The 576,716-nt window shown below is 40.5% G+C and overlaps 4 protein-coding genes, 1 long non-coding RNA gene and 1 other non-coding gene across 12 annotated transcripts; 2 read left to right on the top strand and 4 right to left on the bottom strand.

The window, feature by feature from the left end:
* Nucleotides 1-21,990: 21,990 nt before the first annotated feature.
* LOC143164533 (uncharacterized) lies at nucleotides 21,991-51,008 on the bottom strand. The gene is made up of 4 exons (XR_012996090.1): nucleotides 50,968-51,008; nucleotides 49,256-49,362; nucleotides 25,962-26,077; nucleotides 21,991-23,189 (listed from the first exon to the last, which is right to left on the bottom strand). It is a non-coding gene; the product is annotated as an uncharacterized LOC143164533 (long non-coding RNA).
* LOC143164532 (protein EOLA1-like) lies at nucleotides 51,002-62,249 on the top strand. 3 transcript variants are annotated; one of them, XM_076347227.1, is made up of 5 exons: nucleotides 51,002-51,101; nucleotides 51,677-51,957; nucleotides 53,380-53,593; nucleotides 54,178-54,294; nucleotides 61,425-62,249. In XM_076347227.1, exons 2-5 carry the CDS (start codon nucleotides 51,705-51,707, stop codon nucleotides 61,588-61,590), a joined length of 750 nt encoding a protein of 249 aa, XP_076203342.1. In that variant the 5' UTR covers nucleotides 51,002-51,101; nucleotides 51,677-51,704; the 3' UTR covers nucleotides 61,591-62,249. The 3 variants fall into 3 exon arrangements, with proteins under 3 accessions (XP_076203342.1, XP_076203343.1, XP_076203344.1); XM_076347228.1 differs by having other exon boundaries at nucleotides 61,412-62,249; XM_076347229.1 differs by lacking the exon at nucleotides 61,425-62,249 and adding an exon at nucleotides 55,542-60,014 and having other exon boundaries at nucleotides 51,004-51,101.
* TMEM185A (transmembrane protein 185A) lies at nucleotides 57,712-69,555 on the bottom strand. Its single transcript, XM_076347225.1, has 7 exons — nucleotides 69,449-69,555; nucleotides 66,532-66,708; nucleotides 65,678-65,885; nucleotides 62,842-62,925; nucleotides 60,510-60,686; nucleotides 60,044-60,167; nucleotides 57,712-58,219 (listed from the first exon to the last, which is right to left on the bottom strand). The coding sequence occupies exons 1-7, from the start codon at nucleotides 69,484-69,486 to the stop codon at nucleotides 57,975-57,977; spliced, it is 1,053 nt and encodes a 350-aa protein (XP_076203340.1). The 5' UTR covers nucleotides 69,487-69,555; the 3' UTR covers nucleotides 57,712-57,974.
* Nucleotides 69,556-88,194: 18,639 nt separating this feature from the next.
* Nucleotides 88,195-98,178, top strand: IDS (iduronate 2-sulfatase). Of its 3 annotated transcripts, none has more exons than XM_076347224.1 (9): nucleotides 88,195-88,230; nucleotides 89,841-89,977; nucleotides 91,037-91,214; nucleotides 92,086-92,174; nucleotides 93,419-93,619; nucleotides 94,230-94,400; nucleotides 95,062-95,188; nucleotides 96,697-96,870; nucleotides 97,551-98,178. In XM_076347224.1, the coding sequence occupies exons 2-9, from the start codon at nucleotides 89,846-89,848 to the stop codon at nucleotides 98,051-98,053; spliced, it is 1,575 nt and encodes a 524-aa protein (XP_076203339.1). In that variant the 5' UTR covers nucleotides 88,195-88,230; nucleotides 89,841-89,845; the 3' UTR covers nucleotides 98,054-98,178. The 3 variants fall into 3 exon arrangements, with proteins under 3 accessions (XP_076203339.1, XP_076203337.1, XP_076203338.1); XM_076347222.1 differs by lacking the exon at nucleotides 88,195-88,230 and adding an exon at nucleotides 89,032-89,092; XM_076347223.1 differs by lacking the exon at nucleotides 88,195-88,230 and adding an exon at nucleotides 89,290-89,386.
* Nucleotides 98,179-204,880: 106,702 nt separating this feature from the next.
* AFF2 (ALF transcription elongation factor 2) lies at nucleotides 204,881-553,749 on the bottom strand. 3 transcript variants are annotated; one of them, XM_076347219.1, is made up of 21 exons: nucleotides 553,640-553,749; nucleotides 462,035-462,155; nucleotides 453,935-454,825; nucleotides 364,546-364,590; nucleotides 341,781-341,867; nucleotides 338,976-339,012; nucleotides 338,673-338,724; nucleotides 301,154-301,205; nucleotides 285,453-285,490; nucleotides 240,477-240,639; nucleotides 238,925-239,944; nucleotides 236,670-236,794; nucleotides 230,226-230,460; nucleotides 228,162-228,301; nucleotides 227,541-227,604; nucleotides 224,063-224,199; nucleotides 220,628-220,699; nucleotides 220,175-220,268; nucleotides 216,723-216,772; nucleotides 212,604-212,818; nucleotides 204,881-208,097 (listed from the first exon to the last, which is right to left on the bottom strand). In XM_076347219.1, the coding sequence occupies exons 1-21, from the start codon at nucleotides 553,684-553,686 to the stop codon at nucleotides 207,976-207,978; spliced, it is 3,807 nt and encodes a 1,268-aa protein (XP_076203334.1). In that variant the 5' UTR covers nucleotides 553,687-553,749; the 3' UTR covers nucleotides 204,881-207,975. The 3 variants fall into 3 exon arrangements, with proteins under 3 accessions (XP_076203334.1, XP_076203335.1, XP_076203336.1); XM_076347220.1 differs by having other exon boundaries at nucleotides 236,670-236,791; XM_076347221.1 differs by lacking the exon at nucleotides 220,628-220,699.
* On the bottom strand, nucleotides 346,759-346,824 carry LOC143164772 (small nucleolar RNA SNORD78). The gene has a single exon (XR_012996135.1). It is a non-coding gene; the product is annotated as a small nucleolar RNA SNORD78 (small nucleolar RNA).
* Nucleotides 553,750-576,716: the final 22,967 nt, after the last annotated feature.

Genomic DNA, 576,716 nt, shown 5'->3' with positions numbered 1-576,716 from the left:
TGCTCTGAGCAGGGTTGGACTGGCTGTTCTGCAGAGGTGCCTACCCACCTCAGCCATCCTGTGGTTCTGTGATTCTCTCAAAACCTCAACACAGAATTACATTGTGTTCATCTCCAAATCTTGTGCTTATCCTCCAAATCTCTTAAGATTTAGAAAAGGTCCCTCTTGTAAATATTTAGGATAGTATCTGAGGCTAGCCAGGGTGTGAACTACTGGAAAGACTTAATACTGAATATGGAACTAACTCAATGGCTCCAGAGACAAACTAAACATAATGAAAATGTTTTAAGTCACTACAGTGGAATTTGGTCACAGCTGGTATAATCCATATTAGACATATTTTTGCATCTACAAAAATAGCCCCATGAATAAAACAGCAAAAATTTAAAGGCAGACTTATAAAGTAATTAAACTGTTCTCACATACTGAAAATACATTTTTACAAAAGTTCTAAGAAATGAGAGAACAGTTTTAGAAAAGAGTGAATAAAAGTACAACAGCAAGTGATAGAGAAATAGACTGCTTAATACACATACCCCAGACCTTCCCTTTTTTATCCTTTAGAGAGATACATTAAAAAAATCTTCTTGCTACTTTTTCCTCCATACAGAATTTCACATGTTCCACTCATGCACAAATAATCAGTTATTTTTATGATTACTGCTGGCTTGGAGCCTATTCATATCACTAATGCAAAAGCATTTCACTGACTCAGCTATAATTTGGTTGTCCCCTTTTATGATTACAGTGTGAATCTGTTCGGAAACACAGCTGGTTCTGAATTGTGTTCTAAGAAGTAGGATGTGTATGAATACATACACTTTGGCAAAGCCAAAAGTACTATGATAATGCATTTCTATTAGATCCCACTTGTAAAACTGGATCGGTTTTGAGGCCTATGCTTCAGAGATGCAATAACAGCTTTGTCCAACTCACAGAAAACTGAGGTATGGATAGGGAGCCACTGTTGCTCCTGTCCAACACGTCAAACAGTTATGATCACAGTCACTTGGACAGTAGTGTAGTGAATACCACAACATGCACAGAAAACAAACAAACAAAAAACCCTAACAAAGGAGATAGCCTGAAATATACTGTTATTAATTGTAAGAGTAGATACATTATTCAAACATAAAACATTTCCAAAAAATAAAAATTAATTTAGTGTACTAGAGGTACCTGTCTGTGGGAAAAACCGAACATAAAATAATTAAATAATCACAGAATCATATATTATAACTTTGCATTTATATAATATATTTAGAGGTCTGTTCCAATACAGATTCTTGCAACTGGAATACAAAAGCACTCTGGCAAAATTTAAATCTAAACATAGACATAGTTCTTGTTTACAAGGATAGTTGTAAAAGCAAGAAACAGAAACAACAGCCTGAGGCATTGACAACAAGTTCTTTCCAGCTGAAAACCCCATGCACATAAGGTAAGCTACTTTGCCGGGTAAGCAGAGTGATGTATTTACCATTGGTTGTACAAACATATAACCAAAGACTACCATAGGATATATATTGGGGAAATAAGTGAAAAGACAGTTGAAGAAACATAAATTGACAGTTCAGACTGAAGAACATCACAAAGAATAAAGAATAGCAGTCTAAGGATCACACTGAAACAAAGGAATACGAGACAAAGACTAGGCCACAGTAAGATTTTTGGAGAAATTATGTTATTTAACAGTGTAAAGAAACATAGTCTAGTTAAAGCATGGAAGAAACCACAAAGTCTACTGAGAGAAGTTGCCTTTCAGTAGTTTTTATGCTTACAGTTTAATATATCCCAAAAAATTTATCTCACTGTATATTTTAAAATATTCATATCAATTTCTCCCATCATTGCCCTTGATAATTTTATCATACCATTTCTATAAAAATAAATAAATAAAGGTAGAATAACAATGAATTACATATTTTTCAAGCTGCGATCTCTGTATGCAGATTCCACTGTGTCTGACAACTGTTCAAAAATCTCGGCGCTTCTATACTGCTTATATAGTATCAAAGTCCTACATAAGCAGAGATGGAGCAAGAGAAAGTACTGTCTTCCTGCATTTTAACTTCAGTCCCCTATGCCCTATGGCTTTGTTCAATAAAGGTAAATCATGGCAAGAAACTTATTGTTCCTCTTTAAACTAACCTCCCACAGCTCAGAATAATTTTTTTCTTTCCTCTGTGAAAACAGCAGCATCGTGGTCACTTACTGTACCCTGCTTTTTAAAACTTCTGTCTCCACAGAACATCACAGTGCTGCAGGTTGTGCACAGCTTCCTGGTGGAATACCATAGGTTGTTCAACACTTCAGCAGGACAGAGCTGCTACAGGTCACAGCTTAGGCACACTAATAAAACAGCGTGTGAAAAAGCATATTGTGCTTGTCATTGAGAGGCTGCCTTTTAGTCCTTCTGAGATTACGAACATTACTATCCACAAGAAAAGGAAGATCTACTGTTAGAAGTTTAGCTCCCTTTTTTAGCTGTCTCTTCTTAAAAGGTTGAGTACATGTTCCTGGGTTCTTTTCAACTCAAGTCTGCAAGAGAAAAACTGTCTCAACTTCTTCTCTTCCTATCTACCTGATACCAGTATGTTTAGCCTTTACATACGTTTCCCTTCCCAAATCACAGATACGTAACATGATAAAAAAATATGCTATTTAACAACCTGATAGGTGGTTGTTAAAGAAAAGGAAACTAAGCAACTGAAGGTGTTATTACTACACAGTTGCATTATAGTGATATCCTGAAGCTACAAAAAGGTGTTATGGTAGAAATATGGAATAAAACCTGTGAGACTAGCAACAGAGCCTCCGTTTGCATTCCTCCAGATCTGAATTTCCTTCTCTGTACTACATATCCCCAAATAGTCTATCATTGCCAGCTTTTATTTTGTGATCCTGTATGGCCGAGAAAGAGGGGGATGGAATGCAGATTGCAAAAATAGGGCACAATAGAGGAACAGCATAAAAACAGTAGTGGGAGAAAGGCAGCAGTCAGAAAAGAATTTCAGCTATTCGTTCATCTTAGAGAAAGATGATGCTAAATCACCTACCAGTCCCTAACAAAAATGCTTGAGTAGTAATTCTTTGTATTAGAAGGAAGGACACAATTCTACTGAAGTCATGCAAGAAAAACAAGGCTGATGATAAACTTGTTTTCAGAATGCTTAGGATTAGTGTACACAGTAATGAGAGTAAGTGCATAAATGGATAAGTGTATTTTTTGTATGAGAGGAAATAATAGCATTTGGCAATGGCTAGCATATCTGGCTAGCATTAAAACAAGGGAAAAAGATTCACCATCTTCGTACACATAGGAGAAAACAGATTCAGACCCAGACTCAGTGGCATTATAGATTGCCTCCTGTTCAGTGGAAATATTTGTAGAGATGTATCCTTTATGCTGACTTTGAAATGTGCCTTTAATGAAATTCTTCCTTTTCCTTTAATCCATCCATCAAGCTTGATAGCAAAGAACAGACCTTTCAACAAATAGCACACTTTCCTTTCTGCATAAATTAGGCTCATCTGACTGGACAATCTTCATCCAGGGGTTGAACAACCTGGTTTTGTAAATATTATCCACTCCACTCTTTCAATTATAATCTCTGCTCTTCCCAGTTCTTTAAAAACATGTCACATCCTGTTGAAGTGTTAAGTAGAGAGACAGAAAAATGCAAATTGCTGTTCACATTGAAAGGAAATCACAGTTTAGAGGGATATTTGGAGTACACGATTCTGAATACCTATTTGCTGCTCCCTCCTGACTTGCTAACTGGCTTTATGATAACTGATTCAGCTTGCTCAGTGTCCCAGTTCACCAGTCATGAAAATGACCAAAACAGTATGTTCTTCACAAGCCCAGCAATACCTACACAAATGAAGACAAAGTCCTGGTTTCAACGAGCTTATTCTGAGACTTAATGTGTGGAAAACATTTTTATTGCTTAGTTCAGTCAGTAGCTAAGTGAAAAGCTATTTTGTTTTATTTAACAACAACAACAACAATCTCTGTGGGCAGATACATAAGCAGAAAAACTGTTTCTCTCACAAGCTAGCTTCACTTTGGGAGTGTGAGAAAAACCATCATGCCTTTTAATCAAGCCTGGTTAGCACCCCTTGGTCAGAAAAACAATCAGTGATCACATTTTTTTCATGGAGCTCCTTGGAACTATAGAGTTTTCCAGAATTAGTTTCCTCTGGTGCCACTGAGCCATGCTCTGGAATAAGGCAGAGATGTGAAAACACTTTGTTCTTCCTCTTGTCACAGATTTAAGCCAGTTGTTCTGGCAAGTCAGACAGGTGTGTCACTGAAGTGCTTCGATACTTATCTAATCAATCAATACCACGACATCCTCATGAGGTTCCAGGAGCTATGAGGCCTGCACATATCTGTATAGACAGAGAACATCCCGTTCTCATTCAAAGGGCACAGGTTTGCTACTACCCAGCACTGTTCCTTCCAACAGTCAACCGTCTTAAATGCATATACTCCTAGCTCAACAGCTTACCCTGAAACCAATATATCTCCTCTAGATCCATACAGCCTCCTGGATTCATCAGATGCATGGAAGAGTCAGGAAAGGGGTCCACAGCCAGGCATTAGAAAATGGTGGCAACCTGATATAAGAAAAAACAACCTACTGCCAGCAGTTCATGCTTGACCATACTATTCTCAAGAGTAATGACAGCAGCAGTAGCAGCAACAGTTCTGACTAGGCTCTGCAAAACTCTTTCTGTACAGCATATTGCTTTGAAAATCCTGGTGTACTGTTAGTGGTTTGTGTAGCACAGTTCAGAAACTCTACACTATTTTACTGCTTGCATGTATATCCTCTGCTACTGACTGCCCCAAGTAACTACAGTGACACATGACCCTTCTCAGAAAAAACCTCAGTCATAATTTGTTACCTGAACTTTTTTTTTCTCAGCAGAGTACTTCCACAAATTTCCTCCCAACAAGTTCCTCTAATAAAGAGTCTATTTTCCTTTTAATTTTTGGCCTTTTGTATTTTATACATACAATTATTATATGACATTCTGTGGCTTTAAAATTAATCATTTGACCAGTTAAACAAGGAAAAATACTGTTTTTCCCTTCATATAAAAAGATACCATTCCAATGAATGTCTGTGCAGACCTGATAATCCTCCTAGAACAGAAAACACATCATATCTACACAGCGAGCACAACAACAGTTTCTCAGCAGCCATAATCTGTTGTTTCCTCTCTTGCTATATTTTGCATTACAGTAACCCCACTGCTGATACTGTATGCTTTCCCTAGAGCACCGTCTGTGTTACCTTAACTGACTTCCCTTTTTTTCTTACGTGCTCTTTCCCCACATCACCTTCTTCTTCCTGGTCTCATGATAATGATATTACGTAAGTAATTCTGTCCCTCTACATTCAATATATTCTCCAGCTTACATTTGGCTATGCTGTTTATCTCTCTATCGTACAGATTGAACATCTTACATTATAAAAGGTAACTCAGTCTAAGTACTTTATATATGAGTCTCTGTATTTTCTCGCTGTGATGATTTACCCTGAGACTGCTAAAGATCAGTTCAGACTATGCATGCACTATCAACTGAAAACCTTTTCTCTGAATTTTCTTTCTAGGAAACAAAGGATCAGAATAACATTAAGATTCTGACATGATACTTCAACAAACATGGGTGTATCAGTTAGCATCAAATGTAGATGAATGGTTTGAAATTGATGCTGAACTGGAAGTACATATTATATACCAGCTTTAAGTTATAGGAACCAGACAAGCATTTTCAGTTATTAGTCTCTTTACAGCAGAATTAAGTTTTAGTTCAACTGCTTCAGACAGAGGCCCATACACATGCCAAACTCCTTCCTTTTTATTCCAGCTGGATGGCCTTGCAGGGGAGTAAGCAGATACTGTCAGATGCCAGCACAGCCATGCTTTACAGTAAGTATTCACAGCTCAAGCACTATTTCTTCAGTCTATCTGTTTTGCCTTAGACTAGGCTAATTTAAGTGGATTTAACATGGGTTAATACTACAATGAGTACAACAAAGCCGAAAGACTTGCAGAAACTATCAAAGCTCAGCTGCCTATGAATAAAATACAAAATAAGGCACTAAGTGTATTCGCTGCTTACCAACTTCAGGTTCTTAAGACTCATTTCTAGTGTCTAATTTTCAGACAGTTGATATAACATTCAAGGAAGTGATTAGAAGGAAGGAAATAGTTTTAGAGTAGTTTTACATAGCATATTTAGGAAGAGTGTACAAAGTTTTGTCTTAAAGTCTCATTAATGAAACAAAAATCTTGGGAGAATGGCTGAAACGTATTTGTAAATAAATCATCTGTGACTGTTATCTGAAAAAAGGCATTTTATAAGAGGGAAGAAAAATAAGAGTACAAATGCTGGGAAGATCATACTTCTAGACCTTTTTTCAGTAGTGCCCCATGGCATGCAAGACACTCTTAACAAAACAGAGTTACTATATTTTAGTTTATTTTCTACAGTTCTTAGCAGAATTCTGAAGACAGTGTAATAATCAGCACACAGGATGGTAATCCATTTCTGTTGAGCAGCCCAGAGCCTCCCTGAATAGGCAGCTCTTTCACCCTGCATTTTAATCACTCAAGAATGTATGAAGAAGGGGTAATCCTCTATGTAATATTTATATACACACACATATAAAAAATTAACTTGGATGCATTACAATGGTGCCCGCTTAAGATGATTCTACACTTCTTCACCTCTAAATTTCCCACTAACTCTGGCATTATCGGCAAAGCTGAAGGGGGCAGATAAAGCAGGGGAGAGAAGCATAAAGGCCGCCATACCATTAACTCAGATACAATGAAAAGTCACTTATGGCACTTTAAACAGTTCTTAAAATTCATGAAAACTTCGTTTATGCGAAGTTTCACTCGTACAGAGTCTTCTCTAAATTATACTTCAGTGGGATTTCTTCTGTGATCCGCAGCTCTAATAATCAGGCACTACAAAAAGGTTCTGCTCTACTTGTGCTGGGGTGATTACGCAGATGCCCAACAGACTGTGTACGGATGACTGTATGTATGTAATACTGGAAAGGGCTAGGAGATTATTAGTCTATTTTCCATAACCTTTTTGTCCTTTTGCTCCCAATGGGACGATTTTGCAGTGGCATAATGCAGGGTTTGTACGCCCCATTATATGAGTCTGGAAGGAGCTAATGGGCTGTTGGTACCTAATCAGCCTCTCCCAGAGGCGAACACCAGACTTCAAAGGAGGAACAAAAAAGGAAGAGCCCTGCTTAATTAGTGCTTAGCTAAGAAGAGGAGCAAACTTGGGGGAAGACACAAGGATAACTGCTCCCTGTCAGAGTCCCTTGGTAGGGACTTTGGCAAAAGATGTTCACTTCTTTGGCTGCCAGCATTCAACTTAAGCTTGCCTGAGTCATGGCAGCATGGACATTTTTCATGTATTAGTCATTCACAGAAAAGAACAATCTGCTGTCAATACAACCCAGAAGCAAAACAAAAATGGAACTGTTCTGTATGTTTAGGTCTAATTTTACATACTCCAAAAGAAATAGAGGTTGCACGTATTTTAAGCAGAGGGTTACATCCTTTCACTCCTTCAGGTGTCTGAGGGTGGGTGGAGCAGTGGAATGACCAGGAGGGAATGCAGACAGAGGTACAGGTTGCTGTACACGGGGGGAAGCGAAGGAGGGCACAGTCCCAGGTACGCTCACTGCCTGGCAAGCTTTAGGGAACAGTGACAATTCAGGAGGCATTTTTATAAATTAACTGTAAGTTGCAAAGGGGTTTTAAACATTAACTTTGTATAACTTTTGTACTTTCATAGAATCATAGAATCATTAAGGTTGGAAAAGACCTCTAAGATCATTGAGTCCAACCGTCAACCCAACACGACCATGCCCACTAAACCATGTCCCTAAGCACCACATCTACACGTCTTTTAAATACTTCCAGGGATGGTGACTCAACCACTTCCCTGGGCAGCCTGTTCCAATGTTTAACCACTCTTTCAGTAAAGAAATTTTAATTTTAATTTAATATAAGAGGCATGAAAAGATTTGGTTTTGTCATGATAGGTGTGTTTAAGTTTTTTTCCTTTCTTACTTTTTACCTGAGAAATATCAGAAACTAAATCTGGTCTTCAGTGACTTACCTGTGAGAGCTAGACAGTAACTGAGAAGAGGACGATGTTCTAAGACAAATATATGTTAATAATAAGCTCATAAATAAATACTTAATAAAGGACAAATGAAACCTGAATTTCTCTTACAGAATTCATACTTCACAGAATTGTGAACCACACAGATACCTCATCTGACTCTTTGCAGGTTATCATCGTATTATTCAAAACAATAAACTTAAAAAAAAATAATTAAGGAGTAATTAAAAAGATAACCAAGATAAGTTTTAATGGATATAGGAAAATATACCCGCATCTTAACTGTCTTTAGCAGAAAGAGATTATGAGAAAATATTGTTCCAGAAGAAACTTGTAATAAACAATTTCACTATCAAACCAGCTAGATATTTTCTGCTTAAATGTTTTATGTATGCATGTATATAAATGCATATATTTAAATATTTTGTCCTCTTTTTGTTACAATCAATTTTAATTGTTCCTTCTCAATTTAGTTTTTCTCACTCCAACTGCATCTCAGATCAAGGTTGGGATAACTACGTACACCGGTATTAACAGAATATACCATTTGAGTATAGAGACCTCCAACATGAATATTTTCTCTTAGAAACCTTTTAATTTCTTGCTTGCATCTTGCTGTGTTGGAAACAAAGTAGATTGATTTCTCATAATACCCAGGAGAATACAAGGCATCGACAGCTGAGGAAAGGGACACAGAAGCTTTGGAGACATTAAAATAACAGAAACAAGAGCTTAAGAACAGCATCTATACAGACTGCTTCACATCCTGTATTATGAAACCTACTCACGTCTAGAGGATACCACTTCGTTTTCAAAGACCAAATGAAGTGCACAGTCAGATTTATTATATGCTTCAAAAAAAGAGAGATATGGTCTCTGAATAAGGAATCCATGCTCAAATGCACAGCAAAACAAGTGTACAATTTTCCTATTTCACATTCTTCATACTGGGTATCATAGAGGTGCACAAGCCTTTTTATGCAGGTTAATTCATAGATGGGAAAATAAAACTCATGTTAATAACAGAAATCTATAAAAGCTCAAGTCCTTAGAACAGAGGCTTTGAAAGCAAGCAGAATTAAGAGTGGCTGTTCACCACAGGGTAACTGAGGAAAAAAAAAATGTTAAGGATGGATAAACTGGTGACAGTGTCTGTTTATTCTTTATCTTAAGACTAACCAAGTAGGGCCTGAGCAAAGTATTATAAAGAAATAAAGAATGTGATAGACAAATAAGTCTTAAAATTGAAAGATTAACTGTTATCTCTCCTAATATTTACTATAAGCTTTTGACAATCAAGGACCTTCTGTAGAAATACCCAACTCTTGGGTTTTAAACCACAATGAATTAAATCTAATTTAGAAACATCTGGTCTTTGTGTTAAAAAAACCCAGAAAGTAAGTAGAAAAGCATCATGATCTAAAGAGGCTAAAGGAAAGACAGCATGAGGGAAGTACTGTTAAAACTGAACAAATTAGTAGTTTCATTTAGTACAGATCTAAGTTCAGCATGAAGACTGCCATTAAAACACAGCCTAAAAGTAAGTAGAAAAGGCAACCTATTATTTTATATCAGCTTCAGCTGTTTCAAAAGGATGGCATATCTTTATCATTAAAATATAAACCAGTATCTATTTTGTATTAACTTTTCACTTTATTCATTGCTTATATTAATATGTAGCAGAGCAAAAATAGTGATAATATAAGAAATAAAGATGTCCATTTCTTCTCCTGAAATAGTCTTGTGAATAACTACATGTAATGTAAAGCTAAAATCTCTGAATTTAAGAATGTCTTTGTTTTGCCACTTAAACGAAATGAATACAACATCCATAAGATTATTACAAGAGTTTTCATTAAAAACTAGTACTTTGCTCTCTTAACTAGGTATTAAGAGGAAACCTACTTTCTTTCACATATATCATCACTCCTTCAGAACTTGATATAGGGCTAATAAACTAAGGAGCTATACTTTATTGAAAAAAATCCTTCAGGATCCCTTGCACGTTCTGTAAAACTAGGAATAATAAATGCAGTACCTGGCAAAGTTGGCAACTCTGGTCATTATAATTCACGTATCTAAAATCTCAACACACTTTCAATTTGATACAGCACTGGTTCCCAAACTTCTGTTCCAACAAACTGCTGTCAGCACAGAATATTTATTGAAGGCCACTATGCACTCTTCATACTGACATTTTAATTGGAAGCAGATCATCTTCAGGCTGCTCCTGGTAGCAGCACCAGAAGCGCAGGCCTATGCGCATCCCCCTTCCTGTCCTGTAGTATTTCTGCTATTGATGTCAGGCAAACCTTAAACAATTTAGAAATTTAGCTTTTCTAATCAACTGGAAGGATCATTAACAGTGAAAATTTTGGTTGCTTTCCTGGGGAAGTCCTGCTTGCATTTGACTCCCCTGTATTCCTTGAAATGGACATCCATACACATATGCACAAAATCAATAAATATATAGGCAGAAAGAAAAGCAAAATTAGACACAAAACACCAGTACTGCCAAACCCCATTAAGATGATATGCAACTTCCATTTGGTTAAAAAATTCAGATCAGTGTGAAATTTCTTTTAACAACTTTTTAGATGCATGTTACTTCAGATTACAAATGCTATAAGACTGTTGGAAAATTTCCTTTCATTAAAAATATATTTAAATGTATTTAGAACATCTATTCAAATGCAGACATGCATAGTCTGCCTAACCATCATGAATAACTATTAAAATGCAACAATAAATAAGACTCTCTATTAGAAAGGATCCTTATCATGCAGTTCATTTGATGCCATGGCCCACTTATAAATAACAAAAGGTCCAGTAACTCTAACAGAACCCACCAGAAATACTGCTATTTCACAGCTTTCAACCCCAAATCCCGCCTTTGAAAATCTGGGATAACAATCATTGCAGTATGCCCTTAAAAAGAACAAATCCAATCTCCAGTTCCAGAGCTAGGGAATCTTCAGGCATATCACAGCTCAAGTGTCCCTTCTCTCATACAAATTGCTGCTGCCTAGGGAAATGAAGTCTTTCAGGTATCAAGTTCAAAATACTCAGAATATTTAGTCCAATAGCTCACCAGGTTACATGTCACTAGAAGTTAGAGAGAACAAAAGGCATCATTGGCCCCCTGTTGCTGTATGAGTATAATCTTACATAACTAAATGCAACTGAGTAACAAATTGGCAGCCCCACAACTTTTTTCAGAGGAAATTATTATTCAGCTATTTCACTTGGTTGCTTTCTCCACACAATGAGTATTTCTTCAGGCTTTTCTGGGTTGAAGTTCAGTCAATTAGGTCTCTTCCAAATCTCGTTATAATTCAGAGCACTGTTAATCTGTTAGTCAGGTTGGCTAACATGAAGACATAGGTGTGAACAACAGTTTACTGTTGGGGATATTATAACGCTTATCCCTTGATTTCTCTTGTTACTAACCTATGCATACAGAAAGGGAGGGGTAGTAGAGGTGGTTTTATGTTATCCATACTGCAACTTTTGAGAACAGGTATGTAACTGTTCAGTAGAACTCTGTATGATTTCTCAGAAAAAAAAAAAAAAAGAAGAGAGCCGCTCCAAAAGAATCTTCCCTACCCTTTCAAAGGAACAGCAGCGCTACAGGCGGGTGACAGCACTAAGGCAGTGCAAGGGGAATAGCACATGCTCAGTATCTACAGGAACTGACTACTATGCTATGGTTAGTACAGCCCCTACATCACCTACAAACTAACAGGGATGAAATAAATATGAAGACTCCAGGTATTGCCATCTACTCACAAAATCGTAACATTACTCCCCTGCGTGCCACTTCCCAGAGACAATAATCACATAAATCCTCCATTACCAACCAGTAGGGGAAAGCCCTGCGGGATTCCACAATCACCCGTGCAAAGCAGCGCATGCAGGTGTCTGTCACAGCTTCCCTCCACTGATGATCACATATTTCAGTTTGCTTTTACTCCATCGCAAATCTTAATGCAGTATCTTCAACATTGTCCTCAGATTCTAGCAACCGTGCTCCATCTGCTTTACAATAGTCAATAGCCTTTTGTGACCTTACTTCCCTATTACCCTACATTTACCAGAAAGTCAAGAAAATTAGTTGAAATACAACTTTCCAAGTGACAAAAATGAGGAAGGCAATTAGGGAACTCATTCTGTGCCACTGTAATTACTACTGGAGCTGGGTGAACACAAGTAAAATGAAAATGGGCTGTTGAGGGATATCATAACAACTTAAATAGCTGTCCAAAGTGCAAAAGATGACAACAGTTTACTACTGTAGGAAAGTATGTGGTCTGAAGGCATGCACATTGGCTCTACCACTTGGGCAAAAATATTTTTGTGTGTATGTGTGTCTCAATTTCCACTGCTGCAAAACTAACAGGACTTATAAATTCATCTCGCAGAGGTTCCTGAGAATTTAGTGGTAAGTAATATTATTAGACAACAGTAGTACAGACACTACATGCATCATTCTGTGAAAGTTAATATTTACTTAAGCAGCACTGTATGGTACACACAGATCAATAAGCAAAGATGTGAAATATTACTGTAATACTTCCTCATTATATGCCAGAAGCCATCTCCCCTCCACATTCAAAGTAACCCATATTTCCCAAGGATAACCGTAATTCTTAATTATGAAATGACTTAGCACAACTGCCCTTTAAGCATAAAATACCTTCTTTACAAAGCATGTGCCTCTTTTGTGATTTCAAAGAAACTGTAAATGTAGAAGAGTGTGAAGATCAACAGTCAGCAAACAGTCAAAAAGTTTTCTGATGATGAATAACCACCTTTGAAGTGGCCTACTTCAATATTGTTATTTCTGGAATTTCAAGCATGAACTCTGCAAGCAGCCAGACTACACATTTCTATTCAGCGGCAATAAAAGTCAGCTAATTTAGTACCAAGTACGACAGGATATTATTGTTTATGTATGGTCTTTATCTCATAGTTAAGGGAAAATCTGCCAAATTCCACAAGTTATTTCCTTATTAAAGGGAATTTTAGAAATAGAGGGATGCACGGCGTTATTGTGCAGTTCTCTAATTTTTCTCCATTGAAATGAAAATGTCACCCTTGGAAAATACACTTCAGTGCTGAATGTATTCATTAGCCTTTTGCATTTGATCTTAATTTGATGACAAAGACATTAAATGGATGTCGTATTATACTGAATGCAGTTTTGACAATGGGTTCATTCATCCATTGTATTAAGTAAGAAAAGGTCCTTGTATTAAAATGGCTTAAAATTTTCAAAGAATCATCTCAAAAGGTGATTAATTTATGTGTTAGCTTAAAAAAATCCTGTCACATTCATTTTAAGCTTTTTCCTTAAAAAGTAATGAAAACACATTTGCACATTGCAACGCTATCGGGTGCCCCCTGCAAAATCACAGTGCATAAATTACAAAAGCAAGCTTTTTCACAGTAAACACAGAGCTGTGCACAAATTATAATGATGTCCTCTTAATCCCTAAAGCAGAGCAGAGCTAAATGCATCTTTAAAATGTTCAAGAGCTGTTACTTTTTGGGTTTTTTTTAACCCATACTGCAGTGCTATGAGCTTCAATTTCTATCATTGCATTGCTCCAGGCAGTGGATGTCTGAACATACACGCTTTTATCCTGTGAATATAGGCAAGAGGAATTCCGCCCCCCCCGTAAACCAATGCCTGTTTTCCAGTCTTCAAAATAATGGCATTTGTAGCTTGGTTCTAACTGTAGTTACTCAAGAACCTGTGAGATATCAAACAGGCTAATGAAACCTGACTGCTCTAAAAGGGACTGGCTGAGAGCTGGGCATTCATTTGCTAAATAAACGTTTGAAGTTGTTACCTACTGCAAATGCTTTCACTTGGGGTCCAAAAGTAACTTTCTTGTTATAACACTAATATTTCAAGTAATACCATCATGGTAACTGAGTCATAGTATTTGACTGTCGTAGCTATATTAATTTCTGAAACTTTTAGGCATAGAATATATAAGCCTCTATAAATCTGATAGAAAAATATAGGAAGAATTCAGTGTCTCAATAAAATTTCCTAATAGTTGTTTCAATTTCCTACCATACAGACTAACTAGAAACTGATTACTATCAATAAGAAATATCTTTCATCCATTATTATAGTTTATAACAACCTTTCTGTGAAAATTGAGGTGGATTATAAAACAGGAAAATAACGAAGTGATATTAATGAGAAAAATAGTGATTAAAAATAGTGATTTTTTCTTTTAAAAAAGTGTTGATTATACCCACATCATTTTTTTAACTGAATTAGTCCCATTATGAGTGTCTGAACAGTAATGCTACAGAGCAGTAGGCACCAAATTAATTCTTCTTTTGAATACTTTGAGCTAGAGTTATGCTTTTGCAGCCTACCGTATTTCAAAAGAATGAAATAGTTATCAAAATGGCTTTGATTATTAAGCTTGATTTGAGTGAAATGATCTGTCATTGCTTTTCAAATTAATATATTATTAATTTGTGATATTTGTAATATATATTCCTATATTACTTAAGGAAAAAGATTCCTAGAAATGTCTAGTTGCTTAATAGTATTTAAACTGGCATACAGTAGCACTCCTTTCCTATGCTGTAGCCACCCCATGACATAGCATGCATGCAAATTCAAAATATTTTTAGTTATTGTTATTTATATCTTTATTTTGTATTTTTAATTTTGCCAGGCAAGGCACTTTTTCTCCAACACAGGAAATTATTTGATCACAAAGATTAAAGAGCAAAATATGACCTGGGAATAAATACATTAATATGATGAGTAAAATACCATGGGTCTGCTTCACCCTTCTTTCAAGAAAAATAGAAATTTATGTAATGAGGAGGCATTACTTACGTGTTCATAACTTGCAATTACAGCCCCTGAAGTAAGGTAAGATTTGGATTGCATTCTAGCCAAAGCACAATTCAAAGGTAAGACTGTCCTGCATCCGTTAGATCTACAGCTTGCCTCTTTCAGAAAACATTAACATTCCTTGTACCTGCTCTACATGCTGTATTTATATGGCAGTTAGCTCCCAAATAGATGGCACCATTAAGATCAAAATAGTTGCTTGTCACAGTATGCAAACAAAAGGGAATTTTCTTATCTGCACATACACTACTTTGAGGCTGTCCTATGAGAGGTATCTCTCAATTAAATACCACTATTTCTCTCCTCTGTCCCCTGCCAAAAGGCTGCAAACCTTGTATGTGATTTTTATTATGCCTAGGGGAATGGATGAAAAATTACAAACATTGCCAAATGTGTAACTAGAAAAACTGCCTTGAAGTGGGTGGGGAAGTTTAGGTCTTGGCAGCTGCTGTGTAATCAAAAGCTAAAATAAATTAAGTCTTGTTACAGAGGCTTGCTGATTCTGGGAGTTATTTTCCTGCAGACGTTATAAGATGTTCTGCTTTTTAGACAGCATTCACTCGGGTAGCTGTCCAGAGCGAGTGCACTCGCTGAACAGGAATAATTCACAAAAGCACAAGATTTTTGAAACAATGCAGAATCCATGCTTTTGAAAGCATGAAATGTAGCTAAGAACTGAAACTCTGTCTGCTTGTGGATTCTGTTTGCTAATTTTTTTAAACTTAAGTCCTGTTAACCAAAGAAATCAGTAGGGTCTAGAAAGCTAACTGCCATGGCTGACATGGATATTCAGTGCATCTTTACTGACATTTGTAACAGCAAGCCATAGGCATTGAACTGAATCTTAATACAATTTTAAATTAAATTAATTTTGTCAACTGCATTTTGCTTAAGATATTGTTGATGTCTAAGGAAAATAAGGTAAAAAACTTGCTGGAAAGAAAAACAGGACTAAATTATGTCTTGTGAGGCATGGTTCAGAACACGTAATCGAAGATGTACCAAGAGTTGACTGTAATACCTTACATACATTACTGGTCTCATTGATGTCAATAGGGAGAGATAGTTGAACTCTCATCTAAACTCCCGTCTCTCAAGTATCCTTCCTCACTTTTGAGAAACTACAGCTCCAGGATGGTGTCCTCGCTATTAGGCATCAGGCAATATAACAATGGAGAGCTACTTCTTTAGACATACCGGCACCTGACTAGACTGGAAAAAGCCCCCAACACTCTTAATAGCTTTAGCATATGCTTATAGCAAGAGTAAGGTTTCATGGTAGAATGGGATTTTGAAATCTTCTGTTTTCAACCCATAGTTGAAGAGAACTACAGAGTCTGGAAGTCATCTGCACCTGGGCAATTGGACAGAATTTGGACAGAACACCTGTATACATAGCCTGTGAAGAATTGCTAAGCATGAAGCAGATTCAAGCTTCTTGTTTCTGCTTTGGGATTAAAGCCAAACAGCAAATACCAGTAACTTGAGCACAATCAAGAACAAGTACTTTTTAAAAAACATGAAATGAATCCTTTCCTGAATAATGAATTATAATTTTGTCTTTATAAATCATATATTTAATTTTCAGGTTTTTTCCTGAGGTTCATATTGAGTCACATTCCAACATGCATTCAAACCAAGTTTAAAAAAAAAAAAAATTTCTTATTTTTAAATATGATATGAAATGCATAACAACTCCCAAGGAGAATTCCACAATATAAGTGGAACACCCACATAACTTCTTTTTTTCCCATGTAAACAGAGACCTACGATTAAAGTCTGAGCTCCCATGGTTTTGATGCATACAAGTATGCATTACACACACTGTCTCAGCAGGCACTCATTATGCAGTCACAGCAAAGAAAAAGTAAATGCCTCACTGAACAAGGAGGAAGGAGGAGATTTTTCACTAGTTCTGTCGAAAGGCAACAACAACTTAGAGAAAAGAGGAATTATTGCATACTCCTTTTTTATCTGTGATTTGGGATAAAATTATTTACTGATAATAAATAGCTAAAACAGTACTTCAGCTAAAAATTGTTTCTGGAAGCTATAAACCTCAAGAATTCCTTACCATTCAAAGAGTAACTACACAAATATATAAGATTAACTAGGTAATGTAAAACCTGAGTAAATTATTAATTCAAGTTAAGCCAGAAATAACAACCTGCCCTTTAATATTTTTGGGGTAAATGATATATGTTCAATTACTCCAGACACAGTCGCTGACAGCTAGAATTAATCCAGGAGACATGGTCTAGTTCATTACAGTATTTTTGTTCTACGGAGGATGTAAATTAACCCATTGGTTTCAGATACCATAAATAATATAGAATATGTCAATATGCACACTTAAAAGAAGGTTACTCTTACACTATGTCCTCCATTCTTTCTCCAAAGCCCACTGCATACGTTATCTTTAAGACGTTGCCCCAATCATGTAGAATAATACAGGCTATATGCATCATGTATACTCCTGCATTCAGCTTCAAAGTAACTGTGTTTAACCTCGTTCACCTTATTATAGGAGACACGTGGAAAACTCTACTCAGTATGCCAACAGCTACCAAGACATCCAAGTTAAACACAGCTCTTGTGTGGTCATGGGTATCCCGAAAGTTTCTACTTGCATTATCCCATTATCTGAACATCAGTTTGGGAAAGACAGAAATAAATGTGGCTGGATTCCACTGCAGCTTAATTCATTTGATTCTCCCGTTACATCAAAACCATAAAACTCTGAACCACAGATATTCCATTGCCTACAGTGTGGTATAGAGAGCTAGATCTGAATGAGAAACAGTTGTTCCCATCTCATGACAATCAAGATTTCATTTATTTTCCCACTTTACACTATAATGATTTCCATCCTCCCTCCAAAAGCACAGATTAAGCTAACCTCCTTGTAGATACCTAGCAACAGATTAGATAGATTAGCAATAGATTAGGACATTTGCCTGATGTGAGAAAAAAATTCAAGCCCCTAATTCAAATACTATATCAATCATTTATAAAACCCACATAATTCCCAGCAGTGGGAATTTGGAAATTTGCCGCCAGAGCAGACAAATAGAACACAACCACAGCACCCACTCGAGTCACACCACAGGAATGAACCTGGAGTTTCTACACTCCTCCTATGCAACTAACTCTTCTTGGGCATGTTCTCCAATCCTGTAAATAAACAAATACTGACCAGTTTCTCCTGAAGGTTTATCAAAAAAAATTACTCCCTTTTATAATGCCATTCAGTCCACCACTTCAACTTAGTGGATTTCCTACTCCAATTATATTTTGAGGGTGCATTTTCAAAGAGTTGTACCTCTCTCATTTAAACCAGAAATCTCACTCTTGACAAAAATGCCTCTTACCAGCCTACAAAGAGTTCTGGTTTGAAGAAATCTGGCCAATAAAATTTCTAGTTAGATAATTCCTGATCAACACAACTAGAATTATTTAGCAGTTTGGGGCTTGCATCATTTGAAAGCAGGACAATTAATAAGAATATAAAAGAGAGCTTATTCTTTTGCAAGGAACTGAGATAAAAAGAAAAACAACATTTGACATCTTCAGGGAAGTAGTTTAAAAAAGACATTATAGTGACTTACTGTGGTAAGGACTGTACATCACACTTTGGTATCTACATGCAATCCCTATTGATATAAATGAATGTCGTTCATCTACACCTGAGGGAAGAATTTATTTTTAAGAATGCAAATACAGATTACGTATTTAAATTAATGAAGCATGTAATGTATGTCAAGGACAAATTGTACAGAATTTTTTTTTACTAGCTTTAACACTATCTGTAGCAGTTTTCACACATTCTTAAATTAGTCTGTAGGCATTTTGAAGGTTAAAGAACAATGAACTTTGAGAACATAATCATGAAGTTCAATGTGAAGAACAAAATAAATCATATGCTGGAAGGGTGGCATTTCAATTTTGCCAGAGGCAAGGCAAAAACCATAAGAACAACTGTGTTAAATGGAAATTCGTTACGTTAAAAGTAAAGGTAAGAAAGAAAGAGTAAGACTAAAGATTAGACTGAAAAGTACACATTTATCATAGTTGTTTTCTGCAATGTGTCTTCTATTCAAGCTTTACAACCTAAGGAGTCAAAGACAAAGCATGCAGTGGCTGTGTAAATTAAAGAAGCATTTAGCAATAAGGCAAACAACTGTAAACTTTGGAGGGGTGTTCTCCAAGTATGTATCTGGAAGAGTAAATACTGCCCAGCACACCAGGAATGTCCTCTACACTTATTATTATACACTGATTATTCCATAAATTCTTCCACTTGCATCTTAACACTACTAGAGGCTTACGGGTGGGACTAAGACGAATATTCCCTGAGAAAAATAGCAGCTGGAATTGCACTACTGTGTCATTGAGCCAAATCTGTTATGAAACTCCAGCTCTTAAGTTTTAGACTGGTATATGGCCAAGCTTCAGCCCATCCATGTGAAAGAGGCCCTATATTCAGTGTACAGCCAGTTTGATACCATAGGTGCCAAAACTTACGCAAAGTATGTACTCTAAACATGGGCAGTGAGTCAAGCATTTAAATAACTTCACTATCAGTTTTAGGATAACATTTTTAACAGATGCAGCTGGTTAGAAAATATCTAGCATATCTCTTTCCCCTCTAGCCTTTTCTTCCTTGTAGTGGTTGAAATTTTACCACTTTGCTGCTAACAATGTTTGCATAGCCACTGTTGAACATAAGGTCTAAGGCAAAAACCCACCCATCAGAACTATAGGCTTTTTGCTGACTGTTGTTGATGGCTTTAATTTCCTGTTGAATAGCAAACCCAAGTCTTCCTCTTATTAACAACATAATTGCACAATTATTTCCAGCTACTACTGATCCCTCTTGCTAAATGCACTCCTTTCTGCACCTTTACCTTTCCTAGTGCAGTAATAACTGTACTACAGTTGTGGAACACCTTGAGTTGGAAAGAACCTTTGGAGGTCATTTAGTCTGAACACCCTGCTCCAAACAGGGCTAGGCTGGGTTGCTCAGGGCCTGTCCTGGCAAGCTTTGAATAACTCAAAGAGCAGAGAATCCACAACCTCTCTGGACAACCTGTTCCAGTACTGGAGTTCCCTGTTGTGAAGTTTGGGGCTTTTTTTCCACCAAGTTTAATAAGAACCTTCCTTGTTGCAACTTATGATGTTTCCTTCTTTTTTGTTTTTATCCTTAACAACCAGAACCATTTTCCACCTTCTTTGATTCTTCCACGTGTTAGAGGTCAATGAAGAGTTCATGATTTACAGTCCCTAATGGATAAAACTCCATCCACCCTCATGAAAACATATACTTGAGCAGTTGCGCCTAGTGCAAGAATACTGTTATAAAACACAGACGAAAAGTCCATATGTTTAAATTTTTATTAGATAAAAACATCAGATCAACTGTTGAAATGTACTGCATGTTAAAACTGTAGTGTGTTTCATTACATGCTTGCAGGAAGTTTTGCCACAAACTAGCAAAATACTATGGCATGCACAGTCTTAAGCACTTGAGTAGTTCCACCGATCTTCAAAGGGATTATTCACATACTTAAGTTAAGCACTTTATTAAATGTTTTGATGGATCACAGTCGCAGTCTAGGTCACAGTTACAGTATAAACTTGGGCCATGTCTATATAACAACATAACATCAGAAGATACTTTTTTCAGACTGTACAGCACCTGGAGTTGAATGGTAGTGTGTACATGTATAAAGACAAGGAATATTCTTCAAAACAGGGATTTGTTCTATTAGTTCTTCAGCATTATGGATATGTAACAATGTGATAAAAGTATGTAACTAGTAATTTGATTATGATATGTATATAGATAGATACACAAAATAAATTCAGCTAGCATTGGACTAAATACTGCAGAGCTTGCTCATTTAGACTATTTGCAAGAATAAATCAAGGAAGACCTGACTCATTATTTGTAAACATATTCAGTACCTACTGTAGACAGAGACCAGAAATACTGAATATTCTAAAGCAAATCTATCCTGGCTCTGTAATGAAATTTTCAATTTCTAAGCAGCTAAGGGCTGTCAAATGGAAAGAACATAATAAAATTATTAGTTTGTTGCAAGGTGATTAAATTTACATAAAGACTGTGGCTTTGATTAAATGCTTGGGGGGGGGGCGAAGAATGTTGTAAAATAAGTCTCACATCTGACTTTGTCAGTTTCATACTTCATGCTTAAAGATTCAGTTATAGTAGTAGTAAAACCTGGGGTTTTTTCCATCACTGAAAATATGGAATAGTTGTAAATCAAATATATTTGGATCCTGACTGTGTACCTCAAGTTTAATTTTAAAAATTAAATTTAGGAAAAAATGTAAATAGAAACAGTAGCTTTAGAAGTGCATTTTTTGTCTATCCTTTTGTATGTGGTTTGCTCAAATATCATCAACATCAACACTATCAACAGAAAAAATTCCTAGAACTGAAAGATTTCTTCCATGGTGCACATATTCTTCATTAAAATGGTGTAGGCTTTCTTAGGAAATATATTTCTCAAAGAATTTCAGTTTACAAATTGCAGGAGAACTCCAAAGTCTTGAATTTAAGTGAGTAAAAAGAAGGGAGTGGAACACAATATAAAGAAAAATACACCAATAATACGTGGAATGTATAATACTATGAAAACAAGACAGCAGCAGTTTCTGTCTCACAGTACTAAACATATTTTTATTCAAGCAAGTATGTGGTTTACCTGCAATAAGGTTGTCCTACTTCATGAAACAGTTTGCAAGTACTCACCTTGGAAATACAAGACAATGCAGTGTCAAGTAAAAATATGCACAGTTATTTTTAAATATCACAAATGAAATCATTATCAAAATAAGGAATCTGAAAATCTTTTGATTAAACATAACAAAAACTTCTGAATTATTTCACTGAAATAGGAGAAAAATGCTTAAAAGAATTTAAGTGCCTTAAAAGTACTAATAAAGCCCATTCTTACCACTTTGAAGTGAAACTGGAAGAGAAGGGAATGCAGCATCAGCATGTTATCCAGAGTTGCTTTGTTCACTGTGAAAGTACTAATTTCACTGCCATATTTGAAGAAGAGTGCTTTACTATATGTATTTTTACAAATACGTAGCCTAAGTACCACCAAGTGCCTTGCATAGATTCCCACCAAAATATGAGCCCTGTTAATGCTCTGCAGGTTTTGCAAGGTAACATCACATCCATTCATCTTCCCGAAGACATCCTACTGGTCAGTTTCCGACATTCAAAATTTACTGCTAGTCATTTACAGAGATCAAAGGTAGCTGCATCGTGCCGAAAGCACTGTATTTTCACATTAAGGAAAATCTCTTACCAGAAGTTGTGTCTGGTATATAAATGATCTACTAAAAGTGCCTTATTAGTCAGTTATAAGCACTTGTCTACTTGTAATCCAGTAGCTACTTCGGGTAATTTATTAAGACAATACCAAATAGATTCTGTTTCTCTTTCCATTGAAACATCTAAACTTCTAATTTTGAATTTAAATGCTAAGACTTACCAACTCATGATCTGCAAATCACAATGAAAGAGATGGTTTAAAATTATTTTATTAAAGTACATTTTACACGATAGGCTGTTTTGATTTCTGAGATAGCTAACCTAAAAAGTGATTTTGCGTCTCCAAAGGATGTAAACCAAAATCTTCTTCATTCTTGATGCTGTCACAAAGAACATAAAGAAAATGCCAGCAAGATACTATAATTAAACAAATATGAGCAAGTAAATTTGAACAGTGACTTGTAGAAAGCTGACAGTATTTTCTTGTTGCTGCAGTTACAGCTTCTAGCAAGGCCACAATTTACCAACTAAAGGCCTCTCCAGCAGAAATCTCAGCCAACAAGTCTATTAAAACACTGTACCTTTTTCATACAGCATGAGGATAATGAGAGCAGTACCAGTCACCTTTTCCTTTTTTCCCCTTACAGACACAAACAGCGTTGGAAGCACTAGTCAGAGTTAGACCACGTGTTGGTTCCACAACTGCCACCAATAGATACTTGCTTCTAAATCCCCTGATATTAACTTGCTGGTATGAGCAGCTCCAGATCTTCAGCTGGGGGCCATATGTGCAGGATGTGTTAATACTAAAAAAAAAAAAAAAAACCATAGTGTGTTGAACCAGCAAGTTTTGATTACTATTACAGCTGGATTTTTAATGTGCTAATTAGTTTCACAAATTCAACATTTGCACATTTCAACAGATTCCCACAAAGAGCAAACAAGAAGTCACAGACAGAACAATCACTTTTGGTTTTCTCGGCTTTTTACTGCTGGACTCCTCACAATCTCTTTTTCTTGTTTTCAGAGCAGTCTACTGTCTTTGAACAGATTGTTTTTAATAATTTGGTAAATAATTTTAACAATTTGATAAACTTTAATAATTTGACAAAGCATTTCATGTTACAAATACTACACACAACTATCGGTAGATGGCTACGTGCACCTCTGCTTAATGAGTTGTATATACAACAGGCCAAACCATTGATGGTGTGTCACTTGAGGTAGTCAGCTCAGATAGACCCACTGTGCCTGACTGGGAGGTAGCTCTCATCTAGATATGGTACTCTCACATCTCAGTTCCAAAGATGGGACTTTCTAAGTTGGCTGGACACAAGGCAGAAGCACAGAACGCTATAGCTTTGCTTGGTTGGAAACACTGTTGTGGTTTAACCCCAGCCGGCAACTAAGCCCCACCCAGCCGCTCGCTCACTTCCCCCCCCCGCTGGGATGGGGGAGAGAATTGGAAGAGCGAAAGTAAGAAAACTCGTCGGCTGAGATAAGAACAGTTTAATACTTGAAATAAATAATAATAATAATAATAATAATAATAATAATAATAATAATGTAATAGAAATAAAACAAGAGAGAGAGAGAGAAACAAAAATCCAGGGAAGGGGGGGAAAAAACCCCAACAAAAACAAGTGATGCAGTTGCTCACCACCCATGGACCAATGCCCAGTCAGTCCCCGAGCAGTGATCGCCATCCCCCAGCCAACTCCCCCCAGCTTATATACTGAGCATGATGTCATATGGTATGGAATATCCCTTTGGCCAGTTTGGGTCAGCTGTCCTGGCTGTGCTCCCTCCCAGCTTCTTGTGCACCTCCTCGCTAGCAGAGTATGGGAAGCTGAAGAGTCCTTGACTTAGTATAAAAACTGCTTAGCAACAACTAAAACATCAGTGTGTTATCACATTGTTCTCATGCTAAATCCAAAACACAGCACTATGCCCAGCTACTAGGAAGAAAATTAACTCTATCCCAGCCGAAACCAGGACACACACCTAACTAGCAAATCCTGCTAAAAAAAACCAAACTAAACCAAAACCTTAAGTGACTAAGGCACTGCATTAGGAATAAGTACCATTAAGACCTTATTGTCCAAAGCCCCATGCATTCATACCTCCTTTGGGATAAAAGGCAGGTACAGGTCATCATCATTTCTGGGATAAAGCCACTTGTCCTATCCTAATATACAGGCAGAAAGGGGGGCACTAGAAGACATCTCAGGCAAATAGGAGTATTGAAAATACATTCATTAATGCTTATATGACAGTTTCATAATTAGGTGTTGGAGGATATCTAAGGACTGTGAAAGACTGTTACCATTTTTTAGTTAGATCTAATTTCTATTATCTTCTTTCTTTTGGTTAGACACCAGGTTCTAGTCCCAAAACTGTTCTGCTGAGCACTGCTATCTACTATTTTTGCTCTGTGTTTTAAATTAATCCACTTCAGCTCAGGTCTAGACTGCCACCATCAGCATTGCTACATATCCCATTAGGCAGCTACAGCAATGATTTATTATTTAATGACAGCAATGTGGCAGAAGTGCTGGCGTTATGTTTCTTAATATCTGTTAAGAGTTCAATAAAACAATCTGCTGAAGGTCTTTTTGTTTCTCTGATGTACAAAGACATTTTCTACAGATAATACAGCAGATCACACAGTAGTAAGTATGAATCTCAGTAGGAAACTTGTATGCTTTATTTCAAATCTGTCAACATTTTTCATGTATCTCCAAAGAAACTATTCATTGCACTTTCCTCCCCAGAAATCCTCCAAATTAAATATGCTTAATACAGAGAATACATTCTAAAGGACTTAGAATGGAGAAAAATGCAAGTATTAATAAAGTCAGAAAAACACATTAAGTTTTTCATGCATCTCACTACATCTTCTTTCACTTCACTTCATTGATGGTTGGACTTGATGATCTTAGAGGTCTTTTCCAACCTTAATGATTCTATGATTCACATAAAACAGCATGCTAAGCTTAAGGCCATAATCCCAATGGAGGTACATAAACATTTGCGTATCAGTTTGCATTCTGTATGCAGCTCGTATACCTGTAAATGGGCCTGGGAGGCCTCTACTGTCAGTATATAGATTCACAGTTTGCAGCAGCATAAAACATATTAATCAGGTACTACAGACATCATACTCCAATCTAGAAGCCACAGAACTAGCCATGAGGAAACACACATTTCTGTCATCCAGGCATAACTATAAAAGATGAAAGTATCATTCAGCAGTAGGGAAATTCATGATCACAGAACTTAGGACTTCACAGGAGTAAGACCTACACTCTTGAACTCATTGCCAGAAGGATTAAAGCTGACTGTCAGCTTCACTACATTCAGAACAAAATGCAAGAAAGACAGTGAAAATCAAAAACTTAAGCTCCAAATTCTACCCTTTTTAGGGCCAGCTATAATTTTCATGCATCCCAGTCAGCCATATGAAAAGAACCCACAACAATCCCAGGAATGAGAATTTTTCTTTGAATATTCATCAGATGTTTGTCATCATAGCAAGCATCTGTGCTTTCTCTTTAAAGAAACATCTTTTTACTTACAGATATGTCTTCAAAATGTAGGGAAGTTTCCAGATACAAGTGACTTGCAATATAGTGCTGCTACTGTGTTTTGTGACTTGCAGAGTCACTAGTGTTCTGTACCTCAATTTTCCCATCTGTAAAATGAAACAAATAAAAGATACTCTGCTCAGATAGCAGAAGTGTTATTTTGTGAATAACCTGTAATTCAGAACTCTCAAACTCAGAATTCTAAACACAGCTTGAGCTCTTGGACAAGGACTGCAATCTAAATAAAAGAGCACTGGGATATTCTGATTTTTAGCAATGACCAGTCAACCCGCAAATATCATAGCTACCATGCAAGTTTTGTTTAGAAAAATAAGAGTAAAAATCCCCCTTCAGGTATAGGAGCATCATTAAAGACTACCAGCAGTTTACTGGGGAATGATGCACAATATAAATGCAGTTATATCAACTGTTTTAGTTTACTAAACAAATCCTCAAGATTTGTAGTGAATTAACCATAATATTTCTTTATTCTTCGGCTATTTTAACATAAGACTTTTTAAAGCATTTTAGTAACACGTTTCTCTCTGATTATCTATTCTGACTGCCCTATCCATTAGCTCATGCATCTTTCAAGAGGGGTATGCACTAGTCTGTATTTATATTTTACAAAATAAATTGTACTGTGACAGCTGAGACTTGGTGGGAACTGGGAGATTCTCCCTCTCACACAGGCAAGATGCTGTTGATCTCCAGCATCTTGCTTATGTGCAAGGCAGGATCTTCCAGCTTTGAGTGAGATCAGACCTCAGTGCGAGCTGGCAGCAACTGCTTCTCACAGATGCCTCTTCTCAAGATGCCACAGCTCCCAGCTATAAACTCTTGGCCCTCTGCCGACTCTGCTCTGTGCCACTCACAAGGCGCCTGCTTACATGTCATCTTTCATACCTGTGTGGTATGTTAATTATGTAGGTTGTTAATCCCCGCTTTAAGTGCTTCGCAGTGTAAATTATATTTTAAACTTAATTTCCTTGTGACAAAGCAAGTATGATTAGGAGTCTAAAGAGAAGCAGAAATCTCTGGTGTGCTCACTCTTTTACTCTAGGATTTAGCAACCCAGGCTGATCAAACCATCACAGCTCCCTCTCCTGCAACCTTCTCTCCTTTTTCAACATAATACCTTTAATTTAAAGAAGAACCATCCAGAAGAAAACACTTCATTCTCTTCCTATTCCTAATCTGTCCCAGTAACCACAATGCATTTTTTTTCTTGAGGAACCTACAGCTCTATAGGCAACACACAAATGATTTCTGGAACTCTGACAACCAGGAATTTTCAGCTAAGAGATCAGATAAAGTACAAGCTGCCAACAGCTAGGCCGTTTTTCTTTATTTGATCATCACTTTTAGCAGTAACAGCCAATTTGTCACTAAACAAATAAACTACCCATGCATTGAGTTCTGCAGTGACTGAAGCGATGTTCCTAATCCAGAAACCGGGAGTCCTCTGAACTGCAGTATTTTTTCCAGTTGAAACCCTTATTTACATACCTTTTTGTAATTATTATTTTGCACTTTACTTGACTCCTATTACATAAGGAATAGCTCACTGCAGTAGCTGGTCCATGAGTCGTTTAGCTTAATACATTGATTTGGGGTATTTCTTTCTTTCACATATACACATATAACAAATGAGAAGACTTGAGAATGATGATCTCCATTATGCTTTTTCCTATCCTGACAGGCGGCTTCTAGGCAGGTGCCTAACATCTTACAAATAATTCCTTTTCCTTTACCATTTTTAATATTTCCTCTTGCTAATTTTAATTGTTCTTCAATTAAGCACCACAGTCATGCCAGTGATCGCGAGCCCATTCTTAGTATCTGGGACTCGGACTTATTCCGTGCTTCCGTAAATAATCAGTGATACTACTTGCCATCCTGCCAACTACACCAATTTGTCGCAAATCCTGATTTAGGATGCTGCCGACTATGCCAACGTCGCAAAAGAGTGAAATGCACCTCACTCAAAAGAGAGAAGCAGCAATATGTTTTATTGAGGTAAAACAATAATTTGACAGAGTTCAATGAATTTGATGGAATTTAACAAAGTTTAACAGGAGCTTGTCAAGGTTCAGTAAGTTTGATGGCAAGGTTCACCTTATTCATTACTGCATAGAAGAAACATACAAAGGAAAATTTAGTTAGAATGATTCACACAGAGACCGGAGATGCAAAGGGTAAGGAAGACCCTCCTGTTGAGTCATGAGGTTCAGAGTGGACCCCCTTGCTTTCTAAACTCCTTATGGAGCCTAGGTGCGGCTAGGTCTGATCTTAGTCTCAGACTTGGTCAACAGTTTATGTCTAATGGAATTATCTATACAAAGTTTATAATAATTAACATTGAGTAGCTACATGGATTAGTAATGTTTCATTAATATTAATTAATATTAATTCAGCATGCTATCACTTACTTACCAAGCATCTGTCGCGTGTAAGGGATCTCTCCGCCTTGGGCAAGGAAGGATCTTTTAGTCTCAGGTAAGGAATCTCAAACCTTGAGAGGTGTCCCTGCTCAAGGGGAGAGTCACCTGGCATGCAGTCCAGCTGCAATTCACGGAGAGCTCAATTTGGACTTATCCAAAGATCTGCTGTTGGTAAAAAGTCTCTCTGCCTTGAGGAGCTGGAGGTGTCCCAGCTCAAGGGGAGATGACCGCCATGCAGCCATGCTGCCTAGCAGGGAGAGCTCAAAGAAGGCTCACTTAGGCTGTCATATTTATGGAATAAAGTGATTGGCTCATAGTCAAATTACATGTGATGGGAAAGGTATGCACGAGGCTCCTTATACCCACAAATTTCTTTGTTACTTGATAAATGAGTCTTGGAAAAGCCACCCACTATGCATGTCAATTGTATGATCGGTGTTCCAAGCTCATATGCATTGATATTCACTGGGCCACTTGGCTCCTTTTTGGGTTCTCAGAAAACAGACTGGAACAAGAGGAGTTCTTGGCCTGGCCACGGCTCAGGCCTTTACCTCCTTTGGAGCCTGTACCAAACTACTGCTAGTTTGGTTAAGAGGTCGGGTGCACAGTGGAACAAAAATATTTGAAAAGGGCCCAATCTCTTTTTTTTTTTTTTGCCTTAATTTGCACTTACTTTCAGAGAGAGCATAGTATACCAGGATCTTTAAAAAAAGCATCCATCATTGTTATACAGTTTAGTGGATTCATGATGTGAAATGCAACTAAACAGCTCACGCTAAAGCTGACTCAGATGGCTTAGACATACTGAGAACAGTATTTTAAACAGTTTTACAGACTGTGATACAAACACATTTGGATATACATGAGATGTGCTTTTAAAACCTTCTGTTGGCAGCTTTCTTTTAATGGCCATCAGGTTTCTTATTCTTTCAGTTTTCAATAACAACCCTTTAACTATCCAAGGCCACTTATGTTGTGCCAAATAGTTATGCAGATGAGTATGAAAGCAAAATGACAACTTTGCACAGAGAATATAACACGGAAGTTGCAATCACAAGGAATTAATGAGTATTTAAATTGCTGAAAATTATGGCTTCTAACTTAGCTTCATTAAGACAGATATGCACAAAATACATAGGCAATCTTAAGGTTTCTTAAGATTTTTTTTTAATTTTCTTTAGAAATTGGTCAAAATATTTCAAGATTTCTTCAGAGCTGTCATAGACAGAAAGCTAAGCAGCACAAAGACTGAGCACTGGACAGAGTCTTCCATCTTCAGCTTATAGAGTAAGTTCAGTTCAAGTTGCTAGAATCACATGCTTGATTCAATTAAAATTTGCAAAATGCATTTAAGAAAACCCAAACTTTACATACACTGTATTTTTCATGCTTGCTCTATTTCCTGTTGATGAATAATACACATAAAAGGTAAGGTAAAGGCCTGTGATAGGAATGAAATAGCTGGGATTTCCTAGAACAGTATTGATATTTATCAAGATGGATGTCTCTATGACAAAAAATTAAAAAGGTCACCTCAACAAGGTTTCAGTAGGAACACCAAGCCGAAGAACAAGTCTCATTCTGAAGTCATGTTGACATCATTGACTCATAGTGCTGTGTGGAATAAGTACAACCTAAAGCCAAATATGCCAATGGCATTAAAGAGGTGAAGAAAAGGTGCATGTCAAAAGGCAAAGAGCAAAATAAAGTTAGAAAGAAATTGTGTTTAGAAGTGTCATATTGGGAGCTTAAAACAGAAAAAATGATAACTTAAAAAACTTGATAGTTTCCTTTTAAGAAGTACCAAATCTTGTGGTAAAGTTAGATGGTTCTTGGAATGCAATCCATAACTTTTAGTAACAGCCTTCTGCAAAGAATCACAATAAACCTTTGCTGAAGTCTTCTAAGATACCTTCATAAGATGTACAGCAACTCTGAATTCACTTAGATAAGTCATTGTACTGACTCAATTTCTAAATATACTATCAAGATTGTCTAAAAAGGTACAGAATTCTTATCTTTACAATACATCTTGATTGTATTGTCTAGTCTCTTAGCTGAGTATCTCTGAAGAAAAAAAAAAAGGCAAAGGAAATTATGGTTCCCACATTAAAACTAAATAAACATCAACATTTTCAAAGAAGCAGCAGTAGGTAATTGTTAGATGTAGTGTAATGTTGTTTGAACAGGATCTTTCAGAGGCCCACTTTGCTCACTTACCTGGCTATATAAGGCATTATCCACTCCTTGAAAGCAAGTCAGCTATATAAATGAGAGAATCAAGCTCTGTAACCTTACTACTTTTTTCTGAATTTATAACCATACAAAGAACTCTATGTAAGTCTTGGTTCTTACTCTGAATGTTCTGAAAAACTATTACACTTTCTGGCTAGGATTAATGCATAGAAACTCTTAAAACAAATTGTGACATTCCAATAGCAAATCAGAGGTCCAGACAATGCTCTATAGTGCACTAATAGCTATCTCACAATAGCAAATAGAGATCAGATTAAAGAGTTGTAATAATTGCCTTTCAACAATGTCAAAAAGACAGCTATGAAAAATTAACATTTGCACCCAAAAAGAATGAGTGTAAGGTTAAAAAAACTGAACCGGAACTCAGTATCTCTAGACCTATTTAATACTTTTGAATATATTTCCTGTGTGACCTTGGTTAGATGATTTTATCTTTTGCTGTTTCATTTCTCTATGTCAGTTTTGGGCAGAAACTGTCTTCTTTGCGTGTGTCTGAAATTTTAAAAACTGATTAGAAACTAAGTCACACATCCAATTGAAATTAATAGGCGTTTTCTGAGGAAAAAAAAAAATATCAACCTGGAATATGCTTACAAAAACAAGAGCACACAAGCCCAAGTTTTCCTGCATTTCAGACAACTGGATAACTGCATTAGCACAGCATGATGTTCAACCTAGTGTGACTGCCTGGCTTGCATCCAACCAATTCAGAGAGCAGACCAAGGAGCCTAGATGTATTTCTAGCAACCCACATAGTTCTGAAAATCTCCATATGCACTGCTATTACAAAGGGGCTCTCCTATAACTGGATTTCTAGGCACCTCTAACAAAAATTACCCACACATATAATTATAAAAAACAGATATCCTTTGCTTTATCATCTCAGCTACATCACATAGTTTTGTAAATATTTTCCAAAGTTACGGGTTTTATAATTACTAAATTATTTCTCACTAAACCCGGGGTCTGTGCACTGTAATGAATCAATATAAGATCAAGTCATCTTGATGGATCACGTGACAGTAATGTGAATCTTAAGTGCATGAATAGTAGTAACACAGGAAGTCTAGGAAGATGACACTAGGGTTGAACAGGTGCAATAAAAGTTATTTATTGAATAAGCAAGCTTGTTCTTCTTTCCTCTAAGCTTTTTTCTTGAAGTTTACTTGTCAAATGCCAGCCTTTGGAACACCACGCAGGAATGACAGAATGACTTGGAATTGTTTCAGAAGGTATGGATGGTCCTTTCCTAGAGCTACCATCACTGACACTTGGAAGTTTCTGAAACCTGCGAGGAATTTAAGACCCTGTGTAATGACCTGAGACTTCTGCAATGACTTGATCTTGCAATCATTGCATCCTTAATAGTTATCACTAGCTTTCTTGGTCACTTAGCAATTCAGTGTGTGCGAAAGCATGTGTGTGGCATGGGGTGGGTGTGGGGGTGTGTATGTGTATGTGTTTGTGTGTTTCAAAGGAGAATTAGCATGCCAGTGTTATTTTCAAATAGACTTCCAGGCAAATGTCTTCCCCGTAGAGTATCATAACTGAGATGGCTACTTCCGATCCTTGTACTTAAACACACTCAAAATCCAAATATTTATGACTTGCTATTCATGAGGAAGGCCTACAGAATCACTGAAAGATGAGATGCAGAGAAACTACCAGTCTCTCCCCAGATCCTCCTTTGGGCAGATGGGAGTCTTAAAGTAAACAAACAGCAGCTTCTCAGAGCTCTTGTGGTTAGGAGAGGTTGTGGACAAAGCTTACAATGTAGAAGCAATGGCAAAATATAAAAAAAGTAAATGAAAATGATGAAACAAAGAAAATCTATATAAAGTAGCTGCTATCAGTTAAAATGGGAAAGAAATACTCTCCAACTATCCCAATATACAGTAATAGAAAAAGAAAATGGGAAGTAGAAGTATTTCTTAATACTCACTTACATGTGCTTAAATATATCATTACCTCTCTTCCCATATGAGCAACCATCTTTTCTGAACCTGCTCTGGGAGTTAGTAATACCTATTCCCAAAAAATGGATAACCAGAGCAGGAAAGTCAATAAGGAGCAGAATAGGTCACATGCTATAGAAGGGGACTGTAATGATGCTTCAATTATTAATAATTTAATTTAGCATTCAGTTTTTAACATTTCATGAGGATTCATTGTCACATCACCCAACAAAGATGGAAGATGCAAGGCAAGAAGATAAAATGCAAAAAGAAATAGGAGGAGGAAAGAGACAGAAAATAACAATTCTTTTTATTGTTCCAGGCTTATTTAGTTGCTAAACTCAATCCATTTTAGTTTTACTCTTTATGGATCACTTAGCTGAACTTGTAACTAAAAGAGAGAACACTTTAGGAAGACAGTCCCATGACATATCTGGAAACCACTTTTTGAGTTATACAGATTGTGGATTATACAAACCACTATCTTTTTCATATGTGGAGACACTTTTTTAATGTAAGATACCTTTCCAGCTTACATGTGTTTTTATGCATGTACACATAAGGGGCACATACATCTCTTGTTAAAGAGATGTCATACACATATGACCGGTCATACACATATACATACTATGCCAAAGTACAACCCTGAATGTTTTCTTCTGTTGACTGAAATCAGACTCATTGCATGTAATAGCCCACACCACCAAGTACAGCAAGGTATCATATGGAAGTTAGTGTCCCCTTGCCTGCAGAGGATCAATTCTTTCTTATGTTTCTCCAGGAAATTTCCTTACACACAGCTTGTTCTTTCAGGAGTGTATAAGAACTTGAGTGGGGACACTTTTGATACTGCAGAAGAGAGCGGCAACTAAAATTCATTAAGGAAGTCTGCACAGCTTGTAAAGGCCACGCACACAATACCCCATTTTACCTCATTTACTGTGATGTAGAAGAGCCAAACAGTATCCACTAGATCAAAATTCATACAAACTAGACTCTCTGCATGCCAAATAAATGTCATTATGGATCAATCTGTTTATAAGTAATATACTACTGAGTTTTAATAACATTTTGCGTAATTAAGTCTAGACAGATAAAGTCTAGTTCTAGTGAATATAAAGCTATATTTCAGTGGTTCCTCTAGATAATTTTGAAAATGTTAATACTAAAATTGTTTTGTAAGGCTAGCTCTCTATATGCTGCACATTTACCAGGAAGATCATCTTTCGATCTTGAGCTTCCGGTTCTTTTGACTTGATGCACCAGTAGAAATAAGTGAAACGACTTATTTATGTGAATAAACTACATAGGATTCAGCCATTAGCATTTCTAACTCTAAGTATCATTTTCAGACAAACACAACCATGGTAGAGGTTGAAAAACTACTAGAGTGCAAGATATATTTTAATAAAGATGTTAAGACTCACTCAGATGAAGAACTGAAGAATCACCCTAGCCTAAAGAAAAAGAAATGTATATGGTCCTACAACAGTGAATTAAAAAAAGAAAAATCCCAATTATTTAAAAAAAAAAAAAATGCAAAAGTAAGGGCTCATTATTAACAAGCTGAAGATTACTTATTAATAATTTTCCTTGCAAAGAAGAATGTTTTAAAACATATAGCTTCATTCATAAGTAGTACAATTAAAAAGTATACTAATGAATCAATGGTTTGTTGTTCTTATAGATTGGCTAAAAATTGTGGTGTTGCAGAATTACAGTTTGGAGTAGGGAAGCATCCACTGTGTGAAAACACACCAGTACTTAGCAGCTATTTGTTTATTCTCTTGTTCCTAAAGCTGCACAGGAAATTACTACCTGTCTGTGGTAACTGGCAGTTACAAGCAAAAAAAATTAAAGTAAATGTTACCTTACTAAAATGGAAGTAGGCATTTAACAAAACAAATAGAACACAACTACAGCATGTAAGTTACTAAGGATGTTGGGTTTCTTTAAGCAGAACATATAGTATAGGTGACAATGTTTCTGGTAGCTTGTGACAAATGGTACAACCACTTTAAACAGCGATAGAATATGTAATAGATGGTATACAAGTAAATACTGTAGTGGCTTCACAGTCCTGCTCTTTCACATCAACATGATTCCATAGCTGCTCAGGTTAAAAACTGTTGTGGCTTTTAAGTACTGGGCATAGAAATAATTTACATGTGGGAATCTAAAGCTGCAAAACTTTGTTACATTGCATTTGCCCTGTGCCATTTTCACAGGCACTAACACCACTGGAGGCTTGACTGTCTTCAACACTGCCAAAATTGATATACCAGACTTCAAGTAGGTTTAAATATTTATATCTAGAACTGCTATTTTCAGGCTCTGCACAGATTTAACTACATTTAGTTTTAACTCTGGTAATTTCTGTGCACACTTTAAACTCAAGTATGCCAGATGTTTAAATGCCACAGAGGATTATTATTACTTATTTAGTTATACAGATCCATTCCTTATGTATGCAGATGCCTAACAAGAAAGTAGAGAAAAGACACCTTCCAGAGGGGGTAACACCTCCTTCTGATGAGACTTGTAGCAAGAGACATGCCAATTCCGAGTTCTCGATATGACTGACTGACTCATTTCACAAACTTCTGTCTGCATTCTCAGCAGTGAACATATAAATTAAAAATGTTCAGGTTTTCACAGACTAAACTTATGTAACCATGTTCTAAAATGTTGGCCTTGCTTCTAATGTTTGCAAAAGGAATAAAAATATTTAAGGGAACTATACTGTAAAGTGTTGGTTTTTATATAAAGGTAAAAATACAGAACTATTAGCAAAACCCCCCAAACAAGGTGATAAAACAAGAAAATGATAGCAAAAAACACTATTCATACAGCATTGAAAAGGGATCATGCACAGATTAATCACAAAGTTTAAATGTGAGTATAAACATGAACTTATTCCTATATTCCCTTGCAGAACCGCTTCACCGCTCTGCAGGCGGAAGGGGAAAGTCCTGTCACACCAGGAGAAGCGCTGGAGCTGAGTAATGCAGCCCCATCTGCCCCACGTGTAACAACCAGCGCAACTAAGAAAAGGCGACAGGTGATAGCAGTAGGCAACTCTCTTCTGAGAGGCACGGAGGCACCTATTTGCCGACTGGACACACTCTCTAGAGAGGTGTGCTGCTTACCGGGGGCTCACATCAGGGATGTCACCGAGAGGCTACCAAGCCTCGTACAGTCCACTGACTATTATCCACTGCTGCTGTTTCACGTGGGCACCAGTGACACAGCCAGGAGCAGTCTGAGGACTATCATAGAATCATAGAATCATTGAGGTTGGAAAAGACCTCTAAGATCATCGAGTCCAACCGTCAACCCAACACCACCATGCCCACTAAACCATGTCCCTAAGCGCCTCATCTACACGTCTTTTAAATACCTCCAGGGATGGGAACTCAACCACTTCCCTCGGCAGCCTGTTCCAATGTTTAACCACCCTTTCAGTAAAGAAATTTTTCCTCACGTCCAATCTAAACCTCCCCTGGCACAACTTGAGGCCATTTCCTCTCGTCCTATCGCTTGTTACTTCGGAGAAAAGACCAACACCCACCTCGCTACAACCTCCTTTCAGGTAGTTGTAGAGAGCGATGAGGTCTCCCCTCAGCCTCCTTCTCTCCAGGCTAAACAGTCCCAGTTCCCTCAGCCGCTCCTCATAAGCCTTGTTCTCCAGACCCTTCACCAGCCTCGTTGCCCTTCTCTGGACACGCTCTAACACCTCAATGTCCTTCTTGTAGTGAGGGGCCCAAAACTGAACACAGTATTCGAGGTGCGGCCTCACCAGGGCCGAGTACAGGGGCACGATCACTTCCCTACTCCTGCTGGCCACACTCTTTCTGATACAGGCCAGGATGCCATTGGCCTTCTTGGCCGCCTGGGCACACTGCCGGCTCATGTTCAGCCGGCTGTCGACCAACACCCCCAGGTCCTTCTCTGCTGGGCAGCTTTCCAGCCACTCTTCCCCAAGCCTGTAGCGCTGCATGGGGTTGTTGTGGCCAAAGTGCAGGACCCGGCACTTGGCCTTGTTGAACCTCATACAGTTGGCCTGGGCCCATCGATCCAGCCTGTCCAGGTCCCTCTGCAGAGCCTTCCTACCCTCGAGCAGATCAACACTCCCGCCCAGCTTGGTGTCGTCTGCAAACTTACTGAGGGTGCACTCAATCCCCTCATCCAGATCATTGATAAAGATATTAAACAAGACCAAGAAGGACTTAATCAAGAAGGACTACAGAGCCCTGGAAGCCCCGGTAAGGGACTCAGGAGCGCAGGTAGTTTTTTCATCAATCCTGCCGGTCAAAGGGAAGGGGTTTGAAAGGGCCAGTCGTATCTGGCGAGTAAACAAATGGCTACAGGACTGGTGCACAGCCAGGGGTTCGGCTACTTAAACCATGGGACTCACTTTGAGAAACCCAGTCTACTGGGGGCTGACAGGGTCCATCTGTCAGAGCAGGGGAAGAGCATCTTCGGCCATAGGCTTGCCAAGCTGGTGAAGAGGGCTTTAAACTAGAGATGCCAGGGGAGGGGAACCTCAATCCATCCCACTCCTACCAGTTTGATGCCAGGGCCAGCAATAGATGCCCAGAGCCTGGAGAAGGAACACAGGTCAGCAGGAGAGCGCCTGAAGAGCAGCACAAAGGAACTCCAGCCAGTAAGACAGCTTCATCGGGAGCCCAACTTAAATGCCTCTATGCAAAGGCAGGTAGCATGGGGAATAAGCAAGAGGAGTTAGAGACGTGCGCATGCCTGCAGGGCTACGACCTTATTGGCATCACGGAGACGTGGTGGGATGGCTCCTGCGACTGGAGTGTTGGGATGGAGGGATACAGGCTCTTTAGGAAGGACAGGCAGGGGAGACGAGGAGGGGGTGTCGCCCTCTATGACAATGACCAGCTGGAGTGCATGGAGCTCTGCCTGGGGATGGATGAGGAGCCGACCGAGAGCTTGTGGGTCAGAATTAAAGGGAAGGCAGGGACAGGTGACATGACAGTGAGGGTCTGCTACAGGCCACCTGACCAGGAAGACCAAGTGGATGAGGCCCTCTATAGACAGATAGGAACAGTCTCATGCTCACAAGTCCTGGTCCTCATGGGGGACTTCAACCACCCCAACATCTGTTGGAGGGACAACACAGCAGGGCATAAGCAATCCGGGAGGTTCCTGGGATGCATCGATGATCACTTCCTTCTCCAAGTGGTAGAGGAGCCAACGAGGACAGGTGCTATGCTGGACCTTGTTCTCACCAACAAGGAGGGGCTGGTGGGGAATGTGAAGCTCAAGGGCAGCCTGGGCTGCAGTGACCACGAAATGGTGGAGTTCAAGATCCTTAGGGCACCGAGGAGGGCGCACAGCAAGCTCACTATCCTGGACTTCAGGAGAGCAGGCTTTGGCCTCTTCAGGGATCTGCTTGGTAGAGTGCCATGGGACAAAGCCCCGGAGGGAAGAGGGGCCCAAGAAAGCTGGGTAATATTCAAGGATCACCTCCTTCAAGCTCAGGAGCGATGCATCCCAACAAAGAGGAAGTCAGGCAAAAACGCCAGGAGGCCTGCACGGATGAACAAGGAGCTCCTGGGCAAACTCAAACACAAAAAGGAAGCCTACAGAGGGTGGAAGCAAGGACAGGGAGCCTGGGAGGAATACAGAGAAATTGTCCGAGCAGCCAGGGATCAGGTTAGGAAAGCTAAAGCCCTGATAGAATTAAATCTGGCCAGGGACGTCAAGGGCAACAAGAAAAGATTCTGTAGGTACGTCGGGGATAAAAGGAAGACAAGGGAAAATGTGGCCCCTCTCCGGAACGAAATGGGAGACCTGGTTACCTGGGACACAGAGAAGGCTGAGGTACTCAATGACATTTTTGCCTCGGTCTTCACCAGCAAGTGCTCGAGCCTCACTGCCCAAGCCGCAGAAGGCAAAGGCGGGGACTGGGAGAATGAAGAGCCACCCACTGTGGGAGAACATCAGGTTCGAGACCATCTAAGGCACCTGAAGGTGCACAAGTCCATGGGACCCGATGAGATCCATCCGCAGGTCCTGAAGGAACTGGCGGATGAAGTTGCTAAGCCACTATCCATCGTGTTTGAGAAGTCGTGGCAGCCTGGTGAAGTTCCCACTGACTGGAAAAGGGGAAACATAACCCCCATTTTTAAAAAGGGAAAAAAGGAAGACCCGGGGAACTACAGGCCAGTCAGGTCTCACCTCTGTGCCTGGGAAGATCATGGAACAGATCCTCCTGGAAGCTATGCTAAGGCACATGGAGGACGGGGAGGTGATTCGAGACAGCCAGCATGGCTTCACCAAGGGCAAGTCCTGCCTGACCAACCTAGTGGCCTTCTATGATGGAGTGACTGCATCAGTGGACACGGGAAGGGCTACAGACATCGTCTATCTGGACCTCTGTAAGGCCTTTGACACGGTCCCCCACAACATCCTTCTCTCTAAACTGGAGAGACATGGATTTGATGGGTAGACTGTCCGGTGGGTGAGGAATTGGTTAGATGGTCACATCCAGAGGGTAGTGGTCAACGGCTCAATGTCCAGATGGAGGTTGGTGACGAGTGGCGTCCCGCAGGGGTCTGGTATTGGGATCGATACTGTTTAATATCTTCATCAATGACATAGACAGTGGGATGGAGTGCACCCTCAGCAAGTTTGCAGGTGACACCAAGCTGAGTGGTGCGGTCGACACGCCAGAGGGATGGGATGCCATCCAGAGGGACCTGGACAAGCTCGAGAAGTGGGCCCATGTGAACCTCATGAGGTTTAACAAGGCCAAGTGCAAGGTCCTGCACCTGGGTCAGGGCAACCCCCAGTATCAATACAGGCTGGGGGATGAAGGGATTGAGAACAGCCCCGCTGAGAAGGACTTGGGGGTACTGGTGGAGGAAAAGCTGGACATGAGCCAGCAATGTGCTCTCGCAGCCCAGAAGGCCAATATCGTATCCTGGGCTGCATCCAAAGAAGCGTGGCCAGCAGGGCGAGGGAGGGGATTCTGCCCCTCTACTCTGCTCTGGTGAGACCCCACCTGCAGTACTGCGTCCAGCTCTGGAGCCCTCAGCATAAGAAAGACACGGACCTGTTGGAGCAGGTCCAGAAGAGGGCCACAAAAATGATCAAGGGGATGGAACACCTCTCCTATGAAGAAAGGCTGAGAGAGTTGGGGTTGTTCAGCCTGGAGAAGAGAAGGCTTCGGGGAGACCTTATTGCAGCCTATCAGTACTTAAAGGGGGCTTATAAAAAAGATGGCGGCAAACTTTTTAGCAGGGCCTGTTGCGACCAGACAAGGGGGAATGGCTTTAAACTAAAGGGGGATAGATTTAGACTAGATATAAGGAAGAAATTTTTTACACTGAGGGTGGTGAAACACTGGCACAGGTTGTCCAGAGAGGTGGTGGATGCCCCATCCCTGGAAACATTAGTTGAAGATGTCCCTGCCCACAGCAGGGGGGGTTGGACTAGATGACCTTTAAAGGTCCCTTCCAACCCAAACTATTCTATGATTCTATGATAATAGCAAACTTAATAAACTTAGCTTGAAAAAAAAAAAAAAGCCTAACATTCAAAAGAAACATGAACTTTAAGAAATGACAGGATAATGTAACAAAATGAAAAAAATAAGAAATTAAATAAAAGAAGCAGAGATCCTGAACTTACTACTACTGCAGCACTTGAGTTTTTGTAACTTTGAGTTACATTTTATAGAAACCCTATGAACTAACATCACAGGGCACTACAGGCACTAGGGTTCTGAACACCCTCAAGTTAGTACCAAAGCTTGAATTCTCTGTTAGAAAAAGAACAGGTTGACCAGCCCGTTCCAGATTTATCATTTCTGCCACGCAGCCCTGACTTCCTCTTTCTTTACAAATAAATGTACTCCTAATCTTGCATACTGTTACTTCTGTCATTAGTATCTGGCCAGCAACTAGACAAAAAAGTTGGCAGTCCATTGGAATGACACCATACAAGCATATATTAAACATAGAATATTTGTACCACACCGGTCAATCTAAAAGACTATCTTCTGCTTTTAGGACTTTCTCCAAATCCATGAACTGGAACCATAATAAATATTTGGAAAGAAATGATGTCTCAGCAATGCATTTCTGATCAACAGAATACTGATCCATAGCACCAAGTGACACAATTTAGCTCCACAAGAATATTGTCTTTCCAGAAATGAATTTCAACTCACAAGATCAATGCTATATTAAAATGGAAGAAAGTAACTTTGTAAGACTTTGCTTTGCTAAGCAATCACATAAATCAGGTCTGTTTGAGAAAGCCCCTTAGATGAGCAATAAAGCAATGTGCTCTTAGAAAAGGAACTAGAATTTGCTACTAAACAAGCATTCTCTCTGTCTCTGACAAAAAGAGCCTAGATACAACGAAGAGCCAACACTATTTCACTGTTGTGAAGCTGGACTGTTTTTCGAAAGTGTAACTAGACAATGAGGGCCTATTAAAAATGCCAAAAGTGTGCGCGCATGTGTGTGTGAATAGACCTTAAACTACACACTGCTTATGGGACATCATCAGTTTGGTACTCTCAGATACAGTAGATACAGGTTGCATTTATATTGGTGTTTTAGTTCAGATCAGGAACTTCTGAAGCAAATGATTGTAAGGTGTGAAACAGTCCCCAAGGGATCAGATCAGAGATAGTCTGATCCCCTACATACAAATCCTGAGAATACCAGGTTCTCAGCACCAGCTCTGCACCCTGGTAAATTCTAATGTAGACACAGGCATGAAGAATCAGTCTAGCAAATGAAGAAAACCAGGAAAAAAATATGTGGAAAAATAGTGTTCTAGAGTTTTGTTAATAGCACTTCAAATCTGCAACTCTTAGCAAATAGATGACAGCTACAACTGTGCAGATATTAAAATCAAGAACAATCTTTTCACCAGCAATGACAGACTTAGGAGCAGTACAATTCGTAATTATTTCATTATTTGATGCTTACTGTCATTTCTAAGTCATATTTTTATATGGCAAAAATAATCTGCCTGCCTGATGAACCTTCTTTTATGTTCAGTTAGGCTGTGATAAGTCTCCAAGACAAGTGTTCTAGGACAGAGTTCTAATCTCACTATGATTCCTGCATTAACTCCAACAAAAATGGTTTTTATTTATTCTAAAAGTCATTAAAAAACAGAATCATGCTCCAAATAGAAGACTGCAAAAACTCGTCATAATATCAACTTTTCTTTAGACACCATCACATACAGAGATAATAATAATCCCATCACCCTTTTTATTATGTGAAAATTCTCAAATAACCTGTAGGACTGGGCAGTGGGTATCATGTTGCCTTTCAGCTTAAGCTCTACTGTCAATAAAACACTAACTGCAAAAGATTCAGAACTCCTCTTTATCCAAAACATCTGCTCCTATTTTGCTGTCAGATATCTCAGAAGACATAAGGCTTCTTCCACCTATAACAAAACTATGGGCTAGGACTAGCTTTTCTCTTTTTTCCTCATCATTAAATCTCTGTTGCCCTCTATTCCAAAGAATAACTGGTATGCTTTCTTGATGTTGAATATGAATACAAAACACGTACCTAATGATCATACAATGTAGTCCTCCCATAAAAAGTTAATTATGTGGCTTTTCAGACCATCAGATTAAATTCTTTTTGCTTAATCTTAGCATGCTTGAGAAGCAGGACTTCCATTTACCCCACAAGTATTTGTACTTAGGGGCTAAAGAAACAATGCATGAGGTGCAGAAGAATTGGTAGTACTGGCAGTAAAGCAGGACTAGGATTGGAGCTGGGAGTAGGAAACTGAGTTAGATCTAAATGAAGCTTGTAGTAACATGAAGCTCTATACAGAAAACAGTAGTTCTTTGTTACCCAAATAAGCACAAGTGTGCCATAGTCTATTGCATTGCACAAAGTGTCAGTGTCCTCCCTCCCTTTAATGCAAAGGAATTAAATTATCTACATGAGATACTTCCAAGTTGATTTTCAAGTAAATAATAGTTCATACTACTAAAATAATTTGTTGTCCATGTTCTAATAATTACTATTTCTGACCTAGTATGGAAACAGTGTTGTCTCCGAGAAACAGTACAAGTGGTTTAAAAGCAGGGCGACCAAGTAGTGTTTGAAAATGGGTTTGCATCGCTCAGCAGATACATCTGTAGTTGTAAGTACTCGCCCTGAAGTCTACAGGAGCTGTTCTGTGGGTCATGGTGCCACCTAGGGGAAAGCCGGAAAAGACTGGGAAACGTAGGTACTGAGAAGACAGCAACAATAAATGAACAAAACTCAAAATTTGGGCCAGCTCACCTAATTATAAGAAATGAAGAATGCATATTAAACTTCGAAGAGGGAAAAAAAAAAAGTCTCTTATTTAAAAGCTCAGCTGTGTGTTGAGCTCTATTTTCGTGATAGGATACAAGGATACAAGGTATTTTATAGAGTTTTATTTACAACGAAGGGGATATAAGCCTTCAATTCAAAACTACTTTGATAATTAAGATGTGTTCAGATTTTGAACAAAATCAGCCTATATTTTATTTTAATTTCTGCTTGCTGATGTATTAGAAATGAGGTTCATTTGACATCTTGATTAATGATTAAAATAAAATATGGAGTACTCCAGTGTACATTTAGATTAACACTGTAGAAATAACTGATAGTATACTGCTTTATCTTTGACAGTATGCCTAAGAAAAGGTAACACTTCATCTAAGTAGACGTGCATGATGAAAATATACTGTATTTGCTAATGGGGACAATAGGGAAGTGGAAATCAAGACACCTGACAATTAAGAGAGCATTTAAGTCCAATATATATGAAAAATTCCTGAAAACAAAAGAAAATGCAGAGAAAGTATGAGATGGTGTACTTTAAAATATGACCTAAAAATTCAATACATACATATAAGGAAAAAAACACATATAAAAACAACCACCACAAACAGATAAAATGGTTATTACTGCAGTGAAACCCACAAAACTCACTAAAGTAATATACACACATGTGCTTATTAGAAAGAGCAAGTCAGAAGTTAACTATCTATTTTTAAATCTTATGTAGAATGCTAAAAACAGTTCTAACCATCGCACAGCAAAAATCAGTTCTAGATTTGGCTTTTATACATTTTTCTAATCATCATGATCATAAACATGCACATCAAGTCTATACAGGCATCTATATGCACATCTGTTTTATAAGTTTCCATTTTATCGCAAATATTTTTAGACAGTAAAATAGAAAAACAACCTGTATCAGCTAGAAGCAACATCTTTCCTAAATTATTTAATAACGTCCTTCCCAGTAATATAACAACCCATTTATTGGTGCCTTCTCTAACACAGCCTATATTGACACCAATATTCCAAAACCAAACCAAACCAACCAAACAAACAAAAAATCACCCAAACAAAAAAAAAAACTCCCACCAAAAAACCCCAACCAAAAAAGCCAAGAAGAAACAGAACTGGACTGACCCCTGATGTGGAGGCACATCTCTCAGAGAAGATAGCATTTGCTAGTTAGTTTGCTAGTTTGAATTCAGAGAGGAAAACTGCATGTTCCATTTTTATTAGTGTTTTATCAATAGCCAGAAAGTAATGTTTTAGTTACAAAAGAACATACATGACCAGTTTGAAAATGCATTTGCTTCTGCACATGAATTCTTTTTCTTGTAGTTCTTGCCAGGAATATCTTTTGTGATTAATTCAAAATGGTGAGGCAATTCATTTTCTCCTCTTTCTTTAAGTGTCTCCTGATAAGACAAAATCCAAAGGTACTTAGCCAAACACAGCAGAAATTGTTGAATTCCTAAGCATTGTAAGTGTCATATAAGGCAGATGTTACTAAGGAAACAAAGGAAGTCATTCATATTTTAGCTGCCACAGGTAGTGCAAACTTTCCATCTATTAGAAATAGCTCTAAATGATCTTTCAAAACTTCCAGTAACACCTTGCATCTGAAAACAGCTTAAAAACTGAAATAATTATAAAGCTGGATCGGCAGCATCAATCAGATGAAGTAAGGATACCTACTCCCTTTATAGCAGGAGTGCAGAAAAAAGTTTTCAGCATTTTAGAGGGTGTGAACCCTGGTTGTGGACACATGGCCATACAAAGGTGTTGATCAGTCTTATCTTTAAAAATGTTTTATGCAGCCACATACTGCATTCAGAGTTGCCTGAGGATTGGACATAACAATCAGCAGGGGAAGGAGAGCTCATTACTACGAGCTCTCCTTCCCCTGCAGATTACCTCAGCATGAAGCCACGTATCTCAACCAAAAAAAGATTGCTATGGAGAGCTACACAAGATGTTTCTAAATCAGCTAGCTTGGTGTTCAGCCTATAGTTACAACCTTCTTTTAACCTTCAGAAAAGCAGGAGGACCAGGATGGCCTCTGAATATTAGCAACCTTAAAGTTTAGAAATAAATCACTAAGCAGATAAAACTCACCTGCAGACCTGGCCTGTCCCATGCTCACACAACTGATGCCCAGTTCAAACACATGGAAAGTTCAGCAGCAAGACCTGATGTAAAAGGGACAAGGCAGGACATTGCACATGGTGGTGGTGGTGGTGGAGTTAGGGGTGTCTAGCACATTGTATAGTACTGAGAAGAACCTTTCATTCAAAAAAAAGTGCACAGAGTGGTACCTTATATACATATTTAGCTGCTTTAAATAACACAGAAAAATAAGCATAGCTGCAGGAAGCAAAGACATTTGCCTATCAGAAATCTTTGGGCCCCACTTACATAAGGGCTCCAAATTATAACATCAGTGTTTGGAAAACTTTTTAATCAGAACGTAATATTCTGGAGAGAAATAACAATGTTTGCCTCCTTGTCCCAGACAAGTAAGAAAATCAGGCATTTGTGGCAGCTTTTAAGGACTAAGGGTGCCATAAAGTCAGAGACTGGAATGCAACATGAGTATCACCGAAATGATGTTCTAAGTACACAGAGACTCACCTAGGTATTACATATGTCCTATTTTTTTCTGAGATAAATTATCATCCAGTCAAAAAGCCCAGTAATTTGCAATGAAATGGCTGAAAAAACCCTCATCTACGATGGAAACTTCGGAGTTCAACTCCCATGTTAATAAGAATAAGATCCCTGGTGCTACTTTGCATCACATCTAGTCAGTCTGAGCACATGTGAGCTGCTGGCTCCTTCTTCCGCTGCAGACCTTGCAAAGCTATATAAGCAGTGTGCGCAGCTTCTGGTGCGTCCTCAGTAGGAATGTGACTAAACACATGTCCCTTTGCCAAAAATTCATATGTGTATACTCCAAAAAAGTTAAGGTCTCCCATAGCCAAAGGAAGATCTGAAAAGAGTTTTTGAAGTTTCCACCTAGGCTGCAACTATGTGACTAGAAGTTGTTTTAAATGTTAATTTGTCTGACCCCAGAAATGGATCCTTCTTAAATCTCTCTCTCACAATTCATCTTTGTTCAGCTTACATGTTTCCAGATCACCCAAAGCACTTTCTAAAAAGATGCGCATACAGGTATTTTCTGAAGCCATTTATTCTGTCCTTATTCAAGTGTTTTAAGTGAGAAGGCACTCAACTGCTTGAACAGAAGAAAGCAAACAGAAAAATACACCTAGCTCAGTCAAAGCACATTAGATTTATTTTTAATTTCTGGCAATGTGCTGGAAAGTTTCCTTGCACTCTTTGTCCAGTAAGTGTATTTGTTCTGTACAAAAGAAACAATGCTTTTTAATTTGCTTTATGGAGCTAATTCTAAGTCAAGGCTTTCTTACATCACAGCAACACGCTTGATTTTCAAATGACACTACCTCCGTTAATATTGATAAACAAAGGACAAAGTTTTCCAGTGAATTTTTTTCTGTACAGAAACCGTGATACGGAGAAGAAGTTACATTCATTAAACCAGAAAAAACTTCTAGTATATTAGCTACTACATACCACTATACAGTTACTATGACATACCATTACGAAAGGCAGTATGTTTGACTGCAAACAAATACTAGAGGCTGATGCTCACACTCTACCTTATGCTTTCATGTTGGGTATTTCAAAAAGAACAGTGCATATGTTCTTATAGAAAAGATCTGTTGCATACACAAGATCTGTTATGAAAACATACTGAAACCTGCATAAGAGAAAACTTAGTATGTATGCATTTTATTCTTGAATAGCACTCTGAAATACAATGGCATTTTTACCAAGCTATCCATGCTGAGAAACCTCATTAAAATATTTCTCAGACACAGGAAAACTCTGCTGTAAGTAACCAACAAACTATGACTACTGATTATTTAGAATGCCAAGACTTTTGACAAGGATAGCAGTGTCAGCGATGTGTTACAAACCAGAAATGTACACTACTCACGGGGGGTGGGGGAGCGGGGTTTAAAAAAAAAAAAAAAAAAAAAAAAAAAAAGAAGAGGGAACCACAGATTCACATTTTCAGAGAATTGTTCAGAAAACACAGTGTTGCAATAAATCTGGAAATAAGAGAATAATCTAAAGAAACTGGAGACATGTTTACTAAAACACTTAAGACAGTCATCATTTCTCACAATATATGCAAAGAAATATAGAACAGCATGGTAAAATGTAGAGTATTTTAGTTCATCCAAAAATTAGAAGTTCTTTATTTGGGTATAAGAATAATATGAAGCTGGTTTTCCAGCATGTACTGAGGCTTCGTAAACTACAATATTAGAATGAGAGACAGTGTAAAATTAAGGGAAAGGGGGCAAAATGTAGAAGGTTAGTAGAAGTCCTTAAGATGGAATTGCTCCCAAAAGAATACAGAATCGCAGCATCACACTTCACACTGTTTGATGTTCTAAATGCAGGAAAATGCAATGGATGTTCATATGTCAACGTATCCCAGCTTCTCATGAATGTCAATTATTAAATAGTGACCACTCAATACAAATAATTGTATTGCATTGTATTGTATTTCACGGGTTATTAACAGCCGAAATGTCAGTTTTGACCTCTAATATCCTGGAACAAACTGCACCGTATCTTTACCCACTTCTGAAATGAACTGTATCTGGTCAAGTACCTTGACCTGATTTTGACCCAAGATATCCCAGCACCTATCGCTGTGTAAAATCATGTAAAATCAGCTACTAAGCGAATCTGACAAGAAACACAGCAATGCTTGCCTATCTAGATGAGATCAGACCTGAGTCCTTATAAATGATGTACTAGGCATTGTTTTAGCTCCACAGAAAACAGTAACACATTCTGTAATTGGAATTACGCAGTCTTTATTCCATCAAAATTAAAATTAGGGATATGCTAAGGAAAGCTAATTTAGAGACACTGAAATGAAGTATACTTTACAGAAGTATAGACCAAACTTGCAGAATTTCCTGTTGTTGAGATTATCATCATGTGAGGTACTGTGCCAAGATTAGATAATTTGGGATTGGTGTTAGCATGTGAAAGCCATGGTGACCAAAAAACAATTGCGTGCATCTAAGATGTCAAGCATAAACTGATCATCTGCTAAGATCAGAATGAATTTTCTTTTTCATATTCACTGCTATATACTTCAAATCATTATCTTATATCCTGAGGAAACCTACTAAAGTCAGTTTACCACTCGTCACGCAAAAGGCTGAACACATACACAGAATTTGATAATTTCAGGGCCTTATTTAGGTGCTCCTATAAATTGTTTTTAAGTCTTCCAGTGAATGTCACAATATATCGGACGAGGTTTCTACAAACCAAGTAAGCTAGTTTTCTGACAGGAGATTTTCAACATAATATTTATTCACCGTTGGTAGTAGCACACAAAAGTCTTGTGTCTTGTGCTATTTACATTTTATTTAGAACTGTTACACTTGAGATTTTAAGTACCTTGGAGATTTTTGCTTAAATCAAGGGAAAAAAAACATATTTTATTTGTGTGATAAAACACGATACAAATCCTGCTATAAATTATATGAGCATAAAACAAAGCTAACACTTACTTATACAACATGAAAAAGTTTTGGCCTATATTTTCTCCAAAATAAGTAACCCTCACATAAAGTGTAATCATGCAGTGGAAAAATACCAAAAGCAAATACCAAAAAAAGCATGAAAGCTCATTACATACTTGCAACTCTAAACAGATTCAACAGGTTCTTCAACTAACCATGCACATCTAGTAAGATGGAAATAGCTTAAAGCCAAAGAACATCTAAAATAATAACCCTGTAAAAACTGCAATGACCTTAAATTCACGTCATCTATTAATTTCTCTTGTTATTATGGCATTGCATAAAGGACTGAAATGACTCCATCTGGAACATTTCGAACAAGATATTGGAAATATCCAGGGGGAAAAAGGATAAAGAGAACAGTAGGAATTTCAGAAAATGCTAATAAGAAAAAATAGGTCTCAACAGTTAAAGTCTATCAGCCATAAAATACTTTAGAATACACAACATTCGCTGAAGGTATATTTGAAGTATACACAAAAAACAGCTATCATAAAAGCTATCTGAAGTGCTTATCATCAGAAAAGAATCATCTAACCATGCTGTCCAGTGCAGTTACAGAATACTAAGGTAACAGGCAAAGTTTTACCTATAAATACCTGTTATTCACAAAGTCATAGACCTGGACAAAAAAAATCTCTTTAATCTTACCTTTTGCTGTATGATGTTCCTCTGCCTTTCTTAAGTAAAGGAAAAGCCCATCTCTCTCTCTCAGTGGCATTCTGGCAGATCACTTTTCTCGTTCCACCTCTGAGTTCCTGCAATTGTTAAAATAATTTTGAGATTTCTCATGGTTTAAAAATGTCATTCAATAGAGCATAGGAGAAATTCTGAGTCACTGAAACCAGTATTCAAAAAATCAGGATTTGATATTGGTGATCGCTTTCCTTCCCCTTTGTCAATATTACTGATTTTTCTCTTCCATCTCTCCCAGTTTTCCTCCTTTGTTCTCTTGCCTGTCTATCCTTACTTCTACTGCAAACTCATTCCTTTTTGTGAATGTTCTCTCCTCCTTTCTCTCCTCCCTGCTTTCTTTCTCTATGATGCTGCATGCATGGAAAAACTCCCCAAATACTTCTCATATTTATAACCCTCAACTGATAGATGTTGCTCTACAGGAAAGATGACTCTCCTGTGATTTCTATTTCCATACAGATGCATCTGCATTTTTTATCTTCTATACCTGCAGAAATTCAGGCAGGATCTCAACTGTTCAACTTGCTGCATCAGTAACCATTTTCACAGCCTCTCACTATTCAGCATTAGGGTCTGCCTTAATAAGGTCACTTTATTTGTCTCTGTTGGAAATGAACTCTGTTAAAACACGTGTTCACCAACATAAAATATGTATTGGTTATCCCATTGAAACTGAACAAATATGGTGGGTCCATACGTCTATTTTAACCCTCTTCTTTTCCAAATTATCCTTTATTGTGAGGTCTCTGATTTTTATTGTGTTCACTAGACCTTCACATATTGCTCCCTGTTGCAAGGGATAGCCTACCAGGGATCACAACAAGACTAGCACAGCTAAAACCTCTGTTGTCAAACAGTAACTGTGTTGTTCAAAATATTTGTATTAGAAAGGTAAGTCATTGATGCAAAACATACATTTCAAATGGCAACAGTATACAAATGAAATTCTCCTCAACGAGTAGGGTTGAGTGAAAACACTTTGGGAAATTCTGTCCAAAATGAGCTATTGGCCGAAGAAAGCTGGGAGGTAAGAGACCACCGACTTTTTATGTGCCAAATGGCTTTTAGTTACTTCCAGAGGCGCAAGGCCCCCTGCACACCCCTCCAGCTGTGGACACAAGTGCCCTGCTCCAGCAGGGAAGGACACTACCGAGAGCTTCTGCTGCCATTTCACTCCCAGGGGGCTTTGATGATGAGCACCGGCAGAAAGTCCACCACCAGAGCCAAGGCCCACAGGCAGTCCCAGCAGCAGACGGCCCTGTGGCGCAGCCAGGGGACACTCCAGCTCCCTTCTCCCCTCAGCAACCACCAAAACACACCCCGGGCACCACGCTCCTCTGGAAAGCCTTCGCCAGGCCTTAACCGCCACCCTCACCTCCCGGCGGGAAGCTGGGTGTGAGACAGCCGCCCTTTTCGCGGGGAAACCAACAAAAATAAAGGGAAAACAGGTGTGGCCAGGTGCCGGCCTCGCTCCTCCGCCAGCGCGGCCGGGCGCGGAACGAGACCACCGGCTGCCGCCACACGCGGGCCGCTCCCCTCACACCCCCCCGAACGGCGCCGCGCGCGGAGGGGCCCGAGCGAAGGGCACACGCTGCGGAGGAGGCGCAAGGCGGGAACCCGCCCACAAGCCGCAGCAGGGCCGCCCGCCGTCCCGCCCCGTCACCCACCTTCCCCCCGCGGCACGGAGCGGGGCGGCAGCGCGGCCCGCACCCACCTTCCCCCCGCGGCACGGAGCGGGGCGGCAGCGCGGCCCGCCGGCCCCGGGCGAGCGCAGGGAAGGGCGCGGAGCTGGCGGCGCCAGGTAGGAGGCGGCCGCGGGGCCTCCGTGCCTGTAAGGCGGCGGAGCGCTCGCCGTGGGAGGAAGCGGGACGCGGGCCCTGCCGCTGGCAGCGGCGGCCGCGAAGGATTGCGTCCCTCCGGGGCCGGCCCCCGGCTACCCGCTGAGGAGCGGGCTTTTAAACCTCTTCCGGCCTCGGGAGCACCCGGCTCCCGAGCGCGGCCTACGGGGCCGGGCCGGGGCGGGCGGCGCCGTGGTGCCCCGTTAACTCCCGCCCGCGGAGGCAGTGCGGCCGGTCGCGGGGTACCAGCCCGCCGGTCAGCGGTCCCCCCGAGGCCGGGGTGGTTTCTGGCGGCGCTGAGGTGGCTGTTCGGGCAGCGCCAGCCCAGGGCGGCCTGGGCCCGGAGCGCGGCGGGCGGGCGGCCTTTGCAAACAGGGGCCCCGCGGCATGGACCATCCGCCCCCCCGGGGGGCAGCGCGCAGCTCGCTTTAGCGCAGCGTCCTGATCGTCAGGGCAGCTGCCCAGGCAGATCTATTAGTTTGTCGTGGTCACAGGCACGTTTGTAAAGACTAATCTCGGGGTGTCTGTTTGTTTATAGGAAATAAACGGGTTCTGGGACAAGGAAAATGAAATTTGGTTGCCTTTCCTTCCGACAACCCTATGCAGGATTAGTTTTAAACAAAGTCAAAACAGTAGAGACTCGCTGGCGTCCTTTGCTAGCAGACTACAAGAACTGCACCATTGCTATTCATATAGCTGTTAAGGACTGGGAAGATGAAACATGGAGAGCAATTCTTTTGAATAGGTTTGGTATGACACCAAAACAAGTGCAAGATTTGTTGGATAAAGGGGAAAAATTTGGCAGAGGAGTTATTGCAGGTAAGCAACCTTGGATTATATTTTCCAAGCAAGCTTTCAATCCATTAACTTGCTTCAGTCCAATACACATCTGCTTTATACAGTTACGCTCATTATAACATTGCTTTAACACTTACTTTGAAGGAGTGGTGCCTGAGTTGTGACTGGGGGGCCATTTTGATTCCTTATCACTGTAAGCTGAGGTCCACCAGGGAAGTTGTAAATAAAATTTATTCTTTTTCATTGTGTTGGAAATGTAAAGTATCTTTGACCTTTAGGATAAAGAATTTTAGTCAGGCCTCAGTTTTTAAAATACACTCACTCTACTAAAAACTTAAGGCTACAACTCTAAAGTCTGTACAAGAAATAAAATTGATTTGTGCTAACTTGTCACACAGTAAGATAGTATAAAGTGGGTTGCTTTATTATTTTGTTGCATGATAATAAATGTCAATTCCACATGTTTTTTGCATTTTGAGCTTAGGAACTTGCTGAAACCATTTTATAGTACTCGTAGTCAAGTGAAGTCATGACATTGCAGTGCTTTGCATATCACGTTAAGAGTATTACATAAATCCTATTTCAATTCTACAAATGCTCCATCGCTCTTGTTATTTGGGCAGTGTAGAAGTTTGTTTCTGTAACACAAAGTTAGGATGCAGTGGTGTTTCTTTGCTTATATTGTGCTGAAATACAACGTATGTTGCTGCACTGTATACTTACAAAGTTTTTATCCAGCACTCATTTTTGCACTCTTGTGTCTTTTGTTACACCATCTATCTTGCATTCTCATTTGAATATTTTTAGCTATTCCTGCACAACAAATTACTTCTATCACATACACTGAAAAACTTGTAGTTCTACAGTGCTGAAAATTTTTAGGTACTACATAATATACAGATTTGTAACCTTGACATAAATTGCACACTAAATTGTAGAGTAGGTATCAAAGCTTCTTTGATCTTTATTTTAATGTTTTTAATCATTAAGCAATATAGAAATTCCCTTTCGTGACATTAAAAGGGTTCCAGAGAGCAGGAATTTCCATATAGTTTAATGATTTTAAAATGTTAATAGAATAGTGTCCTGGTAGGAGCAGAGTGTGTTTTATTTTTAGTGAAGCTGTTTCAAGGCCAAATGTAGCTCAGGAGTTTTGGTAGCAGCTGTATCTCCTTAGATGCAGGCTTTTTTTAACAGAATTCCAGATCAGAGTTGTGAATGTTGTAACTGCATGCTTCACCTGTTCTTCACTGACCTAAGTTCAGTCACATAGGCCATCTTCTGCAGTGAATGACACTGGTTTGAGGGGTGCGTGCTTCATACTGTGTACTTCTGGTGACAAATCAGCTGTTTTGTACGTCCTCTGGGAGGCTTACTTTTGGAAAACTTTTCTCTAGGAGATCAAATAACCAACTAATTTTATATTTTAATTTTATAATATAGGATTAATTGACATTGGAGAGACATCACTATATCCAGAAAACTTGCCTCCTGAAAAGATTCTGGAGCTGGAAAACAAAGCTGTCCTCAGTAATCTAGAACAGAAATACTTGACTGTTGTTTCAAATCCAAGATGGCTCCTGGAACCGATTCCTGCCAGAGGGGCAAAAGGTGTGTGGCAGGTGGACATCCCTGAAGAATTGATCCCTTCAGAAGCGTAGGTGTTGGCCCTTACTGTTATTTTTCGTGCCTAAATGCAAACTTGTAATTCACAAGTCAGCATCTTGAGTATCAGTGAGTTGTTTAGGACTCCCTTCCAAAACTAATTGTTTGAAATAGCAAATACAATTGAAGAACTGCTCTTTTGAGGCAAAACAAGATACAATTTTTATGACCATTACTGGAAATTATTAATGGTTTACTAGATTTTGCCTATATATGTGATTTTTTTTTTTTTAAAGACATGGTTGAGGTATTGTGTGCCAGTTTAAAACGTGAGTAAATACAACCATATTATGATGCCTGCAACCCCTGATGATATGAGGAAGAGAGAGTTTGTAGGACCCTTCAGAATGGTGTTTGAAAGCAGGCTGCCATCATTAATATGACATCCGTCTCACAGCCCACTCCTAACCTTACATTTGTGGGATCATTGAGAAAGCAAGCATCTGAGATAAGGCCAGTCCTAGGGGCTTCTCAAACAGAGGCAGAGATTTGCTGGACAAAGTTTCTGTGCATGGTGTGTGTTATGTGCTGCAAATGTAAAACTTCCAGAAAGGACCAGATTTTCCTCATTCACAGGTTAGGTATACTAGACGTGCATATGATGGGGGGAGCAGTCTACAGTATACAGCTCTGTGAGGCAACAGCCTGTGTTGAAAGGCCTTTATCGGAAAGAAGGTGCTTGTACAAAATTAAGTGAGTATTATAATATTTTTCTGTCATTTAAGATGAAAAATATTAGTAAGCTTTGAAAATCTAATATTGAATTAAAGACAAATGTGAAGAGTAACAAATAGAAGTCACTAATTTTGGCACTTCCAGAGTTTTTCAAAATTCACACCCTGCATTACAATGGAAATCCTTTTGACTTTCTGGAGCAAAGCCCAAGGCCAGGCACAGGCATGGCTATAAAGAGAGGACAGGACAACTGGCAAAGGCTTTGTATTCAGGTAGTTTATTGGAACACTTAGGAGACTATTCCCTTGGACTATGCAGCTTCTAAAAGAACTGTGGAAGGTACCTAGCGTGCCCTGGGTTGGGGTCCAAGGCCATTGCCTGCAGGTCTGCTGTTTGGACCACAAGTGCAAGTCGGGCAGTGGCGGTACAGTGGAGTTTGGCCCTGCGGTGGCCTTGGCATAGACAGAGCAGCAGCTGCTGCCAGCACAGCTGGAGAGGTGGGAGGTGCCAGCCCTGGCGGAAAGTGACTGTGGGGCACAGCCGGCACGGCGTGTCCAGAAGCAGCACCCCGGACGCCAGCCGGGCCGGGGCTGCTGTGCTGCAGCAAAAGGGAGGGAGCCAGAGGACTGGGCTTCTCCCCGCCTACTGCTGCCGCAGGGTCTGAATTTGTCAGAGCAGCGGTGCGTGCAGATGTAGAGGCGCGTCTGACTCGGGTAGCTGCCTTGGCACGTCGCTTGGCAGGTGCGGTCTTCCTGGCTGCAGAGGTGTGCATGTTCTCCCTTGGACCTGCTGTGAACAGACCGCTCTCCTCCTCGGAAGTGGTTTCCCACGCAAGCTCAACATCTGGTTTTCTTTTCTGGCGGCGTGCATGCCAATCCGTGTCCGGTGAAAATCCTGCTGGTGTTCGATTTTTTGGACCAAACCTTTGCTTATACTTCATTAGCAGATGCGGAAAATGTCTTCGAAAATTTGGGTTGTAGAAGTGGTGAAACTAAAAAATGCAAAGGAAAAGAGTTGCCACCACCTTGAGACTGGAAACCACAAAGATACAAGAACTAAGAATTTTAATTGCAAAAGAGAAATGTGGATATTAAAAAGGACTATCGGGGGCGTTCTAAACCTGAAGTTTAGGCTGAATAAAATGGTGCGATACAGTCCTGTTAATAGTAACCAGTGTTGTGGTTTTACCACTTGGTAGCAGAGAAGCGCAGGATTTTCAAAAGCATACCAACTGATTTAGAAACCCAAATACCATTACTTTTCAGCAACTTTGGCGTGGAATGGACAAGTACGTAACTATATGATGCTGCCATGTACCTTCTCGGCCTCCAGCAAATGCCACAAGAAAACTGCAGATCTGGTACAGCAAGACACATAGCAAACACGAAAAAAAAAAAAAATCCCAATACGATGAGAATATCTTTTCATTTTATGTGTTCAAAGTAGTTGGAAATAACCAATGTGTATTTTTGCATATTTTATCAGCATTTCTACTACTCAGAAATGCTACCTCAAAAACTCCTGAACATGAGCCGAGAAACAAAATGACAATCAGAACATTTACTACCATCCTCATCTCCTATGTAGTAAAGGCTTATTTAATTGGAACAGAAATCCGTCCCACTAGAATATTCTGAGAGTTAGTTTGCATGTAGAGGACCCAACATACCTCCCTAGCTGTTTCTTCTGCTAGCAAGTCATTGCGTGAGCCCGATTTTGGAAAATCCCACAGCTTTCTGGTGAATCCGTACAGATGGAGGTGATGAATGAAGTTTTTCATGCTCTCACTTTCAAAAATTCTCAGACGTCCTCTCCTTGCTAGTACTTCCTCTTCGAACAATTCTTCATGAATCACTACACACTTTCATTGTCACCCCACCAAATGGACTCAAACCGATCGCTTTCAACAGTGTCCCAAAGCTTCTTCAAAAAGCTGAGGCATGTAGAGGCATCGCCTTTGCTCGAGCTCTCCTCAGATGAATTCAGATGCTCTCTTTTTGACCAGGGTTGCTTAGTTGAAGTTTGTAAAGACCTTTCCTTCTATTGGAGGTCCAAAGGCAGCATCACTAGCTGCTCTTCTGTCACATGCTGGACAGAGAGAAGTCGAGCCTGAAGAATCAACTCCCTTGGCCAGAACAGAATCACATGAAGTTTCCGATGAGGAAAGCTCCATTTTCAATTCTTTTTTCTCAGTTTGAGTAAATTTTTCAGCTGATCCCTAGCAGTTAGGCTGTCCTGTCAGACAGCCAGCTGAAAGGAAGTGACCAACTGACTGAGAATCCCAGGTGAAAATGCTCAAACACCCATGCTGCGCTGCTGTGACATCACAGAGCAGCATCCCTTTCCTAGTGACATGAAACAGCAGTGGCAAGTGTTGCTTTTCATTTACAGATTTTTTTTTTTTTTACTCGAGCCAAAAAGTAAATAAAACTGCACTGACATTTTAAGTGTAGTGATAGGACAGTGCTGTGTTGGGTTTCAGCCAGTAGCTGGTCCACAGGGAAGAAGAGAGAGGTCTGCAGCACTAGGAATGAAAGCACCACATCTGTGAAGTTTTTCAGGTGTGCACCTTTCACACATGCAGAAACGTCCGTACACTCTTTGCTTGTCTCATTGCCGTGCTAACACGAAGGAAACATGATCCACGGTATTTAAGCTACCTAAACTGTGAATTCACCTAAGCATGAAGAGCAGCTGCAAGGATGTGGCAGTATCCAACATCTGTTGTTAACTAAACCTATACTGGAGTATACGTTTCAAAGAGTAAATTTCTCTAAAGCTCCTGAAGTCCAAGACAATCTGTCGAAGGAGGTCTTTCTTCAAACAAGAAAATGCTATACCAACACTGATGAGTTCCTATCTTGAAAAGTTTAATCATTTACACCAACACAAAGTTGGTAATGAAGACCAAGCTATGATATTTATACCAGCTAACTGACAGCTGTAAAACCTACAACTAATGTTTCTGGCATAGACTGCATGCACAGCAAGAGGGAACAGCTTATTAAACAGCCGGTCTAATGGAAGAATGGTGTACATGCTGCTCAAAGAAGAATTAACACATGAAACTAGAAAAGCAACAAAAGCAACACTTAACTCCCAAGCTAGTGCAAAAGTTGAAATACTTACATGAAAATTTACATAGCTAACTCAAAACATCATGTAAGTTGCTATACATTCTACTTCCCCCCAAAAAAGCTTTCCAGTCTTGCCTGAGAAGTGCAACACTCCTGTGCCTCTGTGGTTAAGACAATGATTGTGGCTGAACAGAAAAAGAAGTAAAGAGGTACTATACTAAGACATCCCCAAAGCATTTAAAACAGACATGGAAATCAAGTGTATATTTAGGACCTAAAAGACACCTGGAATAGCATAGGCATTTCATACAGGGTTTTTAAAAAAATACTTTTAGATAATACTTACACTGTACATGACAAGACTTTTAAACAATATATTACACTGCTAAAATGTTCATATAAATACTATACAGGCAAGTGTGCAACCAACCCGTTAGGAAGGTTCACAAGTTACACCACCACGTATCTCTGGAAAAGCTCTCAGATTATCTTCAAGATCTGATTTGTGTAATCCAAGCCACTGATTCAGCAATACCTATTTTAAAGTAATTGGGACAAGGCATGAGATGAAATACATTTATCTTCTGATTCCCAGTTCAGGTTTAATATGCTACTGTGATCTTAATCTGGCATATCAATGTTTAATTTGGGAGGTGGAATCACGTATTTTCCAGGACTCTGTGTAATGACCACGCCAGTCTTTTTTCGAAACATTGGTGCAATTTTTGGTGGCTCGGGCAGTGGTGTTTCTTCTGTTTCCTCATTATCTTCATGATGAAGATCATATGAAATATTTCCATATTCTCGTAAGAATGGGAAAATTTCAAGCAGGAACTGGCAAAAGTCTTTGCGAATTCCAAACCACCCTAAAAAAAAAAATCATTTCCCATTACTGCAGAGCAGAACGAAAATGTAATTAAGTAAGCAGACTATGCAATCTCATTTAAGTTCTCTTATATTGTTCATATGCAAACAATCAAAATTTGTTAGTGCTGCTTCTCAGTGTGTTACTTACACCTATCATATAATAACATTACAGTTCAGATTATATACACACAGATATACATACAGAATATATACATGCATTTGCATGCCTCTGCATGTCTGTACATACATGTCTGTGTGTGTATATCCATACGTACAAATTACAGCTATACTACCACAGCAAGAATCCATTTCATTTCACATGTTAAGCAGTGTCAGGTCACATCAGTACACAAAGAACACAAAAGACTCTGCATCTCAATCAAAGCAATCAGTGTCACATGGGAAGACATTCATGCCAACTTTTGTTTGATACATATAGGTTACAATACCAGAGGGAATGTGATGGCATAGGCAGACACAGATTAGTAAATGTATCTATTCAGTATTCCCCAAATACTTTTGTTGTTAGCCAAATATGATGTGATGCCAGGAGTATCTCATCCTTGGTATTACCTGCACTAGATTAGAAAACAGTACACATTCTGTGTTTGTCATGTATTTTGCTATATGCAAAGACTTTGAAAGAGAGCATTTAAGTAAGCAGCACTTGTAATTCAGCAGATGGTACTCCCCTATTAACCAATACCAAAGGTCAGTGTTAAAAGGAACAGCCTGCCCACATTAAGTCTTTCCACTGAACGAAAGCAAGGTATTAAGCATTTGCCAGGGAAGATCCCATACAACCCATCTTTTTGCACAGATTCTACTTCATGGCCAACTGGTGTATTCCACTTAGCACTTTAACAGTGGATTTTCATGCAAGTCTTCTGAGGCTCACTTCAGATGAATAGTCTTTTTTTAAAAAGTTACATAAATATTTATTAACCCTACAGAAGAAAAAACAGGCATGTGGCTTTCCAAAAGACTAATCTGGCCATAAATTATCGAGGGCATGCATTTTAAAAAAAACCACCAGTAACAATTTTCCATACAATAACAATATAAAAGTAAACTAAATGTATGGAGGTAAGCTTAGTCATGACTGAAGAAAGAAAGTCTCAATATATTTCACAATCGGACCAAAAATGAAGTGAATTTATATAACAAACATCACAGCTGGTTCCCTTCCACTCTGAAAAATCCTAACAAATTTTATTGCCTTGTGAAAAAGGAAGATGAACTGCAACATGGATGGGAAGAGCTACTTACCTGCACTGGTTCAGTAACATTACATGGCTGAAAGTGCAGATGCTCCTTTCAGCAGTGCTAGTTGTGGTGGGGATAAAAGCCTAGTAAATCTACACTGGCCACTCAGGCAACTGAAGTTAAAACTAAGCAGCACAGAGCACTACTTGGCCAAAGAGGAAAGAGAATACTAGTTCAGGCTACTAGGACAAATGCTAATTAAAAATGGTAGGTGCTACACGATTTTCAGAACGCAGAGCAGAAAGATCCAGTCACGTCCTGTGAGAATGAAACCCATGGAAATAAGGAAGGATAAAAGGCTAAGTTACAATTAAAATCCCATTGAGATTTCAAGTTGAGTCCAAGCAGCAGCCATGCTCTTACAGGAAAAAAAAAAAAGCAAGAGACACTATAAACACTGAAAACTTACTAAAATCGCCTGAAAACAATAACAGACACATCTGAATTCTTTCATGAGAAAATAAACACAAAAAAGCCTGTTTTGAAAATACAAAACTTAATGAAATACATTTAAGCCTTGCATTTCAAGCTGTTTCTATGATTTTTTAAATACTTACAGTGATTTCCTCCTTTTTGTCCAAATGTTGTTGCCATTAAAGTTATCAGTGAAAGCCAGAGAGGAACAAATATGGGTATAAAAGAAAAAGAATTATGCCCATCCAGTCTGTGTACTAGTAAGATCTAAATGGCAAAAAAAAAATACAATGTCAGTTTAATTGCAATACCCACTTCCAAGCTTCTTAAAACATATGCTGATCTCAGATCTTTAACTTCACACATCCGTGAAGAAAAACGGCCTCCACAGAAACATGTAGTTACAGTTCCAATGTGATGCATATTTTACTCAAAAAAACTTTAAAGAAACATAGAATTCTTGGTTTTCTTTCATATTTGCTGTTAATATTTTATTCTGAAACAAAAAGCAGTACTTTCATTTTAGTAAGTTCAAAAAGAGACACAGCAACATTCATCACTCACTAAAAAAAGAACAAGATATATAAAACTCGCTATGCTTTTTCCTACCTCAAATGTGAGCAGTGGAACTACAATGGTCATCCAGCTGACAGCCATTGTTATGTGCGTCCTCCTTTGCTCAGCAATCACATCCATAGAGCGCAAGAATAGAACAGACCATACAATGTAATAGAGCACTACTAGACACAGAAAGGACATCAAGATCCACAGTGGAACACAAACAACCTGAAAGAAAAATAAATTAACTGCTTTCCCCCCCGACAACAGTGATACATTTTTATCAGTTTGATTTGTTTCAGGTGTGGGTTTTTTAAATAAAGCGAGTCTACATATTAAGTCTAGACAAGAAAAAGAAATTTAAGTGTAATGCTCTTTAACTAATATAATCTCTAACAGAAAAGCTTCACAATCACATGCACTGTTATGAGCCGTATCAGCTCTTTGGGATTCCTCAGTTAGCTCTGTAAACCCCATCAAGCTGAAACAGTTTAAAGTTAAGTCAATGTAGTTCAACTTTAATAAGTCTTCTGTGATTTTATGCGGGCTCAAACAGTATTTGAAATAGATCTGAGCAAGTATTTTCTACACTGGACACCTTACTCGAAATAGTTTCTAAATTAGAACCTTTTCCTAGTTTTTTGGAAAATAGAAAGGACAGTCATAATCATGCCAGATCATCAGTTTTATGATAGTTTACAAAAACTGTTAAACCCTATGACCTGACCCAAAGGGACCAGGGGTAGAAATTACAACAGAAATACCTTTAAATTGTTTTTGATTTGAGTTGCACATTATGGGAATTACTGTAGCAGGAACCCCTTGTTGCTAGCCAGGCTAGGAGCAAGGGGAGGAGTTCATTGCAATGTTAAACCCCATAACCTGGCCCAAAGGGACCAGGGGCGGAGACTGTAATGGATATACCTTTACATTGTTGTAACCCATGATTTGAGTTGGATGTTACAGGAACCACCTGAACCAGTGGAGGACAAGCCTTACAAGAAGCAGTGCAAGTGCAGCAGTGACCCGACCCGAGTTGGCTTTGGCGCCCAGTAACTCCACACAACACACCACCTCTCCTGTCCTGCGTGACCACCATAACAGATGGAGCCCAAAGTCATGGACTAAATGAACTCAGTGGACATTTTGTGGACATTTTACAGACATTTTACCAAGGTGGTCCACAGACTAAGGGAATGATATCTGTCTGTTGTATCAAAGGATGGGAAGGAGGGTGGTGGTTAATGAGGATGTATTGGATAGTGTGGGACCTGAGCATGACATAAATGATATGGAATAAAGGGTGGAGAATGTGCTGGTTTTGGCTGGGATAGAGTTAATTTTCTTCACAGTAGCTAGCATGGGGCTGTGTTTTGGATTTGTGCTGGGAACAGTGCTGATAACACAGGGATGTTTCCGTTGTTGCTGAGCAGTGCTGACACAGAGTCAAGGGCTTTTCTGCCTCTCACCCCACCCCACCAGCGAGCAGGCTGGGGGTGCACAAGAAGTTGGGAGGGCACTCAGCCGGGACAGCTGACCCCAACTGACCCAAGGGATATTCCACACCATATGACATCATGCTAGGCATATAAAGCTGGGGGAAGAAGAAGGAAGGGGGGACGTTCAGAGTGATGGTGTTTGTCTTCCCAAGTCACTGTTACGCATGACGGAGCCCTGCTTTCCTGGAGATGGCTGAACACCTGCCTGCCCATGGGAAGGAGTGAATGAATTCCTTGTGCTTTGCTTGCATGTGCGGCTTTTGCTTTCCCTATTAAACTGTCTTTATCTCAACCCACGAGTTTTCTCACTTTTGCTCTTCCGATTCTCTCCCCCCAATCCCACCGGGGGGGGGGAGTGAGCGAGCGGCTGGGTGGTGCTTAGTTGCTGGCTGGGGTTAAACCACAACACCCAGAAACAGACAGAGCGCTTTTGTATTCTAAAGGCACTCGGGACAGGAGATCTCAGCAGTTTTGACAGTGACCACTTGCACAATAAGTAGATTTACATGCATGGTAACACAACAAATAAAGCTAGTTATTTACCACACCATATTTACCAACACATTCCCTAACTCACCAATCATTTTCATGGGTAGTTTAGTGTTCCCACTGGAAACTTTTGGTTAGGATTTCTCTTTCAACAACTGATCAGAGATTAATTGCAGTTGATGGCATGTCCCTCTCCCCTGAAGGATGAAATGCCCAAAGAACAGCTGCTGCTTCCCATGACCACTGAATGAAATGCCAGACCTTCAGTGAAGGATTGCTAAGCGAGCAAAATTTTGATCATGGATTCTGATTATACATTAACTGTTCCCTATAGTAAATATCTTTATGAAATTCAACATTTAAACAAGGATAAGAAGAAAACACTTGTTACATACAAGCCACGGCCATCTGATGATCTCATCTAGTCTGAGTGCAATAAATATGAACTGTAGAATATTGACTGAACACAAGATTTCCAGCTAGAAAAAGAAAACACATTAGTTAACTCTTAGCATGATAAAGCTACTTCCAAGATTTCCAAAGAATCTGTCACAGGAGTTTTCTGACTCCATGCTTATCACTGCAATATGGAACATCATTTGCATATACATTAGATATTACTAAGCATCCCTAAATTTGGGAGACTGTGATCCCAATAAAGTAACTGTAGAGGCAGCTGTCTCCTGAGGAAAGACCTTCCTGGTATTTAAAAAAATAAAATAAAAGCACTACCTGCAACACTTATTAGAGTGATTAGAGAAATAAGAAAAGCCAAACTAATCAGACTGAGAAAAGCAAAGCATCGGAAAACAACTTCAACAGTTTTCTTCAGATAAGAAATACTGCTAGAATTAAATCAACAAGTAGTAAAAAGTCCTTCAGTTTAAAATGAGCAAAATTTATCTTTAAAGATATCATTTAGTAGTTGCAGTAATGTAAAGATGAAAGTTACAAGGGTTTAACTACCAATAGTCCAGTTTAAAAGTCTCAGCTCTATCTGGGGGAAAAAAGAAATAAACAGAATAGTGGAGGATGACATGCAAGTTCAATCATTTACTGTGTAATTGAGAGATTTTGAATGACACTAAAGACAATACAGAAAAGCAATACTTCTCATTAAAAGTGTTAATGAGAGCTTTTTGCGTGTCCCACTTGCCACTATGAGAACTAACCCTAAATTATACTTAAAAAAAAGAAAATCAAGTTTGTGTCTAGCTCGAACAAAGTAAAACAATGAAACACCATCAGACTTGGCAAGATTCTGTTTCTAAAGCTTATGGGCAACCCTACACAGGTAGGAATTTCAAAGATCAAACAGAGAATTATTATCTGAAAAGACTAACTGAAGCTCCTGAGTGTAAGATGGAAACATTTTCCATTTAAAAAAAAAACATGTAGGGGTGTAAGGCATCTTTGAAATGTAGTATTTTTCAGAAGGCAGACACTACATGCTACTTTTCACTAACAAACATGATTGTCTGCTATGATCTCCTGGATAAATGCCTTTGAAATTCACAGTACAGGGAGTCAAAAATCCAACAGGCAGCAGGCACTTGCCTACTTCAGAGACGGCACTGAAGTCTTTGCTGTTCAAGTACAGGTTACTTTAAAAAGACTGGAAAACTAAATTTGAAATAATTTTGTACCACTGGCTTTCTCAAAAGAATAAACCACCAAAAGACCCCCACACCCAAGCAAGCAACCTGAAAACTGCAAGAGCAAAGAGAGAAAAATAAAATCGGAGGATCAATTGCTATAAATAATTTTTAGAATCAAGTTAAGATTTGAGCTATATATGGCAAGTGAATGTATATTTGGAGTGGCTAGGCTCACAATTTAATGAATTCAATATGCCTTAAATAAATGGTGCTTTATTGACTGTAAAAATAGCGTAACACATAAAAGAAAGCTTTTTCTGAGCCCACCATGATATATAGACAAAACCCCACTATGTACTTACTGATCACCTAATCAGTTTCAGGATAGGAACAAGCAGACAAGATATTGTCAGATTAAATAATTACAAAAATAGTAGATTAACAACTACTTCGATTACTCATGCCAAAAAATTAATATCCTGGATTAAAGACAGGCCCCTCTTACGTTTCTAGCAAATGAAAGGGAAATAATGAAATCTTCGCAGAGTAAAAAGAAAGTACAACAGCACTAAGTGAGGATGACAAAATCATTAAGAAAATGAGTTGACAGTTCAACTGCATAACTTTTCTTTGACACAGCTGTTGCCTTTTAGGGGTGAGTGGATTCCATTTTTTTCTGCCAGTACTTAGCAGCTGTGCAGTCATCTGTAAATCAATGGGTGATCAAGCATCATCCAGTAGAAGGCAAGTACTTCTACAGTTTTACTTTTAGGAATGGTTAACTGTGAATAGAACTCTGCAAATTCTATTTGCAATATTTTTAAATCAACAATTTAAGGTATCAGTTTACCAGCCATCCTAACAATCACTTACCAAAAATGTTTCCCTCTCTAGTTATAAACTCGGCTTATGCTAATAGTAGAGAAATATTCCCTTGAAATGAAAAAACCTGAAAAAACTGCACCTCATCTAAAAATCAGATTTTTAATTGTCATGGGGTAGTTTGAGGATATAGCCAAAAAAAGATCCTTAAAAAAAAAAAATCAATAAGAATTCTAAATTTATTGCAAAATGCCACAACCGTGGGAAGATCTTGAGAATCCTTGTGAAGTTCTTCCAATACCAAAAGGAGTGAGTGAGAGAGGAAAGAAGATAGAGGCAGAAAATAAAAACCTATGTCTTATGCTTACCATCCGCGTTCCCAAATTAAGATTAAGCACACAGTGCTTACAGGGATAGTAAGAAATTTTGAACCCTGATTATCTAGGGCTCTGGAAGTTCCATTCTGCGTAGGGACAGTGCTTACTATCAGTGGAATTTTCTTCAGTAATTTCCATTTAAGTGCCTAGTATTAGTCCATATTGCAGAGTTTGTGGTGAGTTCTTTTAACACACAATAATAAAAAAGCAGGTTTAAAACACGCTGCAATTTGGTAGTTGAAAAAAAACAGGAAAAGATTAGAAAAAATTGTATTATTCCCGATCCTGATTTTTCACTCTAGCAGGTCAGTGCAAACAATTAAGTCAACTGATGCAGTCATCCATATCACGCTTTACTGAGAGATGAACTGTAACCGAATTGATATAGAGTCTTGCATTGCCACAAATTTTACACATAACAAATAAAGCATTACCTCCAGAGACCTGTCATGTCGGAATCCCCACACACAAGCTGCAACTGACACTGGCGATACAAAGAATAATGGCATGAAGACCAGAAGCCAGAAATGGGTTCCTCTTTCGATCCTGTCACACACGAGAACTTCAAACATCAGCAGCAGCAGGTGGATGCCCACTGCGATTAACATAGCTTTGAACTCCACACAGGTTTCTCCTTCTGCTCTAAACAGAGGATAAGGAAGCATTCAGTTCACTTGTCAATAAGAAAGCACACTATCCTGCAAACATCCCAAGACGTTTCGTTTACAATTGTTAAGTTTCAGATATTAACGTGTTTTTAATAAACGTATGCATTATGCCCAAATAGCCACTATTAAACTACTCTGCCGATGACGCAACAGGATTTCTTGCCCATAAAGCTGCACATTTAAAGTATTTTACTCAAAGGGGGCAGTGGGATTTTTACATCTGTACATTTCAGGAAACTGATTTAGAAAATAATCCAATTAAATATAGTGTATTCCTAGGACATATGAAGATACATATTTCTATATGGGTTATACTAAAGCAAAGAATTCCCAACGTTCTAACAGAAAAGCGCAAAAAGTCACTCCATGAGAAGTTTTAGCTTCCCAAAGACAATATTGTTGAAGCCCGTGATAAACTATTGCAACTGGGATTAAGACATCCATAGCCACATAAAGCTGTTTGCGTACACTATCGGTTATGATAATTATTTTAAATATGTTGAAAACAAACCTTCTGGATGCTATATCTTATGTTGTTAAAAAAATATTTATGAATTTGATTCAGTATGGAAAACACATTATGTTCCCTCTGTTTTGCAAAATAAACATCCTCAACTTACCGATACTGTGGGTTTCGGGCCCATACTCCTGTTCCCACTGAGGCACCAACAATCACCATTAACTTCCATAGCCATATTGGAGCAAATACAGCCCAGTAACTCCATTGAATTTTGTCATCCAGACGGAGAGAGAGCAACACAGAAAAAAGCAGCAGGCAGGCATAAATAAGAAATTTGCTATTAAACAAACAAAAAAGCCAGAGTCAGAAATTTAGGCGGGCAACTTAACATGAACTTTGTGGAGAACAAGAAAAACAGCCATAGCTGAAATTTAATCAGGACACTTCCTAACAGAAAACGTGTGTCAAAATTCTTTGCAAAGAATCAAATCAGTTCTGAAGAGTCAAATATTTCATCATAAATGTAGCATATGTCATCTCTTTCACTTATAAAACCATTGCTTCAAGGGAACACATCAAAAGCATTCTTGCATGACAAACTTAATGAATGGACATCTATAAATAGTTCCCTCCCACAAGGATCCAGTCAGGAGGTGTATTATTAGAGGCTCAGAAATATACCAGTTGTACATGTTTTTAGAGAATGTGTTCTTCCATACAAATCAAATGAGATAGTTAAAAATAATGTGGATAAAATTATATAAATTATGTAACGTAATTTTGAACGTCAAAAACTAAAGATTAAAAACTATTACATATTGTAATAAGGCAGACTCCAGAGATGATTTTTTTTTTTTTAATTTTTACATTCAGTTAAAAAAAGCAACGTTATAGGAAAAAAACAAAAAACATTAAACTTTTAACAAAGTTACTGATTATAGAGTGAAGTTTCTAACTGGAATACCGAGGATGGTGATTACAAGTTTAAAATAGTTATGTTGATATATTTTTCTAAACTACTCAACCTAAGAATGAATAAATGTATCCCAAATACTTGAGAGCAGTGGCACAGCAATTGCTTCTACCACCAAAAACCAGACAAAATAATTACATAGTACACGATTTCCTCACACTACAGGAAGGGAAAAAGTCACCCACCCATTCACCAGAGGATCACAGACTGCTTTATAAAACACGTAATTAGGCTTCAACACCACTTCAGTGAAGTAATTATATGTATTTTAAAACATGGATAACCTAAGGAACAGAGTAAATACTTGCTATAGAGTAAAGCAGCAATAGTCAGGAATACTACCCCTTACTCCAATAGCACAACTCCAACTACCCACTTTCACTCTCGTCAAATAATAAAACATTCATTAGAGCAGCATGGCCTCGTTTAGATATCAAGCTGCTTTGTCTCTATTCAGAACAAGTGTCTTAGCTGCCCCTTAATAAGAAAAAGCAGGTTTTTTGTGTCAGCATCTCCTCACATGCGTGATGAAACCTCAGGGTAGGATGATATAAAACAACAGTCACTCTTCACAACAATGAAGAGATCCCTCAGCTTCCTAGGCTATTCATACTTTTCCAACATTCAGTATTTGTGTAATTTGTACTTTCCCCGGCTCCTCAATAAACACAGAAGTAAAATGCCATGTGGTAAAATACCAGTGCTTCCTGAGTGTTCCAGTAAACATCAAAACAGTCAAGATTAAGTTATCTATACAAGTGCAACATTCAGCTTGCTCATTCATCATTTAGATGGCAACCAAATAAGCTGCAAGCATTGCTTAGCAATAACAAAACTTCATAAGCTTCCGCAACATCTGTTCCCACTTTTCCATTACTTCCAACCACACGTATTTAAATTGTTTATTTCAACCTCTCTGCAACAATGCATTTCCTGAAGCATTGGTTACCCTTCTGTTTGTCTAAACAACTGACTGAACACAGCTTTTTGTAATTGCAATCATGTAAGGCCTCTTTCACAAGCAAGATTTTTCCAGGACACTCAGTATTTTGCATCACTTGTGCCGCGCTGCACAAGTTACTTACAGGCCTTTATTCTGTGGTCGTAAAATACCTGGTAAGAGCAAGACCAGTAAAATTCACCTCATTCTCTCAGCTTCTTTAAAAATTATGTGTATCCGTACTTGCTTGACAAGACAGCAGAAGCCCAAGTTGTAGTGACTACTGTTAATTTTAAAAGAGCCCAGAGTAAAGAATCACCATCAGCAGTTCTCCACGTCTAGACTAGGGTCGTTAAGTGCGATGCCTTCACACCTGCAAAAAATGAGCCTTTACCAATCGCTAAATGCCGCTGTCAGAGCACAGGGCAACCTTGCTTTCCAGTATAAAGCTTTATACCCCAAAGCATCAAGTCGAAAAATTCAAAAACCAGAATGAGATTTGGAGTAATTTGAGAAAGTTACATAATAAAACAAAAAAGATGATTGCAATTTGGCCTGGAGGCCAGCAGACGGATGCCCGCGCTTACAGCCACCCTGATCAAGAGCCAGCCGAGGGGAGCACGTACCGACACCCACGGGCCTTGGGAAGGAAACCGGCCAGGAACAGCGTGTTCGAAACGCCCCCCCCGGGCCGCCCGTACCGGAGCGCTTCCACCCGCCGTGGAAGAGCCACCTGCAGCTGAGCTCCGCTGACACGCTCAGGGATCACACACCAACGCCGCCCCAGGCCGGGCCGGCGCCGCTCCCCGGCTAACGCTGCCGAAGCCGGTTGCCGCCCCAGACGGCCCGCCGCGCTGCGCGGCCGCGCCCAGACCCCCGGCCCCGCCGGCTCCGCCGCGCGCAGGGCCCGGCGGTACTTCCTCCCGCGCCCCGCGCCGCCTCGTCCCGGCGGCAGCTCGGGCCCCGCCGCTTCCGGACGCGTCCCGCTACCGGCGCGGGGGAGCGGAGCCTCCGCCCAACAGCGGCGCTGCGCCGTGGCAGAGAGCCGCCGGGACCGGGCCAGGCGCCGTTCCGCCGCCGCGCAGACCGGCAGCGGCCCGCCGAATGGGCCCTGACGAGACGGCGCGGCCCGAGGCCGCCCGTTAAGCGCCAGGCCGCTCTCACCTGGGGTTGAAATCCTGGAACAAGCCGCGCAGGTTCATTGCGGCTCGACCCTCCGCCCCCGCCACACTCTACCGGGCACTCATGGCGCGGCCGCCGCCACCGGAGCCTGGCCTGGCCTGGCCTGGCCTCGCCGCCGCTCCGCCCCCGCCGGAACCGGGCAGCCCGCGCCGCTCCGCGCATGCGCGCCGCCCGCCAGGCCCCCAAGGCGGCGTTCCTCTGCCGGGAAACGGGCGGCCCTCTCTACCGGGCCGCCCTCTCTACCGGGCCTCAAGGGCGAGCGCTGCGCATGCGCCCTAAGCGAGACGGAAGCTCTGCCAGCAGAGGGGCCGGGCTTTGACTCGGGCAGCGGGGTGGCGGCCGGGCCCTCGCCCCGCCGCTCCCTCGCCAGCCTTCCCGGCGGGTGCGGGGCACCCCTCCGGCCACGCACCCGCAGGCGCAGGTCTTGGTTGGGGCCTTGCCCGAGGTCCGGCGGGGCGGTGGCTGGCAGGCCGTTCCCCCCCCCCCCGGGAGAAGGCGGGGGGGGGGCGGCGGCCGGGGCCTCTGCCCGCTGAAGCCGTCTCTTGGGAGCAGCGCCCGAGGGGAGCCGGGCCGAAAGCAGGGAGCTCCCCGCGGTGGTCGGGAGTGCGGTGGCCTTTGGGGCGTGTGGCGATGTATGTTTGGTATTTAGGGAACAGCTCTACTAAAAGTTGCCGTAACCCGGTGCTCACCGAGAAACAGTTCAAATACGTTCTAAAAAAAACCAGTTAACGTTGTTTTGGGGAATTAGTATGGCCTTTTTCGGCTTACGTTTAAAAAGGTTTTTGATGGACTAGCACAATTCTGCAGCCTTTACTGGAAAAAAAAAACCCACACAACCTGTCGGACTGCATGGTAAAGAATGGTGTTTCTACCCAGTTCCTTTGTAGACTTGAATTTGTGTTTCGGAAGGCCTGGGAGTGCTAACGGGCTGCTCATTCAGACTGGCAAGGGGCTTGCTGCAGAGACACATGAAGGAACAGCCTCTTCCTGCAACCCTGGTGTCACGTCAGCAGTGTTTATCTCAGGTTGTGTTACTTCCTTTTAAATTTATGACCGTTTCAGAAGTTAAGCACTGAGCTTGGTTATTTTAAAAACGTGGGCTTGGATAATCTCCAATGAATCTGTTCAAAATGTCGTGTGTGTTACCTGTTCATTTGTGGTTTATGTCACACTTGAGTAAGCTTATACTGTCTTGTATGTGTTAACAGAAATCCTCATCAGGCATTCTTCAAACTATCAGTGAAGCCAAGCCCAGAGGATCTAGAGGCAGATTTTGTGATTCTGCCATTTAGTTTCTGCTGCAATTTGTGATGTGGCTGTTGTCATATTGTTTTTATAGCATGAAATCACACATTATTTGGACACATCATGAGTGTCTGGTTTACTTCAGGGACCTTCTCATTAACTAATAGTGGTATCTGGCCATCATTGGATTGAGCAGGCTAATCTTACATTAAAATGAAATAGTAACAAATGCTGCTGGAAGGGAAGATACCAGGGAAAGTAAGAGTTAACACAAGGAGACAGAAGAAGTGGTTTTGGACTTGGGTATGCTACCCACTGTAGGCTTAGCTCCTTCTAGGTGGTAGAAGCAGAGATAGCAATGGACAAGGCTTGGAAAAATTTTCTTCTTTGCAGTTGCATTAGAATAACACCTAGGGATGTGCCCCTCTGAAACCACCCTTTTTATGGCTGGTTTTCCTTTGTATAGTCCTATTGGAAACATTCACCTTACTATATTTGTTTAAATGTCCAGCTGATTTTTTAGGACACTAATATGTAATGCTTGTTTACACTTATCTCCAGAAGAATTACTAGGAAATCTCAAAGTGTTATTTTAAAGGTGGAAAAAAATTAGGTTAACTTGTTTATTCAGCATTACACAGCAAGCTGCCCGAAGAACTAAAAGCAGTCTTCATGTGTTATTCAGCTTTGGCCTTGGACTGTACACGTGCCCAATGGAATACAAAAGTAACATGGAAAAGGAGGCAGTTTTCCTGCCAGCATTCTTTTAAACTACATTATTATTGGTAATCCCTCTTCCGTGGACATGATTTGAAGAGCTTAGTTCTGGTTTATTATTGTGGAAACTGCCTGTACAATACGTTTCCTTATTACTTTAGATATGAATCAATGTGTACAGTAAGAAAAAAAGCAAAAAAGTAAGGGGAAAAAGTCCATTCTAAAAAGGCTGAGAACTACTTTCATTGCATATTCTGGAACTGATCACATCAGCCTTTTAACTGTCCTTGCATTGGGACGAATGTTGAAAATTGTGCAGATAGTGATTAAATGCTGCAAAAGTGATTAAATGCTCAGAAAAAATTGTCATAAGGAGTTGAGTGTATTTCAGACACTGAGATCACTTAATTATGTTACGTACGTACCTTCTTGGAGACAAAAATATAAGGTACTAAAAGACTCTTCAGCCAAGCTAAAGGCATAACAAGAATTAAGGCTGAGGACTTCAGCTAAACAAATACTGGTTAGAGAGGAGAGAGCTGGGGTTTCTTTTGTCTTTTTTGGTTTTTAAGTGAAAGTAATTAGCTGTTGGAACAAATGACCCTGAGAAACAGGAGATTTGTCATTTTTAAATGAAGACTGGGTGCCTCTCTGGAAGATTTATGCTAATCAAACTCAAGTCAATGAGCTTGACTGTAACAAGGGTTATGAAATTATATAGCAGATCAGGACAGATTATATGATGACTCTATATCGGGGTAGATTATCTGATGACTCTTTCTGAACTGAAAGTCCCTATAGCTCCTTACTAATCAAGATTACATTGCAAGTGAAATGCTAATAAAAGAAAAAATCAATCATATCTTAAGCTCTAGCTTCTGCAGAAAGATGAAAAAAGGACTGAAAAGTAAGCGTTCTAAGTCTTCATCCAGTGCTAACAGGGCTGGTAATTTATAACAGCTAAGAAGCTAGGCTTATGTGCAATGTGATTTTTTTAAATGCCATAGCCACTTGTAGCCCTTGGCAGTATTCATTAGCTAATGCGATCTACTCAAAGATGTGATTCATATGGAGATATTCACTGGCAAATTGTAGATAAAATTTTAACTCCATTGGCAACAGCACAAACAGCTGACAGACTTCCACACCAGGAGCTTTCTGCACAATACATTCAACTCTGATAAGGCGAGGATATGTCAAAGGCTACAAGAAAGGAAGGACATGCCAGCACAAGTACTGGCAGTGGGGAGAGGGTGTGTGAGGAGATTGGTAAGAAATCAGGATGAGAGAGAAGCATGAAAACATAATGGAAGAAAAGAGAAGGAAAGGAAAGGATGAGGGCTAGGCAGTCTCCAGAGACTAATAAGATGAAAAGTGCCCATATGATAGGACCTGTGGCAGGGCAGTACACAAGCTTCTAAGGAACCAAAGAATTACCAGGCTTAAAAAATTGGAAACTGGAACCTTGTTTTTCATTCTGCTTTTTCAAAAGTTGAGCCTTGCTAGTTTGGAAAAAGGGAACAATTATGCATAATGTATTTATCCAAGATAAAATACATGTACTGCAATGCATAAAGAAGCTACTAGACAAGACAGTACCTGTAAGCATTATCCTCAGCCAGATGCAATCATAAAACAAAGTCAAAATAATATTAACAAAGAATTATCTTAACTTGAGAACTGTTAATAATTCAGAAGGCTAATAAAGCAGCATGCCATTTCTAAGAATATTCATGAAGGTCTGTAGGAGTAAATCAAGAAAGATTTCTTCTGCAGTTACAATGTTTGGCTGACTGCCCAGGCAGCAAAATAGTTCCTACAAGGGACAAAGAACTAGGAAAGAAATCCCGAGTTACAGAAAACATGATAGAGATGAAGCTAAAAAAAAAAGGAGGCAACTAGACAGAAAGAAAACAGTTCTTTGCTGTTGGACCCAACCTGCGGGTGCCACAGCTGAGAAAACCTCCACTCACTTTATCTGCTTTTTCCCCCAAAGAAATATATAGCAAATTTAGTCCCCTGTAAGATAGTAGACTTTTCCCCCTTTTCTCCTCTGGAGGAAAAGTTAAGATCTGGCTGCTTAGCAGCTGCTGTTGGATCTGACAAACATGCTGGGTCACATTTTTCTGCCTGTAAAATACCTTATTCTCCCTGCAAGCAACAAAGCCGTGCTGTGCAGGGGGGATGCAGCGGGCACAGAAAAGGTGGTGGAAAGAAGGACTTTGCAGGCAGGGCTGGGATTGAATGGGGGCCTCTGGAAAGAGGGTCCACGCATGCAGCTGTGCCTCCCGCTGTGTCCCAGCTTCCCGCCCTCACCTGGGGACATAGCCCGTGGTGTCCCTGGTGGCAAAGGCCAAGTGTTCCTTGCACTCCTGAACAGTGCATCCTGCTCATCCTCTATGAGATCCTCTGTTATGTTTGTAGGGGTAGGGACAATGACTGTGAGTGCAAGCGAGCTGTGCTGGGAGGCTGGAGCCAGCACCAAGCCCAGGGCTGACAGGTACTGGGTGCCAGGGGGTGTGTGTTTGTGTGCACGTGTGTGTGCATATCCAGGGAAATTGCTGTCTCACACTGCCTGGTCTTGCAGCTGGTGACCCTTAGTGAGTGGTGTTTCTACTCGGAGCCAAATTAAATGGTTTTGTTTCCTTCTGCCTGACTGGTAAGTTTCTTTAAGTGGCTTTTAACTTGCTCAGATGGCTGTTGTTTTTTTTTAAAGACATTTTATGTGCGTCTGGGAAGTTTTATACAGTATGGTAACTTCCATTTGCAGGACTGCTATGGGATTTCAGACCCAAGAGAGACAGAGCAAAGTAGTTTGAGATGCGGCTAGTGCAGGATACATGTTCATTTTGGTTGTGCCTTGTAAAATGAAAACCAAAATGACATGGTATGCAGACAGAAGACTCTGATGTCACCTCCATCCAGCAGTTCACCTTCAGGTAGATCTAATAGCATAGAAATGAAAATTATTTGTTTTCCTGATCTCAGCAATTAATCCACATTCCTTCACAATGTGATCCAAAAATTTATAGTGCTGCAAGAAAACAGCTGATATTTTATAGTAAAAGCTCTGTATTAGAGTAGGTAATGAGAAAACAACAGTAATACCTTTGACCCCTAGATAAGTCAAACAATCTGCCTTTCAATTCTAACTTGATTCCTTTGAGATTTAGGATGATCTGTTTGCCCTTTTTCTGGCTCATAGGAGATACGATAGTAAAAGAGAGATATTTTTGTATTAATTGTTATATCCTAATTTTTTACCCCTTAAAATTGGATGTTGAAGGTGTGACTTTCAAATAACCTGAAACTGTTACTGTGTCATTAGCCATGATTAAATTCCTGTTAAATGTGTGGTTAAGCTCAGGTGACATACTTTTTTACTGTTACTTCAGGAAAGCTAGGGCTAAATTTTTGGCTTGAAGTCAAGTAACTGGCAATGGGGATTTTAGGGGCTTTCTTAGATCTTTTGGTGGTCTCAGGTTTCTTGATTGCTATGGCTAGATACTAGTGAGAATGATGTTCAGGAGAGTTGGGCAGCAAAAAACCCCAAGGTGTTTATAAGATTTCTCTTGAGTTTACATTTTATGGTGATTTAAGGGTGGGAGGAAGAATATGGGGACGGGATAAAAGAAGCAGCAAGTCATCTGCTTTCTGTTAAAACTTCCTGTCTACTGCTGGTTGGGACTTGAACACTAGGAATTAAACTGAATCCCCTGAGATAGTTTATGTTGGAGACCAAACAGACATTTAGTTTTCATTCTATTTATCTAGTTCCTCAAATTAGTTCAAAAAGTCATATATAGTGTCTATTTTATAGTCACTGCCATTACTGCTTTCATAAGCCATCTACTTGTATTCTTATTCTGCTTAAAAAACATAAACCAGGAGGTTCCCTATCCTTCACTGTTAAGTGAAGGAAAAAAAAGGTGAATCAGCCTTCTAATTTGTCAAGCTTGCTTTTCTGTTGACAGTCAGCCTTGATTCCTTTCTAACATACCTAATAATTCATGTGTCCTGTTTGCTTTACAGACTTCTCAAAGTGTCACTGGTAGATGACTGGAATACAGGAACATTTAAAGGGAGGACAGCAGTTCAGTAATAATTGACTTACATGGCTGACAGCATAGCCATGAACTGTTTCTAGGATCATCTTTCATGGTCTATGACAGAACATCAGATTGTTTACAAAAACAAATCTCCAGGTTTGAAAATCCCCATTTGAATTTCTGATGATTTTACTGTAGGCCTTACTGTTAACATTTATTCACAGAACAAACAGAGATTGACCAGTAGTTGACAAAGAAGAGATTGCTCAATCTATTATAAAATCTTTAGACCAGCCTGTAATTTTGCACAGTTAAAACCAGTAATGATCTAATATCTACACAGATGTTATTGTCATCGGCATTACACGCAGCTGCTTAGTTTTGAAATTAGGGCCTTCAGTTTCAATCAAGATTTCAGTAATTTCTGTAAGAATATTGTTTTGTGTCTTATTTGGGAAGTTAGTTTAAGGGCAAAGGCTTTAAATCATTCTGTTTGCATCTGCCTATTGGATGTTGTGCCCCTAAATGAATATCCTCCAGCCTGAAACCTGTTTGTAGAGTTTTAGTAGTTCAGCAAGTTGCTGTTTATATTAATGCCAACTAGGATTGTGATGTGAAGCAAATTATACTACTAAACCACTATGAATTTCATAAGCTGTTCTGCCAGTGGGATGCTAGAAAATGCATTGTTGTGCAGCTATTTGGCCAAAGCAGGATTTGACACAATGTTTTGACATCACCTGCAAAAGACGGTTTAATTATATATACTCTACTTTTCCATCTTAAACTGTTCAGCTAGTTTCACTCATTACTTGTCTTCCTGTTGAGAGGAAGCTCATTTAAACAAGTCATGTTCTATGCCCCTTTTCTTATGCAATCTTTTTCCTGCCTCGCCACAGCTTCAAAGTTATTAATTTTTTATGATGCTCTATGCCTGAGCTTTCTGCCACTCCTTTCCCTTCCACTGTGTTTAGGAGCTATTGAAATAAAGCTGGAAAAGAAGGCATTGGATCATTGCTCTATAAATAAATCCTATCAATCTCCTAATTTATCAGAGTCGATCCTTTCCTTCAAGGCCTTCTTAATTCCATTAGGCTTTGATGGTGGATCAGATCACACATATTACCCTGGCAAAATTAATATAATGTTCTGTTCTTAAAACCCATGCATAGTATCCAGCACAAAACAGGACTTTTATTTGCAGTTGTTTAACTTTCAACCCTATCGTGCTATCAGGCTACTTGGACCAGCTGAACCCATTTAAGGAAGTTCCATAAATTTCTCAGTGGAGATACGATTCTGAGGAAAGGAGGAAGTGACCTCTTCAGGAAGACACTAACTGAGAGATATTTAGTGCCAAGAGACACAGGCTGTTTAAGAGTGCACCAGCCAAACAGAAAACTGAATAAACTAGATTTTTGCTATCATGTGCACAGGGAGATGTTGGAGATGCTATCAACCTTAAAACAGAACAACCTGCAAGTCTCCTAGGCCCTCCTCTCATACCAAATCAGTGCCGTGGGTGCCATAGCTAATGTAACTGCCAGCGTCATGAGTGTTTAGAATTACGGATACTTTCAGTGACATCTCAACTGTCATTGGAGCAGCATGGTTTTCTCTTCTTGTGTTTCTAACTTTTGGCATAACTCCTGTGCCAGATAATTTGTCAGGTCTCTACAGCACTGGAGATTTCAGTACGTAGTGACCAACAAACTACCCTCACAGTAGCTTTGTGCTTTATGGTGATTGAAGTGGGAGCCCAATATGGCTCTTATGAAAATCGGTGGTGGTGGTATCCTTACTGACTCAAATGAAGTCAAAGTGAGGTCTGTTTTGTATTAACTGGAGGACACAGGTCAACCTGACCCAGGCTTAGGTTTCTTTAGTTTGACCAGTGTGCTATATTCATCAAGTATTTTAGGTAACGTTTTCTTCATTAATTAAAAGCAAACAGATCCAGGAACTAGTGAGATTTGATTTTTGCTTCCTTTAATGGCTTTTTCAAACACTGTCACTATGTGACTTCTTCATTGATATTCCTGTCACATCCCTTGGAGAGTTTTGGTTTTTTAATTGCTATTGAACTTTGTCTGTTCAAGTTAGCACAGTGCTGATTTTCATATTTTCTTTCAGCTCACACTTTGTTCTTGTTTAATTGCCAAAAGTAATAGTCATCCAAATTCTAAACACAACTAACCAAAGTGCAGATTTTCTGCCCTGCAGTAGTTTATTCTATGACTAGAATTTATGAAATAGGTTTTTTAAATAGCAAAGCATCACATTTCTTTGCTATTTTTAAAATTTTTCATGTTTATCATTACCAAAAAAGGTATCTGCAGCAGAAATGTCCTTATATAAATTGAAAAGAGAACATTTAATTTGCAGTATTATTAAATAAGAAATTGTATAAATTTACAATTGGGGAAAAAATGCATTAAGTAGTTTACGTAATAGAAATGTAGAATCTCTTTGGTTTACCTTTAAATGTTGCATTTAATTTGAATACAGTAAACTAAGACTGATTGTACTGGTAGAATATTTGATATAAAATTCCCATGCTTTTGCTATAAAATTCATTATGTGGTTGACTAATACCATCCCCTTAGTCCAACACAAAGTAATTTGTGTTGGTATCATTGAAAAGTATAGAGGTGTTTAACATGAGGTTTCTAAGTAATTTAAAAATTGCAGTACAATTCTGCTTGTGTTTTCTCTAAATTTGCTATGATTTTTGTTAACTTCCACTCCACCTCTACTTGATCGGTCCTGCATGTTACGAAGGGAAGGCAATTCGAGCTTTACCTTGACCTGATAATTCATGTGAAAAGACTGACTTGTCAACTGTTAAGAAAATTAGGAGCTCTTGTCTTCACTAAATATTTGTATTTTAACTAAGGAAATTGCACTAGGAATGGAACCTTTCGCCAAGAAGGACAGAGTCTGTGAGTTAAAGGAACTGATTGTGCCTGTCATATGCCTAGGGAAATTGATGGGAGTCCTGCATGCAACACTAAGCTTCTAACTATTTACATTGCTCCTTTTTTAAGTAAAGGCACCTCATAATTTTACCTAAAGCATTATTCAGATTAAGAACTTTAGTACTGACACAGGTCACGTGTTCGAAGAATCTCAAGGATCTACGTATCTGGCTAACACTGACTTCAAATGAGATTTCTGTCCATGACTCCTCTGGGCTTCTTTCAGAAGTCAAGCCAGATAGCACAAGATAAATGCTTAAATGCCACCAAATCAAATAACAGTTTTCGGATCTTGTATACAAGAGGTGAGTTCAGTTCAGCATGCCTTGCAGCAGTGTAATAATTTGCAGCAGTATAGCACGTGGGTTAAAATACTGGCACCCTGATGTAGTAACACTGTGCAACATATACTTTAGCCAGTGATGCAGAACAATGATAAACCAGGCTTAATCTTATCAGTAATTGGATATAACATAGCTCCTTCTGCAATGTATTCAAGGAAAAGGATCATGTTAAATATCAATATGATTGTGGCAAATTTACATGGCTTTTACAGAGATAAAACGCTAACCAGCTACTTGCTGCATTTTATTCTTTGACAAGGACCTACTTATATCTCACCACATTGAAAAGACACACAAAGGTATCTAAAAATAATGTAACTCACTTAAGTCTCTGATGTTTCAGCCATGAAGCGAGAAACCGATTGTTAACAAAATTGGATGGGAGACAGGGAATGAAAGTGAACAAGATCAGAGAGATGAGCTTTTTTTTTTTACCTTGGTTTCAGGTCTGAGATCTAGCAAGATGACATTTTGGAATCATCTAGGAGCTGTCCAAATTAAACGTAAGAGAAAAATCAGAAAGCTCCAGCTCAGTGGTCCAAAGAGGAGTGTTGGATTACCTCACAAAGGATGACTAAGTAAGAGGACAGCATGAAGTGATTTATTTTCCCTGGGCTTTCAACTTTACATAAGTCTATCAGGCATTTGCTTTTTAACTTGTATTGTAGTGAACATGTGTATATCTTACAAGAAAAAAAGTAAGTATTTTAAAGCATTGGTATTCTCACACAGCCAAGCTGTTGCAAAGCAGTCTTCAATGACATGATCACATGCCATTTTTCCCCACAGGATTCCTGCAGTAAGTTGGGGTTGTCTAGTGAAGCATCACCTTGTGTACGCTTTTGTTGCTGAAGGTGAAAGGTGTCCTGTGAAGGAGTCAAGGAATTTCAGGAAGAGAAAGAATGTTCTCCTTTAAGGCAATTGAATCTTACCTTGTGTCTGTGTGAGTACAAGCCAGGCTTCACTGGTCCTTTTTTCCCCACTTTGTATTCCTTACCCACTGGGTATCTGTGTTTGAGATCCTGGGACCTAGTCCACTCACACCTGCAGTAGTAGTGATGAGGAGCTGTGCTCATTCAAACCTGTATTACAGGGTTATGTAACAACAAAAAGTTTGGAAAATTAGGTTCTAGATAGACAAAATAAGTAACCACAATTTTGGGTTCTAGATGGGCAAAATAAATGACCACAATTTGGGCCATAATCTGTCTCCCATTTCTCCCTGTTTTTTAATTCCATCCTTTCATCAAAGGGATGAAATCTTCTTAGTGAAGAAACAAACACTTCTGTGCTCAAAGCATTGAAATAGCATGAAAGCTTGGCCTCCAGTTGCCTCCACGCTCCCTGGCCTGACAGCTTGCAAAGGCAGACAGGAGCATTGCCATGAGGCAGCACTGCAGAAGGGGTAATCAGATCACAACTGCTCCCTCCTTAGCAGCTTGGTTCTGTGCCTCCCTTGTGATTGCCTGGAGCAGCAGAAAATTTTGCTCAGCTGAGGCTGGAGTTTCTGCTGAGCACGTGCACAGTGGTTTCTATTTATTTATTTTTAAAAGAAGGCTTATAACATTATCATGTTCATGAAAGTTGACAGCTAGATCAATACTTATTTTTGGTTGCTGATGCTTATAAAGTTACAATTTATGTTCAGTTTCACCTTTTAAGACCTGCAGAGGCTTTGTCTTTATTTTACTCCCCTGGTTTTCCAGTTATTTTCTGATGGATTTTGGAGTTTTCATATTCTGCTGCTCCCTGCTATCACTATGGCTACCTCCTCCCAGCAAATCTGTTTTCCAGAGCTTATTGCTGCTAGAGCATTTCAAAGCAAAGGTGGCTCATGAGTTTCATTTTGTGACTTAACATGGTACATGTCAAATTCCTTTACGTAAACAGTGATCAGAGATATTATTTCACTTGAACAAACACATACTAGAACACGTTTGTCCCCTTGTGGTTTCTACCTGAACGTTTTGGACCATAGGATGTTATTGACAAATTATGGGAAAAACAGCTCCTGCAAAACACCTGTGAGTCTCATTGACTCAAAGGAAAATGATGGTATTCAGAAAGGGCTAGTTACCTTGTTGAAGTGTCATGCTTAAAGGTGCTGAGTAAACTCAGCATAGGGCCTTTGGGATCCAGTACACTGACAGCTATTATGGTAGGAGATCGAGGATGCAGGTTAGACAGAAATAATCTTTGAGTTTTGTCTCCTTTTATACTAACAAAAGAATGAAATGAAGAATCATTATTTTAGTAACCAGACACAAGCTATTCCGTCCTGCGGCAATACTCAGGGTAGTGCCAATTACTGAATACATTGTGGATTGTATCTTGATCTGTTACGTATTGAATTGGGAAAGGGACTGTTGTGGAAATGTGGTTCTCAAGAATATTAATTTTGGTGGAACAGAAAGCCTGCTGTGGAGCTTGTTGTGTACTGGGATCATATCTGGCACGTTCATGGGATGCTTCTGGAGGTATAGGCCATTTTCACCACATGAAACACCGTAACTTATGGGTAGCTGTAGATCAGCTTATATGGTCTTGCAAATCAGAATTTGGAAACTACTGGCATAGTGACAGAGCCAGTCTCCTACTGTGTACACAGTAAACTCAGAGCAGTGGAAGAAACATCTACAGTTGCTGTTAGCAAAAAGTTTTTTGTAGTTCTGAATCTTCTACCTCACAGAACTGTGAAGAAAGGAGATAGCAGAGAAAGGAAGAATTTGATCTTGTCAAAAGACATTGTTACTCACTATTACAATTGCTAGTTTTATGTCTCTTGGTCTTACTGCTGTTCTGTTGTGCTGGTTTTGGCTGGGATGGAGTTAATTTTCTTCATAGTAGCTGGTATGGGGCCGTGTTTTTGATTTGTGCTGGAAACAGTGCTGATAACACAGGGATGTTTCCGTTGTTGCTGAGCAGTGCTGACACAGAGTCAAGGCCTTTTCTGCCTCTCACCCCACACCACCAGCGAGCAGGCTGGGGGTGCACAAGAAGTTGGGAGGGGACACAGCCGGGACAGCTGACCCCAGCTGACCCAAGGGATATTCCACACCATATGACGTCATGCTCAGCATATAAAGCTGGGGGAAGAAGAAGGAAGGGGGGACGTTCAGAGTGATGGCATTTGTCTTCCCAAGTCACCGTTACGCGTGATGGAGCCCTGCTTTCCTGGAGATGGCTGAACACCTGCCTGCCCATGGGAAGGAGTGAATGAGTTCCTTGGTTTGCTTTGCTTGCGTGTGCGGCTTTTGCTTTCCCTATTAAACTGTCTTTATCTCAACCCACGAGTTTTCTTACTTTTGCTCTTCCGATTATCTCCCCCATCCCACCGGGGTCAGGGGGGAGTGAGCGAGCGGCTGGGTGGTGCTTAGTTGCTGGCTGGGGTTAAACCACAGCAGTCCTTTTTGGCACCCAACGTGGGGCTTGAAGGGTCGAGATAACGACAGGTTTGATCGGAATGTGTTAGATGGAATTTATAGCTGTTACTGCTGTTTAGCTATTAATTGGCAGGCTCCTGTGCTTGCTATGGGGCTTGCTTGTCTTACTGTATATTAGAGTCGAGTGCTCGTTAGTGGCTGCTTTTTGCTTTCGCTGCTTGCTGTACTGCTGATCATCTACTCTGCTGTGCCTGGGAACATTTTGATAACGCAATGGCGATGTGCCTGGGCTGGCAGATGGCCAGGGCATCGTTGCTGTTTCTGTGCTGCTGTACTGGACAGGCTGGAACTCCAGTGTGAACTCAAGTTGAAGGGACTGTGACCTGTGGATGAGTCCACGTGGGAACAGGACCCCCTGAAGCCTCTGTGGATAAGCTCATGTCAGAGCAGGTACATCTCGAAGCATCTGTGTATTGTATTATATCAAAGGATGGGAAGGGGGGTGGTGGTTAATGAGGATGTATTGGATAGTGTGGGACCTGAGCATGATGTAAATGGTACGGAATAAGGGGTGGAGGATGCGCTGGTTTTGGCTGGGAAGGGAGGGACGTTTGGAGTGATGGCATTTGTCTTCCCAAGTAACCGTTAGGCATGGTGGAGCCCTGCTTTCCTGGAGATGGCTGAACACCTGCGGGCCAATGGGAAGGAGTGAATGAATTCCTTGGTTTGCTTTGCTTGTGTGCACAGCTTTTGCTTTACCTATTAAACTGTCTTTATCTCAACTCACGAGGTTTCTCACTTTTACCCTTCTGATTCTCTCCCCCATCCCAGCAGAGGGGAGTGAGTGAGCAGCTGGGTGGTGCTGAGTTGCCGGCTGGGGTTAAACCACGACATTGTTTTTAGTCAAGCATGATAAAAAGTGTCATTAAAAGAATCCTAAAGAGTAGCAAGTCCTTGCTAATTTCTAACAGGCTTTATCCTAACCTTGAGCAATTTTTAATTCTGCCTTGCTCTGCCTAATTACAGATCCCTGCTTATCCTCCGCTGTGCTCCCCCCTTCATGACACTTGCTTTGCATCCCGCAGTTTGCATGTATATGGGAGGCAGGATCTGTGTCTTCGTAGGAATCACTCCTCTCATGCTTTGTAAGTAGAATGACACTACAGAAAACATCACCTTAGTCAGAGCAAAGTAGTCGTGTACTTTGGTGTCCTTGTCAAATTACTAATTGCAAGGTTTTAATGTTTGAAATGGAGGGTTGCTTAACAGAAGAAGGTGACCTCCCTGTTAGCAATACCTGAATACTGATGAGCTTATTCACTTCCCCCCTAAAGCAGTTGTAACAAGGGGAATAGAGGGTCAGTTAGATTTCACTATTAACAATAAATGGGGGTCAGATTATTTTGGGTTTTTTTTAACAACTTTATTTTGTAACTACACTGAGGATGCCATCCAAAATACCCTCTAAAATCTGCAGCAACCAGAACAGCAAACAAAACAGAGTTTGTAAATGTTTAAATAATAGACAAGTCCTTGCCAGATACCCACATTAAAGACTTCAGTAGTATTACATGACATCTTGTTTACACAGGCTTTCCTGTTTGCAGGCCTTATCTCTTTATTGTACTCACCATGTAACTTGAGAAATTGCCTGTGTCAATGCTTATGTGCATGAAAGTTATTTCTTAGAGGCTACCCTGCAGTGTGCTTGCCTGCCCTCACTAAGCACTTGGGACAGTGTGATTTCTTTGAGCAGTACCTGAATTGCAGGTACATTTCCTGAAATGGGTGCAGGGAGGGTCAGGAAGAACTCCAGTTCCTCAGTCCACCCATCTCTTCTCTGGCCAGCACATCAGAGACGGAGCTGGTAGTTATCTAATTTGCCATGTTTATAGGCCAAACAGGAAATGGGAGAAACCGTGACTGAGGTGTGCCTTTGATTCATTGCTTTTGGTGGTGGTAACAGCACCTGCCTCACCTATTGCCCAGTACTCTGAAGTCAGTCTAAATAGTACCTTAGAAACAGCTCTGATACTACATGTGCTTGGGAAAACTCATTGTGTGAGATCACTAACCTAGGACTTGGGGGAGAGAACGAGCGAGCACGCTGCAGGTGAGCAGATCTGCATGACTCACTTCAGCCAGAGAAATTACTCTATTTGAAATGAAGGCTTATAATGAGTATTTTTGGATTAGGAATGTATTATCTGAGACCTACAATGTATTTTCTAGTGCATAGCTCTGCAGATCAGACTGCAAGGACAGACTACAATAGTATCTTGATCATTTATGATAAGAATGTTAACAAAGAAAGTTATGCAGATGCCTCCGATATGATGTTTTTAGCTTATCCTTGAGTGCTAATGTTCACAGTTGACTTAACAGTATGCTTGCTTCGGTTCTGAAAGTAGAGCTATGGAATCTTTCAAACATAAAAATGCTGTTTAGAGATTTATCAACATTATGTCTCAGTGGTTCAGGCAGCTCCATGTTTGCTATAGGTATTTCACTTCCTCACCATACGTGCCAGAGAAGGCTACAGATGTTAATGCAGATGTTAATGTTTTTAACAGGCCTCTCTCATTTTCTTCATGGCAACTTGTACAGAAATGAATTTCATCAGTCTGTAAGACAAAAAGGAAAACAGTGCTTTTTTGAAAAAAATCAGTTTAGGGGTAAATAAATTTGCTGATCAGAAGCTTCCTGTAGTGATTAGTCAAATACTTTCTATAATGCATGAGAAATAAATGATAATCTATTTGTGAGTAGCTATATTGATTCATTGAAAACAGCATTGCTCTTCGAGAGTTTGAGTGAACTGATCACAGTGCTCAACTATTTGTTTGTGAAAACCCGCTTTCTTAGAATTACTGAGTGATGCAGAAAAATTCCTTAGACTCGTTAATGAATCTAACGTGGTATTTGCAGTTACTGTTTTGAGCCAAATGCAACTTCTGGTGAAATCAATGGGGGACATGTGCAAGAACAGGTTACGTACCTGAAGAGCCAAGACATCCTTCCTAGGCAGAGCTCAACACCTGGGTTATGTTATAGTGCCTGACCATATTCACTTAGTCTTAAAACACACTTTATCTTCCTTGTTAGAGGAAATGAAGAACATGAAAACCTGCAAATCTTAATGTTAGTTTTGATTCCCATCTTGGAAGTTATTCCTTGGCGTGTTGTTTTCCTCCATCCAACAGAGGAGGATCAGAGCCATTTCGCAGCATACGGAAACAGCAGAGAAAGCCAAGTTGATCACATACTTTGTAAAGCAAAATAAAATTATTTCTCTGATACTTGCATTAATTTCTTTATAACCTATTCCTTAGATGCTGACTTGAGAGACTGTTACCTATTAGTTTCTTGGGTTTTGGCTCAATAAATTTGAACGCTAAAGTAGTACAGTTTCCAAATGAAACTAATGAAATCCTCCCTTAAACAGAAAGTGTACGTGTGGAAACTTTCTTGGAAAGCATCCCCAGGTATGAAAATGCTACTTTAGAAGATCTACTATGGGTCTGATAGTACAGCCGTTTCTTACAGAGTTGCATTAATAGGATTTTTCCCACTAAAAATACTGCTCTGCTGAATTTTATCATGTCTTAATGTGGGTCTGTCAACTAGAAAATAGTTGATTTTAAGATATTTAGCTGTTATGTTGGTGGCCTCATCTATGTTACTAACACTTGTGCAAGCACTACTGTAGACCCCCAAACCTTCAGTATATGCCTCAGCACATTGCTAAGCTATCAAATTGTCTGATTTGATACTCAGTGGTGGTGGTAGGTAGAGGAGGCTGACATTCATAAGGGCTTCTGGGACTTCTAGCAGAATGACTAAGGAGGAGTGTGGTACAAGGTATCTCCAGCTCAGGCAAGGTTTAGGTTTAACCTTTCCTATTACACTCCTGACTCATCACACCCAATACAGCAGTGGTTTAGTTCAGGAGCTGAATGACAGGCAGCTCAGATGTCCATACATCCGGGGTGGAGCAGACATCTGAGCTGTGGGACCGGTTTGTCAAAGACACACTATTAGGGCTGTGATTTCAGTGTCTGCAGTCATTCACCTGGCATCATCCCAATTTGCTTTTTAGCATCAGAACTTGTGTGCTGTTTGAAAAGGAATTTTTCTGTGTAATTTGTTCTTCCTAGTGGACTGAACTTAAGATGATTGCTAAATACTCATGTTAGGCAAACCAGGAAATCCATATCAAGTCCCACTTAACACATTTGCATTTGAGAGAGGCAAGCTTTATGGTAATTAAATGCATGCGCAATAGCAAAATAATTCCTCGGCTTTTTCCATAAAAAGTCTCCAAATGAAGAGGAGAGAAGTGTCACCTGGGGATGCACTGTTCAATACGTTTCCACCAGCTGATCTATGCTAGCAGAGTTGCTGATACCTGTGAGATACACTGCTTATATACAAAATTAATTCCAAAATATACAATCATCAAATACACTGAATAATATTCATGATCTGGTTGCATGTTGTGTACTCTGTAGTAACACCGTTCTTGATTTGATTCAAGCATTTCCAGTGTGTGTAGAAAGGAAGTGTAAGATCCACATAAAAATAAACTTCACTGTAAGAGTTTAGAGAAAGTACACGTGCCTTGCACGTATTGGAGGTACTGTATGAGCGCCGACACAGCAAGCGTGCAGGAGATCCAACCTACCCAAGAAGAGCTTGGCTTATCAAGTACATTCTCCAGTTGATGTGCACATGCACAATATGTCCAACATCTCGAGAAGGCATCAAATTTTGTGTGTGCTTTTTGCTGTTTATGCATTGGACATGCTGTGAATTAATTGCATCTGGTAAATCTACTGTCTTCCCTCTTGAGAAAGCAGCAGGGTATGCAGAAATCCCAGACAAGCCTTCAAAATCTTTATATTCCCCTTGAATAAGATTTCTAGGTGGGGAAAAAAAGAGGAGCACCTAGGAAAGTCTGGACAGTAAGACTCTTTTCACGGTGATTTCTCTTAGTGCAGATAACTTCAAAGTTGCAGAAATACCACAATTTGCACAATCCCAGCAGCACAGAAGGATTAATCTACCTACCCGCCTGCCTCTGATGAGGCAGGCTCTGCTATCTGAACTTTTCACACTCAACTATTGATTTTCTTTCCAAATGCTAGTCCTCAGTATAAAAAAGGTGAGGAATTAAGGCATTTCTGTCTCAGAACTCATGCTGCCAACATTTTAATTTTTATAAGAAAGACCCGCCGATACAGTCCTGAAGCGCAGAAAGAATAAAATTATAGATTCCATTAGAGATGCATTGCTTTTCTGTAAATGGAGGCTTTTTCCCTATTTGTTTTTAATAGTCTAATCCTAAAGACATTGGTATTTGCCAGTACACTTCACTGTTAATCTGCCATTTGTAGTCAAAGGAGAACCTAACACTTGCTAAAAAAGAAAAATCCGCATGCCATCACGGGTACCATTGTCATAGTGGTTTTCACATGCAAGTGAGTGAAAAGTTGGTTGTATATTTTCCAATATTGGTATATTTGTCATCACTTTACCTGCTTGTTAAATGTTTAAGACTACATAGTTATGCTCTTTTAATTATTTTATAATCTTTTTGTGAGCAGCCTTATTATACCATCTTGGTCTTCAATCTACAACCTTACAGTTGTAGATTGGGAAGCATCTGTATAGTTAATAGTGAGTTTATGTTGTACAGGAATACTGGCAATAAACCTATTCTCTCTTCTACAATTAAAGATAGAAACCATGAAAAATTTCAGAGCTTTTTATAAAACTAGTTCTTCCTGAAACTTTTAATATTACGGGGAAGGGGACAATATGCAGCTTTTCTGTCTGCTAAAGGCAAGGCTGGTGTTTGAAGGATTGGTCAAAATAGTGATCAGAACTTCTCTGTCCTCTACTGGCCCTCTAGACCACTACAACCGTCAGGTTGGACAAAAATTGTCTTGAAAGCAAGGCCCTGCCTGCCATATAGCCACAGAGGAGAAAGCCTTGGCACAGGTGAATAGAGGAGCCCACCCAGCCGACTCTCAGGTCTCACAAACGGTAAGTCATAGGCAAAAATACCGATACGAGAGACTTGCACACTACACAGAACACGCATCCTCACCAGGAGCCAAGATGAGCCTGACCATGCTAGATCTTGAGGTAACTCTGGAAACGCACTGTTTGTTTATAGAACAAAAGTAAAGTGTTAACTGGTTGCGGAACTGATTAGCAAATAGGATTAAAGTAAAGTACAACTCCGATACAGCTTCTCTAAATACTAAACCTGGATTTCCTCGTTCCCCAGTTATTGGCATGAGAAGGAAATAATTGTCAGAATGCCATTAAGTGTTCCCTTTCCCAGGGAGCCGTTGCGCTAAGTGCCCAGGGACTGCTGGGAGGAACGAACGTGGCTGAGCACTGAGGAGCTCCCGTGCCCTGTGGCGCGGCCTCTTGAACGGCTGCAACTTAAACGTTCCCGTTCCCGTGCGCTGTCCTCCCCGCGCTCCTTGTGGCTCTTCCCCCGAACGTGCTACCGCACCCACCCCCCGCAGCCCCCCTCGCCCCTCCGCCAGCCCCCGGGGCCGCGCGCCCGACCGGGGCTCCTGCGCGGGGCCACGGCGCCACCGTGTGGGGGCGACGGGGAACGGCGTCCTCCCGGCGGCGGCGAAGCCGGTTGGACCGGGGAGGGTTAAAGCCTGCCAGTGGGCCTACATCGGCAGCCGGGGCGGGGGCGGCCCCGGGTCCGCCCCCGGGGAGTCCTAAAGCCGGCCTGCCCGCCCCTGCGAGATGGCGGCGGCGGCGGCGGCCGTCGGGCTCTGCCTCTGCCTGTTGGGGCTTCCCCGTGACGCCTTCGCGTTCGCCCCGGAGGCAGCGGCGACCCGTCGGCTCCCCGCCCGCGGGGCGGCGGTAGGGCCTGGAGGTGCGGCGGGGCCCCGGGTGGCGCTCGTTCTCGCGGGAGGGGAGGGCCTGGGCCGGGCCGGCGGGGGGGAGCCGGGCGGGGCCGCCCCGTCCCCGCAGCTGGGCCGGGTTTGTAGGGAAGGGCCCGGGCGGGCCCTGGCCGCGGCCCCGGGCCCTTCGCGGTTTGACTCGCGCAGGGTTTTGACGAAGCTCCGTCTGCCCGTGGGAGGATGCAGCTAGCAACGCCTTCAGCAGCTCGTGCGCTGTTTGACCCGTAACATAGCTTGCCACCTGAAGGGGGCGTTTTTAAAAATATGTGTGTAATTACTTTTTTTTAACACGTTTTCTTTTTATCTGTTTGGAGCAGGATTATATAGCACGACAGTGTCTGAGTTTTACCTGTGGCTTAACACCCCTCTCAAAGCATGTAGGCTGTAGAACTCAGTAGCAGGTGGAACTGTGAAATTCCTCCTTATTTCACACCACCTTTTTGCAGCCAGCTGAAGAAAACACCATGAGAGGAAGCAATGAAATAGGAAGGGAAGTGAAAACCACTGTAGTTCTGCCTAGGCCAAATAAGAATTCCTACGTGTTGAAGGAATTAATCCCAGTATTTACATTTCCGTACAAAGACATTAAACGTTCTTGCTGATTATTTTTTTTTTTCTTAAGTATACTTCAGGGTTAAAAACTAATACAGAAATCTGCATAAAGTAGCCTCTACTTACTGGAGCTCAAGTTAATATATCCCTAATTCTGTTCCTTCATAGGTGGCATGAATGTCCTGTTTATAGTTGTGGATGATCTGCGTCCTGTTTTGGGCTGTTACGGAGATAAGCTTGTGAAATCTCCAAACATTGATCAACTTGCTTTTCAAAGTATTGTGTTCAGCAACGCATACGCACAGGTGAGATAACTTAATAAAATGTTTTCTTTATGCAAAGTAATTACTGGTTTTATCACAGTAGGTATTAGGCGGACCATTGGAAAAAGCAAGTATTTATTAACCTTAAGTATTTCCGGTAGAAAATAAATGGTTGGGCTGAACTGTACTGTATGAGCCTATCTTTACTAAGGTGAGAAAAATGAAAATGGCATTTGAATGATGATATTTGTGTAGCCCTTGGAGGAGTGTAGTGTCACTCAAACATTTTCACTGTTAGCAGCGAAGTGCTGCTTAAAAACGCTGTTTTACTAAATTAGAATTCTTTTTTTTCCTCCTTTTTATAAAAGATGATTTTTTACTTTTTAATTTTTTCTTTTGAGGAAATCTCTTCTATAGACTTTTATGAAGGGGCAGCTTGTGTGGTAAGCGTCACTCCTAAATACAGGACTCGAAATCTCACTAATTGCTCTTTACTTGAATACTTTGCATAGGATGCCTACATTCCCAAGTTTCTCTCTGCTGAGCAATCAGAAGTTTGGGTCTAATTTTGACTAGGGATTAGGACTTCAAAGCAGTAACTCTTGGCTCTTGCCAATCTGAAACAGAATCGGTGAGGCCTTTGTACCATAACCTGGACCTTCTGTATGTTTATCCTTTTCATTATTCTTAAGGCAGTCCAGATCAACTAGACTTTGGACCTTTGTCAGCACAGTCCATCTGCCACTTCTGCTTAATTCTGTGTGAGTGTGAGCTACTAGATTTCAAAAGCACTGTCCTTAACGCAACCTGACTGGTTTTTTTTGTGCTACTAGCTGCATAACCGAAGCTTTTAGTGCTTGGGAATTGGTTATTTGAGGAAAAATTATAGATAGGTAAATGTCTATCTTGCTAAAAGCTTGCAATTGGGAATTAATATTCTTAATAAGGATGCTATTCATTCCAGCTCGAAGTGATATGAAACGCTTTCACTGCAGTTCCTGAGCCTTCAGATGTTTTGCCCAGCTACACCTAAGTCAGTTTGTATGTGTGTCTTGCTTTTTGTTCCAAACTGATTCTCTTTTTGGCTGGCTCTCTCCTCAGGAAGCTGTGTGTGCTCCCAGTAGAGTGTCGTTTCTTACTGGACGCAGGCCTGATACTACCCGACTGTATGATTTCTACTCCTACTGGAGAGTACATGCAGGGAACTATTCCACGATGCCCCAGTATTTCAAGGAGAATGGCTATGTGACCCTGTCTGTGGGGAAAGTTTTTCATCCTGGTATGGTTTGAATTGTCATCTGCTTAACATACACATGCTTAACGTGTATATTCTCACAAATAGACTTTACATAGAAGTATCAACTGTGTAATTCTTGTCTATATTGACAACCTAAATCATAAACATGAGCCAGACTGTACAATGATTGTAGGTTGTCTTTAAATCCTAATTTTAAATCTTAAGGCATTAGAGATTAATATATTAGATGACTCTTATCTAATGAATATTTTCACATCTTGTCTAGGGATTGTGGGAATAAATGTCTAACACTCTAAAAATATGTCTGGAAGTTACACATCCGCTGAAGGTGAAATTACTGAACAGCCTCATTGTCTTAGTTCTGCATATACACGTTTCATGTTTCATAATAGGCTGTCTGTCTGGATCAGGAGATACAGAATGTATGACTAATACTACCAATTAAATAGGAAACTAGTTCACTAGTTAAAAAGCAGTAACACTACTGAGTTGAAAAATATTGTAATACTGACCCTCTTCTTGGTAGTTTTTTACCTCAGAACTAAACTTGTGTGGATATATGAACTTACAGTTGATAGTAAAGCTCATTAAAGATGTGCATGAAGGCTGTTACTAATCCTGGTTTTTTAGTTCCCTGAAGTAAGGTTCTTCAAGAGGCTTGAGTGTTTCTCACCAGTAAAAGGGGTATTTCAGGGAAAAATGTCTGTCTTTAAACTTTTTGACTCTTATTTCTTGGTTTTCTTTTTCTCAGTTGTCAAAGATCATTTAATGTTTCTTCATTTAGCATAATTTAAAAAAAAAAAACAAACCTGAAAACAAGTTAAACTTGTGTTTGAGCTCTTCCTGATTCAGTGAACTATTAGAGCATTTCTAATGTCTTTACCCTTTTCAGGGGTTTCATCCAATTACAGTGATGACTATCCATACAGTTGGTCCATTCCACCCTTTCATCCTTCAACTGAAAAGTATGAAAATGATAAGGTAAGGGTGATTTGTGGGACCCTAACAAAGAAAAGAAGGGTTTTCAGGATATAACCCAGAGCTATACTCTGTGGTTTTTGAGACCACAACCTTGTGCAGGGAAACAACTAGTGCAGTTTGATACTCTGTTTCTTAGTCTTTCAGAAGGCGGCCTATGTCTTCAGTTGTGTGTCCTGTTAATTCATGTGCCCATCCTGCAGCTATTTTAAGTATCTCAAAATCAGTATTTGGAAACTTAAGTTACTGAGATATAAAAGTGCTTGCAAGAAAGAGTGATCTTAACTTGTGTCTAGGTCATGAATTCCTTTATCTGAAAAGTGCAGTTTTCAACTTCCACGCTAATCTTGCTCTGCTTAGTAAATGACAAAACATTGTCACTAGGCTTGGTGAACTTAAATCAATTCAATAAAGAGCTCAGGGCTGAGCGGGGGGAGGTCGTAATTAAAAGAGTCTTTGAAACTTTATCATCTGATTCAGTTTTCTAGAATGTTTGTTACTCTTAAGTGTGGCCCAAAAGAATCTGGTTTATGTTTATGCAGACACTGCGATAGCATCATGTGTTGGAGTCTATACACTGCAAAGCTAGGAGCTCCAGCCATGCGGCTACAGACAGCCTTGGCGATGCTTTGTTCTTGCATATACTGCTGAAAAAGACTGGTTTTAACAACAACAGTATCTGCATCCATGACATACTTTTCTTTATGTTCATTTAGCAGCTCTCCCAAACACCCTGCTGAGGCCACCTTTTCCTGGCAACCATTTAATCTAATTTATCTTTCTTTACCGATTATACATCAGCCACTGCTGGCATTTGCTCAGAAACCAAGTCGGTAGCTTCCAGGCAGCTTTCTATGAGCTCTTGGGATTAGAAGGAGTAAAAATGCATGTAGTGTAACCAAATTCTGCCTTCTTGCCAATAGGTCAGAGATGCTATTCATCATAGAAGCTGTGTGTTTTCCCATATGACTACGTTTAATCTTCTGCCCAGCTTTAGAAAGGATTCTGCTTTTCCATAGACATGGAAGTTGCATTCTTCAAGTCCTAAAGCTGTCTGCTCAGTCATCAATGTACTCGGCACCTTTAGTGTTCACAGAAATTGCGAAATTCCTTTTTGTATCTAATCTGCAGTCTTTTGTTGGTAGAAGGACTGAGAAACAAATTGGTTTGAAAGTTACTGAACATAGGATTTCTTCTTTGCTTTTACAGAAGTTAAGTTACTTAACTAATTCTTTTTCTTTTTAAAGACTTGTAGGGGAAAAGATGGAAAACTTTATGCTAACTTGGTGTGCCCAGTGGATGTGACAGAAATGCCCAGTGGTACTCTGCCTGATATTCAGAGCACTGAAGAGGCCATACGCTTACTGAATGTTATGAAAACCAACAAGCAAAAATTCTTCCTGGCTGTCGGTTACCACAAACCACATATCCCACTGAGGTACCCGCAGGTGAGGAAACTGTAGCCTGCAGGGAAGGGAACTTAGACAAGCATTGCTTTTGCTTGCTTAAGCTGTCTCTACAAATGCTTTATTGCTATTGTTTCTGGAAAGCAAGCTGAAAACCAGCCTTGATTTGGTGTAACTTTAGCAGTCACTTGTGGTGCATTTCAGAATGTTTAATGAGTTGTGATCACTCAGCCAAAAGCCAGGCTTCTACCACCATGATAGTGACTGCTATTGCATGGAGATAGTGTTCAGCTTGATAGAGTGTGACATAATGAGGTCTTACAAGATCTTGTACTCTATTCCGTGTTTGAGTTGGTGGCAAAACTCCTACTCATTTCAGAGGAAGTGATGGACCTTTTATTTCAGTGTTGCTTTGAGACACAAGGAGGCTGTTTTCAGGTACTTACTAACTCAGTATTTTTCAGGAATTGGTTGGGGCTGACTAGCATGGTATTGCTACCTTTCATGCTCTGGAGGAGGGGGAGTGAAGCCTTGTAAACTCTTAAGAATATTAAAGGGTCATGCAAGGGGAAACTGTTGCTGCTTTACAACATGAAGTTTACAATAGACTTTAGAGGTGAGGGCAGTCTTTATGTGTGTTTCTATTGTAAAGGAATTTCTCAAGTTGTACCCCCTGGAAAACATCACATTAGCTCCAGATCCCTGGGTGCCTGAGAAACTACCTACTGTGGCGTACAACCCCTGGACGGATATCAGACAGAGGGATGATGTGAAAGCATTAAATGTTAGTTTCCCTTATGGACCACTTCCAGATGACTTCCAGGTAAGCTGTCAATACAGTGCGCTGAAGTCAAACTGCGTTAACTTGTTCAAATGCAAGGGAGCAGTTGGCTGCTTTTAGATGTTCCCAGGTATTCAACAACAGACAGTTTGCAAATACTATGAATTCCCTGCCTTGCATAGTCACCTCTAGCTTTGTAGGCAAACCTTCACTGTAACTGCAGTCAGGCTAGTGGGGGCGGGGAGGAAGAGATCAGCCATCAACTAGTGATAGTAATATGTGCTCCTGGTTTGTATATAAGGGAATGTATGTAGCAGCTACCAATGTTGTGTTTGTTTTCATTATCTGAATCTGTGTATCTGTTTCAAGCCACCACTCAGTGTATCTTCTTTTGCAAGATTTTCCTTGACTTGCCAGTGCTTAGGCCAAAATAACATGCACTGGCTGGACCCTGAGAGAAGCAGAACTGATTGGTTTGCAACATCTTGCTTGAAAGAACTTCTGGGAGATAGATAGAATTTTCTAACTGCTCCTTCCCTGTTTACCTTTTCTGGGACATTAATCAGGCCACAGACACTTAAAAAATAGAGCTTTACAAGTAAAATCCTTTAGTTCCTTTACTTACACAGCCACCCACTGGTTCTTCTGTGTGTCTGGGGAAAAGCTAACTTTTTTCCCTCTCCCTTCTTTTCTTAACTTGCAGCGACAGATTCGTCAGAGCTATTATGCAGCAGTTTCTTACCTGGATATGCAAGTTGGCCTGCTCTTGAATGCTTTGGATGATGTAGGACTCTCAAATAGCACAATAGTAGTTTTTACTGCTGATCATGGTAAGCATTTAAGTCTTTCTCCAGCTCACCGTTAATAACTTAATTGTGCAACTCAGTGCTGGCATATTAATCAAGTGTGTGTTTGTATAATGTACAGCAGAGCTACCATACCTTGTATATCTGGCTAGTCTGTCTCTAATTAAATGGACTGACACAGGCTTCTGTGGCTGCACAGTTCTGTCCCCCTGCAGGCACCTCTCTTTAATCAGGTTGCAGGTTTGCTAGTGAGTGACGAGACTGTCTGCCAGGACACTGGGCTGAGCTCGCTGTATTCCCACCTCCTACCCAAGGAGTGACTCTTGCTGGGAACAGTGCTGTGAAAGGATAGCGACCACTCCTCCCCCCCTTACAATTTGTAGAGAGCCATCTGGTACAGTGGGTGACAGGCTTTCTCATTAACTGCTGAAGTGTGTTTTCTTGCACTTGTCATTGCTGCTTGCAGAGCATCTAAACTGATAGTAACATGGCTTCCCCCTCATAATTGAGGTCTTGCACGCTCTGGATCCTGGTGGTAAAAAACTGAATTTGAATTGTGGGACAAATACCTCAAGCATTTAATGTTTGTTTCAATACTTTAATATTCATTAAAATATGCCCCCCATGATCCCTTTAATTGACTTAAAACAGGATATGGCTTAACTAAATCAATTTAAAGTCACATATTTAGTTAATTTGGGTTGACTTCTGTGAGTGTGTGTGCATGAACAAGCCTTTGAGTTGTAGAGCAATGGGATTAATACTTCCTGGTACTAAAGTGACTCTAGATGTTCCTTCTGACTTGCCACTTTGACTTGGACTTTCTGTTATAAACTGAATTCCTCTTTTCCTTGCTGTGGTTAACTGTAAAGAGTTGGTGTTTCCAGTACCATAGTTAGCAAAGTAATCCAAAAAAATCATGTGTTAACATAGCTATCGTAGAGCTTCTTTGTCTTCCCCCAAAGTGAAGTTGGCAATAAATCTGCCTGGAAGGAAGTCGTGTTGGCATCTCTTCCAAGAGGACGAGGAGAGCTAAAGAGTTTTGATCTCTATTGCTTCCTCAGGGGTAACATCCTGATACGGCAGTCTGGCATAGATAGCAGCCTTGGCTCCAAAGGATGTTCAGTTACAGTGTTAACAGGAGTATTGGAGAGCTGGCAGCTGCCCAAAACTTAGATGAGTGCTTTGTGGAATTGATCTGGAAACTATTGCGGGCACTGTGACACACCCCAGTTCCTCTTTTCTGCCATTTTAATACTGATTTCCTAATTCTAATCTACAGTAGGGGAAATAAGGAAAGATGTAATTATTTCCTTAATAAAAGAGTATCAAGTTGCAAGATTTAGGTGGCTGTTGAAATAGCTTTCGCATTAGAGAAAAGTCTTGTTATATTTAGATACAGATTGTTATTTGCCTTTTAATATAACCTTGATAACAGACTAGTAGCCTCAACAGCCAATTTACAGTGAAAAAGAGATGACTTCTAAATTACAACCCAGTACCTGCTCTGAATTGTATTCTTTGTCATCTAGGATGGTCCCTGGGAGAACATGGTGAATGGGCAAAATACAGCAATTTTGATGTTGCTACCCGTGTGCCGCTGATGTTTTATGTACCAGGAATGACAACTTCCTCTGTTAGTCAAGGAGAAAGGGTCTTCCCCTACCTTGACCCTTTTAGCCATATTTTAGGCTTAGTACCTCAAGGTAAATTTCTAGCATTTATTTTTTGTTTACAGTAGATATATGTAAAGGAGAAGTGGTGACGTAATGATACTTTGCCTACAGGCAGCTTGAGTCAGTGTTACTGACTGATGGTGAAGGGAATCCTTGGACACAAACTTCTGCTTTGGTTAGATCTGCTTTAGTGGAAACAGCTAGGTGGCTGCGTTAACACAGCAGGTGATTTATTTTTGTGTGGTGTAGATGCCTAAAAGGGTACTTGACCTACCTTTTGTAGTGGCAGCTGCTGTCTTTCCAACAGTGATTAGTAAACATTCTCTGTGTAGCATCTGTACTTAAAATGGTGGCATTGGAAACAGCTTAGATGGAGGCACTCTCGTGTTAAACTACTGACGCTGGAATTTGTTTTGTCCTTCTAAAGAGTTCTTTTTCAAAGTGATGAATATTATTGTCTAAAAGGCTGCACATTTGAGAAACATAAGTGCAAAAACTTTCTTGTTAAAAATACATCATAAATGCATAGACTAGCATCTTCAGAGCTAAGTGCCACACCTCAACTACCTTGATTTTGTTACCCCACAAATCCAGTACAAAGCACTTTCAATAAAACACCAACTTAATTACCAGAATAATTTTCTAAAATGTTCTACCAGTGTCTGTTAAACCACCATGTTCCATAACTTGTATTTTGATGTTTCTTCTAGGGCGAAGCAAAAAAGTGGTTGAGCTTGTGTCTCTGTTTTCAACGCTTGCTGAACTTGCTGGCCTGCAAGTTCCTCCTGTGTGCCCAGAGACTTCGTTTCATGTTGCACTGTGCACTGAGGGGGCAAGCATTGTCCGGTATTTTAATGTCTCTGAAGAGAAGGTGAAGGAGGAGAAGGATGGGTGTGATGACACTTACAGGTGTTTTAATGAAGAGCCTGTTGCTTTCAGCCAATATCCCCGGCCTGCAGACACTCCTCAGTGGAACTCTGACAAGCCGAAGCTGAAAGACATCAGAATCATGGGCTATTCCATGCGTACGATTGACTACAGATATACTGTATGGGTTCGGTTTAATCCTAATAACTTCAGTGCTAACTTTGAGGATGTCCATGCGGGAGAGTTGTACATGGTGGAGACTGATCCAAACCAGGATTATAACATCTATAACAATACCTCACATGGTGTTTTTTTCAAAAAAATTCTTGGCTTCCTGAAGCACTAGGGTTCAGAAGCTTCTTATGTGTGTTCTTGCAACTGAAGTAACACTTCCTTTTTTTTGTATAAAACCTTTCTGTTGTACAGAAAACACTTGGATTGAATTAAAATCCTGTTTGTATCAAAACACTAGCTATTGCCTTTGTCTTGTTACAGCCCTTATTACACTGAAGCAGTCAGAGTGAACTTCTGCAGTTGTGTTTTCAAACACAAGCTCGCACCACCTCTGAAAAGGCCACACAGGGTATGCAGGCCCATACTGTGAAACATCTCTGTGGTCTTCTGTTCTGTAGTGAGTGAAGAATTAAAATTCATTATCTGTGCTGAAACTGGTGGTGTGAAAGGTGGAAAAAGAAACTCGCATATTTGAAAGGCTTTGCAGAGAATGTGTGTCAGTGAACAAGTCCTGTCCACTTTACCTAGGAGACATTTGATAGTGGTGAAGGAGTGAGGTGCCTGCTGTCATCAGCCTTGCCTCTAACTAGAGCTAAAAGAGAAACTTCATGCGTTTTATTTAAAATAATTAAACTTTAATGAAAGCTTTAATTTGGAGATTCATGCTTCTATCATACAGAAGGGGATCTGAATTTTTAATTAACATGTATGAAATGAGTGCTTTCATCACTGAAACACTAAAGACTGAGGGGTTAGGGTAACATCAGTATGATGATCTGTGGTTTTTCATGAGGATTGGTCCAATGAGGCCCCACAGGTGAAGAGAGATGGAAACCTTTAGCTGTTGTAGCTTGCTGGTTGCTGTAGTTGCTGAACTGCTCAGCGCGCTTGAGGGTTGTCATGTCCAGTGACAGAAACCTGGATGTTTGCGTTCTTAGGTGCTAGGTGGGGCTTTGGAGTCTTGGTTTTTGGACTAGGATAGCTAAAAGCTGCCTGTTTAGTTTTAAGTTTTTAGTGTGGTGTTTAGCAACACAGCTTGCGGAGCATTAGTTATCCCAAGCTATGCTGGTAAGTAAATTTCCATGTGGCCAAATGCATTAAGGTAAATAAGTTTGGGAGATTGTATCTGAGAAATGTTTTTGAGTATTTTATTTAAGTGCTACCTGTACCTTATGCTCACAGCCACGAGGTACACTGCTCTAGTGTGATGGCAGTAATTTGTGTTGTTTTCTATCAGCCTGCTGGATTTCTGCAGTTCCATCTTGGTAATCGAGGCTCTCGCAATTTGTACATTAACAGATAAGAGCTTGTTCGGACAGTGCTAACTCCTGCTGCCTTCCTCAGTGAACTGCTCCAATTCCTACAAAAAGAAAAAGCCAGCCATTACTTGTCGTCTTCAGATAAATTGACTTTAATATTCTAGAGAAGCCACAGACATGACTTTATTTCATTAAAATCCATGTGACAGTCTTATTCCTAATTAATGTAGAGATACCCACCATGAATCCGATTTTCTGTTAGAAGACAGCAGTTATTTAGTGCCTTAAACTCAATTAGAATAATATATTTCTTATGAACTTGTCATTTGTTTTACTCAGCCCAAGATGCTGTGTGTTCTGTAGCATTATTATTCCTGATGAAAACATTTTTCCCTCACGCATGTATACTTAGATCCTCAGCTGGTGTGAAATACTGCAGTTGCAGGTAGCGCAGGTTCAACGTAGCTATACCAATTTCACACCAGTTGAAGGTGTGTTTTATTGAGAATGGTGCCAGGCAGAGATTTGGAGTCTGCAGCTAGAGCTAATTATATCTGACACACTTTCCTTCAAAGGAAAATCAAATATTGGGAAAGTTATTTTGGGGGGATGTGTTGAAGTGTTAAAGATTAATCTAAATCTCTGGTATGCTAGGTCAGTAATACAATGTACATTTAAAATTCATCTGGCAAATGGGTATTATCTTAGACTTGGCTACCTGAGCTTTGCATTTTGTTTTCCTGCTAAAACACCTGTAAAAAAAAAAAAAAAAAAACCAACAACCTTTTTTTGGGGGACTTAAAATTACAGCATATAGATAAATTCCTAAATTTATCTGCATGAAAACATTTTTGTACATACCCTGCCCTAAGCCTCCCGTCACTTCAGGCAATTTAATTTTTCAAGTGGAGATGAAAGTCCTGGTGATGAGTACTTTGAAAGGCTAGGTGATGAGTACTTTTTTCCTCAAGTCATTCTCTTTATATTGGAAGGGAAAAGCTGCCCTTGACCTTTCTTAATCAAAATCCAGTAATCTTTTGGGGAGACATGAAACAGAATTGTCTCTGACAGCCAGTGAATCAAGACTGGTATCCACGTGCTCAGGGCAAGGACATTCTTGAATAATTGCACAAGTCGCTGAGCAGGACTGCCGTCCACCTAGCGAGCAGTTTCCTTCTGCCTACTGCTGAGTTGAGGCATAACATTTTTGAGGACGAGTGAGGCGTAGCAGTAAAAAAAAGCTTTGCTCTTGCAAGTGCTGTGTGAGTTGGTTTTGTTATGGAATTGGTTGAGCGAAATGCAAAACCAGCGGAGACAAAGGGAGAAGGCACATTTTTTTTTTTTTCAAACAAACCGAAGTGCTGCTTCTCCAGGAGAGCCTGAGCTGTGGGCTTTGCTAGGCTGAGCAGCCTCCACTGAAGAACAAAAGAGCTTAACAGGAGCAATAAAAGTAAAGTGTTCTTGTGAACAGCACTCTCTCTAGAGGGAAGAGGATGCAAGCCAAGCATCAGGAAATAAATGAGATGCCAGTGCTGACCCTATTTCTCAGGATGGCACCAGAACAGCTGGAAGAACATGATGCTGCATCAGCAGGAATTGTTACCTGTGGTACATGTATGGAGCGATTCCACTGGGGACTCCAGAGTAGCCATCGTAAGCACTTGGCACAAAGCAGAGTCAATAAACAGGCCTCTGTTAATAAGCTAATGTACAGGAGTGATTAAGCAATGGAATTAAAATTTTGGTCCCTAAACAGCTGTACATCTGTCAATCATAATTCATGACATTGTGTTCTATCAAAGTTTTTAAAGCAAAGTAAAAAATGCACTATGTGCAAAGCAGAAGCAATAGGAATCTTTAAAAAATGGAGATGGTGTATTTGGGTGTACTTTGTAACACTACTTGAATGTTTACAGCATGCTGTTTGCAAAGGAAAGATTTGGGTCTAATTTCAGGCATGCTGTGCACACTGGAGTGTATGGAAATGCTGTAGCTACATACTGTGCTGTGCAACAGATTGGAATCCCCCCTTTGGCCTGTGCTCTGTGCTTGCTGGGGGAAATGGGGTACGTTTTGAATTAATAGCTGTCTGTGTGAGTTGCAAATGTTCTTATGTGGTGAGACAGACAAAGGCAGCTGAGTGTCCCAGCTATTGGTCAGATGTTACCTAATTAATCACTGTTGCATGTTAATTATGTATTAGTGACTTGCTGCTGTGTTGTATTGGTCAAGTGGAGTCCCCTGCTGGAATGAGTGTTCCACAGCATGAAGGATGGCATATAGAGATGATGCTTCTACCAGGGATGTTCCTTAATTCCTGGTGCTAATGTGTATTTTCTCTGATAGGCAGCAATATCACCATTGGCAAAATGGCCATAATGTCATGGTCAGCACCCAGCTTTTGCAGGGCACTGTGCTCAGCTTACGTTTCAGACCTTTAGGATAGAGTCTCAGACTATATTTGGGAAGTGCCTGGTGGTTGCAGCTGAGATCCTTTGTTGAATGTGGAATTCTTTTTTTATTTTTTTTTTTCCCTCTAGTGGTTACTTAGCATTCAAATGTGAAACGCTACATAAAGAATGAAATTACCCTCTTGGTAACTAGGTTTTCCAGCACTTTACAGTTTTCTAGGCTATAGACCTTCTTGCTCTTCACATCAGAAACTCCCAGCCAAGTTAAGATGACTTCGTGTCAAAACTTTTTATGCCTCTGTGTTTGACTTCCCAGCTAATGAAAATTATCTTCAGATCTGTGTGGGTGGATCTTGACTCCAATGTTCTTCTCTGCCTACATGCACAGATCTCCTTTTAAAGTCTGTGGGAGTTCTGCTTATGAAAGAAGATAGACTACCCATGTCAAGATCCACCATATGAAGCAGCAAAAAGAGCCTTTTGCCCTGTATCTTTAACACTTGTCTCAATGCTGAGTAGTAGAAGAACGTTTTTATCCAGCAGCGTGTGAAAGCCCCGACTATAATGGAGCTTTGAGTAAGCAAGAGGAAATGGCAAAGTTTGTGATATTTCTGTAGGTGTGGTTGGACGTGGAGTGGGGATAATAGACTAAAGCAGCAGAGAGGAAAGGAACAGTAAGATGTAATGAACAGTGAAATCGGATATAAAGTCATGATCTGAAAGATTAGGATCCAGCAAGAAGATAGAAAGTACAGAAATCTAAAGAGAGCAAGACTGGAAAGGGAAATATTTTATATCTCTTTATATATATATATATATATATGCGCAGACATCTAGGAGTACTCAGATCTTCCTGTTTCTGCTCTACTTTATTTCTGTGTTTTAGGTATAAAATCTGTAAGCTTTGTACGTATTGTGATTGACTGCACAAGTTCTTTGAATTTATCTTTGAAGCACTTTTGAAAATCTACCTCTAGGCAGTATGTTGTGATTTTGTCCCAAGTATACTCAATTTGGCATTACCCATGTATTCAAAACCCTTGCTCTTTTCTTCTGGTCCCGATGCCATAGTAGAACCAAAGTCTTTAATTTCTAGTATGTTATATACTTGTGCTCAAGATTCCCAGTTTACTCCTTGCTGTGTAACTGAAGAGCAGTTACCTGTAGGTCACATACTCCTAATTGAACGTGCTCCATGGGCAGCCTGCACTGGAGTTCGGCAGATCCCTGGGCTGGATTCCTCTTAGGCAGCCTGCTGAAGCCGCGTGGTGAAGCGGATACAAATGAAGGCAGAGTCTGGTCACGCTTCCGGCCTGTGTTGGGCTGCAGGTCTTACGAACAAAGTCTTGCTTTTATGCATCTTTTGTAGAGCTGGCTGAGTCTCATCTGACTGCAGTCTTTTTTTTGTCAGCAAAACGTTTATTTGATTAAATCAAACTGTCTTATGTAGAGATATTGCTTTGGTGACAGTTTTATTGAAAAGTTTTGCTTTGATAGGATCAGGAACCTTTGCTTCAATTTTATTTCAATTTTTATTATATTGCATAATTTTGACATAATATAAAAGGGTATTATAACAAATGAGAATGCAATTACTTTGTGAAAATAATAAAGTCAAAACAAAAAATTTTGACCTCAGAAGGAAAGTATCACCTTTGTCAAAATGAAACGGCTCATTTCACAAGTGTCAATTCAAGTTTTTAAACCAGAAATTTTTGTAATTTTTGTCCTGCGGGAAAACTTCAAAATATTGGCAACAAGACAGTGATGGAAAAATCCCAATTCATGCAGCTTCTCATGGTATTAAAAATGGCAATTCTAATCTGGCTCCACAAATAATTATTCATATTAGCACAGTGTTGAAGGCTGGAGTTGGGTTTTGGCCGTTTCTGTTTGCAGTGCTCTAGAAAGAGAGTGGTATCTGTGCCCCAACGCTCAGACTAAACGAGAGAGGGGCAGTCAGGGAAGATTACTGCCCTTTTACAGGCAGGGGACTCCAGCCTAGAGAGCTGACATTTTTACTCAAGGTCAGACAAGAATTGTGAGCAGACGTGGATCTAAAAGGACATTGATTCCTTATCCGGTGCTTTTAACGCAAGGCCGTTTCTGCTTTTCCAAGTCTTTCCGAATGTGGTCTGCAGATGACACGAAGTAGTCGTGAGTCGAGGAGATGCTGCCATAAAGAACAGGTGCCCAACTGGAAAAGGCTAGTGGTAATTCTTCTCTGAAAAGTGGAGCAGAATCATTTTCTTCCTTTTCCCCTCCTACCCCCCCGCCACTGTCAAGCTTTGTTGTCCTGCCTCGCAGGCTCACCCTGATGCTGCTGTTGGAAGGACGCTCCTCCCTCTCCTCCTTCCTGGAAAGCCAGGCTACACGGCCCCTGCAGAGCCAAAGAAATGCTTCCCCTGGCCGGAGAGCTGCAGTGAATTTTAAGCAGGGCTTTCTTTCCCAACAAACTGCCTAATAAAAGGACAAGTACTAATCACATGTCTGGAAAAAGTTTGTTTTGATCTGTGTGTCTGCTATTCCAGCTTTAAAGAACAGAGCCTTTTCTGAAATACTTTCCTGGTAATAGAATTAGGATATAATTCCTAGAAGACAAATCTTGGAAGGTATGAAGTGTATAATATCTATCCTTGATTGAACCTACAGCCTAGCCTAATACTTCCCACGTTTTCCTGTTTTCAAAGTGAGTTTGATCTTGTGCTGAAGGAAATGATTCTCTTTACTTGAGCCCTCTCGAATATTTCACAGCAAGAAGGATGTGATCCATTACTTAGGGAGCCCTCATTACATGCAGCTGTGGGATACTCATCTTTTTCCTTTATCTGCTCTGCTGGAAAACTTGGATACCTTGTCTTACTAAACAAAATCAAGGTCAGGGATGTTAAAAACAAATAGATTGGCTTATGGAACTTGATAGTATAATCATTTTCTTGTTGCCAGCTTTAGCTTTTCTTTGCTGAAATAAGATTAGCACAGATTAAAGCTATTTATTTTGGAGGCATAGCATTCTGGACAGGGAAGCTGTGATGGGTTTGCTTTAAATGGGTCTTCATATTTTAAGAATTTGCAAACCCTCATTTCTTTTGAGGGTTATTTGTTTCTGTAACTGTTACTCTTGCCTGCAATTACTCTTTTCCAAGATAATACTTGGTGGAAACACCTCGAGTATCTTCTATATTTGTTCCATGTTGCTCGATGAAAGCAATTATTTTCTTTCTGATGTAAACCCATGCAAATGAGATCAGAGTTTTTCACTGCCTTTGTAAGTGATGGTTTGTCTAAGGATTCTTTTAATATTTACTTTGTGAAAAAAAAATAAGTGCTAACCTTCGTTTACCTTTATTAAATACAGACAGGCCCTGACCTATTAAAGTATTAAGCCATGCATTTAAGTACGTTCCTATTCAGTAAAACACTTAAGTGTGTTAGCCAAGTATGTGTTTAAAATGCTTTGCTGAACCAGTGCCAGGAGACTGTGGCACACGCACCCCAGTGCTAGTGCTGCCAAAGGAAGCCGGTGGGCTGAAGAGACCCGCCTGAGTGGGCAACTGAGTATTAGTAAGATTTCTTTTCTGCTAGAAAAAAATATCTTGGCGCTTTGTGTTTTAAGGTCAGTTGTTCACTTTTCAGGAATGTATTTGGTTCATGTGGCAAGGTTTTGGTAGCACAGGATGGAATTTCTATGCTTGTTAGGCTTCATAAGGCTCCCACATCTCTCTTGCATCTCTCCCTTCTCTCTCTCACATTTGTTAGTTTGAAAGAGTAGCCAGGTCTGGATTTCTCAAAGTTTCTTGTATCCTTGATTGCAGCTCGATAATATTTCACTTTCCTTGAGAGCTTTAAATGAGTCACAAGACACTAAAACTAAAAACTAGAAGGTGCAAACACATGATGTTCCTACATCAAATCTCACAGACAAACCTCATATAAACCTTCCATCTGCTTTACAGATAGTGCTTGTCTACACTTCGCATTGCCTCTTCTTTGTGACCAGAGCTGAAAGGAGGCAAAAGTCCTCCAGCTTTTCACGTCTTTGTTAGGATTTTGTAACAGTTCTTCAGACGTCACCTGCACATGTGGGAGCGGCTCTGCCCTGTAATTCCAGAGCTCCTCGACTAGAGGTCAGTAACACATCAAAGAACATGAGACGGAAAATCATAAGCTGTGGGATATCAGCTACCACTAGACATTTTATTTAGCAGTTGAAATGAAGGCTTGTGATATGGTTAATCATCATCAGCTATAAGTCACTGAGATATGTGACCGGAGTTGTGGAATGCTTCTATTGTCTATTTTTTCGTATTAGAAGCATGTTGGAAGTAGTGCTTCCAAATTTTAAACAACAAGAAAAATTATCACCATTTTAATATCATTTGTTCTTACATAGTAAGTTGCACATTTCCATGTGATACGTAGTTTAGAAAAAATGCGATTTCTAGGAATTTTTACTGCTAAATCTTTATATAATCTCTTCAGCTGCATTGGCATTTTCTTCATACAGTGTTAGCTAATGTGCTTGGAAGAAAAGATCGGTGTGTGAAGCAGAGGTGGTTAAAAGTAGATTACTTTACAAATAGGCTCAAAGTTCTATTTGTCATGTCCTTACAACTTTATAGATTATAGAATAGATCAGTCACTTTTTAATAAAAGGTAAGTTTAGGAATACTTAAAGGTAAAATAGAGATTTTTTTGTTTCAATTTACTTCAAAAATAACCCTTATTGTTCCTGTAATCATTCCATTCTTTTTTTTTTCCCCCCTGCCAAACTCTTCCTGCTCAGTGATAGAGGAATTGGTCATCTGGACAATTAAAAACCAAATCTTTCTCTTCCAGACGCATTTCTTTAAAGGATGTCTTGAACTGTGCTGCTATTTTAGTAGCAAGTTGTTCAAATACATACTCTGAATCATTCCTCCATAGAAGCAGGCACAAAGGATTCTGTTTGTATTCTTTGAGTATGTCCTATCCTGAAAACACTCATTTCCTTTATCATGACTAATGCCATTACTGAGTGGTTTTGCTGAGACATTTAGTTCAGCTGTGTTCATGACTGTGATTAGCGCATTTGTCTCCAGCTAAAATGCTGATTCTTATTTGAATGCTGCACTCCCAAGAGCTGTGCTCTAACTCTTTATGAAGGAGAAATTGCTGTTTCCCAGCATTCTTATCTCAGCTAAGTTGATTTTTTTCCCCTGCATAAAGAAACCCAGGCCAAGGCATTGGGCAAGACAAGATAGTCTTCTTACACAAGTCCTGTTTCCTTCCCTCACACCAGTTTTACACTTGCAAGCTACATTGTGATTTATGCCATAGTTAGTAAGAGTGGAACCAGACCTAGTATTTCTAAAATGTAAAATATTAAAAACAATTATAATGAGTGGTGTAATTCTAATGAATAATATCAAGATGAGATGCAAGCCTTTCTCAATGTAATGGCAGCCAAGAGTGACAGGACTGCCATCAGTCCAGACCCCCAAGACTTCACCAAGCTCATTGCACTCCAAAAATCTCTTACTGAAATAAGAGACTAAAGGTGGTTATGCTATCTAACGCAGGTTTCTCATGAGCTTGGCTCAAAACTGAGCCAAACACTTAATTTCAGCTGGATTTTGCATTTTGGCTCTGTTTTTTTTCTTTTCTTCCCTCCCCCCTCTTTAAATTCAGGAGAAGCATAAGAAAGAATAAAACAAAATCTCTGAGACGTGTTTTCTCAGTGCAGGTTGGTTACTATCTGTACAGACAAGTTCATAGGGAACCTGTTGTATAGGGGGAAATATACAGTCATGTTTGCATTAAGAAATTCTCAGTGTAATTTGAACTGAAAACTTAAAGATATAAAACCAGGTCAGTGGTGCTCCTGTTGTGAGCTGCAAACACAGGAGACCTCTTGTGTTGGAGCAGCAAAATGCATTAGTCTAAAAGTGGCTGGTTTTAAGAAATGATTATGCCTTAGAAATGTTATGGGCAGGACAATGGATATGAGTTTGAGGGTTGATATTTAGTTTTGTAAGGATATTATTAACAATCGTTATATTTGGAACTGGGATCAGGCTGAAAAGTAGTGTCCTTTTCTTCAGTTCTCTTCTTCAGGCGGTCTTCAGGCTGCACAGCAGCTTAACGTTTGTGGCCACCTTGCACTTTCATGATTAGTACCTCATGGTTAGTAACCCTGGCCCATTTGGTTTGATACCAGCACCTCCCTCTTTAGCACCAGCAAGGCAAAAATGTCTTCATAGACAGCAGTCACTGACTGGAGGTTGAACAGTATAACTGCTTTTGAAAGCCCACTGCAGTCATCTCTCAGGGTCTGGCATCTCTGTTTCTTGAGCTTGTACATTGGCAAAGCACTCCACTCCGGCCTGCCAGCTCCAGAAGTGAATCACCAACAGGCCGTCATCATCTGTTATCCCCTGTCATTCAATCAGTTTTAAAATGGAAACCCAAGCTTGTGGGGCAGAAACTCATTTCATGCATTTGATCATCGAATGAATAGGGGAAACGAAATGTAATGGGAACTCTGTTTTTTTTAACCTCTTTCATAAAGTAAATCAAGTTCTCTGCTGGTGTGACTGCATGAAAGCCACTGGGATTAGCAGATTTGTATTGTTTCATTCAAATGCCAAAGGTAGATTTCTAGTGGTGCTGCGTGGTTTTTTTACTAGAAAATGTTCAGTATTTCAAACCTCCCATTCTCAGTTGGGTCTAGATACTCTAGCTGGATAAGGGCCCAGTTGTACTAGGCACTGTGCAAACCATTGCAGGGGGGAGGTTTTGTGCTGTGGCTGAGCTGACTGCCAGTAGCAGGGATGGTCCCACCTCCCTGCTGCCGTTCACAGCTGGCTGGCTCTGCCTTCACCTTTCTGCTGGTGCATGTCTGATTCCCTGGGAGTTGGTTCAGCTTGATAACCCAACAAAAAACATTTCTTTTTTCCCCTGTTGATTTAGCTTACCAAGAAATTAGAAGAGTGCCAGAGCAGGAAGGAGCGTGTGACCTAAGACACAGCTCCTGCCTTGCAGAACATAGCACCTATGTGAAGAAGACAGATGAAAGCAATGCAGTTACCATTCCCTTTCCTAGCAATGTATCTGAACTTTTCAAGTGGCTTTGCAAGGGGTGTGGTAGCTGTATGGAGGCAGCAGTGCAATGAGGGGATGTATGTGAGTAGTATGTTGTTGCAAGGGGTGAAGGTGGTAGTCTGGCCTGATTCCAGAAGGTGATAAGCACCAGGTGGGAACTGGATGAGGTGAGCTCCTATCATGAACAGCAGTTAAACGAGTAATAAAACTCGGGGGATCTGATACTATCACTTTCCAATTTGGGCAATCTCAAGATCCTAAAACACTCACTTTTTTTGTCAGATACAAAAGACCATTTAAGCACCGCTACTTAAGAATCATGCTGCTGACTTGGATAACGACTGAAAAAACATTCATATTGGGATGTTGCTGTATCCTGTGTTCTTCTGAAGATTAATTTTTGTACAGTGTAGTTTTTACCATTATGGATCTATAGTCTAATCAGAAAATGATAAAGTTGTACAATATTAACAGGCAACTAAAACAATGTTTGTTTTAGGGTGAATGGGTTGTTCCAGCTCCAGGTGAAATCTGTAGGCATATTGCAGTTAGAATCATAGAATCATAGAATCATTATGGTTGGAAAAGACCTCTAAAATCATCGAGTCCAGCCGTAAACCCAACACCACCATGCCCACTAAACCATGTCCCTAAGCGCCTCATCTACACATCTTTTAAATACCTCCAGGGATGGTGATTCAACCACTTCCCTGGGCAGACTGGTCCAATGTTTCACCACTCTTTCAGTAAAGAAATTTTTCCTCACGTCCAATCTAAACCTCCCCTGGCGCAACTTGAGGCCATTTCCTCTCGTCCTATCGCTTGTTACTTGGGAGAAGAGACCGACCCCCACCTCGCTACAACCTCCTTTCAGGTAGTTGTAGAGAGCGATGAGGTCTCCCCTCAGCCTCCTTTTCTCCAGGCTGAACAACCCCAGTTCCCTCAGCCGCTCCTCATAAGACTTGTTCTCCAGCAGTTGACTTTAAAGGGTTGGAACTTAGCAGATTTCTTCTCCTCTTCCCTGAAACTCTCCAATCTGCTGATACAGTCTACTGTCTTGGACTAACAAAAAAGGTCTTTTAATTACATGGTGGTACACTTGCACAGAAAGCCCATCTTCAGTCCTATTATTGTCTTATCTCCATAGAGTTATTTTTGTTATTGTTTATAGCTTGTGAAAATGGGCTTATCGCCAATGAGAAAGCAAAGAGGGAAACTCTCTCTGTGACAATTTTCATACATCTGGTATCATTATAAATATTTTATATTATTAATAATAAATAACAGTTTTATAGAAATGGTTTCCTTTTATGGGCGATCTAGTAGGACAGCTGTCTAGTTTATAATTTTATAATTTGTCCTACAGGCAATTTTGTGCTTATGGCATATTGACTGCAATAGGGAATTCTGCTTAAAACCTGATGGCACAACAGATAACTATTTCCATGAAGGCAGGTGTAGGCATTTGTGTTTCCGCTGCCAGTCTCTAGGTACCTCTTTGGAGAGGCTTTGGAGGAAGAAATCGGTGGGCTTTTCAGGTGTGTCCTGCATGTGAAAGGTGAACTTGCTAGGAACAATTACACTGATCCATGGTGTGAGACAGTTGGAAAGTTACCTGTCCTCCCCTTAAGAATTGTTTTAATCTCTTCAGAATCTCTTGGGGCTTTGCCGTTAGGAACAGGATCACAACTTAGATGAATGTTACTGAAATTGTAGCGACACCTCAAAGCTTTACCCAGAAAAGAAGCCCCATCATGCTGATTCTGTACAGGTACAAAGACCTCTTTTTAGGTTTCCTAAAAATGACATGCGCTGGAAGACATCTCTAACTCCAACAGCGGTCCTTGTATTTTACTGGGACTTGTTGTGGGGTAGGGATTACTCCCTCTATCTGAAGGATATCCTGATTCATCCAAGTGGTAGTCCCAGCCCCAAAGAACAGCTAGTAACACTGAGAATGGTTGACTGTATTTAGCAGAGCTCTCCAGTTCTTGTGAGATGAGCTAAGCTGCTGTCTAGCAGGTGAATCGGAAAGCTTGAAAGCAGTAAGTATCTGGAACAGTTATTACCTTCCCCTAACAAGAGCCTGACTGGCAAGTTGGGTTTAATACCTCTAACATTAATAGCAAAAACGCTGCAACCTACCGACTAGTTCTCAGACACAAACCAGATACCAGGGATCCAGCATACGAAGTCTTAACCCCCAAGGCTATTGGCCCATTTTTTCACTCTTTCAAATAACCTTGCCTCTCATAAATCTGTTGCTCATTTAAAGCAAACTTTCTGCTTGCATCAGAAATTACTTCCAGCATTGGATATGAAGCATTCTGCAATATGTTATAAAATGAGGGCTGGATTCACTGCTTAAATAAAAAAAGCCAGTTTGCTTCAAACGGATCATTTATTGCTACCTTCATGCTGTATATTTATTGTGAGGATATTGTCACATTTCTTTCAGTTTTGAAAATGTAAGTTGGATTTTCTCTTTCAGGTTGCCATCTGGTGTATTGCGAACAGTCTCAGAGAGTAAGAGGCCATCTGTTAATACTTTTTCAGGAAGCTTTTTATAGAGCAGTGAAGTGGCAAATCTCAAAAACACGTTGTAATGACTTACAAGATCTCGGGTATGTGTACAAGTAAAGGCTGATATTTTATTCCTATCAACAATATAGTTATCAAGCTGGGAAGGAAAGGAAGAGAAGAAAGAGAACTTGCACACAAATGCACATGCATTTTAATGGCTCTATTGCATATATTACTTTTTCTATTTTTACATAAAATGTAAAGTGAGTTTCTGAAGCTCTGATTCAGTTTATGCTCATGTACTTTAGCAAGACCGATTGCCTTTTTGAGAAACTGTTTCCTTCTTTAATCATTAATAGAAATCAAGTGACCCAGGATTTTGCCTAATAATACTAAAAATGTAGCTTTCGTTACTGTAGCATGTGATTTTACATCTCTAGTGGCTGGTATACCTAAGATGCTGATATGTCTACTGCAAGATGGCTGCCATGTAGGAAGGCCTCCAGTTCAGACCTTCTGCTTTTAGTGCCAACAACCTCAAGTTCAATATCTGGTGTATTCCTGTGGCAGAAGGTTAGTTCCACATTCAGCTCCACAAGGAGAGAGATTTTCAACCCAAATCTGATATGCTCATTCGGTCATTAATGGCAGCAGTAGAAGACACGACTGACAGAAGTGTTGCGTGATCAACCACTGAAGTATTCTGATTGTTGTGGACCAAAAAAGATTGGGAAGGTGCTAGATATGAGAATCACCAATTAAATGCATGCAGTGAAGCTCGCTGCAGAGCGCTGCAGGAGTAGTTAGCATTAACACTGGCCTCTCTGTGTGTCTGACAGCATGCCTTTGTTTTTTCTGCCCATGGCTGTATTGTGCAATGAGAGGAGGCAAGTAAATCCTTGTAAGGTGCTGTGATACTGGTGATGGTTTAAAAAAAAATAAATTGTGCTGATGATTGGTGCTATCATTTTATAGTAAGATAAATTGAAGACCTGAGGAAGAGAAGAGGTGACCTTTGTGAGGTTATCCATGAAGTCTCTGGTACAACTAGGAGTAGGTACTGGGTTTCTTGAGATCCTCTCTGTGGGATATATATGCTGAGCCATTTTTTTCCACTTGCATTGACTTCCTCATAATTTTATGGTACAGCAGAAGCAAACAGAGCTCCATCATTATCTCAATTCTCTTCTGGCCTCTCTGAGAGAAGACCTGAGAAAACACTTGCTTCTTTCAGGATCAGGCCCTTTGAAAGCACTTAGAGAAGCATCATATTACTGATTTCTTTGTAAGCCTGACATGCTGAGGAAGAAAGGCAAGTGCTGATTATCTGGACAGGTGACTGTAGTTTTGCTACCACAGAAAGATGTGATCAGGTGTGTTTTGTTGGGTGCTCATATAAATCCTTGGTGAATGGTGTGTTCTGCTTCCACCTGTGCATTATCTAAAAAGGCCCATTTTTCTGTATTTTAATGCTGTATTAATTCTTTGTGATTTGTGTTCTGTAGTAACAAGATTCCATGGTGATGTTCTTGGGCATCCCTTTACAGAACCAATCCTGCTTCAATGAAGAGTAATAGTAAAATCTTTTTCTCTTCAGTGGTTCCAAATTTGATAGTGAGACATCAAAAATATCATCCAGGTGTCACTGGTAATAAATGTCAGTGCTGCTGCATGTCAAGGTCATGTAAACCTGTAGTAAGGGCTGTTCAGACTGGCATTGTGCTTAAATATTATCATCATTTAAACAAAACTAGGCAGCTTTAAAAGCAAAGGCAGCATTAATTTCACGATAAAATTAAGCCCACTAGCCAGCGGTGAGAGAATCTGAAGCCTGTATGTTGGAAGAGTTTTAAAAGCAATGCAGGTTGGTTTTTCAGGGCTAACAACCCCTAGAAATAGAGAAATAAGTGAGCCCAGCTGTGTTCAATATACTGTGAGTCAGCTCTGCAGAATGGTATCTAGCAGTGGTCAGAGTATCTTCTAAAAGTTTTATTTATAAAAAAGGGCTTTCTTCCAAATTATTTTTAAAGGCATTCTCTTTTGTTGAATGAAGAAAAACTAATCTTTGTCTTGTTCCTATGCTTTTAATGTAAAAGGAAGATAAAGAATGAACGATAGAAATTGGAGAGGGGCTATTTTGTTGTCCAAAAAAGTACAATATCAGCTACAATTTTGAGTTATGAAGTATGCTTTTTTCCCCATCTAGTGCCCATGCTATGTTGTTGAATGATCGTTACTTACTCAAAGGCAATAGGCAAACAGTCATAATTTTATTACTGCATTATTTGAGAATGCTATTAGAAAGACCTACTATTGACTTGAATCCAGCAAAGGGTTGACAGAAATTAGTTCTGTTGTCTCTATTCTTTCATCTCAGAACAAGCCGAGGTAGTCTTGACTGGCAGCTGCCCTGGGCTCTAGCATCTTTCTTTCTTTGTTAAATGTGTGAAACTGCTGAGAGATCCCCTGAGATGTCAGTAAGTTAAGTGCTGGTATGAAGATGTGCACTGTGTCCTTCATCCATTCCATGTCTATTAAGCCTGGTCAGCATGTAGGCAAAAAAGCTCATGGCTGAAAATGATTCCCCAGGGGTGGAGGCTCATAGAAGTCCCCTAAAAATTACCTGCCAACAGCTCAGCACTGAGAATTGCAGCTTATTGGGCCACTATAGAGCAGGTGACTACACTCTCTTCAGATGACCGGATTGAATTAATGGTGCGTCATGTTGAATTTTCAAGTGCCCTAACTTATGGGGTACTACTTTTTGCCACCAGAACTGATGTTACCAAAACTTCTGTGAGCTACACCTGAGTTGTACTGGTGTAATCTGGAGCCCAGGCCTCTCAAAGTATCAGGAACATAACTTTCCTGTGTTGTGGTTTGTCTTGTGTTGCTGTGCTTCATGTCTATTAGCTGGCATTGGGCGGATTTAGTGGGGTAATGAAATATGAAAGATTGAATCTAGTCCTATTTAGGGTTAAGAGTCTGTAAATCCACTGTGCTTGCAGTGACTAGGAATAATTTAAACACTGCTCACATTCCAGCCTCCGCAGTAGGGATGAGTATTTTGTTTTGAGGATTTTTTTTCCCTTATCTCAACTGCTGTACCATTTGGCTATCTGAAGCTTTTGCATGCCTCACAAACACCATCTGTTACAACCCAAGACACAAATACTGCAAGTGATTAGTAATATAAGCCAATGTTGCAGCTGTATGTGGTGTGGAAACCTGATAGAACCAGAACTTCCTTTGTAAGCCTGACATGCTGAATAGTGCGTTTGTGGTTTGTCTAAGCTTTTGCATTCATCAATTAAAGATTAACTTTCTGCTGCTATGGAGACATGTTAGATTAAAACAAAACAAAAAAACCCAAGTGTTCCTTATAGAAAATGTTATTAGAGCAAGTAAAGCACCTAGGACAGAGGGAGTCCCTGGCAGGGAAATGTTTCCAGCTGCCACATCCTAATACTTCATTAGATGAATCTTTGATGGGTTGAAATAGTCTAGGTATTCTTATCAATGCTCTTCCTAAAGTTGTAAAACACTGAAAATATACACATAACAGAGACCATTCAGCTGTTCTAGCCATGGGCAGATTGCAATAAATACCAATGTATGCCTCCTGTTATTCAATATGTGTTCACAGCATAGACCAATTCTCCTCGAGTTCCAGTACTGTTTTTTCTCTCTTTGTTTTATCCTCCAGCATCAGCCTTGATTGCAGTAATGGATGAAGAACTGCTTGTGCTGCAGGATACCAAATTAGAGAGGAACACCATGTGTACTTATGGGTGTACATGAGAAATGAACAGGAAAGGAGAGGAAAGCTTATATTTGACTGCCTGCAGGATAATTGTGTTAGTGCATGATAATCCAGGGCATGGTTCAACCACAGAGACTGAAATTCTGAAATGGTGGCGTGAGTCCCTTTTTAATGTTGAATAAAATAAACTGTTCAAATCAAGAACTGTATCAGTTCTGTTATTGCTAATCTTCCTCTCCACCTCTAAGCTATGCATGCCCCTTTACCAGCTTTTGGCATTTGGATTTCTTTAACATCATTAGTTAGGTGAATAGCAAATATGAGGACGAAGTTTGAATCACCTTTGTATTTCTCCTCTCCGTAAAAATCTCTGCAAAAATCTTTCACAAAACACTCAGATACTTATCATGTTCTCATGCCACATAGTGCTTGTTTTGAAAACAAGGAAGAGTTTTAATTCTAAAAAACTCCTCTGTTAGTGTTATAGAGTAATAGGTCGAATTTGGAAGAAGGTAGGTATACAATTTTTGCTGATGCAGACTATTTTCTTTACATAAGCACACTATTGGTCTTAAACTTGTTTTTTTTTAAATATTTTTTGTCCATGGAGACAGGGCAAGAAGTAATGGCCTTAAATTGAAGCAAAAAGTTCAAGCTAGATATTAAGAAAAAAACCCCTTACTGATGGAAAGGACAGAGAAAGCTGGAGAGAGACTGTCGGGGAAGTTGTGATGTCTGCATCACTGGAGATCTTTAAAAGCAAATACCATATTTACAGTTGATCTCACCATGGATAGAAGGATGAACTAAATGGCCTTCTGGGATGTCTTCCAGTACTATGATTTTGTAAGCTTGGTGACCCAGGAGGTCTTTTCCAGCCCTATGCTGTATGTAAGAAACGTCAGGATCATCAATGGAGAGCAATCACTGCATGCTGAGATACCTGGCTCCTGAGGTGCAATTCACTGCCATGACCAGACACCCAGGGGCTTTAGGATGTGCAGGAAAAGTTAAATGCCTCCTAGTGGACTTTGGATAGAGGGCTGGCTGAGCAGGGAGGTACTTAGTTTAGCTAGTGGGAAAAGCTCGAGAATGAGCAAATTTTAATCCTATTTCTCTGGAGCTGTGGCAGCAAGAAGGCATCAGTGTCAGACCAGTGTATACTTACACTTATACCAGACTTAGCTGTATACAGCTAAGAAGTCTTTGTTATATCATATTGTCCCTTGCTAAAATACAGTAGTTGATACTCAGGCTGATGGAGGAAGCAGAAGTTACTCTCTCCTTTCCCTTTTCATGGCTGAAATCTGGGGTGTAGGATATCCAGATTTGATATGGTGGTTGGCCTGTGGGAATGTAAAACCACCTTTCCTTCTTTCTTGAGTAAGTGTTAAACACTAGTCCATAGTGCTGTGGCCTTCTGGGCATTTGCAATTAACCACCCAGGACCCATCGTGCCAGAGGAAAGCAATGAGACTTCCCAGCCTTGTGAGCAGGGCATGTCCTTTGGAAAAGGAAAGGTGCTGTCTTGCCCCAGGAACCACTGAGGCCAGTTCAGTGGCCTGCCTTTTATTATGGGCTAGATTGCAATGGAGGGAGCTGGCATTTTGTTAATATAAAGTTCCTTCTGGTGGTTTGATAACTCGTATTTAAATAACTGCAGCCTATTCCGGAGCACTGAGCAGGCACATGTTTATGCACTGCTAGTTGCCCTTTACTGTGTATTATGAAGTGTAAGACAGCAGGATTGTGAGTGGCTGTCATTTAAATGACTAAATTTACTCTAGATTAAATGTTTGCCTTTCATGTTTGATTTCTCATTAACTGAGAATTTACAAAGTCAAGTACACAGTCCTATTCTTATTTGTAAACTTGCAGCTTTCTCTTTTAATGCCTAATAATAAGTTCTCCCCTCTGGTTGTTTAATGTATCACTGGTGATTCCGTTTTGACAAATCTCTCAGCAGTTCAGAAAACTCTTTGTTACAAGGAAATAAATATCCTGCTGACTCAATGGGAAAGAAATGCTTTTTGCCCTTTGAAAAATGTTGCAGCCCTGTAGATTGGTCAGTGTTACTTATCTGAATAGTGCTATTGTAGAGAGGAAAAGGGTACTTTATTGGGCAAAAGAGCGTTCAAGGGTACTGAAGTATGCAGGACAAGGTTATCAAGGCTTTACTTTTGTAATGTCTATTTTTGCTTTGAAAGATCATCTTACATTTGATATTTGTCTCTGTTAAATGCATTGCCTTTATTATTGCAGTAGCTTTTCTTTTTTAATTACAAAATGCTGACAAGATGGTTTGCAGTGACATATTATAACTACATTAACCAGGTGCATTAAGATGTGTGTATATGGCAATTGATGCTTTCTCTTTGTCACTTACATAATGAACCTTCTGCCTGTACAGAATAAAATATTTATCTGGAATGCAGGCTAAAGCAAATGCTGGAGACCGGAGGAGGAAAAAACAGGCTGCCTGCAGTGAATAATTGTTATAATCTCATTGTCCTTTGCAAAGTTGTTAATTAAGGCCTTTACTAAGCAGACTGTGCTTGCAGGAGTCCCACAGAACTCAAGTTGTACTCTTGTGCATCTGTTAGCTTGCAGTGTTTTTAGCATACTTAATACAAGGCTCCCCAAGTTTAATCTTCAGAGAGACTGTATATTAGGGGGGATGTCTTGTACTGCTCTCCCCCTTCTCTTCCCTGCACTTCTTTCTTTGAAATAAGAAAGAAAACAACACCTGAAGGAGGCTGGTAAACTAGCGTATAGAGCTTGAGTATCCTCCATCATCAATATTGGCATGTAAGCCTGCTAGGGATGTGGGGCTGTTAGTTTATTTGCAGGTGCTCTCTGGAGTTTTCTCTGCAAGGAGCAAATGGTATAAATTGTGTGTACTTTGCCTACCCTGGTTCCAAGTTCTTATTGTTATTTAGTATTTATATTTCTATAGCAACGAGAAGATCAGCTTAGGGATTTTGACCATTCCTGGTAGGCAACAGTGTAAATAGTGTAAGGAAACAGCATTTTAGGTTAAGACATCTGAGCAAAAAATGATCTATTGTTGTCAGTTTCTTTGTAGACATTAATGGAAAGGAGAAATTTTGAAAAACAGAATGAATTAATTTTTAGGTTGTTTCCTGTGTGAGGGGACAACATGGGAGGAAGCAAAGAAGGCAAGAAAGTCCTAATTTTAAAAAGTAGCAAATGGAGAAGTTTGGTGCCAAGGGCTGATTGGAGGCAAGAACTGACATCTTGGGAGCAGATGAGAGGAAATGGGATGTGTCAGTAAATCATGAACAGCCTCAAAACTCAAGGCAAGCAATCCATAAATAATAGAGAAGGGAGAGCCCGAGGAGGAAGGGGAAAACCAGCAACACATGAGCTAAGAAAAAGGTATTTGCAACATGATTTGGGAGGGAATGGTATTGGGGAAAGATTGCACTAGGAAGGCCAGAGAGAAGACCGTTGATGTGACAGTAGGATTGACCGGTTCCTGTGTGAAAAAGCAGGGAAAAAAAAACCCATTATGCAGACAGAATCAGCAAAATGGGGATGTGAAGACTGAAGTAGGGATGGATCAACAGGTGGAGAAGCAAGCAGGGTCAGTGTGGGGACTTTCTGAGCAGGGAGACACTGAATATGGTAATGCTGGGTGTACGAAGACGCAGAGGAAAATAGGAAATGGGATGAGGATGAGAAGAATTCCTGGAGAACTAAATGAGTTGGCAGAAGCAAAATAATTTCTGTCTGGTGGGAAAGGAAGAGGAAAAAGGCAGAAGGAAGAGTAAGACATGCGAATGTCTAAAAGTCTTGTGTTCTTTTTTCTTAGTAGAAAGTTGGCAAAAGCTTGCGTGGATAAAGAATAGGAGGCAGAATGAATTGTGGAGGTGGATTTATTTTTACCAGAAAAGCAAACTTTGCTAGAGGGATGCCAGACAAATGGATGGAGAAAGTAATTCTGGTCTCCGCGATTCTACTGGAGCTGCTTTCCTCTATGAGCTGAGCTGAAGTGGTGTAAACAGAGGTGATCTGGGGTGGAAACTTGGAAAATCAGACCTTGTTAAGTGTGAAAAGGCAAGAGAGTCCTTATTAATGGTAAAGAGAAAGGAAGGCAGTGAGGAGGGGCCTGGAAGCAAACAAAAGTTTTTCCTGTGTACTAGACACCTGATGCAACTGAGTTGTGAAAAAGCTGACAGACGTGAAGTGGGAATAAGGTGGAGAAAGCGGATAGTGCTAATAAAGGCAGTTGTAGAACAAGGGCTCTGCAGAAGAAGAGTCAAGCCAGACCTGCAGATGTGAGACCAAGAAGATGGGCGGCCACGAGCGCAGGTGGCTTATCAGCATAGAAGTTGCCGTAAGCTGAAGGAGAGCCAAGAGTCAGTCGGAGAGGAAGGCTGATGAGAAGCTGGACTCACGGTAGACAGTAGCAATACTGAGCAGGCGAGATGGCAGGACTCCTTGTTTACCAGAATGAAGTATCTCTCTGCTGTTTAATTAGTTTAATTAGGTCAGTTATTTTAAGTTAGAACACATTTTCCATAGTTTTTGGCAGTGTCTGTAAAAATAGGAATTAAAAAAAATCAACAAATATGTGTAATTGAAAACGAGCTCCCAATTACTGACTTAGACAGCTGTTTCATATTTATTTGGTGAATGTGCCGGGATAAACCAGGTGTCGCACTGCTGAGTGGAGTAATTCTGGCAGAGGGAAGGGTGATCACAGCAGCCCTTCCAGCGGGGTCTGCCCAGGGCCCATCCCAGCCCCTGCCCTGCTGCTGAGTGGGGCCAGGAACGGCTATCAGCACAGTGCAGGTGCGCAATTTAATGTTTCCCAGCCTACTGACCCAGCCTCCAGCAATTTGGATTTTCAGAGCCAGTCAGGTCTTTTTATCCCTAATTTCTCCTGTCTGTCTGTAGCGAAATCACTGCTTGGAGGGGAAGCTGTGCTTCCGCCGACAGAGGTTGCTGCTGTTCTCTTCACCTCCTCCTCTTTGCAAGCTAGCTAACCTGTCATGTCAAGTGTTTAGCTGAAAGCAGTGGGAATTGTGAAGCTTTAATGTTTCCCAGACTGTAGTCTGCCACATTAACAAATCTTTCACTTTTCAGAAGATGATAGTGTCAATCACGGTGACAGGCTGAAAGACACCATTCATTGTTAATTAATTATTAGCTGTCAACTCAAAGACTTTGTTGAACTAAGAACATTCAGGCAGATTGTGGATTTCCTCTTTTTTAAACTTTATGTTTAAAGGACACTAAATACTCTTAATTATCAAAGTAAGTTGAAATCCTTTCATACTCCTTTCTTCTGCAGGTGACTGCTTCAGGTACAATATTCATTATAAATAGAATGAAGATTCTGTAGCTTCTTATTGTTGATTTATGTTTTCGTGATAGATGAACTAAAAAGGAAGAAGTTTCCTTTCTTTGCTTTGGTAACAGCCCGTGATCCCTAGGCTGCCTCTGAGTTCTGGTGTTTGGAGGAAACAAACAAAAGAGAAGAAACTTGTGTTTCTGGAGAAGGCCTGGGGGCTGTATAACCTGAAATGGGGACCATGACTTTGTATCTGACTCCACCACGTAAATCCTTGGATTTGAGTTGTTGGAATATTTCAGTTTCACTCCTCATGTCTGTAAGACTTGACCAAGACAATGAGGGTACCTTTCTCACTGGGGTTCCTGCAGATGGGAATGAGCTCTTACGGCTTTTTCCTAAGTAATGATCTGATTTCCCAGCAGTTCTGGGCATGCCCAGCCATCACTGCAGGGCTTTCTGGTGCAAAAGCCTTACGGTTAAATGTGAAGATGTTCATATGGATACTCTTCTGGCTGGGGGGCGATGGGAGTGCCCAGTCCAGGAAGGCAGCTTGTGCATATAAGTGCTTGCAGAATGTGTCTGCAAGTTTGAAAACACTGACCAATCCTCTCTCCATTTGGGCCTGCCAAGCATAAAGGGATACAAATATACTTACCTACCTCATAGGAGTGCTCTGAGGCTTAATTAATGCGTATGGGTAAAATGCTTTGAGATCCTCAGGTCATAATGATACTTAGCACTTTATATCTTCAAAGCCCCATACCCAATGCGAAGGAACTAATCCCAAACTAATTAGGCAAAAGGCACTATAAAAGTGCCAAGTGTTGTTATTTGCCTTAAAGTATTATTATTTAATCACAAATTGCCTCAAAGTGAAGTGTGACTGTATGAGATTAGAGACATAGTAATTAAGGCCTTGATTTAATATTTTAAAATTATTCGGCATACTTCAATGCAGCTCTTGAATTTTTTTCATTCTTTCCCAAACACCCGGCACACGTTTTAATTTTTATAAACACTGCATCCTCATCACTTAATAGGCTTTCCCTCTTCTCTCAGTTGTGTGCCCTTAGGATGTTGCAGTGCTGAGGGAAGATAGTTTGGTGAACAAGGATTTGGCCAAGTTGGAACACAGCAGACTGCGTGCGTGTGTGAATTAAATATGACAAGAAGGAAATGTGTAAATAAAGTCTTTCTTGCATGCGTGGTAGATATATTTATGTATGTGCTGTGTGAGTTCTACAATGCAAAAACAGCTATGAAAGCATCTGTCACCCTGCGTTACTTATTCTGCCTTTGAGATACAAGCTGTGGCAGACTTTCTTGAAGATGACACTTCTCTGCGTGTCAGGGAGCAGCTGTAGTTGTTATACTGATTTGGGAAGCAATGACTTTGGGTAAATAGTCTGGTGAAATTCACCCCTCTGTACAGAGGCTCAGCAGAAGGTTCAAGTACCACTTGTTTCCTAGAAAAACCTATTTCAAAGGTGGAAGTGAATGTGAAGACCTTGTGTACAGGAGTACATTTCATCCACAGTGTTATGGTGGGTTTAGGGAAAATCTCTCGATGGGAATTGACTATATTTGCTCTTCTTTCTAAAGCAGTAGAAGAGATTTATTTTTCAGATGCAAATGACTTGCAGTGCATAGTTACCTGAAGACTGGATGCAGCACGACCATACTGTGCCACTGTAACTTTACAGACCTTGGTGGAGATAATCCCCAGTCTCCTAGTGCTGTGAGAAGAGATTATAATTAACAGTGAGGTTGAACAAGCAAGTTTATGGGATAGGAAGGCAGTGACAAGGGAACAATGTGGAAACTTACACTGAGTGAGCCTTGTGGTGGCATGCAGCCACCATGGTGACATACTGAAAACTCAGTAGCAGCCACGCAGATATTAACTCTACAGAGCCACCGTACTCCAGTGAGAAGACATGTCTGTAGCATGAGAAAGTGGGGAGATCCCGTAGCCATGGATTGCAATAACACCTGAGGAGTCTCAGTGCGATGGGTAGAATTACTTCCAAAACAAATAGTGCTCAGTAGGACAGCAGCACCACCAAAATCGTGTTTATCCTTGTGTATGCATTTAACATTTGTAAATTATAATTATCTAACACTTATCCGATCAAAGTAAGCTTTAGGAAGTTTGGGGTTTTTTTTGTAGAGCAATGGTTTCTTGTAAACCATAGCAAAAGTTTATAAAGTGAATTTTCATAGAGCCATGAAAACACATTGTCTCTGGACTCTTACCTTCTCTCCAGAAGGTTCCCCCTGAGACTTACAGCATTTTTTCATGCCTTGGAAGTTTGTGGATCCTATTTTTTTTGGGGGAAGCTGTTCTGTTCCCAACTGGTCTCAGAAAAGATTTGAGACCAGGAATTGTTGACATCGGTCTGCACGAAATCAGTTAGAGAGAATTGCTTAGGTTGGTAAGGCTGGGCCTAGCTGGGCCTATCCTCCAAAAATTTGGAGGATATTTGTCTTGGTTACTCTGAGACATGCAAAACACTGAATGCTTGAATTCAATTTTGAAGCAGGCAAATTTTGAGGGGGTTCATGATGCAACCACATTAACTTTCAAGGCTCAAGCATCTACCCCTTGTGTTGTTTATCTTATATAGTGACAAAGAAATTCAGCTATTGTAATGCAAAGCCTTTTTGCAGGAGATCAGATGTTCAGCTGTGAAACTGAAGTAGCTTCCCTGACTTCACACCAGCTGAGGATGCAGTGCTGTACAGCGGGACTGGGGCTGCAGCGTACCACTCTTTGACGCCTCAAAACTTGAGAGGGTTTATTTTTCAGCAAGGAGGACCAGCAGGTCTCTGTTTATTCTTAGCTTGCTTTTACTGATGTGTTCAGCAGTCTTTTGCACTGTAGGTGCATTACTTCTGCAATGAAAGCCAGATATCAACTAACCTTTGCCTCCTCCTGGAATGAAAGCAAAAGCCCCTCCATCCTAACAAAAAACATCAACGTAGGAATGATCTTTAAAATGAATAACTGAACTAGGGACTCGTGCTTAGATACATGAGTGTGGTTTTGTGCTAATCTCATTGCCAGCATGTATTTTGATAGAAGAACTTAAGGGGCAGAGAGCATCTACTGTAAAGCAGGGACAACTGAGTGCTGCAGACAAGCTGGTTCACCCTGGAGAACTGAAGCTCTTACTGAAAAGGCTGGCAGGAAGCCCTCTCCTGCTGCTTACTCTTGATGCGAAGGGCAGAAAAGGTGGGGAGACAAAACAGTGAGGCCTGCTGTTCTTGGGATCATATTTTGGTTAAGCTTCAACAGCTCCTTTTGTTGTAGAAGTAAAGGGGCCTACATGGATTGTGAAGGAGAGAGCTCAGGCTGGTGAAAATCAGTGTGGCTCTGCTGAAAGGATGTCAACTTTCACCAGCTCAGCACCTGACCTGCGTGCCTTTACGATGATAAAACCTGCTGAGGAGTCCAAAACGCGGTGTTGCTATACCCAAACATACACTGGGGCAAGTGACATTAACGTCTTCCCACTGCTTACACACCTTGGGGAAAGATGAGGTGAAATGAAGCGCTGACCTAAAAGACAAGAGCCCCTGAGGAGATAGGTGCTATCAAAATGTCATCTAGATAAATAAGGACCCAAACTCCTAGTATCTTAAGTAGCTAGACTATTGATTAAAGAATCATGATAAATGAGTATAGGGCTGTGAATTAGATCAATACCATCAACCTTAAAAGTCAATCTCCTGTACCAGCTTGAACAGAGACACTAAAAAAATGCACTCGGGAGAACCACAAATCCTTGGGTTGATGGTGGCCTTGAGGCTTTAAGTTTTTCTCAGCCATTTCTTTTTTTCCTTTGTTTCTCTGACTAAACTTTAAAGAGCTGGTAGAAGAGATGTTTATCCCAGCAAATATTTAGTAGTTCACAAAATTAAGTAAGACTACCAGGCACCAAAATCTGGGCTTTGGAGTAGCTAAGGATACCTTTAGGACATTGTTATGCAACTCTTAGGGACAAACTTTTCTGTGGCAAAAATCATTGTGCTAAAAGTAAAGGGTCAAATCCTCAGCTATGGTGGACAGACAGTGACTCTCTTGGGGTAATTTCACACCTGCAAAGCAGGAAGCCCTAAAATTTCTTTCCTTCTTGAAAAGGGGAACATGTGCTTGGGAGATTCTGCAAAAAAAGAAGTCTTTCTACAGGGATAAGAAAAAAAGAAATGTCTAGGGTTTGGAAAATTAAGTACCCTTGCTTTATGTGCTTCTCTGGATGAGACTTGGGAGGGGGTAGTTGGCCATTTTGGCATGCCAGGTACTGGAGCAGACTAAAAGCGGCGGTGCTATGCTGAGTCAGAGCACATGTCTTCCAGTAGGGCTCTGCATGGACCAGGGTTTCATTAAAGATCTGTTTCTCAGGTCATACTGGCCTTTTTGTGTACGCTTCAGCGAAGTCATATAACCTTTCCCATCTCTGTTTTTGCATATATAAAACATGTGCATGCTTTTATGTGCATGCCTTATTGGATGCTGAGATGGTTCATGATTTCCTATTTCTTATTACTTCTTTCTGTTATTCTTGCAGCAGAATTGCTCCAGGGTTTCTTAAAGTACCTTCCTTCATTTGCCTACATCTCTACAAAACAGAGTTGTAGCAACCACTGTTCAGCTATGGCTGTTGGTTGTAAAGACTCCTAAGGGTATTTTTAGGAAGTATTTCCTTTGTTTTCTTTTTGCGGGAGAAGTCCTAGTATACCCAGTCCTTATTCTTGCCCTTCCAAGTCTTTTATTCTTTAATGATGGTTAATTTCAGAGGCTATAGGTATGTCATTTTTATCTCACTGCGAGGAGGAGACTTTCATCAGTGTTTCTGCACTGAGATAGGACTCAATTAGCACGATTTGTTGGAGGTATATTTTCATGATGCTGTTTTTGGAAAGTTTCATACGAATCAGTGTGTGTGACCAGCCTGTCTATTTCTGCCTGTATGTAGCCATTGCTATGGGAGTTTGTCTTACGATGCTATTAAGATGCTTTCCCAATACTAATATGAGAACTGTATCTATGCTGGTGAACTGTACGTGTGTTGATTTTAATGGAGCACTCTCTTGTCATCTGACTTCTTAGGATGAAATTAACCCCCTGTACAGATATCTGGCACTTGTGCATCACTTGAGTCATCTTTTGACGTGTTAATTGTGATTGAAACGATACCTAGCTCTTCTGCTGGTTTACTTCACAGAAGTGAATTCCTGCAAGCGAGGTAGCGACTCTTAGAGCAGAAACCCTCTCCTTCCCAGCAGCATCCTCATCTTCACCTTCAGAGTGCTGATGTTCCCACCTCAAATGAGGAGACAAGCTCTCAAAAAACTGCCGGAGACTAGTGGTCACGGGGATTGCCTGGGAGCAAGCTGTCATTTATGATCATTTATAGAGGGCAATATACTCAGCAAGTGTTAGTGCATAGGAAAGAGAACTCCATCAGAAATTAGGTGTCTACGCTAGGGAGTTTCAGTTCCCTTTTCTGCACGGGTGACAGTCATTCAAAAAGATTAGTGGTGCACTAGGACATCAAATTGCTTTTAATCTTTACATGATTCTTTTTCATAATAGAAATTTGTATTAAAGAAGGAAAAAGTTAAGGAAATATTTGCTGCTGTTCGAAAGATTTTCCCAAATCATGATTCTAGAAAACTAAAAAAAATTTTAAAAATGGACTCAATTAGAAGTGCTAAATGAGGATCATAATGAGATATCCAAAGTCTTGCCAAGTGAATTTAATCACTTTCTGATCCCAACAGCCACACAATTCAACTCTTTCTTAGCATAATTAAGCAAGTGACAATGAGGATGCTATTCCAAGACATGGTAATGAGATGCTGTGGGGCCTGAATTCAGCTGGAGGGGATTTCCTATTAAATATTTATTGTATGTGCAGCTTCTTCAGTAGCTAGAAATATAGAAAAGGAAATTTAGCCAAATAGAACCTCTTTTCTGAAATTAATCTGTGAAAAACTGAAGAACTGTGGTTACTTGGTTTTGGACAGACTATTATTTTTGGCCTGCGGGCTGCATTCAGCATCAATAAAAATCATAGTTTATGTAGGAGGAAAATAAATTGGAGGAAGTTAGAATGTAGGAAAAGAAAAATGGAAAGGGAATGAAGAGGAAATAGGAATGTGACAAACTAGTTAGGGAGAGTACAAATGATAAAAGTCAACAGGAATTAACTAATGATGGGCTGTAGGATGCTGAAAGACCAGAAGTTTTAAGCGGAAAAGAAACCATGTAGAAAGGAAATAATTGCGTAACAGAGATAATGGTATGAGCCAGTGAACTAAAAAATAATAACACTTCTAAGCATAGTGAACATTTAATTCTGGATCCAGGGAGAAATGAAGTATGCTTTCATCACGTTACTTTAGACACTTTATGGGGGTTATGGAAGTCACGGCCAACCTATGTTTAACTGAAACTGTAGAAGAAAAGCTCTATCAAGGCCCCAGGGATTTATAACACATTTGCACATACACATATACAAGCCAAAGAAGAATGCAGAAGAATGCTATTTAGGCTACAAAATTGAGCTGGGGCCTTCTCAGCTATTGATTTCCCTGACTCCAAAAAACCAGACTGCTTTAATGTTCCTCAAATGTTCTGGTCATCTTCTTTACTGTCTTACGATCATCCTTATGATAAAGGGAGAAATAAAGGCAGAGCAGAGTCGATTTCTTATTAGTCTGAGAACACCTAAAATTAGATTGGATGGTGTTGCTAGTGGCTTTTATTTAAATGCAACTGGTGCATGAGGAAATGTGTTCATAAAAGCCTTCTTATTCCAGGCTGGAACGTGCAGGGGCAACAGGTCCTGGGGGTCAACAGAGCGGTGCAGTTGTAGGGGGACTTCAGGACACGGAGGTGGCTGCAGACTGTTCTGTGCAGAGCCCACCAAGCTCTAACGCTGGAGGAGCAGGCTCTGACCCTGCTTCCCTGCCTTGCCTGCCCTTGGGAGCTGCCTTAAGTGCAAGGACTGCAGTTCTTCCTGGCCTTTGGCAAAGTGCGCTGCGTGTTCTCTGCACCCTGCTTATATTCTCCATGGTTTTGAGAAGCAGATGGACGGCTGAGAAATTAATGAGATCTGGGAAAGTAGTGGAGTATTATTAGCTCCCATGAAGAAAGGGTAACCTTCCCCTCTTTCTTCCCTCACCCATCTCATCAGCTCTTTGGGCTTACTGACTGTCTTTCCCTGGGTGTTTGAATGATGTCTCTGGGGTATATTGGAATCCCAAGGAGAAACCACTATGTAAATAATAATAATTCCTGTCATACTTGCTAAATGGCATTCATAATTTTAAAAAGTTTTTGGCAATAGGATCAAATTGACTTGATGAGAAAGTTCTTTTTTCTTGTAAAGTACTAGGAAAGCTGTGAGACAGGAGGTGCAGTTAATTATCTCACTTGGATTAAAAGCTCTTTTATTTGATATTTGATCTCTTATTACTTGATTTCCCGCAAAACTGCTGGTAACGTGCAGTCCCACTTAATAGCTCATTAGCACTCCAGTGTGGTATTTGTAAAGTGGTCAGGTTTGTGTATAATAAAGCAGTTGCTGGCTAGCAGTGAATGACTTCAGCCATAATTAATTAATTAAATGTGTGTAAAACATGGTTCATTAGCAAGGTGTGTGACAATCTCATGGTGTCCAATGCTAGCCCTCTAATTGTGTAATGGGCGTGATGTTACTGCAGCATTGCTTCATTAGTTTCCAGCTTCTGCTAGTGTTGTTTACGTAAAAGACCTCTGATTTCCAGGGCTTGTTCCAGTGACCTGGTAGCGATGGAAGGAATGGTTTACGGTAACCAATTGAACAGCATTTCTTACTGTTTTCACTTAAAACCCACACAATTAGAAATTATTACTATAGCTTAGCAGCAGTAGCAGAACATTTGCTAGGGAAGCTGGAAATCTCAGTTCAACTGTAGTTCAAGCAATAACTATTCTTTATACTCAATTATGCACTGTAACCCATTAGGGAAGTCTGTGGTTTCCTGATGTAAGGGTTTTTTTTTTTTCCCTTCTGTGTTACAGCAAGGTTGCAACTGGCTACAAGTATATTAGAAATTGGTATGATTGTACAATTATTCTGCAGGCTATCTAACTTCTACCCACTATATTTATCTGGTACATTTAGAGACAGAACAAAGCCAGGAGGTTCAGACCTTTAACCCAGATGATGTTAGTGTGCGACAACGCTAATCTGCAGAACTGATGCATTTGTGGTGTAAAGCCATTAGAAAGTCATTCTTCAGACCTGCTAGATCCAGAAATCAGTGAATACTTAGTCTTCTGGGCCTTGATGGTGATTGTCTGTTCACAGAGGAAAAGCTTGAAGAGAAGTTTACCTGTACCACTTGAAACCTGTTGCGTTCAACCTCTGTGAAAATGGGGTCGATTAGTTCTATCAACATCCTGTTTTGCTTTCATGAGCCAGGCAAAAACGTTTCTGAGCTTTTGAGAGTCTGCGGATGTGATGATAACAAAATCAATTAAAGGAGGTATGATATTTCCTATTGTAGTGAATAGGGGCATTAAGAGTATTGCTCTTCCTTTGTTATAGATAGGTTGAGTCATGCTGAGCGCGAGGTTCAGGTTCAGATGATCACACAGGTTTTCTCCTTGTCAGGGTGTTTCTGTGTGCGGTATTGTTTTGTGGTTAGGAGGGCGGGTGGGTTTGTGTTGTTAATATTATGGTTTTCTGCTGCCTTGTTTCTGAAATGAGTTCCTGAAGAGTTTCGGCGCCCTGTGATATTGATATAAAAAGCATGCAGTAAAGATGTTGTTGATGGCTCTTGCTCTGGCTGTTGTTCAGAAATATGGTTTTACACTGTTACTGTCATGTTTGACTGGTAGTTAATTAGCTTTCTGTTTTGATGTTTGCTGTAATCGGAGCAAGCGCAGGTAGTTTCCTTCTCCAGTGGGTGCATCAGAATTCATTAAAGAGGTTATGACGGGACAGAAAAGAACAATGTGTGTGTCCTGGTTCTTGTGCCTTCCATGCAACAATTTTCACATCTAAGGCATGACTTATTTCTGGACTGTTTTCTTTTTGGAGTTAGTGTGCTAAGTTCTCTATAAAAATAACCCTTGCTAGTTTTCTCCTGGCTGAAGAAATTCTCCTGCTTCCTCTGGAGGAAGGACTTTCTTCTTCAGTTATGCAGATCACTGTGGTGTGTGACCCAGGCCCTTGGATTGGGTTGTCTGAACTGGCACGGTAGACTTCACCCCCAATGTTACTGAAGCACTGCCATACGCACAGAGGTTTTATCGTTTTACTTACAACATATCTAGCTATCAAGGACGAAGAGAAATAAATTAACCAACTGCATGGGAAATGACACTGAGAACAGCATCTCCAATTTCAAGAGTTATCTACTTGCCCTAATTCCATTTTATTGCCATAGACTTGAACATGAGAAAGTGGTTGCAGGCCAAATACGAATGTGCAAAGCTGCTCTTCCCACCCCTTTACCCTGAGCATCCCTCACGTGCCAGTTATTTGCTGCCAATGCCTTCAAAGCCACTAGTCGTCATTTCAGTGTTTTAAAGTCTTATCTTTCACAGTTCCCCTATAACATGTTTCTTTCCAGAGGTAGGCAGTGCAACTTTTTCTTTTTGAGTGGCGATTTCCGAGTTGTTTTTTTGGGTTTTTGTTTTTTGGTTTTTTTAATGCAGAGGGTTCTTTTAAAGAAGGATATATTATTTCCCCCTCCTTGAGTCTTCCCCCCATTATTACAATTTTCAAAAATGTAGATGCTCCTAATACAGCAGAGACCGTTCCACAGCTCTGCCTTTAATGGAGTGAGCAGATTGCAGTAAGAATGCAGTGCTGCTCAGTAAATTTAATGACTTTATGAAGATAAATGTTTCCCTTCCAAAGCCCCTTCTTGTCAGAATACATTTAATACCGCCATTCCTTTGAGAACTAAATTCCTGTAGCACTTTGCAGCATATTAGCATGTTTTTCTCACCACATGAAATTGCACTTCAAGCAAGAAATAATAATGTTTCTGCATCCCCTTGTACATTTTTATTACTGCCAATGAATAGGAGTAAATTAACTATTATGGCTAACATTATTCACAGGGACAAATTCCTAACTCATTTTACAGAGAATAATAAATAACTGAATAAATAAGATGCCTTTAATTTCACATGTGAATTATCAAAGATTTCTCTGAGTAGGAGGAATAGGGGCCAGTTGACTTTACAAACAGAATACAACTCTGTAAGAGAAGTTAGATGTGTGTCCACTCATCTTTATTTTCTTTTATCCTCCAAAAAGTATAATGAATATCCTTATTATTACATGTGATTCCTATGAAAACAGGTTTCTCTTGTCTGATTATTTGTTTCTATATATGTTTATCCAAATACTGATCTGGGAGATGAGCCACATTTTGCTGTTAGTTGCTGGGATGCTGCTCTGATTGATGGCAATTGTCATACGGCTTACTTCATCTGCAGACCTTAGAGGGCTTTTTAAAGACAGAGTCATTGCACCCTTATACAACAAGGGAAACTGAGGCTCAGAGTGATAGGTGTCTTGTAGGAGGTTACTCAACGTATCAGAGTCAAAGCTCCAGTAGATCACGATGTCTTAGGCCATCCTAAAGATTACCTTGTCACTTGACAGAGGAACTGAGCCTAAACAAGAGTCTTTTTCAAAAGAAAAAAAATGTTTTGATATCATCATCCAATTCAGAAGGGTTCAGTCTTTATTTCAAGCATTTTCAAGTATGGTTAAAAAAGATTACCAAAATATAAGTATACTTTTGTATTATTCACCAAGAGTAACAATTTCAATGAAAATAAATAGTCCACAGTTTTGTAAATGGAAAAATGGAAATATTTGTCCATGAATTTTTTCACTGTGGGGAAAAAAAAAGCCATAAATAAATTCCTGCTTCTTCAAAATCTGATGGCAATAAAATATTTCATTGAATCAAAATGGTATTTAAGCAGGACATTTTACAATTCTTCTTGAGCCTTTTAAAATTGTATTTTGAGTTCACGTGCTTAGTCATTGTGTCTGCTTTTCTGTCTGTGTTTATGCATGTGCGCGCACACATGCACATATCTACTTCGCCTTCATTCCTAACCGTTGCTGCATTGTTTTCTTCCAACAGTATGTGGGGATCCAGCGGTACCCTGCCGGGTGAATGTGACTGCAGGTGGCCAATGTGTGCACTTGCTTATGGTGGGAAGATCGCTTCCCACCATATTTGCCACCTACTTCACTTGACTAACCCACAAAGGTCTGCCTTAATCCTTTAAACTGAGGAAACAGAATTGCCAGTTCTGCATCCTGAGATGATAAGGGCCAGGTTTTGTACACGTGTTCTCAAAGCGCTGCACTGGGGAGGAGGAAGCAAGTGTGCACCCGCGTATCGTAATGTAGCACCTGGCGTTTTGGTTGAGGGACTGCGTGTGTGTAACAAGAATTGCCCTCCTTAGGTCGTTACTTGTTCCTTGAGGAGGGTTGCTGGAAGGGTGGAGTCCGCATGATTTAACATACATCTCCACAATTCTTTTGTTGTAAGTTTATACTTTGGTTTCTGTAAAGGTGAGCGTGAAGATGTGTGGGTGCTGCTGTTATAACTAGAGCTATTTAAAGACAAACCATGACAACCATTTTTACTGAATGGAAAATTGCCGCAAAGGATCGGTGAAAAATGTCTGTTCTCCTTGAAAATTTCAAGTTCTTTACTGGAAGCCCCTCCAAGCCCCAGCACGAAGAAATTCTTATTGTAAAGGATGATTTTATTTGGCTGGTCTTCCATTTTGTTGCGGAAAACAATTCCCCTCGCTTAACTGTTTTTTCGGTATGAAGAATATTCAGAATACCACGCGGAGAAGGACCCCTGCTTTCCACCCAGCCCTGACCCTAACGCCTTTTCCCCGCCCGCCTCGGCAGGCTCACCAACGGGAGCCCCGGAGCCACCTCCCACCGCTAACGACGGCCGGTTCCCCCTCAGGAAGCCGCAGAGCCGGTGCCGAGGCCTTTTGGCAGCGGGCGGGGGAGCCCCCGGCGCCGCGGCCGCCCCGAGCGCGCAGCGGCGGCGGAGCCCCGGGCGGCGGCGGCGGCGGGGCCCCGGGCGGCGGCGGAGCCCCGGGCGGCGGCGGAACCCGCGGACGGCGGCGGGGCCCCGGGCGGCGGCGGAACCCGCGGACGGCGGCGGGGCCCCGGGCGGCGGCGGCGGCGGGGCCCCGGGCGCTGCAGCCGGCGGGCGGGCGCTAGGGGGAGTCCTGGCGGCGCGCTAGGCCGGGGCGGCGGGCCGCCGGCTGGAGCGGTGCGCCGGCATGTCGGTGCCAGGTTCTCCTTTGTACCCGTTAGTCGCATTTTTTTGTTTCTTCCCCTCCTAACTGTTGTAAATTAAACAGTTACTTCTCTTCCTCTGGTTTCAGAGCATCAAAGATGTCTGTGAGCCCATTACCTTTGATGCCGGTTTCCTGTTAGGATGCATGTTCTGGCGTTGCAACATCCTGAAAAAGTTTAATCTGAAGCAGAAGAACTGTAAAATGAAGAGAGCAATTATATACAGCCCAGAGCTCTGAGCAGCTGAAATGACAGCAAAGTTTCATCTGTTTATTAGGTTAGCTCTGTTTCGGATGAAATACTATTAGCAATTTATGAAGAGGAGAGTAGGACTTTGAAATTGAATATCGGTCAATTAAATCTGAAAATTTTAATATGAAATGCTTTTAAAAGTCAAATAACATCTATTAAAACTCCAGATTTAGTCAATGAGATCAGGCTGTACCCTGCGTATACACTGAAGGAAAAACAGTGTATACATGACAGAACCTTACCTGGCAGCGGGAGGGGATCTTCTTCTAGGCAGAGAGGAAAAATGAGGAATTAAAACAGCCTTCTACTCTGCAAAGAGCATTACTATGTAAAGATGGCTACAGTTGTCAAGGCAACTTTGCTTTTACTAGTGCTCCCAATATGGGCTCTGAAATCCCTTCCTCCTCCCCCCCCCCCCAAAAAAAAACAACCCCAACCAAAATTCACCCCCAGATTTTTTTAGGTAATTTTTATTTTTCAATAGAAAATGATTGAGTAAAAATAGCCGAGGATTGACATTCCTTTCAAGAGGAAATAACAGAAAATCAGCCAATATTTGGAATTGATGCTTCTGTCTGTAACTTATTCTTGGTAGCTAGTGATCAAGGTCTAGTGTTTAACAGGGCAGATTAGGGACCCTGCTTGGAGTACGCAAAAGAAGAAAAATAGACATCGATCATCTTTAACGTAGAAGCAACTTCTGAGCTCTTTAGTTTCGACAGTGTCCTTTTGTTCTATGTTTGCGCACCACTTAGCTATTGTACACTATTGGTCCACACGCTGGGATAAATCACTAGAAACCTCTTTCTTTAGGCTTGAAGGTGAGCATGGAGAAGAGCTCAAATCCTGTAGCTGACTCTGTTGAAGAAGATGGCAGGGCAGCCTGGGTGAATGAGATTTGCTGTTCCCTTTGCTGTAGAGCGCCTGACTGACTCGTCCTGCGGGGTGGCCTTTTCTGTTATATTGCATTTTCACCTGGCAATTGAATGCTGAAAGACTCATAGCACAATGATGCTGTATTTACTGACGCATGGATCTTGCAGCTGTATCCTCATGGGACCCTTTGCTTTCCAGAGCAGAAACCATCTTTTGGTGTGTGTAAATGTATGCATGTTTACAACATCCAGCAGAAAGGGCTCAGGGTTTGTGATCAGTACCTTAAAGTTTGACAGCGGCAACATCAGTATTTTCTGTCTCTCTGCCTATGGGCAAAACATGTATGCGTTAAATAATTTGTATGCCACAATATAATCTTCACTGAAGCTGTCTCAGCTTTTCTTATTTGGTCACAATAATACTGTCAATAATCCTTGTTTATACTGATAATGCAAAAAGAAGGACAATCTTGTACTTAAAGCCCAGGGTTCAGCTTCCTGACCTGTAGTACAGGAATATGAATAATTCCTTTTTCTCTCTGTCTTATGGTACTTAAAATGAAAGCTCTGCAGGGCAGATGCTGTATCTTAGTGTGTGTCTATGTGGTACCTAGGATGTGCTCTGATCTCAGCTGAGCCATCAAAGTGATACTTTATCACCTGTAATGTCAAAGAACAGATGTAGCTCAGTTTTTTCTGGACTATAAGAAGGGTTTATATTCTGCCTGTGGTGTCACACTTGAAAATCAGTATGGAAAAGCTGTTATTTTTGAACAAGTTAATAATGTACAAAATTTATTACAATCCTTACTTTAAATGACGGTTTCTGTGGTTTCATATATCTTGGTGGTAGTATTGCTCGACAATATAAACGTTTACAGAACAAACTCCTCACATTTTTACAACGGTCTCAGAAATTGTCTTTGCCACGATACTTCACTGGTTGAACATGATTGCCAGAGACCACACTGGGCAGAGACCACTACCCATCCTTTTGAGGTGAGGACTTTCTGCTACGTATCTTGTAGAGTGTCTTGCATAATCCACTGTGGCCTGTGAGTGGATCCAAAGCAGTACTGTAATACAGGTTGGTGAATGCCAGTTACAAGGATGTGATATCCATTTCCAGAGCAGATCAAATAGTCGAGTGTTGGATGGTTAAAAAGATACAGACAAAAAGATCATCTATATGTGTGAAGCTGTGCTTGGGGGAATAAGAAGAAGTATGGGTAGTTGTGATGCAAAAAATTACGATGCAATGTATTAAGGAGTTCCAGGACCACTATTCACGTTGACAGAATGAGTCTATTATATATTTTCTTTGATAGAACCATTGATAGGCATAAGACTAAATAGATGTGGGAAAATAAATTCTTGCTGTAGGAAGGGTGTGTTCTTCACAGGTGTTCTCTTCACTGTCTCGGATCTGGTTTGCAGACAGTGCTTCTGGGACAGAATATCCGAGACCTTTGCCTCTGAGTTAGTTTGGATTCCTTTCATAATTCATGGAAACGATGTGTTTTCTAGGCTGTGATTTATCTGATCTCTTTTTGATATAGAATCATAGAATCATAGAATCATTGAGGTTGGAAAAGACCTCTAAGATCATCGAGTCCAACCGTCAACCCAACACCACCATGCCCACTAAACCATGTCCCTAAGCGCCTCATCTACACGTCTTTTAAAAACCTCCAGGGATGGGGACTCCACCACTTCCCTGGGCAGCCTGTTCCAATGTTTCACCACTCTTTCAGTAAAGAAGTTTTTCCTCACGTCCAATCTAAACCTCCCCTGGCGCAACTTGAGGCCATTTCCTCTCGTCCTATCGCTTGTTACTTCGGAGAAAATATGCGCCTTAGGGTGAGATGAACATGTAAAATCTCTCTCTCTGGGCTATAAAGTCATACTGGACAAGTAGCATAAATGGAGAAGTCCCCACTGTAGATCCAAGTTCGGTTCCTCCCCCACCTGTTGGGATCATATAATCCTAAGGACTCAGTTGCCCAGGGGCTGGACTGGAACTGATGAAAAGGCATTTCTGAAATCTCTTTGTTTGTCTATCAGCATTGTCAGGAGCTGTCTTTTGAAAGTCCAACCTTAAGTGCGTAGCTGAGTTGCGTTGGCCGAGCCTCTCTTCCTATGGAGCTATTACTGTTCAAAGGCCTCAGTGGACACCTAACTGCCGAAGGACAAACACAGTTGTGCCAAGGAGGGGAAAAAAAACCCCCAAACTCATACCTGAGTTCTTGACAAGTTCCTCATTGCCAAGTCACTTTTTTGTGTTAATATGACTCTCCTGTACGTATGTTGGTTTTATGTTTTGGCGGAAGACATAAAGCATTGGCACTTGTCTCCAGTCCTCCAGGTTTGAATGTGCCTGTGATAAACAGTTCAGAAAAACATCATCGTACGAAACGTGCAGCTTAACGGAAGTTAAGCTACGCTGGCATTTGCTACTATGTAAACACCAGTTGTTAGGAAACGATAAGCATTATTGATATCCCAAATGTATGTATTAGTGGGAACAATGTTATGTAAAATGTTAACATCTGTCAAGACAATATAAACAATTATAAGTAACTTTCTTTTAATGATGCAATTATACCCTAACAAAAGGTGCACTGTAAATTAACATGACACCACACCAGGTTTATGTATTTTAGGGAATAAATTCCAATCCAGCTAAGAAAACAAAGTTTCCAGAGAATCCCTTCGGAAAAAAATAACTCTGCTAAACCTTTACGAAATAAAGTCTGGGAACTGAGATTGTTATTAAATCTGACCTTGATCAGATTTTTATTATGTCAGAAAAAATGGTTCTTAAGAGACAGAGTTGTCATGGGATTAGAGTACATCTACAGCAAGATGTTTCCATGGCAACAAATCAAACACCATTTCCTAAGTCTGCAGTCGTCTGCTTCAAAACCATGAACTTAGCATTGAATAATTATAGAGAAACGCAGTAATGTTGTGTAAAGAGAGGGGGGAAAATAAATCAATCTGGAGGCAGTGATTTATTTTAAAATGCCAATTAACCCCATCAGTGTGATTGTTTGGAGCTTCTGTTGGTGGCGACAGGTCCCACGTAGGTATTTGGTTTTACAAATTGAAAGCATAATTTTTTTGTCACACATAACCTTAAAAAAAGTGAAAGACGAATCATAATTCCACCAGAATTAATGAAGTCTGAAAGTTATGTATAAAAGCTGTAATAGAAAATCAGAGTTGTGTCAGAGACTCCAGGCGGCAGTAGCACATGATACTCTACCTGAATTCTCCTCATGTTTGAAGGATCTGAAAACATACTTGATACGGGTACGTGTTTAGTCTCCTACAACCAATGAGCTATCTAAATTCATAGGCTCCAATGTCACACAGCTGTAATCTTGGTGGAAAGTTAAACCAGTGAACACATCACCACTTAGAACTTGGGGAGTGAGTTAAGGCTATTTAGTTTATCAGTCTTTTTCCCATTCTGCCATAATTGTGTTATGAATGTATTGTTCTCCTCCAGAAGCCGTACCTTCTGAATTTATCTGCTGTGTGGTGACATCTGTCTCTGTCTCTCTTTTTTCCCCCCCCTACAAAATGGAACCTGCTCTTCCCCCCCAGTTACTGGGAGGTTTCCTGGGTACATCTGGGACATATTGTACCACCAAGTTAGAGGACAAGTTGTGTTTTGACATTGCACTTGATGAATGACCTTTAATAAAAGGACACAGGTTCAATGCAGAAGCACAGTCTTTGAGCACTGAGTGCAAATAGCCTGTGCCTGCTTTCTCCATTTTGGGTGCGTGTTACTCCACAACGTGGAGGCTGGAAGAGGGTGTTAGCAGAAGTTTTGGAAACCATAGGCTTGAGACTCAGTAGTGACATGCTGTCCGCAGTGTTGTAATTGCTCACACAGCTGCACGTTCTCTTCTCCAACAAGGTCTGGCTTACAGAAAAGTCCTAGGATGGGCCATTCCCGCGCATTTGTTCCAGCTACTAATAATTTGATTAGAAACAGTGTCTCACCATTAGGCTACAGAAAGCCAGCAGAGATAGAAATGTGCTAATGTTGGATTGCAGAGCGCAGCAGTAGATCTACTGTCACAAACAGGGTAACACTAAATTGGCCTCTGACAGCAATATAAATTCTGACAAAGGGTGTGGATTTTATGCTGCAATATGAGAGTGGTCTCAGGAGGAACTGGTGTAGCCTTGAATGTCATCACAGCTGCTGCTTTCTCCTTTGCTGCTGGTTGATGGGTTCATTCAACCCATCCTCCATTTCTGATTCAGCTACCCTTGCTCCTGGTGTGGCGCAAGGAAATTTGTTGCCTGATGTGGTGATGAATCAAAGTCCTGCTCCAAATCAGGTCATTTGATACATGTGGGGTGTGGGTACCACTCAAATTTTCTCAAGAAATGCTCATTTCAGTGTGGAAAAAATGCTGAAATCTGGGTTTGTACAGTATTAATTTGCCTACTTCAGGAGGCTAACTTCACACTTTACACCAGAAGCTCTATCTTATTTTAATTCGAAAGATCTGTGGAGGCATTTGTGTAATTTTAAAATCAGTGAGTCAGAATAAGGTACATGCTGCAGCTGAAACTCTCATGTAGATTGAAATGACAGGAATCTTTCACTTCTTATGTGTGCACAATTTACAGCCATTAAAAGTATATTAGTGTCGTAGAAAATGGGAAAATTGTTTGTTCCCTAAAGGTATAAGGAAAATGATACTCTTCTTGTTCACAATAGGGAATTATTAATAAAGATGGAGAAGTGATCCCACTCTGAAATACATGATGTTTTTAACATAGCTAAAAATAATGGTGATGTTCTGAATTTTTAATGGAAATATACTGATAAATATTTGTATTTTCTTTCCTTCATGAATGTTTTTTACATTAATAAGCCCATCAGTGAAGGAAATAAATAGCCAAAAATCGAAAGAATTTCCATTACCATAGTGTCACAGATTTCAGTGAGTTTCTCTTCACAGCAGCCCTGTGAGGTGGGACGAGGTCTTTTTCTTCATTTTTACCATTGGAGAATGCAGCCACTGAGAAGAGAGAGGTTTTCTTTCTAACAACTACCTTGATACTTTTGCAAATTCTAGGGGGTGCTTAGCTGCACCATTAATTACATGAAAACTCTGGAGTCTAATGACTTCCCCAACACTACACAAGCTATATTTAGCAGATCATGAGTTTGAACTAGCCTTTTGCAAGGCTGTGGTTACATTTCTAGCTGTTGGCCCATTCTTTTTAATGAGGCCCACACTCTTAGGTAGCGGCATTCCAGCCTTTCAAGGCCACTCTGCCACCCGCAGCTGGACACCACATGGAGTGGGCAGGCCTTTGTTAGGAGAAATTAACTGCCAGTTGAGATCATTGATCACTGTGCTTCAGCCCTCTCTGATGAAGCAAAGTTACGTGAATTTGAGGAAGGTAAAAGAGTCTCATTAGAAACAGCATATTGCTGTAGGTCTAACAGGTAAGCCAGGCAATGGAAGGCTGCTGCAAGAAATGCATGCAACTTGGCAAAGCCCGGTGGGGTGGTTTTGTGCAAGACTCCTGTGAGTCATTTGTCTCCAGAAATGAGGAGACAATGGTGCCTCAGTCTGCGCATCAGTCGGGTCCTTCACGAGCTGGATGGCTTAAGTCTTAATTTAAAATATACAAAAGATGAAAGCTACAGAAGGCTTGTGAAAATGGGTTTGTGGGTGGAGCGCGGCCCATTGAGTGATGTAGAAGTCCCCTGGGAGAACATGAAAGATCTGAGCCATGTCCCTTTCTTGGTTTAACTCATATACACCTGTGTCATGTATATGTTTCTGGAAATGTAATCCTGTTATCTTTTGCCCAGTAGTTTTCAAGTTATGTTGAAGACTTGAGTCATGTTTCCAAAACCCTTCCTTTCCTATCTTTATTTCAACAGTAGAAGTATGTAGAGATGCCAGCCCCACAAGCAGCTAGATGGATGTGCCATACTGGTGGATATGTACAGCAGAGATGGGTTATATCAACCTGTATAGATTAAAAAGCAAGAAGTAACCCAGGGACTTTGTTGTTATGCTCAGGTCAAACTGCATGTTTGTTGCTGTTTGTTTACAAGCTGATTTTTTGCAGCCAGACTCGCACATGCTCCAGCCCATTCTCAGAGTTTGGTGTGTTACCATGAGATACACTATCACTAGTGATTATTATGTTGTGGAAATGTCTAAGTATTACTTCTATTATCCTAGCACTGAATTTGGGACTTTTGTTGGGAGAGTATGCTGTCCTTGATGGATGGAGGATGGGAGGAAGCACACCACCATCCATAACCATGACTCACCTGGTATAAGGGAGGAGACTGCTCTGCATGGATCAAGAGGCTTTTGGGCAGTGAGTTTCTGGCTGGATGTGGTTGCTAATGTTGGGAGGCTGTGGTGTGCTGAGCCACTGAAGGAGGTCTGCACAGTGCAGGATTGTGGTTCCTGGTTCTCCCGTGGAGCCAGGTCAGTGACTCACTATGTAGTGAGTCAGAAGATCTGTTTTGGAGCCTGATTTCAGAAGAGCTACCCAGTTCTCAGGGTGTTCCAGTGGGGACCAGGTACCTCCTCCCTGCAGGCTCAGAAAAGCTCCAACTTTCATTCTTCGTAATTATCTGAGACTCCTTGAGCCAGGTGCCAGCAGGAGGGCACATAGTTATGGGGTGAGGACTTGTTGCTGTCAGTGTTGATGGTACTTGGACAAATGAGAACATTCTTGGGCAAATGACGTGAGGTCAGAAGTCTGAAAAAATTAGTCTGGATGAATCAGACTGCGCTGAGGCCATCTATTTATGTGTAACATTCCTGGAACATCTTTCTGTATAATCAAATCTTAGGTTTACAGGTTGTGTATCCTATTTAAACACTGAGCTGCAGATGAATGCTGGAGCAACCAAACACAAACTGCAAGCAAGGAGCATAATAATCAGAGTGATTTTTCCTCTTTAAATAGGAGGAGGAGCTGGCCCTGCGTTACACTTAAAATGGAGTTTAGATGATTCTGGGTAATGGTGCAATGATGATTATATTGCTTGAATAAATGCAGGAAAGGAAGGACCGCACATCTGAGCTGACCATATGGGATACATAAGGCCTGGCAGTGCAAATGTTTGTGTCAGCAGGGCTCAAGTACTTCACTGTGATCCCTGGCACTAGTGAGACTAGGTTAAATACGATGGACACTTCGCGTAATAAGATGGGGTTTATTATCCACAAGCTGGGTTCAGGGGAAAACTTTCATGTGAGGAGAGACTGAAAAGTCTGGGCCAACTAATAACTGGGGTGATTAATAAAGGAAATATAATAAAGACTGTATCAAAATACTGAATAGCATGAAAGCAGACACTGGTTGCTCCTGTTTGCCCTTTCTCAAGAAGATACTGAAACGGGAAGGTGCCACATTTAAAATTAACTGAGGCCACTTGGGTTTTCAGAAACAAGCCCTATGATTAACCTGTTGCATTTACTGCCTCAAGATTTAATTGAGGCCACGAGCTTAGCAGGGTTCCAGAACTGATTAGACATTTACGTGGACAGTGGGAACACCCGCAATTATCCGCGCTGTTTCACCCCTAGGGAAGAACCGGGGCTGTTCGATTAACGCGTGTGCCATCCGCGGGCGGGAGGCACTTCACGGGCCCAGGGAGCGGATTTAGCGTCGCCTCCCCGCCAACAGCCGGCCGGAGCCGCTCCGGCGTGCGAAGGGCGGGAGCGCGGCGCCTGCAGCGCGGGGCGGCGGCACCAGGTGGCGGCCTCCCCCGCCGGCCGCTCCCCGCCGGCCGCTCCCCGCCGCTCCCCGCCGCTCCCCGCCGGCCGCTCCCCGCCGGCCGCTCCCCGCCGGCCGCTCCCCGCCGCTCCCCGCCGCTCCCCGCCGGCCGCTCCCCGCCGGCCGCTCCCCGCCGGCCGCTCCCCGCCGGCCGCTCCCCGCCGCTCCCCGCCGGCCGCTCCCCGCCGGCCGCTCCCCGCCGGCCGCTCCCGGCCGCTCCCCGCCGCGGGCTGCCCGCAGCCGGCTCCCCCCTGCCAGCGGAGCCGGGTTCTCCGCAGCACGGAGGGTCCTTCTGCTGGGCACGTACAGGTGACTAACGCAAACAGATCCCGCCAGTGAACTGGGGGGGTTGCAAACGTTTTCAGATCTGAGTGGTCGGTTGGTTTGTTTTTAAGCATTAAACTTAGATTTTCGACTTAGGCTAGAGAACCTAGTTGAGAATCTGCTAGAAATGATAACACTAATGAAAGTGATTTTTCTCTTACGGATATGGTAACATTTAAAAATGAATCTAAAGGAGTTAAAACAGTAACAATGTATTACTTGTATTCCTGCTTCATATCTTTTATATTTCTCCTATTTTATGAATACCATTAGAACCTGAGCATTAGCAGAGACTACCAGGAACGATAGCTGCCTCAGAGACAATACGGCTTGTTGAAGATGTTTTTCGCAAACACTAGTTTGCAGATATAGGTAGGCACGAGTTCCTAGAGTGCAGTATTGCAGTTCCTGTGGTGAGACATGGATATCAATATAAATGTTTCCTAAGAGGTCAGTTGTCCAAAATGAGTGCTCACTGCCTTTGGCTGGCTGATTGACCACTGGGCTCGCTTGACGTGGCTTGTTGGCTGTAAAGCCTTGTGCACGGCCATCAGGCTGTGCGGGTACTGGGGATCACTCCCGTGACCCCTGTGGGCAGTGTTCTGGGCCCAGCAAGAGCAAACGTGTACAGTACAGGTATCTTTTACCTCTAATCAATCTACCTCTCTATCTTCTGCAAGTATTGACTAGCTCTAAGGGCAGGAGCAGTAAAATATTGGACAAGGGTTAGTTCCTGAGAGAACGTTATGTCGTTATGCTGTCTTTAGACGAAGACTGAAGACAGTAATCAAAAGGGCTATTTTTAACCATGGGTTGATTTATTTGTTTTTCTTGTACAGCTATTGCACCTGGAGCCACTGATGATGGCTTGATTAATTCTCGGTGATTTTTTTTTCTCCACCTTCCTCCACACGACTCTTCTGACTGGCATGAAGTTGCGCTGCAGCAGGCGCGGTCTCTGGCCTCTCCCCTGCAGCTCCAAGTAAAGGCAGCTTTGGGCCTGCCGGCGAGGGCAGGGATCCTGGAGCCCCATCTGAGTTTGCAAAGTGGATGATACGTGTGGAGGTAAGTCAGCTGGGAGGGTTTTTCTGTTCCTCCTGTAGGCATGAGTATATACAAGTGTAGCTGAACTAGCTGCAGGCCACCTACCCTGTGTATGGTGAGCAATGTAGTGAAGGATAGAGAGTGGCTACCATTGATTGCGAAGCTCTCCCAAGAAAGTGAATAAATTGGTGATGATTATTATCCAGCCTATGCTGGATAATGTGCTACTGTCATCGCTGTGTTGCTGGCTGTACCACAGCTTTTTTAAAGCCAGTTTGAGTATCCGTGCAACACTATTATATTGACTTTGTAGCCCTACGCCGAAGGAAAAAGAATGATCCTGAGATTTTTTTAATTCTTTTTCATCTACAAGCATTGGGCAGATGCTGAGGAATCTCCCTTTCTCTCTGAGCTCTTTGCAGCGGGGGGTAGAGGGTGAGATAGAGTTTCCCTGCCAGATCCTGGGGCCTGAATCTGCCAGATCTGGACCCAGTGACTTCCTAGACAGATACCTGTCCTGATCCTTGTAGCAGCACTTAATGCTAAGTAAATTCAAGGCTACACAGCCATTGGAGCACTGTGGGAACATATAAGGAACGAAGATTTTCAAAAGCGCCTGTGGATTTTGAAATCTCAGACTTCAGGCATCTATCCTGAGAAAACCTAGGGAAACCCAGTGGCAAACCTGCACCAAAGCAACCACTTCTGCAAAACCAGTGCTGCTAGTGTGTCTGCCCAATCCAGAAGCGTTCTCAAAATATTCTGCCTCCTAGGATTTTCTAAATATTCTCCATTCTTTCCCATCGTAATTCACACCTTATTTTTTTTTCCCTCTGCGTGACTCAGTAACAGTCACCTCCCTTTTTTATTTTTCCTAGTTAAAGGTCAGCCTGAGCTGTGTATTACAGATGAAAGGATACAGCCCAAAGCCAGCCTAGGGGCCCAGTTTGTGTTGTGGATCTCTCCCGAGGGCACTTCTGTTTGCAAGTGTGTGCCTTGCAACTTCTGAGAAGCCTACAGAGATTGCTATTGTTTAGGATAAGTTCTGTCAAATTTATTATTCCGCTAGTAATATTTTTTTTTCCCATATTTCCTTCACAGAACCCAGCCACTTTCAGGCTGTAGTTTTGAGCCTACTCTGTGCCAAGTGTCAGGAATGACTTTTTGTCCTCAAAGCTGAACAGACATTTCCCACCAGTGCAGATGAAGGTGTCTCTTCCCTCCAAGGACATAGAGGAGGAGAGGGCAGAAAGTGAGCTAAGTTCTGTTCTCAAACTTGAAGGTAAAATATTGCTGGATTTTGTCCATCCACACATGTTCCTTAAAATCTAATCTTGAGGGATCTGATCTAATGTACGTGAGCAAATGGTAGATAGACACAGTGGAAGGGAATTCAAGGGCAGCTGTAGTAAGCCCTAGGTGTAAATACAACTGAGGAGAAATAAGAAAGGACTATCTCCTACTGAAACCAACCCTCAAAATGACAGAACCTCCACAGGACTTCCTATAAGGAAAAGACATGTTCACCATCCTCATTTTTCTCCGTAGCTCTTGTTTTCACCTAGGTTGCCAGGTGGATGTTTACTTCCAAAGCAGATGTCTCCTTCCCCCTGCCTGGATCCCTCTGCCTGTGGACAGCGTGGCTGCTAGCACATTTCAAACACCTGGTTCCCCCCATGATTAACGCTCAGAGCTATATCGGTCTGTGGCTCTGTGGGTTAAATCTGAAGCATCGCCATGTGTGTCTTTGTTTTAGTTTCCAGACAGACTATGCAGATACGGGTGGTAGAAACATTATATATACCTTTGAGATGCAAACCTGTAAAGAGAATGCACCAAAATCTACTAACCTTGCATCAGTTGTAAATAAGGAAATCTATCTCATGTCTTTTTTTATTCTTTTGCGGGGATTTTATGTATAGATTGACAATGTTAAGGGAGTTTACCCCACTGCAGGTATGCCTAGCACTTTTATTGTGATGGAGCATAGATTGCACCATGATTTCTGAAGAGGCTGCTCTTTAAAGAGGTAAGATACAAAACAACAAGCACATTCATATAATAGATCATCATTTAAGGTAACACATTCTGCCTGACATGTAGTGTTTTGCACATTTTGAATTGTCTCCTGCCAAAATATTCAGGCCTGCAGGGGGAACCCCTGTTGGGAACATAGGACAGATGGATCTGAATCCAGTCATGAAACTCCCTGGGGCCAGCAGTGTGATGTTAATGATCACACCATGGTAAGATGTAAAACATACCTTTGTGCATCTCAGTGTAAACAGCAACTCCAGTATTATGATGTAAATGAGAAACCAGCAAGAGATGATGTGTGAATAGAAACACAGCAAGGTGCTCTGTGAGGGAGCAGGAAGCACAGTGCAAGGGGAAATTCTGCACATCGCAAGTGGAGGTGGAATTAAAACGTGGACTCACTTCATCGCAGAGATAAACTTTAAGTACTGCTTGGGCTGATGCAGAAGGGAGGGAACTCACCAAGCTGTACCTAATCCCAACTGAGGTTCTGGAAGGGCAGTGGACAGGTTACAATTAGGCTTGGGTTCCTGCACTCACCAATTAAGAGCTGGAAGATGGGGCTGGGTCCAAAGGGAAGATAAAAATCACCAATAAGCCTTATTCTAATATACCCTGCAGTCCACCTTTCCGCTTAAATCAGGGCCAACTTTGAAGTTAGGCAGTGTTGCTCAGGACTTTGGCTGATTTTCAGGTATCTCCAGGGGTGGAGATACGTCTCCGGGAGGCTTGTTCTAGTGTTTGGGCACCTTCATGGTGAAAACATTTCCTGTAGCATTAAATAAGTCTAAAATGGCTCCATGGTTGGAGGGCGTGAAAGATGAGAACCTGACAACAGGCAGGCATTAAAGGGGCTTGAGGGCGTATCCAAGGGTGCAGGGTGTGCAGCTGGGCCCTCAGCTTTATTTCAGAAATCTCTGGTGCCCCTTTGAAAGTCCTCCCCTGTGCGGGTAGTGGCAGCTTGCCTGTGAGACGTGATTTGCATTGGGTCCTTGTAAAACAGAAGGTGCAGTCAGAGAGTGTGCTGTCACCAATGTAATTTAAAAATGTGCTGGGCAGCAGGAGCGGTGCTGTGTCTGCTGCTGGCTTTATTGTAACAGTGATGTGCCTCCTTGTCCCAGAGTTCCCCGTCCTCTTCCTCTCATCTCTGGCAATGAAGTAAAGGGCTTGCTGGGAAGCTGAGCTTGAAGCTAGAGGAGGTCATACTTAACTAACCTCCTGGAGTTCTTTGAAGATATTACTGCCAGGCTAGATAAGGGGAATTCAGCAGTGCGCTTAGAGTTTCAAAGAGCATTTCACAAAGTTCCACATCAGAGATTAATAGCTAAGGCAAAAGGTAAAGGAAGAGGAGGTAATAGAGGCTGTTGGATCAAAACCAGCTCAAGGGCAGGTATGAGACAATAAGCACAGATGAAAACTTTTCAAGCTGGCAGAAGGCTGTTCTTGGGACTGTTTCAGGACCTCTGTAATGTGTAATCCAGACAGCACAAAGGTGCCCCACATGCTCATGTCGCTAAGGCAGCCCAGCTTTGGCACCACCAGCAGCAAAGCATCCTAGCTAGACCCCCTTCTGACTTGCCAGCCTGATCAGCCAGGAGCCCTTTCATGCCTCTGTTGGGTGGGAACAGTTGTCAGCATGGTCTGGAGTCACCGGCATCTCTGGGGCCATGGCGAGGGGCTGCCAGCGCTGCTGTGCTGCCATGTGTTTCAGAGCAGTCAGTGTATTTGCTGGGCTTTGAAAACAGTGAGCCTGCTCCTCAGAAACACTGTGTAAATGTGAAGCTGCTGATGTCTGAGACATTACTCCAGCTTTGCAGTGGGCTGAGGGAAGAGATAATTTGGTGTACGGTGGCCCCAAGACTGGGCACAACCTAAGCAGATTCACCAGGGCCAAAATCTCTTCAATGAGTCTGCTAACAAATGGCAAAATGGAGTTCAATGCAGAGAAACATAAAGTAATTAATCTGCAAGCAGGGAATCAGACTGGAGAGTATGTGCTAAACAGAGCAAGCGTTCAGCAGAGGGATTAAGAGAGAGATTTGATGTGTGTGCGGGTTAGTTTCTTTTGGAAAAATCATTGAAACTGTCTGCCTAGATCACAGCTGTAGTAAAAGGGCAAGCAAGAGACAAGGCTGCATTAATGGAGGGACAGGATAAAAACTGAAAGAGGCGATATGTCTGTTCCTGTAAAAGGCATTAGATCCCACCTGGAATATTGTCACTGTACCAGTGTGCTGTAGCATAAGGCAACAAAGAGCAGCCCTGCAGAATCCAGCCTGTGAACAAAGGTGAGAGTGCTGGGTTTTCCTCCGCAGGCTTCTGCCCACCCCGTCCATTCATCATCTAAAGAGGAAATCTGAGGAGCACAAAGACTTTCCCTTTAAGGTCTGAAAGGTTGGGAATCTTACAGTCAGTTATATTTTTCTCCAGAGTATTTATTTCTCTCTGTCTTTCTCTTGCTCTCTTCCCTCCATCTCTTCTTTCTCTTTTAGTTTTTCCTCTTTTCTTCCCTCTTTCTCTCCTAACCCAGTCTGGGGGTTGGTTTGTCTTTCCCTAATATATTGCTTCTCCTCCCCCCCTGCTCGGGAAGTGAGACTATTTAGTCACCTTGCTTCTTCTGACTCCTGAAGGAGCTCCATCTCCAATGAAGGGGTTGTTACTTTAAGTAGTACAAGTTTTACAGACTGTGCAGCAGGGTGAGCAATACTTTTTTCACCATAGATTTGGATGAAAAGAAATCAAAGTCGTTACTGTGGAAGAGGAGAAGCTCAGCAATCAAACTGAAGGCAGGGCGTGGAATTTTACACAAACTGACCATCGAAACTCTCAGATGTGGCTTTCCTTCCACACTCAAAGGACTTCACAATGCTATGGCTGTTTCCAATCATAAAAATTCAGTACCAAAATCTTCCTTTGTTTTCACTGGTGTGCATTCAGAGCAAGTTCAGCAAGTTGCTCTGAATTTTCCCAGCTATAGAGGACAGCTGATTTCATTTGAGCTGTACAAGAGACAATCTTATTTTGGTTTCCCTCGGATTACGGTAAGCTTGTCAATCAATGCCCAGAGCTGGTCAATGCAACACAGTTGTGCCAGGTAAGAAATGCACTTGACAGACTGTCATAATACCCATTTCTTCTGCTCCTCTCTTAACCAGCCCTGACCACTGGAGGAAGACTGAGCATTTTAGGTTTGTATGTACCTTAAGCTGTTAGTTATAAGTCATAATCATGACAGCAGCTTAAATGACACCAATTAATATTTCTCTAAAATAGTGCTTTTTTTCTCTTCATTAACTGATACAACAATCAACAAGCTGATGCACAAAATGATAAAATAGATGTTTAATAAGAAAAGGAAAACTTGTTATTATTCTTGCTGTTTAAATCCCCTGGAGCAGAATTGGCTATTGCTATAAAATCTGTGGAATTATCCTTGCTATTTCCACTTCCCAAACCAAACTTTTATCCCTTTAAATTCAGGTCTTTAGAGTAACTTGCCAAAATAATCTCTTGGCACCACTGAGGTAAGGATCTGCGTTGTGCTGCTCATAGAAGCATTCATCCTGGAAAGATTTTGACTGGGGACTTGTGCTTTTACCTCTTTTAGCTGCTTTTGAAAATATTGCCTTGCTATCTTGTGGGAAATGGTCATGCCATAATGTACCATGACAATGGTTCTTGTGGAGAGTCTAAAGACACATTTAAATAGAAATTACATCTAGAAATGAAGGCGTGTAAGGAAAAGCCAAATGATAGGATTTACCTTCCAAATCTTAAGGGCAAAGAGAGTCATTTGGCCCTTTTCTTGGATGTAGCTGGGCAAGGGAAAGAAATGCCGAGTCTCATATGATCTTAATTATACGCTGTGGGTGCCAGTGACTTTCAGGGTATGTGTGGATTCTTGACTGAGGCTCAGTGTGTGAACTTTGTCACTAGAGGAGTATGTCACACACAGAGCTGGGACATGAGCCATCATTCACAATTCAAACAAACCCCAAGCCCTTCAGAGGTTGAAAAGAAATGTTCAGTTAACCATAAAAACTGTGGCATGATTCTCCATACCCTAGTGCCCTTTGGGAACAGAAATACTTCAAGCTCCAAAATCAGGCCCTTCTTGTGAGGCTTTTTGACTAGACTGGAACCATCAACTGTTGAAACCATTGTACAAAATCTCGCTCTTTCGCAACTCCCAGCAGTTTTTTCTAGACCAGGAGCACTATAATTCTAGGCTATAGATGCAAGTCCACAATCTCCCTCCAAAACCTCCCCCTTGATTTCTGGGGTGTCTCGGCAGAGGGTGACTTTGGACATGACAGAACATGGAGGTCCATGCCTTGCTGTGGGATGGAGCTGACAGTGGAGCAAAGGGGCAGGTGCTGGGTGCAGGGTGCTCTGATCATTACAGGCTGCAGCAAAAGTGCCTGTTCCCTGTCAAGTTTCAACAAGAAAATCTAGGTGAAAGAGATGATGTTGGGAATGTTTCATTTTTGCAGATATTTGGCCTTTGGATTGACTGAAGGCCTGCAAGACTTCACCTGTCTGGGTATAAGCCGCTCAGTGGGCTGGGCAGCAACCCTTGAGCATGAGAGATGGTGCAGCTGTCTCCATCCTCCCACTTAGAGCCACCTGTGCTACAGCGAGATGGCAGGCAGGTTGCACCCTCACCCACAGGACGTATCTTAGTTTGATCTCACAAAGGGAATGTTGTTGTGAGGAGCAACTTCTGTGTTTCAGCAGGAAAGTGTCCTTCATGTGGCCTCTGGAAGTGAAGTTAGGCCGGCTTCATGTTCCTACTGGAGCTGTGTCTGGGAGGAGGAGGGCTCGGAGGGGTGTTTGCGTGCTCCCTGAGATTGCATCCTCAGCAGAAAGCGTAAACAACTGGAGGGGATGTTCCTGTGGCCAGCTGTGTGCTAGCAAAATTACTGCTCTCATGATCAGCAATAAAGGTTTTGCTGCTGCTCAGAAATATACTGAAGGTTCAGACCAGAATGAAAATCAGTTCTGCACGCAGTTGTTCACATTGCGTGCTCTTTTCTGTGCATGAGGGCTCTTTGTACCATCTTCAGGGGGAGAAAGTCTGCTGTGGAAATCCATCATGTCCTAGCAGTTTACTAGAATTACAGGGAACATGCTTACTTACCTAAAAGAACAAATGTGAACATATGGAGATAGCCTTTTTTTTTCTTAACCTTAGGAAGTACCAGCAAAGATTTTCATGTTTGTAAATTGTCATTTTCTTAGAGCAAAGCCTTATGGAAAAGTCAAGCATTTTTTTATGAAAGATGTGATGGAAACTATTACAGCTCTGATCCTCGTTATTGCTTGAAAAGCAGAGGTAACAGCAGAGGAGGAAAGTAAGCACCAAAGGTCAGGTATGAGGCACAGGAAAAATGATGGGGCCTCATCAGAGTTTTCTTTGGCTTCCTGAGGTCCCTACCTGTCCTTCCAGGCAAGAGAGTCCTTTCTTCATTGGCTCTTGTGTGGAACTGTCCTCTGATGGCTGAACCAATTGCTCTTCTCAGAAGTGACCAAACTCCTCTTTGCTCATGAGGAACACATCTGGGCAAACACTATTATCTTTCTCTGTCCTGCTTGCTCTAACTCCCGGCTCCTTTTGACTTGGAGGGGGAGAGATTAGTGTTTCAGTGTATGAAATGCCAGCTGGGATCAAATCAATGCCATTGGTTTCATCTTGCACCTCCAAAGAGCTGGGATTTTTCCTTTTAATTTTTTTTTCCTCTGGCTCTATTCTTTGAGAAGTAGAAGAGCGAAACAGAGGCATTGAGTGCTGCCAGTGGTCCTCAGGCACAGAGGCTGCAGAGCCCTCCGTGAGTTTGAATAGCTTTGCTCTTGCTGGACTAAATCAGGTTCGGATGTAGGAACTTGATTTTCACTTTCTGGGTTGGTTTGGTTCACTGTTTGTGAGTCCTAACAGGACAGAGTACCCTTGCTCACTGGTACCAGTCCTACAGCCAGCCCAGAGCTAGATGCCCAGCTGGTGTAGTTGACAGCATACTTTAGAGTGTTACGCTAGTTTACAGTTGCTGACATTACATCTCTATATGTTTTTTTGACAGATTATAGTTGTGCCTACACTGACTGTTAAAGGCAGTCACCAGTGACGTCTTTCGTGGCCAGAGCGAGCCCTCCGCAGCAGCAGGGACGGTAGGTTGTCGATGCAGCCCGTTGCACTTACGGAGCAGGCAGCAAGGGTGAGAGGGGTGCTGCACCTGTCGCTGCTCTGCTCCCTGCTTCGCGGGGCGGTATGGACACGGCCTGTAAATCCTGCTGTGGAGCGGTTGTGGTTTATCAGGTTAAGGCCTGTGCAATGGTTATTGATGTTAAAGTCACACCAAGATCTTCTTCGGACCCAGTAGTTCATGAAGTATCAGAGGGCAGAGCAGGGCAATTCTTAGTGAGGCAACTATAGTAAAATATAAATGGAATGACGTAAACTTGATAATGCAAATGAGTTTACTTTCCTTTTTATACAACAGATGTTGTTTGACCTAGGAGAAAGAATAATATTACAGAAATTGAGATCAGTCTGAGGGGAAAAAATAAAGTAGTCTAAAAATAAAACACAAATAGCAGCTGCTTGAATTGTATTTCTAATATATCAGTGTTGACAGTGCTCTCTTTCCCCCAGTTGAGCCAGGAATCTTATGGAAGTGGCTGGTAAAGAAGAGCTGTTTCCTGAGGAGGGATGCGAGCAGAGGCGATGGAGAGGCAGAGATGATACCGCTTCGTGTCAGTGTGTGTCCTGGGCAGGAACAGTCTTTGGAGATGTGCGAGGGGGTGAGGGTGGCATCACTGCGCAGGCACATGGAGGGGCTCAGGGTCAGGTGGTCTCACAGTCGATCGCAGTGAGTGACACTCTTCTGCAGTTAGGAACAACACCGGAATGGGGTAGAATAAAGACTAGTAAAATAAATAGGATGAAGTAGTCCAAAATTGTGTTGTTGACATAGTCTGAATCCCCATTTGGGGTGAGCTTTCCGAGTGGCATTAAAGTTGGTGTCCTGTGCTTATCTACACCAGATGAGGAGCTGAACTTAGTTTGTAAGGGTGGTGGCTTATGTCCTTTTGATGTAAATGCAAAGCAAGTTTCTCACTCTGTAGGCTCAGTCAGCGGCAAAAATACTACCTAGAAAAGAAGAGAATAAAAGATCCTGACTTTTCAGTCCAGCAGCTAGTGGTTTTGGACTGTCAAGCTTGGGCTGTTCAGCCAAGACAGTATGCTTAGGTCTGATTTGCAGCAGGTGGTAAACGCCTCCTCTTTAACAACAAGAGGTCTTTGATAGGGGCTTAGGTTGAATGCAAAAATTAAGGCATTCTTTCATCGTTTGTGACCAGTTAGGCTGGAACTGGCATAATATGACTGTGAGAAAAACTGGATGTGTTTTCTTTGTGTTTGAGGAACTCTGCCTTTGGCTGCTCGGTGCTAGGAGCCCGAGCAGGTGCTCTGCAGCTCCTCAGAGGTTGCGGTGCCCTGTCCACAGATGCTGTAGAGCAAATAACACATTTTTATTTTTATACAAATGTGCATAACTTCATCCATTTCTTGTGGCTGCTCTGACAGGAAAGGGAAATTTATGACGCACATCACCCATTTATTTGGCACAGGCAGTGTTTATTGCTGAGGGAGGCATTCTCATGGAATTGATTGCACAATTTCCTCTTGGTGTACTGTTTTCAAGTAATATCCCAAGACCTCTGTGTACTAAGATACAGGGACACTTCTTTAAGGCCTGCAGAATACTACAGCAGAGGAAAAAAAAAAAGCCACACAGTAGACAATATAATGGAAAAATGTAATTTTAATTACACTGTAAATCTGGAGCTTTCTCCACTCTGCTGGGACTCTGTGGAAACACCCATTCCCAATAGGTTAAATTTCTAGGTTTCTTCACAGAACTAAGAACAGCTTTGGGTTTTATGGCGGTTCCATTTTCACAGGTATAAAAGGTGGTTTTGGTCCAGGGTTAGTTCTTGTTCATGCTTTAGGCATGCCAGGATTATGGACATGTAGTGGGGGGGGGAGAAATTGTGCATTTGGAAAAAGAGAATGGTATATTCTTAGTGTGATGGTTTGCTGAAAGGGTGGGATTGTTGCCTGTCCCAACAGGCAAAAAGGGGTTGAAGCTATTAATGTCACAAAAGGCAGGAAGAGAGGGGTTGTTGCCTTGATTCAAAGGACTGTGTGACAATATATATCTTAAACACCATGAATGGCACACAGTAGAGAAAGAGAGAGAGGAATATCTGTCCTGGAAGAGCATAGCTCTTGTTAATTTTTTTTTTTTTTTTAATTATTTTAATCAGCCCATGCACAATCGTGTACCAAAGCTTTGGTATAATAGTTGTCTCATTTGCACATGGAAAGGCATGGAGTTGGATGCTTGCACACAAATATGTGCCAGGTGATGACGCTGGTTACAAGTAATCATGGACTGAAGATTGCAACCAGAAAATTTAGAGCTTTTTGAAAAGATGACTCAAAGCGTAGGGATGGAAGGACGGTGGTGCGTAATGGCAGTTATGGACAATAGATTCTGTTCCCTTCCACTCCGTAGGAAATGCCAGTGACAACCCTGCGTGTATCTGCACGCTGAAGGTACACGTCTGCTTATGAAAAAGTTGCCTGATGAATAACTTTTTTCTCTTTCCTGGCTGCCTTGTGAATGGCTCCTTACCTGCATTGCTCTCGTAAATTCTTGGAGGGAGGTTTGGCAGCCAGCACAGCTTTAATTTTATAATTCCACTTCTCTGGTGATTCTGTCGGTTTCTGCTAACTTCCCGATTATTCTTTCAGGCTCCAGAAGAAAGCGATCTCCTCCTAAGCTTCTGTTTTCACAATTCTGAATGGCAGCTACCTCTTCTCAGCCGCTTGATGCTCCCTCTCAGGGCCCGAAGCTGGGGACCAGCTTGAGCACTAAGCTGCATACTCTGCAGCTCTCTGGTTGACAGTTGCTGCGTTGGTTTGCACTTTATGTTTGTTAGCACAGAGGTAGCCGGCTCACTGGTAATGGCCTTTTGTACACGCTGACCTCTGAACCAGAAACAAGACTCAAACCTCAGAGGAGGCCAGTGATTAATCAAATCAGGGATCAACTGTGACTCAACCTTCAGATCCCCAGCTGAGGTTGTGTCCATGGCTGATTAAAAGAGGAAAATATATTTAGCTATTTACAGCTGTATCTCCCTCTGACTGAGGACAAGGCACCATGGATAAACATATTTATGTTTGTTAGATGTGCAAATTGTGGTTCCTTTGAAAATCTCACAGTTTATCATAAAGCCTCAGAAAGCACATGGCTGTTTATTGACGCTAGAGGACTTCCTGAGACTATGCTGTGGAAGTTGCTGCTTGGAGTATTTGACATAGACTAGCATGTCCACAAGGGAAAAAAGCCCAGACGTTGCCATCTGCACATGAAAGACTAAAGGTGGCTTTAAGCAGTCCTGTGTAGGAGATAATTTTCTCCCTCCAATTAGGTTATACTTTCTAGATGCCACACTTTAGAAGCCTACAGTGTTCCCAAGCCCAGCTCTACAGTTAGTCAGTGGTGAACAGAACATATAAACTTTATATTGCTAATATATTTCACAGTGCTGTGTGATATTAGCAAACTCCAAATAGCTGTCAGGACCTCAAGGTATTCTGGAACATCCTTTGATGCTACAAAGTAATGCATTTTCCATATTATTCCTTTGAACACATTATATATGCAAAGTCTAGCACTTCTTATAGGAGAGGTGGAATTATCATACAATAAGATATTTTTTCCTCTAGTTCTTTCATGGCTCATAATATATAAAATTTCTTCTTGAAATCCAGGCTAGGAACTCAAACTTAATTTATACAGTATTGAAAACATTACAGGGCATAAATCAGTTCAATTTTTAAAGTTCCTGTATGATATTTTCAGAGCAGCCAAATTCATTCATTCGCCTGGACTCCTTCCAAAATTCTGCCAGCGCTCATGGAAATCTAAATAACTTTGGAGAAAAAGCAGGTTTTCTGTGGAGGCTCAGATTACCCTGTCACCCTTCCTCCACTGCAGACAGGCCTCTGATAAACATGGAGAATAGGGACAGGGAAATTACTTCATTACTTCATGTCCTTTCCAATTACAAACATCGAGGAACCTGAGCCTCCTGCCAGCTCATGCCCCAGACCCTTGCAAATTTGTGGCTTTCAAAAGCCAACAGTTGCATTTCCTTTGCCAGCAGGGATAAGTGATAGAAAGCGAGCAGGGCAGCTCACTTGAATTTTATTTCTGAGTGTTATTTTAAAAGTTTCAAATCTCAGCTCTGTTTATTTAAAGTATGACTCCAGCTGAAATGTAAGTCTGTGAACTAGAGAAGTGATCAAAACAGGGCTGCACCTTTCTTTTTTTCTGAGAATTAATCGCTTAGTGGTGGTGTGTTACTCTAATCTTTCTGTGATCACTTAACCTGGAAGTGGTACTTCCAGATAGCTTCGTAATATTCTCTTGCTGGCATCTTCAGATCTACTATTTGTACCGTTCATCTGTTTTCAAAGCATATGAGGTTAATGCATTGTTTTTCTACCAGCTTTGCTTTGTGTTTTGATTTACAACTAAAGAAACAAGTGTGTTTTCTTTGATGTCATTTTTCCATTATTGATGACCTAATATTGCAAAAAAAGACTGTTTAAGGTCTTACTCTGAAACCTCATTATTTCCACAAAAAAATAAAAAGTAAAACCCAGTTTCAGAACATTGTGTTACAGCGGGGGAAAAAACGTGGCAGGAGTGAATCTGATTTTCTACTTTGAGTGTAAATCTTACAGGCTCAGCTTCAGCTCAGTGTTTAGGTCTGTGCTAAAAGTCACTGAAATAGAAGCCCGTGTCTGGGTTAACCATAGGTGTCTGTATGTAACTCTGGGGAGGGTTTGCTGAAAGGCAGTTTCAGGGATTATGCTGCTCCTCTTTTTTTTTTACACAGTGATTCTGCAGTGTGGGCTCGGGTGACTTGGTACCTTGGGCTGGTCAGATGTCTGCCCTGCAGTGGTATGTATATATCCTGATCACCTTTGTGATCAGGAGGGAGGGAAGGGAGAAGAGGACAAGGAAGAAGGTTGGGGGGTTCTTCAGTGCCTCACAATTCAGGTTTTGCTTTGATACGAATCCAAAAATTCAGACATTCTTGTGAAATGAATCTGCAGTGGGTGTGGGTAGAGCAAAGAGCTGAGCACATGGAAATCGAGAGGCCATCCAGAAGTTCTCACTACAACCTTTCCCAGGTTTTACTTATTTCTTACTTACACCTTATTTGAACACTTCTGTTTAAGTTCATGGGAATTTTTCTAAGTGAAATTAAAGTGTGGGGAGTTGTTAGTTAGGAGGCGTGCAGCATCTTTTTTATGCTATCAAAGCTTCATCCCTTGGCTAGAACTCTCCTGGATTCAGACTGTGTGTGTGGGGGTATGTATGCATATGTGTGTATGTGTGCTTGCTTCTTGATAGTCCCTGCTACCTCTTGGGCCATAAATATTGCGTGAACCACAATGGAGGCATGTCTACTGCTGGTATCAGCCCAAATGTGGAAGTACATAAAACAAAAAAAAATACTAAGGAAAAGTTCACCAGACTTGGAAACTCCCAGGTGGCCAGGTCTGGGCTTTGGGAGCAGGCTGGAATGAATGATCTGTACCTGAAATAATTTTGTGTACTCACTGACTCCCTAAGACATGACAGCAAAATTCTTTTTTGCATAATGCTAAGGTCATAATGAGGTAGATATTTTTTAGTTAATGGAAATTTTGGATGTGCTATAAACAATATTTTCCCTTGAAGAAGGAAAACTGCAGATGAATCCTCATTCTATTTGCTGATGTATAGTAAGGAAAGGCATATCACCCCAAGAATGCCTATTGATTTGACAAATCACAAGAAGTGGAGAAAGACTTAGTGCCTGCTAAATTTAGCCTGTGCAAATCCAGTACATTCCAAGTCCATGGAGTGAAATACTGTTTGGAGTAAAATATGATTGAAGCCTTTCTGGGAACATAACTCCACTGGCTAGTTTACCACCTGGACTTAGTTTTCATATTGTAGGAGAGGAATTAAATTTTTATTATTTTTAAATTATAGCCCCCCCCAATATCAGTTCTCTTGTCTTCCCACTGAAGCAAGCACTGTTAAGCTGCTATAACTTTAAGAGCATGAAAGCAAATGTTGTAAAGAGGTCACTGTAAAGGTCACGCAGCAGGTTTGATGTGTCAGTGGATAAATGATGGGATCACATCTGGAACAGTTTGGTGAATAAATAAAATGTGAAAGCTCATATATCACTGCCCACCTTCCAATCTGTAAGGGAAAGAGAAAATAAATTCTCTAATAACCTTGTAAAGCACATAAAAGATATTGAATGAACTCTTGAAATTTTTGTGACTAAAACTGTCCGTATTAAATAATGATTTTAAGAGTGGCAAAAAGCTTGAAATACAGTATGAGTCTTCCTTGTAAAATGTTGTTTTATTTTATGGTTTATTTATTAGACTATACTTGGACAGCTTTGAAAAATATAATTTTGAGTTTAACTATGTGTTATTGAAACACTCTTCCTTTAGATATGTCCCCCAGAGGTATTTTATATTTACACTTAGGGAAAAGAATTTTCAATTTTTATTACACAGTGCTGTATTATTGCTTATACTGCCACTATATTCTGCCTTCTGCAAGTAACATTAATATATGCATATTTTACTGCCATTACCTTCAAAAGGCCTTAGAAAACCCATAGGTCTAAAGTGATTTCTCTAAGTTGGTCGTTACTGACTACTGAATTAAGATACAACAGGCTGTATATTGTTTTACTGGGCCATTAATAATAAGCCCCTGTGAATTGTAAGACAGCAAGCTAGAAACTGAGTAATTTCAGTCACCCAAGAAATGTAAAGTATTAATAAAAGGCTCATAGAAACCTGTTCTGGAGTGTGAATGCCTTTGGTGTCTGGTGAGGGACTAAAGGCGGTGGGTGAGTTTTAATCTCTGGACTCCTGCAGGTGGCTCCTTGGGACGTGAGTGGCAGGGGCCCGTGTGGCTGCGCAGGCCAAGTATCATCACACTCGTGTAGAAAAATAATGCATGTAGATGTATGTATGTATATATGATGTATAGTCACTGTGAATGGCTACAGAAGAGAGTTTTGCTGCTCATTTTCCTCCCTTGTTACAGACTATTGCAATGCCACAGCTGTGCTCTGAGGCACACAGATAGCCACGCACACCCACGCTCCACTGAAGTCACCAGGACTCTGGGCAGGCATCGGGTACACCCAAACACAGGCTGCACTGCGGGAATAGCAGACAAATTAGTCACGTCACTCCCACCGTTTTGCTGGGAAGGAAGAGCCGAAGCCAGCGCCTGGTGCAGTCACGGAGAAAGTGTCTCATCGGCTTCAGCCACAGTCGGTTTGGAGCAACAGGGTGAATGCCATTGGTGGGCATGGATGTAGGAAAGTGTGGGGTGGATGGCTGGAGGTCCAAGGTACGGTGTGTAGGCTGAGGATGCTGGGGTAGTTCATGAAGAAACCCGAAATGTCATCAACTAATGCTTGTTTGACTCCTACCTTTCATTCATGCAGCGCAAGGCATTTAGCATCTGAGGTAGATGATGGAACAAGAACTAAAAAAAACCTTATAGGCAAAGTCTAAGTGGATTATAACCACAAATACAGCTTCTGTTCTGGAAGACCATGCTACCTGTGACCTTTAACCTGAACTGTGGTGGCACTTAGAAATCGCAGATCAACTTGTAACATTGCTCGACATCACTGAAACTGATGCCAGGAAGCAAATCAATGACTTACAAGGACACTCTATTTCACCAAATATGACCTTGGTGCAGATAAGTCAATCCTGCAATTTCTCTAATTCATTTATTAAGCTCCACCTTAAAGTGGGTTTGGTTTCTTGTCCCTGTTGGACAGCTGTTCTAAATATCTTATTTCTTTGATGAGCTGAAACCTCTTCAAATATCAAGCTCATACTTCAGAGCCAACTTAGCTCTATTAAACTTTTGGCAATTGTATAGTCACATGGTCTTTGACGACAACCATATTTAATATGACTCTGTGCAGCTCTTTTTCCTCAGAGGAAAGGTAATTTAACTTACAGAGAGAACCTTGTACTTTAGCACCGATTTCTGAATCACTGAGCAGATCAGGGAGTGTGTCTATCCTGCCATGGGAACTTGGAGCTGTGGGTTTTTCCTCTTTCATTTTCCTGTGAAGGCTTCCAGTTGCTCTAAGGATGAACGGGAGCCTGTGAAATAGTCCACAGAGAGTGACAGGGCTGGGGCAGAACGTGACACCTGTTCTAAGGCAAGAAAAGTTGTAAAGGCAACAATTTCTCTAGCAGAGACATGTGACGAGGTGCCGTGTTGGGATAGTCTTGGCCAGTAGCAGTGGTCCATGAGTTTCTTTGCAGAAATGAAACTTACGTTTTACTCAACTTTATTCGGCTTAAATTTTTCTTTTTGCAAGCTGAATTCTATTCATCTAGACCTGGATCTATCTGAGGGTCTGCATAATAAATCAATGGTTTCCTTTTCCTTTTCTCTTAAAGTTCCTCTTTAGAGTCCCTTTTTATTGTATTGCCTTTTCTGAGCCCACCGTCACTGCGGCCATCAATAAACCTTCATGAATTAACCTGTTGAGAGGAGGGATGGGAGAAACTTACATTGCAGCTGTAAGATTAAATGCTGCTGTTGAACCCTGGACAATTTTCTGCCACTAATCTTTTGGTCTGACTAATATAGCTAGATATACTACCCAAACCTTTCAGTGATGGAAATCATATCTAGGTCTGGTAAGCAGCGAAGTAAGAAGACTGGGTGATAAATACATTAGGAAGAACTATTTTTGACCATGTATTTGGCAACTTTTTGAGGATACGCATGATTTATAGATGTCACCTCTAAAACCTATGTTAAGAGAATAGTATAGCTGCAAAATAGCAGAATTATATTTGACCACTTACCCTCCAAACTTCTTATATCTATACATAATAATAGGATGTTATGTAGGAAGCTTGCATATGAATGATTACAGAGATAATCTGCTTCCCATGCTGAGTTTAGCGTCCATCCCTTGAATGTCCAGTCGTCTTGTTTCTTTATCCACCCCAGACTTAGGATGGATATGGATTTGTAGGCCACATATAGTTAGTTGTATCTGTGAGGCCGTTCGTGTAAGACTGTATAGTAATGTATGTACAATAGCAAGCAAAATTAAAGTTGCCCAGGGAAATATAATAGTAGTAAAGCATAATTTTTGCTTGCTTTTCTGGCAATCTAAAGTTTTTAGTCTTTTAACTTTTTGAGCAGAATTTTTCTTGTAAAGAAAACTGTAACTCTTCCCATCAGAGCTCAGTCCGAGGGAGACCCCTCTGTCCCATCGCAGAACTCTGCCTGAAAGCGGGGAATCTGCACCCATAATGGCCATGGGGGACAGCCCATGAGGGGAAAGATATGACACAGACTTTGCCTGTGTGATGGCTTACGCAACCACTGAGAAAGCGTCTGAGGATGGGTGGCTATCAGAAGCTTAGTTTGTGTTACTAGCTGATGATTTTGTTACTAGCTGCTTCAGAGATCCAACCTCTACTTTCAGCAGGCTATATTAGCCTGTGAGAAACTTTGTGAATCCAGAGCTAGCTATGGTTTCAACCCTCAGCTGAGAAGCAAGACTGCAAATCTTGCTCCCAAGTCCCCCAGGCAAACCCTTTAAGGCTTCATTCTACCTCATCTCGCAGCTGCAGGGGAGGCATAACCTAGCCTTAAGTCAAGTGGTTCAAAGTCCATAAATTAACCCTTGCAAGCCTGCACTGAATTGTTATTATGCATACAACCTTGTGGGTAGTCAATGGTAAATCTGGGAAGAAAACCCAGGAGCCCTAATTTCATGGCTGTGTTTCTGACCGTGTCTTTCTAGCCCAGCATGGGTCAGTGTCTCTCAGATTTCAGTGGTGGCTAAGCATGTAAATAGCTGATCTGGGCCTAATCCTGCAGTTCTTTGCCCCGCTGATACCCTCACTGGTAACAACCACTCTACTTTTGAGCCAGTTACTAGTTTCCTGTGGGATGTCTTCAACTTCCCCGTACTTTTCTGAGAAGTTTTAATCTTGAGGGAATGTCTGGGTTTAAAGACATGCACAGCAGAACAACTGTGCTTGGTTTTAATCAGAGTGAAACAATGCTTCTGCTAATTACGTGGTATGCTGTGTGATAGATGAGATTCTATGCTGTTTCCTCTTTCAGACTATGCAACATCTTGTATTTTCCCTACCAGAAGCCATCAAATCTTTTTGAAATTCAAAACTGCCCTTGCAAACAAAGAAGAGGTTAACAGATGATACTGTAGGCTAAAGAAAAATTATGAGATTGAGGAAGGAAATACGAATCTTTCAGAGTTACAAAGATCATGGCAAATAAACTCATAAAATAGGAGCTGATGCCATGTTGTTAGAAGATCCAATCATTTTCATTTTGAAACATTTCAGCACATTTACAAACTGTGGTCAGCTAAACACGCTGCTAAATCAATACCTGAAACACTTTTTAACTTTTCCAACCTGGTTCTTGCGTCTGGCTTTCTGGGGGAGGGAGCGGTCTTTGAAAATTTACTGTAACATAACATATATGAGGTGAGATGTGATGCATGGCTGAAGGGAGGATCAGACCAATAATCCATTGTAGGGCTACATTATGGTTCTACAATCCACCATCCATCTATGTCAGGTGGGTATGCTTTAAATGGGAAGTGGTAGCTATTGGAACATGTAAGATTAATAGGTGATGTGTGTGTTAATCACAGGATCATAGATGTTGGGTTTGGAATGGTCTTTATAGATTGTTGAGTCAAAACACCAGGATCTCTTGCGGTTTATCCCAGGTATTTTCCCTTTGAGAGTGCTAGCTGGCGTCGGCTGGAATGTGTCTGTTGATAATGCTTGCGCTGCTTCTCTCTTCAGACTGCTACGCTGTTGAATTACTGTTCCTGTTGGAAAGTTTTTTCTTGTTATCTAATCTAAACTTGCCCTTCTTTAATTTAAAGCCATTACCTCTTGTAGTACATTGCACTTGGCCAACCTTAAATAAGTCTTTCTTCTCCTTTACATTATTTCCTCTCAAGTATTAATTACCTCCAACACTTCTCTTTATTTCTCTAAGCCATTTAGGTTAACTTCCCTTAACCTTTCTTCGAACCCTCCTCTCAAAGGTTACCTTTAGCTGACATATTGTCTTGAAAATGTTAACTGTTGCTAAAAGCACTTCTTATAGAGCACACTTCCTACCAAGCGTGCAGCCAGATAAATACGTGGTGACCTTTTTTCTAGGAGCTCTCATGGACATAACATGGTCATGTAGGTGATTCTTAACTACTGACTTTCCCAGCAATGTACTTGGTGTTTTCTGCTTTTATTTGTCGATAGAAATCAGGGTTAACTTAAAAGTAAAGGAGCTGACCTGAAAAGTACCCAATACTATTGCTCAACACCTAAAATGAAAAACTGAAGGAGGGTGTATGGCCTGGTGGTAAAATCTCAATTGTGACCTTCTAGAGGACAAATTCTGTCCATTAATGCCTCAAGATTACTGAGGAAGCATGGCACAGCACAGAGGTTTTAGTGCTGTGCACCCTTCTCTTTCAGGGGGTCTGAGAGTCTTGCAGTCTTGGTTGGCTCTCAGAGCTGAGGGCTGAAACTCTGTCAGGACACTTCAGAGTCAGTTTGGTGGAAACTCAGTTGCATATCTGGGGTTTGTGACTGACGTGAGCTTGCGGACCTCAAAACATAACTGCTTATAGCCACTAGTTGGGAAACGAGGCTGCCCAGAAACCCCTTCACCTCTGTCCTGTCTTTGGTAGGATTATTCCTACCAAGAAATGCCTACTTCCAGAAACCTACAGAGGAAGGTGTCTGTGCTCCTCTGGGTACATGGGCTAATTTCCAGCTTCTAATGCAGGGCACTTATGGAGGAAGTGCCATCAGGGTATTTCTGCTCATTTACGTTGGAACTGGTCAGAATTTGGTTCTTAATCAAGAATCATTATATCAGGAGGAAAAAGTTTTGCTGTACTAGCCTGAGCAAGGCACACGCAGATAGGAGAAATTACGTTATCCCTTTAACAATCTAGCCATTAAACTCCACACAGGAACATCTGTTTCCTTCGTATTCTTTGCACAGGATGGGAGTTTTGCTCTCAAAGACAAGGAGCTTTGCTAGCACATTGTATATTTTACTCTGTTCCCCTCTTTCACTTTTTCCAGAGGAGGTTGGAGGTGTTATTTGATACCTATCGGAAAAGAGCCCATCTCTTACAACATAGGCTTCTTGTGTCGCCTTTGAGACCCTCCAGTGTTGCTTGTACCCTCAGGGAATTAAAATGTTTGAATTGATGCAGACAAGATGAGAAAAGTCTGAGATTCTGGCAGAATGTTTTTTGTTCTAAGTTGTTCCCAGGCCAACAAAATTTGAGGACCCCTGTATTTAGGGGAGAGTAGAATTTGTGAGAAGCCACCTCCATCTCACACATGTATCCAGTTTGCTGGCTGACAAAAGCCGCATATCCAGCATGCCCAGTTTCTCCTGTGCCTGACAACAAGCTCCTCGGGATCTTGTTTTAGAAGCATATGAACGCTGGTAAAACTGAGGTTTGCTGAATTCTTGCCCAGAGCTTTTCTGACTCATCATCTGGTATATTCACACGTAACTCATTTTCCCAGCAAATCTTTACTCCAGACCTCAAAGAGAACACAGGAATGAATGAAGAGTTGCTGTTTCTTTTCTAAAATTTTCTGTGGAAACAGAATTCTTTCCTATTTCTGTGGTCCTGATTGCATTCTCAAGCCTGGTGCTGCTCTTTGTGCTGTTTTAAATACAGTACTTGAAAACGTTCCAGAATAAAGGGAAATCCTTGCAGTAGTCATACAGCTGAAATGATCAGGTGACAGGTGATAATTTGGTGTAAAAAGGCAAATGAAGGTGTATTTATGAATATGCCATTCTCTCAGGCAAGTGAGAAAAGCACACTTTTTATTTTTTTTTAAACTGTCTTATATGCCACATTATAAAAGAACAATAAAAGGCAAATTCTGATCTTCAGGTCACTTTGCATGAAATGTTTTAACCTTGCAAGAGCTGCTTACTTTTTCTGATAGAAGCCAACTGGCATTATCGTCCAGTCAGAGGTGAAGCATGGAGAAGCTCTGTGATTGCCCAGGGCCTGGCTGGCTTAGTGATGGTGTTTTCAGCTACCAGTTGTGAGCCTTGATCTCCTGTTGCTCTGGTGTTTCCTCCTTCCAAGGTGTGTTATTCTCTGCAGTCATGAACAGTGATCTCTGCTGGGGTAGTGTAATTTCTGGAGGGAATTCCCTAAAGAGAAGATTCAATACTAATTTTGAACCCTAAAGCTGAAAATATCTTATATATTGGTGCTACTTGACCACTGAACACTTTGTTATGCAGAAATAGCATAATGGAGCAAGGACACACTAGCGAATATGCTGGTGAGGAATCCTGGAAAATCCTTTATTTCACCAAGTTGGGCAGAAGGCTGGGGAGTAAATTCTTTACATCTAATAAATTAAGGCTGCTCTCCCTCCCCATGGTGGAGATACAAGAACCTTCTGCAGAACTAGTATTCCCAGAAAGCGCTGAGTGGTTGTGATGAGTGCATCTAGCTGCCTGTCTGGGCACTCGAGCCTCCACAGCAATATGGGTATAAAAGGAGCATCCATTTGAAGTACAACTCTATTTCCTGCTTGCTGGATTGCTCTTTGCAGAGAGGTAATTGGTGGAAATGTGCTGATCCTACTCTTATCAACTCACATTCAATGCCCGCACCGCAGTAGCATTGTTTGGTAAAGGAACCTCCTTTGAAACATTCCCAGAACTCCAGATTTTGCAAACCTCCTGATGTCTGCCAACATGCATGCACTTTTAGTCCCACAGAAGCCAGAAATCACAGAATCATGCAGAGACATCTCCAGAGGATCATCTTTGGCATTAAACGGGGAATGATTGTTCATAGAGAATGTGAGAATGGGAAAAACAAATGTGGCACCCTCTTGAATGGGTTGATTTATGATAGCAGAAGAGTTGGGAAGTACAAAGCTGCCTTCCGGGAGCAACTAATTTCATGTTTTAGTTGCTTGTAAATAAGTGAGTTTCAGATAAATGCACCCATTTAGCTGAGTGCACGTTTCATTACTGGGAGGATTAAGCTAGTTTAAAAGATTTAGAAGACGACTGCACCAAGTTCATGTTTTTTAAGAGTGAGGACTGCCAAGCCCAGTGGGTGTAAGAGCTACTTTGGAAGCACTTTTATGAACTATTCCTGATGCATATCTTCAAAATATTTAAAGGAACACCTGTCATAGACTGTTCTCTCTTTATCCTCTCTTCATGCCAAGTAATGGCGCCACGTGGTTTCTACAACTGGAATAACTCTTGGAATACACCATCCTCCAGCTTGGTGTGCAATATACATTGGCAGGACTTCTCTTTTTCCTTTTTTTCCCCTATAGGATTACTACATATTGGGTATGAGTGCTAATAAACTGCTTGGGAGCCACTATTATCGCGTTAATCTGGATTTGGCATTGTAAGGATATTAAACCTATTCCATATTTAGTCTTGTGAATATAAAATGCCATGGACTTTTAAATATTTACATTACTGTGAGCTACAGGCCCAAATGTATGAGGGGGCTGTATTCAGGCCTCCCACGATGGAGTCTTGGGCGTAAAGAGGGATTTAGCCTCCTGGCTATGCAGGATTATCACATCCTGTCTCCCTATATAATGAACAGAGAATAAGCGATTGTGTTGGCCAAGTTATGTGTTTATAGCAAATGATAATTTTTTTCCACTGATTTTAGAGGGAAGTGGGGTCTGAACAATAGGTTAAGCCCTTCTTGTTATTCTGAATGCAGCTGCCTGAATAGCTTCTCACTTGGCATCTCAGGGTACGGGTCTGTACCAAGGTCAGGCTGTGGAGAGCTTCAGCCTGGGGTCCTGTGAGCCCAGGCTTCAGGCTGCTTTACCTGTTTATCATCCCAAGAGTGTTTAACAAAAAGGAAAACCTTTACTGGGACAGTTATTCATACAAACACTGTCATGTTCTTTTAGGGCATGTCTAGCCATTTTAGCAAAGAATTATTTTTGTTGCCCTCTCTACCTGATGGCTGCAGGCTGGGGGTAGCTGGCACAGCACGATGTCTCTTCCCTGTGCTGTGCAGAACCTCCATCACCACAGAACACACTGCAGGCCATGTGAGTGGTAATATGTAAATCATCATTAGCAGATGTTTATTGTTTCTTTTCAGAAAATCAGATTTGACTAATCAGCCTAAGTGAAACATATGCTGAAATTAATTAAAGTTTGTTTTAAAATAATTTGCATGCTTATTGCTTTTAACTGATTGTAATTGGGGCTTTTGAATACTTTTTAACAGTCACCTAGGTTGAGCTTTTCAAAGCACTGATTGGCATGTTGCCATACATCTTCCACTAATATTTTGCTGGCTAAATGACCTGTATTGCACTGAGTTCCCAATCCCACTGTATCACAGAAAAAAGAAGGAACATGTCATTGTTTCCTATTATGCCATGGTGGTTTTGTAATGAGTACAATTGCTGAGATATGTGTGCCATGATGAAAGATGTGATGATTACAGAGTAACTGAACACAGCAGAGCTTTTATGAATAATACACAGAGTTGACAGCATGCTTAAGCATCGTGTGTGGTGGGAGGTCTCATTATTTCGGCAAGACTGCTCACCTGCAAACATAACTTCCAGCCACCTCTAGCATCCCCCCTGGACAACAAGGGGTATGTCAAGACAATCACAGAAGCCCATGGCTCAGGATTGCCCTACAGGTAAGCTCCCTGATCAACCATGCCGTGGAGGTGTTGTCTGACACTCTGATTTGAGCCTGGAGGGAGCCAGCTGGCTCTGCAGGCAGGGACATTTAGGGTGGGGAGGGACTGGCATCTTCTCAAGTTCTGCCCCAACAGGCAGCATGGCTCAACTGGCTCAACCCACTTGTCTCTGGGAATCCAGCAGAACAGCCAAAGGCAGCAGAAACCTTGCCAGAGCATACTGGTGTCTCGCTCGCGCTCCCAGCCAAGATGCCTGGGTTCTACGTCTAGCGCTGCTGTTGACTTATTGCTTAATACCGGGCAACTCGCTTCTGTTTTGCTCCCCACACTTTTTTAGCTGAAGCAAATTTTTGGGTCCAAGAACTGTCTCTTTGATAACAACAGCTTGCATGTTGTGGGTCTGAACAGGACATGCTTTTAAGTCTGGTCATCTCACTGGGAGCCAATGAACTGTGTGCTCCAGGCTTTACATGGGCTTCTTAATGGTCTCCAGGTGGAGATGAAGGTGTGGGTTATGAACTATAACTTTCTAAATAGCCTGGGGCTGGCCTAGCCATGGTACTGCCTTTCTCTTCATTGTGTCCTGCCATGGTAGGCAGAAATATGCTCCTTTATGGAAATAACAAGGTGACCAGCAGTCTGCAGCTAGTCTTCAGGAAGTGGTCCCTTTTCCCCCAGCTCTGCTTCTTTGGTTTGAAATTATCTGATTTTGGTGACTGTCAAGAACGGCCCCAGCAAAAGATGTGTTTGAGTGAATCTAGAGTGCCTAGGGGGCAAAACGCTGTCTGGTCAGCCAGCTGAGCTCCAGTGAAAGACCCTTCAGTAAGGTGGAAGTTAAATTTAACTGCAGTTCAATTTAATTACATTTAGTCTCATACATCCAACAACCCTGATCTGGAAAACCTAAGCAGTCCTGAGGCCTCGGGCTCCTTGTATGCAGAGTGTGCCCTTCGGTGGACCTGTGTCCACTGTGTATCAGCATCCTGCCACTGATAAATACTGTTCAGCCCAGCAGAGGGTTTGTCTCACTAGCACTACTTACTCTGCAGTGGAGCTTGGAGGGTTAGTGCGGGACTCAGTTTGTTCTTTTCATTCATTAGCTCACTTAGATCTTCCTCAGACCACACTGAAGACAAGAGGCACTTATTAAGAGCAGCAGTTTGTTTCAAGTGCTTTCTCATAAGTTTTCAAATCTTCCTGCTATAATGTCACAGCATCACTGGCTCCTGTGATGGAGAATAACAGTGGTTCATTAGGCTCATAAATCCAAAAGGAAGAAAGACTCTCCTGGAGACATGAGTAGCTTTATAACAAACAGAGCAGTGGGAGAGCCTGCAAATTATCAACCCAATGCTTTATAAGCATTTTATCATCAGTTGGGGGAAATTACAATAAAGAGCAATGAGTAAATGAAACATAAACTATGGTGTAAACATGCCCCATGTTCCCCTCTGTCCACGTTTCATGTAAAAGCTTATTTGAAGTCATGGCACTAGGGTGAGAATCCAGGACAGATTCAGAAGCTCTTCCTCACCCAGAGATTTGCCCAGGCTGGAAATTACACAGGGTTATATGTTATATGTACAAATTCCACCAGAAGAGAGAAAATATATGCAACATTTAGCAATATCTCCCCCTATTATTCCAATGCAAGTGCTGCATGACAATGAGCTTGATGATGTTTACACCCTATCCAACAGTTTTGCCACTACCACATTTTTAAGTGTGCAGCTTTGATTTATGACTAGTGATACTAAGATCCCAGCCTGTAAATTTTTACAGCAAGCAGACTTGAATTATGTGTTGAGTCTGCTGCACTGGATCAAAAATGCTCAAAATCCTCTCTGGGAAGATTTAAATGTATACGGTCTCTAAGCCATGGAAATATTGCTCTAATGTGCCTATGTGATTTTTAACAGATTGTGAGTTCAAATCCATTTATCAGCTGATGTCTAATGAGTTTGGCAGGCCCTTACTACATTAAGTATAAGAAAAACTATGAGCATAATGATGTAGACTGAGGAGAATTTAATGAACAAATAAGTGACCTTCACGTTTATGTGAGATAAAGATTTCATGCCAAATTTTGCATAATATAAGCTGGAAATAATGGAGTATTTATTAGATTTCTTCTCTCCTTTCTCCTCTTTACACAACACGTTTTTTGCATAGCAGAACTGTGTCATCTGTGGTATGTGATTGGGAGGAGTGCAGCTGACCTGCAGTGGCTAAACCTTTTAATTCTACCTGGGGGAATCTGACTGAACAAAATAAAGGAATAAGTCAGGGTGGCAGCTCTGCTGGAGGTGAGCACACGGTTGTCACATGTACTGGGGTTCACCTTGGTGCCTCCACTGCCATCGCTGCTTAGCACTTCTGCAAAATCATGTCACCCATTTTGATGCTTGAATATGTAAAGAACTTAATTACAGGTGCTTGTCTTTGTAAAATGCATCCCAGCATTCTGGCTGGGATAACTCATTTCATTGCACGGTGTTTTCTGACTAGTGACCACTAGTGACTGGCTCTAGTGCCTTTGAAGAAAGGAGGACTCTCCTTTGGCTGAGGAAATCTTGAGGTCAAGGCTGTTGTTGAAGCTGGCTGGATTTGGGCTTTGTTTTTAGGGCTGCTTTGAATGATGAAGATGGAAGAGCAGGGTAAGGCTCCAAAGGTCTCCTCATCCTCCTGCCCTGCCATCTCTAGTTAAGCTCAACTGCTAACTGGTATTTAAAAGCCTCCTTCTCTCTTTAAATGTCATACCCTTCATGGTAAGATCCTAGATGTTGTATCACCCCAGGCCAGGGCCCTGACTGCACGGGCTGCTGGACAATAATGAAGGTGGAAGACCTGCATGTCTGGGTGGTCCTTTGCAGTCTCTACCCAGCGAGCTCCACACACCCACTCATGAAAAGCCCTAGTGCTCTCAGCCAGGTCCGGCTCCACCTTCTGCAGCCAGTCTGGGTGCCAGCAGCTCAGGCCAGCAGTAGCTGTGTCTCCATCCACACCTCACAACTGCAGCTCCAGCCACGAACCTGTTTGTGTACAGGTAGGGGGGGTGAAAAGCTGTTAGATCAATAGGTGCTGTCTCCACAGTTCGTCCCATCTCCCATGGGAGCAGCCAGTGCTGTGAGTCTGTCCCAGTGCACCAACTGGCGACCAGCAAGCATGAAGGACAACCCACACTTTTCCTTGCCCCAGCTTCCACCTTTCCACCAAGGTGTCTGGTTGCTGCTGCCTGCCCAGGTAAAGCCTGACAAATAGACGACTTGCAACAATCTTGCTTGCAACAGTGAGACGGACTGGCAGGAAAAATAATAAGCTGTTTCTTGAGGCTGTGACATCGTACTTTCATTAAAAAGTAACCAGTGCTGAGGATATTTCCACCAGAGGCAATGGGAGTTTTTGCTGAGGCAGTCCAACTTGGTGGGAAGGAGAGAATTGTAATCTGATCATTAAAAAGGGAACAGGGCAGAGGGGCAGTTTTCTGAAGGAAACTGATTGAGCCACGTGGTAGGAAGAACAGTATCTTATTTACCTTTTCTCCCATCCTTTTTTTGTTTATGTGGGAGCAGCAAAACCTGACTTCATTTTTCTATTTGAGATGATCTGTGGCTTTGCTGCGCGTCCTGTAACTCGGCAGGTATTACAAACTGTATTTGCAACTAATGAACTGAGTGAATAATTTATTTAATGTGTCAGACATGGCAGAAGGTACTGCAGCCAGTCACTGCTCATGAAGCTAGTTGCTGCACTAAGTAAACAAATCTGTGCAAGTCCTCATTTCAAAGTTATTTCCAAACATTAACTCAAAAGTTATTTCAATAACGAGGCCTCTTAAAAGAAGCATCACTTTTCACAGCACACTGCATAGCTCTGTTGGCCCTCAAGCACTGTTCAGTTGGGTGAAGCGTAGTTCAAACAAAACTTTAACCGTAAAACTTGGGCAAGGGGGGGGCTGTGTAAAGTCTGTGATTAATTAGCAATTAGCAATATTGAAATGCAGTGAGAAGGGAAAGGATTGGTTCTGTGCAGGGATTTTTGAACCCCTGTTTGCTCAGAAGTGTTTATGCTGAGGTTGTGGGCACTTAGGAGGTCTAAAAGTTGGGTAGTCAAACAACCTAAGCAGGAGCAGCTTTGTGGCTTAGATATGCAATAGTTTAGAAACTCACCTAAATACAATTTTTTTCATTGCAGTTGCCAAATTTGAACACGTAGTCGAATTCAACATTGAGCCGAACTCTTCCCTCAGGCAGATGCCAGGATGTGTGTTGACTGCGGAGCGCTGTGTGTCGATCAGGGGAACGGTCAGATTGCCTGTGTGAAACCCGTGCTGCCCTGAGCCTCTGCAGATCCCTATTTTAAGGCATTTAAGTGGTGTCCTGGCTTTGTGTTAGTCTTCTACAGAAGGTGAGTTTCCCCATCAGTAAGTGGGATTCGTGCTCTCTCTTGCCTGATGCAAACAAGATAAGCAGTATCATGGGATTTCTCAACCTCCTGTAAATGGAAACTCCCAACCCTATCCCCCACTAAGCAATGTGGTCTGGACGAGGAATAAGATATATCACAGGCAGAATTCCCCCCTCCTTCTGTCCCATTTTCTTGAGATCTTACACAGACCTCCACCTTCTTAAAGTCACTCTTGGCTTATCTTGGAGAGATTTTAGGGGTATTTCCCAAATCATTCCTTAACCTCCTGACTTGCTGAAAGGAATACACACTTACGGAAGGGAAATCCTGAGGTAAATTAAGCTTTTCAGGAAACACTTAGGCAGCAGATAGCAGGTAACTGGAAAATGATGATCTAGTAGCCTGCTCCTGCTCACTGTAGCTGTTCCTGGGAAGCAACATGGAGAGATGAGATTACCTGCCCCCCTTTGCTCTGTGGCCACGGGATGTGTCAGCCTCGGTGTGAGCGAGTGCAAATCCTTCAACTTCCATTTGCATTTGATCACACCAAGGCTGAAGTTAATCCATGGTGTTTTATTGTATTCCTTTATTTGATTTTGTTTTATTTCTGCTTCCTATACCATAAAGCTGACCAGCTGAACCATACAGCGTGTAGCAATTTACGGTAAACCTTCCTTGTTCAACTCAGGAATGGATGGAAACAATTCTGAAGTTAATGGTATTAGTGAGGAAATACAGTCATTCTTAACCAATCTTGTAATGCCCTTTTGGAAAAATGATACTTAAGACTACTTTTATCATTCGATTTACAAGTCACAAATTTGTGCAAGAAACTTGACTTTAAGTCAGTCACACACCTTATAAACTGAGCAGGGCCGGTTCACAAATGGTTTTACAGCTCCATACACTTCCCTGGAGGAGCCATCTCCTTCCTGCTGGCCAGACACATTGCCTTGAAACGGCTGCCAACTTTTTAAGAGTTCCTTTTTGGCTATATTCTTCTTTTCATAGCAGCATTCATGGCCCCGGCCCAGGTTCATAAGGAACAAAGTGTAAAATTAATCAATGGATTGATGCACTGTTTAGAATAAAAACAGCCCGGTTTTGGCTACATTTTCTGCCCCTCCAGCCAAAAGAGTGCATGTGTGTACATGAAATGTAATTTAGTTTTTCCTTTGCTGCCTGTTGATTTTCCTCTAATTCATTTTCCTTTTGCCTCTTATTGAGTGTCCTCTGGGTAAGCTTAACCCTGTAGCGCCTGGTCTGTGCAGCACACAGCAACCCGAGGGACCCCGTGGGTGGGCCCTGGGATGGTTACAGGCTTCATTAGCTGCTGGAAGGGATACGACGATACCCAGGAAAAGGACCGTGTGAGCTCAGCAAGCCACAAGTGAAGCCTTTGGTAGGTAAAGTCTACCTGGAGTTTTAATGACTTGTAAAGCCCTGAGAAAACTTCTCACTTGATATTTATTGCCTTGAATGTCTTCCAAATGAACTTTATCTAAAATGTAGCTCAGCCTTTTTGGAAGCGTGTGTGCCTTGGTTGACGCCGTTAACACACAAAGCTGTTCCTCCCCTCCATGGACAGAAACCACAACTTCTCAGTCACAACGGGATGTAACTTGAGGTTCTGTGTTACAGCGCTTCAGTGCATAAACATGCACATTCACACTTTAAAATAACACTGGCTATTATTAATCAAACATCTTGAAGCAGAACGCAGGCCCATGTAAGTGTCTGAAGTAAGCAGAGGGTTTAGGTGGGCCGTCGGATAATTGCATACATTTCACAGACTCCAATAAGCCCTTTTCAGACAGGGGAAAGTTGACAATAGCTGTGTTGGTAACCTTAATTTCAGAAGTAGCTGGTCTGGGAAAAAGTTAATCATAGTGTAGGCATTGTCTACCGCCACTCGATCTCGTTTCTATCACTCTCAAAGTCATGTATTTTTAAAAATACCAAAAGCAATTTAAAAATACATCTAACAGTAATCACTTCATTGGAAACAACACGCTGCAATAACATGAAACAGCAGCCACTTTCCTGTGAAGATTTATGAGACAGACTAGTTTTCTCACGACTTATGTTATTCCTGCCTTATTGTTTTGTCAGCATTGGATATGGAAAGTGGATGATATGTGAACACTCTCCAGCACGAGAAAGCTTCAGAGTTTTGATTAGGTAACAAAATAGAAAAAGTGAGTTTGCTTGCCCTGTTCAATCTCTGTGATTTAAATTTGGGTATAACAAAGATGCCTAAGCAGTGAGCTGCCCTCTCCTGAGCCCACACGTGTGACTAAGGCTCTCGCAGATCCCATCCGGAGCCTGATTCTGAATTTCCCCTGCTGGCTCTGGAAATCCAAAGACGTGTAAACGTCTGACATGTAAATGTCAGAATCAGACACTGACTTTGCAGTGCGATGAGAGGTAAAAGGATAGTGATGGTGAACAAATGGAGACATGAAGATATTTCAGGGCATGTAAAACCATGTTGAGACAGGCCTTGTGATCACATCAGTGTGGATGGCTCACGCCGTGTCCAAGGGAACTGGCTGTCCCATGTTTGCAGTGGCTGGCTGCTGCTGTTCCCTAGAAATCAACAGCGTGAGATGACAATGACGGGCCAGAAATGAGGAGCCTGATTGGAAAAAATTCCTCAGTAGTTACTGGGGGGAACTTACACCCTGTGAAAGCCTGGGGAATTCAGCCCAACGTCAGTCACTTTGGAGACAGAAGGTAACTGAGAGGCTGCTTGGTGGGACACATGTTGCCAACTGTGAAAGTTTTCAAAGTGAAAACAGAAAGCTGATTTTTCAGCAGTTGCATGCATGCTTTGGGTTCGCTCCCCCCCATCCCATCGAACCAGAATAAGTCTGCCCTGAATGTGGATACAAAACCTTTATTAGATAGTCGGTACTCCCTATTACAAACATGCCTCTCGTAGCTTGCATGTTCTTATACCAAATGCCTGTTACATCCTCAACAGTAATACAAAGAAGGAAACGCTATCTATGGCTTTTAAATCTAGACCAGTCATAAAAGTGAAATTTTATTCATACATATATTATATATATCTCTATATACAGAGAGAGAATGTATAAATAATAAAATGGGGTTTTCTGTATGCAGTTTACCACCCTGGGACATATTACAGAGCACTTTTATTATAATCAAACAGGAACCAATAACATAAAAATCCACTAGTTGTCTACTATTGCTATTGGTTTCTCACACCTTTTAGTCCATGTCCCAGTGGCACCCCCAATGGCATCTTGTCTGGCCTTTTTGTAAATTAATTGCAACCTTCTGAAAAAAAAGTTTATTGTGGAAACGTCATAGCTCAGTGTATTCTCTACTGGCACAAGCATGCTGCAAATCCCAAGTTCCTTGGGCAGACCTGCTCACTGCACAGCTGGCTGACATCTACCAGGCACACTTACTGATGTGAGACTATTTTGTCGGCTCAGGCCATATATTCATAATAATTTGTAGCAATTCATTAAAAATAAGTTGCCTGTATTCCTAACAGAACAGCAATTAATGTATATTGAAGTAGTGATTGCTTTGCTGTAGTTCATTAGGAAGTCAAATTTTAATTCCTATTTAATTACAAACCGGTTACTACCATTTATTACCAATAATTCTAATGAGGTAAAATAAGAGATGTATTGAGAACTAATGATAATGTTACAAAGGTTCATTTGGAATTCACGCAAAAATTCCTATTTAATTACAATGGAATGACTTCTACTTCATTCGCATGAAGTGGGATGTGGTTGTGATTCTTGCTGAAGGATCAACCTCTGCCAATCATGGTTGTTGGTTCACGATCCTCTGTGCTTCAACCTCCAGCATACACACCAGTGTCTGCTGGATGGGCGATGTGCCAGGCTGCAGCACGGCTGAAGGGAGGGCAACTGCTCTGCCCCACACAGAGCCCATTTTTGCATGTTGGTTAAGTGCAAGTCTACACTTGCACTGAGCCCGTGTTCATCCACAGTGCTGTCTCACAAGGCCACCCACTTTTAGACAGAGCTCTGAAGACAGGGCTGTGATCAAACAGGAGGAACTGCGGAGTCAGGAGGAGGTGTGCAGAGGGGGATGTAGTGGTAAGTTCCCTCTGCCTTGGGTCTCCTACAGGGAGATGGGAGCTCAAACACGAGCCGCGAGGGCTCAGGAGATAAAATATGGAGAACAGGTCTCCTGTCCAGCATTCATGTGGGGATCATTTCTGAGTTAGAACGAGATGAGGGTGGTTATATGTAACGGAGGAGGGAGAGAGATGTGCATGAGAGGGCACAGTGAATTCAACAGGGATGTAAAGCTGGAAAAAAAGGTGGAAAATGCTGTCCTTGATTTTGTCCTGGACCTGGCAAGAGCTCTACCCAGTAATGGGGCTGGTAATGCAGCTTTTCTCTGGTAAGAGCTCTGCTGTGCTTTGCCTTTGGAGGCTCCAGGGCTGCAGATCATGAAATGTTTAAGTGAATTGCCCACTGTCCTCTGAAAAAGTGTTTTTAGAGAAGATTGGGATTTATTAAAAAACAAACAATACCCATAGAGCCTAACAAGGAAGGGTACTAAGCCCCAAGCAAGCTTCTTAAGTCTGGGTCTGAGGGTCTGCCTTGTGCTTTTCCAGAAATGGAGATGCAGTGCCTGAAGTAAAACCGTGTCTGGGCTTTCTTCCCCTTCCCACCTCCAGGAAAGATTGGCTCTGGTCTAACTTTAGACTCATCTTTTGAAACAAAGCTATGCGGTCATTCCTAGTTTTGTGTAGCAAGACCACCTTATAAAGGGGAATTTGAAGATAGTCATTTGTGCTTTGAGTTATACAGCCTGAAATGTTCGTGGAAAGTTACCATGTGCTTCCCTGGCTTGCATTAAGGTTTGATGCCTAAAATTCCCCTTAAAAGCGATGAGCCAAATCCGTCCCTGGTGTCAGCTGTTTACTGTAGTCAAAGGCACTCCACCAGGGACTGATTTGGTCAAATGTGCCTGATGCCACAATCCTAACTCAGGAAAAATATTCCCATTCCATAATCAGCCTGAGGCACAGGGTATTTATAACACCCACTTACATAGGCCCTCATATTTTCCCTCATTCTAATTTTCCCCTTCTCTTTATTTCTCTGTGTGTCTATCACCTTTTTTCATGTCTCTCCAGATGCATTTCCTAGCATCAGATAATTGAAAGTCAGTGAACTGAGTTTCAGGTTATTTTGCTAAAAGATGCCTATTATTTTGATGAAGCAGGTGCACAGAATTAAAAAAACCCTCCATAATTGCTACTTTACTATCAGGCTTCTGCTGCCTAATCTTCTTTGATGTTGGTAGAACAAGCTTTCTATCTCCTCTAGGATGATTACAGGGAACATTGCTCTGTTCCTCCTACAGAATCCATTCCTGATGGATATTAAACCTGGGTTATCAATTAAAGTTTCTTTATGTGCCGAGTGATTAGAGCCAGGATTGTGTGTGATTTCTAGCATAAAGGAAGTTTGAAGTGATTTCTGCCATTAATATTAATTAATCACTGATATGTCAAACGTTCACAAATGAATGCACGAGGTGAGCATGTACAATTTACCACAGTAACCTGGGACTGAAATAACAACTGCACTGCTCTCATTTTAAACATTTGGCAAGTTTCCATAAAGTCTTCTTGATGTAATTAGCTGAAAAAAAAAAAAAGGAGAAGCTGAATGAATAACTGGGGTGTTAAAAGTATGGCTGCGGTACTGACTTTTACCAAAATGGCTGGCTCTTCCCCTCTTATACCCTGCTCTCACTTATGGCTCTGACAAGCTTCAAATCTTTGGTGTAAAATTCTGGATACTGGTTATTAGCTTTTCTGGGTGCAAATAATACCCAAATGTGGGCATGTTGAAAGTCTTAAAATGCGTGTGTTTGTAAAGAGAGAAAGTGTCAAGACAGAGAGTACTTGAGAGAGCTTGCATATCTGTATAGACTCAAATTTTGGCAGATTCAAAATTTTTTAGATTCAAAATCTAAAAAGCATCTAACCTCACATCCTTCATATCTTCTAGCACTGACCAGCTGATGCCCACCACCTCCTCTCAACTGTGTGGGACTGGGCTACCCCCGAGCTTACTCTGGACACATGGGTGAGCATGTCAAACACTCACAGAGGTGGAGCAACTTCAGAAATGTTCATACCTTAGCAATTTTAGACCCTCACTGTATATGACTGAATAGTTTGTTTGCATTGAGTGAGAGTGTAGTGATTGCCTTATCATACAGAGTGAGACAGGCATGTTTACAAGTATTTAAGCAGCACTTACATCTGTAGTATCTGATTGCCTCCTAAAGGGCAATGAAATTGGGCAAGGAAGCATTAAGGGTCTTTTCCAACCTAAATGATTCTATGATTCTATGATTATTCCTGTTTTGGAGATGGAAAAGATGAGGAAAAAAAAGTTAAGTGACACCAAAAACCAATAGCAGAGTTGGAAATAGATAACCTCCTTAGTGTCAGTCCTGTGCTTCAGATAATCTTGGAGCCAAAAGCTCACAGGACCATATTATGGACATGATGGCAAAGAGGCACAGCGATGACCATTGCACCTCTGACTGTTTAAGCCAGATGAATAGCTGGCAAATGGGATTTAATTATCCCACAACACTAACCACACAGTCCATTCCCACTGATATGACTTTTACTGTTGGCAGGAGTATGAACAGTGCTGCCAGGCATTAAGGGACTATTTTTTTCCCCCAAGCATGTGATGTTCTTTACACATACAACATCATCAGGTGCAGATGGCAAAAAAACATGCTACTGCTTAATCAGCTGTATAGTTATACCCAGGACATCTTCCAGATGCTGTCAAGGTCCTCTTCTCAGCCATGAGCTGTTCAGGTGACTGGCCTCTAAGACCCAAATTTACTGCTAGAGCAAGCCGATGCAGTACCTTTGGCCTCCCTGGAGCTGTATGTGTTTACACCAGCAGTGAATGTAGCCAGGTGTATGTGGTAACTTGTGGCTCTTGCAAACACTTTCAAATTTCTCCCAAGAAATGCATCTTTTAGTTGGACACTTCCTCGTTTACATCGGCACATCTTAAATCTGAGTCTTGTTCAGCAAGTGCCCAGTTTATTCGTTACTCACATTGTCATAAATCTTATACAAAAGCAATTATGAGGAAGGCATATTTCATTCTTTTATGGAATTCCTTAAAGCTGGTGAGAGCAGTCAGATGGCTATTTTCATCAATGAACCTTTGATAGAGCATTAGGAAACAGAGATGGTGTCTTTTAATAGACTGTTATTACCTGCCTTGGGTGCAAGGAGCTCTCATGCATTCCAAAAGTATATTAATGGCAGAGTAAAACATGACTTAGAAATAATATCCCCAGAAAGGGCCTTATTTTCCCTCTTAAAATGATTTTAAATGGATTTAGCTTTTACTAACTGCTGCACTCACGTTCAGCGTGGGAGGTGGATGCAATGAAACTCCATTTCTAGCCCACTGATACGGAGTCGTGCGGCTCCTGTGTTGCAGCATGCAAACATCTGCCCTGCGAGTGAACCGCTGCTGATAATTCATGTTGGTGTAGGTGCCAAGTGTACCATGGGGTCTTGGCAGGAGGTGAGGGCACACAGCCGTGCCACAGAGCCCAAAGCGAAGACATGGGTCCTCTCACAGTTGGATCACGCAATGGCACAATAAACTGGCACCCTCTCTGTCTTTTACCAGCAGAGGACCCTGTGCAAAGTGTTTTGTCTCCCTCTCCACCTCCTTCATCCTCCAGCTTGCCTGCCCCACCTGTCAGGCTTAAAAGTGGAAAGAGATGTCAGGGAATGGAGTTATTTCCAGGAGGATGAGGAATGGTAACAGATATTTGCGAAGCTAGAAGTGCCACCGCATAGCGGGTTTCTTTTTCTCGCCTATTTCTGACCATACTGAGCTTACTTTATTCATCTCCCATGTGAGGGAGACTGGTATGAGACCAGTGGAGGTGCCTATACTGTGGCCTGCTGGACTAATTTTTGAGTACAGAAGCTCCTGGATAGAGCACACAGGCAGAGGAGCAGCCCTCCAAAGTGTTTCCCAAGGCCAGACAGTGAGGAAATAGCCTCCAAATGGTGAAGGTGGGAGAGAAGAGGTTCAAGAGAGGGAATAGAAAAAAAAGAAACATAAGGGAGACTAATGGGGAAAATGGACACGGACTTTTTCATTTAAGCAAAGCTGCTGTCTGTGGGAGACACTGATTCCAGGGAAGGGCAAGACAAAACTTCTGGGGAAACGCAAGTCAAGATTTGACTGCAGCAATTCTGTGCTGCTTCCATGGGAGGCTTGAAGGAAAGAGGTTGATAGAAAAACGGATTTCTCTGTTTTAGGACAGATAAAGCATAACTGTTTCAAAGCCTAAAGGAGGGAATGATGAGAAATGCTTGCGAAATTGCTTGCCATAATTATGGAGCATGGTGTGCACAAACACCCACAGTGATTCTGCTGTGGCGTGCACCTTTCCGCAGCAGCAGCGGGGAAGGGATCAATCCAGCAATAGGACACCTCTGCGCTTTCATCCCCATCCGTAGGCAGGCAGGAACAAGATGAGCAGTAGGGGCCTGTGCAACACTCATGAGCACGTAGCAGTGTAATTCAGGAGACGAATGTGTGTCTGACAACAGACATACATTAACTGGCATTATCTCCCAAAATAGGAAGGCTGCAGTCTTCCAGCTTAGCAACAACTAAGCAACAGCTTCGCCCGGGGGATATTGTCTGAGGCCATGTGCTGCTGCGGATCAGCCCAGGGCGCTGCCGGAGGAGAGCGGACCTCCTGTGGCCACCGCCTTGCGTGGGTGCCTGGTGCTGAGCAAGCCCCACAGAGCTGTCTTAACTACATTTCTGCACCAACGATATTTTAGGAACCACTGGGAAGACAAAGCTGGGTAAGGCAGGGCATTTGGAGCAAATTAACAATATCAATAATAATAATATTCACTCTCTTCCATCGTTACTGTTTGAAGTCAAATTATGTTTTGCTATAAACCAGTCTTAAAATAGTACTGCCTTTTCACGTGTGACTCTTAATTAAAGTTATGAATTTTATAGGTTTGGTTTTTTTGGCCTGCATAACATGAATTCTTTCTCCTCCTTTCTACTCAGGTAGCTTTTCCTTTAATGATCTTCACAGACCATCTTTAAGGAAGAGGTGAGCAAGCGATTAATAAAAGTGTGAACAGGTGGTTGCTCTGCTACTAAAAAAGATCAGTAGTGCAATAATTTCCTAATTATTATTATACCTTTTAAAGGTTTTTAAATACATGATAATATATTTCCCCATCGCTTCTTCTGGCACCCCTCTTGCTCCTGGCATTATTTCTCATTCAGAATAATAATTAGTGAGAGCTGAGTTATCTAATATATGTTTTATTCCTTCTGTTTCAGTCCCTTAAGCAACCATCTTGTCACATTTGTTATGCAATTTTTCACACATTGCGTGTAATTTCAGCAATACGTGAGAATGCCTCTCAAAAATGCCTTGAGTATTTTGTTTTATATATTTGTAAAAAATTATAATTTTTTTTCTTGAAAGCAACATTTTTCCATAGCCCTTTAGAGAAATGGATGAAGCTACATAATTGCTCTTGCTTTACTGAAGGAAAGGAAAGCAAAGAAACATTTCTAAGCATAAGGTGGTAATAGTGATAGCACTAGCACTAGCACTACTACTACTACTACTACTACTACTACTACTGATCTTTTTTTTTGAAGAGAGCACTCTGGTCTTGCTTAAAGGCTGCAAAATGTATAATTAGAAACAAAGTAAGTACTGTCTCCACTTGGACAAGTAAGTATTGTGCATGTTTTAACTAAAGAAAGTTATTTAATGTAGATGATGGACCATGTAGACTGTCAAAGATACTCTGCTCTAATGACAGTTCAGCGCATCCATTATGCATTTGTCAGTTTGGTCTGTTTGCTTGTAAAAGTTTCGTTGTCTAACAGAAATCGTCCTCACTGTAGGCTAAGTAAAAGGGATATTTAGACACAAGACTCTGGAGGGACTAATGGAGCTGCTGAGTAATGGAGCAGCTTCTGGAGCACACCGCGGCATGGGAGCTTTGGCTCAGTCCCTGTGCCGGTTACTGTGCAGGATGCCAGTGCAGCAGGATCACGTCCCCGGCCCTGGGCTCGCGGCTGCTTGGCCTGGGGCTGGGTGGGGAGAGCCAGGCGGTGCACGGCATGGCACCTGTGTGGGTAATCTGCAGCCTGCTTGGCACTGATGCGGTGTTCGCAGTTTAGCTAATAAGCCCTGCTTTCCTCCGTAAGTTCAAGTTTAGAGCTGGTCATTTGAGGCAGGTGATATCCAGACTTGGACTTACTGATCCACATTTCCACATGTCCAAACATCCCTGCACTGAGTTCTGTGTTGACATGCAGATATACTCCTGTCTACTTTTCAGCACCCTGGAAAAAGAAAGGCACCAGCTGCCTGGGTTTACCTGCCACATCTGATTTTCCAACTAGCACCTCAGGTAGGACTTTCTGCTGCGCTGATGGTGGGCCTGTCTCAATGGAGCAAGTGGTGAAATTCCCATTCCCTGCAGCAAACTCAGTGCACTTCTGAAGGCATTTCCTCACAGTGTCCTGGGCCAAGGATCACTTTGGACTTAGAGAATTGAAGAACAAGTTGTTGATCCAGCTATTCATCTCTGATTTAGTCCATGTAATTTATTTTGACTCCTTCTGGCATGTCCATTCATTGGGATCTGCAGCCATACCCGTGCACTCGAGATACAGGAGTTTCCCTAGGTTCAAATAAGAGCTGCATGGGCTCAAGCCAACCTGTTTTCTTGCTAAGTTCAGCTGTACTTTTCCTGCATGAAGCTATGGATTTCCCTATTAGATTGCAGATGTGCACGAAGTGGAGCAGACATCTATTAGGACCGTGTCTTGGATTTCGCAGCCAGCAAGTGTTCATCTGCAGGGCAAAAGGCAATTTGTCCTGAGCCTGTTTAATTTTAAACACGTGTGGGCAGTCTCAGCTCAAAAAATACTTTCCTGGATTAAACTACTGTACTCAGCACCTCACAGAATTGGTCCTTATTTGGAAAGGCATTGTAAATTCATGTGGGATGTCTTAGCATACAGTTCAGGAGGGGTGAGAGAGATATCTAGCCTGAGCAGCCAGTGTGACCTTGTGTGCACACATATAGATGAGGACTTGGACTTTCATTCTTGAAGGAAAGCCTTCTGGGTGCTTACATTGCTTGCAGCCATGCAAAAATAAGGGAACTTGGGCTTCTTATGTGGCAGACTACTACGAATATTATGAGTCTATCAGTGCTGTACAACTTGGTGAGCAGAACTTTTCTCTAAAGATTTCATGTGTTACCTTCCAAAAAGAGTGAGTCAGTGGGCCTGGAGTACTTACTAAATGTTTTTGCTGCGGTTTTTCATTGGCAAGGATCCTGGGGTCATGCAACTCTCCCACCTGGTTTCCCCTTTTACCTTTAATCACACTTTTGCAGTGTTGGACGGTGGCAACCATTTGCCCACAGAGTCCCTTCAAGGCCTTGGAAATCTATTTCTGGTGACCTTTTCCATGCTTTGTTGGAGATGTGGTCAATGCTAGCCTCATATGGGAGATTAACCTACAAAGGGAATGATTAATTAGGCAAATTTGAGGGAAAGTCAGATCAATTTTTAACTGTTCCACCTTGCTGAAGGCTCGAAATTCTCTGTAGAAAAAGAGTGGTTATTTTCTATACCAAAATATTCAGGGTGGTTATATGGAATGAAAACTGTGAAATGCAATACTGTCGGCACTATGATGAGTGGATATGGAGCGCTGAGGTTTGAGTTTGGGCTTCTGTACCCCCTCCCCCCAAGATCAAAACTATATTTTGTTGTGCAATGAAAGATGGCTATCTTTTGGACAACTATTAAAAATGATTTTTAACATTTGGGGGCTTTAAAGCTGGTGCTAAAACTTGGGTTGTGAGGGAGGGCGGAGGGTGGCATGGCTCTGTGTGCATGAGTGTGTCAGCGGGAGCGGGAAGCAGCTCTTTGTCACCCTCCCTCACTCCCCAAGGCTGGCATCTCTCAGAGGTACCTCAGGTGGCCCTAAATTATGCTGGCAGTCCATCCTGTCAAGGCTCGCGTGCCAAGTGCGATACACGCCATTGACTCCCGCTTCACACTCCCCTGCAGCCAGACTGGTGTCTCCGGCATTTTGCATACAGTGCTGCTGCCACTCTCCTTCGCTTGCTCGGCAGCCCTGCCACGGGACATGGCTGGCTGCGCCGATCTGCAGCCCCCTGTCCCCCAGTGGGGCTGGGGAGCTGTGACCCCCCCCTGTGGCGGACAGGGCTGCGCCAGCGGCCCTCGCCTCCCCCCAGGGCAGCCTCCAGGCAGCACCTTGCAGGGCCTTTCCAGTGTGTCTGCAAGGACAACAAAACACCAACTGGAAGGGAGCTCTGGAGGTCTGAGGTCCCACCTCCCGCCTGAAAAGGAGTATCGCCAATGCCAAACTACATCAGCTATGGCTTTGCTTATGCTAGTCTTGAAAATTTCTTGGCCTTGAGGTTGCCAGATTTTAGCAAAAAAATTAAATTACTTGTTTTTGAAAATTAAGCATAAATCCCTAGAATTGCTCCAGTCTTATAAAAATTGGCAACACTTAAGCAGATTAAGCAGCGCTCTCAGGAATACTGTATTATGAGAGTGCTGCTCCCATGTCCACAAAAGCCCTGGTCACTGGGATCGGTGCCTTTGCTGAGAGCTGGGATGTGCTTGAGCAGCCCTGAGTCTACTCTGAGTTACTCGTGGTCAATGCTCAGTGCCCTTGAGGGACAACTTCAGGAGGCTGTGACTGTTTAGCACCATCAATAGATTTTCCTCCTGCACAAAAGAGTAAGAAATAGCAGGTCCTGAGCGTCTGAATGCCAGCTTCTGCTGAGAACTGTCACTGCCTCCGAAACAAGCCCTGGAGTCTCAGCAGCAGCACTTAGAGCAGAGCCTGGTGCACGTTTAGGTATAAGGTGCTGTCTTTTAAACCAGGGGAACCCAGAGGTGTAACCCTGGGGCTACTTAGTCTGGTACTTTCTATCCAGAAAAAAACCCCAAATATAGCAAACACCTAACTCCCAAAGTTTTTAAAAGCTAATTGGGAGGGAGGTAAAACCACCTTGTATATAATAAAGGAGGGATATTTTGCCCTCCCCATCCTGAAAAGCCATGCAATAAAAATGTAAATATCTGCCTTGAAGGCTTTCTTAATAAACCCTGTAATTTCCTTAAAATTCTTTCTATAATATCAAAATCCTAAACCACTTTGAGATGAGCTATTTTAGACTGTAATTGGGCTATTCATTCCCTATGCATACAGCAATCCTAATTTAATATGTAACAAGAACTTAAAAGCTAATCAATAATGGAACACGATTCTCTATCAGTAGAGCTGCCTGTTGACTCCTGTGAGAGAGATCTTCACAAGACAGCTCGGCTCTGATGACAGCCTTATATTTATTTTAAACATGAAGTTGAAACATCATCTTTCTCTGTATTGTCACTTCCAATTATTTTTGGAACAAAAACACCAGGGGGAAATGAGATCCTCATCCTGAAAAGCACATTCATATTTGATAAATAGCCAGAGATTCTGGAGAATGTTTACTGAAATGTGGGCTTGAAATGCTTTCACGTGCATTTTACTAGAGCCATTGATTATCTATTGTAACATGTGTCTGGGTCACTTTACCAAGCTGCCCCTTTCCTACGCCTTAGAGGTTAAGAAAGAAAAAGGGCTGATTACCCTGGTGCTGGGCTTCCATGTTTTCCCTGGGTAAAACTAAGGTAAAATTAGCATTGAGAGGGAATGAAAGTGAACCACCACTTACTGTCCTTCAGTGGAAGTCAAGAAGCCTTTTATACCCTCACATACAAAAGACAAATTCCCACTTTTCATGCCTATGCAGTGGCTTGAGATGGAGAGGGTGCAGGGAAGGGGGTTAAGTGAGTACACAGATGTGCCTAAAACCATATCAATCATAGGCATGAGAAAATGCCGCCCTTTTAATAGGCAGACTGAACCAACGTGCACAGCTGGATTTTGAATTTTATGGGCTCTCTCAATAAAATGCAAGTGGAAGACATCTTACATCATTCCCACAGCTCTGGCCATTTGTGCACTGCACTACTTTCCCTCTGAGCCGCACTGGGGATGGAGAAGCTGAAGCCCTACGGTTGTAGCCATGTACAATCCCCTTGCCGCTGTCTGGAGCCAATTAACGTGCGTTTTGGAAATACGTGGTGGGTTTCTGATGTCACGTACACTTCCACAAAGTCAGTGGATTTAATCTGGAATTACTCAGGGTATGAGGGATCAGGAGCCGGCTGGGAAAGCTCCTCTCTGGAGGGTCCTAAATGCCAGTGATTTCATGTGATTATTTATTGAGCTTTATAATAGTGCATATATCCTCATGCACACCCCTTCTCCTACAAATTACCCTACAACTTTCCAGTCCTTCATTATGTTGTAGAGGTTAAGGCTTTCCTCAGTAATCAAAACATCTAGGAAGGAAAGCTTGCTAAATGCTGAGCTAAGCTTAAACACTGACCCTATCTCTTAACTGTATCAGGAACTTTATGTACATCGTAAAATGTAATAATTGCTATGGTAACTGCTCATTCATATTAACTAAAGGCATAAATAGAGTTGTGTAACATAGCCAGTGCTAATGTTGGGAGCACAAGGGAGGTCTCCCCATTGAAAGGTTTAATTGATACATGTGCCCTATAGGAAAATTTGCTTTTTCCCCCCTTAATAGGCATATTTAACATCTTTAAGGCAGTTCTCTTTCATTCTGCTCCCATTCTTGCCTTGCAAACCCTTTGGGTATGGAAGGCAATTAGACAGTTGCAAGGAGACAGCAGATCAAGCATGAGGCTGTGTTTACCTTTTGTTTCACTCCTGGTTTTAATAGTGCAATAATTTGACCCTGTCCTTTTCTTAGGTGATGCTCCATATTTCAGCTGGGCCACACAGAGGGAAGGAGAGTGAAAGTATGTGTTCCTCCTCTTTGTGTGACCGGTGGTGGGTTATTCCCAAGCTTGGGCTCTGTGCTGCCATTGATTCCTTGGCTGATTCTTTGTCACATCATTTTGCCACTATTTTGATCACTTCCATAGTAAAATTAATAACTTCGTGTCAGATGCTCTCAGAGGTCTGTAGGAAACAATGCCAAGGGAATGACTGGGAGTTTTATAAAGGCCAGTCTTGGGCTGTATAATGTGTATCTCCCTGGCTTCTTATCCATGTAACCCTTAGGACACTGGCACAGTTAGAAAGCATATATATGTGTACATGCATAAAGGCATAGACATACAGAATTGTCTCTTCTAGTTGTTTATCTGTTGTAGGAAGGCTGTTTTTGCTGTTTAAGCTAGAGACTGATTGTCATTCTGGTGTTTTACAGGACTGAGCATAAGGCTCATGCCTTTTATACAGCTCTGGTGATGGAAAAAAAACCAGTGGCGGTTTCAGCTGCACGTCCCACTCCTGAGCAGGACTTGCGTGTTCTTGACGACCATTGCTGTGGTCAGCAGCCAAGCCTGTGTACAGAGAGCTAGTCACTTAAACAAGCTTCACCAGGTCTTTGGGGACCACTGAAAATGTGGACTGTCTATTTCCTGGCCATCCTAGAGAAGCTGAGGATTGGTATGTGTGCTGAGATGCTGAATGGGTAAGTTATGGTGGTCTCGGATTGTGTTAGGGCTTTAAAATGTTGGGGTGGGGGGTACCTTCCTACTGGTGGAGAGTATCCTTTGGTGTGGGAGCATTCAAACGGTGGATCACTGTGCTAAATCTGAATTGCAGCTCAGTTATTCTTGTCTTCTTGTTGAAGGAAAAGATATTTTCTTGATGGCAGCTATTTCTTTTACTGCATAATACAGCTGGCAGCCATTAGCTGCTGGACTATCAGCACTGAGCTGAAAACCTCTGAAAGCCCTAACTGGGTCCTGGAACCACACCATGCCTAGACAATGTATTTACCCCACCTCCTAAATGAGACACTGTGGGTCAAATTCATTCCCCATGCAGTTGGTAAAGTCACATCAGATGCATCTAGCCCAAGAAGCAGAATGAATGTACTTAGATTGCAAAAGATATCTCCCATCTTTTTACAAACACACTCTCCATAATCCTTAGTTTAGTATTTTCCTTTTGCCTAGCTGAAGCTCAGTCTGCACCTTGAATAATACATGTAAGTTTTTGATTGACATTCAGTCCTAAGCATTTAGCTATCCTGATGTCTTGTCAAGTCATCCTTTGATAAAAGCATTTTAAGTGCCACAAAACGTAATCACTTCACTGCAGCATTCTAGATTGCAGATTCAAGTTTCTCTGCACATTTTTCGGCTAAGGATCTTGGCACTGTCAATAGATCTGTTCCATGGGTGGTTTTGGATGGATCTATTAATATTGCCTCTAAGAGTAATAAGTCCTGCTCTTTTACAAAGTGAATCATCTGTCTCTCCTGTGGACAAGTGAAATTCTCCCTCATTGGACTTGTAGTCCACAAGTTGGCAGGGTTTCCTGTTTTGTTAATAGTCTTCATACAGCAGTGAAGTCATTTCAAAAAATGTTCAGCCCAGTTTTGGGGGCAACTAGTATGTCTTTTGGTTATTTGTTCTTCTAGACAGGCCATGTCACCATTAGTCATACTTCAGAATGATGGTTTACTTTCATTATTCACTGACTGCACTGCTTCAGATTCAGTGCTTTCCAACTCAGCAAGATTTTCCTGTGCTAATTCATCTGAATCATTTCTAGAAGACTTTATATCAAAGGACACATTTTCAATGTTAATAAAGTGCAGGGGTTTTGAAACAGCTTGTAATTCTGCTTCTTTAAAAATGAGCTTTTTAGAGGTGTTTATGCTATGTATGTGAGAAAGGTATGTGTCAGTAGGGGTCTTAACATGATTGATAGCCCTTTCCCTTTTTATTTACGTTCCATTTGGAACATCTAGCACACACTCACTCTGCAACCAGAACTGGGCTAACATGGCTTCAGTCTGAACACTGGGTCTACTGCAGCAAAACCAGCAGCCCCGGCGTGGTTTAGGACGTGGCTCTCAGACACCACCACTCACAAGGCCCTCTAAACCTGGCCACCTGCTATGCTTTCACTGTTGTCTTACCTGACAACTTACTTCAGTAAGTGGTCACTTGCAGATGACACCAAGTTGGGTGGGAGTGTTGATCTGCTCGAGGGTAGGAAGGCTCTGCAGAGGGACCTGCACAGGCTGGATCGATGGGCCCAGGCCAACTGTATGAGGTTCAACAAGGCCAAGTGCCGGGTCCTGCACTTGGGTCACCACAACCCCATGCAGCGCTAGAGGCTTGGGGAAGAGTGGCTGGAAAGCTGCCTGGCGGAAAAGGACCTGGGGGTGCTGGTTGACAGCCGGCTGAACATGAGCCGGCAGTGTGCCCAGGCGGCCAAGAAGGCCAATGGCATCCTGGCCTGTATCAGAAAGAGTGTGGCCAGCAGGAGTAGGGAAGTGATCATGCCCCTGTACTCGGCACTGGTGAGGCCGCACCTCGAATACTGTGTTCAGTTTTGGGCCCCTCACTACAAGAAGGACGTTGAGGTGCTGGAGCGTGTCCAGAGAAGGGCAACGAGGCTGGTGAAGGGTCTGGAGAACAAGTCTTACGAGGAGCGGCTGAGGGAACTGGGGTTGTTTAGCCTGGAGAAGAGGAGGCTGAGGGGAGACCTCATCGCTCTCTACAACTCCCTGAAAGGAGGTTGTAGCGAGGTGGGGGTCGGTCTCTTCTCCCAAGTAACAAGTGATAGGACGAGAGGAAACAGCCTCAAGTTGCACCAGGGGAGGTTTAGATTGGACGTGAGGAAAAATTTCTTTACTGAAAGAGTGGTTAAACATTGGAACAGGCTGCCCAGGGAAGTGGTTGAGTCCCCATCCCTGGAGGTATTTAAAAGATGTGTAGATGAGGCGCTTAGGGACATGGTTTAGTGGACATGGTGGTGTTGGGTTGATGGCTGGACTCGATGATCTTAGAGGTCTTTTCCAACCGTAATGATTCTATGATTCAAATAAGGATGACTGAGATGTCCTGGAAGGGCTCAATACTGTGGATTTTTGGCAGGGCTCAAGTGATTTGTGTGTTCTGATGTGGGCCTGTCTCCTCCTATGTTTGTTTATTGGGAACATACAGTGTACCCACACATTTATATGGTACACATCTGGCTCTACACATCTACAACTCAGGGCAGAGGCTTGATCTCACTGGTTGCATTTCTGAATGGGTTTTTATTCACTTGAAGGCTCCTCGGTTTGGTTGCTATTTCTGAACTCCCCCCACAAACATGAGTCTGTCGTGTTTCATGTACTCTTACATTCCAGGGTTGTCAGTCTGCCCATAGCAGCAGTGAATTGCGAAAGGAAAAAATTAGCAGAGTTAGTTAAGCAGAAACGTAACCTCCCACATCATCTGGTGTGTCCCACCTCACTGAAGCCATCTCAGAACCTAAGGAAACAAAAACGAAACAAAGGACACTTTGTAACTCAGGCTGATATCATAAAATGAAGTTTTCTGAGTGCTCTGGGAAGAACCTAGAAGAGTTGCCCCAAACTTGGAATTTTTGGGGTCAGGGTGCAGAGAAGGAGAATTTTTGACAATTGGGAAAAAAAAATCATTTTGATTTGGAACTAGAACAAGAGTTGCTCAAATGTTCACATGAAACAGAAATGCTGTTCTTTTTAAATTTTCCAGCTAACACTAATTACCACGGGTATGTTCAGGATGTGACTCTTCACAGTAGGCCCCAATGACCCTTAGTGTCTACTTCATCAACTTAACTCTAATAAAGCTCACATCCCTTGACTTTCTATAGAATCAATGAAAAGAAATAGGATGTTACACCTAGTAAGTGTTAGTTATTTATAGACTTGAGTATAGACTCAAGACTGTATTCAGATTGCTTTGAGTGGTCTCTTACCTTAAAAAAAGCCAAACCCAAGTATCAGATTGGTTAGGGTGAATCAGATTCTCCGAAGTTGTGAAGTTTCTTCTCTTGGTGATCAATGGAGGGACTTGTGTATCTAGTCAGTACATGCGGGATGTTTTTTCTGAATACCTGGACAGGTTTTGTCTTGAATTTGGAGGTGCCTATTGATTTTAGGTGTCTGCAGGCTTATGTGTGGTTGCAGGATAGGAGGTCTGCATGGCTCACAGCCTGCTCAGCTCTCTGTTTTAAAGAGAGCAAACACGGACCTCGGCTTTCACCATTGCTGCCCAGCCTTAAGGACTTGGCATTTCCCTGTGACAATACTTGAAACCATGCCCATTTTCCCCCTTCCTTCCTTCCTTCCTTCCTTCCTTCCTTCCTTCCTTCCTTCCTTCCTTCCTTCCTTCCTTCCTTCCTTCCTTCCTTCCTTCCTTCCTTCCTTCCTTCCTTCCTTCCTTCCTTCCTTCCTTCCTTCCTTCCTTCCTTCCTTCCTCTCCCACCCCAGGATACTTTTTTGGTTTTTCTGATCCCCAGTTGGCATGGCTGACATTTTTGAGCCCCAGGATTACTGATTGTGCTTGTTGCTGCTCAGATCCCTTCAAGCTCTCCAAACCAGTACAAAGCTCTGGGCTTTCAGCCAATTTACTCACAGGTTTATCATATGCTGACATTGTTTCTCTATAAATAGGTCTACCTTTACTGACATTATTGATTCAACTGCCTCTCTTCTCACTAATACTCTTTTTAATGTATCCAACCTGCCTTCGTATTTCACCTAAAGAAAAGCTGAATTCAGAGGGGTAGAGGTCAAAGAGGTTAAACTGCAAGCGTAAAGGTCCTAGGCTTTAAAGTCAGTGTTTGCTATGTGAGATCCACAAGCTTGTCAGTGGAGCAAATCTGCAAGTCTGAGCTCTCTTTTGCATCAGAAAAAGTAAGCTAAGCCAATTTCACATTTTATTACTAATAATTTGAATTAAAATAAGCTTGTTTTGCAAAACCCTCCATCTGATCCATTCATGGGTTAACAATGATAACACAGACCCTAACCTGCCCATCTCAGACTGTATGATTTTGAAAACAAGGAGCAAATTTTCTCTCACAGATAGGAACATATCTCATGTGCTGTTTGTCTTGGAGCTAATCCAAATTAACAGACCAAAGTTGTAGTTCTCCTGCTTGTAAATTAAACTCAGCTTTAATAGGTCATTTATGCATTTTCTACATATAGGGTTTTTTTTTGTGACTGACTTACTGGGCAGTTTTTGTATGCAGCGTAGCTCTCTAGTGCAGCAGGAGCAGAAGTGCTCAGCAGCGTCTCTCGGTGCCCATGCAGGCACAGCACTTTCCTGCAGCGTGGTGGGCCGGTGCTCTGCTCTGGGCTGGGGAGACCTGCACCCTCACTGGATTGCTGCAGGGAAGGGCTATTGGGCAACTTGTGCAGCGTGGCAGCCACCAGGTCATGCATCGTGCCCCGCAGATGGCTGCGAATTCATTGCACCCTTGCAGAAAACAAGTTCTCCACAGGCAGGTCTTTAGACATGGCAATAGCAGTTGAGAGCTGGAGAAAACCACGCTGAAGAACGGTGGTGAGTGCACAGGGAGGTGCTAAGGGCCAGGTATCGGGTCTGTACTTATCAGTGAAGAGAAAGAAGGAGAAAGCTGCAGAATGAGATCAGGGTAGGGCAAAGTCCATTAGTGTACGGGACTAAAAGTCATTCAAGATGAGCTCAGCAGGGCAAACCTGGCAGCAGTCCTGCCAAGGGCTCCAGGAGCCATCAGAGGTGTTGGGGAAGCTCCACTGGCCCACAGCAGCATGGGTCTGATGGGAGAGCAGGTCTCAAGTGATAGTATCACCCTGAGGACGGTATCACCTGGGATCCTGCTGCTCATTGTCTCCATACCACAGCTATCTCCTGTCCTCACTGTGTTTCTGTGTCAGGTTGGCAGAGTAAAACCCCCTACTTTGTTTCCTAGTTTATTTTCTGATGTTTGGGCTGCTGGGCTCAGCTCTGGCACGGCTCGCAGAGGCCACGGTGTCTGAGGCCGCAGGACCGCCAGCAGCCAGCCTTTCCACCGTAAGGCTGGGTGCCCGTGTTGTGCTGGCGGCACCTCGGAACTGCCTTTGGCCAAATGTCCTCAATGGGGCAGGAGAGTGAAATTAAACAGTCAGATCTGGCAAGGGAAGCTGCCAAGGCTGCTAGAGCAATAGGCCATTAAATTCCACACTCAGACCGAACAACATCCCCACCCCAGATAAATCATACGAGAGAAGAAAACATTTCACATATTGTTAAAAGTTTATATTATCTCTGACTTCAGACATGTTACCATTAACCTGGGAATTAATCAGAGATTTTCATTTGCTCCTTGTTCTGAACTATAATGAGCCCTTTAACAGTGTAAATAAAAAGATCTAAAGATTCAATAAACTCTAATGTCACAAATGGCAATCATCTACCATGTGAGGCCTCTGTGCTAAAAAGCATCACACAGCTGGAAACAAATGCTTCTGTATAACATTGTAAATAACCTCTAAGCCCACTACTAATTAAACTGAAGCTTCGCTTCTCCTGGGCATTGAATATATGAACCAATTAAGAAAATATAATTTCTTTTCTGAGAGACTTGTGCTGTCCTCCTTACAAAAAAAAAAGGGGGGGGGAGGGGGGGAGATAAAGAAAAAGCCAGTGACAGAGAGAAAGAAAGGGGAAAAAAGGAGAGGGGGAAAAAGAAAAGAAAGGAGTTTCACAGGAGGGACCACACTGATGCGCTGGGGTTACAATAATGAGACATTTCTGCTTTAAGCAAATTTTGCACCTGTAACCTGCAGAAATATAGCCATAGCACTTGAAAAATTACTTCAATGCTGCACAGTGCCATGAAAATTTATCTTTGAGATGATTTTATTGCATGGTTACCCTAGGCAATTAAATCAATAAATCTTAACTGTCAGAAAGGTTGGCCCACTGCCAAGAATAAATGAAATGCGCGGAATCAGTAAATAAAAGGTTTCTGACAACTCATTCTAGGAATTATTTAGCAGTTGGGCTCTTTGTTGTTGGTGGTGTTGGTGTTGCTTTTGTCTCCAGCATTTATTGACATTCTCCGTGAGAAATGATTATGCTAACATAAACAATGTAACACAGATATAGATAGATGGGAGAGAAGAGTCAGGCTCTTCAGGGTAATAAATTACCGTCCTGGATTCGCACGCGAACAGCAACTTTGGGGGGCTGATAGTGCTGGCGGAGGCGATTAGAGATTGGGGTCTGAGCCATGGGCTGGCAGCACATCGGCAGCCCCAGTGCCAGGCACCGGGAGGTTTGTGCGCTGGCCCACAGTGCTTCATTATTAAAATAGATGTGCTATTTTCATTGATTGATTCAGAGATGATTGAGATTTAAATGCCTCCTTGAGACATGGAGGTGACATTTCTGTAGGCCTAGAGAGTCCAGCGTTCACCACAGGAGATGCCAGTTTTGACAGCGAAATCATAGTTACGCCTGTGTAAACCCCGAGTAGTCAATGCAGCTGCATTGTTTTTCATGCTGGTGTTACAGATCTGAAGGCCTGAATCTGATTTCACTTACCCTGGATTTTGACATGTTAAGTCAGTGTGAAATAACCTGGATTTAGCCTCAGGCTCTGTCTCTCTCCAGAAGACACTGGGGTGAGGGCAGGTGACCTGACTAATAAACTGATAGATTTTTTAGTCGTTGTGGTTGTCTAACCTCCTGAGTACCAACAGGCCACTAAACGTCACCTGGTAAGTCCTGGTTCAGGTCTGCCTTTTCTACTGGCTGAACAAGCCCATTCCTTCAGCAGGGCAGCAGCTGCCAGGATACCCGCAGACCCCGCGGGGGCAGCCCCGGCTGCGGGGGGGATCTGCATATCCCCAATGCCACCGGTGACGAGGACACTGCTGCCAAAGGAGGGAGCAACCCACTGAGCTGAGCAGCGGAGGCGGCCTCTCCTGCCTAGAACAGAACTAATTAGATGGTCTGCAAGGCCAGTCTCTCATCACCATCAAGTTGGGGAAGCCTGGAGAATATGGGTCTGTCCTTGAACCAACACTAGCTCTGTGGAGCCAAGAAAGGATTTATTTGAATAGTGTGGAAAAAAAGCCTGCTGCCAAAATGTTTGTATCCAGTCTCTGGACACCCAAGCGACCTTCAGTCATAGGAGCCCTTAGGGAGAAACTCATTTCTCTGCCTGGGGCTGCAGAGGCTCACCGATGCAGCTTGGTCCAAGCCGGAGACATCATGTCATCTTGGCTGTGAAATATTTCATATGAAAGTGTTTCCTTCATGATACCCTATGGTTCCTCAACGCCAATGTCAGAGCTTCCCAGGCATATTGCTCCTCTGACACGTCCTGTCCCAGTCATGATTTTGCAGCCTTTGTGCTCCCCCACGGCAAATCTGCTGCCTCTTATTGCGGCTCCGTGGAGCCAGGCAGGCTGTGGCAGGATGGCACTCATGAACAGCAGCTCAGGCTCAGGGCTTCAGCAGCACTGGGTGGGTGGCTGGGGCACCAGGGATGCCCTGGACACCCGTCTGGAGGAAGCTCCCAAACCGTAGAGGGCATTAGAGATCTGAGTGATCAGTGAACTTAACTGAATGAGTCGCATCCACTTCTAGGTACAGCTAAAGCCAATGGGCTTTTACAACGCTGATTGGCAAGCAGCTTCTCATTGCAGATAATTCCCTGCCAGCACATCCCGAACGCATAGGTGATTGCTCTTAAATTGATGGCTCGAAGCACAATAACAGCCTTTTTATTTAGTTCCTGCTTGATAGGCAGTGAATGTAGAGTTGCCAAAAAAAAAAAAAAAAAAAGAAAGAAAAAAAAAACCAGAAAAAGAAAAAAGTGCTGCAGAATTTGCTCTCTGTTACACCACTGTGAGGGGGAAATTCCTTGGGATGGAGACTTAAACAAGGCTCCCAGTGCTGCCCAAAGCCCAGGATCAGCACTAAGAGGTACTTGGGGCGTGCTGAGTTTTCCAGCAGCCCCTGCTGCAGGTGGGAATTGCCCTTCAAATGCAACAAACACTCAGGGGCTTCATTCTTACAGCAGCTTAGAGCTGGCGTGCTGAATGAGAGCAGTTGGCACTGACGTTTCACTGAGGGTGGCAGGGCAGAGGGAAGCTGGCACCCTGGCACCCAGACAGCCAGACTCAGCTCTCTTAGAAAGCAGAAAATGGGTCATTTTTCATGTGGCTTCATCACAGCCACACACATTTCCCATAGTACCCCCCCCAGCCAAAAGGGCTCCGTCTGCCTGGAGCTGGCTGAAAAATGGGGAGCCAATGGTGGTGGCAGTGGTGGCTGCTGCTTTTTTTTTTACTTTTTCACTCAATTTTTCCTTTCAAAATGTAAACTCTTGAGCAAATCTTCATGCAATCCTACAAATACCAGCAGCCACAGTTTCAGACAGCTGCATGCCAGCAGCTGCAAATCACCGCTGAGTCTGGCAAAACACACAAGGTGCCCGGGGACAGTGGACACACTCGTCTGTGTGAAACATAACCAGAAAGCAGCTAAGAACAGCTCCAAAGTTGGTTTCACAGATGAATGAAGGAAAACTGATCCTAAAGGTTATTGCACAAATTTGCTAAATATTTCTGGCCTAGGAAGGCCAACGCTGTCAGGTAGTATCTTTTCTTCTGCAGTCCAGTTCCTGAGGTCTAACCTGCTAACACATCCCTTGTGTTTAGCTGTTTTCATGTGCCCATAAGTGTACAGGTTCCCAAAAGGGAGGAGAACGTCTCATTTTCAGAAGGCCAGTCTACATACATGCCTAAAAATATCAACAGGGACTTTTCTGTAGCTCATATGACCACGACCTTCTGTTTAACGTTAGCTTCACATATGGTTTGTGTGCTGAACACATTTACATTAGCTATAATAAAGTCCTTCCAACCGCATGGACACAGTATGGGGGGAAAAAAAACCCCAGAAACTCCCCATGCACATGTGCCTTTTTCAATCAAAGGGATAAAAGGATAGCTAAATTCACTTTGAAATGCAGCTGGTAAGTGAAATTCCTCTCTATTACGTGGAGCCGATACTGCATTGCTTTGCTTTTGGACCATGTAGGAGGGGCTGAAGAGAGTCTCAGACTTTTAGTGAAAGGATTTAGGCTACACTTCCTACTCCTTAGCTCCACGGGCCACAGGAAGCTCCAGCCAGACTTTTCAGATATAAATAAGTCTTCACAACCTCTACGTCTTTCGTGCTGGCAACCAAACATCCCGTGGTCTACAGCAGCTTGGGCCCAGTTCATTCCTGAGGGAGTCATGCAGGTAATTCATCTTAGCTGGCTGAGAAATTGTAGCGCTTCCATCTCTCTCTTTAGCCTTGCATAGTATGTCTTACCAACATCCTACTCCACTGCCTCAGCCCCACATAACCAGGGAGGGAGAGAAGACGTCTCCTCGGCTGGGGAAAAGGGCACACAGTACCTTGCCTGAGGTTGCTGTGAAATTGTGTATGAAAATAAGCATCCAAACGCCCACCTTCTATTACCCCCCTCATTGCCGTGTTTGGAGGAGACACTTCTCCCTCTATCCAGCAGGCCAGCATCTTTTGTTACTGTGGGAATCCCACGTAGTGGCTATATGAATAATTATCCTTTTTTTTTTTTTCCCCGAGGGCTTTTTTCTGGGTTATGCAGTTGCACTAACAGTGCCGTACAGCACAGGTTCATCGTTCATAGGTGGGATCACAGAACACTTCACAGCTGATTACAAGGTTACACATGCAGGGAATGATATGAGCTGCCTATCTGAAGTCAAGCTTCAAGCCGGTTTCTGGGCACACCCAGAGGATGCTAAGGACTCCGGGAATGAATGGCACACGCAGCATCAGACCTGCCCTCCCTCCCTCCCGCTGACCCAAAAGACATCTCTCTCTGAGGTATTCAGGGAGGATGTTTTCTGGCTCCTTGAACGCAAAATGGGCACGTGCCATACAAAGTCAGCTCCAAATTCGCCATTCCAGATTTTCTTCTGAAGTGGCCTATTGCTAAGAAGGACTGGGGCTCTAGGACCCGCTTTACAGGCAACTATTCACACAAGTGGGATGAGGAACACTGGAAAAGCTGTAGGCTGGTCGGACCGGACAGCTTTAAGCCACTTCATGCGATCAGAGTAGTGCAGAGAAGCTGGAGGATATCAGCGACCTGCCCTTTATTTTGAGCAGGACATTACAATAAATACTCAGCCTCAAATGCAGACTAACACCTCCTGGTATGCCTCTCAAGGCATGCTTCTGCAACACCATCTGTATTCTGGGCTCACTCCCCCCCGACACTGCCTGGGCTAAGACATCCCCACTAGCCACCTCCTGGCTGTGCCCTCCTGCAGCACCACCAGCGCACGCAATTCTCCAGACCAAGATGAAAAGGTTTTAAGCAGGACCGTAAGTGTGAGGGGCCATACGGCAAACCACAGTGACGGCTTCTTTCACTTGGAGACAGTGGCCTGAGATGGACTTTCTGTCGGGAGCCCTGCGGTTCGTCCCTCCCCGGCAGGCAGCCTGACCTCACTTGCACCGCGCTCAGCAGCACCGAGTGTTCAGCCTTGCACTGGGCAGCCACATCACATGCTGCTTAGCATCTCTTGAGAGCTTTTTACATCTCTTTTGAGCTGGTATTCCTGGCACTGGCTCTTAGAGCTATTTCTGCAATGATGATATAAAACCTGGCATTTCTAGTTTTGTCATCCCGGGAAGCCCCTGGGGACAAACGCACCCCTGCGCGGAGGGTCAGCACGCTGAATTGCACCACTTTAGTCACGCTGGAGCCTTGGGCTGCTTGTCAGCAAGCAACCAAAAAAGTCCTGCCTTTGAAGCCTGGCTCCTTTGCTCTTCAGGTTGGGTTTGGGACAGACAGGATTTAGGCTGCTGTCTTGCAGCTGAGGCCCCTCAGGGATGGGGAAAACACACCATTGATCCTGTTACCACACAGCTGGTATCAGCACTACATTATTTTCTAACATCAAGTCATTTTAAGTCTCTGCAATGACACAAACACATTGATTAAAAATTAAAACCAATGACAGCTCTCCCACAAACAGTACTTACTGTACCATACTTATTGTAACCTGGGAGGGGAATGAGAAAATAGCAGAAGACAGAATAATTTATAGTGATAAAATGGGTTACATTTTCATAAAAATTTTATTTTACTTTTTTTTTTAAATAATTCAATGCACTGGCAGTATAATTAATCCCTCTATGAGAGACACAAATGTACCAGTTCAACCAATATTATTTATACAGAGACATTGTGTTTAAAAACAACAAAAGTACATTTAAAATGTTTGTACATAAAGTATTACTGTTATTTTTTTCTGAAGAAGGAACAAATGTAAACAAAATGCATAATTGTGCAACACGTCGTAAATACAAAGCAAAACAGGCAAGATACAATTTTATACATATAAAGCAAAAGAAATCAAACTTTTATAACTATACAACATTTCAGTAATTGCTTGACATTTTAACAGTTACCTTGGTCTGTACAAAACATCTTAACTTATACTTAAAACTTTACAAGAATAACATGCTTGTTCAGAACAAAGACACCTTGTGGAATTGCAATGATTATTGATATGATATTTGCACACATGAGAAAAAAACGCTACTTTAATAGTAAATAAAAAGTAAGAATGTAAGGTAACGGGCCATTTAGTAAACTGTAATCTAATTCCAATAGCTAATTAAGTTGCACTGCAATGCAGAAATTAAATCTGACTTTTGCTGGAAGACCGTATGGTCATCACGTTGCTCTATTTCCAGGAACCAGAAGAAAGCATATATAAATTTTCCTGATATTTTGGTTAATTATACATGTGCGTGCGTGCGCACACACACACAAAAGGAAAAAAAAAAAGGAAAAACTAGTATTCGCCACAACAGCCAAAAACGGTGGGCAAGAGAACGTACATACTAGACTATTCCCAACATGTCTAGGTTAAAAAACTAAGACAACTAGAAAGAGCGAACATCCACTGAGTTTGCCAGGATTACTTTTCCTGAACCTTAGATGTATTTTGCTTTTTTTTTTTCAGAAGACAGGAAGCAACTTGAATTGAATTGAGCCATTTTTAAAATACCGGGAGTACTACAGCCAAAGACAAAACACAAACCAAAGGAGAGCTCAAAACCAAAGCAAAAAATAACCAAATCTTTTGACTTGTTTTCATACTCTGTGACGGTATGTCCTAGACCTTTTGAATGTGGGTTTTTAAAAAACAGCATTTAAGATTCAGTAGAAGATATGCAATCCAGAGATGTCAAAAATACAGACAGGAATAAATTATACAATATTTTATGGAATTACAAGGACTGTCAGCTTGGATAAATGTACATAATTTTTAAGTGTCCTCAAATGATACATATGGCTAAAATTAAACTCCTGATTGCATCAACCTAACATATTCGGTGCCTGATTCTGCAATCTGTGTGCTGAGCACTAATTTACACTGTTACTCCTGTGGACTTCAGTGGAGCAACCTGTCGATTAGGATGCTTAGGGGAAGAATGGCAGAACTGGACCTAGATAAATATTTGCCATGACTTTTGAACGTACAAAAACCATTTGGCTTAGAAAAAACACTTTAGCCTGCTGCAATGTCTTTGAACTAAAGTAACAGATTCCATCTCTAGACTGAGAGCATTTATGACACATTTGAATTTATTTGCCATTTTTCCATGCAAGCTAATGCTGATGCCAGTAAATATTTAAACTCAGAGGTAATGAAGTTGCAACATGCCTTTTAGTTAAAACCAAAACATATGCAAGCCTAGATGGCAGGCAGAAACTACCCTCTGATTCTTTTAGCGGGGATTATCTGGTGCTGAATCAGAACAGTTCAATATATACTCAGCTTCAGTATGTATTTATAAAGCACAGTATGAAAAGGGAGAGGACTAGTTTTTCAGCTGGTGTAAATCAGCACTGACATCTACGGAGCTACTTAGAGGCACATCAGCTGAAGCTCTGGCCCACAGTCATCAGAAACGTACAACCATCATTCACTCCATATGCAAAAATCTCAGCGCTGGAAGTGCAGAGTGAAAGTGTAATCGACATCAGATAACAAGCTGCTCTGTTAGTCTAGTTTCTGATAACGCTTTTCCAGACTGTGTGGTCTAAAGCAGTTTTACAACGTGCTCTATACTGCATAGCTTTGCAAAGTACAATATTTCCTTACGGGCAAGGATTATGGTACATTAATCATTTCATTGGCATGATCAGTAAAAAAGACATGATGATAAAAGCTTTGGGAGTTTATCTGCATAGAGATATATTGGCAAAAATTAGTCTGGGGTTAAAGGGTTTGCTCCTCAGTGTGTGCATATTGGATTAACTCCACTGAAATCAGTACTCCTATAGCAGTTCACACAAGTTGAGGAACTTGTACTCTACCTCTGTCATAAATAAAGCACGTGTGTTGCTATCCACTATTCAGTTCATTCATAAATTCAAGGGTGCCTCCTGCCAGTGGGTCAAAGCTTCTTCATGTCTGTGACTCCACGTTATCTGTCACTGAAGTCAATGGTGGTTTCCCTGAGCAAGGGCTGAGTCAACATATGGTCTGGTTGAAGAGCAAGTCTGCTTGCAGTTATTCCAGCTCTAGTCCAGAGACTTTGAACTAATTTCAGTGGGGTGAGTGCTCAGCCAGAACAAAAATGGGTGTAATTCCACTGAATTAATTGAGTTAATGCATCTGAAGTTCTGGCCCAATAAACTTAACTCCAGTAATGCTATGCCATTTTTGTTAACCAGCTTCTCTTTTGATAAACGGCGCTCAGTAAGACTTTCATGATTGCCATATGACAGCAGAATTTGGTCCCATGAATTTCACAGGCAAGCTACTTTATATTTGCTTAGCTCAAAGTTTGGTCCATTGTAGTTACTGTTGTCTATTAAAACAAGGAAATGCACTTCAGAATCTGACTTTCCTTCTAATTCAGAGAAGGAAATAACTGAGTAGAAATTAGGGCTATCTCTACTTGATGGGTTTTTCAATGGAATTACAACAGGGTGACACTCACACAACTGTGAGTAAACTTATATCTAGCACAGAGAGCTTACAGAACGTGCATAGAGGGGAACTCAGTTAAAATCAAAGAAGAAAACAAGTCTCAAACAGCTGCATCATCCACTCACATGGCTTTTACCACTGGCATCAGTAGGACTCAGCTAGAGTCCTGTAAGCACGAGTGGTCCTGTGGACACTACAATTTAAATTGCAATTCTGCATACAGTGAATATTGCCTTAGTTTTATGATGTTACTGTATGCACTGCTTCCGTCAACTTGTTTGGTGTTTCCAGATGCAGTGCAAGTAAAAGCGAGTGCTCAAATCCAAGTCCCATCTGCAGCCACAGAGGACCAAGACCTAAAAGCAATGCAGAGCCACAGCTCTGTTGCACCCAGGCGGTGGGGCTGGGCTCACTCAGTCCTGTTGGGCACAGCACTGGTCCCCCACCATGTCTCCTGCACACCAACACTGTGGCCAGGGCTATGTGGGGATTCACACTGTGCAGACCTGTAGTAGTCCAACACCCTGAGCAGGCGGAGGGCTCAGGGAGCTCTGCGCGGCTCCACAGCCTGTGGTAGGCAAGGTCAGGTCTTTTCTGTGGCCTCTCTCCAAAGCACTGAGTACACACATAGCTACTTGAGCCGGCTGCTGGGTCCCTGGGCTTGGTCCTTGCTGGAGTTGTAAGGGAAAAATGTTTTAACTCTATGGTGACTTCAGGGCAGTGACAAGCATTAGCTCTTTGTGACATGTGGTGGCACCCTGAGGTGAATTAAGGAATTGGATGGGATGGTGCCATATTTGGATTTTGTAGGATACCACGGTATAGGTGTTATTTTGCAGGACGTATCAACAATAATGAATCCCCTTTCCCAAGAAGTACACACAGGTTAAATTCATAATGCCAGACCACACCAACTTGCCCCAGCTTCTTTAAACCACTCTTCACATCTTTACCATTGCCTAATATGATTACAGTGTCAATGAGCTGCCTGAGGTGTTGCTACATACCCTGTGGTTCTGGGCACAGCTTATCTTCATAGCATTTCTGTTGAAGTGCCTCCTGATGTGGCCAGGTTTGATTCTCATCTGATACCAGTTTTATGCAGTAACTCATCTGCACCTGAATTTGCTCTCATTTCTATCTGTAGAGCCACAGGATCCCCCTGGCTTTACGCAAGACCTGAACTCAATCTCTTCTGACTTCAACAGCTACCACCATGGGTTTAAACTGGTGTGAGATGATCAGAATCGCTGATCTTGGAAGACCAAAGAAACAGACAAAACATCCTCGAAACAGAATGGCGAAAGTAAAGCTACCGAGTTCATCAGAAAGGCAGGTCTGACAAGAATACTGTAGAGAAGTTGGCTACTCTGCAAGTCAGGCAGAAGCATTTTGCATTTAGTAGCAGGGAGGTTTTGATAATGAAGGAGAGGCTAACCGAGCTTTTAGCCTATACATATAGGCTACAACGTATCAAGTGATATATCTAAAACATGTCACTATCTCTCATTAGACAATACAGAAGGCCTATATGCATTGCTGCGTATAGTGGTCTGGTCATATCATGGAAGTCCAGGAGGAGTGTTAGAAATAGAGGAATCGAGCCCTTCCAACATTAATAAGACTTGTTTTATTTGTATTTGTAAAATAGTATATAAAGTAAAGCTGGAAGATGTCGTAAGGACAGTGGACTGGTTTCTCATCTTCACCCCCTTTGCCTCACTCCCAGTGTACTCTGGTGAGGTCGGGGAGATGCTGCGAGAGGCAAAGGCCCTTTGCAATGACACCTTGGCCTGTGGGCCTGCCCACGTATAGGACATTTCTACACTTGGTTCAAAATGACAAATTAATTTTCTTTGGTGACTTGTGAAATATTTTGCCTTTCTTAAAATTTCAAGACACTGGCCTATTGCAAATGTGTTAATCTTCTGAAAAACAATACATTGACAGCACATCAATTTTGACACTGACTTCAGGGACCACAGGACCAAGATGACAGAGCTGTTGCTACTTTCTGTCATACCTTCATTGCCTGCAAGGAGACAACAGATGCAAACAGGACTATATACAAACTACAGAGGAACACTGTTATACTGCTACCACTCAGCAGTGGTAAGAGTGTTTTCTCTTTACGGCTATTGCATCTTTTTTCCTGTGCTATGAAGTGACGAGCAAGGACTTTCTGTTGCAAATCCACATCCAAATCCATACATATGTGTACGCACACACACACACACACACACGTGTGCTTGCTTAAATACTGTGTGTAGTGGAGTTTCTCCTGAACTCAAAGCAAAGAAGTATATTAATACCTAAGTCAGAATCCCTACCAGCCCGATTTTTGCTATCTTTTAAGTTGCACTCACAAAACTAATCATTGGATTTAGACAGCATTAAATACTGATAAAAATACAATGAAAACATTTCTTCCAAAGTACCTAAAAACTTGTCAGTGAATCTAAACTGTTATAATGGAAGAACATCATAAAACCTGTGATATTAAAAAAGCATAGAAATTAAGGTCCAGATTCAATTTCTCAGATTTTGTTTCTTTAGGCGGAAAGAAGATCTCGATCTTTATTCTTAAAAAACCCCCACGCTGATATCAACAGACCGGTCCCTATCTTTCAAAGGAGGTCATTTATAAATGAGACAATATATTCACAGAGAGACTATTTAAATGATTAAAAGTCCAAAGACCATGTAAGAAAAAGTGAAATTAAGAAGCAAGCTGTGAAAGTTGCCACCAGCACTATCACCAAAAAGGCTGCAAGCTAAACCAGAATGACTAAAAACATAGATAAGACAAAATGAAGTAAAATAAAACAAAAAGCACAAATACCGGGCCAAACCCGGCTATCCAAACTCAGCGTGAACCATTTACACTGTTAGTTTGCTAAGTGTGGGAAGAGCGATTCATCCTTTGAAAGGAGCCAAAGGAGCACAGCTGACATCAGCGACCAATGACATGGTCTAGGGGAAGATGGCCCATACGGGATACATCATCTCAGGCTTTCCCTCCTATCCCTGCTCTCGAGGACCCAACACACATCACACGGCTAGAGATACTCACTGCACTCAGAGCAGGATGTTCTGCCTGCACATTGTCAAATACTTCACTTAAGACCTGCTGCAGCTCTTGACATGAAGGTCAAGTGCTATGTAAATGCCTTGCTTGAGCACTTAGGACTTTGCTGCCCTTGGATCTCGTACCAATGGAGCTCCTAAATGCTTGCGTTTAGCCCTTTACTGGCATGCTCCCTTCACTGCTGAACTACTGATACTGCTCCAAACCTCCTGAAGCATGGGACACAAATGACAGTCTTGTTAGCTCTGGTAATTTTTTGTGAAGCTTGGTGTCCTTCTTAAATCCCAGCTGCAGAAATCAAGAGATTACATCACTCTCCCAGTTTATCATTATTAAAAACAAATGTGTCATTTCTGGCCCTCGGCATGCTTCAAATATGCCTGAAACTATGTCATGAAATCAGTCTCAAAGCTCAGTATCCAGAAGGCAATACAAGAACCAAAAAAGTTTATTTAAAAAAACAACCCATGATTTGAAGCCAATCTTGTAATTTTTGGTGGTTGGTTCATGACTTTGAATGCCTAAAGTGGGCAGTGAGCAGACATAGCAAATGCCCAAGCGAACACATGCTGCTTCCCCGTGGATTGAAACAAACAAACAATCTCATTTGATTAACTCTGCTGGAAGTAATATTTTAAGGGGTAAAATGATTCCACAATGATGACATGTTGGCATTTGAAATGAGATGAATATAGTGCCTGTAAAAGTGCAATAATCCTTAATAACTAACCCAAAAGAAGCATCATCCCCAGGGATAAGACGGTAATTCACTCTCCATATTTAATTTGTTTCTAAGCTGCTTTTTGAAACAAGACTGCTAAATAGTAAGTTGGCTTGTGATCCTAGACTTGACTGCTGGACTTATTATAATCACGCTATTGATTCAGCATGCATTTCAAACTAAGTCACAGGATACAAAATCAGGTGGGCTAATTCTTTAAGCTGTTTAAGCAAAAGATTGTAAACACGGGGTAAAATTAGAGATAGGAGTCTGTTTACTGCAAGCAACAGGGGAAAGATAATACATTGTCTTCACCGAGTGACTGCAGCTAACTCTTTGAACACTCTTGTGTCTGAAGATTGTATTTCAAGACATATCTATCCTTCATAAATGCATGGAAGTCTAGGATTTCAGTCTACATTAAAGGAACAAGTGACAACAATGCACTTAATTAGACTAAATAGTTACTGAATCTCATTAGTGAGATCTTGCAAAAAGAATGGAAAACGCTGGCTTACGACAAAACCACCCCAACGTTACTTCATCTCAAGCACTCACCCTGCTCAAAAAAATAAAATAAAATAACTTCCAAGTGTTTTGTTTTCTTCTTCTTAAAAAAAAACCAACCCACCGCCTTTCATCTACATTTCTGAATAGTTCTCACTGCTGTGGTTTTATTCATTAGCTACTGGGGCCAGAATCAGCATGACAAATGCTGTCAGATTCACGTTTCAGCCATGTTACCGAAACCCTCCGAGAACAGATAAGGGTGTATCGATCACTTCAGGAACAGGAATGCGCAGATAATACAGGATGTGCATGTTCTGCAAATGTCCTTTGCAGACAACCCTAAACTGGATGATTTCTCTAATGATGCACCTCGGCTACATTTACAATACAGTCTTGTGGAACAAAATATTAGGAATTACTGATTTTTAAGAAAAGGTAGTACTACAGGGAGCTACTATACAACAGCTACAGTAATGTTTGTCTTAAATGTGCATTGGGCAGAGTCCTTAAACTGCTCTTATTGCAAATATCCAAGGCCTGCTCTAAAAATTGTAACAGTCTGAACCTTTTAAATGCAAATTTGTCCTATTTATCTGGTCACAACCCAGTGAGTAGAATCCAATAACTCACCAGATTAAAGGATATACAGGATTATATAGCAGAAGGTAATTGCAATTAACTAATATCTGGATGGCATTTAATACACATATTGTATTATTTCAATGAGATGAGACGGAATAATATTTACATTGCTATGAGCATTTTCTGTTTATAGAAATGGAATTTACAGTTCAGTAAGGTATGCAGGCGTTATATCAAGAATGAGATGAGACCATTTAAAGTCTTGTGAATTATTGATATAAATTCATTTTGTTTTGTTTCATGCACCAATGCTTCTTGCAGTGGCACCAGAAGAGCAGTGCAGTTTATAACAGGGGGAAAAAAGAAGAGGAAAGAGCAAATGTGAAATGGTGTAATTTATTCACAATTGCTTTGAAATTCTACCTGAATTGTCTCATTATTATTCACGCATTAGAGGTATGGTCCAAAACATGACAGCATGCGTAAACAGATGCAGAGCTTGGAAAATAGGTAATCTGACTGAAGTATTAATGGCCATTATTAAACAAATGTTATATTGCTTTTGGGTAAATCTGGTGATTTTATTTAATTTGACATTGTTTTCAAGATAGCAAGATAATACTGTTCGTTTCTAATGCTCTGAAATGAACAAAACAGGTAAAAATTGATGCCACATGGAATTATAATGTTTTAACAGTAGCTGGTTAGTTAAACTAGAGAGTTTCATGAAGAATCTGCATACACTTATTAATGGACTTTTACATACAATATCAATGCTTAGAGTGTAGTGGTCCTGTTAAAATCTGCTTTCACTGAGTCACTATGCAAGGAGAGATTGTTCTAGTAAGAAAAATCTTGGATGAGTATTTGTTTGAGACTAAACAGTAAAACTGAAAGAAAATTCACAGATTTAGTATAGGAATGGTAGATAAGACTATGAAAGCTAATATTTTGAAATTGTCTAAAAACTGCAATAAATTCTGCTGCCTACTGAAATTATTAAGCCAACAATAAACAGGAAGAATGGAATATCAAAACCTCATTGCATAGTGTGTCATCGTTCTTTAATGAGGCATCCTTCAGCCTGTTACCTCTTAACACCTTTGGTGACCTTACATTATGTACCTGTAAGATATTCAATGTTCTCTTTTAGAGATTAAGCCTATAGGAAGTATGAAATCTTAGGAATGTACTGTGTCAGGTAATGATACCAGAATTAAGTGTCGAAAAGCTGGGTTCAGGTTTAGAAGATGATTTTGAATGAATAGCTATAACTTCTACTAATTTATTTCAGAAGGGACTTCTCATATATACCCTCAAATATTTAAGACGCTTTGTACTATTTCTCAGGAATCCATATCTTCTCAAAGTGCTTTTTTGTTTTCACTTGAAGGCAGCATGGACTTAAAACAATACTGCAGGGAATGTACCGTTCCATAAAGCACATAAGGATGGCAGGATCCAGGAGACACAAGGCATAGAAAATTGTCGAAAATGATTAGATGGTACAACACATACTGCTCTTGAGTCATAAGTTCCATTTATGGTGACTTCTACTTCCAATAGATAGGATATTAAAAAAGGCAATAAAAATGAAGTTACATGAATAAACTTCCAGAAATGAGTGGAGTTCCACCAGTGATCGTCTCTGCGCTGGTAGAGGTAGAAGAATGGGGATGTTATGAACAGGGCAGCAGTCACTACAACAAATGAGCCTCAATGCGGAGCCAGTGGAGTCCTTGGCGAACATAACGAACCAGATTGGTCATACTGCTGTGTTGTGTTAAAGGTCCCATCACTGAGTCCAGGTCTACAAAGAATTCTGCAATACACAAGAAACAGAAGTCATTGTTTCAGGCAATGGTACAGAAATACACGTATTACCACGATTTCCCACTCAGTCGCAGCAGTGCAATTAGTGAGTTCTCAAGACATTGTGCACATGAGCACATGGTCAGTAGGAAAGAACTTAAATAAAGGCAACAATATATTTAAACAGACCAAATTAGATTATCCATGCTGGAAGTCAACCACAACATGGTATGAGTAGTTGCCAGTAGTCTTCCGTTAGCTCTGACGACCTGCACTTTCAGTTTTTTGAGCCTAGGTTTGCTGACTGCATGATTTAAATAGCTGCAATGAACTGTGGCATTTCCTTTTCCATGCTGTACCCTCTCCTGGGCATGAAGAGCTTGCAGAAGACCTTGCTTGCTCTTTTCCCCACCCTCCAATTTCTGTTACTGCCATTGCAGCAGTTTTGGCCCTCTGCTCATCCTGCTGCAGCTGCAGGCCCCAGAGGATGTGTGTGGGGTGGGAGGGGAGAAGGAAGAGGAGAGAGAGAACACAGCAGGAAAATAGCATCTAGGAGATGGGAACCTATAAGGGGAAGGAAAAGATGGGTAAGGCCACTGGGATCTGGTGTTGGGAAGGGTTAACAGGAGGTCACTAAACAGAGAGCCATAGTTAGGAAGCAACACACCAGTTTACTTTACGCCATGTGTTAGACGCTCTCTGGGTGAAAGACTAATCCTGTTAGGGCCAACAGACCTTTCCTAATTGCTTTTAATGGAGAACTGGATTGTGTCCTCTGTTCTCCCACAGCTTGTCTTTTTGCTCACTGGGGCACAGGCATTCCCACATATACAACACTTACACTATATTTAGGTGAGTGGGAGCCCGCTCTCAGTTAAAAGCCTCTCAGAGCTCAGATAACAACCAACAATCACAATAACTGGTGGCTGAGCCCTTACATTCTCACCCTATCTGAAATCCAGTGCGTGGCACTCAGCCAGCTAACACTGTATTGGCTGCAGTTCGGGAGAGCAGATGCCAGGTACAAAATCATTATCAGTACTTTCTTCAGCAAGAAAGTGCTGCTTTGAGGTCTTCTATCCAAGTATTGACAGCCTGACCCTGGTCAGCTTGGGAGCTACAGCAGTATCACAGCACAAAGTGATTTGGCTGGAGGCAAGCATAATGAAAGCTTAGGGCTATCACCAGTTGCGTTAAGATGCTGCAGCCAGCAGTTACTTTTAATCTTCCTTCCTCTGTCTTTTATTCCCCTCCTCCCGTGTAAAATCAATACATTTAGAAGTGAAATAATGCACTGTCTTGCTTGCATTCTAGAGATCTCATTCTAGGCTCAAAAAATAATTGCTTTAAACACTGAGAATTCACCTTAAAGCCTAATTTCAGTTTAACATTTCTTGAAAAAGCTACAAGCACTGAAGCCGCTTATTAAATTTATATGTGAAAGAACAGGGCTTTGTCACTACAGAGCTGATAGTTTTCTACTGTAGAGAAAAAGTGCTGCTATCTTTGGAAGCTTAAAAAAATTATCTGATTTTGTAAAGTCAGCTGAGAGTTTGATGTTATAAATGGTGAACAACTCTCTAGGTGATCCAACACAAACCAGCCCATGGGTTGGCTTTGGGAAGTCTGCAGTTTAGCCTGGTCTGCTACAGATGCAGAGTTTATGACAAACTCCATCTATTCTCCCACACACTCTAAATGCTACCAACCAGGGGAAATTCAACCAGAGGTAGACGGCAGTATGTTCCCGCTTTTCTCTTCAAACCAGATTAGCTTGGTGGGTCACAGTTCTGCCGTTCTCCCTCTTGCTATGCCTTTTTATTTTAATGGCATATCTTTTGTCAGGCTGACAAGAAAGGCTTCTGTCTCCTGCTCTGAGCCAGCTGGACATGAGTCAAGTCCAAACTGGGAGCATGCAGGCATACTTAGAGGAGCACAAAACCTAAGCTGACAGCCGTGGACAAGGGGAGGCTGCACAGCTCCTACAACGTGGAAGAAATCTCTTGTGTCTGCATGGGCATGACCTAAGAAACATCTATAACAGCAGTAAGACCCAGATGTAAAGGCTATTAGACATTACAACGATGGGGCCACATTTTTATACCCATCTCCATTAGCTCATCAGGGACATGTTCTTGGGCAAGACACCCCCTGTGATTCAGAAGACAACAGAAACAAGAGCTTACCACCAAAAAAAAAAAAAAAAAAAAAGAAAAAAGTGACTGGATTTGTTTTTTTTTTAAAAGAAAATTCATTTTTATCTTAAATGTGGGTTTCTTTGTGGGTTTGTGTGTGTTTGTTTGTTTTTTGAGACCATTCTTATTTCAAGGCGGGGGGGGAAAGCTCATTTTTTATGGTGAACTGACTGTCCAAACCCCTGAGAGAGAAGCCAAGAGATCTGTCCTTTACCTAGGATGCAAGGCAGAGTCTGGGGTTTGCACCTATCCTGTTTGCTGTCATGGTCATTTTTGAACTCACAGTCTACACGCTAGTGTACCAGCTTGGGCACTGCAACGGCCGGTCCAGCTGGCAAAGGTGGATTAGAGATAGCTATGGGGAAAAGGATGAGTCCTGTCCCAGCCAGCAAGATATAGGCGTTTTGAATTATTTGAGAGGTGCAGATGACATCTACTAAAATAATTACAGCTAGGTTTCATGAAACACTATAACATTTCTCATGTCAAAGTGTCTTAAATATATCCTTCTGTAAATGGAATCCATCATGTGATATGATGAAGACCTGCAGAGTACTACAGCAGTTCTTATATATTTTTTTGTTACACCATGAATTTTTCAAATTGCAGTTTGTGTTTAAGCATGCAACTTTTAATTGAGTATTTAATTAGAAATGAGGTATCTTTCCAGACAAAATGTAAAGACAGACACGCTATAGCATGTATGAAACTCTGATCTCTCTCCAATGGTTTATAATACTTAAATGAAATTTGAAGTAACACGAACTTTCCATTCCCTGTAACATGGCTGCAGTTTGTGAAACAAGATATGAAAGAACAGGGCACAACGCTAGATGTGTTGCTCATGTGAGAAACCTTTATTCATGCATCCAGTCCCACTAAAGTCAAAGGGACTGCTCATCTGAATAAAGATTATTGCTATATGGCTTTGCAGAATTGGGTTTATTTGATCGTAAATCAAAAAGAGAACAAAGAAGAGTGTAGGGGGGGAAATGCAGAAAGAGAGTCAGCAGGTTTTTTCTCATCCAGCTCTAGGACTGATAACAGCAGTGGCTGGGTACATTTTCTGTCTGCTGGCTCAATGCCTGAGCTATTTTGATTCAATACCAAGTAGAACATTTAACAACTCCACAACACACGGGGCTAATTACAAGATTATCGCCATCTCTTTCTCCTATCAGAGCATCCTTCTGCATTCCCACTGTAACATTCTGCAGTACATTTGATAGGGAATCACTTTCACATTTTGTGAAAATGGATGCAACTATGGAAAAAATCCAAAATGACTGCACTGCTACTAAATTAACCTATGCAAACAAAGACAAGAAGCAGCGGGGAGGACTGGACAGAACTTCTATTATTGTTCCTCATCCAGGGATAGATCATTATGACCCACCATTCAGACATAAAACTCTATAAATCTCGAGCTTAGTTTCTCTAAATCAGTGGAAATTTGCCACTGACATTAATGGGAGTAAGATCAAACTGCATACAGTGAGCACATTTGTCAGGAAAAGTCAGCCATCTGAAATCTCAGTATAATTTAAGAGAATGAGCCAATTCATGATGAGAATATTGCCCAGTTAGGATCTGCACCTCTAGTATCAAAGAAAGCTTTGTCAATGATTTGTGTAAGCCCAAAGCTGGAATCTGAATAATTACATTATCATGGGGAAGTTCACAGCTGGCCAACAATAGGCCAGATTTGTCCTTTAGTTACATCTCAGCCACTCCACTATACTCGATATAACCCAGTCACAAACTGCTTGCCAAAACTCCTTTGAAACGACTGTGGTAAAGACTTACATTTTGTTGTTAGGAATAAACAAGCAGATTTGCAATCCAACCATAGGAGAGTCAAGGTCATGGCTTTCAGTGGACATCTCCTAATCGGACTCCCTGCATAAACATAAAATCTAATGTTTGCTTATTATCCTAGCTAGCATTTTAATAGTCTTAAACCGGTTGACAGAGCAGTATGAAAATAACCTCGGTGCTCTATGAGAAGCTGAAACTGTGAACAAATTTGCAGACTCAAAAGCTCTTATCACTTGGGGCTCATGTTTGCTAAATTATTTGCCAGCTGCTCTGATAACCCCATGTTCAGCGTGTGTTACATATCCCCCCTCTGTGCTTGACAAGAGAAGATACGCATTGGCTACAGTGACCAGCAAGCAGATATGGTCTGTTTGCTCAAGCTGTCACAGTTGTGCTCTTAGATGAGGTGGTTCTGGGTCCAATTCCCAACAACGCCTACGAGAACAGAAAGAAAGCTAAAGCTGATGAGCCAAAGGGGACAAGGAAGAAGCCAAGTGGGGCACCTTTGTTCTCCTTAGTCAGCTTGTCAGCCATGTCCCAGTGCTCGTAGCTCCGCAGGACGTTGTTGGTGATGTTGACGTGGCTGGCAGCCATGTGGTGGATGCGCTGAGGGATGGTGATGGTCCCCGCCAAGGATGAGCCAGCGGTGCCCGTGCTACTTCCAGCAGAGCTGACTGGGGACGGACTCAGGGACATGGGCGATGGTGTTTCTGTGCTCCTGCGAGAGGTAAAGGGAGAGTGAGCCCCCCTCACACACACCACTTCATTGCCATCCTAAATGCAGTTGAAAAATTAACTCTGCACCCCAGTCAGGGGAGAATGTGCAGTAGTATCTCCTGGTTTTATGAGAAAGGAGAGCTTATAAACTGGGAATGATTGAAAATAAAAAGGGATTTAATTCTCCCTACAAATGAACCCGTTATTTAAAAAAAAAAAAAAAAATCTATCACAAAAATAGAGCAATCTTTCAGAGAACAAGTATCTTATAGCTGTAATGATTTTTCTACCTGCTGCCAGAAGCTGCAATGGCAGTTAGAAAACACTCAATGTGCAATATTGGCTTATTATCAAAGCATTTTGTGGAAACCACAATGACAGTTTGCTCCAAATACAGTCACCACAATAAGTAAAGTGCAAGTCTTAAAAGCACCCTGCAGAGCAGTATTAGGAGCTGAGGGTACTGTAGGATTATGAATATCTCTATAGGATTCTTTAAGACTGGCTATGGAGATTTGTTTCTAATTGCCTACAGTTCATCTGCACAGTTTTGTACAGAGCAGTGTTTTAAGTTACCTACTTAGTGCAGCACTAATGTTCTAATACAGATTTTCCTTTAATTCTAACACCAGCAATTAGGAATCACCTGCTGGCTGCAGGCAGTGCGGAGGTCAGCACAGCAAGCTCATGTTTAGAGCTGTGCAGCGGTGAACGCTCACATACAGCTATTCTCTTTGAGAATTTGTTTCAGTGAACAAGATTAAGGGTTCCAAAAATCTCTTCTCTTGTCCCCATTTGGAACCACTTACCTAAACAAATGCATTTGATTTGCTGTGGAATACACTTGAAATGCAGGGCCGAGATGCTCCCGGCGCTCTCTGCATGAAGCAGACACCAAAACTCTCCGGACGGGGATGTTGCAATCCCTCTCTTGACAGGCGGCCACTGATGCCTCATGCTGTGCAACAGCATCAAGCTCACTCAGACTCATTATGGGCCTGATCCAAACCCCAGGATAGAAAGGCTCCTCCTTTTGGCTTTACAAGCCACTGTCAAAGGTCCTGAGCATGAAGTGTGGGCACAGACCTGCTGGTCTGCAGGTGCTGTAGGACAGGCTGCCACCACGGCACAGCCTTGGGCTGAAAGGCATTTATGGCAGCAGCTTTTGCTGCAGATTTTCCGGCAGCGCCCTGCTATTACCTGTGCTCAACAACAGGCTCCTGTGATACATTCTTTTTCCAGAGCTAGAGACCACGTTAATTCAGCAGCTAGTAGCTTTTTACACAGCTTATGTATTATAGTTTAAGCATATCCTACGGCACAAATGTTTTATTTTTAAGTCTCAAAACATCCTGGTTACTTGACACACCACAGTGTCTTTAATGCACAGAAGAGCTGAACTATACTAGATTAGGTGTGGGAGCCGTTAAAAATCATAAGTATCCGAGGAGACCAGGAGTATTTTGTTAGAGCCACTTACAACAAGCTGACGCACTTCTGTCAAATAAAGCACATTGTTCATTGGATTTACCCTGTTGTGCACAGCCATTATTACTGTGGTGAGTCTATTAAATCTCTCTATTTTGTGCTTTCTGTTGCTAGAGGTGGGAAACATTTCTGTAATGAAACCAGGGAAAATTTGTTTCATTGCCAGCTTGGAACTCAGGCCAACTTTGTAGAGGTTCACAACCCTTTCAAACAAAAGTGGCCAGAAATTCCAGTAATCCAAGCTGAGATTTTTGATGGTTTGAGATCCCAAGCAGACTACACTTCATGGCAATGAATAAGTTTTACTTCGTTCAAAAAAAGATTTAAGAATACCCTGCTGTCTCCCCATTCTGAACCAGGCCGCTGATCCATCTCCAGTAGTGCCATACCCTGATGGTGATTGGTCTCTCCTCTGTGGTGTGCGACTCCTCTTCCCATCTGGTCCAAATTTGCAGGGGAATAAGAGGAAACTGTAGAGCAAGTAGCCCTGGGCAAGGCAGAGCATATGCTGCCCATGGCAGCACCAGGCCCGTGACAATCCTTGGGGCCACCAGGAGACACCTGAGATATACGGCAACTCTGAGCCAGCTGGAGAGTTTTTCTTCTGAGACTCCAGAAAGAGGGCACTGAAGACCTGAGTGTGGATTGTGGTCTTTGTGTGTTGGGTCACAGGTGTCATAATAACACCGTTATAACAAGGCCTTATCATATGCAGTTATTCTTACATGTCAAGTGTTTCCTTCTCTGAATAAAAGACAGAGATATGCACTTTCAGAGCTTTACTTCCCTATCTCCAAAGTTAGTGGGAAGAGACTGATCAGTTGGGTGCTGTGTTAGAAGTGATGCTGACCCAAATGTTGGGTTTCTGCTGCCTACCTTGTGGCTGGACAAGAATTTTCTCCTTCAGTCAAAACCCACTGATTCTAAATCCAGGGCACCTAATCAGCTCCTTTAAATAGCAAGGGAGATGTCACCACCTGCAGAGCACACACTTCATAGGGGTCTATTATAGGACAGGAATAAAAGGATAACTTCTGCTCCATGAAATTTTTAGGTATAAGCCACTTCTTAAGGAACAAAAGAGGTGTAATGCTCCAGTGGTCTGTTTTGGCACTAAAACTTACTGTATTTTTATTGCAATGCAAGGTTACACTGACATTTAAATGCCTTGAAAAACTGGCACATATAGAATAATTTAATTTAGTAGTTGCTTTTCCAATGTTAAAATATCTTTTTGGTTTTTATTTAAAGTGATTTTGTATTTCATCACTTTAGTTTGTGTTATAATCTATACTTAAATATCTATATACACACACATATTCAAAATAATTTTGTGTATTTGGGGTGTGTGTGTGTATGTGTATATATATACACACACATACCCCAAAATATTTTTGAATTATCTAAGACAATGTTTTCCTTGAAGCAAAATGTTGGAATTTCTGGTTTTGCACTGATTCAGAACAAAGTCTGTTTGAAAACTTCAATTCTTTGTGTGCTAAACTTCAACCCCTTCTACAGTTTTATTACTTTGTTTCCTTGGAGTGTCTAATAGTCATTTCTTCTTATGAACCACCAGAAAGAGACCATTAACAATAATAATTCTCACCTAGAATTCAGCCTACTCAAATAAAGAAGGAAAGAAAGGTAAAGTCCTTCTCCTTTGTTTTACTTGTATCTGTGTGCGTGGCCAGGAGAAAGGAGCAGGAGAAATGTGTGTCAGGTGGCAATAGACATTGCAAGGTTGCAGCAGCAATGCACCTTCACTGAACAGCAGATCATAATTGCATTACCCTGACTTCATATCTGAGGCGAGGGTGTTTTAACGTTAGTATAAAGCCACTGATAATTGGTTGACTAAGTGCCTTCACATTTTCACCACTACTACGCCTTCAGTTTTATTAAACAGCACTTACCATATATCAATGAAATATTCATTGGTCTTTCATTACTGAACGAATCATTGAAAAATCATTGCAATGAAGGTTAACTTTACTTTGGCTTCCTGAGATGACATGGTACTTGCTAGCTAATTAACAGATATTTTTACGGCCTTCATTTGGCTTGAGAAGCAAACTGTCAAAGAATTCAGCACAGACCCACCATGGCTGATTTTAGACTTAAGGGGTTTTTGCACAAAGACAAAGGCGTGTTTCAGCTCTTCCTTCCCACCCACACTGGATGGTTCACATGGGTAGCCCAGTGGGAGCCCCTCACCCCCACAAGCCCAGGGCAGCTGTAAGATCAATTCTGTAGCCCAGAAGAACATTTTCTACCTGCTACATATTTGAAACATACCTGTAGCTCCCAAACCACTGAGTCATGGACTGTCCTTTGCCTTTAGAGGCACCAAAACATTTCCCCCCCTCTTGGAACCACTTGTTCCCAGACAGAAGTACTCAGCAGAAAATACTCACTTTCCATTGCCGCCCCAAGGTGAGGGGGCCTGTGAGGCTTTTGAAGAGTTCTGTAAGTACAAAACCAAAATGTAAACAAAGGTGACACAAGTACATGAGTACTGATGACACAAGGCTCAACGCTCCCTGTTTCGTTGCAAGAGCTACAGTGCATGTAGCAGAACAGCTCTGCACATCAGTCCCATAATTAAATGGCTGGTGGATGATTGGTAGGTTCCAACCAGTAGCTTGAAAGTCATTTGATGAAAGAGGGAATACAGTAAAGTTCCAGTAAAAGCAGATGTAGTTCACAAAGAAGTGGTTTAATTACCACTGAAACTTATTCTACAAACTAAGTTCTTCAGAGTGCGAATGACTTCTTATCTTTAGGGGGACCTGCAATCTTTTAATAAGAAACAAAAAGAATTTGGGTTGATGCCTTAATGAAATTAATCCCTCCCAAGTTGCTAGGGAAGGTGGCTTGGGATTCAGATAGTAGTAGAAATAAAACTTCTAGTAAGGATCTGCTTGAATGCCCTTGTTTTTATGTATTTTATTTGCACAAATTGACTTTCCTTACTTGCTTACTCATCCTGCCTTTCACGTCTGTGTAGCACCTTGTACAATCCTGTACAAAAAGATTGCCCAGCAACAATAAAGCCCAGATTTTTCCAGTCTTGTTCAGACTGGGTGGTATCTTAGTTCCCATAAAAAGCGGTAGTATCAGGGCTGAAGCTATCTACGTGTGCTTTCTGAAAACAATCACTCTGAGCTCCCTTGCAAAGAAGTCAGCATGCCCAGTGAAAATTCAATCAAATTTTACAAGTTCTCTGCAAAGTATTACCATCATTATTACAAGATTCATCTGGTTACTGTAATTGCTATTTTGCATGTGAGGCACAGAGATTCAGCGGAGCACAAAGCAGCCCAGGGCATGGCCCAAGGTCACGCAGCTGACTCTGGGAGCAAAATCCTACCCTTGACTACTAAAACACAGCTAAACTTGCCAAACAGTATTGACCAAAGCAGAAAACACTGCCCAAACCATGATACTGGCCTTGCCTGTATGTTCCTATACAGCATGCCACTGTGTTTCATGAAAGATGTAAGCATGAAATGGAGTGTTTTGCAGTACAGAGCATATGTTGTGTATATTTTTGTCACCCACTCATATGTAAGAAGGAGGGAGATCCTAAACTCCCCTAGAAAGTCTTCAGAGACAAAGAAGCAGCTTTGATGTTAGTTTGTACTGTCTGGGGATTGTTCCCGACAGTATCTGGAGGCAAATACTAGATCTGTCAAGATTAAGACTAGATCTCAATTGGAGGTAGTTATTTGACAATGAAAATACTTGAAATATTTTTGCCAATGACTGTTGACAACACATTTTCAAAACCATAAAAATCTTCCTCAAACTTTTAGGTGAAATGCATCAAAGGACGCCATTTTCGCTAATCTTAAAAAGTTTTATTTAAATTTTAAAAAGTTTGATTTCAATTTTAAAAAATTATCATTTTAGTTATATTTTACTCCAAGTTGCCTCTAAATTTCAAAACTACTTTCATGATTAAATGGTCATTTTCTGTTTGGAAATGTAAAAAATATCAATTTGAAAGTTTTAATTGGAAATTAATCAGAACCAGTTCCATCCACAGAATTTCAATTTGGACAAACTGGCATTTGTGAGGAAAAATATGAAAAACAATTCTGCCAAAAAATTCCTCTCCAGCTCTGCTTTAAGAGTGGGCTGCTTTTCACAGTTAAAATTGTGCAAAATTTTGAATAACAACTATTCAAATAGTTAATCTATTTCATTTGTATTACAGATTCTCGCTAGCGAACACAGAGAACATTGTGCAGCAATACAAAACTAATACGTAGTTAATAGCTCCCATTCTTTTCTCCTCCTTTACTACAAAAAGATCCTGAACATATAATCTGTATACACTCAAACACTACTTCTAGCAAATGAGTTACAGTGCCCATAGCATACACACAGTGACATTAGCTGAAATACTCAGCTTCAACTGGATGCCTAAAACCATCACTGCTGATTTGTCTATTTTATTACATTTTAAATTTTTTTCTCTTATTTTCATTTACATTAAAAGACATTTTCTCTGTGCAGATGGAGTAAAATGGTCTTATGCTAGGAGTAGCAATATGTTCGTCATTGTACCTATTTGCACAGCTAGAGAAAGTGAAGTGGCTTTAAGGGAAGAGAGAATCCCCCCCCCCCCCTTCTTTTTAAGAAATAATTACTTTCTGCAGAAAAAGTTTATCAAATGATTTGTCCAATAACCTTTTTTTAAGAGACAATCTACATTCATCCTGGATAAAATCTGAAGTGGATGGAATACGTTCCATGAAAATGCTGAGGCTATAAATGTGTCTAGCTCAAATTTAATTTGTGCAGATCCCTGACTGAAAAGTTCGTGACTACAACAGAGGCACTCCTAATGACTTCAAGAGAGCCTCAATTTAAACAGAAGATCAGGAGTAACATTACTGAAATTACAGAGATACGCACACACAGAGGACACCAGGGAAGTCAGGAGTAAGTGGTGGTTGCTAGCATGATAGTACCGGAGTTTTACAGCAGAAGGACCATTTTATCACCATTTGCATGAAAATATTAAAACTGCGGTGTTAAAAGTTTTACTGGTTTGCAGTACTAATATGTCAAAGCCTGGAACAAATTCACAGAGGCTGAAAAAAACAACAAAAAAAGACTGATGGGCTCACAAACCAGTCTAATTACATAATTATAGAATAATATGTAGCAATAAAGTACAAGAATTAATGTATACTTCAAACAGCATTAACCAGTAAAATATAAATATCAAAACCTTGGCAGAGCTGAAGAAAGATTCTGTTTCTCTCTTAATTTAGGAACGGTGAGGACTTGTCATTTTTACACTGGGTAAACGGCGTTTGACAAGGTAAAGGAAAACATCACCAAGTCATGACAATCAGCTGATCTCCACTCAATTCAAGGTAAAGGCAAACTTTCAAGATGTAGATGAGGCAATTTGAAGTTCCACAGAAATAAAAGGAGAAATCTCTGAGTCTGCAATAAACTTCAGCAAATCTCACTGAATTTAAAATCTAAATTTAACTAAAGCCTTAATAATTGCATTATTATGGTTCATTGGGGGTCAGTTCATAATCACTTGCACATTGAAATCTTGAAAAAATCAGTTTCCTTTAGAGAAACTTGCATAAACATTACATGGTGTTGAGAATAATGTCAGTTTAGTAGAATTACTGAGTGTGGTCCTCTGAATCAAGTGACTAATCCAAAAATCCCCCAAATCACTTCTGTCCCCACTCCCTGGCAGCCATCCTGCCTGCATTTCCCAGGGGAGAGGTTAAATGTGGGACTTTTAAGTCACGCAGTTATACTTGTGAGAGCTTTCAGTGCTGGTATGAATTTCATTTCATATCAATAAATGAAACAGAATAAAGATTACCTTAAAATATTCCATCAGAGATCTGGAGTACTTCATAGCATGGTCCTTCTTTAGTTTAAACATTCTCAAGTAGAGAAGTGATAAGCATCGGTAGCTGTGGTAATTAGGAAAGGATTATGTTAATTCCATTGCTTAATGAAACCTATAAACTGTAAAAAAAAAAAAATGCTGACCTATATTTTGCAGTTTCTGTTCTAAGGTTAGATTTTGAAACATAAGCAAATGGAGAAAGAAAAAAAAAGTGGTCAAAAGCATTAAAATCCTATCTTGATAAGAGTATAAATTAGAAGAATAAATGTTTAGTCAGCTGCTGAAGAAATCCATTAGTTATCCTTTAATAGTTTAATGAAAAACAAGAATAATGATCTTCTGTAAGCTGCTTAAGTAATTCAGTACTTTTAAAGTCCTCCTTAAGATTTTAGCTGCTTCTCTCATTGTCGCAATGGGACTTACCATAAAACTGCTAATTTCTTGTCTCCTTCCGTGGCAGAAGAGCCTGTGAAATTCTTGAGTCTCATTGCATACCTTGTCAAAAAGGTGAGGAGAGAAGAAATTGAGAGTTAAGATGTTTCCAGGAATACTAGTGACACTCTGAAAAATATCAGCCACACATAGATATTCTTCTCTGACTGCAATAGCTAATGGTCACATTGTTCTGTAACGATGAGATCAATATAAAATTCAACAGAAAGCACCACTTAAAATCTGGAGGGCTAAAGTAAATCACCAACCCATTTTCTGGGCCAACGAGGTGAACTATTCTTTGGCCTATTAATGATATTATATCCAGCCATCTAGGCTGAGTCCTGCAAACATTTGTGATGAGTGTTGGACAGAAGCATAAGATCTTGGCCCTATATGTACTGAAGAGTAGAGTAATATATAATAAGGTTTTACATATAATACTTTGGGCTTGAATAATACCTTCAAAATCCTTCTCGTAAATGCTTCTTCAAAGCTTTTAATATATTTTATATAGAAAATGGTTTTAAATACAGGAAAGGTCATGTTCACAGCTTTGTAAATTCCTGGGTCCATTAATTTATGAATCTTGTGTACTTGGTCTTCCCTCTCTGTTTAATTGCTGCTGTCCAGCATTTGGATGATCAAAGATTGAGTATTCCTACCTCTTCTTTTTTTTTTCTTTAACTGAGCACACTCCATTCCATGCATTTAGTCTCTTGAAAATCAATTCATCGCATAAAATCATTGTTCTGAGCCCTAATGCAATTTCACAGGTACTTGTGTTAGAATAAGTAATAGGGTTCAGCGTTGCGTAAGAAAGTTTTAAGGTATCCAGGCAGTCTTGATGAGTTCTCATTTACAAGGAGGTAATGGAGTGCAGGCAGGCAGTGCTGCTCTCACTCTGCCTTCCTCCCACCACCCCCACCATCAGCCCCCAGCTTGCAGCTGTAGCACACCGCCTGATGTGCTTCCTCCATGTCCTAGCTCACCTGCTCTTTGGTAGTGTTGTTCCAGTCATACTGAATGAATCTGATCAAACACGAAGATATATGTCTCTTTGGGATTTTTAGTGTTACGTTAGGGATTTTAGCTTTACCATTAACTTAAAACACCTTTGACAGTCAGATCTGATATTCCCAATCTCTTTGATGCTCCACTTGCTTTCACAAATAGGTGTCTGATGCAGATACTCAGGGCAGACACAGCTAATGCAAAAGGGGAAAATGGTGCCTCTGATGAAGGGAGGAGTAAAAGTGAGAAAAATCTCCTTCTATTTCTTATCTCACAGTAAAAATCTATGTCAACATTAGGAGCCACATTGAGAAAGTGTGTGTGCACAGCCGCATACTTGGTTTGCACATTCAGCACCCACTGTAGCCCACAAGAATTGTACATTTGTCCGTGGAGTTTACTGAACCTGTACCAGCCTGCTGCTCACCTGGGCAATCACCTTTTTTCCATGTCTGACCACTGACAGCAGTTAAATGGGCAAATCATTCTCTCACTGGCTGCCTACAAGGTGCTGCGTACAAGAGTTGGTAAGTTCTCTGCCTTTGATGGTAGCTGGTGGAATGAATCTCACCTGATTTTAGCTATTTAGAAATTGGAGATCTTCTATAACAAAGTCCTCCAGATTCTTCCATAGCCAAAAGCGGTTCAAAAAGCAATCCAAAAGCAGTTCAGGTGCTGCTTCCATGCCAAGGTCTATCTATCATGTAGCCTGCAGCAGGATTGTGCTGATACAGGAGCTGCCGAGAAGAGCAAGGCAGCGGGGCTGCATACGCTGATGAGTGCCAGTTGCTCCAAGACGCAGCCATACACTCAGCTGACTCCATCCACTACCAGCATTGTAGGGTGGAGGGGAGCTGCATTTGTGAGCTACTACTAGAGCTGCCATTCTCTGAGTTAAGTGGTGCACGTGTTGTGACTCTTGAATGAATGAAGATTTTTTGGTCCATTCGCTTCTGAACAGACAGACTGCTGGACTGAGGAACAACATTTTCAACTGTGCCGTGCGGTTCTCTTCAAAAATAAAAATAAATGCGGGCTCCTGTGAAGAAGCACTCACTTCTTTAAAGAACATTTCTTCAAATACAATTTATCCTGCCATACAACTGTAGTTCAGGACACAAAGTACTGAACTGTCCACTGTCAGAATGCAGGAAGAGTTTCAGCACAGCGGAGCAGAGGTAGGCAGCTCCTTTTCTTAAGTCCTCCGCTCTCAAGGGTTTAACTTGGATCGTGTTGAGTGAACATCATTTTTTTGTTGAGTAATCTCTTTAGATTTTCTTCTTCTCTTTATGAAGTGTAGAATGCAAAAACATGTTTTTAAATATTTAACAGGCATATTATTTACCTGAGAGTAAGAGCTTCTTAAGATTTGATACATTTTATTATGTAAATACCTACTTATTCAAAATGTAAAACATGCATTATTTTTGGCAGTCTCTAATAGCTAATCTGGCATGTTAAAATCCTGCATGTTAAAAAACCACCTCTGTCATATTAAAACCCAAACATTTAGGGCCTGATTTGCCTCCTTTTCTTTCTCTTGCGTAAACTGACAGTAATTACACTGACATTAATGGTGATATTCCCAGCATACACTGGGGAGAGCAAAGGTGCATCACAGTCAAGAGGAAAAATCCTGTTGTTCTACTTACAGGTAAATTTAATCCTGCTTGATTTCACTTTGATAATTTGCGCAAGTAAAGCAAACAAGCCCTTAGTTACTCAGGAGACCATTATTTCTACAGAGCCAACACTATGAAACAGCTATAGGGAACAGTAGCAGATTATAAAATAATAATTCAGACATTTTATTAGTAAGTAAAGGCGCTCTCATCCATATTCTAGCCTACAAGTCTACAAAACTGTATTAAAACTAATTCAGCTGGTTCACATTACTTTAACATTAAAAAATATACTTTTTTTAATACAATACATGTGGAAAGCTTCCTTTCTGGCTATGATCTTATGTGCCAAGTTTCAGCTTTTTTTTTTTTTTTTAACAGCCAAGTTATAAACCTCTCAAAACAGGGTTTGTAATAGAAATCCTGATAGACTCACTTTAATGTTTTGAATTATAAAACTACACCTTTTAAAAGACAAGTGTCATTGCCAAACAGTGAAATTACTATACTTTACTTCCACCCACTACATTTCAATTTTAATTTTATGAATATTGCAAATTATAACACTCACATTATAACCTCTAAAGGGGATAATTTATAAAAGCAGTGTCCATCAATTATAAATTTTCCATGACATTAATAAAATGGCAAGAACTAATTATGATGACTTCTGAGATGAAGATGCCTTGGACAAATCATTAATACGTTGAAATGGTATTTTTTAAAACATAGCAGGTTCTAATTATGACTGAAATGAGATTATGAAAATGATCACAGAAAGGACATTAACCTGATGAGTTCCACAGTCTCTGAGTACATGGTGTATGGAGATTTAGCTTCTAATGGATCTCGCTCCATAGCGTTCCCGCACTCAATGAAGGAGAGGGCAGCATCAGCATAATTCACTGCTTTGCCGAACTTCTCCAGCTGAAATGGAAATGACACCATCAAGAAAATCCTTCAGCTTTAATTTCTAGGTAGACAGATCATAATACAAAGCAACACTAGCATTAGGATGAAAGCAAAGCGATGCTGGTAGTTAAGAATGAATTCATACAGTAATTTAGGCAGGGTCTATGTTTTTAGCAAATCTTTTCAGGTAGTATAAGGCCAGACACTCCACAGAGGAAAGTCAATGTATGTCCATTGACATGCATGGATTTACACAGGCAATGAGGGACACTAAGCATGTTTAAACAAATCCATATTGCTTCTCGATATATGACCTAAGTTTGAATGTCACTATGCAAGGGTTAAGTAACAACTCCATGCCACTTGGCAGATGTCACATTCTGTGTTAACCGTTGACCAAAAAAAAAAAATCTCATCACTTATGTGATGACTGAAAGAGCAGAAAAAAAAGAGAAAATATAGCGCTGCTAAATATTTTATTTTACTAGGATTTTATTGCAAAAGGTTTTAGCCCTCATAATGGTTGTGATTAAACTGACTTAGACATACTGATTTCTTTTTTTATGTGTAATGAATATTATATATGACATTTTTATAGTAAGTATTTTATAATAGTATTTAACATTTTCAATTTTTGATAGCTGGATGTAAGAATTCTACTAATGTGGCAATTGATATGAGAGATCCAATATACTTTAAATAATTTAAAAATTTCTTTGTATGTCTCTATCAAAATATTTTTGATGCATCTGCATATGTTTTCTGTTCACAAAATGGAAGCCTATCCTAGCAACACATTAAACAGAACATTTAGTATCGGTCCAAGGTAACAGTATATTTGCCTTTGTGGCTACTTCTAAGCAATCCTTATAACCAGTTCCCTCTGCATACCTTTAATTTCAAGTTCTGCTCTTCTGCATTGATTATGTACAAAGCCTTTTTATAATTGATAGGTATTACTTGAATGATCACAAAAGGGGAAATATTTCTAAATGTTTTCTCTTTATTCCAGTGGCTGCTTCTCAGCACATTCTTCAAATTCCTTGCTTCAAGTACAGACACACAGTTTGAGCCAGAAATGGGATCCGATCCTGCCCTTTGCTCCGTGCTGATTCTAGTGGAGTAGGTGCAGTTACTCCAGCTCATCACAGCTCAGCCGAGAACAGAGCGAGGTCTCCAAGATCTCTTCCATATGGTACAGTCAGTTGCCACTGCAGCAGCCCATCCAAATCAGTTGATTCCTTACTGCCGTCCCAGACAAGGATAGATTTTCATGGGGTCGCTCCCATAAGATGCAAAATGTCTTGCCCTTCACCAGAAATCTATTTTCCGTACAAGCTCAGGAACAGCATTGCCACAAATCTCATTAACATTTGCTGACACATTTTGAGGTCACACACATTATCTTTCTACCCACTGCAACACATCTTTCAATGCTGTGTGTGCTTTGTCATGTCAGCACCGAGTAACCAGAAGCAATTGTTTCCATAGGACAACTAACACTACGGGATTGCACAGCAAATGTGTTACATGGAGATAATTTTTGTGCAGCTGTATTGGGTGGAAAAAAAAAGTTGAGACCTAAATAGCAGAAAGAAAAAGCAGATACTTTGTTCATCGGTATTTATGTCTGCCAACAAGTTGTATCGTAGCGGATGGCCTCACATTCCCATAAGAGCACTTGGGGTGTCAAACTGCATGCGACAGGCAAGGCCTGCCTGCAGGCAGCAGCATGATGCGCTGTGCCTGTTCCTCTTAGTTCTGCTTGAGAAACACCCCTGATTCCGCAAGGCATAGTCAAAGGTAAGAGGACGGGAGACAGGTCAACACTTTCTGAGTGAATCAGGCTGTGGAGGGAAGTGGATTGACATAGCTTGTTGAGATCATCAGGAGCTTGAGCCTGTAAATATTTGCTAGCGTGGAGCAGGCATCCATGTGCCAGAACCATGTGTATTTTCTTTAAAGGTCAATCAGCTGTGGGAGGTGTTGTCAGTCTGCTTCTGCCAGCCTTCCCCACGTGCAGATGTCAGGGCTCTGGCTGAACATGCTCTGCTGAGTCGGGCTGCAGGAATCAGTGCAGGCCACCTCCTGTAAATGGGCAGGTCAGGAGGGACGACTGCTAACTTAGTGACACTCACGGCAGGTTGCCAAAAACCTGAACCCACCTCCCACAGAAAACACACTTGGTAACACATGCCCCAAGTCAAAAGGGAGCCCGGAGAGCTGAAGCCGGCAGCTCGATATGTCAACTCTCCTTCAGCTCACCAACAGCAGAGGGAGAGCCATCTTTTTAATTTACTTTTTTTTTTAAAAAAAAAACATAGCATGTGATTGTTTTGGGGTTTTTTTTGGACAAACACTTATTTCCAAGTGCAAAATCTCTGATGTGGATTGACATAATATGAATGCAAAAAACCCACAAATAATAAAACGAGGTGAATAATCACCCAGTTATTTTTCAGTTGTGATTCTGAGGGGCAAAGTGAATGGCCACACTCCATTTTAGACATCTTAGTTTAAATAAATAGAGGAATCAAGTTCCACTAAGCCTGCCTAAATGAGCTGCTGTTCTGCACTCTATGTAGCGTACAGGAGCAAAGTCCCTAACTACAAAGCAAATGGCTATTAAAGGCACTTCAGTGCTAGCAATAGCTTAGATTGAACAAACTATGACAGAGTATAATCTGTTAGATTAAGTAGTTTTATCAAAATCAAAACACTTTGCAAAATTAGGTCAATCTTACTGGAATTTCATCTGGGATAAAATGAGAGAAAAAGCTTTCCTAGCATTGAACTACCTAATTGCAAGATTTTTTGGGAAGCAGTGTGTTAAGTCTTTATTTACTGGCTTAAAAAGCATGCAATAAAAATGAATGTACTATTTAAAAATCATTTGTTGCAAATTTTAAACAATTGGACTGGAAATATCAAACAGTTTTGCCACATGATAATGGGGTGGAGGGTGATTTGCCTTTCTTAACTTTCTGTTATGGAATATTTCAACACTTTTGTTTTAGGCTCAAAGTGAATAGGAAAACAAATTTCAAACACACATCATCTTTCATGAAATTATCTTACATCCTTCATAAACAACATGACTGTTGCTCCTCCTCGGAAGAGATACCAGCTATTTTAAGGAGCTTCTATTTTTGGGAATGAATTGTTAAAGGCTAGGAATGGTGCTCAGGGTTTGACTTGTTGTGTACAGTGTGTTTATGGAGTACCATCTGAAGCATACTTTAGTCAATAGCAGGGTTTCTCTTGGTTTCTGAGGCTTTAGATGACATTCAGAATGTACATTTTTGTAGCACCCAGCTCCATAGTGGAAAGAGACCAAAAAACCTGTGACAACCTACCAATGCATCTGCTTTATGCTTTAGCTTCTTAGCCTCTTGCATGTAATAATCAGCATTGTGAAGCCTAAAGAGACAAAATCAATTATTTCAAGTCTTTGTTTTCATACAGTTGGACAAACATTGCTTGGGAAAATTGCTGACTGCTTCCGAGAACAATTTCGACAAATACGCCCACTTATCTCTTTAAATCTTAACCTGATATTAATCTGAAGCTGCTGTATGCAAAGATATGATGAGTGACCAGAATGTAAAATAACTAGCTGTAGAAACTGGCCACCCAAAGGACCCATTAATGTGTGCTGAACAGAGGAAAAGGAAAAATATTTTAAACTAATTAAGTATGAGAAGTTTCCATTAGAGGAGCTAAAATAAAAAAATGAAGAAGAATTACCGTGAACCAACATTCATGATCTGAAAACATTTATCAACAGAGTCTGCATTAATCAGTGACAACAGTTCATTTGTAAAGATTAAAACTGTGTGTGCCTTTGTGCAGCACTATCCACACAGGTGCCCAATGCTAGCATTATAATCACATACTCTCTTTCACTGGGAGCTCTGCTTGCATGAAAATCCCAACTACATAACATGCAGCTAGCACAGAGATCCAGTAATACTTACACATCATCAAATGTTATTTTGGGTCTTCTGGGCTCCGAATTCCCATTGGAAAGTGTTGGCATTGCAGACCAGATGTCTGTTTCTAGATGGCTGGTGTCAAGAAGAGTGTTGGCTATTGGTGTATTGTGAGATTCTTCCTCCTAGAAAAAAAGGTCTGTTATTAACTCTTCATAGTTCAAACAATGTAAGTGCTCGCATCCACCCCCGCAAAAAACCCATGAACAAACAAAAGGCTAAGGCACAAAGCAGCACTCATATATACCCAACTACATCCAGGTTACGTCACAAAACCACCCTTCCATCCTTTATAACATAAGCCTATTAGATTAATTAGGCAACATGACCTCTGACCCCTCACCTGAACTCATTAACTTACACTCTTGGATAAAGTCAGCCTAGATACCACAGTGTTACTGACTAGAGACACTGGTTAAAGCAAGGGTGGGGAAATCCAGTGCAGAAGGGCTGGATGTAAACTCAACTTCATTCAAGGTGGATCACACTAATGTAATTTTTTTTCTATATTGTTATCAGCTAACTGTAAGGTGTCTGAAAGGTCTGCTTGGATTTCAGTAAGGAACGGTTTCCTCACCCTTGTACACAGAATAGAGAGAAGAATGGAAAGCAGAAGTGAGGAGGTGTGACTTTGCATCGACTAAAACCAGAAGCATAACAGAAGCATTTAAATCAGACAACTGCAACTTGCAAGCTAGGTCCACAAACAGATAAACTAAATTACAGATGAACCAATGAACTAGGGAAAGAAGTCTAACATATTTTAGAAGACAAATATTCCACGTATCAGGATAATAGATAAACCAAGGATAAATCTGACTGGAGGTGCTGGGAGTGAGAGGAAGTGGCCCTGCTGTTTACATAGCATTGTTTATTTGCTGACATATGCAGTTCATTTTGGCATTGATTTCAGTTGAAGGCATGTGTATTACTCTCTCAGCTTGAAGTGACACAATGATATCAGAACGCAACAGGGATGAATGAATAAGGTGAAGTGATTTGTCACCTACGATCCAATGCAACTTGTGAGTTTTACTATTACAGTGCAGGATAACAACCTCTTGCAAAGTGGCGAACTGTGAAAAATGGGGCTATGCATGTCCTTTTCTGTGGCAGGATTTTCTTCTTGTCTTTTAATTTTGACAGTGATACTAAAATACAGTTTGATACTAAATGATATGTTTGAAACTTTAGAGGAAGGACTATTTTCTAAAACGGGCCAAAACCCTGAAGTTTCCGTTTTCTCTAAAAGAGGATGACAAACTGATGTGAAATTTTACTGGTTTTTAGTGAATTTGCTATGCAGCTTCTAGTTTTGGCTCTTTTCCATGTATTTTCAGTAAAAAACCCCATCTGAATCTGGTGAAAAGCAAGCAAGAAAGAATTGTCTGTGTGAAAATCTTTGATGGGGAGATGGCCATAATAGAATGATGTTTTTTTTTGGGGGAAAAAACCCTATTTACATGGTATCTGAAAGCTTATATAAGTAATTCATGGAGATGAGGTGTAAATAAACCTTGCCGCTGGAAGCTGGGAGCCTGCAAACCTGAGAGAAGATATTTCCATGTTGAGTGTGCTATGGACAGGTAGCTTTTTGTTAGATTTTTATTGTCTGTTTAGTTTAGGCTGCAATATTCAGTACAACTACAGTGCTTAATTCTGGCTGAGAATTTGGGGTAATTATTCAGGTGATGGATACCAAAATTCTTGACGTTTTATTTTCAAAATGTGTGTGTTGTAGCTACGGAGTTAAGGGACTAATTGCAGCTAGCTGGTGGCTGCAAAGGCTCTCCTCTGAGGCTCAGGGACCGGGTATTTCAGGGAGTGATACACAACGCCAAGTACATGCCTAACGCTGACCTAAAAAATGGAACTTGCAAGAGTTGCTTATGCCCAGCTCTGCAAACATCCACTCCTCGCTGCTCTTGAGTAGGGCTACATAAGCACTTCAAAATAGATACTGGGGAAAAAAAAAAAATCAAACAGAACAAAGCTAAGTTAATTTTATTCTATCTTGTTCACTTCCAGCAACTGAGGTCGGTTACTTACACAGATTCCTTTGGGGTTAGAAGAGGATTTATTTTCATTCTTTCTGTGTTTAGAAACAGAGGAGGAAGAGCTGCTGGTTTGAGAGGTGTTTGTGATGTTGGTCTCTTGGCTGAAGGAGCTGTTGTCACTGCTGTGCCGCCGGTGCACAGGCTCATCCAAGAGGGGGGATAATGGAGGAGGGAACAGCTTCTCTTCTCTTTTCTTTGCCACCTTCTTCACTGAGCTACTGCTGCTCCTGGGACACAGATAAGAACCAGTTGTATTTCAAGAACCTTGGGTAATCCTTCATAGCACAAAGCTGTAGATTTTATTTACTGAGAAGCCAGCTCTACCCTCAAATATGTCCTGCAGTCCCCATGTCCTAGGAGCTAAGTCAAAAGGGGACAGGCAGTGAAAACAGAAGAGCTACCTCTGCCTTTTCAATGGCTGCAGAAACTACCTGCTTTGGAGGACAACATCCAGTGCATTAGTACAAATTGCACCCAATTTAAATGCTAATTTGAGTCAGTCTTCATTTGAGAGGTCATAGAGGTTCTGACTCAGCAAAGTGCTGGAAAGTTTTATGCATGGGGTTAGTTTCTTTGACATCAAGTATGGCTATTTATGTATTTAACATTAAGCATCTTTTTAAGAGGTAGACTAGGGCCCACATAAGCAACCTTTGCAAAAAAACATAATAGCACATGGCATGTGAACCAAAAAATAATTTATAACAACTACAAAATGATAACCATAACAATAACAAGATAATAATTATTTGACCTCTAGAATAAAACCAATGTTCAACACTATATTAAAATGATACATTGTAGCTGGCAAAAGCCCTTGAGCAAATATTGGTTGATGAATTGAACGTGATTCAGAAAATGAATGTGGTTTTGACATGAAAGCTCAAGTAATACGATAATCTATTGTCTGTTTTATGTACAGAAATTGTTGGCTGGCTAGAAATGGCAGCTGTAATACACAGTAAAACCAAAAAAACCTGCTAGACCTTTCACCCCTCAAATCCATCAAAAAAGAAAAAAATAAACCCCAACATCCCACTGACTGTTTAACATGTTAATCTACTCATAGATTTTTATTTTAGGTACTGTCCTAGCTCAGTCAATGAAGATAACCTGAATTTTAATCTTTTGTTAGACATCTAATATTGCACTACACGATCATTTACTTTTCATGATTATTGACTAAAATTTCAATAACAAATTAAGTCAACAAGAATTTATGTTTTGTTCCCAGTCACTTTCAGTCAGTGTCAGGAATTATTGATCTACTTCGCCCTAAAGTAACCAGGGAAAGAGGAGAAGGCAACCCAGGTTTCCTTACTCCTCATTCTGGAGCTTGCTCTCATTCCAGTCTGGCCTCTTTTGCAGTTTCACCAACAGTATCAGTATCTACACCTGCTTTGGTCATTCCCCTACTTTGGGTCTTTGGTGATACAAAAATATTTTAGCCTATCTGTGAAATCACAGAGTGAAATCAAGCAAACTCCCCATGTTTCAGGTTTTATAGCTCTTCTACTCAAAACTATTTTAATTCTACTGAAGCAGAGTTAAAAATATCTTATTTGAAACTCTCTGATATTAAAAATCTTCAGGCTGAAGAAATAAAACGAGCACAGAATCCATATTGCCTTACAGTAGGACTGGTATGGATGCTGTCCAGCTCAGAAAACACAAGGGCCTGAAGAAGATCAAAGAAAAGCAACCAGGTGCGAAGAGACTGGCAGTTCTTCGAGGAGACTGATTTTATGCACATGTGGTACTGCAACATGTCCTCCAAGAAGTTCTCACTCAAAGGCCCATCTGTTAGCTTTCTTACCCGCAAAGGGCATGTTGGAACTCAGACAAGTTACCATAGCTATAGCACAATAATACCCTGAACTTTTTCCACAGGAAAGTTTTCCAACGGAGGGTAAGCACTACCCCAAGAAGATGTGCATGTGTTACTGGATTGTACAGAGGCAAAGCAGACACAGTTAATGAAATACCCAGGAGCAGAATCTGAACCCTCTGCCTCCCAAACAGGTGTCCTACACAGGGAACCCTGAACATGCATGTATGGGTGGGAGTGCAGACTGAAGTGGTTCTCCGTGCCCCTGTGCATGGAGGTCTGAGGAGCTCTTCTTTCTCCCTGGTATAGCAAAGGGAAGAGCAACCAAGTCTGGCAGTTCTATCTCAAAAGCATCTGAAGAAAACCTGAATGGGAGCCACTGGCCAAGTCCCCTTTAGGATCTGACCCTGCACCACTAGTGAGGTTCCTCAGCCCATCCGTGGCTATTTCCATGGCCAATGCAAGACTGTCGCTTGCACAGAGTCTACCACTGCATGGGGAAATTTAAGGCACGTATAAAGCAATCGAAGCAACATTCCTCAGCTGCTACACGGAGGTGGAGGGATTAAGAGAGGAGTACAAGAAAAAACTAAGACGACTGCAGGTACCATGGTTAAAACTTCACTACTTAAAACTTCACCAGTTCACTTCATCTTTGAGCTCAAATATAAGATGGGGCAAACTGAGATATAGGTGCAGCTACTCAGCTCTGGCACACAACTCATTCTGTGCGTGGGAAGACTTAACTACAAAGGAAAATGCGTTTGAGGATTTTTTTTTTACATAACAAATTAAAAAAACAACAACAATACTTTACGGTTATAATTCTGTCTGTTTTTTTTTTTTCTTTTTTTCCCTATTGCCCACTTAATCCTATGAGTTTTCGCAGGAATTAAGCTGATAATTTATTTAGCAATGTTACCTCCTTCAGATTTATGCCAAAGCATTTATGTTAACAATAACCTCCATGAAATAGGTTGTTACCAGCAGTTAACCAGATTGTCACTTCGCTTTGGGCTGTTAATGGGCTAAGAAACTGGTCTTTGATTGCACTAATCGCTAATTTTGAATGAATTTATTACAATAATTACTGAGACTCAATGGTTTAATTTGCTGACATGATTGTTAGTTAAACTATATTTAAAATCTAGGGAGAAACACAATAAAAGTGTAAAGAAAAAATACAAGCAGAACTGATGGTCTTGTGGCTGCAGGGTTTAATCTTTGTGTCTGAAAAGGCCAATTATCAAGGAACGAGAAGGCTCCCTATCTGCTTTTTTTTTCAGCCTGGTTTCTTTTAGGGCAGAAAGCAAGCAAGCAGGCAACAAGAGGTCAGTGTATGAAGGAGAGAGAATTTCCGTCTACTCTCACATTTCAAGCTGCCTTTCTTTATCCACTCCTTGTGGTATGCAGTGGTATCTCTGGCCTGTTAGTGAGACAAAGCCATTGTCTATACCAATCACTTGGCCTTCCTTTGCCTCTACTCTCCCTGTCCACAATGAAATGCCGCACATTGACGGTGTATCTGATTTTCTGCAGGGGGTTAGCAGGGAAAGGTCACTCCCGCATTAGCTTGGACCATATGGCAGCAACTGAATGAGGCTGAAGTCATTGTCATAGATGTAGAAGGCTGCCTCCGCCATGAACGAACCCCAATGAATGTTGTTGTGACTACCCAAGGGATCGGCTAATATACGTTGCCAAGTACAGGTGCATCTTTAACTAAAGGTCAAACAAAAGGGAACAGCAAATCTTGAAAAACAGGCTGAAATGCTTGCCTCAGACAGACTTCAGGCGTGCCTGTTAGATGGCAGGCATGTTTCACTGGTATGAGTCTAGTTTGAAATTCAGACTCACAGTTTGCATCAGCAAATAACTCTCTGTGTTGTTACAAACTGCCAAATGTTGGCGAATAGTGCTCTGTCCGGACTGGGTCTACCAATCAGGTATTCGGATATAAATGGTATTCAGCAGCACATACAATTAATGCTTAAATTAAAATTGCTCTGGCAAGCAAGTAAATACATAAACAATCCTCTGCTGCAAAGTGGGCAGCTGATCTGACAAAAATCCAGCCTCACAGCAGTGTTTCAAGGTATTACTATGAATTACTTGGACAAAACACAATGTCATCTATTTCTTCATTTGCTATGAAATATCAGAAATAAGGAGAATACAGTGGCAATAGTTTGAATAATTATATTTTAAGTGTCACGTCGGATTTAGGAAAAGGCATCAGCACCAGAGTGTGTGAGGGAAGGAACAGAGAGATAACTAATTGCTTATGCAATGACTACATAATACAAACCGGCTCTTTGGTTGTGCGAATGGCTTTTAAGTTCACAACTGACCATTTGAAATTTCTACACTCAAATTGTACATGTGGTCATAGAAACTTGTGGAAATTAGGCATGTAATTGCCCATATTAGACATGTAACCCTTTAAAAATTAATTGTGCATCTTTGCTTGCTTTATTGAGCCCATATATTTAGGGAAAGATTATGAGAGAAATGTATTCAAATACCTAAACCATACATAGGCAGCCAGTGGGATCTGCAAAAGCACGGGTGTGGCCTATCTTTCACTGATTCCTCCAAACTCCTGAATGCCTCCAAATTTTGGCCCAGAGATCATGGTCTTTCTGTCAAAACACTCTTGTATCTACAAAAAAGCCCAATGAAAGTCTCTGAAGTCTGCCTTGGGGAACTTGGCTTGTTGGCACAGGGATCAGGTTCTAACAGGAGAGACCTAAGGTTCCTCCCGAGTGAGAACATCCACCATGGGACGTAACACCTTCTTAATGGATGAACATCATCATCACACCGATAGCTGAATCACCCTCATTTCTCGAAGTCCTTACATAGAGACTTAGGAGTTCTGAAAGAAAACATAGGACCTTTGGGAATAAAGGAGCAAATGGCAGAGCCTGTCTTTCAACCTTTTTCCACTGAAGTGTTCTTTTCCCCCATGCCCCTGAACAGTGTACTTTCAGCTTCCCCTTTCTTCTGCCTCCCCTTAAAACTCTATTTAACCCTCTGGAGAACAGAACCACTCCTGACTGCTTAAAAAAAATCTGGGGCTCTCCAGAAATTTGTTGTCACAGAGTTCAGCCAGCTCCCTAATCTTTTGGGAAATACGCTGATCTATATTCAGTTGCATGTCTCTGGGAGTTGAAGACCTGAATTATCAAACAATATTGCATTTGTTTCAAGAGAACTCTGAAGACACTAATAACAAATGCAGTGTGATCCAGGTCTCAATCACTGCAGTGGAAAAGAAGTCAGAAAATTTTGTTTCAAAACTTAAGGCAGACGAGAGGAAAAGCTAGCATATGGAAATAACTACTGATGGACACAATTATATTTTAACAGAGAATACCAAAGGCTTGAAAGCTCCGAGGAATCAAATTAATGACCTGGAAAACAAGCTCAAATTAAGAAACATCAGGCTGGGGGTGGATCCTTAGGGCTTGCCGGTGACAAGAATAGAAAGATTTTTTTAATGGATTGTGGAGGTGTTGGGGATGGATAATCCTTGATTCCCTCTGCAATATATCTCTGCTCATCATATTTCTAGCAATGACAATCAGGCAACACCCATCATGATGTTTATCAAATGTGCAACATGTTACAGACCACATTGTAACTTTCAACTCATCTGCCTTTTCCAGACTCGAACCCTGATTTTCTCAGTGGTAGAATGAGGGGTTAGTTCAAGGACAGAAGTTACTCAGTAATTACACCAGTATAAATAAAATGATGCTCAACCTTCTTCATGGATTTTAAAATTTGTGTGCTATTTCATAAATGATTTTTAAACTTTATCTAAATTTAAATACTACTACAATCAAATTGTTTTCAGAAGCACATTGTGTATTTGATTCTTTGCTTGTCCTAGTGCAAAGCAGAAAGAAGTGCCTCATCTCAAAATCGTAAAAGCACAAAATTGATGACAGAAGGGAACTGGACTCTTTGGTTATTTATAGAATGTTAATCTTGTGATTATACTAATCAGAATCATTATTTACGTGGCGCCTGTTTGCTCAAGCATTATAGCCATCTCTCAAAGGCACTGTGAAAGGCACAAACTATTTGATTATACGTCTGCTGAAAATACAAAGCACGTATGTCTGAAACATTTAAGATGGTCACCCCTGGCATTGCTGTATACACAGTTAAAGAATAAGAGCCGCTGAAGTGAATGGCAAAGTCACTATTTTGTTCAATAAAACTGAGAACTGTCTCTTACAAAAACAATTTTAAAAAATAAACTCCAGGCAATCAAATAAAGCCCACTTTTAGTAGGATTCTCTGGCCATAGAGGTTAAGGATGATGGGGGCAAGAGAGAACATTGAAAGGATGCAGTATGGGGGTAGAAGAGTACACCAGGATTGTGGTGGCACTCTGAATTCCTGTAGTCCATCAGAAGGATGAATGAATCTCGTCCAAAACCATGTGGATCCTCTTCCTGATGGATGGGAATAGCAATGCTGGGTCACTTATGCTTATGGGCTGTAAAGCCCATCTGGCTCTACAGCAAAGACATTTGTAGAACAGTACCATGAAATCCCTCATGAATGTTATGTGAAAAAAAAAAAAGAACTTACTCTTTAGTGCTGGTTAATCTGTGATTCGGTATCGGAGAGATACAAGGTGGGAGCAGGCATGAAGCTGAAGGGTCCTCCAGGCGCTGCTTCTTACTTTCAACAAAGGTATCCAGGCTTTCTGGCTGCTTTAACAAAAAAGGTAGAGCTTGAAAGATCCAGCATCTATGCACAAGCTCACTTGCCATTAAGAGGAGCTCAGGAATCTCAGTGTATTTCCTTTATAGTAGCAGCAGTTAAAATACTAGTCTAAGAGAAGTGAAAGTCACCTGAAATCAGGGCTAAACGTGCTCCAAACACATGACATGAAGTTATATAACAAGTGACATAGCCAGATAATTAGGAAGCAAAACGCCTCATGTGCTACAGTTATCTTCTGTAGTGCACTGGAATTTAATTAATAATTCAGATGCAATGACTTGATAGCACCAAATCTTACTCAAGTAAATAGCTTTTACTCATTGACTTAATGGAAGTTGATAGGAAAACTTCCCTGAGTCAGTATTCCTCACAGGACTAAAGGACTACAGCACTGAGCTGGTGTAGTCGTTAACAGCGACAGCTGGTTTAAAATTTGCTTTGAAAGATTCCCTGATGCATGACTTTTGTGCCTGAACTAGGATGATACAAGCAAAGCTGATTACTGCTCTGTCGCTGGAACCTTCATATCAGCCTTCAAGCCCACTAGTAGATGGCTAAAATAAATCTTTTAATAGCATGATTTAGAAACACAAATCAGGCTCTCCCTACCCTGTTTTAACTGTTGATATATCCTCAAGTCATCCTAATTGGTTTGTTTCCCCTTGGGTAGCAGTGAACAATCATACAGCAACTGAACGGGCTGTTTCAGAGCGTAGCTTATGTTTGTACACTCCCAGAGCGAGATTCCTCATTTTGTTACCTTCTGATTCAAAGTCCCAGCCAATGAAATTATGAGGTTCCAACTTTTATATAAACCTTTTTTTTTTTTTTCTTGGGACCCCTCAGTTTAGTTGCCAATACTATACCAGTGTTTTAGCCAAGATTCCTTCTCCATCATACTGACACTCCACTAAGTTACCCAGCAAGAAGGTTTTTTGTATAATTGATATACACCCTGGTGTACTTATACATACACATAAGCATGGACATTTATACATCCCTTTCCTCTTTCTTCTTTTCTCCTTCCTTCTTACAGCTCTGCCTTTAGTGTACAGCTAGAATATAAATTGAATAAAAACCTGCTGAGTTTAGTCATGTGATTATTTCCACTTAATTCAACAGGGAAGGAGCCAGTGCAGTGACTCATGTAGGCAGGGGTGCAGACCCTGCGTCTGCCTGGCATTGTCTGTCTTTGTCTTGTATTAACTCTCTCGTGCCACTGGACTGCTCAAACTCAGGATTTCAAGAAGTCCACTAGAACAGACAGCTGAAGTCACATTCACAATGATTTATAAAATTTGGGGTATAAAAAAAAATATGCTATGATCACTTCTCACAGACAGACCAGAGCACAATCATTTCAGCTGGAAAAAGTGACTACAAAAATTCATTTATGATCTAAAACTTCAGTTTCTTTTCTGAAAACACATTTAGTTTGAAGTGCACTGTCATATCCCACAAGATAAGATACCCTTGGGCATAAATATCATAAAGCATATGATAAAACATAATGCCTTAAGTCAAAATATATTTGCTTTTTCAGGTAGCTGTGTAGAGAAAGCAGCTAGTTAAGCAAATGATATTTCTCTGAATCACATTTGTTTATACAACAAAACAATATAAAGACTAAATTCACCAGGAGCATAAGCAAGGACCATCCCACTGACTTTAATGAAGCTATGCCTGTTTAAGCCAGTGGTGAAAATGCTTAATTCTGCAGACAATAACACCCTGCCTTCCAAATAGAAGTCACATTTTCTGAGTATGCCTGAACCCGTAGTAATGCGAACTCATCACTGGGACTCTTTCTGCAGATTACAGAACACTGGAAATTAATGGGTAAGTGAGCAAATACAGTGAAAAAGCTCATAAGACAAATCTCAAAAAAATACATTGTTCATTGATTTTTTCAGCTGGAGTTTGTTTTTTACTAGTTTCTGATGTTAATTTGTAATGCACCTGTAAATGTATGTCCTTTGTAAAAACAATAAAACCTTAGTGTTACGATGCCTCGCTACAGCCCTGCTGCAGTGCGGTCAGGAATCACTGACTGTGGTCCTGACCTCGAGGATGCATAGAAATTCAGTGTTTTCCTCCGAACGATGAAAACGACTTACCTTATGTTTCCTTTTGGATTTTGTGGATGGTTTTTCAGCTGCTGGGGTAGGGGATTCTCGAGATGGTCGCCTGTGTTTCACATTTGCCTCTCTTGGTTCACTTTTCACAGACGTGGTCTCAAAAGACTCTTGTCCAGGTATCCTAGAGAGTAAACTAAGGTCTATTTTCACCCACAGAGATTTGAGTTCTTCATATTCTCTCAGTGGGGACAGAAGTTCATTTTGTACGATTGGGATAGGAGAAAAGAGCTGCTCCTCCAAGTCATTGCTTGTCTGGTCAATGGATGTGTTGCTGCCATTGCTAGTTAAACTACTTACGCTGAGGATGTTACTGCCAGAGTCCTTCACTTTGACGCTACTGCCAGACCCAGTGCAAGCTGGCAATACCTTAGCCTGCAAGCTCTCCTCCTGGTCTGTATTTGAGTCAGAAGTAGATGAATCTGTTTCAATGAATTCCCGGGACTTAGGGACAATTTTGCTGGGGCCTCTGTATTTTTTCTTCTCTGAAGTGAGACCTGTGCTAGTTCGTGGTTCTTTCCTTGGAGCGGTCTTCCCAACTGCTGCTTTAGTTCGAACCTTTGGCTGCTCGGGGGGTTCCTGTGTGTCTTTTTCTTTGGGAGTGTTGCTGGTATTATTTGGTTTGGGCCAGTTATACTCTTCTACACTGGAAGTCCTTTCTACCTTTTTGGGTTGCTTTTTCCCAGTAGTCCTTTGTGAAGTTGGCTCATTATGAGCTGGTGACTTCTGCTTGGAGCTTTTTGCCTCTGGGGTTTTTTGGGCAACCCGCGGTTTGGCTTTCTCTCGGATGGGACTAAGGATCACCCGGTCTTTGGAATCAGTCGGGGGCAGGCTGCTGTTGAGCTTCCCTTTGTTTGGCCCTTCGGCCTGCTGGTTGCTCTGGGCCTGGGAGCTGGTCTCGCTGTGAGGCTCATTTTGATTGTTGATGATAGTCTTGTTGTGGGGGTTCACTTTATTTAGCCATTTATCCAGCTGCCATTTGTTTGTTGAGGGAGGTTCAGGCTGCAGTTTGAAGAACGACAAGGAACAAATCTCAGACAGAAGCAATGCTTTTCCCTTTAAATAAGAATGTTTTTAATGTACCCTTTTATTTCAGTCAACTAGTGGTGACTGCTAGTTTTATGGGAGTATTTATGGAGTATTTATGGTTAATTAGGCTTCCTTATCTGGTTTACAATGTGGCCCTGGAGAAATTTAATACAACTAAAAAGTTTAGCTGGTCCCTGAAGACATAGTTTTGTCATGTTGCCTTTCCTTAGTCCCAGCTGAATACTGTGTCAATAAAATCTTCTCTAGCTACTGGCAAAAATCTAAATATTTCTTTAAAGCAATTCAAATGTAGGCCAGAAGGATTCTTCCAAAAGCTAGAATGAGTATGTGGGTCATACACGTAAAAGTGTAAAGCGAGAAAAAAGTTGACAGCATCAAACAGCACAGAACTCCAACATTTTCCTAACAGGGAGCAGGATTTCACTCCCTTCAATGCTTCCCCCTCTGAGTCCCCACTGGGGAGGAGCTGAGAGTGTGGCTTTACCTCCGGCGTGGCACTGCGTGACTCCTCGTTGCACTCGCTGTCACTGGAGCTGCTCTCGCTGTCGGAGTCGGACTCAGAGCTGCTCTCAGACTCGCTGGAGCTCCCAGAGCCGCCGCTGGAATGGGCCAAGCCGGTTGCATGTGCCGCTGGCACCGGCAGGCTGCTGCGGAGAGAAGATCCTCTCGTGTCAGTATGCAGCTTGTCTTTTTTAAAGTATTGCCGTGGGGGGAGCCACCCAGCGAACCCTGTTCACACCGACTTTCCTCAGTGTCAAGTCCCTCTCCTGCAGTATAGACCCAATGAAAGCTCCAGCGGCCATGCCACCGCATAGCCACCAAAGGAGCCCGCTGGGTTTATGCTTCACGGGACAAACTGATAATGGTGTTAATAACATTACCATCATCATCATCCTCAAATGAGAAACACCTCAGTGTCACAAGCCTGAGCTTATTAGCCCAATGATTGCAAAAACTAACAATCACACTTAAATAATTCATTAATGGAATCATGGTTTCTTCATTTTTTGCCAGTTCATTTATAATTTATGATCAAAGGAGGGACATCAGGCAACTAATATTGGACAGGGCATTTTAAAAATTAATTTTAATGAATACTTTTACACTGCAGCATATGAAAACTACATATTTTTGACAAGTCTCCGGGGACTGCCCAAGGATTTTTTATTTATAGCTGTTTTTTCCTCTCATGTTTATGATAATGCAGTGAGAAAATGGCATTCATGCTGAAAATAAGCCTCTCTGTGAAATCTATTTTTCTGCGTGTTCAACTGTCCTCCAAGATGTATTTATTAGCAGTGCAGTGGGTGTCATTGTTTTTCCTCAGCATTTATTTCTAAACTGAGAGGTTGGATGACCCCAGTTTTTAGCACTACAGAATTCTGCCAGTCTGAGTCTTTATAAACTCATCTTTAATTTCAACTTTTTTGTCAGGGAGATAACCATAAGATTTTATGTTTCTTCAGCTGATCTATACAGAGACTTTTTGATGATTGATTTTAAATTTGTGAAGCTGACAAAGCAAAGTGTTTGAAAATTGACACCATTTGCTAGTACTCCTTTATGGATATTCAATACTTCACCTTAATATATCATATGCTGTGTGTGTCCCATATCGAGTGATCCAGAGATGCCTAGAAGTTATAATACAGCTTTGCCTTCGTTTCTGCTATCTGCTTCTCTACTTTCCTCTGAGAAGGATTCAAGTAAGCCAGGTACATGCCCTCCTTCCCTTTTCAAACTGAGATGCTATGTGCATCAAGATGCCCTCTTAAAAAAAACCACAGTAACCATGAAAGTGGAAGTTGGAAAAGCCAGAAAAAACCAATGTGTGACCCTGCTCTGCTAGAGTCTTTACAAGTATCGCCATTGGCTTCCACGACAATAATAGATGGTCTTTAATTTTCTTCTTATGCTAAGCTACTTTCTCTCTCCCTCCTTGTTGGTAAACCTATCCCTTACACCGCGGTTGGTAACATAACTGTCTCTCTGAGCATTGCAACGGCCCTGCAGTGCCCACTGACAAAACAGCTTGGTGCTTTAGGGTGCATTAATGAAACAAAATTACTCACTTGGGTAATTGCTACAGATCACTAACTTTGTTGCTCATTAAGTGCATATACTTTTTTTTTTTCTTCTTCTAGAGGCTCTTCACTCAACTGACTCAAGTAGAGCTACTTAAAAAATTTCAACTGGAAGTAACAGGTAAATCAAAAGAACAGATGCTTTTAAAAATACAGGCATTTCCAAAAGTATTATGGAAAACTAAACATTGCTGATTTAAAAAATGGATATTACACTTTGTATTTAATATCATTATTTTTGGAAACCATTTGTGCACTTGTTTTTCTTTCTTTATCCCTCCTTTTCAGTGAAGCTCAAGAAAGTGTAGGGAAATACATTTTCCACTTCTTTTTTACAGTAAACAAGAAAATAGAACAGTGGAGAAAAAGTGGATATGTTTATAGGGGAGTTTGCCTTTCCATTCAATATCTTGTAATTTTGGTCTTATATATATAGACCTTATACAAACAGAGAAGGACTGGTGGGAGATGTGGTGGCCGGAGGCCGTCTTGGGCTTAGCGACCATGAAATGATAGAATTCTCAATTCTTGGTGAAGTCAGGAGGGGGGCCAGCAAAACCGCAACCGTGGACTTCCAGAGCGCGGACTTTGGCCTGTTCAGGACGTTGGTTGAGAGAGTCCCATGGGAGACAGTCCTGAAGGGCAAAGGGGTCCAGGAAGGCTGGACGATCTTCAAGAAGGAAGTCTTAAAGGCGCAGGAGCAGGCTGTCCCTGTACGCCGTAAGAAGAACGGGCGGGGAAGACGACCGGCCTGGCTGAACGGGGAGCTCTTGCTGGGACTCAGGAAAAAAAGGAGAGTTTACCGCTTGTGGAAGAAGGGGCAGGCGACTCAAGAAGAGTACAGGGATCTTGTTAGGTCGTGCAGAGAGGAAATGAGAAAGGCAAAAGCCCAGCTAGAACGCAATCTGGCCGCTGTCGTTAAAGACAACAAAAAATGTTTTTACAAATATATTAATGACAAGAAGAGAGCCAAGGAGAATCTCCATCCTTGATTGGATGCAGGGGGGAACATTGTCACTGAGGATGAGGAAAAGGCTGAGGTACTCAATGCCTTCTTTGCCTCAGTCTTTAACAGGCAGACCAGTTATCCTCAGGGTACTCGGCCCCCCGAGCTGGAAGACAGGGACGGCGAGCAGGATGAACCCCCCATAATCCAAGAGGAAGCAGTCAATGACCTGCTACGCCACCTGGACACTCACAAGTCTATGGGGCCGGATGGGATCCACCCGAGAGTGCTGAGGGAGCTGGCGGAGGAGCTCACCAACCCACTCTCCATCATTTATCAGCAGTCCTGGTTAACGGGGGAGGTCCCGGATGACTGGAGGCTTGCCAATGTGACGCCCATCTACAAGAAGGGCCGGAAGGAGGATCCGGGGAACTACAGGCCTGTCAGCCTGACCTCGGTGCCGGGGAAGATTATGGAGCGGTTCATCTTGAGGGCGCTCACAAGGCATGAGCGGGACAACCAGGGGATCAGGCCCAGCCAGCACGGGTTCATGAGAGGCAGGTCCTGCTTGACCAACCTGATCTCCTTCTATGACCAGGTGACCCGCCTAGTGGATGAGGGAAAGGCTGTGGATGTGGTCTACCTGGACTTCAGTAAGGCCTTTGACACCGTCTCCCACAGCATTCTCCTAGAGAAGCTGGTGGCTCACGGCTTAGACAGGTGTACTCTGCGCTGGGTCAAAAACTGGCTGGACGGCCGGGCCCAGAGAGTTGTGGTGAATGGAGTTCAATCCAGTTGGCGGCCGGTCACGAGCGGTGTTCCCCAGGGCTCCATTTTGGGGACGGTCTTGTTCAATATCTTTATCAATGATCTGGATGAGGGGATCGAGTGCACCCTCAGCAAGTTTGCAGACGACACCAAGTTGGGCGGGAGCGTTGATCTGCTCGAGGGTAGGAAGGCTCTGCAGAGGGACCTGCACAGGCTGGATCGATGGGCCCAGGCCAACTGTATGAGGTTCAACAAGGCCAAGTGCTGGGTCCTGCACTTGGGTCACAACAACCCCATGCAGCGCTACAGGCTTGGGGAAGAGTGGCTGGAAAGCTGCCTGGCGGAAAAGGACCTGGGGGTGTTGGTCGACAGCCGGCTGAATATGAGCCAGCAGTGTGCCCAGGCGGCCAAGAAGGCCAATGGCATCCTGGCCTGTATCGGAAAGAGTGTGGCCAGCAGGAGGAGGGAAGTGATCGTGCCCCTGTACTCGGCACTGGTGAGGCTGCACCTCAAATACTGTGTTCAGTTTTGGGCCCCTCACTACAAGAAGGACGTTGAGGTGCTGGAGCGTGTCCAGAGAAGGGCAACGAGGCTGGTGAGGGGTCTGGAGCACAAGTCTTATGAGGAGCGGCTGAGGGAACTGGGGTTGTTTAGCCTGGAGAAAAGGAGGCTGAGGGGAGACCTCATCGCTCTCTACAACTACCTGAAAGGAGGTTGTAGCGAGGTGGGGGTCGGTCTCTTCTCCCAAGTAACAAGCGATAGGACGAGAGGAAATGGCCTCAAGTTGCGCCAGGGGAGGTTTAGATTGGACGTGAGGAAAAATTTCTTTACTGAAAGAGTGGTTAAACATTGGAACAGGCTGCCCAGGGAAGTGGTTGAGTCCCCATCCCTGGAGGTATTTAAAAGACGTGTAGATGCGGTGCTTAGGGACATGGTTTAGTGGACATGGTGGTGTTGGGTTGACGGTTGGACTCGATGATCTTAGTGCTCTTTTCCAACCTTAATGATTCTATGATTCTATTTTGTGTTTGGAAAACACTAAAAGTAGATGAAACCCGAGTTTTCCTACTTCATTACAATCGTTTCCAAGAAGAAAGAATAAGAAAAAAAAATAGAAAAATCTTCAAGGATTCCCAAACTGAGGAGGCAAACACGACAATACCATTCTAAAATACCAAAATGAAACATCAGTCTTGAAAAAAAATGTTATTTATGGAATTATCAGAACAATAAATTTGTAACTTAGATATGACTTTTTCCCTAAATCTCTGATCTTCATCTGTTTCACTTCTATTTTCTGTTTTCACCCCAAAATGGAAGTGAACATGGCAATATTAATGTTTCATCCTTGCTGAAAACTCCAGTTCCCACAACGCTAGCAGAGAGATGGCTGTGAAGACAAAGAGATGTTTAACCCTCAGCAGCCTCTCCAGGAGCTCAAGGCCAGGCATACGGCTGCCTGGCACATGCCGGTCCTGCAGAGAGTAGCAGGGCCCATGGCTGCACCAAGCTGGTGGGGTATCAGCCACGTCCCCTTCGGCCCAGTTCCTGCAGGGAATTAATGCGCCTTTGTAGCAGGGCATATAAACCCGCACCAGACCTGCAGTGACAAAGCTCCTTGCCTGGGGTGGTTTATGCCCAGGCAACCCCCATACAGAATATGTGTGTGGGGCTGCTCACAAATCTGTGCTGATCTGCCTAAGAAAATGCTCTGTTGTCAGTGCTGGCAAGTTTGCTCTCATTAAGATAACCGATTTAAAAAATATCACCTCTTATAATAGATCAAAGAAGTAAAAGCCAGTGTCCCAGCAGCTAAGGCTAGACCTTTCTAGCCTTTAAACACAACCTACATCTTTTAGCACTCTGGAAGAGAACTGACACTGTAGCTGGGAAGCGCTTACACAAAACAACTGGAGTTGTACTGTAGCAGACTGCAACTGTCTGACAAAGAACTCAAAGGGCAAGAATAAAACCATGGAAATAGATGGCAGCTCCAACCTGGTCTTATTTTATTTCTTTCTGCACACCAGCCTCAGAAAAAGTTATCATATGCCAAACATTACTGAATAACACAGCTCAGCAAGCTTGCAGGAACCAGACAGACTCAAAATAATGTTTTTCATACAAAACACAATGAGGTCATATTTGTCTTTCATCTGGGATAATAAAATTATGCCTTGGCTACATCGAGCGGTTTCATGCTGAAGACATCATTGCTGATCTACATTTTTAAAGTAGAAGCATTCACTTTTCATCATGTAGTTTGGGTTGAGAGTAACTCTGTTTGAATGCTTTGCAAAACAATCAGATAAGACCGAAAATGCCTTTCCTAGCATCTCACCATACTAAAGATAGAGAGATCTTGCACATAGCTACATGCACAATCAACTTCTAATAATGCTGTTCAGCAGAACAGAAGAAAATATACAGACCTTTCACATACAAGTGTGTGGAAAAAAAATCTTTGCTTCCAATAAAAGGAGTTTAGTGGAGAGATTCTGGGTTGTCTTCTGGGTTTTTTTCCTTAAATAAAATGTATCTTTTAGTTCAAAAGAACAGGTTGGTTTGCACTCTTCCCAAAGACTTCTTCAGGTTTAAAGTTAAATCACGTATTTTAAAAGATGCTGGGATAGATTCTGCAAATGTGCATTCAAGCAGCTGTTATACAAATAAATTTGGCTTCTTCACATAAGTATCAACTACATGAACTGGGGGTTGCCTCTCTAAGAGACTTTCAAAGCAAGCTTTGTTGTGTTGCTAAGATCCAGACAAGGAATGCCAGCCTGGACAAGGTTTAAAATGGATTTAAAGCATTTTATCATCAGACACAAGTCCTCAACGTGACTAAAGGGGGCAGGAAGCACTGGTATTTGAAACTCTTGAATTTTTATTTCCCAGCAGGAGATGAGCACTCATATTGTTCCTCAGTGTTTGGGTGGACAATGTTTTTATTTCATTTGAACTAAAAAAAAAAAATTAATAAAAACAATGCTGCACAATGGAACACAGTATTGTTTGGGTAAATAACACTTAGAAGAAAGCCAGTTCATTATTATCACTTGAGATTGGAGGCCCCTACTGAGACCAGTGACCTGCTGTGCTGGGATCTGTGTAAATACATGATGAGACACAGTCCTTGGGCCAAAGAGCTTGCAATCCAAACACACAAAGCAAACATTAGAGGTATTACAGTCATCTTCATACTCCGTGCAGGCCTGTTACATTCTCTAAGTGCGAGGCCTCTCTTCAGTTAATGGAAACATCACTTTCGCCCCGCTTTTAATTTTGTTCTCCCCATATTCCAAGCCCTGTGCTCAGCACTTGATCTGAATCCTGCAGGGCAGTCAGACATGCTCTGCCCTGACCACAGGTGTGCTATCTGGGAGGAAAAATACACACCTGACTCAGCAGCAAGGATCCCCATTACCCAGGCCAGATGGATCAGCATCTGCTTACCCCTTTCCAAAGTAGCTTCTCCTGTGCCATGGAGATGAGAGACACTGGAGTGACACCCATACTGTAGGTGGGAGGAGAACCAGACCTCCATCTTTTGCAAAGGCCATCATGACGATGTCTCTAGTTGCCTGCAGACTGGTAAGCTGGTCTCCTCCCTGCTATCAAACAATGAAGCAGACAGAAGAGACCTGCACATCCGGAAGCAATTTGGAAGGAAGCTCTTCCACAGCACTTTTACCTACCTCCCTTCTTCTGCTTTTGCAGGACACGGCACTTCCCCTGTCCCTTGCTGCTTGGCAGCATGATTGTGCACAGCGTGGGCACAAAGTCTGAGATGAGAAATATCTTGAAGGACGGGACAAACACCAGTATCATCAGTACCTGCCAGTGGTTTTCAGCATTTGTTGAGCTCAAGCTTAACTACAGAGCAGCTGAGACTTGCAGGTGTGTGGCTTCTCATGGCTCCTGGTGAGGAACTGCATCAGGCTCATCACACACCAACCATCTTTCTTTCGCTGCAGTTCACTCGTACGGGTGATCTGCCTAAATTTAAATGTCTCCCTGCAGCTTGTCTGTTTTTTAACTTATGGGTTATTTTTCCAAAGCCAGTTAAAGCAGACATGGCATTATTATGTGTCTGGATTATTATGCTGCCTAGAGAACTGAAGGCCCAACATGCAGCTTACACTTTTTTTGTTGTTGTTGTCATCTAGACTATTATATTATTTTCAACACATCATTTATTCTACTGTTGTAATAAATGATTTTCAAGATTAAACCTGGTAGTTACAACAAAGATAATGTGAAATACTAGAACTCATTAACCTCTAATAAGAAAAATAATAAACTTTTTACCCTGTAAATACATATGTAAAAAAAAGTCATATAATTTAGACTACTGCAGTAAAACTCATCAAGGAACAAAAATTCCTAACAAGTCTTTAGCTATCTCCCTGAACTTTTCACCAATTAGATGTAGTCATGTTAATTGCTGTGAAGAGAATTTGGCAAATAGACGGTGCCCTCCCACAATAGGTTTGTTCATTCCAAACCTTCCTTTTTAGGGTAATGATGAATTGGCCATTTGTTCCACTGCTCTACCCAGAAATCAAAATGCAAACTCTGAGAAAGCAGAGCGCTGCTGGGCAGTGGGAAATTGTAGATGGGAACTGACCAGTGAGTCAACAGTATATCAATGCTGGCAATGTATTTCCACAAGAAGCAGCACTCTACAAAGGTTGCTTTACTGCACAGGCCTATTTTTAGGGAAAATTCAACCAATGAAATTTGGAAAGGGGAAGGTCTATGCTGGAAAAGTGACTACAGACTTTACAGAGTGGTTGATGTTCCTGTTGAGGCACTGGATTGGGAATTTTGCTTTGTGTCTGAGAAGAAAATATGTCTGTGCACCAGTTCCTGCTGAGTAAAAGAGAGACTATGTTGCCTAGCCTTAATCTGGCTTGTCTATTTAAAATGCAAATTCCTCAGAACAAAGACTCTGAGTGCACAGGGCACTGAAAAGTGGGCATCCAGCTCTGAGTAAGACTTTTGTGCACTACAGCATCTACCAGAGTAGACGGTAACACTTGCTCTTGGGGGGATACTGTTCTCCCACTCACTACACTTTATTCTGAGAAGAGACAGAGGAACAAACCGGCTTCAGCTTTTCAGAACCTAGCCCAATCTCTCCTCCAGAGCCTATTTCTACAGAAAAACTGTGAATCTGAGGGGCATTACTAGGAGTTACTGGGCTCACTGAATTCTGCATAAATGCTCAAAAAAGGCTGCTTCATTATTCTAGCAGATAATAATAGAGCAGCACCTAGCAGATTAATATTTAGTGTCAGAATTTAATAGCATAACTGTTCAATAACGAAGTTTTATTTCTCTTCTATTCTTACACCATTATCAGGAAGTAATATTCTCTTCTAATTTGAAAGGGAGCTGCCATTTTTTTATAATGAATTGTGCATATCTATATCTTCAAACTCATATATGACTGCCATTAGATTGCTTTTTAAAGAAAAGGATCGCTCTGAATGATTTGTTCACTGCCTTTCCATTGGTTAGTATTAAATTATTTATCATCAGGCTGGTAGGATTCAAATCTAAACTTTCAAAGATTGGGTTGACACAGGAACTGGAAACCTGTATCAAGCCCTTTTAAAATATTAATCAGCACCCAGGTCAAAGACATGAAATAAGGTGTGGAAATTGTTACTTCAGCTAACATTAGCACGCATAGTAAGACATCACTTATGATGGCTCTCTCAAGTCAAAACACATGGAAAGGGAAAACCTCTCTAATATGTTATTCAGGATGTGGCAGCTGATCTGCCTGTATCAATCCTGAACACTGTAATGCAAATAGGAGTTCTGATTTATTTTGAGGGAGAGGGTAATTTACAAGATGTTGTATGTAAAAAGCCGCATTCTCATTTTACTGTGTTCAAAAGTAACTGTTTTAATCAAAGACTGTTTATAACAAGGTTGATAGAGTTACTGAAACGGATTTTTTTCATATACATATAACCTTTTATACTTCCAGCTTTAAAGACCATAAAAAAAGGATAGTAAAGATGAAAGAAGTTAAAAGAATGACAGAGCTAACTCCTATGAGCCACAATCTATGTCAAAGCAGAACTAAAGTGATTGACAGCTTGCATTAGTAATGAATAGAGTGGGGAAAAGCTGCCAAGAATCCGTAACAAGGTCAAAGCCTTCCAATAAAGAATTATATTAGCCACAAATCCTAGGTGGAACTGTGTATATACATCTGCAATGTGACTTTAACCATGGTACTGTTTCTACTGTCCTATTCTGACCCTTTTCCAGGTTTTATTCCTGGGCTACAGTAAGTTCTGACTCTTTATGACACCTGCAATAAAGAACAGGTGTATCATATCAAACTGCCTGTGAAATTATAAAAAACAAAAGAAGAGGAGGAATTTTAATGGCACATCTCTAACGGTGCACATAAAAAACTTTCTGAACTATTGGTATGGTAATCGCTCTCCTTCCAATTTCACAGCACTCATACACACTTGACATGGAAGAGAAGGGGATTTTGCATATTCAAAGCAATATTGTATCCATGATTTGTGTACGCATCACCCTGCTCACCTCAGAGTTTGGAAACAATTTTGTGAGCATGATATTATTCAGGGAATGCAATGTATGTAGACTTTTTGATGTACAATATTTTAATGAATGGATTCAAGTGTCAGAGAGCATTATTTGTACCCTGCCCTGATGTGCTACTGTTTGTCTGGCATCTGGAAGAACAAGAATACTATCTCTTACTGTGAGACTCCAAAGGGCCTCATTTGATGTAAATGGAACCATTTTATTATATCAATATTGCTGCACTGAATCAAGCTAGATATGAGTATTGATACATAGAAACTTATTTATTTTCCACAAAGGAAATGTGGAATACTGCATCTTTCAGTACACTTTGTGAATCTTCTGTGAAAGTTTAGAAGTACATATTCACCCCTCTACTGTTTATAATTTTAAATTAACATAAAATGTTTTTTGAGTCACTTATTTGCGCTTTGATTTTACTTACTTTAGCAGAAAGTCCAAGTGTGGTCATGATAAAAAACGTCCAAAGTAAACCTCTAAAAGCAAAGTGTTGCCTTTTTTCTCATTCATGTATGGCAGGAACTTGGACACATAACATTGTAAATGAACTACACTGCTCATTCTAACTCAGTTCAACTTCTGTTCTAACTGAAAACAGAATCCAGCTTACAGAGCCCTGTGGGAAAAGAACTGGGAGCTATGGGACCAAAACACAGTGGTGCAGATGGATCCACATGACACCTCCAAATCCTCAACATTTCCAGTCTCATCTGCTATCTGAGGAAAGCCAATTTTACTATCCTGAGCAACCAAGCAGTCAGAAAACATGAGAAAGTAGGATTTTTTTTTTTTCTTTCGCTGTATAAAACAACACCTCTGAGCTTGAAAAGGTGCCAAAAGGCATATCCTGATTTTCCAGAGCTTTACAGCACAGACACAGTCATTCACACCTGTGCGTTATGTACAAGTGTCACAACATCAGTTCAGGAAACTGTCTGAGGATTTACTCTCCAGGGGAATCCCTTGGGAACAGATCAGCAGTATAACCACTTCCAGACTGGAGCAAAGAGGATGAACCGGGAACATGAGTCTCTGCAAGCCAGAGAAGGGAAAACAGCCTGTTGCACTCTGTTAAAGTCACCCCTATTTAGAAAAGGCCCAAGATGGCTCCAACTGTGGCTACTGTCAGGAGCATGACGAGTAAAACAAGCAATACAGAAAAGGGCAGAGATAAAAACTGAGTACAATCAGAACAAATTGAGTAATATTTTACTAAATGAGCTTCAGCTGCTCACAAACTGGTAGTAATCTCCATGCATTATACACTGTACAAAGCATGAAACAGCAGGATTGGTGCTAGAGGCATGGCGTGGCTCATAGGCATGTACTCAAATGATAAACGCACAAATAATCCACCTCTACGGAGATGACTACTGCACCTCTGCAAAGAAAGACAACCCTGTGGTTGTAGCACTGGTCTGACACTTTAGAAAACTGGTTCGATTCCTGTGTCTCTCTGGGATTTAATGAGCAAAATAATTCAATTCCTGGCACTTCTTCCCTGTTTTTAATACAGATAGTATTGTGAGACTCCAAGCATATTTACGTTCATCAGATTTAAACTGTAGGATAACAGGGGCCACAGAAGTACACAGACACTAATGAAAACCACAAGCAGACACTTAGTTTCACTGCTACTGCAATAATAGTAAAAAGGAATCATCATTATTAATAATGGGCAATTACTCTGAAATAGTTTTTAAAGAAGTATTCCTAAAGGCACATGATGAATTTATGGCACACCACCAGAGCCCTTCATGGATATAAAGATGTACTTCAGCACACGACTTGTTTTTTGAACAGGGATAAACCTGTCTAGTAAAATATTAATAAAGCTGAATGCTGAAACATAGGTGTCTTCCTTACAATTTATTTTAAAATGAGGTGAAAAACTCCATTTGGAGTGAAAATCTAAACCTTCTCTGTATTTGTCTAATGTGAGCTCCTTTTAATGCTGTTGATTTTTGCCAGTTACATAATACACTGCTTTATACATGAGAAAAAAAAGGTATTAAATCTATTTAGGATTAAACATCATCTTGAAGGATCTTATGTTAAGAACAGAGCTAAATCTTTAAGCGGAATCCACCCTTAATTATGACATATGTAGGTATTAAGGAAAAAAAGGTGCTTCTTTGAGTGATAAATGGACCTGAAGATCCTTCACAACATTCACAATAAATCACAAAAGACCATTAATAAACAGTCAGAAAAAAATGACAGTTACTACAAGTATCTGCTCTCATACTTTGCCTAATACGATCAGTGTCATGTTTAAACCTGACATCTTAAATCTTCGACATGAAAACCCTTTAAGTCAAAAGGCTCAGCTATTTTAAACAGAATTTTCTATGCTTGTTATTTTGAATGACAGCAAAAGGAAACAGAGAATCTTTAATTCTTTAACCTTATCTGGCTGAAAATCTTGCCTTTCAGCCTTTTTCATCAACACCAAAATAAAGGGAAGATCCTATTAGCTTCCGCACCTACTTGCTGGGATCTTCTGGGCAAATAGAGCTGCCATGTCTTCCAGAGGGAGCTGGTGGTGCTCAGCACCTTCAGGATGGAGCTCTGTGGGAGTCAAGTCAAAACACCGCAAATAGGACTGCACTGCCTGTGTGCATGCTGAGGACAAGTTTGGAGCCAGCTTTGATTTAAACGGGAAGACTAACTGGGATTGCCAGAAGTAACAGTTGCAACACTGGATGACTTCCTGAAGTGTTACTTCAGTACTTTATCCACTCTGTCACACTGCCTGCTTTCTTAACCTAACTGAGAGAAACTGGGATGCCTGGCAGAGGCAGTTAAAATCTGACCTGGAAGGGACTGTGGACAAACATTGTATTCCCCAAGAGTGGTTCAGGAAAAGAGGAGTGACCATAATACTGAGCATAAAGTGGGTTTTGCCAATGGGGTGCTGAAACAAGCGACATTTTGTCTGTTCTTTTCAATACGGACAAAATAATTTAGATCTTTAGGATTAGTTAAATTATTTCTTCTTAAAAACCTTCCAGCTAAGAAGCTTTCATTCTGGACACTTATGTTCCTGAGTTACAAGAAATGGATTTTTCAACATTACCACCATCCATTTTTCCTCAGACTGATGAAGGCTTATTGTATCAGCAATGATTTGTTGAAGGTCTGCCAACAAGCAAAGGTCAGGAAGACCCAAACCCCTCATGGATACAGAGGTAAATAGGCAAAGTTCAATCTCCCTTGAACTTTTTCTTGTTTTCAACTTGATAATCATTCCTTTAGTAAGGTGCAAATGCCTTCTTCAAACAGCTGCCCAGACAGCCTCAATCTCCTAATGCTCTAGTGTGGCACGGTGGTTGCCTGTTACATCAGACTTGAAGCTCTCTTGCTCATTAATGACAAAAATCAGTAGAATCATAGAATCATAGAATAGTTCGGGTTGGAAGGGACCTCTTTAGAGGTCATCTAGTCCAATCCCACTGCCACAGGCAGGGACATCTTCAACCAGATCAGGTTGCTCAGAGCCCCGTCCAACCTGACCTGGAATGTTTCCAGGACTGGGGCATCCACCACCTCTCTGGGCAACCTGTGCCAGTGCTTCACCACCCTCAGCGTAAAAAATTTCTTCCTTAGACCTAGTCTAAATCTACCCCCCTTTAATTTAAAGCCATTCCCCCTTGTCCTGTCGCAACAGGCCCTGCTAAAAAGTTTGTCCCCATCTTTTTTAGAAGCCCTCTTTAAGTACTGATAGGCTGCAATAAGGTCTCCCTGAAGCCTTCTCTTCTCCAGGCTGAACAACCCCAACTCTCTCAGCCTTTCTTCATAGGAGAGGTGTTCCATCCCCCTGACCATTTTCGTGGCCCTCTTCTGGACCCGCTCCATCAGCTCCGTGTCTTTCCTGTGCTGAGGGCTCCAGAGCTGGACGCAGTACTGCAGGTGGGGTCTCACCAGAGCAGAGTCGAGGGGCAGAATCCCCTCCCTCGACTTGCTGGCCGTGCTTCTTTGGATGCAGCCCAGGATACGATTGGCCTTCTGGGCTGCGAGCGCACATTGCTGGCTCATGTCCAGCTTTTAATCTACCAGTACCCCCAACTCCTTCTGGGCAGGGCTGCTCTCAATCCCTTCATCCCCCAGCTTGTATTGATACCGAGATGTAGGGAGATGTCACTCTACTAGCAGGGAAGTAGAGAAATGTTGACTTATTTTCTGCATTAGAATTTAAAAAAAACCCCACCCTCTCTAATTTTGCCTGTAGTATTTGGGATATCGTGGACAATAAAGCTAAACTGGACAGAGCTCAAAAGCCAGCCCCTACAGTAGAAGGGAGCACAAATGGTCAAAGAGGCTGAGCAGGACTGACTGCTTCTGCAGCAAGGCTCCAGGGTGAACACCACCAGTGCTTGCATTCCCTGCAAATGCGCAGGGCGAGACAGAGACATTGTGGCCCAGACCTAAAAGGCTCACCCTGAATTTCAGATCAGTACTAAGCTGTATCCTGCTCAGTAATAACACTGCTTGGCTGATCTCTCTCTCTTTTTTTGCAGAGCAAAACGTACAAGGCCAGTCTGTAAGTTCAGATGATGCCTTCAAAACCCTGCAACAATTTAGCATCTATTTAATGCTTTGTTTCCTCCTTTGCTTTTTAAATGAAACAACATCCCTAAATGTTCTTATAAGTGAGTTGTGCAGAGGCTGCTGAGAGAAAACGTAGTGTGGCAGCATGTTCCTCCTACCACGCTCAAGTCAGGCTGGATTCCTGCACCAACAGACTGCCAATGGGAGTTTGACATGGGCAGAGTTTTGAAGCTGAAAGCTGTACTTGCGAGTTTTGAAGTGGAGAGGCTGTTATTTTTGAAACTGAATTCATAAAACATCACTTATCGTCTAGGCTACAGATGGACTCAGGATCCCACACTTGGCTCCAGAGTTTGGATAACTCACACTGCATATCTGGGGTTTGGGTTCAAGCCCATCTTGAATATAAATTTAGAATGAAAGAAATACATGCAAATACCAGGCATATTATAAGACACTGCCAGCTGTTTTCTTCCACTTACAAGACCATTTCTGAGAAAGCAATGTGTTTTTTTAAGTATATGGTGGAATATGGGAGTGATGACAAGCTGATATCCCTGAGTTCAATGTGAACCTGACCTCATTCTCAAGTTTAGGGTGTCTCTTGTTCCTGACGCATGCCTTCCTAGGCCTCTCAGGCTACATTCTTTATTAAGTTTGTTGAGAAATGGAACAGTGTGCTCACAACCTTTTTTTGGATCTCTCCTTGAAAAATATCTGTGTTCTATCTGTGCTTAAATGACAGCCTGCTGCTTGTTTTCCAAGAAAATCCATGCCAAAAGTCCGGATAACATTTAACTCACAGGCTGGTATACACAGAGCTGGCCTTGCGGGTCATGTTCCCAGCTGAGTAATGGACTCACTATATTATCCCTGGCAAGTCTCGCAGGTTGGAATTTTCAAACAAAAGCAAACAAAATCAACTTTTGTTTTGTGATTTGATTATTTTTTAATACTACAGCTTATTCATTTTGGTTTATTAATTTGTTGGTCCAATGGTTTTTATGTGCTGCAATTCAGAATAGGTCTCTCTCTAGTATCATGTTTTATATAGATATGGGAAATGAAATGTAAGTCTGATACAATTACGGTTGTATGCCATGCAAGACAATACTGTAAACACGACGACAGCCTGAAAAGCTGCTTAGCAAAATGATCTTAATATACAAGGCAGTGTGAAAACGTAGAAAGAATCTATAATGACAACAAAGATTAGCCATTTGCTCTCTAACCTTATTTACAGAAGCAATCAGAGGTATTCAGGTCGAGTTAATGACCCTGTCTCCAATTAATTCAATTGTCTACAAACAACACTGATGCAGTGGTTGTCTCAGTCTGCCACATAGTCTCTGAGGGAATACATAAGACTCCATTAAAAGTGACAATAATAATGCATTTATTACTGAAACACTATTGTATTATAAATAAATTCCTGATGTTAAATTATGCTCCACGCTTTAACAGAAATTCAATTACTGAAATAATAAAAAAGACGGTGTATTTGCCAAGTGCTTGGACTATAATTTGGCTGCTTAGTTACCAGCAGTTGGCTGTTTTGCAATTTCTTGTTCATAGAGTATTTCTTTTGAATAAACGCCAGACTTTTTCATACAAATTTCATGAACAAGTTGCAAAATGAAATTTTGAGCTTTTGAATCCAATTATAAAAGACATAACTAAATCTATTATTGAAAAATATTCTTGAAAGCCCTTCTTGCTGTTGTTCAGCTCTGTGTAGTAATTGAGGTAAGCACAGGTGCTGTTCATTATGGGCCATTGTGCACCATCTGAATTCTGGGAACTGAGGAATTCAGGCGGTTTCAACTCTGTTTGTGTGAATAACAAACAGGCGTGATTCGGAGGTTGTTTGTACAAGCTTGCACATTGCTCTTCTGGGACTCCTAAGACACCTGCTTACCCTTTTGAAGCCAAAACAGTATCATTTATGTTCTGGCTATTCTTCCTACAATGATTTTTGCAGAAGCAACATATTTCCCCACCCCTCTTCCCTCAGGCTGCTATCAATGGCGGAAGTAGGAACAAAAGAAAACAAGGATAAAACAATTATCTAGTGGGGACAAGAAGCTTTAGAGAAGTTCTTTTTGGCTTGATGAGATTCAGGCAAGGAAAACCTTGTGAGAAAAGAAGGAACTGCTCCTCACACTTAGCATCATTCCCCCCTTCAACCAGTTTCCTGTGGCAGGCTGTTAAGCATAAAATAGAATTTAATTTTTTTGCCTAGCACCAATCTGTCTTCTCTCTTTGGGGCTTGGCCATGTATTTATCTTGCTAATGCCTCACCCATTGTCTTCAGATGTTTTACATGGAAGACACGAAGAGATGCATGCACCTTGCATCCTGCTGTGTGAGTGCAAATGAAAAACTGCTGACAGTCTTCTTATTGGATCCCATAGGTGCCTGCAGCCATATGGCAGCGTGTATGTGGGTCCTGGCGCTTCAAGGGATCACAGACTCTCACCTCTGCAGATTTCAAAACGTGCTGTCTTGAAATATTTCTGCTGACAGTGATTATTTACTTTGCACTTTTATTTGTGGATGTATTGCCAGTACTTATCAGCAGAGATGTTATCAAAACATCTGGGGATGGAGTGTGTATGTGGAGAGCAGCAGCCAGGCAGCCCAAAGGAAGGAAACATGGAGGGGAAGTTCTTGCAGTCTCAGTGTTAAACTGAAAGGTACTTTTTTTTTTCTGATACTGATTGCAGTGCAACTAAAACTGCCACAGTTCAAGTACTTCTGGAAACATATCGAGCTGATGGGAGATGCTATCAGGCAACACTTAGCAGAAGTCAGCAGGCACAAGAACCTGAGCAGGTAAAAGATTCAGATATAATTCAACATCTGCAATATGATTTTTCAAAACTTGCAACAACCAAAGTTATTGGTTGTTGTTAATTCAAAGACTTATTCTTTGAATTAACTCCTGTCAAAAGCCATGCGCAGTTACAACAGCAGATCTTAGTGCCACCTGAAAGTCAAGTTAAGACTCGCAAAGATGAAATAATCCCATGCAACAAACCAACAATTAAAGAAAGGCAACCACTTTCCTGAACTTCAGGAAAAACAGGCCTACAAGAAAGAAGGCTTGGGATTTCAGTGGGCTGCAGGGCTGGGGGTTTTACTACATTAGAAACTGGCTGGCAACACTGGAGAGGACCATATTTACATAAGATAAGCCTACAGACTTCTAAAGGTGGTTGAGCTGGCAGTGAGGGACAAAGTGGCATCCTATTCACAGTGTCTGACTTCAGTGATGGATGGCAGTATCCTCCTTCAGCCAGGGAACCAGAAGGAATCTGAACAGAAGTGGATACTTCCTTCCAGATGTGGGACCAATTAGCCACACATCGGAAAAGGAAAAGGAGAAGGAAAAGGAGAAGGAAAAAAGGAAAAAAAGAAAAGGAAAAAAGGAAAAGGAAGAGGAAGAGGAAAAGGAAAAAGTGAAGGCAAAGGAAGCTCAGAGGACTCATCGGTCCAAAAACACTTCAGGAACTTAAGGTGAAGGCAGTATTATTATAGCAGATTACACATTGAATGAAGTTCAACAGCAAAACAACATATGCAAGGATGAGAAACAAAAGGAGTTTTGTTGGGGAAGGTGGAGACCAAAATTACGTCCAGGCTTTCAAGCTCCAAGTCTAACATGGAGCTGAACTCCAAGAGCAACCACAAAGCTCCAGAGTTTGTATACAGGTACTGTTTTTCACTGGGACTGTGCCATGTTTTAATACACTGGTGTCAATTATTTGAGGTTTAGGCTTTCTTAGTGGTGCCTAAATGAGGCTTATTTATATTCTGCAACTTGTAAGCAAACAGTAAACTAAATTTAAAGGCTAAGTATCAGCTCTGAGAGAAAGTCTCTGGGACTAGGTACAGTCCTGATTTTTGCTGTGTTTTGTTCAACTTGTATATATATACACTTAGTGCAACCATTCCCACAGGCACTTGCACATCTGTACAACAGTAAGAGAGACTCAGGAGAAAGACATTTTCTATGGACCTTGCTCAGCTTAGTAGCTGCTGCTCACATGTGGGGGAGCTGCTCATCATCTGAAGGAGAACAGATATATTTAAGTGGGATAGGCAAGATAACTTGCCACAGCCATTTCTGTCTTCTCAGTAAAGCTGGCCAATATATGAGGGGAAATAGACTCTATCCTTTAAAAGAAGGCAAGAGCAAACACTTGCTTTGTGTAGGGGATAACTTCACAGGCCTCCACACCACACCTCAAACCCGTGACACATTGCCACAGTGCTAGACTAGGCAAGACTCACAATGCCAGATGTGGGAGGCATTAAACACAAAAAGAGATTATTTGCAAGTGTAGCTTTTAGGAAGAGTCCAAGAGAGAAAAGAGAAAACAAGAGTTTAAAGAAGTAACTGATGAAAGGGGCAGCAAGACAAAGTCTGCAAAAGAACAGGAGAACCAGGAGGTCTTGAGAGGAGAGCCGAGGATATACAAGAACACACGAGTAGCCACAGCCAGAGCAGGAGAAAGGGAGGCTCTGTTGAACGATTTGCCATTTTTGTTAGGATAGCAATGAGCAGCCCAGAGTTTGTGGACTGAAGATGGCCTGATATTTCATATAGCCCTTGACCACATAATTTTTTGGAGGTATTATAGCTATATAACGCTATGGAAGGTATAAACATTTGGACCAGCAAAAGTTTTGGAAAGACTTACTCAGCTCTCAGATTCCTGCTGGAGAGACTTAACAGATCACTCTGTCACTCCTTACTCCTGCTGAAGACCCTCCCTCCTCTGCAGAAGTTTAATTCACTGAACATCTTCTCAACATAATCAGAGAAAAAAGAGTCTTACCATCTCAATCTTTATGTCAGCACAGCTCTATATTTCTTGGTAAAGCACAGCTAAGACCACTGCACAATGGTAAGGATAAGTTATTCAAATGTGGGATCTGAAATAAGGCTCGAGGTGCTCAGAGATAATGGAAGGAGGGTGACACTAGCAGCCGTACCCGCAGACATTTAGGCAGATTATAATTACTTAAGTAGCAATTTGGCTGGGACACCAGGATTAACACCCTTAACTCAAATTCTTATGAGAAAGCAATGAAATCTTTAATGACTGCAAATGGCCAGGACCTTTGCTTTATACCAAATCTGAAGCAGCAACTCTTACAGCACAGTGGCCTCTAACACAATATAAGGTCACTGTTTCGAAGGTGGTGTGGGGAAAACAGACACCTAGTCAGCCCCCATACCACTCTCTACAGCACCCAAGTAACCTGGAGAGCCCGTCCTTCCAAGCACTGTCATGGTCTGGCTCTACACAGCTTCAGAAGGTGGCTGGAGGAGAACGGCACAAGTGGGCATGGCTGGGGCCAACAGAGCATTTAGCTGTCATTATTCCTACAGCAGATTCACATGTACTGCAAAGTAGGCTTAATGAGGGAATATTAATTTATATCCATTCACAAGAGCATAAGGGGGCTCTAACACTGACCAATCATGGGCCTAACGGGTTTTAACAGTTCGATGCACTATGGGATCAGAGAAAGTTACAGACATGATAACATCTAATAAATCCAATAAAAATGGAGCTCAACCAAAGTAAGTTCCTGCATGTCAGATATTAAATATGACTAATGTTGTTTGACAGTGTTCCACAGAAGGTGCATTGGAGTCTCACTTCTTCCTTACCATTATCACAGAAACAGAAAGGTAAAGCACTGCAGGAATATAAATAATTTGAAAAGCCTCATAGACAATATTCTACTGTGCGCCTCATTTGCACTTAAAAAACCCTGCCCTACAGACCTTATGTACTTTTAAGATTCATCTGAAAGATACATGAAGAAGTCTTCCAGTCAAAAATGTACATATTTAATGGAATTAGATCTCTAGGCAAGAAAATGTCAGAAGAAAAGGAGAAATATTAAAGTGAATGCAGGGTGCTCCTTTCTAGTGCTTTCCTGCTTTGATAAATATCTTCTGGGATGTCATTTACTAGAAAGTAATGATTTAACAAAAAGAAAAACTGCAGTATAAAATATACTCTCTTTATTGCTGAAGTAAGTTGCTATTTTCATATTTTCCCTCTGTATTCTGCTTTTGTCAGCCAGAGGCCTTGATATTTGCTTTTATATCACCCCCATTGAAAATGCAGTGATTATTGTGAAATATTCAATTGCAGAGCTCTTCTGATTACATGGCAAGGGGAGATCACAGGAATCTGTACTGCCACAGCCCTTTCTCTGCCTTCCAGTCTCATGCGAGAGCAATCAAACTTAAAAAAAAAAAAAAAAGTAAAAGACCCTGATTGTAGTGTTCAGTAATCATCCTAGGCCCAATGGGCTTGAAAGAAATCCTCTTTATTCAGTCACATCGGCTCCAGCTGCCTTTGCTGAACAGCAGCTGAGCATCTGCAGTGCTCTTCACCCCTCCGCTGCTGGCAAAGCTAAATCACCTAAAGGCACTGCTGCAAGTACAAGCCTGCAGAGGCCCACGGCCTGATCCTGTCTCACAGTCAGGTAGGGGTACTGCAATCTATTATAACTTATTTGGAGGGTCTGGTGCTCCACTGGTGATGCAGAAGGGCGTACCACAGATCTTCCCACCCAGCAGGACTTGGGAAGTGCAATCCAAATTAACTCTTCTATGGAAAACATAGCAGAGCTCTTAGAAATTCTCCCCCAGGATAACCTGACAAAAACAAATTCTCATTAAACTTGGCATTACTACCTGCAAGAAAATTTCAACCCCCCCTCCAAAGTAACGCATTTCTACTAGGAAAATTAAAATAAAATAATTTGAGTTAATTTCATCCACAATGAAATATTTTGTTTCATTAAATTGGCTTAAAATGTTTTATGTAATCAGTTAAGCCCAGAGTGCAGTCCCTGCTGAGAGCTTTAAGTTGGCTGCATCCTGTCTATGAGGGATGTCTTATGCAGTGCAATGCAAAGCCAATGGAACCTTTCGATCAATTTAATAAAAGTATGTTGTTTTCAGGACTGTCAAAATATTTTATTTGATTGGAGACATTTATGAAAAAGCACTTAATATAGCTGAATTCATGTTTCTGTTTCTTTTCTGTAAAAAAATGTCAATTTTTCAGACTACACTAGAATGTTTCCCTCATTCTTATGCACGACCAACAGCTATCTGTTTTTTCACATACTTTCACAAAAAGACCAGGAAGAATCTGCTAAGAGTTTCCAGGCTCTTCTCTACACCTAGGTTTTGCAGTGATGTAACTATTAGAGTGATTTTCTTCTGCACGCTGGCGTGCCATCTAGGATGTATATATTACACATATATGAGAACACCTAATACATTTATTCAATATATGAAGTCTTCAACAAAATGTCTTATTCCAAATTCCTGTGCATTTCCCACAACAATTTACCAAATCCCAAGCAAAACTTTTAGTACTTCTTGTTTCTATAAAGATTTTTAAGATGTCTAAATCTTGGCACACAGGCTGGAAAGTTCTGAATTGTCTAACCAATACTACAGAGATTTTGGGGAAAAAAGGCAAGCACGGAAAATTAGGAATCCTATTTCAAGTCTTGTTTTTAGGCCACTGGACTAGACTTCACCGGAGCAGTTTCTCCTACTTTCTAAATGCAGAATGCTGCTGCAGTAAAATACAACCAGGGACATCCAGGATACCATTTGTATCTTGCTAAATGCCTGCACATGTTCACGTCTAACTCTCCCGCACACATCTTCCATACTGATAGTTTGTCACAGATTCACTTCCCACAGCATAGGGGGAATTCACCCTATAAATGCCCACACTGTATCTCCTTGAGAGATGTTCTCTCCTTTCTGGCCATGCTGACTGTTTGGGTAACAGATGTTGATCCTTGAAGCATCCCTGTCATCATCTGTATCAGCCTGCACTGCACTGAACAGTATCATTTGCATCTCAGAGATAAGTAGTTTCAGGCTATTCACAAGCCAGCCAGACACTTCTGTATCAGTTATACTCACTTCACATTTTAAAGACTTTTTTTAAACGCTGGTTGAAGAGTTGCATTTTGCAAAATGAGAAGTGTGAAGGTCCCTCCGTAGCTGCCTGGGATACATGATGCGCGTAGGCATGTGTTCAATCACATTTGCTTGTTTCCACATAGAACTCGACTACAACTGCATGTTGTGGAGGAATCGATCCAGCTCATGTTAACTTGACTGAGAGTTGGAGCTGATCCTAAACCATACCCCCAAAGTGCTGCTGCTCTGAAGTACAAAAAAGTAATGAAAAAACACCAAACTTCCACAACTTCATAGGGAAGCATCATACTCTTCTTCCTTCTTTCAGTTCAGTTTTACTGAAAGTATTCACAGCTTTATGAGAAGATCTCCCAAAATCCTTCTGGTGGCTGTAAAGTGGCTGAACTTTACTTCTAAACATGAACAAGAGCTGCGTATCACTGACATAGTCCCTTAGTCCCATTTCTCATTGCTGATACTGTCTCTTAAAGCAAATGTTAGCAATAAGAAGTCTATCTTGACTGGAAGTCCTAACATTGAGCTAGAAAGAAACATTTTTTTTTTAATGTAACAGATATTTCCTTCACTGAAGTTGAATTGTTTTGGATTTACACCAGTGTGACTCCTGTGACTCCTGGCCCTACTCGGAGAGTCTAATGCTATGATAAGCTTAGCTATGTAAGACAAGCCTTTATTTACATTCTATTAAATAAGTAGGATTAAAAAAAAAAAATCTTTCGTCTTGAGAATTAGCTTGCTTACCCCAAAGCAACAAATGGTCTGTCTTCTCTCTATGTCTCGTACCTCATAGCTTCAGCTGTTAGCCCCTCTTCTCATCTTGTCAGCTTTCTCTATTTCTGCAATGCTTTGGAGCAAAATTGTCTGCTGGGGTAACTCCAAAGAAATCAATAGAGATATGCCAGAAGAGGTTTTGATTCATGGGACAAACCCTTCGCTGGTATAAAATGATGCTGGTCTAATGAAGTAAATGGAGATATGCTGCTTTACACTAGTTGAGGGCCGTGCATTACATCTGTAATGACAGACCGGTTATCAGTGGCATCTGTGTCCCTTTGCTTCCAGCCTGCAGATGATTTTAAGTTGCCAGGAGTATTTGCTGCTGTTATTAAACACTGTGAACTTCTCTCATGCTGGCTAGCCCAGCCAGCCCATCAGCTGCAGCACTGCACTGACCTTGTTCCTGATGTGACTAACAGAGACCAATGGCCCTGTGCTAGGAGAGTGCTCTGGCTACCCACAAACCAGGACAAAGGATTTTCTAGTGGCATTTAATAATTAAGATTTCTTTTTTTCCAGCCTGCAACAAGGGACACTGCAAGAAGTGGTAGAGATGATGTACACCAGCCTCCTGCTCATTAACACTCACTTGGGGAAAGAGATAATTTGCCTTTGTCTTTTTGAGCCATGTTGAGAAATTTATTTCAGCAGCGTCAGTCACATAAGATGATAAAAATGGTGCAAATCATACAAAGGAAAAGAAGCTGCCCTAGCATGATTTGAGTTTATATGATGAATAAGGTTACTAATTAATTGGTAAAGTGCTATTTGTAATTGTCCCTCTCTGATAAATGGATTAGAACAGATGTTTTAATGCGCATTTTTTCTCATTGTTTCAGACACAAGAATATGTGCAAAACTGAAAAAAAATGTGGTGATCCAGAAAGCAGGCTCTGGGAGATAAATGGAGGGTTATGTAAGACAAAAAAATGCCACACACTTCCTGGAACAGAAATCGCCCAAAGAGCCCAATAACTTTCCCAATATGTGCAGTAAATGATGACATGAATGAAATGCATTGTTCATAAATATAGATAAATAACGCCTAATCACTTCAAGTACTCATTTAGTGCTCTACAGCCTAGGACTTGAGCTGCTGAGGAGTGAACAGCAGTAGCTTAGGAAATCAAGAGCACAACTCGATGTTTGCCTGATCCTGGGGCAATGGCATGTCCCACTGCAGAGCCGTTGGAGGCCTGTTCTGCTTCATGTTCCTACTGCCTGAGGAGCCCCAGCGTGACAGCGACTGTGAATCTGCATGAAGAAGGGACTCTTTGGCAATACTACACAGAGGCAGGCAGCAAAAACCTGTTGGGCTGCCACCACCAGACAGCCACGCGGTTGTCCCAGAACTGGCTAGCTAGGCTTCCTTGCAATGGGCCAGGGTCAGCCACCTAGAAGGTAGCAGAAAAAATGCAGCCTACATGCTTTCACTCCATTGTGCAGATGTGAACTCTTTAGGACAACCATCACTTAAAAATACTGTAATTAGAACCTGATCCTGCACAACTGAATAATCCTGCATAATCTCCTGGATCTTGGAGAGGTGCAAGAGAGTCAAGGCTATGTCCCAGTCCATAAACAGTACTGTGGAGAGCATCCCTAGGCATGAGAGTCACATACGTACACAGTCCCCTTGCTCTCCCCCAGCCCTGGCTGTGCTCCCTGCCCTGGGCTTTAGCCTCACCTATGGTGGCACCAGCGAGGAAAACGGGAAGGCTCCCAGTGCTTCGCGGCATGTTAGTCCTCCACCTCCTGAGTCCACAACTCACCACTGAGACATTTCCCAGCGACACAGCACACGGGTGTCACCAAAGGGTAAACGGCATCAGGCCTCTAATCGTCAGTGCACTGCGATCTGAAAAGAATTCTGCAATATCAATTCTTCTAATGGTATTAAAGGAGGCAGTATTACTTTTCATTTGTCCAAAGTAATCTGATTGAGTGTAACATAGCTGAAATTTCATTTCCTATATCTTTATTAAAGCAGTGCCACTCTTTAAAGAGAAATGTTAGCAGAAGAATAAAGAGAAACTGTTTTTATCGTCTAGATTTTTCTTTTAAAAAGGAAGCAAAGAAGGTAGACTGGCTCCATATTAGCTTCTAATCAACCATGAACCATAAAGATTTAAAAAAAAATATTAAAGGACTTGTAACTGCAACCTAATTAAGTTTCCAACCATTGGAGAGATTTGTTTAAATCTGACCTGAGCCATTCTAGTCAGCCAGGGCATCTGTTAGCTCTTACTGAAGAACAAAGATTACATATTAATTCAAAGGGTGTGTACAAGACACTTGTAGAATTGAATGGGCATGACAAAATGAATGTATTTATTTATTTATTTAATTTATTGAGCGACCTGGTCTAGTGGAAGGTGTCCCTGCCCATGGCAGGGGGGCTGGAATTAGATGATCTTTAAGGTCCCTTCCAACCCAAACCATTCTATGATTCTATGATTTATGGGGTTTTTTTTGGTTTGTGACATATGACTTCCTCCAGAATGCTCTGCTCCTATTATCCTGCACTGGGACACAATCATCTTTTAAGAAATATGTAGTTATGTGATGCAAAATGTTTGAAACAGGCTGGCATGCTCAAGTGGCATTTGCTCACAGAAACATTCCTTTTAATGCTTTCATTAGTGCCTTTATTGTGCATGAAGTATCAAAACTTCACTAACAAAATATTACGAGGATATAGGAAGGCAAGCCTCAAAAGATGCTCAGATTATTACTGACAAATGCCACTGTCTGACACCACCTTGGTCAGTAGTAAATGAACTAAAGTGCTAATTACTTTGAAGTTAATAAAGACTATATTGCCTTTCAATAATTGGTGTTTGTTTAGCTACTATGATTATAGCTATCTCTTTCCAGTTGAGCAATGTAAGATGGCAGAAGTTCCACCTTTTACAAGTTTTAAATCCCTATAGAATTGACAGAAAAAGCTGTAACCACAAATTGGTTTGCAATTTTCCTCTTTCTTCCCAGCAAGCTCTGTATGGTTATATTATGAACCTTGCTTCAAACAAACTGCTTCTGACTTTTATGATCCTTTTGTGATCTAAATGGCTATCTCATAAGATATTCCACTGCAGCTTCTTTTTCAATTGCTTTTACTGTGAAATGGCATTCTGGAGATTTCTGGGGACCATTTCACACTCTTACGGTATTGATTTGCTAAACCTGATGATAGGTTTATATTTAAGATGCAGTCTAGTATATGAACAAAGTGTAAAGCTTATGAAGAACAGATTCAGGACTTTAAATAACCCCATCTTCTTGATGGGGTTTGCCTCTTTAAAGAAGGTTAGTGTTTTACCCTGAATTTTTGAGTGCAGGTTGCTATACGGACTGCGTTTCTAATTGTCTTGGAATGCTTCCATTACACTGAATTATGGTCACAGAAAAAATATGGAGAAGATGACTGCTAGTAACTTGTAACTCTTCCCAACATAAGGTCAGAGCAAATACACAAAGGCACTTGGGAACCTAAACGGAAAAATGGATGTGAGATTGTTCCCTGAGTTCTCACTTGCAAGAATGGCAGAGGATAGATTTTCTCCTGGGTACACTAGAAAGCTGACAACAAAACTAACTTCTTTGGTCTTCAGTGTTGGAGATATGGACTTTTCTTTAAAAGACTGATCATTGTACAATGGTTATGGGCCAAGAAAAAATAATCTTTGATGGAATTATAGCATAAAAATGAGTCAGAAATGTGTTTATGCAGAGAATGACACTTAATATTCTATTGGGCCAAACCACAAGCCCATGGCTCTGCCTTTACTCTGGCAAATGTTATGAAATTAAGAGATGGACCCAGGTAACTCAGTCAAAGCAAAATAAAACAATCAGGTATGCACAAACACAGTGAGGAACACCCAAAGAGCAGGGGAATGACCTGACAGAGCTCAGGAGCTGAGTTCCAGGACATTTTGTTTAGAAGATGGAGCAAAACAAATGCTACAAATACTAACAGCATTGTATAGAATCACAGAATCATAGAATCATTAATGTTGGAAAAGACCTCTAAGATCATCAAGTCCAACCGTCGACCCAATACCACCATGCCCACTAAACCATGTCCCTAAGCGCCGCATCTACACGTCTTTTAAATACCTCCAGGGCTGGTGACTCAACCACTTCCCTGGGCAGCCTGTTCCAATGTTTAACCACTCTTTCAGTAAAGAAATTTTTCCTCACGTCCAATCTAAACCTCCCCTGGCGCAACTTGAGGCCATTTCCTCTCGTCCTATTGCTTGTTACTTGGGAGAAGAGACCGACCCCCACCTCGCTACAACCTCCTTTCAGGCAGTTGTAGAGCGCGATTAAGGTCTCCCCTCAGCCTCCTTTTCTCCAGGCTAAACAACCCCAGTTCCCTCAGCCGCTCCTCATAAGACTTGTTCTCCAGACCCCTCACCAGCCTTGTTGCCCTGTACATATACCCAAGTGAACACGACTGTGCTAGTGTTCCCCAAATGCTAGCAAACTCCTCTAGGATGGTGCAAAAGTAGGAGAGTGAGGGTCTGAGACAGCTTCTGGAGTGGAGGCAGTATTTAGGTCTCTGCACACCTGTACGTGGGCAAATTAGGGAAAGGAACTGAGAAATTCACTGCAGTGGAGGACAGAGGACAAAAGGAATGGGGAATCCTTTACCATGCAACCAAGACTTTTAGAGCAGTGATTAAAAGATCATTTGACTGTAGCACAATTATATGTTTAAAAAAAAATATTAACTGGCTCCTTTTAAAAGAGAAGCTGAAGTACATATGCTAGAGTATATGTCTGGAACAATCCTCTACATACATTATTAGATGATGGCTTTATTCTTGAAATGTGTGGATGAATTTTGGAGTACGTGCATGAGTGATGATATGATTGTATATGACTGCTGAGTGAAGTCTAGATGAATTGCTTGTTGATATTAAACAAATGAGGAAATTCCTCTAGCAATATCTGGAATAAGTAAAGATAACACTAGTTAGAGCTGACCAGGGTCAACTTTTGCTTACACAACAACAATCTTGCATGCTCATTTCTAAGTCTAGCCTGACGTCTGACTTCTTTCTCTCTGCTTCCAGCCACTTCCATTTTTTTTGCTTTGTTTTTGCATCCCTGTCCCTCAATGGTGTAGGATCTGCACTACTCTCGAGTGTCATGTAGACTAGAAAAAAATTTGGGATTTTCCTCAATACAATTTTCATGACAAAATAGGAACATATAAAATTAAAGAATTGCCAGTGCTGCAAGAACATTGACAGCGGGCAGTATTTCATGAAATTCATGTGTGGTGGGTTAGCAAATAGACAATCAGAGCTGCAGGGCCTTTAATTGCTGGTGAGGGACTTTGAAATGTGTTGCATTGAGTTTTTTGTGCATTTTTGTGGCTTGCTAAATGAAAGTTTCGCATATACACAAAAAAGTTGAAAGGTTCATATCCTCCAGGATCTTCAGACTTCCATAAGAAGTCCTGCAAGATGTGCAGCCATTTCAAGATTTCAAAGGGTTAATCCATTCTGGTAAGCTATCCATTATAGATCACACAAATCGCCCAAATCATCATCAGTATTATTTCTCATTTTTATTATAGATCTGTCAAGAAACATCTGTCAAGACTAAAGTCTAACTACTGTCACAGTAGCTATACAATAGACATGGACATTTTAGAATACCATTAACAGTCTGCATGAGAGAACAAGGAGTTCTTGTTATATATGCTTGTTAAATTAGCAAATAACACCCGTGTGAGAAGGTGTGCAAGTATTTTGGAGGATGAGTCAGAATACAAAATGATCCTGATGAAGCGGAGATAAGATCTGAAGAAGCAGGATGAAATTCAGTGTGGACAAGTGCAAGGTACCACAGTTTATCAGGAAAATTCAACAGCAAAAATACAAGGTAGAAAATGACCAGTGAGGTAGTTTTCTAGAAAAAGATCAGATGGTTATAATGGATTACACACTGAGCATCAGTCAACAGTATCAGGTGGTTGCAGAAAAAGCAACCATTCTCTTGGGATGAATAAATAGAAGTGCAGCTTGCAAAATATATGGCATAATTCCTCTGCTCTATATGACAGGTACGGCTTAAGCTAAAGTACCTGTTTACCCAAGATGGCTGTTGGCAAGCTGAGAAATAAACTCTACATTTTGCATCCCTGCTTGTAAAACAAAACCAAGTTCTGTTTCTGAGGTGGTACAGGAAATCTGGCTATGTGCATCAAAGATGGGAACTACTGTCTGAAGCAGCAAGGTGCTTCTAGGTCTGTTCTATGGTATCCACACAGATGGTGAGGAATATTTCTGCTGAACAGTAATTAGAAAATTTTCTTGTTAGCACCTAATTTTTAATTCTTCAGAAATGTTTCTCTCATTGGCAGATATTGGCAAGACAGTGTTCATTTGCCTTGTTTTATTTAAAAACAAAAAAGCCTTAGAAGCATACCTGCCCTAATGTCCTATAGGTTTGGCATACCTGTATCTAGATATCCATATCTACCTGTCTGTCTGCCTGACTGTCCATCTGTCTGTCTATCTATCTTCATACAGATCTATATAAATGAGACCTGTACACCTGGATACACTGGGGACAGCAGCATACAGTGTTTCTGTCACACATCTAAAACTTTCACCTTATTTTTACATGTCAGATCTTTTTTTCACCAGATTAAAATTTGTGGTGCACTGAGATAAATTTTTTTAAAATTTATTTTTTCCCCAACAGTTTTTACTGATTTTTAATACAAAGCACCTTGGGCTGTTTGTAGTCAAAGATGTCTTTGTCCTGTGCGCACGCAAGTTGTGTACACAACTACAGTGCTGCAGAAGGCACATTTCAGAACAGTCATTAAGGTACTGTATCCTCTGGGTCAGCTGAGAATAAACTCAAAGTAAAGTTGGCAAGAATTATTCTGTGATTTTCTCTGTGAAATACTTCAACAAGGTCTTTAAATACTCAACCAAACATTCCCAAAGGAAATTAAGCAGATGACATTATCCTTCCCTCTTGACTTCATGCCCCGAAATATTGAATGGAGACATTGCCAGGGTCAGATTCCCAACTTCAGTGAAGCTACAGTGACTGAAAATCAGTGCTTGTCAGCAGAATAAGAATAAAGAACACTCTATCAAGGAGGGACTCAACATCCTGGTTTTGAGAACATCACTTTACAAAGAAGCATATTATCTGTAACAGTAGGAAAGCAATTCGGACTACCAACCTGCAAACTTTGTTCAACGTAATTCACATGTAAGAGTCTCTTTCTCCCTAATGCCTTTGTCTGGATATACTGGCTGTCTTTCTTATTTTAGGAAATCATACTCCAATTATGCTTCTTAAAATAACCAAAGACAGACAGAGCATAAAAAGTTTACCTTTAAGATTAAAAAACTTTATGCAAATACACCAAGAGGAGATTGAACAATCCAAAATATACAATGTTATTTTTCTATGGCTATTCTAGATAAACATTAGCAATACACGGGCTACTTTTCAATGTTGGTATCAGTATCAAAAGACTGGAAAATCTTAAAACACCGAAAGACCACCTGTGCATGCTAGCAACTGCCAAATTTGCAACTGTGGTTTCTTCCCTGCTAATTCCACATTTTCCTGATAGATTAATGGGCACCATTTATCCAGAATAAATAAATGTGGAAGGCCCGCCTTCCCCCTTCACTGCGCCTCATCATTTTACTGATTTCCACCAGACCACTGAGCACATTAATGCAAGTAAGCCACTGTCTGGATTCAGAAATTATCACATTTGGTAGAGAAGGAATGCTTAGCATTGCCAGTTTCTTTACAGACTGAAAGTCCTTGAAGTTAAAAAGAAATAGATTCAGAGAACTCCAGACTACAAACACCACAGATAAACTGCAGTTGAAGGATTTTTCTTTCCTTTCCCTGACTTAAATGTAACCTATGTGCAGAAAAGCATAGATATTTTACACATACTACTCCTGTTTCACCATGTGCATTCGTCTTGTTATTTCTTTTGAGAGTCATGTCAGACACATATATTTAGACTTCTAGCTTGCTAATTTATGCCAGCTAGTGTAAAATTATAGGGTTGAGAATAAAGTTGCAGAATCAAACCTTTATATGTGCTTTGACAGAAAATTTTCTACTATATACAGTAAGACTTCCACAATCCACAATTTGCTAATCTTTCCACTTAGTAATTTGCATTCCTGCATGCACACACATGCATTCACAAACATACATACTTCACAGGTTTAACAAGAGAACCATATTTATCATAGAATGGTTTGGGTTGGAAGGGACCTCTAAAGGTCATCTAGTCTAACCCCACTGCCACAGGCAGGGACATCTTCAACCAGATCAGGTTGCTCAGAGCCCCGTCCAACCTGACCTGGAATGTTTCCAGGGATGGGGCAACCACCACCTCTCTGGGCAACCTGGGCCAGTGCTTCACCACCCTCAGCGTAAAAAGTTTCTTCCTTATACCTAGTCTAAATCTACCCCCCTTTAGTTTAAAGCCGTTCCCCCTTGTCCTGTCGCAACAGGCCCTGCTAAAAAGTTTGTCCCCATCTTTTTTAGAAGCCCCCTTTAAGTACTGACAGGCTGCAATAAGGTCTCCCCGAAGCCTTCTCTTCTCCAGGCTGAACAACCCCAACTCTCTCAGCCTTTCTTCATAGGAGAGGTCGGGGTCCATCCCCCTGACCATTTTCGTGGCCCTCTTCTGGACCCGCTCCATCAGCTCCGTGTCTTTCCTGTGCTGAGGGCTCCAGAGCTGGACGCAGTACTGCAGGTGGGGTCTCACCAGAGCAGAGTCGAGGGGCAGAATCCCCTCCCTCGACCTGCTGGCCGTGCTTCTTTGGATGCAGCCCAGGATACGGTTGGCCTTCTGTGCTGCGACTGCATATTTCAATGAGGTCTCATACTATTCAGATTACATTGATTTCTATAAAATGTATTACTGTAGCTGTGCTACCACATAGCTAATAGTGTGTTTAATCTAGAAAAGTCTAACTACATATATCTAACACATTATCTGCCACTTGGATGATTTCATTGTGTGTTCATGGGGTGCTAATTGCAAATTTGGAATGCAAATAGTACATAATCTTGTTAAACACATTTCTTTAAGAGGAAGAGATATCTCTTTGCTGTATGTCTGCTGTCCCCATTCACTGTAGCTCCAGGTTTTGCTAAGAGGTATAAGCTGATAAAGCCTGTTGGCGCATTTGCTGACATATCTTATCCTGAATGACATTATCATGGCATATTATACCTAAAAAAAAAAATTGCTAAGGACTGGGCATCCCATTGGCAAGACGCGAGCATGCCACATGCCATGAGATGCACGCACTCTGCGGATTTGTAGGAGCAAGGCAGAGGATTGCTGCTGTGCAAGCTCTGACAGGGATGTCTGTTGAAATTCTTTGCTACTTTCTTAATAGTCTCTGTTGTCTCTCCTTCCTTGTAAATACACATTAGGTTAAAAACAAAGCCTGGAAATTCCTCCAACTGAATCACAAGTGAGGAGCAGCACAAACTCTCTAATCCTGATACAGAGAAGGAAGGTAGAGCAGCGTAGGTTCACCTTCAGCCCAAAAAAATAGCAGATGAGACATTTTGGTTATATTTTCTACTAAGCAGTCTCCCACTACTTAGTAGATTATTGTTTCTAGTGAGCTAAATCAGCAATAAGAAGGTTAAATTAACCTAAAAGAAATTACTACAAAAATCAAGCGAAAAATGTAATCTCCTTCTCTTCAGGATGCTTTTCTGGATCTTACTTATTTTTCTAAATACAGACAAGAAGAGGTAGTCCTATTTTTCATCTGTTCCAGACAGATTTCGAAAGCCTGGAATTTATTGGAAACTCTTCTGCTTTTTCTCCATTGCTTGAAACACTCTGTGCTGGATTTATTTCCTATTTGCTTAATTTTTGCATATATAAAATGATGGGTTTTGATGCAATTTCTTTATATTTACATCAGCATGACGAGCAAACTCAATCATATATATCCATAAATTCATGAGAATATTAAATAGAAACTTTAATTATTACTTAAGTAATGAACTCTGAGATTACTTAAGTGAAAGCTTAATGGGGCTTAGTGGGACTTAAGCAGATGATGAAGTATTTTCTGAAACACGGTTATTTCCTGAAGACCATTTATGGCTTTTACAACCCTGACTGGGTCTAAAGTGACAAGCACCAAGCTATAATATTTAAGAATTTGAAGAAATAATATATTCACAGCCTTAGAAACACACTGAGTGTACCTGCTTGTTCATGCACATAGTGGCAATGTCATCATTTTGAAGGGAAGTAGTTATTCAATCAAACAAATATATCAAGGGCTAGAAAGAAGAAGAAAAAAATCCAACAACCCAGAAGGCAGTTTAAAAAAAAAATTAAAATCTGTCAAAAAAACATGGAAGTCCTCAGTTATAGCTTATCCAAGATTTTATGGAGGGAAGAAAGCTTGACTCCTTTGAGCCAATACTGTTTACAGTTGCTGCAATGAAAATTCTAATTTTGTGCTCTAATGAACACAAAACGATCCATAGTCAACCTTGGCAAAACTTATAATGACTGTGTAATTGAAGTGACTTTGTCACATTAAAAAAATATTTCACAAAATTGTAGGAAACTGCCAAGAAATAAAACTATGGGATGGGCAGTCTTGGATATGTGATACAGACAGCCATATCATCTTTGCTGCTTGATAAATGTCGGGCTTATAAAGCTGTGAGACATTCGTCTGCAGTTGCTCTTCTTACAGCGTATTAAGACTAATTGTGAATTACAGCAAGTGCTTCATTGTGAATGTGTGACCCAGAATTTACTTTTTAAAAACACTGCTTGCGCTGTTACGCTATCTGGCACAATCCATATGCGTGGGAGGTGCTAAATGGTAAGCTGCCAGGCGAATCTCAATGTACAGGTTGTGTGACACAGGTGGACCTTCAAAGAGTTCCTCCATTTTGGAAATCTTACGGAGAAGGGGGACCAAAGAGAGAACTGAGATCGCAGCCCTTTGGGAAGGATGTAGCTTCAAGCACTGGCATGGGTAGAAGATTCTCCAAGACACCAGATTTCTCCAGAAATATCCCTGACAGAACCGGCAGACACTTGACTTGCAGGCTTACACTCACCATGATGCACGTTCTGGGCTGCTTACTCTTTGAGTTTCTCCCCTCCCTTCCCTATAGCCCTGACCTCCAGGAGGGCCCATGCCTTCATCCTCCAGTGGGCAAAGCACTTGCCTCCCTCCATCTGCCTGCACAGACACCTCTCCACTGCCCAGGGACAGGGGCTGAGCTGATGGAGAGAAGGTAAGTACCACGAAAGGAGCAGTTCTGTGTCAGCGAAGCACGTTAGTATTTAACAGCTGCTGTGCTGAAATACAAAGGGATCAATTAATATCTGAAGTCCAAATTCTCCTCTGATATAACTCCACTTACACAGAACTTGGCTTTAAATATCATAGTTTTGGTTTCAAATATGACTGAACAAATATTTCTATTTACTTAGCGCAACAATGACTTCAGCAAGCACCTCAGGTAAGTCCTGTAAAGAATGCTAATACCATCCCCAAATGCAATACTAAAGCTTTTTTCCTGAGTATTCCTGAATGATCTGGGGACTGGGCACCAAAGCATCTTTAGGAGAAATAAATAAATAATCTCTCCCCATTTTCACTGTGGTAAGAATTTTTCCAGAGATCAGTATTTCAGAAGACTTTTCACAGCGCTCTTTCACTTGAAAGACAAATCTGATTCGACATGAAGTTCCATTACGAAGAAACTGTTACATGTGATGACACTGGTTATTGAAAATTGAAATGAAGTGAGAGGAAGCTAACACCAACTTGTATGAAATTCTGCTGTCTTTGAATGACACAGGGAACTCAATATATCTAATCATCAAAGTGAAGCCCATTGGGAATCGAACTACAGTTGTATTGCAGAAGGTTGCTACTTGATTGCTAGACCCAAAAGTGCTAAGCCATATGCCACTTATTTCTGTGTCTAAATAGCTTACTATGATTGATACCAAGGGTGGCTCTCCTCTTCACAGTGAAACAATCATGAAGACAACAGGAATTAGGAAACAGAGTATACAGATTATTTTTTACAATCCTAATTTTTAACCCTGTCAGTTCCTGGAGCTTAGTGTAATTTATTCTTTAATAAATTCAGTCCATGCTCTTTTTTCCCCCCGGCAGAACACTAGCTTTTGCACAGACCTTAGCTTGCAAGCTGCATGCAGTATTTTTTTCTCTCGCTACTGTTGGTGTGTGGCCAGACAAGCCTGATTATAAGGGCTCGGTGTTGGCCTTGAGTGGAAAAATTTTTCCTGCTTTCTTTAGAAAGATTTTTTTCCACCGTCCTTGTGCCAATCTCCTTGATTTTTCTTCCTCACTCATCTGTCTCTCTGAATCAGCCTTTTCCCAGCGCTCCTCCAGACTCCCCACACTCAAAGTCGCTCCAAGGTCAGCGGAGGGCCCTCGTACGCGGGCGCTCCACGTGTCCCTCCTCCCAGCTGGAGGCAAAACACGCTCTGTTTACAATATGCTCGGTTTCCACTTGACAAGGCCTGGAAGCCGCTGCATATATCTGAACTTAGGTCCCATAGTTAGAGAGAGCACAGCGCTGTCAAGATATGGCCCACTTCTACAATCAAAGAGCCAGCAAACTGGCAGGGTCTGATGGATGAGCCGATACTTGAACATATATTACATCTGTAATGTGAGAGTTACGCGACTCAACACAGCCTCGACATACAACACAAAACAAAAATCAGCTCCGACATTACAAGCACCCCCGCTCCAACTATGCTAATCTCTTCTTTCATCCATGATCTTTGCAAGTCACATAGCGTTACGGTAAAGTGTTCTGCACTTAAAGGAATATCTGCAGCTTCCCTGCCACTATTAATAAAAATATTTAATGCTCTTGTTAGGAGGCGCAATTTGATTACTGAACTGTTATCCAACAAATCCTGAAAACAATTCAAAGTAAATTTCCCTAATATGTCTATTTTTCTATCCTGCCAGAAGGGTTGCTAATGAATTTGCTGCTTGAATGCACAGACAGATTGGGAACTATAACTGTGCTGGCCTGGGCAACATGGCACTGGCACCAAAAACCTATTTGTACCCATGCAAAGTTCTCTCTAGAGTATGTCTCTCATCCAGAGGTGATTTTCCAATAAAATCAGCCTCGATTATTGCAAGCGCAGGAGCAATCCCTGAGGGAGCATATCAGGCAATTCAATACTAGGAAATGTTGTACTAGGCAAAATTAACCTTGTAGCAGTGTTATTTCCTGAAACATTATCTAGCTTTTGCCTTTCTTTCGTATTCATCGATCCTAAATGACTGGATTTTTTTTCTACTTCTCTCACTTAGCACAAGATCATTATTTCTTTGTACTTGTATTTAAAAAAAATAAATGCTTGAAAGACACCTGTTTTTCTTTCATGTCACTTACTTACTGTCAAAGTAAAGGACTGTTTGCTGGCAGGCACTTTTTTTTGGATATATAAAAGGTGATAGCAAGGAGGACCACCTTTATTCTGCCCTATTTTCATGGCCCTGCAAGGCAGAGGAAACCTATTAGATATATTACCATGAGGCCACAAGCCAGAAAGAGCAAGGAAACTTCACTCTCCCCTCTCACACCAAGGTAAAATTAGGAGAAATGCCAGTGAAACTAGTGGAGTTTTGCAGTCCAAAAGAGAGCAGACACAGGCCTACAGATTTCAAAGATACTGTTGACAGCTTCAGTGAAATCCCACTGCCTGGTAGCTTTATCCACTGCCTCTTACCAGGCTCTCCAAGGCAGGGAACTTCACCTGGAGTTATTTATCTTCCAGCAGCACAAAAATGGCAGAACAGTGAAATTCAGGGGTATGAGATCTGAAGCCAGCGGCACTGAAACCAGCAGAACAGGTACTCCTGTTTATACCAGGATCAGGCCTTTTCTTCAATTTTGCTAGCATTTGTTGCTTGGTTGCAGTATCTTAATTGCTCAGAAGCACATTTTTAAAGCATTAATTTAAAAAAGATCACAGGTAGTTAGAAAACAGCTGTTACTTAATACAATGCCCAAAGCAAACACTTAGAGTAATTGTTTGAACAAATGCTAAGTAACTTAAAATTAAAAATAATAACCAGAAAGACAAATATAAAATCTAAAATGATCAAAACCACAGCATGAGTGAGGAGAGAACGGGTACTCCTTTGATCAACAGCAGACACATGCTAAAACTGGGAAAAAAAATATTGACCTTAACTAACTTTTTTTTCTGTCAGAAGAAGGAATCAGGCAAAAAAAGGTTTTGTTTGGCTCAAACTTTCAGTTTTTCACAACTTTTAAAAATTGACCTAAATTTAATCTTGACAAGCTGTATCACAATGAAGGTGTAAAAATGTTGTTTTGAAAAATAACAAAAGTGACCCAGTTAAAATGAAAATACTTATTTTTGTCCAGCTGCAAGACTCCTGGCAAATTTTACACAAATGCATGATTAGCTTTGGTCAACCTGCATATACATGTCTCCGTAAATAAAAATACACAACAGAGAAGGTTTCTCTAGCTGTCTGAAGTTCTGTGATGGCTACTGAGCAACATGCCTGGCTTGGCAGCTGAGGGGCGCCTCGTGGCTGGATACAGCCAGCGGTGCTTGGTATTGATGGTGCGTGCTCAGATTTGTAAGAGATTAGATGAATGAGCTCTCAGAGTCTGTTCATCTCATTGTCTTGTAAGCAAACATTGTGCACTACACAGGACATGTGGTAATTTAACCATCTACTATAAATTATACAATCAAGACGGAAGCATTTCACTATAAAAATGTATTGCGTCCATTTGAAAAATGTGTGTTCTCTCTAGGTACCTGTTGTGGTGGTAGATGGAAACCTTAATAAAGCACAAACTATTTTATATTTCAGGATTCAGCCAACGTGACTCATTTGTACAGTTTTAAGTCCAAACAAACTGCTAGTCAACTAAATTATAACTTATTACCACAGGCTACAGACTTTTAATACATTCTGTGGTTGGAACAGGACTGATTTACTGTTTTGGGCCCTGCCAGTAGTTATCATGCATCATTTCCCTAGAAATAAAAATAGCCCTACTGTGGTTATCTTTCGGACTGATAAAAATATATCTAACAAGATGTGTCACAGGAACAAATTCAGAAAATAAAGGTAAAATATTAAATAGACTTATTATTTTATGTCCAAAGTACTACATCTTCCAGCTGCTGTGATGACTTTGGAATAAAGCAAAAGATACTGCAAAAAGGAAAAAAGATCTAAAGGAGCAATTGAGCTCTGATAAAACCACATGGGGACAGCTGAATTGTCAGAGCTTTGCAAGAGTCAAAATTTACATAAAAATCAGTATTTAGGGATTAATGTGATATCATCAAAAAGGATTTAATATGTGCGTCTCTTTGCAAACAGTTTAAAAGCGGCAGTTCTATAATCCATTTCCAACACTAACCTTTAACTTGTAAGAGTAAAATAATCCTTCGCAACATTTCTAGAGTTCACATTCTGCTAAGGAAACAGCCCCCCGAAATAAAATTCACTGGAAACCAACAGTAGTATATGCGTATTGGTTTTCATAGTGATACTCCAGGTGCCGACCCTGCTGTGAGTATTGCATGTCTGTACAGACTCTACCACGTGGCCCAACTTGCAGAATCAGTGGCATTTGGGGGTTTTGTGAACTTTTGGAGGGACTTTATTGCTGGTGCAATAAACTGATCCCATTGACCGAACTCTGCACCTGTGTAGATGCCTAAGTGGACAGACTAGGAGGATCAGGGGCTAAAGAACATTGTCTATAATTGCCTGTAAGCAGGCTTTTTCCTGGATTTCTACCGGGGATTTGAGTGCTTTCGCACGCTAGACTTAAAGTATTAAAACATAAATATGAATGGATTTCTTTGAGAAATGAATATGGGCAGGCAGTTTAGGCACTATGTTGTAATGGATTTTTAGAACTAATTGAATTGGTGCTGGCTGACTTAGTAGTTTGCCAGAAACAGTTTGAGGAGAAACAATGGGAAGGAAGGTTTAGAACCAGAGACTAACAGGTGGCGGTGTGGAAATTGCTTGGGAGTTTTACTGCGAATGAGAGTTATAGCAGGTTTGGGCTTTTCATTTCTTTAGAAGTGGTTTAAGTCCTTCAGCAAATGTCCTTTACATACACATAACACAAATGTCCATAGGTGCCTATGTATACATGTATGTACATATATATACACATGCATATATGTACAGATGGCCATCCTCCCATACAATTATCCATGAATAGGAGGCTTTTTCAATCTAGACATGACTCCCTTTTTTTCTTCTTTTTTTAAACACAGCACAGGAGATACACTGCAGTGGAAGAGCTGAACATGCGTACCAATGGCACACTGCCCCTTTTGCACCACTGTTGGTTACAAGTGCCTGATTTGACTGGTTAAAAACAAACCAGCCTTCAGAGCCAGCCCACTGGCCTGCACTTTTGCCAACGGGAGCAAAAGATCTGTTTATGGTTACTGCTATTACAGCATACATTAACTGACCCTCGGAGTCTGACCTGCTTGCCCTCCCGCTTAGTGAGTCAATAAGAAAATCCTCTGGCTCTGCATGACTTGCTTAGACCTCAGACCTTCCATGCAGAATAAGGTCTATCCAGGGAGGGAAAACAAGGTGCCACTCCAGCTGGTAAAACAAAGATATTTTTAAAGTGCAGTCAGTAGAAACAGTCACTCCTATTCCATGTATAATCAAGGATGAAAAGGCCATGAAAAATACCACTGCGCTTTGCAAATGAGAGGTCAATTGAAATGTCAAGATATCAAATGTTAATGGATTGCATTTCCAATGATGGTTGGGACAGAAAACCATACCAAGTCAGATGCCCTTCTGAGGAGAAGATGAGTTTTATGGCAGGAAAAGACAATAAACACCAGAAGCCTTTTTGGTTAACAAACTTGTGGCTGAGGGAAAACAAATATATTTTGAAAATATAAAAAGCAGCGGGATTTTAACACAAGCTATAATCCCAAAACATGTATCTGGAAGTCATTAAATCCACAGCAAATTTAAGCATATGCAGGTGTTTGGGGAAAATGCCATTGCTTTCTATTGAAGATTTTAAAGGGACTATAAAAGAAGAGAGTATAAAGGACACTCAAGGAAGGCAATGTTTTCTTCCCTGAAGCAAGAAGTCAATTCCAATATTCTCACAGTTCTACAGCAGTTTATGGACTACATGGACCACTCTTAAAAGTATTCATTTTCCATTTAAAAAATCTAATTTCTCTCTTACAAAACTGTTGTATTTCATAGTGTTGGATGACATCAGGTTTTAGCCAAATCATTCTTTCACCTGACCACATTTTCCCAAGGAATCCATTTGGCCATTTTCATAAAGGACTGTAATCTGAGGCATTCGTTTAAGAGTGACATTATATCCAGTCCTTAGTCAGAAGGGCATTGCCATGCAAAGAACTCATCTCTTTAATATGGAAAACAGTGAAAAGAAACTAGTTCTCTTCCTAACCACTGTCTCTGCCTGACTAGTAGACACACAGTCTTCCTTTCCCAAATGCAGAGAGACGTGCCTTGTGTCTATGTTAGCTCACCGGTGGGCTCACACACTTAGAGGGAAAACAGCATTATTAGTGGCTGTTGAGTAGGAAGACTCCTTGGTCTATATGACAGAGATATGTAATATCAGGAACGAAGAACAGTGAGTAATCATTTGCTCTTTTGTGTAAGAATAACTACTTGCGTGGATTCCAGTGAATATATGAGGAAAAGGGTTTAAAACAGACAAAAGACTATTTTTTTCACACACTATGGTGCTCAATGCCACAGGATGTTGTGGGGACAAGAAGTATAAACAGATTTCAAAAGAAATTTTGCATGGAGGATAAGTCCATTGATACCTCTTAAACACAGGACGTGTGTTTATGGAAGTGTAAAAAGCTGTGTGCAGGAAGGTGGGAGGATACTCCCTGTGGAGGATGCCTCCGCAGTTGCTGTTCTTCTTCTCCCACCTTCTGCCACTGACAGAGATAAAGCACTGGGTTGGCTGACCTTCAGTCTACGTTAATGTACAGGCTGCCAAGCCAAGCGTACTTGTACTTGAGAGTGAGGCCTAACCCTGACCGTGCCTGGATCTGAGGGGATCCTGCAGCTCAACCCACTCATAAAAGACAAGTGATGTGGTCCAAGTCAACATGAACATGATTCCTCTAGGCTCCATGTTGATGGGGGCTCCCATCGCCTACCCAAGCCTGGAAAAAAATCTGGGAAAAGTGATCATCAGTTGGGTTTCAAAACAAAGCTGCTATTAAATTTTAATGATATCGCTGTTCTCCCCCTCTTCCATCAAATCACAGGGTATACAGAAGATTATTTCCTCTGGATGTGTCCTAATTCAAAACCATTTCTCATGTAACAGCTCTTTAGAAATCGTAAACCCTCCACAGGGTAAACTTGTTTAAGTCATGTTACCTCTTTCAGACTCAGGGATAGGAACAGCATGATAAGGACCAGCAAGTAAGTAAGAAAGTATCTAAGACTCTGCATCCAGGAAATCCCTTTTCTACTACAGACTCTCAATGTAAATATGGATAAAATCAATGGGAGAAAGCAAGTGCTCCTTATATGACAAGGGCAGGAGAGGATAAATAAATTAAATGTAATGGATTCTGCAGTTATTGGGGCCACCTTGGTGCCACATACAGCCAGAAGAAGGTCTTATGTTTTTGGAAAAGTAACTGCACTATTTCCACCCCCCCAAAAAAAACCCCAACCCAAAACATCAGTTCTGCAGACACAGAGACTTCTTAGTTATTTTCTGTGTGCTTATTTATAGTAATATTACGTCAGATGATGCTACCGATACATAAAGATGATTTTCTATGGATGTGTTTTGTCTTGCAGTGCTACAAGCAACATGGAATTGAGACCGAGCCTTCTGAAGGAGCCAAATGCCACCTGCATTACCTTGGTCAGGAAGTTCACACCAGTTAGTGTAAGCACCTATAGACACTTGGACGTTAAGAAACGAGCTGCTTGGCTGCCTTACTGAACTGCAATAAGGAAACTTCCTTGGTTTTTTCCCCTCTATAAGTGTTAAGTGCTGGAGGGATTCAACAGAACAAAAAAGAACAGTAAACTTCCTCCCGAACATTAAACCAGCAACATTAATAAACTGAGCAATGAAAAGTAAATAGACCATTTCTACAGAAATCTTTGTCATGCTCCTAAACTAATATGTTAAATAGTGGCACTATTAGGCCCTGTCCAAGGACTCTATATAAACCATAGTCTTTAAAAGGGAGTGATTTCTGATTCCAGTTTTGGGACACAAGAACTATGTCAGCACAACATAAAATCAAGGAAATTTTTTTATGCTAATGACAACTGCGAATATTTTATATATATATTTATATATGTAAAAAGATATATATATATTGTAACAGATGTCAAATGCAGTTAGATTCAACTCAACTTATTAGTGCATGGCTTTTAGCCAAAAGCAATTCACATTTGCAGAAGTGTACTATCACATATGTCTTAATAACAGAAATGTGTTTTTAAAAATGTATGTGATAAGTCACATATGGCAGAAGGAATCTGTACAGCTTTCAGCCCTTATGACAATGGAAGCTACTAACTTTATTTTGCATAGCTGAAGAACATTAAAATTCAAGTGAAATTCTCTTTGACATTTGAGAGCTACAAAAGCAACGACTAAAAGCTAGACAAGCCTGAACTGTACCAAGTGTGGCTGTGATGCTTATATAAATGCAATCCATATCTACTACTATATCTTAAAGACACTATTCTTACTTTTGCCCTGAGAGGTAATATTTTAGCATACAATCATAATTGTATACAGGTACCTTAAATAGTTACATGTCACTGAAAAATACTAGGCAGATTTTTCAGCTGTTTTGTTATGCAGAGTGTAATTAATATGTATAATGGATTCCCTAGGGTACTAATTGAAGCTGCCACCATGAACATAGTCAAAAAGAAGTTAAACAACCAGTTGGGGGAAACATGACAGGGTGAAATATGCACATGTAGGTGGAAAGAGCAAGACTGTCCATCTGGCCTTCTTCCATTCCAAAATGTTACACTTACTCAAGTCCCATAAAGGAATGATTTAACCTAAATCATCCTTTCCCCCACACTCCCGAATCTTTCTGGTGGATTAATTGGGCATCAGTGTCACATACACTCTGTTTAATGACTGCAAGGCTCAATATCTCTGTTATATGTGGGAAAACTCAATTCAGTTGAGCCATTCCTGAGAATTTGACTCAAAATATTAAAAAAAAGGGTGCATGAGTGATAAATGATTATTTTGGAGTTGTTCTCCAGGACTCTCATCACCTTGAAACTCCTGGATCCTCTAGAATGTGAGGTGAAAACACAGCTCATTTCACACTCTCTATTAAACAACCACCAGCTAACAATGACTTTAATTCAGCTTGCACTGAATTTGAACTAGCCCTGTAGGCAAGAAAGGTCCCTTGTCTTATTAGAAGTTTCATGTGCTATCAGGTCCCTGCTGGATCCTATTTCTAATTTTTATCAGATTGAATGAAACATAAAGAGAGAGTGATTTATGACTATCTTGCATCTTGCCTAATCACTCCAAGGAGTGTTCATACACATTTCGTGTTCACTTTATAAGGTGTAAATGACTATACACGATGGAAGCCAAGTGAGAAGTAGAACTGTATTCTTTTGTTATGTGTGCTAAAACACAATGATTTGTGAGTCCTGTCAGTGCATGTTCTTACAAATACAAAACCACTCCAGTCCAAAAGCCAGCGTGATCAGCAAACTACTATAAAAATAAGAACATTTCCTCTGTCTGTAACAGGAATATACAGTTACTGGGACTTAGTTAAACTGCAATGATCACCTACTGAAGCTAAAAATATGTGTTTTATTGGTACATAAGAGCCCATTAAGACTGGAGTATTCATTATTTAAACAGAACCACTGATTGCTGGTAGCTTTAACTGAAAGTGCCTTGTCTCAAAGAGCCAGGACACGTATATAGCAACTTTCTTAATTCAATGATATATGGTTGAGTGTTGCCGCTAGTGCCCTAAGATTTAAGAACTTCTCATAAAATGCCCTGGAAATTGCTCCCTGGTAGCTTGCTCATCCTTCACAGAGCCCTACTGTAAAGAGCAGAAACATACGTGTGTGCATGGTGTGAGAGAGACGCACACACAGAGTGAGAAAGAGCTCTTAATCAACAGGATGGCAAAGCCTTGATACATAGGTGCAAAATATTCCCATGTGTCTAGAAATCATTTGGCACATTCCTAGTTATTTCCCCCCTGTCAGACCTTCTCAAGGATTGCAATTAAAAATCATAATCTTTTTAGCATGTACAAACCTCCCCAAGGCTAGGAGCACTATGTATTGAGTATGATCGTGATATTATTTGGCAGCTATTCATAGACAACACATTAATTTATGGAAACTGGATGAAACTTGGGGAGTACAATCATTAGGGACACATTGAAAGCTTTCCTCAAAGATACTGACCTTTTTATAGCTATGATTAGGGACAACTTGAATTCTATTATCTCCTTCATTGCCCTTCTTACTGTCCTAGTCTTTTTAGTGATTGTAGACAACAACAACGTTAAACTTGCATTTTCAAACGGATATAAAAATAACTTACTTTACAGGAATGTTTCTCAATTTTGTCTTTTCAGCAGCCTGTAAACAGAAGAGGGGTGGGGGAAACAAACAATTAAGCAATACACCAAAGCACAACCAAGCTGCGAGCAAACATCAACCCGCAGATGCTCTTCAGAAGCGCGCACCCCGGCAGCCCACCACAACCGGGGCAGAGGGCGGCAGGAGCTGGACCCTTTCAGAGAGATAGCACTACAGGTTTTAAAAACTTCTGCCCCAGTTTGTGATATCAGTGTGGTCTGTTTATTTTTAATGGCCACGAGTGTTTAGGAACTGCTCATCCAGGACGATTACTTCATTTCCCGCTCTGAGGTCTGGCCCCTTTGTCACAAGCTATCTGTCCATATCTGGAACAAGAACAACAACAGGAAAAAATAAAGGGAAGAACAGACTCCGTCTCCAAAACAGTTTTTATTCGCCAACAACAGAAAAGGGCAAGGAATGACCAAATGTTCAGATCAATTTCCTTTTGTGAAACCTTTGAGAAAACACACTCCACATCATCTAAATGAGTAAATCTTTGGGCTTCTCGGCCTGCACCACCTCAGACATGGAGCCTGGTTCCAGTTTATTGCTGAACCCATTGATCTGTGTACAGTCCATTTATCATTCATGAAAAGAGCCAGTGATCTTCACAGTATATTAGAAGAAACAACTCAGATCATCTGTCAACGGCCCTCTTATTTCTGTTTCCCTCTCCACGGGGATTTCATCTCCTTCGATTCTTCTTGAATTAAAATGTTGCTAAGCAACACAGCTGGGGGCACCGATGGCAGAGCCGCGCCAGTCTATCACACTGGTTAAGCTGCTCGAGATTTTAGTGGAGATTTTTTTTTTTAATGCTTCCGTGGCATAATTATGTAATCTGAACCAACCTTGCATCCCCCCTCTGATTTTTTTCAGAATAGGTAAATAACGTTTTAAAGCAAGAGGGCTTGAAATATCACCTCCAGATAAACTAGTGTTGTCGTATCATTTCAGAGAATTCGTCCTAGCATTTGCAGAACCAGACTGTAATAGATTTAAATGTGGAAAGCGGTCAGATGGTTAGTGAGATTACAAGCACGGATAGCGGTGAAAGGCAGAATTAAGACAACTGATCCATAAACCTATTACAGTAAGGAAAGTTTTAGTGCTTAATTACCTTCAGAGATATTTTTATAAAGCCTACCAAAATTGAAGAGAAGGGTTTTGGTGAGGAACTTTAACCTCTGCTCTGCTTAGGGATGGGAATAAAATGGTTCCCACATAGGAACTGCTAATATTAGTGGTCCTGAAAAATGCTCATGTAAGCCCTTGAGGAATTAAATCCTTTATGAAAACTGACTAACTTTTGAAACCTCTGGGACCTGCACAACTGGGTTCCAAATTTTGCCAGAATGAGTTTTCCTTTGGGCTCTACAATGGGGTAGTTTTTCAAAATACCTGCTGTTTTGCCACTTTTGCCTCCAATCACAGCAAGGATAAAATCTGTGTTTAAACCCATGGAAATCCCTAATAATGAGTTTAAAATTTGGTAGAAAGAATTAGAGCTTGTGAGAGCTGAGATGGGGCAACCACAATCCCAGCGTGTGAAGAAAAATGTCTTTGTTTCATCTGGATTATGTTTTCCACCTAAAGAATAAATCAAAGAATGCATGATAGGAAACAATTATATTAATTGTACAGTAGGGTTGCTAAATAAAACACTTAAATCTCAGGAAATGCTAAACTTAAGATTGCACAAGTAAGTGTTACAGACCCAAACCTAATTATGTCCTCTCAAACAAGCCTATGATGAAATGGGGTCCCTGCCTCATTAGTGAGATAATGTGAGTTGTGCCTCTTTCCAATGATCCTCTCCCAAATCTCCCTTTTTCAGCTGCCACGTGCAAATGCAGACTCAGAAGCATGTTATTACGAAATCCTTCTGAGTAATAAACTACATGTAACAACACACAAATGCTTCATTTAAAATGGATTAAAACACCATCAAAAATGGCATTTCAGTTTCCCAAGCCTCCCACTAAATGCCAAGTTTCAGTCCCATCCTGCAGGGAACTAAAATTATTTTTAAAGCTCATAAACAGCCTTCCACAATGGCAGAAGTTTTTTTGACTGTACAGTGATATTTTGCTTGACCCTTCTATATACCAAATAGCTGGACCATAACAATTCTGAGTTCAAGCATGTGAAACTTGCATCTAAATCAGATTTTTTCCCCCTGAATTATTCAAAAATCACTACACAAAACCTGGTATCAAAATACAGTTAAAGAAAAGAAAACAGAAGAGTGGAGAGTGTCTAGGATCACAAGTAAACAATAATAATGCAGTCGATTCTAATACAAAGTAAAGCAGCAGATATTCTGGAGAGCATGTGCGTGATGGTGTGAGCTAAACTGTTTACATGAAAGATTAAAGAAGATGAAGATATTTCAGGGAGTGAGAACTGGCAATGTCAAAGTCATAGAATATTAAAGAACAGAGCCTAAACTGGATGCTTAGCTACATTGATGCCAACTGTTTACCCTGAAAGAAATGTGGTAGCTTTAGGAAGAAAGAATTATAGATATATGTTATTTTCTTGGACCATGAACATTCTAGCACATATCTTTCCTTAGATTTTCACATGGAGAATTTCCACATTTTTTTCCCTTTGTTACTGGGAGAAGGTACTTTCCTAACTCTTAAGAAAAGGCACATGCTGGAGGGACAGTATCCTTCACACACATGCTCACTCATACAGAGTTTTAAACAAATATTTCAAATGCTCAGGTTAATCTACATGCCAGCCTAGTTTAATGTTGGATGATCAAGCAACTGGTCATTTCCTATTACAAATGATTCAGTTTGCCTCTGAGTGGGACCATGGTGATATTAAACACAGCACAGAATAAATGTCAGGGATTCCATCTGAGAAAGAAATGCAGGATCTGGCCTTCTGCTTTTATTTGTCTTGTAGGTGCTGCTCATTCATTTTTCAAAGCGTATTTGTTGCGATATCATGAGCATGCCCAGTGGCAGAAGATAAAGGAAGGCAAAATCAAAGTGACATTGAGTAACTCCATGCATTAAGCTTTGATGCAGAAACATATTGTTTGAAAATATTTGGTGTGCAGCAGGTCTGTCTTTTAGAGCTAATTATTTTTCTCTGATCAGGAAGAATGCAATCTTGTTTTAGGCAGGTTTCTTTGAAATGTTCGTCTTTTATATAACTTCATTATAGGAAAATACTTCTTCCAAATTACTTTTTTTCTGGGCTGCTTAGCTATTGACTCAAATTGTCTGTGTTGAGTAGTTCTCTCTGCTTTGATAATTAACTTTTGATCATTACTGAATTTAGCAGCTCTAGTCAGATGTGTTCATAGCCATCCTCCTCAACTATTTCAGTGTTCATCGCCTTTAATCTTTGAACAAAATGATCTCATTGAGCCTCCATCAGCCTTGCTACTCAGTTAATAATTCCTGTTTCTCATCTTCATGACTGAGTTTGATTTGTTTTAGACTTGATGCGAGCTTTTGATTATTAATTTAAGATATTTCAAAGACAAACATGTTTTAAGAGTTATTTTTTTTATCTTATATTCCTAGGCCTTTACAAATAAAAATCTGGTTTTAACTCCACAAAGACTCCTAAACTTCATGTATTAAAAGTACCATCTAGAAACAGAGCAGGTAGGAGGTCCCTAAACCACGATACATGTGCCCTGAGTGGGAGATGATGTTGCAAAAGATTGGAATGAAATTGGACTGGTATAATGTAATATTCAATGGGTGTTAGGAGAATTACATCATGGGACCTTTGCTAATTTTGAGCTTGAAAACATGCATTAAAATAATTTAGGATGATTAGAAAATGGAAGCCAGAGTGAACTAGACAATCATTCCACTTTAATTTGTAATTTCCTTCTGATTTTTTTTTTACAATTATGGCCTTTCCATAATTGTGTCTCTGCTCTCTAAGACCTTATTTCAACAGCTGACTCTAGTGTTGAATAGGAAGGAGGAAGATGAAGAATACATGAAAAGCAGTAAGATACAGAGGAGCATCCATCAGAGAGTATTTGCCCAGGGATGTTTTCCCATGACTTTTATAACTGTGAATGACTCTTACCTCTTATGTTGCATTACACCTGATTTTGGTGCTAGTTGTTTTAGCATTAGTTCAAGAACCACCTGCATTGTGCTTTACTTTATCTGCAGTGTGGATATACCCATAAACTTAGTTAGCAGGTATTTAACTATTACACAAAAGATTAAACATGGGAATAAGCACAAACTGCTTCTAGATTGTCCACAAGGACTGCAAAATGTGAAAAATGATGCTTTTCTTTGTCACTATCAATTACCAGACTGCCTTTTAGATAGAAAGAACCAGAAAAAGTACTCCAGTCAGCACAACCTTCCTACATCACAAAGACCTAAGGAGAATGAACTGACAAGAGGCTGGCTCAAAAATATCACAGTAAAATAATTGGCATCTGCAGAAGGCAAATTAGATTTTTGGTCAAGTGTTACAGGGGAAGTGTCTGCTATCCAAAGAAAATATGTATTTTCCATTGCATAACTGAAAATCCAGGATTTTCAGGGAAAAGTATTTGATTTTGAGAAAGTAAGATTAGACAAAAAGTATTTTTTAAGAATGCCTTCTCACCCTCTTCATTCAGAAGGATTGATCAGCCACCTAAGAAGGCAATTGCTGAGCCTCAGAGAGTCTCTTAGGGTGAGACAGATGGCACTTCATGCCATTGAACATGTTGGCAGAAGAAGGAAGGCCTTCATGCTTGAACTTTTTCTATGAGCTGCTGCAAATCTAACTTATTTTAACCTCTCACTTTCTAACCAGCTCTGTATGCTTGGGTGAATAGCTACGTGACTCAACACAAGTAAGTTTACAACCCAACATGCTATTCTCCTGTCCTGTAGGTGTAGAAAAGGCTCCTTGGAGACCCAATTCAACAAGCCAATAAAAACAAAGACACTTTCCACATTAGTTGAGTTATATTTATAGTTCTCTCTCTTTTTTTTCATAGATTATAATTTGTCTTGGAAGTTATACCATGCTCTTATTTATACAGAATGCCTTACCTATGATCCTAAATAACAAACCAAAACCCACTACTTCTCAACTGCACTGTATTGTGCTCTGATTCTCTAATGATACAGTTGGTGCTGACTATGACTTCCTGTGGAGGAGAAGAATGTAGTGTGCAGCAACCAAACCATCCAGAATTGTGCTGGAAATCAGAAAGCCCAAACCCAAAGGCTGAAGGATTAGTATGTGATGATACATGCATAAATATGTGTGTTGTGTTCCTTTTTTTTTTTTCCTTCTTTACTTCATTGGTTACACTCTCCTCTACCTGTCCCCTAATGTCAACAGAGGAAATTGTATTTCTTTCTTGCTAATTGCCTTTGACATGAAGTTGGCAACCTTGTACTTGAGATTCTGTGTGTGATGTTCCGGGTCAGTCACACCTCAAGGACAAAAAGCCCTATGTTACTGTATCTAGGACCAAAAACAATGGAGAAGATACTCTCTTCATCGTGTTGTATTTTTTAAAAATGAGTATTTTTCCTTCAGAAGCCAAACATGTGGGATGGATCAGCTAAGATCCATTTTTTGAAATATCAGGTCACCAAGCATGTGGTATCTACAGATCAGAATGGTTCATTGAACTCTCGCAGTGTATGAACCACAGAGAGCTTCTCATCATTGCTTTGAGCAATGCAGTAACCTCCATGGCTTCACAGAGAGATGCTCAAGGATACTTGAAATATTGGAAATTTAATTTCAGTTGGTGCAGTGGAGGCTGGGTAAAATGAAAAACAGAGTTTAAGTGACCAAATCTAAAACAGTCTGTCTGTGGGTTAGGAGTCACCTTCATCCTTGATGTAAGTGAACTGCTTTTAATTGAGCAACAACACAGATATATTTGGGCTTTTGTCAGCATTTTTTCCCAAATCCCTAAGTTTCCATCAGGCCAATGGTGGAAATCAAACTAAGGAAGCGTGCTACGAAAAACGTGGCCACTTCCCATTCTCGAAGGACTATTCTGTATTTTTTTAAAAAAATGAAGAAGAGAGCTACACACATTGAGTATGTACTACACTCTGAGGAGTGCTTTTTGCTTGTGTAGACATACCTGAGCCGGTTTTAAGTTAGCTAGTGTGGGTACTGTGAACATTGTTGCTTTTGTCGCACAGGCTTCAGTTTACTCAGTGTCTTTGGTGAACTTTACAACAAACTGTTAAGGCTACCTGTCAGTGAACAGACTTATTTCAAAGATAACTCACATATCATGTATGCTTATTTTAGGACTTTAGTACCAATATACCTTGACAGAAGAGGCTTGAAACAGTGCCTTCCTTCCCCAATTATTCTGATATACGCTGGATTCTTCCAAAAATGTTTTTGGTGGGAAGTTGCTAATTGTACTAATTTTGACTCCTCCACCCAACAAAGGAGAAATTGTAATATGACATTACAAATTCTACTGATTCTACTTTTGTAGTCCTACAAAACACTGTCAAGTTGCTTTACAAATGCTAATCAATGTCTCATGAAGTCTAGTAGATTTAAATACTCTGACAATACCAATTGACTTGAGTTCTATGGCTGAGAGCAGAACTCCTGGCTAGAGCTAGGCCTGATTTTTCATAAGAATTGTTTTATTTGGAAAACAAATATAAAGCCCTGGTGACAGAAAAATTTGGGAAAATTGTACTGAATGGTCCACGTTTAAGAAAAAAATTCTAAATTGAAATTCTGGTTTGAAACATCATTTCCTAGCAAATAATTTGTTACAAATCCATTACAAATGATCTAGGCTTAGTGGGTGATAATCCTACTGTGAAAATATAACACATCTAGCTAGGAATAAAACTCAGTATTTGTCGTCGTCTTATTTACTGATGATTTTTCTAAAGTGTGTGTTTGGTTCAACCCTCCAGATGGCTAATAAATCAAAAAAATCCATTATTTGTTGGGTTTACTCCACAGCCTCATTTCAACATGTTAATCATGTGATTAAAAATCTTGAGGAGGCAAAAGAAATAGAGAAAAGGTCAAGAAACATAAGACAAACAAAAAGTCTTCTCTAAACTTCCCTCAAGAAATAAGCAGCAAAAGTCTAGATTCAAAGAACATCCTGTGACCTCATTGTGCAGCTGCAGACAGTCTCCACAACCTGTGTATTCCTCAGTTTCCCAGTTCTAACAGAAGGAGAGTAATTCTTTGTATCTCCATCCCTGAAACTTACGTGAACAGTGCTGATATTTTGAGGTCTTATAATGAGGTGTACTTTTAGTGTGCAATGTCCAATTGTTACTTTTGCAACTTTCACACGAGTTATAACTTGCTGCGTCAAAATGGAAAGGAGGATAGGCAGACAACTTGGAAACAGCCCCTCGCACCCCTGCTCATTCGCAGTTTATGTCCTTAGATTTTCCTTTGGGGCAAAGGCCTTTATCTCATTCCTTCGAGAGTCCAACCTATCCTTAGTCTCTTCCCTACTCTAAAGCAATGAATAGTTCCCTAGACTTGAGAAGCGAAAGGGCAGAGTCAAAGAGTACCAGCAGTGGCAGTGGTGGGAAGATGTGAATTGATGTTGCTATTGTTCATGCCGCCCATTTATTTCCTATGCAGGACTAAAGACTTTAAGGATTTTAACTTATACTGAACATACATACATCTATACATCTATACTGAATGTTAAATCGATTACAAACAGGCAGCAGAAGTAACAGAGGTAAACACACATGAAATAACTCTTTGCCAGCCTTGGTCTGGTTTAGTACATTGCTCAGATGACTTAGCCAATTACTAAATTGCACAGCTCCAAAAATTATACTTAAAAGTATTGCCATGAAATTGGTAATTTGGTAAAGCAGGCACGCTCTCTGTGAGAGCACCCTGCCCAAATCAATTGCACCGTCACACTGTGGTCCTGACCTGTCCCTATGAGCAGACAGGTCTGTTCTGGGAAGATTCATCCTGCTGGCACAGAATGGAGCATCTCCAACCCCAGCAAACCTTGCAGTGGCAGATGAATTCATCGTAAGAAAAATTAAGGTGTTTAGTTCTCACTACTGTTCTCCTGGAATACCTCCAGGGGAGATCAACTTTCACTTCTTCTCCCCTTATTCTGGCTGACAGAAGCTAATTACTAGATTTATCATGCCCTTTTCATCACCTACTTTACGCTTGTTCTAGCCACCTATGAGTCCCTCCTTCAGACTTTTGCAAGCCCCCCCAGTCTCAAAGCCAACACTACCACTATCCTCTACTGGTGTAAAAATCTCCCAAGAATTTAGATTTTGAAGTTCACAGACGGTTGCTTGGGCTTTTACAAAAAAGCGACACTGCAGATGGCCAGCGTAAGAAAGCCAGACACTTTCTTTACCAAAATGCTTCACAAGGCATTCATGATAAAAATCACACTCTCCTTTCGAGGAGAAAAGGGAGATAAATGATTCCTATGTGGTCGGATTAGTGAGTGTTGAGCACTGAGATGGCCTGCAGATATCACAGACTTCAGATTTATTTTTATAGGACAGTATGGTCAAGTCTGGCTTTTCTCTTAACAACAACAATGCTGATGTCAATCAATTATCTCACCTGCTGCTGCCTCTGCTTGCTGCCAAAACAATACAGGGCCTTTGCATAAGTGGTATACATAGCAAGAGGCCCTGGGGAAATATATTTTTCCTCCATGCTTATAATAAAGACTCCATTACAAAAAAATGTGTGCACAAGCATGCACACACACAGAGCACGTGACCCGTCCTGTGGACTGAAAGCTGCATCTCCCTCCTCCCTTCCAACCCAAAAAGGCTGGCAGATCTCCAGCGTCTGGTCCTTACAGCTGTACGGAGGAACGACTGGCCTTTCCACCTCTATTTAATTAGGGACAAAGGCATCAGGTCTTTTTAAAGCTTCTCCTTCAGGTGAATGATATCTTATGGTATGGCTGACAGAGCCTGGCTGCTTCAGGCTGGTGGCATGAAAAACTAAACCCAAGACAAGCACCTGTTTAAGACAGCGCTGAGGGGCTATGAAGTACCTGCTTACTTGTAGGGAAGTGAGGAGAGGACTTCTTGCAGCTGTATTTATCCACCTTTTCAACTAAGGCATTTCATTCCCCCTGTTAGGGCTGCCTGCCTGCCAGTATTTTCTTTTCCTGTATTATTTTCTCTACTGTGGCAGAGGGTTTTTGAGACACTGAGCTGCCAGTGCATACTAGGCAACCCATGGAAAAGGCAAGTCAGTGGGAGGGATGGGGCTCCTCCAGCTCCTGTGCTGGTCCGGGCAGCTGCTGCCCCAGAGCCCAGGTTGCATGGCTGCAACCTGCAGGGGCAAACTCGTCGGTGTTGATCTGTAGTACTGTGCACTCTATAGCAACCGTTTGTCCTGAGGGTTGTATTAATCCCCTTCCTCACCGATGGATGACCTCCGCAATAACAACATGTGCGGAAACAATTACATGAGATTCTGTGAATTTGAACAAGTTAAAAGCTTTTGATAACACTGTGTATTTTAGTGATGTACCATGTTTTTCGCTCATAACTGTAGCAAGCTCAGCCCAGATCTGAGAGTGGTTACTGAAAGCTTCTGTTGATAATAAACAATTATATGATATGAACCTATGCCATTTCCATGTGAATTATGACCTTAGACATGTCAGCCATCAAATCTCTTATTACCAAAGATTTGCCTAATGGAAGATGGAGTATTCATTTTACACAGTTGATGATATATGGTTGTTTCAACTAGTGTTGTGCAGAATAAAATAATTTGAGTATCAATTAAAATGGACTGAGGTAGCAAGAAGAGACATCTTCATGAAAGGATTTTTCATGGTTATAGACTGACAAGGTTGGAGAATGACTGTATTATCCTAATAGCTTCTGTTTTCATTAATGGCTTAATGAAAATATTTCCCTACAATTATAAAACATGACTGTAGATCTTAAACACTGGAATGTGGGTTCTTTACCAAGACACACGCTGCTGTGGCTACAACTGATGCTGCATCACTCTGGGATTTCAATGGAACCCAATGACAGATAAACTGTTTACATTAAAAGACTCTATCAAAGTTATTTTGCACCTAGTTTCATCCTAATCCATCTGATTTTTCTATAGCTTTGACAAGATGACCTCTCTCACTGTGTGTGCAGTATTGATGTCATTACTGAAGCGCTGTTCTTCAGTCTTTCTGCTGATAACAAAGTAAATGGAAATGTGGAGAAACCTTGGGGAGGTAAACAGCTTGTTCAGGATCCAGCTAAAAAATGGGAAAAATTACAACACGAAAGGATATCTATTGTTACAAGGAAAGTGGTCACTGTTCCACTTTAAAAAGTGTTTACATGATAAGATGAAGGCATACTGTGTCTTAGAATTTCATAAACTTTTAAAAAATCTAACTTGAGTAAAGGCTTTGAAAGCTCAGTATGCATTATAAGAATTCAAAGCTCAGCCTATGTCCGATCACCTTTTTAGACTCAGCTACAAAGTCAAACATTTTGTATGTAATTACCTAATACTAGCCTAGCGAAAAAGAATTATGTTTGTGTAAAATGCAAACGATAGAGCAGGGCCATGGATTATATGCATGTCTTGTGTTTGTATGGTTATCAGAGAGGTGGCAATAAAGTGGCAATCATTAAGGGAACGAGAAAAAAAAATCAAAGAGACGAGAAAAACATCTTATTGATTTGTTCCGCCAAAACCACTATATACATAAAATACTGAAAATGGAGCAGGTCTGTAACTAGTATTAAAGTTTCTTTGGTTCAAAAACACACAGAACGCTAGAAATGTGCTTTAAATTAAGTACGCGTTTCAAAGGTTAACAGGACTATTCCTTAGGCAGAAGAACAAAGAGGAGCTGGTTAAAGAAAATTTGGTACACTACAACTACTTAAAATACTGTATCCAGGCACAACTCATTTGGATGCCTTTGAGCTCAAAGCTAATTTGAATTATACGGAGGTGCTTTAAAGAACAAAAATACTAACCTGTGTTTTATCTAAGCTCTTTTAGCTGAACTGAGCTACTAATTAAAAATCTTCACTACTCTTCCTAATTTCTGATGTATTTTTTTAACAGAGTAATAAAGCCATCTGAAAGCTCTATCCTTCCTCACAGAAGAGTGTTAACATTAGCATCTCTGAAATGCCTTGCCATGTAATGATTTTACTAATAACACGTCTGTCATCTGCCTTGACTGTATCTCTCGTAGCCAATCTAAAAATATTGTGCAGTAGGACTTCTGAATGCAATACCGATGCATATGCCAACATTCCTCTCAGTGACAATATTACAAGAGTTTACAATCCAGGCAATGCTTAAATGTAACAATATCTCTCAAATAATACATTAAACAGATGTGTACCTGGTATTATAAATATGTGACATAAAAATCCATTGGGTTGGTCAGTGTGCATATTAAAAACCATTCAAGTAGGTCAAATCGTGGATAACTTAAAACTTTAAAGACAGCAATTTTAATAAAACTGTCAATACAATTTTCTTTGTAAAAACATTTGAGACTGATTATGCTGCTTATATTGAAAGAGAAACACAAGGTCTATATCTTTAGATCTTTTATTGAACTGTGAGCACAGCATCAATAACTGCTTCTCAGCTGTAAATGAAAATTGATTCCAGATCTAACCCGTCGTTTTCTGTGTGTCTTTAATCCCAAATCACCCGCAATGAGACATAAGAATCAGCATTTTGTCTATGGGACAAAGCACGTGTCATACGGCCAGCTCTGAAGTCCCTACACTGAAGATACTGTGGGGTGTGTTTACGTGTATTAGATGTAGGCGGTAACTGCGGTCTCTCCAAGCGAGGCCCAAAAAGTGATGATGGGAGTTTGCAGCTGGAGTGACTTGTAACTTGCCTCACGCTCTATTGCAAAGATCAATATGATCCAAAGCTTTACAGATCTGAAGTCTGAAGGGACTTGCAATGAACATCTCATTGGACCTCTTGCATGTCACAGCCCAAAGAAATTCACCTGACAACTTCTACATCAAGCCCACAACTGCCAGAAGTCTAAAAGGAGAGGGAACACAAGGTTTCCATGTGATTTGCAGCAGTTTGGCACTTGTAGTTTGGATTTCCAGTCAGCTCTCACTTGCTGAAGCCTCTTAAGCCCTCTGGGGTGAAACTAAAGTGTATTGCCTCCTTTCAGGAAGTTTTTTCTTGGTGACACGTTGTAGGCCATCATCATGCGTGCCTTAACTCTTTTTGGCCGAACCAAAAAAGACCTAACACTTATATTAAGGAGGGTTCTCCAGATCATGTTTATAACTCTTAGGAACAATTTCCAGTTATTCAAAATCCTGTTTGAAAAGTGAATGCTAAAAGTGGGCAGCACGTTCACTAACAGCCTTGCTAATACTATCTATAGAATAAATACCTTCCACTGACTTCAGTCTAGTAGTTCTCATCCAAAAATCAGGCTCAACTTCTTAATTATATGACTCACTGGAGCTATCATGTGTGTTGGGTTTCTCCTCAGCAGTGGGGAGAAAAGGAAGGAGATGTTTAACACCTGAAAGAGCACAAGGTCCACAGACCCCTAAACAAATGCAATACAGCTCAGAAGTAAGTGTGCTCGTTTATAGGAGTGAGAGAATAAGACAGAAGAGCTTTGTTTCTTGCAGACAAGCTTCTAACAATCTTCCACCATGACAAACGGACTACTGGTAGTGTCAGAAGACAGGCTGATTGACCAAACTCTCTCCACATACTATAGACATTCACTAAAAGTTGAGATCAAGGTGCATTTATGGATCAGTGTCACTACTGCCCCCGCCGTGTAAAGATTGAAGGGTGCCTAGCAATTCTCAAAGGACAAATCCTAGGGCTCCCTACTGACTATCGTTCTCAAAGAATTTCAATTTCCTTGAAATACAAGTAGAGATAAAGATAACAAACTTGATTTTTACATACTGTGTTTTTATTAATAAAAATGAGTAAATGCCAGCTCATGCTTCACATTGGCTGCAAGCCTATAGCAAAAAAAAAAACCCAGAAAGATTGTAAAGACAATGATTACATTTCCTTACAGAAATGTTGCATAAACTGTTAGAATGGTTTTGAGCTGAGAGTTTTAATCTTTACTCTCCCTGTCAGAATGCGCATGTGTGTACAGCTGAATTACAATGGTTATTTGACTGCAAAATCTTTATGTTAAAAAAGAAGTATTTTTCTAACCTTGGGCTCCACAGCTGAACATTCAACATTGTAAAATTCACATACTGTAATTGCCTTGATCTGTCCCTCATGAATGAATATTTTATATACTTTTTGGAAAAAACACTTTGCAGTCAGAAACCATTGCAGTTACTTTGTTGATGTTTATGTGTCTGACCAGTGGGCAGACCAACCTTTATTTCCATTTCCAATCCCCTCTCTTTAAAGAGATACAGCAGAAGCTGCTAAAGTGTGAAGGCACTGCCAGTGTAATGTGTGAGTGATGCAGCAGAGCCACGCTGCTCAGCTTTGCAAGGCCTTAGTCCAGGATGCAGTGTGTGACAAAAATCTAAAGGACAGACACATACAGTCATTCATTCAGGAAACCTAAAAAGCTGCACGATTCTTTCCTATAATGTGTATAACTTTGTCTATACCCTCTATCTGTAATACAAATAAAAGAGATGCAACCATACATATGTGGGGTATGTAGGAAAGGTGAAGGTTTCCCTTGAAGTGCAGGGCATTTAAGAAATACGCTCAGCGTGCTTCCTGTCCAGACAGTTCATTTATGTTTTACATGATTGGAAGCATTCACATTTGGAATCCCTAAATATTCAGACCATAATCTGTTTCTTAAGAAGGTATTTGGGAGAGCTTAGGAGATTTGAATCAATTCTAATCACTTAGAGTGAGATGAAGCTCACACTGCCAAAAGGAAAAACATTTTCTACGTACTATAAAATTTTGAGAAACTACATGAATGGTCCTTATTGTGCTCTCTTGTCCGTCTGCAGCTTATGCTGTGAATGGCATTACTGGAAAGTCACATGAAGTTTTGGTGCAGTCTGAGGCTTCCTACAGCTCGGGCACATCACCACCACACAAAGACTCAGGCTGCAGCCCCTGAACTGGGAGCAACGTGACACTGTTCACGAGCATGACGCTGCCTTTGCGTAAGAGGCACGCATGTACCACACAACAGCAATGATGTTTTGAGAACTATTAATCCTCCACTGTGCAGTGCAGACATAACCATGTCTTTCCTGCTTGGGATTAACATGAGAGATGACACCTATTCAAGTCATTGAGGGCTTTTTGTTTGATGTCACCAAACGCTGCTCCAGGCATTTGCTTCTTCATTCAACAATGATACATGATTTCATCTTAGCAGTGTAAATTGTGTAAATTTGGAATAATTCTACTTAAGTCACTAGAAAACTAATACTGTAGGAAAACAAAAATAACTCCTACCTGATAATATATTTCCATTTCTATATTTTTGGGCATCTCAGTATCACAATGTCATTTTATAGGACTATTTGGGCAAGTTTCCAATAGATCAGGAAACCTGCTGCTTTCATAAGCCACCATGTTTTTACAACAGCGCATTGCACAAATACAGGCTTTTGATCCTCTGGCTTCAGATGAGAGTGCAAGTCTATCTCGGTGCTAAAAAATACTGACTTGTATGACTAAGGGGTCAACTGACACCAGAAGGTAAATCTTTCCTGGCATGATGGTAAAGGACGGATTAGGTAGGTTGAAGGAGAACATTTAGGTGGTTTAAAAATAAATAAGAAAGAAAGATCGACTTATAATTAACATTTCCCAGGCTGAACAGATGATCTTATGCTGAATTATAGCATTACCTTCCTCTCTATTGCAGACGTTTACACATTTGAACCTATTGCATATATAAAGTAACATGAAGGATGAATTTAACCCAAACTCTCTTTTTTTTTTTCTGATAAGGATGTTGAGAATATGAATGTCACCAGCTTTATTTCCCAGCATTATCCATAAATATTTATAAAGTGGGAAGGGTAGAGAATGACATGAGCCAGTTTTTTGAAAATGAATCTTCATTAATGTCCCAAGTAGGTTGAGAGACTTTCAGTATTGATTTATAGCTACAAACTGAGGATTTTCCCTCTCACAAATGGGAATCACTGGGTTACTAACTATGGACTCCCCAGCCCTTTACTCACTGACTGGAACAAAACTTATGGACCCAATCTTCTCGGGTGCAATTGTACAAATGAATTGCAGAGTGCAAACCAACTCTGCAGTTGTGATAGTTGCCTGATGTGGTCATTTTACATCCACTTCCAAAAAGGTCATCAATTTCAGAAATTGATTGCGAAACAAGTGGAGGCTGCTCCACAGTTAGTTTGGAAACTCAGAGCACATCAGCTATTCCTGGGTGATGCCATGTGCGGTCTCTTATTCCAAGGCTAGTAAGTCATGTTTTGGTTTAGTTTAATCCACTTCACAAAGTTAATTCAGCGACACTAACAAAATGCATTCCTATTTAAGAATAAATTTCCTCCCTCAGAGGTTCTATGCACAAGCAAGATTTAAGCTACTGGATTCTGCAGCACCCCAAAATGCTTTTGATGCAAATACAGTAAACCAACATGCAATCACATTCAACTGAGGAAACAACTTTTTCAGATTATATGCACTTATATCACATGTATTTACCTGTTCATTGTCATCTTCATCACTGCTGAGTTTCAAATCATCCTCAAGCATTCTGAAAAAAGAGACAATACAGAATTACATTTAATGAATTAACTTTATATACAATGGGCTGAATCTACCCTTCAGCAAAGTCAGAGGAAAAACTCCCTTTCAATTCAACAACAGCAAAATCAGATCTGTGATAAGTAAACTGATGAATACTCCATGTATGTATGTATTAGTCTTTCTGTGTTACGCTAGGTAAGAACAAATGACTTTCAGACTCATCCATCATAAAGTTTGGCACTCAGCTCCGCTTTCATGTCCTCTTTTATCTGCACATTGTCTCATGGTGATTAGTCCATACACCCCTATGTGTATATCGGAAGGTAGAAGGGAAATTCAGCTCTGAGACTGTTAAAAACTGAGAAAAAGGCCTCCATGTTTCATTCTTGATCTAGGGCATCACTGACCTTCTTTGAGGCTGGTAGCAATCCCCACCCTATCAAACTGAGAATTCATAGTGGAGAACAGCAAGAAGAGGAGGAGCTTGTCTGAGGTTTGATGGGACCTCACAGTTGTTAGTATCTAAAGGCAGAGCAAGCATTTTCCAAGCTAGGAATCTGCTAATTCATATCCCCATTTTTATTTTTATTTCTTTTTAAATACAGGGAAATGTCACATTGCTGCTCCCTGCCCTTGATTAAAGGGGAAGGAAACTCCTAAAATACGTGGCTGTCCCAATGCCTCCTTCCTTTCCTTTGGCAGAAGAAAGAGTTGAATAATGCATGTTACTATATTAACACTCGTATTACTTCTTTTTTTTTAATCCAAGACTTGGGTATGGCAAAACATGCAGGGCAAAACCCCATATTATTTGCTGCTACATCTTTGCAGAAAAGGTCTCTTCTTTCGAGGTCTGTCCACCTAGAGAGGCATGACTACCAGCCACCAAATACACTCCTGTACAGCTTCCCATATATTCACGCTTTTATCTGGTGGTCCTCCTCAGAGCCGATATTCCTTTGGGCATGCTTCTGCCTCACACCCATCTTTTCACCTCGACAAATTCTCTATCACAGGATGATGTATGAATGAATCGGCACATCTCATCCAGATCCACTGTGACAGCCACTAAGATTGCTGAGCTTCCTTTCTCCCAGCCTGAGCTCCTTTACCCACGGCAGGAGGCTCACAAATTGCAATTACTGTTTCCTCTCTGCCTTGATGGAGACTGAAGTCTATGATTTTTTTATTGTTAGCCTTTAAATAACTGTAGCAATCAATGGATGTTCTGTTAGGAAGGTTTTTTTTGTTTGAAGACTACCAGTAAATCATGGAAGGCTCCTGGTAGAAAGAATTTTAAAGAGGGGACAATAATCCCAATGTGGAAATATCAGAAGGTTCTAAGCCCTGCTGTTGCTCTTAAAAAGAGAAAGTGCAAGGAGATCTTTAAACTGGTTTGTAAGTCATCTGTCTTTCGGTGACCTCTGTTGTCGGGCAGCTCAGTGGTTACAAAGTATCTGGACACATAACTACTAGTCATTAACGTCTTGATAAATGGCATATGCCTCCCTGTAATATGTGAATCCATAAAAGTAAGAATGTAGCATGGATAAAGAATCTTCCAAAAGTAAGAATTTGTGGTGGGTTGACCTTGGCTGGATGCCAGGTGCCCACCAAGCCGCTCTATCACTCCCTTCCTCAGCTGGACAGGGCAGAGAAAGCGTGATGAAAGGCTCCTGGGTCGAGATAAGGACAGGGAGATCACTCAGCAATTACTGTCACGGGCAAAACAGACTCGACTTGGAGAAATTAATTTTAATTTATTACCAATCAAATCAGAGTAGGATAATGAGAAATAAAACCAAATCTTAAAAAAACACCTTCCCCCCACCCCTCCCTTCTTCCCAGGCTCAACTTCACTCCTGATTTCTCCACTTCCTCCCCCCGAGTGGCACAGGGGGATGGGGGTTGCGGTCAGTTCATCACACGGTGTCTCTGCCGCTCCTTCCTCCTCACATTCTTCCCCTGCTCCAGCGTGGGGTCCCTCCCACGGGAGACAGTCCTCCATGAACTTCTCCAATGTGAGTCCTTCCCATGGGCTACAGTCCTTCACAAATTGCTCCAGCGTGGGTCCCTTCCACGGGGTGCAGTCCTTCGGGAACAGACTGCTCCAGCGTGGGTCCCCCACAGGGTCACAAATCCTGCCAGCAAACCTGCTCCAGCGTGGGCTCCTCTCTCCACAGGGTCACAGGTCCTGCCAGGAGCCTGCTCCAGCACGGGCTTCCCACGGGGTCACAGCCTCCTTCGGGTGCATCCACCTGCTCTGGCCTGGAGTCCTCCACGGGCTGCAGGTGGATATCTGCTCCACCGTGGACCTCCATGGGCTGCAGGGGGACAGCCTGCCTCACCATGCTCTTCACCACAGGCTGCAGGGGAATCTCTGCTCTGGCACCTGCAACACCTCCTCCCCCTCCTTCTTCACTGACCTCGGTGTCTGCAGAGTTGTGTCTCTTACATATTCTCACTCCTCTCATCTGGCTATTGTACAGCAGTTTTTTCCCCTTCTTAAATACATCATCACAGAGGCGCTACCACCATCACTGATGGGCTCAGCCTTGGCCAGCAGCGGGTCCATCTTGGAGCCAGCTGGCATTGGCTCTATCAGACATAGGGGAAGGTTCTGGCATCTTCTCACAGAAGCCACCCCTGCAGTACCCACCCGCTACCAAAACCTTGCCACGCAAACTCGCTACAGAATTTTTCAGGAAATATTAATCTTTAGAGGCCTGGACTTGGTGATGAACAGGAACTTTTAATGTTGTTTATCTAGCAGACACATTCATTTGTTTCCCCAGTGTCATTACTTGCTGTGCTATTCTCAACGTATCGCTGTACCTCGATCCATCCACAGCCCCAGACTGTTATCTGCAAGTCTCATTACACACCAAAAGGACAATGCCCCCAGGAAACCAAGACCATCTTCAGACAGGACTATATCATTCTGACTCTTAACTCTAATTCAATTCTACACTCCTACTTTTAAACCTACATCTCACTTTAATGTGTAAATTATCTACTGCTTTAAAGCAGCACTGCTAGATAATGCGCTCTATTATTAGTATTTAATGCAGATCTAAGAGGACATAATGCAAAGGATCTTTTCATGAATGAAGCCCAAAGGGTGGTGTTTTTTTTTTTTTCTTTCCAGCTATCGCTTTTTTTTCGTTTGTTACATGTTAAATTCCTTTTTGACATATCCTGGTAGAAATAAACCAAAAAGGACAGAGGAAATTCCATATTGGATAAATGGAAAGAACAAAGAAGAAAACATAAAAAAGATAAATTAATACATTTACTAAACTAACCAAACAGCCATCTGAAATGGCTGATTAATAACTGTCCTCATACAGCCTATACTGCAGACATTTTCTAACAAGTACAGTAAGCACAAGACATGTTTATTGAATATTGAAAAATATAAAATGGATATAAAACATGATTAGTAGGAAGGACAACTGTTAGAGTTGGTTTCAGATAAGCTAAATTTGCAGGATTTATGAGTTCCCTTCAAAAGACTAATGGATGTTTAGATGACTAGAGAGGGAAAAAAAATTGGATTTTGGTATTTCTTTAGCAGTTCCAAGCTTATCACTTGGAGTATATAATTCTTCTTAGCCTGTTCTGCTAAATGAAGAGTATGTCATCCCATTCAGTTACAAAACTCAAAGGTTAAACAACTAAACCACACAGCTTCTAAAATGCATCACACTCTCCTGGCAGATGGAATAATTAAAGAGAAACTGAGTACAGTATCAACAATAAATATATGGTAGCCAGAGAAGTGAGGGAATAAATTAAAAATACACAGTATGTGCAAATGAAAGTAGAATGCTAAAGAGTTCAAATAACCTGCCCCCAAAGGATATGGTTGGAAGAGGTAATATTTTACAGAAAGCAGAGGACTAGATGGTCTTCCACAATTTTAAAATGTGCTTAATATTCTGAAGACATGGGTCACAGTAGCTTGTACTCTTTAATGTTTCTATTAACTCTCATTTATAAGCAAGTAGCATCTGATCACACTCAAAGCCCAATAAGGGCTTTTTAAGATTGCCAGCAACCTTAATCCAAGGTGACTATTTCACTATCATATCTAGAGAGGTAACCCATTTCAGCTTCAAAGCCCTGAGACAGAAGAGCTCTGTATCTACAGCTCTCTCAAACACTGTCTGGATGGTTTGAACGTGAAATTAGGCCCTCTTGAGTGAGAGATCCCTGTAAATACGCATATGATCTATTCTGCTCTATGTAATTGTTAACCTCAGAAACACCCAGACTGGAGATTACAGATTATATTTGTTATGAAGATTAGGCCAGCTATTAATAAAGGCCAATTTGGTAGATATGTTAAAGTTACAATGAATACTGTCAATGAGGGCAAATCAAAGAGAAAACTGCCTGTATCAGAAAGCTATCTCCAGAGGTGTTATGAATGCATTTTATTTCCTATTTTTCTCTGACCCAGCTGACATTATTATTGAACATACACATACTTGTTTGTCTTTTCATCCATAGTGAATGCAAAACACCACTTTAGGGAAAGAGTGGAATTAAGTAGGATTTTTTATTTCATTATTAGAGCAATGCCATTTACTATAACAGTTGAAGTTGTGTCAGCACATTTATTATAATCTACAATTTTCAGAGGTTTATAACTTGGAATGTGAAATTACTGCAAAGCAGAAACGTCAGGACAAAGCAACGCATTTATCTGTGGTGTAAGTAAGGGCAATCTCATTGACTGACTACAATATCCACTTCCTCCAGGGATGAATCGGCTCCCAAAGCAGATTGTTCCTACGTTACAAATTTAACTAGACAAACGGCTGAATCAGGGCCTTATTAGGATGAGTTCTGTAAAAGTCTCACTAGAAATAGTAGCAACAAAATATTATTTTTAGGAGCCTTCAGCTTGTAACAGGACTCAGAAGATGATGAGATGGACCCAAATCAAAATGAGCTATTTTTATAACAGTTTATTATGATTTTGGCATAGCAAGCTAAATTTTTATCTTCTCTCTCTGACTCTTCACACATTCTCCAAAAATATCATTAAAAAAATATGCCATGATAATAAACCAGTTTAAACATAATCAGAAACCCCTCTGTATCTGTTCTCTTAACAGACAGTGTCAAAAGATTATGCAAGTCCCATCATGGCTTCTGTTTCTCAATGGGACAGACCCCATTTTATACCTTTTTTCCTCTCCATGTTCAGCATGAATGAGTCACGGAGTGCCACTCCAAACAGTTGTTACAGCATGAGTTACTCAGTTAAAATATATGCCTAGGCATATTTTTTTAACTGCTTAAGAGAAGTCATGAATAGTGAGAGGCCAAAGCTGCAGAGCAAGATGATCTAGGACTTGATGAGACTTTTGGGGTCACTGAAATAGGTTTTCCCACCCATCAGTGCTGGGAGGAGCAAAGGCAGCAAATCCTCAGCTTGGCTCTGGGGTCTGGGCTGAAACTTACTGGGCTGTCACCAAGCTCAGCTGCATGCACACTGAAATTGGATTTGTAGCCCATCCCTACTGTTGAGTTCAGTACTGAGGTGTTTTGTGCACACCAGACCTGCTGTTTTGGGATCCTGTGAATGAGCAGGTGAGGATTTGATTAGGAGATGTGAGATAATCTCCTCCCTGAAAAAGCACTATCATGATATAACTCAATTTCAGATATTTTTATAGAAGACACTGAATTTCTTAAAGGAGTATTTGCACAGCTCAACATCCTTTTTATGTTTTCATGTGTAACGTATTTAAATGCTCTTTACAAGTGAATAAGGTCTGGATTGCCAGCAAACTTCTGAGAATGCTATGCATTTCTTCCTGCTCTGGTTGTGTAGGGCTATGATGGGAGTACACTGTGTTTATAATAAGATGTTAGAGGTTTGGTGAGACAGCTTCATCAAGCAGGAGGCACTTAAAAGGCAGCCTAAATAGGATCCAGGTTCGGCACTTCTAATTTGCTCTGGGATCAGTTCACCACTGCACTGGAGCTCCACTCAGATGTAAAAAAAGCCTTGTGGGAAGGAAAAGGATGGAGAAAAGGGAAGAGGGGGTTGCAAGCAGACAGCGAAGGGAATACTGGGCAATTCCCTAATCCTGAGCTACCCAGAAAAATAACTTGCTCATGTCAAACCACATTTGTACAAAACGCGTATCCCATCTGGGTCATATCACAACAAACACAAGTGTTGCTTCTGCAGGAAGGAGGACAGGAAATGGCGTTAACCAGCCATACAGACATGCCATTCTTTTCTTGCCAGGTTTGTCTCTGGTAAAATGGGGATATAGTTATACGATTCCTGCTTTTCAAAATATTTAGCCCATTTGTTTTTGTGAATCTGTAACATTGTCCTTGCAACCTCAATGGGCAAACCATGCTTCTGTCCCATTAGCGGGGTAGGATGCATTGCTTAAATTTGGCTGAAAAGAAAAGGTAAGGATGAAACTGCCTAGTGACACAAAAGACACAGCAAAACGCTGATAAGGAGAAGCAATGGCTGGTACAGGAAGCATACAGAGGATGTGGGTGCTTTCCAAGGAAAGAGTTCCCTCCTGCTTCAACCTTCCACTGATTCAAAAGGACAATATTAAGTGGAGGTTTGTGTGATTTAGATTGGAGTAGCATGTGCTACAACTAGCTATTCTGTTTGATATTAAAGAGAGAGCTTAGACTGTTATAGCAAATTTCACTTGTGATACTTAATAAGACTTAGATCCAGAACAGGCAGGAATCAAATAAATGTCTTTGAGGTGAAAAAAGTAGTACATTACCATCCTGAGCTACGAAGCCCTTGTCACACTCACGTTTGTAGCAATACCTATGTGGAGGGAATACTGTCCATGCGAATAGTGACTTAGCACTGAGATGCAACCTTTTCTACCCCTAAACTTTCATGGAAATAAGGCCATCAGTTCAACACAATCTATGCCAGTTTACCCTATGGACTTTATATTGAACTTGTTTTTCATTTTCCTAGTGCATTTCTCTGTAGTATATAAGACTTCTCTGAGAGCGGTAACTCAAAAGGTATCATGCAAATGACAAATTGTATAATGGAATTCAGATGTATTTCGAGAATGTGTTGCACACACTGGAGCACAATTTTATCATTTATCAAGGGGGAAGAAGGGGGCCTACGTGTGTGAAAACATCTAACAATAGATTTCCCCAGAGAAGTATATAATACAGTGGACAAAAAAACTGGGGAAATGAAAATAAATGGTAGAGTAATTCAAAAGGAAAAAAGATCTGTTGTTTTAAAACATCCCATTGATAAATCTTGAAACCTGATATTCATTCTTTTGCTGAAATCTGCAAGTCATCTTTAAAATATTTCCTCTGAGATATTGTAAGAGATACAGCAAAAGAAAATCTCAGAAGATTAAATGGAATTTATAAGCACCATTTACCTTAATAGTCAGGGCCACTTGTCCAGGAATTTTATACATAGTTAAATATAGTTTATTAATTTTTCCTTCTCCTCATCCATGATTTTCTTTCATTACATTCTTGTCAATGATGAGGTCAGTCTGGCAAACTCTTACTCACAGGAGTAACTTCTACTCATTTGAGTAGTTTCACTGGCCTAAATAGGACTAATTTGCTCAAGGATAGATCAAGTCCTCAGCCTCTGGCCAGAAATTGCCTCCCCTTAGAAAGACCTGAAGTCAAGTTTCGTGTCTTCACTGCAAAAAAACCTGTGAGCAATAGAGGTACCTGGTCTCTTCCCTCCCACAGGAGAAGGCACACAGTAGCCTCATAACACGGTCAGCCTCCCTCTGGCCCAGCTGATGGAGAAAGATGGCTTGCTAAGAAACACTCCATTTTGTGTTGTCACACTCAGCCTGCCTTAGTGTTCCTGGCACCATATCAGTAATTAGTTGAATTACAGCTGGTGAGAGAGAAGTAACCCCTGTGGTTATCTGTTAGGTACCTCACAATCAGAGAGTGCACTTCATTACTCATCTCTCCATATCATCTCTTATTTTCAAAAGGATTAAGCAAAATTAATTCTTTCAGTAGAAGAATTTCTTTATCTAGCCATCCATTAATCTCTATGCATAAAAAGCTCTTCAAGGCAACTAAAATATTAAGTTGCTACTAAGTGCATTGTAACTACTGCTCTGTTGACAGGCATTTTGTTTTTCATTAAAGCTGAGACAAGAACTTTGGGAAGAGGGAGAAACCTACTGTCAAATATTATCTGTATATTATAAGCGTAGATGGAAATCTGTATGTTTAGCATGAATAACACTGTGGCATATCCAATAGCTTCACGCCCATACTGAGGTCCAATCCTGCTCCCAAAGAACACTTCCAATAGAATGGGAGCAGAATTGGGTCAAAATATTTTAACAGCAGTTTAAAAAGTCAAAAAAATCAGCATCTTTTTGTTTCAGGCTGGTGAGTTGATATTTTTGTCTTAATAACACTAATACCACTTCATGCCTTCTGTCTAGAAAAGTGCAATCTATTACATTGTGTCTCCCTCACTGTCCAATGACTCCTCAGTACAACTTACCTCTCTCTTTGGCAAGGCCTGAGAATGATTTATCATTGAAGCAAAAACGAGAAAAAAGGGGGGGGGGGGGGGGGGGGGGGGAAGAGAGAGAGAGAAGAGCAAAACAAGAACAAAGAAAAGTATGGGTCCAGGATAAATACAGGGAGGGACTAATAACAGTTTCTAAAAACGCCAGTGTAAAACTTGTATTCTTCAAGTTTTTGAAGAATAAAAATGAGGACCCCACCTCTTTTAGTGCGCCAAATTCTGCCAGTGTGCACAAAGCTTTTACTATTTTCCCTTCGATCAACTGCAACGGTTGATATAATTTTGGGTTCTGCTATTTATCAAGAGCAATATATAGTCCAAGAGCCATTTCTATGATACATACTCATTTCCAATACATTCCACATGAAAAACACCTACTTACTGCAACCATATTTGATTAAAACTGTCTCCTAGCCAGAGCACCAGTATTTTCTCTGGTAAACAAGCCTTCAGTTGGCATATTTACACACAAAGGCTTTGGGAACTTAGCACACAGTTAAACAATGATTGATAATTCTATAGCAACTTGCAAAGGTGACTTTAAAAAATCATACCAGAAAATATATTAAAAAGAGTTGTTCAACAGGGAACAAATAACATAGGACTGGCTCATCTATCCAACGTTCTACAGTGCATATGGAAGGACATTAATTTTATTCATTGATTATATTATTTTATCTTTTATTTTATTCTTTTTTTAATCTGGTAGCAAAGTGAGTCCTTCAAGGAGCTGTTTGATGAGCTGTCAGTTCCAACATGACATTCACAAATCTTTCTCTGTGCACTGTTTTCCCCTTACATAGACTAATCTCATATCTGAAGAGCAGAGTTCTTTTGTTTCTGCAGATTGGAAATGAGTTGTGTCTGGTAAATCTTAAGCTTCAGTAACCTGGTCTGGAGTGGAAGCAGCTTTTTTGTTCATTAAAACCTTTATACTGACGCATTTTTGCAGCTCTTTCTGCCATTTGAACTATTTGCCTCTAATTCCGAACTGCTATCTGCAAATTTCAGTGTCATGGAGAGAGACCGCACTTCAGTGTTAGCGATAAGAATGAGACCGAGTCCTCAAGGCGCTTTACAGAGGCAGTACGGACTGAGATGAACTCTGCTCCTCTCCGGCATGGGTATTAGGACTGCGCGGAGCTGGGCAGTGGGGTGACGAGGAAGAGAAACTCGTCCAGCGCCTGCTATGGGGTAAGGCTGCATGGCAGCTCACCAGTAGCACCAGTGTGTTCTAGTTCTGTGAGCTGCAATGGCACCCACAGCCGTTCCACACCAGCAGTGTGTGATGTTGGGGCTAGTATCCGCCCTCCCCTCCCAACCACAGCCCATTCGCGGTACCCAATGAAGGCAATGGGTGTCCTACACCTCCAATATGCAGCATAACGCACACAGGGAGACCTCTGCCTCCTTCTCACTGCCCTGGCACAGTCCTGTGGCAGGACCTTAGGAGGATGGGGGTGGTTTTGCAGTCTTCCTCCATAAGATGAGTCAACTTTATCCACCCTTCACAAATAAGGGTGGATCTGAAAAGCCAAAAGCGTCTCAGAGAAAGCTCTGAGTGAACAAATCAAAGCAGCTGCCTGGACCTTAGATGCTGAGAAAAGGGTGTCAAGTAAATAGGAAGTCCAACAGAGGACAATTTATACCCAGTTCATGAATCATTTCCCTACTTTAAACTCTTTTAGCCATAACAAGGCCCAACAACCTCTTGACTACAATTAACATGAGAACTATTTCCCTCCATAGCCTTCATTACTTAACAAGGTCTTTGAACAGTGTTCATAGCCAATATATGTTTATGCCCTGAAACCAAACACAAGTCTGCAAAACGGTACTGCTCAGTTAATGTTTCTCCAGTGCAGACACATCACCTCCTATGGGTTCACAGCTCTCTAACATGACGTGGGAGCTTTTCACTCAGTTGTCATATCTTAAGCACATATAGAAGGGAAAAACTATTTTGTCTAGTAAAAACTATTTCTGTCTGGTATTAGGCACATCACGAGTTCTCCAGCTGAAACATGGATGCCATTAGGGTCTTGTCTTGGTTAAGGAGACAGGAACAAAAAGAACAGAGGAAGACAGAAAGAAAAGCCTGTAAAAAGTAGTAATAGAAAAGTGGAAAAGAGAAGGCAGAGGCGGAAGAAAAGGAGGAACAAAATGCCAAAGGCAAACTAAAACCAAGTATCTCACTGTGCTTTTGTAGAATATGCACTTGTGCCAGCCTTGCTTTGGAGGAAGAATGGAAGGGATAGGAAACGAGCAGATACATGGTCTCTTCTTCCTGATACAAAGCAGATTTTCCTCTAGTAGAAGCATCATTTTTTAACCATTAGAACAAGTTTACTCAAATTACAGTATTTGTTAATGTGAGGAAGCTTGCAAACTCCTAAAATGAACTCAAGAGATCCTCAAAAGCTCAGGCACTGCTGGGATCTGCTCATCCCTTCACAGCAAGGACAAAGAGTATTTTGGCAAGAAGCAAGCTGAAGGCAAAGCCTGCCAGTTTCTTTCACAACACTAGCCTCTAAAAAAGCTGTAGTGTAACCAATGTCCTTGTATTTTAAATAGTTCAGTGCGAGTGGACCCTAACTAATCAGGAGGAATGGCAACAAAGACTCTCTGACAGTGATCTCAGGTTGAGAGGTTTTTGAATTCCTGGGGTCAATTTGTCCTCAAGAATGAATTGTTGGGGATGAGTGTCCTGTAACCCAATAAAGGGGTCTGGCTGCTTCATTTCAGTGCAAGTGAACAATAACTTCATAAAACTGTAAAGTATTTATTTACTCATTCAAAAGGAAGATTCAAGATGTTTAATAAAGACTGGTAGGAGAAGGTCTTCCAGTGGCAGATACTGAAAAGGCAACACGATGCAGCCATGCCATGGTTTTCAGTGATGTGTTAGGCCATGGAGAATGGGAGCTTTAGCATCAGAAACAGTGTTTGTTCATATGGAGAGAAGTGAAATTTGTCACATGTCAGATTCTTAAAGACTGCTTTAAGCTTAGTGCTTGACTTAAAGAGAGATTTGCAGGGGCGTGCCTTACGAAAGCAGGATTCCAAGAGGGGATGCAAGTCCTGTGTACTGGCCTGCTGATGGTGCATGGTGAATAAAGAGCAAGGGTTGGGCATAGAGAAGACGAGCAAGTACCAGGGGCTTATGGATGCATGAGAGAACTGACTGGGGTTTTCAATGCCGCAAAGGCATTACACCTTTATGAAATACACTGCTGGACCTTGCCTGGTACAACACAAGGCAGTTCAGGACTGATCAATCAGTAAAAATCCCAGTAGAAAGCAAAGATAAGGCGATCTTGGGGAAGGTGAGCTTCATTTTCACTGCATTAAATTTCTGATCAGTTTTTAAAGCCACTTCTGTAGCTGCAAAATCCGACATAGAGAATCCACACCTATCCCACAGATCTGATACAAATTTTGCAAAGAGAAATGAATCTTCAGTAAGACAGTTCACTTCTATCCTTAAATGAACATTCTGTGGATCAATCTAAAAATGTAAAAACAGATTAATCCAAGCAGTACTAAAACTAATGTAAGTAGAGGGGATAAAACCAAGCAAGACTAAAACTAATACAGATAGAGGAGATAAACGAATAAAATACTTAAATGATTTCTGAATCTGGATGATTTATAAGGCACTGAATATGCATGATAGAAATCAAGTACCAAGCACAGTCCTGAAAACACTGACTCATGCAAGTAATCCTTGCTCCCGCAAGCACTATTTTTCAGGCTCCGATCCAAACACAATGCCTGACACTGTTTGCTCTGATAATCACTCTAAGATAAACAGATATGAATAACTGCAAATACTTCCAAGCATTTCCTTTCACTTATAATGTAAAAAGAAAAATTAGAGGATAAAATGAAAATGTATGTTTCCACTTCCAGATTTCATACATCATTAATTCTGTAAAAATATATCCGTGTTCATGCTGATACTTCTCTTTGCTTGGCAAGCTTGAAGAATGCAATATGCTTGATAACCTGATTGAAAATTTGATCCTATTGTTTAACAAAATGAGGATTGTTTCATAAGGGGCTCCACCATGTCTGTGTGCATTTTCCCCTAAGTAACAGTGTAAGACTTGTATTTCCCCAGACAACTGAACATTTATGTTGATGTACTTGGCTACAGATCCAATCTTGCACTGGCTGTAATACAGGAGAATTTTCCTCAGCATTTTGAATTATGGCACTGAAATAATTTAACAGTGCCTTCTGTGCACGTTAAACAAGTTTTCTGATATAGTTAGCTCTTACTGAAAGTTTGTTTACCCTGTAAATTATGCCACACGATTAAACTATACTTTGGCCTGAAATCTGCAGAGGTTATTTTTTTGAGTATCACTGCAAATGGTGTAACTCTGGAAAATCTAGTATTTCCCCACATTCACGCACACCCCGTGTACAAATACTCTCCATTCTTTATATTCCCTAGGAAGCCCAGGTTACTTTTGAGCTATCTGCTAATTTCTGCTTGCAGAGCCCTCTCCAATGTTAGAAGAATGAAGCTGGGAGGAACCAAGAAAGGAATATTGGTTTAAAAGGTTACAGTAGAGATACCCACAGACACTGTTCATGCCTAATTACTGAGAGCAAACCCTGCAAGTTACTATCATGGTTCTGATCCTACTGAGAACATGACATACATTGACAATTCCGAGATCAGGAGAAAGACAACCTCCTTTAGCAGCTCCCTGCTTTCACGTCTCTCTCCCAAAGTCATCTTGAGACCACTCTGGTCTTCCTTTACCGCAAAGCCTTTGAGGAACATCGTGGTTGATTCTCTGAGAGGTAGGTTAATATTATTTTCATACTCCAAAATTAATTTAGTTATGAGATGAAATGCATGTTACCATTGAAAAAACCTTGAAAATTGTAACATGGTCCTCAGTGCTAAAAACATTCCAGAAAAGAAAATTCCAGAATACCAATTTTTTGCCTCTCTTTTGTACATTTATACCAGGCCTGGCACCTGGCTTCTTTGTCCATGACTAGAGTACCTCAATGTTATTATAAGACAAATAAACATGAATATTAGTACATAAAATTGATAAATGGACACTAAATCTTTCCTTCAAAGGGCAAAATCCAGGGGTGATGCAGACTAAACTTAATTTCATTGATAAAATCTAATGACATCATGACTTTACAAAGACAAATAATAATATAAAAATATGTCAAAATTGTCAGACTGGATCAGACCTGTGGTACATCTAGTTCTGCATCTTGTCACAGGAGACTGTTCAATGGAACAATTTGTTAGTACTGAATTATTTTTCCTAATATAACTGGAATGAGATGTTGGTTCATTATGCTCATGGAGCACACGTCTCCCAAATTCTTTATTCCAATGTTTTTTTCAGAATCTCTTTGAACCCTGGCTCCACTGTTGGCAGTAACCTGAGTCCTAACTGTATGCTGTGTAAGAACCTATTTGTTTTTCTTGGCTTTCTGAATTTCACAGAATGCCTCCTAGCGTTTAAATTGTGAGAAAAGGAATGGGAATTTCACAGGATCTAAGTGGGTCTAGGTGCTTGCCTCCCATTAAATTTCACTAGGGTTTCAAAACTCGACTTTCTGTCAGGATAGTTGCAAGGACATAATATACCTGTTTTCCCATACTATTACTTTTGAACTTTCTCATCTTGCTTTATACACCTGCTGTAGCAATTCTAAGTCTTAGTGACAATTATCTTCTGAGGAACAAGCGTGTACATTTAGCTTATGTCTGACACGCAAGCTGCAAAGCCCTCCCCACTTTTGCTGAGTTTTGATGTTAGTTCAATGGAAACAGGATGAGTCCCACAAAGAGGAAATTGCATGATACACCTTGCACTTGGTGTGCGAGCTGTTAATCTACACACTAATCCAGTTGATACATATAGTTAGGTGGTAGTTGGGTAACTATCAGGGCACAACACTACCTTTCATCTCCTAAGGTAATGCAAAAGTTATATCTCAAATCCAATTTAAATTGGTGCTCCCTTGAGCTCAGAGATAATTTCTCTCTAATCCTCTTCTGGTTGTCTATAGTGTAACCTTCAAAATCGCAGATATGACACTGTAAAAAAATTATCAAGTCATAATTTTTTTAGCACAAAACCTAGCTATTTTTCCTGGTGGCACTATGTTCCAGCTGTTATCCGATTCAAGAATTCTTCAATTGCCTTGAACTCTGCATTTATTTTACTTTTCCAGATTTTTGCCAATGAAAATACCTCAGCACTGTTTGAAGAGAAAATAATCTTGTCAGTTTTATTGTGCCATATCTGAGCTGATGAAGGTCATGCTAACTACAAGTCTGTTCCAATTGCTACGAGGTTGGGTGAGGTGGGCTTTTTATTTTATTTTTGGTTTTCCCCTTGCTCCTACCACAAAGTAATAGGGATTTTCCCCTTTCATTCATCTTGCCTTTTGTTGTTTTTAATCGACCACCCATCAGTGCCGAATTGCCTTGTAACTGTCTGCTGAGCTTTCATTTGACAGAGATAGCTGCTATTGTTAACACGAGCCTTCACTTCAGCCCATTTAACTTTCCTCAGTTTGACAGCTTCACAATAGCCACCTTCCATCTAAAGAAAACTGTGATTTAGTAGAAAGGGAATGTGGGACAACAGCCTGATCTGTCACTCAGTCTCCAGTGAGCTCTCTTGGAATAAAGTTCCCCCACAAAGCCAGAGGATGAAATACTACACGAAAATAAGATGGTCATGAGACATGTTCAGTTATATATTCTGGTAAAATCTAAACAGCAATCACACTTAAAAATACAGCCCTTTCCTGTCAGTAATACCTTGTGCTGGGCAGCAAAATAAATATTTTGATTGATTTTAAATTTCCATTTCTTACTTATATTCCAGAGCAATACTTGACGACTTTTTCTCTCTTTTATTCACCTAGTAATTGCTCTCAGATTGATTTACAACAACTCCTAGTGGAAACAATATGACACAAGGAAATTAAAGCTTTCATTGGACCAGTCATTGGTCCTACTCCATATAAATCTACATGAAAAGATGTTGATGAATTAAGAACCTGGATGTCCTCCCTTACTGACAATTAAAAAAGTCAAATTACAGCTGCCTAAGCACAGCCTCAGAATACTTCCCAGCTCAGCTCCACACTCAGCTTTCCAGTCACATGCAGTTTGGAAATACATTTGTAACTGATTTTTTTACTGTTGTGCATTTATGCCTAATGGTTTTTTTGCAGTTATGCTTAAATTTGGTTGTATCATTTGGCACAAATGACAAGCTGTAGACATCCCATTATTAGATTTGCAGGCACCATTTTTTTTTTCTAGCCATAGTTAAATAACTGTATTATTTTCTTGTCCAAAATCCTGGATCCCAGTTTGATGAACGCTTTCATATTAAAAAATGTGTATAGAAAATTGAATTAGATTACCATAAAGCATAATTTATTTCAGTCCATCTATATTCCTCTCCTTAGGGCTCTCATCAACTTCAACAGAAGAGGAATGAGAAAACAGAGTTGGTACAGCTGCACGCTGCAAAAGGAACCCCCTAAACTGACTGCCATGTTCATCTGAGTTTGAGAACCACTTCCTAGTATTTAAAATAAATAAGCTACGCTGGTAGTGGTGGCTATTCACCGAGCAACCTATGAATTTTTGTTTTGCAGCAGCCATTCAAAACTTCAGTTAAGAGTTTACCACAGCTATGTAGAAAGGTGTGTTCAGAACTGGAGACAGAAAATTGGATGACAGATAAACTCCAGTTAAAAAGACAGGTAACAGTTACTAGAGAAGCATCTATTGGCCAGAGTTCACTTGTGAGAGGGTACCCACAAGGCTATAACTAGGAAGAACACCAGGCCACTCCACTGTTTCTAATTAGGGAGGACATCCTTCATTTTATAGCTCCTGTGGTCTAATTTGTAGAGAGCCATATCCCCTAAAGCTTTCTGTAAACCAAATTAAAACTCATTCCATCAAGGAGTTTTAGCAATATACGGTCTCTGATCACAATACATACTCATGGTCATAAAGATGCTTCAGGCAGTCAGTTGGGGGTGGTTTTTTTTTTTTTTTAGGGCTATTCTTTTTCCTTTTTATTAGGAAACAGCAAATTTATTCTAGGAAAATACATTTTAAAGACCAGAGAATCTGGTTCTGTTTAAAGTCATTCATAAGAAGGAACAGCACATACAGTCTCTCTACTGATTTTCCTGGTATTCTCTGACTTTTAAGACAGACTTTTTTTTCCCTACTTTTTTAGTTAAGACACCTCAAAGCTTCAGCCAGCTCAACAAACATTGCTAGCAATTTTTCCTCTAAATGAAAAAAAAAAGTTAGCTTAGGGCTTTTTAGGAGACTTAAGACTCCATGAATGCTTTTGAAGTTTGCAGTCCCTTCTCAATCCAGAAAACTTTCACATCATGTGCATGTAACACAAACATCCTACGATCTACTCTACTGGTCTTTAACCCAGCTCTGGACAAGGAGAGTAAATTCAATCTGTATGCCCGTTCAGTCCTTGGCCTCTACGCCACCACTATCAACAAGAGTGCCAATTAGGATTACAGCTTCTGGATTTGGACACACGTCCATTAGACTCTGATTGAGACCTTCAATTCATTACACACAGGCCACTGAATAGCTCTGAGTGTAATGACTTTCGTTGACTACAAATCTGCCTTGAATTTGAACTGGTAACTTGAAGGTGAAAGGGTCCATCATCCTACTGTTAGTGCAGCCTGTGCCAGCCAGAGTCCCCTTCCCAATTACAAGAAGAATTTGGTGTCACTTGGTTGCTGAACTTCTTACACACATACACACACACACAATTTCCTGAAAAAAGTCCCTCTTCCATTTCTGTGGGATCTAATATAAATGCACAAGTAATTACCCATGCATTTGGCATGGCTGCTTGTATCAATCAACAGTGCAAACACTAAGTTAGATGCTTATTTCCTTCCACATGCAAAGGGACTAAGCTAAATTTCTTCAAGTAAGATTTCAAGAAAGTATTTATCACAGCTGGTGTAATTACAGAATTACCTGTGAAAAACCACAAAGGCTGAGGGATCTAATGAATAAGTGGAAAACTACAGCATAATGTCAAACAAAATGTCTACAGTCAAAATATTCCACTAGGTAAAGGTCATATATAGCACACTTTGAATGCAGGCAGGTGAGAGCCTTGCCTATATTATGTGAGGATATTTTGATAAACATTCCCAACTTGTTTTGACAATGGGTAGCCAATACAGCAAAGAGGTTCAGACTGGTTCACAGTAGCAGTTTGATATTAAAAACTGACCACTAAGAAATTTGATAGGCTGGCCCCAAAACGCTGAGAGCTTATAAAAAGCAGATGCCCTGTGGCACTCACCATAGCCTGGGTGAGTCCCCAAATCCCCAGGAAGGTGCTGCTGACTGCTCTTGCCTGCTACAGCCACCTCCGTTCTCTCCACTCTGTATTCCTGTCTCTTTCATTAGCCTTTATCCACTCATTTCAAACAAAACAAATATATTCACTGTTGTTTAAAGGCTCATCTACATTTCCCGTGAGTTATTTTCATCATCAGTACTCTATTAAAGTTATTTCAAAGTAAACTGGTGAGAGAGCAAGAGACTGTGTAGCACTACGTCATGTGTCTTCTCAAACCAGTTAAATCTCAGCGAGAAGTTAAAAGAAAAAAAGATCTATTTAAAAAAAAAAAATCTATTTAAAACCAGATTAAGCTCAAGCTGCTAAAGTATAATAAATTGCTCTATTTTAACCGACTGAACTGTGCACACTTAGAATACAAGGGCATATTTCCTTTAGGTTTATGCAATTGTTCAGTCTACTTTTCTACCATTTCACCCATCACCAGAAGAGAGAACTTGTCAGGCAAAATTGTAGTTAATGATGTTTAATGGTGGCTAAGCCCGATAGACTTGTTTATTTCTTTTCTTCTTTTTTGTTGCTTTACTCTCACTGAAATAATGAAAATATTACATGAACAACTTCTGTATTATTTGCAGGAAAAGCTTCCATTACCAATGCTAGGTAACATAAAGCTTTATCTGATTTATACAGCAATCTATATAAATCTACTTTTATGTTTTATTTGATTCCAGCCATTAGGCTGTGCTAGGAAGTAATTCTAAAATATATATCATAGTGGCAATTCACTGTACTATACCAAATTAATCTACATAAATCTATACCTGTGTGCAGGGAACCAGCATGGAGGAGGAACATCACCAGTATGGAGGAGGAACGGATGCCAGTAATTCTGCTTGTAGGCTTTCTAGGAAATTCAAGCGTTTTCTAAACCACTGGGCAGAATACAAATGTCCCCCATTGAAAAATTCCTCTGTCTAAATTAACTGTACCATCATTAGCACAGCTCTTACGTTTTAAATTTCTGAATATGAAACTGCATATTAGAGGTATTTCCTCTTTATGACTGATCTAAAGTCAGAGAGCTGGAGCACGAATGGGCTGTTTGGAACAGAATATCCTTTTAAAAACCTGTATTCCTTACTGATTTAGAGTTCCTTACATAGCTGAAGCCAGTGTGCTTTGTACAGCTGAATGAGGCCAGCTGGCAAAGTAGGAGCATATCAGTATTCTGACTGCTTTTCTTTTGTTTGAATATTACCTCAGTGGCCGTACACTAAACGATGTGAACTTGATGGGTTTGACTATGACCTCAGCTAAACTGAACAATATGAAGTTGGCACATCTGTAATCTCAGGCTTGCTATTTTTCAATTTATTTTTCACCTGATTTGTATTAAGATGTGGTTCAAATTTTAAAATAAAAATAAAAAGGGCCCTTCTGCATTCCAAATCAATCAGCAAATGCTGGCATGCCAGAAGGCAGGCTTCATCTGCCTCTTCACACCACATTTGGTGGATCCCTGACTTACGAGAGCTTGATTTCTAAATGTTTATGCAGAAAGAAATGCTTTACACATCCGCTCCTTCTCAGATAGCCTACAGGGATTTCTGGCAATACTTATATTTTTTTTTTCCCTGCCTTCCAGGTTTTCTCCCTGTGGACGCATAAAGACATATTGACAGCAGGAGTAGGCTCAACTCGTAGTGAGCAGCATCCGTACGTATTATTGCTATTGACTCCATGAGATAAGCTGGACATCTGTCTTTATTTTTAGCAAGTTCCACAAGGATAAACATGAACGTGAATGTGGGCTGCCCATGGACAGTTTACTGGTGCTCTTTTATAGCCCCATCCCGTCGCTGGGCTTCTGTCACTTTTGTCTGAGCTATATTTCAGCCTCGGGTCACAAGAGTTCAAAACATAGTCAATTAATCAAATGGTTTCTATGAACATAACTGCGGTTCAATAACTGTTTCCTATTCAACATAACCAAGGAAATGAAAGGAGGAGGTTAATGTGGCGATAGCTAGGTTATGTGTGGAGCTTTAAGCAGCAATCCTTGATTAGCCATCATCAGACAGGGCATTTTATCAGTGGAGTTATTTTATGTGAGACAAAAGAACAAACCCAGGACATTTATGGCCTGATCCTGCTCGCAATAAAGTCAAGTCGAGTTCTTCCATTGACTTATGCCTACTAGTTCAGGATCTATGATCTTGACAATAAAATTAACACAGCAGCAGAAAAACAAAAGGAAGAGATCTAAAAACTCTCTCTTACAATGCACTGTGTTTACACTAAGAAAGATATAGGATTCAAGTCTCTAAGGTGAAATAATTGCTCCCAAGAGGAGGGGAGCTGAATATGGGACATGGCTGCTAATATGCCGAAGTGATGGGGAGAAGGGTATTACATCAGTGCAACAGGTTTACATCTGTTATATCAGTGGTATGAGGTGGGGTTTGTAAAGCTGCGGATTCCAGCTGGTGAAAGTGGAAGGCCCAAATTCCTTGATCTCTGCTGCCCAAACATGACCTATTGAATAGGGTGGGAAGCAGGGTGCTCAGCCTGCCAGCCACCCGTTTAGGTGGGCTTTTCTCTGTCTCACCTTTACAAAAGTGCTGGGATTCTGCTTCACATCACCCAAGTCTGTTAAAATGGGCTGAAACAAGCCCTCTAAGCAGCGTGAGAATTCTTTTTGATGCGATAAAAAACCATAAATATGTGTTTCTAACCACTGCAGACAGCAAGCTTTGGAGGGCTTAAATGGAAAAAGCTAGTTTAGATTGAGCCTATTCTGGGTATTGCCGCACATGTCAAATAGCACTTCACTTGACAAATGGTCCCAAAGAAATCTATGGGGCTATTCAGGGAGTAAGGTGGTGTTTGGTATGAGTAAGGAGATTAGAATCTGGCCGTTGTTTTGTTTTCAGAGAGATTTCAAATGTGTTTTTTCTGATTTTCCCTTCCTTCTAGGATTGCTGGTATTCACTTGGCCTGGCTTTAGAGGCAGAGGGATGTGAAAAACAGCACCAGTAAAAGAAATTATAAACTAATACATGACCAAAATAGTTTTTTTTTCCTTGTAAAATATGTGGCATAAACAAATTCCATAATGATGCTATGTGTTATAAAAGTTTTATTGGCACTCGTTTGGGATTACCCGCATAACTCGCTTGTGAGTTCACTACTCATGGGTAATGCACTCATCCCAAATGCATGCTAAAAACCAGCTTATGTAAAAAGTCCTATTAGAGTTTAACAGAGATTAAACTAACAGTTTTTTTACAGAAGCCTCTTATATTACAGAGGTTCACAGAAATTATAAAAGTCTTAGTCTATAATAGGCAATGTTTTTATTAGGTATATCCCAAACATCCCATATTAAATTCCCTAAGTTCTTAACCAGTGACATGTATATCCACTCCGCAATTTTACATTTTTTCCCCTCCCTATCTCTAACCACACCTTTGTGTCATATCGCATACATGTGGCTGCACCCAGAAAGAACACACTCCCTTGTGCTAGGTCAGTACAAAGACATAGTATAAAAGAGTCCTTGCTCTAGCAACTGTACTGTCTAAACTGAAAAGACAGGGAATGGGAAAAAACATTATTCCTATTTACAGACTGAGAACTGAGACAATTTCCAAAAGGTCATACAGGAAGTCCCTGTTAGAGCTGGAATTAAAATCAAATTCTCCTGAGCACCAATCCAGTGCCTTAACAACAAATTCATCTTCCCCCAACATCTGTGTTTTTCTTCATCTACTGTATTCCACACTCATCCCTGTAGCATTTAAACATCTCTTTTTAGTACTGTAAGCGACATGATTAGTACCCGTCTTGACTTAAAGCATCACACACACAAACTGCCTACCTGGACAAGCCAACTCGTGAGGAGCATGAGTAAGGTTACCAGTCCATACACTCAGTGGGTCTAGAAGTGGCAGTTAAGCTTTGCACAATAACCATTACCAACCAACTGCCTAAACTTAGTCTAAGGCAATTTTTTAGCCCCACAGAGAAAGTTGCAAGAGAAACAGGAACAGAGCTGATGCTGACTGGCAGAGTTAAGCTGATTTTCCTCAGTTTTCTTTCTTACTTTCCCCTGCTTTCTTCTCTAAACATCTTCTGACTCATGACGATGCATGGTGAGGATTATACATGCCACAGTCATACCTCCTGCATTGCCACATTCAACGTGAAGTAAGACCACCACCCAGAGAAGTTCCTCTGGGCACTTCTGTGACTCCAACCACACATCCTGCTTGGACAGAATCAGGGAGAATTTGTGTAATTAACCTAAGATTTCTTCTTTTTTTCTGAAAAAAATGGAAAGGGGGCACGAAGACACCCAAAGTACCTACTTTTTTTCTCTAAGTAAATATTTCCTCTCAATTTTCAGGTGAACATTCTGTGAAAATTTATGAAAAAAATAAAATTTTAGGCAATGTTTTACAGACAATATTTTTCTATGAACTCACATGTAAGAGAACACGAAAACTTGGTATGAATTAAGGTTAACCCTTAAAAGAAGCACCTAATTTGCCATCATAGCAAAAAAGTGAGATTAAGAAACTGCTTTGGTGAATTGCTAGGCATACTGAATATTAATGCAATATAGTTATTTCCAAGTAAGGTGGAAACATTAAATAGGGAAGAACGCATTGTCCTTCTCATTTTCAGAATGATTTCCTACCTAATGATAGACATATCACTTGATTTCAATCACTTTGGAGCAAGTAACTTTCTCTAAAATCCAAAGAATGTACCTGCTATTAACAATCTCAGCAGTGTCTAATAAAAAAGCACTTAAGCACAAACTGTACTTAATTTATACGATGCGTAGCTATAAGTTATCAACCCCAGAATCCTGCGCAGGAATTAAATATTCAGTTTTTCTTTACGGATTCAAGTAGGATTTTTATCCCTCAATTGTGCAAGCTTGACAGCAGGGGAAAACAAGTCAAGCCAACCCTCCAGCAAGAAACTGTATCATGGTGGGTGCTGGGAACAGGAGAGACACAAGTCTGCTCAGGGAAGTCGGACAGCTAGAAAGCTTACAGACTTTCAGAACATTCTCAGTTGTCAATACAGGAATAAACATGTCATCTGTTTTCACTGAACCCATTGGCAAAGCTATCGAATTGCTGAAAAAAAATATTTATTTTTTTTTTTAGCATAGGCAAGTACATTGCTGAAATGGGTTAAAGCAGGAGTGGAAAGTGCCTGAATCAACAGAATAGATCAGATGTGCTGGATAAATGCTAAGCGGAAAGCTATAGGAAGGACAAACACACATATTCTGCTTAGAATATATTAAAAAAGAAATGTCAGAGGACCAGTCAGTCTGGGGAAGGGTATGGAAAGAAGGAACGTAATAAAGCAATAATCTCAGATGCGGATCTGGAATTATCCAAAGTCTGCAGTGCTCTGTAGGGATTCTAAAGAGCACATTTAAAAAATTTGTTAGGCATTAGGAGAGCAGGGTCAATAAAGTTAAACTCTGTCAATAATCACTCTGTCATATGTACAAGGATCTTCCACCACAGTGCCCGAGGGCTACCCCTGAACTTAGAACTGAACTTTTCAAATTTAAAAAGACCCATTTATTGCAGCAAGTCATCTGAGAAAATCTTATTACGGAAAAAGGCCTAAAAATAGAGCTGTTTTTTTAACACTCAGGACTGACACCCCCTCCCCCCTCCCGCCCCGAGAGCATCTATGATCCAAACTTTGCCAAGAGGAGTATTTAATGAGAAGTTAAAGTCATTAGCCCGGCCATAACAGCACCTCACGTGACTGTAGGGATTTGGGAGGCCGGAGCAGGCCACACACGGAGTGACCAGGTTATCAAAACACAGGGCCCAACTCTGCACTCAGCTTGCCGGAGGCCGCTGAGACCAGTATCCACGTGACGGCCAGGGAAGGAGGAGAAATCGGCCTCTCCTGCTCATCTTCACGCCTCCGAAGAATTAAGGCCGTGTCTCCAGCACGTCACGGTGTGCTGTAAGGGGATTTTTACCTCATGCTGTGCAAACTGGTGCCAGTGCAGAGGCAGCACAGCTCTTCACCCCACTTAGTCGAGCACTACGCCGCGGCAGCGATGCCACAGTGCCGCTGCCCGAGGCCGTCGTGGGCCGAGTGGACGCACCAGCTCCTCAGCAGTGGCTCAGGGAGCTCTAATGCAGGGTGACACCACAGCTGTCACCACGGCTCTCATCCTCGCGGGCACTTTTGAACATCACCCCAGCCTCAGAGGCTCAGCCACAGGCACTAGGGATATCTTGGCATATGGCCTTCAGGAGGAGAAGGGCTACAAAAATTCATTGCAAGCTTATGTTTTACTTGAGTATTTACATAAAGCATGTGTTCAAAGTTAAAAAGCCCTCCACGCTCTCTTCTACAATTCAAAACATTGTGGTAGTACGGGATGCTATTAATGCTGAATTGCTACAGATACCGACTGCCTGAGACAACAGCCACTTGAAGTGTTTCGCTCCCAGTGAAAATATCTAAGGTGAAGGGTGGGAGTTGTGAGCTACGCAACATCAAAGAGCGAAATAACAAGTAATTTTTTTTTAAGAGAACGACCTAATCGTGGATGTTTTTAAGAGGGCTATCTAGGCCCTAGAACTGGATCTTGCTCTTTTTTCTCAGATGACATTCCAACAGTCTTGTTTATTGTTAAATGGCCCCATGGTGCTAATCTTCAATGGTATGTTACCAGAAAACAGAAAATGCCCAGAAGTACTTGGTAAACGTGGTTCTTAAAAAGGACCTTCACGTCCTTCAGATGAATGACTCTAGTAACTTCACCGAGATGACTTTTATGACTAAGTGTACTGGGATCCTACTCCACTGTTAACTCATTCAATTTATCCAGCAACACAGTAAGGCGAATGAATCTACCACAGTTCATACCTGTAGCAGATTTAGCTTTTGGGCATTGCCTATGAAAACACGCACTCAATTTCAAAAACTTCAGCTTTAAGTTAACTGCTAATTTCCAGTCAGAATATCCCACAAAGATGCACTTTGTCACCCCTCATACCAAACAGAGTTTTGCTGCTGCTTTATAAATGGCCTTCAGGAACTCAGTCCTAAAGGCACTCAGCACTGAAGTCCTAACCCGATGAGGCATGAGATCACACGCACGTGCACATGAGATTACAACCAAGAGCTGGCAACACAGCACACTTGGGTCTACCCTCACCCCTCCTCTTTCTTCAGCAGGAAATTTTGTTTCAGCACAATTTAAGGATTTTGTTGACAAAGCCCCACCGGGTCTCCTACAGGTGCATGTCCGTGAGCGCCAAAACACATCAGCACCATCTGGACTGAACTGAATGCACTTGGGAACTGCTGGAGTACCCTAAAGGCCGTCCTGGGCAGGCACGGCAAATCCCAGCGCACAGTAAATTAAGAAAATGTGCACGTGTTTCTGCATGGGAAACACGACAGGTTTGTGACAAACCCACTGAACGCTGCTCACAAACTCTGCGGGACTGGGTGCTCATGAGTGCTGAACAATCTGCAGTCGAAAACCTTGAATGTTTAATTCTGCATCCCTGCTTCATTCTGCTTACTTACGCTTTCCAAAACTCAGTGAAATCAACTGCAGTTTGAGGGATACTAAGACTAAACATGCTTTTTTCTGAGTACAAGCTCTGGAGCTGTAAATGATTAATATTAATAATGGAAAAAATCTGTCATGTATAAACAATATAAACAAACAGTAACAACCACTTAAATTTGTTAATCTGAGAATTTCTTTTCTCTGATTCTCGTTCATAAACAAAATATTTTTTTCCTCAGGCAGTATCCATTATGTTCATCCTTGGTGTAGTTACAAGGCAAAAAATGTGGATTATTGATGAAATAGATCATAATGGCTCTTTCCAAGCCATTATCATTTATCATTTAAATGTGTATTCAATGAGCTTTAATCTGCAAATTTGTCACGATTGGGAGCCATTACGATTTAACAGATTCATTGTGTTTGCTTTATTCTTTTTATAATACGATGCATGGTGCATGTTCTGTAAAGTACATGTGAAGTAATTTTACCTATCAGAACGGACTTTTTAAAAACTTAGTACAGATCAACAACAGCTGTTTATTAAAGCCTTCAGTCTTTAAAAACACAACAATGCTGAAACACGGTATCATTATACTAATAAACGAGTCCTGCAAGATCTTCATAACCAGGCATGTTGCTCTTCCTTCTGAAAAGTATCAATCTCCCGTTACTTCTAAGAACAGCACCACGACCAGTCATATCTGAGATTTCAACTATATAAATTCTCTCCAATCCCCTAAATAGGTACTTTTTCTACTGGTTGAGACAAAGCAAACAAAATCAATGAATGCTCTCTCACTAGTATTAATCAGTCTGAGCTGTGTACCATATATTACCAAGGATCCAACCAATATTAATCCTTGTGTAGTTTTTTTAATTCACAAGAGTCAATTAATAATAAGAATAGTATGTAACACTTTGGCTAAAGCAAAATAGCATAGAAAGTTCTGTATTTTGGAGAAGGAAGGTGATACTGGATTTTTAGCTCAGTGTTTACATAGCTGCACAATTTACAAAACTGCAAGAAATGTCAGCAATTGGCAATACATGAGCTTTTACTGGTTTTTGGCTATGGCAGATTAATTCCATATCCAGTTTGTATATAATTCACTTAACACCTTTTCTTACTCAAGTTTTGCAATTTCCTGAATAAAATCCCTCTGAGAGTGAGCTGCACACTATCTGAGCAAACTCCCCCTGTAGTCACCAGGAACATTGCTGTTTGCTTTGAAAGAAGACATGATGGGTGAATGCAGAAAAGCTCATCAACCCAGAATTCAGATCATCCTCTGGATGCAATCTCCCTTTCCTTCTTGACGTTATCCATGAACGCTGCATGGTGGGAAGGCTCCTCAGCCAGGCATGAGACAAGATGCCAACACAGGATCAGAACTATTCATACCGTGGCATGGTTTACCTCATGCCTTTTCTATTTTGCAGCAGGCTGCTCTGAACTGGTTTGGGGTGGGGATACGGAGGCAAGTGATATGCACATGTGATTGACAGCTGCGCCAACATTAGTTGGAAACTGTGGCCTCCAAAATGGCTGTAAGACATTGTGCTCCTCCTGGGTAAGCAGCCTACAGCCCTGCTGCGGTGCGGCTGCCCTGGAGCAGCTGAAAGCTCACCAAGCCACCACAGGGCTCAGGAGCGAGGAGGCTCTGCGTGCCCCAGAGGTGGGCTCCAACCACCCCTCAGGCCATGCCTGCAGGCTGCTGAAGGGAATGACAGTGCTGAAGGCTTTTCTCATTATACATCGCAATATTGTAATTCCACAAAAAGCTAGCAGATAGCTGCAGTAGGACTGCATGACACTGCTGCACTCTGCCCACGTGACGTGCATGTGGGCACTTCCATGCCACCCTTAAGCACTGTTTGCCCCATGTTCACATATTAATGAATTATTCATGGATTTTCTGAGGACGGCTGACTTTTGCCTTAAATACAAGTATCTCCAAGCATTAAAAGATATGCATCTAAAAATAAAAAAGGAATCATCTATTGGGCTTAACACAAAATACTCTCACATAAAAGGAAGTATTTTTTAACAGTGCATATCTACTTTATGGCAGTGGTCTCTTAACTTAGTGCTTATGAGTTAGGGAAACAGCCCCTTGGTGGATTACTTTTCACAGTTTGCTCAGTAATGTGTTTACAAAGCCATTGTTACAACTAGATGCTTATATATTTTGATATACAGCATGCACTACAACAGTACATCTTCAGAGATTTCATGCTTATTTTAAAAACGTATTTAAATGTTTCTTTACCTTCTCTCCCAGAAAAACACAAGTTTATTGCCAGATACTCCAGGGCTCCATAGTCCAGTCTGACAGTAATTAAGGCAGAATTAGTGGTGCTTTGCAGGAAATGGTAACAGTGGCAAGTGTACAACAGGATGGGCCAAATTCATCTCTGACAGCAACTCCTCTGAAATAACTCACTTACTCTAGGAATTAATTTGACACTTGAAATTTCAAATAATGGCCTCTATTTTTAACTGTCTGACATTACTGAAGCACATAACTCAGAGCCTGAGAAATGTTAAGTGGATTTTGTTTTCCTTTGTTAGAAAACTGCTCATCTACTCACCCACTTTCTGCTGTGTACCAAGTCAAGAGTCTACTCCAGAAATCAGTATTTTGTTAAGACGATACAACGCATTATTTCAACACAACCTGCACTTGCTTAATGCTTACCTGCCCTTGATAATGGACAGTATTAGTGACAAACATTATCTCTAAACCATGCAGTGAATAATACAAAACACATTACCCAAAATTTTGTGTTTGTGAACATCTGTTTCCTCTGATCCTATAATTATACAATACACCAATACATAACAAATCCAATACTTTGGTAGTACAGTCTAAAGAAAACTAAAGGAAGTATTTTTCTGTTCACGCCTCCTACTTGAACTCAGACTCCAAACATGGTCTTAGGATTTTGCAGTAAAGTTTAGACACTAAGCTTTGATAAAACTATCTCCTCCAAAAATTTAATGCCATCTATCTACAGTTGTTAAACTTTCATCTAGCTATATATAGTACCTACAATCCAATCTGATTCTGCAGCAGTTATCTAGCTGTACAGAGCCTCTAATCCAATTCAACGGTATCTATTTGTCCATTAAGAAACCTCCTTTATCTGATATGTAAAACCTATACATTTTTATGATTTTTTTTTTTTTTTTTGTGAAAAAGACAGCAATCCCTACAGGGACTTTAGAAAGAGGGGCTAGTGCCTGCTAGGAGGCAGCATCCCCCTGTGTGATGGGGGGGTCGTTCTGGTCCTTCCTCGCCTTGGGAAGGGGAGCAGCGCCCTCAGAGCATCCTCAGGACCCTCGGACGTTTGGGGAAAGCCACAGGTTAACATGAGACAGTGTTGCAACCTGATCTTCAAGGTTATTTGATTTTGGGATGAGGGGGATTCCTGGATAAAGTGGAAAAGAGCAGGAAATCCTTTATGGGACCCTCAGCACCTTCTCCCTTCAAGATACAACTGCATTCTGCTCTCCATGGGGGAAAAAAAACAACTTAACCTCTTTAGCAGTGAAGGACTTGCACTATTATCTCCCTCTGACTGCTGCATTGATTAGATTGGAAAATGAGTAACTTTTATCACACTTGATCTGAAATAGCACTATCTAGCTTACGTTTATCCCTTTACATCTACAGAACAGATAATTGCATGGATCCTGGGAGTCAGATGTGATGCTGTGATGTCTCTTTTGATCCCTGGTGTCAGGTTAAAGGAGAAAAAAATAGGAAGTTAACCTGTGATTTAACACTGGCCACTGTCTGGCTCCTGCTACCAGTCTGGTCTGGGTTGTTTAGACCTTTGCGAGTGTGTGTCTGGTTCCCTTCTCACCATGCAGATTCGCTTGCTGCCACCTCTAATATCAGTCTGTGCTGGATTCTGCAGCATGTGCTTTACTTTGAATCGCAACAGATTTTTGCCTAAAAAAAAATCAAGGCACAGTTTTCTGGTTTTGTTTTTTTTTTTTTTTTTTTCATTTCTCTCTTCCATATTTTTTTTTAAGTACAGGGAAGGGCAGATTATTTCAATTAAGAGCCTGTCACTGACAATTGTAAGCAACCTTTCTTCAGTTCAGTGCAGCAGTTGCAGTTTTAAGTTTCTCCCTGCTTCTGTCAGGACCTAATTTTCAAGGCCCTGTTGCCATGGCAGCAAGTTGGAATTTTAATCCAGTACTAAAGGTCAAGACAGGTCACCAGTTTCAGTTCCTCTTCAATCTCCCCATAAAGAGCCACAAAAAGAAGCTGAGATAAAGGTCTGACCTAACAAAAAATTCCAGTCTAGCACACAGCCAGACTTGAAGCTATATGATTTGTATAGGCTTTCAAATTTGTCTGGAACTATTGAAATTCATGCTAAATCAAATACGGGCAGCACCGATTCGCATTCCTCTCTCTCGGCATAAAAGCACATATATATCCTTAAAACACAGTTACGTGCATGTAACTTATCAGGGATACCCAAAAAGCAATTACTTCAGTAGAGTCTAACAGGTAAATAGCTGTGAAAGCAATCCCCTCATTACTGGCGATATTTACTACTTTTGCAGAGTCAGCTGAGCCTGACAGCTGCATTTAAGTCTTTCTTGTCAATATGAGGTAGATGAGTCGACATCGTTCTTTCAAAACCTGTAAAGATCTTTTTGTGAAGCATTTTGACTAAACAAGACTTTCCAGTAAGGGACAGTTTCCTGAAAGCTAAACTACCTTCAGATTTTGTTTACTATTTTTATCTTGAAGGATAAAAAGATCCTGTGGAAATTAGGAAATAACTTTTTATTTGCCAATTTTCTAGGCCCCCTCCTGTGTTTTCCATGACATGGATTTTAATTAAACAATTGGTTTGCACCTAGTGGAGTAAGGCTACAGACATCTCCCTCCTCCTCCAGGTCTACATCATTTTTTCGGGAAGCTGCGGTTACAGCATTAGGGAAGTCTCAAAATGCATTTTTCCGAGATGCATGGGCACAAGTGAGGGAAGCAGTTCTTCCTCCAGGAATTTAGAACAGTAACTGGCCCAAGCAGTGGGGAATATTTTCCTTTTTCACCATTTGGGAGGATCTATTTGTAAGGTAAGGCTATTCTGAATCTGTGGCTCCAAGGGCTATCCAAGACAGAGGATAATGCAGTGAGCGTGGCCTAGCCCCATGGGGTGTTGTGAGAAATTCACTTCATAAAAAATAAGCCCTCTGGCCAGAAAATTGATAGACTTTGGAGCCCTGCTGAGCCCTCAGCCCAAAGGAGAATGGTAGCAATATAAGTTCCTCTGGACGGAGAGTGTAAAGCTGAGAAAAATGTTGTGGATTATTGGGGTTGTCAGAGGGATTCAGAGGAAAGATGCAAAGGATTAAGTTGTGATATTAGGAAAAGTGGCTGTTAGTCTTACCTGGGATATTTAGGACACAAATTGGGAGTTTGAAGCCCACTCTGGTATTGCGAATGCCAAGCTTCCTGGCAAAATCCATTCTTCTCTCAAGCTTATCACCCATTTCCGATTATGACTCTTTTGCAGCATAGTGCAGATGAATCTGGGTGACAATTTTCTCAGTTTGTCTCAGGCTACTAAAGTCTACAAAGCCAGTAAGATATGACAGTAAGAATGAAAGGGACTAGAGCAAAGAGCATCAGGAAGAAAAAGCCAGAGAGAGAAATGGCTTGGCTCTGAACCTGAAATTTACTGACAGGTCAGAGTTAAGTCAAAAGGGACCATGGTGAGGTCCAAATTGTGGTGGCCAGAAAGCCAAGCAAGAAGTTAGTTTATATGCATTTTATCAGCAAGTGTGCAGCTCACAAAACAAACGGGTGAGAGAGGTACTGAGTGTGGTGGCTTCCTCTGCTCTATCCTGATTTACATTTTCAGATTTACCAAGTACATTTGTTTTTCAAAATGAATGTTTGAAGTTGCACTGAAGTTCGGAAGTGATTCCATCCCACAGAAATGTAAATTGGGAGGTCGGTTTGAGACTGGCCTTGAGCCATGAAGGCACAACATATGCTACTGCCTGTGAAAAAGCTCTTTAAATACAGGGAAACCTGTGGCAGATTTGCAGTCTAACCAGCTTCCAAAATGGGAACTGATACGTAGCGAACAGGGAAATACATCCTGAATCCAAACATGTTAATATGTGTCGTTTACCTGTCTCTATTAATAGCGACACTTCAATGGTCGCAGTTCAGTGGTTGCATATATTTGGCAGTGACACAGTAGTGCATCCTACTTGAGAACAAGGTATTTCAACTGCTACTCGTTAGTTAGGGCAAATAAATGTTGAATTTTTAATGGGGGGTTATACAGTATCAGAGGAAATTCAAATGGTTCAGTGCTCACTTGAGTTGCAATCAGCAACGCTGGCAAGAATGCATTTGGTTAGCCTGTTTCAGGCATTCTTAAAGGCAGTAATTATGTAAGTCTCTGATAGTCAAGAAAAATTGTTCAACATTGATCAGCAAAATATAAGACAATTAATTTAGTTCTGTTCCCACAATCTTTTAAACTGATTTATAAATATGTCAGGAGAAAGAGATCATGGAAAAGAATGTATTAGGAAATAACTTTATTTTGACAGGGAGGTTAAACTGTATGTGAGCCAGCTGAATAATGAAAACAAATTAAAAGTCTAATTTAGAAATTATTTTGAATAATGGGCTTATCTTCAAGGATACAGGGCTTTTAATTACAACGCTCAATTCTAACATTTTTCACAGCAGCTGAAATATTTTGCAAGTTTGCTTCTATAGGCAATTGTCCATAGGAAATGCTCGTATGTTTTAGTCCCAATTACTTGGTACTTTGCTCAAAAGGAAAAGCCTGCGGCAGTGAGGAACCAAACGATACAATCTTCACTGACTATCATTGCTCCAAATTAAAGAACTTAGGAGGCAAAAGGATGCAAAGCAAACCTCAAACTGACAAAACAAAACAGTAAATATGAAAGATCAATGACATCTTATCAAAACAGACCCTTCTATTTTCATTTGCTATTTGTCCCTTTAATATGGTGCACTGGAGCTCTCTAAAGATTAATGGAGTTCCAATTACATGCCACTGTTGTTTCACTTACCATAATTTGTACATGGCAGTGTAAGTCCCTTGTATTCATGACTTTCCCAGTTTACCCAGAGGGAATATCTTTGGAACTTTCTACTTCTAACAAACAGGCAGTACTTAGTCTAATGATTAAAGCTTGCCACACTCGCTAAGTGAAAATGATCGTATGCTATAAAAGAAAGCAGGCTATCAACACTGTGGGATCAATTGACACTCTTATGCTTTAATATGATCAATTAAAAACCGTAATTAGAAATACTAAAAATTTCAGCTTCTTCAGTGTATTACACCTGGATGCATTGTGACTGGAACTCAGCATAGAGTTGGATGCATAAGTAGAAACGTTCTTCCTATTCCAGTTGGAGATGAATTTTACATTTTTGATTCATGTGATTGAACTGGGAATGATGCATCAATGTTGAATGAATCCCAGTTTTTTAAAACTGATTCCTTTCAAGGTTAAGAATTCACCAGCGCTTCTTGATTTGAACGTTCTGAATAACATTACTTGTTGTCGCATTATCCAATATACAATCCTTGGTGTAAAATCCTCTTGATGTCTGATTACTCTTCATAAGGACCTCATGCTGGTTCATTTCAAACTGTGAATTACCTTTAATTCATAGCTTGAACATGCTGCCAAATTTTGTTTTCCATGCTCCCAGGTGGCTGTCCCTGACACAGTGGAGAACTTCCAAAAAGCCATTAGATACTTATGAAAGTAGTTAGATGTCAAGAAGCACATTTCCATTTTCAAACAGGCTTCCATCAAGTATTATGATAATCTTTGGGATTAGAAAAGTACTGGTATTTACTGAAATTTTTTTAGAACCGTGAAGCGAAATCCTGGCCCAACTGAAACCAGTGGTGAGCCTCCTTTGAAAAATTCTTGCTGAAATATCACATAAAGAGTTTCAGCTGCTTGTTTTGTTTTTGAGCCCACTGTATTTAGCTGTTCTCTAGCCCCCACACAGGTTGTGTATCATTAAGCATGATGGATAACAAAAACTCTGTAAAGATAAAATAAGTTGGTTTTGACTGATCCATAAAAATTTGCTGCTCTAAGTTTTTAAATGGTTTCCGGTAGTTCACTGAGCCCATGAGAAGGGCCTTTTAATACTGTATTAATACAGTAAGTATAGGAAGTAATTTTATGACAGGGGAAGAATACCATTATGATTACATTCTTCTTTTTAGCTAGGCTTTTATGGAAACTACCCAAGACTACTCTGCAGTATCATTTCGAAACGCAGGATGTGCTTGATTAAAAAGGTTCTGGGTAGTTTCCAACTGGACAGAGGCCAAATGCTAACAACCAAAACAGAACAAAAGGACTGGATGTTTGAGGATGACATACTTGCAATGGTAATTATATAACAGAAACCTAAGTCGCGAGCTGAGTTTGTACCCTCAAATTCATGGAAGTTGACAGAAAATCCTTCTCAGTGCAATTGGTTGCACCTTATCTGTTCCTGCTTACTATGCTTCATAATAAACTAATCAGAGTAGACTGGCTGAAAACTGACTGCACAATACCCAATGGAGATTTACAGTGAATTTGAAATTAAAAAAAAGGGAAGCCAAGTGCCATAGTTCTACATAGCCTGACTTCAGCTATAAAAATTCACCACGGTATACACACATGCACACACATCAGTGTTCAAAATTTCATCTTCAAGATTTTTGAGTAGAAATCAGGATCTGAGGTTAGTCACATGTACACGTACTCATGTACAGCATAGGCGCAGAATTCAGACACAATCCCAACTACTCTACCTTCCATTTTACCTGTTGCAAAGCACTGGGGATTGGGTTTCTCCAGCGTGTGGATGTAATAAAGTACATTGAAATAGTATAAAAAGGACGAAATTTGTATTTCAGAAAGCTTTACTTAGACAAGAAGTCATGCATCTTGCATCCCCCTACAAAAGCAAGACGTTGGTCAATTAATCTATCTTGCGGTATGTTGCCTCCATTGTTTCCCCTAGAAGCACGCACCTGAAAGGTTATCTTGCAAAGATCATACATCCCTTTGGTCTGATCTTCCATGATGCCAATGTTTTTACACCTGAATTCTGTAATGACATACATGCGGCTTGGCTGCTGGAACAGAATACAGCATCATGAAGGTGATGTATCTTTGTTCTGCACGCATTGCTCAGCCAGTCATGGTATAACTCAATGATATGGTGAAGCAAGCACATTACTACCAATTCCTATGGACTTCTACCAAAGGCAATGGAATCTATAAGACTGTCACTAGGACCAATGTAAATGGAAAATATAACTTAAGTTTCACTTGAATTGCATGTAAACTTAAAAAAGTTGGGGAATATCTAGAAATCTGTCCAGGTTAACAGGTCTCTAACAAAGCATACAGATGAACAAACCCAAATTCAGTCAGACTTGATCAAACTGAAATACAGATAACAGATCCCATTGACAAAATATATAAGGAATTGGTGGGGGATACAGTTTTGAAGTCAGTAAGATCATGCTGTGTGGTTGACAGTGTAGCAACAAATGTTATTGGGGATAAGTTGGATTGTAATTTCACTCATACGCTCCAATATCCCTATAACTGACCAATGTTAGAAAGATTAAATCCTTCTTAATACAACTGCCTTCTGATAAATACTATATTATTAAAATACGCAATGACTGTAGGAGCTGTCAATCTATCAGGGTTTATTTGGATCGCACTATCCAGCTCGACTTGATACCATTATGTCCTTCTGCCCCACTCTCTGCTTTAATTTCATTATGTCCTCAAGTACTGTAATTCCCAGTGTAAGTGGTGGTAACCGCACATGCAGATCTAAAGAAACAAATTGGCCTCGTAATACCAAGTCTCACAGTGGACTGCCTTCTAACCTCCCAAAGCCCTATGGAAATTCTTAGAAGCTGCCTTAACAATTTTTCTGCAGTAAAAGAGAAAAAGTGATAGTAATGGGTTAGCTGATCTTCATTTGGAAGCTAAAAATAAAAGTAGCTTTATTGCAGCTCTGATCTCTCATGTGTAAAATCTATCACCTACCATAAGAAGGCAGTTCATTGCAGCAGAAATCTGATTGATAGTACTGGAACTTTAGATCAAGCAGCAGAACAGAGAGCAACTGGTTCATAAAATGTACTCGGTGTCTTCAGGTTTTATATCAGGCTTCCTATAGAGAGCTTTGGTCCCATTAAATGCACTATATACCACTGAGCTCTGAAGCACTGTTCTTTTGAAATTCAGCTTATAACTATAAACCATGATTGACAAGTCTATTACTGTTGGTTACAAACTATTGAAATATTATATTTTATGGTATACTCACTAAAATATTTTTCACAGTGGAATCCAAATACACTTGCTTTAGGACAAAAATCATTTTAAGATGTAACAATATTTTTTTACTTTTTTTTTTTTTTACTATGGAATGTGCTTGATGTTAAGTTTGGATCACTTAGATGTTCTGTAACATGAATGCACCCATTCTGCTACCAAGAACAGTGGGTATAGTTGGCTAGATTCTTTAAAAAAAACAAGCCATTACTGGGAATCAAATAGCAAAGAGCAAAAACTAATTTGTTACTAAATTTCATAAATAAATGCTATTCATGCAAATTAATCTATTTATCATTAGCATTCCTATCCAATTCTCATTCAATCTGAAGAAAAAAACATTTCATTTTAAAATTGAATTAGTCATTTAACCATAATTTTGTAAAGCTTTACTCAATAAACTTTATCTGAATGAGTACTTCCATGACTTAAGTTTATGAGTAAAGAACTGGATCTTCAGAGCCTGGTGAGTACATCAATGGATTCGGCACCCCCATCTAGTCTAGTCCAGCATCTCATCTCTTACATGGTCACAGACAAATCACTGAACTCGAACAAGTCCTTTCCTGTACACAAACTTGCACTAAGAATCAATATATTTAAATTCATTTTTAAAACCTATGCAGGTATCTCCGCATTGATTTTTCTTCCCCTATAGGGATCTACTTAAAATTGTGGCCTTAGTAGATTAAGGGGAACCACCAGAATAATTTTGAAGTAATTTTAAATGAACATATTGTGTTTACACAAACGTCAGTTAAGCTAGTGCAGTTCTGCGTTCAGTAGTTGAACACTAAAAAAAATAGCAGCTCTGAACTGAAATCAGACCCACACGTTTTCATAAGTATAAAAACAACCACCTACTTTTCAAAGTTATTATTTTATTCCTGTTTGTAAATTACTTTGAGATCCTGAGGTAAAAGTAAAAAAACAGTTCAGTCTCAACTCACTGCTACGTTATTGCAGCTTTACACCAGAGAAGCACCAAAGAAAAATGGTTTAACACAATGGAGAATTAGCTCTTCCACAATTTTCAACTGTCATATTTATAGATCATCTGTGATTTTCAGCTGTTCAAAGTGCATGAAACTCAAGACCAGTTTTTCAACACCAGCTAGTAGAATCATTCCGTATGATGTGTTTTACTCTCTCTCACTGTATGAATGTTAAAATTCCTGCATCATCTGTTCATTGGGTTGCATTTTCTATTGTAAGAGGCTTAGTATCTGATGAGAGAAGCATAAAAGTGATTTAATTTTGGCAAGCTGTACAACTAAAATCAGCATTATTTCTGCTTAATAAACTCATCTTTCACACATACCTCTGTTAGCTAATGCTTAAAAAGAAGAAACAGTAATAAGCACTGAAAACATAAAACTGGTTTATGGCTAATTTTTAAGGACTACTGAGAACACCTGAACACCAGGACAAGATTATGAGCAGAGCTAAATTTTAGTTACCTTTGGAGAAATAAGCTCATTCTTTATGATAAATTTAAAATGAGATTTAAAGCTGGAAATAATAATACTTACGACTTTTGTGGCACTGACTTAGTTGCAACTTTCCCTGCTGGATCACTCCACTCTGCAAACAAAGGAAACACATTTTCAAATGTCAAAAGATTACTGTAGAATTAAAATGCACCCAAAGCTGTCAGCCCATCTAATTATACTTGGGTTTCACAACATGCCACAGTGCATAACATGTAATAAAAAATGGAACTGATCTGCTTTAGCACCATAGAAATTAATTTTTTAGCCTTTGTTTTAATGATGTTAAGCAGGAAAAAAAAATACCCAACCCTGACTGTTAGGACTAGGATGATAAAGACCTACTTTGTACATTGTATCCTGAGGTCAGGTGTTGGGAGTCCTACAAAGAAGAACACACAAAATGTCAGCATTAGTTAAATAAGACGAAGAAGGTAAGATACATCTTAGCTTGCTAGATTAAGGGCACTGGCATTACACAAACAGGGAAGGAGATGGCACAGGGAAGGGATCATGTGATTGTTAAGGCAGCACCAGTGACATTAGTTTAAAAAAACATTAACTGTGGAGACAGAGCACCACTGAGGGACCCTTTCACAGTTCAGACAACAGCTTGTCCTCAGCTGCTGTAAATCTACATACCCCCTTTATGGAGTCACTGCACAGATTTATACCCGCAGCGGTCCTAGCCTTTTCCAGGCTTGGCCATGGATGTGTGTATGAACCATCTACGATGTACAATTTAGACTGCAGCATGAATGCAACTATGCATTAAATTCAGCACCACTGCCTTTCTTTTTTTTATCTCACTGCTTGGAATGGCAGTAACCTTTTACTGATAGTCACTGTTTCTATTTGGACTGTGACACACAGGATTTGATAAAGACACAGGAAGCAGATCTTCGCCTGATGGAAATTGGTCCAAATCCAATGAAATCAATGGAAGTACAACAACTTTAAACCAGGAAAGAATCTGGCTTGTAACACTGAGCATGCTAATGCCGGGATTCTTGTCGGCTCACAATAACTAAGCTGCTTCCTTATGTCACGGTGTTTTCTTCCTTAGTTTTTCTCTAGGCTTTATAGTCCACAGTGATTGTAATCAGCTTTCCTTCCAGAGTTTGATCATTTGAAATTAAGGTGTTATTTACAACCTCATCTTACAGCCAGGCAGTACTTTGCTGGAAGTATTAGTTCTGTAGGATGTTAAAGTCATTAAAGCCCTCACTGCACTTCCTCTTAGGGCATTATTAGTTCCTAATATTATACTGTGCTGTCAGTCAGTCCCTTGTGAAGTAAATCATGCCCTAAGAGTAAACATGGCACTTTAAATTTGAATGTCAAAGGGATAAATTGTTCTGATAAGTTCCGCCTTTTTTATCACACTTCTTAATGTACATTTCTCATGAGGATACTTTTTTTTTAATAGTTAAATTGAGAACTTCTAATAGCGCCCATCTCTGGTTTATATGGCTGCACAATCTAGCCACATTATGTCTAAGATCTATAATTTGGCTAGCTATAATTGATTTAATGTGATGTTCTGGAGAGACATTTCTGTTGTATTTTTTAAAGTAAAACTAGTAAACTTGGAAACATTTATGTGCTTGCCTGTTTCCTGAAATGCTAGCTCAAAAAAAAAAAAAAAAAAAAAAAAATCTAATTTATATTTTGTATTGAAGTGATATTCAAGAATTTTAGGATCAACATTTAATGTGCCCAGAAATTAACTTTGATGTGGATCTTAAAAGTTCGAAGCAAACTTAATAGAAACAGAAAAGCAAAACAAAACTCTAGCTTCTCTGAACCTATGCTTATACTGCTGCCAATGGAGACAGCAGCAGTCTGCAGGACTTAGACCAATTTCTGTAGGGCCCATCAAAAACAGAGCACTAAATTAAGAGGTAGTATAAATTTAAAAAATACAGCTTCCAGTGGGCAAAAACCTCTACTCTCACTGTATTCACACAGGTCAGACTCCACTTTCACCTAAACGGGTTCAACTGACTTCAACCCAATTTGCAATGAGGATTATACTTTTCTATAATTATGACTTCTGATGCTTAACGCTGCAGCAGTTAACTGCAGCGGCAATGGCAGTGCTAGAGCAGTAACAATCACATTCCATTAAAATAAGGCATTCTGGGCACTGGCTTTGTTTTTTTAAGGAGCCACAGATACTGCTAATTTCATATGATTTCCAATTAAGTATGGTGGCTGCATTTCAGACAGGGGAATATCTGCCAAACAGATAAAATCAGTAAGAGGAAAATCACATTCCAGCTTCTAAAACAGGATATAATTGCTTGAACCGTAATGTCAAGCAGTACCAGTTTTATAAGCTATTTTCCAAGGTCCTGCCTTTAGAAAGAAACTTTTATGTAGCTCCATGTCAGACTGGTGTAGATTTCCCACCCTGGGGAAGTTCTCCCCTTCCCCAAACATCATCAGCTCCCAGTTGTTCAGGTCCCAGCAGAAGATACCTCCAGCAATAACTGCGCTGGGTATGAGCTCGATCTCTAACAGTGCTACCAGAATCATAGCTAGAAGGCAACAACGGAATTTGGGCTAAAGGCATGTTCAAATCATACAACTTAATGATTCACTATGTGTCAGGTGAACTGCAGGTACTCTCCAGGCATACGCTTTTGACGTGGCAAGTGCTGAGTGCATACTTTTAACAAGGCCAATACTGAGGATCGCATCGCGCAACTTCACGTGCCCTTGGAGTGTGCACACAGACAGATGCTATAGCACTGTTCACATGCAGGAACATTTTAAGTCACCGTAATTTGACCATGCAGCCTAAACCTCATCATGCAATCAATCACTAAGTAGGAACAAATGACGATTTCAGCCACTGCGTTGCACGAATAATAATGGCAGAAAAACAAACAAATAAAATATATTGTACTTGATGTAGAAAGACTGTTATAACAACAGAGATAAAGTTCACTTTGCTTCTGCTGTAACTTCTGCAGCTTTAAATAAGCAGTCCTACTAGTAACAACAGTCTGATTGGGAATTTCCAACTAAAAATAGTCTTAGAAATTTTTGAAAATGGAACCAATTACAAAAATAAACTCTCCAGCAAAGAACACTCAACAGAACAGAATGTTAACCAGGTCACTGGTAATAGCCTACTTCTACCTTGCTTGGGATAGAAAACTTGGTCTGCTCAGCCTTGCCAGGAGTGTGAATAGCAGTCAGAGGAGGAGGCCAGGAATGGGTCATCTCCTAGGGAAGAAAAAAAACATGTTTTTGAAAACAAATTCATGTACATAAAGAAGAAAGAAAGGAAAAAATGATCACGTATTCTCCACTGAGCCTGGAGATGCAATTGCTTAAGGAAGCATCACCACCCATCCTCATGTAGTAGATGAACACCTTAACTACCCAACAGGCAGCCCTTCCTGGGAACAAGGGTGAAGACAGGTTTTACTCTTGAAAATTCTGACCATCTGTGCCTTCATCAGGTGGCAGCTGACGCCACCTCCGTGGTCAGCCTGTCAAGCTGTATGAACGAAGCCGTATCATAGGTTTAGAACAGGGTTTTACATGCGAAGCCCAAGCAGGAAGGGGATCCCTCCTGTATTGCACTGGATGCAACCCTATAGAGGATTGCATGGTGGCAAAATGGAACCCTATTCAAGATTGCATAGTGGCAAAATAAACCATAGGCTGGTCTAGAAAAAGCTGGGGTGGGCTTGCAGCATGAATGCCTGGGGTAGAAGAGTGCTCTGATGCACTGGCCGTAGGCACTTACTGTGGTATGCAATGTCACAGCATCTATCGATGTCACAGAGCACTATCGATTCCATTTTAAAATGAGGGGCTGAGAGATTAGGTGATTTGCACAGGGTTACACAGAAAGCCAGTACTTCACTAGGAAATCCAAGTCTCTGGTGAAGACCTGCCTACCAGACCATCCAAGCAACATGTCCCATTTTCTGTATCAGTGTGTTAATTCACCATTTGTACATGCATGTTCCAACTATCTTCAAAGAAATCACCTGGGTGCCCATGGCTATGAAATACATGCAGAAGGAACAGTGCACACCCTGCTTTTTCATACTAAGGCCTAGAACCACCGCCCACCGAGCTCAGTGGGAGCAGACTGGGGCTTATGTTCAGAGGAGGGGAAAAATCAGCAAAATAGAGAAACTGCAAAAGTGTTGTTTTAGGCAGAGCTTGTAAATGCCCTTCTAATGAGTGTGTTTTATGGTAGATGCTGCTCCATTCTCTCTTATCTTTGTTTTTAATTTAATAAATATTCAGAGAGGCAGTAATACTTGTCTCTGGCAATCTGTTGTATGTTTGTCTTGGTTGTTTTTCTTTGCCTACAAAGCTCAGAAAGGATTCTTTCTTGAGACGAGCGAGACAAAGAGCAAAAGAAGGTCTGATCTAGGAAATTTTGCATGCAATGGCCATAATCCTGACTGCAGTAAACTAAACTTCCCAGCTGCTATTTCACACTGGTCAAGCCCAGGACCAGTCACAACAAAGCTTATGAACACACAAGTTTCTGTAGGTAACACGACAACCACTGCAAATGCACCACAAATAAAAATATAACATAATACAATTAATTATAGAAAATGTAACTTGTCAAAAGGGCAGTGTGGTGGGTGCATTTGGGCTAAAGACATGGCCTGGGTGGCTACAGCTGGATGCTAATGTATAATTCACTGAAGATACAGCCAGCAAGTTTCAGGTCTCCAGTTGTCCCTCACAAATCATGTGTCATACAGGAGGTTAGGAGAGAGAAAGGAAGACTATGCACCATGGTCTTCAGTCAATGGGACAGGCAGACATGTAAACTTTCCCCAAGCTCCTGTTAGGCACTGGTATTTTATTGAAGCCCATCAAACAATTTCCACCCCTAGCAATGCTGCTACTGCAGCAAGGTCTGGCTGAGCCCCGCAAGGGGCAGAGCCCAGGAATGACCACTATGGAGAGCAGCCCTCACCTGGTCCTGGCCGAGGCAGGAGGGCAGGGCTGGTCCGGCAGTTCGGCCCCACTGGGCTCTGCCGCTCTGCTTTCACCAGCGCAGCGCACCATGGACACGCTTGCGGCTTATCTAAAGGGCCACATAACTACAGACAGTGCAGCCTGGGGCCAAGCTTTGCCAGTTCCTTGTGCAGATGACCCAGGGACAGGGGAGGGTGCAGATGTTTCTGCACTCCTGAAAGAGCTTTTGGGTTTCTGCCTGTGGAGCTCAGGGCCTGTTTTCGTTGCCCAAAGCCCAAATGGTGGCAATGAGGAGGAAAGAGTCAGCTCCTGGTGGGTGAGGCTGCGGCAGCTCAGTGCAATGATGAGAAGTACACTACTGTATTGCAGGTTGTTTGACCTCTGCACAGAGGAAGGCAGAAAAAGACTTAAGCATCCGGTGAACTTTTCTGTGATATAATCCAAATCCTGCATGCCTCTGCCAAATCCTATGCCATAGAGGTTGCTTTGTGGCAAATCTCTTCATAGCAAAATGATGAAACAGAGACTGTATCACATAATTAAAAGAAGAACAGGCAGTCTGATTGAAGGCAGAAATGAAGCATATTCTAGAACTGCAATTATAGGCTTGACCTCAGTCTCTTCCTGCCCACGCATAAATGGCTGGACAGAGCCTAGGAATCATGGGAAGGTGATGCCAGCAAATATTTCAGAATATTCACTGTCAAAATGCATCTAGTGTCCACTGCATACCAACTCGGCAGGCCGAAGTGTAAGCAAATCTAGTCATCTCCCTGTTAGGGGACACGTGAACATAGAACAGTGGGAAAAGGAAAAATGAGTCTGCTATTATTTGAGGAAATTCAGTTACAAGGTAAGAAATCCTGACTCCACTGAGGTCAGAGGCAAAAGTCAACTTCAGTGAGGTTAGGACTATCCAATCTATGTGTTTACAGAGTGACCTTGTGAGCATTAAAGTCTATTGCAAAGGTACAAGCTAGCTACATTGAAGTACTTCACTTAAATTATCACTGTAATAAAAATTATTGGATAGAAAATTCCAGATAGGATCACACATACAAAACAACACAAGTATTTAAAGCTCAGCATATAAACAGACACTGTGTGTGGAAGTGGTGAGAAAGTATATAGTTACTTAAAGAAACATACCTACATCTACCTACAGACAGGTGCCACAGCACTGTTGACCAAAGAACCCTGAATGATCGTAGAGAAAGTTTTGAATTTACTCATCTGAAAAATGTCACTTCAAAATGTATGGGCAGCAACCCCACACCACCCAGCACACAGCTGAATCTTATACTCACGCAGAGCACTACTGAGCTACAGAATGACATAAAAAAATGGCACTGCACTGTTTTCCGTGAAGGGTCAAAACCCCAACCCCACATCCTGCAGAGATGTGACCGTCTGCTTAACTCTCTCTTACTCTGTTCCTTAAGTGCATGCATGTTACTTTGGAGAATCAGAAGAAAGGATGTCATTTGTTTAATCATCTACATGACTTCACCATTCTTTGCTCTGCCCCAATTTCTTTTGGAGGTCCTTCATCTTTAAGTGCTCGCTATGCTCTATTTTGTTTAACTTGTGAAATCTGATATATCTACCTTCTAATATGTTATGACTATAAAGAACCACACAGACAGTGTGTGTGTTGTGTATGTATCCATTAAGATGCATATATAAACATCTTGGTTTGTAAATACCTGAGAAAGTAGGCAGGGAATTGCATTCTTTTTTTTTTTTTTCCAGGAAAAGTTAAAAAACTTTAATCAATCCAAATTTGGAAGTATTTAGAAATTCCTGGAAGTAACAATAATAAAACCGAGCATATGAAATGCTTTAAAGAGGAATTTAATGGAAACAAAGTAATCCCACAAAATTGAGTTAGGATTTATTTTCACATGGTTTGGACTTAAAATAATTCCAAAATCATGTTAACTGTTGGGGTGGGTAGATGACTGCTATGGAAGCATGCATTTTTTTATAGACCTGGAGATTAAATGAGAAAGTAAACCTGCACAGTTTGTTGGCTTAAAAGTCACTGTGGTCCTCTGATGTAGTAACATCAAGCATCCTCCTTTCTGAAAATTATTTAAACATTGTTTTAATTGACTCCATGTGCTTTATTTATTAGAGCTAGGCACGCTCATCTCTTCAGCTAAGTCTGCTTTTTTCAGCTATAAAAGCCCTCAGGTAAGTAACTAAGAAGGACACATGCAGACACGATCTAATGAATCACCAAAAATACAAATACTCCAAGCAAACTTTTTAAGGGCTTCAGAGATACAAGGCCAAATCACGATTTAAATGGAAGGAGAGGACTGGGGAAGGATTTAAACTTGCAAGTTTCTAAGGAAAAGGTCAGAGCGAGAGAATTGAATACAGGGGATATGGGGCAGATGGTAAATAGCTTTACAAAACCAGTTGCTAAAATTAATAGCCGCCTTCAAGATTTATTTCCTTTCTCTGTATTTCATTTTTCCATCATTTCCTTCTTGTTCAAAAGAAAGTGTGCAGTGTTTTTAAATACAGATAAAAGCAGTGAGCCAGGCTCTAAGAGGTCATTATGGAAAAAAGCAGCTAGACTGCGTACTCTGTGTTCCTACTGAGGCAGCTTCCCCCTTCCTACAGTGCACTCTAAACTGCTTAGCCTGATCTAATTTGAAGTCTCCCAAGATATAGGGCTCATGCTACTTCCCTTGGGAGAATTGAGGGGAGACATGAGAACAGTCTTCAATTACAGAAAGAGCTGTTGCTAAAAGGAGAGAATAATCTGTTCTCCAGTTTTATGGTGGATATGAACTTAAACTGCAGCCAGAAAGATTCCAGTTAGACATAAGAAAAAGCTCTCTAAAGGTAAGGACCGTGCAGCACTGAAACAGATTGCTCAGAGCGCTACACAGACTCCATCTTTGGAGGAACACACTTAAGAACATATTAACACACATCAGTCAGGAATGGCTTAGGCAGAATTGATTCCTGCATTGGGACAGGGACGTGTAGTAGATGATGAGATTTCTAAGACCCTTCCCAGCCCTTTTTCTTGTTCTGTAGTTTGATAGATCTCTGTTGGCCAAACACTACCCTTACTGCCTCTCTTGTGGATAGCAGATCCACAAAAAGGCAGAGGAAGACAGCAACAATCCCGGTCTTTTTCTTCCGTGGCATTATAGTCCACAAAGGCAGTTTCAGGACCGACACTTTGCCCACATCATTACAGGGCAGCCAGAGGAGCAGGAGGAGGAGCAGCCCTGCACACATTGCTAGCAATAAATGCAATCTGAGGCCACTGCTGCTAAAGAGACCTTATCGGTGGGTATTCTCTCTGTCAACTGCCCCTCTCAGTACTTTTAACTCTTAGCTAAATCTGTTGCTTTAAAATTTCTCCAATCTTTGGTTACACAGTATGTTAAAATTACATTCAGAAAAAATTAATATGTGATGAATAGATGTTCTAAGGTTATTACAAACTTGATGTTACAGCTGGTGCTAAGCAACCTACTGCCTTGATGGAATAAAGATAACCAAGTGATTTACCATTTATTAAAGACTCCATTAATGATTTATTAATGTTTTATTAACTATTTATCAATGCAACCTTAATAAAAAGCATGTCGTGTTTCACAGTATCTTTCTGGTTTCTGCATTTATACAAACCTGATCAAACTCTCTCTGCTAGGAAGCCAGTAATGCATGAGGGGGCAGCCACGTTTTATGTGTGTGATGCATACTGAATTAAAAACCGTCTCAACCCATTTCAGCTTTGGGGAAAAGGCTAAGGAAAGAATTAATATATAGATATGTATTTATACATGTACAAGCAAATGACACTAAAGCCTAAAGGAACACAAAGGCAATAAACCTACAGGTTGTTTTTCATTCATATTCCTTATGAAGGAATGGAAAATTTGCATGAGCCGTTTGGAATATCCTGACCAGTAATCTAGCTTGCTTTATACTGGGCCAAAGGCTTCCTGAGGAAGGGATTTTGATACATCGTCAGTATTGACAGGGACATGATAGATAAATCCATGGATAAGCATTTGATTATCATGTTTCAGCACTTAAAAAAAATTCTCAGCATCAAAGGGATACCACATCTTTTTTCCTGTAAGGGTGGGGGGAGGGGGGGGAAGACTTCAGTGATGGCCTGATGGCCTCTATGAGAAAGCCAGTTTTCCTGGTATGAATGTTAAGGCAGGAAACTTTTTACTCATGCAAGTGTTTTAGCAAATTTATTGCCAGTGGCTACTGCCCAGTACATATTTTTGGAGGAACAATGTGGCGGCATCTGCAATGATGCCTTTGTCATACTAGAATTTATCTTGCTACTGTACCAAAAACTACTAGAAATCCATTTGGAAACACAGCACATACATGCATGATTTTATTAGTGAAAAGCTAGAGTTCATTCTACAAAAAGCAACGATTTCCCTGATCATAATCTAAAAACACAGTGTTCACCTTGTGGGCTTTATCAATGACAACAAATAAGTTCCCTTTCCCAACTGGGGAATGGGAAGCATTCCACATCCTCGCATGGTAAATTAATATTCCTTTCCATATTAACAAGAAGGGGAAGGACAGACAAAAATGATATTCAGTGAAAATGAATATAGAAATTGCTTTAGAAGCCAACAGGAGTTGACTATAAACTTCACAACATATGTTTTCCTTTCCTACTTTAACATTTGGAAATCCACAAAGTAAGTGATAGCAATATGGACGTTTTCTTTTTCTGTTGAGCTTCTCAATACTCTCTGACTCCTTTATACCTTACACTTTTCAACATATTTTCCTCATACTGTAGCTTCTATAACTAATAACACTCATATTCTTTGCTTAAAGCATTTAGAAGACAATTAAAAAATAGCAAATCGTGATTGATGTACTTATTGCTCTAACCAATCTTGTGTATGTGAAGAAAAACAGTGCTCTGTTACAGTGAGAAGGTATCTCAGCTCAAGAGGCTGTTTTAGGGGGAGAGTAATGAAGCTACACCACATGAACCCACCACTGGATTTCCAATTTAACAAGTCCGACACAATCCTAAAAGTAACCACAGCCTATAAAATAGCGTGTCTACGCTGTCAAATGATTTAGCTCCCTGCTGGGTACTGGGCCCCAAATGGTCCACGCTGTGCATATACTAGTTCATTCCCAAGGCTCCTCTGTGAAACAGATTGGATACTTCTCTCCAAGGTGAATCAGGATCATTTTCTTCAGGGCCCACCTCAGGAAGATTATATGGTCAAAAGCTGTCCTGAATGTGGCTCACACTGCCCAGGACAGTCCTTCAATTCAATCCCAAGCAGGTTTTGTGCCCTCAAGTACCTTCTCACACGTTCTTGGCATTTTCAGGAACATGCAACACAACCCCCTAAGGATCCTACTATAAAAACATCATTATGGTGAACTGCAACAAAACAAGAGGTCTGCAGCAGCTGTATCCCTAGTCTTGTCAGGCTCAGGTTATCTGTAATGAGTAAAGTGCAGGAAGGACATGGGGGGTTCACAGAACATAATCGGCAAAGCAGACTCACACAGTGTAAAAAATGAAACAGGACCTTACAGGAAGCGCATGGGAGAGCTTTCTTGACAAGTTTTATATGATGAGACAGAATTAAGAGTTCTGTGGAAAAGGGAGGCCTGAGAAATCATGAAGTCAAAAGTAGATGCATCCTGCATGTATGACTGCCTCTCTGACCCACACTGTCTTTGTCTTAGACCATTCCCCAAGCTTTCTAGTGAAAGTCCAAGAGATAAGCAGGAGCCAGTGCTGTCTTTGTGACAAGCCATGAGCCTTCAGAGAGTCCAAAGACAGGCATGTACTGACCAGAAATAATGACACTGAGGTAACTGCACTTCCTATCTAAGAGAGGCAGGAGGCATCTTCTTTACTTGCAGAATACGTGGGGTTTGTTAAGGATAGGCCATAATGGCTGCATGCAAGGAGAGGATGATCAAAGCTTTGAAGTTTTGCCAAGCACGTGAGATGCTGGGCCATGTGAGGTATTCGTATTTCCATATAACTGTTCTTCTGGACAGACCTACTGATGGGTCAGGAACATGGAACTGCCAGAATGGGTCCCACTCATCTGGGATGCTGGCGGACAGTGGTCGGTGCTGCCTCTTTCACAGAGCCCTTCAAGAACACCAGAGCAATCATGAGGGTAAAATCCTGATCCTCCATACTTACTAGTTCTCAACTGTACTGAGATCCTGTCGGTTTAATACTGCATCCCGAACCAGATATTAGTTAACACCAGCTAACACTGGTTTTAGAGTCCTAAAAGTTAATGATATGCCTGTAAATATTCAGGTACTTGCAGTCACGTGTACTAAACCCACTTCCAGAAAGCTAGGCATCCTTCATCTGTCACTCTCGGTAACTAAACTAATGATTTTGTTGCCCAATACACAGTACCAGAGTCTTGCTGTGGACAGTATGGCCAATGCAATACCTCCTGTTCTTGGCAGCTTCTCATCCCCACTGAGATGCACAGCCATATCCCATTGATTTTATTTATTCAAAACGATACTTGTTGGTAACCATCTCCAGGGATGGCACATCTAATTTTCATGAGGGCCCCAACAGATAGGAAGTATGCATTGAACTGTTAAATACAACATAACATCCTGGCAGTACAACAATATAATATAAACAAAGGCACAATAAGTAATAAAAAGCTAATTCTTTCAAAAGTTACTAATACCAACATGTAATTTCATCTCTGCAATTTAAAAAACATTGGCAACATTTCTCCAAGTAAATAAGCAACTGTGTTTTGAAACTATTCACTGCTGGCACTTGTTTAAGGGAATCTGGTAATTTGTTCCATCCATCCTGAGCTTCACAAGCAAAAAAGCATGTCTTGAATCGCCTGTTTTCTTCTCTGAAACTTAGGGTTCACACCAAGAGGAGAGCAGAACGATAATTTACAGTTACAAAACAAGACTACATCTACCCTGAGGCACTCCACTGTGCACATTTATACAATACATTACACCATCTCCTTTACATTGCCAGATGTAATCAATTCATGGTTTTTTTCATACAAAATACAACAGTGAATTATGTAGTCACATGACAAGACCTTATCCATGTAATTTATTACAAAATGCATTTAATTTCTATAGCCACTTATGCCAATGTTGTGAAAAAATAAAATCTCCAAATTCAACATCAGGCAAAATTAAATTACTGAACTACAAAACTTCTCGTTCTGTAAGCTTAGCACAGAAACTGTTTAAGTTTTACATTGTGCACTAAGTTTTAGACCCATGTAACCAGCTTATAACCCACATCCTAACAATATGATGAAACTGAGTCTAAAAATCATCAGGAATTTGAAAGCATCAACTTGTGCCAGAAGACACCAGCTTTAGTCTTAAAACAGGAGCATCAATTATCTGAAATAGCATATAGGGGGAAATTAAGAAACCAGGTTAGGCAACTTATTTGAGTTCAAAGCTGAATTCTTTTGCGTACGCCATGATTTGCTTTCATTAAAATTGGACTCCAAGTTATTACTCATCAAATACAAAGAAATGAAGCTACCACACACTGCTGTACAATACACATTGAAATCTTTTATAGAAGCTGTTTTTTTGCCTTCAAAACCAAGAGTTTGCCAGATCTCTCTTATTCTGCTTACCACACAAGCAGTATTGCAGCATGGGTTTTCCTGAGTGGGTGTGCCAGGGTGGCATTTCTTTTTGATGTTGAGTGTTTCCCTCTTACATGGTCTCATCAACACCTCAACTGTAATGCCATTGAAACAGTGGTCTGAGGCTTAAGCGAAGACAGTGAACACCTAGAAAAGCTCAAACCTGCCCTTACAGAAGCTGTCATTTTTCACCATTTCCTTTTCTTCATCTATGTGATGCTCTCCCTACCGTGCGTCCCAGTTTAAAACTTGCTTCTCCCTTAGTGTATGAAGAATGGACTCTCCCCTATGGAGTATGATTATCTTCCCAGTCCCTACATCAGAGACTCTGAATGCTTTGAGGGCAAAGACTGCCTCATTTTTTGTCTTAGGCAATGCCTAGGGCAGCAGTGGAACTTCTGAATATTGGCTGGAAATTGGGAACAGTGAATATTGGCTAGAAAATCCTGGGCCAACAACATAGCCAGCTTGATCAGCATTCAGCAAGCCCTGGATGGACAGAAAACTTCAAACTGAAGCCTGATCATTGGATCCTCTAATTTGGCACTCTGTTTTTTTGTAAGGTTAAAAGTTTAGCATGTTTGCCAAAAAATACACTATGGGTTCTGTCCTGTAACACAGAGGTAGAGTCCTTGCCACCTCTCATGCTCAACCCTTTAATTCTCTTCTCTTATAGAAAGACCTAAGCAGCCACCTGAAACCCTATCATGCGACCTGGCATTTATTACAGTAATTTTAGCCTTTGGAAAAGAACAAACATTTCAGTCTGGATTTCCTTTTCCTCACTTGTGCCTTGAAGCAGGTCTGTTCCTGCATCTGTGTGTCCTGTAAATCATGCCAACACTCCCCTTTGATCCACTCCTGCTAAGCTAACAGGTGTAGAAAAAATGGATGTATGTTATAGAAGATGTTTTGATACAACATATACTTTCTTGGCATGTCAGCCTTACCCAAATAAGCCAGCTTAAAGAGTAAAGAAAACCGAAGCCAAAACATGCTGAGGTCTTTTCTGATCTCCCTTAAGGTATGGAGGCTTCAGCGTATTTCTGGTAGACAGATTCCCACTGTCACATGCATTTGATTCCTCATTTCCCAGCTCATTCTTTCTTACAAAGCTAATAAGTTTGAGGTTGGAAACATTAAATACTCAGAACTGCCACTAAGACGTATGACAGCTGAGGATGCTTGGTCCCACACAGAGCGGTCCTAACATCTGAAATCAGCATGTTCAGACTATACAACAGTTTAGTATATCCTCCTCCCATGCCTGCATTTTTTAAAACCTTCTGACAACAAACTACATTGAAACAAACTAACTCCTAACAACAGGGCTGAAAAAGGGCAAAGTCTATAACCTTCCTGTCTCCAAACACTACACTACTTTTTTTCCCACAGGAAAACCAGTGAATAGGACACAAAGGCCACAGCACTAAAATGCAGTAAGTTTGGTGCTCCAGCATTTAAAAATTATGTATCTACATTACTAGACAATGACATGTATTGTCTTTGTTGCTTCTAGATGGCCAAAAAGGAATAGCAAACTGTTCATTAGTAATAGTTTATCAGGGGTCATATGAGCAATCCGGAACAAACCTGGAGCAAGCCCAAGAAAAGACCACCCAGCGGTTACTAGTTAGCTCTAAGCAGTTAGCGCTATTTGCAACTCCAGCTGGTGTCAAACACTGACAGTTACCAGTTATACAAAGACAAACTGGAATAAACCTGCCAAAGAATACTTTTTTTTTTTTAAAGTACAAAGTGCAATGTATTATCATGTTCAAGCAATTACCAAAAGGACTTGTTGATCTCACTTTGCTGGAGAGATACAAAGGCTAGATGCAGTAACACGGCATTCTATTTGAAAGGTAACTTGTGTTATAAGTGAAAGACACTATAAAATGACAATGCTGCTGCAAAGGAGACAGAATGATACATTTAGTCAAATTCCCAGCCTAAGCCTTTTCAAAGAGCACAAGCAGTTAGTGTAACATTCCTTAGGGTTCCTGTATCCTTTCAAACATGATAGCTTCCTTGTAGTTTACACTTATCATATTAAGAAAAATGGTAATGAGGAGATCATGACAACTTCTTTTAAAAGCAACAATGACTCAATTGCCAAGGAAAAAAGCAGTGATAACTATTTTCATGGAAAGAAGCCTCCAGTGAACGCCTCACTGCTGAAGCTGTGTTCTTTGTTTTTGTCTGAACTTGGAAATGACAAGGGGCTGCTCTTCAAAAAAATCTGAGCGCCAGTTTTCATTTGATTGGTACAACACTCCTTTTCAGATAAACTGGCAGCTCAGACCTCTTATTGAAAAGATTAGGGACTCAAGAGGTTAGAAATGATAAAATACTGGAATAAGTGGGAAGGGATTAATTGGCTTGATCTAAAAAAAATAAAAAAATCACTACTGGGAATGTTCTCCTACAAACCAAACACCAAATTCTTTTTCTGAAGCTCAGAAGAATATTTTTAAAGGTTACTGTACCTTGGGGTACACAAACAACATATTCTTTAGCAGGATATACTCGTGGCAAAGAAATTAATGGACTACAAAGCCCAAAGGGGCTTTTAACGCTCAGTGCTTGTGCAATAAATTCCATCAGAAGATCTCAAAGCATTCCTCACAAGAGATCAGTACCTGCCATTTTCCAGCTTGGCTCCAGAGGTGAAATTTGGTCCATGCCTTGAATCACCCACTCAACCAGCAGCAAATGCAATGAACACTACCCTGCCCTTTTTCTTTTTTTCCATTAGCAACCCATGCAAGTCTCCTAAGTCCATGTGTGTCCATGTTGTTCCTGTTTCACCCTGTGAAGTACTAGCAGGCATTATTTCCAACTCCCCCCCCCAAATATTTGCTTAGATGTTGCACAGAAATTTTGCAATAGAGGAAATATTTAAAGAAGAGCTGTAAACTGTTGAGAACAGGGTTTTCTAGTGACACCCACACCAGAGCCCTCACAGGCAATACAGTAACACTTGCAGCAGGTAGAATAAACAGTGCATGCAGAATGTTGAACAAACATAAATCTGGGCACTTAAGTCTGAACTTCAGATTCATGTTTGTAGTCAGTTTTTATCTCTTGCCTCTGAACAATGATCAACAAACACCTCAACGCCTTGAAGTAATAAAACCATCTTCCTTTCTAATGCTACAGCCTGACATTTTCTTCAGCTGATTTCTGCAAGGCTGGGTGCCTGTATGACTGTCTTTAAATCAAAAATTCCTTGGCAAAAAAAAAAAAAAAAAAAAAAAAGCAAAGCATTCTGGTCAGATTTTCTAGCTATCCAAAGAAATTGTTACACAGCTGACATAAATCAATGTGGCAGGTTCTACAGGCTAATTAAACAAATCTGACAATTTTACTGTGACAATTTGAAAACGCTCAAAAGTGCCTCCCATCCACAGTGTGCATTCTTCTCAAATGTGTATTAAAACCCATGTACTGTATTAAGAAATTGAAAGGAACTTACATATTCAATAAAAAACACAATTATAAGCAAAATTTGAAATACATGGCTAAAATAGATTGGAAGTACGTAAGGTTTCTCAGAACATTAAATTCAATGACACGCTTTCTTTAAAGAAATGTTAGAAATTCTCTATAGAAATGGATAAGCCACAGTATGTAGTACAATTTTAAATATCTGATTGAGCCTTGCTTTTTGCACAAGTATAACACCAATAATTCCAGCTGAGGACCTCAATGCATTTTGCTAGCAACTAATTTAACTACGCAGCACAATGGCAGTGTGGGTGAGGTTCTATTTCCCCATTTCATAGAAGGGACACTGTGGAGCGAAGGGGCATCTCAAGGTTATACAGGAAGATTAAAGGTAGGATGTTTTATCTGAGTCTATGTATTCAAACATTTATTGAGAGGATGTTCAAAGAGATGGGAAGAAGGACCATATCAGTCTTTTACTGGCAGGTGTGAAGTGGTATATTCTGAAGACTTTGACAGCTGAAACAATCTCCGCAGGTAAGAAGGGAGACACCTTCAGAAAGAGCTCCACTAACCATGCTGCATAACAGTCTTAAAGCCTACAGGTCAATGGCAAGTAGCACAGACATAAATTGCTCCCTCCAAAAAGGCAGCTTCCAGAACTATTCTCCCTACAGAATGTGGAATAACTTGAACTTAAGACAGATGATGACTGCAAGACTGCTTTCCCATGTTAAGCTGCTTCCACAAACCCCATGGAGGCTGGCAAGGCTGATAGCGTTTCACCATATGACTCCTCCAAAGGAAAAGTCCACCTGCTCATCCAGGGGATCTCTCAGGAAGAAATACTTCTTGGCCCATAACTCAGTTGGTGTCTGTACTCTTGCCTTAAGAAGAAGAAGTTAGGAGTGACTTGGGTTAAATTTAGACTGCAGTACATGAAGAAAATGGCAACAAATATTCCTGGTATCTGCTGTAACAGAACACTTCCACCCATTTCCTCCGTGAGCAACAAGGAGATTCAAAGTTCTAACTTCAGGTTTACTGCAGGTGTCATCTTTGTCCTGTTTTCTTTACTTTCCTTCTAAGAGCACAAGTACAGTGAAGCAGCAAAGGTTGCAACATGATGGGTATAGTTAAAGCAGTGAAACTGAGCATTCCTCAAGTATCTGGCCCCTTTTTGGTCCTTTTTTTTTTTTTTTTCATTTCTCTAGTTCTTTCCTTACATACATTTTTTTTAACCATCAACCAATTTTTTTAGGTTGATTTTCATGGCCAGCTGAAACTTCAGAGGAGAATTTCAAAGAGGAGAGCTCTTGAAACTCTTTCTGAAGATTCATTTAGTTACATCTTCCAGCCCTGTCTTCCCTCGGACACTGCAAGTCTGCCTAGCCTTTTCCTAGCTCTGCTTCTATTGACTAACCACATATGGCCAACTTATCCTTCATGGGCCACACCAGCTTCTTCAGCAGTGCTGAAGAACTGACTTATGGGGAGGCTTCCTACCAGGACTTAAAACCTGCAACACTTGCCCTCAAAGCTGCAAAAATGGAGCCCTTCCCTTTTGTGAGATAAAGAGCCACAGAAGATGCTACAGACTTTGTCATTTCAAACCAGAATTCTTTCTAAAACATGCATTCATTTCAGAAAGCCTAACTCAATTTTAATATGTTTTCAATGTCTTCATTCTGTGCCTAAAGCAATTTGTTATGTAGAGTACACATTATTAATCTACTTAAATTAAAGGTAACATTGCTAGCAGTTTAAACACTCAATGCCCATATTTAACCATGTTTCATTCTGACAGGACAAGACGAAATAACAGAAATGATTAATCTGAGACCAGAGGAATTTTCTACTACCGATATTTCAAAATAGAACTAGATTTTTTTGTTTAATACTTTGGTGGTAAGCTGTGTAAGTGGAGTATAGGTGCTTCAGATGGCTTTTCTGCTGTTGTTACCAGTCATTTTGGAATCGGCAGCAGTACTCCAGGACAGGCACACAACAGGCTCTGAAGTTTCTAATCATGCGTTTGTACAACATAAATTCATACAGCCCACGAGGTCCTTAAGGGAGGATACCTGGTACAGCTAAAGCCAAACACTATAACAGTGTAGAAGTGTTTAAAATTTTCCATCGAGTTCAGCACTCGGGGCCTTTTTTGTTTATGGGAGCATACAAAAGGTCAAAGTTGATCTGACATCCCAGATTCCTTGGGTCTGTTTTCTCTCGCACTTTCACTCAAAGATAAGAGAGTTACTTTTTATTTACAATGATGAAAAGGGATGGGAAGTCAGGTCCCATGGGTCTGCAAATCTGGAGTAGGAATCTTAGTTTTATGATACTGTCCACTCAACTACAAGTCCCCATCAACTCGTTTTCCCACATTTTTTGTTTCAGTCCTAGTTATTTCTGGAAATACAAAACTTAGACGTATTTGACAAAGTAGTATATGAAGTGACCAAAACTTTTAAGTGCTGCAGAGGGTGTACCTGATCTTCCACAGAAGTTGCAAAGCTTACTATCTTTTCCTCCAAGACAATGACTTTGCTTGAATTACTTTCTTGTTTGGACTGGCTTTTAAAAAAATATTTTTTAAAAAATATTTTGTATATTCTCATAAAATACCATTATTTTTATCATAACAGAATACTGAATCAGAGTGAGGATGCCGAGCATGTAACATGTTACAATACATAGTGGATCTTTTCTGAGGTGACTGTCAATGAGGAAGAGAAATGAAAAATGGTTGTTTTGGTGCAAAAGAGATGCTGAAGAGCTTGGAAAACAGATAAGAATTAACACTTTTTCATTTAGTCATTCATTCCTCATGAGAGTGCTTTCATTCTTTTCAGGAGCAGTAATACGTGTCCAAACTCTTCTGATGTCAGCTCACGTTACAGTAATCTTAGTAGCAATGGTAAATCTGGCAACGATAGCAGAATTATATAATACTACTGAAATCAGCCATATTTCAATTTGGTAGTACAAAAATATATGTTAAAATATTATGGTTAAGGAGATAAGAAAACAGAATTGAATAGTGAGTTTGAAATAGGTGCACTGCAATCTCTTTCTCTTTTCCTGAATACATTTTGTAATCTTTTTTTATTGTTACAGTGTAGACAGGCTGCAATAGACCCACATAATGATCAGATTTTACATGTCAAAGTTCTTTGCTAAATAATTTCTTTAATACTGCTATGAAAATAAAACCTTTATTTGATAAATGTCCCTGCAGGCTGGAATCAGACCTTGCTTGTCTGTCCTGACAAAGGTCTAATCTTTTGCTGCCTTACATCTTGAAGAGGCATTTATCCCTGTAACAGGCAGGTGCAAAACACCACCTTTCGAATACAGGAGACACTGCACACCCACATGCATTTGTCAGATCAGACAGTCAACCTTTTCTCCCCGTCACCTCCCCAACAGCATGAAGTCTGCTTTGCGTTGGTCTGGCAGCACAAAGCAGATTTATAGTATATATCTACATCACAAGTGAACTCCTCTCATACCTAACCTGTGCCATGCCAGCAGTGCAGCGGTGGCCCACAAAACCAACCGCATAAGCTAAGTAGTTGGGCATTGACTCATGCCAACTTCCTACTCAGCTAGCCTGAGTTTTCTACATTATGTCTTAGAGGTCTTTTCCAACCTCAATGATTCTATGATTCTGTGTACCTTCCAGTTAATATAGACAGCTTTGGAATAATGCTCCTGAGGTGCCTTTCTCACAGGTGGCACCATAATATTGTCACTGTAAAGGTGCATGGCCAAAAACTCAAATAATCTTGTTCTGCTGCGTTCAGGTGCAACTCACAGTGGCCAAGGCGAGCCTCCGTGTTAAGCGTCTGCTCTAGACTGGGAAGACCTAAGGCTGCCATCTCCAGCTCCAAAAGAGCCTTTTGCACTTCAAGCCTACACCAGGCTGTCCTCAAATGACTCCAACTATTGATCTCACTGTGCCTGTGTGTATACGGTTGGACAGTGCACAAAATGCTGGGAAAAGGCTTCTTTTGACCTTCCTGGAATTGTTGCTGAATGCTTGTGGTGGTACTGAGATGAGAATTGAGCTGATTACCTACCAAACCAGGAATGAGCTGTTCTGAAAGAACTACTCAGCATTTCCATTTTCTGGAGTGAGACTACATCTAGAGAGTCATCAGAGCAAAGGACTAGTTGCTGCTTTTACGTATACCTAAAGTAATGCAGGGGTAACTCCTTTTTATTTAATAACAGCAGCAGCAACGTAAGTGGAGCTGCTGCCAATTTATACCAGTGTGGGAGGAAGAAGAATTCAATGAACTCAAATGAGATCAGAGGTCAGTGGAATTACCCCTTGATTTATTTTGATGTGAGAGCAGAAACTGGTTCTGCCTCCATTGAGAAAATGCTGATAAAAAGCTGAAAAATAAAATGGCTTGGAAGTTCCTAAGAAATTAATTGTTTTTATCCATCCAAATCTTCATGTACATAAGCAAAGTCTAAAGAAAAAACCCAAACCTACAGTTGTATCATGTTGCCTTTTTCAAAGCAGGCTATTACCCGTTCCTTACACGCTTCCAAAGGCTGCACGCCAGACGAAGGACAAAGGCCGCAGATACACATTTACACGTGGGTTAACTTTTCAATCCATTTTTTCATTTCAATAGAAACAATAAATCACCTTATCCTGGAGAAAGAAGCAGCTTGACACAAAACATACGGTGCTGGGCTATTTTTATAGCACACCTAAGACACATAGGGATTCATTTATTTACTCAGCTATTTAAAAGTGGCTACTCTTACTCATTCTCTGGACAGCTAACTGCCAGGTTGCTAAGTTACTGTTACTTGACATCATCTCCTCCCCAACGTGTTCCCACATTTGACAGGTTCACATGATTTACTAGGCCAGTCAGCTCGTTATTCACTTGTCCAATGACGTCTGGATAATCATTTTAAATTCACATCATGTCCTCCCCAGCAAGCCCCCAGATTCCACATGAAAATATTTAAACTGCCTGTCAGCTACTAAGTGCATTTGTAACCACACTGGACAGTGTACCTGTGTTTTCCAAATTACAATTATTATAATAGGGTTTAGCATCGTTCTTCAATGTTGGTTTGTATTTTAGAAGAGAAAACAATTATTGAGGGGCAAATAATGGGCTATATCTGTTACAGTCTAATTTTGCTCTGTGAACAGCTCACCTCAGCTATGGATGATACATATTAAATCCGTTAGTGCTTTCAATTGGCATGAGGAAGGTAATACTACACATAATTTGCCCAGTCAAGGGCATTTTCACCTGCTGATCAATTTACATATTCTCCAATGTCATTAGACATGAGCTAGTCATAAGAAGAATAGAAGGCCATACAAATTATAGACTTTGCTCATTTAATTCCAGTCATATTTATACTAATTACAATCTGAATTATATTTAGAATTTGTTTTGCTTCCAGACTAGAAAGCTTTTAATTAAATCACAGCTGTCCACATAGCATCAGAAGTCCATCTAGTTACTTGATGCCTTACTACAGAGAATATACACCTACAAGAATTCTTTCGTTCCTCTAAGCAGGGACAGATTTTTAGACAGAAGTGCCTGCCCAGATGGTTAGCAACACAGACACGAAAGCTTCATGTGTACAAACCAGAGCCTCACTTCTGCGGGATTATGTCTCATCGATTGCCTAAACACCTAGCCCAAAATTTCAATTTACACTACAAGTCCTCAAGAAAATTTAGTTAAATCAAATTTCCTTTCTTTCCCATGTAATGTTGTATGCTTATCACCTCTTAACCAGAGGTAAACCAATGCTAAGAGAGGTCCCTTCTGTGCTCTCTATAGGCAGAAAAAGGATCGCTGCTAGTTCGCACTCAAGTGTCACACCTACACACACCCCTATGCCTGGACCAGCACGACGGTTCATATAACGCGCAATGACAGCAAGGCACACTGATGTAAAGCACTGGTACAAGTGGCACAAGTAACAGCTTCAGAACACTGGTTTAAAATGTCAGTTCTCCCGCCCCATCTGCACCTTGTATCACAACATTTCAATGAACTCATTTCTCAATGGCTGCACATAGCAAGTGACAACTTAATTTAAATCCATATTAATAAAATGTGAATTACACACACATACACACTGCTGATTGCCTGTCTTCCATGTTATCCACACTTTCAAAGCCAATATGCTGGTTTAAAAAAAATAAGCCACATTTTGGAACAGAAAAAAGTGTACCAACCACCAGTGTATTCGCCTTCATATTTCAATTTGGTATTAGCAACCTGTATTAAATGTAAATCTCCTGTACTACCTTTACAGATTGGCCTTAGTTGTACAAGAGAGATATTATTATTATTATTATTATTATTATTATCATCATTATTTTAAACAACCTCCTCAGCCATCCTCGTTAGAAAAGCAAAATCAACAGGAGACTGGTCTGCCATTAACCTTTGGTTGTAGTATCAGGAACAGTCCTTAAAGCGTTTACACAAGATGACAAAAGTGGCTAAGTGTTTCAGGAAATCTGAAGGACTGTGAAATTTTGTCTCTGAAGACTCAGGGGTCTGAACGGACTCAAGACCTTTTCCCTCACTCAGTTGGAAATTTTTGACCATAAACTCAATTAAACTTTTTTTTTCTAGGAAAAAAAAAAAGAAGACGGAGATTAGGAATTGCAAACCTCTACAATTACGAAAAACATTAATCAAGTTCAGCTTGAAAAAAAGAGCTCTGTAAAATCAGAGGTCACAGATCGTAGCTTGGGTCCCTCTTCCTTTAAAGTCTAGCAAAAAAACCTACAAGACTTACTGTGTCTTTCTGAGGGGTGAAACTGAATTAAGTCACTTAATTCCCTGACTTAAAAAAAAAAAAAGAAAAAAGCAAACTTCAAGGCACGAAATGCTCTCAAGGGAGACTGGCAGGGCCGGGCCGAGGCAGGCAGCAGCACCCTTCCTCCAGCACTTTGGGGCACACAGCTCAGCAGTGGACATGGCCCAGAGCCGAAATTGCCAGTCATTGCCAACGGTTTGGTGGGTCAAAATGCACAGTATTACAGCCCCATTTGTCTACCTTTGGGACTTGACTGTCTTGTAATCCTTCTTGTTTACCTCTGCAACATCCCTGACAGGACGGAAATGTTAGTAGCCTATTTTTTTACCTGGGGAAGCTGCCATCAGGGAGCTGAGGCCCACACTCCCAAAGGCTCTTCAGAGCCTATGTAAATGGCCCCAAAAGGCCAGAAAGCATCTGTCAGGGCTGGGAACTTAATCCAGGTTCTCAAAGCACAGATCGCTGCTGAAACCAAGGGTCATCCTTTCATCTGGAGCAGACAGCTTGAATCTCCTGACACAGGGCTTCCACGGGGAGCCCGAAGACTGGATTTTGACCACTGCTGGGCATCACATTCTCTTACTTATTTTCTCTCCGTTGCCTATCAAGTAGAATATGATACTCTGCATACAGCCAAAACACATTTCCCGCTAGCTTATTCTGCATTATAAATTTGAGAAGAACAAAGTCATTGACAAAACTCAGGTACTTCTACTTCCATGTGTGCTTCAGCACCATATGAAGTTGAAAGCCTAAAACGCTGCCACTGAAGGCAACCAACTGGGACTGGGGTTTGCTTGGCCTTTGATGGGCAGCCCCAGAAGCAGCTCTGTGATCTGCTGCTTCATACACTCAGGGCCTTGCTGGCAGCCTGCAGCCTGCTTGCAGACAGGTTACAAGAAGGCTGCAGACAGCCTGTCAGCACCCAGAGCTGCCTAACACCACGCTGATGGCATACAAAGCCAGCCTCACCATGTAACAACACTAACTAGCTGCGCCTGTGGTGAGGGAGCGCATATCCCAGACGAACCATGGCTGAGGCCCCACGCTCACCTGCGGCGTGCCAAACCCATACCTGCTCCCCAGCACAGGTGGTTTCATATGCTGAAGATGGCTTCTGGCTATGCCTGCAGCTATGGCTGACAGGTTTGCTCCATAGCTGGATGGCAAGGCTGGGCATGGGGTTGCCTCTGGGCATCTGCACCCGGCAGTCAAGAAAGATCTGCTGGTTCGTATCCCTTTTTTGGGTGCCCATTACATGTCCTTGTGAGACAGATCCCCAGAGACATGGAAACCTGCCAAATCCCTGGTCTGTCCACCCCAAGAGTCCCCCCGAGTTTAACAGCCTACTGGTGGCAGGAGGCGCTGCCTGCAGCCGCAGGGACTCTGCAGTTCATCCCCACCTTCTGAAGACAACAGGAAGTCCTGCACCGATTTCAGCAGGTTTCAGAAGGAAGCCCGGGACATTCTGCCTCTGTCTGTTGACTCAAATTACAGTCATGGGGTAGGAAATAGGATCACCTCCTCTTGATTAGAAAAAAGACATTTCTGCTTCCTGTGATTTATATGCACTGTTCCCACATTAAAACTGTCACCTGGATGATTGATCCCTGAAATTCCCAACATCACATTTCCTTTTGATGCTGTTTACAGAAAACAACTGCTTTCCCCAGCTAACAGGTCATTCATTCCAACTACAGTAATGAACCTAATTGAAATATTTAAACAGGGGAGGAAGACATTTAAAATGTATCAAGTATTTCGCACAGCCTTTCAACATTTTCTTTGCTTTTGCTCCCTTAGTGTTCTATAGGCAGTAAACCCCTGCTCCCTCTGAAGGTTGAAACTAAATTTTACTTATTTCCTTGCATTCATTGCTTCTGGGTGCACATACAGATGCATACTCCTCCGTTACTGCAGGTCTGCGCATGCATGCTTGCCTGCTGGTTCAACGTACTTCTGCAGCAACACTGGCAACCCATAAGGACATCAATAGCATCCCAAGATAATGTGTGTACACAAAACAGGAGCAAGTTTCCCAAACTATTTAACTCTGGATTGCAGTGAATACTGAGAAGCCTATTTTTTTTATAAGGAAGAATAAGTCCATGTCTTTGCAAGCAAGTTGGCATGATTGTTACACATGATTTCAGGTCTGGTTTAGTTTGCACCCGTTGCTCCTAGTAATAAGGATGTGGCTGGCACAAATTCCCACTGAAATTTTATCCTCTCTACACTGAAAACCAGCAGGTTGGCTGGCAATCCCAGAGAGGTAGCTCTTGACAGATGGGAAACTCAACTCATGAGGATAAAAACCTAAATCCCAGACAGGGACTGGTGGGTTGCAAACCTGCCCCCAGAGAACTCTCACTGCCAATAGGGGACCCCAAAGTTGTGGTGTCTGAGGAAAAGCCCATCTTACACTTAAAGTAAGGCAGATTTACATGTATAGAAGTTGTGCACGCTCCCCTTTTTCTTGTTATACAACCTTGTTGCAATTAAGCCATGCTCAGTCTGGAGTGGTTGTTTTAATTTTCTGTATTCAACCACTGACCAGAGCTCCCAGAAAAAAATGTCTGTAGGTCTTTAACAAAACCATGAATGATGAGCAACTGTAGTTTTGGGGGAAGAAGGAGGAAGACTGTAGGTCAGTCTGTGAGTGGGAGAATTAAGGCAACTCCACCTCAGGGTAGGAGAGAAATGCATCCTGGAGAGACTCACAGAGACCGAGAGCTTAAAAAAGAACAGGAATGTGTGTAAATCCTGACCGACACAAGCCGGCAGATGAAGAGTATTAGGTGAACTGACCTTACTCACTAAGGAGCACCCTGGGCCTACCGCTTGGCTATGTCTCTTTAATACAGACCCACTAATATGTTATTATTTAATGACAGTGTTGAGGACAGCCATATAACCCTTCTCCATGAAAGATGAAATAACAGCACTACAATTATACAAAAGATACAAAAGCAAAGGGTATTACTCACCCGTAATATTTCTTCCACGCAGCTGGAATCATTGGGAAGGGTAACCTAGGTTTAAAGAAAAAAAAGAAATGTTTAGTCAGGTGCTGGATGCAAAGTTCAGTGGCTACAACCACATAGGTGAACAGCTAACAATCAACTGCCTCTCTTTGAAGACTACTGTATCCACGCTTGCTGCCTACCAAATTTTCCAGTAGATCAACATAAATCATCAGCAGGACCCATTTTGTCAAAAGTTGTTTTTTTCTTCTGCGCTGCTTTGTGCTACTAACGACACTTTTGAAGCAATAAAGAACTCTGATTTCCTCACAGTTGAGAACTGGCACTAGAATTGCCTGAAACTTCTGTAATTGAAGAAGATCCCACTGTTACTCCTATCGGCAGCCTTCAGAGAGAAGGCGAGGTTTGGTTTAACTTGCCGCACGCTGCAGCGAAGGACAGAGGTGATAACAGTTAGGAGAAAGCTGTTATCATCAACTATCTTATCCTATAGCTTAATAGGCTAACAGCCAAGACAGCTCTTAAAACTCAAACATATACTGTAGTAAAATACTGGTTGGACTATAAGGGTGGCTGCTGATTTTGTTGTCCCTCACTTCATCAGCCTGTTGCAGGTAAAGTATCCTCTGAAGACTGAACAGCACACAAGAATCCACCTCAAGAGGCTTGACAGACATTCCTTCTTGCCTTAGAAAGATGCGATGTATCTATGCACACAACCATACCCACGCACACACACAGTAGTGCCCTTAACGTCTTCCAGTTGAAAATACTAGTTTAAATGGTACTTACAGCATTTGCCACATTCCCTCATTCCAAGGACATGAAAGAGCACAAAACCTCTAAATACTGTGAACAATTACATAAACAACTGGCAGACTTGAACTGTACGTACAACCATTTTGTAGCACTTGCAGGCAGTTATGATAGGTTCTTATCATGGGGGTACAGCAGAAGAGGAAGAGACAATATTCAGGAAGGTACCAAAAAACAGGTGCGTGCTTTGTACCATAAATATTCAGTGAGACTTTTCTGCCCGATGCTTCTACCTTATTGCCCTTGGTAACTAGTTTGGTAAAAGACACTCATGACTCAACTTAATCCCTGTCATCCTAATCTGCTATAGTGCTTGACCAAAAGCACTGACCATGGCTTTCCTCCTATATTTCAGCCAGCACTAAGCTTCAAGAATAAATCCACACAGCTACAAAAGTCAAAGACCAGAAAGACCACCTATTAGATCACCAAGTTCATGCTCTGCTAATGTAGCACATTTTCCCCACATCTTCTAGTACTGTGGCTAGTCTGACCCAAAAACTGTAGGGAAATGGGTCTCCCACCCCTTCCCTTAATAAAATACAGAGCAGTGTTGCAAACTATTTGGCCCTTTTTTGTAATAATTGTTAAAATTTTGCTTTCAGTGTCACCTCAGCCTTTCTGTAGAGCTCTTCCCACTACTCTAAGTAATTCATTACTTCCCTTCACACTTAGACCACGCACAGACATGCAGAATTACACTCCACTTTTTCAAATGTGGTATGTTCAACTTTTACATTCTTTCCTGATAAACAAGATTTTCCATCCCTTTGGCTTGTTGCATCACTGTTCTCTGCATTTCCAACAGTTCATCAATATCTTGAGGTAAAGAAGTACTCAAGTGAATATGACTACACTGCAGGGATATTAGTGATTTTTATCTACCTTCAGCAACTATAGATTATAATTTTCCATAATATCACTTAAAAACATTCAACCGACCAAAAAAAGAGTCTTACCTTTTGTGCCTAGTTTCTACTGAGCTTAAATTCTACCTAACAAACCTAGGCTGAGAACTTCCAGTGGATGGTCAGCGTTAACTGCAATAGGCATGCAGTCCACCCTCATACTGCATGACTTGATACTCCAGCACTTCATTGGCCTTCCTTCATCCCCCTACTTTTCACTTAAATCACTTTTTTCCCTCTCAATACCTGTAAGTTTGCTAATCTGTGTTTTCCATACCTCATACCAACTCTCCATTCAGTGAGGAATATAGTTAACCAAAAGATTAGCAAACATGGGTATTACTGCAATGTGCAGTGGGATAGTGGGAGTACATATGTCTCTAATACAATCCTGATTCTTTTTCATTGAAAAATTAGTATGTTGGAATACGAGAAAATAAAACAAATACTCCCCCAATAAACTTGCAGTGTACACACCAACCACAAAATCTCTCACAGCAGCAACAGGAGCAGCCCAAAATCCAGGCGAGTGAGTCAGACTGGGAAGAGTGAGAGCAGCAGAGATACAGAAGTCCTCTCTTTATTTAACACCCCTCCCCACCATTACACATGCCATTTTCAATGGTTAGCCGAGGTGCCATGTGTATTCCTTTGTTTAGAAATGTCTTAATTGTGATAACTGTGTCCCTGACTATTAACACAGGGCAGAGCATGTTCGTACTTGTTTCACATCGTCTCCCAATTCACAGCCTGTTTAAGTTTATGTTACTTCAGAACTAATGATGATAATAACAATAAACATACCATTTTACTTTAATAAAGCCTGCTATATATTATGCAATCACAACCAGCTTCTGCTGGCAGCACTTGCTAATAACTTTAAATGCTTATGCATCAATTTAATTGTGTTAATGGCAAAGAAGATTTTAACGGCTTGACAGAACTTTTGTTCCCTTTGGCATTGCTTTGTTTTGAATCACTGGTATTAAAGTAATGCAAGATGTCAAAGTGCTGTGACTGTCACATAGGGAGATCCAAGTAGGAGCTAGCACAAAGAAGAAAACATTTAGATTGATGCAAACATTAAAAGAATAATTATTACAACATGGCTATCAGAGAAGATCAATGTAAGAGTCTTTCAGTACATTACTATTAATGGATTTCTAAAGAAATGAGACCATTTTTCTAAATTCATGCTACAGTTGCACATTCTAAGAGACTTAAAAAGCACAGATCTATTAGAAACTTAGTCTATCCTGGGAAAAAAAGAAAAAACAACCTCTCAACCTTTCAAAGTGTGAATCAAAAATTGCAAGTTTAATTGTCCATTAACACTTGCATTCAGCTAACAAGTGCAAGCAGGCCCACATGGCGCACCATGGCATCCAAGCATAGATACATAAGGACAGAATGAAACAGAGCAGATACAATATTCATCACCTTCTCCAGTACAAGTGCTATAACAAACTGTTATTAGAATTGCCATTAATAAAATGCCACGTTCCTCCTGTAGTTTAGTCAAGACTGGACATTCATCCCATACTACTACTTTCCTAATCTAATAAAAACCAAGTAGTTTAGGACCCATTATGTGATTCTCCACCCCCTCTCCTCTTCAGCTTTCATCAGTAATCAGATTCTAAAAAGGAGGGCACAGCTTGCATTTGTGCACGCTTTTGGTGCTTTTCTTCCTTCGTGAGCAGCATGGTCTAACTCAGCCAAAAGGACAGATTCCAGGAATTTGGCTTCCGTAAGACCGAGTAGTTGCATTTCACATCATGAGCTCTTCTCTCGGCCGGCAGCGCATTCATGAACCCCAGACTGAAGAACAGTGAATATTACATAAGCTGCAGACAGACGTCCTGAGGTAATAAAACTTCCATCAAAACAAAAAGATTTCACAACAGCTACATGCTACACTGAACTCATCTTCCAATTTCATTTTAATCTGGCAAAACTCTTTTGCATCAAAACGCTTCATGTTTACTTTTAAATACTGCTTGCTAAAAAAAAAAAAAAAAAAGAAAGAAGAAAAAAGGAAAGGTCAGATGGTCAAAATATTCCACCTAATACAAGCCAGTATTATAAGGCTCTCTTCACATTTCGGTCTCACAAGAGAGAGAACAGAACTTAAATGATGTGGAACCAAAGGTTTAATGTATGGCTTGGATGGCTCAGTGCTAAACTTTAAAGGGAGGGAAGGAGGGCAGAAATCTAAGAGTGAGGGAATAGTAGCCTTTAATGTTACGCAGATCAAATGACATTGGGTGAATGGTTACAATATCTGATGAGTCATGTTGATCTAACCTTCCATTTATTCATTCAACAGTTCTTTGACCACTCTTACCTCCTGGACAATTTATAACCTGCATGAGATCAGATTTTGTTTTTGTGGCACAGAAAAATCATATAAAGTCTCTTTTCCCTGTAATTTACATCCAACAGCAGGCATTTCTCAGAAATGTTAGCAACAAAATCTTCCAACAGACTTGTCAGAATAGTTCTGAAAATTCAAATGTAGTGTCAGAAAGCAGAAATACACAATGAATGATGCCTTTGCCAGAACTGATCGACTACATTTTCATCTGGATAAACTGTTCGTGAACAAACCCCCTGGCTTTATTGATGCACAATTGGCATTCAACAAGTAATCTCTTCTTCCTATCTTTGTTTTATCGAAAAGATAAATGTAGCATGTTAAATGAATGTAGGAACCCACTCTCATTTCTTGCATATAAGCACCTATGTGCTTATACATCAAGAGCTCTGCTTTCATTGTCATCTCCTTTATCAAGGAACCCATTTTGAATCTGGGGAGACGAAGCTCATACTACTGTATACTCCTTCGAACACAAATTGATTTTTCACTCGCTAGCATGAAAAGATCTTGTGGATGAGCCTTGATTGATCATTTCCAGAGTGCACTACACAGTGATAAGAGGAAAACACTTAGGAACCAGAAGCAGCAAAACCAGGACTGTGAGCAGAAGCCTCGTCCTATGAATGCCTTCAGTTCCTGCCAGGCTTCCTATTAACAGAGGGTGCTTCTTTTTTTGGTTAATACAAGTGGGAAATGCATCGGGCAGTACTAAGAATAGCAGGGTTTCCAGATACAAGACATTGGACTAGATGACCTTTGAATGTCCTTCCAACCTATATGAACCTATGATTCAATTTTTGCAATATGCTCACTACAAATCTAAGAAGATGCAATACTTCACCTGCACTTGAATGGAGTATACACCCACGCCTTTCCAACACCAGCTTTCCTTTGATTGCCATCAGTATTTCCTTGCATGCTCTGGCTTCATCTCCCCTCTTCAGTCATTCCCTACATCTCTTCTGGACTCGCCCCTTTTCAGACAGCAGCCTGCCCCTCAGCTGCCATCTGACTACACATTTCTCCTCCTAAGGAAGACTGGTTCACATTTACTTGAGGTAAACTTCACACCACTGCTCAGAGCCTACTGCTCGAACCTCCTTGGGTTGTTTCACAGTTCATGCTTTTGTCTGTTTCCTATCTCACTAATATTTGGTCCCAAAAGGGTCATTCATGTTAAAGACACCTGAAATAGATGTCAAACTAATGTCACTAGCTGGGAGGATCTAGGCTCTTCCTTACTAACTTTAGTGCAAATGGGTAAGAATGCGAGCAGCAAAAGAGCAAGGAATGAATATTGCAACCTGAGTGGTTTGGTTTTTTTCTGGTGTATTTGATATTCATGAGGTTATCACCAACATATATTAGGACTGTATGTTTGGGCTCTGGAGGAAACCGAATGAAGTCAAACATGGTGGTATTCAACAAAACCCAAATAAAATTGCTCCCTTGGTATTCAAATACATATATAGGTTTTTCACAGGGTTATTAATTCTCAAGGGAGCCATTTGTGGGTCCCAAATAATGTATATCCACGGTTTTCTTTTAGTACCTCCACCATCCTGGAACCAAAATACCATGAGAAGACTACATTTCCCATTATTTCAACCCCAAAAATATCTCCTGGGGCTTATTAAAAGGTCTGTGAAAATATATACTTTATATATATAAAAAAATTAAGAGAGAAAGAAAAACTATTGCCTAAAACAAAATACAGAGAGCTGCTCCTCTGTTCCCCCTTAATACAAATACTGCAGAAGCAGTTGTGTAAATATGTAAATATGCATTTACTGGAGAACCTGAAAACAGGAAAAAGTTTTAAGGAGCGGACCGAGTTAGTTAATTTGTTAAGTTAAGACAGCCTGGCCTGCAGCAGTGCTGCTCTTCCAACAGTGGATGGAGAAGTTTATGCCTCTTCCCTCGAGTAAAGCACATTAGCTGGGAAAAACAACTTACTAGTGTGGTCCAAAATGCGGCTGAATCAAACTCCCGCTGACTTTAGTGAACTTCCCAAAAGGTCTCTAGTTCAGAAGCCAAAACTGCCCACAATGGGTACCTTTAGTTTCACACAAAAGCCAATGTCTCTAACATGCTCCTCTCCATTCACCTAAGAGCTAGACAAAACGGTGCAGTTACACCAGGTTGTGGCACTTGGGCGCTAGCCCACAAATCGGAATTATAGTTTGATTTCCCTACAATGAACTCCGCTTACAACGACCTCCCAGTCAGAGCAACCCCAACTGCAAGGACAATGTTTTTTCACCGGCATTTAGTTCTGCTACAGCAGCTTTTAAACCAGACTGACCTGGATGTGCAATTATATTTTTCTTGTTCTTCCCAGTGCATGCTGTATTTAGCCTATTTTTTCTTTTTCATTTCTTTGATGTTTTCTTTTAACAATACCATTTCAATGTTGATCAGCATGAAATAGTCTCCATGAAAGCACAATATGCTGATGTTCAATTTAAACTCAATGGTTCTCCATTATTTTCATGCAGCAAATTGCCAAACTCTATTAGAGAGAGAAGCCTGAAAAGTGATCTCTCACTTCAAGGTCTCCTGGGAGTTTTTTTTATGTAGGTAAGGCTGCACATTTTACTTATGGAATATTCTGAATGTAGTATTTTAGAAGCTCACCATGATGATAATACCAGAGTAACTGGTAATGTCAGTATTCAGCCAGGCCCCAACAAAAGTGGCATTTGCAGTACTTAATTTGTGACCAAAACACTGGCTTGCATAAAGGCTGTTAGAACCTTTGAATGCTGACAAAGAGCAAGGAAATTTGGAACTTCACATTTTCTCTTTTTCTTTCTTCCCTTATTCCTTCCTTTCTCTCTCTCTGTCCCTCCTCCTCCAATGACTGCAAGTACTTATTTACTTATATAAAATAAGTACATTTCCTTATGTGCCTTGGTATTTTCACCTTATTCTGGAAGAGGTTACCTTATACATTTCCATTAAATTGATGATAAAAGACACCCTGACCTAAAATGCCACCGTGCACTTGTCCACTTGAAACATCAAAGCCTGACTAACAGACTATGCAACCCTCTGGTGCGGTGAGATATATGGTGTGGCAGAAATAAAGATCAAGTGTCTGTTTCTTGTCTTACTTTTAGCAGTGTGAATGAAATCTAACTCCTCCGAAGACAATGAAGCGGTGTAAGTATAAAAGGAGTGTGAAGGGAGTTTGGCTTCCAAGACTATTCGTCCTCAGTTAGGGGGATGTAAATTAGACACCGTATTTATTCTCAGTGTAACACTTCGAGTAGAACCTCTTTGAAATGATTAAAAATCCCTTTATTATACAGACATAGCTGCCTAAATTTAATACAACTTGGAACTGGATCTCCTTTAAATCTATTTTACATTACTGGAATTTGGTGTCTGTTCCCAGTACACGCCAGCATGAGAGCAGCATCAGGCAGGAGTAGTGTAACTTCCTGCTAAAATAGCAGCAAAGTCGCCAGGTCAGACTGTGGCCTTGGTGACACGACTAAAACTCCGCTGATGTCAGTGAAGTTGCATCAGTGTAACCTGAAGCGTTATTTGACCTCATGAATTCACACTGTAACATTTCTTTTGAGGTTTTAAAGAGGAACGTTTTAAAGCATCTATTTACATCTGACAATACCTTTACTGTAGCTACAAGAATACAGTGGGTGACTGTGCCGGTTATCTGTTCCACTTCTTTTTTTTAAAGCAGGCATGAATGTCCTCACTGAAAAATGTACTCCTGGGTTTTGTTTGTACAGTAGTTTGCACAGCTTCAAAGCCAATGCTGGGACCCAAATGAATTGCTCAGAGCTTGTTTGCAAATTAGTCATTCTCATTCTCATACGTCCCTCCACCACAGAAGAACTTGCAGATCGTGTCCTCAGACTGTCTTCAAAATAGAGGGCCAGAATTCAAAGGGCAAGGACATGGTCTTGCCCGGGGGAAACAAAACAAATGTATTTTGAAATATCTTAGGGTTGGAATACCAACACTACCTGTTAGCATAACTAGTCCACACAAATACGTTTTTTACATAAACTTCAATCAAATAAATGAAATTCCTATATGAAATAAAAGCCATTTTCCTTTTATTAATAATAACAAAATAGCACAATTAATGACTATGTCTTTATTGGGATCGGATCCAAATTCAGACTACATTAAGAGCCAGATCTTATGCTCATTAAATAGTAAAACACATGATTATCCCAACTGCCACTGAATGTCATGGTTGTCATACAAAAGGGGAGCTAAAAGAACACTTTTTTTGGACAGTACAGAACTTAGAACAAAGAAAATCTGATTTTGAACGGGGTCTTTACGGCCTCCCTTTTAGTTACATTTCTAATTAAAATGCTTTGATCTACTAATGCCAAGGGACGCTGCTAAATGTATTCAATGCAGAAGTCACATACTTTTCCTGAGCTCCCAAAATCTCTTAGATCTGCGTGCACTTATGCTGCATGCAGTTAAACCGCTCACTAAAATGAAAAGATATCTAAGAATAACTCACTTCCATTAGATTTATAAATCACATTAATTAATTCTACATCTCCAGTGGTGTAGAGACCAAACTCTAATGTGAGATCTAATTAAAGAAAAGGGAAAAAAAAATTGGAATTGAAACACAGAAGTAACTGTTTAGCCTCAAATTAATGAGGCGCTATGCTAAGCAAGAATGTCCATAAATCCCTAATGAGGATTTTAAACACATTAAAACTTCCTAATACAAAGTGTTTGCCTTCCTTTTATCCAATAACAAATAAGCCAATAATTTTCTGCCTCTAAATGACACTATTAACTGTCATGGCATGTTTTATTTGACAAACCCTCCATTCAAATACAGTAAAACCAATTAATTTGCCTGCTGTGAAATGTGTTTCTTGATAGCTTTTATGTGATTTTTCTTCTCAAAGAAATGTAAATAGGAGGTCAACGTAGGTGCCTGATTTTGCTTAAAAATATGCCGCAATAACTATAGATTTTCTAGTCAGCTTGCATTTCAAATGAATTGAAAGATAACCTCCATTTTCAGGTCATCAATCACATAATGGTCTCCTGATAAGTAAACAGTTACAGAGTAATAGTTTTATTACTAGGGAAATGGTCCCATATTTGAGCCGTGATAGTTGCAAAATTACCACTTTGTTCTGTTATAAATAACGGTTCGCAATCAGGGTGCTTGGCCTCTCTGCCTTCGCCGGCGGCCCGGCAAGGGCTGCACCGCCGCACCCACCAGCGGTCGGGTCAGCGAACACCGGCACCACGCACCAGAGTGCCCTTGCAGCCACGGTCCCCTGGTTTTGCACCGCAGTTAAACACCACGTCTTTTAAGTGTGAGGATGGTGATGTGATATCTTTTTTTTTTTTTTTGGTCAGAAAAATCTGTAGAACAAATAAAAAATAATTCTGTGATTTCAATGGTCCCCTGGGCCCCACTTAGTAAATCTCAGCAGGGAAAAGCAAGACTGTGTTACGATTGCCCCACAATTAAGGCTTATCTGAATCTCCAAAGCTCTTCTAAGGTTTTGTCACTGGGAAGATCAGCCTACTAAAAAGTACACGTTTTATACTTTTTTCAGTCTGTGCCCACTATGTCAACTGAACCGCACTGAAAATTGAAGGCAAAATAGAGGATAATGCATGGCATGCCATGCTTTATGGGGCCTAACTGAATGCCAATTAATCTTTACAACATATGTACAGTTCCATCAGCTCTTGCATTGCATCATGATCACATGGAGACTGTGGTTTCTTTGCCTTAGGACGGAAACACGACTTGAAAAAAAGCCCACGGCACACCACATACACACACAGAGAGAAGGAACAGGGAATTAAATAAAACAAAGATGCCTACCAGCACTGAAAAGGACGTAACTGCTCACTTATTTAATCGTCTGCAATAGGTTACCAACCAGAACCAGACAATTTATGTAGCATACCATGACAGCTGATTTCCAATTTGCACTATCTTGTATGTGTGTTTCTTATTGAAATAAGCAAAGAAAATCCACAACCTCACTCGGAAGAGCAGTGCCAAGGCTGCCTGACACGTGAGGAGGGCTGGTGAGAAGCGAGGCTGGGACAAATCAAAGGCAGCAAAAGTGCTCTGCAGCTCTGTTAGCCACCGTTCCCATCACTGAGACACATGGCCCCAAACCCTTATTCGTTCCTTTTTCCCCACAGAAATTCCTGTTACTATTGCTAGAAATTTTTGCCGTAGTGACCCTTCCGCAGGGTTGTCTGGAGAAGCAATTTATATTTCTATATTATCATATAAAATTATATAAGTATGTATCCAAATAGGAGAAAAATGCATTATGCAAATATCTGTATTTTGCTCCTTAACCACAATCCTATTTAATAAGCTTAGGAATTGAATTGCAGCAGTTTCAAAAAGTAAATTGAAGAGACCCCTTTTCTTGCCTGAACAGTGAGAAAACCTTGTTCTTTCTATACACTATCAGCTAATAAAAATTCCCAAATTAAACTTTAAAAATTATTTAAGTGAGAACTATGCTTGACACAGTCAAATATCAGGAAATCAATTTCATGATGGATATAAGCTTTTGAGCTTAAGATACTGCATATTGTAACCTGTATTTTGCTCACTTTGAAATCCAGTGTTCCTGAAGTCTGAACTAAGCTCCACCTCTCCAGAATGCAGCTGTCTGCATCTAATTTTACTGATGAAATGTAAATAAAAAAAATTATTTATATTTTTGCAGAGGATCTAATATGATATCCTACATCAACAACTTCTACATCTACTTCTTAATCGAGACATTGAATCGGGCTAAGACCACCTGACATTATTTCACTTCTGACCTTTTCAACTGTCAAAGCAGACAGATTTTTATCCTACAAGATTCGAGCCAAAGCCTCAAAGGTGCAGTGCCAGAGCATTAATCCATTTCACTAGACAGTCATTGAAATTATAATTGAAAGTTCAACTTACTTTAGCATTTTATGCTGAAATACTTCTGGCAGCCCAGGGCAGAAAGTCGAAATCTGGTTTCCAATGGAGACCATTTCCAATGGTTTCTAAATGTTGGCAGTGAAATTCCTTATTGTCAAAGATATCAGCAGATGCTGGCTTCCATTAATTTACTTTCTGTGACTGCTGCTCACTTCAGGAAGCCTTTCTTTACCTAAGGATGCTGACCTGCTGCCGGATCCCGTCAGAAACGGACTAGGAAAGACACTGATTTATTAAGAGACTGGGGACACTTCAGGGAAATTCCCTACAGCAGCCGGGGCAGATCCCATCCCTCCATTTACTCTGACTGATGCCATAAGCAGAAAAACAAATCTGCACAGAACACAGATCTGTAAAGCTCCAAACTCAAGCTAAATAAACTGACCCAAGTGTATTACACTATCAAGAGTAACTCCAGAATCTGAAGGATCGGTAGACAGCTTTGCCTCTTCACCAACAGGTTGTCACAAAGGAAAAAGGACTTTTGAATCTGAAAATAACATCACCATTTTAAGTAGTCAGTGGGCTGTAAATCCTTTGTTCTGGTATTCTGGAGCTGCCCAGAGGTCTTTGGCCGGGAAGTTCCCTATAAATAACAGTTTATTATTCTTAGACTAATCTCAAAAGCTATCTAAACAAGCATTTAAGTTAACTTGGAAGACAGGTTTCATTAAAACCTAAATGTCTTTTTTCTTCATTTTTACAGTTGGGGCTGACTATTAATTCTTGGCATCTTATCCAGAGGCTAAAAAGTTTCCTTTTGGGGAGCAGGAAGGGGGAACAGGGAACATGAGATCTAATACCTATTATGCAATGATAGGTCATTTTATCAATGTTTTCAAGACTACTATTGTATTTTCTCTATAAATTATACTGTCTATATCTGCACAAGGTCCCTTAAATCCTTAGTGCCAGGATATTAGCCCCTTAATTCAAAGCACTGAGAAATAATGCTGCAGCAATGCATGAGCCATGAGAAGAAAACAGCCCTGAAGACCACATTAACTGGGTGTGTGTTGGCTCTCCTTGAGGCGCAGCAATCTTAAGGCTCAGCTCTCAAAGTCAGACCATTAAGGCAAGGAGAAAACAGACTGGCTCCTAGGCAATGCAAATCTCTCAGAAGGGCATCTGATACAAATACCAGAATTGCACAATACCTTAGGGACATCGACAGTGACATCAGCAAACCTTCTGTACCCTTGGAGAGGGTGTCTTGGCACTTAACTGCTTCAGCACCTTTAATTACTTCGCTGTTACCAGCCCTGTCCGAGATGTCTGTCTCCTACTCTACATGTGTGTATGTGCACACGGGTATATGTGCACGTAACTCAGTGTAATATGTATTTCTCCTTCCCTTTCTTCCTACTTAGATCTTAATGGCAAAGAAGATCTGCTGATCTATGGACTGCTGCTAATGTTATTTCACATACACAGTGTGACCCCTCTTACGGTAGATCTGTTTGTGTCCAGGTCCTGATGCAGCACAGGTAGCAATCGCTCTTTGGATCCCTGCCTGGACTGTTACTCTCAATCTACAGTTTGCTGCACTGTACTCAATCCACATACACTGTCAGTGATCCAACGCACAACTGCTGTTGCCTACAAGGGGATCAAGGACACAGGCCCTTTAACAGTCAGCTTTCATAGAAAACGAAGTTAATTTCAAACAGTTTTATTTTACAAACTTTACAGTAAATATTCTGACAAAATTTATTAAAGTAGAAAATAAAAGAATTTTGAAACCACAGAGACAGAGAGGATTTGGGAATTTATATTTTCATTTTGCTAGAGGTGTACTGCAACTTTGAGCAAGTTAATTAACTTCTGGGTTTCTTTGTTTGTGCATCTGTATAAACACAATAAGCAATATATAACTAGCCACCACCTAGTTATTGCAGGAAAGCAGTGGTTTGGAGATCCTCAGCAGGATGGTGTCATATAGGAGTGACATACATACACAAAGCTGTATACAACTGGAGATTCCTGACTGCTGTAAATGTCAATCCTCAATAAATGGTTTGACCTTTTTTATCTATTATTTCCATTTTATAACTGAAATCAGGTCTGACACACTGAGCATTTCAGGGGAATAAATGCAGCTTAGGGATGACTTTGCAGTCTCACGTCTCACCTCACACCCTTGAAATGCAATGATCTCCCCAGAAATACAATGCTGTCTTGGTACTTAAGCCCCAAGGACCTCCCAGCATTCGTTTGCTGGCTGACCTAACAAGCCAATGAGCCCATTATCAGCATGTCTCTATAAGCCAACGAGGTTTCTTTTAGTGGGACTACTTAAAGCATATAGCAGCTTGATCTTAGAGAAGTTATTCTTTGGGCATTTAATTGAGATCTTCCATGGGCAGAGTCATCTTCTGGATGAACCCACTTCTGCACTGACTACACAGAGAGGCCAGGGTCACCACTCTGCTTAATCGGGGCATGTCAGTTAACGACTGAAAGTTAGGTGAATTAAATATGGATCACAAAACCCACAATTGCGCTGCAGCTCATGTGACAGGCTGAACTTGCAGTGTAGAAGTAGAAACAGATAGGGAATAAATTCCCCATCAGACAGTGGCTTGGGGATCCGAATGCAAGACTGAGCGCCAACCACTCTTGTCAAGCTAGACAATGAGCAATTTGTTGTCTAATGATAATTTTGAATTGGAGGGAAGAAGGGGAATTGCTTTGATTTGGACTTAAAACAACATTTAAAAAACTTTTCAGAAAGCTGAAAATTTGAAATTGCTCATTTTGTGTTGATTTAAAAAAACTTCACTGTGACAAAAATGGAGGTGTCTCCTACTGATTCCAACCTGGTAAAACACTTTCATTAAGAAAACAAAACAAAACAATGGCAGGAGCTCCAGAAAGAAACAACATAGAATTTGTTTAAAAAAATGGAAATGCCAATTAGGGAAATGCCTAAATGTCTGCTTCTGATTTTCACAATTTCCCAGAATTTGTAAAACCCAATAGAATAAAAAGATATTAACAGAAGTGGCAGTGCTGCTAAATTTGATCTTCCACTGTAGAAACTGTGTCCCCCAAGTTGCAGAGCTGTATGGCTGAATTTCAGACTTCCCTCACCCACAGCTTTGCCAGTGGGATAACAGAAAATCCAGTTTTCCTTCCACATACAACTCAGTTCATTAAAATCACAGAATTGTTACAGGGCTAAGGTGGGGTTTTTTTGACACAAATGCCTCTGTTTGCCTGCTACCAGTAAGCTCAACAAAATGAAATGAAGAAACTCTCAGAAATTATCCAACTGCCAAATTTTTCCCATTGGCTTTTACAGAGAACAGCCCTGGTTTAATCGGCTGAAGAGAAAAAGCTGTCGTATCTGAAATGGCCAGAAGAGAGAAAACGCTGGCAGAATGTCTTCCTAGGTGAGGGTAGTCCAAGACTTAATTCCATGTGTCAGGGCAAGATAACACACAGTCATATGCATATGATCTCATCAGCCCTTCAGGAGACAGGATTTTACTTGACGTTTGGTAATATTATTTTAGAGACTTTCTTAATATGTTTGCAGAACACACAAACAAGGAAAAAATGGCATGTAAACCCCAATCTAGATACCACTTAAAGGGATATGCAATCATTATAATCAGAGTAATCACGGCATTATTAATTACAAGAGGAAAAAAACAGATAAACAACCCGTAGGAATTCCACGTGTTGGCAAAAGCATTTGCTGTCTATCATCAGTGTTTGCATCTCTCTCTCTCCAATGCCTATGCACACTTCCATGTAGATATGGGCCGGCAGCATACCCAACATCTGTCACCCTGAGGGTATTATTCCACCTACCAGGGTGAAAAATATCCCTGCTGCCACCCCTGCCCTGCCACCGCGAGCTGCTTGGAGAGCTCCTGCCCATCCACCCCTCCTGCTGGCCTCCAGTGGGCAGGCATTTCAGACAGTGTGATGGTCCCCATTATAACAACATTGGTTTATGTTTTGCAAAAAGTCATTCCAGAGCTTCGTACCGACTAAAAGGGAATTCAGGGTCAGTTACTAGATCACTTCCCATTTCTTGAGATGACTCCAGGCACTTTCAGTGCTCCTGCCCTGAACCGAGATCTCTCTGCAGGGACCCCAGGCAGGGGTTCCCCAGCAGCCTCAGGGCAAACCTGACCTGGTTCCTGTTGCCTTCCTCAGTGCCATCAGGGTTCGCAAGCGCAGCAGTACAACCTGAGCCGCCTCCAACGAATTGCCCTTTGGCTCCAGCTTGAGCGACCTGCCAGCCCTAAGATGCAGGAGCTGGCTGCACCAGCAAAAGGGGTCGTGCAGGTTTGGAAAGTTTCCTTCTGAACAACAAAGGCTAAAAACTTAGGGCTTGATTCTCTGTTGTAACTTGACAGCTAGAAGGGAGGTATAAAACTGTGCTGGAAGAAACCCCCTTCTCAGAGAGTGGCCTAGCCTGGCCAGGCTTGCAGGAGCGCTGGCTGTTGGTCCCTGCTGCGCCACATGTGGGTCCCCATCCCAGCATCTGCAGAGAGGGGCTCCCATGGCAAACTGGCACCCCAGCCCTGCCCCTGCTTGGCCCCACAAACACCAAACGCAGCCTGAAGCCACCCTCAGCCTGCCTTCACGCAGGGCCAGAAAAACTAACAATCAGAGCTTTCTTTTAAGCCATGAAAGCTTAAACTCCGTAAAGCTTGACAGCAACTTGTGCTCCCAGCTAAGCCATCAGCATTTTCAAGCCTTAGGGAGATAGACAGATACTTGTGTGTTTTTTATAAAGTCATATGTATTTGTAAATACTCAGATGATTTCCATACACACCCACCAGCCACACAATGCAATAATAAATTATTCCAACAAATGGCATTACTCTAAGTAAGCAACAAGGATAAATGTAATTGCACAAGGCTTAAACAGGATGTAAATCAGCATAAAAAAAAAAAAATAAAGCAAGTTAACGTGAAGCTGTTTACTCCTAGAGAATCTCCACTGCTCTAACATTTCAGCAATAGCCTCCAGTCGTGAGTGTGCTGCAGGAAGTAACAGAGAGCAGTTCAGCAGATGAAACAAAGAGGACCTAATTACCATGCGAAGCACAACATCCTTCAGATGTGATGAGAAACGTGACTGCATGAAAAACTGGTCCTGGGGAAATTTCAAAATATGACCACCCAGGCATAAAGAAGAGTGGTGAAAACCAAAGAAACTGCAACATGAGGGTATAGTATTTCTATACAAAGAATATTAGTTTAAACACATGCACATACAGATATTGTGCACATACACACATCTATATGCAAACACACCAATCCAAGGAACTATGTGATTGTGGATGAAAGCTATAAATGTATAAAAGCTTTCAAACCATATGCTACATATTAATAAAAAAATCACATAAGTTCTTTGTATGTTGATCCATGGAGATTCTTGAGGGAAAAGCAAACAAACAGCCAAATGCATGAAAAACAACCAAGCAGCCTGACAATCCAGCGCTATCCTTCCATTTTCATAATACTTGATCATTTAATATTCATTTTTGCCTACAATTCCACAGTTTGAATGTAAATAATTTATGAATATTGGCCATAAATTATTTTGGGGCTTTTGTTGTGGGTTTTTTTGTTTGTTTTTTGTTTGTTTTGTTTGGTTTTTTTTGTTTTTTTAAAGAAGAGGAACACGGATGATAAGGACTGACATCTTGGAGCAAGGGAAAGCCTGATTCTCAGTTAAAGGTAGAGAAGTTGTGTCATTCGCAAAAAAGTTCAAGGAGGCATTTAAAGCCCCAATGGAGAAAATGCTGGCTTGCGCTGCAGCTGGGCTCAGCACAGGGGCCGTGCCGCTGGCTCTGCAGTTAGCCTCTGCCAGCTGCACAGAGCTCACACTGGTGAGCACCTGGGGGGACCGAGACCCCCATCACCAGCATGATGTCAGACTATGCTCAGGAATGGCATTACTCCCCCCAGGGTAGAAATACAGCGTACCATTTCTAATTTTGATCTATCAAACAGCATGCCCTTTTGGACAAGAAATTGCTAAAAAATTAGCATCTCCCAAACACCCTTTTGCTAGAGAACCTGAGCAAGGCAGATGTTAACCTATTCGTTTATTATCCCAGCCCTGGCGGGGCGTGGGGTGTGTGAAGCTAATGGTGCATCTTGAAAGGCTGTTCAAAGCATGCAAAAACTGAGAAATAGAGTTTGCAAATTCCTTGGCGCTGTCAATACTGCTCTCCAGCTCCAGATTCCCTTTATCGATGACAGCCTCTCTCGTTGCAGTGATGAGAGTTTCTACATCTTTTAATCACAAAGAACATGACAACTACACCCTATCTATAGCTTTATGATTTACAGCAATTGATGCACTATCATAATTGCATTAGTGCAATGATAGCTTTTGGGTGTTACCCAAACAGCTGAATTTAAATACGGTTGCATTTGTGACAAACTGACAAGGAAAATCTGATGTTTGAATGCAGCACTGATTTTAACCCATTCAGCTTTCCTTGTCTCCCTCTGCCTGTTAGTGGCAGGGACGAACCATTCTTTTCCTGCCTCACCAATTCTAATCGTAAGAAAACGGAAAGCTGACTTGTGGACTAAAAAAGAGAAGCCACATGATGGGGTTGTCTTGTGTATATGTTAGCAGACAGAATGTAAGTTTTGGGAGCAGCATCCCACTCTCCTAATAAAGTATCAACTCCTGTTGCTATAAGTGGGTGGATTTCAGCTTAGCCAGTGCCCTTATTTTGGATTTTTTTAGATGACTCCCCAGTTAATACCATAAAGTAATTTGAACATTGATGCTTCTTTTTAATTTCAGAGGATTTGTTTGTTTTATTTTTAGCCTGATTTCTGACAGAAATGAGACACCCACAGGTTGCAGTCATGGGAGTCTGAAATAATGCATGTGTTTGTGCTCTCATACAAAAAGGGTGTTCAACTCACCCCTGCTAACCGGCATCAAGGTCAAAAGACACGGAAACTCTTCGGAGTTTGAAAAGAAGGCAGTGGGGGAGAGGAGAGGGACCCTACTGCTGTCCCATTACAGGAAAAGCTAATAAAGCTCACCCTTTGTAAAATATCAGAGGATCCGCTTGAGAGAGAGACATTACAAGCCAGGCTTCATTAGCTCCTCCACTCACAGAGTGACTTCTTTTTACAAGAGAACAGAAGATTTCAGTCTCCTGAGCTGAAAGAAAGCACAGGCTGGCAGGGAAGAATGAGACTAGATGAAAAGCAGGTTCTTCTTATCTCTTTCTAAATATTATCATACAAAGTATTGGCTTGCATCCCCCTGGCAGTGTCCCACCTAACAGCACTCAAAACGTCGAGCAAATGCCAGAGCTGGCGCCTGCTACTTGCAGGCAATGGGAACCAATTCAGGACAATTTGCATCTTTTCCCAAAGTCTGACCCAAAGACAAAATGGCTGTGGCATGTGTCATGGACTTCTTGGAAGACCTCAGTTCAGCTCGCTGCTCTGCCAGACGCTTCTCATGCAAGCTCAGGAGACCGCACTCTCTGCCTGACCCTCAGCTTCTACCCGAAGGCCAGAACGATGGCACAGGGACTCTGGGAAGACCACATCACACCTGACTGGCGGAAGCCATTTCACAGTTCCCTACACCAGCACCTTGGTTGCAGGCATACAGCCAGCCACAGAGCATTTCCTTGTGAGAGCTCTGGATTTACAGCAAGAAACCAAAAGCTACAAGTCTAATATGTCACGAGAGATCAAGGACACTACCGATGGCCTAGATCTCTGTAACAGAAGTATCCCAGCACAACCCTGCGTCACCTCCCGGTGTCCCCGTTTATGCAGTTAAGTGCTGGCAAGCACAGCACTGGCACCAGATCTAGCATGCTCGGCATTTATCAGAACAACGGGCAGGGCTGGCACCACTTCTCCTCTCGCTTTGAACACAAAGAACAAGGCCCAGAGTGACGAGCCCGTTCATCAGCCCTGTGGCAGGGCAGAGGAGGACACAGGGAGAGCTGAAGAGCTCATTTCCCTTACATCAACGTGAAACCTCAGAATTAACATTTTATTTTACAGTTTATTATTTTATTATTATTATACAGTTATTTTACATACATCATTTTATTATACAGTTAATTTACATACAACATCCTGGTGATGTTTCTGAATATTTTGAATGACTGGGGATTATCAGGGCCTCCATACTGCAGGCAGGAGTCCATGAAACAGAGCTACTTGCTCTCTCCCTTCCTCAGCAGAGATCCCTGGACCCGGAGAGTCTGTCCAGCCACTATGTCCTCCTCAGCCACCGCCTTCTAGGAAGGGCTGCTGAGCGGGATGCAGAAAGTTGCCTGGGATCAGCCCCATGTTTCCTGGCTGCAAACTTGACTTTGCTGCTGGAGCTGATCATTTTCTCCTGATGACAGAGCACAGGGGTAGACTGAACTGTGTGTTTAGTTTGGGAACGTTTAAATAGCTGGAAGGATGCTCAGCGCCAGCGTGTGTAGTGTTTATTGTTCTAAATCAAAAGCCAACATATAAACACACATCTTTTAAAAAATCCACTCTTTTCCTTAAAGCCCTGAAAACCCACCCAGACTATTAAGTTTTGTTTCTGGGATAAAATCTGTCTATCATCGCTGCATGCATGGCAGGACCACGGCAGTGCTTGAACAGACTAATTTCTTGTGCAGCTGTACCGCGCTTCTGCCTGTTCCCTCCATACTGCTTGAGCTGCAGTTTCATTACAACCCAGGTACACACTCCGAGGCACAGGGTTGTAACCGTGTTGTGACCCAGCTGGATTGGCGTACTTGCTCAGTCTGTTGTCTTGAGGCTCTACTGACAAGTATCAACTGAGCCGCTAAGCACAGATTTAAGAAACTTGTTTTAGGCAGCTGCTGTATCCTTTCCAGTCTGGATATTCTGCTTCTGGATACAGCTCCCAAGAATAAACAACTGTTGTAATCACAGTAAAATAAATACTTTATTACAGTTGAATAATGTTGGTTCTAATTACAGTATCATTGATGTATTTTCGTATTAGAGGAAGATTTCCACTTATTCTTTTTTATATTTATTTACCCAAAACATAATACTCAGCGTGATGTTTGCAATTGAGCTGCTGCTGCTCTCTTTTTCTGCCAGTTTTACAGCTGGGTTGGTTAGGCAAAGTTGATCTCTCATCCTTCCAAAAATCAAACAGGTATCAGCTTTGCCCAGACAACTGCTCTCAAAAAGGGGTCCTTCCTATGCCTTCTAGGCGTTAAATCCCCTACAACTGCTCTAGCTTCTGAATGGGAGCATTTTCCAAGGAATTAAAAAGCCTTCTGGATCAGACCTAACAGACATTTAGCATTGTTCTCAATGCTCAGTCGGCTGTGTTAGGAAACTCAGGTTGATATTTTGGTATAACTGGCTCTTTTTTGCCAAGGAGATACCCTACGGATTAGCACTTAGTAGGCAGAGAAATTGCTACGAGTATTGTTCCTCCAAGTAATTTTTCTTATTGGTGCTGCAGGGGAAAACTGCAACCGCTTAAATACGGGACAGGCCAGGAGTTGAATGAGCAACGGCTTTATTTCTTTATGCTGCCAGTTACCTGCAAAATCCCAATAATATGCAACTCAGCTGCAATAATATCATATATGCTGGTAGAGGTAAAAAAATAGCCGATACCCCTGTTCTTCCTCCCTAGTGGTTCCCTGTTATCTAAGCTCCTACCAACTGCTCCTTCTCACCCAGCTCCCATGCATTTGGTTGTGTAGATGCTCTCCAAGGATGTGGGTAATCCGAGATTATAACCTGAAACCTTTACAAATACTGCTATGTCAGGAGTGGGTTATATGGGAAAACAGAGCAAGTGTAACTATTTATTCAGGCAGTCGATGGTAAAACTAAGCTCAACAAGAACAGGATGATGACAATAAAACTGGAAAGTGCAGTTTAACAACATAACTCCTTCAGCAATGATGACACCACCACACCATAACCTCAGCAAACAACCTCAAAAACAGGTCGGTGAACCATTATGCTACAAGGGCCATCCCTAGAAGCATGCTCAAAACCTGTCAGACCCTTTTATACAAGATTCAAGTTCTCTGAGTAAAAAAAAAAAGGGGGTTGGGAGGAGATTATTTATTGATTTCCCATGGCTTTGAGAGCACACCCTCCACATGCTAGGACTGACACATCCATTGAGAGAAAGCCTTAATGGCTTTCCCCCACCACCACCTTTTCTTGGAACAATTGCTACAGACAGCACCAAGATGTGAAGGGGCTTCCTGATGCACAGAAATTATGTATTAAAACACCTCCCAAGACTGAAGAAGTTTGCCTTGTGCTTGGACTAGAAACCCAGCAGAGAAGTCGGGACAGAGGGAGATCTTGGAGGCACGCCAATCGCTGATCCATAGAGCGGAGACAGCAACACACTCAGGGACCAGAGAGGACCAGGAGTTTTCTGGAGGTTGTACAGGAAACTGGGAACCAAATCCAGGGTCTGACACCTCCACTGGCAAAATTGCCAGTGACTTCAAACACCATTGACTTATAACAGCTACAACAATTTACACCAGCTGAAGACCTGCCCCCAGGAGTCCTGCCTTGCCACCCTCTGCTCTTACTGCTAGAGATCGATGACTCTTACAGGTCAGATTTTTTGTTTTGTTTTGTCAGGCTTAGATTGCTTCTTTGTACACTGCTGAGATCAAATCAATTACTTTCCACTCCAACCATCTGACCAAAGTAATTCTAATGGAGCAGAAAGCAGAAACTCAGATAAAAGAAGGGACAACATATTTTTCGCTGTTATCTTTGTGCTGAGCATGATAAAGAAGGAACGAAGGCTGAAAAAGATCATTCTTAATAATTCCCCCTCACGTAAGAGTAATGATCTTAATTCCCACCCTTTGTCTTTGTTGTGGAAATTGGGGACATGAGTTTAGATGGAAGATGAACCCTGTAAGTCTTCAAAGGAAGAGCACTTATAACAGAAATCCTGTTTCCCTGCTAATCGTATCCAGGAAAACTATTATTTTGGAACATGATTGCATTCTTCAGCTACCTTAATACCATTTTTACTGTTCAGCTGCATGAAAAATTACCTAACCTGTTGGAATGGATTTCTTGACCCACACATAGCTACATTAAAGGGTGTAATTTAATGCAATCTAACTAAATTAGCACCAATTAGACAGGCTAAATTAAAGGGCATGTCACTAATAAATTTTATGCTAAACATATTACTGATAATAAGCTCACTAAAAATTGCATAATGAAATAAAATATTCTTTTTAACACTGCTCAGTCTAAATATGAATATATAAAAGTCATGAAATAATGAAATACAGTATGCTAATTCCCAGTTGCCTTTCAGGATAACATCACAGCAATATTAAAATGCACCGATTATGGTGCTGTTTAAAAACAATAGGTCAAATCCTACAGGGAAGCAGAAAGCCAGGCCAAATTCCATGCAATATCTAGGATCCTGATCCTGCAAACATTTACATATATATATGCCCAGCTCCTTTGAACTCAGCAGGTCTGCTCTTGTACATGAAGTTGTTGGCTTGCTGCTGTGTCTGCTCGGAGAGCTGAATTGTAACATGGACCAGGGTGTGAGGGAGGACTGCAGAAAGTGGTTGGATTTGCATTTGGACATGTTTTCTGCAGAATATTTTCCCAGTTTTACTTTCCAAAATACCAATTACCAAAGCTTTACAGTACACTCTTCCTAAGGCCCATATGTAAAGGTATCACACAGTACAAAAACTAAGGTCGAAGAGCTTATTCAAAGCTTTAAGCAAGCAGTTCTTTGATCAGTGCAAGTAAGGCTGATTTCCTACAGCTCTGTGTGTGTGTGCATCTGTCTGCCCCCCTTTCTGTGACTGGATTCTCTAATGTCTGATGAGAGCTGGGCTCATACTATGTCCCTTTTCCCGACCACAGTCTCGCTAGGCTCTCTCTTTCCTAGCTGACTGCTTGTTTTCACAAAACTTTCAACTTTGCGAGTGATACCATCTCTTCAAAATTTGGTGGAAATCGGTCAAGAGGTGCTGGGTGGGCAAAAAGACACACTGAGGCCCCCCCAGTTGCATAAGCCCCACTGCTACCAGCAGATAGCGGGAATTTGGTGAGTCAGCTATAAGCATGGTTTAAGAATGGGATGTTTAGCAGACTGAATGCATTGGTGTCCACGTTTTCAGCTATGCCCCAATAAGCAGCTGGGAGAGGTGTAAATGAGCCATTTGTGACTCCATTCATTTTCATCCGCAGGGAAGCTCAAAACCCTTGGATGCCCCTCGCTCCCAAGGGCTATTAAGGTACTAAATACTGCCAGGCAACCTGGTTGCATCCCCAGTTAATGCACACGTCCTCTGCTGGGCAGACCCAGAGGTTTACGACCCTTTTGCATCTTCTTTCTGACACAAAATGATCAAAAGGCCAGACAAGCTCTGGCACTCTATGTACCATTCATCTATCAGATATTTATTAATCAGTAATAAAGTAAATCAGGGATAGTAAAGTGGAAGTGACATCTTTATTAAGACAGACCAACATGTCCTGAATAGTAATGAGAATGGGCTTCTGGAGCACATTCTCTGCATTCACACATTAACTAATTAGGGCCCTCAGCAGGGTCCTCGCTCACATGAGTTGTCTTTTCTCACACAGGTAGTCTAAAGTTAATAGGCCCATTCATGTGAGTAACATTTGTAAAAGCAAGTTCTAGCCTCAAATTCCCCATCTTCAGCTCCTCTGCAAAAATCAAACCCCCAAAAATACTCTGAGGCAGAAATACAAGTACCATTTTAATAAACACAAATAATTCTGCAGAAAGCCTTAAAGTCCATCTGGACAGTTTTAAAAGGCTTCGTGACACCCCATGCACAGGTTGTGGCCTATGCTTGATGCAGAATTGAGCAGTAATGTACAAGTAAAACTATATAGGGAAATTCTGCAAGTTAAAAAATTAACATACATGGACATCACCCAAGTTTTGGGGCTGCAGCCCATCCTCAGAAAACAGTACGATTTCGTATCAGAGCATGCTCCTCCCCCCCCACCCCATAAATACATAAATATATCCTTTCCCTCTCATAAAAAAACAAATAGGATTTGCTGGATTCTGTTCAGGCCATAGCAAAAAAAAGTGACATTGTGCAGTGCCCATTAAAATCCTGAAAAGTGCTAAAGGCACCTGCAAACTTGGCTTTTCCTGCTCTAGTGCTTCCACTGTTCAAACAGATTTTTGAAATAGCTAAGAAACCATGCCAAATGACCACTGTTAATCAAAGACTCCTTTCAAATTGTATGAAAACAAACCAGCATCGAAAATGGTGAACTGCCATCTATGCACACTTCACTACGTGAGGAACTGAAAAATGACTGAACTCACATTGGTGCATATTTTGAGGAAAAATGTTGGCTTTGGAATAAAAGGGACATATTTGGGTTTTTTAGGAGTGCTGTGGTTTTGTTTTAGAAAAATGAATTCCTGATTTTTAGAATTTTTTTCCCATCTAGTCTTTAGGTCAGCACCCGTGTGGACGCAAATTGCCATAATTTTATTTACTTCAGATCAGCTTTCAGGATATTAGCCTCTGCAGGATCTAGCCTGTCGGAGGCAGGAGTACTGTTCCAGGACACTTCTGTGCATTGTGTACTCTGCGGCATAAAGACCCAGATGGTGGCTGCCTCTCTGCAAAGTGTTCTTGCGAAATCAAAAGCAGCGCTTTAAACATACAGCTTCACCATCATTTCAAAAACAATACACAAGTGATTTATTCTCTTTAAAAAAATTATCAGTTTGGTTCATTAACCTATAGCCGTACAAAAGCAGGAGTCAATTACGTTGCCACATCAGATGCGTGTAAAGATAATTACCCTGAAAAGAAGATGTAAAGGTGTCCATAAAGGCAGTGAAATGTGACCTATTAAATCAAGCTGTAACCTATTATGGGTCAAAAAACACATTTGTAGGGCCAACAGGCTCATGGCAATGGCCAATCTAGCATGAATTCTGCAGGTGTCTTTTTCAAATAAACATGAAATCTATCCTTTTCATTCCTGCAATGTTACTGTCTTCTTACCTTCCATACACACTGTACTCGACACACATATACAAACGACACACACAAATGTCTTTTCAAAATTATGCAGAAGAACACATCATGTATGAGCAGTTAAACAGCAAATAAGACACAGAAAATAAGCAACAGAAAATCCACAAAGAGCACCATTACCCTGCTGTTTTACTGGGCATTTCATAATGCTATTAGTCTCTCTGTCATCTTACACAAAGTACACTATCCTTAGTAGGGTAAATCTGCATTGGAGTGAATGATCCAACTCAAGATCTGACCCAGCTGTCTATAAAGACCGATAAAAATCTTGTAAATGTCCTGAAATTCTTGTTTTGTGAAATTTTCTAACACTAACTTGAAGTTATTAAAAAAAAAATTAGCATGCAACTTTGGTTGGCTGTGACTAACTTCTGAGTGATGTTCCTTTTGATTGATTTAAACCGCTTCATTTCCAGCAAGCACCTCTAATATTTGAAGGACCTCATTTAACCAGTTTAGATTATATTTTGCCTCATTTGTACTCACTGCAACAAATGGGTTGAAAAAAATCTGTGTTATGTCACATGCTAAAATATATATATTATTGAGACTCCTCAGAATGCCTCTCCTTTGCTTCTCCTTTGGGATCACTCAGAATAACCTTTTAGGTTATACTGGGCTTGATTCTGCCTTCACTTGCACCAGAGGTCTAATCAGAAGTAATTAAGTGGAAGTCACCAGAGTTCTTTCATGGCAATCCCAGTAGAACTGAGTCTGTAATTAAACTTGCAAATTTTTAAACACAAGTATTGCATTAATACAGGTGTACAGAACTGAGGTAGAAACACTGATGGCTTGTAAACAGTTCACCACAGTGCTGAAGACTGTAACACTATTAGTGTGGGAAGCAGACGTATTTCTGATTTACGGGGCTGCTGTGTCAATGGTCCTAACTCCAGTCACTTCAACAGAGCTGGGCCAGATGACCACTGTGAAGGGTCTCGCTCTTGAAGGGGGCACAGAAATGGACTGCAGTCTATGCAACACAGGAATAAATCATGAGAAACACATGCTAAGTCACCAGAGTTAATGGTGTAAAATCCAGACGTTTAGGTAAAGAACCAGGGCCAAAGCATTTAATTTTTAAGTGTATTTACATTATTAAAAATATGATCTGATCAAGTTATCCATCACAGAAAGAGTGTATACTCTGAGAAAAACATCTATATACAGATGCTTTCACCCTGGACTAGGCAGCTTTGCAGGTAACACATAAAACCCCACCTCTGCCTCCTTCAGAGTTATTATATTTTTATTCTTATCTAACATACTCCATACTCCTTTACATCCTTCACGCTGCATAGCTGGCTTTTAACTGTTCTAAAAATAACAGTCATTAAAGGAGGCACAGAGATGTTCCAGTCTCTTTGTTGAATCTGAATTCACACCCGCTCTGTCAAGGACGGCTGGCCACAAACCTGTCTGCAGCAGGTGTGAGGCCGAGCTCCTTTTTGGAGAATTAGTCTCATCTATCATATACATTTGTTTTGGGTTAAACGGTATGTTGCTCACAGCAAAAGAAATTGAGAAGCCTCTCACCCAGTGCAGGAGAAGTTTAACGTATTGGTCAGTAAAGTAAATGATTCTGCAGAGATATCTGTGGAGATAAATTGCCCACTTATCTACCTTAATTTGTAAGACACATCAGGCGTCATATAAGACATTATTCCTAAGGGAGTAAGTCACCTTCATAATCATCATAGAGGTGAGAATGTTGGGCAAACACTAACTAAATCAAAAGAAAAAATAATTTTCTTCAAGGAAACACAATTTGTGTAACACAGATGCCCAACAAATGAAGGCTTAGCAAATCCAGTACCTATTGTTTGCTTTCCTTTGCATAGCTATAGATCTGCATACATGGTTTTTAAGAAAAACACACTTAATATGGTTATGATGATAGCAACACTATTCTCTGTGTTCCTTCTTTTTCTTAAGCAATTCCAGAGAAGAAATTAGGTATTGATTCTCTCCCTACCTATGTCATCTTTTCTCTTTAAAAGATTCACAGCTTTCAGGCTTTAGTTCCACAAACCAGTAGGTAGCATCCAAACAAGATTCACTTTTCTGAAAGGAGCCCTGATTGCTATTAATTCTTCTGGTTTTCTTTTTTGTCCAAGTATTTTTGAAGTGCCTTTCTAGAGAAGCTGGGAATTAAACATTTTCAAGTTTCACAGGACAAAGCCAAGAGAGTTGCTCCTTCACACTCACACCAGACCAGTCAATGATGCTAAAATAGTCTCCTACAAGTTAGGCAACTGATTTCAAATTTCCAGCCCCAGCTGACATTTAATTATCCTGCACAGAGAAGAGCAGTTCCAACACACTCAGCAAAGAGAGACTTGCACCAGAATAACCAAGACCACCCTGGTGTTTACAAGACTGACAAGGTATGCGACAGATTAAGGTTCAAGCCTCTGAGTTCAAGAGAGTGGGAGCATGAAGCTTTGCCATCCACATCACAAATGAGTGCTCCGATTGCTCGACAGGGTATGGTTCCTTACCATTCTCCACCAAAATGGTGGCCCTCTCCTGTCCAAACAAGGACATGTGTTACAGTGGAAATCCCTTGTACTTTCTGAGAGCATGCTATTCTTCTGTTCAATGAATTCCTTCAAACAGGTCGCTGTCACTTTGCTGATGTAGAACACCAAAGTGGCACGAGTCGCTGGAGTCTCCAATCTGAGACTGAATGGTCAGAATTGGCCAGAGGAGTGCGAGCAGGGGGGTAACACCACCTCTGGTTTGCCACAATTTTACCTGTAAATGATAAACTTTAATCCCAAGAAATTCACTTGTGCTATCAGGAAGTCCTGTCCTGCAAAATGAATTCCATCGGAAATAAAGAGTTTATTGTTGAGGCAGATGTAAACTGGAGTACCTAAGCCGACTTCAACGGAGGTGGGCTGATTTATGTCAGCTGAAGATCTGCCCTTCGTTCCATTCCAAAAAGACAAAACAGACTCTTCTTCTGATCAAGAGGTGGAATTTTATAATTTGCTTCATGAGGAAGAGCTAAAGTCCATAGAGACACTAATGGTTAATATCAGATGTGTCAGTCAAAATGTATTAAAGTTGAGTCGCTAATTTGATTTGCGAAATACTGTAACAAAGATTCATATAATTTTTCCTTAAGAGATATTCATTGGATATTAAATTAACCTAGTGAATGTTTGTCCTGTTTTCCAACTAAAAAGAAATGTCTTTACAATAGCTTACTATACAGGGCAAAGCCAGTGAGTATAGAAAGGAGAAAGGTGCTTTGGTTCAACATTCATATTTACTCTAGCTATGTTTCACTTAAATTTGTCTTATCTTTCTCAGCTCTTTACAGAATACCTTAAAATATGGGTTCCTGGCAAGGTTAATTTAAAGAGCCAACAAACTTAAGAGTTCTGCTTTAAAGAAAAGTAGGTACTTAATAGACCATTCTGACCAATGAACTCTTTTGCTGGCATAAGGAGATCTACATTTCAGGTATCATTTATAACTAGGCTTATGCTTTAGAAAACTGCAAGATGACTGTTTTATCAGAAGTACGTTGTTGTCTCTACAGTTCTGTTCTACACTAAATACTTTAGAATCACTCTAAATCTTATGATTAAACTCCTCTATTTAGTGTAACAATAAAAGGCACTGAAAATTAACTGATTAGTATCACAAACAAGTATACCTAGATATAGACTTAACTTAGGTTTTATAGCTACAGTAAAGTTCCATATTTCTGGGAGGAAAATATAGGGAAATGGGCATTAATTGAAAGAACAGCCCTTCTTCAAGCAACTGTATTTATTTACATGTGGCCATTTCTAGGCTTTGGGCAAATGAATATGTATGCAAGAGTGAATTTTCATTTTACATAGAAGACCAGCACCAGGACTATGCTTCACTGTGCCTGACAAAAGCCAGACTTTAGGTGAGCTAATACCACTGTGTATACTTTGAGCTGACCTCCCTGAATAAACCATCCTATGGCATCAGCTGAATGAAATTCCTAGTTGCTAGATTATTTCCTTTAGCAATGTTTTCTTCAAAATTACAGCAGCTCATATTTATCATTTAGGGACTATATTGTACAAACTCTGCACCAAGTGCCTTTGCACTCCTTGATTTAAGTGGGACACTCCTCAGGAGAAAAAGCACTAATTTACAGCAGTTGTGGCAGTACAAGGCCCATAGAAATGCTACAGTTTAGATTTATTTTAACCACCCTGGTTATTTTTGTTACAGCTAACATAAAAAACTCACTTCTCATTCATAGTTGTCAGTATTTTGTTTTTATGTAAAATAATAATAATCATCATGATAATAATAATAATTCCAGATGTTCGTGTACAAGCAGCTCATTAAATCACAGTCATGCACTCTTCCATGTTGTAATTTTCTCAGATAAATTTCCTTTTCTTTAAGCAGGTAATAAATACATAAAGCTTTTCTATCTATATATCTTTTAATCGACTGCAGTCATTTAACCTAGACCCTCTAACCAGATTAATAATAGAAAACATGTCATAAACAATTCCTTACCACAGGATGAATTATCATTATTGTTTTGGCATTGAAAATCCTTTCTGCTACCTCAAATTACACTTCTTTTCAACAGTGCACAATACATGAATCACTTCCCTAATCCTACATGTTACTAAAAATCACATCCCAGTACAATAGAGCCATCTGACAAGCTACTTTCTGACAGCATGCTAAACTATTGTGGTGGTGAATTCCCAGAGACCCTCTGGATCTGTTTCATTAATAAAAGTTGCAAGTGAAAGCCAAAGGAGGAACCACTCACAGCCTGGGAGAATCCACCCAAAGGCTGAACTTCATATCCCAGCTCTTCCCATCATCCTTAACGTCATGGAAACGGCTTCCCTTATGCCAAGGAGGTGTTAAGCAGGCAAACATTGTTAGAACTCCAGCCATATCTCTTTTGAAATCTAAAAATCTAAACATCTGGATTTTTTTACAGCTGGGGACGATTATAGTGCTGTTTCCAAACACCATAAATGTGTGTGTATCCGTAGCATTATATATACACAGACTCTGATCTTCAGCTGCCTGGCAAATCAGTCAAATTTGACCATGTCAAGTGAGTCGTGTTGGATTTACAGCAACTGAGAATCTAGCCTTCCAATTTGCAACATATGTAAAAGGATGAGCGATCTATAGAGCAAGGACATAGTTGAGAACCAATGAATTAAAATTTTCAATGTTGATTTTTGTTCTGATACTGACACCCTCCATGGTTTCAAGCTAGTTCTTTCTTACAGCAACCTCATAAAACATATTTTCTTCCCTGGGACTTGAGGAGCAGCGAACCCTGCGCTCACAGTGAAGCCAGGGGCAAAACTCCTAGTAAGCTAAATGAGCAGCATCTTCCTCGCAAAGGGAACAGGTCTGTATATGTAAAATGCTTCCAAGGTATATATACTGAAAAGTAAACTAAAAGTAGGTTGCATGGGTATTAGATGGACACAATCCTCCCAGGTGCCAGGCATCTTTAATTTGCTGCTCCAGATTGACAAAAGTGAAGCTTGCTCTTCTCAAGATCAAATCCTGCTGTGGCAAATGCTTTGCTCAGTGACCAGTGAACCATTCATAATGCACTTTCCATTTTTAAATGACAGTAATTAGATGCATAGACTTAGGCCCTGCATCAAAAAATCTACGCTTTCAAAGATCTAGAACACACTAGACAAAATGTTACAGAGTCCATTTCTATTATTATTGTTTCTGAAAAGCTATTAAACCATCTGCCCTCTTTATGATCTTCTAATCAGAACTAACTTGTGCTTCTACCAGACAAGTATTTAGGCAACTTTTTATTGCAACAAACCAGCATTCATCAAAAGTGGCGTATTTTTAACACTAATTCTAATTATAACAAGCAGCACATTTTGTGTGCTTTCCAATTATGCATGAGAAAAGTCAGCATAAGTGTCCTCTCATCATAATTATCTGTTTCTAATTTCAATTTTGGCTATGACTTTGCACTCAGTGATGTAAATGTAAATGTTCCTGTCAGATAAAGATTAATTTGATTTAAGCCCTCTTTGTTCTAATTATATATTCTATTTCTGCTCACCATGCAAGTTTCATTCGAAGCCACATCTGTATTTTATCACAACAATGAAGAAATTCTGTGGTATTTAAAAAGGTAACTACAGGATTTCAGCAAGTCCTGTCAGGCACTGTTATGACAGTGTACGCTAGGACTGTGCCAAATGAATTAATATTTTAGCTGACTAATTTATGGATTACTGTAATTATTGCTTGAATATTAAAGTATGTGAACTTTTATCAAACGAAATAAAACTTGTTGCCCTAATTGCTCCCTTTACTCCTAAGGAAACATGACCTTTATGGGCTTTGAACCTGAGCACACTGAAAATACTGAATGATACCCCGTAGGCGGAATAGGAGATTTAACATGGAGAGAAAGATAATTTTATCTCTGACTAACATGGAACATACCTCCCTGATATTTTCCTGTCTGGAAGCCAAGGTTTGGGGGATAGTCTAAAGAGATTTCTGTCATCGAGCACATCAACACCGTGTGGGCATCCTGGGAAGAAGGTAAGATAGAAATAGTGGATGGGTAATTCTGCTGTATTTGTCCAGGCTTTGAGTGGAGTCTCACACTTACAGGCATCTAAAAAGTATTTAAATTACAAGTTTTGCGGGGCCTGCACTGCAGGGGAAACTTCAAGACCATAGGCTAGTCCTGGCTTTGACCAAAACGCGATGTGACCCACTGGCCATGTCTTCTGACAAAGCTCTTCTGGAGGTAGCAAGAGAATACGCTTTGGCGAAGGCATGATGCAAATATTGCCAGGATCACTGTGTCTAACCTTGCTTGCATTCACATCCTGGAACAACATGTTTTTCCACCAAAACCATGACAAGTGAGGGCTAGCTGGCTGTGGAGTCAGGTCTCCAGGCACTGCTCAGAGGGGTTTCTCATACGTCTGACATAAACTGAGTTCATATTCCAGCCTTACTGCTAGTAGGGCTGGTAAAGTCTTTTATCCCACTGCTTTCACAAAACTTAAAGCAACTTTAACAGTATTCAACAGCTTCACTGACATTTGGTTGAAATTGCCTGACAAAATCAAAAGTCTTATGGACACAACCACATACATGAACCCCTCCTTTGTTAAAGAAGTTTGACTAGTAAGACTTGAAACTTTGAAGGCTTCACTGAAGCATGCAGACATTGTGGCAGTTCCTTTTCTGCAGTTGCAGAAGTCTGGCTTTCCATCCAGAGTCTGTTTCTAGCTCATCCTCTCAGCTGCTATCTTCTCCCAGACCTCATTTCCCTCCCCACTCTCCACAGGAACAGCCATACACACCTATCTGCTGTAAGACTCACAAAGAACAAATGATTGCACCTAATTTTCAAAATATAAAATGTCTAGGATTCATTAGAAAGCTAAAAAAAATCATTTTTATTTGAATACTAAAAAATAAAATTAAAAAATGCTTATGGCAACTTTATAGTCACAGTCAAGACTCAACAAGGCTAACTATTATCCAATAGCTCAGTGGTGCAACATCTCTTTGAACAGTTTTCTCATGACATTTCTGTCCACCTCAGGGGGCAACCACTCAAATAAACAACCTAATGACTTGACAGATCAAGATTTAGACACTTACCACTCACTGACATCATAGAATCATAGAATGGTTTGGGTTGGAAGGGACCTTAAAGATCATCTAGTTCCAGCCCCCTGCCATGGGCAGGGAGACACCTTCCACTAGATCGGGTTGCTCAAAGCCCCATCCAAGCTGGCCTTGAACACTGCCAGGGATGGGGCATCCACAACTTCTCATTTAGACTTGCAACTTGATCCGTGCCAACTGCTGTCTTAGATGCTGACTTCTGAGCACGTCAAGGCTGCAAGCTGGCATGTAAATATTTCTGACCGGCCACTGTCTTCAGAATATATTTATTTCATTCCATTATTTATAAATGAAGGATGGGATGCACACAAAAGCATTGTTTGGGTTGGTGCTGTTATAAACAGTTTTTCAATTTTTTTAATTTATAAGAACACTGCTGTTTTACTTGCCAAAACAAAAATACACTGCTGGAATATTGCTGTGATCTCAGCATAGTGTTTCTGGACAGGCGTGACCTTCTGTACCTTTTATCTGGAGGAATTTGGCCCAGAGAGGCAGAAATCAAACAACATGTGATTCAGAGTTGCTGCAGAACCCGTCACCTCTCATCAGCTTGTGATTTAGTGTAACCTGAACAGGGACAGCCCTGTTATTTTGTATAGGAACCAACATGACATTATCCAGACCCAGGAGGTCATTGGTTTAAATCTCAACTAATCTGATGTGTCAGACCAAAGGCTCAGATTAGGCAGTTGGAGAAAATGGAAACATTCCTCTGCAATTTAATATCATAATTAACTATGGACAAAGGATACATCTACTTCAAAAGAAATAAAGCTTTAACAACAAAAGATAATGGGTCAAATTCACTGTTGGTATAAACTGCCAGAACTATGCTGATCTCTCAGATCTCTGCCAGCTTTCACTAGTGGCAAATTGGGCTACAATTAATGAATTTCAGTGATCAAACTCCAATTAATTGTTCATTGCTGAAATAATCCAGCTGGAGATGTGTGTATGCAGACGAACACTTTATAATATCATGGCAGCAGTACTTCAGTTATCAAACAACAGCAGACAGTAAGAGGAACTGCAGCAATAGTTTGGGAGTAAAAGGTAAATTTACCTATTAATTTTGTTTTAGTTATTCTTTTAAAAACAGTCAGATGCTTACTGCTACCCATTCTGCAGAATGGGGAGACAGAAAGGATATGCATTGTAAGGTTTTTACCTACAAGTCCAAATACTCCTAATAAATGAATGACTTTTATTGAAATGGGTTGGCCTACGTCCATCTGCAGATGAATATTGGCTGCGTGTGCTTTCCTGGAGAGCATGCAATAAAGTGACTGGACCAGTGATTAAGAGAAACACATTAGTAAAAATGTCTACCATAAATTTATAATGTACATTTTAAAACCTAAATATCTCTGAATCATTATAAACATCATTAAAAAATGAACAGTGGGAGCAACTTCAGTATACTTCCTACCTTCTCCTGCGGACCTGATTGCCTGAGCCCTTGCCTAATCAGAATGGCCATTAGAATTCATTGGGGTTTATCTGTTAGAAAATACATTCTTCGGAAACAAGGTCTTGATTCAGGAAAGCATTTAAACACAGGCTTGAGTGCTCTTCTAAATAGATGTGGTTCCTATGTTAGGACCTTGATTTGGCAAGTACTTGTAGACTTTTAACAAAAATATAGTTCGCTTGAGTTCAATTCAACAGCTTAAATACTCCAAGCTAAGCATTTATGTCAAGTGTTTGATTGGAGAGGGGTCTAACATGGTTTTTTTCATTTTGCAAATGTTTGGGTTTTGAGGACATGAATAGATAAATAATAATTGAAACTTTAGCAAATGTGTTAGCCAATTTATATGACAAGATAAAATCCAGTCTTCTATAGAGCCCTCTGTAAACCCATAATTCAACAGCAGGCACTTCTGTTCAAGAGAGTACCTCTGGATTGATACGAATGTAATGGGAACAACATTGACATGTTGCCCCTACTTCCTAAATATATTTTGAGGGAAAAAACCTACAACAAAAGCATCTGGGACTGACGAAGGTCGATTGCTTCTGAATGACCTTAAATGCCTCTTCCTAATTCTACAGCATTGCCCCCTGCTCTGAACTACTGAGTTGCCTCTTAAATTCATTCTTATTATTTGCAGCAGCAGTCTCCTCTGGCAATTTATAACCACACTTAAAATTTACCCCATAGTGTGTAATTTTCTGTGCAAAAAACATGAACTACAAAGCAGCCACAAAGCTAAAACAACTAGCGAAATAGTTTCTACTCACAGTTTCTCCTAGAGAGTTTAAAATAGTGTCACCCTAAGGCAGCTTTTTTTTTATAAAACAAGAAGTAAAGAGTATCTTCCATGACTTCCGCATACAAAAAAATATAATTAAAAATGCATAGTATGAAAACTGTGGAAACGAATGAATTTTGTCGATTTCCTACTTATTAAATCCTTATAATCCCAGGAGCAAAAAGCTACATCACCACCACCTCCCTGATGTAAGCCAAGCAAGATGGCAGAGTTACTCATTCCCTGAACTACTCCATCTCTACCTTTTGTGGATTAATAAAAAGAAGGAGACTCTGCTTCCCAGGTAAATGGGTGACAGGACAATTGCTCTTGAGATGAATGATATTAACTGCAGCACAAGGCAAGGAAGAAAAAGTGGATTTTAATGCTGTTGAAAATTATGGCCTTAAGAAGTATAGTGGATGACTAAAAGTCCTCTATTCAATGAAGAAATCATTGAGAAGTTCTTGGCAGAATGTCAAAAACTGCATTTAAGAGGACAATTAAAACAGTATAATGCAAACACTATAATTAGAACCATATCTGGTTGAGCAACATACTATTTGTCTTCCAGGCTGTTAGAAGAAAAATTCCCCATGAACTGTTGTTAGAAGAAAAATTCCCCATGAACTGTTGCCAGTGTTTATTGGGGTATTTACCAAATAATACAAATTTAGCAAGAAGATGAATTTTGCTACCATAAAGATTAAGTGAAAAATTGCATACACCTTTGTACCCTGAAAGATTCTTCTCTGATACTCATTTACCTCCCACAAATAACTTGACTTACATATCCTTATATTTATGTTATTTTACAGGGACAATGACCGAGGTCCCCCTTCTGATTATGCAAACTCAGGCCTGCTCCCGTTATGGTGTCAGAGTTCTGTGCAGTTTAAGCCGGCACAGCTTAACTTGCACCAGTTGAGAAACAGCCCAGAATTTAAAGTAGAACATGAGAAACCTGCCAGAAGTGCTACAGGGAGCCCAAATTTCATCTATAGAAAACAAAATAGGGCATCCATATCATGCATTATGATGCAGAAACCATGGAAGTAGTAAAATGAGAAGAATTTGCCTCAAAAATAAAGTTTACACTTCCCAGTTAGTGAATACAAGCTTTAAACAGGGGATTTTCATGACACAGGAAGACATGTAAGAAGAACATTTAAAATCAAATGCAAATTACTTTCATGACAAACCTCTCTGGGAAGCAGTGAAGCCCTGATTCAGCACGCCACTTAAGAGTTAACCAGGTGGTTGAGCAAGTAACTAAATCAGGGACTTCCAAAACTGCGAGCAGTGTCAGCAGTCGGAGAGGACCTTTCTGCCTGCTCCTCTGAGCAGTCTCCTGCGGGCTGACACGAGAGGGGCTGGCGCTGACAGAGAGCAGACGGCAGCCACGCGTGGTCATCTCCGATGGAAATGAGCCAGATTCTCCTTTCACAACCGACACTGGCAGAACAACCCCGGAGCTGCCCGGAGCACGGTGGCACTCTCCGATTATTACCAGCCCAGGCAGGAAGATTGGTTACACACCGCCATGTGTGAAGTACCTATAGAAGCCCACAAGCCATCGAAGCTCCATGTGCTCAGGGGCATGACTAATAAGGGACTTCAAAGCTTTGAAAAAGCTGAATTTCTTGACAATTATCCGAACCAAATTTCAGAATCTTTTGAAGATGGTTTGTCTCCGCTCAGGGGGTCCGTTTTACAAGGCACTGGGAGAAGTTGCAATTGCTTAACCTCATTTTGGCATGCAATAATTTTACAGTGTGCTTTCCCTTCTTTCTTAGTGCTCTTGTCCCAGACACAGAAGTTAGGGATCCCAATGTGCTGGGTATCTGAGATGAGGGGAACATGAGAAACCACAAGGAAACCATGAGGAGAGTCTAGTTTTTCCATCCTCGGCCTGGGAATTCTGCAATTCAGAGACACTACCTTGTGTTCGATACTGCCTCTTTGTGGAAAAATGCTGTTATACATTGTAAAGTTTAATTGTTCAGAGAAGCTTCTGATCTGGTTTTGGAGGATAGTTTCTCTGAATTTAAAATAAAATCTCATGGAGGATCTCCTAATATGGAGTTTTATTTCCTGTGGGAACACTTCGGTGGAGGAATAGGCAGGGGAATACATAAGAACTAGATGCAAATTCCAGTGGTACAAATAATCATAATGTTCAGAACAGTGATTATACTGTGCACGATGCAAACTCCAGCAGAGAAAACCTACACATATGCATTTCTCCTACTGAAGAAAAAGTAAGTGTAACATTGAAGCTTAAACCTTACTGGTTTTCCTCTTTCTCCCACACTCTGGACTGCATAAATTCTACAGCATATTTTACTTTTCTTTATAGGTCCTGATTAGTCTAGGTGAGATAGAGGGTTTTTTCCTAAGCTCAAGAAATCAGACGTTATTCCCAGCAGTAAAACATTACAAAATTAATGGATAGCTTATTAAGAATACATCCCCATCATAAATAGTGCTACCCTACAACTCAGCGTACAAAGAAAGCAAGCAACAAATTTCACAGATACTTTAACCATCGAACTAAATAATAAGTCTATTATCTTTAGCAATGCATTGCCTTATACACATGAAATATAATAGGTATTAGTAAGATACTTCTCTTTGTACATGACAGATTACTTCAGATTATTTCAGCATTATTGAGACCTCTGGAACATCATACCAGTAAAAAAAAAAAAAAAAAAAAGAAAAATCAAAAGGAGAAGGCCAAAATATAGCCCAAATTTGTAAAGGTCAGCGAGTAATTGTTAACCTTGGAGAGGGAAGAAATCAGTATTTTTACCGACAGCACTCAGAGCCTCATGTAAATCATATTCATATACTTAAGCACTAATTTACATACTTAATTTCTGACAGGTTGACAACTGCAGTCCTTCTATCCTCTTGGTGTAAAGTAAGAAGTCAATTGTTATTCAGTGTATCAGTTACAGTGGTAGTGCCACTAACTGTATTTTATATAATGTGCTATCTGCAGAAAAGCAGATAAGAATTTGATTTAACATCCAATTAAAAGCCGTCATTGAAAAATTACTTCAAATAAGCCTTTTATTTTCTTTAATCAGTCCTCAATTCAAGCCTTCCTTGGACCTAGTGAACCAAGCATCAGGACTCATGAATTTTGATTAAAAAATTTGAGCCCATTTCTAACTTAAGCAGATTTTTTTTGTTGCACTGTTTGATAGAAATTTAATAAATCTATGAATCCTTGCCAGCGTCATTTATCATCTTTTTTTCCGCAAGACTGGCCTATTATGCCTCGGCAGTAAATTATGAGGAAGCCAGCAAACCAAAACTTTTCAGTCCGATACTGAAGAAGAGATATAATCACTTGCATTGAACCATATAATTATAGTAGAATATGAATCTCTGAAACATTAGGTCCTGTTTTGAATATGTAATGCCCATGCTTTGAGAGCCTACAAAGATTTCTAGCTGATCTAATATAGCTCAGTTTAGCATCATATTGAACAATTTGCTGTTAATGAAAATGACAGCAAAAGCCATAAACAACAAGCTGGGAGACTTGGTAAGAATTATTAGGGAAATTTCCCTGTCTTTGGAAGAACAAATCAGAAAATCAAACAGTCACCTTTTGGGATTCTGAGTCAACCATGTTAATTCTGAACAAACACGGGGAGCTTAACCTGGGGCCGTGTTACTGAAGTTTTGCTGGTTTAGGGCTGAAGTTGGGACGTGACTGAGAACGGGGACTTCTCAAAAGCCCTGGTGACACAGCTCATATACACCTACAAATAGTCATTGCTTATCATTTCCCCTCTAAAAGGCAACTTCACCCACTCCATGAGTGTGTAGCTCTATTAAAAGCGTAGGGAGCCGTGTGCTTGGCTGCAAAGTAACATCGGGGTGCTACGATGGTGCGGGAGTGCTCATCTAAAGTGTCCCTAAAGACCACACTTCGGTGCCTTGGTTTGACACTGGTCTCCCCACCTTCCCTAGAGAGTTGTAGGAAGAGAGAGGCCCCTCCAGGGACGAATTTGGATCAGGAGCTGAATTAGCCGCTCCAATTCACACTGCAGAGATGTCCATCTCTGTTGATACTGATCCCTGGGAGCCAAGGAGACTCTCTTCCTAAGTCAGCCGCTAAATTAGGGGGGTGAGGCTCAGCACTGTGAATGCCCCGCCCCCAGCTGCCCACCACTTTAGGTTGGTATCTCGGAATTTCAGTGAAGGACAGATTGCCCTGGGAACACAAGGAAGCCATGTATATACATGTGAACAGAGACACAAGACAGAAAAGAAACGGAAACACGTGCAGCCTAAGTTTTCCATTATTTTTGAAAGGAGGTCCTTTCTTTGTTCAAAACTTTTTTTTTTTCAATCAGAGCAAGCTGTTCCACAAGCTGTGGAAATACCAAGGACTGGTTTTGTGGCCCCCAGTCCTTGCACAGCAAAATAATCCAGTACCTCCACTCTCATCCTGGCCAGACAGGGCACATACAGTACCATGCATGGACTACCCTGGAGCTACGTACACATTGGTCAGCTGGTTAATACCAAATGTGTGCTACCAAAGACATCACACAACTGATCCAGTCAGTCAGGCTTTCCAGAGGGCCCGGCAGTATCTCATCTCTCACTTAGGAAAATTAAGAAAAAATATCTTTAATTTCTTCAGCCATCAAAAAAGGTTGGGTTAGGTCCATTTTTGATCTTACCTAAACTGGTTCTTCCACAATCACTTGGAAATGGAATTCTCAAAGACTATCTTAAGAGTAACTTTGTAAAATAATCACACTTGTCCAAGCTTCAAGTTTTTTTTCTAATATGAAAATGACCTGGACTCTAGTCTGGCTGATGCAATGAAACACACTGTGTTAGAAGTGCTGTTCTCTGCTGTAAAGCAACATCAGTTTTTTATTTTACTTTCAAACCACATTGAAACTTTTGGGTGAGAGTCTGATGATATAAAGTATTCATTCAAAAAAGAAAAAGGCTTGAAAAGAAAGGTTAGGCTGAGCTGTATGAAAATTAAGTACCAATGCACAAACAAGGACGGATATTCAAAGGGGGAAAACAGAATTTTAAATTAAAAAGCCTGTCAAGTATTCAAGAATTAATTAAGAATAGATCTAAAGTAGATGAATATTCTACTTGAGTGGCTGTAGTGTCATCAAACTTCTGCTAATAAAGCAGCCATTTCTTCTGACACTATCTCCTAAAGATTGATATTTCTTACATTATAGCTGCTCTACCACTTCTTAATTGAGGAGGTATTTTCTGATCCTGTAGTTAGGGGTGTGCAAATGTGTGTTATTTCAGTACTGCCCTATAACATAAAAGACTTTGCTAAAATTGATACACTTCATTACAGCCTGGAGATTCTTCGGACAACTGAATTGCAGGAGACCAAAAGGTCCCTATACAACAGCTGCTTTCACAAATTTGTATTATGACTTCTTTATATATACATACGTCAAACTCCTGGACAGAAGGCAGTAGGTATGAAGTTTGTTTGCAAATATACTGCTTATTACACGCAACCAAGTTAATCTTTGCAAATTCAGCTGGTGTATGAACACTGAGGGCAACCAGATCCAACCATTCTTATGGGAGTCCTGATATAAATCACTCCAGCTACCAGCCTCAGTTTATTTTACAGCACTTTCTGATCCCTCTCCATCAGATAGAGCTAGACACAACCGCAGAGCCTCAGAGTATGTCTTAGAAAAACAGTCCAACGGTTCCAGATTTCACAAATACCTGTTCAGGAAAGCATGCAAGTATCTGGCTGGCGGAAAGCTGCCAATCAGCTCTGCAGTGGTAAATATTTTAAGAGCTTCTTAAAGTAAAAATAATGCAAATTGCATTTCATCTGATCCGTGGCAGGGAACAAACTTTTTTTTTTTTGCCTTTAATAAGCTTGGTAAACGAAGTGTAACCATACCTGCTAAATTACCTAACTGATGATCTCCTGGCACAGAGAAGAATTTCTTTCTAATAAAAACAAAACTGCCCATTGTGGGACATTTTGCATTAGACTCAGAGGAGCGCAGGGAATAGAGTTTCCTGCCCTGATTTCGATGCTCTCTACAGGAATTGCCCTCTGGCCCCTTGGCAGGAACTCCATGACCCAGCTGAGCTTTCTACTGAATAGCTCAGCAGGGTGCAGGAGCCAGTTGCATGGCTTCACATGGTGCAGAAAGCTGTGGAGCTTTTCTCCTGAACAGCACCTCAGCCATTTTGAAACATCTGCAATAGCTACTATTCATGGTACAAAGGGAGGGGGGAAGAAATTCTCCAGCTGTTACGTCTCTGCTGAATCTTTTTTATTCCCATCTACTGCCCTCATGATGATTTTGAAGGACACCAAATGGTTTCCATTATTCAGAATGGAATAACATCTGCTCAACAAATATTGTTACTCCTTGGGAAGCACCTCATTCAAGCAGCAGCTCTCTTTACAACATTACAATACAACACACTTTATTTTATATAGTATTCAGAACACAGTCTCACAGACACACTAGAGAAAGAAAGGGGGGGAAAGCAGAAATAGCTGCAAACAAAAAGAAAATGAAGATGGTGTTTCAAGAAAAGATCTTGTTCTGTAGTTGAAGGGGGTGGGTAGACCATGGCCCATACTTGTAGGGTAGCTCAAGAGGAAAAACGACCTCTCTTCAGTGCACCAGCTAATATACCAAGAACGAAAACTGTCACAGGGAGGTGGCCGTGCTGGGAGGGGGTATGTGAGCAGATGGACATGAGGTCAGTAGCATGGAATAAGTCCAAAGAGATCAGTTTTGAGTTTTATTTAGACTTGAACTGAAAGCTAAGAAAGACAAATGGAAGTTACTGAGCCCCGCTTTCTTAGAGCAGAAAAGAAATCAGCTCGGAGCACTGAATTTTAAAGATCAGACTTCACATTTCCGATAGGTGTGTACAGGGTAGGAGCTACCAGCACTAAGCTGTTACTGAAATCAAAATGTCCTTTTTGGCTGCTTGCTCTTTCACAACATATTTGCTAGAGCAGACTAGCTCAATAATCCAAAAACTGGGTGGCATTTAATATAGTAGCTTGGGTGCTGACAAACCACAGCCCAGATACTTGCTGGACTGCACCTCATGACTTAGCCAAACACACTCACATATCTCTTTTACCAGTTTAATTAAAACGTTAAAAATCACACAAGGGTAAGAATATGCCTGTCTGCCTAGCACGTGGACACCTATATCTGTTTATTTTCATTTTGCTACTATCAGCATCATTTGCATGAGGAATTAAAGAAGGAAATATGATCACATGGAGGCATATTCCAGCATTAAAATGATCTAGGGGCATACTTTTTAGCTTTATAATTTCTTTTTTTATTCAGGGGACAAGTGAATTTAGCAACATCGCCAACATTTCGATTTACTGAGGTTTCACTAATCCTGCAATTCCTCAGCACCTGTCAGAAGGGCACCGAAGACTTCCCAGGACTCTGCCTATGGAGATGCAGTCATCAAATTACAAGAGAAAGCACAGACATCTGTACAGATGACCTCAGAAGAGATCTTTGTAACAGATAAACCCAGGAGTTATTTATTGTACTTCTGGCGAATAACTATTTAACCAGATTTAGGGTAATTTTTGGACTAGAGATAACATCTGTCTAATGCTTATACATATAATTTCTGTGTGATCTCAAGTTGTATCATTTGTACATATTTGTATAGTCATTATAAAGCTCGTATGGTTAATGTTATCTACACCTTCGCATAATGTGCCAGATGATGTAACCTGTAGTTTTTAAAGACATCGTGACATTTAAAGGTCTATTTCCACAGCTATTAAAAACTGTTTAGAGGCACATAAAGACGAAATATATTTAGATTGTTAAAAAAAGTCTTTCAAAGTTTATGTTTTTAAAATGTTGATTCTATAACACTATGCCAATTCTTACAGATTTTGATTAGTGAACAGGGGACTAATAAGTATTTTACTTGGTAATTCATAGTGTTTTCAGCCTCAAAAGAAAAGAAGACATTCTCAGCTGTTTGAAAACCACAAAATTTCTAACAGCTAGTCGAAAAGTCAGATCTTTAACAGTCACCTCTAGCTTTCATTCGTTTGCACGTCTAAATTGTATTTTGAGGGACGTAAAAGGCCACAGATGCTATATGAATTTTCAAAATAATTCTTTAAAAATGTTAATTTTACATTTCTGCTAGCATCTCATAGTCATATTTTACTTTAGATTATATTAGAGCATATCTATGTGCTACATTATTTCAACATTACCACTGTGTTTAGAGGAACAGCTTAAAAATAATGTGTTTAAGGATAGCTTACTGCAAAGGAAGAAACTTGGCTCCATGAACACATAACAAATTAGGCTGCTGGTAACCTCAAATTCAACACCTAAACAAGCTCGTTGGCTGGCCATATCGGGAAGGCGTGTGCCTTTATCGGCTTCAGCCTCTCCTCCGTGTAATGCATACAACAGCAGAGGAACCTCATTAACAGCAAAACCTGGGGACACTGTCGCCAAAGTTCATCCCGTGGCGCCTGCTTGTGCCAGTACGCATCCTTTAAGTTGCGTACTAAAGATTTTTCATGGCGAATGAGTATTTCAGGACAAGACAAAACAGAAGAAACAATAACTAAAGCGAGGGCAAGAAGCACAAAAACCCCACAGAGCAGCAGGAGCAGCAGGCACAGCAGAGGCAGTAACAGACTGACGTTCAACTCCCCGACTCATTCAGATTAATGAGCTCTAGAAATGTGGGGTCCCACTGTATTAATATCCATTACATAATGTGCTTCCTCCCCCAGTAAATAGAGGATTCAGGATGCCTGGGGTATAGACAGTCTCTTACTGCAGATAATGGGCCCAAACTGATTTTAGACACAGGTCCCTTTCCCTGGAGACAGTTCCTAATGATCTCCAATGTTACAAAGGCATGACAAAAATATAAAGCAGTCACATTAGCCCAGATAGATCTTTTACAATTACCTTGACTTCTGAAAGCAGTCCATCATATCTTATTCATAAAATTTGTTTTTTTCTCTGTTTGCACTTACATAGCCTTTCTACTTTAGTCCATTGTACTATAAATGGAATATACATTTATTTTTCATAGGCACACCAAACTGTCTTAAATAAAAGAAGCTAATGTTTCTCAAAGGCTGTTCTTAAGTTTAGTTTCCTTTCCTAATAGTTAATTGTACCATGAGTGTTTTATCAAATTATACTACTGGAAATTGCTAATATTACAAATGCATAATTGTAATGGATGTGGATGTTTTCTAAATACAGGTTCCAATCTGATATTTACTCCTGCTGGAAACTCTGGAAAGGCTTTGCTTCCTATTTGCGCTTGTCTCCACAAAACTAGGTGAGGGTCTGTCCCAAAACAAATTAGTATTTTGTCAGCCATACTGTCAAATTGAAACATTTCTTTATGCTTGCGAGACTGAAAGCCACAATTTTCAAACATTGATTACATTCACTGGTGGTAGGGAGTGCATACATACACACTGACACATTAAGATGGCAGCTTTCCAAAAAAGCCTACCAGCCAAAAAAAATTAAACATTAGTAATCTATAAAGAATGATCAAGTTTTAAGAAAATATGAACTTTTTGCTCAACTGCATTTTTAAATATAGCATGAAGAAAAATAACTGTGCTTCCACATTAAAGTGCACTAAGTTATGCCAAATGCAGCTAGCCAAGCAACCAGCAGAGACAAAAACATCAGATCCTCCGTCCTCGCTCCTGGTTGCCTGCTTATGCCTCCACCTGCACATTTTTCAGTATCACTTGAATCCAGTTGAACCAGCACAGCCATGAAATAAATAGGCAAAGGGGACTGATGGCTGCAGGGTGATAGGAACAACAACAAAATCTGTTAGGCTCCTGCTGTTTAACTAAAATATCTGGTAAAAGATTTGGTAATAAAGTGTGGAGGGACAGTGAAATAAATTAATAAAGTCATGGATGTGGGGTGTGTAAGGCACTGAGCTGTTTTGCTGCGCGACGGGACGCTAAAGATGCAGAGACATGTTTGCTTGTAAAGATCTGTTCCCCAGCAAGAAGAACCCTTTACATGCGGGCTTGCTTGAGCCAATTCTCTTTTGTCCTCTTTTCTGCTAGGTCCCATGAGAGTCTCTTACTTCGTAACTTAACCCCCCTGCCTGCAGAGCCCCCTCACTACAGCCAGCCAGGTGGAGCCCACTGGCAGCCACGCACCTTGCCTGGTCAGCCCAGATGCTTGGCAGGGTTTGTCTGCCCGCAGTGACAGGCCAGGGACATTTGACAAGCAGTAGATGAAAACTTCCTTTTGGACAAGATCAACAGAGCCAGCTGTGCGATTGCAATAGCAGCCAGTCTCAGAGGCGTGAGAGATACCGGTGCTGTGCAGGTAGGAGTGTGGCTGTTGAATGTACGGCTGTTCCTGACTGGCTGCCCTCAAGTCGCCTCTCAGTCAGCGAGTCGGGATCTGCCTGTCCCCCTAGAAGGGCTCCCAGGGGAAAGCCTTGGCGTACCTGCCAGCTTTCCGTGCTGCTCGCAGTATGCTGGGCTGGGTAAGGCACATGGGGGATCCACAGTTAGCACCTAACACGGGTCACGGCTCCACCAGGATTTTGCTTTTTGTTCCCTGTGTTGCAGGCAAAACCCCCCAACAGCTGAACGATACCTACCGCAGCAGTACTGGCGTCTGCACAGAATTAATCGTTGCAGCAATTAGTCTTGGGCCCTAACGAATATTTGATTGTGGGGCAGATCTGGATTCCCTGCTCAAGCCTGATTGAGTCAAAGGCATTAATATCAACACAAGAAGATTTGGCCCTATGTTTGTATATTTTGTTCTAATAATGCTCCAGGACAAACTCAGAGGAACGACATCTGCAATATTTACAGTGACAAAGTGCTAGCATAACGTGCCTCTCTCTGTGCTGAACAATTTGTAAATGTCTCATTAAAATGTACTTTTTGTTTCTTCCCTCTTCACCTTAAACTGGTTCATCTCCTTGGTTTTCACTGTTTCCTGGCAGAAAATGTCAAATTGCACAGTCTCAAAACAGCCACCCTAGTTTGGGTTTTTCAGTTTTTTTCTGCATTATTCTGACACATTCTGTGGTCAAAGAAATGGTTTTGAAATTCACATGTTCAGAATGATTTGACATTGCCATTTTATTTTGTTTATTTCTAGGACAGGCTACTTATAACAGCTACAGTTGTCTCTAAGGACACAGATATAACTTAATATAAGCAAATATTGCACCTACACAGTTTGCTGTGGTAAGATATTCTACTACTACATGCTTACACTTAAAATGCGGGAATATAGGTGGAATGGGTCTTCAATACTTCAAAACAATGAGAGGAAAAATGATGCCAGATGCAACCTAAACAAACTCAAAGAGTAATTAAAAAAGTTACGGAGAAGAAACATACATGTCTGGTATTGCATGTCCAGCAATACCTTTAAATGGCTTTATTACTTGCCATCTGTTTCCCTTAGTGTTTATATACTTATATAAAAATTCTGCTTATATATATATACACAACACATTAGTTTTTACAGGAACGAATCAAATATAATAGGCAAAAGGTACTTTATTTTTATACGAAAGGTATGACCAAAAATAGAGTGTAAAAAAGGTAGGGATGCAGGACTGTTCTTGTCCATTGAATAATCCTTTTTATACGTTCAATAAATTGACCAAGGAAAGTGAGCATGCCTCCAGCCAGGCGAAGTTTTACTATTCTCCCATAGAACATTCACCTACTCTCTTCCCGTTACATTTCTTTGCAGCTTCTGATTGCAGAAGAATATAAAGACTATAACTAGGTAAGACTGAAATGAAGCAGGGATAGAGCAAAGCCATAAAATTGGGATGCAAACTTTCCCAAAGTTTGAAGGTGTTTGAACCCAAGATTTTGGCTCAGACCCATCCTTAATTTGAAGCAGCATCTGGCAGGCCAAACGCTCTGCAAACGCTGGCACTATGAAAGATGAAGTCTCATGCGACACAGCGTGTTGGAAGAAACACTTCCTCCATGGAGGAAGCCGGGTCACACAGGAAGGGTGAATGCAGGAAAGCTGGACGTCGCAGCTGCACGGAGGGACCCAGCTCCCACCATCCCTGTGGTGCTCACTTCAAAGAAAAGATCTCCTGCTTTGGTTCATGTAGCGCTTGTCCTCCCTGCTGATCCTCTTGTTCTCGCCCCTATTCTTTTCCTGAGACCTAAACCCCATCCAACTCAGGGACACAACTGCCAAGAAACCGGCTCTCTGGCGCTGCGTCCTGTGTCGCTGCACCAAACGGTCCAGCTCCTCCCAAGCCAAGCGCTGTGTCCTGAGCTAGCAGAGCCCATTACAGGATCCCAGCACTCTTTTCATGCTTGATTTTCAAAAGCATTTAGGTGCCTAAGGATGCATAGGGATGCCTAAAGGGATTTTCCTTAGGAATAGAAGAAATTTCAAAAGTGCCTTGAGTCTGGTGTTCCTAGTGACTGGGAAAGTCCTGAGCATTTCTGAAAACCTCACTCAGTATATCCACATCCTTACACATATGCACAAGCTTGGTCTTCTAGCCTTAAACTCACAATTTTCCACCCAAAACAGGCAGATGCTTTATCCTGGTATTTGTGCATTTAGTGTTAATTGATATGTAATTATAGCCAAAAAAATCTATCTGTGTATTTTAACAGTTTGGACGTGGCTGAAAATAAGTGGCTTATTAACTGCTGTGAGGAACATTTCACAATAGGATCTGCATTTTTCTAGAACTCTGTAATTAAAGTATGCGCTAACGTGACCACAACATTTTTAAACAGCTGGCACATGGAGCTGAAAAAATAATTAGTTTTCAATAAAAAAGTTGCTTTTTATTACCCAGGCAAAGTTCTCCAGTGACTTTTAAGAATCTGCCAAGTGAAATTCAAAAATGAAAATAGAGTCTCTATGCTGGCTGTTAGCCAAGCTGAATGAAACACGAATACGCTGATTTGTGCCAAGTATTAGACATGCTGAACTGAGGCAAAGTGGTTAAGTATCTCCCCAGGTTTAATGTTACACAAAACAGCGTATCTGCCCCCAAAAACGCTGTACTCGGGGGGCCCACCGCTGTGGCTTTCACTCGTTTTATCCTTCTTCTCCCAGCAGTCAGGAAATGAAAAAGTAGTTCAGAAGACAACCGAAATATTTCTCTACGAGAAGCTGAGACCCTTGGCAGCAAAACCTATATATCTGGGTTTAGCTGTTACATAATTAGGGGTAGGGGAAAGAAAACCCGGTAACAAATAGGAGGTTGCAGCCTAATGGCACTCTGACAACAGCCGCGTGAAAGCTGCCCTGGGCTCACCCCGCCGTGCGATACACCCACAGCGCTGGGCATCCTCTGACGGCCATGCTGCCCTGCGAGGGGCTGACAGCACAGCTTTTGCACGTCAAGTAGCTGCAGGATTAAGCCTCAAATGCAGCGTCTCTCTATTTTACCACCTTCGCTTTGGTGATAAAAAAGGGGCTTGGGAGGCTTGTTATTGAACCTATAAGCCCCACAGCTGTACCTGAGAATGAGCCTATGGATCTTACCCGCTCTGGTAACGGCTTTTTATGTGATTCTTCTCACTGCTAGTCCAGCAAACTCTCTTTGCATTTATATTAATGATAACGTCTTTAAATACAGGCAACCTACACAGAATAAGGGAACCAGTAAAAGCAAGTGACTTGGCTGGTGTGTGCTAAAACAAGAGGCTCTACAAGAAGCTGGGACCTTTGGCAGCAAAACCTGTATATTTGGTTTTAACTGTTAGGTAACTACAGGTAGGGGAAAGCGAACCCAGTAACAAATAAAAGATTGCAACCTAATGGCACTCTCAGACAACAGGCATGTGAAAGCTACAGCAATTTATGGACATACTGAAAGTCTTCCCAACCTTCCCAGGTGTCTTAACCTTCCTCATCACTTGACAAAAGATGAAAAGATAAAAATTAAGAGAAGTTGTGGCTTCTTTCCATTTCTCATTTTATCATCACCATTTAATTCCCAAATACTTAAAGAAATGATCACTTGAAAGCTCATCATTTATCACTCGTGGCTACTGGGAACTTACAGTGCCAGTTCTCCCAAATTACATGGTGGAATTACAACTGGCAACTGAGTGGTTAGCTGAAAGCACCAAATACTCTGTGATTCAAGCAGGACCTAAAGGTACTTTGGCCCACTCCACTCCACAGCTGCTGTAAGAGTTATTTTTATAGTACAGTTTGTCTACTGATTTACTACTATTGTTAAATGAATTCTAAAATTTGCTTAAACATTTGTGCTTGAAGTTGAAGGAAAAATAGCTTCATTAGCAAAGGTTGAGTCTAATAAAATGGAAATAAGTCATCTGCCCCCCAACCCCCATCTACTAGCTCTTAACAATTAGGCAAACTGTGGTAAATGAGTTCCAAGGACAGGGGAAAAAGAGGCAGATTTGTATTTCATGCTCCAATAAGGATAATTACTATGCTATTGTTAATTTAATATATAAGTAAAAGCAGGATGGAAATATATTTCGGAGTTCGAGTATTCTATTGGGTCCCCTTTCGCAGCACAATGCTGAAGCAAGCCAAACCTGGAACCGGTTACTTCAAAATGTATTTTAATTAAAACACATGGGCTATTTTCAGGTGGATAAAATCACAGTGGATTCAATGGCAAAGGGCTGGTTGAAGCTGCATTTGCACACTGAGTAAGTAACCTGGTGTTAAATCATTGCAGCAAAGGTGCTCTGTCCAGAAGGCTTTCAAGTATCACAAGTAAAATAAGTCTGGGTTGCTTAAGTTCTTACAGCTGATCCCCTTTCATGGAAAAAGCCAATTACAGATCACAGATGTCTAGACTAATCCTTTTAAATATCACAGAGGCAGGAAATAACGTGAAAGTGCAATAAATGACAATTTGTATAGCTTGGGTAGTGGTGGAATAAGACGGCACATGAAAAACAAACACAAAAAGGCTCAAACGTACAAAGGAAAAATAAAGGCTTATATTAACATTCAAGCTCGATATGTTAAGACTGGAGACCATGGGCTAGATTCTGTTCTGATTTACAGCCTGCAAATCCCTTTTAACTGCATGGAGAAAAACTAAGCACAGAATGTCTGCCTGCGCTATTGAATTACTCGTTCCTCCTCCTTTCACCTCCTTCCCCTTTATTTCAACACTGCATTTTATTCTAACTTTTGTATAATCTCTGAAGTTTATTTTAATCAAGGGAAAGGAAAATTCTATTTTCTAATAGTGTCTGCATCTTTCCAAGGCATATGTCTGGTAATTAGCATGGTGGGATCATTAGCATAAATATACAAAGAAATTTGATTTTAGAACACGAATACCCCATTTTTGCTATGGAGCAATATAGGACAGGTGACAGGCCCAGCTGGGAAACCTCTTTTTGATTTTTCTGTGACCACAAATCAGACATCTTGGGCTCACAGCAGGACAGGCTCTACTGGCAGTAATTGGCACCATCTGTAGCTGTCAGAGCAGTGCCTGGCATTCCAGCATTTCATCTTTCCAGTCAAGGCATTCATCACTAGTCCAAAACTCAGCCAGCTGACACTGAAAGATTAACTTGCATTGATTTGCTTGGATAAGCTCGCCTGTGCCTCAGTTGGTACTGAACATTCCTGTTTAATAGCCATCACCATCACAAGATGTTTACAAGGTGATTGTCTACTTAGCTTTTTCCATTCCCCTTCTTGGTCCTAATGTGTTTTCAATTATTATAATTTAGGAGATAGTGAATTAAAAGAAAGGAAAGTGAACATAGCCAGCAATCATAGAGAGTGAGACTTAATGAAAGGATTAGAAATTCACAGCAGTGGCTGTTTACTGGTCTTAAATGAGCAGCTTCCCCACCCCCATGTGTGTCAAGAGACAAAACTTGTTGATTTGGGGGTTCGGCAACAGACCGAGTCTCCTCCAGCTGTCAGTCTGCATGATAAAACTAAATGAAACCGTTATTATTTTCAAATGCAATTTTCCAGTACTCGGGTAATTTGGTTTACATTTTCCAGGAAAGCTTTATGGTAGCTACACCAGATGCAAAGTTCAACCTCTTTCTCTTAATCACCTAACGCTATACCTACTTACCAGTGTTTTTAAGCCTCTGATGTGCTCAAAGCCCAGAGCTTAATCTTTCACAGTCATACAAGGGTCATTACTATTCCAGTTTAGAAACCTTATGTGTTCTGTAGAATGTTTTTGGGTGAACAAATTGCAATCTGAAAGTTAAAAATTCATGTCTATTTTAGCAAATGACAGCAAAAAGGACATCCCAGGCAAACGTAAGACAGTGAAAATTTGTGAATCTCACTTAAATGACCATCCTCTGTCTTGAACATGAAAGTAAAGATTCTTCTGTGAGTAAATAAAGGGGATTATTGGAGGGTTTTTTAATCACCTATTATAACTCTATCAAAATCCTGCTCAGAAAACCCTATTACTTCTCTCTCCTGGGCATCTTCTCATTAACGGCTTATTTCCCATAGCACAGGTGATGTGTCACAGCGCACAGAACACGTCCACATAGGGCTTGTTGGTACTTTTAGGTATTTGGGGCCTTCTCTGTGTATCTATTTCAGACCAAAAGCTCTATCATCTCAGGCTTCTTTCTACACCCATTTTGGGATGACACTGCAAAGGGTGACAAGTTGGAATTAACACTGAAAAGCACCTGTGGTATCGATGTGGTGTATCTACAGAGCACAAGAAAAGACTAAGGAGCGATACCTGCCAATGCCACCTGTACGAATCGTCTCGTTGGAGCAGTGGGGTACATCAGCCCAGGCAAAGCACAGTGCTCATACAACTACATGGCGCCCAGCACGACCGCTACCTCCCAGGGCAGGGAGGTATCCCACTGCATCATGCACAGCTAGCTGACACACTGCACTGGGCTGTGCAGACGTGCCTCAAGGGTGTCCCGCTCACCTGGTGGCACTCGTGGAAAGGAAAGTTATAAAGCAGAGTGCTCACAGAGAGCAAGCGTTGGGAGCACACATGAACAACTGGGGCACCATGGAAAGAAAACAGGTCAGAAAAAGGTTGCAGAGCGCGACTGCAAGGTCCTGCGGGGGGAATGGGAGAGCAGATCCATCTATCAAAGCCCAGGGTTCGGCTTTGGGGATGCAACCTCATCTGGGCACGGGAGCTCTGCAGGGCCAAGAAATACCAAAAGCAAATTCAACTTTGCATGTGGTACAAAACACACATGAGAAGGTGATGCTGCGTCAGGGAGCATGAAAGCAGACAAAATGGAGGCTCAGTCAGGGGCTGGTGGCTGCCCGCAGAGCTGAACTTGCGCTCCTGAAGGTGATTCGTTTTGCCCCTGAAAACAGGGTATTTCAGTTGAAAGGGAATACTGTGGCTATGATTAGCAGTGCCTGTCCCAGCTCTGACATGGACTGCCCTGAGAACATCTCCTAACCTTAGAGCCACATGTTAAACTAGGCTTATAACTTAGCGAGGTTTGTCCTTTCTTGCACACAAAAATAGCAATTTGCTCTCTTTTTACAATGAAGACAGGATGTACAATACTCCATCAAACAGAAAATAACAGTGGTATTTAAAATAGCTTATATAAATTACATATATTTTAAACTATCTTTGTTAAAAGCATTTCATCCACTACAGAACACTCATGAGTGTTTGCAACACATCTGTGGGATAAAATAAAGAAAGAGTTAAGCATAAAAGAGTATTAAGTCATCTGGTTTGGAGGGATTTTTGTATTAGATCTTGTTCATTTATTAAGTGTAATGTGATAGTGGCCAGATGATTAATACAGTGTGGTGGGAGTGATGTAACAGGAAAGATAAAAATGGGTATCATAAGCAGAGAAGACGACGGGGATGTGGAGGGAGTACATAGGGAGGGTTGGGATAAGGAGGTTACTGTTTACAGTGTCCGAGTGTGACAGACTTCCTTTGGAATGGGCTTCAGGGAGGATTTACTCTTTCAATTGGTGATTATATTCCACAGGATGTCCCAAGTGAGGGAAGAGAGCACAGCGTTACTCTGTTTTGAGACAGGTACTACCTCTAGCACCAACATGTTCAAACCATTTTTCTGCATCTGTGGGGAGTGAGATTTTGGTTGCCTCCACCTGTGCTGAATGGTGCCCACCGGGCTGCCCCACTGCGAGCCTGGCAGGGACTCAGGGCAGATGAGGCAGCGGGGATGTTCTGCAGATAAGGAGCAGCGCTGAGAAGGGACTGTCTGGAGGATTTGTAAATCCCTGCTATTAATTAACGGGTACAGCTGCCTTTGGCAAGAAATGCCTGGAGAGCAACCTTAGCTATCAACAGCGTTGACTGACAAAGATCTAAAAAGGTGGAATCTATGCAGAAAGTCTCACTGCTTTCAGATATGTATTCTACCGTGGCTATTGACACCTCTCACATCTAACAGTATTTGGGATGGATCTTTTATTTGGCTTGAACCAGAAATTGCAAAACTCAGTGGCTAACCAGGTGTCCCGTAGGACAGTGCTAAGGAATTTAGTTACACCTGTACTCACGGTGTGACCTGGTGGTCTGGACAGAAAAAGAAACTACTCACTACATCAACACCGTATCACAGAGTACTTCTACTCTAGGGCCTGTGCGTTTCCCATAAGGGTCAGATTTTCAAAAGCATTCAGCATCAGCACATTTCACTGGGGAGGTCTGGCCAGATTTTCAAAAAAGATCTGATCACCCAAGAACATCTATTGAGTACCTAGACCCGAGGGAAGTGTAAAGGATATTATAAGTTGACCAGATTGTTCAACTGCAATTTTTATGGTACGATCATGCTGATTCAAGTTGCGCAAGGTGATGTCAACACACAGGAGAAGCAAAGAAGAAAGGAAAATGCTCAAGGTCAGCCATGGCAGCACAGTGCGCTGATGTGCTGAGAGCCAACGGTTTTATCTCTAGTAAGCATACTTGACAGGTTTTACCCAGAACGGCCAGGAACATAAAACCATTGCTGCTTAGAAGGAGGCTTTCTCTTCAGAGTGGGAACTGCTCAGGGGAATCAGATTTCTGTATTGACTTTTACATATACAGAAGGTGACTAAAGGAATTAGGCCAGCCTGGATTGCTCCAAGGGGATAATAAGCCCTGTGGTGAGATGGAAATGCATGTGGATTGTTCTAAATCTCCCTCTTTCTAAGCATTTTCACATACTATTAAAACAAACTGTATTTTTGTTTCCAAATAAAGGCTGTCTCATTACTAGAGTTGCAGCTGGGCGCAGACCCACAGCAGAAGACCCAGCACCCTAACTCCCCCATGATGCCAAACAAGCACCGTTACATGCAGAACTCATTGCATGAGCCAGAGCGCTGCAGGATGTCACCTAAGGAGAGCCGCCGGCTGAAGGACAGCCATTGCCCTGCCTGGGGACGAGAGAAGATGGAGAGCCCGAGCCAGGCTTTCTGGCCACAGAGCAGTGCAAGAGAGAGAAACCAGCAGAGCTCAGCTCTCCACTGACCCAGGAAAACCAAACTGACCTTTTCTCTCTCTGACATCCCCGGTTCACTACTAGTAGCTCAAGACTTGTAATAATTTACCAACTCGATTAACAACAATAATGAAGGTAGTATGGCAATAAAGCCTACACAGAGGAGGAATTCCAGACAGCACGAGTGGTGGGAGCTGTCAGCATTTCTTAGTCTTATCAACAAGGTCAGTGGGTCTCTTGCATTACAACACAGAGGGCTCTGCTGCTTCTGCTTCCCTCTTCCGACCCTTCCAGATTCAATGAGGCAAAGCCAGGGCCCTGGTTTTAAAGCCCATGAGCAGAACTCAAGAGAAAAACTTCTCCTGACAAGAAGTCAGAGTTATGTGGACTACTGGTTTAATGTTTCTAAAGGGTTTAAAAAGACACAATTCAGTGAGACACTGAAGAACTAAGTATGGGCTCTGCTTTTATGAAGCTTAACATTTATGGGACTGGAAAGCTTTATACTCAAAATATTTTCTTCCATTAAATGGCAGCTTCTTTCCATACCTTGCCCTCCAAAGTCCACTCTGTACATGCATGCCAGTTCCTTTCAGAACAGCCCAGCGTACAACAGCTTTTGGGTTACACTGTAAAACAACACTACGTTCACTAAGATTAAGGTAATTATAGAAGAAAAGATGCATTCTCAGACCCTTTATGAAACAAAACATCTTATTTATGGAATCAAGCGGTATCTGGTATCAGATCGACTACAGGAGTAAGGACCTTGACATTTTTAAGATAGCAACAATTTTTTTTTTTTTTTAAGTTATTTACCTTTACCTAGCAAGCATTAGAATAAATCTACTAACTTTGAAGGAACAGTGCTAGCCCACCAGATTTACATAGAGTTCTGAGACATTTGCTGCTCCTCCTAAAGCCTAAGCTACTACATCATTTATTCACATGAAGAACTTAGTTTCAATTTATTTAAGAGCTTTCTAGCTTACACAGTCCCAGAGAAAAGCTTCAGAATGTTACCCTTATTCGTTTGGAAACCAGAAAGCAAATAAGAGCACATAAGACCTTATTACTTTTTTAAATGTCATGATAACTATGCCAGTCTCATGATTTTTTGAGAAAGAACCTTTGTCTGTCTCTCTTTTTTCTTTTTTCCTTTTTTTTTTTTTTTTTTTTTTTTTTAAAGTGCTTGTCAGCGACAACATCCAGTTTGATAAATGGTTGGTTGTAAATGCAGGCTAGGACTTTTGGCATTACAAACCACATTTTCCAAAATGATTATTGGTCTGTGTGGCTCAATTAGAGGAAGTCCAACTTGAACTTCAAAATTGCTGAATGTTTTCTGTGGAACTCGGGCTCTTTTTAGGGTCCCTTAGCTTGTTCCACTCCCTCCTAAAATAAGCATTTGAAATTGCCCAGTGTACCTGAATACACTGGATAGAAGTGTGCGTTAGAGTGGAGTACAGCTCTCAGCCACACAGCTCTGAAACTCTGAACAAAACAAAGTTCCCTGGAATTGCTGAATTCATCTATTCCAGGTATATTCTGGAATAACACAGCAGAATTTTCTTCTCTTCCAGCAGTAAGCTTCTACCAATAAAAACCACTATGGAAGGATAAATTCGGAAAATCCATAGCACAACCCTACTTTATAAGAGATGAAGACCTTTGTATATGTTAAGCACAGTAATAATGATAAGAAAATATTTGAAAACAGAGGGTCTGTTTTCAGATGTGGCGTTTTAAGTGCTTCACATTGCGTAATTATTATTATGGAGTCTTGTCTGCTTTTCACTACATGCATGTTGTCCTCATTAATGTGAAAAGGATTTATGTGTGCATATGGAGGGAAGAATGTATGCCTATGTGTTTGCAGTCTCACCTGTTATCTTTCTCTTGTCATTATCTAGCAACTTCCCTTCCAAAGGACAACATTTATAGCTCGCTGGTAAATATAGGCAGATAAATTTTATGTACTGAAGCAAAATAAGTATGAAGTTGGTCTGACTCAATTGTATCAAACCAGCTGAAACAGATATTGTGTACACAACAGACACATCTCTGGTTTCAAAGTTTTCATAAGGAAAAATTCCTCTGGGCAAAAGAAATCAAAACATGAGGATGAAATACATTGGATCTCAGGAATTTCCTCTGCAATTATTAGGATCTCCACAAAAATGAACCATTAAAAAGCAATCCTTATTTTTCAATCCTATCAGCTATAGCACATCACCAAAAGTTTACATAATTCTTAAAACCAGATACAAAACGTCAACAGACTACAGCTAAATGCATCATAGATACGAAATACTCCTGCAGAAGGTTTCATTAAGTCTAACATGATTTACAGGACTTAAGACACATTGCTTCAAGATTTTTATATCACTGCAGTAAGTACTCCAGGGATGTTTCGACCCACTTGAAATTGTTTTAGCTGTGCTATTACCTGGGTCAGAACTGATGGCAGCATATATCAATTAGATTGTAGCAGTTTAATACCCGCTCCTATGCATCTGGTCACTCAGAGATTCACATCCTAAGATTTCCATACCCTAAAAAGAATATTAAAACAGAGCTCTGGAATGGGCTACGGTTACCTCATTTATTTAAGAAGCAGCCTTAAAAAAAAATGATGTTGGGAGACTGTACCCATTCAGATTACAGATGTCCACTCCATTCACCACAAAAACTGGTAACGCTTCTTTCTTCTGATTACTGCTGAATGTTTGCCTTGACCATATTGAAGATTATGGTACAGCACTGTAACTAATTAGGAACAATGGACTGTAGACTTTTTGATAAACTGAACTAGTATCACTGACTGATTAACTCCAGTTTAGGATCTGATCCCTCATTTTTTATAATTTTGATCCCTGTTAAATAGACAGCATTTAAAAAATAGTGCCACTTCAGTATTTTCTCATACCTAGAGTCAGAAATACATGAATGTTACTTCTGTATAGAGAGGTAACTATAGCTAAGGACTATGTCAGTGTTGATCACTGTATATTTTATATGACATGGCAGTAGGGTAGATCTGCTTTGCCGCAAGTTGTTAATAACCAATTTGACTGGCAGTGAATTTGTCCCTGAAACTTACTCAACTTGAGGATAAGTGCCCCTGTGACATAGTTTTATTATTCAAGACCAGTTTTATCCACAAATTTTTCACCCATGCAGCACAACATGGTTAGAGCTGCCTTTTTAGTAACACCTGAGAGGCTTAATCTCTAAGGTAAGGAATTTTGTCTGGTGTCAAAAGGTGAGGCATTTGAGGAACATCTGTTGCTTACTTCTCTGCTGCAGGAGCGTGAGGTTTTTAGATTGCTAGAAATACTGGGTTTGGTACCTCGTGTGTGCAGCAGGAGACAGTCTACAGCCAAATGACTTTACACTGACTCAAAGAGAAACCTAAGGTCACTAATACATTGTTTGTGGTTATGCCCTTATGATCTCTGTGCTGCTCTGTACATGTTACTTCATACAGGTGCCATTTTTAGCATAAGAAAAACAGGACATCAGCAAAAGACAGTAGAATCAGTCTCTACAGAGCTCTTCTCTGCCTCTTCTTCAAACACTATGCATATCTATAACAGAGTGCCTTATTCTAGCAAAAATAATATGAGCTTTCAAGACCTCTTGCTCCCTACCTGCGAGTTCCAAGATGTGAAACAGGAGCAAAGACAATTCAGTGTGAACACTAAAAATATGGTTAAGCCTCATGATCAAGAAAAAACATTGGGCTTAATAATATTCTGTTAGTGCAAAGGACTGCACATATAAACCAACTCAAAATCTAACTTGCATATTATGTGGCAGTAGCATTTTTACAATAAAGCTGTTAAAGCTCTGCAAAACCTTAATAAAAGAAGAAGCTAGGGCTATAAGGGCAGAAAGCTACAGGATTTGCCCTCCAAACTTTCCAATGGGGGAAATCCATCTCTTTTAGCACAACTATGTGCAGTTTTACAGTGGTCCTGCTTCTGCATGAATTTCAGAATACATTTACTAGAAAATTCATTATATGAAACATTTATCCCATGAATAAATTAGAGACTCTGAAATACAGTGCAATAAAACTTTTGCTGCTAGAAAGATTTTTATGGGTGAAATAATGTGAAAATTAGTAACATTAAATATGATTCTCCTTAACCCAGAATAGTCACCACACAATTATTTTGACATGTCCTGGCATACATCATCATAGATCTAGTCAAATAGTGTTATAGAACAGATTTTGAACCCTTTTATAAAGCATCAAGGAACACACAAAAAAGGGCAGTGGAGAGGAGAGTTTTCAATCCTAAACTGCTGAAGAGAGCAATTTTTATCACTATGTTCAAGAAAAGCAGGATGACTTTTTCCAGAATGGTTTTATTCAGTCCTTGAGTGGATGAGCAAATAGTTTTATTTTTGTCTCTGTTGTGCATTAGGTATGATACTCTAGCATGGGGTAAATGCATTTAAGGCAAGCCTCCATATGCATTAAATGTGAAGTCTGCATACTGTGTTGAGGCATTGGATTATTTCTCTGCTAAAAAATTCAAAACTTAGTATGTATACAAAGCTGCTCGGTGCCATCAGGTTAACCACAGATAAATCCCACTAACAAAGTGTTAGTGATAGCCTTTTGGGGGCCAGATCCCGCTACCCTTCTTCATGCAGAACAGGTAACTGCATGTGTTGAAAGAAGATGCCACTTCCCATGAGTAAACACACCTGAAACTTTAAAACCGTTAATGGAAAGTATAGTACTAGGTCAGTATACATTGAAATGTAGTTTCAAGCTAGACTGACAAGGCAGGTGAGAGCTCTCACCTACTCTTCTCACCTGATTACACAAGACAACCTAATCTTGGACAAAATGCCTTATACTTTAAGTGACAAAAATGTGGTGGGATGAAGCACACTGTGAGGATTTAAATCTAACTTCAGATAGCAGAATTTCCTTATCCTACGCTTTCCCAAGTCTGGTGGAATTGCCACATGTCACAGAGCTGCCATACTGCGCTCAGCTGCTTTAAAACACTAGTGCCAGGCTTGCAAGAAAAGCGTCTCTGCTTTGGAGTGTTTGTTTGTAAAAGAAAACAGGTTATTTTTGCTTTATTGTGGAAGGTATTTTAGGGGGAGAGAGACTGAATCCATGTATTTTCTTTGGGCATTTCCCTATTCATAGATTTTTGTCGTTAGGTGGATCTTGGGTTTTAGCAGACTAACAGCAGACTTTGTTTCTTGCCTATTCTGAAGAGCAGACATTTGCATGGAACCTTTCTGGAGGTGCCCCTTTCCAGGCTCAAATGATTAAATAAATGCATATGAGTATTAAAGTATGTCTCTTTCTTAGGAGGGAAAAAACACTGATGCAACTGAAAGTGCAAGGCTGCAGAGCACCCTGTGCACACCAGCTATTCCAACCCAGAGTGCATGAGCATGACTGTATTCAGAGGAGTTAAATCAGACACCCTTGATTGCTTTATCTCCCTCTCTCTCTGTTTGGTTTCCCACAGCATAACTTTACACATTACCTCATGACATCTTTATAGTGGTGGAGAAAATGATTAGACTCCAGCCCTTGAAAAATCGCAAACACAGACTCATTTGTAGCATTTGGCTGCTCTAATTAGCACATCACTGAGGGGTAATGAATAGAAGTCTGTGAAGAAACTTAAAAATTAGTACCACTAGCAATGTTAGAGTAAAAGCCAGAACTGTGAGTAACAGTACTCAAAGGATTTGGGTAATTACTGGATACTCCCAATATAAGGTCTGTCACTTGATCCTAAGGGACTCCAGGGCTTCAACAAGCCCCAGAGGCCCAATATTCCACCCCAATAAATGAGGCTCACAAAGTTCACTCAGAGTTAAAGACAGCATCACAACTCTATTGTTCTTGCTTTCTTTTTTTAAAGGTAGTTCTTAAACTGCATGGAATTAGACAACCTTCTTTTGTATGTTAATCATTGGACTCCTCCATCTGTAATGAGATATTATAGTTTCCATGTGTGTGAAAGCATGGAAATTACATCACTCCAATAACCAAATGTGCAAGGACACATGGATTCCTAAAGACCAACAAACAGCTGCAGTATTTGTGTTAGACAAGGTCCTTTTAACGTTTCAGTGGTCTCCAAGCAATTGAAAGGTGCATTTTGAGGGGCAGAGGGGAGGGACATGTTACTCTTCAGGGGATGGAAAGAAAGGGCAGTGCCTTCACCTGCTCCTGCCTGAGCACTCAGGCCACCGGTTCCACCAGCCTGTGAGCAATGACAGCACAGAGACAAATCTGCAGCAAAGCACGTGCACTCCACCCTTCAAAAAAAGGTTACCGCAGGCCAGGGTACACCAGCCCGCAACAGCCAGCCACAGGCAGCCTTCAGAAAAGACCAAGCTGGCTCTCCAGCTTTGGGAAGAGGTGCTGGCCTGGCACTTCAGAGAGCCCTCCCTCAGCTAAGCAAGGGCTTCCTCCTTCCTTACGGAGGGAAGCTTTCAATTCTGACCTATTCTCAACTTGATGTAAAGGGGGCTCCAGCCTGTAGTTTATAATGTATTTTTAAAAAGGCCTCTTAGGATCAACAACTTTTATTGCAACTTTCAGTTGCACCATGCACTTGTAAAGCTAGATTAAGCTAGGGTCTAAGCGTCATGACCCTTTCCTCTTACGTACTCCCCTTCTTTCCACCTTCCATCATTTTTTGTTTTTCTCTAAGTGATTTCACTCTTAAGATTAAAAAAAAAAAAAAAAGGGAAGAACGAAAAGAAAAGAAACAAGAACCAAATTCTGTATATAAACACTGGCAGCTTTCAGGCTTGCTTTTCATCCTGAACCTAATGGGCAAAGAGCGTCAGTGCGTTTGCAAGCTTTTCCAAGTGAGCCTAGAGGGGCCTGTTTACCAGAGATCGAATCTCTGGCAAACAGCTCATTGCAGCTCTTCAAACAAGCTGAAATTATGACCTTATGTTATTGTTTCTCAACAACCCAAACCTTTGATGTAAACTAATGTTGACCTTTCCAGCATAAATTTGACATGAAGCCACTTTTGTTTAAAACGCCCTATGAAAATTCAGCTCCAGTCTTATTGGATAAAGCCTTTTTATGGGATAATAAATAATAGATAATAAACAACTGGAGCCAATTTAGTCATTGAAGTATTTTCTTTTCCTGACTGGCTATCATAATGGATCTTTTCTACCTTGGCTTGTGTAGTGCTGTCTCACACCACACTGTGGGCCCATCTAACCTAAGCCAAACCCTACTGAAGTCAATGGAAAAACTTCTCAACGATTTCAGGTCTTCAGTCTCTGGGTGAAACCTAGATTACAACTAAATTAAACTGCGTAACTCCCATGGACCTCTGTGGATTTTATGTATTAGGAGATATTCCCACCACCCACCTTAAATTTAGGTGGGTGCCCAAGGTAAGCAGGTGTCTCCAGAAATGAGATCATATAATTTGCGCACAATTAGGCTCCTAATTCAGCCTCAGCATCAGCTACAGCAAGCACATAGAGGTGGGCTCCTAATATAAGCACCTTTTCTCTATCGAACTGGTGACTATTCACTCCTGTTCTACCATGCCCACCAGCGGTGATCTGCACATCTTCCCATGCTGCCCGAGTCACTGATGACTGGTATGTGTAGGTAAGCCGCACATTCTCTTCCAACAATGTATTTCATTTTTCATGACTAATCTCTAGCCCCTTATTGTTTTGCTTATTAATTTGTAAAGTAGTAAAAGGGAATCAACAGACAAAAAGAAAGATGATTCTGTTAATTTTTCAAAGTGCTGCTATTAATATTTAGTGCTCTCCTCTCCAGCTTAGCAGTTTTAAATACCAGAAATTTAGTTGGAGAATCCAGATAAAAAATGAGCAACCTTTATGTGGAGTCCATTAACTAATGCTAAATTAAAGTGGCATTGAAATGGAATTAGAGGGATGTGTATAAAAAAGAACATGTGACAAGCACATGGATACCACATGAATCCATTATGATAAGTATTCTTCCAGTAAGACCAAATGAATTCATTCTGACCACACACTTAAAACAAAGCCAAACCTAATATTTTTTTTTAATAAATGTCAAAATACCATCTCATTGTTAAACTAAACATACTGTCTTTTGCTGGGCCAAAAGATTCCTAAGGCAGTGCTTCAGTATTAAAAATATAATTCACTATATATCACTATAATTCACTATATAATTACTATATATCAAATATTAAGAGCCTCACTTTCTCCTACAAATTTTGCACTCCAAATTGGGGATTCAGTCCTTAGCTGAGCCTGTTACAGTAATCTGCTTTGCTGCATGACACACTCTTAAAGTGTCTGAATTCTTTTCTGCAGAAAGCTTGTGTTGCTTCCCTATATGCCAAACTGAGTAAATATGAGCAAGCTGCAAAACAAAGGTGATGAACCCAAGTATTTAAGGTAAGCTCCACTGACAGCACCATGTTGCCTAACCTAATAACCACTTTCAGAAAGGAGCATAACTATCACATGAAATAACTATCCCTTAATATTAGAAATATTAAGCCTTGGGTTACAGTCTAGTTTGGGGACCAGACTGAGAGGCCATGCATTTTTTGGAGAGCAGAGAACCATGCAAATAAAACACACACTTGTGAACTCTGCTTGCTAATCATAAAGCAAGCCCCATGCAAATCACAGAAACAGCAATGACAAATTTCATGGGTTGGTCATGGCAAAAATGGCAGATTTCACAGCGTGACACTGATTAAAAGACAGGGACAGAAAAATCACAAATAAAGACATTTAAGCTGCCAAGAAAATTAGGTTTTTAAGCACTGAATGCTTTCTTTATTAATATAGTTCTCCTGGATGGATATTCTCCAAAGCAGCAAAACTGTCACTAAAACAAATCTGTAACACAAAGATACTCCCAGTTTTAGGAATATTTTCCAAAGGAGATCAGTCTCCTTCATTCTTAGTGTAGATAACCGCTGAATAATGAAGCAGACAACAATCCAGGATAACAGAATTCAATTCACAGAAATATATTTTCTGAGTATAGGCTTCCCTGAACTGGCAGCTCAAGTCTTTATGCCAACATTAGTATAAAGGTGCATTACACCTTTCTGCACAAGAAGAAATCCCAAGGGAAGCCTAGTGTCAGATAATAAGGTCCCAGTTCTCACTGATAGACTAAGACTTCCCATTTATTTTTAGAGGCATTGACTAGTAAGTCATTGCACTGTAGGTCCATGTCCAACTGCTTGTCCAAAATTTATGAAAAATTCAAAGCCACACATAATACAGCCTCTTTAGGGTTTGCATAAAGAAAGGTTAAGTAGCTCAGCTCAATGCAAAACCACTCTGTTTTGGTGTGAGGATAGAGTTTTTATCTAACCTCAAAGCTGAACCCAGGAACAAACAGTTAAAGCTCAACTCACTATTAGAACCTAGAGACTCTGGTGGGAACCCAGAATTTGCATGACGGAAAGTGGTGGCCTCCTGCCCCATCCAGTTCCTTCTGCACCACCAACTCTTCCTGCCGTTCTCCTCCATGCTCTGTGAAAGAGGCTGGAGAGGGAAATGATGATTCTGGAGAAAAATAACCCAAACCTTACTATAACATTATCCTGTGCTCTGTGACTTGGTTAGGAACCAGAATTTGCATTCCATGGAAAACTCTGCTATTTAGAACAGAAAAAAAAATTGTCTCTAAGTTAGAAAGGGAAAAACATAGACAAGATCAAAATAAAAATTCCAGGGAAATCATAGAAACATCCATTAATTTTAAAGATAAATTCATAAATACTATAGTATTATGTTCCAGAAAAAGATTTAAGAACTAGAAATACTCCTTTCTGAGAATGCCATATGTTTCGTTTCAATTTGGAAAAAAAAAAAAATTTCCATTTCACTTATTTACTAAACCACATACATGCCAGTTCATTTATTTACTATATAAATTCTTAAGTTTTCGCCTTTCAGTCCCTTCAGTGGCTATGTCTGAACAATCAAAGGGGAAAACAACAGCACAGTTCCTACAAGCACACCGTGTCCCAGCGGGGGAGGAAGGTAAATCTCTCCACAGTACAGTTCCAGGGTTCATCCGAATGTGGTCCTTTACTGCAGGTTTCTTTTAGGACCAGAAAGGACGTGGTCTCCCATGACAGCTCGGCACCCCTCACGACCATGAAGACAATGCAAAGAGAATTTTGTGAGGGGAACCTCAGGGGTCGTTCCATTTCCATATGGAAGGATCCATACGGATCCTTTTAAAACAAACCTCTTATGGGGCACCTCTGAGCAAAGGAAACTCGGATGTCCTCCCCTCCAAGGAATGTGGCACCATCCCCCCAGTTGAGGAAGGTTAATGCAGCATATTTGGTACAGAGAATTAACCTGAGGCTTTTGCACATAACTGAGGCCCAGAAAAGTACAACACTCACAGTATGCTGGCTACTATTTTTTTTTTTTAATACAATCTCTTATTAATAAATAGTGGCACGAGCCAAAGAAAACTTCATAAAAATGAATGGTTCTGGCACTTGCTGAAGAAACGTAGTCAATCCCTCATGCAGAAACAAAAAATGATCCCATCATTCATTTCTCAGAGGGAGGCAGCAATTTCACGGGGCAGTAGCCACACGAGGGACAAAAACTAAGATCATCTTCATTATTATCTACCTCCCAGTTCTGCTCATCTGTATCTGATCAGAGAAAGAAGGTGTTAAAGTTTATTGTGCACTTTAAACCCTTGTTGAGGTTGAAGACATTAAGTCAACAGGCTTTTGACCAACAGTGGAAAACTACACCCGAGCTGGTTTAAGGTCAGGTGTGAAAAAAGGCGTAAACTTCAGGGGTTTGAGTTTTCTCTGGTTTCTTACACAAGAACAAAGATCAATTAGTATCTACTTCAAATCATTATTTCATCTTTCAGTCTAATGCTCTGTTCCTCTGATGGACCTTGGCCTCTAGCAAGGTGGATGGCAAAATCTCTTCCAAATATCAGCAGCACACATATGGCATGATGGACATTTTTCAAAACCTACTGCACCCCTACATTTTTCTTGATTGCTCAACACATTGGTAGTCATCACTGTAGCAACTTATTTCAAGCCAAGAGACATAAATGTCTCTCTGTGCTGACTGGGAGGGTGCTGTAAAACAACACAGCCAGCCAGTGAAACACGTATACTCTCTCTTCCTCCATGGGGAGACAGTATATATTTTCAGGGGTATAGCTGGGACTGATTGCCATCAATCAAGACTCGGATTCCCAGTCCATCTCCACATACAAGTATGCTGAGTGAAAGGCAAATCTAATTCACGAGTATCATTTGGTAAACTCCTGAAACTTTATTAGATTAACTTTTTGGACAAAACAATAGAAATAATCGGTTCATTGATTCAGGAAAAGATCTCAAAAGTCAAAATGCTTCCAAAATTAGATCTTCTCTGCTTTTAAAGGTAAGCAGATGGAAAACATTTGATTCTTATTTATTACCAGTTAAATTTATGTCCCTTATTTCACCATAAACTACAAGACTTCACAAAAGTGTATCTTATTTCACTGATCTTTAATAACCTGAAAACCGGTAACAGAAACCTATAATGAAGCACCCCATATACTGTAAATTAAAAATAAATAAGAGACCTCAAAGAGGGTTTCTTCAAAAGCTGCTTCAGTTTAGTGTTTCATTTTATATATACACTAAGAGAGAGACATCTGTAAACATTTCTAAAGTATAATGCAAAGGAACTAGCTATGTTATCTATTCTAAGCACATGGTTCAACATTTGTTTATGCAAACCATATAATTGGAAACTCTGTCCATTTTCTGCTTGTGCTAAATATTCTGTGTATAAATACTTTTCATAGTAGATAAATAGGGTTTTTATTTAGGTCTTATCACCTTCATATTACATATTCATTGATTTCTAAACTGCCTTAAACAGCTCTGTAGATGTGAAACATTATGAATTCAGTTTTGGCACCTTGGTATTAAATTTGCATATCAGGTCACGCACCGCTTGACATACATGCAAAATTGCACTGCGGCTATTTTATTACAACCCACAAAAGATATTCAGAAACTGCATGCAGCATCAAAATAAATTAAAATGGGTAAAAGACCCAATAGTGAGCCACATTTTTTTTATTGTTTAGTAGTGCCTAAAGCCATTTATATGTTCTAGTCAATAAACAAAAGTTAGACTAAAACAATTTTTAGTCTTTCTGTTATTATATTTTAATTGTAGGGGTAAATGTATTTCTTTGTCCCTTTACCAATTGTATCCTACTTAAGGCTTGAATTCTTTGAAATTGTATGCTATAAAAAGTAATGTATATGGATCACTGGCAAGCCTTCATGTTTCTCTGCGTATGTCAGAATGTATACAGACACCATGTATCAAGAGTCAGACATACAAAGCAATATATTTGTCTAGTTGATTTCGTATTTGAAATATTTTTGTAACTTACTGTGTATGCCAAGACTGCATTTGCATGGAGACTCTGCATTTAACCAAAGTTAAAAGTGCATCAGTTAATGCTGTTCAGATATTACAGTGCCCTCAAAATATGCCAACTAACTACATTAGGTGGTTCGTCTACGAATTACCCTCTTTACATTCAGTAAGCTGTAGCAAAGACATTAGAAAATTAAATAGCAGGGGACACATTTTCCAGTTGCTCCTCACTAGGGCTCCATTTAAATGTCTACAACATTTCAGGATAAATAATTTGGCATTTCCATTCACTTGTTCCCAGGCCACACTCACTTGGCTGCTTAGGTACCTCATCATGCCTGCAAATCAGGGACTCAGGTGTCCTACAAACTCTCAGGGGGGCAGAACAGTGCCCACGAGGCAGCTGTGCCAGCCCAGTGCAGGTGCAGAAAAGCTGGGTGAGCACGGACGGCCTGGCCGCCCCTCCCAGCTCCACCGCCCGCTCCTCGCGCTGCGGCCAAGTGGATGGGCAGCGTGAGGAGCTATCGTGTGGCTGGAAGGAGTTCCTGAAGAGCCAGCCAGAACTTGCGCTGGGAGCTTCTGCTGCATGCCCAACACCACAGTTGCTTTTATCACCCTGTGAAAAGCCACAGTTCCCTTCTGTGTAGAAGAAGGCAGTACAAGCATCATCTCACTCTATTTTGGGTAACAAGTACCTGTGAACACAGGAATGAGCCTGTCTTCCTCGAACAGCTCAACTCCAGATCCCGTGCCAGAGCACTGGGACCTGCTGCATTCCTGCAGACCTGCAAAGGGTCAGGCAGAAACATGCTCCAAGACCCACAGCTGCGCACACACCATCGTCTCCCGCCACTCCTCCCACGTGTGCCAGGGTACACGGCAGAGGTCACTTTTCCTACCTGTGTTGTACTCGACCACTAACGACGCTTAACCTTGGGAGATTCATTAGAAAAAATGGTTGTGGGGAGTTAAGAGATACAGCAGTGCCTTCTAAATTGCATATTCCATCAAATCAGGGCAACAGCTCAAACAAGGGAAATCCTGTAATTAACACACAGCAAATTTGAGAGCTCCTTTTACTGAGTTGGTCTAACTCAAGCTAACATGAAAATCAGATGGCAGAGCACCCAGATAAAGTCAGCGACCAACCTTCATCCACACAAACGAAGCAGGTGAGTGATGCTTGCACCAGTCAGTATCTGCTGTTGGGCCCTCAACCAAAACTTCTGGCTTTTAAGTTTGTTCCATTTCTTCTCAAAACATCAGAAAAGGAATCTGAACCTCTACAGTCCTCAAGAAAAACACTCACTGAACTCAGGGGAGAAGGATCAGAGCCTCAACTGTAGTAGCTGGCAGAGGTAGACAGACCTCTTAAGAAACCTGCATGACTGCAGCGAAAATCTAAGCTAATCAGGACTATCTTTATAGCAGAAACCTTAAAAATTTGACATAATATAACAAATTGGTTCAAAGCATTACTACAGACCACCATGCTAAATTCCCACATCCTTAGCAGTTTGTAAAAATGTTTAATTTATGTTTATGTATTCTTATTCAAAATGTTAGTTAACAGCCTGTAGGGACCTGGTAATAGGATCCTTTTTTCTTTTTTATGTTTATTAGCTACATTAATGACTGTTTCTGCAATTCTGCTACAAAGACTTGCGTTAATGAACGCCAATTAATTCTGAAATGATTTTAAACAAAGGGTGATGAGAATAACCAATCAACCATGACAGTGTAAAGAGCAAGCAAGCTGCTGTGACCTAATTTTTCTGTGTTGATTCTTTGCTGTCAGAGTGCATTGTTATTCATCGAGAACACCTATAGATTTTGCATATACATACTACAATATTATAATTTTGGAAATGCTCTGTTCCTTTTCAACATGGGAAATTACTGCATTTAAACTACAGGTTTCAGTAATACTGACTCACAAACTGCAAACACCTCAGAGGTCAGGCATATCTCCACCAGCAGCAGGACCGTACTAATTTCAGCTTCTTAAAATTTAAGACATGAAGGCTGGCTCAAACACTTGGAACATTTGGCCTTCCAGACAGAAATATAACAAAGAACCATCTCTCTGGTTCACACTGTTTAATTAGAGGCATAACATCCATCAATCTATTTATTTATTTATTTTCCACAACAAATTAATCTTTTAGCCATTTAATTCAATTCACAAGGACCTAAGTATAAAAGAATTCCCTGAAACCAGCAACAAGTTGAGTGATTACACTCCTGAAATAACACATATTATGTGTCAAACCTGACCTAAAAAGTAAATAGACCATGCAGGCAGATAAGACTTTTATGTGCCTACTGAGTGAACAAACATTAAAAAAGCCATCCAACACTATTCTAAATTTAAACAAAATGAACTGAAATTGAGAAATGCCATTTGCATTTTCACCTGGTACCCACTTAAGGTATGTGCTTCCACTACAAGAGCCTTTCCAATAACAAAAGCTAGATATTCTAAAGTTAAAATTTCTATAAATCATAGAGTGTACAAACGGACCAAATTCTACCATTTCATTCTGTAAGGGTTATACAGTAGGGAATGGACCTTGCTTATTCATGGTTCATTCATAAATGTCCTCTTCAGTCCCAACATACTAAGTGACATTAAATTTATCACACAGTAAAAAGTCATGTTTATTGGTGTTTTTTCAGCTGGAGATAACACCATTGTTTGACAAAGATGCAGAAAATCATTAAGCCTACAAACAGTCAAGGACTCTACTGAAGAAATTACTAGTTTATCCCATAAGTCTTACCACGTCCAGCGCTGTGGGATCATACTACACATACTACTACAGAAGAATACGGCACGGATTACAAAAGGCCCTACTAAATGACAAAGTAGTACACAGAAAAAGTTCGGCAGTAAAAATATGCTTTTGTGAGTTTACTAGCTGGTGTCATGGACAGAGTATAAAACGGAATTAGTGAAACTCAGCAGAAGGGGAGCCCAATATCCTAACTGACAACATAGACTGTATAATTCCTGACAGGCATATATATGTGATACTACGTCGCAACGGAGGGAGCATTTGTACCAATGTCTATTGATCTTTGTTATTCATGACCCTTTGTAGGCAGGATCCATGGCCACCCCCTTTCTCCACTCCACCTGCGCAGTCACATCTTTTGCAAGCTTACGTTCAGATCTCCAGCCATGCCGGTGTCCCTCCTGAGCTTGTAACAGGTACTCCAAAGACCAACCTCCAAAAGTCTAAATCCTGATAAAACCTAAGTCAATGCAACCAATTAAATTCCTTAAGTAAGGACCTTAGGCTTCAATGCTCTCACTTTCCCACGGGGATGTCTTTTATCCCTCAGAGAAGCACATCTGAAGTAACTTCCTTGTAAAGAAAGGGCAGGAAAAGAATGAGACAGGAAGCTCTGGCATACAAATCTTTTTGTTCAGTGCTCTATGTGCAATACAGAGACACTTCTATTCTCAACACAGTATAAAAAAACATCCTTCTGAAACAAAGTGCAAAAGGCTGTATCAGTTTTACTGGGAGACACTCATATTTATTGCAGTAGGCTTCACTGGAGTAAAGATGGAGAGCTGGATCCACGATGCCACAGAGGCAGATAATGAGATGGGCTTTGGCACCTGTATGAAATACAGGCACAAACTGAGGCTACGTTTAGAAGATGGCAATCCATTTCAACCTCCTTTCCTTCAAACACAGTAGATGCCAGCCACTCCTGACCTACAGTGCCGGCTGATCCATGAGTAGCGTACCTCCCTCGAACAACCAACAAACTATGTTCTCAACTGGTACCACCCCTGGCAAACATTTTGGTGGCATGATGTCAGGGTTTTGAGCCGTGGTATCAGCATTCAGCAAATCAGATTTTCTAGTGTTCATTTATTGAAGTCACTCCATATTGTTGCTGACTGATTCATATTTATAATGATAAAAGATTTGCATTAACATCTAGCCCTCTACAAAGGGTTTATTACTGAAATGCCAATTCAACCATAGCTGTAATGACCCTATTTTATAATGCACACATTTCAGGCACTTTTGCAAATGGTTTAAAAAAATGGAGCAGTTAAATTATGCTGCTAACATAACATGAATGTGTCATCACACCCTATCAAGCAATTTCATATCAAACAACAATGTGATATGGAATTTTGCTGTTATGATACAAAAGAAGGAACTTCGAGAAAAAAGTGCAGTACTAGAACAATGATGCCCTACACTACCTTACATTCAGCAACCTGGAGTATCTTTCAGTTATGAGAAAGTCTAACGGGCAGATGAAAGATAAAGATGGACTGACATCTTATTAGTTCTCTTTTCCTTTGGTGTGTAAATATTAAATGGAGGGTCTCAAATTTACCATGTGATTTCAACCAGAAAAAACTGCTGTGTGAAACAACAGATATTTGATCCCTAAGGAAGCTTTATTTTCAAACTCCGAGTCTTCAGGCTTTTCATCATCATATTTCTGTATGCATTATACCACTAACAATGCAATATACAAAAAGGACAAAATGTCAGCCCTCAATGGAAATGAACTCACCACCCTTCAGCATTCAACAATCAGACCTTCCTTAATTTAAATGTGTTAGATCATCAGTCTGTTATTCCTCCAGCTTTTTATAATGATTTCTAACACTGGCCAGACATTGTACACCTGGCTGGAAAATGTTTCTTTTTAAACAATGCAAGAACTAACCAATATGTAAACCCAATAATTAAATTACATTTAGCCACTGGCCATTGTTATTCTGCACTACTTTCCCACCAAGGGAGCTATAGTGATCTGATTTAAACAGCAATCTAGCAGAACACTTTTCATTGCCCACGATTGTTGCGCAGAGTAAATTGGCTCACATCAGATTTGACTCTAATTTGGGTTTCAGAACAGTTAATTTGAACTTAAGCACCTATAGAAGGACTGTTAACAAGAGGTGTCTGCACTGGAATTCTTCTCATAGCTGTGCTGTTTAAATCCAGCAACAAGAGCTCCTTATAGATCGTATATGCTTTCTAGCATGCCACTTGCAATGTTGTGCGTGGCAGAAAACAACTTACCAGATATTTAACAACGTCAAAGAACATGGATGCACACAATGGATCCTTGCTATATGCACGCGAAGCAGAAGTAAATATGTTTCTTTTCAAAGACGTAGCTACCTTGTGACTTAATCATCCCAGGATTAAATGTACCTCAGTCCTTTATTGTGGTATTTTGATGTTTTAGCAAAGAATGTAGGGTCAAATTTTGCCCATTCGTAAGTTACCAAGAGATCCATGGAAATATCTAGAGACTGAATTTCATCATCATTAGCTATTACATTAACAGCACTAATGTCTTAAATCTTAATATTCTGGCTCATTAGCTTAGGTAAAAGACTATTAATATAGAAGGTGTATTTTAGCCAATCAACAGAATTTAGAAAGGCTTTTGTTTTGTTTTAAAACACTGTGTCTCTTGCAGTATTAGTGGTTAGTACAGACACTAAATCAGAGTAATTCTACAATTAATAATGATAATATCATCTAACAATATAAATATAAGATCTACTATCACTTTAGCTTAGACAGAGCTTAACTTAATTTTACTCTATCATAAATCCAGCCCATTATCCCTATCCATACCCAGTTGGTTGATGAACTTTTTTTTCCCCCCACCGAAAGTACAACAAATTTAGAAGGGGCTGAAGGGAATCTGTGGGTTTGTTCATTTTGGATTTGTTTGTCTTCAAACATACATCAAGAAACAAATTATTCTAAGAAAGGCTTAGAAATTGGTCTTTTAAGTGACAACACTGCCTACGGAAAACAAAATTAAAAGTGTACAGAACATACCTCAACAACCAAGATACTTCAGTGGTCAAACACAGACTCCTGATATTTTGGCATCTCATTAGAGGTCTCCTACTATCTCCGGTGCCTAAATGCGATCACAAACAACTGGTACAGCACAGACTGCTAAGCAGAAATCATGCAAACAGACTATTAGAAAGGAGAGTCCATTGTGACAATGTTACAGAGATGCAAGTTCGGCTCATTGATACACAGTAAACCAGAGTCAGGACCTACGCTTTAAACCCAAAAGTAAATTCTATATGGTTATCTACAGAAAACACCATTGATTCTGATGGAATTGAGCCAACTCTGCAAATGCCATTTCGAGAAGATTCCGGCTACAAAGTCAAGCATCATTAGAGCATCAGTTACAGACAAACTCTGCTTGTGCAGTGTGTGTGTGGGGGGGCTGTTTTCCATTGTTGTGTTAAGAATAGCCAAAATGTGCCCAGAGTTGTATTTGAATGACTGGGAGTAGAAATGCATTTAAGAAATACATACTAGATCCATTAACAACTCCATTTTGTTTGAATATTACCCTTTTGCATCTTGCATTGAATTATGAACTGTATTTTAAGTTCAGATGTATTTAAAATAATTAGCAAAAGCAACGCAAATACTTTATTTTTCAATTAAAATATGTTCCTGTTTTTCTTGTGTACTTGTTCATTTCCCCCCAGACATAAGTAATGTGTAGACAGATACATTGTTTATTTACGACCCCAGTGACAGTTAATGTGGCATATGTGCCTACAATGTTTGACAGATAAAGTGAGTTATTTACAGAAGCTGGGTTTATTATGTATGAATACTAAAGCAGCTATAGTATTTGGAAACTTCTCCATTTATTTTCCCAAGAGCTTGTTTCAGTGAAAGTTGTGGTGTTTTGAAGTGATACATAAGAGGATAGCACAAATACTCAGTCCAGTCCAATCTATAAAGCAGTCGTCATCTGTATGTGCTAATTTCAGAGTGGTTCTTTCTGAATTTATTTTTACAGGTCTTGATCCAAACACTACTTAAGTCAATGACAAGTTTTCTAGAAGCAACAGTGGGTTTGGAATTCAGTCCTTAAAAATAAAATCTCTGCAGAAGAGTGGGTTCATATCTGGGTCTCACTGTTTGGCCTATTATGGAGTAGGTATAGATGTATGAGAGGGGGGAAAAAATGAAGAACACTTTTCATCTATTAACCTTAATTATAAAGGGCCAAAATTGTTTCCATTGAAGCCAAAAATAAAAATTACACTGACTTTGGCAAGAGCACAAATTGATCCTCCTGGAGAAAATGCATTGATTTTTCCTTTTTAGTAAATAAACGCAAAAGCTTAGACACCAGATTTTGAAATAATTACTTATCTCTCTTTTACTTAAAGCCAAATGTGCAAGACTGATGTGCTATGGGGATTTTTTTTTTTTCTTTTTCCCAACAGTCTGCTTTACTCCATTTTCTATCCTTCAGTTTTGGAATGGTTCAGAACATTCTCACAAAACACTGCAGACAATGTCAGTGGCAGTGATTGCTGCTTACTGCCTTGGGTCTAAACCTGCTGCCTATGAAGCACAGTGCTTGTTGTGCAAGCATGTTATGCAAGATGCTGCAACTTTAAGAGCCCAGTGTCAAAGGTAATCCCCAAGGAGACTTGCGTAACAGCCACATGCAAAAATGCCAGCGTTGGCTTTTCATTGTTTTTTTTCCTTAAAAAAAAAAAAGGAACTCTGTAATTTTCCAAATATTTTTTTCCAAGAGCAATCTCAATAGAGCTGTGTGCACATTTTGATTGATTTTCAAATGGCTTTATACATATCCTATATGGTATATATTTTTATACACACATACAAACTCTTGCCGTAGCTATCCAGGCCTCAAAACATTTGGAACCCTTTCAAGGAATATTTGTGCTGTCTATTGTGGGCAGACCTGAGTTATCTCAGCCTGTGTTTCAGGCTGGAAAAAAAAGTGTAAGCCTGAGCTGAAGCTCTCAGCAGACTTTATTAGCTCAGACAGAGAGCTGTGGTAAATGCAGTCCTGTGGCTTTTTTTTTCTTCTTTTCCTTCCTCAGAGCAGAGAGAAAGCAATCATTCACAAAGGAAAACTCTGTTCCAAAATATCTGCTATGTTCTTTGCCCAATGTGACACTCAATCCAAGGTGAGACTTTGCTACAAGGACGTAGGATTACAGTAATCCATATGCAAAGTCCAGCCATCACCACCATAAAAATACATGAAAAATGGTGGGAGAACACATTTGAATACCTTCTCTTATACACATATACAAATACAGAAGCTTTGGTTCTACACCTTATACATGTGTACTATAATCACCTCAAGGTTTAAGAGCAGGTTGCTAACTCAAAGCTTCCTAACAGAAGATACTGGATTGTTTTTCAGGTACCAAGCACTCACTTAAAATGTTCAGGCTTTTCTATGACAACAGAGTACAGGTTGTGCTGCTATCACAGCCACAGCTATTTGCAACGTGCATCTGATGGTATATAAGAGGAAACTGGAGTTGGGCAGAAGTCTCATGCACAGCTTACCTCTCCTTAGAGTGGATGTATTAGTGATCTGATATAAAAACACATTATTGTGGTCACTGCTATTCCCTGCAAATGGTGCAGCCAAGTCACAGGAATAGGCTAAGACAGTTGAGAAGTCAGCCAAGAGAATATCCTCCAGGTTTTCCATTTGTCTAGGTGGGCACTCCTGCTGCTGCCTCCTCCGGGCAGCCAGTCCAGCATCCTGCACCTGAGTGAATACCTGCCTTGCTCTTCCCTTGCACTTTTCCCCTTCTGAGGCCCTTATGTTTCTGTCACGTCCACTAAAGCATGCACTGATGCCTTCACTTTTCTGCTCTTCTACCTAGGGATTGCAGCATGTTCCTCTCCTCTCCTCCAGCTCCTGAGGCACACAGCTCTGCTCCCTACACCACGGGCAACAAGCCAAACTTTTCTCCTTCCCTCCTCCGGCTCCCACACCGCAGACTTGCACCCTTCCCCGCGGCAAGGGAAACAGTAAGTGCTGGGAGTCATGGGACACCAGCACTGTGGGCAAAGCTGATCTTGCTTCATTTTGAGAGGGACTAAGTGTGAAAGTAGCTGTGGGAACAAAGAGGAATTTAAGAAGTAATTGTATGATCCCACTCAGCAAGAGACAAACAAGCAATGCCAGTAAATTTAAGCATTTAACATAACAGAAAGCATTCAGCTGAAAACTAATTCCCTTGGATCTCAATTCTGGAGGGAGGACCAGAAATGACAATTGTTAGAGCCTGTGATATTTGTCTGTATTCAGGGCCAAAATCAGAAACCAGATGCAGTGAAGATATCCATGTGGCTTTATGTCACAGGAGAGGAGGCAACAAAATATGTAATTCCTTTCCACTTCCGTCATGTGTGTTCTGTTGTGAAACCACAGCACTGTGCCAGGGAAAGCCTTTTCAGCCTCTGTATTGCAAGTGTGGATGTAGACGTAAGTGGTTGTATGAGCGTCTATGTACTGCTTATCTATAATTTTACATCTGGATTTGTACATGCACAGAGAAAACAAACCGGTATCACTGCCAGAAAAATAATCATCTATGAAGTCCACAAAAGCTCAAGTCCACAAACACAGTGCAGAAGTCAACTTTACTTCCAGTACTTTGAAGAACCAAGTACCCACAGAAAGGGAAGTAAGATGAGATCTGCAAGAACCCCACAAAGAAGAAACGGCCTGGTTCTGGAGAAGCCCAGAGAGAGGCTGTAGCAGTTGGGAAAGTCAGGTAACGCACCCGCAGCACGTTTTAGGCGTTCCCCCGTGTCCTCTGCCACAGCCTCCTACTGGAGCCCATGCCTTCAGTTCTGGCTGCTCTTGATCAAGTCTCCTGTTTTGTCACATTTTTACTTCCAGAGTTGCCTTCAGCCTGGGCTCCAAGTCCACTGGTGAAAGCAAACCCATTTCTCTTTCTATGCCCAGCTGTCCCTGTGCCACCTCTCTGCCTGGGACAGCCATGGAAGTACCCCTGCTACACTCCACTGCCACAGGCTTGGTCTCACTCTAGACACCTCTCTCTCCCCACCCCCCCACCTCCCCCATTAAAACAAAATACCATGGGTAATCCTGGTAAATACTCTCGCCATTATACACAGGTTTGCTATCGTAAGGGAGTTATGTTCAAGCAAATTTTTTATTAAGGGCATGCTACAGAGATAGCATCTTCTTTCTGCCTCTGGCTGTTGACTTTATACCTAGAAATCCCACTCAATAAGGATTTCTGACAGCACCAAAGTTCAAGGCAGCTTGCAGTAAAGCACTATACTCTATTGAAACAGTTTAAAGCCCAGTTCACTGCAATCACATCTTTACTCACCGTGCAGTGCTCCATGTTAGCTAATAGGAAAAAGAATGAAATACAGAGCCTTTACATAGTCAGGATCCCAAGTAAACTTAGCCTCGTTAAAGGACGATCCTTAGAATGGTTTATCTGTGAACAGTATTTCCTATGTATTTGACACAAATAGCTTTTTCTTCAGCATCAGAGCTGCACGTCTTCTTATTCCAGCTATTTGCTCTTGAACAAACATATTTATTGTGGCTAATGAAAGGGGAAATCCCTCTCCCTGTTCATGCCTCTGTTCCCTTCTGTCCTTCAGTGACCTGACATGTGCCTTACCCTAGAAACCATAATGACTGGAGCAGCCAAGAACACGGAGAATTGTTCTGGGCTCCCACTTCTGAAACCACATGCAGGATTTGTTATGGAAAAGTCTCCCATGCTAGGCTGTAAAAATCAGCTCTTTTCTAACGTGCTTAGTTATGGAAGTTGCCTCCATCACTTACAGAAGTTTTCCCTTCTCGAAGAGCTAGACTTAGGCTGTCCCTGTAGAGGTGCAGCCTGTGGTGAGGAGAAGGCAGAGTCTTCTCCATTCTTGCCATCTGCTCACATAGGTGTTTACACCTATAGACAAGCTATAGAAGTCAGTCACCCCTTCCATAACACTATGACAGTTAATTTTATCCCAGGTCACTACCTGTCCTGGTGCCAGAGAAATTAAGCTGTATCCACATTAGTAAGAAGCGCAGCACAATAGGAGTCGATCTGTGGAGAGAAAGAGTTGGTGCCAAGAAGCCAGTGAACACAGTGTGTGCGTCTTTGGAGAGAGGAGGCAAGAGAAGGGGCTGCATGGCACTAGTCTGGCTTCTTCTGAGCACCAGGGAGCATCTGGAGCACGTTACGGGCATCCCTGCAGAGCTTCTCTTGTTTTCCTTTCAACTTAAAGAAATTTAATTCACGTATCCTGAGACGACTCCCCAATGAACCAAAGAGCAGCAATTGGGGAAGATCAGATTTGTTTCCAAAGTGTGCTCCTAAGTTAAACTAAAATGCTAACAGAAATGCACCCTTTTTCTTTCTAGCACCTGGCTCTTGTAAGCAAGCAAAGTCAATAGTAATAGGATATTCCTGATTTAGCTAAACATCTGAAATCTGGTCACTTACCTGAAGTCTTCATTATAGCTAAAACACTGGTTCTGAAAAAGTGGGATGAGAATTATAAGTAAACAGGCCATCTCTCACAAGATCTGATATTTGGGACTAGGGACTTAAAGTATGTAGAATACTAATAAAACCAGAAAAAACATTATCAAAATAAATCAAATATATTCAATATATCAAAGTATATTAAAAACTGTAGCAAACAATTTTCTTGATGAAATGCAGGTGCAGTTACATCTTAATAAAATCTGTTTACGAAAACAGCATTTGCAAATTTTAATTTTTCTTCTCCTCTGAAGAGCAATAATTCTCTATATCCCTGCTACATTCTACTCTTGCTGCTGGTCCCAAATAAGTCTTATTCATAGACTGATCATTTATGGTCTAATTTTGCTGCTTCTATTCAAAATCAGAAAGCCTTAGTCCTCATGTGGAATTAGCGGGATTACTTGCACAGCAATGCCAACATCAAAGGGTAAGACCAGTCTAACCTGGCTGTATTTTACAATCACCTCTACACCCCTTCAAGAACGGTCTTTTTGTTTATTTTGCTTATCTGGAGTACAGCGAATCGGGTATTTTATGTTTTAAGGAACTGGCAAGAACTACATAGAGGGGAAAAAGCAATAGCAGTTGTAAGTACAAATTTAGTGGGATTTAAATGGATTGCTTTGTATTCACATGCAGAAACTTTTTGAATGCAGCCCTGCCTCCATTCCACTCTGCACAGTCATTTTCTATCTTGTGGTGGAAGAAATTTATGACAAAGAAAAAATGTCAGCTGTTGGCACAAACAGTGCGTATCCCCTCATTGGCTTCTTGTGACTCCGCAGACCTTAGGAAACTTTAATGGTAAAGTTTTGCTTTCAGAAATATTGGCAAAGGCCTAAATCCCTGATTTCCAAACTTGGATCTGCAAACCATTTGTGGTCCATGACACCACAATGCATGGTCCTCGCCATGAAACCATGTTAAATGGTGACCTTTGTGATCATGGTATTGTGCAGCAAATGATGTGGTTGCTAGAATAATTGCTTTGAATAAAAATTACTCTTTTTAATATTTCCCTAGCTAAATTTGTGCCATATTTTATGTCAATGTGTAACTGTTGTCGGGAAGGGAAGATGTTACAGTCTCTCTCTCTCTTCCCAAGGCAAAATACACCGTGAAGTTTTACTTCACAAGGAAGCCGCTTAAGAAAGCTACTCCTGGATGTAAAGAGAGGTTCAAAATTAAGCATATTCAAGTGTCATTAGCATGTGCTAGTAGAAATTATATATTTTTCAAGATGTTTTTAGTTTCTGATGACATGGAAGTTAGGGTTTCTTGGCATCAAAAAGGATTAAACCCACAGACGGAGGTTACTGACCAGGACGTGAAGCCTTCATTCAGGGTGAACTCTAAGTAATAAAATCCAAATCCTGACTCCTGCAAGTGACCTGAGGATCTTTATGGTTTTCTAAGTTTACAAAGGGTACGTGTCAGTGTTTTAACGTATTTAAGAAAGAATCATCTCAATGTTTATATTTAAAATACTGTCAAATGTAAACAGGTGCCTGGATATTTACAAACAGCAGAGTAATTGCCAGCTTGTCTTGTGGATTTAACTGTCACAGCTTGCAGCTCAGTGAAATATAACCCAATAAGTTTACACATCTGGGGGATATAACAATGGGAAATTATTCTGAGAAAGCGTGCAAGGGAAAGCAGCATGTATTAACTGAAATATGTTTAGACTGGCAGTATTAATTGGCAGTATTAATGGGGATTGAAGCTTACACCTATGATCACTGACTCCTCTCAGAGATCTCAGCAAATCCCTGCAAAAATAGGCTCATTAGCCTGGAAAGTGACTGAATCTGTGCTTACCTTGCCTCTTCCTCCCTCTGCTCCCCAAACCTTTTCTTTACACTGTTACCTTTTCTTTACAATGTTATTTTACAAATGGCTACTTGAACAGCAACCACAGGAAAAAATTAAAATCAACACCTACCTTCTTCTTAAGTTCCCCGCACTGGATGTACACAAAATCATCCCCACTAATGTGATCGTGGGAGATCAACCCTGGGGTGCAACTTCAGGAAATCTCTTGGAGGTGGTTCCTACATATTCTTTTGTCATGGAAAAGAATGGTCATTCCCTCCCTAGGAAAAGAAATGGGTCCTCCCTACTCTATAGGCCAACCATAGCCTATACCCTCACAGTTAGGAGTTAGGTATCTATAATGCTATCATAGATATCTCTACCTCCCTTGTGTGTATTAATTTAAGAGTATGAACATACCCATTTGTCCGGTCTCATTTACATACCTAACTAAATTTATGCTATTCTGCTGCTCTCAAGACCCAGCATGATGGAATAGGAAACAAACTTTGCAGTGACCCAGCAGGAATAGAAAGGCAAAAGTGAATTCTTCTACTCGCAACAGGAGACCTGATGTTGGTACTTACTACATCATCATGATTTTCAAAGGAGAAATTTTAAAACTTCCTTTGGCCTGAGATGAAACTCTTGGCATTTTTCAACTGTTTTTCTCTTGCTTTATTATATGAGGGAACAATTTAATGTTTCTTTTAAAATGGGAAATGGTATCACTCTCTCTGCCATAACAAAAGCCTGTTTTAGATTGTTTTATTACACAATTTTTAAATGCATATTGCCATAGCACTTCATAGGACTGTATTTACATTTACCTTTCTAAAACACACAGTATATTATGTCGCAATTAAAAGCCCACAAACTCAATCTGATATTTCTTCACTAATTTATTCCCAAGCCAATATGTATTTTAATGTTCCAAACTGTTGCTAATTAACACATGGAAATATTTTAACATGGATTTTGATTAATTCCATTTAACAGTCTAACCAGTGCTAAAACATATGTGGTGTGTCACTTCTTTCTTTTGAGGAAGGCATTGGCATTAAATCTTTCAATCTTCCTGAGCACTAAATGCTAATTTCAGGAAGATTAAATAACAGACTGCAGCTACAGTTTCCTTTCTTTACTTCCCAGAAGGTGAAATGAACATATTTATGTGGGAGGAATTTCTTTACTGCACAAGCCAAAATACAGAAATTAGATATTTTTTTTTCCAACATTGCTAATACACTAGCAATTGCCTGCCAACTAAGTAACTTTAACCTATATCTGCAGTTCGTGGAGAGTTGCCAAGTTCTGTGTTCAACTTTCTTTCACTCTGTTTTTTTTATTAAAGTATTTCCATACGATGTTTTCACCTGCAGCTCCTAAATGCTTTTCCATACTCGAATCAGAGACAACTAGCTTATAGTGGGGTGGCTCTGGCTGTAAAGCCAGAAACGCTCATATAAGACCCTCCTCTGATTTTCACACTTTGAAGGTAAGTTATAAATATGATTCATATGGTATTGCTCTAATGGTTTAAAATCTGAGTATAATTCTGCATGTCAACAAGCTAAACATACAAAATACCCAGAGGTATGCATGCGAGTAAGCATCTTACGCATGTAAAAATGCAAGAACACAGAGCAGGAGGAGGCTGCCTTCTGGATCATGGGTTAATTGCTTGCATATCACATACAGCTTTTCACAAGATGGAGTTTGATGAGCTTAAGCACAGTTAAGCTCTTCTGCTCTTGTGAGTCCCACCAGAAAGCGGACCACACCTAAGTACTGTAGTTCCTCTTTCCCCTATGGTGAGTCCTGTTTCCCTGTCCTCACTTCCACGGTCCATCCTCTGCTTGATGGTCAGCTTGTTCCTACTGAAAGCTGAAGCAAAGGTTCACTGTATGTTCAGATCACACCCACATCTTCATGTCTACCACACCTCTGTTGCATAAGTAACCTTTTCTTCTTATTCTTTCCCTAGGCCTTACTTTACTTGTCGCAATATTCTTTGTAAATCTTCATTCAGCTTGACAATACATGGTACTATCCCTCCTCCTTTACCTTTCGCTAGCTGTATTTCAGTCTCAACTGCTAACATAGCATCTGAACAGTGGTTTGTGTTTGGTTTCCTATTACCTCTACAGTATCTAATCACACTTTCTGCACCATTCAGCTGCCAGGATTCCTGGCATTTGCAACAGAGCATTCCAGTTGTTTCTTACTGATCTACGCCTACCAGATAAAGCAAAGTCCAATTTTCTACTTGACTACCATTTTCATCAGGATTAGAACTTTCTTCTCCAAGTCTACATTTACTCCCACTGATTTTCTTCTATTTTCTTTATGCCTCTTTTTATACATTTAACAGGTTTGTGTTGGATGTAGTGTTTTCATCATATTCACTAAATGAGTGGCCCTGGGAGAAAGTTAATTATAGCTACTAGCAAGAGTCCCCGCTCTTGTTCAAGAAGCAGAGGCTGTCCTGAGAAGCAGCAGGTTCGGTCCCAGCGATGATTCACAACAGCTGTCATTGCCCGTGCAAAAACGTGTGCATACTCTCTTGCCTGTACTTTAAAAAACACGTGACTTCTGTGTTCTCAGACTATTTAAAACCTTAATTCCTGTGCTCTCTACAAGGAAAAGCACAGAAGAATTTGTGGAAAAAATATCCGAAAGTTACAACAGGAAAGAGCAGTGAATATGTAGGTAGGTTCTTTCAAACTAGCTGTGTGTTACTTTAAAGGTTTGTGTCAGATAAAATAATATTTAACATAGCTGACGGTAAAGTTTACAAACGGCCATTCATTCTAGCACAGAAGGCTAAACGCTGATACCTGAATACCTGCCAATCCTGTTCTCAGTAAGAATCATGCATGCTGTTCACTCGAGGGCTGATCTCAGCCCAGAGTGAAAACACACATCATAAAAAATTCAAATACCTGAAAATGGCATTTTCTCATTGTTTCTTACATGAGCATTCTTTGTTTTACAGTTCACAGAGAATATATTTATTAAAGCAGGTCATGTTCCAGAAAAGTATTAACAAATAGTGCACAGGCTCCAACTTGGTTACACCTGCTGGACTGGTCCTAGAAGAACACCCTTGTTAGCTGACAACTAAGCAGACTATCAAGATCCAAGAGCATCCTTCCTTATGCATTTGCATGCCAGATGGATGGAAACAAGATGCTGAAAAATTAGCTCTACCCAACTCCTGGTCGTTATTCAAAAAGTACATTACCAGTCAATGTGAAGATATTACAACACTTAACACTGTTGTTTATATGGCTTGTGATATTTTCCTTAAATTAATGGGAGGAAGAAGAAAAGATGCAGTTTTAGTTATGGAAAAGCAGCCATAATAATGCTTTTCCATCAGATATCCGAACAATATTCCTCTAAGAGTGAAGAGTAAATATTATAACTCCCTTTCCTAGTCAGATGCACCAAAGCACTGAGGACCACCCATCAAAATGAGAAACAGATCGATAAAGATTTCTGCCTTCTGTTTGATTAAAAAACCTCTACAAATTAAACTGGCTATAATGAGTTCGAGAAGTACCAAAGTGACTGTCCCATAGTCACACACCAAATCTATTACCATTTATGAATACACCCTACAGTCCTCCTGCAGCCACTAAATGATGCCTCCACATCTTTGCTCAAGCAAAACAAATTCTACTACTGCTCTCCCCAAAGCCTTTTATGTCATTTTACATTGTGACACTTCATATGACACCATTTGAATAACAATATTTCTTACACTTAACTTGGACCAATACAAGCCACTTATAAGCAGTTACTTTGGCACTGGGAATTTCAAAAAGGTTAAAAAAAAAAACAAAAAACTTTTCAAGACACCATGAGACTGACTCTTCACAAATAAAGGTACTGTAATTTCACTGAGATTTTCTTCTCCCAGCAAGAAAAGATTAAGAGTAGCTTAAAAAACAAAACCAAAAAACCACTAACATGCACAGTGAGAAAGAAGCTATCTAACCCTTCCTTCCCCAAACCAAATATACATGGTCAGTTCTTTTAACCACACCTATTCAACTGATTTAAAGTGCCCTGTTCTGCAGTCTGATGTGAAATGCAAAGTTCCCATTGGTCACAGTGGTTCAAAATCAGGCCTTAAATATGCTTACTTATGCGTGATTTAAAAAAAGCAAGCTATCCTCTTGCTATCGCTGCAAAATTGCTCTTCTAGCAATTGTCCAAGCAATCGGACAGTAGCCTTAGAAAGGCCACAATAAGAGGTCTTCAGTCGAGTGGTGTCATATGGTCTTCATTTAGAAGTATCACAAGAACATTACTTCTCACAGTATTTACAAATGAAAAACATATGGTTGTAACCTGTAATACTGCAAGAAATACTGCTCTTTGGGTTTGTTTTTGGCCTCAGACTTTTGAAATATGAACCAAGCAAAGGGATTTCAGCTTAATGCGTGATTCAGTCCATTCTTCTTCAGAGCTCAAAGTCTGGGGAACTGCTAAAGCTTGCATCTGAAAAAAGCGACTTGCCCACAACTATAGTAATGTACTATAGTTGGCAACTAGAGTAGCGTGTATATCAAATGGGTGTGGGGGTGGTTAATTAAAGACATCTACTTTCCATTTAATTAAAAAAAGATATTATGGCTTTGGTTCCTATAAAGAGTTTTATAAGTCATATATAAGCCTCTTGCATTTACTATTTAGGTTCAATCAATATGGTTATCTACCTGTCAATTTTTCTTGCTCTTTAATGCAGAAAGAGAGCAGCCTTTTTTATAGCTAGCTCAGAAAGTACTAAGCTAATCAATACATGCAGCGATAACAGAATGATTTGAAACACGTAACAGAAGCTTATCGCTTTGCAGTATACTGAACTCGTCAAAATATTTTCCTAGAAGTAAAGTGAAAATAGAAGTTCTTCATTTTTTATTACTTAAGTGGGTGGCGACATAGATGTTGTAGGCCTTTTGGATTTGTTCCTAGCTTTGTATTTTTGGGAAAATTTGGTATATGAGCATTTGCTACTTTGTAGCAACGTGAGGCCAATTTTGCAGTGAGATTTAAAAACTCTGCCTTGAGAATCAAACATTATCTCAATTGCCCTTGATTTCCCGTCCCTAAACATTTATTGGAAATCCATGCATTGTTCTGGAGAACTGTGCATACGATTTTCCAGGAATGCATCTTCTGATGTTCCCACAGACCTTAAAACCCTTTGCTTTACTCAGTACTCTCAGTAATTTGTGTTCGAGCCCAGTCTAAAAAGTACAGGCTTTCTTTCAGCTATCTCCTGCTGAGTTAGTCAATTTGAAATAATTTGTAAGCATCTGATTCCTAGAGGTTTAAATATACATATATGGATCAAGATTCTGGATTTTAATGCAGCAGAGAGAGGATCAGCTGTTATTGTGGTCTCTAACCTCTACTTTTTTGAACACATGCATAGGATTTAACTATGCAGTTCTCTTTGAGTGGTAAGTAACAATCATCTGCCATCATACAATTCAAGTAGGTGGAATTCTACATAATACAAAAGCTCTTTGGGATGTCCCAGGCTTGCCATGATTTACCAAATGTTAAATGCAAGCTCAGAATTAATATATGTATGTATGTAAGTATGTACGTAAATACAGACTAAAGAGAGTTAGTAAGAAAGGAACAGGAAATACTGTTTACAGCTTGAGGCTTTCTATCAATTTTTCTGTCAGTTTTAGCTCCAGGGCCATTGTTATCATTTCTATGTCATGATATCTGGTGCACTTCTGCATGTCCCCCTGAAGTCACACAATGGCCTTATGGCCTCCCAGTTCTGAAAGGTCTGCTTCACAATTTCTGAATCTCAGAGGCTGGCAAGCCTGGGTGCTACTGGTTACATTGGGTTTTGCTCAAGGCACCAAACCGTAAGATTTTTTACCTTCACCCTTAGAAAACAATACTGATAAGTAAAATGAAGGAGAAAGGTAAAAGAAATCAAAAGGATCACAAGATCATAAAGAAATCCTTACAGGACATAACTAAAAGTCTACAGAGGCTCTGCTGTTCCTGCTTTTCTATCAGAAATGGCCGGGCATGGTGCAGACAGGTCTGAACCAGCTCTGTGTGGGTGAATCAAGGTCTGGAAATCACACAACAGCATCCACTCAGAGGCAAGGATTAGTCCATGGGTGCATAAGTGCTGCTAACACTACATCCTGACCCAGTCTGTTAAGTCTGTGTGAATTTACCATGAATCTCTACAAGCTCAGAAATCGCTAAACCACAATCCATTGCACAGTGGAGACACGCCAGCAGCAAGGCATTAACAATGTTGTCCACTGCAGAGGAGCTGAAAGATGGATGGACATCTCTGAGGGCAGAATTGGGCCCAGTGAAGGAGCAAAGATTCTTAGAGCAACACCTCAAGTGACACAAATTATGTTATAAAATTGATCACTTCCTTACACATGGCAGAATGCTTCCAGGGCACTCAACATCCTATTCCATTAAGCCATGATAAATGAGACCATATTTCCACATCAGTCTGAACTCATCTTTTAAATCTGCTTGTTCCAATATTTGGTTACTTATTCCCCTCCCCCTCCTTAAGATAGCAAAACCTGTCTTTTTCTTTCCCAACTTTGCATGTCTTAATAGATGCCATTATTGCAGGACCATCACCTAGGAATTTTCTTTCTTCACAGAATTCCTCATCTTAAGAGCATGCAAAATTTTGAGAGAAATCACTGAAAAACGTTTGGTGTGCAATCTCTATGCGTACACTCAGCAACTTGAAAAAATGGACTCAAAGATACATGAGAGCCACAGAACAAATTATAGAGACATGCCCCCCAAAAGTAACTCTCCTACTGCTAGTTTGAAGAAGATCACCACCACCATCTGGAACAGCATTAGGATGGAAACCCATGGAGCAGGAGCAAAATTGTTTCAAGCAGATCACTACAGCTCGAGGTGGCTAGGGAAGGTTCATAAATTGATAAGCACCACCGAAGGATCATAAGCCTCCACATCAATTGTATAAAGATTACAACAGAGCCACTCGCTGCAGTCATTCTGAAAAGGTTATGGGTTTCACAGGTGTGCACTGTCAGTTCTGATTAAGCTTAAACTAAACCAGTTATCTATAACATTGGATTGGAAGGAGTTTTATTGCTGAACGCAGGGTAAATCAAATTCAGGATACACATCTGTGGAAAAACACAGAGGGCCAAAGTTCACAGTCCTGACACAGGCAAAAAAAAAAAAATCCAGCTCTCCAAACTCAGGAGGAGATTTGCCTGTAAAAGATCCATCAGTCTGGCTATTGTCATATGTTCTGTATCGGAAAGGAAAGTTATTCATCACCTTAACACAGCTTTGGGGTTTCTTTCCCTCTTCAAATTATTGTTCGCTCTTATAATGCAGACTGTTTTAAGATTATTATCTGCATTCATTTCTAAAGTGCCTACAGTTTACCATTTATCTGATCATAAATGAAATTAATTATACACCTATACTTTTCACTACACAGCTATAGCAACAAATTCACAATGTAATTTTTAATCTGTGTGACTAGGAACATTTCCAAAAACAACAGTTCACATCAGAGGTTCTTAGAGCTATGCAAAAAACTGTGGGTAAAATCCTGCGCCCAAAAAACATTGCTAACAACTCAATTGATTTCAACAGTGCCAGGATTTCACTCAAAAATTAAAGAAAGAAAAAATGCATTCTTAATAGTTGATATAAGTTGCAAAAAGTACATTCTATTTCCCAAAATACTTTGTATTAATGCTGCACTTTAAAGTGCCTCTGTTGACTCATAGTGTTAATAGATGGCAAAAGTGAAAAAATGTATTTGCTTTTGCAACATCATTATTTCCTTTGCATGCAATTATTTACTTGCCAAACAATGCTAGCGACAAATCGCAACAGACTATGAAGCCATCTACATCAGCATATTTTTAACCTAAGGTAAAAATAAACAGAAACATCTGTAAAGTAATCTTGTACAAAGCTACGTTTATTAACAAATACATTTTCTAATAAAACACCATCTGCAAGCAACCCTCAGCTTCCACTTGATATAAATAGGCCTTTTACTGTTTTCAGATGCAGTTCCCAGAAAATTATTCCAAGCTCTACTGCAAAACACATCAGTCTTTGTTGCTGCCTGGAATGTTAATAAATAACATCAAGTTTTTAAATAGTCAAACAAATTATTGGCTTGAAACAATTATTCCAATAGAAAAAGCTGACCTTTTGCAATAAAGTGGTTTAAGAATGCATCGCTCCTCATTCCTAGTATAAAAATATTACCAAGCAGGGAAATATTTTGGGGAAAACAGAAAGCTATGAAAACCCCATATTGCAATTCTGCTCATACGTACACTATAAACCTACCTTGCAAAGGTTACTGCTTTAGAGAAACTCAGAATAAGAGAAAAAGTATAGAGAGTATAAATAGTTCAATTGGTATCCTTATTATACATCTGTGCTTGGAATGGACACAAATATGATCCAACTAAAATGTTCCTCACAGGACTACTGTACTGACCAGAAATACAAAATTCAACAGCTTAAACTGTTGGTAGCAGAGATTGGGACTGAATCCCAATATTAAGAGCTCTTCAAAATGCGTAAAAGCTTTAATGAGACAAATTTTCATAAGCATTAATCAGAAATTAAGCCACATTAATTCCATTAAAAGCAGTGGGAATTTAGCAAACTCTGCAAATAAACTCCTTACTGGTAGAACTATTTAGTACCACTGAAATTTGAACACTGCCATTTTTCCTTAGAGTTTAAAAGAGCAATCTTTCTATCAAACTAGCTCCTAACTGAAAATACAAGAAGAGTGAAAACTGCGGCTGAATTGAGATATTAGAGTTCTCTGTCCAGAATTCTAGCTGGTATAAATGTGTCACATCCAACAGAGATCTAGCCTTTTAATATTAATTGGAAACAAGCAATGTTAGTATTCCAAACTGTGCTTTTAAAACTTCATTAAATATCGCTACTGGGACTATCACAACAAACTTTGCCAAAAGTAGTCATGCACGGTCTTGAAAAAAAGGAATGTTTTAGACCATAATTCCAGGAAATGGAACTGCATATTTCCAGAGGAAAATATTCAGTGCATGAAATACTCAAGCAGTACAAGAGAGAAGATATTTTAAACTACTTACTTCAGTAACAGGAGGAATGTTGAGCTTTGGTACTTTGTTCTTCGAACTAGGTGTGTTCACTTTTCCTTCCAGCAGCGTTCCAAAGGACTGATTTCCATATCCACTCTCAATTTCTATCGGAGGTTTCAGTTCAGGTGAGTCATTGGGTACCTGGTCCTGACCATCCATAGGCCTGACATATGCTGTAGGCTTTTGCTGGACCATGCTGTTTTTACAGTGAAGTCCTGGTGGGAAATTCTGGGTCGAAAGACCATTGCTCGCAGATAACAAAGATGTGGAAGGAAGTGGAGATCCAGGACCATGACCTACAAACTCAAGCTCTGTGGGTGACTTTGAATGACTGTTTTCTTTGTAAGTATGTTCTCCAGCTGCTGTCTTTGAATGAGTATGCCTCCTCGAATGTGAAGATGCTGCCATAGAATTTGCTTCCTCAGTTCCTCCACTTTTATGCTGCTCACTCTGACAGTTATAGAGGTCTTCATACCTGCCCTGTGGCTGGTCATGGGAAGAGCTATGCTTTGTCCGACTCTGCTGACTACTGGATTGGCTTGGCTGGGCCCCACTAGAGTTGTGACCACCACGTGACCAGTCTGTCCTCGACTTCCTGCTGCTCTGGTGACTGTGTAGCAAAGTAGAATTAGATGACAATGAAGAAGGCGGAGGCATTGATGTCGATGAGTGGCCACTGATCTGATGAGATGGGATCATCCTGTTTCTTGGTTCTGGGAAAAAGTTCTGTTCATTTTTGTCAATGGGTGTCTGTGGGACAGAATTCTTTGGGATTCCTACAAGGTGGCTCTGGTTGGAATGGTTGGTTAACAGGTCCTTCATCTCATCATAATTTCCCAATGTGTTCTGGACACGGTTTGCAAGGGCATCGCCTTTATTTGTCTAAAATATATTTAAAAAAAAATAAAGGAAAAGAGTGAGTAAATTCCTGATTACGAAGTTACTGCTCAGAATAGTTGTCTTAGAAGATGGCAAATGTTAGCTGTTTAATGGTGTCATGCTGACATTTAATTTAATTTCAATTACATTTTGCATATGTTATGTAAGAAAAACCTATCAATAACTATGTTCAAAGAATCTCTTGAAACAGACTTGCATGAGTAACACTTGTGCACTGCTTCCCATTTTCTTAAATATGCTCTCAGAGAAGTGTTTAAATTGCATCAGTTATGGATGTTAGGAGCGAAATAGGCTAGTTTTATGTCACAGATGTTGGGCTTGTACATTTCATATCATGCAAAACATGAACATGCAATTACTGGCTACTGAGCATTTGAATTGCAATCACACAGTTTATTTAAGTATCTTATTGCTCTGTCAGCCCCTTGACCCATAGTTTTGCCGTAAATAGAAGCTGGGTAGTCTGTAATAAACATATAGCACCAAATCATCACTCCAGTGTAACTCCAATTACTTTTCTCTAGAGGGTTCAGTTTGACCTGAGGTATCTACCATCTGAATCCAGAAAATAAAAAGCTTCTACCCACTCAATTGCTACAGTAGCTTCAAATAAAAGATCATTCAAAAATATTTTCTTATAGAACATTAATAGACACGATTGCCACATTCTTAAGTATCAGGATTCTTCCGTTGTCTGCGGGCTGGTTGTATTTGTGAATCGTGCTTTTCTTTGAATTCCAGTAATTATTAAATAAATACTGACTCATCTGTGTTTCACTGCTATTATACTTTTTCTTTTGAAGCATGAAGTGGGTTTTTTTGGTTCTTTTTCCTTTTCCCTTTCACTTGTAAAAAGCTGGACAAATAAGCTGGAAGCTATAATTAATACGCAGCTAATTTCCTCTCTCTTCCTGTTCTAACTCACCCCACAGAGACCCAAAGTACCAGCCTTCTTACTGACCTTTATGTTCCATTGAAATGACCAGCAGAGAACTAAAACATCTTATTCCCCATGCTTATTACTTTACAAGACTCAAAGGATAAAAACAAAGCAAAAGTACAGTTCCTGTTCAAGCAGATGGTTAACTTCTACAGTCTGGAATTAAATGAGTTAGTAGCAGTGTATGTAAGATACTTCAGGATACAGCCAACTATACATTTACTTATGTTTGGGGTTTTTTTTCACTCAATACAGCAAGCTGTGCCACAGTCCAAAGACGCCTTAACAGCAGGCCATGAAGATGGGAGAAAGGCAGCACTATGAGCTTGGTTAGAGTGTCACACTTGATTCCTCGACGAGGGATCTTACCATGCCACCAATCCCATTTTCCTCAAGTATTAAGTAGAAGTTTGAGTGATGAAAAAAATCCATGTATGGATTTCTTCTGAAATATCTGCTTATATTACCCACTGCTGAACTAGTCAGGAGATGAGAAGAATATTGCAGAAAGATTTTTTTTCCTTAGTACTGCACATGCCATAAAAAATGTTGAAAAAGAAGATAATAAATGCAAATTTCCTTTTGCTCATTCTCAGGGATTGTAACATATATTACCACTGCACTGAGGCAGTGATTTAAAAATTAACTGTTCAATGTTGTTCTCATCTATATACATTTTGCCAGTGCTCCTAACTGACACAGTTAATAATCCCAGTTGTGGAGAACCACGAATCACTTTTATTCACTAAGTCCCTAGGTTGGTCATTTTAGTGGCAAAAATTATATTCTAGCTAAGCCAAGAATAAGCTCTTTGTATATGAGCAGTCTCCTTCAACTGAGTTGCACAATGAGCTGTTTGGGCTGCAGCCAAAACCAGGCTCTCTCTGTTCAACCCCCAAATTTAAAACAAGGAGATTCCATTGTGCTTAAGGGCCCAGCAGGAATTATGATGCGAAGTCTAAACACTTACATACTTGTTCTGTTTCCTCCTTCCCCAAACACTTTAACTCCTTATGGGATAGCACATGGGAAACAACCACGTATCAAACAAAGCCTGACCACCAACCTTCACCTCTGGTTCAGCTACACTTCCAGGGTGCATTTAGCTTACTTTCCAGAAAGCAAAAGTTTAAAAAAAAAAAAAAGTACTGACAACATATCATCACTGTAACACTTCAACATCACAGCACATTAAATGACTCTTGTCTAGATCCTCACAGAGGGAATCAATATTTTAATTTGAATGTAGAGCTTTTCAATCATTTCTGTGTTGGAGATATCTGATTCTCTCAACTTATTTTCTTTTACATGTCACATAATGTTAAACATAATTTTGCTTGATATTAACTCTGTTTTATGCAGAATGTTCACATCCTGGGGATAAAAGACACTGCATAAGTGTTAGGTATTATTATTTGTAGTCATTTACTGGGAGCATTAATAAAAAAAAAATATTTCCTGAAAAGCATGGTGATTAAATTAATTTAAACATCCTTAGCACATATTGGATAACATATCCAATAGTTATTGAAGTCAATGGAAGGATTATTACTCTCATCAATGGCCTTTGGACCAGACTGCAAAGCAAAACACTCGTAGTGAATGTGAGTGACTATCTGGCTTATGCTTAAATCAAACTAGAGCACACACAACAAAGACCAGACTTGTGCATCACAACCTGAACGAGCTCAGGTGTGTAGTACAGTGTACTACCTGCATCGAAGACATAAAGAATAACATTAGTGTTTTTATTTTATTTCCTTAACAAATTCAGGGCTCTCATGAGAAGCAGAGTATTATTGACAAGCCTGGATACCAGTTAGACAAACACAAAATCCAGCCATAATTTCTGGTTGCTCTTGTTACTTCCAGATTGGGAACAATTTCTACCTTCATATTCTGGCTAATTGGCTGATTTCTTAAAGGAAACCTCTGTACATCTTATTTTCTGAACAGCATGTTGAATCACAATTTTGCCACTATCAAGGAGATGCAGCATTTTCTGAGTATTCCAAGGCATAAATTATACGTCTGGTTTGTGACTCATGGCTAGTAGCCTTCCCCCTCATTCTAGGCTCTTGTTAAATTTAGGAAATGTACACCTTCCTACATTTGCTTCTATTGCTTTCAAAAAAGATCTGTAATAGAATCTTATTGGAAGACTAATTTGCTTGGCTAGCTATTGCATTATAGTTTTACAAAGAAAAGAACTAATGCACTCAAACTTACAGGCCCAATTTACAAGGGTTTTGTGAAAATTTGTGTGAAACTTGAGGTTTCATAATTCATTCACTTTCTCATGCCTCATAGTTAAACTAACCTCCACGGATTAGAAGCTGAGATCTTTTTTATGCTAAGCTTGAAGACCGTGGAGGGGCTTTACCTGAAAAAGATAAATGATTTAACATTCACCAAAGGCTCCCCAATGGAAATACTGCCCATTGGGTTCTCTTTCTCAAGTTGAACTCTTCTGAGGCAATTCCTTTGAAAAGTAACAAAAATACTCCTACTGTTTTCTCTAAAATACTCATCTCTGAAACTCTTTACTAATTCAAAACATTAAAAGGTATCAACAATTCAGTAATAAAATTGCAGCTTCTCTCAGGAAAACTCTGACATTGCTTTTTCAAACGTCTGTTGTCATAACACTGCAGGCTCTTCTCTGATCACTTCCGCAAAATCAAGCATTAGCAGGTTGCACCAGAGTTCGAAGGTAAAGACCTGCAACCCACTTGCATTAAATGGCAACACAGCCCTCGCTGCCCAGCCTTCCCAAAATAATGCTGGACGTCATCACATTGTCAAAGGTGTTGTTTCCGCACATGAGACAGCGAAGCATCAAAAGAACACTTATCTTTTAATAAGCATGTACGAATGTATTTTATACACCCACAGAAATAAATATCTCTTCTCATGTATGTGTACACATACATATACTACAAAGAATCAATGTAGAAACATGCACTTGTCCAAAACTATAATGATCACCTACGTTTTATTTTGACAGAGGGATAGAAAGAAAGACACTATAACAGCTAGAGCAAAGAGATGATAGATAGAGGCAGATACTCCACACATCTTGTGATACACAATGGCAGTAAGCTCCATGAGAAAATTTGGGCTCCCTTCTTTGACCAAATTTTAATATCCCCAACTTTAGAGTGATCTTAAAACATCTGCCAGTTGTTCAGTCTTTAAAACATCAAAACAGCAGTGGTGGTATTCCCTACCCCAACAGTCCCCCTCTGGGTTACTGTCGAAGCAAATGAGGAAGGAATGATAACCAAGTAACGATACTAGGTCTGGGAATAAAAGAAAGGAAAAAGAGACATTTTCTATTTCCTGAGACCTGATATTCCCAACCTTCCCTTTGTCACTGTAGTCTCCATCTTATCTCGCACCCCCAGATCTTTCAGAAACATACCAGCCATCCCTTGAGCTGATGCTCATTTAGTAAAGCTAGCCCAGCTGAGGATGTGGACGTTGTGTCCATCACAGGCCACAACAATTGACTTTGCTGGGCAGTTTTATCTCATTCTGCTCCCATTGAGAGCAACCAGAAGATGGGTGCAGCTTGTTGTGTGCACCAGCCCTTGAGTCTCATCCACACAGAAGCATCTGTTCATCTCAAAATGGAAAAGGAATTCAAACTGAATGTGCAGCACATTTGTTCTCACCTCATAGCCTCTTCATTTTATTTTATAAACATGAACAAACCCCTGAATTTAGTTTTACACTTGCTTAAGAGTACAAGTCACTATATATCCACTAAGAGTTAGATCCAGCTTTCATTAGTTCCTAGGAAACTGTACTGTGGCTGGTTCTTAGCAATGCAGAACTTAAAGGAAATACCAGTCTATCACTTTGTACTTTTTTTTCCCCCCATAGTGTAAAATGTAGACAAGACCTAGCTTTCCTATTCAGTGTTGGTTCTCTTTGTTTGGCAAATTTAAGACAGATGTAACTATTTTTGCATGCAATTTCCTCTTAATTTTTATCTTTCGCAATTTATAACTACAATGCTTTTTTAGGATAGTAATACACTATTTTTTTGCTTAATCCCACAGATCTGACAAACTTCTCCGCCAAGCAGGCGAAAAGCAATTAAAAAAACAAAAACCAAAACTTACTCAGGAAAATCACCAGGATAATTTTTTGCTTTTTAGTTGTTCAGTTTTTGACAAAGCATATGCTCTGTGTATGCTTGGTGCAAATACATGCACACTAAACAGATGTAAAATCAGATATTATCATTCTTATGATACAATAGATATTGGGGTCCGTGTTTTCAGTTCCTGACACAAAATTTTGCAGTGATTTGCATATTGGTCTACCTACTGAAACCCAAACGACCACTTACATGAACAAAAACATTTGCCCGACCTGCAGGAAGTCTCAACAAAATCAGTTCATAGTACGTTATTATTCCCATAAATAAAGGTGCTAAAACGTGGTCCAATGCAGAAACAGTGCATTGATTAGATTTTTATAAAAACAAAACAAAAAGAACCACGAATTGTCCTAGTGCATAGTCCTTATTTGGCTGAACAAGTCTCTGTCATGGATGAGTGGAATGCACCTAACTCAAAAGAGAAAAGCAGCAATATGTTTTATTGAGGTAAAACAATAATTTGACAGTTCAATAAGTTTGATGGAACAACACAGTTTAACAGTGGTTTGACAAGGTTCACCTTATTAATTACTGCATGGAAGAAACATACAAAGGAAAATTGTGTTAGAATCAAGTTAGAATGATTCACGCTGAGATGCAAAGAGCAAGGAGGACCCTCCCGTTGAGTCATGAAGTTCAGAGTGGACCCCCTTGCTTTCTAAACTCCTCATGGAGCCTAGGTGTGGCTGGATCCAATCTTAATCTCAGACTTGGTCAACAGTTTATGTCTAATAGAATTATCCATACAATACTTAAAATAATATTGAGTAACTACATGGATTAGTAATGTTTCATAGTATTAATTAAGCATGCTATCAGTCACTTACTGAGGATCTGTTGCGAGTAAGGGATCTCTCCGCCTTGGGCAAGGAAGGATCTCAGTCTCAGGCAAGGGATCTCAAACCTTGAGAGGCATCCCTGCTCAAGGGGAGAGTCACCTGGCATGCAGTCCAGCTGCAATTCAGGGAGAGCTCAAATTGGGCTCATCCTGATGGTAATATTTATAGGGTGAAGTAGTTGGCTGCTAGTCAGTAGTACAGACTAGATGTCCGTTTTAGCTCTGATATCTTGTTCTGTACTTTGGTTATCTTGCACTTTTGGGTTTCGAAACCACCTTTTGAAATATTTTTCAAGGCACCTTCACTCCCTTGTATGTGAGCCAGGGGCTTTCCAGCTCGCAAGTTCACCCCAAGGATGTGAGGCCTGTTGCTCCTTAGTCAGCCTGAACCAAAGTACAGCTGGGAGTCAAGTGTATCTGTCACACTCTCCCAGTCTGTAATTATTAGACACCATCTGATAATACTGCCAGCCTTTCCTCCTCCTTTTCAGGCAATTTTCAGAGAGCCCTCATTCTCCCTACAGCTGCTAACAATGTAAAATGGAAAGATGAAGTGGTGGCCTTTCAATGGATGTCACTGATTGGGAGGAGAAAGAAATATGGAAATTTACATTCTGATGAATTCTTCAGGGAATGTCTTACTGAAAATCAGGGCAGAAGAAATCATAAAGGGGGACATCCCTTGGTGATGAAAATCTCAGGCAGCAAAGCTCCTTAGAGAGAATAAGACTTGTCATAAGTCCCTTTCATACCCTTGTTATGCTCCCCAATGATTCAGACAGTCTCCCAAAAGACTTCTTTGCATGGTTATGATTGCACAAGAAAGCTTATGGACTCATTATCTATAGAGAGGACATTGGTTTTAACAACTCAGGTATATTTTCTTCTTAAAAATAAAAGGACTAAGTGCTAGCTTTGTAGGTATGAACCCACTTGTAGAGATATCAGCTGCACATACTTCTGTTGCAGGACTTTGCTGTGTGTTTAGAGGAAGAAATCTTGAACTGGACTGTAACCAAAATTCCTGATTCTGTCAATGCTAGCATGCAATGTTGGGCCAAGCATTCAGTTTTCTCTGCTGCCATATGCTGATTTGGATAACCAGTGTATTCAAGAGTATAAGTACCAAGGCAGGTGTGGTACTTTCATTTCTTACAGGTGATGAGAAGCTTTATTCATATTTGTAAAATGCATTCAGGTAAAAGACATTCTGAAAATGTAAGGCACAACAATGCAACTTACCTTGTAGGGTTCCCCAAAGAGGTTAAAACCTGAAGCAAAGAGATCTTCATCTTGCTGGACTTCCTGGTTTCTTCTCTCCCATTCTTTCCGCTTAAGTGCACTCCGGTCTTGCTCATAGTGACTGAAGAAGAGAAAGACAAAAAAAGACAACACATTATTTTCCCCATAATTTAGTTACACGTTCATTACTATCAGTAAGAGCAACAAAACACCAGAAAATGCAACTCCTGAGGACAATTCTGAAAGAAAGAAGCAGCCACTGAATAATTTTCCCAAATGTAAATTTGGAATCATAATACTATATGAAATTGGGCAGCAGGACAGTCAGTACACTTCTAAAATGAAAACAGACAAAAATGTTCTTTTCAAATTAACAGAGCATTACGCAGAATAAAATACATTCTGACGCATTTGTATGAACAGCCTGTAAAATACATGCACACACGCACGTGTGCCCACAAAGAATGTGTCTGTGCAGAGAAAGCAAATGTGAAGTCAAGGAAGCACAGCAACATCTTCAAATCCATTTAACTGTGTAACACTTGTCTCCATCCATCCCAATGCTCCACGTTCAGCCTCGTGCGATTTAGACCACTGAATTCTGTCCCATGTACTTGTTAAAATTTATGTATGGCTTCATTGTGGGTGTCAAGGGGGTTTTTAAAATGTGGTTTTGTAGCAGGCTCCTGAAAGAGACTTTAAGATAGTTGATTCCAGTATCAGATAATTCTACACACAAACAAACAAACAGAAAAGGATCTAGCACCTCAGTGTAGCAATGGCGAGTGGCACTTATCTGTATGTCAGCTTACTTTGTGCACCTGCCAGACCTAGATGACAAGCTGAGAGACCACATTCACTTCTCCCCTGAATAGCACTGAAGTACTTTGGTCTCTTGGCTTTGGCAACTACCTCCTGCTCCTCTGAGGGAAAAGATATAATTAAAACCCTGAAGGAGGGGGAAAAATAGGAAAGGAAAGAGGAAAGGAAAAGATGCATGCTTCAACTTGCACTGACAACCTCTCATGTGACAAGCATTAAGGGACACTTCTGTGCTTTCAACCCAGATTTGATTTGTTATGAGGCTTTTGGCTCTGTTTTGTGTCAGTTAATTAGCTACCAAATTCCAGAAGACAAATTGAATAGCAGATTCAATATATGCACTGATGTTATCTGTTGGAAGCAGTATTTCCCTGATAGATTCTGGACATGCTTGCACACATCCATGTACACCCTCTATGTACAAACGCATACAAACAAACATACATATAACGTATGTAACAAAGAACAGTTAATTCTCCTATCTCTGGTGAGAATAAATTAAATCTCCATAGAGCTCCACTGCACTTGGAAGATAACCAAATATCTAAAACTTTTGCCTTTTTTGCTCAGCATGATGTTGTATTGAAAGCTTCACACCGAGAGATATAATGAGGAATGAACTGCACAGTGATGAGGCTTTAACAGTGTATAAAGTCACTGATTTCTGAGTGAAACCACAATTACTAATTTGAAGCACCAGCTAATTAAAACCACAGCTATGTATTTAGCCTCTTGTTATACCTACTGCAGTTTATAATTATGAGGACCTCTTTATCTACTCAATTAAAGTTCTTATGATTCAGGCAGGTTGTGTTTGAACCTGCAAGCCCTGCAGAGAGCATATGTCTGTTGCCTGATGACTCCATGTATCCTTACACTCATATTCTTGTTTTTGTACAGGTAAGGAAAGAAAAAAAAGAAAGACTAACACCACAGTGAGATCCCTAAATAAAAAATATGAATTAATAATCGGTTTAAGCAATTCAAGATCACTCAGGCTTGGACTGAATAAGGCTTGAGTATGGCTCGTAAACAGAACACAAAGCCACCTACATAGGCTAAGCTGAATGATTTCCATCCACTTTCTCCTTTTACAAGTTAGAAGGCTGAAAAGATGCCACATTTTATTTATTTATAACACCTCCTGATGTAGTGACGTCACTGGCACCAACATCAAGCTCCAGAACATTGTTATTATCTTTCTTGGTATTTCTGCGAAGCTATAGTACTATTTGCTGGTTTCCTGAGGGAGACGGAAAGGAAATTGTTGTAAGCAACAGTCACTTTACTATACTATATGTGATCATATTTCTCACACAATACTGCAAACGACAAGTGACCCGTTCACTAAAAGGTGAAGGGGGGCATGAGTCTCCTTTCCTTTCACGTCCTAAATCAAGATCAAAATCCACAGGTATGGGAATAAGTGAGTACAAACTGTTTCCCAAATTGGTCCACAAAGATGAGGACAAGGTTGACTCCATCTCTCCCCATTTCTAAAGTAGGGGGCTGGTTTAGCCCAAGAATAATCCAGCTCGGGAGCAGTAGGAACACTCTGTATTCACCCCTCTCAGGGGAGATCTTTCCAGGGATTTCTTTGGCAGTTTGACCCATAGATTGTGTGACTCTTGCAGCAAGATCAGATCATTATGAAGTTACAAGCCCAGTCTTGACACCAGCAGAGTGGATCTAGTGTAAGCAGGATTTTATATCCTGCATAAGTAATCTTTGCGTATGGGAGCAGTCCTACCCCAGGCACTGCCAGCATTCACTTCAGAAAGAATTATTCATGAAAGTTAGAGCTGCGTTTTACAGCTTCCCAATGGCAACCTTGGCCTGGAGTTTCAGGGTGAAATCCTGGGCCCATTCAAATCAAACTGCATCTGGCCACCGAACACACAGGTCACAGAATCACAGATTACAGCACAGAACAGATCTCACCTTTCATGCGAGGTTCCAGCATTTTGTTGTCTAAAAGCTGGCTCTGGTCTCCAGCATGCAAAGTATTTAGTGAACCAAGTGAGGCATTATGCCATATCCTATCTAAGAAAAAGCAGCAAAGGCTCTAAGACTATTTAGATATGTTTTGTGACACATTACAAAACCACGGATTCAAAAAAGATGAAAACAGTAGTAATTCAAAATGGCATAATCACTTTAAAAGACATTAACTTAAGCTGAGAGTATTTACAATGTTAACAGCAAGAGGTTGAAAAAACCCAGTATTTTCCAATATAACATACAGAAGTATTTCTCTTTTAGTGTGTGCGTTTGTGAAAGATATCTATTTCATGCACCCAAGAGGTGAGCACAAAGGCGCATCTCAGGCCCTGCACCCCAAAAATGTTTACAGACTACCAAACTGTGAGCATCCATTTTACAACACAAGCAAAGCCCTAAGTGAATTGCTAGATTTGCATCAATCCAAATCTCTCTCTGATATATTCTCTTGTGAGAACAAAAAAAACAAACAAAAAAAAAAAAAAATTAAAGGTTCATTTTGAACTTTCCTCTCATACAGTCACATCACAGCCTTAAGTGTACAAAGTATCTATTCAAAAGGAAGTGGTTGCTCATCCTGTCAGGTCAATTACTTGGCTTATTTCTCTGCAAATGTAGTTTTGCTATGGGAATGCTTGACAGGGCACTGATTGTGGCTACGGAAAGTCAAATATTATAAGATCCTACACAGATTAGCATAACAACTTCTTTGGGTTCCTTTGCAATCCAAAGAGGGATGCTGATTAGATCTTAAGGCTGCAGTGCACTGAGAATCTAATGGGATGCTCTCCAGAAACTCTTAATGCAGCCACAATGCAATCTCTGGGACTTATGTTTAATATTTAGCTTAACTAATGTTCTGTGAAATACAGATATGTGATTAGTGGTGAAGGTGTCAGTGAAAACTATAGTCAGATACCATGAGGAACACCAGAGTTCAGTCTGTCTCATTAGTATGAGAAATACTTCATGACTCGTCTAAAGCCAGGAGAGTAGGAAATCACAAATACAAACTTTTGCAAACATTTTAAAAAAGATTTAGAAGAAAACAGCTGCAGGCCACGATACTCACTGTATCCGAGAGGGCCAGTTCCCTAGACACAGCTATTACGTGACAAAGTAGTTTAAATATATGAGCTTTATTGTTTTGTTACCACTTATTAGATTAATAATTGAATTTGAATGGGGAAGTCTGTACATAAATCTGAGATGATCAGGAATGGTGAGCAGTAAGAATGCTACAAGAGCACGAGACCACTGATCTACAAATTACCAGCATGCTGAATATGGCAGAAAGAATAGTAACCATAACTGTATTATTGTTTTAGTATGTTTAACATAGAGGCAGGCTGCAAGTGCATTTCGAATAACAGCATTTGATACTTAATCCTTTAAAATCAGACCAGCATATATCCATTTGTCATTCTTCTCAGCTACGGACACCCTAAGGGACAGCAGTGAGCTGAAGCACCGTGACAGGCCAGGTGCTCAGCCTCTATGAATCTGCAGCGTGTCAGCGAGGCCCATGGAGCTGCACCCTTCACACCCACTGTGGCCCACGATGGCTGTGGGGACAATCTGGATCAAGCTGAGAAAGGAGAATGTAGCTGAGGCAGGAGGAGGTTATATCAAGGCAAAAGATAACAGGCATGCACATAGGTTTTGGACTGGAAGCTAAAAATGCGGATCTGGTGGTAAGAGATGGAAGTCACATATGCACTGTCTACAAAAAGGAGAACTAGAAGAAAAATAAAATTTGCGGCATTGGAAAGGGCAGTGCAATCATCTCTGGTGAAAGTGAGAGGACGTGGTGCAAAAGATCTGGAGGGAAAAGAAAAAACCTTTTGGAACAGACTGCAACAGGGCAAGAGGTTAGAGGGAAGAGTCAAAGGAAAGCTGAAGAAGTAAGACCAACAGCTAAAGGCTGAGACCTAGTATTTGGGGTTTATCCTCAAAGATGCGCTAACTAAAGCCACAGAAGTGGTCTCCCAAAGTTCAGAAGATTAGGCAGGGCAGACAAGAGCCTGAAAGACAGGAGAAAGAGTAGAAGAAAGTCAGACCAGACAAGTTTGAAGGAGTAGTCACTGTGATATGAAAAAAAAGTAGAAGAGAAAAAAAAATTATCAAACACCTAAAGTCGCAGAAGAATCATGGATAAGAACAGAACACTGCTCTGTTGATCCAGTCAAAACAAGAGCCCAATAGGGAAAGGATCAATAAAAAAGCTGGAGCAGAGAGGCTTGATAGTAGTGACAGACTACATCCACGAGGATAAATGAACAACATTCAAGAAAAACAGCATTTATCTACAAGTTAGGGAAGAAGTAGTTGCTGTTCTCAATAACGTGTCTGAATTCACAAAAATGCACACCATGACCAAAACAAATATTCCCCTGCACTAGTTCCACCCCGCCCTTAAGATATCAGATATGCCTAAATGATGAAAGAAATTCTCGAACTCAAATGTTTGTCATTTGTGGAAACAAGAAATAAACACGAGCTTCTAAACTAAGACACAGTGGATATAAAATGATATAAATTTGAGATCTGAAAGTCCTTTCCCAAGGTTATTTCTTCACAGTTCTGACTTTGGGACAGAATCGTTGCTCTGCCACAAGCACTCAGGAAGTTGGTGAAGTAAACTCAGAAACTGGGCTTCCTCAAAAACTAACTCATATGCCTGCACACAGTATTAAACATCCCAAATCAAAAGCCACTCATGAACTTATTTGACTTACATGAGAAATCCAACTCAGGTCAATGAGAATATTCCCATGCTTAAAATACATGCTTGCTTTTCCACACCAGGGCAATTCTTTCTCAATGCGAGTAAAAATGTAAGGCAAAAAGCATTTCACCTGATAATCAAACTAGGTAAAAGACTACTTCTAGCAAATACGTTATAATGGGAATTTAACTCTACATAATTCCAGATTTATCCCACCGTAACTCCATTGATTTCATGTAAAAGCAGAGTACCACAATATTGTACAAGGGAAGGAGAAAAGGTTTCCTTGGTAGATTCAGATTATCCCAGTATACACTCTGGTATTGCAATACATTTATTCCAAAAGCGGGGGGGTGGGGGTGGAGCAGGGAGCTGCCTCAGGTCTTAAATTTCATTGCAGGTCTTAAATTCAGTAAATGAGGGGAATTTCAAAATCTGATTTTTAAGCAGAAATATGGCCAACTTAACATATCTCCCCTGTTCATCTGAAGTCTTTGTTGCACTCAATGATAAACTTCATAAGCAGTACCACACTTAAAATAGCAAAATTCCTCTTCCTCTGTTTATCACCATTGAACTTGCATCTTTGTCCTGGTAATTTTATTACTTGACAGAGACCAATCAAGCCACAATAGAATAGCTTTACAACTTCTCACTATCTTTCATATTTAACACTTACTTTAACATTGTGTTCTTCTTCATAGCATGAATAGTTACTGAAAGTATCTAGCACAGAACATATCTATCACTGCACTTCAAGATAAATGATATATTGTAAAATACAGAATATTCTGTCTTTGATGTTCAACAGTTCTGTAGAGAAACACTTGAGATGGTCACTAGTTATCTATCCACACGAGCTAAATCTCTTAACAATTTGCATTAAAAACAATGCCATTCCTGTAGCACATTTGATAGAGAATACAGAAGACTAAAGCCTCCGAACAAAATAACACCCAAGAGAGCCCTGGGCGATTTATGGAAATTTAAGCTAGGAGGTTAAGGGTTTGGCTTATATTTGTCATATTCTTCATTCTTTTTAGATATTTCTTCCCCCCTTAAGTACCTAGAAAATATTATTTTCACTCAATTTTGTCCTCTTTTTGGTATTATGCAGCCCCAAACCTTTCCTTAACGTGAATTTGGAAGGAACGATTCTGAGGGAATGGATGACAGAGATAAGCTCCTGAATAGTAAGTGTATAAAGAATAGATGAGGTTTCAAAGGGGAGCATTTATTGTTTCCTGTATCATAGCACATTGTCTTTCGATATGATTAGTTATCAATCTGAGTTATCAAAAACTGGGATGAAATAAAGCGCTTATGCAGTTATGCTTCATTGATGTCAGCTAGGGGAGCATGAAAATCTCCATGAAGTTGGGTAATTGATGTGTAAATCAGAGCTCAATCACTCTGTATAGAAATGGTCCCACTGAAAGTATGGCTGTTGAACAGTATTGAAGAGGGGTGGGAAAGAAAGAAACAGAGTCAAGATAAGACTTATTTATTAAAAATGATAATAACTGACAATTTACACAATTTTCCCTTCAAGAGAGAAGTGCTGTCAGATATATTTAAATGCAAGCTACAGACCACTACATTTGGATATCCTTATTCAGCAATAATTAACTGTTTCTGTTTTATTAAAATGCTTGGGGACAGTGTTATGGATATTTAAAAAGCAAATTAAATGAACATGTTCATCCTTTGAAAAGCAACACGTGTAAATGACATCAGCGATTGTAATTTGGTTAACAATGTGTGTTCAAGGTACGTTTTGGAGTCCTATTGCAGTCTTCTTGTCAGTTCAAATTTGTAGTATGAGAAACAAAAGCAAAACTGAAGGAAAAGAGGGAAAAAAAGAAAACTAAAGAGAAAAATGGTTATAATGTAACCACAGCTCCCAAAGGACATTAAAAGACAAATAGTCATTAGAACATCATTCACATAAAATAGCTTTCCAACATGCGATATTTCTAGGAGTAAACACCTGATAAGTAAAAAAAAAGAGCTAGTTAAGATAACATTATGGGGTTGTTTTCGTTGTAATTTTTTTTCTTTTTATAAATGAATGCACATTAAGGCATTGATATCAGCTTCCCAGAAACACCTAGAATCCAGTATTCTAGTTATGACTTACACTAAACCACTGATAAACTCTAACAAACTTACAAAGATGTGAAATTTATGAGCATTTTTGGCATCAAATGAATTACATTCAGGACAGGAGCTGGATTAGGAAGCTCTATTAAATAGGTAACGTGCTGTGACTGTAAGGGGACTCTGATTGCTACAAGGGGGTTGAATAGGGAAAGAGGTTCAACCTAAATTCCGAATTTCATTGCCCTTATGAGTTAACAGAATAGGACGGTTTCTTCTTTTTTTTTTTTAAATTTGTTTTTAATTCTGTTGATCTCTCCTGGAATTTGATGTTTCTTCAAAATTCACTGAGGGCAATGAAGCTATTAAGTCTTTGCCAAAGTATATGCACTCTAATTCAAACATATTTCACAGCATATCTCCTAAACGGTTTCCTAGCTGCCATCATACTTCACATATCCATCAGCACCAGCATTCTACATATTAATGTGTTACGGATGAATATAGTTATGTTCAGTTGCATGCTGTGGATTATTCTTTATACACATCAACAGCAAACATGTCATAGTACTGTTACAATGTGTATATTTGTACATATATTACCCCCAAGGCCTAACACTATTTTGACGCAGTTAAAGATCTTCTGACAATGCTTGTTACAGTCTGTTTTTCCTTCATCTGAATACCTCAAATTATTGACAATTTTTTGAAAATGTCCAAGTTTCTTTTTGTACATGCACCATTTTCAAAGATTAAAGTGTGTTTTAACATATGTAAACACAAAATCTTTAATTTATTATCATTTCATGTGTACAGATTGCATTCTTACATCTGAACTGAAAAGCATTTTGGAACTCTACTTTTTGACTTTACCTTTTTTCATATTTACAATTAAAATTGTTCTTTAATACTGCTACTCAGAACTTTTCCAGGCACCTGTGGGATGCTTCCTTAAAAATGGAATCCCCACATTTTGCAAGTATTTGCTTGAAATATCGGCAATGATATGCAATAGACTGCTAACAGAAATAAATCTAGCCTTTTAAAAAAAAAGTTACAAAACAATCATTGATTAACACATCCTTTTGGAGACAGATGAATCAGCAGACTCCACTGCTGGAGTATTTTATCACAGAAGTGCTTCCGTGCTACTCCTACAGCTCTAATAAATGCACTCATTTACTAACAGGCACCTCTACTCCCTTGAGCATTTTCACATGCTGTGCAGCTCTTTAACCACATGTTCTTAAACTTAACATGTGCTGAAGAATACCACCACAGGAAAATTAAGAATTCAGTAGGATGACTATTTCATTCATCAATTTTAGACTGAAGGAGAAGTTCAGGCAGGCCTCTGTGTACTGTGCACACGTACAGACTGATTCAGAGACCCCCATACACAGACAAATAGTGCCATAAGCCTAATATAATTTAATTGATTGTTATTTAGGACACTGTTTGGCTAGAGAAATTATCTTCTAATAAATTATTCCTCTCTCAGTTGAAACCCTATATAATTGCATCCATTTGTTGTAGTAATATCTATTGGAAAGGAAAGAGATGATCAAATAAATGCAAGGCGCTCTCGTTTCGAATTCAAGTAAAGATGCATTCTCTTTTCAGTGCTACTATGAAATACACTGCCCATCTTGGGCACTGGCAAATTGCAGGAGAGACACTGATTTTGTGGCTTCATGAGACTTAATGGTCATCAGCTTGGAAAGAACCTAGAACGTTTCAAACTCCAAATTTTAAGCCTTCTTCCACTAGGCCTTAAAAAGCCTCACAGCAATAAGGTGACTGTTACACACAGCTTAGGAAAGAAAAATAATATTTTGTACTTATTTTTCCTAAATAGATTCAGAGTCAGCAGGTCAATGGATTATCATCATCATTAGTTTCTATTGAGGAAAATAATCTATAACAAATACTGCTCATGTCTTCAAACATACAATGTTTATTCCTCATTTATAAACAAAGTATGACAAAATAATTTAACCAAAGCAGCACAAAGTTCATCAGCATTGCTGAGGTTTACATCCTCTCTAAGGGCACAGTTCAACTTCAGCTGATGCTACTGGCAATTTTCCCAGTGAATTCAATGAGGGTTGGATGGGACCTAGCTATTTAATAATGACAAAAAAGCCAGGTCTCGTAACACAGCCAGCTCTAAGCAGCAGCAACTTACTGGTATAAACTAGCTTTTCTGTTATATTCCTCATGCTACCAGAAATTCTTTATCCACTGCCAAGAGTTGAGAAAGTCTTAAGTACTAAACAGCAGATGGCAAAGCTACAGAGCTTCTATGGTCATTATTTACAACAGATATTGACTGCATAGATTTCCTGTTTGACAAAAGCAAATTAAATGAAATTTAGGAATTTCTTAAAAAAAACCCCAAACATCAAGTGAGATACAAAATAAACTTCCCAGTCTACCCCACAGGCCATTATCACTTCGAATTAAAGCACGTCTCTTTTTTTTTTTTTTTAGTGATGTTATAGATCAGGTGACCTGCCTAGTGCAGGAGGGAAAGGCTGTGGATGTGGTCTACCTGGACTTCAGTAAGGCCTTTGACACCATCTCCCACAGCATTCTCCTAGAGAAGCTGGCGGCTCACGGCTTAGACAGGTGGACTCTGCGCTGGGTAAAAAACTGGCTGGACGGCCGGGCCCAGAGAGTTGTGGTGAATGGAGTCAAATCCAGTTGGCGGCCGGTCACGAGTGGTGTTCCCCAGGGCTCAGTACTGGGGCCGGTCTTGTTTAACATCTTTATCAATGATCTGGATGAGGGGATTGAGTGCACCCTCAGTAAGTTTGCAGACGACACCAACTTGGGCGGGAATGTTGATCTGCTCGAGGGTAGGAAGGCTCTGCAGAGGCACCTGGACAGGCTGGATCGATGGGCCCAGGCCAACTGTATGAGGTTCAACAAGGCCAAGTGCCATGTCCTGCACTTCGGCCACAACAACCCCATGCAGCGCTACAGGCTTGGGGAAGAGTGGCTGGAAAGCTGCCCAGCAGAGAAGGACCTGGGGGTGCTGGTCGACAGCCGGCTGAACATGAGCCGGCAGTGTGCCCAGGCGGCCAAGAAGGCCAATGGCATCCTGGCCTGTATCAGAAAGAGTGTGGCCAGCAGGAGTAGGGAAGTGATCGTGCCCCTGTACTTGGCACTGGTGAGGCTGCACCTCAATTACTGTGTTCAGTTTTGGGCCCCTCACTACAAGAAGGACATCAAGGTGCTGGAGTGTGTCCAGAGAAGGGCAACGAAGCTGGTGAGGGGTCTGGAGAACAAGTCTTATGAGGAGCGGCTGAGGGAACTGGGGTTGTTTAGCCTGGAGAAAAGGAGGCTGAGGGGAGACCTCATCGCTCTCTACAACTACCTGAAAGGAGGTTGTAGCGAGGTGGGGGTCGGTCTCTTCTCCCAAGTAACAAGTGATAGGACGAGAGGAAACAGCCTCAAGTTGCACCAGGGGAGGTTTAGATTGGACGTGAGGAAAAATTTCTTTACTGAAAGAGTGGTTAAACATTGGAACAGGCTGCCCAGGGAAGTGGTTGAGTCCCCATCCCTGGAGGTATTTAAAAGACGTGTAGATGAGGTGCTTAGGGACATGGTTTAGTGGGCATTGGGGTGTTGGGTGGACGGTTGGACTCGATGATCTTAGCGGTCTTTTCCAACCTTAATGATTCTATGATTGTATACATGACATCTCAACCAGCTGACTGGGGAATAATCAAATTTGCCTCTATCCCACAGTGAGTACTGACACACATACACCAGGCAGCAGATCACAGACCTTGTCACTGAGAAAAAGTAAAGCAAATGTACCATGCTCCTGGAAAAAAACACCACCCTTAAATTTAATTCAACATGGGAATGCTGTGCCATTAGGGATATGGCATGTAGGTGTTACTGACACAAGTTTGAAACATGCCCTGGGATTTCAAAGCTAAAAATGAGCACTTAAAAAAATTGTAAAATAATTTCACTTCTTTAGACAGAGCAAAATCATAACATAATCTTATTTAGACTGGCCAAAATGACAACCTCATGTCTGAAATTATTTGAATTTTTAAGGTGGGTGTGATGCAAATGATTATCCCAGTACTGCAGTTTCCAGAGCCAAACAGAAACTATCTGTTTCCCCAATTATGTTTTGAATGTGTTTGAAATCTCAACATGTGTAACTGAATTCATGAATGACAAATATCACAATGAAGAAAACACAGCCATTTAAGGCCAAATTCCCAGAAGAAAGTAAGACCAAAGCTCTGTTTAACCCATCCTGCCTCTGACAACGGCCAACAGCAAATGCCCAGTAAAGCCCCTAGGAACAGACCAAAGCGCTCCCCAAAATACTGACAGTGCCCTCAGAAATTTTTGGCACATGAAGCTATGCATTAAGTACAAAGGACCTGGTATCTTTGTATTTAACATCTCTAGAAGACTTTTCTCCAAAGAATGCTCTCAAACAGAACACCGTGGCAAGGAGTTTCACAACTCATCTGAAAATTATCGCCTTATCTCAAACTAGGTTTACCACTCATATAGGTCTGAAAACCTGACTGATTTAACAATATTGTTTGTATTTTATTGAATATGTGAGAAGAGAACTCTCATGCATTTTTGGGGTGGCACCTACACTTATTAAAGGCAAACAGACAGGAAGCTCCTGTGCTCTTCAGTCTCTGGAGAATCTCAGGCGCACATCCCACAGCACTAACTATACCATGCATTTTCAAGACCAGACACATGGATTACTGCATCCTGAATAATAGTTATTTACACTCCAAACCCTTTATATTTTTCTCCCTTCTGCTGTCAATCAGCAAATGAATATCACTTATTTTCATAACATGAACACAATGTGTTATTCAATAAAAGTGCATCCTTTTAAAATTTCCTATCATCAGCCATTTGTCTAATAGAAATATTAGAGTATGTAATATGCAAATATTAAAATGCAATGTAAGTTGAGTCATATTCATTGGAGGCTGGCCAACTCCAGCACATTTCAGTATTTAATAATAAAATAGTCTAGTGTAAAAATATGTAAACTAGCTTCCATCCTGCTTTAATACTCACTTAACATGAGAAGAAAGTGAATGCAATTTTGTTTAAATATTAAACACTACATTTCTTCTTTTGATTATTAAAGTATTATTAAAGCTAAATGAAAATGTGTTTGCAATCTCCTTCCTCTGAAGTCTTATAGGTCACTGCTATCACTAGTATTTTGTCCCTCTAGCTGGCTTCTTTGGGGGATCTCAAAGCTCTTTACAGATCAGAGCAAAGTCATGCCCGATTACACCTCTGGGAAGGACTACTGTCAAGCAAAACAACTGAGGGAATGAAAGTTTAAGGAAGTTGATGACAGTCATTCAAGAAGTAAGAGATGGCTGTGGCAAGAAAACTGAGGATTCCTGACTCTCAGATGCTAAACTTTGCTGTAAGACCAGCTGTAACTGGTAACACTACTAAACTCTGAGATGACAACCATCAAGGTGAAATTTAAGACTATCTAACAATACCATACAGCAAGAAGGAATTATCTTTATGTGCGTTTCCAGAACATGGGGTCATACACCGCAAGACAAGTTTTCTCCTGCTGAATGTCACTGGGAGAGGTCGGCAAGGATGTTCTTATTACATTTGCTGGAAGGATGGAGTGTATCAAATGATTTAATTTTGTGTAGTGCCCCACTTACTTTGACAAACTGATACTGCACAGGGCATAATGTCATTAGGTGATTAAAGTACAAGAGCACTCAGCTTCCCACTTCCTTTCATACCAAGGGCCCGCAAGTGCTACTGCAGCAAGCTCGAAACTGGGAAAAGTTGTTGCTGCAGAGGCAATACAGGCCCAGTAACATGAAACACTGACTTCCTCCTCTCACCAGGAACTCCCATCCTGGCAGTGACCAGAAATAAGTTTCATAGTCCCCCCGAGAGAGCCCGCCTTCCCCTCAGCCCCTTGAAGCACTTTCAGCGCTGGCAACAGCCCAAAACCGCATGCGACCTTCAAACGTCATGTCCACGGTCCTCTGACCCCACCAGCAAAAGGACTCTGAGTTAAGCTGTATTGACAATAAAGCAACATGGTACAATCATGAAAGTATGATGTACTTCCACTTTTCAGCAGTATTGCCTTTGAAAATAACTAAAGTTGAGCTCTCCTCATTATGCCAAATGTATTAAAACCTCAGTACCCATGGTAGGAAATGTGTGTTTTGTCACACACACTCTTTAATGTGACAGAAATACAAATTTATGTTTTCTTTCATAGAAATACCTAATGGGGTTTGAATAAAATAAAATAAAATCTGCACATTGCCATGTGGAAATTAATTTTAAAGAACTGTTTATCAATTTAATTCCACTGATAGTAACAGACAGATTTATGAGGCAATTAACTAAATATTTGTTTTTTCACATTTCAATTCATTATAGTAAATTAACAATTTTCCACTTGAAAGTCTTGCATTGCTACACTGAAAGCCTAAAAAAAAAGAAGTGTATATTACTGTCAGTCTAGGAAGGATTCTCTGATTTTTACAATGTGGATTATTCTCCTCACATTAACTTAACATACTGTATGCAATTCAAACCCTGCCACATTTCTGTATTACCCCAGAACCTGTCATTCTTTAAACGCCAGTTTCAAGTAACCAGACATAAATAAAGAATAATTACAGCTCTAAAGCCAATGTAACATCTGTTCAAGCAAACAATCCTACAGAGTGGGTTTTATAGCCACATAACACCCACCTATGGTTAAGACAAGCCTGAGACACAAAACCAAGGACCTTGACAGATCTGGCCTGGCCTCCTGAGCCACAAATGCCCACATCAGACAACACGTCCTAAAAGAGCTGATGGAAGGAGCAAAATGAACCAAGCCTAACATTAAGTTAAACACCAAGTAAAAAGTTCCCACAGGAAGGGTCAACCTTTACTCCAAGGTAGCTCATCTCCGTGGCCAGCACGGCCCAAACCCTCAGAAAAGGAGGTCCTGGTGAGGCTGCCTCCCTGCGCACCGGGAGCCGCCAACCAATGCCCCCGGGATCGGTCGGCCATGGCCAAATGCGGCTTTTCAGCGTGTCAGCCGGGAGAGCGCAGCGCCTCGCACTAACAGTCTCTACAGCAATTTGCATACCATAAGCCCCGTTACTGCACATGTATAGCCACATTCCACATCTACCTTCAATTATTTTGATGATTTAAACATTTTAAATAATGATTTCGGCTTCAAGGAGGTCATCTGGCTGCAGCCATGTGGGTCTCTTCACCATTGCAGGCCAGGTATTAAACACATTAAGCAGTAGTCAGAAGACAGAACTACAGCTTTATGTTCTTTTAATTGGTATTGTACCAAATTAATATCAGGAGGAACATACTCTATAAATATAAGAGCATCAGGAGGAATATACTCTATAAATATAAAAGCATCTGCTTATATGACTCCTTGGATTCTTTTCTCCTCTGTGTCGGTGTTTCACTACCTGAACAGAAATAGTCTTGGTCCCTCCATAGCTCAGCTTGCCCTTATAGAGAACAGGTCTATCAATACTTACTGATCTCATGGGTTTCTGCCAGGTCAACTCGTCAAGGATGAATCCTCCTGAGGAAACTGTACCAACTACATTCCTCAGATTCTGGCTAAGTATTTCCTTGAATAAAATACAGTTTCCCCACTTTTTAAAAATCATCCTGTTAATTCACCGGATTACAGCACAATCACATCAGAGCATTAGTCTAAATAGAATTTTGTAGCCAGATCTGATCTAGAAGATTTAACATTTTACAGGCCTCCATCTCATAATGCTGACAGAAATCATCAGGCAAAGGGAGAAGATGGGACTGCCTGCCACACTGCATGATGAGAACTTGTGATTCATCAGATAAATGGCTCATTTTTTTCCATTGTTAATAATTTAGAAATTTGGTAACAACAACAGGCAACAAAGGCTCTCCTGACAGCTGTTACTTCAGAACAATGTGCAAACACTAGTTAAGCAGTTAATTGCCATTAGCAACACGCATTCCGAATTGAGAAACTGAGGCATGGAAAGATTAAAGGACTTGTTCGTGGCCACAGGATGAACCAGTGGCAGCAGTGGGAGTGGAACCACTTCCCATGTCTTAGTCCCATTACCTACAACTCGATTAACCTCCTTTTTTAATGGTAAGAGCTACTATTACAGCATCTCTATTTGCACTACCTACCAGAACATATATCCCCCACGTATCATGTTGTAAGGGCTAAAACCTAAACTGAATATTACCATTAATACTCTATTTATAGTGTTTGTCTCTCTAGTTGTAATACCACCACAGCCACCACCAGCAAAGTACGACTTCAATTTTAGCACTCGGGAAGCTAATAATTATCAAATTAATAAAAATACTAACAAATTTTAAAGTACTCCAACTGGCTAGTAGAGAGGCATTAATTCTTGATAAATGCTCCATACATTATTATTTATCAAGTTCTTAAGCACTGCATCGTATGTCATCCTATCAATCTACCAGCTTAAAACAGATTAAATATAAGCACAATATTTGAGCATCGTTAAAAATGCAGACAGCAAATTGGTACTGCTCTTTATCCTTTTTACTGAAAAAAAAAAAAAAGTAAAAAAAAAAAATCAGTAAACCGGTGACCTCAGTACAAGGCATTTTCTGGAGACTAATGATGGGCTGGGATAGATGGCCCTCACTTGTACTTTAAGTTATCAACTCCTCCCATCCGATCATTAATTCCCCAGGAAATGCCTTTTGCTTCAATAGCTTTTGCTTAAATAGATCACCAGCAACAGAACAAAAAAATCACGCCACTAGAAATGAACTACTGTAGAGCCTTTGAGTTGCGTTGGCCATAATTTGCACACAAAAACTTTACAGGTGACTTGCAAAGGCCTTTTTAATTGTATTTCTGACTCCTTCTTGTTTTCCCTTAGCATGATAATAAAGGCAGCCAGTGGGCAAAATTTGTGATGCTCCCTATAAGCTTGCAGAGAACGTTTGGAAAGGTTCTTTAAGATGCTTTCCATGAGCTCTCGTACATTAAAAAGTGCAGGATACTGAGCCTTAATTAAGAGTTTCTTTTTAACAGTGTGAATTTCTGGTACATGAAACAGCATTAGGCCCTTGTTTTATCTTGAGAGGAAGGGAAAGACAGGAGAGAAGGAGAAAACAAGCTTTCAACCCCTACTTAAATAGCAAGAAAAAAATCCCTCAGAGCATATGACCAACTCCTTATTTTGTTTGCAAGACACGTTTAATATCAGGATGCTGTGGAGAGGCCCTGCATCACTCAAGTTTCATTATCATTACAAAATATAGCAGAATGCCTTTACTCAGAAGTTTATTATCATAAATAATTAAAACAAAACTACCCTTATGGTATGAAATAAATGAACAAAGTACATTATAGGGTGCATTTGTTCTGGGTTTTATAGCTGTTTGCTAGCTCCCTACATCAGAAAATTCTGGAATTTGCAATCACTCTCCTGATCATTAGTCTGAATCGGGAAAATTTTACTGCAGCTGGCTCAGATGACTTGTTCTGTCAAAAACAGGACCATAAGTGCTCTTTACTAGTTGCATATGGAACATACATTTTTGTGATAAATCAGAGTACATGATATGCAAAATGTTAAAAGAAAATCAAAGCACAGGATTGATTTCTGAGAAGAACAAAAAAAAGGAGAGAAAAATTCTAGCTCTAAAATTAAAAAGATTGTCTGATTTCTAATTACAAAAATGTGCTAAGGTACAGATGAATCGATTAAATCTCCGCAATACTCACGTTAACAGTATATTGTTCTCATAAGCTTGAAAGTGTTGGGCACACTCATGTTCTTTGAAGTTTTGCTTTGTTCCTTTGACTTATTTTATGCAGGTCAAAGATCACCATCACTGCACATATCTGTCACTGAAGGATAATAACGCTACAACTCAGTTTGGAAGCAGGCTAGGCTGGCATGTTAAACTAGCAACAGACACATCAATCTTACTATTCTTGAAGACCGTGCAGTTCAGTGCCGGGAGGTTCGAACTCAGAACTAATGATAGTTACTAGTTTCTGCATCTTGATGCACCAGCTTAGGGTCTCTCTTCTTTTGAGCAGCCTGTCCCTATGGACGAGCAAAACATGCCAGGAAAGCAAATTATCCAGCGAATCCAGCAAACACTGACAGAACCCTACTGGAGAGCAGCAGGATTGTAGGGAAGCATGCAGAGACCTATGGCAGCAAAAAAGAGCTTTCCAGGGAAAAGACAAGGAAAACAGAAGAGTCATCAGCAGTTTGGTAATAATCATAATTTGTGAGAACAGCAAATACTATTATTATTTGTGCAGTAGCATAGGATGTGAAATATTGGAGCATACCTGAAGTCAGTTAAGCAACTGATAAGCACCAACCAATAAGCAGGTGAGAATATGATCCCTCACTCATCAACTAGAAGTAAGTTTTCTTATATATTACTTGGCTATGATAACCTGGGAGTCGAATAGTTTTTGTTTTTACCTAAGAAACCAAAGTCCAATATGAATACTTAATGCATTTACCCTGCCAGTCCTTTGCATACAGCAAGTCCAATTAAACAAAGCCAAGGGGGTATGGTACCTGATGAAATTCCAATCTCGTTTTTACACTTACAAATAAATGAAATCAATGTATGCTATAACAAAAAGCAGCCATATTCCTGCCTCAAAATGAAACTCATCTGCCATGCCAAACATAAGAATTTTATACATTAAGACGATGGCATTTCTCAGTGCCAAAAGCAAGGGGAGGAGAGGTGATGTCTACGTTTAGTGTTCATACCTTCACTTCTCAACACAAGGCTCTGGTGTTAAACACCAAAGAGGACATCTTTGCTGAGGGTTTTTTTGGTTAAATTGAGCCAGATTTCAGAGCAGGTATATGTGTGTAGATGCGTTTACACTGCACCAGTTTTTTAAATGCCCCCACCTTACATTTCCTACCACCTGGGCTACCAGAGGGGGAAATTTTAAAGAAATATATCGTGTAAAAATCGTACATGTAAGTGCTTGAGAAACCCAGGAGGCAAATAGGTATCTTTTGCATTGAAACTGTTGCAGCGTTTTAAAGCAAGGACAGGAACAGTGGCTCACAGATGAGGCAATGAGTTTAACAGGCTAGAATTTTCTCATACAACATGGAAATTGAAATTGCAAAAACGGCAAGAATTTATTCGTTTCTAGTTCCATTGGGTCATCATCTCCTCCAGGTGCCTAAAGGCAAGTACCACATTCCAGCGTGCAGTTTCTATTCTTTCTATCCCAAGCACAGCTCAACAGTCTTGTGGATCAACTTTCCCTCTTTGTGCACCAGAACTAAACCCCGTCAAAATGAAGTGGAAGCTCTCTGCTGACCTCAGCAAACACTACATCAGGCCCTCGTGCATTCAAGTGATGGCTTTACTTTGCAAACAGATAGTATTTATCAAAATCACATCGAAATACATAATGTAACACACAAGCATAAAATATTTTTAAACATACACACATATATATATAGTACCTTCTTTACATAGGTATTTCCACTGAATCATTATTAAGAAAGGGGGGAAATCTCTTCACCCTCAAAGCAGCCATGTACTACTATTCCCTTGGGCAACTCTGCTCAGGGAAGTACTCTAGGGAGCCAACTACAGCTGTGTTACAATAAAGAAACCATGTATGGTTTCATATTTACAATTAAAAAAAATTTTGCACTTAAAATGCAGAACTGGTGAGAGAGAAAAATATTATTAATATATGTAGGATTTTTTTTAATGGGAAACTCTGAACACAGTCATCATCAGCTATTCTGTAATCACAGCATATAACAGCTCAAAATAGTTACTGAAGCGGCACAAACAAAAAAAAATAATTGAGAAATAACACTGAAATTATGAAAGCCAGTTTGATGCCCAGTAATACAGTTGACCTCAAAATCAAATAAGCTGCTGGTCTGTTAGGGTGCAAGATGAAATACCCTACAGGAGTTTAAATTCCAATCCTAGCTCAGGAGTTTCTCTTAATATCAAAGTAGCTTCTTAGGAAAGCAAATGAAGTACATTACCTCTGGTAATGGTAACCATTTACTCCTTGAAAAGCCTTGAGAGAACTCTCACACAGGGTAGCCTGTATTTTATTAAATCCTTTTGCATACTTTTATTTTCAGGTCATATAACCTAAAGAACAAAAGATTCGCTAAAACTTTTTAAAGCGTTCTGATTTTATCAAGGATTAGTTGCTCTGATTCTTCAGTAATTCAAGGTTCATCCTAACAATGTGCCATGTTTAAATATGAGCAGCATTAAAGCAGAACATATTTACAACATATTTCTATTGAATCCCAAATGCTCAGCACAAACCAACCACTGGCAATACAATCAATATGAAGACCTCGCTAAGGTCTTCAATTATTCACATTTGTTGTTTATACTAAATAGAATCTCAATACAATAAAAACTTATTTAATTGTACAGCATGAGGATATAGTCACGTCTGCCTATAGGTAGTTATTTTGCTATTTAGAAAATGAGAAACAGAAAGAGGGAGACAGACGTTCCCTCTTAACTCATTGTTTTACAGTTATATCAAATAATAAACTATGACTGCCTTGTGACCTAAAGTTGGCCAGAAAAGCCGTATTAATAGGTCAGCTAAGCTGTGCATACAGTTGCCTTGTTTTGCAGAAGTAGATCAGTAGTCCATTACATATATTTAAAGTAACAAATAATATATATATTATCTTAAAATAACTCTTAAAATAATTAAAATCATGCAATTATCAAGGTGCTTCTATTGGGAACCTCTCGTGGTCATTTTAATGCTTATTTTGGCATTATACAACGCAAATATAGAAACTTAGCCCAGACATTGGGTAGGATGAGAGGTCATGAGACCTGATCCATAGAAGTCAACACTGGGACACGTTGGGAAATATATATGACAGAGGGACCAAGAAGGAAAAACAACTACAGGTTTAGTTTGAATTTCTGCTAATGACTGAAAAGACAGGGCTTTTTAGAAAAGCAGTGCTTGACAGAAAGACATGAATTTCCCTCCATTTGCCAGATGAAACACACTGCTTTGTTTTTCTTCTTCATCATGATGTACCTCTCAGTCTTCTCAATAGGAATGAACAATTCCTGATACTTAACCGCTCAATCAAACAAAAGTGGGCCTCCCCTGCTTAGCTGGTTTATTCCCTACCTCCTCTAACACTTGGAAAGGATTCAGACAAGAGCTACAAGAGCGATTAGAGCGCCTGGAAAAACTTGCCTTACAAGGAGAGACTAGAGCTCAGTCTATTTAGTTCAAAAAGGAGAAGGTTAAGAGGCAACCTGATCACAGACTATGAATACTTACACGGGAAAGAGATTGCTGAGAGCAGATGGGTATTTAATCTAGCAGAAAAAGGAGTAACAAGATCCAGTGCTTGGAAGCTGAAGCCAGTCCAATTCAAACCAGTTTATGCAGCATCAATTTTCAACGATAACAAAATAATAACTATTTTAACAACTTAACTAGAAAAGCAGGGGACTCACTGCCATTTGCAGCCTTTAAACAGGCAGTGGAAGTCTTTCCTGAAGATACACTACAGCACAGGGAGTTTGGCATAAGCCCTGGTAGAAGGGGTGAAACAAAGCCTTCTCCAGTCAAGCAGCACAGCTCTCCTCTGCCTTTGTCCTCTGTGGCCCAGCGGGTGGGCTCCTCGCTCCACACTCTGTGGGTGCGCTCCTGGGGCCTGAGCTGCTGAGAGAGCTGGACCTGTTCATAAACGGCCTCTTCCAACCCCGCGACACTCATCACAGAGTCATCACACTCAAACTGCACGACCAGAAGCTTCCAGCATATGTTCACACTGACATTCACAAACTTGTGCACTGGAAGATGTTGAAGTTCTAAGCCACAATACAGAGAGAGATTTGGAAAGGATCTTAGGCGAAAAACATAAAACTCAGCCTAGCAGACACAAAAGATACAAAGTGATGCACCTGAATCCATCACTGTTATAGTGGTCCACAAGACAGGAGTTATTCATAGACGTTCTGACCCACCAAAATGTATTGGGCCATTCCGCTGCCTTCCCCCAGACAGCCCCTTCTGCAAAAGCAGCAGTTGCCCATCTGCAGCTGAGCCACGGTGCCAGTACACGAGGCCTTGCGGAAAAGCTTTGCACTCCACCGCATCTTCCTCAGTAAGGACTGGACTGACTTACTTCAGGCAGCAATGCAGTAGTTAAATATTACTGAGTTGCTAGGAAAAATACCATCAAACCAGTTTATATCTTACTGTATTTCCTTTCCATTCAAACTGTATTATGCTGCATACCATTTCATCACTTCACAATGCTACAAACTACCTTTTAATGCAAAACAAAGCTTTTCAATGTAAAGCCCCGTATCGTAATCCAGAAGAACTTTTCTTATCTATTTCAACAGCAAATCTTTAGTGGCAACCACATGTTATTGTGTTTTAGGGATTGAGACTTTTGTATGAACATGCTGATTGTCTCCTTGAGACATACATAATCAGCACTTTGTGCCAAGAAACACTTAAGCCAACAGAGACTTATACCATTCTGAAATGTTGCTGGAATTGAAAATGTATATTTTGGCTTACTTCCTTAAGCCTGCAATAGTAGGAATTTCTTAGGGGTTTTTTATTATTTTTTGTTTAACTTTATTCTCAAACTCTCAGAGATTGAACAAAAAGTCAAAACACGTGTTTTGAAAGAAAGCAGCAATACCAATAAAATAATTCATTCTGATACACCAGTGCTACCTGATATGGATCCCTCCTGGAATACGGACATCTGCCTCAGAAACTATTTGGTCACTTCTCCCTCTGTCCACGGCTGAAGAGCCGTGCCTATATGCTCTCTACTCTGTAGCAGGCAGCTGTGAAAGTGGAAAGGAATGCACTTTTTTAGATAAGTGAGTGGGTGACTATGAATCTTATACATCAGAAATGGAGCAAACACAAAACCAAACAAGTGTCTATTTGTATATTTCAGCAGTTCCCGAATGTCAATTTACTGCTCAGAAGAGTTGCAGGAGTAACGTTCAGTATTCAGAGAGCATCCTGTCACATTTGCTGCAACAGATATTTTTAACTCCCTTTTGCTCCATATGTAGAATGTGCAAATACACAAAAGAATGTCTTAATTGGTCCTGCTTTATATAAATGAATAATGGGCTAAATGGGTTGAAGTGAATGCCATATTTATCTCTCCACTGAGGAAAGACATGATGATTCAGAAACAGTGAAGCCAAGAGGATTCAGAGCTTTACTCACAAGTGGAATATATATCTCCTGTCAATACATTATGTATTCCATTCCTACTACAGCCCCCTAAAGGCACAAATAGAAAAAGAGAAGCAAAATCTAAATGTTTCATTTCTGCTCAACATACATTCATGCATGTGGGAGGTTTTTATACTTGCTTTCAGGACTTAGGAATCAAGTCTCTAGAGCTCTTTATTTTACTGAGTTTTTGTAAATGCTAAACTCTCCAGCGTTAGTTTCATCATTTGATATTACCATTGCCAAAAGACATTTTATGTTCCTAGGAAGCAGAGGCGCAAGTAACAAAAAAGGCCTGAACTTGCCCTTACCCACATGAGCAATCCCACTCAAGCCAACACTCAGCAGCTGCAGCATCTTTCCAATTAAGCAGAGATACTTCTTACCAGGCATTGAAAAGCATGTAAGCAAAAAAAACCCAAAAAACTTTAAAGAATTGTATTTTTTTTCCTGCTTACATGGTTCCACATATGACTACTGATTAAAAACCTACGTAATCAGTACATGAAAATGTCTTTTTAATCCTCCTCTGAAAAATACAAGCATCGCCAAAGAGCTCCAAGAAAAATAAAAAGTAGGATGTGCAAGACTGGGCTCATTATTTTGATTCTGCTGATTCTGGAAGCTGATATTTTCAAGTGCTGCTGGTCTGGTTGGATTTTATAATTACACTAAGCAGAAAGCAAGTCTCCTCTGCACTCACCCCGCCAGGCAGGGAATCACTTTTAGGGCTGGTGGAAAAGTGGAACATCTCATTTCCATTAATCTGGCTCATAGCTTCAGATTCATAGATGGCATTAGCAGAGCACAGCCATCAGCCAGAGTGGAAGTTCAGCCTTGTGTTTAACTCTGCATTAACTTGAGAGTGACAGAGTAAAAATGCAGGAAGGATAGCAAAAAGAAATCATCTGGTAATATTTTTTGAGCAGAAGAAAAAGCTTTACAAAATGTATAGGTTCAGTTATTCCCAAAGCAGTGTTTTGTTAGTAGCACAGTTGTGCATACAGTGCCATGGCTGGAGGATCTGCCTTGCCCACAGCAAGTAAGGTAAAGCCTCAGGCACATGTAATTTAGAATTCATTTCTACTCTAGCAGACAGCTTCAGACCAGCACCTATTTTTATTTTATAAATACAGCGCTCTCAGTTTGCATTCCTGTGGTCCCTAGGAGCTAACACCAAAACCATCTTATGTTCTAGATGTGTTTTAGAAAATAATACACAATTGTGTCTTTAAAATCCATCAGCACGGGTTGCAAAGGATCCCTCTGTGTTCTCATATCAGTCCAAGCCTGCAGTCATTTCCTACTGGACACTGTGGAGCGCCTCCCATTAGAAAGTGGCATTGCTGGCAGAAGGTATTTGCCAGATTGTGCCCAAGCCAATAAAACATGGCCCTCAAACAGTCTATTTTAAACACTGTTTCTTAATTAAAGGAAAAGAAGGTTCCCCAAACTTCATTAATTCTTGACTCCGCAGACAGTTACTAAAGGTGAGCTCACGCATGGTCTTTGGGGATGCCACAAAAACAACGGACAAGTATTTTGTTGTCGCATTTCCTTCCTCCTCCATTTCATTATCTTAGAACTTACAATATTGGATATTTAAAAACAGGTAACTGGTGTCAGTAATGACTATTCTTAACAATTTAAAACTATCAGTTTGTATTAGGAGTGAAATTTGGAGGGGTGGATGGATATCAAGCTGAATTATATCTAACTCTTGCTAAAACAACAGACCAAGTGCTGCCCTCAGTCACATATGGGCAAGTATTGCTAGTAACAAAGGGCTTTCATGTGTACCAGAGAACAGAACTTTGGCCTAAATACTATTGTCCTGATCAAATGATTAGTTCATTTTCTACGTTACGCCATTCAAATACAACTGAATGCCCTCAAATCCTACTGACTTCCCTATAAAGATACAATTAGATCTTTTACCTCATCATGACTTACAGATGGGAACTTACAGCAACTTTGATTCTTCCAACTTTGGCATTTTAAATAAGTCGCTGTAGGTTTGTGGTTTTTTTTTTTTTTGGGGGGGTGGTGGTGGTGATGGTGTTTGGTTTTAGTTTGATTGGGCGCTTTGGGAGGGTTGAGGGGTTTTTTGTTTGTTTTGGGTTTTTTGGTGGGAGGGGTGGGTTTTGTTTGTTTTTGTTGGTTTGTTGTTGTTTTGTTTTGTTTTTTAATAAGAATTATATGAACAGTATAATGGAGCTAAGTGAAATATGTTTTTTATCTGGGGAGTCTGGAGCTTTACCCTGGCTGGAGATGGCAAATCACAAGTGAAAATACACTCTACTCTCTGTGATCAGACTGCCCCACTACCACTGGCAGTATTCTATATTCACTATAGAGATTTAATACCAGTTTCTGCTCAAAGCAGCTAACAACAAAGCAGCTATAGTATTTGCAAGACAAATGAAATTTATATGGCCAATGTCGAGCCTTATCTATATCAAGTTATATCAAACCCTGGCTTCCATGAGTCCATATATGCTTTCAAAGAGTTACTGTAAGAAGTAAAGAAATGTCAACTCTAGGGAACTGCTTATTCAATTTAGCATAATATCAATAGTGAACAGTTTTATTGACATTTCGATTAATATTATTTTTCTTTTTAAAATATAAATCTTGGACAAAAATATATGGTACAGTCACCTACTGATGTCTATATAACAGGTTAGTAAGTAAATGGAGTTAGTAAGTGTAGAAGATGCCATTTTTCAAACACCATTTGCAAATGAATCTTGATTTCTAAATTAAAAGAAATGCCTGACACACCACAGTAACATACATTATCCACCAGATCGCCCCAGTTGAGTTCTTAACCATAAGTAGTCGGACAGCACAAACAAAGGTCAATGGGTGAATTTACTGCTGGATGACTCCATAAATTACTAATTCAGAACACCTAAAACCCAAACTATAGCTACAGGCATTTGAGACAAACAGAATGTCACAGTCTCAGTAACAAGAGAAGACAAGTGCAATCTGGTCTGCTTGAGTGTTTGACACAGACACTTCATTTTTTGAAACCTTAAGAGTATAAATACTATCACAGAATCTTCACGAAAATTTGCAGTTACTGGATCAGCGACTAGTAACGAATATTTCACCACTAGTGCAAAACTGTTTAGGACAATTAGTCACAGGTAAACACCTCAGAGCTCAAAAATTAATTTGGGTTTTCATCTGAGCAGAAGCGCTTAGAAACTACAAATTGGGATTTCAAGGAGTAAGCTCATACATCTAATATCTACTAGAAGCCAGCTTGTTGTATAAAGCAAAATCATATAAATGAAAAGGACAAGGTATCAAACAATTTATTGTGTCCCAAGGACTTGGACAGTGAAGATTTGGATAAGTCCTTAATTGGTTTATTTGGCAATAGCTCAGATACCGAATAGTTTCAACTCCACTTAATACGACCAGCTCTGCTGGGCATGTTCTTATCAAGCATGCACTAGCACGTGATGTATTTGACATACAAAAACCCCTGTATACTAACCCAAGAATAGGAGTGCTCAGCATTCAATAATTACAACGATTTAAAAGCATCTTCCTTTTTTCTTTCTATAGCTATGTAATTGCTGAAGGTGAGACAAGAGTTTGTGGTTTTTAATCCACTTTAATTCCCCTGCCTCCATGAAAGCTGAGGCCAAATTCAGAGGGTATCAGTCAAACTGCTTTACTTCTGAAGAACATGGCAGGGGAGCTCAAATTGAAAGAGGAAGCCAAAAGAGGAAACAGGAGACAGGAGATTCAGTCAAGGGTGGTGTACAGCAAAGAAGCTATTCAAATTTCCAGAATAATATTTGGTTATTAACTGTACTTACATTATAAGAAAAGACATTATGTATGCTGATGCGACTTAAGATCCCTTCTAATCCCTTGGAAAAGCAACTCTCTCTTCAGCTATGCATTTGGCAAGAAAAGAAGATATAAGCAATAGGATAAGCCTGGCTTGTGCTCCTAGTACACTGTGCAATATTTGCTTCCACTGTTCCACAATCAGTTAATAGTGGGATTCAACTTTATTAGTTCTAGAAATACACTCAAGAAATGAGGTGACAGCAGTCAACACTAAACACATAGGCTTCCCCTGTACTAAACAGCAAAGGGAGGACTCCAAAGGTGAATCATTTCAGCCTGAAATGCATCTAATTGCGTACCTTTTTCCATGGAGGGAGTCCACATGATCAGACATTCAAAATTCAGCAAAAGGAGCCATGTCCTAAGTCTAAGGAGGAATGTATTCAAAGAGAGAGAAGAAAATACTCATCTTGGAACATCTTTCTGTGCATAGCTGCATAAGTCCCCATGTCCATACACACCTCCAGGTGTCTGTGTGGTGTGACAAATTACTAGACCAACCATTTGATTCAGCAGTGGGTAGAATCAAATGTTTTAAAACATTCAAAATGCAAATGGACAATGATGCACCTTAGGTCATAGCCCTCATTGTGTGAAATTCAGGCAGTCGTCTCATTCTTCGCTCTGGCTTCATCAGGCCATATTTTTGTGTATACTCCAAACACATCCAGACACAGCCAAACCAACGGTTTTTCCAAAGCAGCACTGGCTCTCCATGAATTAATTCCCATGCTGGGAACTGGTACTGCAGGTCTGTTTCAAACAGAGCGAGATTTCCAGCGGAGTCCAGCTGCCACAATCTACCTCATGCAGATGGACTAACACATTCCTTCATGGGTATTATCTGAGTTGCAGGGCCAGAAAGCGGGGGAATGTGTAAGAGACTGAGCTCTTGCAACATTGTGAGAAAAGGTAAATTGTCAACAAACATTTCCTACATCTGATATCTTTTGTATGGAGAGCTATGCTTTTAATAAAGAAGCAGCTGCCACTGCTGAACGATTAATCAATAGCGGTAAGCTGACATCTTAAGAACTTGCTGAACTAAAGCTTTTCTTTTCCTCCTGCATTTACAAATAAAGTGCTCACTATTTGACTAAAGCCTGTCTACTTGACTGGAAAATATCAGAGTCCTATTTAAATGACATTTGCAGAGAATGAGATTTTATCCTGGTCGCTGCTCCTTATCGCTAATAATAACATCAGATTAGTGGATTTAGGCCAGCCGAGTAGCAATGCCTTTTCTGATCCCTTCTTAAAGCAGCTCTTTCCATCTGTCTAGCCAAGCTTTCCTCTGCTTGTATGGGCCAACGATTAGGTCTTAAATGGAGCTTCAATTGATACCATGTGGGATATCTATACAGAGGTTCATTGTGTTGCTAAATTCCAGCCAAGACATTTATCAACTCTGACTGCTGCTTACTTCAAAAGAGCAAAACACCTGGGTATTTACAGGTATAAACATTCCTACACCCTGTTGCCTTCTTGAATAACAACAATAATTAGACAATCTAATTTTAAAAACACACATTTTGCTCTAAGATTTATTTTCCAAATAAGATACAGGATCAAACACTAAGCTCATGTCAGATAACATGACTCAACTGAGTACTGCGGAGTACTTGATACACAACTTTCTGCACATTCAGAATCTGCCCCACAACCTGTCAATTAATGACTTGCGCCTCAGCACAGTGCAGCTTGTTAGCAACAGTGGTTTTCAATAAGGGCTTTCGAAGTAATGACTGAGTCATGTGGGCACAGACAGAAAACACACTGCGCACACACACAACCCTCATATACACTCACAGCGCAGTAGAAGTTTTTTTAAGGATGATTATTGGTTTTGCCATCATTGTTTTTATTAGTAGCTGAGTTTAGCAGCATAAGCAAGATGTAAAATCCAAATGCCAAACACTCTCAATAAAAATACTAAAGCCAATTATAAAATAAATCTATGTTTTATTTCCCCTCCCCTTTTTTGCAGTTTTTAGTTTAAAAGTCATTTTGTATTCCTAGGCCACTTACAGTATGTTAATAACTGACATTTCCTCTTCTTAATACATAATGCAGGCCTGACAACTGCTGTGCACTAAAGATAAGATGTGAAACCAGTAGTTCTCATAAGAAACCAGTGTTTCTAGATCATGCAAATCTCCTAACTCCTGTGCTTGTTTAGTTTTTAACAAGGTCTTGCTCATTCCTAACCTTGACCAAAAAAATGTTTCCACATGGCAGTCAGGCTCATGCCAAGTACAGCTACACACAGAAAGTTGCCTGACTTAATCAAGCAATGGTGGAGACATGAAATGAATATTTAGCAAGGTCAAAGTCAGACTGCTCTTTGGGAAGCAGCAATTGCTGACAGTTGAATGAACAGCGCACAAATCTTGGATCCTATTTTAATACCTACATATTTTTACTATTTGTCATCCTGTTAACAAAACTGCACTAAAACACAATACTAGAAATCTAAGAACATTTTTATGGAAAGGATACAGTCTACTGTATATTTATGCATGTCATAAAGCCCATAATGTATCTTGCATGAGACCATTTATCTTCATTTCATAGGGTCACAACAAGTACACACTACTTTTCCTTCAGGAAGCCTGTGGCATGTTGAGCCAGGCATCAGTCATAATAAGAAGCAAAAAGACAAACTTATTTCATTAAAAACAGTGCACGAAGTAAAATGGAAAACTCCAAATTTTTTAATTAACAGGATTGTGAGCATCGCTTATCTTTGAAAACAGCAAATTGGAATTAATCACATTTCAAGACCAAGTTAATATTCTCTCTCTTCTGCAAAATGACTGTGATTGATCTAAATCTAGTTATTTCAAGCAAAACTAGGTTAAATACTGTGGATCTTTATGACCACACAGAAAGCATTATCATGACAGACACTATTGTATTTCTATTGCTGGGTAAGCCACGGTAAGTCCAACCGCAAGCTATCAAATAGCAAAAAAATCTCCAAGCCTTAAGTACAAAACATTTGCCTGGAAAAGTTTTCACAGGAACACATTACTGAATTTGCCTGGTCGTTCGGGTCCAGTAACAACATCGTCCATCACACCCCCCTTTTCTCCTTGGCACACATGAGGGCACAGCAAGCCAAGGGCAACCCACTCCACCCCACTCACCAGCAGCACTGCTCAGAGGATCAGCAGGCTGCTCCCACGTCCAACTGCCACGTCCCCAGCTGGAGAGGGCAGCTGGAGCACAAGATGCTCCTACCACGTGGTCTTTCAAGCTGTCTTTCTTGGGGAGCACGATAGCAGCCTACCACATCTGCTCCACATACGGTCAGGACTGGTAGATACCAGGCATGTTTCTCCATGGGAGGAGATGCTAATCTTTAGTCCTTAGGAGGTACCTGAACATTATGGTCTCTGAGTCTGGGCAACTCTGCTCATGTGCACATAACTGTCAGAAATGATGCCTTTTTTTTTTTTAATACATATATATGTTTAATATGTATGAATTACCATGTACAGAAACATGCTGGTATCTCAGTATGGCTATAAACCATTCTAGCTCTATGACCATGCAAAACACTTAACATCTCAGTAATTTGGGGTAATGAGGAGTAATAACAGTATAATAAATTATGACAAACATCATTGTAAACCTTTTTTGGATTCTATGTTATTTTGTGCACATACATATACCGAAGCTTCTTTATAGTTTAACCACCAATATTCAACATCCCAGTTGGATAGTCTGAGTTCAGGGTTTATCAACTGTCTGAAGCTAATGTGAACAAAGGCCATATTTGTTTGCACATCAGAAAAGAGCTGCATACTGTCAAAGATAGATCTATAAGAACTGGCAGTAAACGCTGGTTTTATTGAGAAAAGCTGGTGACTGGGTCTTTACGAGTTGTAAATGACATCTGATTTGGTGAGCCTCCTAGTTAGACACTGAGACTGCAGCTCATTTCTCTGATCAGACTCTGGCAAGATATTTTTTCCCCCCTAATTCAGTTTCATACAAAATCTTAAAGAACTTCCTGCTAGCAAGAAAGCAATTGCAGGGTATGTGGTTATACAAAGACAATCAGATTCCTGGGGGAGCAGAGGTCCTCATGTGTACTTTTTTTTTTTTTTTTTTTTTTTTTAAATCCTCAGGGGTGTGATTTTCTCACAACACTCACACAGCCCCTATCCTATTGTGCCTTATTGCTTAATTAGCTACCGGATGAAATGTAGTTCTGTTTGCATCAACTTTATGTCTGCTGTAATTGCTCTGAGTTGCAGTTCCAAGAAAAAAAAATGGATCAAATAACTACATATATTTTGTTTGATTAATCATGAAAAAATCATTAAGGGATTAAAGTGAAACCATTTTACTCCTGTTGATCATGTTCAGCAATTTGAAATTATTTTATGATCCTGATCAATGTAATTAATGAGAATGGCTGTTAATTAGTTACACTAGCAGGTGGGCCATGAAAAAATGTATTCACTTAATACCATACAATACCATGGTATTAGAATTTGTGTTGATTCTGTAGCATTTACAGAATAAGAGTTTAAAAACTGCACAGGACCATGGTCTTTGAATTTTCAGCACACACACACACACTCAGCCACACAAAATTACTGTCATAAAGGCAACGTAGAGACAGAGCTGTTTGGAGATTTAAGACCATAATCAAATATTCTTCTTCCTGTGATTGTCTTCTTTATGACAAGTCCCTACACCAACTCTCCCAGCAAACCCTCCTACTGGTACATCAGGAACAAAACAGGTTTCAAAGTAACTGGGGCTTCACTCTCAGCATCTTGATAATTCAATCACTATCATCATATAGTGTGATACAGCTTGGGTTTGCAATTTCTGCAGGACCAGAGTAGACAGTATAACATTACTGAAACTGAGGGAGCAGTACAGCTCCTAGAATTCCTCTCCAACCAACTTATAGATTGGGTCTAAACACTGCAGCAACTGGAGAGAACGAGCAGTCTCATAAAGGCAGAAACCATTTCTGAAGCATACTGGTCTATTTAAAAGACAACACAGAGAAAGGGAGGCCTAAGCACAATAACAGACTGGGAAGGACAAGGGCAAGAGAAGGGGATCCACCACATCTGAGCATAAAACTTCTACCCCCTTTTTTCCAAGAAGAACTTGGTGAAGGTCAATGATAGCCCCCCCTTGCTCTGCAGCCTGATTTGTTCAGACATCTGCAGAGGTTTTTCCCCTCCTCCTTTCTTGTGCTATACTCTACTCACAATATGTACATGAGCCTATGTATAAAACCTCTATATGACATGCATACCTTTTAGTCACGCACAACCACATTGCTGTACTAAGACAAAACTACATCTGATAACCATTAAACTTAAAGTATTCCTTTAAGAAACATATGACCCTGGGGTTTTAAAAAAAAAAAAAAAAATCAAACCTTCATAGGTCATCCTTAAATATCGAAATGACAAGTGCATGAGAAATAAAGATTTGAACTTATTATTTGGAGATGAAGACATTCAAGATTAGAGACCCCAAAGGCAGAAGCAGGTTAACAGGAGAGTTCCTAGCTGCACACCTGAACACGTGGCCAAGCTGTTGTGTTTGCTGTTGGTAGGAAAACTCCAGGTGAGCTTGAGCTCCTCATCAATCCCTGACATGCTGTGTCAGCCCATGGCTCTGAACTACACTGTTTGCAGAAGGCTTTTTTTACTATTAGCATCAGAAAGAAAGCAAGGGCTGTCTCCCTTTGAAAGAGACTGACATATCCGTGAGTGAAGAGACAGCAGAGCAAAACTAGTATTATAAACCTTAGGGGTGAGCAACCCTGCAAGAGCCCATTTTTAGCAGGACTCAAGTTTAACGAGCTCTTCAATGGCTGTAACCCCTCATCACCAGGGACATCTAGGTATAAGAGGAAGGGCTATGTTTTAGAGAAAGTGCTCCCCAACATAAAGAACAACTTCCTTATTTAAAAAAGGAGAGGAAAAACCAAAACAAACATCACCATTGTTTCTATAACAGCTTAATGATAATCCGAATGGACTGGATCCAGATTGTGAGGAATCAGCCTCAGTCTTACCTGCTGGTTCCTGCACTAAATATTCCATGTACATAACTGTCGGCTTGAGCCAGTGTATATTGGCCTCTTCAGATGAAAGAAAATTGGTGTCGGCAGCCTCCTGAGCACATTTTAATAATCAGCCTGATCATGGGTGCATGGCAGCTGCTCGATTGATAGTGTTAGACAGCAAATAAAGAAAGATGCCAGCGGTGCCCTCAGATCTGACATAACGAGGGAAACATCAGTCATTTGGCTAAAAGGCTCATAAAGGCTCCATCAGCTGTGACACAGGAGTCTGTCTTATGCAAAGCTAATGAGGAAATGTGGCAGTGTTAGCATTCTCTTTAGACAGTAACAAGTTGCAAGCAAGCTGCATTTTAGATGAAAAAATCCAGTTGAAAACAGAGCAGTTTTCATGATCTTTGCCTAAATAATATGCTGATGTCTGGGAAAGACTGTTAGAAATCAAAAGATTTTGAAAAGGTTTTAGGGTAGCCATTCCCAATCACAGTAGCCTGTATATTGATTCCAAATTGGTATCATGTGTATCAGTACATAAGGCTTATCTCATCTGACTAGACTTTGACCATCCTCACCACGGATCTCAGACTCACACAAGCTGCTATTCCTCCCTTTAATGCTGGGAACTACTGGGTGACCAGTTAGCCAGGTCTGGGCACAAACAGGGCTTTCTAATTGATCTATGCAGACCTGAATGGAAAGTAGTGAAGACACAGCTACATAACCCAGTCCTGCACTGGTCTGCTGCTTTACTCCCCTCAGGGCTTTGGAAGCAGCAGTTTGGAGTCATCCGAGAACAGTGCCCGTCTCTACTGCGTGAATATTTTAAAGCAGTCGTCCTCCAGGAAGATACAAGCAGCTAACCCTGCCCATGTATTGGGTTGCAGATTCAGACTGTGAGAACAGTATACCCAGGAGCTGTCAGAAGGGTAGGAAGAGACTCACAGATGAACTTTCACTTTCAGTCAAATTTCCATTTCTAACAACTTCTTCCATTTCAGCTTCCTAGCATGTTGATATATTACACTAATTATAAAAATGACCTTCTCCCCTTCTACATTTTTTCTTCCTACCACTGTTCCAGTCAATAGATTTACAGTCTAATGTTATTTCTGTGTATGCCATGAGAGCCATTCCAACAGCAACAGGGCACTATGAAAAAAACCAGTCAAAAGGTAATTCGAAATCTTGCTGAAATGTTATGTTTGTTACATGAGGATTACAATGAATGATTCAATGAGCCTCAAAGTTCATCCTTAACATTGATAAGTGGGTTTCTGCCAAGAAACGCACAGCTGGTGACAGCAGGGTTTCAGGGTTTGGGAGGGACACACACTTCTAAGGTGAAATTGGAGACAGGGATTAGAATCAGAGAAAACAAAGGAAGTCTTTATTCCTGGAAATGTTAAAGTCATTTTTCAGTGGCAAAGGAAATGCCATTTTTATAGCACATACCTAATCTTTCCTTTAGTTTTGATAGCAGATGTTTAGTTATATAGGTAGAAAGTAGGATTCCAGTGTTAAAGAAAATGGCCATCAGGTTTTCTGACTTTGATCCTCAGTCACAGAAGTACTGCGTCACGCTGTGTTGTGGCCTTGTGCATGCCACTAGCTGTACCTCTAGCTCCATATTAACAAAGCAACTAGAAAAACATAATTATATTGATAAGCAGAGATAACTTGGTATACAAAGAGCTGTCAAAACAGAGATCCCAGCACGCTGGCACTGCAGATGTGCAGAAGTTTCCCACAAGTCCTAACATTGTATTCCAGACTGTTCCTGCCCAAAGTTACACTGCTAATTGCACTAGTAAAATACAATGTAACCTGCCTGAAAAAGCAATCTGCTTAAATAACTACTTCTCCTAAGAGGTTGCACCCAAGTACTCTCAATTGCTATAAGTAATGTTTCATTTTTCTTAGAAGTCCATTGCAATTGATTTTTATCAGTCCTCTGAATGACCATTTACAACAAGTTTCAAAATAACACTCCTGGACTATAGCTGCTCTTAAGGTTAATTAATTAATGTTTCTGAAGACTGTTGAGATCCTTGAATGAGAGGTTACATGCTGTATATCGGTGCTTCACTGTATATCAGAGGAGAGAAAAAGACATTTTTCTTATGAAAATTAATTCACTGGCCTCCTTTTAGACCTCTGTGCTGTAAGTTAACTTTGTTTAACTGCTTTCTTTGTAGTAATGACTTACAGACCGTAATACCTTTCCTGGGAAGAGACTTCAAAATTGCACCAGCACTTTGGAACACCCTGTCAGCATCAGAGAGTTACACTGCAAATGGTCTAAGTGCATAATTTTTTAACAATAGGGCTTTATTTCTCCTGAAAATTAATCTCACTGAGGTATTTCACTTTTATCTAGCTCCATTTGCACTTATATTTGCTTGGTAATGTGGCTTTGCCAAGTTATACTAATATAAATTATAGATTATTGTTTTGGGACACATTCTTTTTTCAGCTTATATTTTAGAGCTGCACAATTTGTATGTGGTATTCTTCTCAGTTTACTTTCTATAATGTATCTGGTATAACCACATTGCCATTTAGTATAATGCCTTAGGTTAAGGGTATATAGTGCCTAGTTTGTGAGAAGCCAGTGAAATTTTCCTGAGAAATAAATGCATGCCCTAAAGCCATTTTTGCAAAATACTAAATGGTAAACAATTACAATGCTTATGCTAAGCTCCATGTTAACAGCTGCATGTATTACAGACTGACATACCGAACATTGATACAGCAGTGTCTGTACAGAACGTATTTAAAACTGTATTTCAAAGCTTGTAACATGCCAACATGCAAATTAATAAATTCTTCTTTCCAAATGTCACCGGCATGGTGATTTCCTGCCAGCCTGAGCATCATTCTCCTGAAGCAGTAAAAGTAACACAGTCAATCTCCTCTGAATCCTATCTCCCTTGCTTCCTGCAGGGTCCCTGGGAGTTTATGATTCATATTCAGAAAGCTGTACGCAGTAGCCCTTTGGGGATGTATATTAATGAAGAAATTTTCTCACGCCAGAGCTGCCTCTTCATTGGAGTACGAAGGGTACAGTCTGTTCTGAGCAGCTTTTTAATTTCTCATAATTAACCCTGCCAGAATTAACATCGGTGGCATCACTGACAGCAAATTAAAGAAGCCACATCAGCAGCGTTAAAGCTTTTTCTGTCTTCCCCGCTCCCTCCTCCCCTTTTCAGCCCCCCCCCCCCCCCCCCCCCATTTTGTATGCATTTAAAGAAGAAAGTTCTCAAAGTCTGTCAAGACGATTGTCCTGTCATTGCACTAAGAGCCCTGCTGGGATAGGAATGATTAGAGCATTTTCAGACTTCCCTGCTGCTAATACCAACCTATTTCAGCTCTTAACTGGCCACGTGCCATGTAGGTTTGTGGCAAAGATCCATGGTTTCAGTTTCTTTTGCTCTATGAGGTACAGTGGTTCACCTGATCTCCACTGTGAGCTGATGGAACCAAGATCTAACGCCCACCACAGCATTCAGTCAGTCTCTTCTACTGACAATGTATTAAAAGACAGATCAGCTGTGCTTTGAGCCTCTTTAATCTAGCTTTATACCAGCCCCTTTTACACAATCCTGGACAGATGATGAAAACAGACTACGAACACCAAGATACCCAAACAAACACACTTTTTCCTCTGTTAAGCCAGAAATAAATGTGTTAAGTTTTGATATTCCTGCAGCCACTTAAATGTAGAATTTCAGAGAAGGAGAAAAGGGATGGACTGTCAATCTACTACCTGATTTTCTCCACTGCACCTCTGAGAAGAGAGGGATCCTGAGAAAGCCCAATGCGGTGAATGCCATTATAAGAATTACAGTTCAAGCCCACCCGCCCCACATGAGCGCTCTGAGAATTGAGGCTCTAGAGGTCAAAACCTAGATTGGCTTACACAAATATTTGTTTGATCTTTTGGTGAAAACTGACAAATTATAAAGTTGAAAGGTCTAACAAAGGTAAGATATAATAAGATTGCTGCTGTTACAGTCACATGAGAAGCACGAGTGGATGAACTAAAAAAGTGTTCTTCATTCATCTACCTACCAATTTCTGGGGAAATCATATTTATTAATTAATTATTCCCTCAGTCTAATCATAGCCTTTCTTTAGCAATGAATGAAACTTGTGATCATGGTCACTTTGCTTTCTGCAGGAGAGAACCTAACCCGCACACGTCGTTCCATGGGATCATGCCAGGAGATGACGATTTGAATAGCCCACAAGGAGAAGTTCCAGTACTACCCCGCTACTCTGCACTTGCTTCTTTTTGTGCTGCCTTCTTCCCAGGGGCCTGGTGTTACACCCTGCTTAAAATTTCCAAGTGCTAAAACATCTGCCCAGACTTCAAAATGTCCCTGTAAAGAAAGATGCAAATTTGGCAGAATATGGTATGTGAAGGATCTTTCACCAATTACCTGGCATGATGTTATTGTAACATGTCAATCTAAAAAGCCCAAATCCACAAAGCCAATAATGTTTTCAGAGATTTGATGGCTTACAAACAAGAATAGGGATTTCCATCAATAGGGGGTAGAAGTCAGGGAGAACACAATGGTTATGAGCAAGCATGTGACAGCTAACAAAGGTGTGCACACACTTCCCTCAGCAAACCACAGATTGCGTTGTAAAACACTGCAGTTGGTGTAGCATTGGAAATAGGCCAGCGCAACCAGAACGGTGATACACTTCTTGCATTGTCATCTGACTTGATAGGCACTGTTCGAACACAATCTGTGAGTAATCTTAGTTTGCCACAGAGACCACCAGAGGGTAAGAATCTGATTTACATTCAGCGGTCTGAAAGGTCACAGCAATGATGGTACTGCAGATTACTTGCAGGTATGACAGCAGCATCAATTGAGACTGTAATATTAAGTGTTTGTGTGTATCTCTGTATATAAGAATATACGTATAGTTCTGTGAGAAGGAAACTAAATAACTGCTAAATACCTTTCTGCATTAAAACCGGGAGACAACTGGATTTCTGCAGAAGTTGCCATTAAGATGACTTCTTCTATGACTAGGGAAGCATAACAACCCTGAGTGGGAATTAGTATAGGATAGTACTGGTACTGTGAATGTATCAGTTCACAAGGGAAGAAGGAAGGTATGTAGCACTAACGTACTGGAGTCCTACCTGAAAGGCTGCAGAAAATGAGGAGAGCCAAACATGCCCAGAAGACAAGCTCTTCGGTTGGTTATAATTCCTATGTGACCCAAGCTGCTTTTGTGGGAATGTCAGCTTGACTCATCAGTAAATTGTCTTGCATGCAGCTACAGTCCTGGACCATATTCTTGTCCCCCTTTAACTCCTCTAATTGCTTTAAAATTCTGAAGGATGCTCAGCATTTTAATTAACTCCCTGTGACTCTTCCCAGAAAACACTACAGTTGAGAAGATTATCAACTGCATGGGATTTCTGGGGTTGAGTCTTGAAAGTCCTCAGACATTTCCAATAGGCAGCAGATATTTACACATCTTTCTGAGTTGGTCCTCTTGATTTTATGACTATTTCCATCACTAACATACATCTTTTTAAAGGTCTACAGATGGACAACTTAGCTGAGAGTGCTGTAGCGTAATAAGCCAGGAAAGAGGGAATACACATGAAAAGGAACAGCCAAACAGTGCTCAGAGCAACTGGGAGGGTATTTAGAGCTTAGTGTAGAAAAACCTCTGAAGCCATTTGTTCTGTGTATGGCTGCAGTAAAAGAAAAAGCAACAAGGACACAGAGATGCATCAACAAAGGGCTGCAATACAAATCACAGGAAGTGAGATGATTTCTCTAATAACTACTTCACAACTGGAATTCTATCCACAGTTTTAAGCATCATGCAGGTAAGTTAGTTTTACTGTAGAGGGGGTGCAACTTTAAAAACCTTGAACCACCTTGGATACTTAAAGATGTGTTGTCAAGACAAGCCAATGCGACTGAATTTATTCTTGCTAGGAAAGAGATAACTTTGAACTGACTGAAGAGAAATATTTCATTTCATATTAGGAAAATTTTAAATAAAGCACAGAGATGTGGGAGAGGGGGAGAACCTGTTCATTACCAGTTTAAATAAAAAACAAAACAAAACTGTGGGCATCATTTCACATTTGGAAATAAAGAGCCAGTACCTCCTGTCAGTGACAGCTATAAAACTCTCATTGACTTCAGTGAAAGCTGCAAGTGTGCATCTAATTGAGTAATCTGAATCACAAAATGTAAAGAAAAATCATTTTGCTTAGAGAGTAATGAATATGCCATATTATGCTGCCAAGTAATAATATTGCCACAACGTCTCAATGAGTTTATGAAACAGATTGATATTTTTATTAGTGGAGAGTAGATTGAAAGAGGGCGACAAAACAAAATGCGGATGAAAAAAGGTAAAAGAAAGCAGGCTTACTGGGCCAAATGGCTTTTTCATGTCCATAAATTGCTAAATGTATTTCTAATTAATTTCCCAATTCAAATAGCCAGAAATAAAGAACAGAGGATTTTGAGTGTGCCATGAACTCAGGAGAGACTCTGTATACTTGGACAAATAATAGTATAAAATAGTTTATGAAACCAGAAGGTTTATGGTCTACAAATAACTTCCATGTATTTTTATTCTTTACATGTACAATATTACTGAGGACTGGATGATAGCTTTTCACTGCTGCCTGGTTGACTTCTTCCACATACACACCCAAAGTAATGATGATATTGATCCTGAAGAGACATTTTTTGAGACAGATAAAAAAGCCACACAACTGAACTAATAGAAAGGGCCTAGCAACTTAGTGGTAAAGCTGTGGTCCTTTAAGTGAATAGCAATTGGCTATACAGTTTAAAACATACATCGTAATATCTTCAGGAGTCTGGGATGAAGAAGAAAAAAAAAAAAGGAAAAAAAAGAGTAAGACATCTAAAAGATGACTTATGGCAGTTAGTGCCTTTAACAGCCCTTTAGATAGCTACCATGTAAATTTTTAGGCATCCAAATATTATTTAAATCCAAAAATATAAGATATGTGTATTTGTCAGTATAAACATGAGACTCACTAAGAAAATGCTTCTGATCTTTAGGACTTACAGCATGCTCTTTTTTGGCTAAATGTGCAATTCAAAACGTGCCTAATTCCTAAAATCCATATATGTGACACTGCCTGGGTTTCCATGACTACTGCTCTGAAAACCATATTAATTATTCAAGAGGTCCATGCCATTCTCCCTGCGTTCCATAAGGAATGCTGGGAAGCACTGTCTGCCTTCATAGAGCAATACAGATATTTAAAAGGACTGCATCGCTGGCTCTGAATACCACAGATATTTTCTTACAGCACTATGACATCTGCATGATAGGTCCCATAAATATTATTTAAACACTCCAGTACATCAGTAAAAAAAACCAACAAAAAAACAAAAAACAAAACCCCTAAAGCAGAAAAACTCTCCTCTGCTTTTTTTTCTTCTATATTTCAACAATCTTCCAAAAGGTGCTTTAATTCTAGTCTTTGTTTATCATCCTGATATAATCCTATTTTAAACAAAGTCAGCTAGCTTGCATGCAGTAGGGATTAATTGCCTATGTTTTTCTAGAGGATATAGTTTCAAATTGTGAAACTTATATTAATCAAATTTCTCACATCAGCTGTGACTAAGCAGCTGTTTGCCATATCTGTTGATCTCTGTATGTTTTAATAACCATAATCAGCATAAGGAACATTCTTTACAGATAACGTTATCAAAACACACTGTAACAAAGTAAGGAATGTCAATGTTCAAGCAGTACATACCACCGCCGACGTCCTGTCACAGCGAAACGATCAGTGCCAATCACACGAGAGCAGCACGGGCGCATTACAGGGCCAATTACTCAAAGGCAAAGAAGAAAGGAAAGTGGGCCAGATCCTCTTCTCAGTGGAAGCCAGACAATAGAGTTACCCCAGATTTATACCTGTGTGACTGAAAGCATAATCTGGCCCAGCATCAATCTTCCCGACACAGAGTCGCTTGGGATCTCAGATTGGCATATATGTAATACTCAGGCAGCCCTTACGGAAAAAGTCCATAGAATGTAAGAGAAAATGATAGCTTTTCTGCAGAATTTTTAAGTCAAACCACTATATAAAATGCCACTGCTGACATATATTCTAGATCTCAATTAAATGCTCTGTATTCCTTCCATCTGCAAAAATAATATTCTCTATTAATGTCTATGTTAGGTAACATTTTTCTGTTAAAAAAAACCAACAACTATTTAGTTTTTCCTTCCAGATCGTCCAAGTTGCAGCCCTATTACGTTCTCCAGTAACATCTATAGAATATCTGAACGCGCTGCTGACCTTTTACCTAAAGTGGGAATTTAAATGCAGTTGGTAAGGTGAATCTGAATTTCCCCAAAGCACGCATACAGCCTTCTTTTAGTCCTGTCACCACATAAAAAAGCCAAATGAACAACAGGGAAAACAGAGCTCCAGATTCAAAGCCTACTGAAGTCAGAATACCATGAACAGATCCCAGACTGACACTCCCTGAGCATGATCAAATACACAATAGTAAACAAACCAAGAAGTGCAGAAATATTTTTAAGACTCAGAATCACGGGAACACACACCGTGCCTGTGCATGCCTCTCCCAGTGTACTGTCTCTTTACGGCACTCCTCACACTCGTAACATTTTACAAGCTGGTCTGCACCCTCATGCAGGTCACAGTGTAGTGGCAGTGCAGGAGCAGGACGCAGGACCGAGACGGCAGTTTTGTCCAATAATCTCCCACATCCTGCATCACCTACTTACCCTCTATCAACATCTGCCTCCTCTCCCAGTGTTTGCTGGATGAAAATCTCTCCCCCTTTGGCTATGTACAGCACCTAGCACAATCCTCATCCTCCCCCAATTTAGCTGGAACATCAAGACATCATTACAATATGGCTAATATACTATTACATACAATAATAATTTCCAATTGCCTATTTCCAGGGTTTGTTTGTGTTTTTTTATCTTCCTCCCAAACACATTTCACTAACAGGGCACCATCATTACTATTATTATTTACTATTCAGATTGCAGCTCTAGCACCCACAGTGCTCATTCTTTATTACTCCCAAGTTCTCACTTGCCATACCAAGTGCTCCATCCAAATACAGATAAAAAGTAATTTCCTCAAGAGCAAGGTGTGAACTGAGCATACTTAATTGTGCACTGTTATATCAACTGTATAATGTTGCAATAAAATTCCAAAACAATGTGATTAAAAATTATACCAAATGAGGATACCAAGGTGCCATAGCCAGTCAAAGCACATTTATCCAATCTAAATTATATGCTAAGCAAATAAAATAAACAAGCGATTTGCTAATTAAAGTGCACTCTCATGTATCCTGTAACCACCATAAATTATACAGCAACATTTAATTTTTTGACTGTTTAGCAAGGTTTATGACTGCTTTACTAAATTAAACACAGAATGAAAGGGGCAAATTAGTAGGAAAGCACTGCTTTTTCCCTCCCATTTCCTTTTAGATTTGTTTTTTCCATAGTTTGTTTTGTTTTGTTTTTTTAAATAATCGCACCTTCCTACAACAGTATCTTAGTTTTACTATGGATCTTCTCCACTTTTACTGCCAAAGTGTATGTTCTACCCGATTCAATGACAGCTATTTGCTTTTGCAAATTTTCTCCAGTAGGGAAGTCAGAGCATTTTGTTTATCTTATTTGAATAATCCTTTAATAAGAATTCTATGCTCAAAGTCCCCACATTTGGTCAATGACAAGAATGGTGGTTTTTTCCCCTCAAATAAGATGAAGATTTTCAATCCTTTCATTTCACCCAAAACAGACTGCCCAAATCACAAATGGCAGCTGACTGGGTTCTAGTCGAAGCTGTCAGCCTTCCATCATCTGGAGTCAAATGCTGAAGGCATTCCTGGATTCCACTTGAGGGGAGCTGTGAACAGTTGGGGTTTGTTTTCTTTTAAAGTATAAGAAAAGTCTCAGACGCTCTGTTCGCCTGGCAACCAGGTCAGCTGTGTTTTAGACTTCTCAGAAACAATGTTTTATCCCAGAATACGGTCAGGTAAAGAGAAGGGGGGTTGGGGGGTGGAAACCACTGTTCAACCCCTTACTCTACTCAATTGCTTTGCAGCTTCTCTGAAAACTACAATGGGATCAGTTATGGGATCTGACTCTATCCCAGTTTCTCCCTTCCCCATTTTCCATACCACCTCTTCCCTTAATGAGAGGCACCCAGACCCATAATGAAAGGCAAAATGCCAATAATTAATAGAGTATGGAAGCAAAGTGGTTTATTCTCATATTCATGCCCAATACCCAAAGATTAACATTCCTCAAAATCATCCATCTATCTGAACTTTAGAGACCATCTATGACTAATGTGCTCTTGTAAGTTAAAATGAGAGCATCAGACCACAGGACAACCTTTGTAGTTGGCCAACATTATCTCTAACAATAAAACAGAAATTAATGTCCAGCGGTATTAGCATTGGAGCTGATGTTCTGTACCCAACAGTTACCTGCAAACTCCCCCAACCACTGCATACCACTGGCACACTAAACCCTCTATACATCACAGACTGTTTAGCCTTCCTGGGTAGCAGTGCTGCTGAGACAGTTTGGCAGATTCTGACGCATTCTGCGTTCTAAAGAAACGCAAATCCAAACCAACACAGAACTGCCAAGACAATGCAAGAGTTTTATGCAACCGTAAAGATGATTAAGAGCAAGAAAATCTTTCAGTTGAAGCCCACAATCACTCCAGGAAGCCCCAGATGGCTGTATCCAAACAGGATACAGAAACCGCTACTGTCACAACCTTCTTAGAGAGGCTTTGTTGGAAACATGCAACATTAACATTGTCATGTCAGTAAATTCATCCAAAAGTTAGAATCTTTGTAGAGCTGTTTTTTCTAGAATATCCTAGAAATTAATGCATATGCTAGAAGAAAATCATCGGTAGATACTCTGCACAGAGTGGGGCTTCTTACAACAAAGCAACTGAGGAACACTTTCTCCAAACCTTTTAGTTGCACTTTAAAATAATATGTTTCATACATGTCTTCCTTTCACAGCAACCAAGATGAGTATATTTGTACTTTGTTGGTTATGGATGCCTTTTTAATTGGTATTACTTTGCTGGGAGGATCAGTGAGTTAGCTGCTTTATGCACAATGCTGCCCAATTTGCAGTTTTGCTGCAAGACCTTTTCCCTTAGAAATACTCCTAAATTCCTGTCTTCAATGAAAACTGCCTCTCGCTAGAACAAGGAAATAGTTTTGCTATCTAATCTGCCTCCTGAAACCTTGCCTAAAGACAGCTCCTGCTTCAGTGGTAATTTATTTTTTGGAAAACGGGGGGAAAATGCATTTCTTCTTGTCTTTCAGACCATCCTTTTTCTAATTTTTCCTGCTGACTGGCATTTAATAATATTGCTTCTGCAATAAACAGAAAGCATTAGATTCTCTTGAAAACAAAATGTTGCAATTTTTTTTTTTTTTTTAAAAAGCAATTTCTTCTTCTTACACGTGAACAGAGATATGTTAGCTAGAAAACATCCATTATGCCTTGCCCATGGGGGGGGTGTGACATCATCTCTCAAACCTCTGCTTATGCCATGTGATGTACAATAATTTTAAGTACTAGACAGCAACAGTCCCTGCAATCCTGCAGGTTTAAGGATGAATCATGTTTTCTGCTCTCTGAATTATGACTCCATCTGCTTTGATTTTTGGGATTGGAACCAGATCTTGGACTAAGAAAGTTGATGCCAACAGCTTGTGAAGCCAGTGCCCATCAAAAAGATGTGGTGGTTTTAAACTGAATGGCCCATGTCAGTGAGTGTTGTTAGGCTAAACACTCCAATGCAGAGACACCATGTGCTAATTGAGAGGAAACAGCAGATGCATAATTCAGGGTTATAAAATGGATTTACTTAGCATAGGTGAGGTTCTAGACTCAGTAATATTTGGTCCAGCTGTTTAGCACATTTACATATGACCTTCTTCAATCCCTCCTCCCCTCCTGCCCGAGTGAGAAAAATCAATAGCGCTTTGTTGTAGGGTTATGAGAAATTCCAGAAGTGCAAGATGAGCTACTCTCTCGGTTCAACCCTAATAGCCAATGGAGCTCAAGGGAACTCACAATTACCAGGGCTATGGCTCACTATTTCTGTGTTGTTATGATTTAAGGATATTTTAATGCTGGAAAAAAAATAGTTGCCATCACTTCCAAATTTCTTTCTGCAAGTTAGTTACTTATCATGTCCTGGGAAGCCTTCCTGTGAGGCCTGAACTCTCGGACAAATGGAATCAGAAAGTCCCCCCACCTACTCCTCCTCCTCCCAACATGCAACAGCAAACTTATTTTTAAAGTAGAAAACAGTGGCAGAAAGTATTTTTAATTAATTCCTTTAATTAATTCCTAAATTATCTAGAAGAGCCCATTTTACAGGAAAAAACATAACTAAGTTACAATACAATTCAAGCACCTTGTTTGTAGAATGGAATTCTTCACTGTTTTACCATTGTAAAGCCAAAGTAACACCACAGGACTGAACTGTATTACACCAGATTTCCAGAAAATAAAGGAGACCGCAGCCCTGCCCGTTGACCTCTGCGGGATTTTTGCCTAAATGATTATTGCAAAATAAAGCCTTCTGACATAAAGAGGAATGAAACTGAATTTTAAAAGAAAAACGTGTAACAGAAAATGCAAGGCAATTATCTGATTACTAATAGGAAGAGGTACAGAGCCACGATGTATAATGTTCAAGGGATTATCCAGCTTTGAATAATGCTTGCTTAACAGCTGCTACCGAACTGTGGTTTGTGTACTTGGCAGAGAGTTTCATTAATGATAATCTACAGTGTTTACAGCCCATAGGCCTCTAAATATGTTAAAAACCTTTTTTATTTGTATTTTATAATCCTTTTCCCTTATGTTTTATGTTTTTCTTGATATTTTTGAGATCTGAGGAGGTTTATGTTTCAAAATGATTCATTCTGCTCTGACAACTGCAAAGCAAGATTGCAGTAAATGTTCCCCTTGTTATCAAGACTATGTATTTATAAACAGAAAGGAAAACCATCGACATTCATACCAGAGTTTGGATCACCACCAGCTAATACATTCAGATGCCAATATACAGTGCTCCATTGTTTACATGCAAAAGTAAATGTCAAACAGAGGTGTCTTTGCCAGTTACTAGATATTCCTCAGTCACTTCTTGGACCTGTCAGGTTGCAGCAAATTGAAACTGCCTTATTTTTGACACTGCATTTGACCTGAACTTCATTTAGAGGAATCCTGCAATTATTTTAAAGATACAGTATTAAGACTTAAATTTGCTTTAGAATTTGGTTTTCAAATGTTTCCCTGGTCTGCTCTTTACGGCACCACTTAGGTGATATTAGGAAAACAGAACATAATTAAGAATATAATTCTGTTGTGGAGAGGATTACGTATTCTGTAGTATGCTAGGAAGAAGATCATGATTCAAAAGCCAAATCACTGAGTCCTGGCTGTAATTGTTTTGGCACACGGTGTTTCAGTGGCCATGATTCTGTCATGATAAAACCAAAGGAGATTATTGCTTCAAAGAAATTAGTATAGTTAATTTTGACACAGGACAGCGCACTTCTCCTTCAGTATTTCCCCCCCTCTTTTGTCCTCTCCCCCTTTTTAACATCCGATTCATGCAAGTTCCCGTTGTGGCTGGTTTCCCCGTCTCAGTGATGCTCAGCTGCCGGGAGCCCTCCTGCCAGGCTGCACTCCCTGGGGGAGGTGGCAGTGCAAAGAGCTCCCTTCACCCACAGCAGTATGAACCAGAAACTCTCAGCGATGTGTTATCCTCATTCCAGCTGGTATCACAGGGGCATGAACACCGCATCTCAAACCGCTAGAGGGTTTTGGGTTTGTTTTTTTGTTTTTTGTTTTTTTTTTTTACACTGGCCCTCCAGTGCGCTGAGCTGCTGAGCTAGCCTCACTAAAATGTACACTTGAAAGAAATCCTCTCCCCTCCTGATCACTATTGGTTTCTATAGAAACAAGAAGGAATCTCTGTTCTTCTCTAAATTTTTTCCCCTAATGCTTTTTGCAGTACTGTATGAAACCAATTTTTTTTAATTTTTTTTTTTTTTTTTTGACTCCACAGCCCTCCATTTATAACCTCATTCATCCAATTAAAGAACAATAGATCAGGTAAAAAATGGGCATGGGGTCTAAATTTTAAGCAACTCAATCCTGTGCATTAACTATCTGTGGTCAAGCCATCTCTCCTGGGTCATTTTATGACTCAAGCATTTCAAAGTAAATACTTTAAAACAACGGTACATCACAAGAGTTAAAAGGGGTCAAGAGGATATTTACTTAACCACTAGTTGACTTTTTAACTTAGAAATATTTCAGCAGTTACTGTATTTAAATGAAATCCATCTCCGCAGCATCCCCATAAATTACTCTAAAACGCCAGGGTTCCCATCCACGTTGTGAGTCACCACCCCAATGCCTGCAACTTCTTATTATTTAGATAACTGTGATGTTTGCTTGCTTTGTTATTGTGCCCTTCTCCCGAGACTGCATTTTCACAGGAATTGCTAAGGCTTGTAAATATTGTATCTGCCTTGTTGTAATCACTAGGCAAATATACTCGCGCTCAGTCATATAAAAAACCTAAGAGCTGTTGAGCTATGAAAAATTTCTCTAACAGAGGTTTGACTTTAAAAAAATTAGAGAAGAAAATCTTTACAACAAATAGACTAACAGAGACTACACTAGCCAGAAGTGAAAGCAGTAATACAGAGCTGTTATTTGGGATCTTCTGTTCTCTTATCAGACAAAAGGAAGCAATAACCATTAGTCACACCATGATGATGCAATATAATGCTTTTTTATAAAAACAATAACAGGCACTCATTTTCAGTGCACATAAATAACTTTCTTTTATAGTCAACTCTTATTTACTCACATGTTTACTTGAAAAGTTTAATATTCATGCACACACAAATCACTTACTGTAGGTAGTGAGTTGAACTAAACAGAACAAAGGTTGATTATATTAGGCAATTGCAGATGGGACCAAATTGATTCCTGATGTCGTTCTAACACAGCAAAGTGACACACAGGACAGCTTCTGTCCAGCGAGTCTGAAGGAAGCGTTCAGTACAAATTGTGGTTTTGCTGTTGCCGCTAACACACCAGCACTGTCTGCTTATCAGCAAAGATGACAATGGGACAATCATGGAGTTGAGATCTGTGAAGTGTCATTTGTTTTCTAATCCTATGTTAGCTTTGGTGCATTTTTGCTTTAAACGAATTAAAATCCTTCTGCAGGTGCTAAGAATATTATGAGAGTCGTAAACTGAACAAAGTCCTGTGTCAGATTCATCCCTGCTTAAACTCTAAGTCAGCACACAATTCTTGTACCACTACGTAACATTATGACTTTCCGCATCATCTCTGAGGATCTAGCACAATAATGTGCAGGATTGAAGTCACCTCAAAGCCCTTGGTAGGTCTCGTTAAGGCTTTTACTCAAAAAGATTTTTTTTTCTCAAAAAGAGAAGGAAAAGAAAAAAGCACTTATGGTATTGTTTCTTTCAATAAATAACTTCTCGTATTTTTTAATCTTTTTTCTTGTTAGATTCAAGATGGCAGCTCCAAATGCAAACCTCCTAATTCAATGTAGAAGAATTGAATAGAGAAACAGGCCAATGTTATATTTTTTGCAAAACAGTCCCATAATAGAAACAGCTGTACAATATTAATTGCTTTACATTGCCATGGAAAACTTGTCCCATAACTAACATATTTTCAATTTCTTAGAAAAATAACTACCAAGTGTTTGCTCCACGGGCACTAATCACACTAGAAGTCACCAATTTGGAGAGGTTTTGTTCCATTTTACCATAGAAGAATATTGTGTGTCTACAAAGAACCATTTTCAGCAACAAATTTCATTTCGCTCTGGAATGTTCATGCATTATGGAAAAAAAAAAAAAGCAAAGCCAAAAATCAAACAAACAAAAAAACCCCAACAGTCCCAGCACAGACTGGCACTCCTCAAAGGTTAACATGAGAAAAGATGTATATGACTGGATTGCTTATTCCAGTGCTCAGCAATCAATGATACACTGGTATTAACAAGGATGGAAATATCGAATGCCTGGTTATCTGCCAAAAAATTGTATGGTACCTACTATGCATTTTCTCTTTCTGTCTCTCTAGGGAGAAAGAGCTCTGTACAGCTTCATGCACAGAAACCTATTTTAAGGGATATGCTGGTCAAAGGGGGGGCCTGAAAATTTCAGTCAAGAATCAGGAGAAAAATGCGTGCCACAGCTAACCTTTACTGTCATACCTAGAAAGCAGTTAACACATGCCAAACTCAAAGTCAACAGATGTATGGTATAGAAGAGTGCAAGACTTAAATTATTAACTAATTGTTAGTTCAGAAAAGGTCTGTGAAAGTAGGAAATCTCTCTCTGCCAACATTAGATTGAGGCCTACTCATCCCTAATATGGCAGTGGGAGAAGAAAAGCTACCTTATTGAAATTATACAACTTCTAGAAGGGAAAGAAGAAAAAAAAAAACCCAAACCACCTTTACAAGCAGATACTCTTTATTTTGCTAACAGCAGAATATGCCTTCATTCTTTACCTTATTCCCGGTTTACCCTACATATAACTCCAGGTCCCACTTGTGTGCAGCCATCTCCAGCTCTCCTGAACACAGTTAACCGAACCCACTGCCTATTTGCTCTGGCCGCTATTATGAGATTATGTAGCAAAACAAGAATATCCAGTTGTTGGTCATTGATTTATCTATAAAACAGTAACTGTAAAAATGACAGAAGAGGTTCTGTACTAGACAGTCTTGTGAAACAGTTTATTACTTAAGCATTAATGACCCGTTTAGAGGTCTTTACTGGTCAGGTAATGACCAGCTAAAGGAGTTAAGGGCCCGAGGCAAAGCACTCTAATAAAACCCTGCATACAGCATGTGTTTGGTTCCTCCAAATTCTATTAGGAAAGAGAAGCATAAAGGGTAATGAAAGACATGTCCAAGAGGCACTCATATCAGCCCTCTCATTTTATATTTGGCATAACACACATGGCCTTATTCCAGTGGCACAAATCATTCATTGTTTATACTACCACCTATCACGGAGAAGAGCAGTAACTACCACCAAAAATGGCCAGTCATGATGTTAAGGACCCTGTTGCTTTGGGCAAAGAAACCTTCCTCCAGCTGAAGGAACCGCTCCTACTATTTGAACACCCAGTACCCTTTGCACCTACAGAGAGCACATTCTCGAAAGAAAAAGAAGGGAGCCGGTATGCTGCCAGGCATCTCAGCCAGTCCTAAATCCTATTCTAGTAGTATTAGGGGTGGAGGGATTAAGTGTTTTCTGTATTCCTATGCAATTCTACTTGAATATGAACATCCACTTGCTTTTTACTGTTTGCATTATGAGGAAAGACATACTAAAACAGGAGTTTAATATTGATATGTCCACTCTAAGACTGAGACAGAATAGTGGTATATATATATATATATATGTACTTGCCAGTAAATTAGAAGCCAAGGGTTGGAATAGTACCCAGGGCCTCACTCTTGGCTTCAGAGGCAGGTAAAACACTCAGGCCCACATAACCGCATCTTGCTATTACAGCCCCACAGCATCATTGATTTTGGTCCTGATTTATGGCATCATTTGTTCTTGATAAAAGCAACTTGCCAGCACTATTCAGAAAAAAGTAAAATACAATCTAAGACTGGAAATTAGAAAGAAGAGAGGATAAGAGACTAAGAACTGCTAGAAAAATGTGCAGAGATTCCTGTATTTGCAGAATGAGATGTTCTAGGTACAAGAAAGTTTGTTTGCTCAGCATTTATTACTGTCTCATCAACAGTAAAATAAGGATAAAGAGCATTCTGATGACTTAGTAAAAAAATTACTTAATTTCACTGTCGCTTCTATGACTATAGTATATTTTGAATGTTTATTTTAAAAACCACTCTGTAGTGTTTACATGACTAATTATAATAGCTTCTTTAGAGTATTTCCATTTTTTTGTGTAAACAGCCTTTTAAGCCATGTTCAAGGCTTATTTCAGACCTTAATAATCCTTCAGAGCCATTGCAGCTAATCATATAAATACACATTAAGCCAAATTTAAGTTTAACTCGTACTGAGTAGAAAAATGGTGGCTTCATACTTACACCTTCCAATTTTCAAGGTCAAATATCTCAGTATTTTATTTCAGACCATCTGAAGTGATCACAACACAGTCTGGGCATTTACTGAAACGAAATTTTCCATCAAAAGTGGACAGAAGAGAAAACACAGACAATATTAAGTAGATATGATTATTTCTACATCTATACAGTTTGAAGGGCTAAGGATACAAAAATAAAATTCAGGCCCTAACTAAAGTTGATTCTGTGCATGCAGCACAAAGCCTGAATTCAAACCAGACGATTTATTCATTTTTTAGAGCCAAATTATAAACTTTTGCAACACAGGGTTAACAGCAAAAGTGCTGACACAACAGTAAGTATATAGTGGCGCCTGCAAGCAGCGCTGTAATTAATCTAAGTGTACTGTCATTACACTAAACACTGCTTCTGCAGGATCACTCCAAATCATGAGGCACTTTCTCTCTTTCTCAGATAACATGCAGTTTGTTTCCAATCATGTACGTTTCCAGTCGTGGCATGATTTGCTAAAGGAACATTAGGTCTTGAAGCAATATCTTAATCAAATCAGAATTTTCTTCTGTAAAACAAATCTTTGGCATTTGGAGAATTAGTAACATCTAATGCCTTAGGATAGAGATGTGAAACTGTGAGCTGAAATATGCACTGCTGGAGACCATACTCAGCCTCCTTGCTTCTAGCCATTTACAAGTACATCTATCTAACCTCCTACCTACACACCTACACTTTATATGGTCATAAACCACCAATGCAATATCTAAATTATACCCTGAAAACTCCAGGTTTGAAATGGGTTGTATGAAAATTCACCTCATGTGGTTTATTCATTTCTGCAAGAATAGAAAGCTCCGATTCCTTTTGGATGGAACTCATTTAAACAAAGCCCAACAGCAAACACCCATAAATCAAAGCATTATCAGTCTTTATGCAGAGAGATACACATAAACTGAGTGAATTCTGTGTAAAAGGCTTAAAAAAGGAAAGAAGTAGAATCTTGCATATAAAACACTAACTGCATTTATAAAGTTATTAAGTACTTTGTGAATTAACAATTTGAAATACATACTACAAGGGAAGAAAAAATTGTATCCTGTCTGGAAACCTGTTTATTCATATGCGCTTAAGATTTCTCCCCTCCTGCCTCCCACATCCACTGAAGTCATACGGCCTTAATAAACTAAGAAAATATGGGAACAGAATGAATTTAAGTATTTCCCTATATCTATCTGAAGCTGGTAATTTATAATGGATAGACATCTATCCAGAATATATTCACTTTACTTCACCATAAGCTATATTTGAAGCAATTGCCTGCTTCAGGAACTTTATGACCAAGCTACTACGATTATGTTTACAGAATTAAAATACATATACCAGAATTACTCATTCTTTACTTTTGATATGCAGGTCATTGATTAAAGACCAATCAGAATTCTACAACAGGATTTCTATAATAGCAACATTAACATGGAATTGGTATGCTATATTAATGTAAATCACTTTGTAAAACTGTTAGACTCTTCAGTGTAGCGCTGGGTAAATTCATATACAGAAACTGAAAAAATACACAGTAAAAGTCAATGGCAAGTTTAGAAGCCATGGCCACTGGGCCAGCACAGACCACTGAGTTATTCAGCATCTTCACCCTTTGCAAACAGCAGAGTTGCAACAGTGAGAATTAGATAAAACATCTTCAGAACGACATGTGTTTAAAAGACACTAACATCGTCAAGCAGATTCAGCATAATCATTCATGCTAAGGCTATTGTGCTTCAAAGTCAAGTTATGTTTTTCCACCAATAAATGTATTTCAACTAGTAAACAAAGAATACCACAGTACACATACATACACATATATACTCAGAGAAGCCACAAAACATGCCTGATGACTACTCTACATTTCAAGAGCGAATAACAATTACAGACATGTGGTCCTAGCCTATAGTGTATCAAAACCTAGAGCAAAGTAATATTAACAAAGTAATCATACTTATTCTTTCATATCTAAAGATGGCAGTCCACAAACATTTTAATTTAGCAGTAATTTTCCTCCCCTCCTTGTGTTGGCAGTGGCATTCATGCAACTGCACAGGCAGACAGATGAGGAAATTATTCTGGCTGCAAAGTAATTTCCCTCCTTCCCATTCCCACCCCACCCCCCAAAAAAATAAAAAGAGAGAATGCTTTCAGCAGGATCATTTGCTTGATCTGATTCACAACATGACATCCTAAAAGCCAGTACCAGCACAAGGCAGACAGAACAAATGCATAGCTGGGGTAAGACTGGAAGGCAGGACGGCATTTGTCCTGGTGGTCTGTGTGTGTCAGATTTAAAGTGAATGAAGAAACACACCTACAATTGACAGTGTCCAGGCTGAGGATATTTTACAGGTGCTTAAAAAAATATCCAAGGTTCATTATCCTCTTTGTCTTTTCAAGCTTTCCAACTCTCACCTTTGGAAATCCAAACTACCTCTGGCTCAGATAACCACATATGAAACAGATCACTGTAACAACTAAGAACATTACCACGTCCTCTGTGCCAGGCAACAGTAGCATATCAGACTATTACTATAGAACTGGAATGGCCAAACTATGCCAGCTCTGTTATAAGCCTGTAGTTAGTTTTCCTGTAGTAAGGAAAATCAACTTAAATAACATCCACAGAACATGTTCATGGAGTCCACCAACTTGCTTGGTGGGATAATTCCCTGAAGTATAGAGACCGCCAGAAAGCTGCTGAGGAAGAACATCTGAGGCCAATGTCCTAAAACATTCAGAAAAGAGGTGACCAACGGTGCACTGTCCCCTGTTGACTGAAGAAAGAAGTCAGCACAAAGAGACAAGGCAGTTAAATTGCGTGGCAGGTCATATTCCACCGCTAACCACACCTGGCTAATCCTCCACATCACCATGTCACAAGTACGCCTGAGAGCACAGATGAGCGCAGCAGGTTTTGGGAGCCAGAGACAGGTTCTCGGCTACTGCCTCCACATCTGCTTAATCCACCTTCACATTTTTAACATCCTTTCCTCAGCAGCGTGGAAGATCTGCTAAAACCAAAAGCAGCAAATGACACTGGGAAGCAACTAGTGCTTCGGACGCAAGTACCCCACCATAGCGTGGAAGTCATGGTCACACAGGTCCTGCTGAGCCTCACAGGCAATGCGTACACTGCCATGTTACAACAGCAGCTCACATCTGTCAGCCAAGACTAGAAGTAGTGATCCTGGTTATTTTGTTCACTTCCTACCTGCTTTAAAACATATAAATACTTCAGACCAAAGACCAAACCAACCCCCTTCAGGTGAATCCCAGCCCACAAGGCTACAGGATCAGACTTACTTCTCGTGCTGTGACTGCTGCATTTTCGGTTGTGTTGTAGCTCATCTTCAGGCGGGTGTATAGAGGCCGGTTTCTCCGGGATACCCTCTCCCAGGCAAGTGCAGCAGGCTCTGCCCCCTCAGGGTGCTGGGAGCCCCAAAGCCATGCTTTCTCTGTCATCAGGTTATTACAGAAAAGCCACAAAGTACTATTAAGGCAGAAACATTTTGTTGAGGGTTTTGCTAGTTTTAAGGAAACAAGATGGGCTCAGATATCTCTCATCAGAAGAGGGCTGTAGGCACCAGATCATTAGTGGGCAGATAAAATCCTGAGTCAGAGCCTTATGCCAGCCCTAAAAGGCAGGAGCTCAAACATCACTGTGGATCTTGCATTTGCTAGTGGCTAAATCTAGTGATTAGTCAGCACCGAGAGCTGCTGAATCACTCTTCAAAGGCACCTATCTCCCTGCTTGCATCAGCTAGGCAGCCACTGCACGTCACTTAAATAGTCTGGGCTGTCCATCTACGGCCAGTACCCTTTTACTAAGCTTGCACAATGCCTAAACTATGGTACTAAGTCTGATCCCTGACCTGCCACAATATACTTGCTAATAAAATAATAATATTGACATGCATAACAAAGATGCATACGATTTTGTATTAGTTGTTCATATAATTTTTCTGGTAAGATAATTTGAAGTGTAATGCAAGATTTATCTTCCGTCTTAACAATCATGAATATATTTAAACATCTTTTAAAGTTCTTTTCAATTCAGATTCTATCTCTCATTATTGTTTGGGTATTAATTATTTTGGATTAAATGAATGTAGGCATTGATATTCATAGGAGACAAGTGACATACTAAGCAGATGAGACAATTAGCATGAATTACTTCAATATGCCCAAACTCCCCAAAATGTCTGCATCATTAAAAACTGCCTTTGATTAAAAAAAAAAAATCACAAGATTAATATCGTATTTTATTACTGTGATTCTTTAACATTTTTACTGACTGTGACAGACTTCACCTGGCTAAATCTGAATTCTGTCAACTCTCATCGTAACAAAACCCAGTCTTAGAGATAAAGTGCTCTCCGCAGGGCCCAAACAAAAGCAAATCAATATTTTCTAACTAAAGGACAATCTTTGAGTCAAGATCTGTGTGAGGAAAATCTTTAGCCAATTCTTAGAGGAAACTAACTACTTAAAAATACATAATAAGCAATTAAACTTATTGCTTCAGAATTTAACAGGAGTTTTAAGAACAGTGGCAATTATTTTCTCACACTAGTGGATGAAAATAAGTGTTAGCAGGACTTAAAAATGATGCATGCAACAAAATATTTGTGAAATAAAAGAGAAAAACTAATAAAGTAAAACTTCTGCTCCTTAGTGATAAAACCAAACAAAAGGCATATTGGTGTACAGTGGCTTTGTCCATGACAGAATTTTGGCATTGTTCTAATATCCACTTTGACAGAAAATGGCCCTTAAGCCCCGTGTAAAGAATATCTTTGAAAATTTTCTTCTTTTTTGTTTCCTTTTTATATCTGAAATCAATTAAACAATAATTAAGAACTGATTTTGGAATGCTTAATCCTGAACATTTGTGCAAATTTTTTTTTAAGTTGGGGTTTGGTTGTTTTGGGTTTTTTTGCTTCTGGAGAGACTTAAATATCATTGAACAAAATCCTCAGGACTTTTCTTACCAAGCAGTGGGATTTATAGCAGAGACAAATCCTACTCTCCTTATTTAGAGGAGTGCTCCTACCAAAGTCAACGACACTGCAGCATCCTTTAAAAGCAACAGAACTTACACTGTATCACCCACTGGAGTCAACAGGAGTGCCAGAGGATTGATAAACAGAGCTATGTTTCAGAAGTACTTTAACACCTAAACAAATTAGAAACACCTAGGGGAGGTGTGTATAAGTAAGGTTAATACAATTCCATGGAATCATAGAATCATTTAGGTTGGAAAAGACCTTCAAGATCATCAAGTCCAACTGTTAACCCACCACTGCCAAGTCCACCACTAAACCATGGCCCTAAGCACCACATCTACATGTCTTTTAAATACCTCCAGGGATGGTGACTCAAAGACTTCCCTGGGCAGCCTGTTCCAATGCCTGACAACCCTTTCAGTGAAGAAAGTGTTCCTAATACCCAATCTAAACCTCCCCTGGTGCAACCTGAGGCCATTTCCTCTTGTCACAGTTCAGTCCAGATCTCCAATCTGCCCACTCACAGTGTAGCAAAAAAGTCAATACATGTATTTCAAGAACTGTCAGTAACTTCCCCACTAAACCCTGGTTGTACTATAAACATGGGAGTCTTCCAAAAGATGCAGGTTACATCATACAAACAGAAACATCTAATCTGTCTGTACTTGAAGGCTGTGAGAAGGACCTCATCTGACCAGGACAGGGAAAATTGAATCATACATATTGTTTATTCACATACATTTCCATCCCAAACAAAGCTCACAAGGAGTGCATTTCGTAAGTTCAGTATACTCAGGTGACCCACCCCACAGCACTGAGATCCCTGCCTACACACGCTTAGGGGAGAGGGGAACAAAACCAAATCCCAGAACCTCTCTTTTATCGAGGGATGTTGAAGCACAGTCAGGAACGGTGGGGTCACCAGGGACACACCATTTGAAGACAAGCAGGGTCTGAGTTTTCATAAGGCTCTTAGGAAAGACTCATCAGAAAAGCTGTAACAGATTTTTGCAGATTCAGCCATGCTTTGCATTTTTCACCTCAAAGCAAGATACAGGTGTACACTCTTGGGGCTACCTATTTCTGTAGTCCCATTTCACACATGCCACTGGTGCTCCAAAGTCTGTACAGACGGCTGGCTAATCTTGACATAGGCTTTTAGATATTGGGTTTAGCTCCTAACACTCCTGCTAGTTTGGATTTTGCCTACTGAAAAGTCTCCTACTCCTCATATGGAAGATGGCAACAATCATGACCAGAGCCCCCCAAAAATTTAGGAGGTCCTGATGACAGAGTATTTTCCATGAAGAATGTGGGATGCTGAAACCTGATCTTTTCCTCAAGTCCGCAGACACAGAGTTTGCTGATAACCCCTTTCGGGCCTGCTGCAAAGTTCATCTATTTTTTGGCCGCTGGGGAAGTCACAGACTGAGGGATGTATGAGGCTGTCGTGAGAGGTTTATGTTTATTACATTTATTGCTGCTGATAGCAATAACTAAGAGCAGTCCCTGCTGTACAGGACTTTGCAGATCTGCAATAAGTTCTTACGTTCTGGTTGTGTTTTAGCGCTTGGAGAAGTGCAGAGTAATGGAAGTAAATAAATAAATTACAACATGTGGTTTTTTTCACCCAGCTTCAAAACACAGTCCTATTCCTCATTTTTCAGGATCAACCATTACTCATGCTCACTCCTGAGGATTGGCTTTATTTACAAAAGAACTCATAGCCATATGACAAAGTCTATCTCAAAACCTCCCTATGTTATTTGTGACTGGAATAATCACAGACCATTTATGAGAAATTTGAGGCAGTATTAAGTATAGAGCATATTTTGGTTGTTGGCCAGGATGTCTGGACCTTTTACTGTACTCAAATATATTATGCTAATCTCCAGCCAGCAAAAGGAGATGGGAGGAGAGCTCTGTTCAAGCAAAGAACATCATAGCAGATGTGACTGGGTCCCAAACCTTACTTGTCAGCAGATAGATCTGGAAACCCCATCCCAAACCAACAGTAGTTTCTTAATCTACTGATGCGTAATGAACAGCTACTGATCTCATCATCAAAACAACAATACATGATTTACATTCTGCTGCTTCTGAGGCACAGAGTTATTTTTCTCCCTTGGATTTTGAATTCCTTTTTCTTTTCAGAACACTGCTAAAATCTAATCCTACACATGGAAACTACTTACAAAAGCCAGTTTGTATCTGACATGCAACAGCAATATGGGAACACCTGAGCCACATTTACTATGCCACTGCAGCTGCAACAAAATTAACGAGCTGACCTATCTGAGAAGGGAGTCAAAACAAACTTTTCCTGCACAATAGCAAAAGCTTTGTTAAGAAATAGGTCTATTTAAATTATTTCATATTGTAAAGTTACATCTACTTAAGCATAGAAGAGGGCATTTTGAAATCCAAGACACAGAAAACCAACTGCTGTTAAATTGTCATGGCTGTACTGAACCTAGGAAAACCACAGCTCCCCAGCCCATTTTCCAAGCGTGGGGAGAAACCAGCTGCAACTACATCATTCTGTGTGATGCTGCAAAGCATCATCTTAAGAACATACAGGTATACTGTACACACGTGACAATATACATGCCATACACTGTGCATATATGTCTACATAATGCATATATATCTCTCCTGTATTATCATACAGCATATAAACAATACCAGCACCTACAAAGGTGTGTACACACATATATGCACAGCTATATATGAGTTCTTTAAAGGCCAAGAACTCTCCCTAGCACACGCTCACGACTTGTTTATGGACGGTGTATCCTAGATAAATGTGCAGAATGCAGTCAACAGTGGCGGAACCAGTATGTCCCCAAAGCTATTGGGCAGGGCAGGGCAGCAGGGCTGGCACATTGTCTTCCCTGTCCCTGCAGCAGAGCATGCAGGACAGGGTGGAAGGCAAAACAACCGCTCCACTTCCCTGATCAAAGGGTTCGTTCATAGGCAAAAGGGGAAAGGTCCTGCCCTGAAAGACTGCCAGCAGCGACACAGCAGAATTGGTTTATTTAGGTGGGTGCTTTTTGGAAGCTCAAAAATCTGCAAAGAAGTTCTAGTGAGTTTTGCAAGTCCTGCTGAAAGCAGAAGTTCTCAACGGACCAGTAAAGCCGGTCAGTGATACTAGAAAATACCGATGCCAGCACTTCTGATAAGCAGGTTAACCTGTAATGCTTCAACTACTATCCTTGGTGTCACTAACTACTTCATCCTGAGTGTAATTGACTCCAGGGGAAATCAAAAGAGGGGATTTTGTTTTGTTTTGACAAATCCACTGCAAGGCACCACACTAAGGTGCCAAAGGCTACTTTGTATTTACAATGCTGATGATACGCACAACTCAGAACTTTCCTGACCTCAAGTACAAACACAACATGAAAGGTGATATATCAAACTGACACTATCACAGCTAGGAAAAAAAAAAGAAAAGAAAAACACTTCAGATTTATACCAGGCTTGCCTGCCTAGCATAAATACTAACATCAAGCTATGCAGGCTTGTTATATCGCTGCTTAAAAGTTCTGTGATATAGCACAAGGGCAAAACAGTCCAGAACCAAATAGAGTGTTTCCAAACATAAAATTATAGGAAGAAGAGGAAGAAAACTGATGAACCTGGAAAGGAACTTTAAGTTCACAGAAGCAACAGCACATTCACAGGCCTCGATTACCCTCCCTTCATCTTCATGCCTCATCTTACCTCCAACCTGCAGGCTGTTGGCACCCCTCTATTTACTGTTCCTACACCTTTTTTTCCACCATACCCTTGTGCATGTGAGAGCCCTATCCCTGGAATGGTTTTAAAGGATTTCAAGGAAACCCTTAAAACATGCACCATCCAGAAAGTGTCTGAACCCCCAACTTCTTTTGAGGCATTAATAAAACCATTCTTAGAAAGCCCAAAATGAAATGGGCTTTTTTCCCCAAAAAGAGTTCCTGTTGGTTACCTGGAAACAAATAGAGTGTTCCCATACTCAGGTTTGAGGTCACCCCCTCTGTACATTTGGTGTATTTTAATTGTTAAGATAGAGCACTCATCCATTTTGTCACAGCTGTATCTCAATCAGTTCCAACAGCACAGGCCAAAAGCTGCCTGCTGTACTCCAGGACACTCCAGTACAACTGAGATGAAAGGGAGTATTTTTATAAGAAAGTAGAGATAGGTAAAAATAGCACTCCATAGTATCTAAACAAAAGTAGTAACAAAGAGAAAATTTTGCAGCTGTAATTGTACATAATGTCTGAATGACCCATTAGAAGGGAGACATTAAAATAAGTCAGTCACTTTACAAAAGATGAAGGCATTGATCATAAGTGAGTGTATAGCAAAAGCAGGCATTTATAAAAAAAGTTTTGTAGTGCTCTCTATATCCTTTCACACAGAATAGGCTAATTGTGAATATTTTGAAAATATTAACGTTGATAACATGGAGGTAGTATTGCATTTCCTCCAAAGAACATACATTTGAATAACAAAATTTACAATATGAGCTCTGTATCGTAATTTAATTTAACCATGAAACCAATTTCTGCCTTCAACATTTTATGTTTTGCGGTATGAAACAGAACATTATTTGCTGTAATGTAGTTTATTTAACCTTAACCTGATGTGGTGCAACAGTGAATACAGATACACTCAAAATGTTAATAATATGACACGCCGAGCTGATTAAAATTTCAATTGTGTTTCCTCCATCTCCTTTGGAAAGTTAATGAATTAATGAATCTTTAAAGGACAGTCAGGGAGGCCTTAAAAAGAAGATGCCTTTTTGAGTAAGGAGAGAAAGTGGCAGATTACAACTTAATGGCTTCAGAATAATGGTAATTTCCCTATTTTCTTCACTTGCCTTAGCTCAGCTAATGGCTTCATTAGTGTCCACACTCTCAAACGAATAATAGAGGACCATAGAAGACCACGTCACATCCATCTTAGTCACATCACAATAAAACCGTTAAATACAATTCAGCTACCTGCCTTCTGCCAGCCTGTACTATGAGGCAGAATTAGCAGCACAATCAATACAGAATCCTGTTATTAGATTATTTTTCTTTTAAAAAAGTGTATCATCAGGTATAATCATGCATTGTTATTTAACTGTAGTGCAAATTTTATGCTGATTAGATAACTAGAATTACTCAAAGGACATAAAATGAAGGCGGGAAAAAAATTCTCTTTACTTTACACATATTGATCAAAAAACCCCAAAATTCCAGCTCTTTATTTGATAAAATTGATTAATTACCTCAAAGTCAGCACAGATATGTCAAATTCTTCCTGACATCCCCTGTACCAAGTCATTTCACAAACCGGGCTAATTAAGCAGCTGAAAACCTCCTTGGCTTTAGCTACCTCTATCTTGGGAGAAGAGATTCCATTCAACCGATCAAAATTTTTGGAACAAGTTCAGTGCAACTGAATACGGCTCCATCAAAGGGTATGAAGACTGATGCAACAAGTTCACAAACTGATCTCAGAACTGTAAAAACAAATGGGAATTAAGACTTTTTAAATACTTTAAAGGCTTTTAATTTTCAAAGGAGTTGAATTTCAATTATTTTGTGATCATTAGTTTTAAACAGGATTTAAGCAGCATTGTACTTTTTTTACTCATTATACAGTTTGGCTACTCTATGCAACATGAAATCTCTGTTCAAGCATATTTTTCTCATTATATACATATTTTGTACAACAAACAATATGCAGTCTTTTTAACAATAGTGGTTGAAACATACACACTTGGCAAAATCTAGCGCACAAGTACTATTATCCTCTACTTTTTATCTGTTGAAACCAAAGGAGCAAGCTCCAACTTCTACCTAGCTGAACTGCAGCTGGCAGCAACACACAAGTAATAGGGGGAGGAAAATGGCCCATTTAATATATAAGGAAAATCTCAAATGCTTCAGGCAAAATTCTGTTCTCAGATCCATACCACAGATCCTGACTCCAGTGCTCTGCCCCTTCTTGACCTGAGTATCTAATGCTACCAGAAGCTGCTACAGACATGTAGAAGCAGAGGTTTATTGGATCACAGCAATCTAAGGCAGGATTTTGCACAAAAGGATTCCTGGACTGATTCCCCAGTTCTCTACATAACCCTGCCATAACCACATCCAACTGACGTCCAGGAAGAAACTGCTTTGTAAATCTTAGAATACATGACATGCCGGGCATCTGCACTTGTCAGCTGAATAAATTTTTCTGACAACATAAATCCGATCCCACTGAGAAACCTTTTTTAAAATACATTATTGACTAAAAATATTTATATGCAGCACTTTTCCTCTTAGCAAAAGTAATATATTAACTGCTTTGCCATTACCACAAGTAACTTCAGGCCTAAGAGAAAATATTTTTGTATGTGTGCTATATATCCATTTTGAATTAAAACACGATGCCGATATTATACTAAATCACAGCTGAAGTCTCAGTCAAACAGATCTTTAGTGACACCTGCATTCTAATTTTTTATGAGCAGTTTGTCAATGATGAGACCTTAATGAGAAGTACTGCTTTCAAAATACGTAGCTACGGGTAAACATGAAATATCCTCTTTTCATATTATGACTGTTTATCATTCTAATTCTTAGTTGTTATTTTACAAAGGATTAAGTTAATTCCAACAGACAGATGGAAGGGGCACAGAAGATCACCTACTTCTTGTCTACCTTAGGATACTAAAACCTTATGTATAAAAATAAACTCATACAACAACCACAAATCAAAACCTCTCAGAGTCGGGCTACCATTGTATTTCTCAGAAGACTAGTTCATAGCTCACTGTGGAAAGATTTACTCCCAATGTCCAGGTATGCAGTCTTGGCCTAAGCAAATTCCCATCAGAATGAAGGAGGAAAGCTCCACAAATACATTTGCCTGATAGATCTGAGAATTTACTTAACAACATCATGGTAGACCCCAACCTTCTATTATACATGTGCCCGTTAGGGCCCTAATTAATTCTATGACTGGGCACAGAAAGCTTCATCTACAAACAGGGCAAAACCAATGGGTCATAACTCAAGATGCTGTTATAGCATCAGCATTATAGCATTACCAAGCACAGGGAAATCCAGATGTGACATTTATTATTTGACATCAAATGGTCACAGTATTGCCTATGCTTTTTTGAAAAAAAAATTAACTTTGAACACATCATTGAAACAGAACATTTAAAAAATGCAACAGTAATTTTAAAATTTACTTTTACAGGCATCCTTATGAGTTCAAAGTAAACTTTTTTCTGCTCACTGCCCCTTTAAGATTTCTGCATCACCCTCTCTTTCGCTTAATTGCCTGTAGGAAGAATATCTTACTGCAAGGTAAAAGATGCGAGAGGGAGATTACTATTTGTAAGTAAGTTAGGCAAGAAAGATGCATTTACAACTTTCCTGCTTAAACTACCACACAAACCAGTTTTACACAGAGCACAGGTCCCCTCAGAGTAAGCTTGCTTAGCATGCAAGTACACTATCTGCCTAAACTCTGCTTTTCTGATTAAAGTTTTGTATTTAATTAAAATTGTCTTTAATTAAAATGCAAATATTCTAGGACTTTAACAATAAATTGTTTACACTAGACTGAGAAACAGCCCTCAAAGGCTTTGGAAAAAAAATAGTTTCAGTTGCAAGCTGTATATTCAAACTTCACTGCTCAGTGAAAATGGGTAAAGATCCTTTTTTCTCCTATTGGCCTAATCCTTTTTAAACAAACGGAAAGATATCCCAATTCGTATCTAGAATTCACACAGAAAACAATTCCCAAAGTTATTGGCTGTTGAGCAAGTAATTAGGCCAGTTCAAAACACCTTTTGTGTCTGAAACAATTCCTTCAGCCAATTTTGCTAGGAAATGATACTAACACCACAAAAGAATTGCCAGTTAAATGAATGATACGCATGGCCCCTTCACTGAGTGATAAACATGGGTGCGCGCCTGTGTGCACGCAAGGATCCATCTGCATTATCCCTTCGCCAGAAACATCCTGCTAGGGGTTCAAAAATAGCCGTTCTGTTTACAAAAGAGCACAGTTTAGATACAGCAGATATATAGCCTGCTCATTTCTTTCTTTAAACACACACGGAAAGACTCCACACCCTAGGTTTTGATTTACTGCAAGGCAGACTATATGCTCTGCAGCATCAACAATACTTTTCCGTATGAAGTGCCGCAACTCAGAGGTAAATTATGCTTATGACCAATTCATAACCACCCTCCGCTGGGAATAAAATTGAGCCCTTGTAGTTAACCTGACTTAATCTCCCAAAAATACGACTTTAAGAACTTTAATTTTCTTTCCAGGGAAACTTCAAATTGGGCTCTTAGTACTCTAGTGTACTAACAAAAGCTACAATTATGCATGGTTTGGAAAGAAATCCACCAACTTCCAACCTTCCACACAAAACAACAAGAACAAAAAAAAAAAAAAGGTAAACAGTGCTTGGAAGGTTTTATGGTTTATTAGCAAAATACTGCATTATGCTCATCACCATATCTGTTCAAACACTGAAGAGCTGCGATGCAAGATAAATGAGAAAATGGAAGTAACATTTAAAGTTTGAAAAATCCATTCACAGAAGCCAGTGGAACAAATCATAGTGGGAACTTTCTAACCTGAAGTCCTAGCTAGAATAATGGTATGAATATGACCCCAATGGAAGTTCCATAAAGTATCCTCACTCTCGCAGAGAAATTCTTACAAAGACCCACTTGCTATAAATTTGAATTTCCTAAATTCATTGCAGATCTGAGAAACCAAAACGAAATAAATTACCACAGTTTGACACCATCTCCTTCATCACAGTAATTCCAGATTTCAGTATAAAAGCCATTACTTAACTTGCACACCATAATTTACACACTCTTTTACACAATAATTTTTGATCCAAGAAAAGATTAATTTTCCTTTTATAATTATCTTATGTCAAAGTCTTTAACCTTTTCATCTGAAAAGCTAGAGCTGGATTGCTTCTGGAAACATATGCCCAGAGCTCAGCTCTGCTGTGTGCTGCAGGAAGATGTTGGATGCCACCAGACGACAGGAGGGGAGAGCAGCCAGGGCTGCAAAGTGAGGCAACACTGAAAACCAAGGTACAAAGGCAACTATTGAAAACTGCCCCATTTCTGTACGATTCAATGCTAATTTCACAGTTTCCTAAACATGAGGAAAGACAAATAAATTGCCTATTTTTAATAGAGCACACGATCACTTTAATGTTTCCACAAACATCCCTCTACAACAAAATGGCCCAAGTACTGCTAGTTTGAGCCACGTACATCAGTGAGTTAAGCTCACTGACCTTCTGGGTTTCTCCATTGAAGAATATATTATTAAACAAACCTTACCAGAGTACATCAGTGTCATCTACAACCAATTACCACCACCGGCTGCTTTCCAAACACTCCACAGCAAAACCATTTATTGTAGTGAATAAAACCTGTGTCAGTCCAACGTGAAGTTGTAAGTACAGCACGAGATCCATCTAATCTACAGCGGTGTGCAACTACTACTTGATTTGCATAATTTATACAAATTAATGTAGACTCAATAATTCACATTTTGAGAAGGTTTCCTGGAGCCCAGAGAAGGCTGATGTGAGCCCAAGCAGCATGAGCACACCTCGCCTGACACGGTGCCCATGACACGGGAGCCGGCCTCTCTCACAGGCTGGGCAGCAGGCACCTGCCTGGGCATCGCGCCCTTCCCGTAACACTAAGTCAAAATACCTCACTCTGGTGCTTCTCTAATGTTACAATAAAAATAGAGTGATATTCTATCTTATTAAAGTTTAGAGTAATTAACCAGACCCATACATACTCGCACAACTGGAGTGCTGCAATGGATAGCTATAAACGCTTCAGAAAGGATAGGTAAGGAAGGAGAGGCGTTGGGGTAGCCCTGTACGTTAGGGAGTGTTTTGATTGTCTAGAGCTTGATAATAGTGATGAAAGGGTCGAGTGTTTATGGGTAAGAATCGGGGGAAAGCCAACAAGGCAGATATCATGGTGGGAGTCTGTTATAGACCACCCAACCAGGATGAAGAGACAGATGAAATATTCTATAAGCAGCTGGGAGAAGTCTCACAATCGCTAGCCCTTGTTCTCATGGGGGACTTCAATTTACCAGATGTCTGCTGGAAATACAACACAGCAGAGAGGAAACAGTCTAGGAGGTTCCTGGAATGTGTGGAAGACAACTTCCTGACATAGTTGGTGAGTGAACAGGCATGAGTTGTTGTTTGTGAACAGACAAGGTCTTGTAGGTTATGTGACGGTTGGAGGCTGTCTTGGGCATAGTGATCACAAAATGACAGTTTTTGATTCCTGAAGAAGTAAGGAGGGGGGTCAGCAGAACTGCTATCTTAGACTTCCAGAGGGCAGACTTTGGCCTGTTTAGAAGACTGGTTGGCAGAGTCCCTTGGGAGGCAGTCCTGAAGGGCAAAGTAGTCCAGGAAGGCTGGACATTCTTCAAGAAGGAAATCTTAATGGCACAGGAGCAGGCCATCCCCATGCACTGAAAAACAAGCCGGTGGGGAAGAAGACCAGCCCGGCTGAACAGAGAGCTTTGGCTGGAACTCAGGGGAAAAAAAAAAAAGGTTTACGATCTTTGGAAGAAGGGGCAGGCAACTCAGGAGGACTACAAAGATGTCGTGAGGTTATGCAGGGAGAAAATTAGAAGGGCCAAAGCCCAACTGGAACTTAATCTGGCTACTGCTGTAAAAGATAATAAAAAAATGTTTCTATAAATACATTAGCAACAAAAGGAGGGCTAAGGAGAATCTCCATCCTTTATTAGATGCAGGGAAAAACATAGTGACAAAGGATGAGGAAGAAGCTGAGGTACTTAATGCCTTCTTTGCCTCAGTCTTTAATAGCAAGACCAGTTGTTCTTGGGGCACCCAGCCCCCGGAGCTGGAAGACAGGGATGGGGAGCAGGACAAAGCCCCCATAACCCAAGGGGAAATGGTTAGTGACCTGCTACACCACTTAGACACACACAAGTCTATGGGGTTGGATGGGATCCACCCAAGGGTACTGAGGGAGCTGGCAGAAGTGTTCAGCAAGCCACTTTCCATCACTTATCAGCAGTCCTGGCTAACAGGAAAGGTCCCAGTTGACTGGAGGTTAGCAAATGTGACGCCCATCTACAAGAAGGGCCGGAAGGAGGATCCAGGGAACTACAGGCCTGTCAGCCTGACCTCGGTGCCAGGGAAGGTTATGGAGCAGATCGTCTTGAGTGCCATCACATGGCACGTACAGGACAACCAGGTGATCAGGCCCAGTCAGCATGGGTTTAGGAAAGACAGGTCTTGCTTGACTAACCTGACCTCCTTCTATGACAAGGTGAACCACTTAGTGGATAAGGGAAAGGCTGTGGATGTGGTCTACCTAGACTTTAGTAAAGCCTTTGACACCATCTCCCCACAGCATTCTCCTAGAGAAGCTGGCGGCTCACGGCTTGGACGGGCGTACTCTTCACTGGGTGAAAAACTGGCTGGATGGCCAGGCCCAGAGAGTTGTGGTGAATGGAGTTAAATCCAGTTCGTGGCCAGTCACAAGTGGTGTTCCCCAGGGCTCAGTTTTGGGGCCAGTTCTCTTTAATATCTTTGTCAATGATCTGGATGAGAGGATCGAGTGCACCCTCAGCAAGTTTGCAGATGACACCAAGTTGGGCGGGAGTGTTGATCTGCTCGAGGGTAGGAAGGCTCTGCAGAGGGACCTGCACAGGCTGGATCGATGGGCCCAGGCCAATTGTATGAGGTTCAACAAGGCCGAGTGCTGGGTCCTGCCCTTCGGCCACAACAACCCCATGCAGCGCTACAGGCTTGGGGAAGAGTGGCTGGAAAGCTGCCTGGCGGAAAAGGACCTGGGGGTGTTGGTCGACAGCCGGCTGAACATGAGCCGGCAGTGTGCCCAGGCGGCCAAGAAGGCCAATGGCATCCTGGCCTGTATCAGAAAGAGTGTGGCCAGCAGGAGTAGGGAAGTGATCGTGCCCCTGTACTCGGCCCTGGTGAGGCCGCACCTCGAATACTGTGTTCAGTTTTGGGCCCCTCACTACAAGAAGGACGTTGAGGTTGCTGGAGCGTGTCCAGAGAAGGGCAACGAGGCTGGTGAGGGGTCTGGAGAACAAGTCTTATGAGGAGCGGCTGAGGGAACTGGGGTTGTTTAGCCTGGAGAAAAGGAGGCTGAGGGGAGACCTCATCGCTCTCTACAACTACCTGAAAGGAGGTTGTAGCGAGGTGGGGGTCGGTCTCTTCTCCCAAGTAACAAGTGATAGGACGAGAGGAAACAGCCTCAAGTTGCACCAGGGGAGGTTTAGATTGGATGTGAGGAAAAATTTCTTCACTGAACGGGTTGTCAAGCATTGGAACAGGCTGCCCAGGGAAGTGGTTAAGTCACCATCCTTGGAGGTATTTAAAAGACATGTAGACATGGGGCTTAGGGCCATGGTTTAGTGAGGGACTTGGCAGTGGTGGGTTAACGGTTGGACTTGATGATCTTAAAGGTTTTTTCCAGCCTAAATGATTCTATGATTTTATACTTGCCTTTTCAAAATGGCACTGTTTAGTCACAGCTAAGAGGCCTGGCTGGTTCCAGCAGCTGCGGTCTCACTTTGGGGTAGGCAGCAGACAACACCCCAGTAAAGGTTTCCTGCAAAGAAGCGGCTCAGTCTTCACCTTCGCCCCCAGTTCAGCTCCCCACTGTGGTGCTGGGGCCAAGGCTGGCCCTAAACCCCTCGTCCACAAGGCCATGTCAGGCCTGTGGGGCTACATGCACTCACCCCGATCAATGGACTCCTGCCCAGGCCAGCCGTCCCCTCTTCTCAGAGGCAGTCAGATGCCTCTGGCCTTACTCCTCCTGGGGCAGGAGCATATGGTCCATTAAGTGGCACTTAAGGTGAGAAACAATTTGAAGTAGGAGCAAAAGGGCCTCAGACCATTAAATACATCATACAAGGCTCACTCCCGTCTCCCCAGTGTCTGAGGGAAAGCTGTTATGGACCTCAACAACAGCACGAGCAGGCTCGTACCAGCCCGAACCCCCTGAAATAGCCTGCCCTCAGGTCTGCCCCAACAAGTGATTTCCTTGGTGCTGAGGGAGGAGGACAGTTAAGTCAGGCAATAACACTGATCTGAGCCTCAGAGCAGTGGCCATGACCCACAGTGAGGGACACCAGCATCCCTGACACTACCGCACACTGATCTGGTTTCACCCAACCTTCAGATTTCCTTCATTTTATGGGAATGCACACCACTGCATCAAGGGCAAGGGAGGTGATTTTATACAACTACATGGTCTGTGTGGACTTCCCTCCAGCTCAAGTTGTCCAGTAAAATGAAAAAAAACTATTTTAAGTGATACAACAACTACATTCCCAATTCCTAAGAAAGTACCTCTCCGTTACGGGGTCAGCAATTAGCTCTTACTTCAGGCACCTTTCCTGCCTGAGGAACAGACTGCTCGTTTTTATCCTGTTTCCAATTTACTCACTGGCAGAGGTGCATGAGAAGTCTCTAGCAATGAAGTTGCAAACCCACCTCGGTATAAATTTCCTTTTTGAGAAGTTTCAATCTTGTTTTATCAGAGACCGGCGGCTGTGCTGAGGAAAGCCTATAATGATTTTCTCTTTTTCAGGCTTATTCTAGAATTGCATCTATTTTGGGGTTTTGTTTAGATCTGTTGCAGCTTTCATACTGTTGATCATGTTGTTTTTCTAACCCGCCCTGAACATCTGTTGGCTCTTTCCGAGGCTGCATAATCCTGTTTTTTTTTCCTCTTATGTATTCCACTGCTATCAGCTAGCTGTTATTCTTGTTTTTATTTTTCAGCGTACATTTTATTTCTTTTAATTTGAAAAAAACAATTTTTAAAAGCACCAATTCTTTCTGACCTCGTCTTATCCTGCACAACAAATTCATACCTGCCACTGCTTTTGTTTTGTTCTGCTGGTTTGCTGGTGTTTTTTGTTTTGTTTTTTTAAATTGCATCAACGTAAAAAATCAGCTCACAGCAGACCTAAAGGCGGAGTGAGAAGACGATGAAGGATCTTGTTTTCTTAATGATAAAAATCAGTACTTACAAAAGATGCCAGGCTGGTAGCCCTGCAGAGAACAGAGAATACACCGTTTAACCGCAAACCAGACACACACACTCTCAGCAGGACCACTGCAAGCACTGAAAGGGGAAGTAACAGTCAAACCTTGGCCTCCTCGCCAGGGCTGCCAGCAAGGGCAATAATTAGTGCCAAGCGTGGGGGTGGTTTTGTGACGTTGACACTGGGAACTGTTTGGAGACTACAATTATTTTACATAGCCTAACAGTTATCAGATGGTAACAGCTTTTGGTCACTACCAGGCTGGATGGCATTCAAACCTAAGAGAGACACATATCTCCTCAGCCAGCAAGTCTCCTTACCCAGTGATTATAAAACAAATAAGATTTTGAGGTTGACAAGAGTCCCTTTTAGCAGCATTTGGATTATAAAATTGCTCTGACTCACTGCAGCGTATTGCTCCCTCTTAATTAACAGAGCTGAACTTTGTACATGTCTAGACTTCCTCCTGCAGAATGGCAGATTTTGGCCTTCGTGAATATCATTTGAAGTCATATTATTTACCGAGCCTTTATTCATTTCAGTCATTTGTTTCAAACATATTTTCCACAGAAAGAAGAAATGCACCAACTGCTGGGCCATTTAATCCAAACTTAACACTTTAGATGTTTTATTCAGCATTTTAAAAAGGATTGTCTTAGGGAATTTTATGTGCTGCATTTCTAATGTTAACTTTACAGATTGTAAAGTGCCTTGGGATGCACTAGCATGAAAGGCATTAAGGTATTGCAGGATTTAACCAAATGTGCATTGCACCAAAAAGAACCTTTTATGAAAGCACATACAGATAAAAAACACAGTAATGTTAGTGTTTATTAAGAGATGCTCAGATTTATTTCTTAAAGCAAAACAATTTTCCTCCTCCACTGGCAAAAATGATCCTTTTCTAAATTAAAAAATTGTGCACCAGTACTGACATAAAATTGCTGAAATTTTATACTTTACAGGAAAATGTATTTTCCCATATAAAAGATCAGTCTTAAAAAAAAAAATTGGGATGCACATAAAAAAAGCCTTTTTTCTTTTTTAAAGTATGTAAGCTTTAGGATTTCTAGTTTGTGGGTGTGGTTTTTTCCCCTACTAGTTAGTAGTCTGAACAAATGAATTAACCATATTAATTAGCTTGGCTATTAGAGGATTTTATGGGTACAAGAAAGGATGAATCACACATTTTGATCCAGGCTTCCTATTACTATCAAAAAGTTGCATTTCAAATACACGAAAAAGCTTGTACAGCTAAATCCCTTGACACGTCTGGAAATCACAGAGTAGGATTGTACACCAATCACTCATGAGAGAGGATTTAATGTCAGTGGGTGAAGTTCACCACGGTGAGGAGGAACAGCATTAACACAGACAGAGCAGCCTTATCAAGGAGAGGTGGGGTATTATATCAGGCTTTATCTCCCCCCTTTAAATGGGAGGGTGGATTTGATCTTCACCACCTCCCTCCCCATATTCCACCTTTGTAACACCCAAGTACTCAAGCTCTGTGGTCTCAATCCAGAGACTATTACAGTCTGTTAAAAAAAAAAAAAAAAGCAGTTGATTTTAAAAGGCTACAGATAAAGCCCAAAGAAAGTGTCATGGATTTCAACTGGTAGGACTAAACACAAGATCAAAGTTTAAGTGCAGAATATATCTAATATTATTCCAAAAAAATAGTAACACTCCTGGAACTCCTATCACTGTGACATCAGAAGAGAAGCAACAAACAACCACTTTATAATGCCAGATCCACCTTTTCATTAAAATTACATTAAAAATAAAACATGGTGAAGAAAGTTAAAAAGCAGCATATGACTCCTACCAAGGGGGGGAGGATTAGTTGCCTTTGCATTCTGAGTATGAAAGTTAATATGACAGTCACAATACATACTCAGAGCTTCAGATCTTTTTTGAATGATAGGAACATTTTCTCAGAGGCTTTCAGTTACAAAATAGCCCTCAGATTTGTTTCTCTAGAGCATCTGTAATCCAAAAACATTTCTTACAAATACAGCTGAAAGCATTCATTAAGTTTATAAGTGAAAAACTTTCAGATGAGTGGCCTGAAATCCAATAATATCCTCCTGTTTAAAGAAAAACAGTGGAGCTATGTCTTCCAATTACAGTGGGTCATAAAACTGAATTAAAGGAAGATGATACTTTTTTAGCTAATGATGCTTTTTAACTACCTATCTCTCATGCCTTTCAAGTACTATGGCATTTTCAGTTACACATTTGTTACATTTTGTTTTCACACAACTGTCTTTTCAACCCAAGTTCAAAGCAAAATGAACCCACACAACTTAATTTACATTTTCACTGTTGACATCACATCCCCACCTCAGTCCATTCCTCAGAGATGTATTTCCTCATGAAGAAAATTCAGACAACGTAGTTTAGCAGAGTAACATTTGCCAAGTCACAAAGACCACATTTCAGTGCTTGTAAAATGGAAATACTACTGTCTATGTATTTTACAGCTGGATTCAGCCATATTTCTCAAGTGCTTTGTGCATGCATTATTGAAAAGACAAACGGTTTTACTGAGCAACAAGCTACACAGCAGGTTGGAACATGCAATTGTCCTTTATCCTGTGATGGACCTCAGACTGGGAAACCTGCAGCTTCCAACCCTTGGCTGCTCCCATAAACTGCACTTTAAGCACTGTTGAGATCCTGGTACAGATCTGGGTCTTCCCAAATACACACTCATCTACCTTTCTACTATTTCCTATCTAACAAAGATGTCCACCAAAAAAGGCTGATGGAGATATTTTTCCTCTATGTCACTGGACATGCTGACACCCCTGTTCATCGGGCTGCCAATCGAGGCATGACTGCGGTTGGTTAGTTTTACTCTGATGTGGTGTAACGTATAGTTGTTACTACAAATACGACCCCTTACTTAAAACCAGTGTTTTGCAAACTGCGCACCTGTGTAACAACAGAACAGCAAATCTGGGGACTCCGTGAAGAGCGGTCTTCACTCCCAGATCCGATTTCAGCATCACATTGAGTATCATTGACTGAAACTGCAGCCACATACAGCATCTTTTACCACAACATCTCTCTTTGTCTATGTGTTTATTTTACACTGATCACTGAAACATCACAGCACAAAGTGTTGTGTTATCTCTGTATCTATCTCAATATCTATAATTACTTTCTCTTTTGTAAAAACTAGGACAGTGAGTTGTAGCCCTCAAAGATTACAGATACCCATCTTCCTAAGCCTGACTAAGCCTAAACACACAACAATTATAAGATGGCAAACAGCAGTAATTGTACACTAAATGTCTTTTTAAAGAGCCAAATGTGCACTTAAAGTTTAACTCCCACTCACTGCTGCTCTAGAACAAACAGTAAATTAGTGAATACAAAACTGAAACAAAAAAAAAAAGCCCTGCAGCATGTTCCTCAGGCAGGAAGTAATTGTAATTTTTTCTTTTTTTTTTTTTAACCTTTGTAGACATAATGCAGGATTGCTTCAATGAAGCACCGCATGTAGTAAAACCATGTGATGATCTTGTAATCCAAAATAAAGTGTAACGTCTGGTAATTACCATGCATTGATAGAAAAGGGAGCACCCAGAGAAATAAGCCACCCTTACCCTGCAAATGAGTCCAGCTGCATTCTAATTTCTCAACAGCCAATTTATTACCTTATATATTTTAAAATAGGGGGTTATTTGCACCTGTACGTCTCAGTAAAATGCAGCTAGTTTCGTGACCATTATAAGCAACTAAGGCTTCCTCTTTTCACTGGAACAGGTGGCATGCACAGGGCAGAAAGCACACAGCTATTTTTATCCTACGTGCATCAAAACTAACTCTGAGGTACCACTCCAGCCCCATTCACAGTGAGATTACAGTCTTGAAACTGCACAAGCCTCACGATACGTTTGCCTTTTGTTGGGTTGGTGGGAGATTGCTTCAGGAGTGTTTTTTGAGGGAGAGTATTATATAGCAAGAATAATACAAAAGTCAGTCCCTAGCAAGCACGATTCAGATTACAGTGGGCACCAAGTACAGGAACAAGGGGGACTGAAACACCTGCCTTCCTTCTGGACACAGCCAGACCTGAGCACAGAGGAAGAACCTCATTGAGCACAGAGGAAGAACCTCATTCTACCAAGGCCTCTTGATAGGCAGAAGACACCGGTTTCCAGAGCTGTCACCCTTACACATGAACATTATGTTTACTGGAGGGAGAAGGGGAAGAAGAATTAAAACATTTTAAGAAGTAATAAAATGTAGCTGTGAAATGACAAAAGCCGGCTGCTCTTGCAGCATGCTGCACCATGTGTTATTGTGTGACAGCTCTCCTGACAATTAAAATGAAGAGGTCGTGTGCACTAATGGCAATGCCTAATTATGGAATACATGAAATATACTATAAATATTCCAGCATTTCCAAAGAAAGTCTGTGACATTTACCATCAGAGGTATCATGTTTGTTTTTCCATTTCCATGTCTACACTTATAATACTGAGCATGTAAATGCTTCTGTAAGTCGGGAAGTGCCCTCCTCCCAGGCAAAAGAAGAGCACTTTAATACTTACACTGTTTTGCTTGGACATATGAAAGATATATGAAAGACCTCAAAGTATCTTCACAACTACTAGGCATGCCCAAACCGCCTCAAAAGCCAAATGTATACTACAGTATCCATTTTGCAAATGTGTAGAGTGAGGTAGAGAGATGATCTGCCCAAAAGCCCAGAGTGCCCTCTAACTGGAACTCCACATCTATTCTACAGCCATCAGATTGGTGGTGGTTGCTATTTATTACCCAACATTTACTGCTGTAATAGTATCTGGAGACTAAACAGTTAGGCCACACTACTCTGTGCCATGCAAACATGTGACAAATGACTACACAGGGATTTTACTGCAATAAAGAAAAAACCTGTAAGAACTAATTGCCCTTGCATAAAGTATCGCAGGACAGGGGAGAAAGGCAGAAGATATTCTGCAAACCTTAAGCTTTTCTATTTTAGGAGTCAAATCTGAATATTTTAAGCTTCCCCAAAATCTAAGAGTTAAAATACAGATATTTATTTTGTTTTGAAGCATGCCTTTACGCTGAACACAGCAGCTAAGCAATCAGCACCTGTCAAGTCTACTAAACTATTCTCTATTTAACCAGAATTTACATTTAGTTCAGTCAATTAATATAAGCCTTATCAGGTTCATGATAATTAGCACACTTATTAACAGCAGTAACAGCAGCAGAAATGGTGTCAAAAGAGGAGCTTTGTTGTAGTTCTGTTGTTACCACCAGAGACTCCTATCTGATCTTACCTGGTGATCCACTTGCTCTTGTACTGTCAAGGAGACCCACTTACTTTGCCCTTAAGCCAGACAAATTACTGTGACAAGAAACAGACTTAGGGTAGCTTCCATTCACAGATCACTTTAAGTACTTTACAGGTCATGTGCTGATAAACTACTTGCTTTACCAATTTCTTTTGGCTTACGCAGGCCTAAACTGTTTGAGTTGGAGGGGAAGGTTGGTTTTTATTTTGTTTTTCTTTTTTTTTTTATTCCTCTCTTGCTGTTTTAACCATGTGTGTGTTGTAAGGTTTGTGCCATTACAGTTAAGGGCTGTTGGACCAAAAAATAATTTTAATCAATACGGAAAAAAAAAAAATCCACTTTTGCTTTCCTTTGCTTCACAGATATTGTTAAAGTGCACATTAACACATGCCGCTTAAAGCAAGTATCACTTGGAGCAATCAATAAGGCCACTTCTTGATTTTTTTTTTAGGGTAGTCTTTTAATGGCATTAAATGGTGGGTACAATTTAGACCCTTCACACAGAAGATGCCCTCTTGCCCATCAGCCCAGAACTTTAAGTATTTTGACCAGAATTGTCAAATTCCAGATCATTGTTTATACACATACACACTTTCTTGTGACTTTCTCTAGAGCTGCAGGTTCATAAGGGTGTAATTTACAACGCAGAGTAGTGTTTTAAGAAAATAGTAACTCAAAGCATAATTGCTGATTTTTTTCCCCCAGCTTGAGCTAAACGTTTTCCCTTTCTCTTAGAGTAAACTCAGAACCATTAAGCCACATCATTAGTCCAAATTATTTTGAGAATAAAGCTAAAAGTTAACATTCTTTGATGAAATTAGCCACTGCTTTAACAATAAAGGGAGTGTTGTGCTATCCTTCACTTATCACTGTCCTTAACGATTCAGCATTAGATAATACCTGGAAAAAAATTAAATCCCTAAATTGTACTGTGTGGCATATTATACAGGCAGGCAGGTGACTTTATAAAAGGTGAGACAGTGCTATAAACTAAGAGTCAAATCAGAATTTGAACCTTAATTTTAGATTCCTAGGCTTTTCGATGTTCAAAGCAGACTGCTAACGTTGGTTTAACATTATCTGTTTTTGTAATAGTAACTACAGAAGCAGGGACAATTTGACACAAACTAGGTTGAACTGTAGTGAAGGTGTTTCCAGGCTACATTTTTAAGAACATACTTGAAAGACTAGCAGAACAATCCAGAGCTGTCATATTTTCACGAATTCAAAACAATGAGATACTTAAGACTCTATTCACAACAAAAAGAAAAAATACAACAGAGGAAAAATGGAGACTTAAATGTTTCTAAGTGGAAGAAGCATACATTTTCCATTTCAAGTGAGAACTTTTAACACTTTATTCCTGACACAATGAAAAAAGTGCTTGTATATAACCCAGCCATGCCAGCAGCGAAATGAATCTCCAGGCTGCCCAATGATCTAAGAAAATCTGAATGGGCATATGGGAACGGCTCATTTTGCAAGACCTCCAAAACCAACCTACTGATAAACACCGGAGGGTGCCTGACTGCCTGCAAACTCACATGCCTATTTGTTGTTATTCTTACTCGTTACTGAGTCATTATTATTATTTAAGTGCCGACAATGCACTCATGAACCAGAACAGATGCAAAATATCCTGTGCTAATGAGAAAATCAAAGCCTTTCTTATATTAGCAGTTTTATATTATAGGATCTCTTTATTTGTGCCAATAAAGCACAACAGTAATTAATACAGCAATATTTTCTTATTGTTCACAAGTAAAACAAGTAAAACTGCTCAGATTCTGCTTTGGCTCTCCCCCCTACCAGCACAAAATACAATAAATTCTATTGAAGAATTCCTATTAAGACAAACAGCTGCCAAATAAAATACAACAAAAATCTCCCATAAAAGGCTGTTGTCTGTTTATTCAGAGATACAGTCAGTACTCCTCACAGAAAATAAACAGTGTGGCACTGCTCTTTCATATTTAAATACTTATGCTGTGTCTTATTGCCATAACCATCTCACAGGATAATTTGTTAACCGAGTGCTGGAAGGTTGCACTAGTCCTCAGTGTATTATGAAACCGTGGGTCCAGCATCAGCTCACGTTCTCGAATAGCAACAAGAACTGTATGTAACCAGCACGTGCTTTCCACCCCAGAAATTGTGCTTCTACATATATGAGAAAGCTGACAAATACTTCCATTTAAATAGTTGTGCATACAGAAGGTGCCAGGTTTGGACATTCCCCGATAGCGGTGATGGATGCATTCTCCAGCCATGTGCAGCTCCAGGATGACCCCTCCAACAGGCCAGGTTTGCTGGGGAGGAGGGTGGCTGGGGAAGGCTCCCTTGGCTCCTGAGACACCTGCAATTCCCACCTCCCCCAGTGCCGCTGGAGCCACACACCAGTGCACACTGGAGCTGTGTCTGCTTCTTATGATTACCCATTTTTAAAGCAAGGTCAGAGATATTAGAGCTGCTTCATGTGTGTAGGTAAACCTGCTGCAGAGGATACTTAAATTTAGCTGAGAAAGAGGGCACTGTTCATTCAGTAATGCCAAATGGAAACTACTTGCCCTCAGCAAACAAACCTGTGCATACTCCCCGGATTTGGCCCCAGAAACTACAACGTAGGGTCTATCTCCACCTCAGCAAACATTACTGCCCTTTCGAGGAGCATTCTGCGTCATGGGAATGTACTCACGACCAAAAACACTTTTGTGACAAGTAAAGGGTTTTTTTTCCTCAATTTCAGTAAGGAACACAATTTAAGCAAAAAATGACTCAGCTGTGACTGTACAGCTCAGTGAGTGCACCAGTGCTGCAGAGAAAACGGCCAGCGTGGAGCAAAGCGCTAGGTCCCGTTGTCATTTCTCCTAAAACAAAGTGGGCTGATGAATGATATGTGATTCTTAAAGTCTTGTTCAAGAAGCTTACTGGAGTCAGGGACAGGCCCAATCCTGCGCTGGGAGTCAAATAGGTATAATCCTGTATTAACACTTCGGCAACCCAAGGCCCTCCCCAAGGGCAGAGCCCAGCACAAGCCTCCCTGCCCACCCAGGCACTAGAGCTGCTCCCACTGCGTTTGCAACCAAAGTTTGCAGGTGGCTCCCTGCTCTACAGAAGAGCCTGACTACACATTTTATATCAAAATACTCCTACTGATTCAAAGTATGTGGGAAAAGGAGCCAAGATTAAAATGCCAGAGCCAATAAAACTGCAACATGTATCAACAAATGAAAATGTGAATGAAGAAGTTTCATCCTCAGCAAAGGGAGGACTGAGATCCTCAGAATCTGCTTTTCTTACTAAAAAGGTAACTAAAAGAGCTGGATACTACCTCTCTGCTCAACACCAGAAACCAAGAGCACCTCACGGTCAGAAGACCAAGTCTGGCCCTAAACACTTAATGGGATTAAATAGAAATGGCAAAAACCTTAAATACAAGTAAGAAAACATCTATGAAAAGATAATCTGCTGCTCTTTAAAGGTCTACGTGAAAACAACTGCCAGTTGTAACAGCAGCATCCTGTCAATGACACACATTTAAACAAAAGGAATAAAATACACAAACAATAAGCCAACATTCTGGCAACAATGGATAAAAATGCCTAAATTTGTAATTTTGCATTAAATATTTAGCTTAAAACCAACAACCATGGATTTGAATTAGAAGAATGTTTTAAAAACCACTGGAACCGTGACAGATGAATGACAGTTGGACAGTTTGATCACAACTGACAATTCACACAAGTTCAGAGGAATGCCCAGCCTTCATGTCCTCTTAAATCAGCCATAAGCCAACATGCGCTTATCATTAAGCATGCACTTGCGTCCGCTAATGTAGGCACACTCACAGTAAAGTACTGTGTGTACTTAAATACCTTGCTGAGCCTGGCAATGCATACAGACATGGCCGTGCCGCTAAAAGCCATCATTTTCAGATTTTTGACAGTCACCCCTTGCCGCATCCCCCATTTGTTCCTAGCTGGGTATTTTCTTTGCCAGAACATTTATAACCCCTCGTATTACTCCCCCAAAGCTGTGAGGCAGTCTTAACCACAACTTCGAAAACACCCTGACATTATAATATACAAACATGTACAGAAGATATACACACTCAGACACACCAGGGGATAAAACAGACTGGGAGGAAATGAGGAACTTTATGTTACTGTCTTTTCTAATGAGATAGAAAGTGGCAGATGTAAAGATTCCATTCAACCGACAATCTCTTTTATGGTATGAATAAACTACTAAAACAGATTTAATCCTTTATAAAAATCAGATTATAAGAAGCAGACAAAATCACAACTTTATTCAATACGCCATTTTATCCAGTGTGACTAATGCATTATTTGTATGAACTTAAAAGTGGAGCGTTGGAAAGCTATGAAATAAATCAAATGCTCTACTTTATGTAATCTTAACAGACAGATCCCATTAGGATTCTACTATGCATAGCTGTTGGTTAAAATCATTGACCAGTATCCTTATAAATTAATCAACTGAGGTAATGCTGGCTTGGCTGTCATCGTTTGCTCCTAATCTACATTTAGAATCACTTCAACTTTTCAAGCCCTTTGGAACAGGTTTATCAATTCTCTCACCCTTGCTTCAGACATCCACCTAACCATTAATTGTTTACAAAAGACCTAGTACAATGGAACTGTATCATTTATGTTCCTCTTCTTTCCACAGATATTAAAAGCATATATTGACACTGTGTTATAATTAGTTAGAAAGATACTAAATCTTAACCAAACATTTTAGCCTGCCTCAATTTTTTGATGAGACCTTTTATCATTGAAGTTGAATTTGCAGGCAGATTGCGTGAGTTTACACAAGTGAGAATCATTACAAAATCTGAAATAACCCTGATCTGGTTGAAACGCAGCTAGCAGAATACTCTTGGTTATGGATATACAGGAGAAAAAAGCCTTCTAGATATCAGGTTATTTGCGGAGCTCTAATGTGTTTTCAAACATATGACTTCTGTGTTATGCCTGTGTATTTTATGCAGTTTCTAGTCATGTTTGTTAGATGTCTGCATGTCATGTACTGCAAGATTCATGAGCAGTCTACAACCACGCAAAATTCTCACACAACAGCTTGTCTGGGGTAATGGGGAAAGAACCAGGCAGAGTGAAGTGACAGGAAAGTGTATTATTTATTACCCTGATGAGGATAACACCTAGTCATGGTCTACGATCCAAACGTGCTCAATGTCTTGCTGATGAGGCTGTATGATTCTGAACGAGCACACAGGTGTTTTCCTACACAAATGTCAAAACCCTCTTTAATTACGTTCCCTTAGCTATGACCCCTCTATGTGCACATTAAAGATCAGTTTGGGCAAGGGCTCTTTAAAGAGAGAAGGAAAGACTGAGCAGTAACAAAAATATTGCAATAGATTGCATAATGTTTCTGGAGCTCTACCACAGAGTAGGTAAAGGTCATCTTCTCCAGAAATGGAGTGAGAAAGCAAAGGAAGCTCTGGCTAAGTATGTTTTAGAGTTTACTAAATCAATGAAAAACTTCAACCAGCTGCAGTGGCCTTCAGCTCAGCCCTCTAGTGCAACTTTACTGGCCCACAGACAATTATCAAAGCCATGAAGACAATACTTCTAAAGTATGTACGCTACTAATAATCTCCCTAATTGCCTTAAAATGATACACAAGATTTCATCAAAATTCATCCCCTTCTTCAAAAGCCCACTGTTAATTTCAGAGCCAAATTCCACCAACATAATCTACTAAAACACCTATGTGCAAATACCTCCTGCTTTTCTGGGACGTAAAAATAAAGACCATCAACTGATTTTGCTGTCTATTTTCCCTTGAACCTTGAAGGAAAGGACCTTTGAATAGAATTTTGCCCCTGTATTTATTTTTTTTTTTTTTACGTCACAAAGATGTACTCTTCTAGTGCTTGCTAATCGTAACACAGTAATTTGTATCCCCAAGTGGTATAAATAGAAAATATGTTCAATCTAATAACATATGTGAAGAAAACTCATGCCCAGGGTTAACCAACAAAGCGGCGGTCTGCTAGAAACAAAGGCAGCTGGCTCAAAGAGCAACAATGCTTCTGAAAAAGTGTGGATGTACTATTCAGTGAAGCATCCAAGACATGACATTTACTTAAGCTACAGCTGCATATACAAAGCTTTTCTGTAAGACCCAGGAAATGACAAGTCTTCTGGAGTAACAAGACCATTCTGTCTCTGAAAGGTCCATGGCCTTCACTGTCCAGCTGAGAGCAGGGTAAATTATATCAAATATGCACACTGTAAATAAATTCTGCCCTTCAGAAGAGTTTCTCTGCTTTGATTAACTTTTGTTGCACATATGCTCTCCCCAAATCCTACCATTTCTCTTTATGGGCTTGCCTTTCCCCTACTAATATATCTGCCTAGGTTCCTGTCTTGCTCCATCACTATAAACATTCATAAACATTAAGGGACTTAACCTCATCACACCCCTGCAGAATAGGAAAATATACCCATCAGAGTGGGCAAGCAGTGAACTGGAACACTGCTGACAGCAGTCCTGACCAACGCCAAGTCCTTCTGCAAGTCACTTCGCTCCTCTCTTTCCATTCCCCCGTGTATAAGAAGGGGTAATGACAATGACTTCTCTGCAAAATGCCTCAGTCTACCAGTAAAATTCTGAGATGTTATTCTTCTCACTTTACAAAAGGAGGTAGAGCAGAGAGACGTAAATCAACTTGCTTGAAAGGTCTGTGGCCAGAAATATCACCCCAGCTTTCTAAACATGTGTCTGATATCATCAGCACAAATGCTGCATCCAACACAGGATCTCAATGCATAAGCTATGCCATAGACAATCTGCGCCAATACTGCTCTTCTTGTAGGTAATGCAGTACAAGCAAGCTAGTTAAGGACTGTATAGCTAGAGTGAAGTTCAGAGTAGAGAAAATGTCAAAAATAGTTCCCAGCTGACCCCCAGGAAGATGAAAAAGCGAACAGAAACACCAGATAAAGGTAACTACACAGCTGGCCCTTCTCTCTCATGCTTTCCACCTGAACAAAAAAAAAAAAAAGCAAATTACCAAAGACATAAATATCATTACCCCACTTAAACAGACAAAGTGACTTTCCAAAGGCAGTAAAGCAGCTAGTGGCAGAGCTGGTAAGAGAAACCACGTTCTATTCCTAAATATATATATTCACCTTGATTTAGCAAACTTAAAAAGGATGACAACAACTCTGCCAAGTATTACCAAAAAAAGCAAGGTAACTTAGCTCCTTCTCCAAGCAACCGCTAGCCTCAGCCATTGGCCGATGCCTCAATCCCTTCACCTATCCCTCTTCAAAGGCTTGGTGAAGACAAATGGGCCTTCCAATGTGCAATGAAGCATAAAGCCATGAAAATCAAAGGGCTGCTTTTTGAGTAAATATGAGCTCCAAAGCCATTGTCCTCTCCCACAGAGGAGATCTATGAAAATGCTTACTATAGCATATGCGCAGTATTCTTTACAGCTCTGCCTCCCTGCTGACCACCAGCCCCAGGGCCCAGTCCGCTTCCCATTACAATCAGCTTCACCACACCCACTGACTTGTATTGGAATTCTTTCAGGGACCCTAACTAATGAGTTTTTAAACACTTGTAGACAGAGAAGATAATTCCTCATCATTATTCTTCATAGGAAACACCAGGAAGAATGTCATTCCATTGTTCTACAGGAAAGAAACTAGAAGAAAAATCACTCCCACATTCAAAAGAGCAGCCCGAAGTTTTTATACATGAATGGGCTACCCGAAGCTATGGGTGTCTCACCTGAGAGTCCAGGACAGGGACCTAAAAAGTGTGCAACCTTCTGAAATTAAGCCCCCTGAAATCATGTCTCTCACTGGCCTCTATGCAAAGAGGTCCATAATCAACAGGCATATATTTTCCCAAGTCTTGAATACTACATTCTCAAATATAACCATGGCTACTAACAGCAGCATCAAAACAGACTCACCTAAACACCGTATTACTGCAGGATCTTAGTTTCCCTCATGACATGAGACTAAAATAAATGGGAACTTGCAACCTTAATGACATTTTATATTTCCTGATTTTATATTTAAAGCTTTGCATTTGCTTTCTCTACTGACAGTTGCTTGCTTTTTTCCTCACAAGTGAAATCTTAACCCAAACCAGTGATACAGTAAAGGATGAAAAAAGAATAAGTAGACCTACATAATGGACTGTTACCCTCAGACCTAAAAATATTTTAAATGAAAAACATTCCATTGTAAAGCCACCTTCAGCACAGATCACAAGCCACCAAGTACTGCTCTGTTTTTACCCAGTCTTACTTTTAGGTGTCTATCACTTTGTAGAATGCAGATACCATCACCTATCATAAGGGCCTACACTTGAATAACCAAGAAGAAAACTTTTAAACTATGGTCAAATCCTGACAATAGTCCATGCAAAGTGCCATAAGGAAAAAGCACTAGCCTCAGTAGTAAGACATCTGCAGGTTTGAGCCCCAGGCACTGAAAGCAATGTAGAGCTACAGAATTTACTTATTCCACAACACCACGTACACCCACAGTGATAAAAAAATAGCTATTATAATACTTGTCAAAGGAACAACTGAGTGATTTTTAACTTGGTGCTCTATCTCATTTTCTTCTTTGCTGGTTGTTAATACCCCAACCCCTATAAAAACATGTAATTACAAGTGGGCTAATCATGTCTTACTATAACTGGTAGCACCATGCAGCATCTGAGTCAGGAATCTGAATTGCTGACTACAGCTCCTCGCTAAACAAGACTTAGACATTGTACATAGTAAATAGCATTCCTCCATTCTCTGTGTCGCCTACAGTGAAAATCAGCTTCCAGTTGTGGTATCATCTCCAACTCTCCTTATACCTCACCATCTCAAATCACCTGGAATAAGGACTCATCGATAATCTCCAGTAAAAAGACACAGATTAACTGCTGAGGTCACATAAAGAAAAGAAATTCCACAACTAAGAGTTTTCTTCTCTCGGTGGCTTGATTTGAACACATTCATAAAACGTCATTAAAATGTGATATAAAGTTTTACAGAAGAAGAGACTACTGACTAGACCTTTGTTTAACAGTCATAATAATTTATGGTGTGGATCTGCTACATACGAGTTGAAAAACAGCTTCTTCATGATAAAACAGTTTGTAACAGCTGGGAAGTTAACTGCAGGAAGTTTTGGTTTATTCCCTTACCTCAGCTCTCTAGTTCCATATTATTTTTTCAGCACTACGAGCCCAACCTTGTAAACCCATCGTACTGACTGCACTCAACAGCAGTCTTGTTGAAATTAAGGAGCAACTTGCAATTCTTTCCAAGTTTCTGCGAGACTAGGCTCCAGTACAGAAAACAACCCCCCCAGCTCATTCCCCAAAATCTTCACTCAAATGCAGATTGAATATCACATGCCTTTTGTGAGAATCTTTAGTCAAACAACTATATCATTAGAAGTTATTCAAAATGGAGTTTAAAAGCTACTGACATGCACATTGCCATCCTTCCTCTCATTTTTTATCTCTACAGCTGTCCATTAGTCAGGAGTAACGTACCTTCTGACCTCTGACCAAAGCTATTAGAACAATTTAAACAAATTTTTTGATTACAAAGCATCAATATAGAACATTCAATAACAATAAAAGGATGAAAGAGCTGTCTGTTTGAGTCACTGTTGTGACTTCCTGACTACATTATATTATGAGTGGTCTGGAAGGTTATACTAACTTGACATATTACTGGATTTACTATCTTCTTTTTCAATGCTTAAGAAAGAATTTGTAACATTGCAAAACCCAGAGCTGTGGCACAGTTTCAGTTTTCAGTGTTAATAGATGTTTGATGGCTTTATAAAATCTATTCTGTTAACTGCAACCAAGAGAAAAGATTCAAGCTTTCCTCTTCATTTTTCTTTTGTTTCTTCTCAAAAGAAAGGCAGTAAATTCGAATTAGACAGGTTCAGAATTGGGCTCTGTAGAGTTTTTCCACATGCATAGTATTAGGTGTGTGCAAAGTGCCTCGCTGATCCTGGTCATTAGAGAGTTGCTCCACATTTCATGAACTCTGCCTTTTGGCCAAAACAGGGTCAAAGCCAGTACTCTCTGAAGTCAATTGGGAGCATCTCCATTGACGTCACTGGCTACTGGCTCAGGCCCATGCTGGAGAAAGACATGGGAACTTTATGGTTTTTATTGATTATACACATTTAACAAGCATCCAGGAGCCCAATTCTTCAAGTCCTCTACACAAAGAAATTCCATTACCTCAAACTAAAGGCACCAGGGAAATACAGGCTGGGGTCTATCTGTTTAGATGCTTATTCCACATACTTCATGGGTTCGGTGTATAAAATGTTTCCTACAATTCTTCTACTTTTTTTTTTTAAAATGAGATTTAATATTTGCATTCTTTCTGGCTGCCCAGTTATTTGTGCAATCATGTAAAACTGCTGATAGATTTCAGGCAAATGGATGTGTACTATACAGTCAAAAATAACATCAGTTTCCATTACCAAATACATGGAGAACTGGGATTCAGTTATTAGTAAAACATGTTGCGCATTTTGGGAGTGATCAAGAACCCAGTTCAGTAAAACTTAACTTGAAATCAGAGTTGTTTCAATAGGACTGCTTGTGTGCTAAAAACTACATACCTGCCTACCAACCCTGCTTTATTAAGACCCACGTGCTTTTTCTAAGTCTTAGAGACAATTTTGCCCCATCTCGCATGATGGGAATTTTGCTTGACTTGGATAAAAACAGAATTTGTGCCTCATAACACAAAAAGCACCACAGCACTCCTTCCATGACGTTGGAGCATACTGTCTCAGTCCCAAGAAGCTCAAAAAGACCAGCAATGTCCACCCATTTTTTCAGAGATTATTTAGTATATTTATTTAACTTAATACTTTACAGAACGTCACATTTTCCCCTTAAATTATTTAGTTAAATTCCAGGTTGCAGTGACAGTCTTGTCAGACAGACAAAAGGAGTAATTCTGCTTGACTGAAGGACCTGCATCATAACACCATCTTCTACTCAAAAAGAAAATCCCGAACAATGTAATTGGCATTCACATACAAAGTGCTTAAATGCTCTGAAGTTCTGCCTGGCTTCAGAATAGCTGAACAGTATCTGAAGTATCTATTCTCCATCCCAATTTGTATATTTTAAAAGTCATTAAATTCTTGAATGAATCATTAGGAAAACAATTCAAATGCTGTTAAACTGATTGTAATTTTGCCTTATAGGATAGATGTGGGCTTAATGTTTGCAAACGGCCAAATTCTTTTAAGATTTACACTCCATGGAGTTCAGTATCAACCAGGGAAGAATTACTAAATCAGGATGCACTTCAAGTACAGGTTTTGGCCCAATACTATTTTTGGTCTTTCTCAGCTGCTTGTTTTGACAGCATCTAATCCCCCTCACCCACCCACCAGCAGCCACACAATCTATCCATTTACACTTTCAAAGCAAATTGAAAATGAAACGTTTTCAAATAATTACTCGGGGATGTCTGTAATACAAATCCAAAAAGTAACTGCAATTCAACTGTAATATTTCTTAAGGAGAAGAAAGGGAGGGGGAGAAAAACCTTACAGAAATCCATTCAAATGTGACTTTCTCCTATACTAATATTCCCACCATCCCCCCCCCCCAAAAAAAAAAAAAAAAAATCAGTCTAATTCCCAAAGAGCCTATTTACTCTATTTCACACATTCCCATCAGAAACACCACACTCTTTCCACATTCAGAAGACTTTTCATTTAGCGAGCTATTACAGACCCTGGTGAAGAACAGTAACTGAGAAGGTCTTCCGCAGAGGCACAAGGCAAAGAGGGATAGGGGAAGGTGGGTGAAAGAGGGGAAATACCCAAGGCTGGAACTGAAACAGTTCACCTTTGTCTGGAGAGCAGGATCACCCCCTCCAGGTTGAGGACTATGTTGAAAGTACACGCTGCTGGGGCATGCAGTGTGTTTTTGCATTCATACAGGAGAGGAACCTGGCCCACAGATGGTCTGTTCTCAGCTTTGTCAGCCACAAACAGACCTTTGAACTTTCTATTTATATAACAGTTTAGTGAGTTTAAGCCTCTTCCTGTATAACTGGCAGTTTGCTGGTTTTGCTGTAATTAGGCTACTTGTGGTACGTAATATAAAAAAAAAAAAAACCAAACAAGAGGCTTGTTTCTCTGCAGTGAGAAGTCTTCCCTATCACAACCACACAGCTACAACGACACTTACCTGCTGATCTTATTTCCCCTTGCCAGATTTTATTTTATATCCCTTAATATGCATTTTCCCACTAAGTATTTTCTCCACTTCCACTTTTTTAAAGATTGGAGGACTTAAAAAATATTAATACCAACAACAATAAAGATAACATAAACCATGAATCTCTCTGCCTTTTTTGTGTTAGTGATGAGCTATATATTCTGCAGTGGTTGGGTTTTTCTTGGGTTTTGTTGTTTCCCAGCTGCTGATTAATGGCACCACCTTACTCCGTAAGCAGGTTCAAATCTAGCCACATGGTCCCAGCACACTTCAAGATTTCATTTACTTGGTTACCACAGACAAGCGTGGAAAGTGATTTAAAAGATGAAATTTGATTTTTAACAGCAAGTGGTCCCCTTGGTGCACACAGGCATTCAAGCTTTTCATTATATCCATCTCCCTTCCTTTCTCCCTCATAGAATGGCTCATATTAAATGCAAGCCCAGGTGAACGTGTCTTATTCATCCAGGAATCATAGCAGAATTTAGCTTTGGCCCTTTCACCTCAGCCAGAGTTTAGATTCATTTAAATTGTTTTTGGGTTTTTTTTTCAGCTTTTCAAGTCTGGCAAAACATCCACGGGGATATTTGTGGCCTTATTTTATACATTTTTCCCAAGTGTTAACAAAAAAACCACACCAACCCTCAGCTACCCTCCCAACCACATTCTTGATGAAGGTTCAATGAAACACCTCATTCTTATACTACTGTGATCTCTCCTAATATGGGAAACTAAAGGGCTGATTCTGCAGTTTGTATCAAGACAAAGCTCCCACTAATCATCCGGAACGCCAGGCGAGAATTTAAGAACACATGTAGTAGCAGCACACGCTATAACTTTGACAGTTCTTGACAAAATACGTTTCAAGAAGTGAGACAAAGACACACCTCCGTTGGGGGTGGGATTAACTGTATTTTTCCCATCAGCCCAAAACTTCCGGGGAGTGATTTCCTGATATAATGATAATGCATGGAAAGTGTTACCTTTACACCTTTTCATTGGATTAAAAAAAAATCTCTGCTTGAGCGATAAATTTTTTTTTTAATATATATATATTTCTCAGGCTAACTATGTTTCTGTTGTACTTTGCATACAGATAATACATACAAACACCCCCACACACACTGTAGGCCTGAGCTTGCCTTCTTGGCGACTGCAGCACAGATTAGCACAAGTTTTGGGTTTGCAAGGAATGCAGAAGAGGGTCTCTAATTGCCTTATATATGTTTGTGAAACACGTTTTACAAAGGCCAGCTTACACACAGAAGGAAGGAGGACAGTTTCAAAATAAGAAGCAGCAATTCACACATCATGTTATATGCACTTATTTGTAAATATTATGAAGTAACCATACCATAATGGATACACAGACAAAAATTAATAAACCTTGATGGGTGAGCATGCATATTTCTGGGTGTGTAGAGATGATGCACGTGTAACACATTACATATATACACATGCACATATTTATGGATAGATGAGCTAAATTCGTCTCTCCTTAAGCAATGCAACTACTTGCCAGAGACAAATCTTTACATGTACAATAAAATACATGTAATGTTTCTGTATACATGTAGATTGTGTACCTACATATTATATACATGTGCACATGCATACACTAATTGGATTATTAAAAGCTAAATCCACCTTGATCTCTGCAATAAGTAACTGAGTGTGAACGCCTGTGCCATATAGAGAGTTTGTATAGATATCAAACATACTGAAACAAAGTAAAAATATTCTTTCCTCATGGACCCTAAAAACACTAAAACCAATAAATTTCACTGTACGAAAGCAAGCAAATGGAATTTCTAGAATGAGTCGCAATATGTTAATATTTTATAGAAAAACAGAGGCACGAGAGTTCCCTTCTTTCTGATGCACATCTCTAAATCCACATAAAACCATAGTCAAATGAAAGTAAGTTATTAAGCAAACATTAAAACTCAATACCTATAATGTGCTTAGCATTTGAACTACACCCACATATTGGGTTGTAACAGCTTCCATTAAATTAATGATGTTACCCACACTGTAAATTAGGCAAATTGTATGCAAATATTATTTTAGTAGTAATACGGTGGTTATCAGTTGTCTGCAAAATAAATTAGTGTAGCAGAGTAAAGATAGTGTGGTAGAAGCATAATATTTAATTGAGAACTAATTTTATTGTGATTATCACTTTTAAATAACAACAACATGCTTATTAAAAGATGTAATATGATGGTTTATACAGAGCTGATAAAACACACACATGATCCACAACGCCTGCTTACAGATTAATATTGATATAGTGTAATTTACGGTTCCAAGGATTTACTCCAAATCGCTGTAAAATAGAACGTGACAGGTATTTGGTTCCGATTATCTTGGATTTGCAACCATAGCTGTTAGACTGCGTTTGGCAAAATGATAGTTATTAACTAAATAGATGATTTTTTTTTTCCCAGACATACCTTTATATTATCAAAGTAAAGTAAACCCTCCACAAAACACGAGGTCCAAATGCACATGCATACAAACATATAATCCATGTGACATTTAGAGATTAGGATCACAAAATACAGTATTTTAAACTCTGTCTTTCTTGGCAAACTGCACTCCAGCCTAAAAGCATTTAACAAAGCAGTAACCAACCACTGAATTTCACCGTGCATAGTTAAAGAATTATAACTGTATTTGCTAAATTGAAAAGTAAAGAACCAATAAAAGCAGTCAAAGAATAAGCCTAATCTCATTAACCAGCCGGGAAAGTGACTAAATACCTACCCAAATTCTAACTTTCCCAGCTACTTGTCACCCATCGAAAATTCCTTAACATTCACTTTGGTAACAAGTTTACAATACACTTAAACAGATGCACCGACCTTTTCAAGGTGTGCACCTATTTGCAGAGCAATATAAACCTAAAATTCCACTCTTGAAAAAAGAAAAAAAAAAAAAAGAAAAGAAAGAGACAGAGACGGGGGGGGGGGGAGAAGGAAGAAAAAAAGACCTGTTATAATATCACGGGGACTGATCTTCCCACTTCCAAAACTAACTTCAATAACGCTTCATCCAGAATAGGAAACCAGCAAAAACAGCAACAGAAACCCCCACACTGGACAGGGCTACAGTTGAACTGTGCCACACAGCAAAACTACAGTTGCGTTTCTCCCCGTGAAGGGAACATTGTCACTGACAGCAGTAAACACAACATTAGCAAAGCCGCGATCCCGGGGAGAACATCGCCTCTCCACACCGCTTCCCTGCTCGGGGAGGCGGTTTGCTGTTGCTGTTGGTATTTCAGCCAGCACCCCGGCACATTTCAGCGCTGCCCCTGCCTCTCCTCCCCCTCCGGCCAACTTCGCCCCCCGCAGCCGGCGGACCGCGAGGTGCTCCCCACCAGCCGGAGCCGGCGGCGCGGCCGCGGAGAGCGGCCGGAGCCGGCCAGCCCCGGCGGCGGCTGCCCCGGCGCGGCTCCCCGCGGGCGCAGCGCGGCTCCGCTCCCCGGCGGGCACCGGGCGCTTCGCCCCCTCAACAAAGGCTAAAGCACCGGGGGAGCGAGCAGGGAGGAGAGGAAGGAGGCAGCTGTTAGAAGGAGAGGGGTGGAGAGGCAGGCGCGGGGGGGGGAGGGGGGGAAACACCAGAAAAACCACCCAAAAAAACCTACCACTGCTGCTCTAAGTCCCAGTCCCTGAAAAAGTCGAATAGGTCCATAACGATCTGGTGGGGAGACTCAGAGAAGTGGTGCCCCCTCCCCGCCCCGCGCCGAGCCGAGGAGAGCCGAGCCGAGCCGGCGCGGCTAGGGCTGCCCGGCCGGCATGGGCAGCGGCGCCGCGGGGAGCGGCGGCCGCCGCGGGGCCGCGCGGAGCCGCCCGGGGCTCGCGGAGCGCCGCCGCCGCCGCCCGCTCCGGCCGCCGCCAGCAGCGCGGCGCGGCGCGGCTGGCTGCCTGGCTGGGAGAGGCAGGCACGGCGGCGGCCCTGGCGCACGCACACACACTCGCACACACACACACTCGCACACCGCGAGGGGAGGAGCCGGGGCGGCCCGAAGCCGCGGCATGGAGCCGCCGCGACAGCACCGCCGGGATCTGGCGGAGCCTCGCAGCCCCCCGCCCGGGGTGCGCGGGGAAGTTTTGCGGAAAAGGAGAAATAGCGGGGATGGGGGCGAGCGGGGCGGCTTCGCGCCTCGGGATAATCCGAGAGCTCTCAGCTCTCCTGACTGGGCTCGGAGAGGGGAAGAAAGAAGCAGGGGTAGGGGAGAGGAAAAAAACCAACCCAAACTAAAATAGGCACCTATAATTTAATTGCCAAAGCCAGCTCCTGTGAGTGAACAAACCTGACTCCCACTGACATGAGAGATGGCGTAGACATGGCACGGACAACACTCTGGGTCAGCCTTACTGGGAGATGCACGATGGCAGGGGAAGGGGGCAGAGGAAAGCACAGGCCCAGGCAGCCCTGGGGGGACTGAACAAAAAGGGTCCTCCCCAGCACTCCTGGGGTTTTGCTCCAGCTGAGCAGCATCTGCTCACCAGCTGGGATGGCCGCCCTTCCCACTGCCTGCGTGCTTCATAAGTAATGGAAGTGGCACAGCTCACCTGCGGGCATCAGGCAGGACAGGGGCGTCCTGAAGCTCTCCTGCAGAGACCATCCCACTCCCCCACCTGCCACAGGGAGAGGCCAAGCAGGAGTCCCAGGCTGTCACACACACGCGTGTGAGACAGAAGGGGAAAGGGGACCACTGTGCCCTCCATCCCCTAAATCAAATTATTTTCTACCCAGGTTCACACACCCTGCCCACATGCACTTGTATCCAACTGCCTTCTAAACAGTAACTAATATCTTACAAAACAGATGTGGAGAATCATAAATATAAAATTCCAAACACATATACCCACTGAGCAAACACGTACATGGATATTGCAAAGACAAGACCAACACTATGTTCATTTTTACTCCGATTTTCCACAGGACCAGTCACACCCTGAACTTCCCTGCGTGCCAGCGAGTCTCGGGGACTTGGTGTTGGCAATGTTGGAAAAGACCCTTGCTTTGGTGGGGTCCCATCTCTACAGCCATGCCGCAGCCCCGGGAGGCTCACGCAGCCGGTCACAGCGGCCAGCTCCACTGCCGCAGAGACCAGGCTCCAGTGAACCCTCTAACAGAAGCATCTTTATGAGCTTCCTGAGAATTAGGAGACAAATCCAAGATTATAAAGTAGATCAGTGGCAGAGCAGCTAATGTAATCCACAATTTTTGCCTTCCTAAGGAGTACACAATTGTTTTATAAGCGCTATTGGGTTAAAAATAGTGCTGAGGAAAAGCTGTGGAACTGTTATCAGTGGAAGTCAAACGTGACAGACTTCATCATCTTCGCTTGGGCTTCACGGCAAGATTCGCATTTGCATCATGTGTCTTGTGGGCCCCCAAAAGGGAAGAAGCTCAGGCAAGGCTGCGTCGCTGACAGTCTGTGCTCACACGCAGCAAAACCCAAAGCACTGCTCCGCTCCTCTCCCCGCTGTGGGCAGGTGCACGCAGCATTTCCTTTCTAGCATCTCTGTTTTCTCCACAGACTCAAACACAGTGCTCTGGGCCTTGAGCTTTAAAATATCATGAGTCAGGCCCCTCTTTCTTCTGTTTCTTATTTTAGCGATGTCGTCGGTTTTAAAAGCCCTGTTTAAAATCGTAATTTGTGGCCAATACTTTGAACCAACATGGGAGGCGGGGTGACATTTTCAGAACTTTTCTTCAGAAACAGGTACAGAGGGTTGCTGGTTTTTTTTAATTACTATTAATAAAAGTAAAAGCCTAGTCTGTCACCTAATCACTTACATTCAATAACTCACCTATTTTTGGTATCTTGAGCTCAAACAATTAAACTCAACTAAACGACTTACTAAAAGCATTCTGCGCTGGGACTTGCTGGAGCTGGCAGTTCTGTTCCCCCCTGTTTTCAGAGGGGGGTCTGGTGGCTGCCAGCCGGCCACCCCTGCACCAAAAGGATTTGCAATAGCAGTTGCTCTTACCCAGCAGAAAGAAAAAATATTTCCCAGGTATTAGTGCCTTCACTTTCTTAAAGTAAACCCTTTTCAATTCTTCAGAAAGCAGCAAAAGCTGCACAAAATAGTTCCTTTCAGAGGCTTTCAGAGCTCATTCTAGCAAAGATAAGGGGTGGGAGATCCTGCATGAGCAAGCAAACCTGCTGTACCCATGAAGGGCAATACTAGAGATAATCCCTCTCAGAAGTTACGTGTTTGGCACCTGGAGCTCCCCAAACACCCCACACCCTCAGCTGCATAAGAAAGTTTGTGCATGAGCCAGCTTTTTGCAGTCAGGTTTCAAACCGCCCAAGGACATCACGCTTGCAGACACCCAGCCAAGGCTCCATTGGGGCCCAGCGCTGGACACGCTGTCTGCTGCCACGGAGGCTGGTGGGAGGGTGCCTTCACCACCCCTCTCCCAGGGACGCTCCCCAGGGAGTGCCTGCTGGCACTCCACTGCCAGCAGCCATGCTTGGCCCCACACAACCTCAGCGCACACCAGCTGGAGCAAGAACTGGCCGAGGTCACTGCCTGCTCACCATGGCCATGGACTACATGAACGAAGGGCTGCAGGGAGCATGGTGGGGCGATACACGCTCCTGTAGTGCATGGCTGCCAGCTCGGGGGCAAGCACAAGCATGAGGCTGTCCCAGCTCCGGCTTCAAATAGCAAAAGGGTTCGTTTACCCAAACTGCCGGGAATAGAAAGTTCAACTGCCCTTGACGTGACCTCTTTTACAGTTACAGTGGAAAATACAACTGCAGTTCCCAGCACCTGCAACAGCTCAGAACAGGGATAATAAGATCCTGGCCCTGTTCACCACCGCCCGGCCCTGCAGTCTGCTACAAAGGGGAACGCTGGCTCAGCACAGGTCAGGCTCTAGTTTTGCCGACGAGGCTGCAGGCTGTGAGTCCTGCTGCCATTTCACCCGTCCCTGCCCTGCGCCAGGCAGCCCTTCCCCTGCCTATCCTGCTCTACAAGCCCAGAGCCGGCTTTCCAGCAAGATGCTCCTGGTGGGTGGCTTTGGCGGTTGTCCCTGTTTAGGGTTACAGGAGGAGGCAGCCTGCCAGAGCGCCCCTCTGATGAAGGCACAAATGCCTGGCCCCCTCAGGTGGCTGCTGTGGTGGAGACTGAGCGGCCGTGGGTGGAAGCACAAGGCTGAAAGCACTGTACAACCAAGGGAGCTGCTGAGGTTGCACCAAAACAGTCAGACTTCCCACCCGCTCCTTCAGGTTCAGCAGCAAACAGCAGGGTACGGAGTTTGAAGCAGGGAAGGGGCATCTCAGCCTCATCCTCTCTCTTTCAAATCTACATACATTCCATGCTAACCTTGTTACCCAAAGGCTTTGCACGCATGCCCTATATATAAAGAAAAGGAGATACAAAGGCAATGAGGAAGACATGGAGAAGCAGTAATGAGGGCCTGTTCAGCGCTCTGCTCCAAAGGCAGGGCTCAGCAGCCGGGCTGCAGCTGCCACGAGCCACCCTGATGTCCCTATTCCTGAAGGAGGAGGTGCAGAAGTGTGGCCGTGGTGGGTTGGGCAAGAGGGACCAAGGCCAGTGGTCCACAGCTGCAGAGGCAAAAGGTAACTGAACTGCAACCTTTGTGAGACAGCACAGAAACCTTTTCTGCTGAGAATACTCCATTTGATCCAAAGAAAACCCTATTTTTCCACAAAATAACAAGAATGAAATCACAGTTTTCTATCCAGAAAATGTTAATGGAAAATTTGTGCCCAGCTATGCTGTTGAATACAGATTGGAGATATTTGGATTTCTGAGGAAAGGAAGGTCAAGTCATTTTCACAGTGTGAAAAATGAAGCTAACAGAGTTCATATTTCTCTGTGAAGTAATGATTGATTTTTTTTCTGTCTCATTCATACTGCACTAAACATGTATAGAGAACAAACTTATAACACCTTAGATAAAGCACATAGATTACATTAATACATTGAAAATTAAGTTAACATTAGCATCTGTTTGAAGGTAGCACAAGAACATTTAACCCAACTCTATAAGAACAGGCTGTTGGCATGAGTGCACAAATCTTATGTATCCTAAAGCTGCTATATCAGAAAAAAAAAAATCACCATTGAGATATGCATATATAAAGTAGGAACCCATCGTGTGCTGCCTCTCTGGCTAAATTTCCCGTTTGGAAGTACGTAAGAATTTTAGTTACTGAAAGTATGTTGTCACTCAGTTTCAAGTGCATACGTATAGGTAATCTTTATTTTCCTGCCATCTTAATTGTAATTATCATCTCCGTGCTGCCTGAGTGATTTATTTAACTGTGCAGAGCTATTCTCTTATTAGCGTTGTTAGTCCCATTTTATGAAACAAGAATAATTTAATACAATAATCACTTCTGAAAATATATTGATAAAGTTTTCTTACTGTGAGAAGGGGGGACGTTTTCACATCCTCCTGAATAATCCTTCCTTCAGTAAGTTTTTCTATAGTCCTTTAGGAAACATGCTGTTTTGGTAGTTTTATTATATTAGAGTTCACAATGGCAAGCTCTTACATATCATATGTTAAGATGTATCCACAGCTATCTGCAAGGACAGACCAAGTTTCATCACGCTTTGCTCATATAAGGTGCACAATGGATGTTGTAAGGTCCCACAATAGTCAGATGCGGACTGGTCATAGGGGATTTCAGCTCCCTCTTTTGGTACCTCTCTGTATGTTGACCACAGGTCAGCAAAAGCCCCAGGAATGCCATTCAGGTGGTGAGAAAGTCCTCCCCTGAGACATGTTGCAAACTAATGCTTTCCAAGAGGTGCATGCAGATAACCCAGCAATCATGTTAGAAGTATTGTGGTGCTTAGACCGCGACACTGTGTGACCCTACCTGACCGAGGCATAGCTTCACCGTGATGTTTTGCCACCGTCAGAAAAAAAATCAAGGGGGAAAAAAGGCAATAATAATGAGATTCCTATTTACTACTGTCACACTGTACATTAGCCAGGCAACTCTTAAAAGACTGTCAGAATAGTCTAAACTTTCAAAACTAGGCAAGACAGACACCGTATTCAAAAGCTACGAGAAAGTCACTTTTCAGAAACAAGTAACGAAGCAGATCTACTGGAAAACAGATGCAAATCAATTGCAAAAAGCAAGAGGGAGGGTCACACAACTAGGAATTTGGAGAGCACCAGTGGTCAAAAGTACAAAGGCTTTATGAAAAAAAAATCAAAACCAATTTAACTTTCAAATAGACATTTCATTAATTAATTAGGATCATCACAATTTAATCCTTCTCTCCCATCCGCCTCCCCTCTTTTTCCTTCCTTTTTTTCTTGTTCTTATGTTTATGACCAATACTTTGTTTTGCAGGTTTTAAAGCAGCTGGCTATCTTCTTCTAAGATTTAAGGAACAAAATTTTATTTCGTGCTTACCAACTGATTGTAAACGATGGGCCAAAGCGAGCAGCTAAAGAGGAGGCCATCTGTTGCATTCCCTTCCTTTAAACAAACCAATTGCTTACAGCCTTAGCATGGCTCTTATTCTCTCCTAGCCTGGCACACAGAAGCAATCCCTGTAGTAGCTTTTTAACCGATTGCATGACCATATGTTCCTTATGAGTGGAACCAAAGCTAACGCACAGCATAAAACAAAACTACTGTACCAACTTTGAAACACTAACACGGCCAGAAAATTGAAGTGCAAAAGCATGGTAAAAAGGCTTTTCACATCAAGTTTCCTTCTTTCTGCCATGTTGCTTTCAAAAGACAGAAGCACTTTACAGCAATGAAGTCTATATATAAGCTGCTGAAGTACTGTCTTGTCTTCAGTGATTTTTATGATGATATTCTCTAATGCACTTTGCAGAAATGTAAGACTAGGAAAAGCTTCATTTTTATGAAGGAAACAAAAAGAATAATATATGGCAGATAGCATTAGCACGGAGGTGGAATATCAGACAAGAAAAGTTGATCTCTTGTTCCCTTTCCCCCCTTTCTTCTGTTATTCTGATAAGATCACTGTTATGTTCATCCCCTTCAACCTCAATTGTCGGCTTACCCTATGTTAGGAAAATAGGCTTTCCTGTCTTCTACTAATATTAGAGCACAGTATCTCTAACAAATGTGTTGAGAGCAGATCCTGTAGCCATTCAGGATTAACTATAAGGAAGCAACATAATCCAAGAAACAGCTTGAGTATTTATCTAGATGTCCAATACCAAACAAAGGAATTTGGTGATAAATACATAGCATTAAAAAGTGCAAATAGCATCCACGTATATGAAATATTCCATGTATAAAATGAAGAGGTCAGACAAAATTGAAATTCATGTAAGGAGAGTTTCCCTCAAGAAGTTGTTGATAAATACTGACGAAAGATTTCTAGGAAAAAGCATTAATAAATTAATGTCAACTTAATTGCAGGATCACTGTGTTTTCACAAATGTGTACCCAGCTGAAAGTATCTGGAGTTTTTGTTCACAAATTTGATCAATTTCACAGGATTTCAGGAGCATTTTACTGGTGCGTGGGGAGGCCGATAGGCTTGAGTCAGTAAACTTCTTCCTGGCTGTGTTGTGAGAAAAACAGAAGCGTCTGCTTTCCGTGGGCAGACACAGCCATCCATCCAGACACTTCGACCATTAATGGATGGATCCTATAGACTTATTACATCCTAGTTTGCTATGATGTAACAAATGTTATGGTATAGAATATACCTTTAGAGTACCAGCCCACATATCCATTCTTTGGCAAGCACAGAGCACTGCATGAAAGTTAGTAGGTTTGGGTGTTCACACACCCCCCCAGCATTTTACAAGAAACAAAAGCCAGTTCTGACTTGAGAAGGAGATATTCAGGCCCACCTACAAGACAATGATAGAGAAGCCTCCCCAATCGAACTCCATCTGAGCCCTGGAAGACCTGGTGAAACTGATACTCCATACAGAAATAGCGTTAGGATTAGAGCATCCGAGATGGTCCATCGGAGGCCTTTGAGAGGTCTTGGAAAGGTTCTGCTGAGAACAGTGCAAGACCACTGCTGCAATTTCTTTTCATTCAAGAGTTGAATGTCTGGCATATTTATTCCATAAAGTGAGAACCAGTATCCCAAACAAATAGCTAGAATGAGCATTATTCAGCCTTTTTCCTGGCAACTAGCTTAAACGACCGTGTCTTGCTTTTCTGGGAAACCTGCCAGGTGAGCTTTGAAAGGATTGTAATGCTGACGGCAAAGTCTAGAGAGTTCGCTCCGTGCGCTAACCGGAGGTCTGTTAAAATAATCAGGAGGAGGAGGCAGAGGCCTTCATCCGACACAAGAGGAGAGGGTTGGAGCATAATGGCATTGCCGGGGGGAAACCGAGAGGGCTATTAAGCTCACTGGGTCTTTTACCATGTGTTTGTACAGCTCTAGCACTGAGGCACCCCAGAGTAAAGTCTTTAAAAGTGGTTAAATGACTTACGCTCTTAAAATCTATTTCCAAAAGTGAGTAGTATAACTTCCATTTACTCCCATCATTGGGCCTGGGGTGCAATTCCACTCCCACTTTCTTTTTTCCCTTATCCCCGATGAAAAACTGCTGCCTTGTCACTTATCTGGTTCACTTGTGCTTCTACTGTTTACAGTGACTGTGCCTCGTGAAGTCATCTCCACAGCTAGAAGAGGCAGGTGGCACCAAATGATGTTACACCATTTTGTGATGTCACCACATTTACTGGAAATGAAGTTTTGAGGAAAAAGGTGAATAACTGAACAGAATTCTTAAAATCAGAATTAATCCAAGCTACATAATGAAGAGCTGCCAAGTGAAAAATTTGCTACCGTGACTTACATACTGAATTGATTTAAATGACCTAATTTATGAAAATGCATTTTAGAATGCCTTTCTGTCATTGTAGAAAACTAGTCCTATAACAGTCAGTAATCATCATCCTTGTGACAGTATTAATGTGAATTTTCCTATTATATAGTATAGATTATTAGCTGTTTCATCCCTAAGGAAAACACCGATATTGACAAAGGGAGAGTTTCACTTTGAGTGAAAAAGCCACACTTGGCAAGGAGTTTAAAAGCAGAATAGTATTTATGTAAATACAATGAGAAGATTATAGCTGATCTCCTTGACGTTATTCTTCCATAAAATGACAGAAACATTAGAAATTTATCTGGACTATGCTAAAATAACTAAATATTGAAAGGAAACCTTACAGCCAGCTACACTGAGGGGACACCTGAAAAAACTTTTGTCCACTCTGTTAGGAATAGAAACCTCTTTGTATATTATAGGTGACTAAAACCAAACAGTGCTTGTTACAAGTAACGGTGCAAACCTCTATAAGGAGCTGCTTGACAGAGGAGTTGACCTAAATGATCATGAACCCTTCTGTTGCTTGTTCATTCTGTTTTAACTTTAAAAGCCCAGAAATAACAATTAAGGCCAATGATGTATCTCTTATGCAATTGAAATATGGTATGCTCATGAATACCATATTTATTTTTTTAAAGGTAGACGTACAATATTGCACCACTAAGCCCAGCTACAAGAGCCAGTCACTATGTCAGTGATCATACTTGCAAATTAGTTGTAGGCACCTGTTAGACATCATAAAAAAAAGTCAATCAAGAGCAGAACAGCCAACTACAGCCTAAGGATATTGAAAATACAGAATAATATCTATCACCCCAATTGCAACCTTAAAACTGCATGACAGATCAGTTGTTGGAAGAAAAAAGTCAAGCAAAGATCAATGTAATCAAGTGACTGATTACTTGACTGAGAAAAAATTAGCATCCTATGTATAGAGAGATTTCTTTTTGAATTACAGTGACAAATGCTTCCTGATCTTTCTAAGACCTGCACGCATTTACTGATGGTTCATTCAACAGGCCTTAGAAGAAGCAAAGATTTTCTTAAGTAGGTGCTTGAAATCACATTGGCATTTTTAGAGGAAAATCAAAATGGTTCCTTTGGTCCTGGTTTGTGCTTTTAAGAATGTACTTTCAAGCATAAACATTTTAAAAATCAAGGCAGGAGCCATTGGGAAGGCTGTACACAAAAGAACTGTGATACAGTAAGCAGAGGCAAGTAAATAAACAAAGCATGCCCAGGTCAGGACAGCTGCTCTAGTTTTCGGCATGTTATTTAAAAGTCATTATTTATTTTAGATATTCTTTCTGATAAAAGTACTTTACACCTCTCACATTTCCTATAACAGCAAAGCCATGAAGCAGCCATGGACTACTAAGTACTACTGCCATTACGCAACATGAGAGAGTAATTTTAGTGGTCTGCTCAGGCCTTCAATTTCTGAAATCCAGTTTTATCACATACATTTCCTGACAACTGGGTTCCATTTTCCTCGGTCAAAATACAGAACTATTTGAATGTATTTTAGAATTAGTTATGTTAACCTGTACTTTGAGAGCAGTCAGAGTATTAAATGATAGATACCCATTAGAAGGAACAAGTTTGAGTCATTGAATCCTTTATACAACATTTTTGTAAAAATTTAAACATCATTTTGAGCAGTAGAAAATGTACCAGTCCAGTGATATCTGTCATTACTCATTTTTCATATACTCAACATGATTATTCATTACTCAAAAATGACATAGTTAAATGCTAAGTCTTGCTAAAATATTGATCATAATATGTAGGGGCATATAATTTATCTGAATCAAGTGAAATATGTTTTCTTCAGCAAGATGATGAAAGCTTGTCTCATTACAGCATTATTTCTACTGAAGTTTCCACCATTAGTTAGTTTAATGACTCTGTGAACATTTTAATTGAGAAGATCCCCGTGTAAGTTGCTCATTCAAGACACATGGATGGGTTTAGATTCAGGAATGAATGAGAGAAATGTGCAGTTGGCTGTGCTCAGCCTGAGAGCGCAGACAGAAGGCAGAGAACCAGATACAACAAAATACCCAGATCAGGAGGGTAGAAGGAATTGAAGGGGAAAAGGCAAGGTGTCACAAGCTAGGAGACGTGAAGGGACATAACTCGCTGGTGAGAACACTTGGGCTGGCAACGTGGTGTACAAACACCTGTTCGCTTAAATCATTCTCACCCCCCAAAAAAGTCCACTGAAGCCAGTGGAAAACTACACCGACTTTTGAGAATCAAGCCTGACAAGAAAAGGTAAACACTTATTACGAGCCTTGGTTTCACTCTGTATATCTCATTTATAAATGAGAACAAATTAACCAGCAATCTTGCGTCATCCCCTACCTGCACACAACGATTCACATACATTCAAACGAAAAATCACAGTAAACCACTATTTAATATAGGTTTATACCTACCAGCTACAGGTAGATGGTCAGCAGATCTGTCTAAGTGGTGCTCTACTGTCCTTCTTGAGGATGTGAGCTGGGTCTTTATCAGCTCTTCCATGAAGTCTTGTATTGCTGTGAGTAGCGTGACAGCAAAGTGCCAATACCAAAATATTTTGTGGCGACTCTTGTCCTTGTTACCGTGTCCGTGGCAAAGAACTGGGGTCATTCCCACCTGTACATGCACTTCTCTGAAAATATAGTAATCTAGAGGGAAAATGGACACAAGTAACATTCTTATTTAATCAGAAGAATATACTGGGGATGGAGAGAGACATTTTTATTTCTGTTTCCCAGGTACTGAAACAGAAGCCAAGAAGAGCTTGAGTGATTTGCCTGAAGTCACATAGTTCTACGTATTTTAGTCTGGATGTCAGATCATAAGACTAAACTGTTAGCTCACTCTCCTTTCAATTGCTGCTGATATCAGGAAACCCCACAGGATTTATGCTTTGAACACCCACAAGCTACTTCAGAACACACAAAACATGGAAGTTGGGGATCTTTGAGTGCAGTCTACCTTCTTCAGTCATTTACTTGCCTTAATTGAAAGATCTTTAACTGGGGACCATATCTTTTTATAGCTGTCTACAGTGTCCAGCATAAGAGTCCTTGATCCTGGCTGTATTCTCAGAGAGCTGTAATTATTGAACATGAGAACTAGTGTCTTTTGTAGCAGCTGATCTAAGACACAGACAGCTGACTGAAAGCAAGTGAGTCTCTGAAGCATAACTAGTTACTGTCACACACATGCAAAAAAAAGACCAGAAAAAGAGATACTTGGAAACACCATAAGGGGGTCAACAACTCAAACATCTTGCATGTAATTTTGCGGTATATGCACCACAGATTACATTCTCCTTCTGAGGGCTCTTACAGGACAGCCTCAGATATGTGCTGAAGTCACTAGTCCAGGGCCAAATATACATTTGCCTTCAGCAAATGGTTACCCAGAGAAATGCAATGGCACTAATTGAGCAGGCCAGCAAGATTTGGCTCCGTGGAAGCCTTGCTGCCACAGTGCATCCCTCATTTATGAATAGAAATAGCAGAGAAAAGCATAGCAGTTTAAAAATGTCATTTCTATTAGAAAAAAATGAAAGAGGATGAATCTCTGAATATTTCTCAGAATGCCATTTTATTAGGTGCGTCCAAACCTGGAAAGCTTAAGCCTAGAAAAGAAAAAAAGAATTAAACATGATAGGACTCATTCTAAACAATCTCACATTTTACATAAAGAAAATGAAGTGTTTGATATAAACACTTCATGAGCAAGATGATTTACATTATTTTCACTTTGTTTCTGATTATTGGATATAAAAATATATAACCCTGCATTCATTTCTTACTTGTTCTGTAGCACCTTTGCTGAACCTTTCTACGAAATCATACACATGCAAGATCAAAACAGGGAGATGGGAAGTAGAATGTGCTTCATTATGGCAAGTACAGCTCATATCCTCCTCCACAACACAATTTATTAGTATCTAATAGAATTGTAATGTTTCTCATTCTACATTTTTACAGCTGCATCAAAATATTAAAGTGTGAATTGCAATTAAACTCACACAGTGCTCTTAGCATAATTTCCCTTGTATTAATACTTAGCAAACCAAGTTATTGGTGTAATATTACTCTTGATACTGGTTGTCGTAAAGGGATAAAGCCTCCAAATAGTAATAAAGTATATTTTACTGTAGAGAGAATGGCAGTACAAAAAAACATTATGCTACTGGAGTTGTTAATTTCTGTGGAAGGGGGTGGGGAGAGAAAGGCTTTTGACTCCTTAAATTATGGTTTGCAGGTTAGTACACCAACTCACTTAATCTCTCTAAACAGGTAATTTACTTGCTTTCTGAAAGCACCCATGTGCAAGGAAATGCTAGTGCACTCCAGGGATGATTCTAAGATTGATTGCTTGGCTCTAGTCACCGATAACAGTATGTATTCTGCTAAGCTCTATTTTACATGTGTCTAAAATCTTTAAAGATTTTAGAGTCTAAAAGATTTAAGTCTAAAAGATTTAGACTAAGATTAGTCTAAAATCTTTAGAGATTTTAGAGGGAAAAAAATGGAGGGGCAATATTTGTTTCAGATAACCTCAATTTACGAGTGTGTGGTCTGCTTGACTGAAGAATTTTGAAGCAGAAGGGCTAAACTACTACTTGCAAATGGCAATAGGTACATTAAGTAGGGACAGAGGAATTGCAGGTGTGATATGCTTATGTTATCCATTAGGAAGCTCGGAAGTTACATTTTGTATTTTCCAGCTGCTCTTTAGTTTTACAGTTGGTTGTAGCTTTTTGTGGTTTATAGTTCAGAATTGAGCTCTGCAAGAACACACTCATGGAAGAAACGGAGAGCTTTGGTGTTTGCGTATGGAGGGAAAAAAACAACAACAAAGCAGCTGAATTAAATGCCATTAAGTGGACATGAGTTTGGTAGGATTGCCTGGGCTGGATAGTTCTATAAAAGCATCTGGAAGTAGAACTTAAATGTCAAGGTTTAAGTCATTGCTGCTTCTTTTAAGAACTCGTCAGGTAAAGCAAACTATTTCATACTCTAAGTGCTGACCCATAGTGTAATCAGAAGTGGAGCTGCAGTATGGGTCAACATGTTTGATCAGATTTTGCCTGGTTACTCAAGGGCTGGAAGCAATGAAGACTTGGCCATGCAGGCTGCAACCAAAAGCCTGGTGAGCTTGTGGAGTCTGTCCTGTAAATCATGTAATGAAAACAAAAGGCCATTTTATTAAGTTAATAATAAAATCCCAGTCTCAGGGTGATGCTGAAGGAGGTTTTGAAAAAGATTATCAGTAACACATACTGGATGTTAGCAAAACCACGAACCTATCTGAAATAAGTCAAGATAAAAGACTCTCTTAGTTGTTGCACTCCGATTTGCAAAGTCAATTCTGTCAGTGGGGATTTCTCTCCCTTCCAGATGAGAAGTCCCTTTGCACCAGGATTAAAGACTGCTGGGTAGGGGAGGTGGTAAATCTGTGAATGGACCCTCAGATTCTGGTCCATGCACAGTGCCACACATCATGGAGCAAAATATAAATAAAACAAACCTTCCAAAACTGCTGCAAGCTCCAGTCCCACCTGCCATTGGTGTCAGATTGTTTTTAACAGCATAGGCTTCTGTCTGTGACAATTACTGGTGATAGATCCTCTGATCTGGGTAGGCTGAACATGAGGAGTCTGTATCACAGGCCGCAGAATTAACAGTTTGTAGTGTCTGGGATTTGCTGTGTCATTCATGAACTGCCAAGATAATTGCATCATTGCAGTGTGTCACAGATTTCATATTTTTCCTCCCCTTTCCTTCTCCCTCCCTTATATTTTATCTCCCAGAAGTTTAATCTCTCCTGCATAAGCCACCAGCTACCAGAATAGAGCAAAGTACTTGAATGTGATGAAAAGGCCATTAATTGCCACCAGCCTGACCTCCCATCACAGGCTGCCTCCCTCCTCACTCGGCATGGGGAGGTTAATCTCCTAACTCTGTGCTGCTGTACCCGGTACAATAATCGCTCCTGAGCAACAGCAATGATGACATTACTTTTGCTCTTGAGGCTATGAGATCTTGGTGAGCTGAAGACTATAAAAGCAGTATGGTGACAGTCTGTATAAAAAAAAAGTGGTTAAGTGTTCAAGAGTCTAACCCAAAGCCTATTTAAATTCAGTAGAAGTTTCAAATGTGGCCCCTAATATCTTAAGCACACCTTAGAAAGACCTTGAGCACCCAGGACTATGGCAAGGTTTACTCATCTAAGTCTGGCTGAAAGTAAAATTCTCCATTCGTTCCTCTCTTCCTCATGGCACATTTCCTAACAGTATAATTTACAGGAAAATTATCAAAATATCATTAAGAAATGTCACTACTCTCAGTCAAGCTCCTTTCAGAAATATAAGCAGTGTGTGGCAGGCATAATAAAGTCGTGATTAGGAGTGTCCTTTAAATTACAGGAAAGGGAGGCAGAGTAGATGCGCCCTATTCCATCTCTGAACAGGCTCTTTGCGTGACTGTGAGCAAGTACATAACTAGCAAATGCCCAGGCATAACTCAATTCTTTAAAGCCTGTAAAGATATTAGTACTTCAGCACTACCCAGCAACAGCAATAACATCATCATTTTCTCCCTGCACATCGGAAGCCACTGACAAGCCAACCCAGAGAAGCTCACTGCAGAAGCCGCTTCCCTGCTCAGCCTAGCTTTGGGGCCAAGCAGAGGCAAAGCAGCAGCTGAACCACAGAGCACAAGACTGGAGGCCGATGTGATCCTTGACATTAACAACGGGCACAGTTACCCCAGAGTTAGATTTGGTTTTACCTTGGGAAATGAAGAATGGTGAGGAAGGGGTGAAGGACCTAGAAGGAAGGCACCAGAGCAAGAGTCATAATACTAAACTGAGTTCTGCATGAGCACCAACAGTTCTCCTCAGTCTCCTCCCAGGCGTGTTTCTGCTAGCAAGTCCATGCACACAAACCAAGGCAGACATGTATGCGAGAAGTGATCCATTTGTCCTATGATAACATTACTCTAATTAGCCATATACCCTTGGCAGCTAGGACTACATCTGAAGAGAAAAAGGCATTCTTCATTGCTTGTTCTTTTCCTACAAAGAAACAACATGGCCTCTGTAGAAAACACACTCAAATGAATTTGGATAACACCAGGAGTTTTGTGAAACAGTGTTTAATAGTGAGTCCAAGAGCAACCGAGAAAAGAAGTTACATGCTAAGATAATCTCTGTATGTAGCACTAGGTTTTTGTGTTGACTGCTTCACATTTTGAAGGAAAAAGCCCATGACACAACAGAAAGGGGTGAGCCCTCACGGGGCATTATTCCAAGGAGTTATTCCTGGATCACTTCCAGAAAGAACACTCCCAGGATGGATATTTCTATTCTAGAACAGGAGTGTCTCATTTTGGATTCCTTTAGCCTTTTTAGAAACAATAGCTCACCTGTTATATTTGGCAGACTCTGACAAATCCACTTCCCTGGGTAGACACCCCCTTTATTGTAAGGGACTTATTCTTAGATCCAGGTAAAGTGTTATGTGACCAATCTAGACATGAATTAAAAGGAAAATGTGTGCGTGAAGTACTGAATATATATAGCACCTGTCAGATGCTGTGGAGTTGGAGATCTTAACTGCAGTCCGAACCTAGGACCAGTGGATAGAGAGATGCAGAAGCTTCAGTTTAGCTTGTGGCAACACCACCACATACACGCATGTAACATTAGCAAGTCAGTCACTAAACAGGTACCCAGGAGTGTTTTGGACAAGGAAGCTTCTGATTTTCAGACACTGTAAAGGAGTGGGCTCAATCCTATCAAAGGGTTCTCTGTGAGCCTGTTTCTTTCTCGAAACAAGCCCTGCAAATCCTAAATCCACCTGTGTTTAGGCTGCCAAATTTGAAGCAGATACCAGATTGTTTTACTTCCTAAGTTTGGACATAGCAAACAAACAAAAAAACCCCAAACAAACCCAAAACCACAAGATAATACACACAGGAGCTGTGAGCTTTTCTTAAAGCTGAAACGATTCTTTCATGAAACAAAATATTGCTATTAGCCCACTCTTGCTGTAAATATAATCAGTGCCAAAAGGTACAGCAGCTTTCCTAGCTCCATTTGTCCAGCTGAGTCATAAAATGGTAAAGAAGCCAAAGCCTAGAAGCCAGCTAGTGGCTTTACTGTGGTAAAGCCAAAGGTGAAGACTAGCTCGTACTGTTCTACCTGGTGGAAAGAGCGCATAAAGGCACACAAGAAAGATTTGACTTACAGACAAGGTGACAGTATTTCTGACATAAAAGATTGGAATACTTTCGTAGTGACTTTTTTAGGGTCATAAAAAAGACAAAATACCCATTTACAAAAGATGCGTGCTGGTGTTGTTATTGCCAGCTCGCGAGGCGATAGCTACACTTGCATATTACTTATAGTGTAGGTTTATTTCCAGACACTCAGTGTTCCGGAGACATTTATCATACGCCACCAAACAACTAACGTTAACATCCACTTTGAGCAAAGGAACAGCTTTAAATGTCTGTGCTGATCCAACTTTTTCTCTCTTCACTCCTCTGTTCAGCAGACAGAACACTTGTTCCGCTGGACTGTTTATTCCTGGCAAACACGGAACAAATTCTTCTCAGTCTTGGAAAAAGAGCAGCTTGTAGTTATTAAAACAGAAAGAGAAGCAAAAGAAGAAAACAGGGTCACTGGGGTGTCAGAAAAGAAATTGCTGGGATGTCATGAGAGAAAAGAAAAAGAAAAAAAAAGTCAAGATTGTCCCAAGTTTTGTTACAGAAGAGGCAAGCAGGAAGGATCTTCAAAAGAAGGCAGGGATTACATTAGTGCTATACTGTCACTTCTCTAAGCTGCCAAAGGGCTGGCAAATCCAATAACTCATGACCAGAAATAAAGAGCAGTTATAGCAGGGCAATGGAAAATTGATACCTCTAAACGTATAAACTCTTATGCTGATGCCTCCCAGCACAGAACAGAAGCTGGACTGGTGGGTTTCCAATGTAAACTTACATCGTCTGTTTAATTCTGCTTTTAGTTAATGCCTCCGTCCTTTATGTGGCATCAACTTTAATGTAATACTGAAGGCTTTGGTTTTTTTAATAGCATCATAAGTGTAAATGTAATAGTTATATAATAATAAATCAAGAATGTACTAGAGTCACTGCAATAACTAATAATAATATTAAGACACAGGCTGTGATGCATCTAAAGTTCAGTACCTTAGAGAGTTAATTAAGTCCTAAGTTAATTGGCAATGATCTTATTTCTAGACAGGAAATGTAGCCGATTATCTTGTTTATGCTTAAACAAGTAACTGAGGTCATAACAAGACTTTTTGGGGTATTATTGATTGATTTGTAATTTTTTAATTTTGATTGACTCTTCAAGTATCTTGCTTCTTAATTCTTTGCTTCTAGGGAGATGAAGCTACTGACGTGACTGGTGGTAATGTAAAGTCATAGTCAGCATTTTCACTGTATGAAATGCATAGTTTTCGTAACTCCACTGTACTTTTAAGATGCTATACTACTACAGATAAAGCTTTTGCGGTAAAGTGCAAGTCAACTTACTGTTTTCATAACGTCATGCCTATCTTTACCTGTCATAGGTAGACAGTAGCATCAGAGATGCCAAATTGCATTTAGTCATTCAGATGAGCACTGCTATGTCATTTCATGTGTTCCTACTGTTAATTGTACAAACATAACCATTTTATTGCTTCAGGAAATGATTACCTTTAAAAATAGTTAATGGATAAATATATGAAAACCAAACCCAGGTAATGTTTTCCAGATTAGAATTGTGGGGAAGAAAATCAATCCTTTACAAGGCAACTTTGTTCCATCACAGCCTACGCAGCGTCTTGAACCTTTTTTAATTGCAAGTGGCTTCTCCCCATATAACCTTATCCAGAACCATCCAATAGTACATCAGTTATTTCAAAGACTTAAAAAAACTGAGCATAGTGTTAACATTCAGCTCATGGGAAAGAACGAGCCAAAAGGACCTTTAGCTCACGGCATCTCCAGTGAATAAATTCTTTAGCTGCACAGTGGATTAAAGCATTGGATAAAATTAACAACTCATTTACCTTGCCTTCTGCCATTTTAGACCAGAATATAGGTACAGAGTAGTAAAAGGTCTGTGGTGATGATGGGTGACAGTGCATGGGGATGCATCTGCCTAGGAAAGTCAGAGCAGGGCAGACTGGGTAGCGGTGCCACTGCTGCCATAAGTTCCCATGCGCCTGCAGGAGAGCCCCCTCACCAGCACTGCTAATGCACCTCTGGCCAGCAGAGCCCAAGGGATGGGTCATACGAACAGGACTTTGTTCTCTGTAGGCTGGTTTGGGTAAGCTAGATGGCCTCCCTGTAAGAAGGCAGATTAACCCAGAGATAATTAAAGGCCACAAGTGGTATGCAAGAAATTAATTTCTGACAGTATCAGAATTGGAAGGGACAAATCAGTTCCAGGAGGACAAAGAGTTTGAACTGAGGAAAAGTAACAAGTCTTTTTTAAAAACAGAAGTGCAAACTGAAATGCTAGTGCTTTATAAAAGGCCAAAGAAGTACAGATATGAGACAATGGCTGGAAAGTTAACACTACAGTGTTATATTTTAAACCACCACCACCCAGGCAGCAAATGGCAAATGGTATAAAATTGAGACTACTCTTCTGCTGTAGATAAAGAGCAGTCCCAGAATGGTATAAATACTTTCCTTCCTTATCCCCCTCCCCCCTTCAAGTTCAGTCCTTTTTTTTTTCCTCATAAAAAAATCCCACAGTTCGGGAATTAATTGACAAACCTGGGATTTTTTCTTCCCTTATGGTAATGGGCCTGTTCTCACTTAAACAAAATATTGTGGCAATTTAGAATTATTCTTTACATTGACACAAAACTCTTCTACTTGATTATGTTTTATTCCATTGCTGGAGTTTTCTACTTCCTTCAAGTCCCACTTCAGTATCCCTTGAGTACCACTATTTCATGCTATTCTGATTTTGGGCTATGTGATTCATAGCAAAGCATTAATTTTCAGTTTTATCAGATATTCAGTGTTGAACATTGTACCAAGCGCTCTGTCCTGTCCCCCTTTGTAGCTAGCTCAGTACTTCGCCAGCATCACCAGTCTCTCCAATAATGGAAGGTAGAAGTTATCCTTCGGATAAACACTTTCCTTGTAAGAATTATATGGGCTGATTTACCACACTTGTCTCCTCCTACAGAGTTAGCATTAATTTCCCAGATCAAACTGCTCCCAAAACTTGCAGCATTTTGGAGACAGCCACCCCAACGCTGAGGGAGGACATTTCTTCACATATGCTGAGATTTAGTCCAGGGCCTCCTTTGCGTTGTAGGTAGTTTCACCTCCTGAGAATCATAGGACCAGTTCTAGTGCAAAACATGCATTTTGCCACTATCTTATCTGGAAAGCAAGTCCATCCATTTAGGGAACTAAACCAAGATATGATGGCCCTAGTAGTGTTGTGGGAATTTTCAGGAATAAACATGAGAATTTTATAAGAAAAGCTTAGTTTCTGTCCTGCTTTCTATCATTTTCCCTACTCTTATGCTGTACCTGTCACAATGGTGTCTTTGAAGCTTGAGAATCTGCTATGAGCACTTATCCTTTCTTTCCACACTTGGAGCCTCATTTTTAAAGTACTCAGGGTGAATGTTTGTTTCACTGGAAAAATGAGAGTTCTTCTTTGCTTATGTTTTTAGATCTTGTGGTACAAACACCTTCCACTAGCAATCTGCTCCCTACCCACCTGACACAGGGGAAACCCCCTACGTCCAAACATCAAGTCTACGCCGCTCCCCAGTTCACCAGGAATTCTGCTTTTCCTATAGTTCAAAGTAAATGAAGCACCAAGGTTTTCAGGTGGCCCTATCTGTAAATTCATTTTCTACTGAGACAACTCAACCTCCTTTTTCTAGGCTGGAAAATATGATCTTATAAAACTCTCATGGTTTAAAAGCCAAAATGACTCAGAGTAATCTACAGTTTTGAGAATGAAATATACTCTTTAAAAAGTAATAACAGTAATGTCTTCTTTATGCTGGATAAGACCTAGGACACATAGATAATGAGTGGTTATCAAGATTTTATTTTCATATTTATTGATATAAAAATTCAATATATAAGATATTTAACTCCCTTTAAGCAGACTGAAATAATTCCGTAAGTAGAATGGCTAGAGAAAAATCTTTCTCAATTTTGTCCACAGGCATAAAGCCTGACCTCGGGTGTACACGCACCATGCAACACACAGCAAAGCAGAGTTCAGCAGAGGGGCCGGCTTCCCAGACTGGCACAGGGAAGCCAGATCCCACAGGCCCAGCCACGTGTGTGAAGTGACTCAGCAGTGCTCATTAAGGTTTATTGGCTGCGATAAAGCACTCTGCCAGCACAGCCACATGATGCTGGTGTTTTCAGTGGTGGAACTGGAGCAGGTTTTGGCCTAGTGACTCCACACTCCTTTGGATCAGGCTTAATTTAAGTTACTGTTGCTCCCCATACACCATTTTAAGGTTATTTGGCTATTTGTATTCTTGAAGGCAGGGGGCTAGCACAAGGTGCTACTGCTGGGGAACAAACTACAGCAGTATGACAGAAGACACGTAGTGCTGGGAAATTCTTCTGGGCACCTTTGCTCTCCATGCCAGGCCAGCACCTACACTATTCTCTTTGGGACAGCCTGAGCAAGACAATGCAATAGAAACTTTTGCTTTTATGATCCTGCCCTGAATTTTATGGTCTACTTCAAAATGTATCTCTAAGTTTGAAATCGTTACGCCACCATTTTTTTTTCTTGGTTGATGCTCTGTGGAGAGAAGACTGCCAGTAGCATTTCTGTAGAGTAAACATCTCTCTTTTTGCCTAGTCAATGTATTCTCAATTAAAAATATATTAATAGCTACAATCCTCAGCTGTGCTCATGTACATAAAAAGAGTGCCAAACAGTACACAGCCTCCTGTGCCACCTTTTCTGAACAGATAAAATGCCTGGAGAGCACTGTAAAGATCTGTTTTTTTCCTGTACAGTAGTGAATGCACTGATGCTAACTATTTCCAGTACACTTCAGTTTGCTCCTGTTTTTCTTAATCACAAATGGGACTTTAAATAAAACAAATTAAAATTCTGATGGGGTACACAATTCTTAAAAAAACCCTAATACCCTGCTCACAAATGCCATGCATTTTATGAGTAGCGTCCTCTGGGTAATGAGCAAGACAAAACGCAGAGGTACAGATGCACAAGAAGTTAAAGCAGACTGGCCTAAAATCAATTCTGTTGTCAATTGTGTGGTATTTAATAACTGGGACTGATCATTGCTCTTTGTATAAACATGGGGAGGAAAGGCAGGATTATCAGGGTCATCTGACTTAATCAACATAAAAACGTAGAGGTAAACGCCCCATCAAGTACGAGCAGTCCCCAGTAATCATCATTTTATGAACTGTTGCAGCAATCTCATTTTGATCAGCCCTCTACGTGTGCTGTGGATGAGAGGGGCAGAAACAGCACATGATCATTCTGCCAAAAATAAGTATTACCCAAACCACAAGATGTGCAGAAGACTCATCAGCTGTAAGCAATGGCCTTGTTGATCAACTTTGGACAAGGTTACAAGTACCAAAACCCCAAACAGCTGCACCTGGGCACAAGAGCTTCAGCAGTGCACCCCATGCTCCCAGGCTGGGGGTGTCTGTGTTGGCAGCCCAGGTCAAGACAGCTCTTTTGAAGTGACTCTGGATCAAATTAGGCCATGTCTCAGTTTAGTTTCCGCCAAAAGGAAGCCTGTTTGCCTAGTCCAGGCTGTCTCCACAGTGCAAGCCAGGACATGAAGCCTGACCCAGCTAGAGCTGATCTGAAACACGAATGCCCAAAGTCTGGACAACGCAGACACCAGGTCCTCAGCACCAGCTGTTTACTCAGCTTTTGCTGCAATAGTTATAAAGCTTCGTGCGTATTGTGTGTGGGCAGAGAATTCAGCACGTGTATACAAGTATCCTTTTCTATGCAGAGAAATACTTCTGGGTTTTAGGCTAGAGGTTGGAGTCTTCTAGTGACTGTAACTTTTTTAATTAGCAAGCTCTTTTCACCATAGCGTTAACCTTCCAGCCATTGTCTCATAGCTCATTTCCCTTTCTCCAGCCATGACTTAGCCAATTCTCCTCTCCCACCCCTCTCTTGGTTATGGTTTGATGTTTTGTTTAATTTCAGCAACTTCTCCAATTTCTTTGCTCTGTTGAGAGTTTTTGGTTGGGGTTTTGGGTTTTTTTTGTTTGGGTTTTTGGGGTGTGTGTGTGGTGTCAGGGAGAGGGAGAGGAATGTTCAGTTTACGAGTTCCTGATCTTGTTATCCAACCCATTTCCCCCATCCAGTTTTCAGTTGTTACAGTCATATACAGCTGCCCTCTGCAAATTAATATTACCATTGCTATGCTTCAGTGCTTTGTATTTCCGGCCCCTTTGAACCTCTTACTTTAGAACACTGTTGTGCAATAATATATTGAATAAATGAGTAACCACTTCATACTGCTCTTGTATTTATGAATAACCAAAGAAATTTTTTTTTGGCAGTGAATGAAGAATTAGATGTACTTTAAAGGCTCCTAAAAATGTATATTCAGTTGCTACCAGGTGAAATTAAAGAGACAAAATTACTTTTTTCTGCTTAAATATTTCATTGTTTTTTCTTAGAACGCTACCCTCCCTCCTCTCAATCCAAGGCATGTGCAATGATTCCTGGCTATACCGTAAGGCATTCTTTATAGATCTAGACCTGAGCAGAGTATTTATAAAGAATGGCCCACAGTAACGTTAAATACATTTTAATGCACG

The sequence above is a fragment of the Aptenodytes patagonicus genome, chromosome 9 (genome assembly GCF_965638725.1).
Source record: "Aptenodytes patagonicus chromosome 9, bAptPat1.pri.cur, whole genome shotgun sequence".
Lineage (NCBI taxonomy): Eukaryota > Metazoa > Chordata > Aves > Sphenisciformes > Spheniscidae > Aptenodytes > Aptenodytes patagonicus.
The sequence above is the reverse complement of the archived record's forward strand: the minus strand, read 5'-3'. Positions and strand labels throughout refer to the sequence as shown.

What these genes read in the sequence shown, in the direction of transcription:
- LOC143164532 (XM_076347227.1), top strand. Translation starts at nt 51,705, where the DNA reads ATGAAATTTGGTTGCCTTTCCTTCCGACAACCCTATGCAGGATTAGTT. An exon ending in TGGCAGAGGAGTTATTGCAG is followed by an intron (nt 51,958 to 53,379) that starts GTAAGCAACCTT and finishes TTTATAATATAG; the next exon opens with GATTAATTGACATTGGAGAG. An exon ending in AGGTGCTTGTACAAAATTAA is followed by an intron (nt 54,295 to 61,424) that starts GTGAGTATTATA and finishes TGGATGTTACAG; the next exon opens with GAACCACCTGAACCAGTGGA.
- IDS (XM_076347224.1), top strand. Translation starts at nt 89,846, where the DNA reads ATGAATGTCCTGTTTATAGTTGTGGATGATCTGCGTCCTGTTTTGGGC. An exon ending in GGGGAAAGTTTTTCATCCTG is followed by an intron (nt 91,215 to 92,085) that starts GTATGGTTTGAA and finishes TACCCTTTTCAG; the next exon opens with GGGTTTCATCCAATTACAGT. An exon ending in AGTTTTTACTGCTGATCATG is followed by an intron (nt 95,189 to 96,696) that starts GTAAGCATTTAA and finishes TTTGTCATCTAG; the next exon opens with GATGGTCCCTGGGAGAACAT.
- AFF2 (XM_076347219.1), bottom strand. Translation starts at nt 553,686, where the DNA reads ATGGACCTATTCGACTTTTTCAGGGACTGGGACTTAGAGCAGCAGTG. An exon ending in CACGCAGTGCCACGCCGGAG is followed by an intron (nt 239,945 to 240,476) that starts GTAAAGCCACAC and finishes TTCAAACTGCAG; the next exon opens with CCTGAACCTCCCTCAACAAA. An exon ending in CTAACCCCAAAGGAATCTGT is followed by an intron (nt 228,302 to 230,225) that starts GTAAGTAACCGA and finishes CTTTTTTTCTAG; the next exon opens with GAGGAAGAATCTCACAATAC.
- TMEM185A (XM_076347225.1), bottom strand. Translation starts at nt 69,486, where the DNA reads ATGAACCTGCGCGGCTTGTTCCAGGATTTCAACCCCAG. An exon ending in TTCCACTGCTCACATTTGAG is followed by an intron (nt 60,168 to 60,509) that starts GTAGGAAAAAGC and finishes TTTGCCATTTAG; the next exon opens with ATCTTACTAGTACACAGACT. An exon ending in ACAAAAAGGAGGAAATCACT is followed by an intron (nt 58,220 to 60,043) that starts GTAAGTATTTAA and finishes TTTTTTTTTTAG; the next exon opens with GGTGGTTTGGAATTCGCAAA.